The sequence below is a fragment of the Chrysemys picta genome, chromosome 14 (genome assembly GCF_011386835.1).
Source record: "Chrysemys picta bellii isolate R12L10 chromosome 14, ASM1138683v2, whole genome shotgun sequence".
Classification (NCBI taxonomy): Eukaryota; Metazoa; Chordata; order Testudines; family Emydidae; genus Chrysemys; species Chrysemys picta.
Window position 1 is genome coordinate 5,872,705 of NC_088804.1, and position 465,548 is coordinate 6,338,252.

Consider the following 465,548-nt stretch of genomic DNA (forward strand, 5'->3'; position numbering starts at 1 on the left):
AGGATTTTGAATTGTAGGTGGTGGTGGTGTGCTGTGTTTTTGAGATCAATGTGTAGCTGTCCTGGAGCTATTTGGCACTGTTTTTCACGAACTGTATTCCCTGTTCTAAAGAGATCTTTCAGCATTTTAATCCCAGTAACGGATACTCTCTAAGTCTGTTGATGGAACTAATCTTAGCAAAAACACCCAAGGGTTATAAAATCCCTAAACTAATTAAAAAATACATCAGTGAGGTTTTACCTGTGTCTTGTAAATCATAATCCTATTTGCTATTACAAATTGGGATTTGTCAGGGCAATAACTTCATTGTTTCTCCTTCAGTAGTTGCTTTTATGTTCTCCAGCCTAATACTTTAAGGGATCACACCACAATAATAATAATCGTGGAACGAACATGATGTTTGTTGCCATCACACTGTTCACCATGCTGGTGTGTTATGCCCCTTTCCCCTGCCTTGTGTCTATCCTGTCTGTTTAGATTATAAGGTCTTGAGGGCCGGGACTGTCTATTACTGTCTTTCAATGCCTAGCACAATAGCGCCTTGTTGGTCCCTACGTGCTTTCATAATAAATATTACTAATAACATAAAAAAAATCCTGCCTCTATTCAAGTCAAGAGCGAAATCTCTAGTTCCTTCGGCTGGCTCATTTGACTGACTAGAAACTCCCATTTGCTATTTTTCTGGCCCTCCGGGTGTGAAATGGGGCATTCCTCAAGTCCACTGGCAGGGCCAGAGACAACTGCAACTAGTCCCTCTGGATGGACATTTCTGTGAGCCTGTTCTCCATCCCCTATCTCCCAAGGTGGGAGACATAACATGAGGTGAGAAAATATCCATGTGAGTCTGGGGACACTGGCCTGGGCCCACAGGCCTCCTGACGTGGGCAGTTCCTGCAGTCCCAGATCTCTCCTCTCAGCAGTGGGCAGATTCTCCATTCAGACTCGTCATCTCTCTGCTTAGTGATGAGGCTCTCAGTGGCCCTGCTTTGTCACGGGACGTGCAGAGGGTTCCGCTTGTGCCTCATAAACCCTCTCTCCAGAACCCCTATGTGGAGAGGCAGGAAGGTGTTTTACTGGGCGGGAGGTAAGAGCTGTCTCCCGTTCACGGGCAGGCCTGAGTCTTGTGCGACAACCACTGGAGCCCTCTGAACGCAGGTGAGACGCGTGAGGTGCTGGCAGTGGTTCTAAAGCTCGGCCTGCCTTCCAGGAGATTGTCGCTCCCCTTTCGTTGCAGCACTCCATGAAACGGTCTTGCCTTCACCTCTTTCTTCCACTGAAGCTTCCTGCTCTGTCTTGGCGACTTACTGTGGCTCTCACTAAGCCTGTCTTTGTTCCCAGCCTGGTCTCTGCTGCTCCCCCTAAATGGCGCCTGTTCTTGCCCCTGTTCCCGCCACTCAGCTGAGTGAGCTCCAGGTGCTGACGGTTCCTCCCATGCACTCTTCTAGAAGGACAGACTGGTGGTCGTTTTTCAGCCTTTCTCTCGGCTTCTCGCTGACGTGGGGTCTGGGTTTCATCTGAACTAGACCATTGCTCTGCCAGTCTTTTCCCCTCACCAGCATGACTCACCCATGGCTCCCCAGCCAGATTCCTTCACACGATGGGGACTTGAACCCAGCATTCAGTCTCTATATTGAGAGACCTAGACGTTTTTAGATGCCATCTCATCTAAGGGGGAATCTATTTGGGGCTAGAGATCATCTCTGTGAATAATGAAGCCTATGACAATGTTGCAGTCTGGAAAGTCTCGGGACAGATCTAGCCATAGCGATGGGGCTCTGAACGTCCCTCCTGGCAAGAATTCCAGTAGAGAGAGCTGTACAAAAGCTGCTCGGAGTTCTACATGTGGACAGTAACCATCTGAAAAAATGTCCATAGAAGTGCCCTCAGAGAAGATGGTGGCTCTCTCTTTCAAAATGGCCACCTGCTCCCATTGTTCTCTCTGGGAAGAAGCCCTTTATGCTGTCAGGAGAAAAACATGGAAAAAAATCAAATTCATCTTTAAAAATCAGCGTTATCTACTCTGGGACCACACCAGTGATCTTCTTCAATTAGCACTGTCCGCTTATTGCATGGGGGCCCGCAGGGCTGGGTTGAGGTTGTTTGGGTGCCCTAATTGTGCATTTCCATACCTGAACATGTGTCCCTTTCTTGTAAGGTTAACCTTACACCTGAATCTCCTGGGCTTACGGTGCTTGTTTTGGGGATCAGGACAACAGCCCTGAAATGGGTTGTATGTTAAATTCCTGAGGTGCATACTCAACCGTAGCTCTGTTTTAACAGGGAGTATACAGAAGGGAGCTGGACTAATGGTGGAGACAAAAAGGAGAGGGAGGGAACGGTAGAAGGTGGGAACGCCAAGGAAGATGGCAGGCGGAGATTCTCTAGGGCTGATTTACTGGGCACGTAGTGTGTATCCTCCCTCCCTTTCCTGTCTCTCTCTGGGAGAAGCTGCTCTGCTCCTTCAGGAGATGGGCAAGTAATTATTGTTGATGGGGTTGCTTCACGTGCTGCTTCCTGTCGAACGTTAACGGTGCAGGTAATGCTGTCTCTGTAGCCCAGGCTCCGGCCCTGGTGGTGGGGAAGGGGAGAGGGTCACTGACAGTCTGCACCCGGCACCATGGCAGGATGCTTTACGGAGCACAAAGTGCTGTGTTTACTCCTGGCACCAAAAGCCCCAGTCACCGTGTGGAGAGACTCCAGGGCTTTGTTCCAAGTCAAATTCCTGAGAGTGGCAACGAAGGCTAGTAGCCAGCCAGATCAGTGACTTTGCTCAGCCTGTGGCCACATGGCTGCTTAGCCCACCGGTAGCTACGTTTTCTCAGTCCTCGTTAGGAAGATCTCTCCCTAGTTCCTAGCTTTCTGTTCCAAGTCTGGCTTTTATCCTTCCTCTGACCTCCTCAAATGAAGCTGAACTGGCTGCCTTTTCTGATGCATGCTCCTCTGCCGGAGAACTTTTCCAGACTATTTGGGGGTAATCCAGCGAGATGCTCCTCGGATGTGACCGCTTAAGAAACAGGCGTTTTTGCTTTGGTAAGTCTCTGGGCATTTAAACTGTTTAGCCTAAAAACTTCAAATGTGATTTTATTCTGCTGCCTTTGACTGTTGTTGGCACTTTTGGTGGGTTAGACTTGGAGTCAGTAGCTGCTGTGGTTCTGGTCCTGTGAGCATTCTGCAGAATGTATAAAGCCCAGGAACCCTGGCATTCTATAAAATCCACACAGCTGTTGGCAGAGTTTGCAAAGTCTGTTCTGCCGGTCAGTGGAGAAGTATATAAGCTCCATTTGTGCCTAGCTAAGCTCATGTGAATCTCACATTTTGTGCACAGTAAAGGCCTATCTAGTCTGGGGATCTTGCATAGAAAAATCACTGGAGCAGGGAGGGCTACAGAGTTGGTCCTGGAGCGCTGATAAACTGCATAGGCATGCAGGCCTTTGGGGGTCTCCCTGATCCTGCCCTCAGTGGCTCTCTTTTGGCCTGCAAGGTATCTAAACCCAACAGGACCAGAGAGTCGTCCAAACCAGGAATCCTCCAATGCTTCTGAACTCTGCAGGACAAAAGAAAAGCAAGTAGGGCCAAACTTTCTGCTGTATTTATAAACTCAGCAGGGCCAGAGAGGCCACTTGAGATGTGAATCCTCATCTAAATGCCAAAGGACAGGGATTGCCGGTAGAGTGTCTCAGATACGTGGGAGTGGAGCTGTTGATGAAGTCTCCAGATGCACCTGTCCCAGGAGCGCTAGTTTGTACATGAGTTTGTTATATAACAACCTTCTCAGGAAAAGTCTATTGCTTAAGACCATTTTATGTCATAACAATTTCTAAGTGTTAGGATTTTTCTAAATTAGGAAACTCCCAGACAATGTCTTGTTCGGGTAACTAGCTGCCATTAACATACTGTTAGAACTTGGTTGCTATTTAAAAAACAGAAACATTCAAAAGTCAAGAAATTCAGACCCCAGGGTCTACAAACAGTCCTGGTCCCGACCCCATGGTCATCTGACAGGGACACGGCTATGTGGCCATCACACGTATTGCAACATCTCCAACTGGTCACATCGCTGACGACAAATGAAAACGTCGGATATACTATCCGCAAGTTTCAGTCGGTTCCATTGACTGGAGCTCTGGCTCTGTGGCTCATGGATAGAATGGACAGAGTAAAGGTGAGTAGTGGGCCTATTAAAGCTAAAGATCTTCAGGTAAAAGGGGCAGAACAGAGCGTTTCTCAGCTGCCCCAAGAGGTTGGTTGGATGATGCAGAGAGGTGGGTCTGTGACCCAAAGAACCCAGCTACCATTGCGCTTTCTGTCTTTTATATGGCTAGGAAGCACGATGTTGGTGTAGTGCCATGAACTGTAAGGTGAATTGGAGGATGGTTGTGGCTGACTTGAGATGGGAATAGATCTAAGAATGATTCTCTATGTATGGTATGGGAGGGGAAGGTTTGTGATCAGATGGGTCTTCATATTGGGTCAGAGTTAAGGTTGTTTGTGGAATCTTAACTCCAAATATCCTGATTTTTCCAGTATTTGGGGCTGTCTTATGTGAATAAATACTCATTTGCAACCTTAACACTAGCCCAACAAAAGGCTTCTGACTGGGAGTAATTCTGTACGGAGATGTATTTACGGTGCACTGTCACCAGCTAACACCACGGCACTGTTTTGAGCAAGTGAGTGACTTGGTAGGTGACCCAGAAGGAAGGGTGAACACAGGGTTGGCTCGCTTCTCAGCTGACCCTTCAGCTGTCTATCCATGGAACTTATCTGGCCCCGATCACTGCAGTTTCTGAGCCCCTCACTATGTTTAATGCTGTTATCCTCTCGGCACCTCTGTGAGTTGGTATTTCCCAGATGGGGAACCGAGGCACCAAGAGGCTGTGACTTTTTCATGTAAAAAGCAACAGAGGGTCCTGTGGCACCTTTAAGACTAACAGAAGTATTGGGAGCATAAGCTTTCGTGGGTAAGAACCTCACTTCTTCAGATGTTCGTGGCCACCCAGGAAGTCTGAAAACCCAGGTTCAAGCTCCTGCTTCACCTCAGTCTCATCTGCATGCTGGTGCCCACTTAACCATCCTCCCTCTCCAGCTAGCCCCAGTTTTGATATACTTAGACCTTTTGCAAGGGGAGAGTCTTTGTCTTTTCCTGGCCCTTGACCAAACATTTCTCGGCTGCAGTGTAACTTGAGTTCCAAGCATGGTGACGTTTGGAAAGTCCAGTATTGGCTTACAAAAGGATGCTGAATCCTGGGACTCTCCTTCACATTATCCCAAAAGCTGAGTTGCCCAGAGATGACCGGGAGGTAGCCAGAGCTCTTATGCTAGGTCAGTGTGGAGGGGAAAGGGTAGGTGCCCTAAAGACAGCCGGTTTCTATTACCCATCTAAAAATAGTAGCGTGATTAAGAATTTGCTGAGACACACCTGGTTGAGCTGCAGCGCGTCCCATTATGTGTTCACTGAGCAGCGTGTGAGCAGAGTCCAGGCAATGCAGCTGCAGATGGCAATGAAAGCTGGGCTGAAGGGAACACCCATTTGCCATATAAAATCTTGATCAGATGTTCACAGCTGGAGCCAGAGCTGCACCTTTCTCAGGTATCCGGCTGCCGCTCTCTGTCTGTGACAGCAGAACCAATGTAACCTTCTGGCTTGTACTCCTGACCCAGGGGAGCTGGTAACGCTAAGCAACCTTTATTCAGGTGAGGATTCTGCGAGCTTTATTAAGAATTAGCAAGAGACGAGCAACCAGAGGGGCTTTCGGGGGTTGTGGAACATGGGCGTCTTTGCAAATCTGATTGTAGGTTTGGCTTTTTTGAAAGTCCAGTGACAGGAAAATACCCAAATTGCTGAACTCCGCAGGAGCGCTTGCTGTCTCTGAACACTGTCTTGTGGTGCAGGTCACGTTGAAAGAGCAGGTCAGATACTAGCCGTGCACGGAAAGCGTGAGTCTGTGGAGTCGGCAAACCCTTGTGTCGGGTTGGAGTTGTGTGTTTGGAGAGCGGAGAGACGTCTCGGGGAACTTGCATTTATTTGTACAATTCAGTTGCTTTTTCTCTCTGAAGTAAAGTCAGTGTGGAGGAATCACGGATTGGTGCATCTGCTTCCACAGCAACAGTTCCTGACAGGGACTCAATCAATTGACTTAGAATGCAAGTGTTGCAGCTGTGAATGGTTATCAATATCGCCGGGGAAGAGAGTTCAGAGGGGTCAATAAAACAGATCCCTCTTCTCCCTCCTGGCTATCACCATGGTAGCACTGGAGTTTATTCCGTAGTGAGAGATCTCAAGTCCCAGAGGTATTTGCTCAGTTCCAGCGGCGGGTGTATCGCTCTCACTGGGACAATCTTCCAAAACAAAATGAACTTTTTGAGTGGAACCAGGGTGAGTGCCACAGATTGGGGTCATTGCAGGGAACAGCATCTGTAGAAGCAGCAAATGTGGGGATTTCTGAGACTTTCCAAAGTAGGGAAACTCCAATCTTACAGTCCCTTCCTCAAGTTCACAGCCTTGATGTGAATGAGCCAAGCTAAGAAACACTAATAATCTCAGCAAGAAACTGTGGCATTGCAAACGGTGCGTACTTTTCTACACCCGGATTGCGATGCACGCAGCTGGAAGCGGTTTGCCTGTTACAGAGGTTTCCTGAGCGTGACCGCTCTAGTTAATGTTATGTCAGGTCTTTCCCTGTGACCCCTCATTTCACGTGTTCAGAACGGTCTGAAATATTCCCCTTGGAGGCAGAAATCTGCCATGTTTGGCCTCAGCCAAGAGGGGCTCGCTCGCTTGTGGGCTCTCGCAGTTGTTGAAAATTGGAGGAAAATCCCTTCCGCTATTTTTAAGTTGTTGGGGGCAAAAAAAGTGATCGTGCCTTTGTTTCACAACTCTGCTCCAGAAAGGCTGAGCAAGAAATGTGCCTTCCTGAGGTGGGGGCTTTTGGCTAAGAGTGGGGGGGGGGGGGGAGAGAAGGGGAGGGATGTGAGAATCCAAGACTTCAGGGCTGTTGATAAAGATCCCTTCTGAGCATGCTCCGCAGACGGGTACTAAGTTTCATGGTCCTGCCTACGCTGACTTCCCAGTACTCAGAGCAGGCTCTTGGCCAGCAGGCAGAGGGGCTGATCTTGATCTGGGCCAGCCTGCCGGAGGGAAATTGTCAGTGCATCACGTAACGCCCCTCCTCCCCCGCCCAGCGCAATCCTCCCCATGACTCACATTAAGAGCTAGACCCTGGTGGCTCTAGTGTGGGGGAGTAACAGCGCCCGAGAGCGGAGGGAGGGCTGCCCCCAGAGCCCCGAGGGGGGGGGAGAGATGGGCTGTTGTCATGGCCTTTAGAACTGCTTGCTGCCTTGTCTAGACTTGCTTAAAAACTACTTTTCCTCTTGTTAGCTAAGGTGTTTGCAATACCACTTAGCAGCTAGTGTTCTTCTTAGCTTCTAAGGATAGGACAAAAAGCAATGGGGTTAAATTGCAACAAGGGAGGTTTAGGTTGGACATTAGGAAAAAGTTCCTAACTGTCAGGGTAGTTAAGCACTGGGATAAATTGCCTAGGGAGGTTGTGGAATCTCCATCTCTGGAGATATTTAAGAGTAGGTTAGATAAATGTCTATCCGGGATGGTTGAGACAGTATTTGGTCCTGCCATGAGGGCAGGGGACTGGACTCGATGACCTCTCGAGGTCCCTTCCAGTCCTAGAATGTATGAACTTAGATGCAGCTGAATCCCTTTGTAACTGTGTTAGCTGGGAGTGGTACGGCTTAGGGGGAGCCTAGATTCTTCCTGAGCAGCTAACAAGCATTATAATACATCTTCTCCTGTCCACACTAAGCGTTCATAGAATCACAGAATATCAGGGGTGAAAGTAGAAGAAGGGACTTACCGGTACGGGGCTGGGTTGGGGCCGGCTCTGGCCCCCGGAAGGGGCGGGGCCTCGGGCGGCAGGGGCGGGGATGAGGATCAGAGCCAGCCCCGGCCTGCCCTGTACCGGTAAGTGCTACCTCCCCTGGGGTAGCAGCGGCAGCTGGGGGCTCCGGCAGCAGTTTAAAGGGCCCAGGGTTCAGCTGCCGCTACTGCCCCGGGCCCTTTAAACTGCTGCCGGAGCCCCCGGAGCCCTGCTGCTGGAGCCCTGGGATAGCTGTGGCAGCCGGCAGCCAGGACTCCCCTGCTTCTACGGCCCCGGCCCTTTCAATAGCCACCGGAGCCCTGGGGTAGTGGCAGGGCTCCGGCAGCTATTTAAAGGGCCCAAGGCAGTAAAGGCAGCGGGAGCCCCGGCCCTTTAAATAGTCCCCAGAGCCCCACCGCCACTAACCCAGGGCTCCAGCAGCGGGGCTCTCGTGGCAATTTAAAGGGCCTGGGGAAGCCGTACCAGGGTGTACCGGCTTACTTTCACCTCTGGTTGGAAGGGACTTCAGGAGGTCATCTAGTCCAACCCCCTGCTCAAAGCAGGACCAGTCCCCAACTATTTTTTTTTCCCCAGATCCCTAAATGGCCCCCTCAAGGATTGAACTCAACCCTGGGTTTAGCAGGCCAATGCTCAAACCACTGTTAGCGCTTGCTTTCTAAACACCACCTTTTATCCAAGGCAAGGACTCTGAGGGCAGAAGCCCTCCAGCCAGCGCTGCTCCTGTTATCTGCTCTGCACTCCTTCTTCACCCCAAGGGCATTGGGATGGGTTAAAGCAGGAGTTGTGCTGTGAGACAGATCATAGCCAGATGCTATGAATATATATGCTACCAATATAGTGCCCATCTATAAAAAGGGAAATAAGGACAACCCAGGGAATTACAGACCAGTCAGCTTAACTTCTGTACCCAGAAAGATAATGGAGCAAATAATTAAGCAATCAATTTACAAACATCTAGAAGATAATAAGGTGATAAGTAAAAGTCAGCATGGATTTGTCAAAAACAAATCGTGTCAAATCAACCTGATAGCTTTCTTTGACAGGGTAACAGGCCTTGTGGATGGGGGAAAGCGGTAGACGTGGTATATCTTGACTTTAGTAAAGCTTTTGATACTGTTCCGCATGATCTTCTCATAAATAAACTAGGGAAATGCAACCTAGGTTGAGCTACTATAAGGTGGGTGCAAAACTGGTTGGAAAACCGTTCCCAGAGAGTAGTTATCTGTGGTGCACAGTCATGTTGGAAGGGCAGAACGAGTGGGGTCCCGCATGGATCAGTTCTGGCTCCGCTTCTGTTCAATGTTTTATATAATGGCATAGAGAGGACACTTATAAAGTTTGCGGACGATACCAAGGTGGGAGGGGTTGCAAGTGCTTTGGAGGATAGGATTAAAATTCAAAACTATCTGGACAAACCGGAGAAATGATCTGAAGTAAATAGGATGAAATTCAATAAGGACAAATGCAAAGTACTCCACTTAGGAAGGAACAATCAGTTGCACACATTCAAAATGGGAAATGATGGCCTAAGAAGGAGCACTGCAGAAAGGAATCTGGGGGTCAAAGTGGACCACAAGCTAAATATGAGTCAACAGTGTAACGCTGTTGCAAAAAAAGTGAACATCATTCTGGGATGTATTAGCAGGAGTGTTTGTAAGCAAGACACGCGAAGTAATTCTTCCACTCTACTTCATGCTGATTAGGCCTCAACTGGAGTATTGTGTGCAGGTCTGGGCACCACATTTCAGGAAGGATGTGGACAAATTGGAGAGAGTCCAGAGAAGAGCAACAAAAATGATTAAAGGTCTAGAAAACATGACTTATGAGGGAAGATTGAAAAAATTGGGTTTGTTTAGTCAGAAAAGAGAAGACTGAGATGGGACATAAGTTTTCAAGAATGTAAAAGGTTGTTACAAGGAGGAGGAAGAAAAATTGTTTTTCTTAACCTCTAAGGATAGGACAAGAAGCAACGGGCTTAAATTGCAGCAAGGGCAGTTTAGGTTGGACATTAGGAAAACTTCTTAACTGTCAGGGAGGTTAAGCCCTGGAATAAATTGCCTAGGGAGGTTGTGGAATCTCCATCATTGGAGGTTTTTAAGAGCCGGTTAGACAAACACCTGTCAGGAATGGTCTAGATAATTAGTGACCCTGTCACTATCTAACATTAAACAGTGTTAAGCGAGGTTGGGGGCCTGGTAGACAGAGACCTGAGCCTGCTCAGTCCCGTGGCAAACACCACAGTACAAATCTTTTATTAAAGAGACAGAAAAGAAAGGATCAAGGAAAGCATGTGAAATGTAAGGTGTTAAGTCAGGCTTTCATTGTAACAGCATCCCTCGTTCCCTTTCCCTTTGCCTGGAGATGGTAGATGGAAACACACCCCATATGACAGTTTTCGATGGTATTAAAGCTGGTAATAACTGTCCTTTTGTGGGGGGGAAAGTGAAGAAGTTAGTTGAGATGGGCTGGAGCTCTCGTCATTGCTGTTAGTCCGATCCCGTTTCCTGGAAGACACAACAACCCCATGAACTGCACAATGTCCAACAACACAGGTGTGTAGTGACGGTGTTCTTCCCTAGGGAAGGGACTAAATCACACTAACCGTTTCAGGGACAGCGTCACTACCTCTGGTTGGGCTTTTGTGGCGGAGCAGCTCATGGCTCTGATTCTGCACACACTCTTCCTGTGCCTTTTGTTACCATGTGGGCTAATGAGTTAAGTGGCCTCTGAGCACTTCCCAGCCCATCCCAATCTATCAATTGGGAGCAGTGCCCATAGCCAGGTGGGCTCTGGGGCAGCTAACTGGACTTGCAGAGATCAGAGTGCCGGCTCCCTGCTTTCGATCCTGTGACCCTCACTCCCATCCCTGTTTTATCATTTGTTGGCCCCCCGCTTTCACTTGAGCGCTGGGTTCAGTAGCCCCTCCCCTTAGGCTGGGGGAGGGGCATTCAGATGCTGGTGGGCTTGTGCCCATCCACTCCCGGGAACTCAATAGAGGCTCATGTCCCACTCTCTGTCACAGCTCGGTCACCACGGGACTGGTAAATATCTCGGTACTAAGGCTAAGATTTTTGTCATGCATATTTTTAGTAAAAGTCACGGACAGGTCACGGGCAATATAGAAAAATTCACGGAAGCCTGTGACCTGTCCATGACTTCTACTAAAAATACGTGTGACAAAATGGGGAGCGGTCGGGTCCCCACACTGCCCGTGGGAGACCTGGCTCAGAGCTCCAGGGGCCCCACCAGCCGTGGGGGCTCAGAGCTCCAGGGTCCCCCCCACTCCCACAGCAGCTCGGGGGTCCCCCCCCACAGTGGCTGGAAGCCCCGGGCCCCCCCCACCTGTGGTGGCTGGGAGTGGGGGTACCCCTCAGTTCCCAGCCACCATGGGGGGACCATCCAGTTCCCAGCTGCCGCAGGCTGAAGTCATGGAGGTCTCTGGAAGTCACGGATTCCGTGACTTCTGCGACCTCCGTGACAAAATTGTAGTCTTACTCATTACTGCTTCATGCTATTAAATACTTAGCACCTGGAAACACACATCCTTTTTGTGTCAGTTATGGGGAAAATCAATTTAACATTTACTTGTACTTGTCTAATTAGAAATATACTGGTAAGTAACTTGCATGTCTAGATTCTGTGCAAAAATTCTCATTACGTTAAGAAAGTTTTAATGATATTTTTAGGAAAGTGCATCTCTTTCTCAGAATATTAGTTGAGTTTTATTAAGATTGACAGCTTACATCAAAGTGACAGTAAAACAAGACATTAAAATGCACTAATACTTAAGCACAATTTAATACTTAAGTGTATTTGTCTGTGAAACACCTTGTGAGATGCTACAACAAGATGAGGTACAGATACACTCAAAGAACAATATCATCTTAAAGGGATACATCTCAGGGCTCACAAAAGTATTAAAATACACAGCAAACATTAGTGTATCCAGCGGTCCAAAGAATATTTGTTATGTTGTCTTCTTGGAGAAGTAGTATGTGATCACATAATTTAAAAACTGTATCATAGTATGTATGCACAAGGGGACAGAGTCAAAGTTGTATGTTTAGCTTATACTTTGGCACTTTGTGACATTAGATTGTGTTAACGCTGCACCTAACGGTTGCATTAACATAAGGTTGTTTGTTTTTGCATTTCATACAGAGTAAGTTGTGTGGTAATGTAATGAAAGAGCTGAGAGTTGTGTATATTTCTTTATGGGGCACATGGACGGTTTGTGTGCAAATCTCAAGTCAGAGTTTCCTGACTGTTTGTCTGGATACAATTTCAGCTTTAACACGGCATGAATATTAAATAACCATCATGTTTGCACAATCTATAGAATGACATTTTGAACTGAAGATCTAATAATTGAGTGAATCTTGCATCTTCAGACTGTGATTGTGCCCAGCTGTTCCATTCTGTTCTTTTGGGAAATCATGCCATGATTATATTTCTGGCTTAAGAAAATTCCCCTGATCAGACTGGACTTCACAAAGAGGTTGTCACTTAGTGGTAATTTATTTTCTTTAAAAGCTGACCGTCTCATGAGGATTGCAATTAGAGGATTATTGAATTAATTAGTTAAACCATGACATCCTTTTGTTGAGCAAAGCCCTTACTTTACTTGCAATCTGAAATGAGGATTTAATATAGTTAAACAGTGTATCTGGAATACTGGAGTGAAATGTTCACAGAGCTGCAGGGGAGAATTGTTTTTCTTTGCAAATGCCCGTGTCAGTATGAGGGAGTTTTGTTCATGGCTTTAACTGCTGTAGAATTTCATAGTTTTGCTTTGGTTCATCCCTGCACTTGCTGGAAACATGTTTATCAGAAACACACTCCGCTGGTGGCAGCTGCGTTTTGGTGCTCTGTGGGGCTTTTCAGTGCTAATCCTGGGTTTCCCATGTCTGTGAAGCAGACTGCGTGCTAGGTGAATTGAATACACTCTGATGGCTGGCTTAATGAATTCATAATGTATGCTGAAAGCACAGGGTCAGGTAAGATACAACTTCTCCTCCGCGGTGAACGGGCATCACCGCTCCACAAACGGAACTTGAAGCACCGCCATCGCAAACCCGCAGCAGCTAATGAACGATATTCTCAGCAGGGGATTCTTTCGTTAAGGTTAGTGAATTTGACAAGAAGAATTGCTTAGGCCAGGTCTACACTACCCCCCTAATTCGAACTAAGGTACGCAACTTCAGCTACGTGAATAACGTAGCTGAAGTTCGAAGTACCTTAGTTCGAACTTACCTTGGTCCACACTCGGCAGGCAGGCTCCCCCGTCGACTCCGCGGTACTCCTCTCGCCGAGCTGGAGTACCGCAGTCGACGGCGAGCACTTCCGGGTTCGACTTATCGCGTCCAGACTAGACGCGATAAGTCGAACCCAGAAGTTCGATCGCTCGCCGCCGAACTACCGGGTAAGTGTAGCCAAGGCCTTAGCATTGGAGGGGCAGGGCCTCTTGTAAACACCCCAGGGGAGCACCTCCTGATGCCCGGACATCCCTGGGTAACTTACACCCTGGCGGTATGTGAGACCATTCTAGAGCGGTTGCAGCAGGAACACATCACCGTATAGCTCCAGCCTGGATGTTGCAGAAAACAGGGTCTTAAAACTCCAAGGGCTTTCATTCTGGCTAAAAGCAGCCTGGTACCGCAAAAGCAGCTAATAATCAAAGTGAAAATCAGACGGCTTCTCAGAGAGCTCCCTCCCCCCCGCAGCTGCTGAGAGATGCTGACAAGCGGAGGTGTGGAAATGTGAGTGGAAACAACTGAAATGCTAGGGAGCTGAACAGGCGTTCGCTTCGGTTAGTGTGAAATGTGCCCTCTGTGGGGACTCTGAGCACAAGGCCAGGAATAACATGATCTGGAGCAACATCAACTGACCAATATCCGCTCTCCTGGCAAACCAGACCCATCCCTCCATTCCACCTCGGGGGAACAGGCCCTGGGGGTCGCAAACATGGCCCCCATTGCACCAAGAGGTGACATGGGCTTCAAAGGCCGGGCCCTTCCCCTGTGTGTGCCCTGCTCCAGCCCCCTACACACGGATGTTTAGGGAGTGTCAGCATGGGCCAGCCACTGAGAAAGGGGCTGGTGTTTTCTTTCCTCTGCCTTTGTCCTTTCCACTCTCCATCTCTCTACTCTCCATTTGTCTCCATTTCCCCCTTTCTCTGTCCTGCCTTTTGGGCCTCCCCAGGAGGCGGCAAAACCCCTTTTCCCTGAAGGAGCTGCATAAGCACCTGGGATAGAACTCTGCTAGGCCCATGTGATCTGCACCCGGTAGCAAGGGTGGAGTGAAAAGGGTGACTGGGAAAACTGGCCACAGCATTTAACTAGGCTCCGAAGGATTCGATTTTATGGGTAAATGTCGATTTCATCGTGCACGCACAAACGGACAAAACCATTTCGATTGATGATCCAAACTTACAAGTAGGCCAAGTAAGAGAAATGCTGCTTGAGAACTTATTAGAGTTTGATTGAAGGATATTGACTTGGTATGTTCTGACGTGTGAGGTTGGCAATTTGTGGGTTTAATGGTTACAAAGCTTTAACGTTTTGACTCTCTGTTTGTTGACATTAAAATAAGGGTCTGCGCTCCCCTGCAAAAAATAATAATCCTGTGATGGTGAAAATTTAAATAGATGAAAATTTGAAAAAGTGCTTAAAAATAAACACTGATCTTCCATCAAAATGAAACAAGCAAAGGTTGCATTTTGCCAAGCCTATGTACAATCCATCGTAAGGACAAAAGCCTACTGCCCCAGCTAGCGCTGTGCTCCATCCCAACGCTAGCCACTGTAATCTCAAAGTGCACCGAAAGCTGGTTAAAACTGCCAGGTAAGTGCTGGCAATTCTCTGCTGGCTTCGGATTCTTGGTGGCTTCCGTGGAGTTAGGCCAGCCGTGAGTTTGTCCTGGTTTGTTTGAGTTGGGAGTTATCTTGATGGGCAGTTTCTGTTACAGAGGAGACAGACGGCCTCAAAGGAAGACCGAGTGACCCAGCCCTGTGCAGGGTTTGTCCCCTTTAATGCAGTGATCATTTGATGTTAGTGTCGTCTGGCAGGCCATCGGACTGCTGCAGAGCTGCCTGGGGGTAGCGCAGCTCTAGTGTCTTGAGTAAGGATGTGGAGTTTCCATCTGCAGGCTGTGTAGCTTCACTCCTTTTAATGCCACGACAGATGAGCAGTGTCTGCTTGGAGGGAGTTTGGGTGCAGTGCTGTCAGTGGGGCCACATGTGCAGTCTATGGCACATGCCTTAATCATAAGAACAGCCTCACTGGGTTAGACCAATGGTCCATCTAGCCCAGTGTCCTGTCTTCTGGCAGTAGCTCGTGCCCGATGCTTCAGAGGGAATGAAGAGTACAGGGCAATTTATCGGGTGATCCATCCCCTGTCGTCCAGTCCCAGCATCTGGCAGTCAGAGGTTTAGGGACACCCAGAGCATGGGGTTGTGTGTCTGACCCTCTTGGCTAACAGCCATTGCTGGACCTGTCCTCCATAAACGTAGCTAATTCTTTTCTGAACCCAGTTATTCTTTTGGCCTTCACCACATCCCCAGGCAAAGAGCTCCACAGGTCGACTGTGCGTTGGGTGAAGTTTACTATGGGATGGTGAGTAAGCAGAGTGCAGGTGGTGCAGTGTTGGCTATTGCTCGCCCATTAATGTTAGTGGAAATGAAGGGCAAGCTCGGGACTTTAAGGCCCAGTGCTGCATTCAGGATGTGTGGCGGAATCATGGAGTCCGATAAGCGATTCAGGCAGACTCAGCTGGAATGACTGTGTGCGCCATGGGGCTGCGCATGCTACAATGGGAACCCACCATCCTACAGCTGGACTGCTCTGGCCAAAATTGAGGCCAAGGCCCTGCACTGTCCCCTCCAGCCCCTTTTGGGTGGCATTGCCAGTGGGGCTAGCACAGAGCATTGGCTCTGCTCCCTAGCCACACAGTGAGTGGTCTCTTCTCTCCCCCCGGTGTGCGCCTGGATACAGTCTGGCCCTAAGGTGAGAATACATCCACTGACATATCCATGTTCTGCTACCCAACAGTCGGTGAGTTATGCCAGGAGTGAATCTGGCCCTGTGAGTGCAGGGGTATTTTCATGCTGTGCCATCACTGAAGGTGGGGCATTTTTTTTCCCTGGCAGGCCATGATTAGTGGCTTCCTTTCCATTCTTGTTTGGAAAGCACCCAGTGCTGGGCTCTGCAGCTCCACTGGGAAGGCAAAACCATTTCCTTGTATTGGTTGTGCTTCAGCTGTGTCAGAGTGCCGTCTCTTGGCCTATAAATAAAGATAGGGCATTTGATTCATGTCCTGCATTCATTCTAATACTAGCTTGCACCTCAAGGTCATGCCACATGACCATTTTTGTGTAATTGAAATCCATTTTTATCAAACGGGAAGCCTTTCCTTTCTGTTTCCCCTTCCCTTTCTCCTGGTGTTTGGTGCATTTCTAACTCCCTCCATATTCTGTGCACAGAACCATTCACTTAATAAAGTTAACAACTGTCTCATGGATGTCAAGACATCTAACAGAGGTGTTGAAAGCACATTCATCTTTGCACCAGCAGTTTAATTGCAGATGCAAATTGTGGTCACATTTTGCTGGATAAGTTACACCCGTCTGAAAATGTACCTCCATACTGCTAATTTAGATATTAAGTAAGTTTGACACGATCTAGTTTACATAAAGCCATGTTGATTACCATTAATTATATTATCCTCCTTTAATTCTTTATTAACCAAGTCCAGTGTCAGCCACTCCATTATCTTGCCAAGGATCGGTGTTAAACTGCCAGGCCTATAATTACACTGCTCATCCCGTTTTACCCTTTTTAAAAATTGGCACGACATTAGCTTTCTTCCAATCTTCTGGAACTTCCTCAGTGTTTCAAACTTACTGAAAAATCAACATTAATGGTCCGAGGAAGCTCTTCACCCATCTCTTTTAAAACTCTTAGATGCAAGTTATCTGACCCTACTGATTTTAAAAATGTCTAACTTAAATAGCTGCTAAACATCCTCCTGAGATAACAGTGGAATGGAAAGTGTGTTATTACATCATATGACTACATCTGTCTTTTTCCAAATACAGAAGAAAAGTATTTGACCATTTCTGCCTTTGCTGCATAATTATTGATAATTCTAACATTCCATCTTGTAATGGACCAATAAAATTTTTAGAATTCTTTTTGTTCCTAATATACTTCACCTTCTTATTGACCTTAATTCTGCTGGCCATAGATGTCTCCTTGTGCCCCTTTGCTTCCCTTATCAATTTTCTACAATTGCTACCTTCTGATTGATATTCATTACTATCAACTTCCTCTTTCGTCCATTTTGTTTAATTTTTTTTCATAACTGCCTTCACTCCCTCCCTGAAGCAGGTTGACATTTTTAACCAATACAGACTTCTTCCTCAATTGTGGCCTTTTGGCCATCCAATAAAGTGTTCTTTAATAGTTCCCAATTATCACCTGTTCACATCATCCTCAAATCTTGCAGTCTGAGAAGCACAAGAGAGGAAAGGGCTAAAACAGAACAATTCATAGTAGAAAACATTGTCTTCAGGAATAATATGGAAATACCCTCATTGTGCTATGCATACCCTGTCTATGTTCATGCTGAGAAGACTGGCCTCTGCCAAAGCAGGAGTCACACACAGACACACATACAAGTGCAACACAACACAGACATTGACTTCTCTCAGCCCCACTTCCCATCTCCATCCTCTCACCTTACTGCTCCCAGTCTCTCTTTCTCCCACTCAGTGTATTGCCTTTTATTGTGGTTACCCCCATGTGAGCACCATATGGCATCTTATCCACCCCACACACACTCTCTCTCTCTCTCTCTCTCCCCCCCCTCTCTCATCAACTATCTCTCCTCCCTCACCCTCTCTTGACCATTGTCCTGCCCTGGGTGTGTTTTGCAGGCTAAATGAGACTAAACAAGCTCTTCAGGACAGCAAAAGTATCTTATCTAAGTCTGTAAAGCAAGATGTACCTTTACAGCTCTATAGAAATGCAAGATGATAATATCAGGATGATTTGGAAAAACATAGTTAATAACCAGGTGTGCTTCTAAGTTTTCCCAGGTAGTGGAAAACGCAGCCTCAGTACAACATCCTCATGCTTTCCTTTCCATCAGTAGTCATACACTCTTTCCCCACTTAGCAGTAGATTAGCAGAGGACAGTGCTACTGGAGGGCTGTTTATCCATATGCCGTATTCATGTTGGGTGAGACGCACAGAAGACAGATGTTAGCTGTGAATAGGATTTTTTGCCAGCAGCATCTGCTGCCTTGGCACTTCAGCTGTTTTTAGTGATGTTGTTATTTATTTATGAGTTTGTTTGTCACATAATCAGGCTCCTTTCAGGCTTTCTGATCTGTCTCCCTTTTTACACTTCTCCATTGACTAAAGAAACACAGCACTGCCTGTTACAAACTGAGTTGCACCAGATGCAAATTTCTTCCCTAAGCTTCGCTTCCAGCTACGAGGCTTGGGAACTTGCATCCAGGGACAGCAGGACAGCTGATTCAGTGGCACACAAGCGCAAACTCACCTTTACAGACAATCCTTCTTTTTTCTCTATCATTAAACACGCATCGCTTTTACTGATCATGTTGATCTAAGGGGCAATGGGTTTTCCTGAATTGCATCTCGTGAATACTAACTATTTCACTGCTGATCATTGTAGTGGTAAAGTTTAGCTAAAGTGCTTATTCCACAATCTCACAACTTCCCAAGTGTCAAAAGCCCCAGCTGCCCCCTGCCCAGGAGCCAGAACTCTAGCTTCCTGCTGACGACTTTTCCAATGCAGTTACACACTGTCAGCATAAACACTGATGGCACATGGGAAACACAGGGATGCAGTACAATAAACAGAATTTAATATCACAATAAGGCACCCGAGGGCTGACTGTGTTTGTTCTTTTTCATATAATCAAAACTCCGTTAATTCCCCAATCAACAAAAACATTTATTTCCTCTTTATCCAGGGTAAGCCGCAGCCTTTGTTTTCATCCAGATCCCCCATCTCAGCCAAGAACTTGCAAAATTGTGGAACTACGGAATCCAGACTCAGTGAAAACGAGAGGTAGGACTTAGCTGCAGCCCCAAATATCTCGCTGCCCCCCCCCCCCCACACACACACTCTCTCTCTCTCTCTGAGCTGGAGGGGTGAAAAGATGGAGCTTTGTGAGCCGTCATGTTTTAGGGTCCTAGAGAAGGAAAAGTAATTGCACCACATCTGCCCCTGGCATTTCTTAGAGGGGGAGGTGCAAACCCAGTGAAGGGCTCGGAGTAACGATCCTGCAGACTATGGAATTAAAGGCTGAACTGAAGACACTTTCAGGCTGATCTACACCTGGCTGCAATGCCTTGTGTGAGAGAGCTTTCAAGCAGAGGTCTAAGGGATCTGTGTTGGATGCTGTTGGCCCATGGGGGTGAGGGAAAAACAAAGCTCACATCTTCTCACTGAATGGCCCTCAGCCAGATAAACAGGATGGAAGTTATGCTAGAATTACTGGTGCAGGAAGTGAAACCGGATATTATAGGGATAACAAACATGGTGGACTAGTAGTCATGACTGGAGTACAGGTATTTGAAGGGTAGGTGCTGTTCAGGAAAGACAGAAATAAAGACACAGGTGGTGGCGTAGCATTGTAAATTAACGAGGAAGTAGACAGTCAAGAAATTAGAAGGAATGGAATGGATAAGGCAGAGTCTGTCTGGGCCAAAATCACTTTGGGGAAGAAAGCTTCTAGAGCTTCCTCTGATATAGTGCTTGGGGTGTGCTATAGACCACCCGGATCCAATCTGGGTATGGATTGAGACCTCTTTAATGTTTTTAATGAAATAAATACTACTGGGACTTGTGTGATTATGGGAGACTTTAACTTCCCCAATATATGTTGGAGGACAAGTGCTACTACTAACCGTAAGGCCCAGGTTTTCCTGGATGTGATAGCTGACTGATTTCTTCACCAAATCGTTGCTGAAACAACTAGAGTAGTTTTTGGTGAGTAATGAGGACCTCATAGAACAGGGGTGGCCAACCTGAGCCTGAGAAGGAGCCAGAATTTACCAATTTACATTGACAAAGAGCCACAGTAATACGTCAGCAGCCCCCTCGTCAGCTCCCCCACCCTGCTCCCTGTGCCTCCTACCCACCGGCAGCCCCACCAATCAGCGCCTCCCCCTCTTCCCCCCGCACCTCCTGATCAGCTGTTTTGTGGCATGCAGGAGGCTCAGAGGGGGAGGCGCGAGGGCACTGCAGGCTCAGGGGAGGGGGTGGGAAGGGGTGGAGTGGGGGCAGGGCCTGTGGCAGAGCAGTGAGCACCCCCCCGCACATTGGAAAGTTGGCACCTGTAGCTCCAGCCCCAGAGTCGGTGCCTATACAAAGATCCGCATATTAACTTCTGAAGAGTCGCACGTGGCTCCGGAGCCACAGGTTGGCCACCCCCATCATAGAAGAACTGGCTGTAGAGGGTAACCTTGGTTCAAGCGATCATGAGGTAATACAGGTTAAACAAAACCAGCTCTGCAACAAGGGTCCTCAAAAGAGCTAACTTAATAAAAATTAAGGGAATTAGGGAAGTGGAGTGGACTGAAGAACTCAAGGATCTGAATGTGGAGGAGGCTTGGAATTAGTTTCTGCAACTTTGACTTAAAGTATCTGAAGCCTGCGTCCCCAGCAAGGGGAGAAATTTTGTCTTGACTAAATCAGGGGTGGCCTTAGGCTGTATCCGTAGGTCAGGTACTTGAGCCACGGTAGCGTGCATGAACTTATCACCAGTCCCTGGGTCAGTCATGGCCCTCTGTGGGTGGATTCCTGTCTGGAATCCTGGAGCTGAAGTTGGAGCTGGAGTTGTGGGTGCAGGGACATTTTCAAAGTGTTGGGCCAGGCACCCGGAATGGGTTTCTGGATGGAGCTTGGTGGTGTCCGTCAGTCCTGCTAAGTCCTTGAACCATGCAGTTCTGGGAAACGACCCTGGCCAGCCTCAGTAAAGGGGTTGAGCTTGGGCGACGTGGGGAAATCTCCACCACGTCCCATTCCAGGATCGCTGCTTGCAACTGGCCCCATCAGTCAGGAAACTAGTTTTGGAGGTGATGGTTGGGGAGCACTATGAGGGCTAATATAGCCTGATCCGGTCCCCACACTTCCCTTCAAATCCCCTGGCTAGCAAAACATGCCCCGTACATATTCTGACATCAGCACACCATGACATTTAATTGTAAGTTTTGCCAGGACAACTGATTCCTGACTTCCAAGCTCAAGCCTTCAGAACCTCTGGTCCGATGCTTTGCCTGGGCTTTGGAAACAGGGAGAGATGCTCCAGGCAACAAAGCAGGCCTCCTTCTTATGAGGGTCAGCCATCATATTCCCCACAAAATACCAAGAGTTTTCAGACGTATTCAAAAAACGAAATGCAGACACACTACCCTCTCACTGGTAATATGACTGCCCGATGGACACAGCCTGGGGCCAAAATTTTGTTCAGCCAAATATATTCCATGTCAGAACCTGAATTAGCCACCCTTAAGGATTACATCCATGAGAATCTGGAGAAAGGTCTCATCTGGCATTCCACATCCCCGGCCAGGGACCTTATCCTCTGAGTGAAAGAGAAAGCTAGCTCCCTAAAACTCTGTGTGGACTACCGTGCTCTAAATAAAATCACAGTGCAGAATCAACACCCGCTACCCCTGATTCCAGAACCCCTGCATTGGGCAAGAACAACCTGGGTATTCACCAGGTTAGACCTCTGAGGGGTGTACAAACTACTCAGAATCTGGTGAGGAGACGAATGAAAAACTGCTCTTCGCACTCTGTATGGCTATTTACTAACCTGTCTGCGACCTTTTAGCATCTAATTAATGATGTCTTATGAGATATGCTGGACCACTATATGGTCACCTACTTAGATGACTTCCTAATTTACCCTGAAGACTAGCCCTGTGCCCAACCAACATGTGCACAAGATCCTAGAAAGATTCTGCCAACACGGGCTCTATGCTACACCAGAGAAAAGCCGTGTTCAGAGCCTTTCACAGAGCCCATACAGACAAGTCTAGTCCTTTGGTGCCCTGAGGGAACGAGGTGAAATCAGGAGCCTGGGATTGAGCCCAGGCCCAGCAGAACCTCAGCCAGCATCCTTAGCCACTGCTCCTAGCCAAAGGCCCATAGCTGCCACACCCCAGGCCACTGGTTGGCTGGACAGGCAGCACTCTAATTGGGTGCCTGGATTATATAAAGGCCCCAACAGGAAACTGAAGCTGTGGTAAGGCTGGGCCTCAGGGCTGTGAGTATGTATGTAGAGGTACCAGCCTTGTCTGAGGCTCTGGAACCGTTCCAAGCCAGTGAGAGTCCTGGAGTGGGGTTCCTGGAGGCAGTTTCACCGTTACCTCACCGACAGATGTAATTTCAAATGGTGTAGCCAATCCCTGCCCCTTGCCTACAATGACTCCATGTCTGGTCCAGCCAGTTCTGGAATGATTTCCTGTTAAAAGCAAGCTAAGGTTCGAAGCACTAGGAGTAAAAGATACTCTGAGCAAATGAGAACTGCTTGAGGCATTGTTGAGAGCTGGTTAGCAGGGAAGCTGAGGTGGTTGGGTGCACACCTTCCTTCACTGGCCACTCTGAGAAAGGAATGGGAAATTGGGGTACCAGGGAGCATCTATGTTCCTTGGCAAGACACGTTCCACTAGAACCCTGGCTTTAGAACCTGGGTGACCTGCATTACCCAAATCTTGCCAGACTCGGGCTGCCCAAACTGTCTCACTCCCTAGGAATACTTTAATCAATTTGGGGGAGGTCTCAATCTTATTTTAGGGGAGCTATCTGAACCTTACTCTCTAACAAGACATTTGCTGTGGAGTTGGTGATATATTGAATTTCCTTTGTCTTTTACTGCAGTATTTGTGCATTAGGGCTTCGTTCTATGGTCCCTCTTGCAGCCCTGTCTACTGCAGGTCTCTTATGAGAGAGAAGGGAAAATTACTTCCCTGTGATTCTTGTTTGCTATGCCTCATACATAACTCACTCCCCCACACTCCCTACTCCTTGGGGATCCAAACCTGTTTTGTCTTTTCACTAGTCAATTTTTTGTTTTGTTACACGGAGTAATTTTATTTCCTGGTTTGAAAGGAACAGATGGTACGAGCACCACGGGCACCTACCTTCCATTGATGGGCTGGCTGAGATTTCCCACACTAAAACCAGCAGCCTTGCAAAGTTCCCATTGCCTGGATACACCGCTGTTCTGAGCCAGGAGAGGGGATGTTGTGTGAGGATCTGTCTCAGAGAACAACTGCAGGGGAGTATTTCTCTGAAATGTCCTCGCATGGAGCTGACCTGGAGTTAAGGGAAGGAGAGGGATGAGGAGTGGGAAATGATATTAAGCTGTCCATAGAGTTTAAATAGTTGCATGATATTAGCTTTATTGGGACCTCTAGGAGGATGCAAATCCTAATTCCTAGTCTGTCTGTGTCAGGTGTGTTGCTTTAGCACCAGGAATCTGAAATTATTCAGATACAAATGTATGTTTTTCATGTGCCGGCAGTTGTGCCATGGAGGTCAGCTCACGTAAACCGCTTTCTAATTGGCCTCTTCTGCGCTGCCATACCCCATTCTGATCTATTTCATTTCACCCTCCTTCTTTTGACAGGGAGTTTATCCCCCCTCCCTCCAGGGATGAGAGCCCCTTCCAACTCAGCACCTGTAAATCAGACACTTGATACTGCCTTGTGACTTGGAATCATTTTGTTTGACCAGCAATGCTTCTGGCACTCAGACGCTGCAGCCAGTGGCTGGAGAGGAGCCGACAGCCCCTCACTGACCCAAGTGCCTCCCCACAGCTGGCCAAACAAACTTTCCAGAAAGAAAGTAAGTTGTCATGTTTGGGGCTAAAAATAACAGAACAATTGGAAAAACACTACTAATAACCCCAAGCTCGTGCCGAGCATCAGGCAGCTGCTCACACAAACATCCCATGGGGGATGCCAGAGGGGGAACAGCCATGCTATGGCAGGGTAGAGAACCCAAATCCAATGGAGTCCAAATAGCTTCATTGGCTTTTCCTCCTCTATGGTCCACATTGCTGCTCAAAGGTAACGCTTGCCTGTGTTTCAGAGCTTCGCACTGCAAGCCCATCTCACGCTGCGCTCTCACTGAAGGCGGCTGGACTATGCCCATGATGAGTATAGTGGTGGATTAATGCACAGGCACCTGGGGCCCGTGCCCAGGGGCCTTGGCCAATTCGGTGGCCTCTGCGGGAGCGCCAGAACCTGTATCTAAGTGGGGGGGCCACTGGTGCCAGAACTGTGGCCCCCCCCACGCCCGGGGCCCTGCCTCCTGGCCAGGCCGGAAGCAGGAGCCGGGCTGTGGTAAAAGCCGCCCGGGCAGCCTGGGCTGCTGTGGGAAGCCCCAGACCCTCCACGTGCCCTGGGGGGGGCCTGGGATGCCTGAGAGCAGCCCTGGGTCCACGTCCCCACCTCCCCCGGGAGCGCCACCCACGGCAGGTGGAGGGTCCGTGCACAGACATCGTTTGGCGGGGAGACATTGCCCTTTGTCAGGCGGCCACAGGCCAGCTATGGCAACGGCGGGGTCCTGGGAGGTGGGGCGGGGCTTGTCTCCATGGTGACCACGTCACCCATCCCCACACCGTGTCTGCGCCCGGCCCTGGCCCCTTTGCTTGGGTAAGGCCCCGGGGCAGATGCCGGGTGGTCGTGGGTGGTGGGAGCCGGGGTACCGCCCAGCAGAGCCCGCAGGCCGGGGCTCCCTCTTACCACGGCCCGGTTTCCGGTCTGGCCAGGGGGCGGGGCCTCAGGGGAAGGGGAGGAGCAGGGGGCGGGGCCTCGTGGCGAGGGGAGTGGGGGGAGGGGCCCACATGTTCTTTGTGCCCAGGGCCCCAGTAAATCTGAATCCAGGTCTTTATGAGTAAGGTAGAATGGACTGATTCACAAACTGGCAATTAAAGCAAAAGGTTTTGGCAGAGCGATGGGAATCTGTAGGCTGCCACCTTGATATCACGGAGGGCAGCTCCCACTCAGCAGCTACTGCAGGGAGCAGAGTTTTTGGGGACCCCTCTGCAGCATGGGGCAGGGGTCACTTGCCGGTTTGTAAATGGTGGATTCTCTGTAACCTGAAGTCCGTAAATCACGATGTCAGGACGTCAGTAACTCAGGCAGAGGTTATGGGTCTGTTACAGGAGTGGGTGGGTGAGGTTCGGTGGCCTGCGTTGTGCAGGAGGTCAGACTCGAGGATCATGTTGGTCCCTTCTGGCCTTCAAGTCTCTGAGCTTGGGGGTCAACATCAGTGTGATGTGTTTGGGATGAGTCCTTACGTGACATGTAAGTGGGGCCTATTCCTACGCTAGCCCTGCCACCAGGGTGAACTTCACTCTGGGAGATCTGCACTTTCCCTTACACCTGGACACAAGTGGGGATTTTTATACTGCGCCAGCATAAAGAGGCTGAACATTTAAACTCCCCAAGCCTGGTAAGGATCAGGAGTCAGGAATTTGGTTAACGAGTACAAATATAATTTCCTCCCCAGCAAGCCTGGCCGGTGGGGAGGGACAGCTGAGCCTGGCTATTAAGGTCACTTATGACAGTTTGTGGGGTAAATGACATTCCAGTCCGGACCTTTCTATTCTATGCACCTCTAAAGTAGCTAATGCTTCACAACGCTTGGCAGGAAGTGTCATTCCTCATGGACCCCGAAACTGTTCATCGGGAGCCAAAGCCATAGGTGCTGGAACTAGGGGTGCTGCTGCACCCCCTGGCTTGAAGTGGTTTCCATTATATCCAGGGTTTACAGGTTGGTTCAATGGCTCTCAGCACCCCCACTGTACAAATTGTTCCAGCGCCCGTGCCAAAGGCCCTAGTCCAGACACATAAGAAGTGGGGCTGGGCCTGAGAGCCCAATGCCCTGGAGGAATGCAGGCGGGGGTTAAGCTCTGCTCACACTTGGTGATTGCCCTGGGCCATTGGGGCAAGGAGGAGGGAGCAGCCCTCCCCATGGTTGCATTTGGTAATGCATTTACGGGGGTGCTATTTCCATTTGACATGGATATTTCCATTTCCCCGGGTCACTCCCATCTGGGTCCATGAGCAGCACCAGAACGCTGCCAGGGGCCAGCACAACGCCTTTCTCACTAGCTTTACATTTAGTTGAATTGCCATAGCAACTGGAGGCTTGAGTGCGAGAGCCAACGCCTGCTCCTCCATGCAGACAGTGCAGGCCTGTGCTGGGGAACAAGCCTGGCATTGTTGGCAGCATGCAATGAAGAGGGGCTTTTAACACCCACTGGAGTGCTGGCTGCAGCTGTCTCCCATGTGCCTGCACATAAAATGTATCTGAACTACAGGAAAGAGAGGGAAATTAGCTTTCCAATCAAACAGCTATATTGGGATATGGCCACAAGTAAATATAGCAATGGGATGTCCTTCTGGGCTTAGACTCCCTGTTATTACTGATAGCTGCAGGCACAGGAAATACCTCATCAGTTTGAATAATTAGGGCGGAGGGGGTGAACTTCAGCCTTGAAGTTTTTGATGAGGGGGATAAAGCTTGGGATGTGTGCATTAGAGACTGTTTGCTCTTCAAGCTGACAAGCCGTTCCATCCACGTTCTTTGTCAATACACGAATCATTTAAAAAAATGTAATACAGCTATTCAGTCTAATTTTTCCCATTGGGTTGTTTTGAATGGTAGGAGTGGAACTCTCATACAAGAGTCCTTGAATTCTAGGAGACTTTTACCTCTTCTATTTCCAAACAATGCAGCTGATAGAACAGACTCAACAGTGCATTGTCCTGGAGATAATCAGAGCGAATGTGAAAAATAACCTCAGAATCAAAGCCAACAAATTACGTGAAAAAGCAAAGAGCTGACTTAGTTCTGGAGCAACTAGATGTGTTCTAGATAGGGTACAAGTGGTCATCTTAGCAATAGCATCTGAACACAGCCAAGCTCCCGTTCTGTCCCCAGCCTGGCACCTAGCATTAATTCAGCCTGCCCCTTGGTTTTGGGATGCGGGTGCCCACAGCTTTACTTTACACAGCACAATGTGCTGAGAAACTCTAAGTAAGAAAAACCTTGTGTTAAGACAGCCAGAATCAAAATACAGTATTGAAACCTGGCTGGCACCGAGGCCAGCACCACCCCATTCCAAAGGAGGGACCCGAAACCGTCATACTTAGGGGACAAAATCACTGTGTGAATCTGCACAAGTTCTCACAAAGTCAGTCATGGATTTGTCTTTCTTTATACGCCATGAGTGTTTGTATTCTGGGCAGTCTTTATTGTTCCCACTGGCAACGGCAGTCCTAAAGAACAAAAATTGGTATATGGTATGGTCCTAAGCTCTTGAGAGCAAGAGCAATAATAATAAATAAATTAAATAAATTAATGGAGATATCCCATCTCCTAGAACTGGAAGGGACCTTGAAAGGTCATCGAGTCCAGCCCCTGCCTTCACTAGCAGGACCAAGTACTGATTTTGCCCCAGATCCCCAAGTGGCCCCCTCAAGGATTGAACTCACAACCCTGGGTTTAGCAGGCCAATGCTCAAACCACTGAGCTATCCCTCCCCCCCCCGGAGCTCCAGTAGCAAACAGGATATGCCGGTTTATGGCAAGGGGGCAGTTTACTGTCCCATCAGCAAAGGATGTGATTGTTGCAAAGACCCACTTGCTGATGAAATTATTGTTGACTTGACAAAAATGTAGTTAAGACCAAATTAAGTTTATAAATGTGTAGCCATGGTTTCAGAAAGGAAAATATTATCAAAACACTGCAGTTTAAAAAGGTAGAAAACAAGGAAATTCTACCTTAAAAACAATACCATCACAGATTTGAAAGTATTGAAATGCAGAATTACAGATCCCCAAACAACCTGGTGGGTTCCTTTTACCTTCTCACCCTGTACACCGGCCAGGCAAAGCAGCAAGATGTTTACAATGTGTGTCTTAAACAGCTACCCTAAGTGTGCCATAAATGTCCTAGCTAGCAGTGTATTTTTCCAAACGGTTACCAATGGAAATGCAATACTGTGTGTTTTCGGCAATATTCCTTCTCCAACAATTCCCAATTCAAGAAGGATGTTGATAAATTGAAGAGGGCTCAAAGAAGAGCCACGAGAAAGATTAACGGGTTAGAAAACATGCCTTATAGTGATGGACTCAAAGAGCTTAATCTATTTAGTTTAACAAAGAGAAGGTTAAGGGGTGACTTGATTACAGTCTATACAGTTCTATCTGTAGAACAAATATATAATCTAGCAGAGAAAGGTATAGCACGATCCAATAACTGAAGCAAGACAAATTCAGACTGAAAGTGAAGTGTACGCTTTTGACAGTGAGCGTAATTAACCATTGGACCAATTTTCCAAGGGTTGTGGTGGACTCTCTCTCACTGGTGAATTTCAGATGGAGATTGGATGTTCTTCTAAAAGCTCCAGTCTAGGAATTATTTTGGGAATGTTCTCTGGTCTGTGTTATACAGGAGGCCAAACCAGATAATCCCAGTGATCCCTTCTGGCCTTGGAATCTGAGTCTTCTCTCTGAAATAGCGAAGGTCATAGCCTGTGACATGTTTTGGAGAATGAAGTACTGATGGGTCTCTATCTAGTAGTGTTTAACTGCATCACTCAAGGGGGTGGATTTCTTACATCCCCGAGCAACGTAGTTATACCAACCTAATTTCCTAGTGTAGACTTAGCCTAAGTGCCATTTTTCAAAAGTGCCTACGTCCTTTTTGAAAACAGGATTTAGGCTGCTGACTTTAGCTTCTTTTGGAAATTTTCCCCTTAGAGACTTAATTTTTTTAATTTCAATCCTAGGTCTCCATTACCCCTTTGCGTACAATCTGTAAACTTTGCAGAGTTCTGATAGGTCCTAAAAAACAAAGTCACATCAATAATTCCAAAATGAACATACAACCTTTGCAAAAATAGTGAAAGGCCATATTGAGGACCACAGAACAGGCTGTATTTAGAATTTATGGGCCAAAGTTATGATGTGGCAAAAAGAAAAAAGTTAACCTTTTGAAAAGTGCAGACCTCTGATTGCTCAAATCACTGCCTGATGAATTCCTTGTCCGTTTCTCCCAAACGAACTCTTTTGTCACACATCTTTGGCCTTCACTCACCTTCAGGCAGGATGGTAGATTGTATTCAAGCTACCTCAGGCAGGCTTCTGATCTATGAACTTTCATTTCAAGCCGGTTAGGAGCTCCCCAAATCTTGCTCTTGCCTAAATGTGGCACCAACACAATAGAAGCTGAGTCACTGCTCCACCTGAAGTTTTGTGTTTATCAATTGGATTTGCCTCATCACCCTTGATCAATCACCATTTCTTTCAGTGGAATCCCCAGCTATATTCTGTATTCTTGTGGCATCAGTTAGGTGTAGGGAAGGTGGCATTACCTCTGTAGAGGACATTTTTGAGACTATATGTGGAATACAGTGTTCAGTTATAGTTGATGTTGAAATATTGGAAAAGGTTCTGAAAAGAGCTATAAGAATGATACCAGGTCTAGAAAACTTACCTTACAGTGAGAGACTTAAGAAACTCAATTGATTTAACTAATCAGATATAAGATTAAGAGGTGACTTGATCACTGTCTATAAGTACTTAAACGGGGATAAAATTTCTGATAGGGGATGGCTCTGTAATTTAGCCAAACAATGGCTGGAAGCTGAAGCTAGAAAAATTCAGACTACAGATGTGGTACACATTTTTATCCGTGAGGGTAATTAACCATTAGACCAAGTTACCTAGGGGCTGTGGTGGATTCTCAGTCACTTGAAATCTTTAAGTTGGGAGTGGGTGGTCTTTCTAAAAGATCTGATGTAACTGAATCAAAAGTTACAGGATCGATGCAGGAATTACTTAGTGAAATTCTATAGCCTGTGGACCCAGGAGGTCAAGCTAGATGATCATATAGGTCCCCTCGGGCCTTAAAAATCTACAAATGTATAACCCCCTTGAGATGGCCCACTTTTCTGCCCAAATATATAAAAAAATATCCACACATCCCGGATACCCCTTCTTGTTCCCATTCTGTATTTGTTTTTGGGTGGACACAGATAAGTTTCACTAACCCTAATCTTGCTATTCTCCTTGTTGCTAATGTTAACGGACAGCTATTCCATTTCACTGCCTGCCCATTGGCCTACGCCTAAACTTCACCTGCCATACCTGTAATTAAAGTTGATGTTCTAAATCTTAGAGGAATGTGTATGGAAATCTGCCAGAGCAGTTGCTGCCTCCATTGCCACCACCTTCTCTTTATGAGTGTTTTTCTGATTGAAAAGGAAAAGCTGCCCCATATACATGCAGCAGAGAATATATAGACACAGCTGAAGATAGCTGGATAGTGTCCATACCGGACAGATACCAGTCTAATGATCTGTGGAGAGAGATTCATAGATTTTTAAGGCCAGAAGGGACCATTGTGATAATCTAATTTGACTTCCTGTATAACACAGGCCAGAACCCTTCAACCTTTATACGGCCCTGTTGAACAGATGACATCCTGCAGAAGCCCTCTTGGGCCTTCTTGGAGAGGGCATTTGCTGTCCCTTTTAAAATAATAGCCACCTACCTGTCATAGGCCAGAATGAAACCGGCTCTAAACAAGGCTGCTTCCAAAACAAGAGTGCCAGACCCATAAGAAGGGTGTTGTGCCTTGGGGCATGGTGGACATTCTCCAGGAAGGTATGTGCCATCTTTCCCTGTTGAAACAATTCTCTGCTTAAGAAAAGCTTCCCTGAGGTTTTGCAGAGAACGTCAGCCTTCCCCAATACCAGCAGCAAACCTGATGAAACTGGCCAAACTATGTATGTAATCAAATCATGAGCTCCAGTAACATCCAAACCCCAGGACTTTGAAATCAAACTACAACTCCAAAACACATTGTAAGGCCAGAATGTGTACTGGGTACCAGAGATCTTGGAGCATTCAGAAGCTCATGCAGGCAGAGCCCATGCTCCAGCCCAAGTCGCAGCTTGAAAGCTCTCTCTATACAGCTCTTTTTAGAGATCTGGTGTGGGCCCTGCTAGCCCAAATCTGGGAACCTGGGCTGGGAGGCTTGCTCCCATTCCCTCCAAAATGCGGTGAGGATGTCCCCTAACGCAGTGCTTCGCAACCGGTGTGCCACTGAATTTTTTTTAAAACGACACATGAGAAAGAAAAACCCTTCCCTTGTATTTTACGGCGTGTCGGAACCAGCTGGCATTCTGTCCTTTTGCTGTCCGGGCCGAGGCCCCTTTCAGATATTGTGCATGTGTCACGTTCCGTTCCCCAAAGCCAGGTTAAGATAGCAAATTTGAATCCTGCTGAATGGAGGCAGGGGAAGGAAGGTGGGGAAAGCCGCCTTCTGATTGGCTGTTTGCCTCACTGTGCCGCCTCCTCCAGGGGCAGAGCAACCAACCAATCAGAGCTCAATCTCCCTCTCCTCCCCCCATCAGGCCAGCTCCTCTGCCCCTCCCCCTCCCTCCTGCAGCTGCTGGCTGGAAGCAGGGGGAGTCATCCCCCCCCCCAGCCTGGAAGGGGAGAGGGGACCCCACTGCAGCCCCCCAGGGTTGGAATTGGGAAGAACCCCAGGAGAAACAGGTGAGGCAGGGGGCTGAACTGAGGGGTGGGGCTGGTGGGGAAGCTGGGGGGGCAGAACTGGTGGGGGTTGGGTAGGCAGAACTAGAGGTGGGGCTGGACTGGTGGAGGGTGAGGACAGAACTTGTGGGGGCTGGAGGGCAAAACCGAGTGGCTAAGCAGGAGTTCTGCAGAAAAGGACCTAGGGGTTACAGTGGACGAGAAGCTGGATATGAGTCAACAGTGTGCCCTTGTTGCCAAGAAGGCTAACGCCATATGGGGCTGTATAAGTAGGGGCATTGCCAGCAGATCGAGGGACGTGATCGTTCCCCTCTATTCAGCATTGGTGAGGCCTCATCTGGAGTATTGGGTCCAGTTTTGGGCCCCACACAACAAGAAGGATGTGGAAAAATTGGAAAGAGTCCAGCGGAGGGAAACAAAAATGATTAGGGGTTTGGAGCACATGACTTATGAGGAGAGGCTGAGGGAACTGGGATTGTTTAGTCTTCAGAAGAGAAGAGTGAGGGGGGATTTGATAGCTGCTTTCAACTACTTGAAGGGGGGTTCTAAAGAGGATGGAGCTCGGCTGTTCTCAGTGGTAGCAGATGACAGAACAAGGAGCAATGATCTCAAGTTGCAGTGGGGGAGGTTTAGGTTGGAAGGGTTACCTAGAAGGGTGGTGAAGCACTGGAATGAGTTACCTAGGGAGATGATGGAATCTCCTTCCTCAGAGGTGTTTAAGGCCCGGCTTGACAAAGCCCTGGCTGGGATGATTTAGTTGGGGGTTGGTCCTGCTTTGAGCAGGAGGTTGGACTAGATACCTCCTGAGGTCCCTTCCAACCCTGAGATTCTATGATTTGGAGCCTTGGGGCAGAGGATTGATTTGGAGGTTGGGAGGCAGAATTCATTGCCAGGCAGGGGATGGGCAGATGTGGGGGTCAGAACTCCTGCAGCAGGGCCCAAAACCCTCGTACCCTGTACATATGGGGAGCATGGGCAGCACTCTCGCTCTCTCTCTGAGGATGGACAGGGCAGTTCACCAATCGTTAGACTGACTGAAAAAACAATATAATCTCTTTGCAAATAACCACATGTTTTGGGGGCCAATCTCCTGATTTGTTGGGGGTCTGACTTGTTTGTTTTTTGATCTCTTGAGGCTGGCAGAACTCTGAGTGGGACTTAATTACATTGCCTTTAAAAACAGCGGAGAAATGTACACACACTTGGGAAGACTATTTTGGGAATGAGAAGAAGCAATTAATTATTAATTGCTTGTCATCCCAAAATATTATTCTCAGGTGCATGTCACTTTCTCCACTGAGCATGCTTTTATCCAGAGTTCTTATGTTTAGCTTTAATGTTAGTTTCTACTGTTGAAAATGTTAATTTTGACACAATAGCCAGATTGCGATCTAACGTTAGCTGCCCTAGTTGTTTTGATTGTAACCCTACTAGCCTCGCTCTGGATTGGCTCATGAATATTCATGAGTTCATTTGGAGACGATTTGGTGGTGTGCTTCAAAAGAATTAAAGGTATCAAGATGCGCCGCGGCAGAGAAATGGTTGGGAACCACGTCTTAACAGGCTACTTGCACTCTTACCCTTAATAGTCACGCATCCAAGGCGAGTCCTACAGTTGGGTCAGACTTTTCTCTAGGATCCAGTGCTGACCACGCAGAATACGCCCACTAAAAGTGAGACAGAGGCACCAGTTTGATGACCAGCCTCCCAGACATAGGCATGGTCTCAATATTCCACCAAAGGGAGAAGATTTTGAAACCAAGTTAGTTTAACTGCTAATCTGGTAACTGCCTAGTGAGTGCTTGAACAACGGGCCGGCTGTGCCATTCTATAATTCAGGGAAATCACAAACCTGTAGCACCATTTCAGGCGTGTAAGAGAAGCCCCTCGCTCCTCTCCAGTCCATGCCCTCAATTCCTCTAGCCATCACTGCACTGATACCCTAGGAAGGTTTCTCTCTGAAGGGGAAAGAGGGCTGTTTGTAGCGATTCCTGTGGCTTACAGTTTCACTCTATTCTTTTCGGGCTCCTGTGTAGTCCTTCCTCCTCTTCTCCGCTGAGTTAGTCTGTTGCCTTTGCCAGTTGCTGTGGCAGTATGTGACGGCAGCCTGGCTCCACAGCACCCCAGTTTCCTTTGAATTGTGGACAACACCCAAACAAGGCTGCCAGCAGACACCGTGACCTGTTGAGTCTGAGGTGGCGGTGGAAGATACTGTCGATAGTTTCTATTCTACCATTGAAGATAGCTGGCGTCTGGTTCCTTTGTCCCAGTGGTCTTCTGCGTCATGTTACTGAATCTATTGTCCTAGTGAAAGAGAAAGGGGCTCACTTGCTCTCCTTCGTGTGGCCCACAAAAATTCCAGCCGTACATCCAACACAGCCGCCAAACCCTGCGCCATCACTGAGCTGCACGGGATGTTGTTGTCTTTCCACGCAACGTGTTTTTTTGCAGTGATTCTCAGTATCTGGCTGTGTGTCCTCATGTCCTATGACTCTGTGTTTTCCGCCACAATTATATCAGGTCCATGTGTGTTGATGGATCACTGAAAGCACTGAGGCACCTGCATTTCCACTCGCCTTCTACCCCCACTGGCTTTTCCATTGTCTTTTCTGTAGGCCACTGCCTGGCTGCTCAGTGACCTTCCTCACTGCTCTGGCCACTGGCTATTTTAAACAATTAAAGAAGGGGCGGAGGAATTTGCCATGCTAAATTACTTCCTCTCTGGGGGAAAAAAGGTCTTTATACCCAGCTTGATATTCATGTGACTTGGTGCCATTGCATGACATAGTCATCACTTTTCTATTTCCTTTCTAAAGGTTGTTAAGCAAACTATTTCTGTGCATTTCTGTAGGCTCCATTGTTATTTCCCATGGTTTAACTTGACCTGTTACTCGTTTATTGGAAATCTATGGCACCCTCCCCTGCCCCCCCCTCCCCCCCGCAAATCCTTTGGGGTCTCTTCTGGGAGAAAACGTTCTGCTTTTCTTTACATTCCAGAAACGGAAAGTGAATTTTGTTGAAAATCGTGCATAGGTTGAGGCCTCTTTTCAGGGGACATTGGCATGCTCCCCACATGTAGTGTTTCCTTTAGATGTTATTTCTGGAAAAAGAGAGCAGTACGTTTCCTCAGTTCTGAATTAGAGTGTTTGCATGAAGGGAAAGTCTCCTAAGTAAGGTCAGACATATTCCAAAGAAACCGCTAAGTGAAAGTAGAAATCAGTTACACGGGACTGCTCTGGAATAACAGGTCTGTGCCTTTTGTTGACTCTGCCTAATGGCGCTTGTATATTGCTGGGTTTGTAGTGCACTGCACATGGAAGCCAGTGTTTACTGCACTTGTCGCTACATCTATTACTGCTAAACAAAGCGCAGTCTGTTGGCTGTCACAGCAGCCTTCAGGGTCCCCTAGCTCAGCCCCATGGCTGTGTCATGAGTTAGATTAGTTGGAAATGCAGAGTGGGGCGGGCAAGGGCTTGGATTACAGCTCCACGCTCAAAGTGGTTCAGTGGTTTATGCGTATTTATAAGAAGAGAGTAAAAGCTTGCGGGGGGAAATCATGGAAGAAAGAGAGAAAAAATGCTGCTTTTGGAAGTGAGAGGGCGAGGATAAAGGAGTTTAGAAACATGGTAAGTAGACCAGATACACAGATCGCTTTTCTGGGCACTGGCTGCGGCTGCTGTCGGGGCTTGCGGGGGGAGCCTGAGCTAATCCGAGGAAGTAAAGTTTGGGTCTTTGGATATTTTTTACATTAAAACCTATTTGAACCGAAAGAATAAATTTAAAAAGGACCCCAAGCTTGTCTGTAACTTAGCTGCAGTCTGGATCCACTGTGCTGGAGAGATGCAGAGCTGTCCTCGGAGAGGAGTTTGGACTAAGACATCTCATGTGATAGCCGCAAGGAAACTAGAAGGGCAAGTGACTGGAATGGAGCTGAGACTTGGTGTCATTTCTTTGTATGCTTTCCCTCCTCGGTCCTTTGCCAGGGCAAAGCTGTGTGTGTCTGAAAAGCTGCGTCCAGTGAGAGCACCAGGAGTTTGCTGTCACTTTTCCTTCACTGACTCTGAAGTTCTCAATTGTAAAAAAAAACAAAAAACAACAAAAAACACCTCACAGAGAAGTTTTTGGCCTGATCTAATTTCAGTGGGATGAGAAGATAATCTCGCCCCTAACCCCCAGTGCATTAGGAAAACCAGCCTGGGCCTTGTGCTTCCTTCTCTGATTAGATTGATTCGTGTGTGGCAGGAGTGTGCACATTCCTATTTCAGTAATAATGTTAACCCTCCCTGTGCTGAAGTCCTGCCGATCAGGAGCGTGTTCCAGTTGCCGATGACTGACTTTTACCTGGCTGGTTTTGAGTGGCAGCGTGGGTTTGTTTGCACTATTTCAGAATGTTATCTTGCTTTGCATTTGGTTTGTTTGTATGCTACCACTGTTTTGCAATGATTTCATTTTGGCATTAGTTCTGTGGTGTCCATCTTAGTTTAATAATCAAGTGCATCTTCTCTGTGGTTTCCATATTGTACCTGCACAGGGAGGAACTGGAAGATCTGTGCAGTGGCTCTCAAACTTTTGTACTGGTGACCCCTTTCACATAGCAAGCCTCTGAGGGCGACCCCCCCTTATACATTAAAAACACTTTTTAATATATGAACACCATTATAAATGCTGGATTCAAAGCGGGGTTTGGGGTGGAGGCTGACAGCTCGCGACCCCCCATGTAATAACCTTGGGACCCCCTGAGGGGTCCTGACCCCCAGTTTGAGAACCCGTAGGATGTTTCTCCCTCTGGCTGCTCCGATACAATAGATTATGAGTGTTGGAAACTACTCACTCTCACAGGCTTGGCCCAAGGGTACATCTACACTACAGGGGGGAGTCGATTTAAGATACGCAAATTCAGCTACGTGAATAGCGTAGCTGAATTCGACGTATCGCAGCCGACTTACCCCGTTGTGAGGACGGCGGCAAAATCGACTTCTGCGGCTTTTTGTCGGCGGCGCTTACTACCACCTCCGCTGGTGGAGTTAGAGCGCCGATTCGGGGATCGATTGTCGCGTCCCGATGGGACGCGATAAATCGATCCCCGAGAGGTCGATTTCTACCCGCCGATTCAGGCGGGTAGTATAGACCTAGCCTAAGAGTGCAGTTAAGAAAGTGTTTGGACACAGATGCTGCAGGGCGGGCCTTTCCACCAAGGAGTCAATACAAACACCAAGCAGGGACATTATGACCTCCAAGATGTCAAGTGCCCTGTAAAAACAAACAAACTACTCAACGCTCTTAAAAAGAGGGCGTGGGAGCTGCTGAAGCTAAGAGGAAGCAGAACACATTACCAGGTAAGTACCAGTGTTAACAGGAGCTACTTTATTCTTGGAGAAGAGAACAGGACTGCCTCTTAACATGGCTATTGAATATAATTCCTTTCCCCACACACATAGGATAGCACATTACGTCTGACCTACATCTTTCCCCCTCCCCCAAAAGCACAATTACCTGATCAAAAACATCTACACAGATTTGTGTGCACAATTCCCTCCACTGCAGGTGCAATTACACTACAGTTTACCCGTCTTACAAGCCATGTACGTGTTTATTCCAGTGATTTTGTGCAGTCCGTCATTGTGCATGCAAATTTCTACATTCACCCGTTTTTACAAATCCGGCCTCAATGCTACTTGTGTCTGAAGTTGCAGTTGAAGAGATTCATAGACTTTAAGGTCAGAAGAAGCCATTATATTCATCTAGTCGTCTGACCTTTTGCATAACAGAGGCCATAGAATTTCACCCAATTATTCCTGCCTCTTGCTCAGTAACTTATGGTTGTGCTATAGCATAGCTTTTAGAAAGACATCCAATTTACCACATCCCCCCAGCAATTTGTTCCAATGACTAATTACCCTTACTTGAAAAAAAACCCCTTGCATCTTATTTCCTGTTTGAACTTTCCTGACTTTTATTGCCAGTCACTGGCTCTTGTTCTGCCCCTGTCTGCAAGATTAAGGAGCCTTCTTCTCTCAGAAATCTTCTCCCCATGTAAGTGCTGGTAGACTGTGATCAAGTCACCTCTTGACCTTGTTCTGTGAAGCTAAATTGATTGAGCTTCCTGGTTTCTCACTGTAAAGCAAGTTTTCCAGACCTGGAATCATTCCTGAAGCTCTTTTCTGAACTGGTTAGATACATAAATAGAAATCCTTAAAAAAACGGGTCTGCTAAATACTGTGCCTCGGAGGGGTTCAGTGCACCACCACAAACCTAACATGCCCCTCAGAGTCTGGGTGCAGCACACAAAAGATGGATTCAGGAAGCAACGTGACCAGGCTCTTGGATTATACTATCCAAAGCCTTGGAATAAGCTAGCAGAGACACAGCAATCAAGCAGTGACCAACAATACCCAACAACAAAAGAGACGTCAACAAGTGGGGGGGGGAGAGCAGGACATCGGGCTCATGTGAAAAGGAAGAAGAATGTGCTCCTGGGAAGCAGTAGCATTAAGAGAGAGAGGTTTTGAGAAGGGCTTTAGGATGATCCGAAGGAAAGGGAACTCCAAAGAAGTGGAGCTAGAAGAGAGGGAATGCACCATTTAGAAAGGGCGGTGGCAAAGCGACGCACAGTAAGGAGACTGTGAGTGGATGAATGAACGGAGCACGAAGGTTGGAAGTGCTGAAGGAAGGCAGGACCTGGAGTGACTCTGGTGCCAGCATCATATGTCAGAATGGAAAGTTTCAAGTGGCAGCAGATGGCTAGGAAGCCAGTGAGGGGAATGGGAATAAAAATGAGACATGCTGCAAGATTTCAGGCTGATTGAAATTGCTGGAGAGAGGATTCTGGGAGAGTGCTGCAGATGGCATTGCACACATATTGATATGGACCAGGCTGGCCACTGTATCCAAAGTACGCTTGAAACGCAGCTGTAACATCTCCTGACCTCCAGCCCAATGAATACACTGGCTAGCCACAGTTTTAGGTGCATATTTTTCCTTCTGGGATGGTCTGCTACTCCCCCCCCCTTTCTCTAACGTATGGCCTAACAAGAACATCTCAATTAGGGACTTTGCAGGGCCAAATGTAGCTCTAATGGAGTGATTGGGGAGAGAAGAGATGGCATGTTCAAGGACCAGGAGGCCAGTGGCAAGGGCCATGCTACAAAGGGAAGAAGTGTGCTCGCTGCAGGATGTCTTGTGCACTCACGCATTGAATGGATCTGCTCACAGTGGAGATGCTGGAGATTTGCATATTTTGACAGTCTTCTAAACTGTGCTTTAGTCCTTTGTATTTCTGTACTAAGCATCAGGGAGCCCAGGTATTTGAAAACGCCGGCACCCTGGGTTTTTTTTTCCAGTGTGAATCAGTCTGTGCTTGTAAAGAGTCAAGGTGGATGAGGTAATATCTTTTTATTGGCCCATATGCTTGTAAAGCCATTGTGGTGCTTTGTTTTTTATAAGGCACTGGAGTTGTGCATCGTGTGCTTGGCAAAGGCCTGTGTGCATGCCAACTCTATTAGCTTAGGCTAGAAAGCCATACAACATGGGGTAAAAGGCAGCATTGTCCAGGGGCTTGGAAGCCTGATTCCTACTCTTGGCTGTGCCACAGCCTTCCTGTGTGACCATGGGCAACTCACTGGGTCTCCGTTTTCCTTCCCACTCTTTGTCTCTTCTGTTTGGACTTGTTTGGGGCAGAGGCTGTCTCCCACTAGGTGCATGCCGAGCACAATGGGGCCTGATCCTGGCTGGAGCCTCCGGGTGCTACTGCAATACCAATTATTAGTAATAAGTGCCAGCTGCACACAGATGGAGAGCATGTCTCAAGAGGGCCTGATCACCTTCTGCTTCCTGGATTTAACGTGTGTAAGGTCCCGGTCACTAGTGTTTGGGGAACACTTGGTTCCTTTTTTTGTATTTTTTTTTGTGTTAATGGTGGTGGGGCTCACATGGAGCTACTTTAACTTGTCTCTCTGATTCCACCAGCAACCCATCCCCTACCCCATTTCCCTGGGGACAGCCCTCACCTCTTGACAAACACATGACTATTCCCTGGTTGTGGAAACAAACATACAGAGGCCCTGATTTTTAAAGTGACTTTGGGGTCCAACTTGAGATGCCTTTTAAAAGGGGCCTGATTTTTAGAAAGTGTTGAGCATACAAAAACACTAGTCCCTTTTGAAAATCTTGGGTGTTCACTGCTAAATGCAGAAGAGAGGAGAGGTATCAGCACAGGGTCATAGCTAAATAAATGGCCAATACCAGGAAGCAGCAGGAACTGTAAAAGGAAATCCAAACAGATGCACTCTCCCCATTCCAACCACTCACTGGTGAGTGTGTGTGAGAGTGAGTTAGTTAAAGGCCAGAAGGTGCCCCTATGATCATCCAATCTGACCTCCTGCATCACACAGACCAGAGACTTCCGCAGTAGGCTTATTTTTCCTTGCTGTATAAGTGACATGACTGAGCCCAACACCTACAGCCTACTTTTTAGAGAGAGACCCTGTTCTGTGTCCTTCCCAGAGTTTGCCCAGGAGTCCCCTGTAAGGTTCTCTGATGGCTTTTAGTCTGGTTTACCCCAGGTTATTTCCCCAGCTTCCTGTCTGCATTCCCCATGTAAAACACATTGAGTCTCTCCTTGAACTCCTGTTAAGATCAGGGATGAACAAGTTATTTCTACTAAGCAGGCAGAGGAAACAGAATCTGCATATAGTTATATTTAGTGTTTTTCTTATGTAAGGAGGGCCTGGTTGCTGCCGACTCCACCTGGCAGAAGGGTTATACATGGTGAGAAGCTCGGCTTTCACTGACAAGGGGCTCGCGTACTTCACAACCGAACTCACTGCACACACCAGGGACTCCGTGCATCCCTCCATTCCACCCACAAGCTCCCTGTGTGCCACCCTTCCACCCCTTCTGTTTCAGAGACTCCCTGCAACTGCCACCCCGCTGCCTATACCAGGGGATCCGTGGGCCCTCATCACCATTATTTCTTTTCTTTCTGGTGGGGGGAGAAATCGTTCAGGGTGTCAATATATTAAACTCAGCTGGGCTTTAGATCCCGGTTTTAGATCCGTAGACAATTACAGACCTGGTTGAAGCTGTTGGGTTTGCTAAGCTACATCTACTCTACCGCTTCTGTCGGCATGACTTATGTCGCTCAGTGGGGTGAATAAACCACCCCCCTGAGCGACATAAATTACACTGACATAAGCGCCAGTGTGGACAGCGCTGTGTTGGTGGGAGAGCTTCTCCTGCCGACCGAGCTACCACCGCTCGCTGGGGCTGGAGTAGTTAAGCTAACGGGAGAGATCTCTCCCGTCGACTTAGAGCGGCTACATTATAGATCTTCCAGCAGCACCGCTGCACTGGTGCAGCTGCACCGCTGTAAACTCTCTAGGGTCTGGTCTACACTGGGGGGATTGATCTAAGTTACGCAACTTCAGCTACGTGAATAATGTAGCTGAAGTCGATGTAACTTAGATCTACTCATCGCGGTGTCTTCACTGCAGTGAGTCGACTGCTGCCGCTCCCCCGTCGACTCCGCCTGCGCCTCTCGCTCCGGTGGAGTACCGGAGTCAACGGGAGAGTGCTCGGGGGTTGATTTATTGTGTCTTTTAGACTAGAGGCAATAAAATGACCCTCGCTGGATCAATCACTGCCCGTCGATCCAGCAGGTAATGTAGACTAGCCATAGCCTTGGTCAGATGGCAGGGACTCTGTGTGTCCTCCATTTCCCTCCTCTGATTGTCTAACTCTTCGCTAAAATCCATAGAGTTCTGCCTATCGATATCTAGAACATTCCCTGAAACTGTGGAATTGATTGGGTATGGCGTTCAAAAGTTATCATGTTGATATCTACAGCCAGACATAAGGAGAATTACTATCAAGTGGCGTATAAGGGCCTTGTTTTGCTTAGATTATAAAAAAAAAAAAAAACCACGTTTCCTGCCCTCATGATTGTGGGGGGAAAAAAGCTTGAAAATGTGCCTCCCAAAGCTTAGGAATCAGAAGACAAATGGAAAGAACCCTACGTTAATGGTTTGTTTTTAAAATCTCATCATTTTAAAGCCAATCTCATGATTTCGGGGGGCTGACTGACGATCCTAGTCACATTCCTTAATGTGTTATGCTCAGATAGTGTGGTGATGAGTGTGAACTACAAACCTATTGTAACCCCCCTGCCATCTTTGAGGGCACAAACTCAGGGGGTTTGGGATGTGCTTTACTCACTCTCGGAGAATACGCTAGTTCTCTGAGCAAGTTTCTGTTTTAATCGTTCTTTCCAGACACGTAGATCTGGGGAATCCCCAGAGTTCAGATGAGAGGTATCAGGTATCACATTGGCATTGTTATTCCGGTAGGAGCCACTAACTATCTCCACACGGTAAACATGGGCAATAGAGTTCCAGGATACACAGTGACTGGGTGGGCAGATTCATTTGTCAAGGATACTGCGACTGTCTTCACAGTCCTGGTGGATAGGTGTGTCACTCCACAATTTGCCATCAAACCATGGATTAAGGTGTCCCCAGCCGGGGCTTCAATAGTCACTGTCTGGTTCTCGGCTTGGTTGGATACCTCTAATTGTCCTTCCACATAACAAGTTGCACCACCTGGTAGAGTCGGTACAGACTTTTTACTTTTTATCACTTGACCTACTAGTTGTTCTGGCACCACAATTTGTTCTTTCTCCTTCCTCTGACAGGCATCTAGGAACAGGAAATGCACATTAAGCGCCTCTGCATGTTTGGTTCCTACCATCTCTCAACACTCCTTGGCTAGTTCTCCAAACATATCGGCATTCGTCCCAATTATTGGGGTACTTGGTTAATGTAGCCGGTTGCTGGGCATACTAGGGCCAAAGTATGAGATTTGGTGGACACTCCCACAATGGTTTTGGGGAATTCCAATTCTATGTTCATATATCAAGGTACAGGAAACTGGTGTCGCAGAGTCCCCATACTGATAGTCCTTCCAGTAGCGAATAGGTATATTCTTCAATTGCTGATTGTAGAATGGTTTGAAGAGAAGAGTCACCCGGGAACCACTGTCCAAAACAGCTTTACACTTCCAAACGTCAGCCTTCACTTCAATTTTGGTTTGGGGTCCATGTAGTCCATCTGGTATTGGAGTCAAAGGAGAATTCTGTAGATTGCTCTCTAATACTGGAATTTGTCTGCAGTGATTTCTCTTCTGGGGCCCAGAACACTCCCTATTGGGGCCCATTGTGGTTTCCATGACATTTGTCTTCAATACATCATTCATAGGACCATACAATCTCAGGGTTGGAAGGGACCTCGGGAGGTCATCAATTCCCACCCCCTGCTTAGAGCTGGACCAACCCCAACTAAATCATCCCAGCCAGGGCTTTGTCAAGCCTGACCTTAAAAACCTCTAAGGATGGGGATTCTGCCAGCTCCCCAGGTAACCCATTCCAGTGCTTCACCACCCTCCTAGTGAAAAAGTGTTTCCTAATATCCAACCTAGACCTCACCCACTGCAACTTGAGACCATTGCTCCTTGTTCTGTCATCGGCCACCACTGAGAACAGCATTTAAGTTTTCAGGATTCTTACACCTGTGAGCAGTGTGGCTATACTCTCCACAATCTAACAGAAAAATCCTATCCTAGGCCCCAAAATTCTCACAGGCTCACTTGATCTAGTAGGGAAACAGTCCTTGCTCCTTCCCCTAGAAGAATTTCTCAGGGGAAAGGATCTATCACCATATTCTTTTTGCCATGGCTGCAGTGACACTGAGGGCAATGACTTTACCCATGGGTGTTAACACAGGTAGCATGGCAAGATGAGATTCTAACACCTCTATCCTTTTGACCAAGGTCAGTGTTTGATTTCTTGCAGAATTCGAGACAATGGGGGCAGCTACTATAGTAGTGGGCTTTCTGATGGGCCTGCTATACTTCATCCTCACAAAGATTTTCAGCCACTCATTTCCTCATCTGCCACAGTCCACTCTTGTAGAATTGGGGTAGCCTGATCCATCCATGGATCAAATTCATCTTCCCTTCTAGGAGTAGGCTTCAGTCCAAAGAAAATTCTTAACTTCTAGTAGCTTCTGATGTCCATGATGGACCTTGAGGTCTGACCCATAACTTTGGCGAGAGTCTTCCAGGGCAGCTCTGATTGGTTCTCTACCCCAGAGACCAGATGCCTCAGAAACAGGAGGTGCCTCGTCCATCCTGACCAGTAGGGGATGTTTTTATGAGCAGGAACTACAATCCCAGTGGTGCCTCTATCTTTGTAACCCCCCTGCTGCGTCTGAATGTACAAACTCAGGAGGTTTAGGATGGGCCCTGCCACCCGAGGTCCTGGGTCAATCTGCCACTGTGAGTGCCCCGGTGGAACTCCCTTAATTCTTCCCCGTGGTGATCTGGATGACTCAAACTGCTACTGTAATGGCTGTGCCTCCTGGGAAATCATGGGCAATCCACCCTAACAGCGGCTACTGTACTCTCTTCATAAATAAGCACACAATTCTCAAATGACCAAACGCCAATCAACTTTATATACACAATAGAAAGGATATACACCAAAAATGCAAAAAACAAGTTATACTAAATAAATATATATGAATATGGCTAGATTTTTTTTTTAAATGTGTCTACACAGAGGATGCCATAATTTTGTTTTGGTCACTTAACACAACCACCACAAACTCTCCCTGACTCTAAGTCAACCCTCCGACATGTCAGTCCCAGGTCCAGGCACCTGTCAGGGGTGCGCTTGTAGATGGTGCAGGCACTGTGGTCCAGTGTCTGTCCTGTCTGAAGGATCCACAGAGCAGTCCGCAATCGCTTTTCAGCTCCAGGGGATGGTCTGAATTCTCCTCACACGGAGGTAACCAGTTTAGATAGACGCCGTCTGCTTTTCCTGCTGGCTGAGGTAACTGTCAGTGATCAGGTGGTTTCGTTAGTGATCAGGCTGTCGGCTGTGACATTAAGGTAGCCAGCTGAACTGACCGCTGGGCAGTTCGTTTCTTCACAGTACTGTGGTAGGCCCTATGGGGAACCTAACTGGATGGAATTTCCCAACTGAGGAACCCAGGGGTAGTGTGCCTCTCCCCGAGCTACCACACCCACAGCACACCTGGGTGGTAAGTGCCAGTGGGGCTGCACTCCTTATGCTGCTGGTTGTGATGTGGCTGCTGTGGTATCTCCAATGGTCTCCATTGTATAGGCTGCTGCAGCTGGATGGTGCCTAAGGCAATAAACCCAAATAAGCACTGTGCAAAGATAGCTCCGTGAGAGTCTGAACAGAGCTGCCCTGTAAACCCACGCAATACAGCCGTCCAGTTAAACAAGCTCCTGCCAGCTGTGCTAACCTGAAGCACAGATTCAGAGTGCAAGATTCTCTGCCCTATCGGTTCTCTTTGTGCCACTCAGGTGGCGCACAGGACCTGGGACGTAAGAACGGCCTTATCTTCTTTGTGGGGGATTCTCGCAGAGCCGGAAGGTCCCCACAGGGAGCTGATCTCCTTCACCATCTCCATCTCCCTTTGCCCCCCTGCAGCTCAGAGGTGGCCCAGGCTGCTTTGCACGGCAGGGAAGCCGGGAGCCGTATGGCCAGACCGCAGTGCTCTCTAGTTATCCTCTACTGGTGGACAGTCCCTTAAGGGCCATCCTTGGCTGGCACAGATCCCTTACTTTTACTCAGGCTGGGCAGAGGATGAACCATAACTGAGCCCTGATGTCTTCTCCTCTACTGCACCACGCCAAACATCTGGCCCACAGTTTCTACCAGGCGTTTATCTAGCGTTTCAGAGGACGTTGCACACACAGGTTCTGGGCTCACAGTGATACTGGTCAGAGCTGCTGCGGTTGAAGTATAGAGTTGCTTTTCCAACACAGGTGAACATGCTGCACCACAGCAGTCACGACCGCTCCCAGCATATCCAAACATTTCCAAATGCGGCCACTGGTTTGGCGTGCGTCCCAGGTTTGGGAATCCAACTTTAATTGCCTTCAGGTGTCTCAGGCTGGGCACCCACAGCCTGCAGCACCCAAAAATCACTGGCCACTTCTGAAAATGTGGCTGCTTAAAATAGCCCCGTGGACCTAGCAGAATTAGGTCCTTTCCCCTGATATTCCAGTTCAGTCCTGGAGCTCTGTTCTTCACACCCTCTACTCTGCAGGCAGAACGAGCCACCCCCGTGGGCCAGCCTAGCAGTGCTGGAGCTCTGGCTTGCACCTTCTGGGCCCCTGCCCCAACAACGAAGCAGACTGTGCAAGGGGCAGGACTCGGAAAGGATCAGTCAGGTGCCCTCAATGTGCAAAATAAACAAGGACCACACTTGGCTATTTACTCCCCCTCTCCACCCTTGCTCATTTTCACGGCAAATGGTGTGATTGAATAGAACCAGAATGGAAAAATAAAGCCTCCATTGTTGTCAGTGGCAAAACTCTCCTTGAGGTCCGTGGGATTTCATCCAGAGCAAAGCATTATTCCAGTGACACTCGTGAGCAGGAAAGAGCTCGGCTTCCCCATCTGTGAAAGTGTTAGTGCTTTTCTTGTGACCGTTCCCACCCCTAAGCACTGATTATGACGGGTTCCGTCACAGAAGCCCCCTTGGGACTGTCACCTGATGTGCTGAGACTACCTCTGAGCCCATTTTCTCTGCCAGTTTGGGCCTCCAGAACCCTGCCTCGTCGAGCCAGACACACCAGTCTGCTCCAGCACAGACCCAGGGTCTGAACCACGTTCCCCAAACCTGCAGACTTCCCTGAAAACAGCTTTAAAAGTGCTCCTGTCTCTAGTACCCAGACACCCCACTCCCAATGGGATCCAAACCCCAAATAAATCTGTTTTAATCTGTATAAAGCTTATACAGGGTAAACTCAAATTGTCCGCCCTCTATAACACTGATAGAGAGATATGCACAGCTGTTTGCTCCCCCAGGTATTAATCACTTACTCTGGGTCAATTAATAAGCAAAAATGATTTTATTATGTATAAAAAGTAGGATTTAAGTGGTTCCAAGTAATAACAGACAGAACAAAGTAAGTAACCAAGCAAAATAAAACAAAACTCGCAAATTTAAGCCTAATACAGTAGGAAACTGAATACAGGTGAATCTCACCCTCAGAGATGTCCCAAGAAGACTGGACTCCTAGTCTGGGTCCAGCAATCACTCACACCCCTGTAGTTACTGTCCTTTGTTCCAGTTTCTTTCAGGCATTGCTTGGGGGTGGAGAGACCATCTCTTGAGCCAGCTGAAGACAAAATTGAGAGGTTTCCAGGGCGTTGTATATTCTCTCTCTTGTGGGTGGAAACCCCTTTGTTCTCCTGTGCAAAATCACAGCAACAAGCTAGAGTTTGTAGCCACTTGGGCAAGTCACATATCCATGAATGATTCAGCTTTTTGCAGTCCGATGCCATTGTTTACATGTTAGTTTGAATGTTCTCAGGAAAGCTCAGATGTGGATTGGCATCTCCCAAAGTCCATTGTCAGTTAAGTGTTTCTTGATTGGGCACTTACTGAGAATAGTCCTTTCTCAAGAAGCTGACCAAATGCTTCACTGAGGCTACTTAGAATCAAACACATTGAGATACAAGTCCATGGCCAATATCCATAACTTCAAATACAAAAATGATACACACATACAGACAGCATAATCATGACCAGTAAACTACAACCTTTCCATAGACACCCCACTTGGCCTCCTCTGTACAAGACCTGGTGCAACCATAGGACACTGGTTGCAACAATGATCTATACGGTCACAGTTCATGTCAATAACATCACACTGACGACGGCAGCAGTGCTATGTGGCAGCTGCATTGTGCTGGCATCTCTCTGCATGTGGACTGGTTTACATTGGAAATGATCACTAACTATTGAGGGGAAGGATGGGCCAGTGGGTCAGGTGCTAGCCCAGCTCTGCCATAGATTCCTGGTGTGCCGATGGGAAAGTTACTTCATCTGTGCCTCAGTTTCCCATCTGAGCAGTGGGGATAATAGCTCTACCCTGCCCCCCCAGGATGGGTAAGGAGAAACGCATTGTGAGGCGCTCAGATACTATGGGAATGGGGGGGGCCCACGTAAGTACTTCAGATAATATTTAGGTGACACTTAGTAAATAAATAATGGTGCTTCCTGTATTCTGTGTTGGGAAAGTTAATTTCCTTTCTTGCTTGGAGTCTAGACTGTAATTCCAGGCAGCTCGCAGGAGGCAGTCAGCAATAAGGTAAAATTTAGACTAAATAGGGCAGTTTACTGAGGAAATGCGGGCTGCTGTCTCAGGGGAGAGCATTGTCGGTCACTGAATTTGCATGCAGCTGCCTATGCTCCTAATTTCTCTAAGATTGGGGAGGTGCTGTGTGTTCTTGTCTCTAATTCAAACTGTGTCACTTAGCGCCAGTGAGCTGTGCTTGGGTATCTGGCTGATTCCTGCATCTTCCAACACTTGTGCTCAGGTAGCAGACCCCGGCTGGCAGGAGCAAAGGATGGAGCCAAACAGAAAACAATCTTACTTCAACTCTTTGGTTGTAGTTCTGCTGGGGTAGGAAGGAAGTGACAAAGGGAATCACAAAGACCTTTAAGCATCGGGGATCCGATTCTTTGTTTCTGTGCAAAGCAATGAGTGAAATACTGGACCATGGACAGACAAAGCATGGAAAGCTTTAATCCAGTGCACATGGCGATCGGTGGAAAACATCTCCTGTATGCGGAGAATAACTATTTGTGTATCCAGGGGTTTACCTTTTTCCTTAAAAACTTGGTAAATTCGGTCTCATGGTTAGGCCACATTTGGACAGGTGACATACAAGCTTGCTTTACAATCTCTTCTAATGCAACTCAATCTGGACTTGCAGGATGCCCTGTTATTCATGCTGGGCTCCCCACACAGCTGTGCCAATGTATATCAATGATAACCAACATCATCTTCTGGTATTCCAGCCCTAGGTGAGAATGTGAGAAAGACGGGTATTTTTCTTACCTGCATAATCGTTGTGTGTAATATTATTGGAAGTTGTCTGGCGGTACTATTCCTGATCGTTGTGTTGAATAGATGGTATAATCAGTTAAGCTTAGAGGAATGTATGCATATTGTTAGTTGTGGTGCATTTCTTTTTAGAAGCAGTGCATCTCACCAGTACAGTCCATTTCCTGGCTTAATCTCTCCGATGGCATTTTTTCTTTGGTGCAGAGTTAACATCTACTGAACCTACAAAGTGTACCTCATTGTGAGCTCAACTGTAAAAAGTATGTGAAAGTTCATAAGATGTTGCAATAACCATGAAAAATAGATGAAGTTGTTTACGACGTTAAATGCTGTAACCACTGCAAGAGAGCCAGACAAAGAAGCTGGATTAGTCTACATCAAAAAAGCCATGTTACTGTAATCCAAGGATTGTTAAAATTATGCTTGGTAAAAACAAAAAACATGGAACCGGATGTTAATAGACCAAAATTGGTGTGATGGCTATTACGCTTAATTGGTGGACCACATAATGAGGGGGGATGAACTATGCCACCCACTTTTTCCTTTTTGGGGGTTTCTTATAAAGAGACTTTGGGGAAAAAAGATCAGTTTAGCTCTCCTTGTCCTCTCCTGTCCCACCATGTGTCCTAGCTGTCCTCACCTCATCTCCACCCAGCTCGTCCCCGAACTGCCAGCATGGCAACTCATGTTGGCCCATCTGAACCCATCTAAAAGCCTTTCTTTCTAAAAGGAAGGCTAGCCCTGACCTTGTTCAAGGACCTTTATTTTCCACCTGCAAATGCTGAAAGTCATCACATTATTATGAGACCGGGTGGGCGAGGTAATAGCTTTTATTGGATCCGCTTCTGTTGGTGAAAGAGACAAGCTTTCAAGCTTACACCGAGCTCTTCATCAGGTGACTAAGAGCTTGAAAATTTGCATCAGTTGGTGAAAGAGGCTGGGCCAACAGAAGATATTACCTCACCCATCTTGTCTCTCTAATGTTCTGAGACCAACACGGCTACAATCACATTATCATGACATCCAACCCCCAGCCCATCAGAGGGGATATCTAAGTCCCAGCACGGCAAGAAGCACATGAGATCCTGCATTGTTTTCCCTTCCCTAGTTGCGTTATTTTCTGCCTGCTTTCTTTCCTGCTATCCTCTCTCTCACTCTTAGCTGATTTCACGATTCAATGAAAAGTTGTGTCCCACTCATCCAACCTTGACTTGTCTAAATAGAAAAGATCCAATCAGATGACATCCCTGAAACCAGGATCCAGGCAGCAGGTGTTGTGGTTGATTTGCCAGCCAAAACAGCCACTCATAACTAACCAGTGGGTGTATTTCACCCACCTTTTCTCTCCTGCCCCTGGTGTCTGTTTGCTAAGAACAGGATAAGCAAATTGCCTCTACACTTCAGGACTGAGTAACATTAACCCCTTTTCTTTTAATCAAAGAAAGGTTGTTCTGAAAATAAGAAACTAATATTTTCTCCAAGAGTAGAAAGACTTTAAAAGTTTTAACTAAGTTTGTTTTGCATAATCACTCAGCCAGAGTTTCAGTATAAATACCTGTTTTAATTCTCTATTCGTTCTTGTATTAAATCAATACACTTTTAATCTAAATGAATGTTTGAAGTGTTTGCTAAGTAACCAAGTAAAACCAAAGCCTCTGTTTAAAATAACCCTGAACCTACCTATCGCTGTTTAATGTTAGACAGTGAAAGAGTTTCTAAACAGTGTGACAAAGTTCCTCCTCTATCTTGGTGGGTCCTGCACTTATTGGCAGATTTTCTTGCCTCAGATTCACCATGTGGGTTGGGGAACAGCCCAGAGACCTTCCCCTCTGGAAGAACCCACAGTCCAGGTCAATTGGGAGGTTTGGGGGGAACCCAGGCCCACTCTCTACTCTGGGTTCCAGCCCAGGGCCTATAGGTTCCAGTCTATAGTGCCTCCTGTAACAGCTGCATGACAGCTACAACTCCCTGGGCTACTTCCCCATGGCCTCCTCCAAACACCTTCCTTAGTCTCACCACAGGACCTTCCTCCTGGTGTCTGATAACGCTTGTGCTCCTCAGTCCTCCAGCAGCACACCCTCTCAGCTCTTTGCACCTCTTGATCCCAGCTCCTCACACTCGCACCACAAACTGAAGTGAGCTCCTTTTTAAAACGTAGGTACCTTGATTAGCCTGCCTTAATTGATTCTAGAAGCTTCTTCTTAATTGCCTCCAGGTGTCCTAATTAGCCTGCCTGCCTTAACTGGTTCTAGCAGGTTTCTGATTGTTCTAGTGCAGCCCCTGCTCTGGTCACTCAGGGAACAGAAAACTACTCATCCAGTGGCCAGTATATTTGCCCTCTACCAGACTCCTGTACTCCACTGGTCTGGGTCTGTCACAACACCTTTAACTCTTTAGGCCTTTGAGATCAGTATCCAGACAACACCCTTACAAGATACATATACGTCCAACCAAAATTGGCAACCCTAACACAAGCAAACGACAGCATTGCATGGTTTCAAACCACTATGTGTGATGTGAACATGTTTGCCAAAGCCCAGCCTGAGAGCAAGAAGCTTTCTTTGCTGTATACCGAACCCAGCATTTAATGCTGCATGAAGGGCTCTGGTTTGGTTGTGAGGCACAGCCCTGAGAGGGAAACAGAGAGGAGAGAGGCTGCCCCAGGGAGGCCTTCAGGAAAGACTATGCATGAAGACAGTGGGCTCACTCCCTTCTCTGTGCCTAGGCAGCGCTAGTGGCAGACTGCGTGGGGTCAGGGAGACAACTCTGTCCTTTCTCCTTGCACTCTTTGGGGGTGACTTGCTTGCTGAGGGATGCTAGGAGAGTGCTACCCTAAGCCCAGGGAGTGCATTTGTGCCGTTGCCTTGCATTGGGAGTCCAGGGAAGGGAGAAGGCTCCTTGCACCCTGCATTGGCACCTGCACCAGGGCCAGGTGTTTTAGCCGAAAGCCTATGCATGCTGCACAGCATTCCTGGGGCCTGCCCTACAGGTAGTGACTTTGACGGTCCAAGCGCTAGAGAAGCTTTCTTCCCAAATACCAGCTGGGAGGACAAACAGCAGGCACCTGTCCTTGGCAGAGGGAAGAGTGCTGCAGGCGTGGCTGCATATCTTCGTTGTGAGGAAGAGATTAAGGTCATTGTTAAACGGGACTTCCTGGAGCCACTCACAACAATAGATAAGGCACCAGAGAGGAAATGAAATATTCTGGGCCAAGCTGGTGCCCAAACTACAAGCGTTCAATGAGGATGCTCCGATCCCAGGCAACCTAAGCAAATGGCCAGCTAACAAAATGCAGGATCACCCGTGGTAACAGGGTGGATGGTGGGGGCCCTGAGCCCCACCTCTTGCCCAGCCTTGGCTGCAGATGCACCCCCAGAATCTGAACTTTAATTTTAAAAGAACTCATGTTCCTAGCCCTCATGGTTGGGAGGAAAACCTTGAAAATATAACCCCAGAGTAGCTGATACAGACACCTCTGCCTGAGTCTACACTCCCCTTGAAACAATAACCCTGCAGGGGTGAACTGCGCCAGTCACCTCATTGTGCTGTTCACTCCCATTCCAAAAGAGCACACTGAAAATATCGAACATTATTAACTATTCCACCCAGGGAAGAGAATTATTCCACAATCCTATACTGTGCACCAGAAGCCAATAATCCCAGCTGTCTCCTGCCCTGAAAGCCTAGACCTCCAGCTGCTCCCTGCCAACTTCTCAAATAGGGTTAGGAGCAGCCAACACAAATCTGGGGTGTAAAAAAAAACCCTAAACACATAAGGCCAGCATAAAACTGAATTGGATATGGCAGTAATGATCAGAGGCTACTGCACTAATTAGATCACTAGCAGAGTAACAAACCCAGAGTCATCTTTACTGATTAGATTAATCATTTTCACATTTCACTCATTAAAAACCTCTATTTTAACATTTGAATGAAGCCTGCTTTCCCCAGAGGCTGTACAAGGTTGCAAAGCCCTGTCAACACAGCCCCTCCATCTGACCCCACCTTGGGGTACAACAGTAAGGGGAGGTTTTCATTCCTTCCTTTGCCGTTGTCTTATGGGGGAGCCCAGATAATACATTGGCTCCTTCCCCTCAGAGCTGAAGGACATGTTTCCCAAGAGTAGAGAATCGAGTAGCTCACACCAGCCCCTACTGACAGAGCAGTGGTTGTGAGAGGCAAGGCGAGATTGCCAGAATAAGGAGGCAGCATAGGTAAATTGGGCACTACTGTGGGGCAATTTGGTAGCTGGCTGATAAGGAATACATATACCGGTACTGGGCGAAATAGTCAAAAGATGGCAGGTCTTTTGCCAATCAGAATCCTCAGGGGATCTAGTAACAGACATAAAGTGAATGCTGAAAATCCACTTGTCTGAGTGCTTAAATTTGCACAACCTGGTATACTCTCAGCCAGGTATATACTGTGGTACCCAAAATCTCCTCTCGCTTATACCAGGCGAACTCCCCTGACTTCAATGGAGTTGAACTGGTATCACCGTGCCCAGACGGCGATTTGCAGTGTGCTGGGAAATGATGGAAGATTTCCACGGGACAGCTTTAATCACACTTCTCTGCTGTTCTTGATGTGCTCCTTTTGTGAACACCAACGGAGCTGGGGGTGTGGTGCACTTGTATAATATGTGATCATCCGCAGTACAGCCTTATAGACTGGGTACAGGGGCCTGAGGTTAGGTCTAGGAAAGGAACACAAAGAGGAAAATGCTTAATTCTAAGGCTATAGTCTCACTGTGTTGTTCTGGTGACTTACCCAGGAGGGTTATAGTGAAACGATATTTCTCCATATTTTCTCAGTGTATTTCTCCTTTGGTTACATGTCTCCTCTGGTTGGCATTCTCTCGGGGGCAGACTCTCAGAGCTAGGTTTAAACCATTGCAGTGTCTGTTAAGGTTGATCCATGCCAGGGTGGATTTGATTTAAATCAGTCAGGAAGACTTGATTTAATTATGGTTTTCTACATAAAAGTACATTCTTGTTGGTTGTTATAACCTTAATACATATTCTTCACAACTCAGAGATGTAGGTTTCATTTTTAGAAGGTACACCCTATACATTTTTAAACAATGATTTATTTTGAAAACTTTTCAGACTAGTTTTACAGCTATATCAGAAAATGAATGGTTATTTCATTTACCAAAGGTAATTGAAGCAGATATTTATGTAGTTAGTCATTGGGAGGTGAACTATCTTCAGTTCAACAGGTTAATCATTAATATTTGGAGGATTTTCTTGCCATGCTGTATTAGGAGAACATCACCAGACAGACATTTTAATTGTTTTATTTAACTAAAACAACAAGGTTAAGTATTCTGGATTTTTTTCTTCAACAGCAAACATATAATATTTTAACAAAACAAGCATATGTCCCTCGCTTCTCACATTTATCTCCAGACTTCTTCTTCTTGTCCAGATCTATTCCGCTCCCAACAATTTTCTATTCATTGAACTTTTTGAAACTTTGCACTTTTAGAGAGAAGTAAGGGATTGACTCTGAACACAAATTTGCAGAGGGACAATAGGGTTGAGGTCTGTTGTTTCTCACCTCTATATATTCTTTCTTTATTTAAAAACATTTTTGCTGTTAACAAGCATGTTATCTCTGGAGACACAAATCCACAGTTTGAGAACTGCAAAACTAAGCATCTCTGATGGTATCTTCTAGACTGAGCACTGAGTCCCATTGGGTAGATAGAAAGATTAACCTAAATAATCTATACAGAAGCCCCTGGAACCGCACAAGATTGGGTCCCTAATCCATGAACTATTGGAAGTCATTTACAAAACTTTTCTTAAACATGACATGAATATATTGTCTCATACTATAGAAATAGAATTTATAATCCCTATTCCATGATGAGATCTCTTTGAGCTATAATGTATCTTAATTAAAACTGTCTTTAGATAGGTTTTTTCCCCCCTCAAAAAGCATTTTATCAAAAAAATCCGATTATTTTTTAATTAAAAAAAAATCATTGATTTTTATCCACCCTGATCCATGCTGAATGGCTGTGGATTCTTTCAAACTTGTGCTGCCGCTCAGACTATGTTTACCTTTTGAACAAGGTTCTTCTCATACTCTCAGGAGACTGGTATGCAGGCCCGTTCATGGATGAAAGAAAAAAATGCCTGTGAATGTATTCTTTTTTGTGTTTGAGCTTCATAACCACCCACATTTTGGCATCCATCTCTTCTGTGCACAAAGATGTCTTTTAGAAATCGCTCGTTAAATCTCCGCCCTTCTTTGATATGTATGGAAATAATGGAAACGCATGAGACTGCTTTTGTTCAAACAGGCTATAAAGGGAGTATCTCTGGGGCTATATTTATTCCTTTCTAACTAGGAGTTAAGTGAAAGCGATCCACTCAGTTTATCACTGAGTTAGCTAGCTTATTGGCATGTGTTTCTAACACTGTATTTGAGCATGGGAAAGGTTTTCATCCAGTTCATGTAAGTTCTGAACAGCAGGCCCTGGGAGAAGGAGAACTTGAGGGCATGACTATTCATAGGATCATAGGACTGGAAGGGACCTCGAGAGGTCATCTAGTCCAGTCCCCTGCACTCATGGCAGAATTAACGTGTTTCTTTCTTTCCCAACAAGTGGTGATGCAAAAGTCATAGAAAAGTTCTGACAAAGGGTTATGTATTAATGGGCAGATTTTCCAGAGAGCTCTGCATCCTGCAACTCCCATTGTTTTCAGTGGGATCTACTGAGTGTGGAGCATGTTTGAGTGTTCCCATTCTTGTGGCCAGAGTTTCAAAGCACTTTGGGTTCAGGTGTTAGCTGCAAAGTTGGGTGAACCTGAACTGAGTCTGACTAGAGAACACAGGTCATGTTGAGGTGACACAGCATTGCTCAATGCTCAAGCAGCTCCGTGGAGCTAGTGGACCATGATTCCTGGGAATGGAGGAGCACAAGTGGCTGAAGCAGCAGAGGGCTGGTCTCATGAGGAATCAGATGACCGTTCTCCTTCTGCTCTAGGGATGAGTTACCAGGGTTCTTCTGGGCTGGAAGCGTCCCCATGTGGCTGGTCCTTTCTTGCAGCCTGTATCCCAGATATGGGCTCCCAGTGTTTGGGATCCACCGTAGCATCTCTTGTCATTTGGGATCCAGTGATAGGCAACCAGAGGCAAACCATCCCTCCCCTCCTAGGGTTGCCACTTTGGTGTATTAGTCTGATGGGGCTAGCTCCTTTCCCCGATGACATTGTGACATTGACATTACAATACTGTGACATTGCATCAGTATGTCATAATGATTCATAGAGGTTAGGGCCAGAAGGGACTGTCAGCTCATCTGATTTGACCTCCTGTATATCACAGCCCTTACATTTCACCCAGTTGCCCCTGTATGGAGCCCCATAGCTTGTGTACTAAAACACGTCTTTCAGAAAGGTATCCAGTCTTGATCTGAAGACTTCAAGAGATGGAGAATCAATCACTTTTCTTGGTAGTTAGTTCCAGTGGCTTATCACCCTCTCTGTTAAAAACAGTCTTATTTCTAATTGAATTTGTCTGGCTTCAGCTTCTCACCATTGGATCTTGTTATGCCTTTGTGTGCCAGAGAAATGCATACAATCATGTAACACAAATAATTATTTAAGTGCTCGCTGATGTGAAGATAAAGTTTCTGGCACTGCTTAGTCATTTTGTGGGTGGATTATCTTCCCTTTTTTAGCACAGGCGTTTTCCAATCTGCTGAAAGATGCTCCCGGACGGGTGTTTGAGTTCAAGGTGATGGATATTGTGTAAAACTTGCTGAAACTGTGTAATGCTCCTGGCTAAAAGATGTTAAAAATGAGCCGAAAGTTTATGCAGTGCCAAGCTGATATAAATGAAGGCCTTTCATTTTGCCCTGGTTTCCCTGTCTTGTTGCTCGCTGGAGATTGCTCAGAAACGTTAAAGTCTCCTTCCCCTTGGTTCTAGGCCTTGGTCAAAATGATTGTGTTAGTGCTTCCTGGCGTGTCACACACTGTGCTGAAATCTGGAGCTGGGAACAAGTGTAGGGTTGTAATTAGTAGTAATGGGATAAAATCAAACAAGGGCAATAATCATGCTGGATAGGAGGGAAAAAAATCCTAACAGTGAAATCTGTTGGTCCACAGAATCTTCTTAGAAGTCTACTAAGGAAAGGAATGGATGCCCTATTGTTTGGGTCATTTCAAAGTGGATCTGGGAATCTAGGCACAACCCTGCATGAGTTCAGTGGAGGTGGACTTATTATCTACAATAAGATTCCAGGAATCTCACTCTGTGTGTCACTTGAGGGCCTAGAATGTCTGAGAAGTGATGGGAGCAGCTACAAGCGTGGCTGAGAGCTCTTTTGTTCAGAATATCTCCAGGCTGAATCATCACTGGGTTTCGCAGTCTGGAAGCTTTTTAAGTTTCAACTTTACGCTGGTATACAGCGGCAGTAAAGCATCTGTGCCATGCCAAGAGTCCTAGACCATTGTGATATCAGAGGTAACTCCTCCAATCACCACCCTTACTACAGCTAATTTGTATGCGACAATTTCATTGGTTGTATGAGGGAAATGCCACTGATAGTGGATTACTTGGTCCATCTGCCGTGCCCATGCACCCAACTGCCACACACACAAATCTCCTCGAACAAACCCCTCAGACACAAATCAGCACAGCCACCCACACAAGACCAGCAGCACAAGAATCCCAAACACACACAGCCCCTTATGATAGCACCCCTCCTCATTCGCCATTCTCACAAATCCACACAAATCTCCCAGCACAACCCCCTCAGACACAAATCGACACAATCACTCACGAACAAAAACACAGCCAGCACAGTAACCCCAAACATCACGCTGAAGCCTAGAACAACTGTTGAGTCAGTGTGAGCGATGTGCAGAACATCACCAGGTTCAACCATCACGTGGCCCTGGGCGAACCAGATGGGATGTTGGAGTCAAAAGGTTCGTGGTGGTAGGACCATGACGGCTGCTCCGGGGAGACAGTAACAGTTCCAGGGAGGTAACAAAGAAGTGCTTGTGTGTCCCCACTAGGGGGCAGCTTGGTGCACAACCCTTGGGAATATGTACAACATTGCTCACTACCGCACAGGGCATGGAAACCAGAGCCCCCATTTATGGCTTTTTTTACACATGAGCCTTTACGAATTACACCTGTGCGACAGCCAGCCTTTCGGGGACTAGTGATTTAATAAATCTTCTCCCGTCTTTAACTTCTGTCATTCTATCACTTGTGATATGACAGCTCTTATGACTCCTGATTTTAGAAATCTACGTGTCCCACTTGACCGCTAAGCTGAGGGTACTTGTGTAGCCCGTCACTGGGCTCTCACAGTGTAAGGGTGATGGGCTCTACCCTGGGCATATCACGCGAACCACTCTCAAATACAGTGACCTTTGAGGCATGGTGTGAATTCTTTAGAAAACAATGGAATGTGGTTGAAAACGAGGTAGTGTTAAGTTGCACTAACATTGTAGAAAGATTATCATGATCGTCTGGCATTTCAAAAGCGTGGGAGGCCTTGTCTGTGCGCAGAGCTGCACCCATGTAACCAAAGGTGTTTCCAAAACTCACTCGGCTGGGCTGTGAAGAGCTGCAGTTCCTCTTTCTGGCGGCTGGAGGGCGCTGTGGCGCATGGCTGCTTAGGGCAGGAGCAGCCGGGGGGACAGAAGTTGGGGGGGGGAGAGGGGACTCCGCTGGGCTGGAGAGTCCCCAGTCCTCCCACCCAGCACCCACCATTGAGCTCAGCCACCCAACCCCCCCCCGCCCTGCCCCAGTACCCACTGAGCTCAGCCTGCCAGCACCCACCCCTGCTTGTCCCAGGCAGCCCAGCTCCCCCCGCCCCACTCCCCCCCACACTGAGCTCAGCCATCAGGCAGCCCAGCCCTCCTGAGCTCGGCAGCAAGCACCCCCCCCCCACCCCTAGCACCTAGCCTTGCCCTAGCACCCACTGAGCTCTGGTCTTTGTCCAGAAAGAACTGAGAATTTGATGGGGGCGGAGGTGAGGGATACAGGCAGAGTGCTCGGAGTGGTTAGAGGCCCCAATCGCCTCGTCCCTTTGTTTTGTGTTTTACTGCAGGTCAAGAACAAATCATGTCAAACTAACCTAACGGCTTTCTTTGGCAGAGTAACAAGGCTTATGGATGGCGAGGTGGGGTGGGGGAAGCGGTAGATGTGGCATATCTTAACTTTAGTAAGACTTTTGATCATAGGCGCCAACTTCCCCTCTCGACCCCCGCCCCTGCACCGCCCTCGCCCCATCCCCATTCCACCCCTTCCCCAAAGTCCCCGCCCCACCCCGCCTTTTCCCACCCCCGCCCTGCTCCCTTCCTGCCCCCATTCCACCCCCTTCCCCCAACCAATATTGACATAGCAACTGGAGAAAAACATCCAGGACCCAGTGTCAGAGCTGTGCAAATGACAGTCGGGAGGGTGCAAAGCCTCCTACCTGCTGCTGCTGCTCCCCAAGTGGCTGCTGGGCCTGGTGCCCTTCTGGGTTTGATAGTGCTCAGTGGGGCAGGAGTGCCTTGACTTACCCCGTGTGCATTTGGCTGGAGCTGGGGAGCCCTGTATTCATTCTCTGCCCTAGATAGACGCTCATCCCATGCCCACTACAGTAACTCCTCACTTAACGTGGTAGTTCTGTTCCTGAAAAATGCAACTTCAAGCGAAACGATGTTAAGCGAATCCAATTTCCCCATAAGAATTAATGTAAATAGGGGGGGTTAGGTTCCAGGGACATTTTTTTCACCAGACAAAAGACTATACACACACACACACACACAGTATAAGTTTTAAACAAACAATTTAATACTGGTACACAGTGATGATGATTGTGAAGCTTGGTTGAGGTGGAGGAGTCAGAGGGTGGGATATTTCCCAGGGAATGCCTTACTGCTAAATGAACTAGCAATTGACTGAGTCCTCCAGGGTTAACTCTCTCAACACTCTACAAGGCAGCAGGAATGGAGGGAGGGGGTGTGTGTGAGAGAGAGATGCGCATTTCCCCTTTAAGTACACTGACTGCCTTGTTAATTAGACCAGCTTGCTGACACCAGCTGCTGCAAGCTCCCTCTGTCCTGAGCCCTGGTGCGTCCCCCCTGCTCTATGGAAGATGGGGTAAGTGGGGTGCAGGAGCAGGGGGGAGGGGAACACCCTGACATTAGCCCCCTTCTTCGCGCCCCCCACCCCCCCCGCACAGCAAGCAGGAGGCTCCCAGGAGCAGCTCCAAGGCAGAGGGCAGGAGCAGCACATGGCAGTGGGGGGAGGGACAGCTGCAATTGCTAGCCTGCTGGGTGGCTGCTGCACAGGGAATTTAGGGGAGCGGGGAGCTGATAGAGGGTAGGGTGACCAGACGTCCCAATTTTATCAGGACTGTCCCGATATTTGCTTCTTTGACCAATGTTTGGTCGGGACACTGGACAAAAAAGAAATTTTGCCCTCCTGGAGGGACTCTCACCCCCCCCCGGCTCCGCCCCCTCCTTCCCCCATTGGCTCCCTCCCCAAATCCCCGCCCTGGCCCTGCCTCTTCCCCAACCACGCGGCATTCCTCCTCCCTCCCAGGCTTGCAGCATGGCGGCGCAAGCCTGGAGGGAGGGGGGTAGCAGCGGTTCCTGGATCCTGGAGCTGGTGAGTCAGCTCCGGCACCCGGGCACCGGGCGGGCAAAGGGGGGCTGGCAAGGGAGGGAGATGGGGGGGCTCAGCTCTGAGTCCCCTGCCGCGCCACAGTGCTCCTGCCCGGCCCCCGGGCCGGGAGCGCAGCCTGGAGGCTGCTCCAGCCCTGCAGCCTGCGGGGCAGCATGGTGGGTCTGGGCGGGGGCAGTGCGGAGCAGGCAAGGGCCAGGTGGGTGGCGCGGGGGCGTGGGCCAAATCCCCGCTGCTGCCGGGGAGCCCCGCGCCTCTCCCTCCCGCTCACGGCTGCGGCTCCTTCCCGGCGGGATGCACCCCCGGCACATGCGGCGCATGTCCAGCGGCTCCTTCCCGGCAGGAGGGAGAGTAGGCGCGGGGGACGCGCACTGCATGTGGCCGGGGCAGCAGGAGGCGCGTCCCGCCGGGAAGGAGCTGCAGCCATGAACGGGAGGGAGAGGCGTGGGGCTCCCTGGCAGCAGTGGGGATTTGGCCCGCGCCACCCACCCGGCCCCTGCCCACTCCGCGCTGCCCCTGCCCGGACCCACCGCGAACTGCATATGCCCGTGGCGGGCCGGGGGGCGGGAGGCTCTGCGGGGAGGGCAGTGTGCGCGGCCGGGGCCTGCTAATGCTAACCCTGGTTCCAAGCCCCCACCAGCTAGCTCCAACGGGCTGCTCTTCCTGCAAGCAGTGGACAAAGCAGGCGGGAGCATTGCGCAACTTTAAACGAGCGTGTTCCCTAATTGATCAGCAATGTAACAACGAAAACAAAAAGTTAACCGGGATGACTTTAAGTGTATACAGAAGGGAGGCAGGATATTTGGTTCTCCAGGCTCTCAGGCAACCCTACATTCTTCTTTCCACCACTGCAGTCCCCCGGCATAGCCCTTAAGGACACATGCAGATCTGCAGGCAGGACAGCCACTGGGATTAATGTAGCATAAATTGTGCTCTAAAGAACAGCAGCTCTCGCTGCAGAATCCCTTGTGCTGTGGCTCTGTGCAGCCTCATGCGAGGGCAGTTCTCAGATACTGCGCGCCCCTTTGCAGCCATGTGCAACTTGTCGCATTATCACATGCTGATTGCTGGGGTGTGCCCAAAACTACCCGGTGCAAAGTATGCCAGCAAAAGGAACGTGGGTGCAGCTGACTGGCTGATGCCTCTGGTAGTCATCCCTTCTCTTCCTGCTCTACCTGAGAACAACTCTGCAGCTGTTCCTGGCCCCAGTCTGCTTTTCTTTGAAATGGGAATATATACTGGTTGGTGAAACCTTGTGTCACGCATTAAATCCAAAGGCCCTCGGCCTGCCTGTGCCCAGTGAGAGGCATGTTAGGGGAAGTACTTGACTTCGGCAGCAATCATGGGAAAGCCCTTCTTGAGTAGAATCATACCTGTCATCTGGAAGTCCAGGCTGCTTCCAGTCTATTCTGCTCTTCACTTCCCGGCCCATGTTGCAGTCGCTGCCTGCGTTTGGGCATGGCATTGTGATGCTTTTTACAAAGTGCTGAGGGACCGCACACTGAGAACATGGACCGGAGTGGGGCTTTGTGCCCGAAGTGCATTCGGGAAAGCAAGGGCCTCATCTTAATTTGGTTTGACTTAAACCAAAGATTGCAAGCGTAGCGTTTCCGAGTGTTCGTTTTTCTGCAGTGACTGTAATGATCATCCTGTGTACTGTCCTGTAGCAGCTTCCAAGGCTGCAGCCTCAGTACCGAGCTGGGAGAGTGGGTCGGCCACGTGCGGAAACGATTTTCTCTCATTTCGTTTTGTGGAGCACCACTCTGCTGTATGAGCTGCGTTATTCACCTGCTCTAGAGCCGTTACCAAACGGTAACACAGTTTTGTTACCAATTTATTTTTTGTGTCAGGTAATTAAGCTAACACCGCAAAATTGTAAAAAAAAAATGAGCCCCCCCCCCACCATATAACTAAATTTTAAAGCTTTATTAATAAAATAATAAAACAACAAGTGTTAAAAACGCTCCCACATCACTCAAAAAAACCCCAAAACCTTAATGCCCTCAGCCACTTTCATACTTACACATGTACGTTTAAACTGGCCACGTTTATGTATAACGTTTAAAAAAAAAAGGTAAATGAAAAATTATTTTGTATACAGCTTGTTTAAAATTTTTAACTTGCTTTTGCTTTTAAAAGGGCCAGTTTTTTACACCCTGGGATTTTCTGTGGCGTTTTTTTTTTTTTAAATTTTAGTTTAGGCCGACTGCCTGTGGCTTTTTCAGCGTTCTCAAACCAGGCCGGCTTTAGGGTTGCAAAGGCAAACAGTTAAATTTTACTAAACAGCTAAGCTTTGCAAATGTAATTTTAGTTTTGTAATTTGTGTTGCCTTTGGTTTGCCTTTGTCTATATTTTTTTACAGCCAGCTGGGGCTAAAAGCAGGGTTTTTTTGTACTTGGCATGGTTTGTGTTAATTTTTAACCTTAAACGCAAAGCAGCTTTCTCTTTATCTCCGGGCCAAGCTAAATATTAAATTTCTGTTAGTTTTTTTTTTTTTACTTTCACACCCCGCTCTTTTATGCTTTTAGCACAACTAACATTTTTAAACCTTTATTTGCATTAAGCCTTGGATGGCAGATTTTACATTAAATACTTTAATTTAAGGGGTTGTTGATTGGAGGCAATGACAATGCATGATTAGCATGAAAGGTATTACTATTATTACGTTTTTTACAACAACAATAACATAATTTTAGACTAAACAACAATAAAAGCAGTAACATTTTAACAGTAATATGATGGGGTTGTTATACAATTTTAGTTACAAAGCACAATATAGTATACTTAGTACATAAAGTAGACACTTTATAAGTTGTATGAAAGGCATACTTTTTAACTTGATATATATTTTGAAGCATGTGAATTTGCCCTTGTAATTTAGAGATTTTTTGAACCTTTGGTAACAATGAAAGCAAATTTTGAAATTGATTAAGTACTAATCTAGTTTAATTAAAGGGTATTTGAAATTTAAGGGCTACTTGTAAAATTTTATTTGCAGGCCAGTAAATAATATGACTGCCTGCAGCAGTAGTGAGATTAAAATGTATGTTTTGCAACGTGGTGGTTTTAACATGCACACAGATATTATTAGCTTGAAAAAGTAAGTGTTTTGTTAGGGTAGTTTTTTGTTTTTTATTTTTTTAGCAAACGTTGTTATGAACAGTGACAACTTTTTTTGGCTTTAGTTTACGTATACACTGAAGCTGTGGGGGTTTTAACAGCCAAAATGTTTATTGACTTTTTATTGTTATTTATATGTTGGGTGTTATTTTAGGAGCACTAACAACAAATTAGCTAGGCATTACCAGGTGGTTTAATTTTGTAGATATTACGGTGAATAATTTAGTTTTATATGCATTCTCCCCATGGACCCGGCAGGATTTGGTATGTGGGAGCCCACACCTCTTTGACTGGTCCGTATGCTTGGGAGGCGCACTGCGAGTATATACAACTTGATTTTGAAAATTTTTAAGTATGTTTTTATGGCCACAAATGAGATGGCATTTTTGAAGAATTTGTAAGGGCAGTAGGCTATGCCTTATGCTTGAGATTACTTTGAATGGCAATTAGCTGGTTATTTAGGAAATTTTGAATTTTGGAACATGCCAAATTTTACTGCAATACCTTTTTAGCCTTAGTGATATTTAATATCATCTCTGTCCACAAATTTTGGTTATTGAACTAAGGGCAGGAATAACAATGGAGAGAGGTAAATGGCAGGGTCTCCCAAGGATCTGTACGAGGACCTGTGCTGTTCAATATATTCATAAAGGAACTGGAAAAGGGGGTAAACAATGAGGTGAGTAATTTTGTATTGTCTTCATAGTCAACTTTGGACTCGACTATCTTGGCAAAATTTGAAGAGTTACAAATGGATCTTACGGAACTGGGTGACAAAATTGCATTTATCAACAGTGAATTTCATTTGCTAAGTAATGCACATCGTAAAACATAATCCCAACTATACATATAAAATGATTAGGTCCAAACTAGCTGTTACCAGTAAAGAAAGAGATCTTGGAGTCATCATGGATAGTTGTCTGACAACATCTGCTCAACTCACAACCCTGGGTTTAGCAGGCCAATGCTCAAACCACTGAGCTATCCCTCCCCCCTATGAACAGCTTCCCTATGAGGAGAGATTAAAAGGACTAGGACTGTTCGGCTTAGAAAAGAGATACTAAGGTGGGATATGATAGAGGTCTATAAAATCATGATTGGTGTGGGCAGAGTGAATAGGGAAGTATTATTTACCTCAGAACACACAAACCAGGGGTCACGCAATGAAATTAGCAAGCAGCAGATTTTAAAACAAACAAAAGGAAGGACTTCTTCACACAACAGTCAACCTGTGGAACTCGTTGCCAGGGGATGTTGTGAAGGCCAAAACTATAACTGGGTTCAAAAAAGAATTAGATAAGTTCATGGAGGATAGGTCCAGCAATGGCTACAGGGCAAGATGTCAGGGATTTAACCCCATGCTCTTAGTGTCTCTAAACCTCTGCCTGCTAGAAGCTGGGACTGAACAACAGAGGAACAAAATTGCCCTGTTCCGTTCATTCCCTCTGAAGCATCTGGCAGCAGCTGGACCATTAGTCTGACCCAGTATGGCCGTTCTTACGGTCTTATGTTCATCTAAAGATGTTGCTGCTGCAGCCACAGGTCTCTTTGTCCAGGATATCAGTGCTCTCTGCGCCCCGTGAGAGACAGCTGGTCTGTATGCACTCCCATGTTTTGGGGTTTAACGTTTATCTCTGTATTATTCTTACGTAAGGAACCGAATGGATCCCTTCCCCCTCACAAATGCAACTCCTGCGGGCTTTTGGAGATAGATGTAACTAAAGGGAGGTGGAGACTTAGGTATTATCTTTATTCTGTGTTTGTACTGTTGTATTAAACAACACTGACAACATGCAATGGCTATTTTCTGTGCGTTTATTTCACTAAAGGCGGGATAATATGCACGTTGGATTTTTGTAACATTATCAAGGGGTTTTGACTCAATGCCCATGTTAATAATTGTCCTGTGAAGACTTCCATAGGGCTGCAGGAATGATATGAGTGTGAGAATAATGGAAGCGCCATCACTGAGCACGGCAGATTTGTGTATTTAGGAAGAAGGGAGATCCCGCTCACATATCCCGGAATAGGATCTACAGGGAGCAGCTTGCACTGTAGAGACCCTCTCACTGCTGCGGCTGCTGTGGGAGCTCTCTGGCCACCAAGCTCCCCTGGGAGCCACGCACCTGCTCAGTACTTTGAGGGAGTTATCTGAAAAAATCAAAATGGCGTACAGTTTGGCCCTCTGAGTGCTACCCAATAGCACATACAAAACAACATCTCCTGCTGAGGCATCTGACGCACTGTGCAACATAGTTAAAATCACCACGCACTCCACGTGGCTACACCTGTCCTGCTGCACGTCTGCTTTTCAAACATGGGGAGAGGGTGGGGTTAACTGAGCATGGGGAGAGGGTGGGGTTAATGCAGGCTCTCGTTAGCCCTCGGAGGTCTGGAACACCGGCCTTTACATACCTACGTGCTGAGTGGCGTTTCCAAATGTGGCGTGTTTGAAAAGGTGTTTGAAACTTGGGCCTGCAGATCCACACGCCCCACTTCACTGACACGTTAATTGCAGCCCCACCCGACTCAGCAGGGAGAAGGATTTGCTGTGATGATCTCAGAGCCGTGCGCAGCTCTCTGTTATGTGAGCACTTCCCTCACGCACTGGGGGACCTTATTTTAAAGACTATTTTACATGAAAATTCACATAATAAGGAAGTTAACAAGGACTTAAGCTCATTCTTCCTCTTCCTCCTTTGCTTGAGAGGCCCTACATCCTGCAGGGGCTGCACCCCATGAGTTTTGGGGGTTCCTTAGCATGCTATCCCCTCTGTTCTCTGTGAGGCGAGGTTGGGACATGCGGCATCCCGGTGCCATTAATGTTCTCTCTCTTGACAGGACTCCGAATCACTGGACAGGTGCATACAGAGTACCTTATCCGTGCTCTACCCTCCGTTTGAGGCCACAGCAGCCACGGTTCTGTGCCAGGTTTTTGACGTGGTGGAGAAGACGTACCGCGGGGATGGACTGCGCTACCTCATAGATTTCCTGATTCCAGCAAAGCACATCTTGCAGTGCATTCAGCAGGATGCCTGTGTAAGTATCGTTCTCTCCCAGAGTCCTGTATATAGCTCCCCAGGAGACTTTTCTTGTAGCAAAACCAACGAGGAGTCCTTCTGGCACCTTAGAGACTAACAAATGTATTTGGGCATAAGCTTTCGTGGGCTAGAACCCACTTCCTCAGATGCATGAAGTGGAAAATACAGGAGCAGGTATAAATACATGAAAGGATGGGAGTTGCCTTACCAAGTGTAAGGTCAGTCTAACGAGACAATTCAATTAACAGCAGGATGCCAAGGGAGGAAAGGTAACTTTTGGAGACTAAAAAGAATAAATGGACACAAATCTGACATCAGGAATCATAACATTCAAAAACCAGTAGGAGAACACTTCAGTCTCTCCAGTCACTCAATAACAGACCTAAAAGTGGCAATTCTTCAACAACAAAACGTCAAAAACGGACTCCAACGTGAAACTGCAGAACTGGAATTAATTTTCAAACTGGACACCATCAGATGAGGCCTGAATAAAGACTGGGAGTGGTTGGGTCATTACAAAACCTAAACCTATTTTCCCTAATACTAATTTCTCCCTACTGTTACTCACATCTTCTTGTCAACTGTCTGAAATGGGCCACTCTCATTACCACTTCAAAAGTTATCTTTCCTCCCTTGGCATCCTGCAGTTAAGTGAATTGTCTCGTTAGACCAGTGGGTCTCAAACTTTTGTACTGGTGACCCCTTTCACACAGCAAGCCTCTGAGTGCGACCCCCCCCACCCTTATAAATTAAAAACATTTAAAAAATATATTTAACACCATTATAAATGCTGGATGCAATGCGGGGTTTCAGGTGGAAGATGACAGCTTGCGACCCCCCATATAATAATCTCCCAATCCCCTCAGGGGTCCCGACCCCCAGTTTGAGAACCCCTGCATTAGACTGACCTCACACTTGGTAAGGCAACTCCCATCCTTTCATGTATTTATACCTTCTCCTGTATTTTCCACTCTGTGCATCTGATGAAGTGGGTTCTAGCCCACGAAGGCTTATGCCCAAATAAGTTTGTTAGTGTCTAAGGTGCCACAAGGACTCCTCGTTGATTTTGCTGATACAGACTAACACGGCTACCACTCTGAAACCTGTCACCATGCAAGACACTGTTTTCTTGTAGCGTTAGTCCATAAAAGTACTGGCAAAAAGTATCAATGTATTTCTTTATGTTTATAGTAAGTTTCTGTCTGTCCACATACTATATCGACAAGAAATGGTTGAGGATTAGTTATTGAAACCTACCTTCCAGAAATCAGAAGTGGGCTGGTGCCTTTGTGTAGAGCATAAACAGAGGCCCCGAATGAAAGGACTGAAGGGAGTGTCAGCTGAGTCTCTTTCTGAACCTTTACTGAGGTAGACCTGACTGGAATATGGTAGTTTCTATCCCCTAGAGTCTCCTCAGTGATACGGAGTTCGAGGCCAGATTCTGCTGTTGGCAGGAGAACACTCTGGATGAAACGTTGCCAGTCGGTGTTTTGCCCAGAACTCCCACTCCTTGTTGATGGTTGCTGGAATGTTCCTAGACTCAGTAGCCTCGAGGAGTCACATTACATTGCTGCTACTATGATGCTGAGATTAGCATTTGCCAGCGCTAAGCCTTCAAAAATCATGAGTCAGGCCCTCCAAAGATATTGCATTGGCTTAAAAATCATATGATCTTTAAAAAAATACACAGGGTTTTTTTCTTTGTCTTCTGGATTCTGAGCCTTTAGGGTGCACTTGGGTCACATTTTCAAGGTTTTCTCTGCCACCAGGAGGGCTAGAAACTTCTTATTGAAGAAATGAAAGCTGAGATTCTTGCGTGATCACTTGCCTCCAGGAGTTGGGGATTTAAGAAAAACAACAAATATCATGAGAATTACGATGAAGGCTGGGGCAGGTTGGGCTGCAGTTCCCCTCCCAGTCAGAGGGAGGGATTGGTTAACTCTTGGTGATTTCAGCCAGTCATTCTTTGAGAACAAGGCCTGCTGGGATATGTAGTCCACCTAGTAGTTCTATTCAGACCCTAGAGTCTGGCAGAGCATGCTGGGAAATAAGGGGAGATTATGAGAGTTCCCCAGGGCGAGCGAGTCGCCTTGTGGCAGCCCCCTGGGACTTGCTGCTGTGCAATGCCTGTGGGGCAGCCCCCCTGAACAAATGCCTGGCACTGCCGCCTTAGCAAGTCCACGGCGAAGGAAGGGTCTTCGGCTCCTGCTGCAGGCAGCGTCTCCCCTCCAACTGGCTGCCTTCCTGCTTCCTGCCTCCTGGGGGAGAACAGCCAGTCCAGGCTGCCGGCGCTCCCGCCCCTCCGGTGCCAAGGAGTGTTGGGCAGGCAAGCGGGAGGGCTGAGAGGAGACAGGGAGAAACAAAGCAAGCCGCATAGCTCCGGGGCCGGCTTTTTGCCCTCCTCCCCCCGCCCTCCCACCGACAGTGGGTTGGCGCCTTCCTCCCTCCTCCTCTCTGTGCTGCACCCTGGGAAGGGGCAGAAGAGGAGCCCTGCTCCCCTTCCCCCGGCCTGGGAGTGGTGAGTGCCCCGGGGCTGCTCTCGCAGGCCTGGAGGTGCAGTCTGCACCGGGCAGAGCCTCCACAGCTGCAGGAGGAGCAGGGGTGGCGCCGTCAGCCAGGGGCAGATTGACTGACTGGGGCTGGGGGTGCGTAAGAAATGGAGGTCGGTGTGCAGGGGACACAGGCACATCATGCTGTATACAAGAACTGGCCTGGCCAAACCAATTGTCACACACGGGGGGTTGGTGGGGGGGGTAGTCAAATATCAGGAGACAGACCAAAAATCCATGATTAATTCCCAGCTCAGAACCACTCGGTGGCAACTGGAGGGTATTTTCCCAGAGCCTGTTGACAGGTGGCTGACTACTACCCCTCCTGCTAGAAGCCCTGCTGTGCTCCCTCTGTCAGCTCTCCTTGTACCTGCACCTCCTTCAGCCAGCCAGCTGCTGTGGCCTCCTACCGTGGGCCAAGATATTTTGGCCCCCATCTGCCAAGTGTAGACCCTCAAATAGTGGCAGATAGTTCCAGATAATAGTGCAATATTCCAGCAGGGTTTAACCCCGGTTCCTGAAATGATGCCCCGTTGCCCATACTTGTCAGAAATGGGTCATTCTCCTAATGTAACTGGGTTAGAGACACTCCAGAAACCCTGTTTAAAAAGACAGAGAACCTACATTCTACAGAAGAAAACAAAAACCTTAAGCAGGCCCCATATTGACCACTTCAGCATTGCTTTGCTAGCACAGGCTTGAATTTTCTTCATTCAGATCCCTCTGTAAAACACATCGCACTCCTGAATCCTTTCGGTGATAGCCCACAAAGTATATAGAGAAGGGAAGCCTATAGCAAAGGGGAAAAGGCAGCTTGCCGTCTCAACCTGCACGCAGGTATCTTGTGTACTGAGGTCTACGTCTAGTGTAGATTGTGAGCACCTTAAGGCAGGCAAACATCACCAATGCTTGCACAGCCCATGTCTCATTGCAGGCAGTTGGTAAATAACACCTGGCCACTTGCGCTAGTGAGTAAAAGACTTTGCCTGCAGCCTTTGAAAACTGTTCATGTTAGTACTGTACAGTAAATCATCTGCAAATTTGCAATAAGTAAGCCGTTGTCTGGTTGCATTGGCTTAGGTACATACATTGTCTTGGTTGCTAGAGAAGTTCAGAATGTTTGGAATTCCTTTCTCATTCCGTTCCCTCTGCCCCAGTAAGTCACAGCGGAGAGAGAGGTGGGGTCTTCTGGCTTGAGCATTGCTCTAGGATGTGGGAATTCTTCTGTGTTCTAAACCCAGCTTCTCTGTGCCCTTGGCCAGGTCACTTCACATCTTTGTGCCTCATTTCCCCCATCTTTAAAACAGGGATAATAATTGTGCACGAGGCCACCTTGCAACGTGTTAATTCCTTATGCTTAACAATCTGTTCTGTCTTGTATATAGCTGTGACACTCTGATTACCTTTCCCAGACCTGAAGAAGAGCTCTGTGTAGCTTGAAAGCTCATCTCTTTCTCCAATAAAAGATATGACCTCCCCCACCTTGTCTCTCTCATATCCTAGGACCAACACAGTACAGCAACACTGCAAACTGTGATAGGGAGCCAGTCATCTTTTCTGTCACAAAGACTGTGGTGACCTCTTTCTATCACTGGTGCTGAAATGCTTTTCTCCTCCCCATAGGTTCAGTACTGCGGATTGGTGTTCCACCATGAAGGTTGGCCTCTCTGTGTCCATGAGAAGATTGTAGTCCAGCTGGCCTCCATAGACTGGCGATCCTTGAAGCCTGGTGACTTCTACCTGCAGGTGGTGCCCTACCTAAAGAAGTCGCCACGAATAGTACTGAAATGTCTGGCAAACGACAAACATAATGTCGAGGAAGTTGTGGTCCCAGAGGTCTCCTACACCTCTATTTTTTCTGTGGAATGGTTGGAGTCCATCAATGGAGAGCGGATGGGTACAGCGCTGGAAAATTGTTTACTAGCCTCTGATGATAAAATATTCCGGGTTCCCTGGGATAAAGTCGTCAATCCTGAATTTATTGATAAACCAAAAATAATTGAAAATACTATCACAGCTCTCAAAATGGCTAAAGAATCTTCAAATTTGTGCTTCCCATTGGAGCATCCCAAATGCAACTCGCCTGCTCCTGGACGTCAAGCTTTGCAGGAGCAAGAAGTGATGCAGGACAATTTGGTCATTAGCAGGACTGCTCAGGAATCCGCTGACACCGTTGCCAATGGTGTGAGTCCTGTGCCCCTGGAGGACTCTGAAAGCGACCCTGAAGGGGAGTACGTAGAGCTCACGGAAGTTTCATTTCCAAGATTTGGGCCACAAGTGGGCTCCTTAACCCAATCGATCACCGTAAATTCTAGAACTCAGCCCAGACGAAGAATGAATGTCTCTAAAGACAAAAAAAGGCGTATTGTCCTTCGGGACAGTAGCACATACTCCAAGAACTTGGTTTGTTCAGCACTTACACAAAAGCAGCACGGTCAGACGGACACACCGAGGGCCTCTTATTCCGGGGCTCATGAAAATGGAATTAATTTGGAAAACAACAAAACGATGCGACATGGTGAAGTGTTACCAAAAAGTCAGCTGGAATCAAATGATCCTGGCAGTGTGGGGAATTCAGACTCCAACTTTCACCCAGCTGCATCTCCAGCCAGCAGTGCAGAGAGTTCATCCTCCGTGGGGCAAGGGGCACACAGTGAGCACACGATAGACTGGAGATATGCAATGTGCAGTTACAATGATGTTTGTGCTGGAGACAGTGCTGAATGCAAGGAACAATTAATAGAGACTCCTGGAAAAACGGAAGCCGAAAGCGATGTCCATGGGGCAGAAACTGGCAAAGACACCACAGAGCCGAGCCCAGAAGCACTTCCATTTAATGCTGCTGCTAGGGAGGGAATGCAAAACCAATTGAGAGCCCATGAGCTCAGTGACAGCACCCGGGTGTATTTTGCTCCTGTTTCTGTCACAGGACGTTCCACAGCACACTGCAGACTTGAGGAAGACTCTGGCCTTCAGATTACATCTGAATCCTCAGGTCTGACAGAACAATGCTTCCGTTCATCAGCGGATGTGCCAGGTAGAATTGTAGAACACAATCATTGCAGTAATCCGCTAGCAGAACATAGTCCTCCGTTCAGTCAGCCCGCTAAGTTGAACCGAGGACAAGCAGACCAGTTAGGAGAGGTAGGCAGTGGAGTTAGCGTTGAGGAAGTCTGCAAAGAGACTGACGAACCAACGTTCACTGGGAACGAGAAGCAGACTAGCCATACATACTCCTCTGCTGTTGACAGGGGGATGGATGGATACTTGCCACAGGACAAAGGACAGGAGATAAGGGGCTGTACACAACAGAAAGTAGAAGAAGCCAAACTACTCCAAACCTCTGGGCTAATAGAGATCAGACAGACAGCAAACCGGCTAGATAACAATGGCACAATGGTAGGTGTACATACAGAGAGCTCCTGCCAAATTGAAACCAAAAGGGATGGAGAGAAATGTGAGGAGAAACAAAGCTGTGTGGAAATCCAGTGTCACAAAAGTGTAGCGAACTCTGTGCTATTGCAAACCCCAAGGGAAGGGGTTGGCCTGGAACGTGTGACAGGACGGGATGTGCAAGGGGGGCTGGAGAACAAACAAGCTGCTCCTGAACAAGAGGGGTCATGCCGAAGGACCACCCCAGAGGCTGGGAATGAGTCGGCAGCCTTGGAAACTCTAGACATGCTGAAACCCAAAGCAGAGGAACTGGAGGCCACCCTGCCATCTTCTCCACCTCCTGATGGGGATAATACTAAGAGGCCAATGCGGCTGGCTGAATGGAGCAGCAATACAAAACCCACCCCTTCCAAGCAGGAAGCAGCTTCTCAGGATTCACCTTCTAAAGGTAAGCATCTATCCTCTGTATTTGAGACACACACACGTACGGAGAGAAGGGCCCAGACAGCCTACCCCTGACAGGCAGCTGCCTCCTGGAGGAAAAAATTTGGCAAATGTTAAACACTAATTATATTTGTGCATGTAGATGAGCCTATGGCTGAGAGAGAATTCTGGAAGCATTTATCTTGGCACTATGAATGTATACCGGCAGGAGAGGTATTCTCACCCAGAGTCACTATGGCCTGGGCTTGTCATCCTACATTCAAGTGGGTATTTTGTCCAACACAACATTGCCAATCTTTAAAGCCCTTCCGTTGACCAGGTAATCCCCACTTCCCATGGTAATGTGCACTTAATAAATATGCACAACAGAAATGTGTAATAATCATAGAAGATTAGGGTTGGAATTGACCTCAGGAGGTCATCTAGTCCCACCCCCTGCTCAAAGCAGGACCAATCCCCTAAATCATCCCATCATAACAGAATGTATATTGTTCTGACCCTTTTATGATTGAAGGCCAGATCTGGGAGGTTACCTGGGGCAGAAGGCTACAGCAGAAAAAGGCTACAGGAAAACAGAGAGGCCTTTTAATGTGACCTGAACGCCAGATTTGGACTCTGGTGAAGCAGTGTAGAAAGCAAACCCTGGTACTGAGGACCCCCACTGAAAACGCCCTCTCTCCAACTCACTTATGATTCAACTAGCAGGCTGTTAGCCTGAGTGACCTGGCTAATGGCAACGTTTCACATGGGGAAATGAAGGCACAGTGAGGTTAAGTGGCTTGACCCAAGTCACACAGTGTTTCAGTGGCTGAGCTGGGATCAGACCCTAGATCACCTGACTTCCAGGCTTGTGCATTAATGAAATCACCATCCTTCCCACAGAGGAAATTGGGCACACAGTTAAAATGTCAGGTTCCTGCACAAGGTTATATGGATGTAGTGTCTATTCAGACAGAGTGCAATGCTAGAGTAATAGTGTCTCGAGAGTTAGCAGAGCTACAGACCTAACCGTGCAGTTCAAATCTTCCGGAACATTGCATGGGCACAGGACACTCCAGTTAGACATCTCTAAGTCAGGGGAAAATTACCAGGGGCTGGAATAGTAGAATGAGAGGACAGTTGAAAGGCTATGGGAAACAGACCATGAAACTGCATTAGCTAGAGCTCGCCTGACCAAATCTAAAGAGACAGATCTTGTGGGGTCTCAGTAGACAGATGGGAGCTTCCATACAGTGCCTGTACTGTAGACACAAAATCCTCACCTTCCTTTTGTTGCACTACAGCCATAACTGAGCTGTGGGATCTGGTTACAAGCATAGTTGTTGTTACCTGGCTGTTACGTGTCCAAAAGTTGCAGAATAGTCCGGGCCTAATTACGTCCCTGTAATTGGGCTAACGTCCTATCCTGTGTCTCTTGGACTGGCCATGTCTACATTGCAATCGGGAGGGGTGATTGCAGCCTGGGTAGACGTAGCTAGATCAAAGTTAGCTCTAGTAACAATAGCAGTGAAGCCGTGGCAGCGGGGGTGGATGCCGGGGGGCTAGCCCTGCCCTCTTAGGACCCTGGGTATGTACTTGCACAGCTGTTGCCCATGCTGTCCCAGCGTCACTGCTATTGTTACTTGAGCTACCTAGATCAAAGCTAGCTTGGGTATATCTACCGGTGCTGCAGTCACACCTCCTGATTGCGGTGTAGACATACCCACAGCTAGGGCGTGTCTACACTAAAGCATCAGGACACACTGTGACGGAACCGGGTTTCCTGGCAGTTATAGGTGTAGAGAAGATTGGGCCTCAGTGTTCGTTAAAATGACGTATTGGCAGCCGGGGAAACCAACTTGCTCTACCTGTTGTTCTGGTTCATTGTGGGTGAGTTCCCCCTGACAGTGCTACCCCACTAATGAACATCAGTCCTGACCAGACACACCCACACAAAGAATAGGAGTTCACTCCCATGCCCAGTGTAGGCTTTTCAGTGGTGGATGCTAGTACTTAACAACTGTGATGTCCCCTTAGAATGAGACACTCTCCACATGGGCTACAAAGCAGCCATTGGATGGTAACTGGTTTTAGTCATCGCTGTCCTGTGCCAGATTTTGCTTGATGACCCAGAGGTGAAAGGCCCATGGCTGGAAGTCAGAAAACCTGGGCATTCAGGTTGCCACACACTTTTTTTAATGACCCCAATGTCTCTTTGCCTCAATGCTTCAATGTTTCCGTCTGAGGAGTCCAAAAATAACTGATTCCAGTTGAGGTTATGAGATAATGAAAGTGAGAGATGCTGGCTGCTCTCCAGTTCACGTGCAATGTCTAATCACTGCAGTAGTGGAACTTAGTGACATAATACTTAGAGGGAAAGCAAAGGGCCTTTCTATTTCAAAAATACATTAGGTTTTAAAGGACATGACAGTGGAGATATTGCAGAAATAGGTGAGTCCTGGCCTGGATTTGTTGCTATTCTGAGCCGTGGCCCTTCACTTGAAAAGGCTTTCAGTGTGTAAAGCCTGGTAAACGTATGAATTGTGTTAAAAATACTTTACTCAAAATATGAGTTAAGGGGTAGGGAAAACCAAAATGTTGTTTCAAAGCTGGGGGTACTTGGCTTTTAAAAATACTCAGAGTGTTTCCTTACCACTGGCACTACAATAAATTAAGTGCAAAAGGGGATAATGTACCTGGCAGAGATGTGGGAAGCTAAGTTCGGTCGATAACATTTGTGAGGGCTTTGAGATCCTTGGATGGCAGGTGCTTGTTTAATTCATTATGATTCATCTCGCCATTTCTAACCCAAACAACGACTAAGGCCTCGTCTGCACCTAAAATTTAGGTCAACCTATGTACATCACTTCGGATTTGAAAAATTCATCTCACCGAGCGATGTTGTTAAGCCGACCTGAGCCCCAGTATAGACACTGCTAGGCTGACCGAAGAATTCTTCCATCAACTAGCTATTTTCTGTCAAGGGGGTGAATTTACTACAGAACAGAAGAACCTCTTCCCTCACTGCAGTGGTGCCACTGGAGTGCTTGTAGTGTAGACATAACCTTAGATACACAATTCCAAAGTGAACTAGACACAATATTTGCTATCCTTTTGGTATTCATTTCCAGCTGCGTTCCCTGCCAGCTGTTCTGTCTGTAAGTTCTAAGAGCTACAGAGTGAAATTCTTGATTGTTCAGTTCATAGACTCGTAGAACTGTAGGATTAGAAGGGACTGCAGGGGTCATCTAGTCTTACCCCCTGCCAGTTCACGTTGTAGTTGAGGTTGTAAAACTGTTGCCATTATAATCCCATATGTTATCCCACCCCTGACTTCCCGAGACAGTCCCACATTGAGCTGAAACATACTTTGCTTGATCTCGGCCCAAAAGTGAACTGTCTTTGGAAAGTCTAAGCAAAGCCCCCTCTGCTGTGTCTGAGTTGGGAGTGCACGGCAAACCGGCGCTGCTCCCACTTACAGACATTCCGGCTGCCATATCCCCTGCACTCATAACACAAAGACAAGTCAGGTTTGCCGTGGAAGGAGTCCTCATTTGGAAGAAAAGAGTTGGCTATTAATGAAATAGTTATGTGACCGATAAATCACTTCCGAGCATGTTCAGCAGCGTCTAAGATTTTTTTACCGCCCCGCCCACTAGTGATGTGAGAGTGCACACTGGGGTCAGGCCAGAATCGTGGACTGTGCTGAATTTGAAAGAGCTCAGGCTCTTAGGCTGTCGATGGGCCCAGTGAAATACTTACCTCATGAAGCCCAGGAATTGGCTTCTTTTCACAACCAAGCATTGTGAAGGCTGCACTGCTCCAGCACGGCTAGGCCCCTGCTGCCCAACTGGCTCTGGCTTCCTGGCCTTCTGGTTTGGGAAGCCCAGTGGCCTGCAGTCCCCTGTAGCTCACTCCAAGAGATTTCCCCCCTTTTCCTTCTCTCCCCTCTCCCTTCTAGTCTTCCAGTGGGCTTGTTCCTTACAACTGCCTAGGTTCCTCCTCCTTCCTTCTAGTCCCGCCCCCTGGGCAAATGGAAGTCAAAGGCCAGTAGCCCTTTCTTCCTCTGGCATCTCCAGGGGCAACAGTCCCTTCTCTCTCTCTCACTTCTCCTCGGGTTCCCCCTTCCAGTCCTCCTGGCATAGTCTCTCCCTTTTAATATCTCCAGGTTCCCCTTTCTTTCCGACCCCCTCCCCACACTGGGAGGCCAGCACGGAGAGCCACAAGGCGTTGAGGAGCGCTAGCCTCTGGCAGCTCTAGCAGCAGCAGCCTGTAGAAGACAGTTGTACTCAGTGTTTTTTCCAGCTATCGTTGTGCAGCCCAGATAGTGGGAATTGGGACATTGAGTGGAACTTTGGGGCGGATGGCTAGTGTGCCAGGGCACTGGATCAGGACTGACTCAGCTGTGAATCACCTGGGTTTGCTTGGGGTCCAGTTAAGTGCTGACCCCCCTGCCGATGGCAGCACAAAGCGTGAGGCTACGAGCATGCACAATTCATTCATATTTTTGAAAAAATGTCTCTGGTAGAATCACTTGCTTGCAGCTTTGATCTGTGCTGTGGCGAGAATGGCTGTACCGCTGAGAGATGCCGTTCCTCAGCAGTTCAGTCAGGGCTTCAGTGTTCTGCAAACATATTTGTTCTTGCATTTAATACATTACAAATAGTGCTGTAGTCGAGGTGCAGAAGCAGAGGGGGTGTATTCCCTGGTTTGGGAGAGGAGTGACGAATGCTCAGCTCAGAGCTGCCCTGCTATCTGTCTCAGTGCTGGAACGATGAGAGTGAGATGTTCCCGTGTGCTGAATTCCTTTCAGGCTCTTTCCAGTTCCCTCTTTGTGGTTTGTAGCGGTTACCTTTCCTTGCTGCTCCAGATGGACACAGCTTTGCCAGTTACCCTCCTGGGTGACCATTCTGCAGCACAGGTTGCACCTGCTTGTAATGATGCAATTACTAATCCAAAGCAAACGCTCTCAGTGGGACTGCAGGCTGGATAGCCACAGAATCCCACAGCCCCTTGCCCCAAATCATCATGACAATTCTCCAAACATGCCTGTCAGTTCAGGGCAACTGCACCTATATTTCTGCTCTGTGTTCCGGCCAGGGCACCCATCCTCAGGCCTCAGCCAACAGCTGGGGAGACAATCTGGATAGAGACCCATCTCCCTCTCCCTTCTGACCGGGGTATTTGCAGACGGCACAGTTCCCTGCCTTCACTATGTTATTCCCAGCGCAGACACGTTGCACAAGAACACCGCTTGCTTTCTCTAGAGAGGTGGTTAACGGGTGTAATGGCTACAGTTCTGAGGTGCCATACAGCACTTCCTAGGCAAGCCTACTTGATTCTTAAGCTATTATAGAGGAAACATATTAAACCCAATAAAAGAGCCTACATGCATGTGAATACGCTTACCAGGGTTCACCCCAACCCCAACATGGCAGGAGCAGTCCTTCGCCCCGCCACCCAAGGGGATACCTTGTCATTACAGGTTCAGTCCTAAGGACAATCTTATGTGGCCTCAGTAGCCCCAGTCCTTCCAATCCTGCCCTAAGGACTGGGGCCCTCTGTGGACCTGGGGTCCTGTCCATTTTCTGGAACAGGAAGCAGACCCTGTCTTTGTCTGTTGGTCCCTGGGGAATCCAGTTTGAACTAGTATATGTGTCTCTTTCCAGGGGTGGCGTCTCTAGAGATGTCCCACCTGAGTGAATTAGCCTGACCACTCTCTGCTGTTCGCCTATTTACACTTCCCATGGAAACACACAAATTCCACATGCACAACCCCATTTTTAATACAGCGGATCCCAAATTCAGTAAGGTTGAACTCTGTTCAGTAAAGTTTCTTACTTCCATAGGATTTGTTCAGGATACTAGAGGATATTATGTCTGTTGCAATTCCCATCATAGCAGAGTTCCAGACTCAGGGCCCCCTACATGACCAGGCCTGAAATTCCCCAGGCACAAAGCTCTGAAGCCATTGGGGGTATTTCATACCAGTCCTGCCATAGCCAGTGCATTAAACTGCAAGCTTAGGGATCATGAGTTCTATTCCCAGTTCTTCCCCAAGGCAGCTGTTAATATGTCTGTTCCCTTCATAATACTTCTTATGAAACTAGAGTTTTGTGTTGTTCCCTCAAGGGGTAACTCTCATTCACCCATTTTATAGGTAAGAGAAATGAGAGTTTGCCTAAGCTCATTTCAGACAGAGCTTGCCATAGAACCCAACATAACAGAGCCAATTCTCATCCACTTCGCCACATAGCATTTCAGAAGGAACATGCCATGTTAGGTGCTTCTGGACCTCACTACCAGTGTGACTGTCGCCTTCTAGTGTCTAAACACACACAGAGGTTTATGACGCTGGTACTGCTTCTAAGCTTGGTTGATCAATGCAATAGTGGTGACTTAATAGGCTTAGATTTCTGTAAGGCATCAGACTTGGTGCCGCACATCTTGATTAAAAAACGAGCCCAATCTACAGTTAACATGGCCTGCGTTAAATGGATTAAAAACTGGCTAACTGATAGCTCTCAAAATGTAATTGTAAAGAGGAATTATCATTGAATGGGTGTGTTTCCAGCGGGGTCCCACAGGGATCGGTTCTTGGCCCTATGTTATTTAATGTTTTTATACTGACCAGGAAGAAAACATAAAATCATGCATAAACAGGGGAATCTTGAGTAGAAGTAGAGAGGTTATTTTACCTCTGCATTTGGCACTGGTGTGACTGCTGCTGTGTCCAGTTCTGGTGTCCACAATTCAAGAAGGACGTTGATAAATTGAAGAGGGTTCAGAGAAGAGACACGAGAAAGATTAAAGGATTAAAAAGTGATGGACTCAGGGAGCTCAATCTGCTTATTTTAACACAGAGAAGGTTAAGGGGTTACTTGATTACAGTCTTTAATTATCTACACGGGGAACAAATATTTAGTAATGGGCCCTTCAGTCTAGCAGAGAAAGGTGTAACGTGATTTGATGGCTGGAAATTGAAGCTAGACAAAATCAGACTGGAAAGAAGGTGTAAATTTTTGAGGGTAATTAACCATTGGAACAATTTACAAGGATTGTGGTGGATTCTCCTTCAATGACAATTTTAAAATCAAGATGGGCTGTTTTTCTAAAAGATCTGCTCCAGGAATTACTTTGGAGAAGTTCTCCGGCCTATGTCATTATGGGAGATCAGACTAGATGATCACACTGGTCCACACTGGCTTTGGAATCCATGTATCTATGAAACCCTAATCTCCTGCCTCCCAGTACATGGTCCAAGCACAAGGCATCCTTCCTGTCACTTCTCTGGGGTAGGCCAGTTTATCCTGAGGTGGACTCCATCGGAGAATGATGTCATCATAAGATAACCAGCAAACTCTTCAATGTGTCCGTGATCCTCAGGCCTGGAACCCGTCCCTGTTCCTACCTGCTGCCCAGCGTTCTTGTAGGGCACAAACACAATGTAAAGCCGGGCAAAGGGAGCTTGCAAGTAGCATGGGATGGGCGTCAACCTATAAACAGCAGCATTCACTCCTCGAGTTCCCAGGGATCCCACTTCAAGCCGCAGTTGAAGAGCTACAGCTTTCTGGGTACAGCTGTTGAACTACGTAGCTCCAAATGTGTCTCTGTTTGTAAATAAGTTGCATAGTGACAGCAGCTGTTGATGCAACGGTTTACTTAGTCACTGTTGAAGAGCTTTGGGGTGCCAGATGTCAGTGCGGTCCTGGCAGGTGTCTGGAGTTTGTTCGCCGACACCTCTGACTGGGAATGTGATCTGCCCCCAGGCTCCTGACACCAGTGGGATTATTCTTATCTTACAGGAACACGGCTGAAAGGGGGAGAAAAGATAAAAGAAGAAATGTGCACAGATTCGTGGGAGCCAGTGGGTCGAGTCTGTTCCCCGGAGGAAGGCTCAGCAGCGGTTATTCACCAGGAACCCCCATCTTATGTGGTCCCCAGAAGTTTTCAAACTGCAGCCATCACAGCGAAGGACGTGAACCTCGACGTGCTCATGAGCGGAGTTGCCTGTCTGCCAGGTGAGTAACTGAGCCGGAGGGACGGGCAGGAAGCGTTATGCTGCAGAAGGGCGGATGTAGGTGTGCTGCTGATAGGGATGCATTTTAGACTTCCCCGTGGGGAAGGAGGTCTGTGTGTGCCGTATTCCTTTCACTAGAAACATTTCTGAAATTCGGTCCTCAAATCCCAGGCCAGTTCTTGGAGCTTTCAAGCCGAGTCGGGGACTGGCAGGAAACAGGAACTCACTCTCACGAAGGACGAGATAATTTGCATCCAGGAATCCTAATGTAACTATAGCTTGTGGCCAAGATGGAGTCCACTCTGTGGGATGGCTGCAGTCAAGGACCGGTGCGCCCCTTCCACCCCAGGGCACCTGTTCCAACCCCCAACGTGAATACAAACACACTGAACAGTATAGTGAATATAGGAAAGGGAAATACTTATTTACAGAGGGATGGATTTAGAAAAACAGCATGGAGAAAGATAAGGAGAGCGGTAAAACAAGGGTATATTGACCCATGTGCCCAATGTGAAAGGGTAGATGCCAAGCACAGCGTCTAGACACAGAGCTCAGGAATCCAGGACAGAGTTCCAGTCCAGCAGTGAGTCTTGGGTGCTCCTGATTGGCTTCGGTGCCAGTAAACTTTCCCCAACAAACCCCTCCAGTGCCCTTCTCTTCCGCACTCTTCAAACCCACACAGAGTGACAGCCGCCCCATTTAGCTAGCTACTTTCCCAATGCAAAGTCACGAGCCCCAGTTCTGACAGTTGTAGCTGTGTTGATCCCAGGATATTAGAGACACAGAGTGGGTGAGGTAATAGCTTTTAGGGAACCAGCTTCTGTTGTTGAGAGAGACAAGCTTTCGAGCATGTGGTTATAACTGTGCGGCAGAAGACAGAGCAGTCATACAGCGTGATCTGGTAAGCTGGGTCCATTCAAACAAAATGTATTTTAATACAGACAAATGCAAGGTGTAGGAACAAAGAATACAGGCCGTGCCTAGAGAATGGGTCCTGTGTCCTGGAAAGCAGCGACTCGGAAAAGGGTCACAGTGGACCAGCAACTCAGCAGAGCTCCCCGTGCAACCTACTGGCAAAAAGGGCTAATGCCATCCTTGGCGGTATAAAGGGGAATAGTGGGCAGAAGTAGGGAGGTGATTTTAACTCAGCATATGGCCCTGGTGAGACCAATACTAGGATACTGCATCCAGGTCTGGTGTCCACATTTTAAAAAGAATGTTGAAAAATTGGAGAGAATGCAGAAAAGAGCCACAAAAATGACTCAAGGGCTGGAGAAAATGCCTTACAATGAGAGACTTCAGGAGCTCAACGTGTAGAAGACTGAGGGGTGACTTGATTACTGTCTATAAGTACCTTCATGGGGAGAAAATAACACCTACTAAAAGGCTCTAGCAGAGGAAGGCAGAACACAAACCAGCGGATGGAAACTGAAACCAGACAAATTAGAAATAAGGCCCAGTTTTTTAACTGTGCGGATGATTAACCATTGGAACAAACTACCAAATCAAGTCTGGATGGCACCAGTTGTTGGGCTCCACACAGGTAACTGGGTGACGGTCTCTGGCCTGTTATACGGGAGGTCACACCAGATGATCTGATGGTCCCTTCTGCCCTTAAACTCGATGAATCTATGAAAAATGCAAACCAAAAATGTCACATGCACGGAACATGTGAACATAGGGGCAGCCTTCCAGAAATGCTTGAAGAGAACCTTCATCTGAGGAAGGAGCAACATCAGAGGCACCAAATGCATCCAAATCATCCCTAGGAAGTGGGCGTGCCCAGCATAATACTAGGAGGAGTGTGAACTGGGGAAGACACATGCATGTGCTCAAACACACACAGACACACCCCCTCTAATGGGATGTTAGACATGGGTAGGGGTTATGGGAACACCATGGTTACAGTGAAGAGAGTAAATACAGTTTTATAAGGGGTAGGAACTAACAGAGGAAGTTCAGAAGAAGCTTTCCTCTGGGCAGGATGTTTCATTAGTCAGCTGTGGCACTTGCACTTTCCTATGAATTATCCAGTACCAGCCACTGATGGAGACAGACCCCCTGTCTGATTTGGTCAGGTAATTTCTATACTCCTATGCGGGAGTCAGGGGAAAGTTTAATCCAGTTTTTGCGGTTAATAATTTAGAGGACAATAACTGATGCTTCAGAAAAAGGTGAAAACAATCCCTACTGAACCTGACCATTGTAGCATCTTGTCCATAAAGAGAGGATTCCATCCTGATCTCTCTGGCAGTCAGCTGATGCCCTGGAGCATGAGAGTTTTGATGACTTCTCTCTTAACTCACAGAGCTACATATAGTATTAATGAACTCTTTCTATTTTAGCACCATTTTCTGGTCTTGTACTGCCCTGAACAGAACACAATATTCCAGGTGCAATAACAGTGCTCCTGATTTATTTAATCTCCCTTTCAGACCTGACTTTAGAAGAACAAAGACCATTTAATGGTCCTGCTCCCTGAAAAGGGGCTAACCCTACTTGTGATTTCCCCTCTGTTTTAAATAATGCCTGCTTGGGGCCCTGACTCTCATTACCGGACTCCACTGAGAGATTTGCTCCTAGCAGGGCAGATCTGTTTATTTGGGGCCCATTGTGCCCTCACTGAAATCACTTATTTACTTTGCTCTATTTCTATTCACATTTCCTCCCAAGGGACAGCAGGGGGCAAGTGGGTAAGATAAAGAAAAGTGTAATTTTAATATTTTTTTTAGGATTCTGTGTTTGTTAGGTTTCTTGGGATGTTTTTAATCATGTTATGCCATTTTTACAACTGGAACAAGAGACGTGTGTCCCCAGCTTGTATAGATGAGCGGTCTCCTCAGAACAGTGAGATTGTGGGGTACAACAGTGCTGGTAACTTGCCCTTCCCTGGAGGCCCCTGTCAGTTTTGTTGACTAGAAGAGACCAGGTGTGGATATCTGAGGTGAAATGTAGAACTCTGAAACACACCGGTCGGGGGCAATTGCACTGCTCCCTTGGGTCCTTTGCTTCCTTGTTCTCAGTGCAGAGCCAAGCAATCCCGAGCCAAGCAAGGAGGATTGTTGAAGGCCAATTAACACATCTCGCAGAGTTCCTGGGGTAAAGCTGGATAACCTCTTAAACCCCCTCACAACTTCTGCCACTGGAATTTTTGTCATGACGGAGAGAGCCACAGCTGCCTTTCAGCTCTCCTTTCCTGGCTGGCAACATCAGAAGTGTTTGGCTAAAGCAAAGGTCTTTCACCTGCTCCACACATAGAGCCCTGGGGAATTCAGCTTGCTTTAGGTGGGGGACTCAGCTGCGTTGTGCAGGCGCTCTTTGTTCACACCTTAACCCGTTAGCATCCCCCGCAGAAGGACGCCAAACCTCCTGCAAGGTTAACAGTGTGTGCCCAGCACCCATTGTCCCTTTAGGGCTGCCATAGTGTGATGGGCTCCTCCACAGTGAGGGGAAAGCCATGCTTCTGATGCCTCCATCTTGTGCTGGCCCTGGGGTGGGAGCTGTGGGTTCCCTCTCTGTAGATTTGTTCTGAAGAGGAGCCTGGTGCTTTGTGTGCTGGGAGACTGGGCCTGGAGTGTGATTAGGCTGCACATGGTTCTTCAAAGCTCTTTAAATTCCTTCCAGCTGACAGCAATCAGCTGCGAAAGTAATCACGCTGCCTGAGGGCCAAGAGGGCTTTAGACCCTTCAAGCCTGAGTTTTATTACTTTCGGCAGTGCTGAGTGTGGGCCTGAATCGCTGTTTCCAGTAACTGCAACAGATGTGTACTAGAGACCGTGCAAACAGCGAGCATTGTCTGTGCCTCCCAGTGGCCATGGCATTGCTTCAATGGCAGGTCCTGGTCTTCTCCTGCTGGGCGCTGGTGTGTGGTAGAGGCTGGGTGCTCAATTCTGTGGGGAGTGGGAAGTGTGGGAAGAGCTTTGGTCCCAAGAGCAATGGTGTAATTTACAGGGAGAATCACTAAAGGCTGGGGGTGAGCTGGGCTGCCCTGGGGGTAACCTGTGGGGGGATCCTTCGAGGCTCTGACAAATTGCAGATGTTAAAATAAAGTCTCATTTTCAGGCACCAGAGACAAATGTGGACGTGCAGTGGCCATAATCACCACAAGGAACACGATTTGGCTAAACCCCCACTGCAACACCACCGAGTTGGTGCGTCTCCTCCTGTACTTACACAGCATCCCAAGGTTGGTGCCATTTCCAGGCTGGGCAGGGTGTCAGACAGGCAGGACAGGACAATCTCTACTGGCACCGAGCGGGGAGCTGAATGGAGCTGGCGTCCTTTGGCAGCATGAGGAGATGGCCCCAAACAACTCTGAATCTGCACAAGCCACAGATCTGCTGACTGCGTGCGTTGGCCATGCAGCGTGCAGTATACGCTTGCTAAGCAGCAGTGCTATGTGTATATTGTTCTACGTTTCCAAGCATTGCCATAAATCCAAACCATTTCTCACGCTTCTGCATTAGCTCAGAAAATAGGGCTTAGAAAACCTGACATTGACAATTCTGGGGTAGCCCAGCAACTCACGCAACAGCCCCATCACATAGTTCTAGGAAACAACCTTCCTGACAGCCTGTCCTCCAGTGATGAAGGCAGCTGCAGAGACTGAGGGCTGGTCTACACTGAGGGGAGTGGGGGGGATCGATCCAAGATACGCAACTTCAGCTATGCAAATAGCGTAGCTGAAGTCGAAGTATCTAAGATCGAATCACCTGGGGTCCACACGGCGTGGGCTCGACGGCCGCGGCTCCCCCGTCGACTGTGCTACCGCCGCTCGCTCTGGTGGAGTCGACGGTGAGCGCGTTCGGGGATCGATATATCACGTCTTAATGAGACGCGATATATCGATCCCGGATAAATCGATTGCTACCCGCCGATACGGTGGGTAGTGAAGACATACCCTGAGCAAGTGTACCTCACCTGGATGAGTGACGTATTGGCATCACTGATGTGATGCAGTTTGCCAGGAAGGGCTAAACGCATTCAGAATGTATCAGGTTGTCGCGTGCTCTGTAGTTTCCCCCCTACTGCTGCTGCCATGGGCTCCCTGGCTGATGGGGCTTCTTCCAGCTCCTCACAGATAGGATGACCAGATGTCCCGATTTTATAGGGACAGTCCCGATTTTTGGGTCTTTTTCTTATATAGGCTCCTATTATCCCCCACTCCCTGTCCTGATTTTTCACATTTGCTGTCTGGTCACCCTACTCACAGACTCCGTTGGGTCTTAGCTCCTGGTCTGCGTTTGGTAATGCTTTGAAAAATACCATTAGTTCCAAGTGTGAGCTTTGTCGTCAGTGCAGCCGAAAGGATGTAAGTGACGCTGCGTGCCAGCCCTCGGGCACAGTCAGTGAGTGCTGGCACTCCCCATGGCTTCCCTCCTCACTACCTGCCTCCAGGGAGATGTGATAGTCTGAGGATTTGCTGCTGGGGTCTGGGGAGTGGAGCAGCGTGGCTGGAATTACAGTGTCATGGGAGGAGGTGTGGTAGGTGGGGCATCAGGAATTTACTTAGTAGTACAAGGGAAGAAGAAAGAGCAGTCTAGGCAACCTCAAAGGGAAGATATTGTGGCTAACAAAATGAGGCCAGTTAATGGCTTCCCTTTACAGGGTTGTAGCGGGTATGCCCAGCACGGTACACCATGTTATCTAACAGCACCGCATGAATAGCCTGTGCTGCACCGTGGCAATGACACACTAATTTGTCTTTCCTTTTCCTCACAGAACAGAGTGCCGAGCTTTGGGCCTAACCATTCTGGTAGATGCTCGTCGCTGTTCACCGGTTCCTGCCCTTTTTAAGGCTTTCAGCTTACTACAGGTGAGCCCGTAGAAGCAGCCCCAGTCCTTTGGCCCCAGGCTCTTTGGTGTGGTTGCTGTGTTCTGGCTTCCAGCTGCCCTGAAATCCATCCGTGCCTGGCTGCTTTCAGGAGGTGGAGCGCTGCCCTTTTTCAGGGGGACCCCCCTGCTTGTACTTCCCAGCCCTCAGGAAAAGCCAGAGCCTTGACTTTGTACAGCTGCACGCCTTTCAGCCACTGCTGAGAGCCTTGTCCCCAGGCCCGTAAGTGCCGTCCACGGAACTCTGCTCAGAATGTGCCGCCACATTTCTGGCGAGTGTCTCTGTTGGCATCAAGATTTTGTTTTCATTCATCAGCTGCATGAAATACTCAGTGGACCGTCACTTTCAAAGATGAATTGGAAGTGAAGCAGAAAGGCCAGGGCTGTGGCTGGCGGGACTGTCCCTGAAGGAGGAGGGCGGCGCTTTATGTCCGTGCTGTTGGGAGGAACGCGTACTGCTGTTGATCTGGCAGGGGGGTGAATGATTGGAAGCAGACATGCTGTAACTTAATATGGTTTCAGGTCAAAGGCTTTCATGTCAGTCAGCTGGAAACCAAGTGCATTGTGTTGACATTGATCAGAACTTATTTCCCATCTGTTGTTAGAAATCCAAACAAGATAATGAGTTGTAGCTGCAACTAATCATGGCTAAGCAGGTGCCTCTTTGCACTGGCCTTTTGGCCCCTCAGGGTGTCCACTCAAACAGACTCTGAATGAACCCAGGATGAGATTTTAATGACACTTGTGAATGCAGAGAGGCCAGTTGGCTGGGTGGTGCTTTGCTCTGCCACATCAGAGAGCTAGGGCTGAGTCATGGGTTTCCTCTCTTCCTTCTAAAGCTGGGTGGAGTTGGGAGCTGTGCTCAGGCAGCATGCTTAGCCCCGGGGGCAAGGGAGTATCTCCTGGTGCTGTGCGCTTGCTCCCAGTGCTGCAGGGGTAACATTCACAGCTCCTGGGAAAGGGAGTGTCTTTCATTTCATAGGGCATGGCTACACTTGCAGATGTAGAGCGCTGTGAGTTAAACCAGCCTTCGGAGAGCGCAGTAGGGAAAGCGCTGTAGTCTGTCCACACTGACAGCTGCCAGCGCACTGGCATGGCCACATTAGCAGCTTTTGCAATGGCCACAGAGAGCAGTGCATTGTGGTAGCTATCCCAGCATGCAAGTGGCTGCAACGTGCTTTTCACCTGGGGGGTGGGGTGGGGTGGAGTGTGTATGTGGGGGGAGAGAGAGTGGGTTTTTGGGGGGCTGAGAGCATGTCAGCATGCTGTCTTGTAAGTTCAGACAGCAGCAGACTCCCTCCCCCGCCCCCCGCGCCTCTCTCTCTCTCACTCACGGCATTCCACAGTAATGGTTGCTTTGTCTCGGAGCAGATAAGCAGCCGGCTGTCAAACGGAGCTTTCAAAGGGCATATCCAAAACAATGACAAGAGTGGCCACTTGACCTAAGGGGATTATGGGACGTTTCCGGAGGCCGATCAGAGCACAGTAACGCAACACCTCGTTCACACTGATGCTGGGGCGCTCCAGCGGGGGCGCCGAGGTGGAGTACCAGGAGCGCTCTAGCTGCGGAATCAGAGCGCTCTATGTGCCTTGCCAGTGTGGATGGGGAGCGAGTTAGTGCGCCCGGGGCTCCTTTAATGCGCTGTAACTCGCAAGTGTAGCCAGCCCTTAGTGTTGCTCCTTGGTGCCTGGTTCAGGGCTCTGAGGTGCTGCAGAGGCCCTGGGCTCTGTGTGTTACATAGCTGTGTTTCAGATGACAGACTTCCTAGAAATCAGCAATGCTCTTAGGGAGCTGGGGTGATCAGAACATAGGACTAGAAGGGGCCTCCTTCTTGGGTCATTGAGTCCAGTTCCCTGGTATCATAGGTATCCCATTGTATAATCCTGTTAATACATTTATCAAGCTCCTTCTTCAAACCAGTTGGGTTTCTTCTCCCCACTCCTCCTACTGGGAACAATTTTACAAGGGTTGTGGTGGAGTCTCCATCACTGACTATTTTTAAGCCAAGATTGGATGTTTTTCTAAATGTTATGCTCTAGGAATTGTTTTGGGGGTTCTCTGTTCTGTTATGCAGGAGTTCAGATTAGATGATCAGAATGGTCCCTTCTGATCTTGGAATCTGTGAATTAGAAGATCTCAAAGCACTCTACAAAGGAGGGCAGTATCATTATCCCCATTTTACAGATGGAGAAACTGAGGCACAGAGAAATTAAAATGACTTCCTTACCCGGCAGGCCAATGGCAGAGCTAGGAATAAAACCCTGTACTCTTGAGTCCTAGGTCAGTATCCTAGCCTCAAGGCCCTATTTCCTAGACTGTAGAGTATAGACTAGAATATATTTTGGTGTTCAAATCCCACTGTATCTCAGGGGATGGATGGTTATATACTCCTGTTTTTGCCAGAAGAAAAGTACTGTCATAGAAGATTAGGGTTGGAAGAGACCTCAGGTGGTCACCTAGTCCAATCCCCTGCTCAAAGCAGGACCAACCCCAACTAAATCATCCCAGCCAGGGCTTTGTGAAACCAGGCCTTACAAACCTCTAAGGATAGAGATTCCACCACCTCCCTAGGTGACCCATTCCAGTGCTTCACCATCCTCCTAGTGAAATAGTGTTTCCCAATATCCAACCTAGATCTCCCCCACTGCAACTTGAGACCATTGCTCCTTGTTCTGTCATCTGCCACCAATGAGAACAGCCGAGCTCCATCCTCTTTGGAACCCCCCTTCAGGTAGTTGAAAGCAGCTATCAAATCCCCCCTCACTCTTCTCTTCTGCAGACTAAATAAGCCCAGTTCCCTCATTTTCTCCTCATAAGTCATGTGCCCCAGCCTCCTAATCATTTTTGTTCCCCTCTTCTGGACTCTCTCCAATTTGTCCACATCCCTTCTGTAGTGGGGGGCCCAAAACTGGACGCAATACTCCAAATGTGGCCTCACCAGTGCTGAATAGAGGGGAATAATCACTTCCTTCGATCTGCTGGCAATGCTCCTACTAATGCAGCCCAATATGCCATTAGCCTTCTTGGCAACAAGGGCACACTCTTGACTCATATCCAGCTTCTTGTCCACTGTAATGCCCAGGTCCTTTTCTACAGAACTGCCGCTTAGCCAGTCGGTCCCCAGCCTGTAGCAGTGCATGGGATTCTTCCGTCCTAAGTGCAGGACTCTGAACTTGTCCTTGTTGAACCTCATCAGATTTCCATTCCATCCAATCTATACTTTTTTAAATTGCTGGGAAGAATAGGTTGGAGACCGTATCTAAAGATTTGCTAAAGTCAAGGTATATCACATCCACAGCTTTCCTCATTTTCACAGAGCCAGTTATCACATCATAGAAGGCAATCAGGTTGGTCAGGCATGACTTGCCCTTGGTGAATCCATGTTGACTGTTCCTGATCACCTTCCTTTCCTTCAAGTGCTTCAAAATGGATTCCTTGAGGACCTGCTCCATGATTTTTCCAGGGACTGAAGTGAGGCTGAATGTTCATAGTTCCCTGGATTCTCCTTCTTCCCTTTTTTAAAGATGGGCAATATATTTGCCTTTTTCCAATCATCCGGCACCTCCCCTGATCACCACGAGTTTTCAAAGATAATGGCCAATGGCTCTGCAGTCACATCCGCCAACTCCCTCAGCACCTGGGATGCAGCGCATCTGGCCCCAAGGACTTGTGCATGTCCAGCTTTTCTAAATAGTCCTTCACCTGTTCTTTCACCACTCAGGGCTGCTCACCTCCTCCCCATACTGTGCTGCCCAGTGCCTTGTCTGTGAAGACAGAGGCAAAAAAAGCAGCATCTGTCACTATGTTGCCTCCCCCATTCCATAAGAGTCACACACTTTCCCTGACCTTCTTGTTGCTAACATACCTGTAGAAACCCTTCTTGTTACCCTTCACATCCCTTGCTAGCTGCAGCTCCAATTGTGCTTTGGCCTTCCTGATTACACCTCTGCATGCTAGAGAAATATTTTTATACTCCTTCCTAGTCATCTGTCCAAGTTTCCACTTCTTGTAAGCTTCCTTTTTGTGTTTAAGCTCACAGAAGATTTCTCTGTTAAGCCAAGCTGGTCACCTGCCATATTTGCTATTATTTTTGCACATCGGGATGGTTTGTTCCTGCGCCCTCACTAAGGCTTCTTCAAAATACAGCCAGCTCTCCTGGACTCCTTTCCCCCTTATATTAGCCTCCCAGGGGATCCTGCCCATCAGTTCCCTGAGGGAGTCAATGTCTGCTTTTCTGAAGTCCAGGGTCCGTATTCTGCTGTTCTCCTTCCTTCCTTTTGTCAGGATCCTGAACTCAACCATCTCATGGTCACTGCTGCCCAGGTTGCCACCCACTTCCCCTACCAATTCTTCCCTATTTGTGAGCAGCAGGTCAAGAGAAGCACGGCCCCTTGTTGGTTCCTCCAGCACTTGTACCAGGAGGTTGTCCCCAACACTCTCCAAAATCTTCCTGGGTTGTCTGTGCACTGCTGTATTGCTCTCCCAGCAGATACAAGGGTGATTGAAGTCCCCCATGAAAACCAGGGCCTGTGATCTGGAAACTTCTGTTAGTTGTCCGAAGAAAGCCTCGTCTACCTCATCCTCCTACTCTGGTGGTCTATAGCAGATGCTCAACACGCCATCACCCTTGTTGTTCTCGCCTCTAAACTTAACCCAAAGACTCTCAACAGGTTTTTCTCCAGTTTCATAATGGAGCTCTGAGCAGTCATACTCCTCTCTTACCTACAGTGCGACTCCTCCACCTTTCCTCCTGCACCTGTCCTTCCAGAACAGTTTATACCCATCCATGACAGTGCTCCAGTCATGTGAGTTACCCCACCAAGTCTCTGTTACTCCAATTACATCATAGTTCCTTGACTGTGCCAGGACTTTCAATTCTTCCTGCTTGTTTCCCAGGCTTCTTGCATTCGTGTACAGGCGGGGCCAGTGCAACCACTAGCCGAACTAGGCGGTTCCTAGGGCGCCAAGTGGTTGGGGGCGCCAAAAAGCGATGCCCTGGCTCGGCAGGGAGGAGCTGCCTTCCGGAGGCCCCGGAGAGCCAGAGCGTCGGCTTACAGGGGCGGCGAGCTCCAGCCATGGAGGAGCTGGCGCGGTGCAGGTGGGTCAGCAGCCCTGCAAAGGCGGCGCCCCCCGCCCCTCCTGCCCAGGCTGCGGCCTGGCACCCCCGCCCCAGGGGCTCCTGCAGGCTGCAGCGGATGCATATGGGTGATGGCCCCCGTGCACCCCCCTCAAATCCTTTATCTTTCTTCCCAGTGCCACGTAGTCTGCAGTGACCCACTCAAGGTCATTCTTGGCAGTATCATTGGTGCCCATGTGGAGAATTGGGCAGGGGTAGCAGTCCAAGGGCTTGATCAGTCTCGGCAAACACTCAGTCACATCCTGAATTCTAGCTCCAGGCAAGCAGCACACTTCTTGAGTCTCCTGATCTGGACGGCAGATGGAGGAGTCCGTCCCCCGTAGGAGGAAATCCCTGACCACCCCCACCCGTCTCCTCCTCTTGGGAGTGGTGGTCATGGAACCTGCATCCCTAGGAAAATGCATCCCATGCCTTCCAGCCAATGGGGTCTCCTTCTGATCCCTTCCCTCAGATGACTCTTCCAAACTATTCTCCGCTGGAGTACCTGTTGTGACAAAGCTCCGAGCCTGTGTTGGTTGGTCCCGCGCTTCCTGGCAGATACAGTGGTCTCAGAAGCTCCCTAAGGCCCTCAATATGACCTCCCTTTCCCAGCATGGCAGCAAAGGTTACAGCGTATTGAGCTACTTTCATCACAGGCCAGTCTGGGTGGTGGGAAGGTGGAATACCCACAGTCCCTGTTGCTCCTTAGAGCTCCGTTTTGGTCTCCTGCCTGTACCGACGTCTGTTTCCCTTCTCTGAGGTATCTCTGTAGATCATGGGGGAGGGGAAGAGGGGAACCTGGGCCCGCCCTTTACTCCGGGTTCCAGCCCAGGGACCCTATTGATAGCAGCCGTTGGCGGCTTCCCTCCTCCACTGACGCTGCTTTGATTCCCTGGGCCACTTCCCCGTGGTCCCCTTCCTCTCCTCCAGCTCCTTCCACCCGGGCTCCTCTCGAGAGGACTGGAAAGGAGAGCTTTTAAAGCAGTATAAGTGGGACCTTAATTGGTTCCAGCTGTCTCCATTAGCCTTACAGCCTTAACTGAGCCTTTGTCAGTTAATTGAGGTCAGGTGCCGGCATTAGCCTAACAACTTTAACTGGTTCAGTTGGCATCAGGTGTCTTGATTGGCCTAGAGTAGCCCTTGTTTGGCTATCCAGGGAACAGGGACCTGCTCATTCTGACCTGCCTTCCACTACCCTCCTATATCCTTCTGGCCTGAGTCCGTCACACTGTGCAGAGAGCCTGAAAACGGTTTCTTATCTCTATCTGCATTGGGGGTACGTGGGTTCTCCGCTTTCTTCTTCTGGGGTCACATGCTGCCAATTTTCTTCCCCATTCTGCACTGCCCTCTCTGATTCTTCACCATGCAGTGCCTGCGGTACCAAACGCTGACTTCTGTCCAGAAAGGCTTCATTTTCTCTGATGCAAGTCAGGGTTGATACTTGGGTCTCTAGTCCTTTAACCTTCTCTTCCAATATGGAGACCAGCTTGCACTTTGTACAGACGAGGTCGCTTCTATCCTCTGGGAGAAAGACAAACATGGCACATCCTGTGCAGGTCACAACAGCTGATGGCTCACTATCTATATTGTCTTCCTTCTAAGAGCCTCTTCAGATGTTGTAATTACTGCTCACAGAAGCCGGAAAGGCAAAAAACTCTGTGGGAACTCCCCACAGGCAAACTCCCTCTGTTTCCCTCTCCTCTGTTTCCCGCCGCTGTACTACCCACCTTCTCCTGTCTGTTCACCTAATTTGTTGGAACATCTGCAGCTATCTGATAATGTGATTGAGAGAATCAAAGGGCCAGAGTTATTTAGGGAATCATTAAAATGAGAGGACGCAGGTGCATGTGGCTATCCCATTTTCAACCACTAGCTGTGCATTTCCTTCCTTTCAAGCCGAGCTCATGGTGGTCTCTGAAAGTGACCCATTGGAACGCAGTACAATGGAATTTGCTAAGCCAGATATTTTTAATTCTGCTGAGAAATGGAAAATCGATCCTGGACTCTTTCAGACCCTGAACCTGTTCCTCTTCCATGTGAACATGCCACATTCTTTAGTGTTTCCAATGGCAAATGTGTAAATGACGTGGCTGAAGGACAAGGAGTTTGGCCTGGAATCTGCACAAAAGGAGCGTTACAATACCTAATGCCTAGAAACTCCCTGTGATCCACAAAGCCTGAGTTCGGTGCCTTGGCTCCCCATACAATGAATGGGGAGAATTAAGTGCCTTAAGCTGCGAGTCACAAAAGCCAGCATGCGAGGCGGGGAGCTGCCTAAGCTAGCCAATGGGGCAGGTCAACGAGAGGGATGTGCGCTAAGCTCCGCCTCTCGAACCCCCTCTCACAGAGATAGGTGCCCGAATCCAGCTGCAGGCAGGCGTCTCTTTCTGCCACCGATGCACAGGTTGGGGTTAGGCGTCCGCACTGATTTCACAAGCAGCCAGTGGGGAGGATGACCTCCCACAGAGCTTTTAGCCCAGTGGGTAGGGTGCTCTCCTGGGACATGGGAGACTCCTGGTTCACATCCCCCCTCGGCCTGAGGAGAACAAGGGATTTGAAGCGTGCTCTGCTACCTCTCAGGGGGATGCCCTAGCCACAGGGCTCTAGGACATGCTGAGGGGGGAGGGTATTCCCCTAATCTCTGCTGTTGAAGCTATTGCATGGTGGGCTAAATAATTAAAGCATCCTTAGAGCAGGAGAAGTGGACTCGGGGTCTCTCGCATGCTGGGTGAGTGCACTAATCACCAGGTAAGAGCCATTTTCAGCATGGGCGGTGGGTGAACCACAGGCTCAGGCAGGCTAGCTCCTGGCCTAGCCCACCCCTTCTGCCTGAGGCCCCGCCCCGCCCCCCCACCGAAGCCCAGAGCCCCCCCCGCACTGCCAGCCCCAAGCTGCCTGAACACCTCCAGCCCCAGAGCACCGGGTGGCCCTCCCCTCCTCCCCAGCTCCAGACTTGGGTAGCCCCAGCCACCCCGAGTGCCAGCCGCCTTAGCTCCAGCCCCAGCAGGCTTCCTGGAAGAGAAGCAGCCTGCCTGGGCTGGGGCCACTAGTGGCAAGCAGGAGGGGGCTCAGGGTGGAGCATGGGTGGGGCCATGCAGGGCCGTTTGGAGAGGCACAGCCTTCCCCAGCCTATTGTATGTGCCACCCGTGATTCTCATGGGTTGTCTTCTCGGCCTCGCTCTGGCCTACGTCACTCCTTCGATAGTTCTCCACCATGGAACAGCTTCAGCAGGAGAGACATATCCCATAGCTCAGTGGTTAGGGTGCTCGCCTCAAAAGTAGTAGATCCCTGTTCAAATCTTTTCCCCCTTTGATGCAGAGAGGGGATGGGGGGGGGCGCTCTCCCATCTCCACGGAGTGCCCTAACCCCTGGGTTAAAAGTTATGAGGGAGATCTTCCCCCAACCACCCTCCTAGCTGTTTTGTGTCCGCTCACCTAAGGAGCCCAGTCCAGTAGCTGTACTCAGCAGGCATGTACCGGATTGTGTCCCGCACGCGAGTGAGGTTTGTGAATCGTCCTGGGGCTTCGGTGTCTGGATGCCTAGAAAGAGGGAGGCAGCAGTGTCCAGGCCCCGAGGCAGCTAGGGATCTTCTACTGCAAAGTTTAATGAGTTTAGGTGGCTACAGGGTTCAGGGGGAGTTTTGTGAATGGCAGTGGAGCCTGAAACTGGGACTTGGTCACCGAAGTACTTTTGTGAATTTAAGCCTTTGTGCCATAGGTGCAGATACTTTATACCGATCAGTCATGCTGATACTTCCATAGATACAGACATCCTTCAGCAATACAGACACTTCCAACAGCATACGTATTTTGTAAGAAAAATCAAATATGTTTCCGTATTTTGCTTAAAACGGAGTGTAGCATGATCCCACTACACCCTGTTGATACAGAACAAAGCATGTGAGGGTCCTGTGGCACCTTTAAGACTAACAGAAGTATTGGGAGCATAAGCTTTCGTGGGTAAGAACCTCACTTCTTCAGATGCAAGTGAAGAAGTGAGGTTCTTACCCACGAAAGCTTATGCTCCCAATACTTCTGTTAGTCTTAAAGGTGCCACAGGACCCTCTGTTGCTTTTTACAGATTCAGACTAACACGGCTCCCCCTCTGATACAGAACAAAGCATGTCATTTCAACGTATCTCTGTCTGACTGGGCTGCCTTTGCCGAATCTTTCAGGTTCTCTGCAGGGCACTGCTCTTTGTGGAAGTGCTGTCATCAGCATGTACTGATTCTGTTGTATGTGACCAATGACGTCAGGGAGTGATACCTGTGCTGAGAACTTGTTCCGGCTGTTGTACCTGTTAACAACTGCCCATCAGCTGTGAAATGTTAATCTTTATAGCCTTCCTGGCTACCTAATGTCCGTCTTCTCCACACAAGTTATGACCCTTGTAGTTGCTGAGCAAAGGGCTAGGAAGCTCTCCTAAGGCCAGGCGACTTCCCTGGTTGCTGTGCAGTGCCACGGGGCAGCTCTTTTGGTTGGTGAGCAGCAGGACTGGGCCAGCGCACAGTGGAATTCTGCAGGCTAATTAGTGATCTGACACCTGCAGGATTTTTCTCTGCTTGTTTTTGTCCCACTCTCTGGTGTGGCTCACAATCAGGAGTGCCTACCTCAGGGCAAACAGTCAGAAACAGGGCAGACGCCCCAAACTGTTGGTGTGATCCATAATTCGATTTCACAAAGCCGGTACCAAATGTGAACTCCTGGATCATTGTAACAGTCTTACCGTGGAGTCACAGACAGTCTCCTGAGACTCTCCAGTCTGTCTTGCTACCCAGACAAACTGGACTTAGTGATAATTGATCACTTACACCAAAAATCACACCACATTCAGGTTACTTCCAGTCCCAGGAGATCAATCACTTACTCCCCCAGATTAGTTGGTACCTAGATCTTACACCACAGACAACACCTGTAGCCACTCTTGTAATAAGCTGTCTAAAGGCTTATTAACTAGGAAAAAGGAATGAGAGTTATGTATAGGTTGAAGAAAGCAAACATACACACAAATGAGTTACCATCTAAATCCTAAGAATGACAGAGTTGTAGTGATCTGTCAATTCAAAGTGTCTTTCAGGGCCGACCCAGGAGGCAGCTCCTGGAGATCTCTGGTTTCCGTTTAGAGTCTCTGGCCGTTCAGAGTTCAAACAGCCAAAAAAGATTCCGTTTCTTCTTGTCAGGGATTTTTATTCCCTTCCCCCAGAGTTCAAGCTGAAGGGACGAGTTCACATGCACGTCTCTCCTTCATGGGTGGGGGGAGCAGTCAACAAAATCTTTTGTCCTCTGATGCTCCACAATGGTTTGTCTGGTGTCTGTGGGCCTTCTTTTGCTCGGCAGGCGATAACACCTCCAGTGGCAAACCAGTATTTCACACTGGGTAATGTTTCTCTCCCAACTGGGGGATGCGGGGAGCATTACAGTTTCAGAGCAAACATTTAAATATTACTTTATAACATGGGCTATAGAGATTATCAGTGAGATTAATGCATGCAGCAATTTACAAACATTCCATTGAGTCTAAACATGAAATACATTCTTATAAGTCTCAGGCCTATTTTGAGCAGAACTAATATGCATGTGCCCTGCTCTGGTCTCCAGCCACAAGCTTGTCACTTCTTAGCTAATGCCTGCAGCCTGGGCCAGAGCTGGCATCTGGTCTGCCAGCGTCAGTTTTCTTTACAGCAGGGGTCAGCAACCTTTCAGAAGTGGTGTGCCGAGTCTTCATTTATTCACTCTAATTTAAGGTTTCGTGTGCCAGTAATACATTTTAACGTTTTTAGAAGGTCTCTTTCTATAAGTCTATAATATATAACTAAACGATTGTTGTATGTAAAGTAAATAAGGTTTTTAAAATGTTTAAGAAGCTTCATTTAAAATTAAATTAAAATGCAGAGCCCCCCGGACGGTGGCCAGGACCTGGGCAGTGTGAGTGCCACTGAAAATCAGCTCGCGTGCCGCCTTCGGCACATGTGCCATAGGTTGCCTACCCCTGCTTTACAGGGAAAGATTGTGGTTTGAATTTTGTGTGCCAACACAAACTTTTAATCCTGCAATCTGCTGGTTCTTCACGTCGAAATGGGAAAAGGGTGGGCAGTGGAAAGTGTGTGGTGAGGGCAACAGAAACAGCAACAGTTTGCACCAGGCAGTTTCCCGTGTTGGCCTTGCCTTTTAAGGGAGATGATTGATGTACGAAATGTCTCTCTCTGTATTCTCAGCTAAAACTGAACCAGGTCCTACCTGGAGTTCACTTTTGTTTGATTTTAGTTAGAGGGTCTTAGAATCATAGAATCTTACAAATGTCAGGGCTGGAAGGGACCGTGAGAAGTCATCTAGTCTGTCCCGTTGTGCTGAGGTAGAAGAAGGTGCACCTAGACCAGTGGCTTTAAAACCGTGGGTCGTGACCCAGAACTGGGTCGTGGACTGGAAGGGACTAGGTCACGGCGCCTCTGGCCAGCACCGCTGACCAGGCCATTAAAAGTCCTGTCGGCGGTGCTGCCCGGCTAAGGCAGGCTAGTTCCTACCTGTTCCGACACTGCGCTGTGCCCCGGAAGTGGCCAGCAGCAGGTCCGGCTCCTAGGCGGGGAGACCACAGGGCTCCGCGTGCTGCTCCTGCCCCAAGCACCGGCTCCACACTCCCATTGGCCGGTTCCCGGCCAATGGGAGCTGGGGGGACAGTGCACACGGGCGAGAGCCACGCAGAGCCACTTGTGTGCTTCCACCTAGGAGCTGGACCTGCTGCTGGTCGCTTCCAGGGCGCAGCACGGTCTGCGGTGCCAGGACAGGCAGGAAGCCTGCCTTAGCACCCCCACTGCACCGCTGACCGGGAGCCGGTCGAGGTAAGCCCATGTCCTAATCCCCAGCCCTGAGCTCACCCCAAATCCGGAGCCCCCTCCTGCACCCCAAACCCCTCATCCCCAGCCCCAGCCCAGAGCCCTCATCCCTCCCACCCACCAACCCCCTGCCCCAGCCCAAAGCCCCCTCCTGCAACCCAAAGCCCTCATTCCTGGCCCCACCCCAGAGCCTGCACCCCCAGCCCAAACCCCTGCCCCCCTCCCACACCCCAACTCCCTGCCCCATCCCAGAGCCCCCTCCCACAACCTGAATCCCTCATTCCTGGCTCCACCCCACAGCCCTCACCCCCGCATCCCAACCCTCTGCCCCAGCCTTGAGCCCCTCCCACACTCCAAACCCCTCATCCCCAGCTCCGTTGGGTCGTGGGCATCAACAATTTTCTTCAACTGGGTTGCCAGAAAAAAACCCACTGGCCTAGACCATCCCTGACAGGTATTTCTCTAACCAGTTCTTAAAAACCTCCAGTGATGGGGATTCCACAACCTCCCTTGGAAGCCTGTTCTGGAGCTTCGCCACCCTGAGAGTTAAAAACTTTTTCTTACTAAATAACCTAAATCTCCCTGGCTGCAGTTTAAGCCCATTACTTCTTGCCGTACCTTCAGCAGACATGGAGAACAATTGATCACCGTCCTCTTTATAACATACGTAACGGATTTGAAGACTATCAGGTCCCGTGTCCGTCGTCTTTTCTCCAAACGAAACATGCCCAGTGTTTTTACCCTTTCCTTATAGGTCAGGTTTTGTCATTTTTGTTGCTCTCCTCTAGACTCTCCCCAGTTTGTCCGCATCTTTCCGAAAGTGTGGTGGGCAAAACTGGACTCAGAATCCAGCGGACACCTCGCCAGTGCGGCCTAGAGGGGGCAATTACCGCGTGTCTTACGTTCCACGCTCCTGTTAATACACCCCGGAATGATATTGGCTGTTTTCCCAACTGCCTCACATTGACTCATGTTCAATTTGTGATCCACTGTAACCCCCAGATGGTTTTCAGCAGAACTACACCTAGCCAGCTATTCCCCAGTGTGTAGTGGTGCCTTTGGGTTTTCCTTCCTCAGTGTAGTACTTTGCACTTGTCTATTGAATTTCATGCTGTTGCTTTCTGATCAATCCTCTCATTTGTTAAGATCCTTTTGAATTCTAATCCTGCCCTCCAAAGTGCTTGGGACCTCTCCTAGCGTGGGGTCATCTTATTAGTGAAAATGTAAACAAAGAGATTAGAGAGACAGAACTCTGTGTAAACTCGAAAGCTCGCCTCTTTCACCAGCAGAAGTTGGTCCAAAAAAAAATACTGCCTCACCCAGCTTGTCTCTCTAATATCCTGGGACCAACACGGCTACAACACCTCTGCAAGCAAGAGACCAAAAACCGATTGGGAGCGATGGGAAGTTTCCTTTGCCAGCCTCTTGCCTGCCCTTCCCTTTCTAACCTCTTGTGAGCCAGTCCCTCCTTCTGCCTCGTTCAACCTGCGAGTCAGAATTCGGTCTGGTCAAAATTGTTCTGTTAACTTTTTCCAACTGATCATTGAGCTTCTGACTAAACAACAACAGTTGCGGAAAGTGTCTGCTTTTCTTGGAAATACTCCATTTTCCGTCAGGAGCACGGCCCTCAGCTGCGCCTGCTCAGTTCTCCTGACACCCTAGGCAGCCTGATGGACCACCCTGCCTGATTGGCTGAAGAAGCCAGCAGGCCAGTTCTTAAACCTAGCTTGCTGGCTGTTCAATGCACATGCCCACCGACTCTCTGCCTTCCTGTGCTTGTCTCCCCAAGCCTGCTCCTGCTTTGCTCCTCCGCGGCTCCAGCCCACATCCTGCCCTGCACCCAGCTGTGTTCCCATCCTGTTCCAGCCTTGGTCCTGCCTCAGAACCAGCCCTGATCCTGCCTTCCTGACTTCTGGTAATCCAGTTCTGACTCTCGGCTCTGATTCCTGACTCCACTTGCACCGGTGGCTCTGGAATTTGGATTCTGACTCTGATTCTGATCTTTGGCCCTGCTTCCTGGGTCTGGCCCTGTCTCAACCCTGGGCGCTGGTGTTCAGATGCCGACCACTAGGCCTGACTCCTGCTCTGACCACTAGGCCTGGCCACCGACAGTCCAGTCTTCTGACATTTTCTTTTCTGGAAAATTAAAAAAATTTCAGTCTCTGACAGTTTTTGGATGAAATTTTATTAGTTTTTCAATGAAAATTTAAAAATTTCCACAGAAACCTCCCCACTTTCTGATTCTCTGTAATCATAATTCCAATTTTACAGTCTCACCGTGTGTTCTCAGAAATCATTGGGTTGTCAGAACGTTAGCGTCATGCAAGCAGGTGGGAGGAGGAGGAGAAGGGCGGTGGTGGGGAACCTATTAAACATAAATGTTCAGTGCCACCAGCTGTCTGGAAATGATGGTTCATCTTCTCCCACCTGCACTGTCCAGCAGAGACACCAGTCAAATTCCAGGATGTCTGTACAGCTGTGATCTATGTCTCTCGCCCCCTCCCTGCCCCTCCCCAGTGATCTCCAGTTTTTACTAGTAATTCTTAGCTAGTTGTGCTGTTCTGGCCTTTGGCTGACATTTGTCAGTGGTCAAATGAAAAGGGGTAAACAAAAGATTCAGGAAAGCTTAGAAGGTGCTATTGTTAAAATTGCATCCCACTCATACAAGGGAGCCCAAGGGGGTGGGGTGAGGAGAGATCCTTCTTGAGCATAAGGAAAAGTCTGTGTTTCCTTGCCCAGAGATCTCCACTGCAGTTATGGCCCTTACATTTGCAGAATCCTGAATTGGGCCTCTGCACATTGGCCTTTAATTTCTCAATCAAAAGAAAGACCAAGGACTAACTCGGTTAAGGGGAAGCACCTCTAGATCTCAAGACATCAGGCTTGGACAATCTCTTCCACCTTTCGCAGAGAGCTGATGCAGAAGTGTATTCTTCGAGCTGGCTCTCAAGCCATTAAAGCAGAATCCAGTTCAGCCTATGGGGTAGAAATGGGAGACCGTTAAAGCAATCTGCAGCGCCATTCGCTGGAGTTCATCATCCCCTGCGTTTTCCAGTGATTGCCTACTTTGTCTGCTGCTCACTTTGGGTGTTATGTCCTTAAAGGTCGTTGGAGAATACGGTTACAGAGTTCTCCTGTCAAAGGCTTGCTGGTCAATTGCATCCATTCTGGACAGATTGCAGCTGAAGCCATACCGAAAAAATGTGTGTGTTGCTGTCAGGGGGTTTCACTCACCACCAGGGCGCCTCCTCCTGGCTGCTCTGGGGATAAACTCTTTCCAGGTGCTGCACCCTCCTCTGGCAGTCCCTTCACCCGTCTTCTCTCGCCCTGTTGCACCTCTTGCCCCAGGAGCTGCAGCTTCCTGCTCATGACTTGGCCCTCCACCCAGGTCGCTATCGTCCTCCCCTTCGGGGGTATCAAAGTCTTCCAAGGTGAATTGTCCCAGGCGGTCCGTTTGCTGCTGTCTGATCCACACAGCTTCCCTGGTGGTTGGTAGAGAAACCTGTGCCCACCCTCTACACCAGGTTCCAGCTCAGGGCCCCTCTCAGCGGCCAAGGTCTGCCCTACCCCATACGTCGCTGCTTTTCCTACCTTCCTGGCTCTCCCCCTGCTCTGGGTTTGCCAGGCCAGACGCCCTCCTCCCAGGGAGTAGCTGTAGGCTACCTAGCTGTATAGCCCCAAACACACCTCCCTTCTCCCAGGGAGTGACTGCAGACTACGTCCCTGCAGCCCCCCGGCTGCTTTCAGCCCCTGGGCTTTAGACAGGCCCCTCCTGTTCTGTCCAGCTGACCCTGTCTAATTAATCCCTGCTCCCTGGCTGCTCCTCCAGGTGCAGCCTGGGCAGTTAATTGCCCCCCCCCCCTCCCGGCCACCTTAACCTTTCCAGTCTTGTGTGGGCTGGACACCCATCACAGTTGCTTATAATTTTACTTCTGGTATTTTGGCTTTACCAGTCCAGAACCTCTCACAACTTAGCTTGGGCAAAGGCTTCCCTATAGCCTGTTATTGGAAGAGCTCCTATTATTAGAACATTTGCTAAAATACAAAGCCTTCCCTGCTGCCCAACCAAGCCATGATTTGGTTAGTGACCCCACTATTCACATAGTCCGTTTTCTTTACTCCTGTCTTAGCATTTTGGGCCTCCCTGTGGAATGCTCTCCTACTTGGAGACCTCCTGCTGGAGCAGGGAGAGAGATTGAGGCCACAGCTGCCAGGAGATCCTTGAATTTGGTGCTTCCGTCCATTAACGCTAGTGGCTGGAGGCGAGTCCTTGGGGCTGGGCTGGGAGCAGTTAAGTAAAGAACACAAATTTGCTGGCACGATGGGGGAAATGCTACTTTTCAGTTAGGGACCGTGCCCGGTGTGAAAGGCAGCTTTTTTACTGCATCCAGGTAACCTGACTCTGTGCAGTGTTTCCCAGGGCCAGCAGCTTGGAGAGTCCGTTCCCTTTAGAGCAGACCCTCACCAACAGATATAACTGTCTGCCTCTCCGGGGGAGACTGTGCCCTCCAGTTTGCAATTGCAACTATCTTTGAAGAAGGCATTGCAATCTCTTGTGTTGAAATAAAACGAATGGTACATACTCCTAAGCAATCCATCCAGCTCGTAAGAGATCTGTGCTCTGTTCTCTGTTACAGGACATGGTTCCTCATTGTATTCACGGAGTTCTGCTGCTTGTTGAAAGAGATCTCACTTTTCGGATGGAGAAGCCAACGGCGGTGCAGGTAATGGAAGCATTCATGCAGGAACTGCTGGGGAGCTCCTGATACTTGTGTTAACCCTCTGAACAGTGAGCTGTCTGTGCACTAATGTACGTTTATTCTCACGTAATGTCTGTAGTGCTGCTGTGTGTTTTATGGTTATGGTCTCTCTTTCCGGTGTGATATTTAAGGGGCTGTACGTTTTTATGAATTGAGTAGATCTTTTATTGCCAAGTCCATCACTCACACATATGCCCATGAATGTCAGGATACCAGAATGCTCTTTGATAGGACTCTAGCAGGAAGGATACAGTGGGGAGTCGTGCACGATGAACACTGACCTGAGAACTTTTCAGGCCCTGTTGTCAACAACGGGCTAAATCCCTGACTGGGGCAGCACAGTTGTTGTGCTCAGCTGAGCACTCCTGCAAGGGGAAGAGGGCACACCAAGGATGGGGAACATCATCACCCTTTTCAGTGGTGGAGTGTCTGTTCTCTTCCCTGCCAATTCTGACTGCCCGAGCTGTGGGGAATCGTCAGACATAGGCCCTGGAAGTCCTGGCTGATGATGACTTTGTTTCAGAGCTGTTGTCTGGCTTTGGTGTCTCTGGGGGGTACTACCTCCCCAGCTGGCATTCATGTTGGGATGTCTGGGAAGGCACTTCCTCCACTAATGCCACTCCCCCTTACTCCCAAGAGGAAATACAGGCCCCTTCTGTGGTCACTGGGCCCAGCTGGACTGCCCAGTGGCTTCCCTGAGACTTTGACCTGGGCGTGGGCTGAGTGAGGACTTTAGGAAAAGGCCCCATGTCTTCATCACACAGAGGTAGAAAATGAGTAATTTTAATGGCCAAGTCATGTTCTCAGCCCCAAGTCACGGGCCGACGCTGGAATCACGGGGTGGAATTCTCTGGCTGTGTTATGCAGGAGGTCAGACTAGGGGATCTCACCACAAATTTTTTGGTGGCCTCAGAGTGCAGCCACCAACTCTTGCTGGTGGCCACACTGACAATTTTTCCTAAAATACTTAATTAACTTTAGGAAAAACAAATGAATATGCACCTAGACATGTCCAAATCATTGTAATTTATTTATGTCGGGTTTTTTCAGACTCAGTAATAAAAATAATGTACAGTTGTCTCTATTCTTTACTGGACCTAAACAGAAGAGAAACACAAATAAGGAGCTTTGCATGTTCTTGCCTTTTTGTTGTTGTTTCTTTTGCTTTTTTGGTTGCGCTTTTTTCTTCTTCTCAGACTTGCTAGCTGGTAAGTCTTCTGCTGTGAAAAGTGATATTTGTATGTCTTTTCACAGCAGACTTACTCGGCCTCGGCAAGCCCGGGGGCAAGTTTAAGTCCTGAATGGGGAGGCGGGCAGGGAGGCAGCGGGGCCCAGGGACAATGGCGGGGGTGGTGAGCCTGAGGCCGGAGCCTGGAACCAGAGCCTGCCACCACGTGGACGGAGCACGAAGCCCCGTTGCTGAAGCCTCCCCTACCCCTGGGAAAGTGGGGAACTCACCAGCTGCTTGCACCTCCAGAGTTTTTCTTTCTGGAGGGGGGCAGGGCCCAGCCGTTGCGGGTGGCCCTGGGAGAGGGGCCACTGCTTTGCAGCCCCTCATCACAGCCCAGGTGACTGTGGCCGCAAGGAAAGGCCCTGGTGGCTGCACGCGGCTGCCGTTGAGAAACGCTGGACTAGATGCAGCCCCTCCTGGCCTTGAACTCTGTGGCGGAGGCGCTGTTCTGTGACTCCAGGAAGCTCAGCACAGAAAGGTCCAACACAGAGGGAGGGGCATGTTAACGGAGTAGTTTAATATATTACTGGTGGTTGCAAAATGTAAACCTCAAAACATAGAAGTTGCACAACGTGGCTGAGTTAGTGTGGCTGTTGGAAGCTTAACTTCTGCGTCCCCTGCTCACCCGTAGTTCTGACTGTGCAACTGCAGTGTGACTTCAGTGAGTTAAAACTGATAGAACAGCCTCCAAAAGTATATTATTTGTAGGGTGGTAGCACCTAGAGGGCCCCGTCAGGGGTAGGGCTCTGTCACCAGAGTTCCTTCCCCAGGAACCCCCTAAGGCTCTGGGCAGGGCCTAAGCACTCGCCCGAGCCACTGCTCTGTGACGTCTGGACATTTTTCCCACTGCAGTTCCAGGAGCCGTCTAGTTGGGCCCCTGGTAGTCGGCCCCTTCTGAGGTTGTCAGTGAACAGAACAACAAGGGAAATAACACAAAGGAATCAGCCCAAAGTTGGGCTTAGGCTCTCTTCCTTTGGAGGGTGCTTGTTGGGCTGCAGTCCTAAACTGACTTCACAGTAATAGAGGGGAATGGTTCCCTCTCAAGGTGAGTCAGCATTGGGGCCTCCTTCCCCTCAGGGAGGGTTCATTGAGGAGCTTCTGCCTTCAGCCAGCCCTCTCTCCAGGAGCTGGGGACTGGAGGTCAGGTCTGGTCAGGTCTGGTCTGCCCTCCTCCCTGGTCTGCCATCAGCTGAGCTGGGTTTCTCCCTTTTAAGCTCTCACAAGTGTGATGGGGCGGAGCCCACATTATCCTGTTAACCTGTGTTGCCCAGCACGGGGTTTGCTGCATACCCCTTCACAGGCCCCTTGGGCTGGACACTGTAGATACATGCTATAGCAGGACAATCTCTGCTCCAAAAAACTCACCATCTGAGTGTGGAAGATGCTCTCTGAATTGCCTGCAGGTGAGTGAGTGGAGTATTGGACTCGGCGTGCTGTCATGCTTGGGTCAGACACGACCTCAGTTGTAAATGTGTAAGGAGCCAGGAAACCTGGGGTGAAGCCCTAGCCCCTTCGAAGTCAAAGCTCCCATTGACTCCAGGATTTCATCCAGGATTCCTACAGGAAAAGGTCCCGAACGCTCTGAGGTTCATTTGGGGAGAAGTCATTTTAATGTGGCTGTGTATGCGGAGTCTGGCCATCTCTGGTTACAAAGAGAATGAGCAAAGGTGACAAGCCGGAGGCATTTGTTACCAATCATTCACACGCAGAGGGGCATTTGTGTGTGTGTGTGTGTGTGTGTGTGTGTGTGTGTGTGTGTGTGTGTGTGTGTGTGTGACATAGAGCAAGGGATAGGGAGGTATATCTGTGTGGGTGAAAACAACCAAAGTAATGAATGGAAAAAAAGTTTTAAACAAGTGAAAGCTGCCAAATCCAAGGGGATCAGGAAGGTGCAGAACAGAGATTAATAAAGAAATTGGCATACAGCAGAATCAAAGGGAAAGTCACAGTTTTAATGAGAAAATGGAAACTTTGCAACTCGAGAGGAATGTTGGATGTGTATGACTGAATTACTCACTCCCAGCCCAGCCCTGCAGGCTCTCTCAGCAGCTCTTGTCCGTTTTCCCTGGGGGTATTATGTTCCTTGGGTGGCCCAGCTCAGGGAGCAGGCTGGGGTGTATTGGCTCTTGGGTACCCTCTAAGTGGCCAATGACCTGGCATAGATCGGAGGCGCACTGGGATTGGAGCAGAGAAGGGCTGCTGTGTTAGGATGCTTCTCCGGGCATTGCTTTGGGAAGCCCGTTGCCAGTTTTACAATCCCACAGAAACGTTATTAACAGGCATGAATCATACCGTGCCAGGTGACCGTGGAAGGCAGAGATTGGCTCTGTCGCCACCAGATAATTTTGGCCTTGGAGGAATTCCTGGCTCCTTTCAAGCTTCCGTTTCACACTGCTTTGCTTCCAGTTTGCTCATGGAACTAGAGAACGGGAAGCGAGTGAATTATTCTACGATTGCTGAGCTTTTGTTTTTTCCTTCTTCTTGTGATTGGATTTCACGTACCTCCCCTGTGTGTGTAGAGGGTCAGGCTGTCATAGAGAGCTGGGATCTCTTGTTAGCCCTGCTGGAACGTGGATCAATAGAGAGACATTCACCTTACTTATTCCCCTCCCCTCGTAGGGTATCCCTATACTGCAAAAAAAGGTGTGTTCTTGTCTCAGGTTAGCCAACGATCAATGGCTATTAGCCAGGATGGGCAGGGGTGGTGTCCCTAGCCTCTGTTTGCCAGAAGCTGGGAATGGGCAACAGGGGATGGATCACACGGTGATTACCTGTTCTGTTCATTCCCTCTGAAGCACCTGGCATTGGCCACTTTGGTCTGACCCAGTACGGCCGTTCTTATGTTCTAACTCAGGTTAAAATAGCACTGAAGACACAGCAACTTGGCTTTTATCCTCGGCTAATGCCTCTAAGGGAAGCCTGGGGTTGAACTCGAGCTACTAACCTGAGTTAAAAGCGGAGTTGCTGTGTCTTCACTGCTGTTTTAATGCATGTTATCTAACCCGAGCTAAGAACATTCCTTTTCTGGCAGTGTAGACGTGACACTCTCGACTCTTCGGTGCTCCTTTCTGCAGGCAGACGTGATGCAGACGTGCTTTTTTCTTCTCAGATTGAACTTCTGCCCTCAATGAAGTCCCTCCACAAGCACATAGACAGCGCACAGCTGCCACTGGAGTTGGATGGAGCCTTCCCTTACTGCCATCGGGACTGGTTAAGCTTTCGCATGGTGAGTGAGACGTGAAACAGTCTTTAAATTTGCTGCTTCTAGGGTTATGGCCAGATTTCCGATACACCAGAGAGGAGAAACTTATAATTAACTGGGTTAGTGCAAATAAATATGAAACTTACCAAAGACGGGAGATGTGAAGTTCTGGTTCCCCGGATAGCCATGTCTCCGCTACACTGGGCGTGTATGCATGGCCGTATCTGTCTTACCATGCTCGTGTTCGTGTTGATGGATGTGCCCAACGGCCAGATCTGCGTGGCTATGGGAATCCTAACCTTGACTGTCTTAACTTGGGTATATCTAAGAATGTAGTTGCCAGAGGGAGCAGTGGATGCATGAGAACCTGCAGGGCTAGACCTTGGGAGGAACTGGGCTATCGATGCCGCCGCATTGCCACTAGAGGCTTAGGTTAGGCAGCTACAAGAGGACCCTGTGAAGCTAGGCGTGGCAGGGCCTGAGTGGCGGCCCCTCACAGCCCACTGATTGGGCAATACCGGTATAGAAGCCGTGAGGGGAGCTGTCTGGGCAACAACACAGACCGCTTGCCTGCTTCTGCTCCCGACCTTGCTTGCAATAAACCCTAAAATCCAGCTTCTGGCCCCGGTTTGTCCTTGCCTTTGCCATTCGACCGCTGTCTGTAGCCTGGTGCCTGATCCCGACTTCCTGGGATCCTGACCCTGCTACTTCTCTCACGCTCGCAACTTAGCAGCTGACCAGGGCACGCGGACCGCCCACGGCCTGACCCTGACCAGAGGGAGCAGGATCATTGTAGCCCTCTCCAGGGAGGGGAGACAGACTCCTTCCTTCTTGTGCACTCCCAGGTCTCCAGGGCAGGGACTCTCTTGAAGTTTGTCTCATTCATCAGTGATTAGAAGAATGTCGCCCCTTAACAAATAATAACTGGAATAATAAACAGTCCAAAGTGATCAGAGTTAGTTAGAATTCTGTTATTTTGGAGCCAGGTTTCCTGGAATATGTAGTCCCTTGAGGACTACGCTTCTGGCACGTGTCAAGCTTTAGAACACAGGTGCTGGAGTTCTTGGAGGAAATGTCTGAATTGGCTGAGAACACCCCTGTCCTCCAGCACTGATGACTGACAGATTTTACCAAACTTGCCACCATATTCCACCCCAGGAGCCAAGCAAGGAGCTTCAATTCCTTTGTGCCACACGCTTCAGGGTATTCCTGTATCAATCAGAGGCACATTTGTAGCAGTACCGTTAGGTGTGATTCAACATGTTCAGGTATGGGGGGGTTCATTTCCTTTCATCTGTGACTCCCTGCAAGGATCATCTGCAGCATGCACGAACGGGCAGTGTTTCCATTTGCGTTTGATTTGCCGAACTTCGTTTGGGACATCACCAATTTCATGGCTTCTGCTTCCACGGGATTCAGCCTTGTTCTGCCCTGACGTTATTGGGCAGGGCACAATGTAACAATGCCTAAACGCTGCGCTGTCTGTCAAGATGTCACAGATGATATTGCTGTGCCTCTGATGGCGAATTGAGGCGGTCTCTCTTATTTTCAACTTGCTTCAAATATAAGGCGATCAGAAACATCATCATTAAAGTTCTCTTCCCTACCCATATAGAATCATGAAATCATGGAACTGTAGGGCTGGAAGGGTCCTCGAGAAGTCATTTAGTTCTGCCCCCTGCACGGTGGCTGGGCCAATTAAACCTAGACCGTCCCTGGCAGGCGTTTGTCCAACCTGTTCTTAAAACCGCCAATGATGGAGATTCCACAGCCTCCCTGTTCCAGAGCTTAACTACCCTGAGAGTTAGAAAGTTTTTTCTAGTATCGAACCTAAATCTGCCTTGCTGCGGATTAAACCCATTGCATCTTGTCCTACCTTCAGTAGACATGGAGAACAATTGATCTCCGTCCTGTTTGTAACAGTCCTTATTATATTTGAAGGCTGTTATCAGAGCTGCCCTTGGTCGTCTTTCCTCAAGACTAAACATGCCCAATTTTTTTTACCCTTTCCTCAGAGGTCAGGTTTTCTGAACCTTTTCTCATTGTTGTTACTCTTCTCTGGACTCTTGCCAATTCGTACACATCTTTCTTTAAGTGCGGTGCCCAGAATTGGACACAGTACTCCAGCTGAGGCCTCAGCAGTGCTAAGTAGCATCATACAATTATCTCCTAGGTCTTACATACAACACTCCTCTTCATAGATCCCAGAATGATATTCACTTTTTTTTGCAACTGCATACAGAATTTGCGATCCCAAATAACCCCCAGAACCTTTACAATGGTGCTACCACCTAGCCACTTACTCCCCTCTTTGTAGTTGTGCTTTTGATTTTTTTCTCTCCTGGGTGCAGAACTGTGCACTTGTCTTTACTGAATTTCATCCTGTGCTTTCAGACAAGTTCTCTAAATTGTCAAGGTTGTTTTGAATTCTAATGCTAAAGTTCCCTCCCAGCTTGGCCTCACGTGCAGGTTTGATAAGCATCCTCTCCACTCCATTATCCCAGGCATTAGTGAAAATATTGAATGGTTCTGGACCCAGGACTGACCCCTGCAGGATCCCACTAGATACACCCTCCCAGTTTGACAGTGAGCCATCGAGAACTACTCTTTGAGTACAGTCTTTATCAGTTGTGTTCCCACATTGTAGTAATTTCTTGTAGAACAGATTTCCCTAGTTTCATTATGAAAATGTAATGCGGGACTGTGTCAAAAGCCTTACCAAAACATCAGGGGGTGGCCGTGTCAGTCTGTATCCACAAAAACAATGAGGAGTCCAGTGGCACCTTAAAGACTAACAGATTTATTTGGGCATAAGCTTTCATGGGTAAAAAACCCACTTCTTCAGGTGCATGGAGTGAAATTTACAGACCAAAACATTAAACACCTCAGCCTTCTTGATTCTTCCCTGCTATGGAGAGGACCTTCGCTTTCCTTTGTATTTCTCTTGCTCCTAAAGTATTTAAATAACCTTTTCTTATTGCCTTTTATTTCCCTTGCTAGGTGTAGCTCATTTTGTGCCTTGGCCTTTCTGATTTTGTCCCTACATGTTTGTGCTATTCTTTGTACTCCACCATAGCAACTTGTCCATGTTTCCACTTTTTGTAGGATTCCTTTTTGATTTTCAGGTCATTAAAGGCCCTATTGGCCTCTTACTATTCTTCCTATCCTTTGCATTGGGATAGTTTGCTCTTGTGCCTTTAATATTGTCTCCCTGAGAAATTTCTAGCTCTCTTGAACTTCTTTATCGCTCAGATTTTCTTCCCACAGGACTGTTCCTACCAGATCTCTGAGTTTGTTAGTCTGTTTTTTTTTTTAAGTCCATTGTCCTTATTCTGCTGCTCTCACTCCTTCCTTTCCTTAGAATGATGAAATCTATTATTTCATGATCACTTTCATTCAAATTGTCTTCTACCTTCAGATTCCCCACCAATTCCTCCCTGTTAGAAGCAAGTCTAAAATAGTTGTCTCCCTCATTATCTCCTCCACCTTCTGAAATAGAAAGTTGTCCCCAGTATGGTCCAAGAACGTATTGGGCATGAAACACAGTGAGGAGTAGCTAGGGAAATACCTGGAAATAAAACGAAAGAATCTGGGGAAGAATACTGGAGTCCAGGGCCACCTTGTTTCACATTTCTTACATTTTAAAGTCAGTATCTTTCCCCAAGCTGTAGCTGAGGGGGGAGTTCCTGCAGGAATTTGACGGCACAGAGCTGCTAATGGATGCACTGAATGTGACCATGACCCAAGTGATAAATGTCTGTAGCTCTGCAACCACATGCCAAACACTATTTATTTAACATCTCTGATGAGCTTACCTGCTTCCTGCTCACTAATCCGTCTCCAGCGGGGCTGCTCACAACATTCCAAACCCGGGAGCAGCTTCAACCAGCTCCTCGTTTTGAAAAAAAATAAGAACCTGCTTGTGAAGGTGGGATTTGCCCCCAAATTTCACCGGTTATAGGCTGACGACAACAGTATTCAGACCTGGATCCATGACGCTTTTAGGGGCGATATCTCATGAACCCCCATTGTCCCAGAGGAGAGCTGAGAAGGCAGGTTTTCTATGGTATAAATCATTTGAATCTAGTTCTGGAGGTTTGCCAGGTGTCCGGCCTTAAAATTGTACCACCCTGATGTGGTAAGCTAACTTAGGTCATGTATAGAAGTCTTAAATGTGTATTCTATTTTTTCTATCACTCCAGGGTCCATACATTATAACTAAGGCACTTTAGTTTTCCCGGTGGAAGGATATGAAAACTATTCATTCTGAAAAAAATACAGATCTTAAAAGAATGTCACAAAATCCCTCTTCTCTAAACCAAGGCACAAACAAAATCCATAACAGCTTGGGGTGGGAATAAATTAGGTTTGTATTGGACCTGCTATGGGATGACCTATTTAAACTCCTGGTTTGGTCACTTGTGGCTAATGCAGCCATCCCAGACTCAAGACATGAAAAGCTTAATACCTCACTTGTATGCGGTGGTGTTGTAGCCATGTTGGTCCCAGGACATTAGAGAGACAAGGCGGGTGAGGTAATATCTTCTATTGGATCAACTTCTGTTGGTGAGAGACAAGCTTTCGAGCTTACACAGAGCTCTCCAGGTCTGACCTGAAGATATTACCTCACCCACCTTGTTTCTCTAATACCACGCTGTCACAGGTCCCATTCAAACACCCTCTCTTGGCTACCCACTGGACTGCAGTGAGGGAACCCAAGCCTCTGGATCCCGGGTGTTTTAAACCTCTGGAGCCTAAATGGAGCCCAACCACTGCCCCAGTCTTTGGGGTCCATAGGCACAGCCTCGGGGTGCAGACCCTGTATCTGTCACGGAGAATTTGCTGCCCAATCCCTTGGCTCACTGCTGACTCTTCAGACACCCCCATAGTTTAACACACCGAAGGGGTGAGCCTTCTGGGTTACAGTTGAAATGTTGCAGGAGGCCTGGGGCATATAACGCACCGAGACTTCTCACCGGAGTCTAGCATCATTGCTCTCTTGCCTGACAGCTAAAGCAGAAGCAGTAGAGCTCATATACAGCACAGCCAACCCTAACTGCAATGCCCCTCAATAGCTCGCCCTTCTCTGGGGAGTCCTGGGGGACCGCTGGTGTTCAGGAAGGCAGGCAGGGTCCCCTGACTCATGAGGATTGTACCTGTTGGGTTGCTTCTTCCTCTCGGAATCCTTCAGCCCAGCTTTCCATGATCCCACAGTTTTCCTAAGAGCAACTTTGTCGTATTAACCAGAATTCGTAAGTTTCACAGACAGAGCCCTGAACCCATCATACCCACCATGCCATCGGTCCACTGGAGATTTCCACCCACAGCTTTCTACCAATCCCTGTAGCTCCCTGCAAGCTGCTGTTTCTGTTCTGCCCCGAAGAAAACCGTGCAGACAGTAACCTCTGCCTTGTTCCTTTCCTCTTCAGAAACTGGAGCATTTGCTACAAGGATGTCAGGGCGCTTGTGCTTTCCTGCAGGGGGCCATTCAGAGGGTGGAGTCCTGTAGATTACCAGAAAGAGCTGAGGTAAGTGTTGTCTTCTAGTGCCAGACACAGGCACAACGAGCAGGATGCTAGACAGGGGCTGCCAGGCTGAAATTTTAATGCAATAATGGCAGCTCACCCTAAATGCTGCATTTTAAATTTTCTTTAATACTCAAATTCTCAGTAAATTAGGCAAAGCAAAGTTCTTAAAGTTAAACAACTGATGTCCGAATGGCGAAGTGTTTGTATGGAGATTGGGAAGATGGGACTTCATATCTGGATTAGAGAAAAATGGATTAAAAAGAGCAATTAAATTTATCGTCAAAGTAAAGTCACATTGACACAGGTCAGCTCTCTGCGTCCTGGGCCTACTCCGAAGCCCCTCCCGCTCTAGCAGTGAGTTGGCTATTGTAATGTTTGTTCTGGGGCTCAGATTTCTAAAGAGAACAAGAAGTACAGAAAAGATGTGGGCGAGGCGAGATGCATATAGAGACAAAATCCAGTGTTGTGAAAAGGAAATGCAAAAAAGGGCAAAGATCTGCACGCTGCCATGGAAGAGGACCTGGAAGGAAGCGGGAAACCCAACAGTGGAGCATCATGAAGGCTTTTCCAGGGTTCATTTCTAGCTTTCTTTCCATTCCTCTCTGGATGCACTTTTGCTTAAAAGCTCATACTTATTGTTCATTTCCCTGTTACAATAAGCAGACCCAGGCTGGTGTCGGGCCATGAGTTGGTTGGTATAACTCCCATCTATGTAACCTTGTCATCGTTCTCCTGTCCCCGTGCCGGGGGAGATTTCCACTCAATCAGCTTTGTGATGAGATGCCAGTGTGGTTTGTAATGGGATTTCTAGCTGTTAAGGGAAGAAACATTTGAGTAAAGTGAGTCTCTGATGACCATCTTCATGTCCAAAGAGAGGACTGATGTGTCTGAAATAAGTAGTGCCTTGGTGCTGTCAGTATTAGAAACCCCTCAGGGGAGGGCATTGTTCTGAGGGGTGTCATCTCATTGCTCTTTCTGAAGAGCCTGCGGCCAGGCCAGGGGAAAGGCGTTAACTGATGAGATATTGATTTCAGTGGGAAAGAAAGCAATGCTGTACAGTCCATATCCTTTCCAGGCTGTGCTTTCAAGGACAGAGAGAGGGGGCAGCGGGGGTGGGAGTGGGGGGAGTACGATAAAAGGAAGGCAAGGAGAACAGGACAAATTGTTCTCTCTGCAGTTACCGTTCAATAGCTTAGAAATTCAATTAACCATGCCAGTCAAATGGAAGCTAGTTTGGAGTGAGGAAAGATCAGGCCTTGCTAGAAGGCAAATGTGAAACAAAGAGCCTTTAATTACAGCACCGCGCCTGTCACTTGTTCCCAAGATTTATTGTCATGGCGGCTGACATCTAAAACTACAAAATCCTGCCTAGGAGACAGCCTTTTCTAAGTCCTGTTTGTACAAGAGCTTGTGGGGTTTGACGCTGGTCAAATGGACACTCTGAAAACGTCTCCCTCTTTCTCCCGAGTGTAATTCTGCAGCTGTAGAAAGCCCTACATCAGTAGGCCTCTGCAATGATAGCTTTCTGTTACTACGCCCAAAATGTATTTTCAAGGTACGCATGAGTTATACCAATCTAGGTAACCTTGTCATTGTGCAAGCAGCTAAAATTTATTGCCAGGCATCCTGTCCTCCAGCAGAGAGTGTGAAAGATGCTGTACCAGATCTTTCCTCCTCCTGCACGCGTATCCACCAACACCATGTGCCATCAGAGATGAACCTGTTGCCAGTACTTGGGGTGCAGTGAGGTCCATCACTTGGAGATGATGGGCTTTCATGCAATGGCTTTGGGTAGCAAAATGAGGACGAGCTGGAAGGCTTCTCTTTCTAGAGCCAAATCAATCAAACGAACACAGGGCTAGTCTACACTTACCGGCTGGTCCGGAGGCACGCCATCGATGTTCTGGGATCGATTTATCGCGTCTGGTTAAGACGCGATAAATCGATCCCGGATCGATCCCGGAAGTGCTCACAATCGACGCCGGTACTCCAGCTCTCCGAGAGGAGTACGCGGCGTCGACGGGGGGAGACTTCCGGCCGCGTCTGGACCGCGGTAAGTCCGGACTAAGGTACTTCGAATTCAGCTACGTTATTAACGTAGCTGAATTTGCGTACCTTAGTCCGAAGTCCGGACTAAGTGTAGACCAGCCCACAGTCAGCAACACACCACTGTCACATTGTTCCTGGCAGCCTGGAAGAGACAGGCTGTCTATTGAAAGGTCAATGGGGACTGAATTTTCCCCTCTAGCATTTAGAGAGGAGGCTTTTCGAGGGTCGGGTTGAGATGTACCATTGGGGCAGGGTGTGTTTTCTTTGTTCTGCTCATGCCTGTACATTGTAACAGCTAAATAACTGTATTTGCTTTGCTCTTCTAACTCCTCAGGAGGCCGGTGTTTTGTTGAGGAATTATAGGCAATTAATGAAGAACGTCCTTGATGACACGCGGCTGGTTAAACTGCAGCTGGAGGGTGGAGCTCTTCTGGCTAGGCTGAGGAAGGAGGAGTCCTGTGTTATTGTCACTGAGGACTACAGGTGAGTCCCTGGGAAGGCAGGGAAGAAGGAGAGGAAGCCAGACAAAGGCAGACAGAGACTGTTTGTGGGAAAAGCTTAAAAAGCTATCCAAGCAAAAAGTCCCCGTGCAATGCAGCTTTCCTGCTTTGACGGGTGTTTGGGGAAAACAGCAGAAATGAAGAATGTGATGAATATGCTTGTTTCTGATTTTTTTTCAAATACCAAGAACTGTCTTGTCTCTTTAAAATTCCTACTGACCTGCAGGGTAGATTCCTCTAGATAACATTGAGCTCCATTTTAAAACCAAACCCTTTCCTGTGCAGGGGTGGACTGCTCCTGCCCAGAGTTATGCTTGGATTTCATCTGCATACCACACATTTCTTACAAAATTGTCTTAAGTGGTGATGCCAACAGTGTTTCTACGTTAAATTCAAACTAAACTAAGCTAAAACAGCTTCTTTCACAGAGAGAGATTTTCTGGCCTACACATAATGGTATATTTTGTGCTGTGCTGAGGTCTGGTCTCCTTGGCTGTAGGTGCAGTTTGCACCCATAAACGATGTTCCTTGCATGTGTGCATCATGAAATCGATTGTGGCGCAAATGTCAGTAGTTGCAGTTCTCTCAGATTTGCACTTGCAAAAGAGAGGCTACCTCCTGGAAACTGTACTTGGCACAGTATGGCAATATACCTGGCATGGTATTATTATTGTTCCCTAGTAGCTGAAAGTCTGGGCTGTGGCCCCGTGTATGGCAGTTGGGCCAAGCGATCCACTCTGTGCAGTCTCCGTCATGCAACTAGTGAAATTGTGGCATGCAGATTAGCTGCAGAGTAAGGATTGACATTGGTCGAGTTGCCTGTGATGTCACAGTGGTCTAGGACTCTTGGCATGGCACAGATTCATGCCCAACTGTAGCTGTACACCACACGGGTATAATTCGTAAAGTCAAACTGGCTGACACCTTAAAATGAGACGGTAACAGACCATGAGTCCCAGTGATGACACAACTGGGTGATATTCTGAAGGAAAAGCGCTCCAAACCGTGCTGTTTTCATACTTTACATTGACTGTATAGACATTCTAGGCTTCGAGTGACAGTCCTGGAAACATATCATATAGATTCTCTGTATTACTGTCTTACCTAGAAGCCCAAGTCATGGACCGGGACTCTGTTGTGCTAGGTGCTGTACAAACACAGAACAAAGGGATGCCTCCTGCCCCCAAGAATTTACAATTAAAGTAAAAGATAAGAGACAACAGCTAGATACAGACAAGACAGATGGGGGAGGAAACAATGAGACGATACTAACCAAGTGTTTTGTAGGCATCATAACAAAGGAGAGTTTTAAAGACGTTAATGAGTTAGTTATGTGGATGTTTATGGGAGCTCCTCCCAGGTGTGAAGGGGGCAGCAAAGGAGAAAGCATGAAGGTACTTGTTTGAAAATCTAACAAGTGGACTGTGGAGGCTGGTATCATGGGGCGATTGGAGGCAGGAATCAAGTTACTTGGCATCATTGGCTTTTGTAAAGGGAAATTGTGCCTCACTGATCAGAATTCTTTGAGGGGGTCAACAAACATGTGGACAGGGGTGATTCAGTGGATACAGTATATTTGGACTTTCAGAAGGCCTTTGAGAAACTCCCTCACCAAAGGCTCGTAAGCAAAGTAAGCAGTCCTGGGATAAGAGGGAAGGTCCTCTCATGGATCAGTAACTGGTTAAAAGGGTAGGAATAAATGACCAGTTTTCACAGTGGAGAGAGGTAAATAGTGGTGTCCCCCAAGGGTCTGTACAGGGACCAGTGCTGGTCAACATACTCTGGAAAAAGGAGTAAATAGGGGGGTGGCAAAATTTGCAGACAATACAAAATTACTCAAGACCAGCTAAGTTCAAAGTAGGGCTGTCAAATGATTAAAAAAATTAATCGCGATTAATCGCACTGTTAAACAATAATAGAATACTATTTATGTAAATCTTTTTGGATGTTTTCCACATTTTCAAATATATTGATATCCATTATAACACAGAATACAAAGTGTACAGTGCTCACTTTATATTTACTTTTTATTATAAATATTTGCACTGTAAAAATAAAAGAAATAGTATTTTTCAATTCACTTAAGACAAGTCCTGTAGTGTAATCTCTTTATCATGAAAGTTGAATTTACAAATGTAGAATTACATACAAAAAAACTGCATTCAAAAATAAAACAATGTAAAACTTTAGAGCTTACAACTCCACTCAGTCCTACTTCTTGTTCAGCCAATTGCTCAGACAAACAAGTTTATTTATATTTGCAGGAGCTAATGCTGCCCGCTTCTTGTTTACAAAGTCACCTGAAAGTGAGAACAGACATTCTCATGGCACTGTTGTAGCCGGCATTGCAAAATATTTACATGCCAGATGCACTAAAGATTCATATGTCCCTTCATGCTTCAACCACCATTCCAGAGGACGTGCGTCCATGCTGATGACGGGTTCTGCTAGATAACGATCCAAAGCAGTGCAGACCAACGCACGTTCATTTTCATCATCTGAGTCAGCCACCAGCAGAAGGTTGATTTTCTTTTTTGGTGGTTTGGGTTTTCTAGTTTCCGCATCAGAGTATTGCTCTTTTAAGACTTCTGAAAGCATGCTCCACACCCCATCCCGATCAGATTTTGGAAGTCACTTCAGATTTTTAAATCTTGAGTCGAGTGCTGTAGCTATCTTTAGAACTCTCACATTCGTACCTTCTTTGCGTTTTGTCAAATCTGCAGTGAAAGTATTCTTAAAATGAACAACGTGCTGGGTCATCATCCGAGACTCCCATAACATGAAATATATGGCAGAATGCGGGTAAAACACAGAGCAGGAGACATACAATTGTCCCCCAAGGACTTCAGTCACAAATTTAATAAACGCAATATTTTTGTAACAAGCATCATCAGCATGTCCTCTGGAATGGTGGCCAAAGCATGAAGGGGCATATGAATGTTTAGCATATCTGGAACATAAATACTTTGCAATGACAGCTAAAAAAGTGCCATCCGAACGCCTGTTCTCACTTTCAGGTGACATTGTAAATAAGAAGCGGTCAGCATATCTCCCATAAATGTAAACAAACTTGTTTGTCTTAGCGATTGGCTGAACAAGAAGTAGGACTGAGTGGACTTGTAGGCTCTGAAGTTTTACAATGTTTTGGTTTTGAGTGCAGTTATGTAACCAGAAAAATCTACAGTTGTAAGTTGAGTTTTCACGATAAAGAGATTGCACTACAGTACTTGTATGAAGTGAATTGAAAAATACTGTTTCTTTTGTTTATCATTTTTACAGTGCAAATATTTGTAATAAAAATAATATAGTGAGTACTGTACACTTTGTATTCTCTGTTGTATTTGAAAATGTAGAAAAACATCCAAAATATTTTATAAATTTCAATTGGTATGCTATTGTTTAACAGTGCGATTAAAACTGCGATTAATCGCAATAAATGTTTTTTAATCGTGATTAATTTTTTTGAGTTAATTGCGTGAGTTAACTGCGATTAATTGACAGCCCTCGTTCAAAGCTGACTGTGAAGAGTTACAAGGGATCTCACTTGACTGGATGATAAAATGGAAGATGAAATTCAATGTTTTGCAAATGAGCTGCATGGAGAGAGAGATGAAGAGGTCATGGATGGCTGAGATTTTTGTGGAGATGGAGTAGCAAGAGAAGGGGAGCTGCAGGGGCAAGGAGGGAGAAGGGTGTGAAGTTAGGAATGGTGGCATGAGAGGGACAGAGGTGGGGATTGGGACAGGAGGGAGAGAAGGTGGGTTTGGAGAGAGGGCCAGGGTTGGTCCTTCAGAAGTAAGGAGAAGAAGGGCGTGGGACCTAGATTTGTGCTTGTGGGAAGAGGGGGAGATTGGGGTGGAGAGGGGAAGAGGAGCAGGTAGAGTGATGGGAGCTGTAGAGAGGAGCAAGGAAAGGGAAATGGAGCCAATGGGAAATTTAGGGAAAAGAATATCCCATTTATAATTTTTAATGGGATTAGTAAAATGCTATCTGGCATGTACTGGAACACGTCAGACTTTAGCAAAGAAAATAAATGCTCAAACTAGTAGGGGGAAAAAAGCAAAGGGGGCCTCTCTCTAAAAGCAGCATTGGATATGGATAGTTTAGCCATTTAGGAGTTCACAGAGGGTGGGGAAAATATATTTCTCCCACAAAAAATCCTAACTACACTCACGTAGACAAAGCTATAGGGAAATGACTGACTCTGAAACGTAATGTGGGCAGAGCCCTTTTGGAGAACCAGCCCCTTTGTTTGCTTTGGAAGACAAACTGCTTTGACCAGACAAAGGTCTGTGTGCTTGTATAGTGCGTGCAGAGCATGTGTAGTAGGTGTTTGTTCTGCCTGGTCAGTAAGGGTTGATCCAGTGCCTACTGAAGTCAGTGGGGCCAGATCCTTATGACAATGCCCAGCCTGCGAAACTTGGCTAAGCATTGACATCGGTGGATGAGGGAAGACCTCCTGCTCCTCCAAACCGTAGATCAGGGGTCTCAAACTCAATTTACCTTAAGGCCGGTGCCGGTCCTCAAATCCTCCCAGTGGGCCAATAACGTCACTGAAGATGGTGCTCAGAAAAGAAAATGTTTATATTGTATTTTTTATTTAGAATTTCTTAGAACTAATAAAACTGTCCTACAATTTTATTCAATTCTTCGCCTGCCAGAGAGTTTTTAGTGTTTGCCAGACACCTGGCAACACTTCAGTTCTGTCAGTTTGTTGGTTTTGGCCTCAGTGACTGAGCAGTTGAACCCTTCAGGATCGCAGCCAGGTGTGCGTCAGAGAGTTGTGTTCGGTATTTTGACTTGTTTATATTCATTGTGGGAAAAAGTGACACTGCCTCCGTGGCTGACTCCGCCCAGCGACTCGTGGCTAGGGACTATCTCTGTCCCTCTCCCCCAGCCAATGGGAGCTGCGGGGGACAGTGCCTGCAGCAGACGTTGCTGGCAGCGTGGCCGCCTGCGTCTCTCCTCCGCAGGCCACAGAGGGGAGGTTCTCGGGCCGCAGATGGCCCGCGGGCCAGGACTTTGAGACCCCTGCCGTAGAGTGATTACTGAAGCTACAATCCTCATAGTGTTTTGGCTGAAATAGCTGCCCACAAGCCTTACGTGTTCCGTTGCAGGGCAGAGGAGCAGAGAATTCAGGCAGCTCCATTCCCATCCTGTCCCTGTGGACTGTTTGAACCCCACCCCTTTAAATGGGGGAACCTCACTTGTTTCCCTGCTAGGGGACCCACCACACAGGCAGGGGAAGTTTAAGCCCCTTGCAGACATCCTGCTTATTCATGCCCAGCTTGGTGAGTGCATGTTCTCAAAACCGGTTTGCTGATTGTAGACACTCCTGGGCTTAAAACTACAGGCCTAATTTTACTCAAGCTGGGCTTGTCTTGCCGACCCCATTGAGACATACACTCCAACTGGGTTTGAAGAAAGCTGGTTGTTCTTTGAGTAGTGTCCCTATGGATGCTCCACTTCAGATGTGCATGTGCCTCTCAAGCCCTTGGTCGGAGATTTTTCCACTAGCAGTGCCTGTTCGGCCTGCGCATGTGCCCTGTGCCTCCTTATGCAGGACACCAGGGCTATATCGGGATGTGCGGGCGAGCCACCCTCAATTCCTTCTCTGCTACCTCAGCCCGAGACAGAGCTCTAGCGTGCCTGCCTTGAGCGTGCCTTGGCTATTTCGTCAACGTATCGTTTGTTTTGTTAGTATAGTTAGTTGTTAGTAGTAGTTATAGTTACTTAGTAAGTGTTAGCAGTGAGAGGACAGTTCTTTCTTTTTTTCTCTCTTCTCTTTTTCCTTGAGGAGTCTTGTCTTCCTGGCAGGGCATGCCTGGCTCACCAGGCTTCAGACGCTGCCTCTCCTGCCAAGAGGCTATACCTGTGAGTGACGACCACTCTAAGCGTGTCCATTGTTTGGGGGAGTCCCACGTCTCCCGGAAGTGCAGTTTCTGCCTGGTCCTCAAGTCGAGGGCAAGGAAGAGCAGGAAAGTTAAGCTCAGCCTGTTAGTGATGGAGCGCTCCCTTCGACCAGCCTCTGAGTCAGCTCAGGGGATCGCACCATACATCTGTCTCTGGACAGATCCAGTGCCCCTTCCACTTTGGCTCAGGCTTCCCCTAAGAAGAGGAGGTCATTAGCAGCTTCTGAGAGGGCTCCGAAAAAGAGGAGCACAGACTATCATCTGAAGTAACCTGCTCCTAAAAAGGTGCAATAGTCATCTCATCGGCCCACAGAGTTGGGGAGATCGGCGATGTGATGGCAGATCCCCCGCACCCTTCACTGTATTTTTCAAGGATAAGGTTTCTTTACACCACATCCTACATTCTTAGCTAAGGTTCTTTCGGAGTTCTACCTTAACCAATCTATTCATCTACCAGTGTTTTTCCTGAAGCCACACAACTCTTTGTAGGAGTCCTGTTTGCATACCCTATGCGTTAGAAGGGCTCTGGCCTTCTACTTGGATAGGACCAAGCAATTTTGAAGATCACCCAGGTTGTTCATCTCCTTCGCAGATAGATTCCAGGGATCCATGATTTCTGCTCAGACTATGGGATAGTGTATTGCTAGGATACCCGCCCTTCCTTCCCCTCTGCTTTGGGCTGTTCTCTGTGGGGACATTTGGGTAAAAAAGAAACCGAGGGCAGTTCACCCAGGCATCCCTGTGTAGCTTTAGTGTCTGGCAGTAGGAGGCAAAGGGCGCATGTGCACCTGAATGGGCACTGCTAGAAGAAAAACCACATGTGCACCTGAAGTGGAGCTAGGGTGACCAGATATCCCGAATTTATAGGGACAATCCTGATTTTTGGGTCTCTTCCTTATATAGGCTCCTTTTTACCCCCCACCCCCTGTCCTGATTTTTCACATTTGCTGTCTGGTCACCCTACGTGGAGCACCCATAGTGGGACACAGTTCAAAAGACTGCAGTCATTGCATAAGGTCAGTAACCTCTACTTATGCCTATTTGACCTTTAGAACTAGTAGTGAAGTAGCTGCAGATTTATACTGGGGCAAAATAGCAGAATTTGGCTCTGTGACTTGTAGATACACACAGGGCAGTCTTGTGCACAACCTTAGCTTTTGCATTTCCTAACTTTCGGGTGTGGATTGTACAATTTTATCAGTCGTTAGACAATTTTTGTATTTAAAAGGACTTGAAATCTAAGAGTTAAACACAGTTTTGCATTTTACTCTCGGGTCCCCCTGCCAATGTTTTGTCACTTGAGTCACACTTTCCTGTTAGTTAAAATGCTGTTCTGTCTCCCGTTGCTGTGTGGAAGCCTGACAGAAACAGGGGAATGTGACTCGCTACAATTGGCTGGAGCTGGGAGGTAGTGAGACCGACTGTACACAAGGCTTAGTCAAAGACTCAACGTAATCAAACCGAAACAATGGAGGAAATGATCGATTTCTCTAATCTGGCTTGGCGAGAGTCAGTACTTGTGTTCATAGTGGCTAAACCATGTCAGACTGCAGTGTGGCTTTTCAGGTGCCCGTGTCACTTTGATAACGTTCATTGATAAGGCATAGAAAGGACTGATACCGTTTACAATCGTTCCTATTTGGATGCCGTGTGTGAAAGGCCAGCTCCGTCTTTGTCCAGTGCCTGTACTAAACCACACTAAGCAAAACTCTTCCGAAGGATAACCCCAGTACACTTGGTGGCTTGGAAGGCCTAATTTCCCTTGCTAGCTCGTGGCTTGATGTGACAGAAAATTCAAGTCATAACATGGGAATACAGAGCAAAACAAACCCAGTGGAAAACATTTAATTAATGCCTTCTTTCAGGTTTGTGACCTATGCACTAAACTATGCAGGAGCCCACATCGGTGGCCTGGAAAGGAAGCAGGCTTGTACTCCCTGGAGTGGGGTATTCTCTGACAAACACCTTTTGGAAATACAGTGCAAAAAACCGCACTTCAGTCATTCTTTAGTAATGAGCCATCCCCACCCTGCCCCATGCCCCAACTGTTAGTTTTGGCTCCCTGCCCTCCTCCCCACCCTCTCTAGCATGCGTGTTTACCGTTCTGTGCTTTCCACGGCACGTAGAGCAATCTCCCTGGATGTGACAGCCGGGGACCGGACCTGGAGCATTCGGAGTTCCTAAATCTGAAGGTTAAGTGGCTTGTCTCAGACATTGACAACCACGCCATCAGTGTAAGAGATGTTGTTAATTGAGAAGAGCCTGGTGTGACATGTAAGTCTGTGTTTCAGACAAAATCTTGAAGTTTCACTTAGGCCTATAGACGACTGCAGTGTAGCTGTCTGTTGGTCCCCTGGCTGGATGTTCTTGTTCTCTAATCCACCCTTAACGTAGAGCAGATCGGGAGCCAAAGCTATCTGCGCTCTCTTCACATGGAACCCCTAAACCTGCTCTTCCTCCTGCCCCAAGAATGGCCAGGTGTAGAAGACGGGCTTGGCCAATCAGGCACGGATCAAGTCAAGGAAATGAAAAGATTCCTGTCCCAGTCCAGCCTAGGGGGGAATCTTGTCTAATAATGGTCTTGGAGCCTCAAAAAGTGTCCTGCTGAGTGCTGAGGCTGGCAGCATCTACTTGGGATCTTCCATAGCCCTCCGTGACATGGTAGCCAGCATGTAATTTCTGCTGAATAGAGTCCTTGGGGGGCAGTGTTTTCAGCTGCAAGTACCGTACCTCTGTGTTTGTACCCAGGATTTCAGCTTGCTATACTTGGCATACTAAACTCAGACGCATTAGCATGGACAATGGAAGCCTCCAGATTCTACTGTACAGATCCTTTGGTGTAGTAGCTTTGGCCTGGCTGGTGTTGAAATGCAAATCTAGGAATCGCAGCTAGTCCTGCTGTTGCTATTAGCCGAAGAGCAGACAAATAATGTAGATAGATAATAGCAGCATAAAAATGATGGACTCTGCCTGCAATAGCCAGACCCCGCTACTGCCCGTGAAATTCCTCAGTGCCATTTCAAGCAGCAAGTGAACTCCTCTGGCAGGTAAATTCTGTGTATTTAAGAGGCGTTTTATTTTGCATACCAGCTCAGAGCAAACTCATTGCGACATTAGTTTTGGTAAATATTCTAGTTCACTGCTTAGGGTGTGGGGGATTTAGACACCGATTCTGTAGACTCTCATCTTAAGCACTGAAAAGCCAGGTGAGGTGAGGCAGCATCAGCGTAAGTCCTTATGAAAGAGTGCGATCTGGGGGCTAGGGGGTGAGTGGAGGTGAGTCCCTAAAACCTAGTCTCCATCTTCGCATTTCTCACCATTGCACTTCCATTAGTGCCGCTACAGCAGTGTAGAAAAATTGGGAGCTCTAACACAGACGAGGTGCCCAGTGGCTGCTGATCTTTTAATCACCACATCATCGACATGTGCTCTGAGTCCGTTTAGTCTAGCACCAGAGAGCCCCAACGTTTTAGTACTGCGGCTTCCTTACAGATATTCTAAAACTTGGTGGCACAGCCAAATACCTTTTTTTTTTTTTAAAAAACCAACCGAGTACATTAGATTGAAGAGGGTTACCAGAGTTTGGATGGTTCTGAGACTGTATTCGACCACATACGGTTTAATTATATAATCTGATCTAATTTGGGATTTCAAAGCTATCATTTGAAAATATCTAATTTTTTGGCATGTTCAGATTCAGCCTAAAATGTCAGTGAGAAGAATGGGCCTGTTAAATAGAAGTTCTTCAGCTATTGTACCTGCTTGGACAACGGTCCCATAACACAGAAGCTGAACCATGTTGGCCAGTCGGTGGCTTCATCATGCTGCAGTGCAAAATATTGACTCTTCTTAAGTAGTTCTGTCAGTGGGTCCCGCATGTTTTCTGCAATGTCATCAGTGTATTGACAGATGGCATAATTTGACCTAGGAATGGTTTTCAGTGCCAGGGCTGTTCCCCAATCATAATGCTATATACCGGTATGTCTATTGCTGCTGGAAGTAGAAGGGTCTTCTATGGTGTATGCTGGGTTGCATTTTGCAATGTGCATGGCCACAACAAAAGATACTTCTAAGACTTTTTGAGGAGCAGTTTTCTTCTTTAGCAACCTTCTCTCTGAATTTTCTATACACTGAGTTGGCTACAAACTCCACTGAGCACTATATTTTTGTCCTTGGGCAAGCTTACACTCTTTAGTCTTCTTACACGGAACTAACTTGCCACTGTGTTGCTACAACTGTTGCCTATGCACTGAGAAGAAAATATCAGTATTTATAGTACAGCACACTAAAACTGCAAAGGTGACCAGACTAAACCGAGACTCTTGTAACACTTTAATTATACAACTAAATAAAGAACAATGACCGGAGGCGCTAATTTATCAGTGCAATATATATTGTATATACATTATCTTAGAATTACATCAAATGCGTGACAGATAATATATATGTACCCACAACGTAGTAAGGTTCATCTTTATTGAACACGACTTGTTATGTTGTATGCAGTGTTGTAGTAGCCATGTTGGTCCCAGGACGTTAGAGAGACAAGGTGGGTGAGGTAATACCTTTTATTAGACCAACTTCAGATCAGACCTAAAGAAGAGCTTTGCGTAGCTCAACAGCTTGTCTCTCTCACCTACAGAAGATGGTCCAAGGAAGATATTACCTCACCCACCTTGTCTCTCTTGTTATGTTGGACATTTCTCTTGAATACCTCAGGTTTCATCTGTACCTGTATAGTTTCAAAATATATTGTCGTACTCCTAAAAAGGGGAACTCCTGCTGTTTTTGTTTTTTCCTCCAGCCCCTAGCATCTATTAATTGGGATCTTGTTAAGATTGTAAATGGGCAACCTTAATTTGTATATGACCAGCCAGAGTGAGATTAGCTACTCCCCCCGACCCGTAGGAACGATAACCCTAACTCCAAGTGCCCTACCCATAGAAACCCTAATTCTAACTTCCAGTCCCCTATGCCTAGGAACCCTGACCCTAGGGCAGGAAGCCCTACCAATAGGAACCCTAACTCCATGTTCCCTACCCATAGGAACCCTAACCCTAGGGTGGGGAGCCCTACCCATAGGAACCCTAACTCTAACTCCAGGAGCCCTGCCCATAGGAAACCTAACTCCAAATGCCTTACTCATAGGAAGCATAGCACTAGGGCGGGGAGCCCTACCCATAGGAACCCTAACCCTAACTACATGTGCCTTACCCAGCAGTGAGGCAGTGGTACCTTTATCTGTAATGCTGGTGAGACCCTTACTGGAGACTGGGTCCAGTTCTGGTGTCCACCCTTCAAAAAAATGTTGAAAAATTGGAGGGAGTTCAGGGAAAAGCTACACAAATTTGAGATCTGGAAAATCTGCCTGAGAGAGTGTCGCTGAAGGAGCTGAGTGTGTATAGTTTATCAAAGAGAAGGAGAAGAGGTGATCTGATCAAAGTCCATCAGCTCCTATGTGGGGAGAAGATTTCTGATAGCAGAGGCCTCTTTTTAATCTAGCAGACAAAGGCAGAATGGGAGCCAGTGGCTGGAAGCTGAAGTTAGACAAATTCAGACTTCAAATGAGACTCTCTCTTTTCAGGGAGGTGTAATTAACCATTGGGACATGATGTATTCATCACTTGAAGTGTTTAAATCAAAATTGAATGTCTTTCTAAACGATATACCCTAGAGACGCCTTACTCAGCCATGCTTCATGGGGTGCACTACGCAGGAGGTCAAAGGAGTGGTCCCTTGTCCTGAAAACCTAGGAAATAGGTGTGTAAATGGCACTAGTGCCAAGGAGGGAGAGGAGTTATTTAAGAGGGTCAAAGGGATTATACCTCTTGTGTGCCATGTGCAGCACTCGCTTCCCAAAACTTCCAGGTGCAGTTTCAGCGTGTTGGTTTTATTTTATAAAAGCCATTATGTGGTTTGGAGCTTCACTAATTTGGGACCCTCCTCTCCTCTTTGCCTATGCAGCAGTATGGTGGCTGAGATCAGCTGAATTGTGTTGTTGACCGTCCCTAAATGGTTGCCATTGAAGACTGAGGCCCGAGAGAGCTCGGACCCCTCTGAGTTTGCCAGAATCCACACTTCTTGGCATTCAGGGTTCTAGCTTCATGTCTATACATACAGCGCTGCAGTAGCACCGCTGTACCAATTCTCCCAATCAGTGCTCGTTTCGCCGAAGCAGCGCTCCACTGTCTGCCGCTGCTCCGTGAACATCACCAGCAACCTGGATTTGTTTTTTTGCTATGACTTTAGCAATCTATCCTCAAAGAAATCGTCCTGCCCCTCTTTGTTGTGGTTCTTCCCGTGGCTCTGAAACGTTCACGATAACGGTGCAGAACTGGGAAGACGCCGTGCTTCGGTGGGATGGTGGACAGCAAAAAGTGCTGCGCCGGTTTGTGGGATTTATAAAGAATGTGTGAAAATGCTGAGATAGGGATGGAGAAAATTGCATGATGGGAACTTGACCCCTGTGCAGCTCATGTGTGCCCCACAATGCATTGCAAAAAATTCCCATAAGGCATTGCACTGGAGGATGGCGTGTGGCCCACTGGGACACCTACCCATAGTGCACTGCACTTTGCATCAGCACAAACACTGCTGGTGAGTATGTGTAGCACCAACGCAAGCAGCCAGATATGCCTGTGCACAAGCGATATACTAACCGTGACAGTTTTATACCTTTAACTTGCGTCAACCAAAGTTTGTTGTATGTACGTGGCCTCAGGCACTCTGCAAATCTGGTTAAGGACCTCAGGGTTTGACCATTATTATTACAGACTGGTCCCTTCTGGCTTTAGAATCCATGAAGGGAGGTCATGTTATATTTGGTCAATTTCTCTTGAAAGAATGTGTTCTGATCTCTCCCCGGTGAGCAGGTCACTGCTCCATGTTTTCATCCATTTGTGTGAGGTGTAGGGCAAAGACGCACACAGCGACATTTCTACCCAGACACATGCCTTCGCTCCAGGCTGTCGTTTTCGGACAGTCCAACCTGTTCTCTGTGTTTACGTGGTGGTTGGAGCCTGGTGACAAGCACTCACATCACAGTTAAACAAGCCCTGTTGCTCTGTACATAAAGGAGTGCACAGCCATTCGCACGTTGAGCACATTCCAAAGGTGTGTGATGGAGGCTGCAGTTCCTGAGTTTCTCAAAGACCAGCCGAGGAGGTCAAGGCCTTTTTAGGTAAGTTTTGGTTGCTCCTTGAGGTGTCCCCTTGGGTCCCCAGTTCTGTAGTGAAGGTAGGCAGTGCGTCACGGTCCTGAAACACCTTTCTCCCATGGGACAACATTCCCGTAGATGGAAAATAGCATACATGGTGGGATTTACAGTGACAGGAGGGTGACCAGACGTCCCGATATTTCGGTGTTGTGACGAACTGGGACTGTTCTTACTGTGGTCTGTGAATGCTGACAGGGGAGTGTGGCTAGGATAGTCTGCATTGGGGGATGGGAGACTGGCTGCGGGAGAATACCTGAGCATGTAACATGAGAACCCAGGAAGGGGTTAGAGGCCAGGTGACACCTTTGCCCGGGAAACTGAACAAAGGTTGGGGAGAGAGTTCAGAGCTGGCTGGTGACATGGCTGGGAGGCAGACGCGGCTCTGACCTCCCAAGGGGGCTGGGGTGCCCTGGGACCCCAAGATGGACCTAACTGAGGGGGTCCTGTTGTCTGTGCCTGCAAGACCTGTCTTGGACTGTATTCCTGTCGTCTAAATAAACCTTCTGCTTTACTGGCTGGCTGAGAGTCATGGTGAATCGCAGGAAGCCGGGGGTGCAGGGCCTTGTGTCCCCCCACACTCCGTGACAGGTGTCTGTCCCGATATCCACCGGCAGCACTGTGCTTTTTGTTTTTGTTTTTGCTCAGCCGGCGGGCCCCTCCCCCCCCCCCCCCCCATATGTCCCGATATTTTCTTCCCCTCAGGTGGTCACCTAAGTGACAGAAAGGGCAAGGTGCTGAATCCCAGCTTGTAGCCAACCGAAGCTACTGCTGTTTCCTTACTAGGTACTTGCTCATGCAAAAGTCTAATTGATTCAATGACCGTTTTAAATGAGGAAGAATTCAAGGTTCTGGCTCATTTTTGTTCAGTATTTGCATTGTGCCAGGTGTGCGTTGGGTACCTAGTTACATGCTGCACATAGGGACTTCTTAAAAATATTATGGAAAAAATAACCCCGTGTTGTCCATGCTGGACCCCAGTTCTGCTGCCTCGTTGCTTCTGGGTCAGCCTGCTTCTTCCCACAGGCCTGGCTGGTCCTATGGATGAGTTGGGAGCGGTCAGCTATTCTGACGTTGGTACAGATGTCATGGTACAGCCACGGTCACGATATATAGTGTGAAGTAATGGATTGTGTAGAAGAGGGTACGTGGAGCGTGTGCAAAGTTGGGGAACGTGATTTATAAATGAGGATTGTCCCCCTAGATCTGTGTGTTGTGCTGAGTCTTTCAAAGGAGGAGTAATTCTTACTCGGAGAACACGAGCCGGCTGGATAACACAATGCTCAATGCAAATCAAATAACAGTTAATATGAATGTAGAACTAGATCCCGGTCTTCTCATGCTAGGCAGTGCTTGTAAAGCCACTTACAAACATGAAGTACAATTATCCCTGTAAGTAGATTGTCTTATCCAGTTTTATTCCAATGTAGCTTCTTTTGTTGATCTCATTGAGATTTCAAAATCAATCTGAGTCTGACCCATGGGTATTATAGTAGCATCCCCGCAAACACTGTTTCCTTCTGCTGCCTTGTGCTGTTAAACTGTGAGGTACCAATCACTGGATGAACCACACAACGCCTTGAGATTAATGGCAGCGAACTCACCCTCATTTATCATAGCTAAGGGTCAGTTAATCGTAAGCCCCCAACTAAGACAAAAGGGGTTTTGGACTGAGTGACTGGCTACAGTTTGTGAGTCATGAGTGGCAGTTTTATTTTGGGGGGAATGTAATCAATATTTGAGGGGGGAAAGTTAGACATGTGAATGCTTCCTTGTAGGGGAGGGGCATTAGGGGCGGAGGAGTGTGTGAAGAGGGGTTTTGAGCTGTAGGGAGTGGAGGGAGTTATGGGAAGTGAGATAAATGGGGATGGATGGTAGGGGAGCTGAGAGAGTGGGGATTCAGGCAAGAGAGGCATGAGACCCCCCAGCTCTTCCAATGCACCCCTAGCTCTGCCAGTGCACCCCAACATTGTACACTAACCCCCTGCACTCTCCAGATTTTCCAGTGAACCTCAACCCCCCTGGATCTCTCAAAGTATTTGGGTAAAAAAATATAGACGTGTGAATGCTTCTTGGGAGAGAAGGGGCGATTGGGGGTGCAGGAGTGGAGGTCTAGGGGTTTGGGGCTGCAGCAAGAGGAGTGGGGTTATGGGGAGGGGATAAATGGGGATGGGTGTTGGGGAGGGGGAGTGGTTGGGGGCTAAGGTGAGGGAGGCTTGGGAGTTAGGGGGTGGAGGGGTGGGACAGTGGATGGGAGGTGTGGGGGTGAATTTCAGGAGGCCTGGGGAGAATAGGGACAAGGGCACCTGTCAGCTCCACATGCTGCATGTGCCCAGATCTGGAGCGCTCTTGCCCCTCTAGGGGGGTCTGAGCCCCTTCCCTGCCCCCCTCATATGGTCTGGTTTATGGAGTCCCTGCCCATCTGGGAGTGCCAGAGTCGCTCTTGCTGGGGGGGGGTGTGTGGGGGGGATCTGGGGGCTCATGCCTATCTACAGGAGTTGGACCTATGGTTACCAACACTGTATTTCAAAAATAAGGGACTGTTTTCTTAGCACCCCCACTCCCCTCTCTTCCTGATATTTTATTTTATTATCATAATCATTAATGAGCACGACTCACCTACATTCACTGGAGTAGTTCCCGCTGCGCCTGATCTTGTACAGCCATGAAGAAATAAGGGATGTTCCTTCTAATAGGAGACTGTTGGCATCCTTAGGACCCCTCCTCACTTCATGTGAGCCAGGTTCTGGGGGGCTTGTCCTTTTGGGCAAGTCTCAGACCCCTTCTCTGTCCCCATGTGAGTGAGGATCTGGGAAGGCCTGCCCCTTTGAGTGGGGAGCTGAGAACCGGTATGCTTCACACCTATCCCGCATGCAGGATATGATGCAGGCTCTAAGGCAGTCAGGAGGGGCATGGGAACACCTACTGGGTTGGTTCACACGGCTCAGAGCTCTTGTTTCAGGTTGTATCATTTCCAGGGGCTGTTCTCATTCAATGAGACTATCGCATTGACATGAATGGGCCACTTCACCCCCTCAGAGTCTCCTATGTTGCAGGAGGATGTGGAGAGAAGCCCTTTCCCTCCGGCCTTCCCGTTTAAAGGTGTTTGTGACAGTTCTTGGGGCGCCCAGGACTGAGTCACCTTGTTACCCTCTGCCTCTCGTGAGAGAAAGTCCTGCCGGGGCTAGCTGAGTGTTAGCCACTCACACTGTGCCAACCCTGCCTTTGCCCTGCAGGCTAACAGGAGGTGCACCCCGGTTCCCACGTCCCCTTGAATCATTCCTCTCTGACATCCAGCCCCTGGCACTGGCTACTCACAGAGATCCCAGAGCCTCTCCCTGCACAGGACCCTGTGCCACGGTTTATCAGCTTTACCTTAAACCACCACTCCTGTAAACCACACAGCACTGCCGAGCACTTACACTAAAACAAAAGAAGGTTTATTTAAGGAAGAATAGAGATTCCACTAGAAACAGGAGCAAGTGCTGGAAACAAATGGCTACATACAAAACCAAACCATCAAACTCGAACTCGGGGCAACACTTGTTAATAGTTACCTTTCCTATAATAGGTCCTATAACTTTTCTAGCTAATATAAAAGGTTCTCCCCCTCCCAAAATTCAGTCTGTCGCAGAGCTGGCTGGCTTCCCAGGAATCAGGACCCAATCTTTCATGAAACACCCCTGCTCCACCAGACGCCTCTTCCCCACCCTGTGAGATACCGAGTCCGGCCTTTGTCTCTATTCAGAGACCTGCAGTCCCTTGTTTTACCTCCCAGTGGTTTCAGTTGTCTTTCATGGTTTTCTGTTGATAGTTCTGTGATGGGGCAAGGGTAGACAGCTGAGCCTTGCGTTGAGTTACTGGCTAACCAGGGAGGAGTGGCAACTCCCGCCCGCTTGAATGGCCATCACTGACACACACATTTCCCTGCTGACTAACTTGTACGCCAAGCCTATGAGGTGTCATTTTCAATATTGTCACATTACTCCTTAAATATTACTCATACACACATCCCGCAACAATTATGAATATTGATACATTACAAGCTTTCAGTAGAGACCTCACATGCTATCCTTTATGGATAAATACCATGAAAGCAGTATATTCGGCGTAGTGAGTTTGTCAGGTCTGAGACAGGAGTTGCTTGTAAAGGACGACCTTCAAGTCACCTCTCTTGCTAGCTTGAAAATATTGCATTTGCAGCTGCCCTTTGTTTCCTGCCCTTTTATTAGTTCTCATAACTGCACTGTAGACACAGTCCTCTGGGCTGAAGTCTGACAAGGCCTTGCTGAATGGCTAAGTAGACATTGCGCTCTGCATCTTGGCTAACTACATCCCAGCCCAAGTTTCGGAGAACTCCCATCAGTTAATTAAGCCTGGTTTCTCTTTGCTGAATCCAGGCTGGTTATTTTTAATCAAGCCGTGCTTTCTCAAGTCTCCTTCCCTTTGATCTTTTCAGAAATGTACACAGATACTCAGCTCAAGTGATATCAAACTGGCAGCCCTGCAACGTCATGGGATGCCCTGACTCTATATAGATAATGACTTGGACATAACTGCCCCCTCTCTGGTCTGTGCTGAGCAAGCCGTAAGCTGTCTGCTAGGAAGCTGATTTTCCAGACAGTTTGTTTTCTGCTCTTGTATTTGGGATGTGAAGGGGTGAACTTGATCGGAGTTCCTGGGATGTTTTAATAACCCCATTCCTGCCCCTCCCTGTGCCCCACCTCGCAGTTCTGCGCACCGAGGGGAATCGGGCAGACTCCAGTCCTCACACAGACTGCCAGGGACGTTATAATTCTCTTGGTACGTGTGCTGGGCACAAGGCTGAGAGAAGGAAGGCCATGGATCCCGGAACACAGTGGGACCTATTGGCTGACATCATGTCCCAGCAGACTGGTTCAGTGGTGAGCCGTGTCTTGGCCCACTGCAGTGGTGTCCTTGTGCCTTGGAGCCCTAGAGCTGTGGAATCTCTAGGTCCATGAGAGTCAGCACTGATGTGGATGCCTTTGTCACAGCACTTGCTGGGGGCCTTGGGACGACAGGTGTGAACGTGCGCCTGGCAGCCTCAAAGCTTTCATCTCCAGCAACAATGCGGCTCACAGACTAAGACACCGGAGATGCTGCAGGCCAGGCTGTTAATTATCTCTCGGTTTGAATTCGTATTCCACCCCCAACTCCTGGAAGTCTGGGTACTGTCCTCACTGATTGATCTGTGAACACAAGCAGGTGGAAGTGTCTCTTTCTCCTGCCCCCGTCGCTCTCGTTATGTTGCACATGTAGAAGACAGTGGACTTTTGAGAGGAGACGAAAGGCAAGAGTTCCTCCCAGGTGAATCCAGCCTTCCTTCAGCTCAGAGAGGACTGGATTAAGGACCTGGGCCAGGTCCCACATGCCAACAGCTCTCCTGCCCAAGCTATTTGAATTAATGTCGAGGGGTGGCTTTCACAAGATCCCCTATCAACTGCTTTAATAAATACCAGGCTAGAGTGTGTCCCTCCGTCCACCGGTATTATTTGTAAACCTATCCTGTTAGTCTGGGAAGATGTTTTTTGCTGGCTCCCCATGCCTGTCACAGTTCCATGTCCCTCTAGATTGGTTGGTTGGTTGGTGATATTTTCTCTTAATATTTGTTCCATTATTTGGTTAGGCTAAAAGTTGGACGACAGGACAGTAATGGCTGGGATCACTCTTCTGCTACTTTTAGAAATCTGTACTCCATTTGCTCTTCACCTCGGTCTACAGGCACAAGACACAGACACCTGTTTTTGGCAGCCCACGGGGTCCTCTCCTGGGGCTGTGTTCTTACACACAACCCTCTCTGGAAAGTGAATCCCTAAATCTCCATTTGATGGGGGCGTCCACCCCACACAAGACTTGAAGGAGTTAAGGTGGCTGAGGGGGGCAATGAACCCCTCAGACTGCACCTGGACGAGGAGCCAGGGAGCAGGGGTTAATTAGACAGGGCTTAGCTGCACAGGAACAGGAGGGTCCTGTCTAAAGCCCAAGGAGTTGAGAGCAGCAAAGGGGGGTGAGGGGGGGTGCAGGGACGTAGTCTGCAGTCACTCTCTGGGAGGAGGGAGGTGTTTGGGGGGCTATAGAGCTAGGTAGCCTATAAGCTATTCCCTGGGAGGAAGGAGTCTGGGCTGGCAAACCCAGAGCAGGGAGAAAGCTAGAAAGGCAGGAAAGGTTCAGGGGAAAAGCAGCAAGGGATGGGGTGCTGAAGTGAGGACCCCTGAGCTGGAACCCAGAGGAGAGGCCGGGCCTGGGTTCTCCGACCTGATATTGAGGGAGTAGCATCTGAGGCTGTGAACGGGAAGACTGCCTAGGATTGCTGGAGATAGACTTTGGTACCCCCAAAAGGGGAGACCATGTAGTGACCTGGCCGGAGGGCTGAGTCACAAAGAGGCAGCAGCAGCTCGGGGAGCAAGAGAGGGGCTGCAGACCGAGAGAGACAGAAAGATGGCGTCAACCGCGGGAAGGGGCATCAACCTTGCAGAGCTAATCCCCAGAATGGCCAGGAGGAGGCACTGTTTAGCAGTGAGAGTGCCCCAGGACAGCCCAATTCTAGCTTTGGGAAAGGAAACTTCAGAAAAAAATGCAGTGAAAAAAGTCTTGAATTATAGGTCTAAAATTACCCTAGAATTATACAACAGAACTGGCCCTGAACCAGAAAACTGTTAAAGACTCTTGGAACCTTTTCCACACAAACGATAATTGCCCAATGAAAACAGGATTCAGGGAAATATAAGCTGACATCAAGCTACTCATTTTTGTTATAAATTATATTGAATCTGCAGTATTGCAAATTTAATGTGAATGATTTGACCCTGAAAGAATGCAGTGAAAGGCTGTCTACCACACTCACGTGGGCAGGGGAAACTTTGACTGATTCAAGCAATTCTGAGCTTTAGCTCTCGATGAGATTTCTCTGTGTTTTCAGACGGCCCCCTGCTTTTCATTGGGAGAGTTGCACAAGCCATTAGTGAAGTCAATTAAAGACTTTAACCACCATTTTTTTACTTTCTTATGTTAACAAGATAGAAGCCATCTTTTCTACACAATGTTAAACCAGAGAGTCAGATCTGTTTTCTTCAGTTTACACACACACACACACACACACACACACACACACACACACACACACACACAAAATTTCTGTCATAAGATATCATTGAGGCCAGAAATGCTTAGACATTAAGCAATGATTAGAGTCAAGGATGAGGGCACATATCAGTGAGTTAAAAGGTAAAAAGTAACTTCCACAAATGTTCTACTTATAACAACAGGCATTAAAATCCCAGGAAATTCAGAGTTAAGATTGAATTTAAAAGGAGCCCCAACATTTATAAGTAAGGAAAAGCACTGTTAATGCGCCCAGATAATCTTAACTCTGTCCAATAGCCATGCTAGTCTCCAATTTTTCCTTCAAAAAGAAGAACAGGAGTACTTGTGGCACCTTAGAGACTAACAAATTTATTAGAGCATAAGCTTTCGTGGACTACAGCCCACTTCTTCGGATGCATAAGAAGTGGGCTGTAGTCCACGAAAGCTTATGCTCTAATAAATGTGTTAGTCTCTAAGGTGCCACAAGTACTCTTGTTCTTTTTGCGGATACAGACTAACACGGCTGCTACTCTGAAACCTGTCAATTTTTCCTTCGCTGATTTTTTGCTACCTACCAGGAGAGTTGGGAGACAGCATGTAGGCTGGTTTTATTCAGGGTCTGTGGAAGGCAGTACCCGCATTTCCCTTTAACATCTTTTCATCAGAGTTTGCACTGTTGCTGTCAAAACCCCGTCTCCTCTGAACTCTCGTGTACCAGGTGTCAGCCTGGGAGTGATTTTGCTCTTGGCTGTTCTATCGAGGAATCCATTCAGTTCCATGGTATTTTGAAGAGAAAACAAACAAACAAAGTTACAAGTGCCCGAAGAGACTGAGGTTTAAAAATTGGCTGCTGTGCATCTGGCATCACTTTGGATGGAAGTTTTCTATGGAGTTGTGCTGTGCCGAGTTAGTTGTTCAGCGCTATCACACCGCCTCATGCCAGCTAGATACTAAATACAAAATTGCAGGATGATTGCCATTAAGTACCAGCATTCATAGACCAAAGGGCTGTAATTTATGGTAGAGATGTGCTTGGGTGCTGGACTGTTAATAACTTTCTTCCTAGGGGTAACCGTTTCAAAAGCTCACTTAGGAGCCTGAGAGTTAGGCTGTTAAGGGCCAGATTTGTGAAGAGATTTCTGTGCTAAAGGTGCAGATAGGCCAGTGGAGTCCGGTGCCTTGACACTCTTGAAAATACCACTAGGTGGGTATCTGTAGCTTTAGGTGCCTAACATCCTTTCAAAATCTGGTCCCTACATCTCTTTTGAAAATGTGGGGACAGAGAGGAGAGGGGGGCACACTATCAAGACGGGGTCATGGCAGCCGGGGAGCTGGTGCGGATGGAGTACCTATCAGCTCTTAAAATATCAGGATTACACCTCTGCTTAGACTCCTAAGTCACGTAGGTGTTTTTGAACATTTTTCCTTGTTGAGCGTTTTTAATCCAGGAAGTTTAACAAAGTGTCAATATGTGCATAGATAGGCTAGAAATGTGGTGCTGATATCACGTGATGGATTGTGGGACAAGTGACGAATAAAATGTATCATACACCTTGGATATTTCACCTGCACTCTGCCCATTAATCCATCTCCCCCCTCCCATCCCCGGTTATCCTAACATTCTGAACAACCAAGCAGCTCAAATACCCACCACTGGTTTATTGTAGAGAATATTCCCTGCTTTTCCTCCAAGTATGAAATCTCCTCCCGCCCTCCCCCCCCCAAAAAAAGTAATTACTCCTGCCCAAGGGCCAGGATGGGCAACATTCAGTCCTGAACCAGCAACATGGTCTGATAGCTTGCGACCCTGGAAGAGCTGGAAGGGGAAGCTTTATCCTGTTGGGGAGTGGAGACTCCCAGTTTTCCAGCAGGGGCAGCACACTCACTTTTAGCTCTGGAATATCCCGAGATATATCTGCTCCTAAAATTGTGGCAGTGTTATGGAAAGAAAATTAGATCGTTTTTAGAGTGTTATATGACTCCTCTGTGCCTGGTGCACTTGGGCTCATGTGACTAAGACACCTGGCCTTAGTAGGATAAAAATTATAGCCCTAATACCAAGTCAAAAAATGATCTGTAAAATAGATGGGTAGGTAATAACCATACGAGGACATGTATGTCTGATCCAAAGTGACCATTTGCGTCCCTTATGAGAACAGACTACAGTGACAGTGCTTGGCCGTATCACTGAAGGGTATCATAGTATTTTCTTGTAAGGGCTGATAGAGCTCACATTGTTTCTTTTCTGCTTCCATGTCTTTCCCTTCTTTATAACTATAGTTAAATAAATCAATCTGAGAGATTCAGTTACACCACACACTAGCTAAAACACAAGGGTTTCCCAGCTGAACCTCTGTAGCTAGGGAAGACTGAGCTTTGATTCCATCCTGACACGTGGGTCCTCTACAATCTCTAGCAGCGCTCCAGAACCTCTGTTCCTGGTGGTGATGTCGCAAGCAGACAGGAACCCACTGATATTCAGGCTCCAGCATCAATTACAGCAGAGCCCTGATTAAGGGGTGGGGCTTCCCTGATTAAGGGCCCTATAAAAGAGGAATTCGTTAGGGACATGGACTGAACTGAAGAACTCAAGGATCTGAAAGTGATGGACGCTTGGAATTACTTCAGAGTTACAGAAGCTATCTGAAGCCTGTGTCCCAAGTAAGGGTAAAAATTGTTAGGGATGGCTTACAGAGTTGGATGAGCAAGCATCTCAAACAGGTTATTAAGAAAAAGCAGAAAGCCTACAAGGAATGGAAGATGGGATGGATCAGTAAAGAAAGCTACATCTTGGAGGTCAGAAAGTGTAGGGAAAAAGTGAGAAGCCAAGCACAGTTGAACCTTGGAAAGGAAATTAAAACAAGAAGTTAAAGGTTCTACGGCCATATAAATTAAAAAAAAAAAACAAGGAAAAAAGAAGTGGAACTGCTAAGCACTGAGGATAGGGTGAAGATTAAAGATAATCTAGGCATGGCCCAACACATACATGAATACTTTGCCTCAGGTTTTAATAAGGGTAATGAGGATCTCAGGGATAATAGCAGGGTAGGAAACGGAAATGAGTATATGGAAATAGAAATTACTACATCTGAGGGTTGAAGTCGAACTCAAACAGCTTGATGGTACTAAATCCAGAAGACCTGGATAATCATCCAGGAATATTAATGGAACTGGCACATGAAATTGCAAACCCAAAGGCAAGGATTTTTAACGAACCTGTAAACTCGGGGGTCGGACCCTGTGGCTGAAGGGTTGTTAGTACAATACCTGTTTTTAAGAAAAGGAAAAAAGTGATCCAGCCTGTTAGTTGCATGCAAGGTTTTAGAACAAATTTTGCAGAGAAAGTAGTTAAGGACCTAGAGGTAAATGGGAACTGGGATAAAACACGTGGTTTCACAAAAGATAGATTGTGCCAGACCAACCTGATCGCTTTCTTTCGGAAGATAACTGATTTTTTGGACAAAAGAAATGCAATGGATATAATTTACCTGGATTTCAGTAAGGCATTTGATTCAGTTCCACATTTGTACAAAATCTCAATTTTGGGTCAAAAAGTTGAGTGCCCCTTGCAGCCCACGTGCGCTTTGGAACGAAGTACTGTAAAGAACCCCGGCCCCTTGGTAGGATCTCTGTCTCCGTTCCGGAATAGAATGCAGTGACATGGTAGTAGGGTAAGCTGCAGCAGTGGAAGTGCCCTGCTGTTCTCTGATATATATTGTGACGTTCTTTGTTCTTGCATGACAAGAAACTCCTGGATGAAGGGTGACTGAAGGTATGTCTACACAGCAAAGAAAAACCTGTGGCTGGGACCCTCCCACCCTGCAGGGTCCTAGAGTCCAGTCTCGAGCCCGAGCCCAGAAGTCTACATCAGGGTTTCTCAAATGGGTCGCTGCTTGTGTAGGGAAAGCCCCTGGCGGGCCGGGCCGGTGTGTTTACCTGCCCCGTCCGCAGGTCCGGCCGATTGTGGCTCCCACTGGCCGCGGATCGCTGCTCTGGGCCAATGGGAGCTGCCTGAAGCGGCGCGGGCCGAGGGACTTACTGGCTGCCGCTTCCAGCAGCTCCCATTGGCTCGGAGCAGCGATCCGCGGCCAGTGGGAGCCGCGATCAGCCAGACCTGCGGACAGGGCAGGTGAACACACCGGCCCGACCCGGCCCGCCAGGGGCTTTCCCTACACAAGCGGCCACCCCTGTTTGAGAAACCCTGGTCTACAAAGACCCACAGCCCAATGAGCCCAAGTTGGCTGGCACAGGCCAACTGCGGGTTTTTCTTTGCTGGATGGACATACCCTCAGGGGCTGCCAATAGCCAAGTCATATATAGGTATGAAATACACACTGACTGGACTTGTGTTCCCTTTCAGAGACGCTCTGGATGCTGCTAGCACACTTTATAACCGAGTGGATGAGGGTGTCCACCTACTGGTGATGATGTCAAACAGACGCATCCAGGAACTGGAGCTAGTGATGGAATTCGAGGCTTTTGAAGAAGGTTTTAGGGAGGTAAGGCCAGTTTGTCATTGGTTGTAGTGATTAGCCATGACGGCATGTCCCACAAAGATGGCCAGGTATTTAATCCCAGTTTCTGTCAGGGTTTGAACCAGGTGGTAGTAAAGTAACACAAAAAGGGTCCCAAAGGGACATGTCTTCGGATCACAAAAACACTCCACAAGCAACTTGGCATTTAGTAGTTTTTGCCCCGGTTGAGACGGGCACTCCCCACCTGATAGCATCCAGTGACCCGGCATTCCTGTCCTGATGAGACATACAGACTTGGGGCCAGCTTTCCAGATGTGCTGAGCACCAAGTCAGCAGATACTCTGTATGCTCAGCACTTCGGAAAGTCCAGCCCCAAGCATGTGACCTTCATACCGGTTTGATCCAGTATAACCCCATTAATGTCAGTTAGGTTCCCTCAGATACACACTGATGGAAATCAGATTAGTCCCTTAGAATGCAGAGGCCTCCTGGCCAGGCACACAAACACATGATGTTTCCCATGGTGCACTGCAGAGAAACTCTTCTGGAGGTACCGCTGAGGAGCCCTTCCCCCACCTCAGAGGAGGCCGATGGGGCTCATTCCATCCCTTCAGAGCGAGCAGAGCCATCTCAGCCCCCAGGGTGGGAATGGGATTAGGGAGTGTGTTTGTAGGGAGGGCAGATGAAGACCAACACAGTCTTTAGCCAGGTGACAAAGTCTGACTATCCCTGAGGAGATGAGCCCAGTGTCAGTGATGAGGAGCTGCTAGGAATAACATGGACACCGGAGATTATCTTGGGCGCGGTGTGCAGGAAATAAGACAGCAGATATCCTAGGGCCCCACATAACCACATAGGTGCGACTCCATTGCTGTGTTCACAGTGATGCCGTTGCTCCTCATCCTTCTGCCAGACCCAAGTTGGAGTGGGGAGCAGGAGATGTGGCAGCAAATGGAGCTTTGGCAGCAGGAGCAGTAGGAAGATAGGACCAGCCCAGGAGTTGCAGAGCTTTCATCCAACTGCTGTTTGCCCAGAAGCACAGACCTCAAGCAGCCACTCACTTTGCTTATGCCTGAGGCCCTGTGAGCAACAGCAGAGCAATTATCCAGAGACCTAACGTGGAAAAGGTCCATGCGTAAAGCAGGAGGCACACACTGAAATGCTGAGACTTGGGGAGAAATGCTCATGCATTCTTTCCAGTGATTAAATGACCAACCTCACCAAAGAAGCTCCCTGCTCTTCCACACAAAGGCCTGCCTTGCACAGCAGCACTGGCTGACAAATAGCACAACTGCTTTCCCCTTTTTCTCCTAGGTCAGCACTTGGATCGAGAACGTTGGCGGGAAGCAGCTAAAGGAAATGATTGACCTGGACGATTCTTTGGAGCTGCTGCTTCGAGCACAAAAGCAGTTCAGGGAATTTGATCTTGTTGCCAGTGTAAGTGTTCTCGGATTGGAAACAGGGGCAGAAGAGTTTGTGGTGGGAAAGAACACCCCTACCTGCCACAATAGTGGGGGAATTGGCTAGCGGATGCCGCCTGCCAGTCTGATACATAGTGTGCGCTGACACCGTCCTGGGGGCACATCCCACAGATCAGGCTTAAACGACCTCTGACCTACACTTGAACAGAGTGATCCGTACACACAAGGCTGGAGACACCAACACATTTGTGGGTAGCTCCGAGAGAGACTGAAGGTATCGTACCATTCCTCCTGGAATGCTGTGGAGTGGAGTCTGCCTTCGTCTCTGCCTACGTGGGCTGAGGATTTAATTGAACATGTGTTTCAGAGGGAGACTTTGTGTAAGTCACATCCGTGTCCCTCAACAACGCCACTTGGCCCTTCATGATGCCTCCTGTCACATTCCCCTGTCCCCTCTCCAAACTGCCAGCGGTGTCTGCCTCCCGCACCACCTCCTTTCCTTTGCCCATCACTCGCTCCAGGACTCTTTCCATACTGTCCATATATTTGTAACCCTTCTGCTAAGTGGTTTCAGCAGCAACCAGCGCCGGGTTCAATAGCCAGGGGTCCTCTTAACATTGCAAAACAGAACTGGCTCGAGCCCCCACCCAGTAATCTGAGAAAACTAAACACCACCCCTGGCAAGCACTGGCTCCATGTATGACAAAAGAAAACTTATTATTGAAGTGAGAGGAAACGGCATTAATTTGGGAAAATACTGCAACACCGATTCCAAAGCATGTACTCCTTAAGTGAACACCCACTCCACAGTACATTGGGCAGTGTCCTTTGCCTCAGTTTCCCACCTTTCGGTGTGAAAGTCCAATGAATGAATGTCCCTTCAATACGCCACTCATGGTTGCAGGGCCGTCCTTACCCATACGCAAAGCACACAGCTGCGTAGGGCACCAGGAAATTTGGGGCACCAAATTTCCTGGTGCTCTGCACAACTCCGTGCTGCTTCAGCCCTTCTCCGGCTCTTCCCCAGGGCCCCCTTCCCTGCCCCTGCCCCTTCCCTGCCCCTTCCCTGCCCGGCGGCGGGAGTGCAGTGACCCGACTCCAGCTGCACCGCTGGTGAGTGCTGGGGGGGTAGTTGCCCCCCAAGCCAGCCCTGCCCCCCCGCAAAGGCCTGGGGCCCACTCCCCCCCTCGCGGAGGCCTGGGGCCCACTCCTTGCTCCCCTCCCAGCAGAGGCCTTGAGCCCCCCACACACACCCCGCGGGGGGTGAGGGGGGTGCATAGGGCCCCAGAATAGTTAGGGAAGGCCCTGCACGGTTGGTAGTCCGCAGTCAGCGGAGGCCCAGAGTTCAGAGATGGTAAGTACAGTTCTGTTGCCCTTTACTCTTACAATCCAGATAACAACTTTTCATTACTCCTGCGTTCAAAACTGAAGTGACTTGTAACCCCAGACCAGCCAAAATCGATACTTTGGCAAAGCAGGTCCATCTGCTGTGCCCCTGGGCAGAGTAGATCTGTCTGTTCAAATACGGGCTTCTCCTGAAGTCTTTCCCTCCCTCCCCGCCCCGGTTCACCGTTAGGTGTCAGGAGAGAGCTCATTCAGACCCTGCTTGTGTGGATAAAACACCTTCCTGGTTCTGGTTCTCCAAGCCAGGGCTGCCCTCTGAAAAGCTCACCGCTTCCAAGCCACCTATGAGACAGTTATTGTGCGTACAGCTCAGTGGATAAGTCACATGTCTGTTCATGGGACGGGAATGTTTACAGAAATGTCCAGGATGTGTCATGGATTTTTTGAACGCACATGGTTCTTGAAACACTTCAATTTCCTTGATCCTAAGTAGCCTGTTGTCATGCAGGCCTTTTATGCTAAAGCTACCGATTCACTGCATCTAATCTGAGCTTCACAATGTAATGGGGTGCTTTTAAAGCATGATTGCCCGAGAGAGCTACTGTTTTGCATCTCTGTGCCATGCTAGGTTTAGCTAGTCCTAATGGTTCCCAGGGGCTTTGGAAGTCTCCCAGGGTCTCTGTTTCCAGGTCTCCAGTGCAGCACACTGATCCACAACTGACATTTTCTTCCAGGAATATTGTAGAAGGGGACAGGAAGTGTTAAAGAAGCTGGACAGGTGGGAAGATTTTTCCTCTGCAGACGTGCGTGTTTATGGACTCAAGCTGCAAACATCTAGAAATCAGCTGGAGGAGTTCTGCACCCGACTGGATGACACCAGGAGTCGGATTGGAGGGACAGTCAGGCTGTACGAATTCTTCGACAAGGTGAGGAAACAAAGCGCTGAGCTTTGAGTAGGGGAAGGTCTGTGCCCAGGAAAGGACATTTCCACTGGGGAATAGGGGGAAGGACCCCATAGTTTTCCTCTGGTCTAATTCTTCTAACCTCCAGGCCCGATATGGTGGGCACATCCTTACAGTCAGCATCAGGGTCTTGATTGGACAGAAGGGTCCTTGAGCTGTTGGCCTGGAGACCAAGGGACCAGAGTTCTGGTGTCCTGGCTTTCAGCACAGAGGAGGCTTCAAGGCCATGGCAGTGCTGGTGTTTTTCTGAATACCATGTACTTCATGTTGTGGACAGTTACATGTGTTAATGTGGCATGCAGCCCCTTCACCTGCAACCATAAAAAGAGCCAGTTCTCTGTTCTGGACAAGTCTGTGCAACGAAACCAGGTCTGAGAACATAGTGCCCAGAACCTCGTGGGTGATGGCAGCTGGCTGGAGAGTAGGGTTGCCAATTTTGGTTGGATGTATTCCTGGAGGTTTCATCACATGATATAATATTTAACTAAAGATTAGTCTTTAATTCCTGGAGACTCCCAGATAATCCTGGAGGGTTGGCAACCCCGTTGGTGAGGCCCATAGGGAGTGAGTTGGAGGGGAGGCCGTGTGCCGTGCACATTGTACAGGAGCCTGGAGTACCCAGAGTTCTCACCCCTTTGCTTCGACGTGAACACAGTCTGCCTGCCATCGGGGGCTTGGGGCGGGTTAGTTTCTGAGGTCGCCGATGCAGAAACAGGAAGAGTTTCCATGTACATTTTAAAATCCTTGGCAAGTGTCAAAGGCAAATGAATCCGTGTTCTATTTATTTCCCAGTTGTACAAACACTGGGTATTGAAGTTCTCAAATTCCAGAAAGAATCAGACCCTTCCAGTTAAGCTGTACCAGATGTAGGCGCCGCTTAGACGCCGTCTCTCTGAATGGCCTTGGCAGGCAGAGGTGTTCGGGGGGGTGGTGCGTGTGAATGCTGCTAAACACAAAAACATTCAGAAACAGGCTCCAGCACGAAGGGGTGAAGAGGAAGTGGCCCAGGTTGTTGCCGGGTGGTTGTTTGGTGACAGTCTCTGCACAGGCGTGTTCCCCCAGCCCGGGCTATGCTCTGCCCTTGCTCCTTCATTGAGGGGAGGTTACAGGCACCCACTGAGAGCAGAATATCATGGCAGTGTTGTGGAGGGAGCGCCAGGATATCACAGAACAGCACCCAGAGACCGGAGAGAGGAGTCTGACGGCTCCAGGGACAACGATGCTTAGTCCTGGGTGGCGCTGCACAGCCACTGGTGCCCGTAGCAGCAGATCACTCTCCCCAGCTGGGCAAACCAAGGCATGGAAAAGGGCAGCGACTGGTGCGGTGTCCCAGGACGTCTGTGCAGCACTAGGAGTGGATCCCATGTCTCCTGTTATTTTAACCACTGCACTACCCTTCCTTCCGAGGGGAGACTACCACCACTGCTATAGTAACGTGTTGTGCAGCAGCTAAACACAATCTGACCTGCAATGACTTGGCTTGGAGAGCTCTGCCATTCTGAACTGCATAGGATGTTCCGTATGATCCATGTTCTGTTATTTCCTTACCCGCTGAATGATTAACAGGGCATTTGTACCCTTTAAACACTTGTTTAGCCCCTTATTTAGAGTCCAGGTAGCTTGTGTCTCAGGAGATGCCGTCCCTTTGTAGAAAAATCCCCTTTTGCCTAGTGTCCTGCAGGGCTGTGGCGTGGGTTGTAAGAAGTGGTACAGCACACTCAGGTCTGTTCGTGTAACGCCGACAGACCCCGGTTGTCGGCGGGTGGGATTGAACCTGGGACCTCTGGAACTAAATGCGTGAGCCAAAAGCCATGTGGCCCTTAGCTAAGGCTGTAAAGCAGATTCCTCAATCTCTCGCTAAGTAGTCTCGGTGCCATTAGATGGGACAGAACACCACGCCCAGAAGGTGTGTGAGGTTACATACTTCCCCTAGCTGAGGAAGCACGTCCCAAGCTTCAGAGTCTCCCCAGTTGAAATCCCAGATGAGTCCCCACTTGTAACGCCAACAGACCCCGGTCGTCGGCGGGCAGGATCGAACTTCCGGCCTCTGGAGCTAAATCATGAGCCTCTACCACAAGAGCTAAAAACCATATGGCTGTTAGCTAAGGCTGTAAAACAGACTCATTAATCTCTCTCATAGGGCTGGTCCACACTAACCCCGCACTTCGAACTAAGATACGCAATGTCAGCTACGTGAATAACGTAGCTGAAGTTGAAGTATCTTAGTTCGAACTTACCGCGGGTCCCCACGCGGCAGGCAGGCTCCCCCGTCGACTCCGCGTACTCCTCTCGCGGCGCAGGAGTACCAGCGTCGACAGCGAGCACTTCCGGGATCAATTTATCGCGTCTAGACAAGACGCGATAAATCGATCCCAGAAGATCGATTGCTTACCGCCGGACCCGGAGGTAAGTATAGACGTACCCTAAGAAGTCTCGGTGCCACTAGATGGGACAGAACACCACACCCAGGAGGTGTGTGGGTTACATTTGCAGCTGAGCCAGGCTGGGGATGGAAGCTTGTCTTACAAGCTCTGCAGGTGCATTGGTGAATGAAAACGTGACGGAACAGTTTGAAAGTTTCATGAGATGATTACATTAGATCTCTCTCTCAAACCCATTCTGCCTGCCAAACGCAAAGGCAAAGTGAAAGGCATGGTATGATGTGGAGAGGGAAGAACGGAAGTTCAGTCTAAATTAATTTACTCTCTTCCATTGCCGGGCCTCTCTGATCTCACACAACCACCTTCTGCTCCTGCTGGTGGCTCCCTGACCCCTAAAGGCCTTCTTGATAAGCCTGAGCCTGGATGGGGCAGTGGCAGGAGGCTGCGATTAGCAGCATCCCTGGTCTTCTTCCCCATAAAGACCCTGCAGTGTGCCAGATCACGTGCTCTGGAGGTGAGCAGTCAGGCCGCATGCTCTGTGGGGTCGAGCGTCTCCTTGTGCTGCAGAATATGGCGGGTGCCAGAAGAATGGAGGGATTGTGTGGTTGGCCCATGCACATACTTGCTGCCCAATGAGAGAGGTGAATTCCACCTCAGGAAATCTGCCGGCTGCTGTCCCAGCTGAGGGCTTCCTGTGGTGGGCAAGTGCTCACTGGGGTGTTGGGTGCAGGGTGTGAGAGCAGGGCAGTGCTGCCCCACTTGGCAGACCCCTAAAGACCTGTCCTTTGGATCCTACTCTCGGTCCTGACTTGACTTAGGCCATTAAAGGTTGGGTGGGTGAATGATTCCAGCAGTCAGTGTCCCAGAGCCCTTTGCAGCATGCGTGTTAGGAGGTGCAGCCCCTCCCCAGGGGTGGGAATCGCTGAGCAAACCAGAATTGCCTGAAGGGTTTATTAGAGGCCAAGGACAAGCAGTTGGAGAAGAGGTCTGTGTGGTGAAGCAGCCTGAGCTGGCCAGGCCGCAGGCCGCTCGCACACTAGGCTGGCTGGATTCCTTCTCCCTCCCTCCCCACTCCTCAGAGGATGCAGCTAACGCCAAGCTGAATGTTTCCCCTTGTCTGCACTTCCTTTATAACGGCAGTTCTTGGTGCCTGACAAAGGCTGGGCATGTGCTGGGCTGAGTAGAAGAGGAGGCTTCCCATCCTGCCCCTGCTGAGGGGAGGAAGGGTGGGGGTGGCTTCTCTGAGTATGTGTCCGTGTGGATCCCAGTGTTGGTGCATACATGCCTCAAGTGCACGAAGCCAGATTCTTTAGCAGCCCCCATGAGGCTGTGCATGCTCCCCCTTGGCCCCCCCATGTGCTGCCACAAGGGCACAAAGGGCAGGGCAGGCCCACGACCCCCCCTGGGTTCCCTCTTCCCACCTGTGCCAGCAGGATAGAAACTAGCAGTGTAGTGTCTGCTGACAACCCTCGCATGAGCTGTCTGTACCTGCACTTCTTCACGTGGTGCTGACTTCTCTGCCCAAGTCTTGGAGTTGCCCGTCTGCTGGACAGAGCGCTGGATGGTCGGGTTTTGACCCAAATGGGGGTGTTCGACTCTGGCTCTTCTGGGCCTGACACCACTCTCAGAGATTGTTGTAGGACACAGTGCTTGAGTCCTGTGATTTCTGGTTCAAGTGGAGAATGGAAGGCGAACCGAGCAGTGGCCTGGGATGTGGAATTCACCCAGGCAGGAAAGTCATCATCTGTGTCCATGCAGGTGCCACTTTTGGGGGTCTAATACTTTTATTCACCCCCCCAAACCCAGATCTCAAGTAATCCCAACTTGGCCAAGATCCACTGAAAGATCCCAAACAACTGGAGCTGTTTGAGAGACAGTCCCATTCCTCTGCATCACTCCAGCTGCAAGTGACTAATTTCCAAACCCTACTAGCCAAATGCAATTTTCTAACATGGGACAGAGTGATGCTCTTCATCAGTCAAACTGCCTCACCAGGCTAGACAGGAGTTTAAGGACATTGTAAAAGAGGGACAAGCTAGTGACAAAGACTTGCCTGCAAGCCTTAATGAATGCAGCTGACACCTCGGCTAGGTCCATGGCTAAAATAGAATCATAGAATATCAGGGTTGGAAGGGACCTGAGGAGGTCATCTTGTCCCACCCCCTGCTCAAAGCAGGACCAACCCCAACTAAATCATCCCAGCCAGGGCTTTGTCAAGCCGGGCCTTAAAAACCTCTAAGGAAGGAGATTTCAGCACCTCCCTAGGAACCCATTCCAGTGCTTCACCACCCTCCTAGTGAAATAGTGTTTCCTAATATCCAACCTAGACCTCCCCCACTGCAACTTGAGACCATTGCCCCTGGCTGGCCCCTCGCTCTGGGGACCGACCCCCCCCCACCCCCGTGCCATGCGCCATTGCCTCCATGGGGGCCCACAAATATGTTTGGAGTCAGGCCCACAAAAGGTTAATCTGTCCCTACCTCTATGGGATTCTCTGGGTCCCCAGTCAGATCCTTTGTGGGGTTCGTTCTGTCACAGGATCCCTTGCCCCCACCCCACCAGGATTCTCTCCGGGGGTCTGTCTTGTGGAGACTCCCAGCCCTCCAAGACAGCTGGGCTCTCTGTCTCATGCACAGCCCTCTCCCCACTGGAGTTTTGTGCTGTGCCTGGAGAGCATCCTCCATCCCCTCCTGATGGCCTGTCTGTGCTGCTCCTTCCCCTCCCGCCTCCCTGGTCTGGGAGCCCCCATCCCCTGGGTGTGTGAGTGACATACCCCCCTCGTGCAGGGTTTCTCATGCCTTGGACTCTGAACACAGACACCACTCTCCTTTGTGAGTCAGCAAACAAAGGGCTGGCCAGGGAAGGAGGTTTCAGTGACGGAGGGGGGGACAGCCAGCCTGTAATCTATAGGGCAGCTCCTCCCCATTGTCCCTGTAGGAATGCTAATGTGGGTGTACATTCCATCTGCCAGCAAGTGTCACTCCTTCTATGGGCTGAAACGGGGCCGGGGGCCCCGGCTGACATCAGCTCACAGCTGCATGTGGGCCAGACTCCGCTCTCGGGAGCAGTTCTCTGCATTTTCCCTTTGAATCAAATACACACTCCCCTGCTTTCAGCAGCAAACAGACACTGAAAATGCTCTTGTAAGTACCAAGCGTCCAGCATGCCATTGGATTGAGGCGGTTGAGAACAAGGCTCTCCATTCAGGAGCTCGTGTGCACTGGTCTGTGTGTATTCAGGGTGAAGCTTGTGTGCTGTCCGTGCTCAGACACAATCCAAAGGACTCTCTGTGTGTGGGCGCGTTTGCATGCTCTCTAAAGCCCAGAGTTGAACTATCTGTCTTTTAATATAGCAGCAACCGCCCACTAATGTGAACTGACCTCTCCCTTTGTTTGCTAATGCTTTACGATCTTTGCACTCCAGTGTAAATGTAGCCGCTGTGATCGCGGGGTGTCTGGAAACCCTTGGCATGAGAAGTTAGAAAGTGCAGGGCTGCCACGGACGTGCCTGCGCCTGGCGAGGGGCTCCCTTGTGCTGCATGGCTTGGTTTCATTGGTTCTGATTGTGCGGGGCTTGGCTGTCCTGTGGGGTGAACGCTCTCGCCCGTTTCAGGGGGTGGGCTTGCTATCTAGACTTTGGAATTTGAAAACTAGGCTTTGAAAAAGTAACCAGATTCCTCCAAGACAGAAGACTGCACCTCCTCACCAGAGGACGTTCTGGACAGCAGGACTTGGAGTCCCCACCAGCAAGTTTCAGGGACATCTCGCTGGTGAGACAACCAGCACCCAGTTCATTCTGCTGCTGGAAAATGGGAAGGTGATGTCCTCGACCCCCCGGGTTGGGGATCTTTCTTGTCAGCCTTTAGCTCAGTGTTTCTCAAATGCAGCCACTATGGCTCCATGCGACCACCGCGGGTATTTCCTGTGCCACACCCTCCTGGGCAGTGATTGGGGGCGGTTGCAAAGCATTCACCCCCTTCCCCGGGGCCACCAGTAGGGATTGGGCCCTGCCCCCCTCTGGAGCCACAAACACCAGAGGAGCAGGCAGCCACTGTGTGTTCCCCCTTTCCCAGGGCAGTGGGGCTCAGGCTTCCGGCTTCAACCCTGGGGCGTTGGGCAGCAGCTCCGGCCACGGGGCTTCGAGTTCCAGCCGCAGGGCTTCGGGCTCCAGCCCCAGGCTCACCACCACCCCCATCAGCCATGGCCCCCAATGCCTCCCTACCCACCTCTCCATTCAGAGCTTAATTTGTTCCCCGGCTTGCCGGGGCTGAGTAAGTCTGCTGTGAAAAATGATATTAACAAATCTACAAATATCAGTTTTCACAGGAGCAGACATAGAAGCTCGCAAGTCTCAAAAAAAACAACAACCCAGCAACCAAAAAAGCAAAAGAAACAACAACAAAAAAGAGAAGAACATGCAAAGTGTAGAATAGAATATTGGGGTTAGAAGGGACCTCAGGAGGTCATCTAGTCCAACCCCCTGCTCAAAGCAGGACCAATCCCCAGACAGATTTTTGCCCCAGATCCCTACATGGCCCCCTCAAGGATTAAACTCACAACCCTGGATTTAGCAGGCCAATGCTCAAACCCCTGAGCTATCCCTTCCCCCAAAGCACCTTATTTTGTTTCTATTCTGTTTAGGTCCAGTAATGAATAGAAACAATTGTACATTATTTTTATTATTGAGTCTGAAAAGAAAACACTACATAAATAAATTACAATGATTTGGACAGCTATATGTGCACAATTAATTGTTTTTCCAGAAGTTAAGTATTTTAGGAAAACTTGTCAGAGCTGCCACCAGCACTAGTTGGTGGCCGCACTCTGTGGCCACCAAAAATGTTCTTGTGAGAACCCCTGCTCTAGCTAGCAGCCCCGGCTACAGTTGGTGGTTCTGCCCCTCCAGCTACTTTCTGCTTCTGGCTGCAGTGAGGGGACTGCTCTCTGCTACTCAGCCCTTCCCCTAGGCACAAAGACAAGAGGTGCTGTAGATCAGTGGCTCTCAGTCTTTCCAGACAACTGTCCCCCTTTCTGCAGTCTGATTTGTCTTGCGTACCCCCAAGTTTCACCTCACTTAAAAACTACGTGCTCACAAAATCAGACATAAACATGCAAAAGCGTCACAGCCACACTAATAATGAAAAATGGCCGACTTTCTCATTGTTACCATCTAATTATAAAATACATCAACTGGAATAGAACTATTGTACTTGCATTCCAGTGTATAGTCTATAGAGCAGTATAACCAAGTCACTGTCTGGATGAAATGTTAGTTTGGACTGACTTCGCGAGTGCTTTTTATGGAGCCTGTTGTAAAACCAGGCAAATCTCTAGGTGAGTTGATGGACCCCTGGAAGACGTACCCCTGGTTGAGAACCACGACTATAGATGAACCGTAGACAGACAGCCGGAAGGGAGCCTGCCAGCCAGGAGTGGGCAGCGGCCCAGAGTTTTCAAACTCTGAGCCACCTTTCATTGCATGCAGGAGTCTAGATCAGCCTTCGAGTTACTTGTCTTTAAATGCCGATCAGGTTCCCAGCTCTGTAAATGAGATGAGAACCAAAGAGAGCGGCAGCGAAAAGCATAGAGTCAAAGAAGAAACTCCGCAAATAAGCCTTATTCCCACGAGGGTAACGGCTACAAACTGGGACACCCCCCACGCGTCGCCTCTGGCACCATGCCTTTTGATCAAGAGTCCATCGTGGGATAAACATGTAGCCTGCTCTCCCTCGCCCTCTGCTTAGCCCTGGATGGTGTTCTCTCTTCCGGGCGTTCTGCATGAAAATCCCAAACAGCAGCTTGAGACTCAGGGGGTCTAATTAACAGCAACTTGAGACTCAGGAGATTGACTCAGGATAGAGGAAAAAGCTCAGATTAACATAAATAAGTAGTCTGCATAACACCTGTAGTCTGCCAGTCTGCGAAGCTCATCTAGATGGAGTCCCCTTGGGTTCTTTCACCCCTCTTAGCCAGGCAGCATCTCTGTGAGACAGTCTCTGGTGTCAGGTCCTCTTTCTCTCTTGTCATCTCCCTCAGTTACAGTCTGTGTTTCGGTGTACAATCAGGCGTCCCACCGAGATGTGCTCTCGGAGGAGGTTTATTGGCGTCTTTTATCGTCAACCTGGTGGGTTTGAAAGTCAGTCACTATTCTACCCAGTGCTGCTGAGTGAACAGGCTTGGGGGTGGAAGGTTTGATCCACGCAACAGGAGCTCTCCGCTATTTCTGCCCTCTAGTTCTTATTGGAAAAGTTCTCTTCTAAGGCCTATAAACCGCCTTGCTCAAGTTGACTGTCTCTGACTAAGTTATTGACCTGGTAGATAACTCCCTGCCTCGGGTTTAACAAGATGGAGCATTGTATGTAGAGTTCTTAGACGTCTCTCTAAACAGTGATTCTGATTTATAACAAAAAGGAATTATTGAAAGATTAAATCCAGCCTGCCACAGCTCAGCAAGGGCATTATGTTTTGCCAAATTAGTGACCAGAGATTTCTGCAGTGTTGATCTTCCTCCAAGAATTCATTGTCAGCTCCATCAGCTTCCAGGCTGTTTCCTCAAGGCGGTCTGTTACAAGCTGCAATGCTGAACTCACATCCCAAAGGAAATAAGCCTTTGCTCGCTCCTTGCCACTCTCCTGTCTTAGCAAAGCTTGCAGTTAGAGACTTCACAATGTTCCGGGCTTTTCTTTGTCCTCGTGCTGCGTGGCTCAGATGTGGGACTAACCGTTTTTGTCCATCGAGTGCTATTTAACCCACCATCCAAAGACCTCGCTGCATCACAGGCAGGGGTGCTGCGGTGCTACACCCAAGGAACTCTAACAGCTGAAAACAAGGAAGTCTCTGGTTCAGGCAGTCTTGGTGCACAGGCCATAGCACCCACGCCTCGCAATGACCAACTGCTCGGTCAGACCACACACCTAGAGAAGACGCTCCCTGACATTTCCAGTGCAGCGAAACGCATGCACAGAATTCCCGTGACTCGCACTTGATCACGAACCTGATCCCAAGTGTCTGCTGCTGCTGCTCCCCCCTCTCCCTGCCTCCTGTCTTTCACCAAAGACTCCATTTGCCTCCCTCTCCCAGAGCGTCTCTTCCAGGACTGACTGAATCTTGCTCTGTGGGCCTCTTGCAGCTCACAGAGGGTCCAGTTCCCTGCAGCTGGAGACTGATGGGGAGAGGAGGTTGTGGTGGTATCTGCTCAGTAGCAGGGTTCTCAGCCAACACACAGCTCTTCTCAGTAGCCAGGCTACCTCTTCCACCTCCCGCTTGGTATTATCTTTACATTTCCAGGAGTGCCTATATGCTGTCTTGTTTAGTTCACATAGATCCAGCTTCAGACTCCTTGATACACTGCAAAAGAGCTGAACCCCTCTGCCCTTGCCAGCTTCTCTTCCCCAAGACTTTCAGGTCAGCTGAGATCCTCAATGTAAATATTTCCGTGTGCCCCCATCCCTCCCTTCTTGTACAGACCGTAGTTGTGTCTGTGAAGGTCAGTGACAGGCAGGCTTTCTGAGCAAAATGGAATCTAAACATGCAGGAAATCAGAACTTTTATAGCCACCTCCCTAATGGCACTAAAGCATCCTCTCTTTTCTCTGGGCTGAGGGATTTCTCAGCTTCACTCCCAAGAAACCCATCGAGAAGTGCACGCCCCCCAGCTTGAGTTTGTTGCTGACCGTGGCCTCTCCTGGACAGTGTCAAGTACCCTGTTCATGGAATCAAGCTACGCTCTCTGGAAGGCGTTCTTCGCCATGATTTTGCAATGTGAATGGGACAGGCTGAACCCTGAACTCACAGGAATGCTCACCTGTTGGCAGCCGCTTCTTGCTCCACTTGGCCGGGGCATGGGAATTAAACAAACCGACAGTCTGGCCGCGGAGCTTGACCCTCCCCAATTCGGACAGAGGGGGTGTAGCTCACAAGGCTTCCATTTGCATATCAAAGGCCTAGTTATACAGGCTGGGATGTCCTATTAAAGTCCCAGGTCCCAAACCATGTCTCCTGCTGTCTCCAGCCCCATTCCCCTGGTTACCCCAAGTCTTAGCTTGCTTCTAAACTGGCGGGGCTGTTTCTAGTCTTTTAAAAGAGGATGAACTCCAAAGAATCGACAGACCTTCTGTGTACCCAAGCCCCACTCAAAGCAGTGGCGGGTTGCTTCAGTTCCACATATCCTAAGGTGAGTCAGTGATAGGTTCAGAGATTCCATGGCCAGAAGGGATCGTTGTGATCATCTCGTCTGACACCCGGCATGACACAGGCCAGAGAACATAATTCCTAGAGCCGAGCTTTTAGAAAAACCTCCCAGCTTGATTTCAAAATTGTCAGTGATGGAGACTTTCACTGTTAGAAATTGACACCTTATTTCCAGTTTGAATTTGTCTAGCTTCAACTTCCAGCCCTTGGATTGTGTTAAACCTTCCTCTGCTAGGCTAAAGAGCCCATTATTAAATATTTGTTCCCCATGTAGGTACTTATGAATTGTAATCAATCCATCTCTTAACCTTCTCTTTGGGTACGTCTACACTTACTGGAGGGTCCGGCGGCAGGCAATCGATGTTCTGGGATCGATTTATCGCGTCTGGTTAAGACGCGATAAATCGATCCCGGAAGTGCTCGCAGTCGGCGCCGGTACTCCAGCTCGGCAAGAGGAGTACGCGGCATCGACGGGGGAGCCTCCCTGCTGCGTCTGGACCCGCGGTAAGTTCGGACTAAGGTACTTCGAATTCAGCTACGTTATTAACGTAGCTGAATTTGTGTACCTTAGTCCGAAGTGGGGACTTAGTGGGGACCAGGCCTTTGTTGTGTGCCTTGAGTCTATCACATACTGACACAACATTCGCTTTCTTCCAGTCTTCTGGAACTTCCCCAGGGTTTCAAAGCTTATTGAAACGCGACATTAACAGCCCAGTGAGCTCCTCAGTCAGGTCTTTTCAAACTCTTGAAGGCGTGTTATCTGCTTCCCAATTATCATTTACATTTTTCGGATTTAATTCTTCCTCCCCGTTGATTTGGCTCATAATTGTTTTCAGCTTTGCGCAATTGTCCCTTGTAAAGCACCAAGTTTTATACATCACTGAACTGGACTTTATTCTGTCTGCACATTATAAAAGTGCACAAAGGTGGTGACACAGATCCCTCAGAAGGAGAGCGTCTCTCCTTGTTTAGCCCTGATAAAATCACCAATCCCACGGCTCGGCCAGCCCATGTCTTTCTGTGATTACATGGCCATGGCGGAGCGCACAACTGCCGACATGGGGTAGGTTTGCTGACTAAGGCAAGTCAAGTTTTCTGGGAACTGGCCAGTGGACTATGGACAGACATGCCCATCGTGGCTACAGGATGGGTATTGTCATAACTATCAAGATGTCAACTCCTGCCTCCGATCGGCCCATGATGCCAGCCTCCATAGCCGACCTATTAAATTATCAAACAAGCGTCATGATGCTTTCTACCATGCTGCCCCTCACACACAGCTCCCTGTAAACATCCACAAAGCTACCTTGTTCGTCTCCTTCACATCCCTCCTTAAAACTCTCCTTTGCCATGATGCCTACAAAAAACTTGACAGTTGTTAGTCCACTGGTGTGCTGAGACCTCAGGCTGTCATGCTGATCAATACTGCCTCATTGTTCCCTTGTACATCCTTGCCTGTCTGGTGTCTGCATCTACCCGCTGTCGCTTGCCTTATATTTGGATTGTCAGCTTCCTGTTGTATGTTTGTACAGCGCCTAGCACCGGGGGACAGGGCCTGGTCCCTGGCGAGGCCTCCTAGGCAGTGCAGATAACGCATCATCATCATAATAACTCAGAAGATGAGCAGGATGACTGGATGTAGGGAGGCTAGTAATTTTAATGTCATTACCTTCCCTGTTAAGAGGGGATGAGGCGACCATGTTACCGACCCAGCGATTCACACTACTCCAAGTGTGTATATCTCTCCTGCAGCATTGCCTGAAGATCTGATCTACTTAGTTAGGTTTCTTTTACCAGATATATCAGGATCTTGGTTAGTTCAGTTTCTGCTAGTTAATTTAACCCAGACAGAACTCCAAATTCAGCATGGAGATGCAAAATTCTTCATTTGCGGGGAGCGGAGTACTAGATGAATGAGGGTGGTGAAACACTGGAATGCGTTACCTAGGGAGGTGGTGGAGTCTCCTTCCTTGGAGGTTTTTAAGGCCCGGCTTGACAAAGCCCTGGCTGGGATGATTTAGCTGGGAATTGGTCCTGCTTTGAGCAGGGGGTTGGACTAGATGACCTCTTGAGGTCCCTTCCAACTCTGATATTCTATGATTCTATGATTCTATGAATGAATCATCTATCTAAAGAGGAAGTTACTCATAACTGACAAGTTATGATGAGGCTTCTGTGAGAGACTATGCTATGAAATACCTGGCTTCTGACACATGAAAAGGTCACAGGTGAATTCCATCTCTGTGAATTCCATCATGTGTTTCGAAGGGTCTGGACATCTTTGTTTTAGGAGGTGGAAGAGGAGTTTTGCTTTCCCTTCCCCCTGAAAGATCAGAATCGGCTTTCTCCAAAGCACTTGTGTACTTGGGGGCAGTTAGTTTCTTGCCTTGCCATGCAATATCGCCTTAGGTTTTAGTGGGGACATTTTTCCCTGCTGTTGTTGCAGCGTTAAAATACAGGTGGCGTGTCCAGTGCCCAGTGCTGGCTGTTCGCCGCTCGCTTCAGTAGCTTCAGTGTGAAGTTAAGGGGCCCTTCCCCCCCCCTTGTTTTCTCTAGTTCCCAGGGATTGTCCATCTGGTATTTCGGCTAGCAGCATTTGCTTGTGAATAGCAGAGTTGGTAGGGTGCACTAATTGGGCGCCATTGCTTCAGTCTGACTGCAATGGATGCTAGCACTCAGAGCAAGGGTTTGCACTCAGCCGCGACATGGATCCCCTCTGGAGAAATATGAAGGTAGGATTAGGTTTATTTTTCAAACTTAGTCACTCAATAATGTGCTGCCTACGTGGCCTGAAGTTTGTCTCGCTGCTGGACATTGTTAATGTGCTGCCTGAGAGCCTCACTGCTATTGTCACAGGGAAATTCAAAGCAGACCCAAAGCAAATTAGAAGCCAAGTGCTGTACGGAAACAATTTCTAGTGTAACTAATTGCTCTAAGTTAGCAGAGATGCAGGGTTTTCTTTGTCTGTTTATGGGCTGCTGTGTTGTGACGGTCACAGATAAGCCTGGATAACATGCCAGTGTTTTCAATCTAAAATTGTTTTTTCGTGGCATCGTTGAGAACTATTAAAGTGGGGTGTAATCTCCAGCCAGCAGGTCTCATCAGCTTGGGTTTCCCACATTGCAAAATGTGACAAAGGACACTAGGCTGTTGTGACTGTGGACAAATGCTAGTGGTTGTGCAGGTGTTGTGTGGATTTTAGAGGGAATGGGTTTGAATGACTGGGTTTTTGAATACAAAGAATCATTCTCGGAGTAAATGCAGAGTGCTTTCTCCGGCAGATTGTTTGCTGGGGACAGAAAGGAGAGAGACGTTTTCTTTGGCTTTCGCTCTATTGTGTGCTCCGTCGCTCTGAAAGCTTGCACTGTGAGTATTGTCTTTGCAGAGAATGCCAATCTGTGAGGTCCCAACTCTGCGGAGTTCAGTGCCTTGGCAGCTGACTGCTGGAGATAAATACACTGCAGGACCCCACTGTAGGAGGAGCCGAGGCCAGCTTCAAAAAGCCTCTACGTGTTACACTTTATATAAAAACGGGGCAGGTGCTTGGCACAGTTTAGGTCAGTGCAGCATGTAGTGTTCAGGAGGGTTCTCCTAGGATCTCTGCTCCTGCACTGTCAGGAGGATGGGTGCAGGAGCAGAGAGCCAAAGAAAGGCCTCCCGTACCCTACACACAGCCCTGAACTGAGCTGTGCCAAGCCCTTGCCCAATTTCTATGTAAAGCACCAAAGCATCCGCCTGCCAGAAAATAATTTTCAAACTCCCACCTGAAATGCTGATTGTTAGTTACATTGCAGTCGTGGCTGGAGGCCCCAACCAGATTGAAGCTTCATTATGCTGTTTGCTATGTAGCCATCTAGTAAGAGACAGTCCCTGCCCCAGAGAGCTTGCAGGGGGTGAGGCCAGACAGGTGTAGCAAGTACACTGAGTGGCGAGGGGAATAGTCCTTGCATACAGTAGCAGTGTGCAGTTTGTAGAGGCCAAGGATGGTTTGGTTGTTTGAAATCAATAACGTATCAGTAGCAGTATTCCCAGCTCACCCCCTGCCTGCCCATTCCTCCCTTTCCCAAAGCAGAAATATCACAGGGGCCTGGGGACTTGGTGTCGGGCAGTGCCAGAGCCACAGGGGCCTGGGACTTACAGCGGCTTTTTGTTGCCAACCTCCTTGGCACTGATCACTAGTGGCAAAGTGCTTAGACACAAGGCCACCGTAGACTCTCAGCCTATGCTTCATTCTCAGCAGAGATGCAGACAGTCCTTTGTGGCTTCCTGGAAGGAGAAGTCCTGGGTTTCTGCTGTCGCCTTCTTTGATCTTCCCTGTACCGTCATTCGTTGTTGCTTCAGAGGCGCAGATGCATGACCCTTCATGTGCTTTCTTCATCTCTGAAGAGGGAGCCTGAGTGGTTGATGTGCCTCTGTCTCCCACTCCAGACACCTCGTTAATCATATTGGAGGTTTGCACCAGGGTCGAATTTAGGGCAGGCGACCGCATGGGATGCCAGGCTTGGGGGGCGCCAGGTTCGGGGTGCTGTTTTTGTTCTTAGCAACAAAAGGGAAAATAAAATGCATTGATCATACAATTTTGAACGAGCTGGGCAAAATCAAGGCTATGACGCACAGGTGCCAACTTTCGTTTGCGCTGGTGGGTGCTCGCACCCCCCCCCAGCCCCAACCCCGCCCCGACTACGCCCCCTTCCTGCCCCTATTGGACCCCTCCCCAAATCCCCGCCCTGGCCCCGCCTCCTCCCCCAAGCATGCCGCATTCCTCCTCCTCCCCCCTCCCTCCCAGTCTTGCCGCGCGAAACAGCTGTTTCACGGCGCAAGCGTTGGGAGGGGGTAGAAGCAGGACTCGGCGGTGCGCTCAGGGAAGGAGGCGGAGCGGAGGCAGAGGTGAGCTGGGCAGGGGGCGGGGCGGGGAGCTGCTGGTGGGTGCTAAACATCCACCAATTTTTCCCCATGGGTGCTCCAGCCCCGGAGCACCCACGGAGTCAGCGCCTATGATATAACGTTGCCAATAAATGAGCAGAAGCGACACTTCTCAAAGACACACTGCGAAAGATGTCATTTACAGTAAGATTTGTTGATGACGAGGATGGCTGTATCCAAGTAAAGGACCATTTTATCTCTTTCCGGTCTGGGGACAACTCGACTGGAAAAGGCCTAACAGGACGTTTTGAATGAGAATAAAATAAATCTTCAGGACTGCTGGGGCCAAGGCTACGACAACGGTGTGAACATTACGGGAAGAGACCGTGGCTTCCAGGCAAGGATCCTTGTGCTGAATCCAAGAGCTTTCTTCATGCCTTATGGCTGCCATTCCCTCAAGCTGGTTGTGTCAGATGCGGCATCATCTTCTTTAGATTCAGTATCTTTCCTTGGAGCACTGCCAAGGATACATATCTTGTTTTCAGCATCAACTATCAGGTGAAAGATCTTCACGAACAAGGTTACAGAACTGACGGTGAAGCCCCACTAAGTAACTCTCACTGGGAGAGCTGCATTGACAGCGTAAGGCCGGTGAGGGACCAAGTGACTGAGGTTTATGACGCCCTGATGGAATTGGCGCAGTCGAGTAAAGCCGAGGCCAGAATCCGACATGAGGCACAAAGCCTGGCAAACCAGATCATTGACTTCAAATTTCTGTCTCACTTGTGGTTTGGCCCGATACCCTGTTCAAAGTAAACGTTGTTAGCAAGGCATTACACACGCCGTCGATGGACTTTGCAACTGCTACTATTTTGATGAGAAACTGCCTTGATTTCATTGTGGCCTACAGAGACAACAGATTTGAAGATGCCATCACTGCTGCCAAAGAAATGGCAGAAAACTTAGCAGTTGAGCCTGTCTTCAAGGAAACTCGCATTCATTGGGAGAAGAGACAATTTGATTACAAGGGCAGTGATGAGGTGATGGGAAGCTCGGAAGAAAAATTCAAGAGGGAGTTTTTTTGCTCGCTTGTTGACACGGTTTGAGTGTCCATTGAAGAAAGGCTTAGACAAATGAAGCACCACAAAAAGACCTGGGAGTTTTTGTATGACTTTAGTAAGCTGCCAGGACAGGAAAACACTCTTAACAATTGTATGGACCTTCACTGGACGCTGACACCTGGGGAATGTTTGGATGTCAATCATAAAGATCTATGTTGAATTGGACATCTGTCATATTTTGCCACACGGGAAGCGCTCTCCACTCCAAGTTCTCCATTCACGATCCAGAGCTGAAGGACACTTTTCCTGATGTGCGGATAGTTTTGAGGATTCTGCTTACGCTGCTGGTCACAGTCGTGAGTGGTGAACGCAGATTTTCAAAGCTCAGGCTCATTAAAACATATCTTTGATCGACGATGGCTGATGAGAGAGTGACATCGCTTGCTATTTTATCCCTTGAAAATGCCATTGGCCATTCTCTGGATCTCTCTGACACAGTGCTTCAGTTCACAAGGGCAGAGGCAAGAAAAGCGACCTTCTGAACGAAAGGACTAGGGTTAACATTCTAAGGCCGTCACCTACTGTAATACCATTTTATACTGATCCACCCAGTGCTGGTGCACAGTTCAATTTCTTGATGTTAGGACATTTCAGTTATTCCTAAAAATTAAAAAGTTTCTATAAGCTTAGAGGAAACATTTTTTAAATTTGCTTATATATGGCGTGAATAAATACAGATTGACAGATCCTAGCGTGCAAATTTATAATATTATCTGACAGGGATAAATCATGCATGCAAATCATGCATCAAAGTCGTGAAATGGGGTACAAATGCAATAAAAATAAAATATTCAAAAGTTTAACAAATGGCTGATGGGGCGCCAAAGGTGCTCTTCGCCTGGGGCGCCATTTGGTCTAGGGCCAGCCCTGGTTTACACACTCTTCTCCCTTTGGCTTCTCCTTCTCCTTGGGGATGACGCGTGATGCCCCCTCAACACCCTTACAGTGCTTATGGCTCTTTGATTCTTGGCCTGTTGTGTGTGGTGGCAGCCCTTGTACCTAGAGCCTGTTGTAGCTAGTCCGTATGCGAAAAACACTAAGCACCCTGAGCACTACGGAGAAACCAACTATTGCAGTGGTTCTCAACCTTTCTTTTCCGCGGACCACTTGAAACCTGCTGAGGGTCTCAGCGGACCACTTAATGCTCTTTCCAAATGTTGTTTGTACCAGTAGCTAACTATTGTAAAGCACTTTGGGTAAAAGCACTATATAAAAAAACCTTATTAATAATAAACGTTTTTGTTCTACAAATAAAAGCACACAACTCATATTTTAATATCAATAGGCGTACCTTTCTAATACAATGGATGTGCCCTCACTGCCCCGCCACAGCAGCCACAGAGCCCTGCAGGTCCCAAATTCCCCCCACCCCCTCTTCTCACCCCACTGCCCCCTCCCACCTACCCTCTATTCCCCCCAAGGCCACCACCTCACCTTACATGTGCGTCTTCTCCAGGGTCCAGGCACCTAATTAGTGGAGTCACGCCTGCGCAGCTCCACTAATTAGGTGGGTGGCCCTTCATTTTCTCATGTGCAGCCGCCCAGGCGTGCACCTTAGAGGGAACTATCTGCGGACCACCTGAATGGAGCTCTCAGACCACGGGTTTTCCATGGACCACAGTTTGAGAACCTCTGAACTATTGGGTTCATTTTCTCCAAAAGGCACATCTCCTCCTCCAGCTCCCCATATTACAGCTTTTCACGCATGGGAAGAACAGGGGTCTACCAGTCCATCCTTTTCTTAACTCCATCCCCAGATAACAGGATGCCCATCTCTTGTTCCTTCACTCCTGGTGCCTTTAAGCAATTCCAGGAGATGTGTCCTGCTTTTCTGAGGGGTTATTGGTCCCTGTGACTACAGTCCATGAGAAATCTCTTTTGTGTGTTTACAGATTTTAAGGAAGAAAAGATTCTTGATCTCCTGATTAGCGAAGGGCTTTGAACCTGAGTGACAAGTGCTGCTCACACCAGATGGTGTCTCTGCAGTGCTGAGTAGAGATCTGAACGCCACCCACTGATGGTGGGGTGGAAGTGTTCTCTTGTCACCCTTTACGTGGGCAGCCCTTTAACGTTGATGTGATGGGTGCTGTAGAAATCCCCAAGACTCAAATTCCAGGTAGCTTCTGTTCCTGAATGTGTACCAATCCACACTTATATTGTAGACAGTATCCTGATAATTTATTGATTAGGGAGCAGTAAATCCACCTTCTCTCTGAGAATGTGCTGCGCCTTTCTGAGGCATGTATTCTGGCTCTCCCTAATGGAATGGATGGTTTCTGCAAACTTTGCTTTGCCCTGGTCCCTTGGTGTAGGACAGGTCCGGCACTGACACCTAAATTCCATTGTGGTGTGGGTAGGCTCTGCGGGGGGAGGACGGTTATAATCTTTTTGATAACGAGTTTCAGGAACGGCCTCCCTATGGTTTAACACTAATTAGATCACAAAAGATGGCAGCTTCTTTCCTGGCTGACCCCGGAGTTAATTCCTGGGGCATAATTTGAGAATGTCAGTAGAATGCAGCTCCTCCACCACACAAAGACCTGCATCTTTGTACTGTGCTAGCTGTTTGTTAGCTTCTGGAGAAATGAAGCCAAAGCCCCGATCCCCCTCCTCCCTCCCACACACACACACACACACACACACACACACACACACACACACACACACACACACACACACACACACACACACACACACACACACACACACAGCTGAAGCCTGCAGCCCCTCCCACCCAGCGACTGAAGCCCAGAGCCCCAATCCTCCTCCCACCCTCTCCACACACCCCAGTGCACCCCAGAGTGGGAGGTCAGCTGGGAGCTTCAAAAGCCCGTGGAAGGGCTGGTGCACACGTTGTTCACTTGGGTGCTGGGCGGTGCTCTCCTTGCTGTTGTTCTGCGGCTGGAAAGTGCAGTTGTGAAGATGCCGTGACCTGGAAAAGCCGCAGTGGCCATTTAGCCATCCACTGCGGGGAGGATGGAAGGCAGAGGCCATTGTGCAGAGGACAAAGCTGCATTATTAACTCGCCTGTGACAGGCACTGGGGACTTGAATTGCCATCAAGATTTACAATCCTTTCTAAGTTCCTCTTGGGCTGTTAGCTTTTCCTGGCTCCTTTCTGCCACTGCCAAGGAACCTGCCAGCAACAATGGGAGCCACTGCCCCATCCCAGGACGTGGACCAGCGAAATTAGTTACATGTCACATGGGGGACAACATCGACCAAGCTCTGCCAGCTGGTCACCCCATCCTGCCCTCACCTTCCTGAAGATTAGGTGTCACTGCCAGAGCACAGAACAACCCTGGTTCCAACCCACTGAGACCAGCCCAGTCCACCCAGTGACAACCCTGCGCCGTCCCCTATTTCCATCCCCCCCATGGACAGACACCCCCCCACACACACTCCAGATGTGGCCCTCCCACACCAGCAGACACTTCTTCCCCACCCAGCTGTGTTCTTTAAAAGCCTGCTGCCAGGGGTCAGGGAGGCGGTAGGACGGACGGACTGTCGCTGTGCTAGGCAGGTCAGCACGGGGCTGCTGCTGTGTCTGCAGGCTTTGGTTGTTGTCATTGTAGATCTGGCAGCATTTGTTCTGGAGCAGCTGCGGCGGTTTCTGAAGTAGCTTCTAGCTTTGCGTGTGTAGTGAGACTGGCTGGGCACACTCCATGTAACTGCAGCTCAAAAGAACAGTCGTTAAAGGACTCAGGAGGCTCCCAAGCCCTTGCATCTGTCTCTGGAGTGGCTCTGCTCTGTCTCTTGCCCCCGCAGATATGGCCCTGTGCCTTGGCATTCAGTTACCGTACAGATCACAGAGCTGAGCGTACGTTCCTCCCCCATGGCCTCATAACACCTAGGGCCTGTTCTCCCCCCTTTGCATCGATATCCCGCGTATAAGGGGGACCGCTGGCTTTTTTGTCTTTGTTGGGAGGAACCTTGTGTTCTCTATGTGGAGAAATATGTGGAGGCAGTTTCTGCTCCACACTTGCATTCTAGCTGATGTCTCTCAGTTGATGGCACTTGGCTATATTGGATCACCCCATTGAGCATAGCAGTGGATCAGGACCATTAACAATACAGACTGTTATCATAGACTCATAGAATCAGGGTTGGAAAGGACCTCAGGAGGTCATCTAGTCCAACCCCCTGCTCAGAGCAGGACCAATCCCCAACTAAATCATCCCAGCCAAGGCTTTGTCAAGCCGGGCCTTAAAAACCTCTAAGGAGGGAGATTCCACCACCTCCCTAGGTAACCCATTCCAGTGCTTCACCACCCTCCTAGTGAAATAGTGTTTCCTAATATCCAACCTGGACCTCCCCCACTGCAACTTGAGACCATTGCTCCTTGTTCTGTCATCTGCCACCACTGAGAACAGTCTAGATCCATCCTCTTTGGAACCCCCTTTCAGGTAGTTGAAAGCAGCTATCAAATCCCCCCTCACTCTTCTCTTCTGCAGACTAAATAATCCCAGTTCCCTCAGCGTCTCTTCATAAGTCATGTGCTCCAGCCCACTAATCATTTTTGTTGCCCTCCGCTGGACTCTTTCCAATTTTTCCACATCCTTCTTGTAGTGCGGGGCCCAAAACTGGACACAGTACTTCAGATGAGGCCTCACCAATGCCGAATAGAGGGGAATGATCATGTCCCTCGATTTGCTGGCAATGCTCCTACTTATACAGCCCAAAATGCCATTAGCCTTCTTGGCAACAAGGGCACACTGTCAACTCATATCCAGCTTCTTGTCCACTGTAACCCCTAGGTCCTTCTCTTCCAAATGCTTCTACTTTAGTGATTCTCCAGTGCCTCTGCAGAGAGGTAGCAGATGTTGGGGCCTTGCAGGTCGGCTTCCCAGTGGAGGAGAAAGCAGTGACATGGGCTCTGGGCAGACTGTACATGTAACTCATTGTATTTACACACCTTCACCAGTCCTGGAACAGAGGTGGTCACACAGCACACAGAGAACAGACTCCTCGGACCAAGAACCTGCCTCTCCCCAAACCAAAACGAAAACCAGCACAGCAGGTTTTCCCAAGCCTTACATTTGCTTGCACACTAAGGCCATGCCTACACTGAGAGCTTGGTGTGTGATTCCCAGCCCGCGGACACACAATCGCACTAGCTCAGTATAAATAGCAGGGTTGTCACGGTATCCCAGGTGGCAGTAGCTGTGCAATGGCTTGGTCATGCCAAGTAGATACCCCCGGGATTTGGGTGAGGTTGTACTCAGCACAGCCGAGGCGTGTCCCTGCTGCTGCTGCCTGTATGACGGAGCTACGCTGCCATTTATATTCACACCAGCTCTCATGAGCTGGCAGAAGTGCACACAAGCTGGGAATCACTCCCCTAGCTCCTAGTGTGGACGTAGACTGTTTAACTGCGCCCCCTGGTGACACCTGTCAGAACAGCATGCACAGCTGTGGCACCCAAACTCTGCTTATCCAGGACTCCCATTTGAAACTTGCCAGGAGTCTGAGGGGCAAGCTAATTTTCATAAAATAGAGCAGATTGAAGCTACTGCCATAAGACGGGCCAGAGAACTTCCCTGAAACAGTCCCTGTGTGAACGACAGCAGATCCTTTAGAAAAACATGCAACATTGCTTGTAAAGCTGCCAGTGAGGAAGGCTCCACCACAACCTTTGATAATTTGTCCCATCTGTTGATTACACTCGCTGCTAAGAATGTCCATCTCATTGTCTGATTCTGTACGCTTAGCCCAGCCAGGCTTGGGCTTGCTGAAAAACGGCGGCTGCAGTAACTAGTCACAGAAATCGGACATTTCGATTGGGAGTCCTTGGAGCGCGAGCGTCTAATTACTGCCCCTCTGGGCAGTGCTTGGGTACAGCGGCCTCTGATTCTTGTCAGCCGCTCCTGCAACACAATTGTAACTTCTACCGATACGAGGATGTCTGAAGAGTCTGGTTTAGGCAGCTGTGTGTGGATTAATTCGTACTAACCTCATGCTGTAGCATCCATGTACAGTAAAAGCTGTGTTATCCGGCACTTTACCAACCAGAAAGCTCTAGAAACTGCCATTTCTGATATCCCTTAAAAGTCTGGTTGGTGCGGGGCCGGCAGGTTCCCTACCTGGCTTCGCATGGTTCCCCGGAAGCGGCGACCTGTCCCTGCTGTTCCTAGGTGGAGGAATGGCCACGGAGGCTCTGTGCACTGCCTCCGCCCCACTCCAAGCACTGGCTCTGCAGCTCCCATTGGCTGGGAACTGCAGCCAATGGGAGCTGTGGGGGCGGCGATGTGTGTGGAGGCAACGCGCAGAGCTGCCTGGCCGTGCCTCTGCCTAGGAGCAGCAGGGACATGTTGCCACTTCCCAGGAGCTGCCTGAGGTAGGTACTGCCTGGATCTAGCACCCCCAAACCCTTCCTGCACCCCAACCCCCTGCCCTGAGTCCCCTCCCACACCCAAACTCCCTCCCTCCATATCACTCTTGGTTAACCAGAATTTTTGACCAACCCATTCCCCCAGCATGCCGGATAACAAAGCTTTTACTGTATTTTGGTGAGCACCGCACTGATGCTTTATCATTCAGTCATTCCCAGGAGAGGAGCAGCCGGAAGCACCATCAGGATCAGCCCCACTGTGCTAGGGGCACAAAACCAACTCCAGGAGAGTCCCTACCCCCAAAAGCTCACTGAATACAAGATGCCAGTGGGTGTAACCAACAATAGGCACAAATGCGGTCAGGAGGGTGGGCACACCGCGACAGGAACGGGGGCTGCTGGCATACAGTCCTTTGCGTTTTCCTTGGATTTCAATAAACCAGAGCTATCAAAGTAAATAACTCACGTCTCTGACTCCTACAAAGCTGATGGTTGGGCTCTCAACCAGTCCATGAGAATGAACAGTTCCTTAAAAGAATAAGGGGGAGGGGTTACATGAATGATTTCAGTAAAGGCAATTTCAAAGAGGAGCCCTAAACCAGCGTCCAGTGATGGATCCAGTGCAGACGGCACCGGGTAGAATTCTCTGGCCTGGATTCTGCAGCACATCAGACTAGATTGTCACAATGGGCCCTTCTGGCTTTTAAATCTCCGACGCTACGGCCGGGCTTTCGCAGTACCTCTTGGGGGCCCGCTGTCATGGCCCCTTCCTTTCCCCGTCCAGCGTGTCACTGGAATGGTCAAATTAAAGCGAACAAAGCGTCAAATCCCTAGAACCCGGCGAGTGACTAATCCAGGCGTCTCAACCATAATGGGGCTTGTAATATAGTATGTCTCTGTCAATACTGCATTCCTGTACAGGAGAAGCGAAGGGTGGAGGTGGGGAAAGGCTGGCCAGGTCACAGGCCATGGTGGTGGGAGCCGGCCTGGCTGGGTTAGGGGCCATGGTGGGGGGGGAAGGGTCAGGCAGGTTAGGGGCCATGATGGCAGGGGAGGGTCGGGGCTGGCAGGGTTAGAGGCCATGGTGGCAGGGGAGGGTCGGGGCTGGCTGGGTTAGAGGCCATGGTGGCAGGGGAGGGTCGGGGCTGGCTGGGTTAGAGGCCATGGTGGCAGGGGAGGGTCGGGGCTGGCTGGGTTAGAGGCCATGGTGGCAGGGGAGGGTCGGGGCTGGCTGGGTTAGAGGCCATGATGGCAGGGGAGGGTCGGGGCTGGCTGGGTTAGAGGCCATGATGGCAGGGGAGGGTCGGGGCTGGCTGGGTTAGAGGCCATGATGGCAGGGGAGGGTCGGGGCTGGCTGGGTTAGAGGCCATGGTGGCAGGGGAGGGTCAGGGCTGGCTGGGTTAGGGGCCATGGTGGGGGGGAAGGGTCAGGCAGGTTAGAGGCCATGGTGGCAGGGGAGGGGAGGGGCTGGCTGGGTTAGAGGCCATGGTGGCAGGGGAGGATCGGGGCTGGCTGGGTTAGGGGCAATGGTGGGGGGGAAGGGTCAGGCAGGTAAGGGGCCATGGTGGCAGGGGAGGGTCAGGGCTGGCTGGGTTAGAGGCCATGGTGGCAGGGGAGGGTCGGGGCTGGCTGGGTTAGGGGCAATGGTGGGGGGGAAGGGTCAGGCAGGTAAGGGGCCATGGTGGCAGGGGAGGGTCAGGGCTGGCTGGGTTAGAGGCCATGGTGGCAGGGGAGGGTCGGGGCTGGCTGGGTTAGGGGCAATGGTGGGGGGGAAGGGTCAGGCAGGTAAGGGGCCATGATGGCAGGGGAGGGTCGGGGCTGGCTGGGTTAGAGGCCATGGTGGCAGGGGAGGGTCGGGGCTGGCTGGGTTAGAGGCCATGGTGGCAGGGGAGGGTCGGGGCTGGCTGGGTTAGAGGCCACGGTGGCAGGGGAGGATTGGGGAAGGTGTCCTCCATGGTGTTACTGGCAGGGCACGCACCCCAATCTCACAGGAGAGCTAGAGAAGGAGCAACAGTCTCATTCCCAACAAAAGCTGCCGCTTGCTACCGACCCCAGTTAATGGGGGTGAATTGAAATGCGGGATGCAAGTAGCAGGTAACTCCAGGGCTGTGCACCCCACAGGCCCACCGAGGGCTGAAAGCTGCTGTGGTGCTGCTAGCTACTTCCCAAAGGCCGCCTGCCCCTCCCGGCATGCGCACTGGAGAAGACGGCCAGGCCAGCTCCAGAATTGCCCGTGCCGGGAGTGTCCCTGCTGCAGGGTGGAGAGTGACGGTGCAGCCAGCACAGCTGGAGCCCACTGCATAAAGAGCCTGTTGTTTGGCGGAGTTGTTAAGCCCCATTGACAATGGCAGCCCCTCTGGCTCGCGCACTTGGCGCTGCCTTGGCCCGCACACTGACCCTTTTCTCTTGGGCTGCACTGAGCGGGGGGTTTATTCCTTCCAGAGCAAACTGATTGGCTGTTCTCCTTGTCGTTGCTCCCTGCAGGCGTACGAGTGGGCGCTGGAGGGGATGCGACACCTAGCCTGCATCAGCATGGAGGACTGCAGCTCCCCAGAGCACTGTGCGGCAGTGATCAAGTGTTTGGAAAGCTACAAGGGACAGCACCCGGAAATCAGCGATGCCAAATTCCAGGAGATGAAAGAGCTGGCCTGTGAGCTGAAGAGCGACAAAGGGCTGAAGCAGTGGAAATTTGCATGGTCCAAGTGCCAGGAGACAAAACTGGTCTTTGAGAAGAAGCTAGAAGCTGCCCTGAGAACACGAAGGTCTCTGCTCTCTGAGCGGAAGCCAGGTGAGGGGGAGCACTCCAGCTGTGGTGGTGAGAGCAGCCGGCTGTCCCGCAGGAGGCACTCGGAGGGAGCCATCCCTGGGCTGCTTTCAGACAGGAGTCCCAGCGTGTCCCATTTCTACAGCAGGCCAAACCGTTCTCCTGGGTGGACCAGGGAAAAAGCTCTCTCACCGTCCCTGAGCAGCTCCGGGGATGTCAGTGCTGGGGAAGAATTGACCTCCCAAGCTGCTCCCAGCAGGAGTCCCCACTTGAGCAGGGTTTCTCTTGGTACAGTGGCCTGTGAGGCTCCATGCCACATGCCCGAGGACAAGCCAAACCTGGAGAGTATTTTAGAAATTCTTGAGGCGAATTCATCCTGCTCCACCGCGCCCGCCTCCAGGAGGCCACCATCCAAGAGGACGCTGAAAAAGGCCCAAAGCTTTGATCTTCCCTGCAGCGAGAGTCTGCGGTCCAGCTGCCAGAGGACGCTGAGCGAGCCGGCCAGGTACGGCAACACGGGAGTCTTCATTAAGGGGCTGGAAGTGAGCAGCACGGAGCTCGCGGACAGGACTCACGCCGCATGGCAGCAAGCCGCTCACAGCTGGGCTGCGCACTGCCTGCCCGAGGAGCAGAGGAGCTACGGCTCCACGCCAGAGGCCAAGAGCCGGGGCAGGTAGGTGACTTCTTCTCCCAGCCCATGTGCCGGGGCCAGGCAGGCTGCGAGGGGATGGGTCTCCCTGTGGCTGCTAAGGCACAAAGCAGCACTTCTGGTGACATGGTACTGAGTGCCTCATCTCCAGCACTGGGGCGAGTCCTGGGGTGGAGACAGGCCCCATGGGCTGAGGAGGCAGATTCAGAGAGGCGCAAAAGGGGAGCTCCAACTTCCTAAAACACACAGTGCTGGCAGCTGGGTCAGGGAGCAGTCGCCACCTTCCACTACACGCTCCACAGCGAGGCCCCCTTGTGAGGAAGGGGGGGAAAGTGTCTCTAATGGGGCAACGTTAAAGGAGGACGACCTCTAGCCAGGTCGTGGGCCCTCTGCAATGAGGTGGATATTGATTTTATTTTGCGAATGCACAAGTGGTACGATAAAGATGTAAGAACTGGGGCACCCATTTTCTGGGGATAAAGAAACACCAGGGCAAAAGCCTCTCCCCAGTAAGGCACTGGGCTCTAGGCTCCCATTTTCAACAGGGTTGACACGTCTTCTTGCAGCATTTCCCCCCGAGGGATGCCCAGAAGGGGAAGGAGGTTGGGTTTTAGCGTGGCCTTGAACTGGAAGGAGCACACTCCGCTCAGTCCCCTCAGGGACACGGCAGTCTGCAGAGATTGCCTGTCGTGCCCGAAAACAATGGCACGGGTTCCCCAAAGTGGAAGAGGGGCAAGGAAGGGGGCTGAGGATTCCAAAGTGGTTCAGGATGATGTGACTGCCGGGTACAATCCAGACCCGTGGGGAGGTTGTGTTCCCCCTGCCCTGTCACCCGGGGTGCCTTGCAATGCCGTACTCTTATAGCTCCCAGCCTGGGCTGCTCTGCCAGCGTCCAGATGTGTCTGTGTGTAACTGCAGCCTGCCAGTCACACCCTGTCTCTCACCAGCCTTGGTTCTACTGCAGGGTGACCCCAGCTCACTCCCAGCCCCCAGAAATGCACGTCCTGTACTGCCCAACCCTCTCCTGGACAGTCCAGATATATCAAGGTCATTATTCCTTTCAGGGAAGAATATACACTAGCTTGTTATCTTAAGTAGAGTTACCCAGACACTTTAACTTAAACACACTGGATTAGATAAAACAAACGTATTAACTTCTGAGGGAGAGATTCTAAGTGAGTACAAGCAATGAGGCATAAACGTCAGAAATGGTTACAAGAAAAAAATAAAGATAAAACTCTTCCTAGTGCCTAACTGAACAAACTCCATTAGATTGAAGCAAAGTTTCTCACCACACGCTTCCAACAGCAACACTGACCAAACTCCTTGGGTCAGGACCCTTCCCCCAGAGTCTAGCAGGCCGCTCCCTTTGTCTTCGCAGGGACAGAGCATGAGATGGGCAGGGAGAGAGAGAGGGGGGAACCTTGGGGGTTTGCCCCTCCTTTTTAGAGGTGTTCAGTCCCGCTTTGCAAAGCATTTCTAGCTGAGACCCAGGAGACAGGCGGTCTGCTGAACAAAGGAGACCCCATGCAGTTTCTTTGCTAAGATGCAGATCTTTCTGTCCCCGACCCCAGTTTGGGTCACAGACTGGCCATTTGGTAAGTAATGGGAAGCAAAAGTGGATGGGAACCTGGGAGGCAGTGACCATGAGATGGTCGAGTTCAGGATCCTGACACAAGGAAGAAAGGAGAGCAGCAGAATATGGACCCTGGACTTCAGAAAAGCAGACTTTGACTCCCTCAGGGAACAGATGGGCAGGATCCCCTGGGAGAATAACATGAAGGGCAAAGGGGTCCAGGAGAGCTGGCTGTATTTTAAAGAATCCTTATTGAGGTTGCAGGAACAAACCATCCCGATGTGTAGAAAGAATAGTAAATATGGCAGGCGACCAGCTTGGCTAAACAGTGAAATCCTTGCTGATCTTAAACGCAAAAAAGAGGCTTATAAGAAGTGGAAGATTGGACAAATGACCAGGGAGGAGTATAAAAATATTGCACAGGCGTGCAGGAGTGAAATCAGGAAGGCCAAATCACACTTGGAGTTGCAGTTAGCAAGAGATGTTAAGAGTAACAAGAAGGGTTTCTTCAGGTATGTTAGCAACAAGAAGAAAATCAAGGAAAGTGTGGGCCCCTTACTGAATGAGGGAGGCAACCTAGTGACCGAGGATGTGGAAAAAGCTAATGTACTCAATGATTTTTTTGCCTCTGTCTTCACGCACAAGGTCAGCTCCCAGATTGCTGCACTGGGCAGTACAGCATGGGGAGAAGGTGACCAGCCCTCTGTGGAGAAAGAAGTGGTTCGGGACTATTTAGAAAAACTGGACGTGCACAAGTCCATGGGGCCGGATGCGCTGCATCCGAGGGTGCTAAAGGAGTTGGCGGGTGAGATTGCAGAGCCATTAGCCATTATTTTTGAAAACTCATGGCGATCGGGGGAGGTCCCAGATGACTGGAAAAAGGCTAATGTAGTGCCCATCTTTAAAAAAGGGAAGAAGGAGGATCCGGGGAACTACAGGCCAGTCAGCCTCACCTCAGTCCCTGGAAAAATTATGGAGCAGGTCCTCAAGGAATCAATTATGAAACATTTAGAGGAAAGGAAAGTGATCAGGAACAGTCAGCATGGATTCACGAAGGGGAAGTCGTGCCTGACTAACCTAATTGCCTTCTATGATGAGATAACTGGCTCTGTGGATGAGGGGAAAGCAGTGGATGTGTTATTTCTTGACTTTAGCAAAGCTTTTGATACTGTCTCCCACAGTATTCTTGTCACCAAATTAAAGAAGTATGGGCTGGATGAATGGACTGTAAGGTGGATAGAAAGCTGGCTAGATCGTCGGGCTCAACGGGTAGTGATCAATGGCTCCATGTCTAGTTGGCAGCCGGTTTCAAGTGGAGTGCCCCAAGGGTCGGTCCTGGGGCCGGTTTTGTTTAATATCTTTATTAATGATCTGGAGGATGGTGTGGACTGCACTCTCAGCAAGTTTGCAGATGACACTAAACTAGGAGGCGTGGTAGATACACTAGAGGGTAGGGATCGGATACAGAGGGACCTTGACAAATTAGAGGATTGGGCAGAAAAAAACCTGATGAGGTTCAACAAGGACAAGTGCAGAGTCCTGCACTTAGGACGGAAGAATCCCATGCACTGCTACAGACTAGGGACCGAATGGCTAGGTAGCAGTTCTGCTGAAAAGGACCTAGGGGTCACAGTGGACGAGAAGCTGGATATGAGTCAACAGTGTGCTCTTGTTGCCAAGAAGGCTAACGGCATTTTGGGCTGTATAAGTAGGGGCATTGCCAGCAGATCGAGGAACGTGATCGTTCCCCTTTATTCGACATTGGTGAGGCCTCATCTGGAATACTGTGTCCAGTTTTGGGCCCCACACTACAAGAAGGATGTGGAAAAATTGGAAAGAGTCCAGCGGAGGGCAACAAAAATGATTAGGGGTCTGGAGCACATGACTTATGAGGAGAGGCTGAGAGAACTGGGATTGTTTAGTCTCCAGAAGAGAAGAATGAGGGGGGATTTGATAGCAGCCTTCAACTACCTGAAGGGGGGTTCCAAAGAGGATGGAGCTCGGCTGTTCTCAGTGGTGGCAGATGACAGAACAAGGAGCAATGGTCTCAAGTTGCGGTGGGGGAGGTCCAGGTTGGATATCAGGAAAAACTATTTCACTAGGAGGGTGGTGAAACACTGGAATGCGTTACCTAGGGAGGTGGTGGAGTCTCCTTCCTTGGAGGTTTTTAAGGCCCGGCTTGACAAAGCCCTGGCTGGGATGATTTAGCTGGGAATTGGTCCTGCTTTGAGCAGGGGGTTGGACTAGATGACCTCTTGAGGTCCCTTCCAACTCTGATATTCTATGATTCTATGATTCTATGATTAGCTGTGTTGTCACCTGGCTGGGACGTCAGCTTGCCCTTTGTCTTTGAGAAACTGGTTTAACCACTCCCCAGACTTACCTGGGAAACACTCTTCAGTCAGCTGATTTCAGCGTATGTCCATACCTTTACCTATAATGTGGCGATATGCGCTTTGCCATGATACTGCTGATCAGCAAGTTATGAGTTTTCAAATGACACCTCACAGGGCAGGGCTTGTACAAAGTCTATTCCAGTAGCGTGTAGGGTGTGAACACAGGGCTGTATTCCGTCACTTGAGGAAGGGGGCTCAGGATCTGGGTCATCCCCAAGTGGTTCAGGGTGCCCTGGCCCACTGCCAGCCCTGCCATGTACATGCAACATGTCTTGCTACTGCAGCAGCCAAGGCCAAAGGGGAGGATTTTCGCTGCCTCTGGAAGAGTTGGCAGACCTCCTGTTCTGTCTGGCTCTCGGCTGGTAGGCTGTTCCCCTAAAGGGTACTGGAGCTGAAGGGGAATGTCCTTGGGAAGCAGATGGAGCAATCCCAGAGGCCCTGCAGAGCGCTCAGAACAATTCCTTGGGGCTGTGGCCAGGCAAACAACTGACTGTTTGACTCTGCAAGGCAATGCTGGAGCTGTTGCTGGGAAAGAGCCCATCACTGTGCTTTGACTTCTGCTCCAGCACCCGTGTCTTTGAGACTTTCTGCAAAGGGACAGAGGAGGAAGTTGACCTTAGCCCAGGCTAGCATGAAGATTCGACATGTGTTCATGGGTGGGAGAATGTTCAGGAGGCAGGGGGCTGTGCTCTGGCCCAGCGGATGTCCTCTGTATGTAAAGGGAGCCGAAACCTTCTCATAAGGAGCACCTGAGGATCCCCTTGGCTGGCACGCTCGGCTGTGTCTAGAGCCACCCTGGTACCCAGTAGGTGTGATCTGACTGTAGTGAGTGGCTGGGCTTGAACGCTGTGGCCCAGTGGAGACTTCCTCATCCAGCCTGACAAGAGGTGGAATCCAAACTTCTCCTGAGCTGTGCACACGCTGCCCCCAGCAGGCGCTGTGCATGGCATGGGGAGCGCCTTTACCAGGAGCCGTCTGCCTCCCAGCATAAGAGCATCAGACTGGCCAGATTGGTTCAGACCAATGGTCCAGCTAGCCCAGTATCCTGGCTTCTGACAGTGGCCAATGGCAGGTGCTTCAGAGGGAACGAACAGAACAGGCAGTCGAACAAGTGATCCATTCCCTGTCGTCCAATCCCAGATTCTGGCAAACAGAGGCTAGGGACACTCAGCATATGGTTGCATCCCTGGTCATCTTGGCTAATGGCCATTGATGGGCCGATCTGCCATGAACTTATCTAGTTCTTTTTTGAACCCTGTTATAGTCTTGGCCTTCACAACATCCCCTAACAAGGAGTTCCACAGGTTAACTGTGCGTTGTGTGAAGAAATATTTCCTTACATTTGTTTTAAATCTGCTGCCTCTTAATTTCATTGGGTGACCCTTAGTTCTTGTTTTATGTGAAGGGGTAAATAACACTTCCTTATTTACTTCCTCCACACCAGTCATGATTTTATAGACCTCTTCATGTCCCCCCTTAGTTGTCTCTTTTCCAAGCTGAACAATCCCAGTCTTATTAATCTGTCCTCATACGGAAGCCGTTCCATACCCCTCATCATTTTTGTTGCCCTTTTCTGAACCTTTTCCAATTCCAATATATCTTTTTTAACTGGGGCAACCAGAACTGAACTCAGTGTTCAAAATGTGGGTGTACCATGGATTTATATAGAGGCAATAGGATATTCTCGGTCTTATTCTCTGTCCCTTTCTTAATGATTCCCAACATTCTGTTCACTTTTTTGACTACCGCTGCACATTGAGCGGATGTTTTCAGAGAACTCTCAACAATGACTCCAAGATCTCTTTCCTGAGTGGTAACAGCTAATTTAAATCCCATCATTTTTTAAGTATAGCTGGGATTCTGTTTTCCAATTTGTATTACTTTGCATTTATCAACACTGAATTTCATCTGCCATTTTATTGCTCAGTCACTCAGTTCTGTGAGATTGCTGTGTAACTCTTCACAGTCAACTTTGAACTTAATTATCTTGAGTAATTTTATATCATCTGCAAATTTTGCCACCTCACCATGTATACCATTTTTCCAAATCATTTATGAATATGTTGAACAACATTGGTCCCTGTACAGCTCCCTGAGGAACACATCTATTTACCTCTCTTCAGTCTGAAAACTAACCATTTATTCCTACCCTTTGTTTCCTGTCTTTTAACCAGTTACTGATTCATGAGGGGACCTTCCCTCTTGTCCCATGACTGCTTACTTTGCTTCAGAGCCTTTGGTGAGGGGCCTTGTCAAAGTCTTTCTGAAAGTCCAAGTACACTATATCCACTGGATCCCCCTTGTCCACATGCTTGTTGACTCCTCAAAGAATTCTAGTAGATTGGTGAGGCGTGATTTCCCTTTACAAAAACCATGTTGACTCTTCCCCAACAAATCGTGTTCATCTGTGGGTCTGATAATCCAGGGAGAGGGGACTCCCGTCCCCCCACCAGCAGCGCCGCTGCCCCCCAACCCGCTGAGGGGAGGTGTTCCTGGCTATGCTCTGCTCCCACGGCGGATGCCTCTGTTTGGGGCGGGAAAGAGCCCTTACCCCTGCAGCGTTTGGCTCCTCCCAGCTGGCAGAGAGGATTGCTGTTCTCCCTGCAGCTCCTCCTCCCAGCTAGCGGGAGGGGGCTCCAGGTCTCTCCTTTCTGTCTCCCTCCCTCCCCATTTGGTTCTCTCTGTCACACAGCCAGGGAGAGGTGGGGGGGGTGATACTGCAGGGGATAAAGTAAGGGGGAAGGGTGGGAGCTCTAGTTGAAATTCTGGCAGTCCTTTGTCTCACACCCACCTGAGCTCCCAGCAGGCTGGGGTGGAGATGGAGCCGTGAGAAGTCCGGAGGCACTGGGGTGCCAGAGAGGGAAAATGCTTCACCCTCTCAGCAGCCAGGGATGGGCATGGGCAGCAGTTGTAAGCGTTCTGCTAGGAATGCCCCTTCCCAGCTGCCGGGCTCCCCACCACAGCATGGCCCTGGACCGTGCTGATGGGCTGCTGCCAGCTCATCCTGCCTGCCAGCCACTGATGCCACGCAGCCCTCTCTGGCGTAGGTGGCCGGTGTTTTGCTAAGACGTGTCCAGCGGGGAGAGGTAATGTCTGTTCCTTCAAACCCACGGATGGACCTCTTCTTCGGATCAGCCACCCGCTCTTCTACGAGCTTGGGGAAGAAACCCCTCTGTTCCTCACAGGTGGTGGTGCCCACCTGTCAGTGCCTGAGCCACCCTGCGGTACTGGCCCCCAGCTCCCGTGGGTACCAGGAGTGACTGGTGATGGCCCTGTCTCTACACCAGCAGGCTGCATGCACTGGGCAACGTCACCCCCCTTGCTAACGGGAGTAGCTGCTAATCCCTGTCTCACGCAGTGGGGCCCCAGTGTCGCTGCATTTCACTTGTGATTGTGAGGAGATCTGCCAGGTTAGCAGGGACACGCAGCGCTCACACAGCTAGCTCCCTTTGTCTGGGCTGGTGTGGAGTAAATCAGGATTACAGCTGGGTTCTCCCTCCGCCGAGGATCCCACCTGACCACTACCATTTTCCCTCCTCCGGGATTGTCCTGAGCAGGACAGGTAGCCGGCATGGCAGACTGCAGGAGGGATTGTCAGCAGGGGGCAAGCGTTCCCTCCTCCAGGGGCACAGCGTAACCGGCGTGGTTTTGCCGCGCAGAGGCATGAGGCAGAGGTCTGGAGCGGAGTTTCCTGTCAGGTTCTCTCCAGCCCAGCTGCAGGACAAGGCCAGTGGAGCTGCCAGCGTGCAGACCCTCCCGCTGAAGGCCCGCCCCAGAGAAGAGGCCGATGAGCAGCTTCCCTGCTGCATGGGTGGGAGGGCTGGATGGCAGTCCCCAGTCCCACGGCCTCTGTGCAGGACCCCCCCGTGCCAAGAGCAGTGGTCTGATCCCGCAGTGCAAATCCCATGCTCCTCTGTCTGGGTGGATGGAACGGCGTGGCTGTGTGCCCTGGGAACAGTGCTTTGCATGCTGAGTTGTCACACAACAGCCTCGTCTCTCCCCTACCCAGCAGTCACTGCCATCGCCCGGCTGTCCCAGCACCCACCTGGCGAAGGCTGAGGGGTGCAGGCTGGAAGGGGCAACCGGCTGGGAGTATGACCCCTGTTGAGGGCATCGGATGCAGGGTCCTGTTGGGCTTTTTGCTGCTCCCTCCTGGATACCCACCCAGGTGCTGCTGTAAGGGAAAGGGGTGGGGATGAAGGTGAAGCAAGCAGGAAGGAGTTAATTTCCCACGGAAAGTTAAATCAAATAGCAGAAGCGTCTCAGCTAAAAGCCACCTGCACCCGCCCCCAAAGGAAAGAGTCTCTCCATAGTCCCAGTCCCCTTGGGGTGCAGAGAAGGGACCTGCCAACACCTCTGCCCACTGCTGGCTATGCAGCACACAAGCCAAGCCCCCAAGCCTCAGGTGGTTAGTATCTTCCTGGCCAAGAGATGTCCAGGCGTGGGCAATGTGGTAGGGGGTCACAGGAGAGACATGGAGACAGGCCCACCCCGCCCTGCTCGGGGCTGGGATGCCAGTGAGCCGGAAGCCACGGCTGCTGTCTCCCGTGGCTCTCCGGGGCACTGTTCCCCAACACCCACACGTGCGTGTCCATTATCTTGCACTTTCTTACCTCCTCTGTTAGTGACCAGCCTGGCATGTACGTGGTGAGCTGGTTCCCCAGGAGCCAGGCTTTCACACTGTCCTTCCCAGTTAGCAGGGCAGGAAACAGAACGTTTTCAAATGAAAGCCGAGATTCTGATGCCGCCCCGGATGGCGGAGCCGAGCCCAAGGCACCCCTTCCCGACTGAGATTTTCTGCCTCTGCAGCAAACTGCGGCACATCATCGACGAGATGGTGACCACGGAGCGGGAGTACGTGCGGTCTCTGTGCTACATCATCGAGAGCTACTTCCCCGAGATGGAGCGCCTGGACCTGCCCCAGGACCTGAGAGGGAAGCGCAGCGTCATTTTCGGGAACCTGGAGAAGCTCTACGACTTTCACAGCCAGTACTTCCTGCGGGAGCTGGAGAGCTGCTGTAACCATCCGCTGCGCGTCAGCCACGGCTTCCTCAGACACGTAAGGCCCCTGCGCCCGCCTGGCTGTCCTGCCCCGCTGCTGGGCTGGGCCGTGAAAGGTGCCATTGTCTGTGCAGTCTGCTTGCTGGAACCCTCTGCTCAGAGCAGGGGTTACTGCAGAGCCTGTCCCTCGGGGTCAGCCCCAGAGTAATGCCTTCGGAGCAGCCCAGGTTCCTGTTACGAGACTCGCTCTGAAGCCCAGCTAGACTCGCGGAGCTGGGAGGGGAAATGAATTTGCTGCCCTGGAAGGAGTTGTGTCTTGTTCACGCAGTGAGTGGCTAGAGCCTGCTCCCAGGTGTGTAAGACACGTGGTCTTGTGATCATACAGGGAATGAGCAGTGCACATCCATGCAGCCAAGTCCAAGCTGCCAGGGCCAATACACTAGGGTCCCCAAGGCACGGCACGGCTGCCTCTGCAGGGGCTGGGAAGTGGGGAGGAGCCGCAGTCTGGGGACGCATTGGCAAGGGGAGAAAGGCAGGGCCCCGAGACCGGCAGAGCTGTGCGTTGGACCCCATACCCGAGGGAGCGACGAGAACTGCCCTGGGCTGATTTCCTAGGCTCTGCTCTGTGCTCACTACTTATGCTTCCGTTTTAGCACCTCTCCTCAGCATTTTCTGTCACTTTAATGAACATCTCTCCCCCGTTGCCAAGCTCACCGCATACGCACAGCCCCTGGTGTTCCCCAGGACGCCCGAACCGGCTGATGGCTGGGCCAGGCCCCCAGGCTTCCCAAGGCTTGTTGCCTGGCTCCTGCAGCATGGGAGGGATAGTGAGCTTTGTACACTGGCCTGCTCTGAAAGCTCCATCTGGGGCCAGAGGGCAGCGCAGAGAAACTTCCTGGCTACCCATAGTCAGTCTGCTCCACCAGCCAGGATTCACATGGAGGCCAGTAGGACAATCCAGCCCTGGGGAACACAACGCGGACATGGCCAGGGGACTCTCATCAGTTCTGCTGAGAGCTCCGGTATTGCCTGTGCTGGCTTTCTTGATGTCACGCCCACCGTCCCAGCACAAACCATGGGAGAAGCAGGTGCGTTGGCCCCTTCCTGCTCAGACCTAGGCCTGGTTCTGCTCCCAGTTCACCAGCAAAACCACCTCCAGGCAACAAAGCCTCAGGGCTTGTGAGCGGAGGCGGCCAGTGTGCAACAGGCAGCTTGCGCTCAAGGCAGCTCTGCCGAGACTGGGGAAGAGCAGATGCTGCATTTTTCTCCCGTCGTTCCTGGCTATTCAGGGACATTTCCAGGGCAACAGGATCGTAGCTCTTTAGAGTCCGTCAGCCCCTGTGACTCATCCTCCACCTCACCCTCCGTCTGTGACGTCAGATGCGGAAGGAATTGCAGGAGCAGTGGTCTCTCGGGGTACGTCTACACTGCGATTAGACACCGCGGCTGGCCCGTGCCGGCTGACCCGGGCTCCCGGGGCTCATGGGGCGGGGCTGTTTAACGGCAGTATTGACTCCCGGGCTCGGGTTGGAGCCTGGGCTCTAGGACCCTGCGAGGTGGGAGGATCCCAGACTCAGGCTGCAGCCCGAACCCGGGAGTCTAAACTGCAGTTAAACAGCCCCCTAGCCCGGGAGCCCGAGTCAGCTGGCACGGACCAGCCGTGGGTTTTTAACTGCAATGTAGATACGCCCTAAGTGCAAAGCGCCTCCACTCTTGGACGTGGCTTTAATAATGACGCACAGTGCGGGAGAGGTGCAGGGAGCCTTGGCTCTAAGCAGAGTTGTGGCAGGACAGCCTGTTTCCCTCTCCACCAGGCCTGGAACGCCAGCTGCAGCGTCTCTTTCCAGCCATGTTCAGCGGTCCCTGTAAGGATCTGCAGCCCCACAGCCCACAGGGACTCCCAGGCAAGGGGCAGAAGGAAGATCTTGGGGGGAACCAGCCAACAACCCTGTCTCCCCTAATGCTGACATGGAGTTGAAGGAGTTACCCAGGGCTCCTGGCAAGGTCCCAGGAATCCGTAGGGAGAGTCGTCCTCCCCAGGTCCCATGTGCACAGGCCCCATGTAGCCAGCTAACGTCCGGGGCCCTGGGGCAGTGGGTTTGGAGAGACTCTGCAGCAATTCTCTGTAAAGGAAACGGGGTCACTTGGCATTAACTCGGGTGACAGCCGCACCGTTCCGGGCTGTGTAGGGGTCCTTCAGGGGTGTTTGTTTCTGTTGCAGAAGGATCAGTTTGGGATGTATGCGTTATACAGCAAAAACAAACCCAAATCCGACTCGCTGCTGGCCAGCCATGGGAACACGTTCTTTAAGGTAAATCCCCTATGCCCCGAGCCCAGATCAGGGCTCTGTGGTTCGTTGGGGTGGGATCGTCTGCTTAAAGAAACCTAGCCCCTGTTCAGGACACAGGGTGCTGTCTCTGTGCTGGGCTGGAGAAGATGGGCTCTGTTGGGTGCAGGGAACGGTCTCCTGGAATTGCCTGGCTCACACGGTGTGAGGAGCGGAGTGGGAAGGGGACTGGAATGCAGAATACTCTGCCTTGGAAAGGGGTCCTGCAACCAATTGCTTCCCAGAGCCGGTGCAACCACTAGGCGAACTAGGCGGTCGCCTAGGGCGCCAAGTGGTTGGGGGCGCCAAAAAGCGGTGCCCTGGCTCGGCAGGGAGGAGCCGCCGAGAGCCAGAGCGTCGGCTTACAGGGGCGGCGAGCCCCAGCCATGGAGGAGCCGGTGCGGTGCAGGGGGGCAGCATCCCTGCAAAGGCGGCGGCACCGCACCCCCCCCCAGCCTTCCTGCCCAGGCTGCGGCCTGGCACCCTGCCCCCCCCCCGCCGGTGGCTCCTGCAGGCTGCAGAGGATGCATGCGGGCGGCGGCCCCCGTGCACCCCCCGGCTCCCTCCTCTCAGTGCTCGGGCTCTGCGGCTCCCGGGCATGTGAGCCACCGCCGCTGCCCCTCCCGGAGCAGGCTCAGGGCCCTGCGGGGGCGGGGAGGGGGGGAACCTGGTCTGGGGAGCAGCCCCTGGGCAGGCTGGCCCCTGGGGTCTATAAAGGCTCGTTGGGATTTGCCCCTCAGTGAGCCGATGTGCGGGGGGCAGGGGGCAAGAGGGGCGCAAGGTGGAAGTTTCGCCTAGAGCGCAAAATATCCTTGCACCGCTGCTTCCTCCTTATTAATTCCTCTGCACGTCCTGGCTCCGTTCCTTCCCGTAGCGTACAGAACCCTAGTGAGCAGAGGCTCCAGTGGAGAGTTTTTGGCAAACTCAGCGAGCCGTTCGTCCCAGCCCCTGGGCTCGAGGCAGCGGAGGCCTTGCCACTCCCCCGGAATAGCGGCTGCTCACACACACTGCTCTGCTGACCAGCTTTCTCGGGGGGGGCTCAGTTCAAGCAGGTGCAACTGGGGGATAAAATGGATCTCGCCTCCTACCTGCTGAAACCCATCCAGCGCATGAGTAAATACGCCCTGCTGCTGAAGGACCTGATCAAGGAGTGCAGCGAGGCCCAGGAGCAGGAGCTGGGCTACCTCCGAGCAGCAGAGGAGATGGTGAAATTCCAGCTTCGGCACGGCAACGACCTGCTAGCCATGGACGCCATCCGCGATTGTGATGTACGTACGGGGCAGCGCATTCTCCCTCTCCCTGGGCGGGGGGTTCGGTCTGCCCTCCACATGGGCCTTCCAGAGGACATGGCCGTGGGAGGAGGTACTGAGCCCCCAGGCTGCGGTCAGTTCAGCGGTTGCTGTGAAGTGGGACTCTCCCGTTGGCATTCCCCCTCCCCAGGGGCGGCAGCAAGGGCCATGGAAGAATTCTTCCGTCAGCCTCGCGCTGTTCACATGGGGACTTAGGTCGGCTTAACGGCGTCGCTCAGGGCTGACGCCCACCTCCTCTTCTAGGGTAGCCCAGGCCTGAGCTGTATCAAGGCCTGGCTGAGTGCAAGGGGCTGTGCCCTGTATAGTGGCTGTGATGCCGTCCCTGCTTGCTGGCCAGCGGAGCGGAGCCCAGGCTGAGGTGTCGGATCTTCCCCAGCCGGGTGGGGACAGGTGCCGCCTGCCACCCCCAGAACCACCTGTCCAGATTTCCCCTCCCAGAGCTTGGGTCTGAGCTCAGCCTCTCTTCCTCGCAGGCGTGCTGGGGGCACAGATGGACCCGGCTTGTGGGGCCGTGGGGGAGGTTCCGGCCAGCGGGGTCACCAGTACTAGTCACAGGGTTTGCGGGCTCCGCCCCTCTCTCCAGTGACCTAGTAACAATCTGTCCCAGAGTCCCAGCGTCTGTGCCCCAGCCTGTAACCAGTCTGCTGGCAGTGGGCCGGGCCCCGAGGTCCCACACCGTTCCACCAGGGCAGGCCTGTGACCTCCAAGCCTCTGAGACTGGGCTGTGGGCACCAGGCAGCCTCTCCAAACCACGCACCATCGATTGGTCACCTGGCTACAGAATCTGAACACACTGGGGTTAGCTCAGAGAGGCAGAAGTTAAGCCATAGTCCACCCTGGCTAAGCCAGCGCCATGATGGGCCAGCCAAGCTGCCCTGGACTCATCTCTGGCTCTCTCCCGTCACTTGTTTGTCTCCCCAAGTTCACACTCGTGAGTCCCCCCAAAAAGCCCCCTTCTTTCAGTCCCCTGACGCCCTGTTCTCCAGCTCCATTCCCAGTCCCACCTGCTGGGTTTCCAGCTCTTAGGTGTTGATCATTCAGACCTTGGAGCGTCTCTTTGTCTCACTGGACCCTGTGTTGATTTGGGTTGGTTTGAGCCAGTTCCTTCATTCCCTCTCAGGCAGTGAGGTGACACTCACTCCTCCTGTGCTGTTCCAGGAGCACTGGTAACTCTCTGACACCCGCTGGGTAGCAATGCAACATCCTGAGGCATGCCCTCGGAGTCATACAGATATTGCAGAATATTCCCACTTCCTCACACATTCCCCCTCGATAAGGAAGGGAACGGGCCCTGGTGGGTACCTCCAGACTTGCCATGCAAGTGGCTGGCAGCCCTGACTCTTGCAGGGGGACATTCACCCCAGCAGGCGGCCGGCCAGGCCTTGGTATTGCTTAGACCCCACTTCAATCCTAGTTCGAGAGCTCAAGTGGGGCTCTGTGGGGTGACTGTCGTGAACTGGGGCTCTCTTGGGATCCCTGGTTCCTGGGTGAAGCAAGGAAGGTTCCTCTTTCAATCTCCCCGTCTTCCTCTCTGCAAATTCCCTTCCTCCGCCATAGCTGGCCACCAGCAGCCGGGGACACGGGGACCAGGCTGCCTCAAGTGCCAGGTTCCTGCTCTCCACACACAGCCCTGCCCTCTTCAGCTGCTCGTCTGCTGCCGTCAAGGCAGTGATGTGGGGCTGGGCATGGGTCCCCCCCGGTTCAGCTGCAGGCTCTGCCTTACTGGGCTGGCGCTCCCTGTGGCCAGGTGAACCTCAAGGAGCAGGGGCAGCTGATGCGGCAGGATGAGTTCACCATCTGGCTGGGCCGCAAGAAGTGCCAGAGACACGTCTTCCTGTTCGAGGACCTGATTCTCTTCAGCAAGCCCAAGCGGATCGAGGGCTGCTTCGACGTGTACATCTACAAGCGCTCGTTCAAGGTCAGGGCCGCCGCTGCGGCTTGTTCCTCTGGGGGGCGTTCTTGGGCACACTCTTACTACTGCCTGTCACTTGAACTGCGGGAGCCCCTCGGAGCCCAGACCTGGGCCAGGACCCCCCAGTGCCAGACACTACAGACGCAGGGCAGAGCGATGGTCCCTGCCCGGTGTAGCAGACAGGCTCCAGAGGGAGACGATGTGCATGTGGCCCTGTGTTCCCTGCAGAACACTGCTCTCCTCTGCTGTGCTGTTGGCGAGGGCTGCCCAGCGTTGGGGGGGGGGGGGGGTTGCTCCCACAGTGCCAGGCGAGAGGGGGCCGGGCCTCAGCCACCTTCACCATGAGGGTCGTGCAGGCCAGGGGCTGAATTCCCTCGGCCTCTCCAGGGGTGTGCTGGAGAGCGGGACGTGTTCCGGGGCCTGGGCTGGGGGGGGCATGATCCAGGACAGATCCATGCCCCCCCCCTTCCCAGTGCCCCCGTGCCTCCCAAGCATTGCGTGTTCCCTCTCCCCAGACGGCTGACATCGGCCTGACGGAGAGCACTGGGGACAGCGGCCTGCGCTTTGAGATCTGGTTCCGGCGGCGGAAGTCCAGCGACACGTACGTCCTCCAGGCCAGCACAGCGGAGACCAAGCAAGTCTGGACCAAGGACATTGCCAAGATCCTGTGGCAGCAGGCCACCCGCAACAAAGGTGCGGCCCCTCCCCGTGGGATGTCCAGCCCTTGGGGGCTCCCTGGGTACCTGCTCTCCACACTGACCCAGGGAACCTGGGAGCTTTGTGTAGCTGCTTTGCCGCGTGCAGCGAGGAACCATGACACTCCCATGCTCTTTCCCTCGGTCGATTGTACCGCACGGCTGGGTCCCGCTGCCCGTGCTGCCCAGGCTGAGAGACAGAGACTTGCCCGGGGTCACTCAGCAAATGAGTGACTGAGCCAGGGGTGACAGCTCCCCAGCTCTGGGCTACACCCAGGGCCGGCTCCAGGCACCAGCTTCTCAAGCAGGTGCTTGGGGCGGCAGCTCCGGAGAGGGGCGGCACGTCCAGGTATTCGGTGGCAATTTGGCGGACGGTCCCTCACTCCACCTGGGAGCGAAGGACCTCCCGCCGAATTGCCGCCGCAGATCGCGATCGCGGCTTTTTTGTTTGTTTGTTTGTTTTTGTTTTGGCTGCTTGGGGCGGCCAAAACCCTGGAGCCAGCCCTGGCTACACCCCAGCTTCTAGACAGTCTCCTGGAGGAGCCCCCCCACCGTGCGCCAGACCCCCCCCCCCCCGGGTCCCGCTCTTCCTTCAGGGCAGGACCCGCGTCTGCACCATCTGAGCCTGAGCTCGGCCCAGCAAGTCCAGCTGAGGAGGATCTTTCACACCCGAGTGATGTGGTTGTACTGACCTAAGTTCCTAGTGGCGTCCTTAGCCTACCCGAAGAGCAACCATAATCCTTCCCCCGCACTGGTAGCAATGCAAAGCATGCGGGAAACTGAGGCACACGTAAAATGATTACAATAAATTCCCAACATAAGAACTCGCGTCTCCTGAGTCCTAGGGCAATGTCCCTTCCAGGAGGCCATGCGGGCTACTATCCCTGTACCCCTATGCTGGGGCTTGCAGGGCAGCGCCCATCTCCCCCAGGCACGCAGCTGAAGACCCTCCATCCAGAGCCCGACCCCGCACTCGGCCTTGGCCAGAGCTCCCACAACTGGAGGCTCTGCGCTGCCAGTCCTGGTGGGGCTCGCTCGCAGAGCGTCCCCCGAGCAGTGAGTGGCAGAGGGGCCGGGCCCGGTGCCTCGCTAGCAGAGATCCAGCAGCCTGCCAGGGGTTGCTGTGGGCTCGGGGCACGGGGGGTCAGTGCAGTCTCCTCTGTGCTGGAGAAGGGGGAGAGCCTGCAGTTTGCTCTGTCTCCCCAGAAATCCGCAGGCAGGAGATGGTGTCCATGGGGGTAGGGAACAAGCCGTTTCTCGACATCACGCCCAGCGAGGCAGCTATCAACGACCGCGCCATCGATTACATCATGAAGGGCAGAGGTAGGTGCCAGCCCTGCTGCCCCTCCGCCCAGAGCCAGCACGCAGGGCTGACACTCATGGCTTTGTTTTGTGGCAGGAGCTCGGACGAGGGCCTCCATCGCGGTGTCTCTGTTTGACCACTCCAACCCCTACAAGAGAACCCAGACGCCGCTCTCCGCTGGCAGCACCCCTTCCTCCTACAGCCCGTCCTCCTCCTCCTCCCTGCTCGGGCCCCTCAACCTGCACATGTACCTGGAGCAGGCCCTGCTGCCGTGTGTGCTGGCCCCCAGCCGCCCCTTCCACGCCGGCGCCTGCATCGAGGAGGATGAGCAGGAGCACGAGACCAGCAGCCAGCCTTCGCTGAGTACGTCTGAGCGGACAGCCACTGGGTGGGCAGGGAGCCCCTCTGCTGCCTGGACAGCCACAGCGCAGAGCCCTGACGCGGCCCGTTCCTCACCCAGCTCCCTCGCCATCGGGCCGGGCCCGTGGGCAGGGCAGAGCGTGTGCAAACCAGCCCAGGGCCCTGCTTACATGATCTTCACCCGTTCCCTTCCCAGGGGCCTGTCTCCCTCTGCCCCGGTTTGCTGGGGCCTCAGCTCACAGCCAGTGCCCCGTGCGGGTACTGTCCCCCAACCCCTCTGCCATCCCCCCTCCCCGTGCGCATTCGACGTGAGACTGTTGGTGTTTCGTGGTGGCTGTTTTCCCAGGCCCCAGGCGTGGCTCTGCCGGCTTTAGGCAGGGTCCTGGGCTCCCCTGCGCGCTCAGTCTGTGGTGTGCCCTTTTCTCTGCAGCATCCCTGACCCCCCTTCCTGAAGGAGCTGATGGGGCAACCACCCCCCCACCCCTTAGAGCTCCATGTGTCACCTCTGCAGAGCTCACCTGCGCCCCATGCCAGCGGGTGGAGCTGTCTGCTGCCCATGGGGAGGGGGCAGAGGGACACCCCCCTGTTCTGCCCTCAGGTATTGGGGAGCCCCCGGCACAGCAGCTCAGTGGAGATACCCGCAGGAGGAACCTGCAGCCTCCTCTGGCATGTTCGCAGGGTCATCAGCTGAACCAGCAGCTCTGAAGCAGGTCACCTTTTGTCACTGGTGAGGAGCAAAGCGGGAGCTCTCCGACAGGCCTGGGGTCTGCATGGGGACCGTGCTGCTCCGCTAGGGAAGAAGTGGATCCATATTCCCTGGCCTTCATCACCATCCCCTCGTAACACCACAGGCATTTCTCCTCACAGCCCCGGCGAGACGGAGCAGAGCACACATGGGAGACTGAGGCAGAGAGAGACCGAGTGGCTTGCTCGGGCTCCCCCAGATCAGGAACTGAACCCAGGGCTCTAGTCCCCCACTGTCGTCCTGTCACTAGACCCCCCCTGCCACGCCCAAGGCCCCCCTGCCAAGCACCATTCAGCCCAGAGTGCTATTTGCACGGACAGACTGGGAGCACTTGCCGCTCTGGGTAACTCATTAGCAACGCACAGCGACGTGGGGCAGAGTCTAGGGCGAGGCGGTTCGGCTCCGGTTGACATGGCAGGGGAGATGTATGGAGGGAGAAGGCCAGGACACGTGTCTAGCATGACTGTACAGCATGTGCCATGGGGCTTTTAACCACTCAAGGGCTCCCGGCTCCCCCCTTGTGTCCCCTCCCTGCTCGGCTCATGCTGAAACCCACCCTCCTCCCCCTGCTGAATCTCTGGTGCTGTGTCCTCCAGCCCCCTTGGCTGTGAGTGTTAGCCAGGCCCGTGGGCAGCCTGCCCTGGGGTGGGGTGGCCATGGAGCCTGGTGTGTGCATCTTGGGATTAGCTTGGGTGGCTTCTCCTTACGGGTGGTTCCTGCCCTCTCTCCTCCCAGCGACGGAGAGCTCCGAGTCCTCCCAGTGCATGTCGGGCAGCGGCTCCAGTGGCTCCGACAGCGGCTGTGTCTCCAGCGTCCCCCAGGAAAGCTTCTGTGACGACGTGGGCTCGCCGGTGTACCCGCCGCTGGGCTCCCGGCACCGCTCCGCGCTGGACGAGAACCCCAAATTCGCTAAAAGCCAGTCCAGGTCTGCGGTGAGTTAAAGCAGCTACGGCCCCCACGTGCCCTCCTCCACTAGCACGACCCCTCCCTGCCGTGCCAGACACACCACAGGTACAGGCGTCCCACCAGCAAAAGGGGCTGCACCGGGGACATGAGATTTCCTCCCGCACAGCTGGGTGACACAGCTCAGGTTGCCTCCAGAGAGTCAGGCTCGACCCCACCAGCGTTGTGGGATCCTAACAAAGCAACTGGACACCGCCCTGAGGAGGGAGCTGCTGTGCCAGCCCGGGCGGCGTCTCTGTGCCGTTCGCAGAGGGTACTCGGCCACGCCTGGGCATTGGCAAGCAACTTTCAGCTGCTGCTAGGAAGAGTAATGGAGCTTCGGAGATGCCCCACAGCCCCTTTCCCAGGGACGGGCTGGGTGTGCTCTGCGGGGGACGGGATGAAGGAGCCGTGGGTGGGATGTTCTGTTACCGTGTCTCCTTGGCATCCCTCTGACTTGCCAGCCTGTTCCTCTTCCCGGCCTAGCGGGCTGGTGGCCCCTAATGCTGGCTTCTCTCCCCTGCAGACAGCAGGCCCGGTTGCCGTGAGCCCCTCGACAGTCGTGTGAGCCCCTCTGCACAAGTGTTCTGCCTGAAGACGCGGAGCTGTAAGTAGCTGCTGGGGGGCTCGGTGCTGGCCGGGTTTGGCAGCTGTGCCCTGCACCAGGAGACTCTCAGCCCTGGTTCCCATGGCGTGCGGTGCTGCTGGCTAACCCGAGACTGGGCCCCAGCTGCTTAGAGGCACATTGCAGGGTCTGGCTCCCAGCAGCTGCAGCAGTGTGTAGAGTCCTTACCGAGGACACTGGGGCGGTAGCTCGGGTCCAGTCTCGGTGCCATTGGCCCAGTGCGGAGCCTTAGGCTGGCTTTGACCTGTCCGTCTAGCCACTACCCTGTCTCCCATTTGCCAACCGCGTGCTGCTCACCAGCCCCTCTGCCTGGGCGCTGGGAGACAGCCATGTTCCCCCCAGGCTGCTGTCTGTCCCCGGAGCCTAAGGAGACAGGGCCCTCGTTAGCAGAGTTCGTTAGGAAGGCCAGCCCCTGCTAGAACATCCCCTGAGCAGTGGCCTGGTTCTGCTTGTCTGCCCTGAGGCCCCGCTCAGCTCTGCACTGTCGCGGGGGACTGCAGCTGTCCGGCAGATACAGGGTTGGGAGGGCGGCCGCACATGGCACTCCAGGAGAGCGCCACTGACGCTGAACCGCACGGCCTGGGGAGAGCTGCCGAAGGGGACACCACATGACCCACTCCTGAGCAGAGTGTATCTGAGAGCAGCTGATGCAAACATGGCCCCAGTCCTCCCCCGGGTAGCGTGCAGCAAGACTGACCCTTGCCTGGGGCTGTGTTCCAGGTCTGATCGCTGGTTCCACTGAACCCACCGAAGAGTCCACATCTCTGACCAGCACAAGGAGACTGCCGGCCTTCCTGGAGCTGTTCAAGCACAACCACGGGCTCTTCAAACCAGTCCAGACCTGGCACGTGGCTGGGGAGCGCCCCAGTTAGCGCCCTGTTAACTAGACACCGGCGCCGGTGTGTTGGAGGGGCAGTTAGTCCTTTATTTATAAATGTATTAACAAGTAACATAGCAGTTTGCAAAGCCAGAGTATTCTGGAAGCTCTGGACTGTACAGATTTTGTTACTCGGTTTGTTCTTTGTGCTGCACAGTTTATAACGTTTCTGGAAGGGCTTGAGGAGGAAACGAGGTATTTTCCATGTGGGCTGCGCTGCCGCGCGAGAGCGACGGCCTCCCTTTGGTCTTAGACTGGCCTAGTGTCGCGATAATTTATTTCCTTGGCATGACCCTTTTGTTTTAATAAAACCAGGTTCATTGTTACTTCAGGTGCTTGCAGTGCTGAGCTGCTCCCTGCCTTAGTACCACTATCAGCTGTCAGTGTCTGCCACCTCCCTGTCTGGCTGCTGGGAATATCGACACCCGAACCAGACATCCCACTGGGCAGCAGAGCCCTGTTCCCAGGGCAGGAGTGGGGAGCCCCCAGCACAGCAGAGATGCCAGAGCAGGTCAAAGGCGACGGCAGTGGGAGCAGTCCTGCAGGGTACAGCAGGACAACCCAGATATGCTCTCCTGGCTCTCCAGCGTGTCTGGTTGTAGAGACGAAGGGAACTGTTCATGCTGTCCAGTCCCAGCTTAGTGGCTGTCTTGGTGGCAGACCACACAGGCGGCAGCCTGGGCCTGCTGCTAAAATCAGCCCCGCATGAGGCAGAAGTGGCAAAGTCAGCATTGCGGAGGAAAGGGGACGTGCCAGCGTAGAGGGGTGGACATGGAAGTATGATGGCCTAGTCTGCCAGATGTCGTGTGTTCTAGTCCCATTCAGATACCCAGCCCCAGCATGTGGTGGTGTTAATCAAAGCCCACGTCTGAGCACAGCGGCCATCGAGTGTGTTGAGCCCAGATTATTATGCCACTGAAACAGTAAAGGCCCCAGCTTTAATGTCGTGTAATTCCAGTAGAGACAAACCTTTGCCTGTACATGATGCGCCCCTTGGGACAGTCAGTAACGTTTGAGCTCCTTGGTAGGCGCGGTCAGGAAAGTTTGGGCTTGTTTGGCTTGCGATACGTTCATTTAACATGTAGTAGGGGAAATGCAAACCTGCTGACTGACAGCATGTTTACTTACGGCTTCTTCGATTGCTGCAAACCTTTATCCCCCAGCTTTCGCAACACGTACACACATCACACTTGGCCTTAGGAATAGCAGGGAGCAGCAACCGTGTAACTGGTTTCTTCGCATAGCTGTTGGTTTTGGTCCATTCACAGTTCACTGCTTCCCAGGCTCATCAATGCTAAACCTCATGGGCACCCATTTAGCCTTTGCATATTAGCCCTGTTCCTTTGCATTTGGAAATCCGTGTAATGTCCATGGGACACGTCTTTGATGTTCTTTTAATAAGCTGACACTTTTTCAGTCGTATTCCTTCTCAGACGGCAAAATGGAAGATGATTGACATTTTTTATACAATAATGCAGGGTAAACAATTGGCCAGGCAAGATTTGAAAACCTATTGTGTAAAAATCTCTGAAGCTTTGTGCGTCAACCAGCGCTAGTGAATACCACTAACGAGGGAAAGACTTTACCAACAAACCAAGGGGGACATGGAAGTACCATTGTGACCAATTTCTGAAATTCCTGTTAAAGAGGTTTCTGCATTGCTGGAAGAATCTTTAGAAATGTTCAGCTGCCACCTGGTTTGCCAGGAGTTGTTTTCACGACCTAATAAAGGTTATTTTCTTTGTATGAGGTTGATTTGTGTTGCATATTCATGTTGGAGACAAGAGACGGGAAGCTGGAATGTGGAATGCACGCTGTCACGCAGCCACAGGATTGGTGCGACGTCCCCCCGCCCCCCAGTTTTGGATCAGTCCAAGGGGGTCTCACTCTTCCTTCAGGGTCGGCCACATGGCCTCACCGCCTCCTAAGACTGAACCTCGGGGGCGTCAGTTTTCCTTCTTCGTGCCAGAAGCTCTGTTCAGCAGGTCCAGCTGAGAGAGCCGTGTGCACTCCTCAGGGATTCATGCACCTCAGCAAGTATCTGCAGCGACACTCAAACGGCGTTGGCCAAACAGTCGGGTTTAAACTGGCACACAGCATAGGAAGGCTTCAGGTTAGCATCGAGAAATGAAGGTTAAAGCATGGTCCATTCTGCTACAGCCAAGCTGTTCAGGCTCTCTCTGTCTCACCTCCTTAGTGCGTTTCCAGGGGAGAGCCCCCAACCCCCTCCACCTCACACATACCCCATCCTCTGTTCTCGAGCTGGGGTCTGTGCCAGCTTCCCTGCTGAGAGCTAGGGGAAATCCTCCTCCCTTTGGGGCACTGGTTGCTAGGTGTCATATCCCGGTGAATGGGTTTTCCATTGTCTGCTTGGATTTTTGATTGATTGGGGGGTGGGGGGGGGCAGCCTTTTTTTAAAGACCCGTTCAGGTGCAGATAAGTAGGCGACATACATACCTACATGTCCCAGTCTGCCTGGAGAACAAACAGCCCTTCCCCCCCCCAGTGGGTAATAATGGAACATAGAGGGGAAACTGAGGCACGCACCGGTGTCATTAAAAATAATTAGCGAATTCCCACTTCCTCACCCATGCACATTAGACAGCCGCAGGCACTGCACCTTGATGTAAAGCTGCGACTGAGCCCGGGGTTTGCCTCCCATCAAAGCTGCGAACAAAGGAATACTGGCCAAAACGTTACGGCAGGTAACGTAAAATCTTCTGCCCATAGCAGGACGGGGTGAGTCCGTTTACCTGGCTAAGCTAGGTGTGCTCTAATGCACAGGACCGGCGTTGCTTAAATGCGCATTTCTAAGTTCTTGTTTTGACATACTGTCAGAATGGGAAGGCTGCTCCAAAGAGCTAAAAATAGGCTATCAAATGACTGCTGGGAAAAACCTTCTGCTTTCATTTGGAGAAGGCCTGTCCGCTTCCTAACAAACACTGCATCCTGTCATTAGGGCCGTCTCTCTGGCGATTGCATTCCCCCCTAAAGCCTGACGTTAAGCAAACAAGCTGCTGCGTGGTTAGAAAATTCTTCAAACGCTATTTGGCCCAAATGGAGTCAGGTCACAGATCTGGTCAGTGGAGGCATTTGAAGTTGTTTATTGGCCTCATCTGTTCCCTAGAGCCCCCAGGGCTCCTCAGCCACTCCATGTGCCTGTCAATCACTTGTGTCGCCAGAGGTCGTCTAGTTCCACATACGAAGCAGGTCGTTACAGTAGAGCACGTTTGTGACAGTATCTGCCATTGTTACCATGCGTTGTGGGCAAGGGGAGCGTGGTGCCAAGCAGCAGTCAGTATGGGGGAGGGGGCGTGAGAGAGAGACACACACAGAAGAAAACCAACAGGCTGTGATCACTTCTGGTCTGTTCCACCCACACAAGGAAAGCTGAGAGGCTGGCGTCTCTCCTGGGACAGTTACAGGTGTTCAGAGGCCTGACCGTGCACTTGTCTTCTTTTTCAACTGGTTTTGTTTCTGGTACATTTAACCTAATTCTGAATTTCCTGCTTCTTTGGGGGTTTAGTTGGTTGGTTTGCATGAACTAAAAGTTTTGTGTAAGGTTTTTCTAATGCTTAAGTTACTAGTTCTCTCATCCTTAATTCACCTTAGAAAGGCTTTTTAGCTGGGACCTGTATAACCTTCCACATAGGTAATGTCTGATTTACCAGCTGAGCTGTCAGACGCAAGGACAGACATTTCACAGTGAGAAACGTTTAGGTCAAACTTTATTAAAGCTCCTGTAACTCATTTTCCCAAGCCAAAATAGGATATGGATTTGGAATACCCTTTCGTTAGCAGTAAATCAATGCAGTGGCTGTACTTCCATGCAAATGGCAGTGTAAACTGAAAGGAATAATCCAACCGTTACTCATCAGTCAGAATACAGAGCAGTGAAACAGCATAGCGCTTAACAGAGTCATAGAATTGTAGGCCTGGAGGGGACCTTGCAAGGTCATCTAGTCCAGTCTCCTGCACTCATTATGCAGGACTAATCTAGACCATTCCTGACAGGTGATTGTCTAACCTGCTCTTAAAAACCTCCAATGACGGAGATTCCACAACCTCCCTAGGCAATTTATCCCAGTGCTTAACCACCCTGACAGTTAGACTGTATTTTATAATGGCCAACCTAAACCTCCCTTGCTGCAATTTAAGCCCATTGCTTCCTGGCCTGTCCTCAGAGGTTAAGAAGAACAATTTTTCTCCCTCCTTATAACAACCTTTTATGTACTTGAAAACTCTTATCATGTGCCCTCTCGGCCCTCTCTTCTCCAGACTAAACAAACCCAATTCTTCCAATCCTTCCCTCACAGGTCATGTTTTCTAGACCTTTAATCATTTTTGTTGCTCTTCTCTGGACTTTCTCCAATTTGTCCACATCTTTCCTGAACTGCTCCTCAATAAAAAGCAACAGAGGGTCCTGTGGCACCTTTAAGACTAACAGAAGTATTGGGAGCATAAGCTTCCGTGGGTAAGAACCTCACTTCTTCAGATGCTCCTCAATACTCCAACTGAGGCCTAGTGAGCTCTAGAGAAGGTAAGTATCATTATGTCCATTTTATAGGTGGAGAAAATGATTCCCTGAATGGCTTCTGCTTTAACTGAAGCCATCTGACAGATTGGTATGATTTTAAACTCATAATATTAACATCGGTACAACTTTTATCAGTATATGCTGCCAACCAGCTCCTAGTTCAACCATCCCACAAGGAAACCACAAACTAATATCAAAGCTGGTAAATTTGTTCAGCATAGTCTGTCTTCTGTAATAACACAAGGCTTTTGAATGCTCTATACTTACTTCCACCCATCTAAGTAGCTTTTCATGAACGTGTCTGTCATCGTTAAAAGGTTTTGTGTTCAGGACATCAGCAACAAACTCCTTTGGTGGGATCTGTTGGGTCTAATGTAAAAGAAGCTTGTCTCAGCAGGACTCTCGCCTGGTCCTGCCAACGAGCCTCAGGCTTAGTCACGTGCAGACCTGCCTCCAGCCCTGGTGGCCCCCAGTACTACCGATGTGCACAGGAGGGGGAGAGAAAACGCATTGCTCCCAGAGTGGCAGATCTGCTACATTCTTAGATCTGACGTGTGAGAAGCAACTCGGCCTCCACAGGCTGACGGGAAACACTTTTTTAAAACTGGCCATTGCAAAGGCGCTGCTTCCAACCCAGCTCCCAGAACCACCCAGCCTCCCGGGTCTCTGCAGGAAAGTGGTGGGGGCAGGTATTCATGCTTTGCTCACCCCAGCCCTCGCTGACATGGGGCACGCAGTGATTTAAGAAACAAACAGGGAAGAGAACAGATTTACCCATGATGACGTATCCCGCCATAGACCCCTGGCCAGCCCACAGCAAACCCGCAGGTCTAGAGGTGGGGTGCTAAGCCCCCGCCGCTCCCCAGGGCCTGGCCTTGAACAGCAAGGTGTGGTAGCCTAGGGCTCGAGCCACAGAGAGCCTTCGTCTCCTTGCCATGCAATGTCATTCCCACACTCCCTATAATGCACACGGGGCGTGAGGTGTCTACACTGCAATTAGCCATCCGCGGCTGGCCCTGGCCAGCTGACTCGGGCTAAGGGGCTGTTTAATTGGGGTGTAGACTTTGGGGCTGGGGTCCAGCCCCAGCTCTGGGACCATCCCACCTTGCAGGGGCCTACCCCCCAAGCTCCAGCCCGAGCCTGAAGGGCTACACCGCAAGTAACCAGCCCCGCGAGCCCAAGTCAGGTGCTTAGTTGCAGTGTTAAACATACCCTACGCAAGCAATTCCCGAAGCCAGCACCCAGAGCAGGAATCCGAACCCCTCTGCCCCTTGAGGGTAGTTGGGCACCTCCCTCCCCAGGATTCATAGCCCAGCCTGCTCCTGGAGTGGGGGGCCAGGGCAGCGACAAACCCAGAGCCCCGCACCCACCACACCCCCCATTGCAGCCAGTAGCCCAGAGAGCCGGGCACTCAGCAGACATGGAGAAGCCCATGTTCAAAGCCCTACATTGGAGCTAGGACTTGACTAGTCTCCCACACTCCAGCCACGTGCCCACCAGGCTACAGTCACCCTCACTCTGGCCCACCCACTGATTAGTTAGTTATACAAAGTGGAATGGCTTCACTAGGAGAGCGCCATGTGCACAGCATGCGTCTGGGAGGCAGGGCATGTGGCTGCCAGTCACTGCTCTAACGCAGCCAGAGCAGGAAGATGAAAACCAATCATAGCTGCATGCCCTAACCATTGCACTGGGACAACAGCTGCCCCCAAAGTCCCAATGTGCTTGTCCCCAGCAGGCTTTCGTGCAGCCTATGCATGCTCAAAACACGCCCACCTGCTGAAGCCCCACCAGTGAGCTGGGGGTGGGGGCCGCCCAGGTTGAGAATCCAGCCAGGGGTTAGGGGTGCACTAGGGTGCTGAGCAGTTTGGTGGTGGTAGGACAGCAGTGGCTTTGTGCATGCACATGGTTTGACATGTAGCCACCTGGGGGCCTTAGCCAGCAGTAACTTAGGTGCTTACGGGGTTAGGCAGCATCTCAGCGGGAGTTTTGAGGCTCTCAGGAATGGTGGACTCGGCGGCCTAAGTGGCAGTTAGGTGCCGAGGTCCCTTTGTGGATCTAGCCCCAGATGCTCTGTCTCGTGCCGGCAGTTTGAGCTTCTGCACTCACTGCTTCCACTGGGAAATGTGCCTTTGTGATACCTTGCATCTCCTCTCTCCTCTGGCCCAGGGGAGCGTGCTGCCTTGGACAGTGGGTCTCTACTCTTCGCCTTTGCTCCACAAGCCCAAGGCGGGATTTTCTTCCTCCAGCTCGTGACTCACAGCCGGGACCCCCCTCCTGGAGTTAAGCAGCTAAGCCAGCTCAGCCAGTTAAGTAGCCCAAGTCCTAGCAGCCGAATCTCTCTCTCCTACTCATGCTTGATAACGCTCTGACACTCCCCCACCTTTCCCTGTGCCTCTGGCTACCTTTTATGCAGGCACTCTGCTGCTCCTGCCACCTCTTGGGGGCCTGATGGGGGCCGGGGAGGTGGCCGGTGTGCTTAACGCAAGCCTATGGGATCGCGCCCCAGTGGCAAGATAAGCGTTCCCCTCCTAGATTGAGATGCCTGCTTCGGCACCTCTGGGGCTGTGACTGGAGCTAGACTCTGAGCCGCGCGTTAGCTGCGGGAGCAGCATCACTCCTTAGGCAGCTTTGCAAAGCTGCCGGGCAGAAACGTAGGTGCCATGGGGACTTAGGCACCTTTGATTAAATGTCAGTGGCACCTCAGTGGCGGCTGTAGGCACAGAAAGACGCACTAGGCACCTCAGTACCTGGCCTAGCTTCAGCACGGTTAGGAAATCATACCTACCCAAAGCCTGTGCACAAGCCTCACAACTTTGGCTGTGATCTCTCTGGCATCCTTCTGCCTGATGGAATTCAGGATGATGTCAGTCAGAAAACAGTGGCACTTCCTGGCATAAAATATCTCTTCCCGTGCCAAAGCAAAACTTAGGAAAACGACATCTACAAGGAGAGTGTCAAACACAACATACAGAATTAGCCACCCTATTTCGGCGTGCCAGCGCCAGCCCTTTTCATTTAGCCGGCCACTGATCACCTGCCTGCATTGTCCTGGGTGCAACAGAATCCTGTACCACTCCATGTGCCGATCCAGGGGCAATGGGAGCGTTGCCAAGTAAAAACTGAGCAAGGATGTCAGGATTCTACCCTGGCTTGTTTTGATTGCTAAAAATATTTGCGCTTTGAACAGGGGGTGGGACTAGATGAGCTCCTGAGGTCCCGTCCAACCCTGAGATTCTGTGAGTCTGTGATTTCCAGCTTTGCCTGCTGAAGTGTTGGGGAGCGTGAAAAGGCCACCGTGATTAGCTAGCAAACAGCTTCAGTACGTTTCAAGCAGTAAAGCCTCTGCCACAGCAGAACGTCTCTAACAAAAGTTTTCCACTCGGTACTGAATTGTCAGACCATCCATTTAACTCAGACTGCTACGGAGTTGGGCTAGTACAACAGCGGCTACAGCAATTTAGCTGCAGGGACCCGGCAAGGAAAGCAGCTGGGTGGGTGTACACATACCTGGCGAGTTCGCTCAGGGACACGTGTGTGCATGTTTGTAGCCCTGGCCCCAGAGCTGGCCCCGCTGGACTTCTCGCAAGGCACAACGAGCGCATTGCAGCTGCAATCTGGACAGCACCTTACCCAGTAGTCCCCAAAACTCACTGACAGGTGAAGAGATTAGGGATTGGCTTATTAGTTGCCAGGCACTAACAGTGGGGACTCAAGCTATAAATTGGCCTGTAGCTTGTACTGCAGGAGCAGGGCGTGGGAGCTCTCGCTACACCCCATATTCGTCACAGTAATATTAGTATGATATGATTATGGCATAATGATGCTGCCGTTTGTACAAGATGGGTCATGGAAGGTGTCATTGGAAAAGGTATGCGTTGCTGAATATGTGTCATTTTTGTATTTGAAGTTATGGAGATTGACTGTGGCTCTGTATTTCAAATGTGCTTCCTCTGGCCACACCCCCAGCCAGCCTTTCAGGTACAGCAATGATGAAGCCAGACGGCGCTGATGGCTCATCAGCGAAGACCATGGGCTGTGGAAAAGCTTCGTCTTCCTGTAACGGTTTCAGCCGGCCTGTAAGTTATGGCTGCTATGTCTCAGCGAGGGCATGTGACCAGACCACGTGGTACTGATCATTCTGGGCACCTGTATCTTTCCACAAACTGGGCTGGGAACTGGTTTTGTAACAAAGGGTTCCCGCCATATGTTAATGCTATATAAGGTGGGGAGTGACATCATCTAGTGGCCTCACTCTCCACACAAGAGAACTCCTGGAAACCCCTGAGGAACAAAGACTGAACTGGGGGAAGTGCTGGTCCCGGGCTAAAAGGATTTCTCGCCTGTCTATGGAAACCTGGTGAACTGCTTGTATCATCAGCCAGGGTGAGAAATTGCTCATTCAGATCCAGTCGTTCTAGTCTCTTAGGCTTAGTTTGCAATTTTGTTTATTTCTAGGTAACCTGCTTTGATCTGTTTGCTATCACTTATAATCACTTAAAATCTATCCTTTGTAGTTAATAAACTTGTTTTTTGCTTTCTCGAAACCGGCGTGCCTTTCAGTGAAGTGTCTGGGGGGAAATCTCAGCTTGGTTAACATATTGAGGGAAAGGCGACCCATTTACGAGCTTGCATTGTACAGATCCCTGTGCAGTGCGACACGGTATAAAATTGGGTTTATACTCAGCGGGGGGGGGGTGTGCCTGTGAACTGGGTGTTATCTTGGCTGTAGCCTCTCTATTGCTGGTTCATGCAGTAGCTGGTTGGAGCGTGCATGTAACTACAGCTGGGTGCGTCCCTGCCTGTGTAAATGCTGGTGGGAGCATAGGACCAGAAGTGGTCTACAGCTTGTCACAGCAGCACGGTGTGAGAGGGAGCCCAGGCTGGTAAGTGAGAGGGCTCAGTGGTACCCCAGTTCCAGGTGGCACCCCGCAGGGAACCCGTCACACTTGCCCTTTGGGGAACAGTCAGTTACAACTCGGGGTGTACTGTAAGTGCTAGGACTGATTGATTCTAACCAACTGTGACTACACACAGCTATAGTTTGTTAGGGATTTAGGATATTTATGATATATCCACTGTCATCTCGTCTTGTCTTCCCTCTACTAATGATATAAACTTGTTGGCCTTCGCGCCAGCGCAAACACCAAACAAGAATAGTTATAAAAGTGCTACCAAGAAGTTTGGCACTTAGCTCCTCATACTATAGACCAGGAAAAGGTATCAGAGGCATTTGTTTTCACCCAAAAAGCCTTGTGGCACCATCGAAACGCTAAATAAGCAGCCAGCTTTCCAGTTCTTTTCAATGTTACTGTACCTCTAGCCACTGGTTGACTGTTCGCATTAGCCGGTTTGATGCCAGCACTGTAAACAACACTCTCTTCATGCCAAGTGCAAGAGCCATCACTGCCTACAACTGGAGGATGTTCGACTTTAAGGATGAATCCTACATTATTAACTTCTTTGGTTACCATGTTGGTTTGGTCATTGACGGTTGTTTCTGGGGATAAAAAAATATGTGGATTTTCAGACAATATAACCTGTAAAACTTCTAATAGGATTAGCATGTCTGTTAACAGAAAATGAGGGGCACAGCATTTTCACCCCCTTACTCCTAGTTGTACCCCTTTATTATTAATGAATTATTATTAAACATTTATACTGCAGTAGCACCTAGAGTTTACCAGTCTGGTGTGAGGCACAGAACAACCATATTATAAATGACAGATGGCAGCCCCTGCACCAAAGAGCTTACAAACCAAAGGTACAAACCCACAAATATTCTCTCCCTCCTTGGTATTGAAATCCTGGAAATACTTAGCGATGGTTCTCACGTGCTCCCTTAGTCATTGCTTAACCAAGCCCAAACAGAGTTAGCTTGGGAGGGTCAAAGGAGCCTAGAGAGTCCTAGCTATTGAGGTAATCATATGGGCCTCCTCACCATAGTACCGGAGCACTTTGCAATCATTAATACATTTTACCTTTACACCACCCCTAGGAGGTAGGCAGTGCTAGCACCCCCTTTGTACAAGGCACAGGGTTCATTGTGTGACATGTGCAGGAGCATGCCGTAAGCTTTCAGCTAAGACAGAAATTGAACTGAGATCAGGTGAACCCCAGGCAGGACCTGCTCCACCCTCCCCAACTCCACCAGGTGCCTTTGAAAACAGCTGTAGCTCTTTCAGTCCTTTCCCCAGGAGTAGCTCATTGCAAGCAGAGACTTGCAAAATGTTCTCACTACAGCCTGACATCTGTTGACCCTATCTCAATTCAGGTTTCAGAGTCGCAGCCGTGTTAGTCTGTATCCACGAAAAGAACAGGAGTCCTTGTGGCACCTTAGAGACTAACACATTTATTTGAGCATAAGCTTTCGTGGGCTACAGCCCACTTCATTGGATACATAGAATGGAACATATAGTAAGGAGATATATATACATACAGAGAACATGAAAAGGTACATTGGCCAAACCGGACAGTCTCTACGCAAAAGAATAAATGGACACAAATCTGACATCAGGAATCATAACATTCAAAAACCAGAAGGAGAACACTTCAACCCCTCCGGTCACTCAGTAACAGACTTACAGGTGGCAATCTTGCAACAAAAAAGCTTCAAAACCAGACTCCAAGAGAAACTGCTGAAATATGCAAACTAGATACTACCAATTTAGGCTTGAATAGAGACTGGGAACGGCTGAGTCATTACACAGATTGAATCTATTTCCCCATGTTAAGTATCCTCACACCTCTTGTCAACTGTCTGAAATGGGCCATCTTGATTATCACTACAAAACTTTTTTTCTCCTGCTGATAATTGCTCATCTTAATTAATTAGCCTCTTAGAGTTGGTAAGGCAACTCCCACCTTTTCATGTTCTCTGTATGTGTATATATATATATATCCTTACTATAGGTTCCATTCTATGCATACCATGAAGTGGGTTCTAGCCCACGAAAGCTTATGCTCAAATAAATGTGTTAGTCTCTAAGGTGCCACAAGTACTCCTGTTCTTTTTATCTCAATTCAGGCTAGCACAAGACTAGTAATTGTGTGCTCTGGGCTTGCTGTAATGCCCTGCATCTGAAACTCAGAAGCATACAACTCATAGAGGCTTTTTCAGTTTACTCAAATCCCATCTTCTGCGGAGCACCTCAGCAATCATCCACCAAATTGAAAATATGTGACACTGAAAGACGCATGCCTGTACAACCAACAGGCAGCACTACATAAATGAAGAATACTTACTTGTAACCAGAGTTCTCTGGGAGGACTGCATAGTCACAGTAATGGTAACGCGCTGCCTGGCGCAGTCTAGTGGTAGAACCTTCTCCAACGATTACCCATTAGAGCACATGTGCACCTCCTCCTACTCCTCACTTCAGGGTTTCCAAAAGTTCTGAGAAAGTGCGCTCTACCCCCTCAGTTCCTTTCCCGCTAACCCATACAAATCATAACAGGACTCTGAGAAAGAGGGGAAAGGTGGCGGAAGAAAGAATTCCAGTTACAAGCAAGTAACCACCTCTTCTTCGTGTGGGTCTGCATATTCCCACTTATGGGTAGTTTGACCAGCAGGGCTGAAAAACTCAGAAAGAGGAAGCAGAGTCGTAATGAAATAAAGACTCACACACGACTCTACCTAATCTGGCATCTGCTTTTGAAGCCAAATCCAAAGCATTATGTTCGGTAATTGACCGACTTCCAAGTCAGTCGTACAGACTTCCCCAGTAGGGCCATGTTTAAGGTAAGCAAGAGCTGAATAATATCTTACAACAGTAGGCCCAGGAACTGTCACCAACCTGTAACATTCAGTGATACATTATCCAACCCATCTGTAAATAGACTGCACAGATACACCACGACCCACAGGATTCTCAGCATAAGAAACAACCAACCTAGATGAACTTCCAAAATCTTGTAGCTCTCTTTAAATAATCTCCTAGAACCCTTCCAGCATCCAAAGTATGTAACATATATTAGTATGTGATTTGGGGGGAAAATACTGGTAAATTAATTATCTGATTCATATGAAAAATCAGACACTAGTTTTGGCACAAACCTGGGATCAGGTCTAAGAACCACCTTGTCCTTATGAAATCTTGTAAATGATGGAGCAGTCACTAGGGCATGCAACTCGCTCACCCTTCTGGCTGATGTTATAGCAACAATAAAAATGGAGTCTCTGCCAAGGTTTCAAAAGGTGGCTTCATAAGCATAGATCAAACCAAATGAAGATCCCAAGAAGGGACAGGAGCCCCAAGAATATCAAACCCTGGATGTGAGGCTTCCTGCACAGGAGGTAGGTTCAGTGTGGATGCCATGCAAGCCACCAGATCAAGATACCGCAAAGCATCCTCTGAAGGGGAAAATGCAGAAGCCACACTCACATGTTCGTCCAGTGACAAATCAGTGTCATGGGGTCCACTCATCACTAGGGGCAGCTCCTCCTGGCCGCTCTGGGGAATCAGCTCTTTTCAGGTCCGAGGCCCCCTTCTGCTACTTGCTGTACACTCTGGTGCCGCTCGCTCTCTCTCTCTCTCACTAGCTGGAACTCAGGATGCTCCTTCTTCGTGACTTGTCCCTTCGGCCAGGTCACTGTGTGTGGTTCCCCCTTCCAGGGTATCAAAGTCTCTTCTTCACTTGCAGTTTCAGGCAGTCTTCCCATTCACTGCCCCAGGGTGCCACTTCCCCAGTGACTGGCAGAGGAACCCGGCCCGCTTTCTACTCTGAGTTCCAGCTCAGGGACCCTCTAGTCAGCAGACAAGGTCTGTTCCCTCCTGGACCTTACTGCCTTTCCCTGAGCCCCTTTCTTACCTTCTGGCTCTCCGCTCCTCTCTGGGTTTGCCAGCCTCTCAACTCTCTCCTCCCAGGGAGTAACTGTAGGCTCCCTAGTTCTGTAGCCTCCAAACACACCTCCCTTCTCCTAGGGAATGACTGCAGACTACGTCCCTGCGGCCCTTTTCTGTTATCAGCTCCCTGGCTTTATAGAAGCCCCACCTGTTCCTGCATACATGAGCTTCCTCTAATTAGGGCTTTCCTCTAAGCCTTAATTCTCCCAGCTTGTAGCCTAACAGGTTAATTGGTCCATCTGGCCTCCGTTAACCCCTTTGGGGCAAGTGTGGGGTGAACACCCATCACAACCAGTATCAAAGTCCATCTCCATATGGTGGGTGATTCAGAACCTCCTGTGGTGGAATATAATAAAGCCCTAGAGCGCAGGATTACCATTCTTTCCAGTAGCTGGGATCTGGGAACATGCCTGTAGCAGGAGGAAAAAAGAAGTGTGGAAACCTGGGCTAAAGAGGCATCAACTGGGATGAATCAAGTCTCTTAATTCTTGCTCTATCCTCTAGGGTTACCATATTTTGTGCCTCCAAATGGAGGACACTCCACGGGGCCCCCGGCCCTGCCCCCAGCCCCGCCCCCGGCCCCGCCCCAACTCTGCCCCCTCCCCAAAGTCTCCGCCCCCTCCCCTGCTTCCCGCGAACATTTAATTCGCGGGAAGCCTGAAGCAGGTAAGGGGGAGTGTGGGGGGAGGAGGCGCGGCCCAGGCTGGCCCCCCGCGGCTCCAGCCTGGGTCGGCTTGGGCCCTGGGGTGCCGGCCCCGGCCGACCACCCCCGGCCCGCCCAGCACTGCCGGCCCCCGGCGGCCCGGCGCACCCCCCCCTATCCCCGACCGGCTCCGCGGCCCCGCGCACCCCCCCGCTACCCCGGACCGGCCCGCGGCCCCGCGCACCCCCCTGCTACCCCGGACCGGCTCCCCGCCCGGCCCCGCGGCCCGGCGCACCCCCCCCGCTGGCCCCCGCCCGGCTCCCCGCCCGGCCCCGCGGCCCGGCGCACCCCCCCCGCTGGCCCCGGCCCGGCTCCCTGCCCGGCACCGCGGCCCAGCGCACCCCCCCCCCACCGCTACCCCGGACCGGCCCGCGGCCCCGTAGCCCGGCGCCCCCCCCCGCTACCGCGGCCCGGCTCGCCGCCCGGCCCCGCACCCCCGGCTCCCCACCCGGCCCCGCGGCCCGGCGCACCCCCCCGCTGGCCCCGGCCCGGCTCCCCGCCCGGCACCGCGGCCCAGCGCACCCCCCCCCCCCGCTACCCCGGACCGGCCCGCGGCCCCGCGGCCCGGCGCACCCCCCCCGCTACCGCGGCCCGGCGCACCGCCCGGCTCCCGGCCCGGCCCCGCGCCCCCGGCTCCCCGCCCGGCCCCGCGACCCGGCTCCCCGCCCGGCCCCGCGGCCCGGCCCGGCTCCCCGCCCGGCCCCGCAGCCCGGCGCACCCCCCCCCGCTACCCCGGACTGGCCCGCGGCCCGGCGCACCCTCCCGCTACCGCGGCCCGGCGCACCGCCCGGCTCCCGGCACCGCGCCCCCGGCTCCCCGCCCGGCCCCGCACCCGGCCCGGCACCATGCCCCCGGCCCCGCGACCCCGGCCCGGCACCGCACCGGCCCCGGCCAAAGAGGCCCCGGCCGAGCCCTCCATCCCTCCCTCCCGATTTTCCCGGACATGCCCGGCTTTTGGGGATTTCCCCCCGGACGGGGATTTGAACCCCCAAAAGCCGGACATGTCCGGGAAAATCCGGACGTATGGTAACCCTACTATCCTCCTCTAGCTGAATATCTGACTTCGGAGCTGCTATGGACTTCACCAAAGATAGCAATGGACTTGGAGGGTAAAGAGAGACAAAAAGCAAGAAAGATCTGCCTGGCTATCCGATAGGAGTCTTATGAGGAGGAGGCATAGATGGATCCAGAGAAAGATTAATAACACTGCTCTACAGCCAAAATGCTTCTGAAATAAATGTAGTCAAACTTTACTAATTCTGGGTCACTGAGAACGAAAACGATACTTAAAATTGTTGATTGGCTCTAGTTTTCAAGATATGCTATTGGGTCAGTATATACGACCCTTGACTTGGGAATGGCGGAGGATGAGTGAGTTATAAAGGGAAGGGATCTCAATTGAAACCAAAAATGACTAAAATACATCTTTGACTGGATCTATGAATAAATCTATGACTGGGTTTGGACAGTACTTGCTTTTTAGGCAAAACAATGAATGATGCAATCTGAAGCTGGTATTACGTCATACATGATATGAATTGCATCATGTTATTCCTAGAAGTCATGGATGATGCAATCATAACGAAGCTTACATCACTCTGCTGAACAAATTGCCCTATATCAGCTCTAGATATCATACAGTATCATGCTCTCTTATTTGTCAGTGTTTGATTTTGCAAAGGGACACAGTTTCTGTTTAGCCAAAGTGAGCAGAGATGCCTCGTACTTGTGCGAACAGTGTAGATAACTTCTGCTATGTTTGTGGTGAAGTGACTTTTGCATCACAAAAGCGCAGTATAACCACTATGGTTAAGAAAGCCTATCACCTTTATTTTGTCTGCAAAATTGGAGCTCAGGACAAGAGGTGGGCCCCACACATATGCTGCAACACTGGTGCAACAAATCTTCGCCAGTGGTTGAACAGGAAAAGGAAATCTATGCCTTTTGCAGTGCCAATGATTTGGAGACAGCCAACAGATCATACCAGCAATTGTTACTTCTGCATGGTGCCTCCAGTTGGGAAAGGTGTGTCAAAGAAGAAAAAGTGGACTGTGCATTATCCAAACATTCCATCAGCTATACGACCAGTACCCCACGGAGAAGGAAGAGGAAGAGGATGAAACTTCTGGTCCTGAACCATCAATGTCACAGGACCCACATTTTCTCCCATCCTCCTCCTCTGAACCACACCTCATAACACAAGGTGAACTGAATGACCTTGTCAGGGATTTGGAACTACCCAAGAGTAAGGCAGAGCTGTTGGGCTCCAGACTACAGCAGTGGAATCTCCTGGCAGGTGATGTTAGGGTTTCCATGTTCTGTGACTGTCAAAAGGATCTTGTCCCATTCTTCTTCATGGAAGGTCATCTTGTAGCCTGCAACAGCATCGATGGTGTGATGGCAGCCCTCAACATCGTTCACGATCCAGATGAGTGGAGACTGTTCATTGATTCATCGAAGACGAGTCTTAAAGCTGTTTTACTGCATAATGGCAATGTTTTCCCATCAATTCCAGTTGGTCATTCAGTCCATATGAAGGAAACCTATGACAACATGAAACAACTTTTGAGGTGCATAAACTATGACCAACATCAGTGGCAGCTTTGTGGCGATTTGAAGGTTGTTGCTCTCTTGCTTGGTCTGCAGACTGGATACACAAAGTACTGCTGTTTTCTCTGTGAATGGATAGTCGTGCAAGAGATTCCCACTACATCAAGAAAGATTGGCCACTCCGACAGTCATTGGAGCCTGGGAGGAAAAGTGTTCAGCATCCACCACTTGTTGAATCAAGGAATATTTTGTTACCACCCTTACACATCAAGCTGGGTCTGCTGAAGAACTTTGTCAAGGCCATTGACAAAACACAAGCAGCTTTCAAGTACCCCCGTGGAAAATTTCCAAGGTTAAGTGAAGCTAAGATAAAGGAAGGTGTCTTTGTTGGTCCTCAGATTCGTGAACTTCTTCGAGATGATGCATTTGACCATGCACTGCATGGCAAGGAAAAGACGGCATGGAAAGCCTTCCATTTAGTGGCAATAAATTTTCTCGGAAACAACAAGGCAGACAACTACAGGTTGTTGGTGGAAAACCTCCTCAAGGCATACAAAAGCCTTGCTTGCAACATGTCACTAAAGATACATTTTTTGCACTCTCATCTAGATTTTTTTCCACCGAACTGCGGAGCAGTAAGCGACGAGCACGGCGAGCGATTTCACCAGGACATGGCAACAATGGAGAAACGCTATCAGGGCAAATGGAGCCCATCAATGCTTGCAGATTATTGCTAGACAGTGACAAGAGATGCTCCATTTAATGAATACAAGAGACAAGCCAAGAAGCGCTGAGTAGACACTGAATAGGACTAAACTATGTACATAATAGTTTTTTGCCTTTTGTTTCATAATACATTTTATTTATATAACCCTTTTGCTGATTTTTAAAGTGTTACATAAACAGGACAGGCTGTTATCATGTAAAGCAACCATAAACACATGAAAAGACTGTGCCCCCTTTTATAGCCTTACCCTCAGAACATTCATGGACTCTGAGGGGAGGGCAAGGAGAGCGCATGCGTGTGCTCTAATGGCCACTGCTCAGAGGTGTTTCTACTGCTAGGCTGACCTGGGCGGCACATTACCATAAGTGTGAATATGCAGAGCCACTCAAAGAATCACTTTCAGATTAGCCCACTCTCAAGTCATCTGGTGGATGTGTCTCGTTGTTCTCTCTGTCTGGCCCCTATGGATTGCTGAACATCTCCTTGGGGAACTGAGTGTCCTCAATGCCAATGGAGTCAAGAGCAGTTGAGGTTACTCAGCCCCTCACAAGAGAAGCTTAGGGTCGGATTTACAAAAACATCCCATTTTTAGGCTCCACTGCAATCCACAAAACTCCTGCTTGACAGCCATCTACCTCTGAAGACACACAAACTCACGTGGCACCTAGGCATCTATGTTCCTGCCTCCGAGCACATGCACTTGAGAGATAGCAGTTCCTCATTCAAATCCCTTCTCATCAGGCAGTAGAGGGGTTGAACCAGTGATCCCTCACATCCTGGTGGGGCTCTAGCCATTGGGCTAAAGATCATAAGAGAGCTGCTCCTGCTTCCTTCCTCCCCAGCTCTTTTGTGTAGATCTAGGTGGCCTCTGAGCGTGCCTACTTGATCAGGCTGTGACACTGCACTCTATGTGATTTTATGAAAATATGCTAATGAGTATGAATATAATGTAACTGGAATATGCTTCATACAAAAGGTCTCTTGTAAGGTATCATTAAAAAGCTTATAATCTACTGAGTGTGGTCATCCTATTTGTATAAATGTACCACTCTTGTATCTGAAACTAGAAATATGAAATATAACTCAGGTCCTATTGTTATTATGCAAAGTGTGGGCCATTAATGGTGGCTTGGAATTTTGATGGCTCCCATTAACCAGGACAATTGACTGCAGATGGCTCTGTTTACTTGTAAGTCTTCCTGTATACATGTGTGCTGGCAAGTGGGCAGGGCCGGCTCCAGGCACCAACGAAGGAAGTAGGTGCGTGGGGCGGCCAATGGAAAGGGGGCGGCACGTCCGGGTCTTCAGCGGCAATTCGGTGGCAGGTCCCTCAGTCCCTCTAGGAGGGAAGGACCCACCACCGAATTGCCGCCAAAGAATGAAGCAGTGCGGTAGAGCTGCCGCCGAACTGCCGCTGATCGCGGCTTTATTTTTTTTTATTTTTTTTCCGCTTCGCTACTTGGGGGGCGGCATAAAAGCTGGAGCCGGCCCTGCAAGTGGGTAATGAAGTCTTGCAGTGCCATGTGATCATGTCACCTGAACTGGAATCCATTTTTAAGCTGGTGCTTTTCCATTTCGAAGGAGGAGTGGGAACCCAGAGAGGGACAAAGGATTCCTGCCTTGTGCAAAAGATATATAAGGGGCTGAAACAGAACAAAGAGGGCTGCAGTCATGAGAAATCCCCTAGCTACCACCTGAGCTGGAACAAGGACTGTACCAGGGGAAAGGCTTGTGCCCAGACTAGAAAGACGTCCAGTCCGTGATAGAAGCTTATTGAAACATCTCTGAGGGTGAGATTTTATCTGTATTCAGTTTTCTTACCGTACTAGGCTTAGACTTGCGTGTTTGATTTTATTTTGCTTGGTAATTCACTTTGTTCTGTCTGTTACTACTTGGAACCACTTACATTCTACTTTTTGCATTTAATAATATCACTTTTTACTTATTAATTAACCCAGAGTATGTATTAATACCTGGGGGGCAAAGAGCTGTGCATATCTCTCTATCAGCGTTATAGAGGGCAAACAATTTATGAGTTTATCCTGTGTAAGCTTTATACAGAGTAAAACTGATTTATTTGGGGTTTGGACCCCATTGGGAGTTGGGTATCTGAGTGCTGGAGACAGGAACACTTCTCAAGCTGTTTTCAGTTAAGCCTGCAGCTTTTGGGGGCATGGTTCAGACCTGGGTCTGTGTTTGTTGCAGGCTAGTGTGTCTGGCACAACCAGGCAGGGCACTGAAGTCCTAAGCTGGTGGGGAAAACAGGCTCAGCGGTAGTCTCAGGGCAGTCCCACGGGGTTTTTGTGATCCGACCCGTCACACAGGCCCTCACATTAATTAGGTGGAGGAGCATCTGCCTTCCCACAGTTCATGAATTGTTAGCAAAGCTTGGTGCCTCTATGCAGCCCAGATTTCGGTACCTATCTCCATGAGAGGGGCAGGGCTTAGCACACATCTCTCATAGGCATCTCCCATTGGCTAGGTTAGGCAGTTCCCCGCCTAACGTGCTGGCTTTTGTAGATCCCATCCCTCTCCTCATACACTGTATAGAAGAGGTGGGCAAACTACGGCCCATGGGCCACAACCGGCCCGCGGGACGGTCCTGCCCGGCCCCTGAGGCTAGCCCCAGGCCCCTTCCCTGCTGTTCCCTCTCCCCCGCAGCCACGGGGCCGGGGGGTTGGATAAAGGAGCCTGGACACTGAACTCAGGCTTTGTGGATTACAGTGTTGTGTGATTTTCTAGGCGCCTAAAAGTTAGGCATTGTGACGCTCAGCATCTCCATGCCTACGTCCCTTTGTGAATCCGGGCGGTGGTGTTTTGAAGCATTGGGTCTTATATTAAGCTCCTTGGGGCAGGGACCCATGTCTTTCTCTCTGTTTTACACAGTGGTGTGTACACTGATCGACAGCCCTCAATAAATAATCATAACTTGAAAGTAGTTACTTAAGAAGAGGACGTGGTACCTGGGCAAGTGCTACTGCTCATCCCCACGCCGAACATGCCAGTTTCAAGCTGCTTTAGCCAGGGAGGGGTTGGGTGAGGATCTGTTAGAGAGGGGAAATCGTGACACAAATAAGAAATTGGGTCTTTTTTGCACAGCTCCTTCCTTTTAATCTCCGGTTCTTCTCAAATCTTTTTTACGTCTTGCAGCCCAGGTGCATCTTCCCATGTTGCAGTTCCCAAGACACATTAATTATTGTTTCCCCAGGCTTCTGAACTTCAGGCGCAGGCCTCCACTCCTGCAAGGTGCTGAGGAGTCCAGGGTGCAAAACGTATTGCAGCAGGGGCTGAGCAGTGCGACATCAGGCGCTTTGATGCTCAGATCCCTGCAGAAGGGGCTTTCATTTTAAAATCTGGCACACGATAAAGGAATACAAATAAATCACAATTAATACGTACTGGGGAATCTAGAAAGCTTTTCTGAAGGAAAAGGAAATTTGCCCTTCACCACCTTCGTACCCCTTATGAGCAATCTGCATTTGTTTATACATTGTGGGTCAGCACAAGGAGCGTGCCCCACTTCAGTCGCACTCAAGCCCTAGGTAATTCACTTTGTTCTGTCTGTTACTACTTGGAACCGCTTAAATTCCAAGGCCAGGTCTACAGTAGGAAATTAGGTTGGTAGAACTATGTCGCTCAGGAGTGTGAAAAATCCACACCGCTGAGCAATGCAGTTAAACCAACCTAGCCCCCAATGGGAGCGCTTCTTCCATCAACAGAGCTACGGCCGACGGGAGAAGCGCTCCTGTCAGCGTAGTTAGTGTCTTCCCTGAAGTGCTACTGCAGCACGGCTGCACTGGTGCAGCGTTTTACGTGTACCTCTGCCCCTAGTTTGGAAGCTGAAGTGGGCCTTAAGTGGCATAGGTCTAGAGCTGTGTACAGGGGTGAATTTAGTCATTCGAGTGCTTGCCTCTAACTGCAGTGGGAACCCCTCTGGTTTGTAGGAGAGCAAGAGGAAGAGGTGAGATTCTTTCATCCTGACCTTTCTTTTTGGTTAATCAGTATCACCAGACGTCTCTAGTTTGTTTAAGTATCACGTTTACTAGTTAATTTCTCCTGCCATTGTTAAAGCAATGAGCACATGACACTTACCTTTTTCTGTTTGCTCCTGGCCCCTCCACTCTTTGAATGCTGCAGTTTTTTCCATTGGGTAAGTCTCCCTTATGGTGCTGAATCTGTGTTTTTCAGCAGTTAAGGTAACTGGCAAATTCTGTTTGAATGTGTGTTGCTCCGAATGTTTCTCTTCAGCACTGAACGCGGCTTGAATAGTCTGGTCGTTTTCCTGAACTCCATGACTTATTTTCCCAGGAGACCTGTCAGCAGGATCTTTGATGTCACCCCCATTTTCAAGTGTTTTATGACAAGGGACATTATCTGCAAGGTTACTGTTGGATATCATCACATGCCGGAATTCACATCTTTTGGAGTTCACCATGTCCCATTCCTTTACCAGGGAAATTAATTTCTGAATGGGAGTGGCTGAGTTTCTATTTTCTGATTTTTTTGCTAAATTGCCTCTTTCCCCTTTCTTCCTTGGAGGGCTTGCTGAATGTTTACAATAGCTGGAATTTCCCCGGATGTCTGTAGACTGATGATATCCTCCAGGTTTATTCCTTCGTTTTGTCCCTCTGCTCTGTGAAATCATTCTGGTATACTTCTCATTCTCTCCTTTGCTATCCTGCATGTCTTTTATTTTACTCCAGGTATTAACACACCAGTTACTGAAATCCACAGCAGTGTAGGAATGTTCCTAAAAAATGGAGTGAAAAGTGGTTATTTTTAAAGGACTCTTTTTAGTTGCCCCAAATGAAAGGTAAATTTTGCCTTACCTGATCACTGATATTTTAGCACTGCATAAGCAGGGCCATTTTGTGGTTTAAGTTGTATTGGCATAAACTTGTGAGGCAGCAGGAGCTGAGAACTGGTCATTCTGAGCACCTGAACCTTGCCCATGATACCAGAGCTAAGCCCACAGAGGTACTTAGACATTGTGGGCTAGATCCACTTTGGCAACTCATGCCAAAGGCCCAATGGAATTCTCCAACTAGGCGTTCCCCTGCCTATCTCACCTGTGCGGTTCAATCCAGTAGGCATGCTCAGAGCATGCCAACCAGACGAGACCCTGCATAAAACAGACACAGGTGGAGGAAGTGCCACCCTTATACCCATAAGTTAGAGCAATCACCCAGGAGATGGAAACCCAGGTTCAAGTCCCCTCTGCCTGATGTGGAGTAGGGCCAAGTGTGCCTGTTCTTAATGGTCCAAACTAAAAACCTAGCACAGAGAACACTGAGACAGGAAGTAGCCTTCCCTGAGGCAAACTGGACAGGCCTTGATCAGGCATGTTTACTCCAGAAAAGAAGCACAAATTGCTCTGGGAACTCAAAAAGGCAATGGCACAGAAGCTATCTAAACACACCTGAACACTGAAAAACTATCCAAACAAGCCCAACTACAATAATTGGCTACAAATGACTGTGATTTTCTTTCTCCTGTTATAGAAGGAACCCTCTCACGTTTCTGTAATAGTTCAAGAAAATACCTTCAGCTGTTTTACCCTGAATCTGTATCTCTTGATGCTCAGAAACCTGTGGTTCTATACATAGGTGCTGGAACTCGAGAGGCTGGGGGTTCTGCCGTACCCCCTGGCTTGAAGGGGTTTCCATCATATACAGGTTTACAGTTTGGTTCAATGGTTCTCAGCTCCCCCACTGTACAAATGGTTCCAGCCCCCCTGGTTCTATAAAAGAAATGTCAGTATTTTTTGTGAACTGCTACTGGCACCTTGATGTGAGTAAATTCTCAGAAATGACTGCACTTTTGGAATAAAGATTTCCTCTTCACGTAGAAGTTTCAGGACTTTCATTTTTGTTGATAATTTTGCAATAAGAGGTAAGACAACTTGTCCCAAGCTGCAACTGGACAATTTAAACATTCAGGTCTGAACTGTTTTTTAAAACTTATTGTTCTGAGGTATTTCTGAAAAAAATCTTACTTCTTTTGGGTCTTTGCTGAACTCACGCTCCTTATCCCAAGTCACAATATTTAATCTTCTAAATGGAAAAGCAGCTTCAGCGTAAGTTTCATGTTTTTTGACCCACAATCTGCAAAATGAATATTTTTCAGTTTTACTACATTTGTAAACCTTTGCATTTTTTTCCAGGGACAGCCTAAGGTTGTCGGGTTGTGTGTGCTTTCTGATGAATGTTAAAATTAGTTTTATATTATATTGGGGAATTATTAGACAAGATAATAGAGTGGCTGATATGGGACTTGATTAATAAAGAATTAAAGGTGGAGTATATAATTTATGCTAATTGACATGGGTTATTCTAAAATAGATCCTGTCAAACTAATTCGATATCTTTTTTTGGATGAGATTACATATTTGGTTGATAAAGGTAATAGTGCTGATGTAATATACTTAGACTTCTGTAAGGCGTTTGACTTAACATTGCATGACATTTTGATTTAAAAACTAGAACGATACAAAAATAAATGTTACACATTAACTGGATTAAAAACTGACCAAGTGATAGGTCTCAAAATGTAATTGTAAACAGGGACTGGTCTGTTTCTAATGGGATCCTGCAGGGACTGGTTCCTGGCCCTACGCTATTTAACATATTTATCAATGACCTGAAAGAAAACATAAAATCATCACTGATAAAGTTTGCAGGTGATACAAAAATTGGGGGAATGGTAAATAATGAAGAGGACAGGTCCCTAATGCAGAGCGATCTGGATCCCTTGGTAAACTGAACTCAAGCAAACAATATGTGTTTTAATATATGTAAATGTATACATCTAGGAATAAAGAATACAGGCCATACTTACAGGATGGGAGACTGAAAAAGATTGGGGGGGCAGGTGGATAATCAACTGAATATGAGCTCCCAGTGTGATGCTGTGGCCAAAAAGGCTAATGTGATTCTTGGATACGTAAACAGGGGAATCTCAAGTAGGAGCAGAGAGGTTATTTTGCCTCTATATTTGGCACTGGTGCAACCACTGCTAGTATCCTGTGTCCAGTTCTGGTGTCCACAACTCAAGAGGGATGTTGATAAATTTGGTGAGGGTTCAGAGAAACGCCAGAAGAATGATTAAAAGATTGGAAAACCCGCCTCGTGATAGAATCAAGGAGCTCAATCTATTTATTTTAACAAAGAGAAGGTTAGAGGGTGACTTGATCACAATGTCTAAATATCTACATGGGGAACAAATGTTTGGCGCTTCAATCTAGCAGGGAAAGGTATAATATGATCCAACAGCTGGAAGCTGAAGTTAGACATATTCAGACTGGAAATAAGGTGTTCTTTTTAAAGTGAAGGTAATTAATCATTAGGACAATTTACTAAACATTGTGGTGGATTCTCCATCCCTGGAAAATTTTAGATCAGGATTTGATTTTTTTTAAAAAACATGCTCTAGTTTAAAAGGAATTATTTGGGGGTAAGTTCTATGTCCTGTGTTATACAGAAAGTCAGACTAGATGATCACAATGGTCCCTTATGGCCATGGAATCTATGAGCCTATGAAACTATAGCAAATAGACAAGCATCTTCTTTACCTGTATCCATCACACTGATAAAGTGCTTCAAAAAGAGAAGGAATTCTGTACTCCTCTGCTTCTTGACAAAATAGAGACCATTCTCTGTAAATTGTAAATAAACTTAACTGTACAGTAATTCTCTCAAATACATTCAGATGATCTTTTCTAAATACTAGTCAATTTTTGAAATCCTCTTCTGTAATCAACAATGCAAAGTGATCGTGCAAAATGCACTCTCCCTAACTTGAGTCATTTTTTTATTATGCTACTGATGCAATCCATTTTCACACATGGAAAAAATATAGGCCAAAACTTTCAAAAGTGTTTACGAATTTTGGGTGCCTTGTTTTTTGGATGACATATAGGTATCTCAAGTTGGGAACCCAAAGAATGAAAGGTGAAATTGTGGCTCCACTGAAGTCAAGGCAAAACTTCCATTCACTTCAGTTGAACCAGAATTTCATTCCAGATATCCAAAATATGTGAACTCTTTTGAGAAAAACAGTTCAAACTTTGAATACCTAACACTGAAAACAAACTGCTCGTGAACAATCAACAGAGCACGATTTATTTGTAGAAATCATACAGCAAATAATTTTGAACAACAAACGAGTTTAAGTAAACCATAACCTGTTTGCAGTCAATTTGCACACAGAAAGAAGAAGCTAAATTTGGTGAATAAATTATTGGCTACAATTTATTTGCTCATGTTTTCTTTAAATTCACAAAGCCTAATGCTAATTTTTTAACACTAATGTTGCTGTATGAATTTGATAATAAATACTACTGGAACTAAAAATCTTGCTTTAATACTTTAATCACCATGTAAATCAGAAAACCTATAGGTTGAATAAGAGATTAATACCTTTTTTCCTATAGATATCTGGAATAAGACTAATAAAATGCATGATCTCTCTTTTCTTACTTAAATTCAGATGGTAAAAACAGCTTGCCAAGTCTAAGGAAGTTGAGAATGTGTCGAAATATTTGCCCATCTCCATGGATTAGGAGACTCTGACCATATGTGATCCAATAAACTTTTTTGCAGTTTGACAGGAGCTCTGGACACTGGAGAAATAAATATATATCGTACCTTAGGAAGTCAGGGTTACTTTAAGACCTGTCTTCTTCCCACCGTGTCCCTCCAAATCTCATATCAAAGCAACTCTCCTTCTAGCCAGGGAAGGTTGAATGTAGCTAAACGTAGAGCGAGTTGTTTGAGCATGATGCTACTTCGCTTGTCAATGGGGTTCATTTATATCAGTGGTGCCGAAACTTTTCCTGTCACGCCCCCTCTTACCAGTACTGGAATCTGTCTGTGCCCGCTCCTCCATTACTGCACAGTTGGCTCAATAGAGAAGCTTGGGCTGATGGCAGAGCTGGGGAGAGGGATAAGGGCAGAGCTGGGCTGGGGATGGAGCAGGGGGCGGAATGGAGCTGTGGCTGGGGCCAGAGCTGGCCTGGGGGTGGACTGGAGGTGCGGCAGGGGGTGAAGAGGCGCTGTAGCTGGAACTGGGCTGGGGCCTGAGCTTGGCTGGGTGGCACTCCCTTCCCACCCCTTGGTGGCTGGCCCGGGTCCTACCATGTGCCCCCTGAAATGTTTCTCCATGCCCTAGGGGGGCACACTCCACAGTTTGGGGACCACTGATTTATATCATGAGCTTGTTACTTCGGCAGTATATCCAGACTTTCTCTGCTTGCTCTGGCATTTGTGGCAGCACAAAAGCTCAGCGCCAACCATGAGCTGAGTACAAACATTTTAAAGGCTGAATGTTGATGCTTGTCATTTAAAGCCTCTGAGGCCAGTGTACAATAGGCGACACACCAGAAAACGGGGTTCTCTGAATACAGGACTTCCAGAGATCTCCACGCTTAGGCATGGTCTGCGCTCGGGGGGGGGGGGGGGGGGGGGGAGCTAAGTCGGTCGAAAATAGCGTAGCTGAAGTCGACGTACTTAGAGCTACTTATCACTGTGTCTTCACTGCGGTAGGTCGACTGCTGACGCGCCCCCCCCCCCCCATCGACTCCGCCTATGCTTCTCACTCCGGTGGAGTACCGGAGTTGACAGGAGAGCGCTCGGCAGTTGATTTATTGTGTCTTCACTAGACGCGATAAATCAACCCCCGCTGGGTCCATTGCTCCGGAGGTAAGTGTAGACATGCCCTTTGAATCACATTGGCCTGCATGGACCTGGAAACGTGCAAGGCCTACGAAAGAGCCCCATGTACGTTCTTTGATGTCAAGGTTGCATTTATAAGAGAGGCTCATTCGTCCTACACCCCTCATTTCTTCTCTACCTGCCTTTACACAGACAAGGGGGGATGCAGGGAGGGCAAGGATGGCTCTGTGCAGGGAGAAACATTTCAGTCTGTCTTCCTTGCTTACAGGTCCAATTTGTGTCTGTAAATTACACTTCTAATTTAGTGCTCCTGCAGTTAGGGAATTAGAATTGTGCACCTGCTCAAATTTGTGCCTTCAGCTGAATTGCAAATCCAGAATTCAGTGCAATTTTTGTAGGGGCAAAAGGCAGGCCACCTTTCTGAAAATGCGCCCTGGGGTGTCGTGTGCGCATTTTGAGATTTACGATTGGCTCTTTTCGGCCCTGATTCAGCAAAGCACGTAGCGTAGGCTTTCCCTTAACTTTACGCATGTGCTTAAGTCCATCTCCAGTCAACGGAGCTCCTAAGCATGTGCTTAACTTCAACTTGAATTCAATGGCACTTAAGATCATACATGAAGTTAAGCGCATGCTTATGAGCTTCTATTTGTTCTTATGGATTTCTAATATTAATTTTGAGGGAATGAAACCTGCCCCCACACATGGTTTTGGCAGCCCATGTACCTGATGAAAGAAGACTTAACCAGATTCTATCTGCCCCAGTCAATGCTGCTTGTGGTGTTGGCCAGGAGGGGAACACTTCTCTCATGAATAATTCCAGGTGCTTATTTCCTTCAGGGGCTAAACATGTTGCCTTCAGACAGCTCCCAGCCCAGAAATGAAGCTCTGATTGCCACAGGCTGCCAGACCAACCCCATCGAATGTTATCTTATCACCTTTCCAATACTGAAATGTCTTAGGCAGACTTACAGTAAGGCAATAGAAAGATACTTATTGACTGTACCTTCAGCAAGGTTTGTAAGTATGTTTCATACCAATGGCTTCCCACATAAATTTTCACAATCTGATGCAGGGAGTAGACTCTTACTTCTGCTGTCCAGGCTTCATCTAAGGGATAAGGTTCAAAATGTCAAGGTCACAGTGCACGTAATTTTAAATAATAATGAAACTTGGTGGTGGATATGACAGTTGTGAGCTACTGATGGGATATCACAATAGTGTAATAATAATAATATGGACTCTTTAGTATGCTAAATGAATGTAGAGAATTCTGTGCAAACACACGCAGAGCTCAGGCCTTGCCTTCTCGTTCCAGGGGTCAGATATAAGCATTGTCAAGAAATAACCAGGCATGCAAATGTGCAACAGCAAACACCCAAGCTGCAGCCAGTATTCCTCTCTCCAGTCCAGTCCAAAGTCTTGGTCTGCATCTGTGAACATAAGTCTGGTTCTGTTTGGGCTCACCAACCTGGTACATTTACCTGCCCAATGTAGATAAAGCTGGATATGCTGTTGAACCTACACCAATAAGGTACACCACGTCAACGTTCAGGAGCAGTGGGAAAAGCTGAGGTATGCTGGAGTTTGCTTTGAAAGTTACGACTGATAGAAAGCTTTCACTGGACTTGACTGTCGGTTTAAGCTCCGGGAACTCCTGGGAGTGCAAGGGAGGCAAATCTATTTCTTCACCACTGTTTGTATGTTCTTTTTACCACTCCTTTTGGAGACACTAGGCTAGCTTCACATACTTCTTGTGGGCGAGGAATGGAAATAGTGTTATGGTGCCTGCTCCGGTCCCTCCCGTGGACCTGCACAAGCTTGGGCACAATTTAGCCTCTGTGTTTAGCCTCTAGATCTTAGCTGAATGTCTAAATGACTTTCTGGAAAAGTTTCGATTGAAATCAGTAACAGGAATAGTCCATGCGACTGTATAAAGTTACTGTATTATCCTGTGATATGCTGGCTGGAAAGTTTAAATAAATATTCCCCAGAATAAAAATGGTTAAAAATATTTCATTTGAAAAGCCCCTGCATTATGAAAAGATTTGTGTGCCTACAATAGCACATGTCAGTACTGAAAGAGATACATTGCAGTCACATTCTCACAGAAGTGATGTTTGGAGGGACGTGGACAATAATATGAAAAGATTAGACAACTGGAATGTGAATATGTAAAATAAAATGAGTTTGTACAGTACCTCACCTAGCACAATGGGCCCCCGGTCCATGACTGGGGTCACTAGTTGCTACTGTAATACAAATAACAACAACTCAATTGTTAGGCATTTGAGATTGTTACAATTCTTTCCCATTTAATGTCTCTAACGCAAGCTATGCTCCACAGTATGTCATGACGACATCAAGATGCAACAGAGATGACGGAACGCCTTCATACCAAGCCCTGTTCTCATGGATTTTAATTCCATCAAAAGAATTAGTAGGATTCAGTCCTTTGTAGGTACATACATTTCTCACAGGAGCCCCACTTTAAATATCCATCCCCTAGTCTCATATAAGAACATAAGAACGGCTATACTGGGTCAGACCAAAGGTCCATCTAGCCCAGTATCCTGTCTACCGACAGTGGCCAATGCCAGGTGCCCCAGAGGGAGTGAACCTAACAGGCAATGATCAAGTGATCTCTCTCCTGCCATCCATCTCCACCCTCTGACAAACCGAGGCTAGGGACACCATTCCTTACCCATCCTGGCTAATAGCCATTAACGGACTTAACCTCCATGAATTTATCTAGTTCTCTTTTAAACCGTTGTTGTAGTCCTAGCCTTCACAGCATCCTAAGGCAAGGAGTTCCACTAGTTGATTGTCCGCTGTGTACAACATATAACCTTAACCAGAAAATGTATTGTAGCAACTCAATTCACAGTGACTTTCTGGGATGTAAGACTTATTTGTATATCTGCCTCGAAATATGCTGTATGTCATGAAGGATCTTCACTAATTCTGTCTCTTTCGAGGGGGGGGAGGAGACAGAATTTTCAAGCAAGCAGGTATATTCTAAACATAAATCTGAATGCCTCTTCAGAAATAAATGTTACTGTAGTGCAGTCACTATGCATTTCTCCTAAAGCTTTTTGTTGTAGGTATTATTATACAGCTCGTGGGGTTGCAGTAGCCACTTCTTAGTAACTATTGGCTCATACTAGATTTTATGAAAATGAGGAGTTTGTTGGTCACATAAAACCCTGGTTAATTTGAAACCTACCTTTTCCTCCTAGCTAGCACTGGATTACTGAGTCTTTATTCTTAATCAGCCAATATCCACTCATCATATTTTAAAACAATACAATCACTTATTGAAAAACCTTTACTTACTGTGTCCCTTCGTCTCTGCAGGTATCTTTTGTTTCAGATATGATTTCAAAGCATCTTTCATTGGTTCATATGTGATGTCCCTTTTGTCCAAGTAAGCACAGAGTTCATGGATTTCAGACATATTTTCAGTAAGTGGGAGGCGGCAAGTTCCTAGCCAGTTCCTATCCATCCAAAGTTAATTGAGAATAGGTCACTAGATCTTTGTCTATTTTATTATACCAAATACTTTACATGATTTATTTTTAACTAATTCAGGCCAAGCCATTGTTAAGAACACCTGGTAGAAAGCTTTTCCAGCTATTGATACTTGAGCTTTCAATGGGATTTTTCCCATCGAACACTTTTGTATTTCTTCCACTTGACAAATAATGCTAATTCACTAGAACCTTCACATGAGTGCTCCATACCAGACTTAGAACAGGTCTGCAGCATCAGGCCCTAACACACTATATGTGTTGTCCGAAAAATTTAAACAAATATAAATTAAAGGTGAACTTACAGGCCTTTCATCTGCCAAGATCTGGCAATGGTTGCTGTTAGTAGAGACACCTAAACCTGTTTAAGAGCTGTCCTCCTCTCTCTGCAATGTTAGCGATCAGTGATACTAGCAGAGGAATGCAGAATGCTGAGAGGAGGGATGAACTCAGGTCACAGCAGGTAAGTGAAAGGAATTATTAAACAATTTTTTGGAAAAAGTATGTTTTTAATGTTTCACTGCCTTCTTTCATCCTTTGAGTTTCTTACATTTATACACTTTTTGGAAAGCATTTCAGTGCCTCTTTAGTGCTCCTTGGGGAGTCATTCCTTCTGTCTAGTGTAATGATGGCTGCCCTTCTCTAGGCATACAGGCTCACTTTGTGACAAAGCAGAATTTAGCACTTACAGTGCAGTTTAGAAGTTACAATATTCCATTTTAGTAATATAACTTCAGGAGTAGAACTAATGAAATGAAAGACTGAAGGACTGCTCTTCCAAAGTTAGTATGCAATATGGCTGAAGAACTCAAACAGAAAATGAACCTGGCCTCGTGAATTTAATGAAGACTAGCATATCAAAGAAAACCTACTTGACATGTTGAAAGAGGACTCCATTCCCAGAGATGTACAGCTGGTTTCGGTCTAAAGTACTTTCTATATGGAGCTGTCCAAGTGCTGAATCAGGGTATTTTACTAAGACACCAAGTGCCATAACATACAAGGGGGGCCTCACAACTTCCTGAACTTCCAGCATCTTGTTTACTATACCCTTCACAGAATCTTCAAGGTTAGAGGTCAGCATAGAGCAATTTCCTACATGAAAAGGAAATACATAAATGTATCAAGACTGTGTTCTAACAAGCAAAAGATTAATAATTACAGCAACACTTGCCCGCTCTCTCAGCATTCATGCAATCTGTTGAGAAGTCCTCTGGGTTCAAAATATCAATTTAATACATTTTTCTGTCCATAAGAAATGAATGTTAAAAATGCTCCCACTCAGAAAAGATGTTCCTTTTGTTTGCAGACTTTGCATTTATAACCAACTCCAATATAGCAAAGGTTTTGTTTGCTTGTTTTAGAGCAGGCCCTGCATTTCTTATGGCAGATGTTTTGGCATAACTACAAGGAGCAATGCTTGCTCAAGATGCTCCTAGAGCCCTTAAGTAGCAGGTCACTAAGAAATGCAGGGCCTGCTCTTAAACAAGCAAACAAAACCTTTGCAATATTGGAGTTAGTTATAAATGCAAATTCTGCAAACAAAAGGAACATCTTTTCTGAACGGGAGCATTCCTTTAACCTTTCTTTCATGAAGGAAGAAAGACATGTCATCATGGTCTGCCAGGAGTAACAGAGGGTAGGGAAGGGAGCATCCAAATTCTGGTTAATTATCCTGATGGAAATACAGTATGTCTTAAATAACCATGTAAATATGTTTCTATTTCATGCTGTTATTGGTGACTCAGCAGACTGCTTGGTACCTAATCATTACTCTGTACACTCTCAAATACAAGCCCACGTTTTGCAAAAATTCTGTACCATAAAAATTCTTTTGTCACTAACCAGCTAAATGGCTTAGATAAATTACAAGCTAGGACTCTAGGTATGTACTCTGGTGGTTAGACCACACTAAAACCCATGTCACCACATCTTCACTATTATTGTTATTAGCTAGATTAAAACTTGCCTGGGTAGTGATCCCTGTGGCACAATTACACCTTAATTTGTGGTGTAGATGTATCTTTAATGTTGTAAAAGAGATTCAGAAGGCAGTCTGTAGGAGGGCTATATATAAGGGGACCTGATACACTGGGGTTGGGAAGTAGATCCATGCATAGGGCAACACGGAATAAGTAGAAGTGGGAGAAGAGAACATAGGGGCCACTATTAATGGAGAGACACAAAGGAGCAACAAGAGACACAATAAGAATTAAGATCCAAGTTGCAGGCCAGGGCAAAGTTGTTCAGGGCCATAAAGATGAGGGCAAGAAATTTAAATATAATTTCATGGGCAAGGGGCACTAACTGAGGGATTCAAAGAGGGAAGTGATGCTGTCTGAGCAAAAGGCAAGGAAGAGAAAACGATTTATCTTGTAATTCTGCACCTGAGGAGACCATCACATAGGGGTTTTTGTCTCCAGCAACTGTTATGTCAAAAATTGCCCTAACTCAAGATTTTTGAGCCCATTAATGTTGATTTTCAACAAGCTTTGGGATACCGAAAGAGTTCCAGAAGACTGGAAGAAAGCAAATGTTGTGCCAATATTTTAAAAGGGTAAACAGGATGACCGGGGTAATTATATTTCTGTCAGTCTCACATTGATCCCGGACAAGACAGTGGAGCATCTGATATAGGACTTGATTAATAAAGAATTAAATAAGGGTAATATACTTAATGGCAATCAACATGGGTTTATGGAAAATAGATCTTGTCAGACTAACTTGATTTTTTTATGAGATTACAAATTTGGTTGATAAAGGTAATAGTGTGGATGTAATAGACTTCTGTAAGGCATTTGACTTGGTACTGCATGACATTTTGATTGAAAACTAGAACAATATAAAATTAATATGACACGTATTAAATGGATTAAAAGTTGTCTAACTGATAGGTCTCAAAATGTAATTGTCAATGCAGAATCATCATTGAATGGATTGAATGGGTGTGTCTCTAGTGGGGTCCTGCAGGGGTCAGGTCGTGCCCTACACTAGTTAACATTTTTATTAATGACCTGCAAGAAAACATAAAATCATCACTAAAAATTTCCAGATGACACAAAAATAGGGGAAGTGATAAATAATGAAGAGGACAGGTCACTGATACAGAGCATTCTGGATTGCTTAGTAGGCTGGGCTCAAGCAACATGCATTTCAATATGGCCAAATATAATGTCTACATCTAGGAACAAAGAATGTAGGCCATACTTACAGGATGGGTTCTCTATCCTGGGATGCAGAGACTGAAAAGGATTTGGGGTGGGAGGGCAGATAATCAGCTGAACAGGAGCCCCCAGTGTGAGTCTGTGGCCCACAGGGGTAATGAGATCCTTGAATGCATAAACAGGGGAAACTTGAGTAGGAGCAGAGAGGTTGTATTACCTCTAGTTGGCACTGGTGTGACTGTTGCTGGAATACTGTGTCCAGTTCTGGAGTCCACAATTTAAGAAGGACATTGATAAATTTGGAAAGGGTTCAGATAAGAGCCATGAGAATGATTACAGGACTGGAAAACATGCCTTAGAGTGACAGACTCAAGGAGCTTTTCCCTTTTGTTATTTAGCTTAACAAAAGGGAAAGGTGGTGACTTGATGACAGTCTATAAGTACCCACATGGAGAACAAATATGTCATAATGAGCTCTTCAATCTAGCAGAGAAAGGTCTAACATGATCCAATGGCTAGAAGTTGAAGCTAGACAAATTCAAACTGGGAGAAAGGTGTAAATTTTTTACAGTGAGAGTAATTAACCATTGCAACAACGTATCAAGGGTCATGGTGGATTCTCCATTCCCTGGCAAAATTTAAATCAAGACTGGATTTTTTTTTAAATGCTCTAGTTCAAAAGGAATTATTTGAGGTAAATTCTATGTCCGTGTTACACAGGAGGTCAGACTAGATGATCACAATGGTCCCTTATGGCCTTGGAATCTATGTATCTATGAATCACCTCAATATTCAAACACCTTAGCTGAGACGGGAAGTGAATGGGAGAATACACTGAAAATAAAGTGACACCAAATTACCCCTATAAAGCTTCACTGCATCGGTAAGGTTAGGAATTCCCAAAGTTACAACTTCTGCTTCCAAAACATCTATGTTGGTGAAATTATCAGGCAACAAAATCTTCTCTGAGCGAAGAAAATTTACTTGAAAAATAAAGCCAAAAACCAAAGTGTTAATTTTGTCATTTACCTGTCCATTTACCTGTTCACTCTAGCAAAAAACAATAGGCTGTTGACATTTCCCCCTCCCTCCCCAACAATAATATATTAGTTATTTTATATTCTAGAAGTAAACCAGGAGATTCTTGGTGTTGGAAAATAAATACCTGAAAACTAATATCATCGTAATAGTTTTTGAAGATCAAGATGTAAAATCAAATGTCATTTTACTTTAAAGCATAGCAAAATGATAGGTAGTACAATCCACAAGAATCAGTTTAGTTTCATTTGCACCAACGTTCCACATGACTCAAATATGGGCTATTCTGCAAGCAGAAATCCTTCCTGAAGTATGCTTCAACATCGTTTACCAGGGGCTGATGAATTCTGATGCCAGCAGGTCCTTCAAAAACACCAGGGCAAAATTGTGGCAACATCAGAAAAACACTTAGTGGAGGAGCTGTGGTTTTCTGCCACACGTCAAAAGGGTACATAACTCTTTTGAAGCTAGATGATCCTTTCATAAATGATAAATTATTTTGTTACTACAAGAGAGATAAAGAACCTAATTCTCATATACACTAAGACCCCTTTCTACGGCTTTGGTAGCGTAAAGAATCTTTAAAAAGGCGGTGACATTTACTCCCACTTTAAGATCCGTTTATACTGTTCTGGCAGTAAATGAGAATCAGGCCCACCATCCTTCTTCCACCTGTTCCACAGCATATTAATGGGACTATTTACATAAGCAAAAGCTATAGGAACATGCCTTAATCCCATATTTGACTTTCGGGTATTTTAAATTATTATTTTAACTTTGACATAACAATTATTAAATATATATTATTGATTGATTGATTGATTGTAGGTAAGCTTACATTAACATATACTAGTTGAGAATTACATTAAAACAAATATAAGCTTTTCTTTTGGTTCAAACTATTCACCATTAGTGCTATATATTCTGAAACCTGCATAACAAGTTTGATTTGCAGTCTAATTGAAATTTGTTCCAGTACATAGAATTCCTTCTATTAAGGCTATGAGCAGTGGTTTCAAAATATTTAGACCATGTTGTCTGTTTCCAGGTAATCTGTACATTTTGACCATATTTTGTGGTATATCTTAATGTTTGTCCTTTTTCAATAGCTAGTTTGTTCCTTGGATGCTGCTTTCAGCACACTGGGAGGCTACGGTTTGTTATAAGTCTCTTTTCTCATCCATTTCAAGGGGATTCTATGCTTGGCAATCAGCAGTGCCAGTGGCAGAAAGGGTTTAACACTGTCAGGGTATGTCTACATTGCAAACAAAACCCCGTGGCAGCAAGTCTCAGACCTGGATCAACTGACCTCCCAGGGCTCATGCTAGGGGCTAAAAATAGCAGTTTAGATGTTCCTGCTCAGACTGGAGCCCCAGCTCTGAAACCCAGAGAGGGTGGGTCTGAGAGCCCGAATGGCTACACTTCTATTTTTAGCCCCATTGCACAAGCCCCATGAGCCTGATATATAGAGCTGGTACTGTTTTGCCAGTAACATTTGGTATTACAGTTGGGATTTGTAACCTGAACTTTTGCATGTATATATATTTCCACATGAAGTGAAGAAAGGTACCCCTTTGAATATATCTAATATAGTATCTAAACTTTTTTTTTAATTTTAGAACGTTTCAATGGCATTATATGTGCTTCATGTCGCATTTTGTGTTCTACAGCCATTTACAGTATAACTATAGATACACACACACACACATTTATGGATAATGTTTTAATGTTATCACGAGTCTTGTCTACATTAGGAAATTACCAGTTGCCAGCAATAGATGTCATCAGTGGCTGCAGCTGAACTAGTTCTAGAAATGGTCTAACTGCAAACAGAGGGGAAAAGCCACAGAGAGAGCGTGAGGTAAACTTGCAAGCAAAGTTGCCTGACAAGTGAAGCTTGTTCGCTGCTACAGAGGCAGCTTCGCTATAGCTCACCAGAGAAGACGTCTGGTCTGACTAAATTTACCAGGTCTGTTGGACTGGGATTCCCATTGTGAAACTTAAAATATCCAAGGGAGACTGAAGGGATATGGATGAGGGACTACAGGCAGGTAGGATGAGGGGTTGGCAAGGGCTGTAGGCAGCAAGCAAGTTAGTACAGTTACTCAGCCTCACTGCCCAGCCCAACTCCCCAATTCCAAGGCCCTCTCTCCATTCCTCCAACTCCCTTACCTCACTCACTGTGGATTAAGGTCATATCTTTTACTGGACCAACTTCTGCTGGTGAAAGAGACAAGCTTTTGATCTTACACAGAGCTCTTCTCTGAGCCTGGGCTTGAAGAAGAGCTCTTTGTAAGTTCAAAAGCTTGTCTCTTTTACCATCAAAAGTTGGTCCAATAAAAGATATTACCTCACTCATCTTGTCTAATATCCTCGGACCAACACGGCTACAACAACGCTGCATTCTTAATGCACAGTGAAAGTTTATATTTGTTTTTAAAATATTGTGTGTTTAACATAATACAGCCTATAACCCTATGCCTGGATTAGTGACATACAGTTCTATGGTATCAGCATATACAGCTTCATGGGGGGAGACAGTGTTAGTTCAAAGTTGGCACAAAGCTCACCTTGTGCTCCCTTGATCCTGAAATGGCCGTGTGTTGGGCCAATCCCCTGACAGAAAAGCAGCCCAAGGGCTTGCTCTGAATTATGCTGGATGCCAACAGCCCCCAATACCTGACACCTCAGCTGAAGATTGGCATTGTGCCAGGGAGCCCTAGCCATTGCGCCAACTCTATCCCATGCACCACCAGCAAGGAGGAGGTGGTGCAAGGATCACTGCACTAGATCTGTACCAGAGGATTCCACCAAACTGGAGTAATCCTTCTGGTGTCAGATAAATTGACTATCTGGCCAGATTCTGCTGGAATCACACTGCAAAGCAGCAGCCCCAAACCTGAGACCTCCTGGCCCTATATTGTTTGGTGACCCTAAACATAAATTCCAGAATGCAAAGTCACACATTTTCCTCAGCTTCTAAACTAGCCTGGCTGTGGGCCCGCATATGGATTGGGACACTTAAGATATGATGCTCAGAAAAACTGCATCACATGGAGGTTGCACTAAGGTGAGTCGAAGTCCCCACATGTCCTGTTGCCGCATCATGGTGTATTGGCCCAAGTAAAAGTGGTGGGTAGGAAGAAAATCGAAGATTTTGGTTTAAAAATAAATGTTATTGGAGACTGACTTAGAAGTACGTTAGTACCAAAAATGATCGAGAGATAGGGTGACCATTGTAGCCTGATTTAGGGAGTACTAATAGTATTATTTTTTATTTATTTTTCATTGTATTTAACTTAATTTGATTAATAATAATTAATTGTTACTATTAATTAATATGGGTTTTAGGCTTGCTAATTTGTTTGATTAGAAGATAAAAGTTTTTGTTTTGAATCAGGCTTTACAAAATTTGCAAAGGATTTTGGGGAGGGTCTGACAGGAAGCTCACACTGACACAGATATAGCCTTAAAGATTTTTTATTAAAATTAATAATAGTAAGTAAATGGTAAAATACTTAGAGTTACAAAGTTACAATTGCATTATTGCTATTTGAAAGATACATATGAGGATATAGTATTATATGCAACAAAGCTTTGGTTAATATATTTACTTTCTTTTTGACAACCTGGTGGTAAGAGACACAGGACCAGCCTTGCAGTTTAGGTTTTTTAATTTTTGAGTGCGGGATGCAGTACTTAGGAAAAACTAATGCTAAGAGCTATTAAAACTGACTAGGGTTTACTTGACTAACTTAAACTTAAAATTAAAACCTAATAAACAAAACTAAGAATAAAACTTAGGGAAACCAAGCTTAGCCTAGTTTTTTTAAAACTTAAAGTTTAAGAAGAACAAGTACAGCCTACTAATAGTAGTAGTTATTGTAAATAAATAGAGTAGATAGATAGAGAGAGTAGAAATAGAACGTAAGTGAGAATGATAGAGCGGAGTGCTTTAGTGAGGTGGGTTATTTTTTTTATAGGGCACAAGTGCTGGAAAAAAAAATTTTATGCCCAAATTTTATTTTTTACCCACAAAATGTTAGGATATGCTTACTCCATAGGCTAGTATGTATGTGCGTGTTGATGACATGTACCTACGCACATATTTTTTTTGTGGTGTACCTGTCACGTTTGTAGGTACAAATTTAAAAAAAATGCCATTTTTTATTGTTTATTGGTTTAAATAAAATGTTATAAACCTAGGCGTGGGTACGTATTAATGTAGGTAACAAAATATAGGTTAACTCTGCTTTTTAAGTAAAAGGTTTTAATATAAACATACTAACTTTACCTTAGCTTAACATACAAAATATGGCCTGTAGGTTTTTTGCATTACAGCCAAACTTCCTTTAATATAAATTTATAAACCTATTACAATAAACCAAATACGTAAACTATATACATATATATATATACACGAGAAAGCAGGTTAGCCCTATAGGCTACACCATAGAGCCCGTTTTGGCCGGGACGGTCCCTTTTTTAAGCCCTGTCCTGGCCAACCTGCCTAGGGATAGCTCAGTGGTTTGAGCATTGACCTGCTAAACCCAGGGTCATGAGTTCAATCCTTAAAGGGGCCATTGAGGGATCTGTGGAAAAAATCCATCTAGGGATTGGCCCTACTTTGAGCAGGGGGTTGGACTAGATGACCTCCTGAGGTCCCTTACAACCCTGATATTCTATGATGAGACTGGCTTATTTTGGCAAAAGTGGGCATTGGTTCAGTTTGCTTTTGCCAACTTTATCAGTTGCCAAGATTAAGCCCAATGCCCGCTTTTGTCAAAAAAGCAGGGTGTGGGGAAAGTGCGCCGTGATACCAGCCCCGCACAGGGGGGCAGCAGGGCTCGGACGAGGGGGGAGGGGCAGGCAGGGCTCAAGCGAGTAGCAACGCCAGCCCCAGCCTCGCACGGGCAGTAGGCAGGGCTCCGGTGAGCAGCGATGCCAGCCCCGTGTGGGGAGGGAGCTCGGGTGAGCGGCTCGGGCCAGCCCCGCACAGGCAGGGGGGTGGGAGTGGGGGCTCAGGCTAGCCCCACTTGGTGTCCCTTTTTCCCTTTGGGAAATATGGTCACCCTATACAGAGATACCAGAATGAAACTGAAGATGTTAAGAGATATTTGTAACTTATTCTGATAGTGCTCAAATGTGCAAGGTGCTTTCCAAACAGAAAAGAATGAGGTTTACCTATGAAACGGAACTCACTGCATTCACATTCTATCAGAGCTGCATTCTCCAGGAGCCACAGTAAATTATCATCATTGACTAAAGTAGGGTACTTTCCCACCAAGTCTAATGGCAGAAAACAGTAATGCACTTCCTCTTCTGTATCAAGTAATGGTGTATCCATCAGCCCCAAGGGAGCTTTATCATGTAATCCTAGAGGGAAATCAGAGGAGATCAATACACAAAAAAGGAAAATTGCCATTGATTTTGTTACTTCTGTTGGTGGAAGGTACAAAGAGTTCTTCTTAGCATGGGTGTTTATGTCTCCTCTCTGAACACAATATGACACATATCAAAGACTAATAGTGGGAAATAGAATGTATGGTTGTTAATGGGGAGTTATCAGTATGTGTGTGTGTGTGAGAGAGAGAGAGAGAAACAGACAGACAGACAGACAGACAGACAATTCGGGGGATCTGTTTATGTACAACATATTAATTCTGTTTGATTCTGGGGATTCTCTGTGTGTATTTGTGCCAGACTGCAAACTCCATTTTGAATGTGGGGCTTGTCTGCCTTCTCTGTTGCCTTTTTACCTTCATTTTGGGATGAAATTTCAAGGGATGGTGACACAGGGTTAACAAAGGAGGGCTGTTAGATCTTGATAGTCTTCTATTCTATTGAAACACCCTTGGGACAAAGAAGGCAGACTAAGAAAACCAGTCTATCTAGGTAGGCTGCTAACTAAGCAATGGATCACCTGGCATGGGGACTTGGATCAATAATCTAGAAGAAAATATAAAATTGCTGCTAATAAAGTTCGCAGATGACACAATTTACCAAGGGTCACGGTGCATTCTCCATCACTGACAATTTTTAAATCAAGATTGGATTCTTTTTCTACAAGAGCTGCTGTAGGAATTATTTTGGGAAAGTTCTCTGGCCTGCATTATACCGGAGGTCAAACTAGATGATCACAATGGTCACTTCTCGTTTTGGAATCTATGAATCTATGATTGGTAGGGTGGCACATAATGACTAAGACCAGTCACTGATCTAGAATCTGGATCACTTGGTTAACTGGGAACAATCAAACACCACACACTTCAATAGAGCCAAATGTAAGATCATTCAGGAGCCAAGAATGTTGGCTACACTTGTCAGATGGGGTACTGATTCCTGGAAAGCAGTGACCAAGAAAAGGACTTAGGGGTCATTGTAGCTAAGCAGCTGAACATGAGTTCCCATGGCAATGCTGTGGCAAAGGGGGCTGATGTGGTGGTGTTTCCTCTGTATACAGCATTGGTGAGACCCACACTGGATACTGCACCCAGGTAGGTGCATGCCCTGCTTGGATGCACACACCAAAATCCCCAATTGTATGTGCATGTAACTAAATGTGCACCTTTGCTTTCATATAATCAGTCATCTGGAAACTGAGCACGTCCATACAAAGCACAACATATTAAGGACTTTCAGATTCTAAAGGGTTTTAAAAATCCTAGTCTTGGCTGAACACAAGTGGGTGTTTATGACCTACAGAGTGTGCTGAGTAATTTAAAGTACCAGGTACATTCACAGAGAGGAGGACTGGGACATCTACCTGTAAATGCTGGGCTTTTGATAGGAAACTCTGATGGCTTGCTGATACATTTTTGCGTTCTCCAGTAATTCATGGATGCTCTTTCAGCTATTGGTATATCTGCAGGTCGCACACGCAGATTATGTTTCCCTTCCTTCAAATTGTCTAAAGTCTGTTAAGATATAGAAAAGTTATTGACTATTTTAAATTCAAATAAATAGTTCAAAACATAAAAGAAGGCACAGATGATACTTTAATGCATGGTAAACAGCCCTTTGCATCCATAAAAAAATGCCATGGAATATTGTACAATAAGTCTGCAATAGCTTCTATAGGTATGATCGGGTCCAAACTTAGAACGTCCCTATTTATGGTAGAAATAAGAATGGCAGGTGGATTTTCATAGGAATGTGTAATCTAATTAGAGCCCTCATATATTCCAAAAAGTGTATTTGGGTCTACATGCCTCGCCCCGTGACAGTACAGTACAACCAACATTCACAGTTTTATCACAAATCTCACAATATTTTGGGAAGGGAGAGGAGGGTAAAGGCTTTTAAGAATTTCTGATTTCTACCTTCAATGTTGTAAAGTTTCGCCCTTACCCCAAAGGGTCACCATCTCCTATTCCTGTAGTGGGACTGAGCAGGGGTGCAGAGGATAGATGGGGGCGGGAGGGGCGGAAGGCCTAGGGGAAAGTGGGGAGCAGTAAGGAAACTGAGGTAGAAAGTGGAATAGGCAACGACCTACTAGGCCTGGGTAGGGCGGGGGATAGGTTTGTTGCTCCCACACACCAGGCAGGAGGTAAATCCCCTTCAGGTAGCAAACAGGGAGGCCTACATTTTTGTGTGTGCAATTAAAGCTGAACTTTGAAAACGAGATGGTCATGCACAAAGTGGGGTAAGCAACTTCTCCCACGAGATGAAAATCAAGAGAGGTGAGAAGCAATGTGCTATATTAGTTTTTAAAACTCTCAGAAATCTCTCCTGTTTGTTGTCTAACTCTTGAATGTTAAGCACTTTGATTTGGCAATGTTAGCATAGAAAATGAGAAATAAACAGGACCAGCACAAAGGCTGAAGGACCTGCTGGGTTCTGATGACATCATGATGGTAGGCTATTGGAAGGAAGGGGAGTGTACAAGGGTTTGCCGGGGCTCAACCCTCTCTGGGGCGGCGGGGAGCCACACTGGCTCACTACCCATTGGTGCTTGGGTACTTCGTGCGGCTGCAGGGTCTCCCTCGGCAGCCCTTGTGGTCCTGGATAGGGTTACCATATTTCAGCGAGCAAAAAAGAGGACGGGAGGAGCCCCGCCCTAGCCCCGCCCCTGCCCCTCCCACTTCCCGCCCCCCCCTGACCTCCCAACCCTCCCCCCGTTCCTTGTCCCCTGACTACCCCCTCCTGGGACCCCTGCCCCTAACTGCCCCCCAGGACTATCTAAGCCTCCCTGCCTCTTGTCCCCTGACTGCCCCAACCTTTATCCACACCCCCACCCCCAGACAGACCCCTGGGACTCCCACGCCCCATCCAACCACTCCCCACCCACTGACAGCCCCCCCCCAGAACTCCCAACCCATCTAAACCCCTCTGCTCCCTGTCCCCTGACTGCTCCGATCCCTCTCCGCACTCCTGCCCCCTGACAGCCCCCCCCAGAACTCCCAACCCATCTAAACCCCTCTGCTCCCTGTCCCCTGACTGCTCCGATCCCTCTCTCCACTCCTGCCCCCTGACAGCTCCCCCCCAGAACTCCCAGCCCCCTACCCCCCCCCCGCTCCTTGTCCCCTAACTGCCCCCTCCTAAGACCCCCCCCAACTGCCCCCCAGGACCCTACCCCCTACCTGTACCCTGACTGCCCAAAACTTTCTCCACTCCCCCCAAAAAGCCCCCCCCGTTTCTTGACCTCCACCTCCAGAACCTTCCTGCCCCCTGACCTCCTTACCCTGCTGCTCAGAACAGAGTGTTGGGCTCTGTGCAGCCGAGCCGGACACGTGGCTGAGCTCCCCTGCACAACAAAACCCGGTCTGGCCCTGCACAACAAAACCCGGTCTGGCCCTGCACAGTGTTGCTGGACTGGGCTGCAAGGGAGCTGCTGGCTCAGAATGCAGGGCGGATCCGGCTCCTCTACAGCTGCTCCTGAGTCCAGCCCGGGACTTCCCTGCAGCCCTCCCAGCCACTCTCTGCTAATCCCGGACATTGTGAGTGCTTTACAAATTCCCCCCGGACGCTATTTTTAGCACACAAAAGGAGGACATGTCCGGGGAAATCCGGACGTATGGTAACCCTAGTCCTGGAAGACACGGTAAGCCCGACCCTGGCTCAGGGCGGGGCACCAATGCTACGTCAGGGGCTCAGGCCCTCAGTCAGGGCTGAGCAACCAGCAGGAGTATTAAGCCCAGGCCCTAGGTCAGGACAGGGCAACAAACGCTGAGTCAGGAGCTCAGGCCCTCAGTCAGGGCTGAGCAACAATAGTAGGCCCAAGCCTCAAAAGACCTGGGAGAGGGGGAGACTGCCCACCCACTCCACTGCGTCCCAGCCTGGGGCCCTAGCAGCGGCAGAAGGCCCGCTGCTGTCAGTGGGGATCCTGGCCGCAACACACTGACATAGGCTCTAGCAGTGCTGTAGTCAGACCGGGGTGATGAACCGGGCCTCGCCTAGGCGGCCCAGCAACTCGTCCACACGAGGCATCGGATAGGAGTCGAACCGTGAGATGGCATTCACCCGTCAGAAGTCTATACAAAAGTGTCGGGTGCCGTTGGGCTTGAGTACCAAGACCACCGGGCTATGCCATTCACTCTGAGATGGCTTGATGACTCCCAAGGCCAGCATGGCCTGTACTTCTTCCTCCACCTCCTGGCGCATCCGGTACGGCAGTGGTCTGGTCGTTTCTTGGATTACCTTCCCTGGCTCAGTCTGGACAGAGTGATAGACCAGAGTCATGTACCCGGGTAGGGCTGTGAAGGTTCCCTGGAAAGCCTGCAGGAGACATTTGGCCTGCTTGCGCTGCTCCTCCGTGAGAGTGTCGCCGAGCAGGGGAGCAGCGAGGTCCTCGGTCCGGCATGCGCGGGGACCGAACTCAGGCTCTGGCGGGTAAGGAGTAATCAGCAGGCCCTCCCGCTCCCGCCACGGTTTCAACAAATTCACATGGTACCGCTGATTCTTTTTGCGCCGGTTGGGCTGGCGGATCTTGTAGGTGATGGGCCCAACCTTCGAGCTACCTCGTAGGGTCCCTACCAACAGGCCAGTAGCTTCGACTCGCTCAAGAGCAGGAGGAGCAGGACCTGATCCCCAGGTTCAAAGTCACGCACCTGCACCCCCTGGTTATAAGTCTGTTCCTGCCTGCCCTGGGCGGCCTTTAAGTTTTCACGAGCCAGGGCCCCAGCCTGAGCAAAGTACTCCTGCATCTGGAGGACATACTTCAGGAGGCCCTGGGTTGGAGAGGGAGACTGCTCTCAAGTTTCCTGCATTAGGTCCAACAGGCCCCGTGGGCGGCGCCCATACAACAGTTCAAACGGGGAGAACTTGGTCGAGGACTGGGGTACCTCGCGGATGGCTAACAGCAAGGGAGGGAGCAACTGGTCCCACCGGCGTAGCTGCTCTCGGGGAAACTTCCACAGCATCTTCTTGAGGGTCCGGTTGAATTGTTCCACCAGCCCGTCTGTCTGCGGGTGGTAGACGGAAGTCCGTAACTGTTTGACCCCCAGGAGCTTGCAGACCTGCTGTAATAATCGGGAGGTGAAATTAATGCCTTGATCTGTTAGGATTTCTCGGGGCAAGCCCACCCGAGCGAAGACCTTCAGCAGTTCCCTGGCGATGGTCCGGGCAGTGGTGCTCTGCAACGGAATGGCCTCTGGGAACGGGTGGCGTAGTCCACAATAACCAGGACATACTGGAACCCCGACGCACTTTTTGGGAGGGGGCCCACCAGGTCCATGACCACTCGTTCAAATGGTGTTTCTGTTATAGGTATGGGGACCAGGGGTGCCCTGGGTACTCGTTGTGGAGCGGCTAACTGGCACTCCGGGCAGGAGCTACAATAGTTCCTCACCTCCTGGTGAACACCAGGCCAGAAGAACCGCGTTAGAATCCGGGAGAGGGTCTTCTCCTGGCCCAGATGCCCAGCAGCCGGGATGTCATGCGCCAGCTTCATCACGGCGCGCTGGTGACACTGCGGTACCAGCAGCTGGGTTTGGGGCTCCTTCGTGCGGGAGTCCCGGTCGATCCGGTAAAGATGGTCCCAGCATAGTTCAAAGTGGGGCCACTGGGTTGCGCGTTGGGGGTCGATGATGGTCCCATCGACTGCCGCTAGCTGTTCATAGGCCCCGCTAAGGGTAGGGTCAGCTCTCTGGTCACTGCAAAAATCGGTACGGAGGAGGGGCTTGACCGCAGGCCCCAGCAGGGGATTGTCGGCTTCTCCGGTTCTTGCCTCAGGTTCTGGGGTCCCATGCTCCTCTTCCGGTAGGGCCCCCTGGGACTCTCCTTCCAAGGCCGGGGTTGACCGGAGGATCTCCTCAAAGGTGGGCCAGTCCCGCCCCAGGATCACCAGGTACGCAAGTCGAGGGGCTAAGCCAACAATGATTTGTCGGGTTACGACAGCCACTGTTAACCGGACCCAGGCACTAGGGTAGGGTAAGGTCAGACATCCCCATAGATGCACTGCAGGTGAATTGTTCCCAAGCGGGGGTCCACCTGAGGTCCCAACGCCTGGCGAACCAGTGTCTGGCCACAGCCGGAGTCGATCAAGGCCTGGGTGGTGTGGTCACCGACAACTAACGGGACCGTGATCTTGGGAGCCTGTGGTAGCTGGGCCCTGGTGTCCCCTGCACAGATCTGACCGAAGCTGCAGTCCATTTCCGTGCAGTCCCATTGCAAGTGTCCCGACTTTCCACAACGGAAGCAGGGCCCGAGTTCAGGGCGACCGCCACGGGAGGGAGCTCCCCTTGGACTCCTAGGGGGACTCCAGGGAACCCTCATGACACTCAGCACGGGGTGGAACGGTCCGGGCCAAGGGGGAGGTTCCAGGTGTCTGAGCCGACGTCCTGGGCGGGCCTCTTGCCCGCGGCCCAGGTTTCGCAGTCCGGTAGGGGCGTCCCCTTTTCTTTCAGTGTTTGGGCGTTCCGGCCCAGGATTTAGAGCTCGGAGGGCGGGCCCCACTGGCGTTTCAGCTGCGAGGAAGTCTTCCATCAGCGCGACGGCCGCGGCTAATGTCGCCGGCCGGTGGCGGAGCACCCAGGCCCATCCTCGCGTTGGGAGGATGTGCACGAACTGTTCGAGGATGACTTGTTCCGTAACCTCCTCTGTCATCCTCGTTTCCAGCTGTAGCCACCGCCTACACAGCTCCTTCAGAGGTTAGGCCACCAGCCTGGGTCTGGTGCCAGTGGGATACGTCTGGCTTCGGAACCGCTGCCAAAAAGTCTCGGGGCTGACATCTAAGGCATCCAAGATTGCGGCCTTCAGCCAGCTATAATCCCTTGATTCTTCGGTAGCCAGCCCCCTGTATGCTGTCTGGGCAGTTCCTGTTAAGTAGGGGGCCAAAAGGGTGGCCCATTGGTCCTGGGGCCACCCCGCGACCAGCGCCCCCGTTCGAACGTTACCAAGAACGCCTCGGGGTCATCGTCGGGACCCATCTTGGTTAGTCGCACCGGGACGGCACTGCGGGGCAACCCAGCCCCGTCCCCTGGTTGCGGGTCTACGGGGCGCGACAGCGCTGTCACGAGTTGTTGCAGCCGGTCTCCCAGCTGCTGAATGAGCTGCTGCTGCTGAAGTTGAGCGACATGCTGCTGTTGTTGTTGATGTTGGAGCTGGGTGGCTGCCTGCTGCTGCTGCTGCTGTACGTGGGCGGCCTGCTGTCGCTCTTGACTCTTGGCCAGCAGCTTAAACAGTCGCTCCATCTCCATGGTTCTCTTGGGGAGTCTTTCCCCCTCAGGCCTCTACTCACAGGGGCCAAGGGATCACTCCCCACTTCTGGTACCACGTGTACAAGGGTTTGCCGGGGCTCGACCCTCTCTGGGGCGGTGGGGAGCCACACTGGCTTACTACCCACTGGTGCTTGGGTACTTCGTCCGGCTGCAGGGTCTCCCTCGGCAGTCCTTGCAGTCCTGGAGACACAGTAAGCCCGACCCTGGCTCAGGGCGGGGCACCAATGCTACGTCAGGGCTGAGCAACAATAGTAGGCCCAAGCCTCAAAAAGCCTGGGAGAGGGGGAGACTGCCACTCACAGGTTGGGTGGCAGGGGGGACGCAGGCCCTCCCAGTCCACTGCGTCCCAGCCCGGGGCCCTAGCATCAGCGGAAACTCGCTGCTGTCAGTGGGGATCCTGGCCGCAACACACTGACATAGGCTCTGGCAGTGCTGCAGCCAGACCGGGGTCGGCTGCCCCCGGGCTATTTCCACACTCCCCCTTGGGGCCTACCTGGGTCCTGGTGTCAGTCTCTGGGGAATCCAGGATCATGGGTTCGCCAGGGCAGGGATTGATCGGCAGGCCCAGCAGCTCCTCCGGATAGCGGGCGCAGGGCAGGCCCAGCCAGTCCTGACGGCTGCCTTGGGCCACAGGGTTGTCCCAGCCACGAGCTAGGCTGGAGACGTCTAGTCTCTCCGGCGGCTGGGGCCTGACTGAGCTGTGAGGGTGAGCTTTTATACTTCCGGGTCGCAGCCTGACCCTCTGAGGGGCGGGCTCAGAGCTCCCTAGCTCCGCCCACTCCGGCCGGGCTCTTCCCCTTCCGGGGCGGCGGGGAGCCACACCGGCTCACTACAGGGAGTAAATCATAGAATGTCAGGGTTGAAAGGGATCTCAGGAGGTCATCTAGTCCCATCCCCGGCTCAAAGCAGGACCAATCCCCAGACAGATTTTTGCCCCAGATCCCTAAATGGGCCCCTCAAGGATTGAACTCATAACCATGGGTTTAGCAGGCCAATGCTCAAACCACTGAGCTATCCCTCCCCCAAATGTTTAGCTTCATATAAAAAGTGCCCTGGTGCTAGTAGTAGATAGTATCTTATATTCAAAATTTTTGTTCCACCCAAACACCTTTTTTGTTTTGTTTTGGCCACTGAAGCAAAAAATCTGTTGTTCGCTCAACTCTACCTGGATTACATAAACCAAACATCAATCCCAAGCACCAATCATTAAAAAGAGCTCTCATCCTACTTCACAGAGATGATCAACAGAATAAAATCAGTAAAACTTGTCCTAACCCAGACCAGAATGCAACCACCATCCTGAACTCCTGACTAAATCCAGCTCTATCACTCACAACAAAGGAAAGAAGTCCTGAGGAATGTCTACGTCCTTTAATGCAGGAAAAAGGGTACATACAATGCAACAAAGTAGCCCATATCCACCAACTGGGGCCACTCCCCGACCTAAAAACTAGAGTAAGCCAAGTTGATATTAATGAAACAAGAAAACATTTCTGGAGAAAAGTTAATAAACATGTTTTCTTTCATAATTTGGATGTGCGGAATCTGAAAGTGATGTTTACGAAGCTAAATTTTGAACTTTAAGGTAAGTAAAAAGAAAAAAGAAAACGGTTACCATTTGTAACATAAAAACAGAAAATAAAGGTACTAATTATGGAATATTTTACTAATTATGGAAACTGTGCTATCAGAAAATGCAGGGAGCAATCTCTGTTGAAGATCAGATTCGCTGCTTCCTCTGGTCACTTGATGTTATGCACTTAAATTTTGTTGGTTTTGCCATAAGGATGACATTTAAAATTAAGTAAATGAACTACTTTTTCAGGTATTTTTGATATGCGAAGGCGTTAAATGTACTGCTATGCATTGCACAAAGTATCATCCGCAATATAGTATGTTATAGTTTATTTCTGTAAGTTCTCCTCTTTCAAAAATATAAATTATTAGTAGCTAATTATTAGCCATAACCACTAAGCTAACCTAAAGCGGACTTTTGCTTACAGTGTGTGTTGAGTATCCATTTGGATACCTAAGCCACGGCATAAGCTACATACTGGTAAATATAGATTATTTATTTATTCAATATTCATATAGTATTTATTCATTATATTTATTATTATCCTCAGGTATCCCATAGACAAAATATGAAGGCACTCTTGAACTAACAGAAGTTACTAGATCACAGGCCCTGGTTCTCATGGGAGACTTCAATCACCCTGATATCTGCTGGGAGAGCAATACAGGGGTACACAGACAATCCAGGCAATTTTTGGAAAATGTAGGGGACAATTTCCTGGTGCAAGGGCTGGAGGAACCAACTAGGGACAGAGCTCTTCTTGACCTGCTGCTCACAAACGGTGAAGAATTAGTAGGGGAGTTTATCTTTGAAAACTCATGGCGATCGGGGGAGGTCCCGGATGACTGGAAAAAGGCTAATGTAGTGCCCATCATTAAAAAAGGGAAGAAGGAGGATCCGGGGAACTACAGGCCAGTCAGCCTCACCTCAGTCCCTGGAAAAATCATGGAGCAGGTGCTCAAGGAATCAATTTTGAAGCACTTCGAGGAGAGGAAAGTGATCAGGACAGTCAGCATGGATTCACCAAGGGCAAGTCATGCCTGACTAACCTAATTGCCTTCTATGACGAGATAACTGGCTCTGTGGACGAGGGGAAAGCAGTGGACGTGTTATTCCTTGACTTTAGCAAAGCTTTTGATATGGTCTCCCACAGTATTTTTGCCAGAAAGTTACAGAAATATGGGCTGGATGAATGGACTATAAGGTGGATAGAAAGCTGGCTAGATCACCGGGCTCAACGGGTAGTGATCAATGGCTCCATGTCTAGTTGGCAGCCGGTATCAAGCGGAGTGTCCCAGGGTCGGTCCTGGGGCCGATTTTGTTCAATATCTTCATTAATGATCTGGAGGATGGCGTGGATTGCACCCTCAGTGAATTTGCAGATGACACTAAACTGGGAGGAGTGGTAGATATGCTGGAGGGTAGGGATAGGATACAGAGGGACCTAGACAAATTAGAGGACTGGGCCAAAAGAAATCAGATGAGCTTCAACAAGGATAAGTGCAGAGTCCTGCATTTAGGACGGAAGAATCCCATGCACTGCTACAGACTAGGGACTGAATGGCTAGGCAGCAGTTCTGCAGAAAAGGACCTAGGGGTTACAGTGGACGAGAAGCTGGATATGAGTCAACAGTGTGCCCTTGTTGCCAAGAAGGCTAACGGCATTTTGGGCTGTATAAGTAGGGGCATTGCCAGCAGATCAAAGGATGTGATCATTCCCTTCTATTCAACATTGGTGAGGCCTCATCTGGAGTACTGTGTCCAGTTTTGGGCCCCACACTACAAGAAGAATGTGGAAAAATTGGAAAGAGTCCAGCGGAGGGCAACAAAAATGATCAGGGGGCTGGATCACATGACTTATGAGGAGAGGCTGAGGAAACCAGGACTGTTTAGTCTGCAGAAGAGAAGAATGAGGGGGGATTTGATAGCTGCTTTCAACTACCTGAAAGGGGGTTCCAAAGAGGATGGATCTAGACTGTTCTCAGTGGTACCAGATGACAGAACAAGAAGCAATGGTCTCAAGTTGCTGTGGGGGAGGTTTAGGTTGGATATTAGGAAAAACTTTTTCACTTGGAGGGTGGTGAAGCACTGGAATGGGTTACCTAGGGAGATGGTGGAATCTCCTTCCTTAGAGGTTTTTAAGGCCCGGCTTGACAAAGCCCTGGCTGGGATGATTTAGTTGGGGTTGGTCCTGCTTTGAGCAGGGGGTTGGACTAGATGACCTCCTGAGATCTCTTCCAACCCTGATATTTTATGATTCTATGAAGCACTCCTGAACTGTATCGTATGAACAATGCATTATTTGCCAACAACAAGTGAAAAGGGACAGCGTTGTTGCTTCTAATGAACAGTGATTGGCTATAATACAAGAGGCAACCAATGCAAGATAGAAACTTCGGGGTTTCCAAAACAGGGATGCAACTGATAAACTTCTGTCAGCTCTTCAATCTGAATGCAGGCAATCATTACTTTGGCATAAAAACCATTATGCAACGTGCACAGATAAAGGTAAAATTAGCAGACTTGGAAATCCATTGAAGGTACTTCATCCCCCAGTAAGGGTGAACTGCAAACCCAATCTTGTGTTACAATCATTAAAACCTTGACAGTATTTCAGAGCAAGTTTCCCCCAGTGTACTGGAGTCTTTGCATTTTCTGCCAGGGTGGAAGTGCCAAACAAAAACTTTCTTCTGTAAAAACGGTTGAGAATGAAGGCCTAACAGAAGCCTGCTTTGGATTTTATGCATCTGTTCTGATAACATTTAACAACATAAGCCTAAGTAGAACTATGTACATTAAGAAAATGCAGACTAATCATGTTTAGTGTTGCGCATGTGTAAGAAATTACAGAGTAATCGTGTTTATGAGAACAAGAAAAGATACAGTAACTATAAAACTAGAAAAGACCAGTTTGGACTAACACTAATCTTGTACTGAGAGAGGAGGAGAGTTAACAGGGAAATGAGAGACTAATAGGTATGTATAAGAAAAGATAAAGTTATAAATAAGTTTGTGTAACAAAGAGAAGCTGATGCTGTATTGTCTGGTGCTGGACGCGACTGTGATGAGATCGTCCTGTTAAGCTTCTCACTTGTGAGTGTAATTGATCGCTACTCTGAGTGTTTTGCCTTAATAAATATTCATTACACCCATCTGCTGAGTAAGTGAACCTCAGTCCAACAACATTCCAAATGAACAAACAAATACATTAGGCACCAGAGTATGAACATGAGCTCTGTGTATGTGTAGCTGGTGTAAGTAACCTTATAGCCTCAGAAGGAAAATACCACCCTAACTGCTAGAAGCATTTCTTTGGAAAAGTAACAAAAAGTAAGCATGAAACCACTCAGTGAGGTATTGACTTGCCAGTGGTCTGAATTAGTACTGGGTTAAAACACTGCAGAAAAAGGCCATGTTTTGGAACTTTTTATGGACTCATTACAGTTTTCTCTCAAATGCAGCCAGTGGAGAGGTTCCACATTCATTTGTAAGCCATCTGGCAACCTTTTAAAAAAAAAACAAAAAACCATAGTCTACATCTTGATGATGCTTATGAGTTCACTGTCTTACATGATCAACCTGCTTCAGAGAGACAAATATTATTAGTGCCTGTCAAATTCCACCATATCCCTTTCTCTGAACCAGTGGTTTTCAACCTTTTTTCATTTGCAGACCCCTAAAATATTTCAAATGGAGGTGAAGCACCTTTGGAAATACAACTTGTGGTCCACAGACCCCTACCATAGAGTCTTAGACTGAAAACTGACTGAACAGAATTCAACTATAAATGTTGCACTTGCTTTGCATGGTATTTGACGCCACATGAGAAAGGGCGCTAACCTGTGGGCTTCTATGGTAATGACAACATGTCTGGGTTTTGACCTGATAGATGGGGGTATTCATTTACTTTTGCTTGATCAGAAAAATGGAATGCCTTTTCTGGGATCTGAAACTTTATTTTCATAGTCACTTTTTGTGGATCCCTTAGACTGCAGGGACCACAGGCTGACAACCTCTACTCTAAACTGTTATACAGAACAGGAGAAGAAAATGTATCAACTATTACAATATACAAGACTGAGGTAGAAAATCAATTTCTCTCAATGATATATGTAGCACTGAAATTATGCTCAGATATACTTGCTCATCCCAGCTAAATGTCAGGGAGGAAGAGGCACTAGCTTGTGTCCCATAAAGTGATTACATGTTTTTGTGACTCCTCTTGGGTGGCCAGTCTATTCTTGAGGTAGGGGAAGTTGAAGAAAGTGATGATAACAAGGAGGAGGAAGAGGACACAGAAGATGACATTGCACGAGTACGTGAAGATAAGACACAGAAATCATATATGCAGTGTTGTTGTAACCGTGTTTGTCCCAGTATATTAAAGAGACAAGGTGGGTGAGGTAATATCTTCTATTAGACCACTGGTTCCCAAACTGGGGTTTGCGAACCCCTGGGGGTTTGCAGAACGTTACAGGGGGTTCGCAAGAAAAAATTCATTAATGGCGGCCAGAGGACCCCGGCATTGGAGGCAGCAGGTGGGACCTGGTTGCAGGGCAGACAACCAGAGTCCCAGGGAGAGCAGGGCCGTACAGTTGGGGCTGGCAGCCCAAGCCCTGCCACTCTCAGCGGGGGAGCCGGCAGCCCGAGCCCCAGGGAAAGCGGGGCCGGACAGTTGGGGCTGGCAGCTCGAGCCCTGACCCCTGTCAGCGGGGGAGCCGGCAGCCCGAGCCCCAGCGCTCCGGCGGAGCTGGCAGCCCCGAGCCTCAGGGAGAACGGGGCCGGGCAGTTGGGGCCAGCAGCCCGAGCCCTGCCCCTGTCAGCGGGGGAGCCGGCAGCCCGAACCCCAGTGCTCTGGCGTCCAGCAGCAGGAGCCCCAGGGAGTGTGGATCCGGCAGCCCAGGCCCTGGCACAGGGCCAGTAGCCTGAGCCCTGTGGCGGGCAGGGTGGCAGCTGAAACCCCCAGACCTGCAGGTGGCAGCTCGGACTCCTGTCCTTGTCAGACAGGGGAAGTTGGCATGGAGGGCAGAGTGAGCAGGAGCAGTGCTGTACGTGGGGGGTGGTCCAAGCTCATTTGTACCTCACAGGACACCCTCCTCGGGAGCAATCTTGTGGCGGAAGAAAAGCTGTTTGGGAGCCAAACCAGCTGGAAGCACGTTGTAGCCAGTGTAGCAGTGTTAAGGTGCCTCTGTAATTGTCACTCTCTCTGGAGTGCTGTTTTGCTTCAGTGAGACTTGAGTGAATCTTCTCATTTTCTAGTTCGTTGGTTGTTAGCAGTCTCTCTGTGTTGTTTTTATTAGAACTTTTGTACACAAGTTCAATGGATAAGTGGCTGAAAAAGGAAAGTGTAAAGACGCAAGAATCAGCTAGTGTTTCCTCAAGTCCACACTGTGGAACATCTACGTCTAATGATCATGATGGTCCTGGAAAGTCACTTACAAAGAAAAGAAAATATGATGATGATTATATAAAATATGGCTTTACATGCATTGGTGATCAAGAATGTCCAAAACCACTGTGTGTGATTTGTGGTGATGTTCTAGCAAGCAGCAGCCTCAAATCTTCTCTACTTCGGCGCCATTTAGAAACTAGGCATCCTGCACAACACGACAAGCCTGTTGATTTTTTCAAGCGAAAATTAGCTGAGAGGAAAAGTGACATTACCAGTTTTATATCCAAAGCAAGTACTGATAATGAAAATGCACTTGAAGCATCATACCGCGTGAGCTACCGAGTAGCAAAAGCATCAGAAGCCCATACCATAGCAGAGAGCTTGATTGGTCCATGTATAAAAGACATAGTTCATTGCATGCTCGGAGAAAAGGCTGCAAAAAGGACTGACATGGTACCTTTGTCCAATAATACGTTGTCACGAAGAATTAATGACATTTCAAATAACGTAGAGACCATAATTGTACAGAGAGTGAAAAATAGTCCATATTATGCTATACAGTTGGATGAATCAAGTGATGTAGCTAATCTAGCTATTTTGCTACTGTTTGTACGTTATGTGAATGAAGGTCTGGTTGAAGAAGACTTGTTGTTTTGCCGACCACTGGAAGAATGTACAACTGGAGAAGATATCTTCAATCTGACTAATGCATATTTTCAAGAAAAGGAAATAGATTGGTCTCGTTGCCTAGGCATCTGCACTGATGGGGCCACATCAATGACGGGGAAGTATACTGGATTTGTAGCTCGAACAAAAAAAGTTGCATCAAAAGTCTCTTGGACTCATTGCAGCATCCATAGACAAGCCCTCGCAACAAAACACATGCCTGAGGGACTGAAGGAAGTGCTGGACAATGCAGTGAAAATGGTGAATTTCATAAAATCACAGGCAACAAATTCCAGAATATTTCACATACTTTGTGAAGAAATGGGTAGTATACACGATTGTCTGTTGACCCATACTGAAGTTAGATGGCTCTCATGGGGCAAAATCCTGGTGCACTTGTTTGAGCTTAGAACGGAAATCCTAGGTTTTTTTCAACAGCCACCCTTTCCACCTTGCCAGCTGTATGGAAAATAATGTCTGGCTCCAGAGCCTAGCTTATTTAGCAGATATTTTCTCAAGAATTAATTACCTAAATTTATCTCTTCAAGGTCTCAATATAACAGTTTTCAATGTGCAAGACCGAGTTGAATCCATGATAAAGAAGTTGCAGTTCTGGGAAAGTTTGGAAAACAATCAAACTGAGTGTTTCAGTAATCTTCATGACTTCCTGGCAGAACATAAACTTCAGTTGGATCCGTGCACTAAAACCAATATAACTGCACACCTAAAAGGACTTTGCACAACATTCAGTGATTACTTTCCAGCTATATCAGGCGATAATGACTGGATTCGCAACCCTTTTGATGATACCACTTTCTCAACACAGATATTGAACACTGAGGAAAAAGAGAAATTGATTGAGATCTCCTGTAATTACGAACTGAGAAGGAGTTTCAGAAATCTGTCATTGATCAACTTTTGACTGAGTTTAAGAAACGAGTACCCCCTTCTGGCAGAAAAAGCTGCTGCAGTTTTGTTACCATTTTCAACAAGATACTTATGCGAGAAAGCGTTTTCCTCGTATGCACATCTGAAAACAAAATACAGAAACAGACTTGATGCCGAACCAGACCTGAGACTTTATCTTTCTCCAAAGGTTCCGGACTTCAAAGAGCTATGCAGAGCAAAGCAAGCGCATCCATCACACTGAGGAAATTTAAATTTAAAACCCTGGAAATATTCATTTTTAGAAGGGGGTTCACGAGATTTCACAATTTAGAGAAAGGGGTTCGCGGGCTGTTAAAGTTTGGGAACCACTGTATTAGACGAACTTCTGTTGGTGAAAGAGACAAGCTTTCGAGCTTACACAGACCTCTTCTTTAGGTCTGGAGAGCTATATGTAAGCACAGAAACTTACATACAGAAGTTGGTCCAATAGAACATATTACATATTACCTCACCCACCTTGTCTCTCTAATATCCTGAGACCAACACAGCACAACAACACTGCATAGACAGATACTATGTAAGGAATTAGGTATATACACTGAAAACATGTTCTTAGATTCTGTGTCAAGGTATAAGTCACCAGCAGAGATGAAGAAACAGGTTTTCTGTCAGACAAAAGATGTTTATTTATCTATCTCTCTGTCAGATTTAAACTAAGCATTGTAAGCTGATATAATGGATGCCTATTTACATATGAAGTTATCAAAGAGGTTAGAAGTCAACAAAGCACAAAAGAGAAACTAACCACAGTACATACAATGAACTTTAGGGATATAAGAAGGCAAACAAGACAGCCCCTTATCCTGCACGCAGGAAGTAAATGGGCAGTGCATTTACACTCATGAAAACGGGACCTCAGCCAACCTTGGCTGAAGATGCAGCAAAAGACATTGGGTGAGATAAATTTCTTTAGATAGGAGGTTAACCTGTTGGTTAAGTTTAGTCTCTAGAAAGCATGTTATAATTTTGTTTCCAATATCCTTACTCACTATAACTTGAATCTTTGGTAATAAACTTCTCCTTGTTTTCACTATAATATAGTTAAGTGCTGTGATATTAAGCAAGGTACTTCTGCTTCTGAGTTGAATCACACAAGCTGGTGGGTACACTGTTCCCTTAGGTACAGCAGACCTGGTATTTCTATCAGTGTTCAATGGAAAAAGGGCTGGGTGCTACAGAGGAATGCTTCAAAGGGGCTTGGGGACTGAGATGCACCTACTGCTAACCTGCAAGACAAGCTAAAGGCTGGCAGAGTCCAGAGGAAAGCATGTGAGTGGCTAAGCTGATGTGTCAGGGAGCTGATACCCAGTTAAGCACAAGCAAGAGTCTCTCAAGCTAGATGCAGAGAGCAACCAGGTGATTCACAGTCCTGGGTACCCTGAGAACCATCACACACTCACTGGGGGTTTTTAAGAACAGGTTGGACAAACATCTGTTAGGGATGATCAAGATTTACTTGGTCCTGCAGGGCCTAGACTAGATGACCTCTTAAGAACCCTTCCAGCCCTATGTTTCTATGAATCTGTGTTTTTAATATGAGTAAGGACCTTTCAATGGCCTCTGATGGAAAGGTCAAATGTCATATTTGGGATTTATTTCTGTACTCAGCAGCCCATAATGAATGAGTGTACATGGAAATTAATTGTTAGGAATCCATTCCAAGCATCTATATATTCACACATACTCTGAAATCTTTATATGGTCATTATTATTTATGAATGAACAAAAGCTGTATAAAAGTAATACATAACATCACACTGTACCTGCAATAAAGGTGTCAGCTTCAAAATTAATGCTTGTTCATACAACAAATTCAATTCAGCACAGCTGGAAAAAGACAACTTTGAAGTATGTAGATAATAATGGACGTGTCTAAATGTGAATCCATCTCTGTCGATGAATAGTCTTGGGTTTTCAGATGGAACCAGGGCAGAAGATTCTTCCCAAAGCAGGGATTCTGGAAACTGAGCAATTTTACTTTTCGGAATAGAGAAATGCCAGCCACCAACATTAAAATGAATTGAGTCCTCTTCTGTGGATTCATTAACTGTCTCTGGTTCCTTCTAATTGAAAAAGAAAATCATCTCAATAGGCTAGAGTGAACGGGTAGGTTCTGAAGCAGTGTCTTATAATAATTTATTTCAAAATGCCATTGGTCTTTACATTTGATTTTCCATTTAGTGGCAGCACACTTACTACACATTCTGGGCCTGATGAAACAAGTATGCATATGACCAATTACATTACCTACACAATCACTTGTGCATACAAACACCATATTTCACACAAATATGGTAACTGCGCATGCAAATTAGGCAAACGCATATGCATTTTTGTGCATACAATACGTCTAAACTTTTGAAAGTCAGGTCCAAAATGTATAGTGAGTGTGTTATCACTGAATGAAAAGTAAAATGTAAAGAATAATATCATTTGTAGATGCTCAAATAAAATTGAGCAGCTAGTAAGTACTTACATGGCTGACAACAATGGGTCTGACTATAACCACTTACACGGATGTTTGACAGAACTGTAACTCAGTTGGCTTCAGTGTAGTTCAGTGATTTATACTAATGTGAGAGCAGCCTGGCCCCAGTGTGTGTAGTAGCAGAAAACACATAGCAGTAAAATCCAAATAGAACAGTGCTAATAAGGTATTATCCTAAACAACTCTGAATAACACATTCATGCATCTTACAACTATCACAGAAAAATATGTTGTTGCTATCTAGAAATGCATATATTAACTATTATTATGGAAGGTCCAGTCACAGTTCTGATGATTTCATAAGGGGGCGACGGGGAGATTGCCTGGGTGCCCTAATAGTGAATTTCCATAGGTTAACACAGGGGTCAGCAACCTTTCAGAAGTGTTGTGCCGAGTCTTCATTTATTCACTCTAATTTAAGGTTCCGGGTGCCAGTAATACATTTTAACGTTTTTAGAAGGTCTCTTTCTATAAGTCTATAATATATAACTAAACTATTGTTGTATGTAAAGTAAATAAGGTTTTAACAATGTTTAAGAAGCTTCATTTAAAATTAAATTAAAATGCAGAGCCCCCCGGACCAGTGGCCAGAACCCGGGCAGTGTGAGTGCCACTGAAAATCAGCTCGTGTGCCGCCTTTGGCATGCGTGCCATAGGTTGCCTACCCTGGGTTAATACATTTGGACTTCTTTTAAGGTGAACCTTAACCCTGAAGTACCTGGGTTTTAATGCTTGTTTTTGAGATAATTACAACATCCCTGTAAAGTTTTTACTCTAATTTCTCATACTCTTAACGTTAACTAATGCCTTAAGATCATTTTATCTAGACATTTCAGGTGAAAATTTATATATTTATACATTTATATCCATATGACAAATTTCTTTAATCAAGAAAGACTAAAGTTAGACCCGGTCTAGACTATGAAATTAGGTTGGTATAACTACGTCACTCGGGGTGTGAAAAATCCACACATCCTGGCGCAACACAATTAAACCAACCTAACCCCCAGTGTAGACAGCGCTAAGCCAATGGGAGCGCTTCTCTTGACAACATAGCTAATGCCTCTCGGGGAAGTGGAATACCTACACCAATGGGAGAAGCCCTCCTGTAGGCATAGGTAGCGTCTTCCCTGAAGCGCTACAGCAGCTATTCCCCGGGAAATTCTGCACCAAAAATTCAAAATTCTGACCCCTAGCCTCTCCCATTCAGTCAGGCACACCTGACCCTATCCCCGTGTGTCCCTGCACCTCCATTAGTGATTCAGCCAGGCATATCTGCACATGTCCCCATGTGGCCCTGCACTGCCACTCCCATTCAGCTCCTGTTTCAACATTGTCACCCCACTAGGTCCTGTGCCTCTCCCCAGTCTGTTCCCCCACTAGCCCTTCTGAACCCCAGTCTTTGTGACCTCCCAGCAGCTCATGTGCCCTGCTTTGTCCATCCCCCGCATATCCCATGACTCCTCACCTGGCCACGCGGGCAGGGCACTGTGAGGAAGGCAGCCTCTGCCCCCTCACTCTCTGTGGCTGGCTGCTCCAGCCTCTGAGCCAGCTGCTCTCTCTTCTGACAACACATCAGCCTCTAGTGGGCGAAAGGTGCAATTGCAGCATGACTCCTTTCATTGCTTCCCTTTGCCTCCCCCGCAGAATAAATTATTCTGCGGGGGAAGGGGGAATCTGTGGGGGATATTAATTCTACACTTGCACAGCGGCACAGAATTCCCCTAGGAATAAGCAGGACAGCTGCAGCATTTTAAGTGTAGACCTGCCCTTAGTTTGCAAAGTTTTGTGCAGGCATCCTTCACTTTGATATGGCACCCAAACCTTACACTGTTAAAAGTTCTCTCAACATACTTTTTGGTGCCGAATTCCCTGGTGTTTTTGGCTTTTTAAAGAATAAGGAATTGCAGGAATTTAAAGGAATGAGAAAACAGTCAAGAGAAGAAACAGTCTCCAGGGCTTGAAAGCCCTGCTGGCTTACAAAAGACTGCAAACAGGTCACGAAAGTTCCATAATATAGATTTATTTGGCTAGACACCAGTAGAAAAATCATCCTTGACCAAAGCCACAGATACTGAGGCCTTAGATAAGGGTGGCAGGGTAAGAGCTTACAACTTCATATCTATTTAATGCCGTGACACTCACTGGTATACTGCTTGCTAAAGTTATGCTAAATACGATCCAAATTAAGCAACAGTCATAACTATATATGATCATTAGCCAAAGGTCTAGTCTACACTAGAAATTTACTTTGGTATAGCTACGTCTCTCAGGATGTGAAAAATCCATACACCTGAGAGAGGCAGTTATACCCAGCTAATCCCTGGTGTAGACCAGCACTAGGTTCATGGAAAAATTCTTCTGTTGTCCTAGCTACTGCCTCTCAGGGAGGTGGATACCGTACGCCGACGGAAGAAGCCCTCCCATCAGTGTAGCCAGTGCGTATGTGCTACAGCAGGCTACTGCAGCGTTTTACGTGTAGACAAACCCTGAGTCATTTTCTTATTGTTGCCCCTTTTGGCCTGAGCAGTTAGCCAATATCTGAGGCCTTGCCAGATTGTTTCCAGGAGGAGAAGAAATTGATTATATAAGTCAGGTATTTCTTTGGTGCTATCCTGTTTATTTGCCAAGTATAAAGTTCTGTTTCCTTGAATACAATGGGGGAAAAAACTACACAGGCAGTTTCCTTGCTCACAATTTCAAAGCCTGCCTCTCCAGTCCGTTCTGTTCCCTAAAGAGCTCCATATCTCTGCTTCACGTCTGGTCCATACTCATGACTGCTCTCTCACTTCCTGTTCAGTTTCTGCTTCTACCACACACAGATACACACAGCTGCGGCTAACCAATCCCCTCTGTGTTTGTAATTAGTCCCAGGAAACACAGGACAACAGGTAGACAACAAGGCTAACACTATGTCTACACTACAGGAGAGAGCTCTCCTGCCAGCATAATTAACAAACCCCTAACGAGTGGTGGTACTATGTCAGCAGGAGAGCATCTCCTGCCAACATAGTGCTGGTCACACCAGTACTTTTGTTGGTGAAACTTTTGTCAGCCCGGAGTGTGTTATTTTTCCCACCCCGACTGACTAAAGTTATACTGACAAAAGTGCCAGTGTAGACATAGCCTTAGTTTCTGATTGGCCTTGTAATATAGCCCATTGTCTTGGGCAATGGCTTCCTAATGTTTCCAGTTATCACTACATGAAGCAGCATTTAGTTGCTCCACCCATTTAACAAAGTTTGTGATTGTCTCTATATCAAAGACCCACCTGACAGCAGCCATTTACACTTCACTCTAAAATGTCCTAATAAAACAACTATCCTGATATAGTGTGTCCCACTGAAGAAGAGTATGCTGTAGTAATATTTTATAATTACATATCATTTCATTTTATACACATAAAGTGTCATGGAATTGCAGCCGCCTCTGGGGAGGAGAGCAACAGCTAACAGACAGGCACAGAGTGCACTACATAATTACTCCAGGGCAAACTAATGAACTCTTACTCTCACAAAATGCATCATGGATTTTAACATCTACGCACTTCCAACACAGTATCACTATTTAAAGGTCCAGCCTGAAACAGCCACACAGTAAACTGCAGCAAACAATGAACTTGAACCTGGGCTCCTCTAAACTGCATCTGGCTTCAATGGCTCTCCAATGGACCATCCTGCAGCCTGAAATCTCTGGAGTCAGGAAGTCTCAGAAAGAAAGGAACAAAACTGTTTGAGGACAGCCCAATTAACTCCAACAGGAACGCTGGGCTCCACACCTGGCTCTTCCACTCTCCAGCTGTGTGGCTTCAGTGCTCCAAGCTCCCTGCCTGTAAAATGACAATTACGTGAACTGCTCTGCATTAGTGAACGCAACACTCAGGCCTCGTCTTCACAGAAATAGGAAGTGAAGTAATGAAACCAACACTGTAGCATTTAATTTCAGAAGGGGGAACTACACAAAAATGAGGAGGTTAGTTAAACAGAAATTAAAGGGTACAGTGCCAAAAGTGAAATCTCTGCAAGCTGCATGGAAACTTTTTAAAGACACCATAATAGAGGCTCAAATTAAATGTATCCCCCAAATTAAAAAACATAGTAAGAGAACCAAAAAAGAGCCACTGTGGCTAAACAACAAAGTAAAAGAAGCAGTGAGGCAAAAAGGCATCCTTTAAAAAGTGGAAGTTAAATCCTAGTGAGGAAAATAGAAAGGAGCATAAACACTGGCAAATGAAATGTAAAAATACAATTAGGAAGGCCAAAAAAGAATTTGAGGAACAGTGAGCCAAAGACTCAAAAAGTAACAGCAGGAAGCCTGCTAACAACCAGTGGGGCCACTGGACGATCGAGGTGCTAAAGGACGATAAGGCCATTGCGGAGAAACTACATGAATTCTTTGCATTGGTTTTCACGGCTGAGGATGTGAGGGAGATTCCCAAACCTGAGCCATTCTTTTTAGGTGACAGATCTGAGGAACTATCCCAAATTGAGGTATCATTAGAGGAGGTTTTGGAACAAACTGATAAATTAAACAGCAATAAGTCACCAGGACCAGATGGGATTCACCCAAGAGTTCTGAAGGAACTTAAATGTGAAATTGCAGAACTATTAACTGTAGTCTGTAACCTATCATTTAAATCAGCTTCTGTACCAGATAACTGGAGGATAGCTTATGTGATGCCAATTTTTAAAAAGGGCTCCAGAGGTGATCCCAGCAATTACAGGCCTGTAAGCCTGACTTCAGTACCGGGCAAACTGGTTGAAACTATAATAAAGAACAATATTGTCATATAGAGGAAGATAATTTGCTGAGGAAGAGTCAACATGGTTTTAGTAAAGGGAAATTATGCCTCACCAATCTACTAGAATTCTTTGAGGGTGTCAACAAGCATGTGGACCAAGGGGATCCAGTGGATATAGTGTACTTAGATTTTCAGAAAGCCTTTGACAAGGTCCCTCACCAAAGGCTCTTACGCAAAGTAAGCTGCCACGGGATAAGAGGGAAGATGCTCTTATGGATTGGTAACTGGTTAAAAGATAGGAAACAAAGGGTAGGAATAAATGGTCAGTTTTCAGAATGGAGAGAGGTAAATAGTGGTGTCCCCCGGGGGACTGTACTGGGACCAGTCCTATTCAACATATTCATAAATGATCTGGAAAAAGGGGTAAACAGTGAGGTGGCAAAATTTGCAGATGATACAAAATTACTAAAGATAGTTAAGACCCATGCAGACTGCAAAGAGCTACAAAAGGATCTCTCAAAACTGGGTGACTGGGCAACAAAATGGCAGATGACATTTTATGTTGATAAATGCAAAGTAATGCACATTGGAAAGCATAATCCCAACCATACATACAAAATGATGGGGTCTAAATTAGCTGTTACCATTCAAGAAAGATCTTGGAGTCATTGTGGATAGTTCTCTGAAAACATCCACTTAATATGCAGCGGCAGTCAAAAAGGCGACGAGAATGTTGGGAATAATTAAGAAAGGGATAGAAAATAGGACAGAAAATATCATGTTACTGCTATATAAATCCATGGTATGCCCACATCTTGAATACTGTGTGCAGATGTGGTCGCCCCATCTCAAAAAAGATATATTGGAATTGGAAAAGATTCAGAAAAGGGCAACAATTATTAGGGGTATGGAATGGCTTCCATATGAGGAGAGATTAATAAGACTGGGACTTTTCAGCTTGGAAAAGAGATGGCTAAGGGGGGGGGGGATATGATTGAGGTCTATAAAACCATGACTGGTGTAGAGAAAGTAGACAAGAACTAAGGGTCACCAAATGAAATTAATAGGCAGCAGGTTTAAAACAAATAAAAGGAAGTATTTCTTCACACAAGGCACAGTCAACCTGTGGAACTCCTTGCCAGAGAATGTTGTGAAGGCCAAGACCATAACAGGGTTCAAAAAAGAACTAGATACATTCATGGAGGATAGGTCCATCAATGGCTATTAGCCAGAATTGGCAGGAATGGTGTCCCTAGTCTCTGTTTGCCAGAAGCTGGGAATGGGCAACAGGGAACGGATCACTTGATGATTAACTGTTCTGTTCATTCCCTCTGGGGCACCTGGCATTGGTCACTGTCGGTAGACAAGATACTGGGCTAGATGGAACCTTGGTCTGACCCAGTAGGGCTGTTCTTATGTTCTTATGAAATTAACTGCAATTCAAACCAACTATTTCAGCACAGGTCTGCATGTGGACGCTGGTTTTGGGAGAAGAGTGCCCCAAACTCAAGTCAGTTTAAACAAAACAAAAAAGATTTGAAAGCATCTACGTATGGATCGGCACTGAAAGCTCCAATCACACCTGATTGCAATGACACAGTGCCAGTCTGTGCAGACAAGGCCTCAGTGACAAACTGGCTGGGCAGACACCAACCATGATGCCCTCAACTGTGACCTGAGGAGTCCATTACAATTACATGTCAGGAGAGCAACAGAGACAATGTTTGCACACTGACTCATGCATTGCTCAGAACACCCGGTGGAAAAGGGACCCTCCCCAGCCTGGTGCAAATGAGCAAGGGAGTGAGGGAGGGTGGGGGAAAGCGACCAATCGAGGGAGGGGGGATGGAGTGAGCGGGGTGGGGCCTTGGAGAAGGGGCAGGGCAGGGATGTTCGGATTTGTGCTATTACAAAGTTGGCAACCCTCCCAACTTCTCCCTCCTCTGCCCACAATGCTCCCAGGGGAGGGCTGACCCATGTTCCCCCTTTGATCCTGTGGGGGCCTTCGTTCCCCCTCCCCCTTGCATCCCATGGGAGCTGCTCTCTCCTCCCCCCTTTGATCCCATGGGGGCCTTCGTTCCCTCTCCCCCTTGCATCCCAGATGGGCAGCTCTCTCCTCCCTCCTTTGATCCCATGGGGGCCTTCGTTCCCTCTCCCCCTTGTATCCCATGGGGGCCGCTCTCTCCTCCCCCCTTTGATCCCATGGAGGGCAGCTCTCTCCTCCCCCCTTTGATCCCATAGGGGGCTGCTCTCTCCTCCCCCCTTTGATCCTGTGGGGGCCTTCGTTCCCTCTCCCCCTTGCATCCCATGGGGGCCTTCGTTCCCTCTCCCCCTTGCATCCCAGATGGGCAGCTCTCTCCTCCCCCCTTTGATCCCATGGGGGGCTGCTCTCTCCTCCCCCCTTTGATCCCATGGGGGCCACTCTCTCCTCCCCCCTTTGATCCTGTGGGGGCCGCTCTCTCCTCCCCCCTTTGATCCCATGGGGGCCTTCGTTCCCTCTCCCCCTTGCATCCCATGGGGGCCGCTCTCTCCTCCCCCTTCATGGTTCATACCATGGCGAAGGCGGCGGCCCCTCTTCCCGCGCGGGGCGGGGCGGGGCGGGGAGGGAGGGGGCTGGACTGAGGTTCCAGTAACGGCCCCTGTCGCGGGGCTGCGCGCGCCCTCCATTGTCCGATCTCTGCGCGTGCCTTGTCCTAGGCGCGCGCTCGCGGTGCGGGGTGCGCGCGCGCGCTGTGGGTGTTTGGCTGCGTTGCCCGGCAACAAGGCGGGGATGGCGCTGCAGCTGGAGCTGAGCGAGGCCTGGATCCGGGAGCAGGCGGCGCTGCGGGGACTTGGCCCAGGTACCGCCCCCGGCAGGCCTGGGGATGCGGGAAGTGCTGACGGGGCAGCACCAGGGTACTGGGGGGAGAATGGGGCCCCCAGGTATTTGGGGCAGGGGCTTGAGGTTGGGGGTGGGGAGGGAGGGTATTTGGGGGCAGCAGCAGGGGTTTGGGGCATGGGGGGAGAATCGGGGCTCCAGGGTATTTGGGGGCAGCAGCAGGGGTTTGGGGCATGGGGGGAGAATCGGGGCTCCAGGGTATTTGGGGGCAGCAGCAGGGGTTTGGGGCATGGGGGGAGAATCGGGGCTCCAGGGTATTTGGGGACAGCAGCAGGGGTTTGGGGCATGGGGGGAGAATCGGGGCTCCAGGGTATTTGGGGGCAGCTGCAGGGGTTTGGGGCATGGGGGAGGAATCAGGGCTCCAGGGTATTTGGGGGCAGCTGCAGGGGTTTGGGGAATGGGGGGAGAATCGGGGCTCCAGGGTATTTGGGGGCAGCTGCAGGGGTTTGCGGAATGGGGGGAGAATCGGGGCTCCAGGGTATTTGGGGGCAGCAGCAGGGGCTTGGGGCATGGGGGGAGAATCGGGGCTCCAGGGTATTTGGGGGCAGCTGCAGGGTTTGGGGCATGGGGGAGGAATCAGGGCCACAGGGTATTTGGGGGCTGCAGCAGGGGCTGGTATTGGGGCAGCTGGTAGGGTGGTGAGGCACACCAGGGTATGGGGGACACTGGGTTAGGCAGGGCTGTTTGTGGAACCATGATGGTTGGAAGCACAGGAACCCAGGGAGCAGTGATTGCACGAGTACCAGGCCCGACCGTCCAGGAAATTACGCTCATTCAACAGGGCATGTGCGCTAGTAGCCATCTGTACAGGTGCACGCTGCAGCCATGCACATAAGATAAGGGTGGCAAGTTTCACATACTCCATAAGGCAACATCTGTGCTTGCTTAGCCCCAGCATCACTGGTTTTTATGATGCATCGAGGTATGACAAATTAAATAGTTTAGTAATAATAGTAAAAGGTGTCCTTTTGATATGAAACCATATGCCAGTCCATTGTAATAGTGGGAGGTCAGCATCAGGTTATATAGAAGTGTACAATGCTGGTTCTGATACATTACCTGGCAGTTGTTAGTACCTACATACTTCCATAAAAAAAATTGAAGTTCATGGCAATAGCTGAAATAGTAATGGACAGGGGGACCCTCACAAAGGTCTCATTTGTGTAAGATCCACAAGCCCTGGTGAAGTGATACATTCCTATAGACAAAGTGCTGCAAGCACATAGTGGGGAACAAACAGTACCTGCATAGTACTAGCAGCATTTTCTAGTTCATCGTGCAGTAGTGTGCACAGATACAAAACAGTAGTATGAGTCAGAAGCATCTTTGAAGTGGAAAAATCTGACAGTCAGAACTATGATGCATAGTCTGTTCAATCTCTCTGGTGGCCTATGCAGTCAGAGAAACATGTCTCTCCTTTGGCACACTCATTTGCATGCGGCAAATACTATCAGCACTGAGTATGACAACTCATGAACAATGAACAGCAGGAAGGCACGCACGCACACACACACACACCCCAATGGCTAGATTCACAAGAGGACTTAGGTGGCTAACTCCCTCTTACGGTGCCTAAGACCAACACTTAGGCCCACTCTCATCACAAAAAAACATTGCTCCACTGCCAGCTGAAGTTCCTAGGTGCCTAAGCTTCTGCCACTGGGCACGAGCAGAGCCACCTACGTCCTGACACTTGGCAACTAAGTGCTGGCAGGATTCTCAAGCTAGGCTTTTCCCCATCTATCTCCCCTGCAGGGCCCAATGCAGTAGGCATGTCCTGAGTCCACCAGATTGAGCCTTACATAAGGACAGTCATTGTGGGCGTGTGTGTAGCCCTGGCCTAGTAATTAGGGCACGCCTATAGATCCAGATTTGAATCCCTATTCTGGCTGATTTGAAGCCCTTACATTTTCTCTCATCTTTCTTCTCTCACTTCCCTCCTGTGCCCTCTCGTATTATACACCCATCCATGCACCCACTACTACACACCTGCTCACACACAGGAGTGGTGAAATTTCACCATACACATCACAAAGGACTAATCCCACTAGCCAAATGCCTGTGTGAAAGGTGAGAACATCCTATTGTCCCATGTCATTACCCAGGTGAGAGGCCAACCCCTTCCAGTCCCCAAACTGCTGTGTGAGGCAAGCATGAATAGTCTTTTTCTGTTCATCCCTCTCATTCAGAAGCTTCCTGGTTGCTGCAAGGGTTGGTTTGTGTCCCTTTATCCCTCCCTCAGCCTTCCTGCTGTTGCATGGGGGTTTCTTACTTTATCCTTCCCTAGTCTGTTTATCTTGTGTTTTCTTCTCCAGCACACAGCTCCATCCCCTCATTCTGCCAAGCAGCAGCAAAGTGGCATTGATTAGACTTTTGTCAGTTTCATGGTTGGCCACAAGATACTGAATAGCAGTAGTGAAAACTGAGCAGAACCAGGTTAGTTTTCACTCAGCTGCTGCATGGAATGGCTCTGAACAGCAGCAAACTCAATGGTTTGAGCATTGGCCTGCTAAACCCAGAATTGTGAGTTCAATCCTGAGGGGGCCATTTAGGGATCTGGGGCAAAAATCTGTCTGGGGCTTGGTCCTGCTTTGAGCAGGGGGTTGGACTAGATGACCTCTTGAGGTCCCTTCCAACCCTGATATTCGATTTCTATGAAAAGGCACTGGCACTATCTGCAAATTCACACAGACAGCACTGCATCTGTTACACTCTGGTTATGACTGAGGAGTTTTGTTTGTAGCCATAAGGGCTGGCAGCTGTAGTTTATGGCAGTTGCCAGGAAAACATGCCTACTAGCAACACTGTCAAGAGGAGTTGTCAAGCCCTGCTCTGAATAGAAATTAATTCTTGGCTGAATGTTCCCAAGGCTGGCTACACAGTCAATGTGTGGTTATGGTAGTTGGCTGTAGTGAGATCAATGGAGTGTACACAGTCAACAGATTAATAAAAAAAAAAGCTGGAATGGCAAGGATTCAATTTCTTTCATTGCTGTAGCTGCATAATGTTAGCCACATCAAAGGAGAGAGAACTACAGACTACTTCCTGACATCCAGAGATGCTGAGAAAGGATGCACATTAAGCCAGGTATAGTTAGGGTGACCAGATAGCAACTGTGAAAAAACGGGACAGGAGGTGGGGGCTAATAGGCACCTATATAAGAAAAAGTCCCAAAAAGGGGGACTGTCCCTTTAAAAACGGGACCCTAGGTATAGTACATGATCAGGTCACACAGGAAGGGAGCGATCATAACAATTTACAGTTATCACCTGCTGTCAGGTGACCAAATCTTCTAAGGTTCAGTGCAAACAAACTCTAGGCTGAGGCTGAGCTGCTGTGGAAGTAATTCATAGTCTTTAATATACAGCAAAATCCTTTTGCAGCAAATCCCTTAAACGTTGCTTTCTTCCAACTGAGTTCTTGCAAAGCGTATCCACGCGTGGTCTTTGTAATGGGGTTGGCACCCATGTCTCATGAGTGCCCCCTTTCTTTGGCCGATGTACCTGCAATCACAGTTCTTTTCAGGGGCGGCACCCACATCATGCGGGCGGGCCCCCTTTGGTTGGTTGGGTGTGATCCTGCGTTTGGTTTTAGTTTTTTCAACAGGGTGGCACTTGCCTCTCGTGAGCACCCCACAGCCAGTGGTTCTCTCAGCAAGTCTTCGGCAACTCAGCCCTGCATACACTGCCCACACTTCCAGCATATAGAGTCCCGGGTTCTTATCCTGGCCCTGGTATGGGGCCGTAGCTCTCAGGCTTCTTTCCAGAGGCACTGCCTTCTTCAACCACCCAGCCGAGGCCCATCTTGGTACCCTCAGCTGGTGTCCTTTTCAGCAGCCCTCCCTGGGCTCAGTCTGCAACCAGATTAGCAGGACTCATCTTGGTATCCTCGCCTGGTCTGGCCAGGTCCTGGACTCATCCCCCGGGCTCAGCCTGCCCACCCTGATCTTTTTGTGGTCCTGCTGCTATTCTATCCAGACAGCCAGGCACCCAGTCTTTGGCAGCCTTCCCTGGGTGGTTCTGTCTGGTAAGCTCTCTGCAGTGAGCTGTCCATGGTCCTGGTCCTGGTCTTGTTTGTCTAGCCAGCCAAGGCCCCAGTCCTCCCTCATCAGGCTCCACAGGGCAACTGAAGACTCTGCTCTGTTGCTTGCCTTTTATCTGGCCCCTTACTGGTCACTCCAGCAGCCCCTCTGGTTGGCTGCTCCTCTGCAGCCACTCTAGGCTGCCTGGAGGACTTCTCGCTGCTCTATTTTGGGGCAGGGAGACACAGGGCCACGAGGCCTCCAGCAGGGGGCCTCTGGACTAGTCCACCCTGCCACAGTCTTCATGTTATGACTCGAATGACAGTAGTAGCTCAAGATTGACCAAGGTGTGTCCAGATGCTGATAGACAACTGGAAGAGAAACTTGGTGAGAAGCGAGCAGGGCATGGTAGACTTGGAGTAAACACTCTACCCAGGGGTCAAGTCACGCCAGAATGCTTTGGAACACCATTCTGGCACTTTTTGAGGAAGTATCAGAAGTGTGTTATGGCACTTTTTTTTTCAAATAAGGACTCACCCACTTACTTTACCAGTGCAGAGTATTTAGCCTAGTGTAGATAATGTTGTATCATGGTAACAGACACCAGCAGAATAGAGCGCTATATAAGCCAAAATTGCCCATTTCCCCTCCAGGCTGGTTCCCCTGTGAAGCTCTAAAGGGTATGACACCTGCAACATAAGTCAGTTTTCTATGGTGGGTCCGGACACTACAGTCCTGAAATAAGGGTTATTTTAAAGGAAGTACTACTGTGATTTCCCCCCCTCTTCTAGGGCAGTTGGGGCATTCACCGCAGAATTCTAGCAGAGTCAGATTTTCTCTCAAAAAAAGGGCACTTCAGCTCACTATTACTGAGAAACCTCTAAAAATGAAAAAGTCAGGCTCTTGCACATACAAGCAGCTGATGAAACTGGAGTTATTGAACAGTCTAAAATATAAGTTACATTCAGTTTTTAGAAAACTAGGAGAGACCTTAGGACCTTTACAAGTTCTTTCCTTTCAGAACAGGTGGAGTCCCTCTCACTGCAGGGAACATATGAAGGGAAAATCCACTCCCTTGGAGATGCCTTCAAAAATTTTAAAAGCTTGCAATCGTTAGATCTGTCCAGAAATATGATTGTCAGTCTAGAGGTAAGTTCCCCATTCTCTGTTGAACTCTCTACAACCTCAAGAGACTTTGTAAGAGGTTTGGTGTTATAAAGGATTAACAATTAATTTTTTTTTAAATCTAGTCAATCTGATAGCCTGATTAAAACAAACTGGTTTCCTTTCACCTCAGGCAGGGAAAACTTTTCATGATTACCCTTTTGGTAACCCGTCAGTCCCATTCCTCCAGGCAAAGAGTTCTGTTTCCATCTTTGAGGTGGGGAAATTAATTTGGACCCTGTAAAAGCAATTCAAGTTCTCCCTCATGACAAAGCAAGGGGAAAAAAACAATGAACCAAAAACACCCAAAGGGATTCGCTCCTGACTACATAGTATCAACCAAAAAACCCCCCAAAGTTGTACCTCCCTTGTCAGCAGAGTAGACAAGCACTCATAAAGATGTCCAGCTCCTCAGGTTCAGACTAAGCATTCTACAGTTTTTCTGAGCTCCTTTTCCTCTGGGTTGACTTTCTCTGCAGTCAAACTTCTCTTAGCAAGTATGGCTGGCTTGCCACCTCCCAAGCACCCCATTGTGGTGCTCCAGCTCCCTCCCTCCATTTCCACTTACTACAGCTGGGTCACTCTCAGAGTTCAATCACTTTTCCAGGTAACAAAAGTCCCCTCCCCCCAAAGTTCAGCAGAAATGAATATTTCTCCAAAATATTCAGACAAATGGGTGTGTGGTAAACCACATGTGCTGTGAAAGGCAATTGGGAGAAAGTGAACCCATTCAGAACTGATTAGCTAAATGATGTTTGCTTATCAGAGGTTATCCTGTATTGCTTTCCATCTCTATTTGGATCACAGGATAATAGTCCTTTTAGAGTGCCTTTTATCTGAATATCTCCCAGTGCCAGGGCCGGCTCTAGGTTTTTTGCTGCCCCAAGCAAAAAAATGTTTGGCTGCCCCCAACCCCAGCCCTGAGCTCTCCCCCCACCCGCACCTCCTGCTGCCCAGCTCTGAGCCCCCCCCACCCGTACCCCCCTGCCACCCCAGCCCTGAGCTCCCCCCCACCCGCACCCCCCTGCTGCCCCAGCCCTGGGCTCCCCCACACACACACCTGCACCCCCTACTGCCCCAGCTCTGGGCTCCTCCCTTTCCCCCCCACCTATGCCTCCCCCACCCACACACACCCTGATGCCCCAGCCCTGGGCTCTCCCCCCTTCACCCACACCCTCTGCCACCCCAGCCCTGGGCTCTCCCCCACCAACTGCACCCTCCTTCTACCCCAGCCCTGGGCTCTCCCCCCTTCACCCACACCCTCTGCCACCCCAGCCCTGGGCTCTCCCCCGCCAACTGCACCCTCCCTCTACCCCAGCCTTGGGTGACTGGTAACTCACTCCCAGGGTGGGTCATTCAGCAGGAATTTTGGATGTGCACAGAACACAGACAGGTTTGGTTCCCATATGGTTACAGAACTCTAGTAAAGTGGAACAATTTTCAGCTTGTGTGATTGGAGGATATCTGGATGCATATTATAAAACTGTCCTCCATAAATGAGGAAAAGTTGAGGTGCCTTTATTATTTTTTTGTTCCACTCTTTGTTTCTATGGGGAAATTTGCCAATGCAATATCACGGTCTTCCTTTTAAACAAATAAAACTAAAAAAAAATTTTTTTAAATGTCAATGGCTGTTGAAAATAGTAACTCTAGTCCTAATAACCACTGGGAAGCATTTCTTGCTCAATTTTATCCTACTTTTTCTACAGCAAGTTACAGTGGATCAGTATATTTGATTTGGGAGAAATGAAGTAACAGCTGCCCAAATTAAGCTTGAGCACGCCTAAATTTTGAGGGTGTTCAAATCTGGAAGGCAGGTGCTAGACTCCCTTTCTGAATATTAGCTAAATCTGGAAAGGAAAAGTCAATTTCTGCTTCCATGGCTCAGAAGTGGAAATCCTCCTATGAGCCTGGTACGGTATCTAAAGCTGCCCAAGTCCTCTAGCAGAGCCTCCCCTCCCTTACTTTTCATTTTAAATTCTAGTGGGATCCACGTACCTTCCTTGCTAGGCTTCAGATAGAGAGGTGCACTGTCCATTTAGTCCCCCCAATTCTTTCTTTGGGGGGCTGCAAGGTGAGGTCACAGCAGTATCCCTAATCCAGGCTGGGGATGTCTTCTGAAGGGGATATTCTAAAGCCTTCTACTCCTTAGGCACACTTGTTCCCCATTCACAGGACCACCACTTCTAGCAGTGAGCTCTCCATTCACAGCAAGCTGCAGCATGAGGTTTCAGCTACATACTTCCTCCCCCTCCCTTTCCTGTTGATAGCAGCCAAGGGAATGCTGGGAAATGTAGTTCTTTCCCTGCTCCAGGGCTGGCTCTATAGGCAGGGAGCTAACCAAGGAGCTACAGCTCTCATGGCCCCCTGTTGGATCCCTGCCGGCTGCTGCCCCTGCAAATGGGCTGCCCCAAGCACCTGCTTGCTTTGCTGGTGCCTAGAGCCGCCCCTGCCCAGTGCTTTACCGAGCTATACATAAGTATAATTATCACCAGTTTACAGATAGGGAAATCGATGTACAAAGAATGTAAAAGACTTGACCAGTGTGCCACAGTAAGTCTGAGGAAGTCTCCCTGTTTAGTGCTCTAAAGACTATACCATGCTGCTACTCTTTTAAATATATAACTTTGTTTTTCTCCTTACAGGGTATTGAATATTTATATGTGTTACAAAATCTGAATTTATATTACAATCATATCTCATCCTTGCTGGAAGTGTCACGTCTCCAAACATTACCAGTCCTCTCAGAGCTGGATCTGCGCCTCAACCCCGTTACCAGAAAAGAATCAGATTATAGACTGTTCACTGTCTACACGCTACAGGCCCTGGAAAAACTGGGTGAGAGAGATTACTGTTGAATGCTGAAGAAAAGGTATTCAATAGCAGCAATCCGTTATTACTGGGTCAGTGACATAAACTGTTGTGGCAGTTCATACGCAGCCTGGGAAGGAGCCTTTCTCCCATGTCGTTTATCAGCTCCTCAGGCTCCTCCCTTCTTGCTGAGTTTATAATCATGCAAATTGTGGTTCTTCCAAGTTCTGCAGGTAAAGCTGGCAAAACTGGTAATCTCTACAGTTCCCATAGTTGTGGTTCAGAGAACTTATAAGCTCTTCAAGTTTAACAGCTCAGTATTTTTCCTTCCTTTTCTTAGAAAATCAAACAATTGTATAAATGTAACTTCACAAATTTACAACTACAAATTGAAATCCTCAGCATAGCAAATGAAAAACATAAGGCGCTCCTAGTAATGCGGATTCAGCCACAAAGTTGTTTATTCCTGTGTTGCTTCTCAAAGGCTCAGCCCTAGTCTACAATCTTTTCTGCTGTGTGTAAGGACTGTTTCTACAGTCTGGGCAGAGCTGCTCTCCAGTTAAATTTTTTATAATTCTGTGTTTTTCCGACTGTTTGAAGGTACTTGATTAGACCCCAGCATCACTTTATGCTCGCCCTAGAATTAAGTCTTCATCCTGATTTTATCACGTTGCAGTCCGTTGCTATGGAAATAACTGAAGATAAAAGCAGGTTTATGAGTTCACTATAGAATCCATGTGAAAGAGCTGAAGTCAAAGCAGTATGTCTGACTTCGGAGGCTGTTGCCATGGCAGTAGACTGTAAAGTGAAGTATGCCCTATGTTGGCTAGCCTTTCTTCGTTTGGATACTCAATTCAGTGCACAGCGACCATGAGTCAGGGAGGAGTGTGGCTAATAATTCTGCCCCATCTTGGCATGTATGAGGCACTCCAACCCCAAAATGGACTAAGGTAAGTATGTATACTTGGGCTACAATTTTAAAGAGCCTTGAGTAACTTAGGCCATGTCTACATGACAAAACTTTGTCGACCTAACTGAAGTCAGCATACAGACACCACAGTTATTAAATCACTGGTGTGCACACACGCTTGGCTCCTTGTAATAGTGGTGTGGGTCCTCACCAGGAGTGCTTGTTATCAATTGTATTGTCAGCGTGGGGCATTGTGGGATGGCTGCTGAAAGGCAGTAACAGTTGTAAGTAATGCAGCCTCTACACTGATACTGCGGCCACCTAATTACATCGACTGTGACTCTACGCCGCTCGGGTTGGTGGTGTTACTACATCAGCATAGAGGGGCACTTATGTTGGCGAGAGCCAAATTTAAGTGAAGACCCTTCCACAGCTAGGACGACGCAAGGCAGCTTATGTCAACCTAACCCTGTAGCGAAGACCAGGCCTCAGTCCCTTTTCAGAAGCGATTCCAGCACAAGAAAGCCTAGACCTTATTCAAAGTCAGTGGAAGTTAAGCTCCTGATTCAGAGGCACACTTGAAAAGTTTACTATTGGTATTTAGATCCTAGCTTAAAATCTCGGTTGGAGCCATAGTAATGAACAGTACCACTCTGCTCCCTTGATTCCTCCCCACCTTGACTTCGATCTTTTTAGGCCTGGCTTTGGAATCATCAGGTGTTTGGCTGTGGACAGAGATTTCAATGTTGTAATGAGGCAGGGATCCATTGCCACACCCAGAGTCTCTTTTAGATGGTTTTATTGTCCCAAACTTAAGCAACTCAAAGAAACACAGTTCTGCAGTTCACGCTGAGCTATAACTCCCGGGGGTTGTTTCCTCTTTACCTCTCCGGCACTCATTCTGCCTCCTCTCCCAGGAGATTCTGGAAACCTTGCTTCCTCGTTCTGACTCATCAGGTCTTTCTTACTTCCCCAGGTCAGGGGCCCTCCTTTAAAGCCTAATCCGGGGCCAGGTCTGCACTACAAATTAGGTTGCTATAAGGTATTCCAACCTAACCCCTGGTGTAGACAGTGCTATGTGGATGGGAGAGCTTCTGGGGGAGGTAGAGTATCTATGCCCATGGAAGAAGCCCTCTTGTCGGCGTAGGTAGCATCTTCACTGAAGCGCTAGAGCAGCACAGCTGCCCTTGTGCAGTGTTTTAAGGGTAGACCAGCCCTGGGTCAGCTGGTGCAGCACAGGTACACTGGCCCTGCCCCCTCTTAAAGGGTCAGTCACCCTGTAACAAATGTCTACACTGATTTTATTATATTCATCTGGGGTCTCACGGCCTCTGTAACAACCATCAAATTGACTCAGGTAGTTCTGTAGCATATTGGGGGATTTGGGACACATTGTGTTGGGTCCTACAAACACAAACTGTTCCTGCCCGGGAGGGCTTAGGATGTAAAAGACCTAAACAAATGAAGGGGTGGGGATGGGGCTATAACATATAAACCAATGAATACTCGATTTTGTGTTAGTTACATGTTTTGTTGTTGAGTTATTAATTTTAAGTTGGGTGAGGTGGGATGACAGTGAATGGCAAGAAAAGAGGAGTTAATAAGAGTAAGGGAATAAGAACAGGGAGAAAGAGGGACATCTCAGCTCATCATGTGCCTAGCCAAGTGACGAAAATGTGCTCTACTTCTGGCTATCCTTGAAAAATACCTGAAGATTTCAACTGGTGCAGAATACTGTGTAACTCACTTCTTAAGGAGGGTGACCTGCTATGAGCATGTAACACCAGTGCTCTGTACTGGGATATCGGATTATTCTTTGAGTGCAATTCAAGGTGTTAGTTATGGTCTTTAAAGCCCTGAATGGGACTCTCCATCTGGGAGATCTCTCTCTAATATATGCTATTGCAGGAGTTACAATCTTCTTGGTTCCTTGGGTTAGACTGTCTATGGTGGGCAGGGGGGTGTTCTCCGTGGAGAGCCAGGCCTCTGGGCCTTTTCCCTCCAATGTTCAGCTGGAGTCAGAGTCTGGAAAGCTTCATGACATAGACTAAAAGACTTATTGCATTGGGAAGCCATTTGAAAATCTTTGGCTTAACGTAACAGGGATTGGAGTTTTGCTAAGGAACAGGGGTTCCATTGATGGGCCTTTCAGCAGCTTGAGAGACTTGCATTTTGTCGTCTTCAGACCTGCTGATTGTTTATGGTGGAGTGGTGCCTGCTCATGTGTGCTGATATAAATTTCTGAATGAATGAAGGGACAATGAGGTGATAATTTCAGCATTATGGGCAAAATGTTCCTGGGTACTTAGGCGCGATAGAAGCACCCAAAGTGCCCAGCACACGCTGTATTACTTACCCACACCCCCAGTCTAGAACACTGCTGAGAGTCCCAGCAGCTAATGTATCTTTTAGTCAGAGATCTCCATGTTTCAGCCTAGAACTCTGACACAGGGTTTACCTGCCGGGGAAAGGTGAGATCTCACTGTTTACTAGTCACAGGATGACAGCACACCCAGTGACAGGAAGGGGAGCAGACTGTACCTTCTTTCAGTCTTGAGTTGATAGACCCTTCACTCCAAAAGGCTGGCGGCTGCTAGGCCCCACTGCTTGTGCTCTAACTCTTCCAGTAGCCTCCCCTTCCAATGTTCTGCCCTTAACCCCACAAACATCCCTCTAGCCACAGGTTTTTGTCCCGGTGCCAAAACCACCACCATCAGCTTACTGCAGTGCCAATAGCCTTGGGATATGACCCCCGACGTCTAAGGGCTTGACTACACGGTGGGGTGATGTGCTCTACGGGGTTGTGATTTCTAAAGCACACTAATGTGTTGTGCATCCATTGATCTGTGTAGACAATACACGAAAAGTTCCATAATGCATCTTAACGTAATACTATTTCAGACAGCCCTACGTTAAAGCCCACCAGCAGGGTCTGTGCAGCCCAATTAATGCGCTACATGTTAGTGCACTTTAGAAATCACACCCCCGGAGAGCGCATTACCGCACCACATCAACAAATCCTTAGTGCCAGACATGAGTGAGTGAAGTTCGAGCTCTGTGGACACAGCCACTTGAGTGTTACTTTGCAATGTGGCTCCTTTTACTCGAGCTAGGCTAGCTTGGCAGAGCTCTCTGATGTGTAGCTAGCACACGTTAGCGTCACGTCTGAAAATTACAGCCTGAAAAGTGAAAGTTTAAGAAAGTCATAAGTAATTGAAAAGGGGAGGGAGGGTAGAGTGGAGTTGTTTATGTCATCTTCATTTAAACAGTTGCTACCGCTCCCACAAACAACAAAATTCAGTGCATTCATCTTATGTTTCTTGGTGACACCAAATACACAAATTTGGGCAATGAGTGATAAAGCAATTTATCAGAATCTTAGAAATTAATTCCCTGCTGGTTTTGAATTCACTTGCTAATAAATTGATACACTGAGTAGTCATATGGAAATATTGGTGTAATAATATTAGCAGCTGCACTGTGAGACTATCCCATACATTCCAAATGGGCTTATAGAGAGCTTTAGTCTTTGGTTAGGTTAATCGGTGATCCGTTTTCTAATAATTAATGGAATTTCACCTGGTGTGGGAAAGGCTTTAATTGTTAATATTTTACTTTCCCGAGTTGTGGTTGTGCTGTATACAGGCGGTTGCTGTGGCAATTTCTAGAGTCTGTTTTTGCTTACACTTGTGATAACCGTCGTCAGGGCTGTCCTGTAACGCTAGTGTGCTTATATGCAAAAAGAAATCTACAAATGTTCAAATAATCTTTCCTCTTTTTAGATGACAGAATAGTTAGGGAGAGTGAAAGAAAAGCTGCCCTACTGCATTTTGGCCTCAAGAGAAAAGAGGAGAGTTTATTTTCTGAAAAAGAAAGCGGAAGGTAAGCGTTTGTTTTGTATTTAATTGATCGGACCCTACATAGTGACTTGATGTTCCTTTGCCATGTAGACAAAGTGCCTGGAAATAAATATAACAAACCCTCCGCCCTCAGGAATCTATGGGTATGTCTACACAGGGATCAAAAACCTATGGCTGGCTTGGGTCAGCTGACTCAGGCTAATGGGGCTTGGGCTTTAGGGCTGAAGAATTGCTGGGCAGACATTTGGGCTCAGGCCTGGGACTCTGCGAGGGTGGAGAATCCCAGAGTTTGGGCTCCCCGAGCTCGAATGTCCACCCAGCAATTTTTAGCCCCCTGAGCCCTAGTCAGCTGACCCAGGCCAGCCACAGCTGTGCTGCGGGGCTTTTATCCCTGTGTAGACATACCCATGAATCTCTGGGCCAAATTCAGCTTTGGGTTAGCAGATGCCACTCCACTGATTTCAGTTTGGTCCTGATAGTAAATAGTTACTATCTCTTGGAATTATCTGCTGGAGAGATCATGGGCTGTAAACAGTGATTAGTACTTTACTGTTCTGCCTAAAATCTGTTCAACTGATTATCTAAAAAGTGACTAAGCGCTACAACAGACAGGAATATTATGGAACACACCCTAGCTATATCACTGGGAAATCTGTCTTTCTTTGCTTTGTGTCAATTTGCTAATTCATAGGGTTTTGTATTATTCAACTCCGTTTTCTGCTAAATTGTCTTAGTTCTTTGTTTTATAAATACAGCACCATAAGTTGGACCTGTACTTACAAAATATATTGCTTTGGGTTACGCTACGAAAGGCAGCAGGCAACATGATTAACTGGCACACACAGTATATAATTTCTCTGAATATAAAGGGCAAGCTTTTGAAAAGAGCCCAGATTTCTTTTAGGCGCCTAACTCAAGTGGCGAGATTTTCTACCTTTGAAAATCTGTCTGCTTCAGCTGGGTGCCTAAATAGGACCTGAGCTCTTTTCAAAATTGGGCCAGCAGTGTTTTGCAATGTCTTATTAACGCCAGACATGCAAGTGCTGGTCATGTCTCAATAGATGCAGTTCCATGCTGAAACAGGTTTAAAATGGGGGGTCCATTTCTGTTTGTCTCTATGTGTAGTGGTCTTTCTGTGTGAAATTTTACACCGTGATAATTCATGTCCTTTTAATTTTTTGTGTAGGTTTTTTAGCTTCTTATTATAAATTTCTAATGCAAGTGTTTTTGGAATTAATCTCTGACTAAAATTTGGCAGGGGGTTTAACTCTTTATTGTTGATGGGCCACATTTCCAAAAGACCTCAGCACCTAACTGCTCCTGTTGTTCTCACTGGGAGCTGCTGGCAACTGAGCACTTCTGAAAATCGGGTCCCAGTTGTGAGTGCAGAATACTTCTGAAAATCGGGTCCCAGTTGTGAGTGCAGAATACTTCTGAAAATCGGGTCCCAGTTGTGAGTGCAGAATACTTCTGAAAATTGGGTCTAGTGTGCATCTTTAAACCAAGGTTGACTATCTACACAAAAATTACGAGTTAAAATTTGCGCATATGTGAGGGGGGGAAATGTTGGGTTAAGGGAATTTTTGCCATTTTTCATAAAAGAAAATGTATCTGTCAGCAGAGTCTCAGTCAATGAATCTTCTCTTTTGGAGACACTCAAAAAGAATTGTCCATTTACAAAATGGTTCCCATCTCCCGTTGTTCTCTGTAGGCTTGTTGCCTCAGGCTGCCCTCAAATAATTAGGTGCCATTTCCCCAGGTCTTATAAGGAAGAAGTTTAGATTGCCCGTAGCGATAATGGCCACTGCTTCCCGTTGTTCTCAGCTGCAGTATAACTGTTGAATATTCATCTTATTAAAGCCAAAGACTCAAACACAGACACAGTCTGTTCAGTGGTTGTAATTTTATACAACATGGCCACTGAGTTTTCCCAAGTGTAAAGCAACTCTGTCTGTAGCCCAACTTCTGTAATGGACCCAAATACAACAGTGCTAGGGACTTCCTTTTTCCACTCAACATACAGCATTATTCATAGTACTTCGCTCTCCTTGCTTCACCAAAGTAACAATCAACAATATTTTAAATGCTGCAGACGGCTCTGTTCCAGATTGGCATATACAAGTCTTGAAAATCTATTTACATACCAATAACTCTTTGCAAATATTTTAACAAAATATTGATCGCATTTACATAGCTGCAACAATACAGAGAGAGGATAGAGTGCCTGAACCCTGAGATATATTCAACATATTTTTCTGATTTTAAACCCATTGTGTTCCCCATCCCATGAGGTTCTGAGTTCCTCCTGAATAGTGATGATTGTTTCCCAGCTCCCACTGTCTTCAGGGGAAAATTAGGGATCTCAGCCGCTTCCAGTACTGGCTGTTTTACCATTGTCTTCAATGGAAGCAATATTAGACCATCCGATCTGAATCCATTTTAAGTTAATGTAAGGGCTTGTATACATGACCATTTAGTTCGCAGCAAGCTGGGGGTTTGAATCTACCCCACGCTAACATGTCACACACCAGCTTTCCATATGGAGCCTGCTGATGCACACTGAGGGCTTGTCTACATGGTGCATTACAGTGCACTAGCTGGGGTGTGAAGTCTAGTGCGCACCAGAGTGTCGCACATTAACTGGCCATGTGGACCCTGATGGCACTCACTAAAAGTTCCTTAGTGCATGATGGTATAGTCCCATTTCGAACAGTACTATGTCCATGTGCACTTAGGGAACTTTTAGTGCATGCCAGGAGGGTCCACGCAGCCAGTTAGTGTGCAACATGCTTATGTGTGCTAGAATTTATACCCCAACTGGCATACACTAGGGCACTATGTAGACAAGCATTAACAGTTCCTTAGTGCACTTTGACCTAGTCCCATGGCAAGGCAGGGTAGATGAAAGCACACTAAGGAACTGTTTGTGGACCCTGCTGATGCACACTAACAGTTCCTTAGTGAGCTTTGATCTACCCCACTTTGAAACGGGACTGGATCAAAGCACTCTAAGAAATAGTTAGTATGGGGGTGGGGGTAGATTTACACCCCAGGAACTAAATGTTTGAGTAGATCAGCCCTAAGAAAATTGTCACTCTTCTGTGCTGGGATAGACAGTGGTAGAAGAGAACGTGGTAGATCAGAGACTTTTGGTAGCTATGGCATGCTCTTTAAACCAGTCATATTTTTCTTTTTTGTACTTGCATCCAGAGGGTGGGGGTATTCTTTGTAAAATGTAACTGGTAGGAAATGACATTTTGAGGAAGAAAAGGGATGTAAACAGGGTATTAAAATTCTATTACATTTGGGTACAGTCGCAGGGCCCGATTTTGCCACTCTTACTCATATTACTCCACATCTAACCCTGCTAAATCTCTTTTCTGTTGCAGCTGTAGGGAGAATACAATGAAGAACTATGCAGTAGATAAAGGGACTTCTTCAGTACTTAGTTTGGATATTGATAGCAGCAGAAATCAAACTGGTAAGTTGCTTCTTACCAATTAATGTAGCAAATACAACGATGTCTAGTAGGCCTGTATACAAGCTTGGAAATATGCAGGTATTGAAAATACAGGAGGAAGCGCAGCCTCGTGTTTTGTTCTGACTGATTTTGGAAATCACTCAGTAATTAGCATATCTTTCAAAGGGAAAAGTTCAGCTCCTGACTACAGTCCATGTACAAAAACTAAAGCGCACTGCCTTTGAGGTTTGGCTGTGTAGATCCACACTTTGCGTTGTGTGCATCCCCTCATGCTGCTAGGTTGGAATCTTCTGTAAATGAGTGATTGATTGTTGGGGTCCTGCGGGCAGGGCCGGTGCAACCTATTAGGTGACCGAGGCGGTCACCTAGGGCGCTAGCATTTGGGGGGCGGCATTTGCTTCGGCGGTGACCGCAGCGGCCGGATCTTCAGCCACCCCGGTCGTCATCGGCATTTAGGCGGAGGGAGCTGGGGCAGGGGGGCGTGGGGAGGGCCGCCTGCAGCAAGTAAGGGGGGGGGGGGGGGCGGCATGCAGGGGAACTCCCCGCCCCAGCTCACCTCTGCTCCGCCTCCTCCCCTGAGCACGCCGTCTCGCTCTGCTTCTCTCCCTCTCACACTTGTGGCGCCAAACAGCTGATTGGCGCCGCAAGCCTGGGAGGCGGGAGAAGTGGAGCAACGATGGCGTGCTCGGGGAGGAAGCAGAGCAGAGATGAGCTGGGGTGGGGAGCTGCCGGACGGCTCCCCGGGCTGGGGGGGTGGGTGGGGAGCTGCTGCGGGGAGGGGGTGCCTCAGGGCGGAGGAGGGGAGGGAGCTGCCACAGGGCTCAGGGAGGGGGTGGAGCAGAAGTGAGCTGGGGTGGGGAGCTGCCGCACGGCTCCCTGGGCCGGGCGCCTCAGGGCAGGGGGGGCGGGGAGCTGCTGCTGGGCTCGGGGAGGGGGGAGGGCGCAAGGTGGAAGTTTCACCTAGGGCGCAAAACATCCTTGCACCGGCCCTGCTTGCGGGTGTCCCTTGTGAGCACAAATATTTGAGCCTGAAGGGTATTAAAAAAGAATGCACTCCCAACCATTTTCATTTCCTTTTTGGTCACTGGCTGCTCTGGACTTCAAGGACCTTTGGCCCCCTATTCGAGCTGTCTCTCGAAGGCCCAGACATTTGTGCACTCACTAGGTGCACAGTGCATGTTTTTTAGGGAAAGCTTTTAAAGATTGCAAATGATCAGGCAGTTCTTGCTGAGAATCGCCCCTTCTCCCATAATAAAGCAACTGCTTTCTAGTTACCTCTACAGTGTTGAGTCACGGCTTCTTATTATTTTCTCTTTAACAGAGTCAAGCCAAAAGCAGTTAACTCATAAGCTTCTGTTAAAATGCGAAGCAAAGGATTCCTCAATAAATGCTTCCTCTACTTCTGCAGTACAGGCCAGCAGTTCAGCTAAAGAGAATAAACAATGCAGCAACACGCTGGGAACACAAGTAAGACACTGTTGAGTTGTTGTTTAAGCACTAACAATACGCTTGCACGTTGCTTGCTCTTCTTTAAGTGATTTGTATCTATTTTTGGTGATGCTTTAATTTTGTTTTCTCCTTCCTTCCTCAGCAGCTGTATATAACGTGTGCAGATTGGCTGGCTAGTATAGTTTAGTTTAGCTTTTTCCTTTTACTTTAACATCATTTAAAAAGCACATTAAGTTCAGTGCAAAAATCTTTATGAATAGAGCCTTAAGATTGGGAATTGAAATGCACAATAGTCAAGACATTCATAATTATGGTTCCTACAGCTACAATAAGTTGTCCACGTCTTAGGCCAGCTTAGATGTCCCAGAACTCCAGTCGGTACACATGGGGGCAGCATAGATAGCTTGATCGCAGGGCACACTGAATGGCTTGCTCTAACGTGGTAATAACAGCCCCAAATTTGTTGGTGAGGTGCATGCTCTGGCCATGCCGTTAGCTCTCCCCATATGCTCCATATTGGCAGGATTGGATGGTGTACCTCCACACTGGCTTGCCGCCACCGCCTGGGGACTCCCATACACAAGGGGAAACTCCATTTTCCATCCTACTTTCCTACTTGAGCTGAGGTTATGCTCTGATTCATTGTACCTACAGCAATCAGCTTAAAAGCCGAAATGGGTATACAGAATACTTCAGACATCAGTGTGACCTACCCTGTTTCCCCGAAAATAAGACATCCTCCGAAAATAAGGCCTACTTACAGTTTTGCCTCTCGTTGTAATATAAGGCATCCCCCCGATAATAAGACCTCCCCGATAATAAGGCATCCACCGATAATAAGGCATTTTTCATTTCTGAAAAATAAGACATCCCCTGAAAATAAGACCTAGCGCATCTTTGGGAGCAAAAATTAATATAAGACACTGTCTTATTTTCGGGGAAACAGGGTAGTTCCCCTTGGTGTGGGCATCTTTACTTTGGATTGCCCTGATGTTTGTGTTTAAATTCTTAACCTTAATGCAGACTTCCAATGAAGCGGACGTACTGTGGGTTTGAATTCCTGGCGCTAGTGACTTCATGTTTGAAGAGCTTCATTTAAATTTGTGTTCAAGCCTGCACTCTTGTGTTCTGCACCTAATTTGTTATCAGTGTTGCCTTCTGTAGCCACAGAAAGCCTGTCCATATCGCAGCCTGGACAGACTCAGGGAGCACAAGGGCTAGACAAGCCCATGGCTTCACATTTTCAAATTTTCTTTTAATAAATGGATGACTCGGACCCTTTATATCAGTACGAAGTGCATGATCTGATGTTTCAAATATTTTTCAGCTGGAAGAAGTGGCAGGAAAACAGTTGCTGAATCACAGTCACCTGGAAGATGGTAAATGCTTCAATCTTCAATTTTCTTTCAGCACTTTCCTATATCAATAATAATCCTGTCATTCTCTTTCAAATTCATCCTGCTGCACTACTGAATCTAATATTGACATTGGAACAATTTATCACTGCTTATGGTGGATTCGCTATCACTGGCAAATTGTAAATCCCGATTGATGCTTTTCTAAAAGATCTGCTCTTGTACAAACAGGAATGAATTCCAGGAAATCCTCTGGCCTGTGCTACACAGGACAGCAGACTAGATGATCACAGTGGTCCCTTATGACTCTGTTAATTGACTGTGCCAGTAGAAGTGGTGTCTGAGTATAGTTGTCATGTATTTCCTGTGCACAACAGGCTGAAGGGCTACTACAAACAGGTCAGGATTCTGAACCAGGTATGGACTGACCACAGAGCTTCCTGCTCAGTGATACACACCACATATGTTCACTGTAGGCTCCTTTACTGTTCTATCCGGTATGGCTGAGGTTAGCTTAAATAAGGTATATTACACACAGCACCATCAAGTGGCTGAACAGTATAATACAGTTAAGTATTCCATTACATCTCCTAAGGTTTACATTCCGACCATTTACAAAACGTACACTATCACCCTATCATTAAAGTTCAGTACAGATCAATCTGTTAAGTATCTCTGAATTGGTACTCTCTCTGTACAGTCTCTGTACTGGTTTTCTAATTACACTAGTAACAACATATAACAACTTGATCATCTGGCAGTCCATTCGTTGCAACGACCAGCAGAGGTCGGTTTGGAATTCTTGAAGCTTCTTCTGCGTCTGTCATCCGTAGATTTTGCTCTGGTTGCTCTTTCTGAGGAACAAACTGTAGATGTTGATAGCTTCTGTTGAACTCTCCACTGTTGGTCTCAATCACATATGATCAGGGCCGGATTTAGGGGCAGGCGACCCAGACGACTGCTTGGGGTGCTGGGGTTGGGAGAGTATGTGACTCTCTTTGAATGTCCACTGTTTGAAAGTTGTTGGAGATTTTTTGGGGCAGTGAACATCACAAAAAGCACATGATTGCACATGGTGACGGGGCATCCAGATGTGGCGCTTAAGAGAAATGGTGGAAGCCCCATCATTTGAGACATTTAATACTGGAATTTTTCAAGCACTGGGGAATATGTTGTAAGGAATAATTCTGAATTGGTTCTTGTAGGAGAAGGGATAGCTGAGATCAAATGGATCTTTTCCACCTCTAATGTATGATTTCATAAGTGTGTACAACATAGGACATGTTACATTCAAGTGCCTGCTTTCTTATGACTTCTTTCGGTGGGGGGCCAGTTGTTCTTCACAGGAATCTTATAAATGCAGGCAACTTAAGTATGAAGTTGGAATACGAGTAAAAATAACTTTAGGTGAATGTTTTGCAGTTTTCACAATTTTTACTCCTATGTTTGTGCTTGTTTTTTGGCAGAATACAGATCCCTTCCATCACCACCACAAATGCGTTCATCCCTGCGCTCCCCAGACAAAATAAGAGCTGGACTCACAAGAGGAGGATTTCGGGTGACCTTTTCAGAAAACGATTCCTTAGACTCCTCTCTTGAGAAAGACGTAATAGGAAAACCTAATATTTATTACCTTAACCAGGACATTTCTTCAAGCAAGAAACTGCATTTGAGTGACACCAACAAAACGAACCCATACAAGCCACACAGAGATACCAGTCTAGATAATTATGACCACCTCTACCTTTCCTCCACGCCTCAGAACAAGGACTTTAAGAGACTTCAAAAAGATAAGAGAAGTACAAATTTCAGAGATTACAGTGTAAGCCCTGCTAATGAAATGAAGACAACTTCACAGTCCACTAGTAGTGATCTACTGACACAGCATACTGAGATGGACAATAGCACTCGAAGCCTCTTAAAACTCAGTTCAGGTAAAGACATACTTACTTGTCTTAATGGTTTTACTTTTGAGAGGTTCAGGCCATGGTCGGGAGGATTGTATTTACTGCCGTTCCTACTTTTGTGGCCACTACATGAATGTTAGGGCCTTGCTAACCTACAAATAAAAGCCATGTTCGTTCCAGGATATGAGAGAGACAAGGAAGGTGAGGTAATCTTTTATTGGACCAGCTTCACTGGTGGAAGATACAAGCTTTCAAACTACACAAAACTCCTCTTCGATCTGAGGAAAGAAATCAGCAGGGGTGGCTCTAGCTTTTTTGCCGCCCCAAGCACGGCAGGCAGGCTGCCTTTGGCAGCGGGCCTGTGGGCGGTCCCCGGTCCCGCGGATTCGGCAGCATGCCTGCGGGAGGTCCGCCATTCCCGCGGATTCAGCGTACCCGCCGCCAAATTGCCACCGAATCCGCATTATCAGAGGACCTCCCGCAGGCATGCTGCCGAAGGCTGCTTGACTGCCGCCCTCGCAGGAACCGGCAGGATGCCCCCCACGGCTTGCCACTCCAGGCACGCGCTTGGAGCGCTGGTGCCTGGAGCCGCCGCTGGAAGTCGGAGTATTTGAGTTAAATACAAGTTGGGACAGATAGTTAAGCATAAGAGGTAACGTGTTGTAGGAAGTCACTGGAGATAGAGTAGGCAATAAGGGTTAGCTTGTTTATATAAAAAGAGTTTGAATTGAGCCATTACAGGTTAGCTGGCAGGTGTGTATTACAGGATTTTGTAATGAGCCATGAAACCAGTGTCCCTTCTTTTTCCTGTTAAGTCCATGGCATTTAGTGTCTAGCAGCATGAACTTCAGTTCCCATTCTCAAGATTGAAGATGTTGTGTAGGTTTCCCTTGAGGATGAGTATTGAAAGATCAGGTATGGAGTGATCATTTTGTGAAAAGTGTTTGCCCAGGGGTGATATGGTGTGTTTGTCTTCTATCGCTTTTTGGTGTGAGTTCATTGGAGAGCATAGTGATTGTCTGGCTTCACCCACGTAGTTGTTGGGGTCTTTGATAAAACCATGTCAGGGAGCATGATTATAACTCAGTTGTCCCCTAAGCTGACTGCAAATAGAGTTCCAGATAGCAGAGGAATCTCATAATCAGACTAAAGCCCGATCTGGACAAACACAGGGCCAATGTACATTATGAGTTGGAACCATGTTAAGAAAAAAATAAGTTTTAACCAGACTCCCTGACAATTTTATTTGTGGAGTAGACAGGACCTTGATTTTACTTCTCTATCCCCTATGTCATGGGCTGACTCCAGGTCTGTTGTGTGGTCCATATTTGACTAGTTGCAGAGCTCTGAACACAAGCTCATTTAGATTGAAGCCTCTTTTAGATTCCTAATATAATAGCAGAGGTGGATTTCTTTCGTCCTCTTTTTATTAAGGCAAAGTTACAATAAAATGTTAACATGCTGCATAATACGTTATTTATTGAGGATCCGGTTAATATTCAAAGAAGCTGGCTAAAGATTCTGGCTTCTTTGCTGGGGAGCTCTCCTCCACACTAAAAAGCGTGATCAAATTTCTAAACACCTATACTCTTTTTGGCGCTTCTCTTGTGTGTGTACTTGATGTGAAAGCTTTTCCATTACAAGGACAGTCCATATTTTGCTGTACCACGACTCCAGTAGTAGGAGGGGTCACACCTTTCCAATAATGTGCAATACAAAGCTTACCTTCTAACAATAAAAAAAGAAATTAATTTGATCAGAGCCGTAACTAGGCATTTTAGCACCTGGGTTAAGCAAGCATATTTGTGCCACACGGGGTCATGGACCCACCCACATTTCTGCCCTCCATTTAGCACTGAGGTATTAAAACTGCAGGGCGAACCCCACAGTTTGAAGCCATTGCATCCTTCCAGGAGTCTGTGGATTGGAAGCTGGTGGGAGCCACTCGGGCCCCTGGCTCTCCACACTGTGGGAGCAGGGGCACTGCTCAGCTGCCCTTCCTGCCCTGCGCCCTGAGCTGGGCTGCCTCTGCCCGGCCAGACACTCCCCAGGCATGGTGAGTGGCACCCCTCTGAGCTGCACCCGATATGCTCTTGCCCCTTCCCCAAAGGAGCCCAGCACCATTGACCTGGTTCTTCAGGAGCAGCAGTAGAGCCGGGCGCACCAGAGCAGCAGTGAGTAAGCGCCTCTGGTAGCACCTCATGGCAGCCAGGCTACGCGGGCAGGGGATGGCCCTGGGGGTGTCGCTGGCTGGTGCCGGGCTGCTTCAGGGGAGAGGCAAGAGTGCTTCAGGGGTGCTGCTTGGAGCTGTGCTGCCCAATCTGCCTGGGGAGCGCCCAGCCGCGCAGAGGCGGCTCCAGAAACGTGTGTCCTGTACTGCCCAGCCCTCTCCTGGACAGCGCAAATATCTTGAATCCATTATTCCTCTAAGTGCACCAATTTGTTACCCCAAATGGAGTTTCCCAGTCCCTTCAATGTAAACACACTGGATAAGATAAAACAATAAAACAAGTTTATTAACTACAAAGAGGGGGTTTAAAGTGAATACAAGTAATGAAGCATAAAAGTCAGAAATGGTTCCAAGAAAAAATACAAATAAAAGGCTTACTAATGCCTAATTTATCAACTATATTAGATTCAAGCAAAGTTTCTCACCACATGCTTCCAGCAGATTCTCAGGCCTGGTCTACACTACGAGTTTAGGTTGAATTTAGCAGCGTTAAATCGAATTAAGCCTGGACACGTCCACATGACGAAGCCCTTTTTTTCGACTTAAAGGGCCCTTTAAACTGGTTTCTTTACTCCACCCCCGACGAGGGGATTAGCGCTAAAATCGGCCTTTGCAGGTCGGATTTGGGGTAGTGTGGACGGAATTCGACGTTATTGGCCTCCGGGAGCTATCCCACAGGATAGCTTCATTGTGACCGCTCTGGACAGCACTCTCAACTCAGATGCACTGACCAGGTAGACAGGAAAAGCCCAGCGAACTTTTGAATTTCATTTCCTGTTTGCCCAGCGTGGAGAGCACAGGTGACCATGCAGAGCTCATCAGCACAGGTAACCATGATGGAGTCCCAGGATCGCAAAAGAGCTCCAGCATGGACAGAACGGGAGGTACGGGATCTGCTCGCCATATGGGGAGATGAATCAGTGCTAGCTGAACTCCGTAGCAGTAAACGAAATGGCAAAATATTAGAAAAAGTCTCAAAGGCCATGAAGGACAGAGGCCATAACAGGGATGCACAGCAGTGCCGCGTGAAAATTAAGGAGCTACCACAAAGCCAGAGAGGCAAACGGAAGGTCCGGGTCAGAGCCGCAAACATGCCGATTCTACGCGGAGCTGCATGCCATGCTAGGGGGTGCAGCCACCACTACCCCAACCGTGTGCTTTGACTCCATCAATGGAGAATCACGCAACAGGGAAGCGGGTTCGGGGTATGAGGAAGATGATGATGAAGACAATGAAGATAGCTCACAGCAAGGAAGCAGAGAAACCAGTTTCCCCAACAGCCAGGATATGTTTATCACCCTGGACCTGGAACCAGTAACCCCCGAACTCACCTAAGGCGTGCTCCCAGACCCTGAGGGCTCACAAGGGACCTCTGGTGAGTGTACCTTTGTAAATATTACACGTGGTTTAAAAGCGTGTTTAATGATTAATGACTAATTTGCCCTGGCAATCGCGGCCAGTACAGCTACTGGAAGAGTCTGTTAACGTGTATGGGGATGGAGCGGAAATCCTCCAGGGACATCTCCAGAAAGCTCTCCTTCATGTAATCCCAAAGCCTTTGCAAAAGGTTTCTGGGGAGGGCTGCCTTATCCCGTCCACCATGGTAGGACACTTTACCACACCAGGCCAGTAGCACGTAGTCTGGAATCATTGCATAACAAAGCATGGCAGTGTATGGTCCCGGTGTTTGCTGGCATGCAGACAACATCCATTCCTTATCTGTCTTTGTTATCCTCAGGAGAGTGATATCATTCACAGTCACCTGGTTGAAATGGGGTGATTTTATTAAGGGGACATTCAGAGGTGCCCGTTCCTGCTCGGCTGAACAGAAATGTTCCCCGCTGTTAGCCACGCGGTAGTGGGGAGGGGTGAAGTGATCATCCCAGAGAATTGGGTGTGGGAGGGGGTAGTTGGGTTTGTGCTGCATGTTAACCCGGAAACCGCAGCCCCTCCTTTTACATTGCAAACCCATTTTAAATGGCCAACCCAGCGGGTTCTTGGTATGGGAAATGAGGGCGCTACTGTTTGAAACCATTCCCACATGTTAAGAAGGTTAAAAAAGCCAAAAGACTGTGGCTTACCATGGCTGCCTGCAAGCCGAAATCTGTTGCCTGGCACTGCGTGAGTGATCTCTCACACCAAACCGGCAGGCCCTCAATATAAGAGGAAAAATGTGACCTTGTAACGAAAGCACATGTGCTGTGTAATGTGAACAGCAAAATTTAACGTGAAAGAGTGTACCCATTGTTCTCTAAAATGTGTCTTTTTTTAACCACCTCTCCCTTCTCCTCCACCAGCTGCAAATGTTTCTCCTTCACAGAGGCTAGTGAAGATTAGAAGGAGAAAACGGCGGACTTGGGATGATATGTTCTCGGAGCTCCAGATGTTCTCCCACGCTGACAGAGCACAGCAGAATGCATGGAGGCAGTCAATGTCAGAGTGCAAAAAAGCACAATATGAACGAGAGGAGAGGTGGCGGGCTGAATCACGGGCTGAAGAGAGCAAGTGGCAGGCTGAAGAGGATAGGTGGTGTCAGCTTGCTGACAGAAGGCAAGAGTCGATGCTCCGGCTGCTGGAGCATCAAACTGATATGCTCCGGCTGCTGGAGCATCAAACTGATATGCTCCAGCGTATGGTTGAGCTGCAGGAAAGGCAGCAGGAGCAGAGACCGCCGCTACAGCCCCTGTGTAACCAACAGCCCTCCTCCCCAAGTTCCATAGCCTCCTCACCCAGACGCCCAAGAATGCGGTGGGGGGGCCTCGGCCACCCAGTCACTCAACCCCAGATGATTGCCCGAGCATCAGAAGGCTGGCCTTCAATAGTGGTTAAAGTTTTAAAGTTTTAAACTGCAGTGTGTCCTTTTCCTTCCCTACTCCCCCACCCCTCCCAGGCTACCTTGGCAATTATCCCCCTAGTTGTGTGATGAATTAATAAAGAATGCATGAATGTGAAGTAACAATGACTTTATTGCCTCTGCAAGCGGTGCTCGAAGGGGGGAGGGGAGGGTGGTTAGTTTACAGGGAAGTAGAGTGAACCGGGGGGAGGGGGGGCGGAGGGTTCATCAAGGAGAAACAAACAGAAGTTTCACACCATAGCCTGGCCAGTCACAAAACTCGTTTTCAGAGCTTCTCTGATGCACACCGCGCCCTGCTGTACTCTTCTAACCGCCCTGGTGTCTGGCTGCGCATAATCAGCGGCCAGGCAATTTGCCTCAACCTCCCACCCCGCCATAAATGTCTCCCCCTTACTCTCACAGATATTGTGGAGCGCACAGCAAGCAGCAATAACAATTGGAATATTGGCTTCGCTGAGGTCTGTCCGAGTCAGTAAACTGCGCCAGCGTGCTTTTAAACGTCCAAATGCACATTCCACCACTATTCGGCACTTGCTCAGCCTATAGTTGAACAGATCCTGACTACTGTCCAGGCTGCCTGTGTACGGCTTCATGAGCCATGGCATTAAGGGGTAGGCTGGGTCCCCAAGGATAACGATAGGCATTTCAACATCCCCAACGGTTATTTTCTGGTCCGGGGAGAAAGTCCCTTCCTCCAGATTTTGAAACAGACCAGAGTTCCTGAAGACGCGAGCATCATGCACCTTTCCCGGCCATCCCACGTTGATGTTGGTGAAACGTCCCTTGTGATCCACCAGGGCTTGCAGCAGCATTGAAAAGTACCCCTTGCGGTTTATGTACTCGGTGGCCTGGTGCTCCGGTGACAAGATAGGGATATGGGTTCCATCTATCGCCCCACCACAGTTTGGGAATCCCATTGCAGCAAAGCCATCCACTATGACCTGCACGTTTCCCAGAGTCACTACCCTTGCTATCACCAGGTCTTTCATTGCCCTGGTAAATTGGATCACAGCAGCCCCCACCGTAGATTTGCCCACTCCAAATTGATTCCCGACTGACCGGTAGCTGTCTGGCGTTGCAAGCTTCCACAGGGCTATCGCCACTCACTTCTCAACTGTGAGGGCTGCTCTCATCCTGGTATTCTGGCGCTTCAGGGCAGGGGAAAGCAAGTCACAAAGTTCCATGAAAGTGCCCTTACGCATGCGAAAGTTTCGCAGCCACTAGGAATCGTCCCACACCTGCAACACGATGCGGTCCCACCAGTCTGTGCTTGTTTCCCGGGCCCAGAATCGGCGTTCCACGGCATGAACCTGCCCCAGTAACACCATGATTTGCACATTGCTGGGTCTGTACTTTGTGAGAGGTCTATGTCCATGTCAATTTCCTTATCACTCTCGTCACCGCGCTGCAATCGCTGCAATCACCTCCTCGGCTGGTTTTGCTTTGGCATGTCCTGGCTCTGCATATACTCCAGGACAATGCGCGTGGTGTTCATAGTGCTCATAATTGCCACAGTGATCTGAGCGGGCTCCATGATCCCAGTGCTATGGCATCTGGGCTGAAAAAAGGCGTGAAACTATTGTCTAACAGAGGGAGGGGTGAGTGACGACATGGCTTACAGGTACAGGGAATTAAAATCAACAAAGGTGGCTGTGCATCAGGGAGAAACACAAACAACTGTCACACAGAATGGCCCCCCCAAAGATTGAACTCAAAACCCTGGGTTTAGCAGGCCGTTGATTTCACAGAGGGAGGGGGAAGCAAATGAATACAGAACAAATCTGGTCCATCTATTTTTTACATCTTAAGCTGGCAGCAGACAGTGCAGCATGACTGATAGCCATCGGCATCTTCTGGGTGCTTGGCAGAAGATGCTGTATTACGACTGCTAGCCATCATCGTCAAGATGGTTCAATAGGACTGCCGGCAGGACTGAGTCTCCAGGAGACAAAACATGTCTGCCCAGGTGCCTCTGATCGAACTCACTAAGGAATATGACGAAGTTCATAAGCTAAATAGACTGAGCTCCGTAAGTCTCTCATTTCCAGTATTTGAATCAATCTCTTGGTTCTTCTAAGCCCTTTCTTTGTCTTCCCTTCCTGCTTGATGGCTCTGTTTACTGCTTAAATGCAAATTCAGCAGAGCACACGTTCCTTTGTTTAGGACAGTCCTGTTTGCAAACTTCTGTTTGGACAGTGTTGTGGGGTTTAGATCTTCCGTTAATAACACCATACAGAAGAATTTTATAAATTCACATACAGTGGTGCCACACATTTTACCAGGAGAATACTGATCAGCCCAAACTGAGTGTTCAAATGATACCTTACAAGGCATATTTTGTACAACACTTATTACAGTCGTGTGTAGGGTGTGAATACAAGGGTGTATATTCTGTCACAACTGGACAATACTTCTCCCCTGCCCCATGACTACAAGGCTCATCGGGAACTGTTGAAGAGGATGACCTTTGTACAACGCTTATTACAGTCGTGTGTAGGGTGTGAATACAAGGGTGTATATTCTGTCACAACTGGACAATACTTCTCCCCTGCCCCATGACTACAAGGCTCATTGGGAACTGTTGAAGAGGATGACCGCAGCTCTTGATATTCAAATGGAGTGAGAAGTCACACAGTCTTGTGGACGTTTTAGCCTTGGCAGGTTCCTGTAGAGTAGCCCTCCCATCAATGGTCTATCCTTGAGCCCATCAAGGTGTTATGGCAGACCCCATCTTCTCTTCCCCCTACTGTAAAGAGAGCAGAAAGGATGTACTGTGTCCCCTTGCAGGGGTTTGGGTATCTGTATACCCAGATCCCTTGAGGCTGCCTAGTATTCTCTGCTGCTAATGAGAGAGAGAGAGAGACCAGACATCAACGCCCAAAGGAAAAGAGGCAAAAACATTGGATCTATTTGGAAGAAAAATGTATTCCACAGGAAGTTTACAATTTAGGATTGGAAACCAGCAGGCTGTGCTGGGTCGTTATGATTTTACCTTGTGGGAAATGTTTTAAGGGTGAAGACCAGGCTGCTGGATGAAGTGAAACAGGAGTCTGCTGCAATAGTGGATGAGGGCTCTCCAGGCCAGTCTCGATGTGGATGACTCTGCTGCTCAGGGTATGGCCATTGCTACGGAGAGGTGTTCATGGCTCCCGTCCTCCAGAGGGTCAACTCAACAGACCATTTAAGGCCTCCCGTCTGAGGGGCCTTTGCTGTTTTCAGACAAAACAGATGATAGGCTGTATAGCCTCAAATATTTAAGGGCAACGCTTAAGTCTCTGGGCATCTGTATGCCAGCAACAAAAAGAAAGCAGTATCACCCTCAGCATCCTCACTGGTATCCAGCTTTTATACCTTGTATCCAGGACCTGTCCAGACAGAAGAGCAGAAATCACAAGAGGCATCCGCTTCTCCCTCATCTTCTGCAGCTGCCACTTCTTCTTGGCAAGCTGGTTTTTCCAATCAAGCACCTTGACACGATGGTCGAGGACAGACGACCGGTTCCCAGCATGCAAGCATCTCCTACCCTGCCATTTGTCAATTGTTTATCCCACTTCCTACGAGCGTAAATGACTTTAAGCTACAAAATGTGATGCCCAAGTGGGGCTATATCTTTCTGGCCCCAATACCTGTGTCTGTAGCCGAGAACCTTAAAATATGAAGCATCTCCTGTGATGTCAGCAGCTTGAGAATAAATGCTCTTCCAGTGATCAGCAGTCGCATGTGCATGGACGTGGTGGGAAGCAATATGAGAACACAACAAGATGATGATCATGGCTATATTACCTAGCCAAGAAATGTCATAGTTCTTCCATTCCTTCCAGTCTTTTATTATTTTATTCCACATTGGACAGTAATGCTTTTTATGTTTCTTCCTTTACCCATTTAAATGTACGTAGCTGACAACAGTTTGGTTTGACCCTTTGGGGAATAGTAGTTCCTACCATTTCCGATTTTTTGTAGTTCATGTGGAAGCCCTGATACCTGCCCACATTCCAAAGTCCATTGTTCTCTCATTTTTAACAGGGTTTCTCATGCCTGCAAAAACAAGACCTCGTCAGCATGTACAAAGCTATTTTCTGTTCTAATCCAGAAGGCATTTTGATCCCTTTACCATGGGGCTGTTTCTCACATTTATTGCAAATGTCTTCATTGCAAAAGCAAACAATAGAGGGGGATAACCAGCTACTTGGTCTGGTACCTTTAAACAACTTACAAGGAGGGGATAACAAAAGTCTTTTGTTTTCAATGATTAATCTTTTGTGTCAAGTTTCTTTACAGTGTTGTGTACATAACTAGGAATTCTTGCTTGGATTGTTTCATTTACAGCTTGTGTATACAGTGCTTCCTGTGGATGAAGGGGGTGGAGGCTAGAATCTTGAAGCATAATCAATCTCCATTGGCTAAACTTACTAGGACAGTTTTTTAAGGGAACATATCTATCAAAGGTATTCATGTAGACCCATCTCTCTTTTCCATAGCTAGCCTCATAAGACTACACCCTCCTTTCAGACAAGATGTCTGCAAAGTGATGCATCTCTCACATTTTGCCTAAAATTGAATTAATATTTGTTTAATTAGATTATTTTTGACAGTGTGTAAAAATGTTGGTTCTATAATCACATTGCAGATCATTGATCTTTTGGCGGGTCTGGACATATTCACTCAACGTGGCCTACATCTATCCACTGCCCCAGCTGTTTCCCCTCCCTGCCCTTCCCAGAAACACAGTCACTCAGTGTTTTGGGTTTGCTTTTGTTTTATATGAATGACCCCATTGAAACTTTATGTTAGAATCATAGTCCTTCCTTTACTGATAAGTATATGTGAGTTACTGCTTAGAGGAGAGCACAGAAAGATACAGGGGGGAAAGGAGGATAAAAATGTCTGAGACGGTTAATCTGCATTCCTGTTTTCCTTCCCCTAGATCTGAACACCAATACACACCTAACCAGTGACCCTGCTCTGTTAGCCACTCGTTTTTCTACATTATCTACCAGCTTCAGTGATTTAACATCAAGGCATCAACCTTTATCAGCTGATGCGTTGCTTGAGCATTCACAGCCAGCAACAATGAGAAAAACATTCCCATCTGCAATGCCTAGGAAAGACAGCGACTCTGCAGCTAACAGGTGCTTGAGCCCTTCTAGAATGGGGTATAAACAAAGTGACAGACTGCATTCATCACTGTCCCCTCAGCATTGTTTTAAAGAGTCAAATAAGGAGGCAAGTGTCTTACTATTTAGCCTCTTTGCGGTACAGAAATGCGTTTAATGGCGATTTATATTGGCATCTCATTGTAATATGCCTATTTGTAACAGAAAATGGTTGTAAAAGCTATGGTGTGGATATGTTTTTGTAGGACTATTCTAAATACACCTCTACCCCGATAGAACGCTGTCCTTGGGAGCCAAAAAATCTTACCACGTTATAGGTGAAACCGCGTTATATCGAACTTGCTTTGATCCGCTGGAGTGTGCACCCTCCCCCTTCCCCCCCCCCCCCGAGCACTGCTTTACCGCATTATATCCAAATTTGTGTTATATCGGGTTGCATTATATCGGGGTAGAGGGTACTACAAAACTGTAGAATGCTACTTATAATGGGTTACGTAAAATAACATGAAAAAGGTACTCTAAGAAAACAGTACCCCAACTTCAGTAAGCAGTAGATCCTCCTCTGACACTACCTGGCAGCACTTAATTTTGAATCCAGGATCTTGCAGACTTGGGGGTTCAAACCTAGCAGCACTGGGATCACCTTAATATGGAATGTCCGGTCTTAGAGATGGAGTTTGCCACTTTGCACCACACTGGCAGCATAAGTTGGATACAAACATTTTCTAAGTGGTTTGGGGATTCTCACCCAAGCACAAGTGTGAGCGTGCAGTGGTCTACAGCCATCTACGAGGCTGTACATCACATCCTCTTTGTTGTAAATGTAGATGAGAAGAGGGCATGGCTACCAAAAAGGAAGAGTGATTGTGATGACATTGCACCATACTAGCTGTCCTAAGCCTGCTGCTGTTCTGCACCTCAGGCTGCTGTAACATGGAATACATAGTTGAGGACGTGCACAGAGTAGCACCAGAAATATACTGGGAACTAAACGGTTCTTTTGTCTAGCAGAGAAAGGCAGAACAAGAACCAATGGCTGGAAGCTGAAGCCAGACACACTCAAGTTAGAAATTAGGCACAAATTTTTAGCATTGAGGGTGGTTAACTGTTGGAACAAACTTCCAAGGGAGATGGTCAACTCTCCATCTCTCAATGTCTCCGTTACAAACTGGAGGCCGTTGTGGAAGATCTGCTTTAGCCAAACCTAAGTTATTGGGCTCAATATGGGGTAGCTTGGTGAAATGTAATGGTCTGTGATATGCAGGAGGCCAGACCAGATGATCTAGTGGTCCCTCCTGGCCTTAAAACTCTAGGAATCAGAACACCACAAGCAGGGATTTTATGCCAACATTGTACGCTAGTCCTGATTCCCATTGTATGCATTTTGTGAATTCCTGAGGATCTAGTTTTGGCCTGTGTCTATTCTCTTGTGTCTTCTTAGTTCCATATACCTTAACACTGGGACTAATTTGCCACTGCATTATACCAGTTTTACTCATAATTCCATGGAAGCCAATGGAATTATCCCAGCAGGTCACACTGCTATGATGCAGTGGAGAATGTGCCCCATGGTAAATTTTCTGAGGTTCTAAGAGAACAGGCTGGGAATTCCTCAATATCTCAGGGCTCTTGAAAGGAAACATAAAACCATTGTTTATAAAGCATGTAGATGACACAAATATTGCTTGGGTGATTATTAATGATAATTGGCGATGAGCAATCTGGGTCACTTGGTAAACTGGGCACAGCTTACCTGTTTTAATATGGCCAAACACAAGGTCAGACAGGTAGGGACAAAGGTAGGTCACACTTGCAGGTTGGGAGACTGTGTCCTGGAACGCAGTGACTCTGAAAAGGATTTAAGGGTCATGGCTGGTGGAAACCAACTGTACGTGAACTCCCAGTGCGATGCTGTAAGAGGGCTAATGCAGTTCTTTGATGTATAAAGAGAGAAATATCGAGTAGGAAGATTATATTAGCTCTGTAAGAAGCCTTAGTAAGACCTTTACTGGAAAACTGTGTGAAATTCTGACTTCATTTAAGTATATGGCAAAACTACTATTGACTTCAGGAGAGCCAGGATTTTACACCCTGTGTCCAGTTCTAGTGTCCACATTTTAAAAGGGATGTTGAAAAATTGGAAAGGGCTTAGAAGAACCAAGAGATTGATTCAAATACTGGAAATGAGAGACTTACGGAGCTCAGTCTATTTAGCTTGTGAAAAAGATTAGGAGGCTACTTGATTATGATCTGTAAATTCCTAAATGGGAAGAAAAATAGTAGAGACCCCTTGTTAATCAAGCAGAAACCAAGGGCTGGAAGTTGAAGCAAGACAAATTCAACTTGGAAATAGACACTGAACAAGTGTAATTAACCATTGGAACAGCTTCCCAAAGAATGTGTTGGATTGTCCAGCACTTGAAGTCTTTAAATCTAGATCAGGTATCTTTCCAAAACATATGCTCTTCAGATGATGAATTAATTACAGTGTGAAATTCTCTAGCTTGCATTATACAGGAGGAGAAGTTACATGGTCCCAGTAGTCTCTTTTGGTATCTCTTTTAGTACCCATCTTACTTGTAGTACCTCTGTGTAGCATACGACTTCAAAGGAGTTTTATGTCCTTAATACAAAGAGAGGAAAAATTCTCTTTTCTTTACGTTTTTAAAGCCCTATGTGATTTATTTAGATTGTATGTATCTTTATGTACATGTGGCCTTTACAAAATGAACCTCATGCAATTGTGCATGTAAGTTCAGGTGCCCCAAGTTTACATTCTCACACAAATCAGGTATCTCCCTGTACACCTGGCCAGTTCTGTGCCAGTTGGAAATCTGCATGCACAAATACCTGGTTTATGCACATAAGTTAGGGGCTTGCAAATCTATTGCATAATTTATCTGGAAAAATAAACAGTTGGTTTTGCCTTTTTCTCCTTAGTCTGTCCCCAATGATCTGAGCAATGATACGAGTTTCACAGAAAGTCAAAGTCCCAAAAGGACTGAGAAAGCATCACATATTGCTGTCGTCCTACAGCAGCTCCTGGAGCTGGTAGATCGTTACTGGGATGGGGCTGGGTCCCTCCTCCTCAACAAGAATTTTCTTGGTAAGTTATTTCATTTGAATTTGAATGAATAGTCTAAGTATGTTTTTGTCTCTCCTGTACCGATCCTCCCAGGCGACCTGAAATGCTTTGGCTTAAACATCAAACTGCTTTCTCCCAATTGGCATTTGCGGATGGGAAGTTATTCTAACTCTTTGTCATTTGGATTTCACTTGGTGCAATTTCTGGCTCAAAGGGTAACTTTTCCTGCAGTCCCTTCCTGTTACAAAGTGGTAGCTCCCCATTCTGGAGAATTCTCTTAAGATGTGATAATGTTTCATATATTGCTGAGCAGTAAGTAATGTTTTCTGTGACTCTGAGGTGTGTTTTTCCTTACAATTGCTGCCCAGTATATGCTGTGCAGGTGTAGTGCATAATAGAAGTGCAAGTCAAGAAAAGCTGCAACTCACAAAAGGAGCTAACAACCACTTTAGGCACCTAAATCCCAGAATCAGGCCCCATGGGGATTCACAAAACTTCTGCTCAACTGCCTCCAAGCCCTGTAGGCTCCTAAAATAATCACTCAGCACCTATATTTTTGCAGTAAGAGTTCCCTAGGTGCCTACGTTTTTACCTCTGTGCACTCACACTGCAGCCACATGCCAGACATCTGCAAGCCTAAGCCCCAGGACTGCCTGTGCTGGCCAGTCGCGCCAGCCCATGGAGCCCCGCAAAGCGTGGGGCCCCCAAAGCACGGGGCCCAGAGCAGTTGCATATGCCTAGGAGCCCTGCAGCCTGCCTGGGCGATTTAAAAGGGCCTGGGGCTGGCGGCAGCGGACGGGAGCCCCCAGGCCCTTTTAAATTGCCCAGGCCCCTGGGCAATTGTCCCCTTTGCCCCCTCCGTCAGCAGGCCAGGAGGATGTGCCATCTTGCAGTGAGTAGAGTGCCCCGTCACAGGCAGAGCCGGCTCTAACTTTTTTGCTGCCCCAAGCAGCAAAAAAAAGCGCCGCCCTGCTGAGCCCCTCCCGCCCCCGCCCCCCTCCCCCCCCGCCGAGCGCCGCGCTGCCGGAACCGCCCCCCGCCGTGCGCCGCCAGAGCACCCCCCCCCCCCGCGGAATGCCGCGCCGCAATGCCCCCCGCCACCCCAAGATTGGCCGCCCCTTACCAGGTGCTGCCCCAAGCATGTGCTTGGTTGCCTGGTGCCTGGAGCCGGCCCTGGTCACAGGCTCCTATACGTGAACTCACACAAAGCAGCTGATGGAGAAGGTCCTACCTTAATGTTTAAGGTACTCACCCGGGATGTGGGAGAGCCCGGTTCAAGTCCCCCCTCTGCTTAAGAGGGAGCGGGGATTTGAACAGCAATCTGCCACCTCTCATGTGAGTGCCCTCACCACAGGGCTGTAGGATACTCCAACACGGGGACTTCCTCACTGGAGTTCTGACACTGGATCCTAGTTCCTCCACCTCCCCAGAGGGTGCTCTGATCACCAGGCTACAGGGTCATGGTCATGCTCTGTTTCTCTGGCCCAATGATCCTTTCATTATTATCCAGCGTGGAACAGCTTCAGCATTGTGCCGGAGAGAAAGAGAGAACAGGTAAGCATGAGAATAACCCTGTAGCTTGGTGGGTAAAGAACTCATGTGAGAAGTGGGACACTCAGGATTCAGTCCCCCTGCTCCAATGACTTTTTAAATTATGTATCCAGAGTGGAACAGCTTCAACAGGGAACTAACTCCAGCCCAGAAAATCCCATGGCCCAGTGGCTCGGGCAGTCACCTGAGACATGACAGATCCATGTTCAAATCCTTTCTCCCTCTCAGGAAGAGGTGAGACTGGAGCTAGGGGGTCTCCCATGTTCCAGAAGAGTACCTTAACCACTGGGCTAAAAGTTATGCAGGAGCACCTGCACCCCAGCTTCTTGCTAGAACCGTGTAAGCACCTAATGCCAAGAGAGGGTTCACGCCTGACAATCCCAGGCAGAGAGAGGCACCTCCCTGCAGCCTAGATTTAGGTACCTATCTCTGTGAGGGGCAGAGCTTAGCACAGCACCCTTGGCATCTCACACTGGCTATTTTAGACAAGGAGTTGCCTAGCATACTGGCTTTTGTGAATCCTATTCTCAGGCATCTGTGTCTCCCCATTCATTGTATAGGGAACCTGGGTGCGGAACTCAGGCTTTGGGAATCCCAGTGATTTTCCAGGCACCTAAAAATAAGGTGTGACGATGCTCAGAATCGCCCTTCTTAAGCTCCTCTGTGAATCTAATCCTTAGGGACTGTCAGGGTTTCCGTCCCACTCTGAACTCTAGGGTACAGGTGTGGGGACCCACATGAAAGACCCCCTAAGCTTATTTCTACCAGCTTAGGTTAAAAGTTTCCCCATGGCAGAAATTCTTCCTTGTCCTTGGACGGTATTGCTGCCACCACCAAGTGAGTTAGACAAAGATTCAGAAAAAGGACCACTTGGAGTTTCTGTTTCCCCAAAATATCCTCCCCAAGCCTCTTCAACCCCTTTCCTGGGGAGGCTGGAGAATAATATACCAACCAAATAGGTAAACAAGGTGAGCACAGACCAGACCCTTGGGTTTTTAGGACCCATCAGATTCTTAAACGCAGAACTTTATTATAAAGAAAGAAGTAAAAGAAGCACCTCTGTAAAATCAGGCTGGAAGGTAATTTTACAGGGTAATAAGATTTAAAACACAGAGGATTCCCCTCTAGGCAAAACCTTAAAGTTACAAAAAACAAGAATAAACCTCCCTCTTAGCATAGGGACAATTCACAAGCTAAAACAGAAGATAACCGAACGCATTTCCTTGCTATTACTTACCATTTGTAATCTTAGATGCTTATTTCAGATATGGCTTTAGGAGATGTATTTTTCCTGCCCTGGTCCCTCTCTGTTCCGGAGAGAGCAACAAAAGAGACAAAACAAAAACCTTCCCCCACAGATTTGAAAGTATCTTCTCCCCTTATTGGTCCTTTTGGTCAGGTGCCAACCAGGTTATTTGAGCTTCTTAACCCTTACAGGTAAAGGAGGGATTTTATGCTACCCTTAGGTGTATGTTCATGACAGGTACCAACCAGTATGTCAGAGCCAAACTGTCCAACATTTTAGAATTCATGCCTTTTCTACAGATGTGATACTGTCAAATGTCCAGGTGTATTGATACTTAGAACTGGTCAGGAATTTCTCAACTAAGCATTTTTCTATCACAAAATTGCCATTTTGTTAACGTTTGGAGGGAAAATGTTTCTAATTTGTCAAAATGGGTCATTGACATTTTCTAAATGAAAAAGTTCCAGGTTTTGGTTCAAAATGATTTTTGGTTTCAAAATGCTATAAACTAAGTACATTTCAAAATTTAAATAAAAAAGATTTTCAAACAAAAATGGTTGAAGTCTAAATAAACTGATTTGAAATTATTGAAACAAACAGGAACTGATTTATTTCTGAGGGAGACTTTCAGTCTGAAAATTTTTGAGATTGACTTTTCATCCTGATTCAAGGCCAGAAATTTTTTCAAAATCTTGAAAGTTTCCCCATACGGGAAAAACCATTTCCCACCTAATGCTATTGATACTGTCACTAAACATGAAACCAATGCTCTATTTTCAGACTCTGCTTTTCCAACCCATTTGTTTTTCTATAGCTCCAGCCCAAGATTTGCTTTTGTATCTTATGGCCTCTACCCCTCCACAGAAGGATGTTCACCTACCAGGTGGAGATAGCCCATCAGTCTTAGCTGGAAATGCTCCCAGACTTCAAAGGACCCAGGTGAAGTATGCTGAGCTGTTTGACAGAGCAAACATGGCTTTGGTAGGTGTTTTCCTTCCCTTCCCATGCCTGTCTCATATGGAAACAAGGAGATGAACTTTTCAATAAGGAAAACTTCCTTGTAACATAAAAATCCAAAACTGATAATCAGTACAGCTCATTACAAAGAGGTATAAATGACACACAAATTGCCTTTTTGTCTGCATTCAAGTGGGATTTGTATTCCTTGAGTCCCACAGTACTGTAGATCAGACTAGACCTCCTGGGAGGTGTCAGTACAGTGGAAGTGTCAAATGTGAGCACATCTTTACTGACAATGCCTTGTGAGAGAAGGATCTATCTTGGATGTGCCTCTGGTGGTTCGAGAGTTATGGTCTTGCATTTGATTTGCAATGTCATTTGTTTGTTAAAGGGACATTGTCAGGGAAAAGATGTAGATTAAAAATCATCCCTGATCTAAGTCACTAATACCATTTCAGGGGGCAAATTTTCAAAGGCACAAAAGCAGTGAGGCACTCAGCTCCCCCTAAAAGTCATTAAGCTTTCAGCTCCCATCTGCCTTTCATGCCCGGGAAAATCTTCCTCCAGATTATTAAAAATGAAAGAATTAAAAATAATAATTTATCGTGTCTGTGGTTTGCTTAGTTTTTGCGCTTCATGCAGTGTGACCAGTGAAACAGAGTAGTCACTTTTACCTTTGTAGCCAGATGGTTTCATTTTCTGCTTCTTTTGCAGCAGTGCACTCATGACAGTAATAGCCATCACTTTACATATCAGTTTTCATCTTCAGCGCAGTCTACAAACATCAGTCCAGACCTCCTCCCTTTGAGCAAGTTAACACCCGGTTACAGAAGGAGAAACTGGGGCAGAGAGGTTTTGTGACTGGCTCAAAGCACAGGGAAAATCAGGGGCAGGGCCCATGCTCAGGCTGAGAGACCGCACTGTCTTGCAATGCTGCAGTGTTCAGGTTGCAGACACTGCAGGGGAAATGTTTATATCCAAAGTTAAAACCTGTTTTCAATTAAATCCTTTAAACGACGTATAGAAAACATATCAGTTTAAATCCGGTTCCTGACAAAACTTTGAACTATCTGCCAGTGTCTCTTAAGTGCCTTTTGTATTTTATTGGTTTTTAAAGTATTTATTTGGAAATGGCAGAACTCCCCCACACTCTGTTAATGGCCGAGAGTGCCATTTTCTTTTAAGAACGCATTCCAGCCGAGTCTTTAAAAGGCGAGGTGTACTGGCTTTGGGGAAGAGCACAGCCGCACTGCCCCCATTTGCATTCATCACTGCACAAAGGGCCTGATATAATGACCATCAAAACCAATGGAAAGACTCCTATTGGCTTTGACAACGAGGAGTCCTCGTGGCACCTTAGAGACTAACAAATTTATTTGGGCATAAGCTTTCATGGGCTAGAACTTACGTCATCAGATGCGTGGAGTGGAAAATATAGTAGGCAGGTATAAATATACAGCACATGAAAAGATGGGAGTTGCCTTACCAAGTGGTGGGTCAGTGCTAACGAAGCCAATTCAGTCAAAATGGATGTGGCCCATTCCTAACGGTTGACAAGAAGGGGTGAGTATCAACAGAGGGAAAATTACTTTTTGTAGTGACCCAGCCACTCCGTCTTTATTCAGGCCTAATTTGATGGTGTCGAGTTCGCAAATTAATTCCAGACTTAAAAGTGGCCATTCTTCAACCAAAAAAACCTTCAAAAACAGACTCCAACGAGAAACTGCAGAACTGGAATTAAGCTTATGCCCAAGTACTCCTCGTTGTTTTTGCTGATACAGACTAACACGGCTGCTCCTCTGAAACCTATTGGCTTTGGTGGACGTTGGATCAGACTGTAGGAAAATATTTAATTTCTCTTAACATGTTTTGATTTTTCAACCGTTTTTGTTTTGTCAAATTCCGGACTGTTGAAGCAGCAGCAAGCCAAGGGGCAGGAGGAGAGCCAGGGGTCATCTTCCCAGTTACAGGAAGTGGACTACAGTGCTGCTTCTAATTATTGCTTCAGTGGGACTCACTCACTCACTTACGGTAGGTTCACAAGGCCCGGTTTTGGCTTATGATATGGAATAGGATTGTGTCTGAATTATTCTTTTCTCCTTGCCAGTAAGTGCTGTTATTGCAGCTCTGAAGAATTAGAAATAAGGCCAAGTGTTTGTTTAGATGCTGCTCAACACTAATACCCTGAGAAATGAAGGATCTGTTTTCAGCCAGAAAGACTGTAGCAGCTAATTAGTGGTGTTGTGATGGTTGTCGGGGTGCCCAGGACTGTGAGTCACCCCCCTGCCTCTAGCCTGAGGGAGTCTTGCTTTGGTAACTGGGTGTTAACTTTCAGCCACTCACGCGTTCTCCCCTGGACTATGCCAGTCCTGGCTTCATCTTGCAGGTTAACAAGAGGGGCACGCCAGTCCCCGAGTCCTCTTGAAACATCCCCCTCTGATAACCAGCCCCTGCCAGAGGCTACTCATAGAAATCCCAGATCTTCTGCTCCCGAAGGAGTAGCTTACTAATTTTACCTTAAATCACTGCTCCTGTCTACCACACAGCACTTGTAATAAAACAAGAAAAAGGTGGAACTCCTTGCCAGAGGATGTTGTGAAGGCCAAGACCATAACAGGGTTAAAAAAAGAACTAGATAAATTCATGGAGGATAGGTCCATCGATGGCTATTAGCCAGAATGGGCAGGGGTGGTGTCCCTAGCCTCTGTTTGTCAGACGCTGGGAATGAACGACAGGGGATGGATCACTTGATGATTCCCTGTTCTGCTCATTCCCTCTGGGGCACCTGCCATTGGCCACTGTCAGAAGACAGGATACTGGGCTAGATGGACCTTTGGTTTGACCCAGTAGGGCCATTCTTATGTTCTTTATTTAAGAAGGAATAGAGATTCAGCTATAAACAAGAGTCTGATAGAAACAAATAAACAAATGTAAAACATGAACTAGGGGCTACACTTATTTATGAGTTAGGAAAGGTACCTATTAAGTAGGTTCTTCTTTGAGTGATTGCACATGTCCATTCCACTGTAGGTGTTTGTGCACTGGAGTGCACAGTTGGCAGAGAGTTTTTACTCTTAGCAATATCTGTTGGGACAGCCTGAGCACCCTCTGCTGTTGCACATCGCGCAGGTATAAAGGGCCGAGCTGCCCCAGGCCCTCCTCAGTTTCTTCCTACCTCCTGTGATAGTTGTTGGAGCGCCACATCCTTGCTTCTGCAAGTCTCTCTCAATACCCGTATATGATTCCCGTCTATAGTTAGTTAAAAGAAGAACCCGGGTGGCCCGGCCTGGACCCAGCTGCAGCGGCCCGGCCCAGCCCAGCCCTGTCACAGGGTGCCCCTTCCCAAACCCAACCCCAGCCCAGACCTGTTGCAGCCGAGGCACCCCACCCTGAACCGAGCCCCGACCGGACCTGCAGGGGCCAAGCGCCTATCCTGTGGCCCCAACCCCAGAGCTGCCATGGCGGGGAGAGGCGCCTCCCCGCCCCCGCCCCAGGTGCTGCTGCAGGGAGAGAGAGCTGCGGGGAGTCCTCTCTTCCCACCATAGCCCCAGAGCACCCTCCTGCGCCCCAAACCCCTCATCCACGGCCCCACCCCGGAGCCTGCACCCCAGCCGGAGTCCTCACACCCCTGCCCCCCAACCCTCTGCCCCAGCCCTGAGCCCCTCATCCCTGGCCCCACCCCAGAGCACACACCCCCAGCCGGAGCCCTCACACCCCTGCACCCTAACCCTCTGCCCCAGCCCTGAGCCCCCTCCCACACGCCGAACCCCTCGGCCCCACCACATTAATTTTGTTATGTGCACCAATATGAAGGTGATGTGTCACACCACCTCCATATTGGTGCACATAACAAAATTCATTCTACACATGTGTGGGAAAAATTAGGTGGGAACACTGATAATGAGTCTTGATAAGTTAAGAGCTTTATGTAGATACCTTACATGTTGCCTCTTATGAACAAATACCCTACAAGACCTGTGTTCGGTCTAGTGAGTTTCTCAGGTCTGAGGGACTGTCACAGGCATCTAACGTGATTTAGTGCATACAAATATTACCACTGCACAACTAATGAAGCACTATGCTGATGACCAGCTGTGTCACATGTGCCTCTTCTGGGGCACATCAGAGGATTGGGCAACCAGACCAAGATTGCTATAAATGTAGGGATCCGGAAACACATTAGAACAATACCACCAGAGGACAGACACTCTGAGAACCCTAGGACCTCCCTAATTCCTGTCAGGACTAAGTGAGGGAATACCTTTCCACATATCAGATAGCTTTGACCTGTCTCTATCTCACAGAGGATAATGCACCAGACGGCAGTGGGATTAAGCTTAAACTCATGCTCCCCAACATGAGATCAGTGGCCAGTAATACTGGTGGTAGCCACAATCTCATCTCAGGCAGATTCATGGATGAAGGCTAGAAGGGTCTGACCATCCAATCTGACCTTCTGAAGCAGGCCCTAGAATTCTACCCAGTGATTCCTACTTCTAACCCACAGCATACATTTTAGAAAAACATGCAGTCTTGACTTAGACTTCAAATGACGGAGAATTTACTACATCCCTTGGTACTCTGTTCCAATGATTAATTACCCTTGCTGTTAAATTTGTCTTATTTACAATTTGACCTTCACTGATTCAACTTCCAGCCATTGGATCTTGTTCTGCCTGTCTGCTAAACTACAGAGTCCTCTAATATCAGAAAGTCTTCTTTTGTAGGTACTTACAACTCATCATTAAATCATCTCTTCTCTTTAATAAGCGAAATAGATTTAACCCCTCTAGCCTCTTGCTGTAAGGCATGTTTTCCCGACTTCGAACCGTTCCTATAGTTCTTCTCTGAGCTCTCTGCACTTTTTCACAATATACAATATCCTTTTAGAAGTGTGAAAACCTGAACTGGACACACTATCCAGTAATGGCCTCACCGATGTCATTTATAGAGGTGATGCCACAACCGTGCTCCTGCTAAGTATTTGCTAGTTAATATATCTAAATATTCTGCTAGCCCTTTTTGAAGCACAGTATCACACTTAACCAGTTAAACATAAACTTCATCTATATTGACAGGTTTCAGGGTAGCAGCCGTGTTAGTCTGTATCCTCAAAAAGAACAGGAGTACTTGTGGCACCTTAGAGACTAACAAATTTATTAGAGCATAAGCTTTCGTGGGCTACAACCCATATGCATCCGAAGAAGTGGGTTGTAGCCCACGAAAGCTTATGCTCTAATAAATTTGTTAGTCTCTAAGGTGCCACAAGTACTCCTGTTCTTTCATCTATATTGACCCCTAAATTAATTTCAGGGTCACTGCTTTCTAGCATACAGTCACCCGTTCTGTGGCCTACATTTTTTGTTCCTAGATGTAGGATCTTGAACTTGGCCATATTAAAATTCATTTATCAACACAAGTATTCTTAACAATTGGACTTTAAATCCTGTCAAAGTATATCGAGTTCATTCAATAAGCTCTATTTTACATGAACCCATGATGAGGGGTATTAATTGTATTTCCACCCTTTAACTCGTTAGTGATAGAGTATTGTCGTCAATTGCCTTGCGTGTTTGTGTGTGCTTTCCGTGTGCTTTCCCAGCTCTGCGCAGACAGCTGGTTCAGCAGATCTTGATAGTACTACCCAGCGTGGTTAAGTGCTGGGGGCTGGAATATCGTTGCCTTGGTAGCACTGTACAAGCTGCTCAGTGCTTCTGTCCTTGAAATTCAGTGTTATTAGCAGATATCGCAGCCTGCTGAACTAATGCTGCACTGTCACTCAAAGACAGACCACAGGCACGGTGCAGTGACAAAGGCACTCGGCCAGGTGTATTGCCATCAAGACACAGTCCTAGGGCCCTGGCTCGGTGGTTACCGGTACGCTAACACATGAGTGCTCTGTGTCAAGGAACGGTTCAGTCAGCAGCTGGACTTTCTGCCGCCACCTCAGCTGAACAAAGAATCAAGGCAAAGTACCCCAACATTTATAGGCTAAAAAAAACCCTAACGTACACAACTTACACATTTCATGGCATTTGTTTGTTACCTCCCCTTGTTCCTGATATCTTGGACAAAACATCCCTCTTCATTATGTTGTCAACCTCTCTTATCTGGTACTAGTTTGGGATGTATCTGTACTAGCTGGAATATATTTACACAACTATCTAGTGCCTACTGTGCTAGCAACAGCTTTGCCAAGTTCATGTACCGGACAGTGAACTTGTAAGCATCTGCTTTACTGCAGGGCCTGACTTTGGTTGTGGAATTTGATAACACCAATGATTTGGCTGAGCCCAGAGTTTGCAACGAGCAGATTAGGCTGTGGGGCTCCTCTTTGAATGTAGGCAATTCCTTAACAGACAGACCATAAAATGGCCCTTGCAGTTGCTCCTGAAATAATGCACCTAGAATCTAGATCAAATTACTCATAAAATCTGGAACTACAGAACTGACTCCTCCTCGGGAGGGATCATGGATTATTTTTCAGTTTGTTTAAAATAGAATCTAGGAACTTTGGTGAAAATCCCCTTAGAAACGTGAATTAGAATAATCAAATAAAAGAACAGGCTGAGTTCTACATTCAATTTAATGGCAGTTCTCTGTCTGTAACACAGTTTTTGAACGTCACAGCCAGCTGAGTAGAACTACACTGATTTTGGTGAAAATCGGAAAACCAGAAAGGGAAAAAATGGGAGACATATGGAGTCCCTTTCCTCTGTGCAGCAGAACCACGGCTTCAAGCGCCTCTGTAATTACCTAGAGATCAAAGAACTGGTTAACACTTTCCAGGATAACAATACCTCATCTCATCTCTGCCCATCTTCCCAATAGACTTTAACGGGTTGATATTTTGAATGACTTATCACCAGACAGAAAGAGGACAAATGGCGAGGGTGGAAGGAAAGAATGGGACGTGCACACTGAGCCCCTGGCAGGGGGCAGAGTGGGAAACCCTGGGCCTGGCGGAGGACGGGGGGGGGGAGAGCACACAGAACCCTGTCATGGGTGGAGAGAATGTGGGACCCTGGTATGAGGGATACACGTAGACTCTAGCATGGACGGGAAGAATGGGAGACAGTGGCATGATGGAGAGGGAAGCACGTGGGACACATGGAGCTTGTGAGTTGGAGTGGCAAGATGCAAGGAGCCCCTGGTTTGTTCCATGAGTTTGGCCTACAGAAGCTACAAAATGTGCAACCCTGTAGTAGTAGTAATAATTACTAGTAGTTCATTCTACTCAGAGGTTCTATCATTACTATTAATAATGTGAATGACGTATTTTAAAATGCATTTTCAGGCATACCGCTCTGTATTTTGCTGACCCCAACTCACTGTAATTCTTTTAGATGAGTTGCTACATAAGAACGAGCAGCTGAGTGTCCAAGTAGAGTACTTAACTCTGGAATTAAAACAACATAAGAAACTGCAGGAGACGGTGCATCTTCTACAGGAGAGTCAGAGGTATGATGAACGGTATGGTGTAGAAGCTCCACACACATGGAGGCCAGGTCTACAGTAAGCAATTAGGTCGGTATAACTACGTTGCTCAGGGGTGTGAAAAATCCACACCCCTGAGCGCCTCAGTTAAACTGACCTACCCACTGGTGTAGACAGAGAGAAGCCCTCCCGTTGCCATAGCTACCAGCTCTCAGGGAGGTGGAGTACCAGTGCTGATAGGAGAAGCCCTCCCGTCGGCGTCGATATTGTCTTCACTGAAACCACAGCTGCGCCGCTGCAGCGCTTTAAGTATAGACCTGCCTAGAGACTTTTTGCAGAAAGTCTCGTTTTCAAATGTCCTGGTCACACACACAGCTCTCACTGAAGTCAGTGAGAACAAAGTATGCTCCACACCTCTGAAATTCAGGCTACACATAAGTGCATTGGGGGGTGGGGGGGAAATAGTTCTGACTCGTTAAATCAAATTGGGTTTTAGGCTCATCTCCTTTTCTAAAAATGGGATCTACCTAGATTACGGTGACTCGCACTGTGTCACTATATTATCTCCACTGTATATTTGTAGAAACATGATTGACTTCTTCATAGGGTGGGGTGAGCTACTATGATTTTCATTATAAGCCTGGTTTTTAATCAAAAGTGACATTTCAGGCAGATTGATTTTAGAAGCATGAACTTTTAAACAGCGGAGGATTTTTCACAGAGGTTCAGGCAAATCTGACAAAGCATTTGATGATCTCACTTACACATTTTCCAAAATGTCTTGAACTAAAAATCCAAATATGTTTTGACCTTGGTGAAGGCTTTGATTAGTTCAGGGGGAAAATATTTGTGTGTTCAAAACAGTTTCCTCATGTATCTAAAGCCGGCATGGAGTTCCGAACTCCTCATGGCCCCAGGCACACTTTACAAGCTCAGCCCAGCATCACCGGTGTGTTTGCACAGCTCATACATTTGTCAGGGACTCCTGACGGTGAGCAGTTCTTAAATACCTTAATAGGCCAAAGCCACACTTCGTTAAGCAGGTTCTAATTCTAAATTGGTTAAATGAATGAATACTGTAGTTTTCTTCAAATACAAACGTATTAGCCTGGGAAAAAAATCAAAATTAAGATTACATAAAAAAAAATCAGCTAAACTTTAAAAGTAAAGAACTTTACAGTTGATGTCACTCAAGTAATCTTAACGAGGAGTCCTTGTGGGACCTTAGAGACTAAAACATTTATTTGGGCATAAGCTTTTGTGGACTAAAACCCACTTCATCAGATGCATGGAGTGGAAAATACAGTAGGAAGATATATATACACACAGTACATGAAAAGATGGGAGTTGCCTTACCGAGTGGGGGGTCAGTTTTAATGAGACAATTCAATTAAAGTGGGCTATTATCAACAGGAGGAAAAAAATCACTTTTGTAGTGGTAATCAGGGTGGCCCATTTCAAACAGTTGACAAGAAGGTGTGAATAACAGTAGGGGGAAATTAGCATGGGGAAATTAGTTTTTAGTTTTTGTAGTGACCCATACAACTCTGATCTTGTACAACAGCTCATAGAACAACCAAAAACCCAGAGACAATCCTGCGTTCATATTATGGACATATAAAATAACATACTTATTCATTGTAACAGTGACTCTGAAAACTGAGAAGCAATCTAATTAGACACTGGCTATGTACACGCTACAGCTTAGGTGAGTATAAATTATGTCACTCAGGGGTGTGAATAAGCCACCCCCACCCCCCCCGAGTGACGTAAATTACACCGACCTAAGTGCTTGTGTGGACAGCGCTATGTTGGTAGGAGAGCTTCTCCCGCTGACGTAGCTACTGCCACTCGTTGGGGGTGGATTAATTAAGTCAATGGGAGAGCTCTCTCCCATCAGCTTCAAGTGTCTGCACTAACAGCAGTACAATGGTACAACCCTACGCTGTAGTGTTACCATAGCCTAATGTAGTCGATCGACATTTCTCTAGCATTTTCACCACATTGCACCAATCTAAATTGGTACTACAAACTACTCCTTCCTTCTTTGAAACCGTAATCAGTCACTGGAAGAAGACAGGCTGTTCCTTACTGAACCCTAAAATGACCATAATAGAGGTCGTGTGACGCTAGGAAACTCTCAGACATGTAGCTACCATGTGTAAGGATCAGAACAAACAAACAAACAAAAAAGAGGTAGCTTGCATGCATCAGCATGTGGTGACAGATCGTACTAGCATATCCTAGATACATATGTAGAAAACCAAAGGCACACATTCCAGAGCAGTTCTCGACGGCACAGGAAAATTGCCCCGATATGGAAGTAGTGGATTTAATATATTCACAGGTGTGAACAGACCACTTTTGTGAATCTAGTCCCATGTGTTCTAATGGGTGGTTAATCAATTGCCCATCAGGTCAGTAGGTTTCTTATTATCATAGTTCCTAACTGTCAGGGTGGTTAAACACTGGAATAAATTGCCTAGGGAGGTTGTGGCATCTCCATCTCTGGAGATATTTAAGAGTAGGTTAGATAAATGTCTATCAGGGATGGTCTAGACAGTATTTGGTCCTGCCATGCGGGCAGGAGACTGGACTCGATGACCTCTCGAGGTCCCTTCCAGTCCTAGAATCTATGAATCATCTACAGTACAACTCTTTCTACTGATGTGCTTGTAGCTGTCCATAACACATTACTTATGCCTGTAATAGGTTTATAACATCAATCATTTTAGCCCCTTATAAACTATTTATAAATGGAACCTTAAGTGTGATTGCTATTATAATTGGTTTGAAATACAGAAGCATGAACTACACACTTCATTTTAACTTTTCGTTTGCTATGAATTTGAAGAAATGGAAATTAGTATCTCATTGCAGGGAATACATTCCACAGCTTAGCAGAGTTCATTCAGATGAATGCATGCTTATGCATCATTTTAACCACCTCTTCGCCATCTTGCCCAGGTCTTTAGTGTCCACAAACAACTTCCTGCTGCAACAGCTGAATAAAGAGCACAGTCCTAATTCAGTAAAAACAACGCTTTCTTCTGAGAAATTCACCATTCGTGAGAGATCGCCTCCCTTAGAAAGAACTCCTCCTGTATCAGCTCATGGCTATAGTCAGTATGGTAATGCAGAGCAATTAAGCAATTCTCCTCTCTAAAGGAAACATGGCGTCACTTCACATATTTAATGTTATATGGATTATGTTCTTTTCCATTTAAGTACAATATGAGATGTCAAACTGTATTTAAATGTGTCTAATGTCTACTTTTACTGAAGTGAATTCACTATGTCATTCTAATCTTACCTTGCATTAGCATCTTAAGCACCACTTGGTGTTAGCATTCTTATGTTTTTCTGTCTTTATTGATTTCCCAAAAACATACAGAAGGCTCCTTATAATAAAACGGTAGTCTGCAGTCTTGCCATCCCAAGGAGGTATGATCTTCGCAGATACTACAGAGCATACAGAGTCACGCTTCAGGAAGTATTGGTGATTCAGTAGTGGATTCAATTTCCTCTGAAATGGTACTGAATCAGTGTCCCGTGCTAGGTGGCTGTTTGGGTGGAGATCCAATATTTGATATAAAGTGTAAAATCAAGGTTATGTCCCATGGCATTTTTTGCAAGAATTTGGAGTGACCTGGTGAAATTTTATTTGGGATGATAATCTGCAGATAATTATTCCCTCTGCAATTTCAGTTTAATACAGAATAATTTCTCTCCCCCATCCTAAATTGTCCTGTAGTGTTGCTGTTTGCTGCTAACAGCTGTCATGTTCTACCCTAGAGATGGTTGCATTTCAGCTATGGGATGGCGATTCCAGTGTATGTTCACTGAGAAAGATTTAGTGAGTTAAGGTTGCCCGGTGGTATCTTGTGCTCTTCCACAACATTCAGTTCAATACAAACTGCTGAAAACCAGGAAATAAAGAGTTAAGGTAATTCAGCCTTTAACGCCTGAAAGGTGGACACCAATGCAACCTTAACTCTGCCCCCTGGAGCTGGCACTAGCCTGTAGGAGTTATCTGCATGCATTCTAGCTGCATTCACTGTGTTACGTGTAGCTGTATTGAATGCTGGAGGGATTGGTTGGGGCGGTTTAGCAGAACTGTGATTATGATCTGAGGTGATTATGGTCACCTCTGGGCGATGAAAGCAATGGATATTTGTGTACCCTGAGGGATGCAGTTTGCCTCATGTCAGCACTCAATTGTGTAGCTGTGCCTGTAGCGATACTGAGGGGGATTGTGGGCAGTGAGGTGGGATGTGGGAGAACGGTGTGGCTGTTGTGGGGGAGAAATAAAAGTGCTGTGTTAGAGGAACCCTGTGTGCAAATGTGAAAGGAGTGTAAAATGCAGGAGAGAGGGGGATGTTTTATGGAGTAGGCTCAGTGTCTGAGTGTAGGGCAGGTGTAGGCAGTGCACTGAACAGGAACCTCACCTGCATGCAAGTTTTGCCTTTGACTGTGTCCTACAGTGGGCATATGCCCTATTGAATGCACATGCTGCACTATCTACAAAGGTAGCAGATGTGTAACCCTTCTGCCAGCTGGTATTGGCAGTAACAAAGGCTGGGTTCAATATCTAGGGATTCCTCTTAATTACAAAACAAAACCCATTTGAGCCCCATGGCACCTCCCTCAAGGAGCCCGAAACCATAAGCCACTGTGTTACCTCTCTGCCTCAGTAAGAGAATTTTGCTGCATCTTAAACCGTGCGCCAGCTCCCTGCCACACCAGCAAACTCTGAGACTCTGCCAGTCTTAACTTTGCCTTGTAAGTAACATTCAGCGAAACCCACTTTCTCTCTGTAGTGTCCAGTCCCTCTCACTGGACATTCACAGAAGTTAAGTCCAGTGCCTCCAAAGAGCCAGTACACACACACACTAGCTCAGTGGTTTTAAAACTGTGGGTCATGACCCAGAACTGGGTCGCAGATTGTAAGGCATTGGGTCGCGGCGACTCTGGTTAGCACCACCGACCGGGCCGGTAAAAGTCCCGTCAGCGGTGCTGCCCGGCTAAGGCAGGCTACTAGTCCCTACCTCTTCTGACACTGCGCTGCGACCCGGAAGCAGCCAGCAGCAGGTCCGGCTCCTAGGTGGGGGGGCCAGAGGGCTCCACACGCTGTCCTCGCCCTGAGCACCGGCTCCGTACTCCCATTGGCCAGGAACCGGCCAATGGGAGCTGTGGGGAGGTGCCTGCAGGCAAGAGCCGCGCAGAGCCACTTGCACACCTCCGCCTTGGAGCCGGACCTGCTGCTGGCCACTTCCAGGGTGCAGCACGGTCCACGGTGCCAGGACAGGCAGGAAGCCTGCCTCTGCACCCCCGCTGCGCCACTGACGGGGAGCCGCCTGAGATAAGCCCACGCCCCAACCCCGTGCCTTAATCCCCTGCCCCAGCCCTGAGCCCCCCCAAACCTGGAGCCCCTTCCTGCACCCCAATCCCCCCAGCCCCACCCCAGAATCTGCACCCCCAGCCCAAAGCCCTGACCCCCTCCCACACCCCAACCCCCTGCCCCAGCCCAGAGCCCCCTCCCACAACCTGAATCCCTCATTCCCGGCCCCACCCTGCAGCCCTTACCCCCGCACCCCAACCTTCTGCCCCAGCCCAGAGCCCCTCCCACACCCCAAACCCCTCATCTGCAGCTCTGTTGGGTCACGGGCATCAATAATTTTCTTCAACTGGGTCGCCAGAAAAAAAAGTTTGAAAACCACTGCTCTAGCCTGTTAGCTCCTTACCTTAATAGAACTACTCTGAGGTAAACTTATTGTTTTATTATAAATGTATTAATAAAGAGCAGAGAGTTAAGTGATACTAAGCAGAGATCATAGAGACCGAAAATAGGTACAAATTTGACAAAATAAAGCACACTTTCCAGTGTCTAAAATGTAACCGATTATAATCCTGGTCTCATGCAATTTCTCACCTACAGTCAGAGGGTCCGAGCTGTTGGCCCCGGGCTATGGCTACACACAGACACTCAGGGTGTCTGGCTGTGAGAAGCCCAGGTTGGGAGCTGCAGCAGTCAAGCATTGTGAGGCACCCCACATTGCAGGGCAAGTGGTGACAGTCTCTCAGTGCTCTGGCTTGCACCCTGGAATGTCATAAGTATCTAGGACCCTTAAATCGACGGCTCACCACTAGTAACAGCTGCCCTGTCCCCTCTGTTTTTTAATTGGAGAGAGCTCCCTGCCCCCATTGTTAGTGAGTGAGATTACAGTTATGGTGACCGTAGCGAATATGCGTCAATTAGGGCATATTAAGTACAGTTCTGCTGCCCTTTAGTCATCAAAGAGGGATAACATTACCTCTGCATCCAAGACTTAGTGAATTTTAACCCAAACCAGCCAAAATGGATCACCTTGGCAAGATGTATGTGTCTGTGCAGATATGTATCAGAGGGGTAGCCGTGTTAGTCTGGATCTGTAAAAAGCAACAAAGAGTCCTGTGGCACCTTACAGACTAACAGATATATCTGGTGTGGTCAGTTCACGAGGTCTTTTCCTCCAGTTCAGCAGTAGACGGAGAGCTCATTCGGACCACTGTCTTACCTAGGTCTTAGCAACACTGCTCAGAGGGCAGAGTTAAGGTGGCATTGGCAGGTACCTTAACTCTCTATTCCCTGGGTTTCAGAGGTTAAGTTTTTCCCCTTCTCCTCCCCCCAAACCAGAGTACCCTATTTCCTCCACCCTGGGCCAGGGGCCTTTCCCCTCACCATTAGTTATCTTTCTGGGTGAGTGATAAGTCACTCAGGATTTCAACATTTAAACTCTATTGGGAGGATAGGCAGTGCTGAGATGGGGTATTGGTACATTTTTAACCAGTTGTTTGATCTATAGACAGTGGAAGGGGTGCCTGAGGCAGTGGCTATGCTAAAGAGCCAGTGGGGGCTTCATGGGGCCCCATTATCCCCTCTTTCCGTTTTCTGATTTTCCCCAAAATCAGTAGGGTTCTGGTCACCAATGTCTAGAACTTTCCCTGAAATTTTGGAATTGATCAGTTGCAGCATTCAAAAGTTTAGACAAATGGGAAAAAACAGAAATGCCACTTAGTTGAGGGTAAGGCCTTGGTGCACTCAGTGAAAAATGTCATGAGTACGTCCTGTTTAAGGGGCTGTGACGCGGGAACCCCTTGGCCTTCAAGTGATCATTTCCATTGTTCAAGAAACATGATTACATTATCCGGTCTTTCATCTTGCCTCCAGCCAACCTGTGTTGACTGAGCAATCAGGGCTGACGCTCTCCTATGCTACTGCAGGTGGAGACAGTAGCAACATGCCCTGCCATCGTTCCCACATCAGCGGAGAGCACGTGTAGTTTATTGTCTATGAGAAAGTGGTTTGAACTTCTTCTAAAGTCACTGTACAAATTAGCGGGGCACATTCCCTAAAAGTTAAAAAACCCTTGAGATGCAGCTACTAGCCCTGTTCCTACAAATCCTTCTCAGAGCTCTGCCATGTGCCGGGTTCAGCTTTCCAGTGCAGGGGTGTAGCATGTCCCCTTGAGCCACCCACGTCATCTGATCAGAGGGTGGCTGGAAAGCCTCTTGCCTCGTCTTGCTGCCTATGCCCATTTCACTCTCTTCGTTGCATGAATGTTTGCCATGTACCAGTCTAGAGAGCTGAGCTCTTCCGTGAATGTTTTCAATGGAGCTTCCCCAAAGGGGCACACGTGGAGATGAACTTCAAGCAACCGGTGGGGGATGGTGAAAGCCACGGTTTGAGCCCCACGTGTGCAAAAATAAACATTGTCAGAAGCTGCTGATTTTGTGAAATGTGGTTTTGTTTTGTTTGGGGCGGGGGTGTATCTCAGGAACCCTGTGCTCAAAGGACACCAAATTTGCACTAGTAACCTTACCTAGCTCCTCCATGGGGCACACAATTTCAAGACAAGCTGAATAAGCATGCAGGTTTTAGAGTACTTAGAAGAGTCATCTTTTAAATAGAAGGCACGGCTCAACCTGAACTCAACTGAGCAAAGAAGAGAGGAAACTCACACCTGTAGAATCAGATATATTTTAACATAAATATGATGGGTTGGACCCCCCATTCTGGGATGTCACCTGATCTACTGGGATTTATTTCACTGAGCCTGCCTGCTCCACGAGCCTGGGCTCCCTCGCCCTGTTTTGCTGACTTCGGTTCTCTGGCAGCACACACAGGTAGGGACGCACCAGCTGTAGAATCACAGAGTCTGCAAACGGCTCTTTGAGAAAACTCAGCTAGGAAATCGCCCAGCACTCAAGTGCAGCTCCCCTCTGGAAAGTCCGCCCAAAATGATATTGTTTTGCGCTGTAGAGAAATGTATTCAACGTAAGCTCATAAAAGTTGCAGAGTTTCTGTAGCTTAGAGTTCCAGGTATTTCTCTTTACAGACTAGACTCCTGTCTTCATCTGGACTCAGCCCTTGCCTTTCCCACTGCTCAGTTCCCTTGTCTCTTCGGGTACTTTCAGCAGGCTTTCTTCTTGAGCAGGAAGAGTTCTGTTTGCCTTACTCCCCAGTCTTACACAAGATTTACATAAGGCGGGAATCTTTCGTTTCCCAGTCTTGACCTCCCCCTCCTTTTAATGGAAAATTACTAGAAGTCCAAGATGGTGTTTAGTCCCAGGTGACAGGACCACCTGACCTAGTAGCGTCACAGCTACATCCCAGGATACCTCTCAGGAAGGAGATAGATTAGTATCTTCACAGTCTTATTGTTTCTTCCTAATGGCCCATCAAGGCTGATGGCCTGTTGTCTGGTGGGTGTCTCCCAAATACACAGAGTTGTAATTGTTAGATAGTCAATATTCCTAATTTTAGATCAGGAGTCTCAAACTCCCGGCCCGCGGGCCATCTGCGGCCCGCAAGCCTCCCCAATGTGGCCCGCGGGGCTCCAGAAGTTTTGGGACTGCGTCTCTCCCTTGGCCCCACCTGCCGCCCCCGGGCGCTTCCCCGTCAGAGGCCCCGGCCACACAGCGGAGCTGAGCGGTGTCTGCCTGCTCGCTCCAGCGGCTGCCGGCCCCTCCCTGTGGCCCAGGGGCGGGGCTGTGCCTCTGCGCGCTTCTGTCCCCACCCCGAGTGCCCCTGCAGCCAATAGGATGCTGCGAGGGTGGTGCCTGGGGGCAGAAGCGCATGGAGGCCCCCTGGCCTGCCCCACCTTGGAGCCCCAGGTAAGCACAGCACCCCTGACCCCCTCCCAGAGCCTGCAGCCCCACCCCTCATACCCCCTCCCCCACCCAAACTCCCTCCCAGAGCCTGCACCCCATCCCCACACACTCCCAGCCCCCAAACTCCCTCCCAGAGCCTGCACCCCCTCCCCTCATACGCCCTCCCCCACCCAAACTCCCTCCCAGAGCCCAACCACTCACCCCTTCTGCACCCAAACTCCCTCCCAGAGCCTGCACCCCAATCACCTACCCCAGACCTCCTCCCCCAGCCAAACTCTGTCCCAGAGCCTTAGGCAGGTGGGGGGGGGCAGAGTTTTGGGGGGCATGAGTGACATTGGCCCGCTGGGAGGATCTGAGGACTGGCACTGGCCCTAAGGTAAATTGAGTTTGAGACCCCTGCTTTAGATACAGAAATGATACATGCATACAAATTAGATAATCACATTCAGTATATTATAACCTTTCCGATGATACCTTATGCCATAGCCATATCGTAAGCATATTTCCATACGAATATGGGATGTAACGTCACGAGTTAATTGCTTTTATGTTTAATGATTGAAAACTAAATCCGGGGATATCTCTGAGCTCCATGTTCTTCCGGGTATGCATCAGTGTGGATCCCACTGTAGGTGCACATGTGAGATTGGGGTTCTCAATAGCAGTGTCCGATGGAACTGCACATGCATTGTGTGTCTCCTACTGCTCCCATGAGCGGGCATAAAGGGCAGAGTGGCCATGACCCTCCCTCAGGTTCCTCTTACCACGTGTGGCAGCGTGTCTGAGCCACTAGTTCTTAGCTCCAGCTAAATCTCTCAAAACTCTTCTGATCTCCTCTGATATATGACCCCGAGGAACATCTGTGACCTGTCTGGAATAAATACTGACAGTCAAACCTCCCTGGACAAGCCCCCTGTGCAACCCACCATACAGACCTCCCTGTACAGATGCGATGCTTCCTGGTGGTACAATGGGTGGTGAGGCACCTCGCTACCACATACCCTTAGCATAAGGGGGTACTGTCTGTTCCTGCCATGGGTCAGATCCCTGACTCCACCAGCCATAGGCAACACAAGCCTTCCCCTCTCAGCCTGTGTAGGCTCTGCTGTCCCTCGGCAGGTTAGCGAAAGGCCCACACCAACCCCTGCGCCCTGTAAGCTTCTCCCTGGAGTGTCCAGTCCCTGAATCACTGGGCACTCACAGTATTCACAGACTCACTGCTCCCAAAGGAACCCTGCCCCTCATCTTATTGGTTACAGCCTAGATCAGAGCTCCACTGATCACACAGCACCTAGATATGTTTATAGTGAAAACAAGCAAAAGGGGATATAACAAAGAAGAGATTCTAGAGATATCAAATAAAAATATTGGAAACGAATGGTTACATATAAAATAAAATCATAACATGCATCCTAGAACCTAGACTTAACTAACAAGATATTTTCACATCTTCTGGAGCAATGGTCACCCCAAAGCCCTTCCAGCATTTTACAGCCAGGCTCGGCTGTGATCTTCCATTCATGGACAAGTCACGCTGTCAACTTGTCTTCTCAGTTAAAGATGCAGGGGGGTACCTCTGCCCCGCAGCTATACCCAAACAATCCGTTATCTGTACTCAAAACCAGGATCCCCTCCCGCTGTACATTTCCTCACTTGAAGATTTCAGTCTCCTGATTAGCATTTTGGCTCCATATGCAGATAGATCTGCATTGTGAAACAGATCACAAGCAGATCACACACAATGACCAGACAGGGAGTTGTGCTTCTGTTACCCTCTGCCTGGAAGGAATCAGTCACCTCCTGTTTCCCTGCCTTAGCTCCAGGGCTTTGAGAACATAATTTCCAGTATAGGTTCATAACTCTTTTAAATATCTGTATGTACAGTTCAAAAGGACTATGACAACCAGTAAACCTGTCAGTATGATAGCCTGTAAAAACCCGCAATGCATCCCTGGTGCCCTCTGCCAATTGGCATCAATAGGCTCTGGGTCACAACAGGGCACCTCAAATGTTGGATTCCAAACCTGTTGGTTTTAAGTCCTGCCCATCCTGCAGTGGACTAATCTCTCTGAAAGATGGACAGAGCAGGTGCTGCTTCTATTTAGGAGTGTTGCTGGCTGGACATTTCCCAGTGTCGTTGGAAAATGCCCATTCGCTGAAGTGAAATGTTTTGCTGCATTTTTTTGCAGACTTAACTAAACTGTTACTGAAACAGGCAACCTATCAGCCTCCAGAGCCCTGGCAGGATCTGGTCTCTGGGGGCGCGCACACGCACGCACACACACACGCATGCACACACACACGCATGCACACGCACACACACACACACGGAGTAGTCTACAAAGATCCCCTTTGCCCAGGGCATCTGGCACTGCTCAATATAATAGTCTGACATTTACATGCTTCCAAGATCTCACATCTGAGACAGTTTACCATTGTGTTTTCAGGGAATGCATCCAGTAGTTCCCAGATTGACAGAGAAAGTTGCCAAATTTATCTGAATTGCCAAAAAAAATTATCATCCTGGCAAATGGAAACACACACTCCTGAAATCCTCTGTAGAAAGGAGCAGCAATATCTGACCAAGTTCAGTGTTCAGGACAGAGGCCGATCAAGGTCTCCTGGGGCCCTGGGCTGGAGCAAGTGATGGGGCCCCTGCCCCAGCCTTTCCACCTGCAGCCCCACCCCCATTCCACCCCTTTAACTTGCAACCCCAATCCACAGCCCCACCCCATTCCACCCCTTCCCTGGCAGCCCCATCCTTCTCACTTCTTTCCACCCCCTAGCAGCACAGAGACCAGAAAAGCACTGCCCCAGGGCTGCGGCAGGGAACGAGAGCCCCTCCAGGCCTGGGGCCACAGTGGGTGGGGTGGAATTTAACTGAGGGCCTGTAACGGGGTCACAGTCACCTCTCGCGAGCACCCCCTGGCCGAGTGCATGTGCCTGCACTCTCTCTCCACCTGTCTGTGGTGGGTCTTTGGTGACTCATCCTCCAGCCGAGTCACCCACTGTCTGTGTGATAAAAGCAAAGCAAACCCCTTCTCGTCACCCTCTGTAGGATCCGTCGATCGGCAGCCCTATCCTGGGGCTCACTCTCCAGTCAGTCCAGCAGGGCCTATCACTAGGGGCCTACCAAATTCACAGCCATGAAAAACGTGTCACAAACCGTGAAATCTGGTCTCCTCCTGTGAAAGCGGGTCTTGTGTGTGCTTTTACCCTAGGCTATACAGATTTCACAGGGGAGACCAGCATTTCTCAAATGGGGGGTCCTGACCTGAAAGGAAGTTCCGGGGGGGGGGGTCACAACATTATTTTAAGGGGGTCGTGCTATTGCCACCCTTTCTCCTGCGCTGCCTTCAGAGCTGGGCTGCTGGAGAGTGGCAGCTGTTGGTCGGGCACCCAGCTCTGAAGGCAGCGCCCTGCCAGCAGCAGCACAGAAGTAAGGGTGGCAATACCATCTCATGCCACCCTTACTTCTGCGCTGCTGCCTTCAGAGCTGGGCAACCGGAGAGAGCGGCTGCGGAGAGGGCCCAGCTCTGCGGGCAGCAGTGCGGAAGTAAAGGTGGCAATGCCATACCGTGCCATCCTTCCTTTCTTCTGCACTGCTGCTGGCGGCAGCTCTGCCTTCAGAGCTGGGCTCCCGGCCTGCAGCCGCTGCTCTCCAGCTGCCCAGCTCTGAAGGCAGTGCCGCCACCAGCAGCAGCGCAGAAGTAAGGGTAGCAATACCGCAACCACTCCTCCCCCCACAATAGCCTTGTGCCTCCCACACACACACACACACACACAGGACCCCTACAATTACAACACTGCGAAGTTTCAGGTTTAAACTCTGAAATCATAACATTTTTAAAATCCTATGACCATGAAATTGACCAAAATGGACCATGAATTTGATAGGGCCCTACCTATCACAATACGCTGGCCAAACTGTCTCTCAGCCCCTTTTGAGCTCCCTCAGATTATCTCTGCTCTTTAAGCAGTCCCAGCCCTGGCGTGGGGCCACATCCCCCAGGGCTCCCTCCCTGAAGGCTCCTTGCTTCTCCAGGCCTTTCTGGCCCCAGCTCTTCAGCTGGGCCACTACAAGAGTTCAGTTCCCCTTCTGGGGTGCATCAAAGTCCAGGCCACTTTCCCAGTGGCTGGTGGGAGGGGGGACCCAGGCCCTCCCTCTACTGCAGGTCCCAGCCCAGGGACCCTATAGAGAGCAGTCATCCACCATTTCCCTTTAAATAAACTGCGTTGCTGCTACAATTCCCTGAGCCACTTCCCCGTGACTCCAGCACATTCTTCACTTACCCAGGCCAGCCTTAGGCTTTATGGGGCCCTCTGCAGTATTATTAAACTGGTGCCCTGTGCCCGGTGACAGCCCAGGCTCGCATATGGGGGGGGGGGGGAGGGAGGTTTGAAGGATTTATTTTAAAAACTGTCTGAAGATCCAAACATTTAAGGCTAAAGATGAATCCTCAGATTGTGCATCTAAAAATCTATGCGAGGTTTTTTTGGAGATGTGATTTTATCATCTTCACCATCACACTAATGAAATATTTTTAAAGCAGATTTTAAACTAAGGTCCTGTAGACTGACATGTTCTGAGTAAACAAGACTGTGATGCGCAACTGTTTCCGTCAGTAAATTCAGACAGTCTATGGGGGGGGAGGGTTGGCAAATGCCTGTTCAGTGGCTCCATTACCCTGTGAATGGCTCGCTAACAGTTTCTGTGTTGTGCTAATAGGTCTGGCAGGCTGGAGGCTTTTTCACTTTTAAGTACTAGATCCCCTCTGGAGGAAGACTGGGGAGCCTGCAGGAAGGGTCAGAACAGGGAAAGGAAGAGGTGGGGGGAGGACACTAAGACCCAGGGGTGCCCTACACAGCCGCATATGCCTAAGGACCACCCCTGCCCTTAGCTCAGGGCCTTGTCCTGGTGGAGTCCCAGCACAGAGCCTCATCCAAGCTCCTCCAGCTCTAGTAAGGAGCAGAACTGGCACTGGCCCTACAGCTCTTCTTATAGTAGCCTTCTGGGCCCTGATTGGCTACTTCCCACTCAGCCGCTCTAGGCAGCTTGAAGGACCTCTCTACTGCCCAGGGCCGGCTCCAGGCACCAGCTTCTCAAGCAGGTGCTTGGGGTGGCCGCTCCGGAGAGGGGCGGCAGGTGCAGGTATTCGGCGGCAATTCAGCGGACGGTCCCTCACTCTGGCTCGGAGTGAAGGACTTCCCGCCAAATTGCCGCCACAGATCGCGATCGCGGCTTGTTTTAGATCGCGATCACGGCTTTTTTTTTTTTTTTTTGGTTTTGGCTGCTTGGGGCGGCCAAAACCCTGGAGCCGGCCCTGCTACTGCCCTTTTCTGGGGTGGGTGTGGCAGGGCCACAAGGCCTCCAGCAGGGGGCCTCAGGGCTTAGTCCACCCCATCACAGGGCCCCAAATTGGCTGGGCCCCTGGGCATGGGCCCCAATTGGCTTGTGCGGTAATCTGCCACTGGTTCAAGAAAGTAAATACCATCTCCTCTCCGTCCCCTCTTCCTTCGAGCAGCTATTGTTTCCACAATCCTAAGGAAATCTTCACTTGGACCCACTTGTCTCTCTATGCCCCATCTTCCTCCTCCCCTTAGATTGTAGTTCCTTGAGCAGGGTATCTGTCTCCATGTTTTCCTCTACGCTAACAATTTCCTGAACCTCCTGTCCTCGCCACTCTATGGAAAGTGCCCTCACATAGGGTCCTAGTGATCTCACCCTTCTTCAAGTTGAATTTGTTTCGGGGGGGAAATAACACTGAGGGCACGTCTTCACTATCCACCGGATCGGCGGGTAGCAATCGATCTATTGGGGATCGACTTATCATGTCTAGTGAAGACGCGATAAAATCGATCCCCGATGGCTCTGCCGTCGACTCCAGAAATCCACCGCGGCAAGAGGCGGAAGCGGAGTCGATGGCGGCGCGGCAGCGGTCGACTCGCCGCCGTCCTCACAGCCAGGTAAGTCGACCTAAAATACACAACTTCAGCTACGCTATTCACGTAGCTGAAGTTGCGTATCTTAGGTCGACCCCCCTCCTCCCCCCCGTAGTGTAGACCTAGCCTGAGAAACAATTGTACAGACTGTGCAAAAAACAGATCTAATGAGAAAAGGTTAGTTACATTTTTGCCCTGGCAACCTTGCCAATGTCCCTTTACATGGTGTTATATGCCAAAGGGGTGACTTGATTACAGTAAGTACCTACATGGGAACAAATATTTAATGATGGGCTCTTCAATCTAGCAGAGAAAGGTCTAACATGATCCGATGGCTGGAAGTTGAAGCTAGAGAAATTCGGACTGGAAATACAGAGTAAATTTTCTAATGGTGAGCGTAATTAACCATTGGAACAACTTACCAAGGGTTGTGGTGGATTCTCCATCCCTGAGGGTTTTTAAATCAAGATTGGATAATTTTCTAAAACATCTGCTCTAGAAATTAGTTTGGGGAAGTTCTCTGTCCTGTGTTATAGGGGGGTCAGACTAGATCAGCGGTTCTCAAACTGTGAGTCGGGGCCCCATTTTATGGGGTCGCCAGGGCCAGCATTAGACTTGCTGGGGCCCGGGACTGAAGCCGAAACCTGAGCCCTGCTGCCCGGGGCTGCAGCCAAAGCCTGAATGCTTCAGCCCGGGGGGGTGGGAGGGGGCCACAGGCTCGGGCTCCAGGAATCCCCCCACTCCACCCCAACCCGGGGTCGTGTAGTAATTTTTGTGGTCAGAAGGGGGTCGTGGTGCAATGAAGTTTGAGAACTGCTGGACTAGATGATCACAATGTTCCCTTCTGGCCTTGTAATCTGTGGGTCTTAAGGCACTCTTAGCAATGTGATCCCTGCTCTTTCTAGTGTTGAGTATAAAAGGGACTAATTTAAAACATCAAAGGCAATTGCTTAAAAGTTGTTTGAGAGTCTCTTGGGCCAGTTTACTTGGACTTACAATGGAGCACTATGCAGCTAGCATTACTCAGTTAAAATCACACGTATGGTTCCTTGGGGTCCCACTAGAAAGTGCAGACTCAGCAAGGAAACTTTCAGTTACTTAATCTCTGAAATGGCATGTCACTGCTTCTTCTCAGGCCTGTAACCCTAGGAGTGGGGAGAGCTGGCCACAAAGCTGGTCCAAGTGTCTGGTAGCACTTCTGAATTCGGTAGCTTCTTTTGTGGGTTCAGCAAACTTCTCTTCTTTGTCCTGTGACCCTGGAGGAAGGGAGAGGCTAGCCATGGGGGTTCAGCAAAATTTTGAGATCCACCTCTGTAACCTCCATTTATATACCCTCCTTTGGGATTTGTCGGAGGAGAACAGTCCTCTTATTTCTTCTGGACGCTTGCCAGGGGGTCTCTGGTTTCTGTTCTCTGTTTTACTGCTGCTTCCATCAATATCCAGTAGATGGCAACAGTGTATAACAAATTTCTTTTATCCTTTTTCTTATTAAGAAGCTTTTTATGTTCCATTGTTTTCCAGGACTGTATTTCTGTCTTAGCCAGACTATTAAATGGAATACCCCCTTTTTTAGGCAATTTCTTTTACTACTTCAAAACTAGACCCTGGTTAGGTGCTTACATCTTTCATCTTTACAACTTACATCCTTTGTGTGCTATGCTTTTCATGCCATTGCTAGAAAGAAAGCCAACAAAATCCTTTATCACTCCTCTACATTTAGTGGGCTGAGTCCATTCATTCGTTGGTTACATTTCACACCTTTCATTTCACATCACTGAGGAACTTACACTACAACGAGACATTATTCTGAAGGGAAAAGGCAGGTTAACCGCGTACAAAGAGATGTATGTCTGCTTCATAAGGCCACGTCTACACTACCCACCGGATCGGCGGGTAGTAATCCATCTATCGGGGATCGATTTATCGCGTCTCGTCTAGACGCGATAAATCGATCCCCGAATCGACGCCCGTACTCCACCTCGGCAGGAGGAGTAAACGGAGTTGACAGGGGAGCTGCGGCAGTCAACTTGCCGCCGTGAGGACGGCCAGGTAAGTCGAACTAAGATACTTCGACTTCAGCTACGCGAATAGCGTAGCTGAAGTTGCGTATCTTAGATGGATCGCCCCCCTAATGTAGACCAGCCCTAAGGCAGACAACTTTACAGTGCTTAGTTTGGGGTGAAAGCTAGCTGGCTTGGATTTCTAGGGGTATCAGAAAGTTTGCCCATAGAACATTTCTCTTTCTATAGGTCGTAGAGGAAGTTATTTCTACCTAGCTTAACTCCTGTGGTTTTCACACTCTCCTGTGAACTTGATGAACTCCAGGATGCAATGGCCACTATACAGAGGAAAACAAGGTGTTATTCTTCGCTGTCAACTTTTGGGGCATTTTTATAGTTTAGACAGAAGAAGAGAGCGAGATGCACAGGGAAATTCTATCCATACATAAATTATGAGATTATGGAAATTGAAACCATTGACACTGTAGAGCTGCAGGAAGAGAACTTAAATGGGTGACTAAAAATTGGAAATATGGGGCATGCTTTATGTACTTCATTTCCACAACATGCTGCAGGGGTGGGCAAACCTCAGCAGGTTCACAGGCTCAGTCTGGATGCACATGCAATAACTCATGGGCTTCCCTAGACCACTTCAGAGAGAAAATCTCACGCAAGCAAGTTTCCTAGCAGGAGCTCCCTATAAGAACCTCAATAGAATAGAACATCCTAAAGTAGCCTCCGCCATCCAAACAGACACTTCTTGGTGAACCGCGTTTTTGCCACAGGAGGCACTTGGCACCTGCAGAGAACTCTGGGACACATAGTGTAATCTGACTTCTTGTTGAGAAGGCTGTTTAGTTGGTAGGGTACTTGCTCCCCGGGGGTGTTTTGCAGAGTTGTCAGGAGACTCTGGCCTGTGAGATAGGAGGGAATCACGGGGCGCTACCCTTCTCCCTCGCTCCTCTCTCCTTCCCCCAGTGCTTCCTCCCTTGCTCCTCCCAGCTCAATTGGGATGATGACAGTTCTCTCTGTGAGTTCTCCGGGATGTGTTTTCTGTTCTGTAAAGTTCCTAGCACACTTCAGATGCTAAATAAATAATAACTCAGCTAAGGCCTCGTTTCTGATAAGAAGGGAAGATCCAGACGAGAAATGTTTGGGTGAGCTGAAGTGGTGCATCTGAGGAGTGGCTTTGACTGCACAGCTGGGCTTCCGTGCCTTGAATTCCTCCAAGGCACACAAGCAGGGAAAAGGGGATATAAGACCAGCCATATTGGGTCAGACCAATGGTCCACCTATCCCAGTATCCTGTCTGCCGACAGTGGTTGATGCCAGATGCTCAGAGGGCATGAACAGACCAGTGCAATTATCAGTGAGCCATCTGCAGTTCTCCAGTGCCAGCTGCTGGCAGTCAGAGATTTAGGGACACTCAGGGGTAACATCCTTAACCATCTTTGCTGATCACTATTGATGGACCCGTCCTCCATGAACGTATCTAGTTCTTTCTTGAACCCTGTTATACTTTTGGCCTTCACACCATCCCCTGGCAACGAGTTCCACAGGTTGACTGTGCGTTGTGTGAAGAAGTCCTTCCCTTTGTTTGTTTTAGTCCTGCTGTCTATAAATTCCATCAGGTGAGCCCTGGTTCTTTTGTTAGGTGAAGGGGTAAATAACACTTTTTCTCCACACCAGTCATGATTGTATAGACCTCTATCATAGCCCCCCTCAGTGGTCTCTTTTCTAAGCTGATCAGTGCAGTGGCTTCCTGAGGCAGTGGCATGAGACGGGACGAGATGGGAGAGTTGAGCATCAATACTCGCAGACACACAGTATTCCCAAGGCCTGGTCTCTGGTGACCTCCATATTCTGGCCCACTCTGGTGTCCTCTCTGGCCTGGTGGCTCTGGGATTCCTCTAACCTCTGACTTCAGAAGAGAGAGACCCATCAGTCAGGGGAGGTGATTCCAGCACTCTCAGTGGGCGAGGCCAGAGCCCGAGGCCCAGGTATTTAGGCACCTGGGAGTTAGGGGCCTTTGAGGATCTGGGCCTTAGGCCTGTGTGCAAGAGGCTTTAGAGCCCTGTCTAAAGCACAGCAAGGTTGGGGGGGGGGGGGCAGATGCTGGGCCATGTCCGTGGGAGGTGGTGGTTCCAATTAAGACCCAGTTCCCAGGGAGTGTTACCAGGAGCTCATGTGTTTGGTTGCAAACACTGCAGCAGCTGGAGCCAGGTGCCTGAATGTTTGTGTGTCTCTCTGGTTGCTCTGGCAACATTGGGGCACAAGGGCGGCCAGGAGCTTGCCAAAGTCATGAGGTGACAGGGCCAAGCCCACACCACTCCCCGCCTAGCGTCTGACTCGGAGCCAAGTCGACTGACTGGCCCCTTTGATCTGATCCTGGGTCAAAACCAGCCTCCTTTGCCTGAGTCCTGAATTGCCTGCGTTGTTTCCTTCCGAAAAAACACACGGGGCGCTAGTACAAAACGGGGGGCGGTTTATTGCAGAGCCAGGTTACAGAGCAGGGAGGCCTTTGGCTGTGACTCCACCAAGAAGGCAGGCGTCTGGGGACTGGGCCGGGAACGATGGGGCCTGGGGCTGCTGGAGGAGCCCGAGGGGTGGGGGTTAAACACAGTGCAGGCCAGTTCTCCAGGGAAGGCACATGCAGGATGCTATTAATGCTGACGAGTGAAGTGCCCTGGGGAGAAGGGGCTGCGGTAATGCTGGTGACTGATGTGCCCAGAGGGGAGGAGGTGTCGTTAATCTTAGGGCAGGTCTACATTTAGAAGTTGCACTGGTACGGCTGTCCTGTATGCCACCCCCCGAGGGGCAGTAGCTCTGTCGATGGGAGACGCCCTTCCGTTGACAGTGCTGCTCTGCGCTGGGGGTTAGGTTGGCATCACTGCATCGCTGGGGGTGAGGAGAAATTTTTTACACCCCTGTGTGACATAGTTCTACAAGCCAAACTTCCTAGTGTAGACCTGGCCTTAGCTGAAGGGACATAGGGTTGGAAAAGGCGCATCTGTCATTGGCAGGAGGGATATTGGCATCTGTAGTGAGTAGAAGACCTCACTAGTGGAAGAGATTCAGGCAAGCACCCAGTGCATGAGTAAGGGAAGGCCTCATTGCAGCGAGTGGGAGGAATGTGGCGGCCTTGTGAGAGGTACGGAGGAGAAGGTCTGGTTGGCACTAGCAGGAGGGGCGTGGTGAACTGGGAGCACACGGGGAGAAGGTTTCATTAGGGCTAGTAGGAGGGGCATGGTGCCCTGAGGGCGCATGGGGAGAAGGTCTGGTTGGCACTAGCAGGAGCGACGTGGTGCCCTGAGGGCGCACGGGGGAGAAGGTCTCCCTCTGGGGGGAGGGATAGCTCAGTGGTTTGCGCATTGGCCTGCTAAACCCAGGGTTGTGAGCTCAATCCTTGAGGGGGCCATTTAGGGATCTGGGGCAAAAAAATTGGTCCTGCCTAGTGAAGGCAGGGGGCTGGACTTGATGACCTTTCAAGGTGCCTTCCATTTCTATGAGGATTAGTGCTAGTAGGAGGGGCGTGGTGCCCTGAGGGCGCACGGGGGAGGTCTCGTTAGCGCTAGCAGGAGGGGCGTGGTGCCCTGGGGGCACACAGGGGAGAAGGTCTCGTTAGCGCTAGCAGGAGGGGCGTGGTGCCCTGGGGGTGCCTAGGGGAGAAGGTTTTGTTAGCGCTAGCAGGAGGGGCGTGGTGCCCTGGGGGCGCACGGGGGAGAAGGTCTCGTTAGCGCTAGCAGAAGGGGCGTGGTGCCCTGGGGGTGCCTAAAGGAGAAGGTCTCGTTAGCGCTAGCAGGAGGGGCGTGGTGCCCTGGGGGCGCATGGGGGAGAAGGTCTCGTTAGCGCTAGCAGGAGGGGCGTGGTGCCCTGGGGGCGCACGGGGGAGAAGGTCTCGTTAGCGCTAGCAGGAGGGGCGTGGTGCCCTGGGGGCGCATGGGGGAGAAGGTCTCGTTAGCGCTAGCAGGAGGGGCGTGGTGCCCTGGGGGCGCACGGGGGAGAAGGTCTCGTTAGCGCTAGCAGGAGGGACACGGCTCACAATACATCTGGAGCTGATGTAATGTTGGGAGCAAAGTGCAAGGCCAGGTCAGTTTCTAATCACATCAGCCCTTGGTGACAAGAGGCCTATCAGCCTTGGCTCCGTGGCTAGGAGCTAGGCCCAGCACAGTCTCAGGAGGCCTGTGCCATTAAGGCCAGTTCCCAAGGCTGATGTGATTGAAGGCCCAGAGGCTGTGGGGTGCCTGGACCTGGGAGGGTCGGTGGCACTTCCAGTTGTCCCTATTTCTTCACTTTTGCGTCGTAGGTGCCAGCATTCTTGTAGGCCCCCACATAGCCGCTGGTGTCTACGATGTTCTCCCGCCCGCTCTTCCCTTTGCCCTTGCCACTCTCATCGAAGCGCTCCTTGTGCGAGCCCGTGTACTTGGTGGTGTCCGTCAGCCTGTCCACCGCCCCGCCAGTTGTGGCTTTCTGTCAGCAAGAAATGGGGCAGGGGAGTCAAACACAAGCAATTATAGCCCTTCCCAGGCCCCTCCATCCCCCACGTGCCCTTCCAGGCCCCTCCATCCCCCACGTGCTTGTCCTAGGCCCCTCCGTCCCCCATGTGGCCTCCCCAGGCCCTGTCCTGTCAGTCCCCCACAGACCATGACGCTGGCCCACTCCCCCACCTGTCCCTCATTGTTCCAGACACCTCCATTCCCCATGCACTCTCTGGACCCCATGCTGTCCCCACTGCTCAGGACCCTGCCCTTAAGTTGTCACAGCCCCCCCAGATCCCTGCCTCTTCCAGGACACACTGCTTTGCTATGTGACATTTGTGGGGCTCCCAGTGGCCCAGAGCAGCATCTGCATATCCGCAGACAGACCCACCGTCTTTGCCCGGCCCCCCACCCCCCCACTCCTGCTCCACTTGTCCGAGAAGAGCAATCACTCACAGTGACGCCTACGTTGGTCGGCTCCTTCCCTGCCACCAGCTGGCAGATGGATTCGTATGCTTCCTCCTTGCTCTTGCCCTTAAACCTCTTTGGGGCCAGCTCCTCTAGGGCCTTTTTGAATTCCTCGTAACCAATGACTCTGGCTGTCTTCCCTCTGCAAGACACAAGGGCTGGGGCGTGACCTAGTGCAAACACTTCACTAGAAGGGTAGCTGCTGCAAGACAGAGCCCGGGGCTGCATTTGCAAATGGCACTTGTATTCCCAGCTGTGGCAGGGAGCCCCAGGTGACCAGCCCTGCTACCCAGACAGGTGGTCTTTGAGGGAAAAGAGGAACGTTTGATGCACCCGTTACTGAAATAGTTGAGGTGAGAACTGCTTCAGGGACACAGGGATCCCTCCTCCAGAAAGGCAGCCACGGCTGAGCAGAACCTGGCAGCTGTTCTACAGAACAGAGGAGAAGAATCTTAGCTCTGGCTGAGAGTGCAGGAGACACAAGACCTGACACACCAAGTTCTTGTTCATTGACCGTTAATCCTTAGGGTCAAGGCCTTGTCCTCAGAGTGCGACCTCATCCAGCCCCGGGTCAACGTGGATGTGGGGGGGCTATTTGTGAGGCCCTGTAGTCCAAGATGCGCCTGCAGGAGCCGGTCCCTGGCAGGCCGTAACCCCTTTGCAGGCGAGGGCCGTGTCGCTGGACAAGCTCTTGTTTCCAGGCAAACATCCCTGTTCCATCTACCCATCCCCAACCCTGGCTCCACTGAGCCAGCAGCAATGCAGCCCGGTCACATTTAGGGTTAAATACTTTATGAGATGGGCAGAATCTTGTTCCCAGGGAACTGCAGGACAGCAGGGAGGGAGGGCAGAGGAGAGGGACTTACTCATCACGTGAGATTTCATGGGGGTCTGCAGGGGGCCGCAGGCGATGAGAATGGTGCTGTAGCCTGGGGGTTAGGGCCTGCAGCTGGGAGAGCAGAGCCTCAAGTTGAAGTCCCCGCTCAAGTGACTGTTTGAGTATTTTACATAACGTGTTACAAGAGCCCACAGGAGCCTGGTTCCAGCGCACCCCATACCTCCGTGGCTAGGGCACTCCCCAGGGAGGCACAGGAGCTCTGGGCTCACGTCTTCACACCGTAACGGCAGAGAGGGAATTTGAAGTCAGTGTCCCACAGCCTAGCTGAGTGCTCCAGCCTCTGGACTATTGCTTATAGGAGGGGCGCTGGCTTGATTTTTTGCAAGAAAGGACGGAGTGACCTGGTTTGGTGCTTAACTTCCGGAGAGGGTTCATGGCTGTGAATCCTGAGCAGCCCCCAGTTAGGCTCCTAATACCCGGAAGCAGCCGGGGCTTAGTTCCTACCCCTCTCCTCAGCATTTCCTGCTGTCTAGCTTAGGCAGCTCCCTGCTGAGCATATGGGCTTTTGTGGATCCCGTCTGTAAGCACCTAAGGCCTTGTCTACACTAGACAATTAAGTCAGCATGACTACGTGGCACAGGGGTGTGAAAAAGCCACACCCCCGAGTGGCGTGGTTAAGCCAGCCTCGTCTCTTTGGAGACGGCACTAGGTTGACAGAAGGATTGTTCAGTGTAGACGCTACCTGTGCAGATGGGCGGGATTCTCCCGTGGTGGGTAATCCACCTCCTCAAGAGGCGATACCTCAAGATGTCGCTGGAAGAATTCTTCCGTCACTTTAGCTACCGCCTCTCAAGGAGGTGGATTGCATACGCCAGGAGAATCCCCATCTGCTCAGGCAGTGTCTACACTGCAGCTCTACCGCAGTGCAGGTACAGCGGCACAGCACGGCATTTTAAGCGTAGACAAGCCCTAACTCTCCCCGTCCCTGCACGCCTACCTCAGAGCTGTCACAGTGCGAATTCCCTTTTGTGGATATAGCCCAGGGCTTCTCTGGCATCATCTGTACATAGTAACCAGTATCGAAGGCCCCACGCACTCTGCGGACAGCCCCTCCCAAACTCCGCTGCACGGGCTGTGGGTTTGGCAGACTCTACGGCCGATTCCGGGTGTTCTGCAGCAGCCTCAGATCTATTCAAATCGAGGTTCCTGCAGAATCCGATGTGCCGATGAATAATCCAGCAGCCCCACACCTTCTTTATAGTCTCAAGTGGTTGCCCCAAACTTCCAGGTGTCGAGATGCCATAGATTTCTTAATGGGGAGCGAGTAACTGCCCCGCCGACGTTGTCAGGGCGAAGCTGGGACTTTTGGCTCTGGGAGGAGTGAAGGGCAGGTTGGGTGTGTGGGATAAGCATGCGAGCTGACTGGTTCTGCTCAAATGATCAGCAACGCAATCATTCACATGTCTATTGAAATGGCCAGTTTAGGTTACGGGGTTAACAGGCCGTTGGGTTAAATGGGGCTGTTTACCCGTCTTGGAGCCAATGTTTCAGGCGCTTGCGAGATTCAGGCAGGTGTCACTGCACCGTTCACTCGGGTCACGTAGTCAAGGCTCTTTCCAACAGTGAGGCTAGAAACGTGTGTGTGTCTATATGAAAGCTGAGCAGCCATGTAACAATGTGCTGCAAATAGCCAGGAGTGAGATGTGGGGAGGGTTGTCTGGTGGCCGGTCTCTGGTGGACAAGAAACTCTGTCCTGGATGCCAGGCTCCTCTAAGCTCCATGCAGAGTCTGACAGGGCTGGAGGGGGCTGAAATGAATGACCTGGGAATGCGCCCATGGGCGACCCAGCAGGGTGGCCTGGCGGTGCTGGCCCTACTGAACTCCAGGAGCCAGCCGCTGATGTAGAGCCGGCTGTAGGGAAGGGAAGCGAGGGAGCCACTTACTTCACTTTGGAGAAGACGATGTCCACGTCTGTGCCGGTGACCCCTTTGCCGTCCATTACTTTACACTCCTTGCACAGTTTGGCCCAGTTTTTCCCAGTCATTTCTTGCCCTGTAGCTTTGGTGTCTCCATAGATGGCAAACTTCCGGAAGCTCTCTTCCAGCGCTGCCACGTCAGTGCTTCCAGCCATGCTGACCCTTGGTAGGCAGAGACAAAATGGATCCAGTTACTACGCAAACTCCAGCAATCACACCAGATACTGTGCGTACCATCTGTGCACCCCTGCACCCTGCAACACCCCTTAGACCGCTGCCTCCCACAAAAGCCCGGCCCCTTCACGACTAAGCTGCACCGGCAGACGTGGAAGTGGGGAGCCGAGGACTAGGAGAGCAGTGGGAGCTGAAGATCAGGCTTGGGGGGCGTTTGTAGAGCGCTGTGCGTGTGGGTCCCAGGGCTAGAATAGCAGAGGCGCTGTGGGTCGGGACTGGGGAGCTGTGTATGGGCCCCAAGGCTGGCACTGTGGGTCAGGACAGAGGGCCATTGGCAGCGCTGTAGTGGGAGTGTTGGCTCAGTGCATTGAGACTGATGTAACATTGCTTCTTTTCCTCCTCCTTCAGACAGCGCTGCCCTGGCTGATAACATTTCTCGTCAATATCAGGTTATCCTCTCCCTTTGGCAGTCGCCTCCGTGCCTGACTCCTACGGTTAGTAATCCCCTTGGAAAGCTGTCACCAAGAGACTTTTTCACAGCTAAACTGGTTGCGCTAAAGAGACGTGTTTTCCCTGATCAGCATCTCTGAAGCCAGCACATCAGTGCCATGAGCAGGGGAGGAACTGCCCGGCACTCCACAACGGCCATCCGCCACGTAGCAGTTAACATCCGGTGACTCCCCTTCGCTTTTCACAGCGCCTGTGGCCACCTCACACTCCCTGGCCACTCTGATTCTCACAGGCCTCTCCCACCTCTATGCATTAGCAAAGCACAGGTCAGCATCTTCAGGTCATCCCGGCACCTCCATAGGGGCTGGCACTGGGCGCTTGTCAGGCGCTGGCACCAGGGTGATTGCCTCTGGCAGCCCTCTGTGCTGGGAGTCTGGCACCGCACAGGGAACAGTGTGCAGGTGAGTGGGAACAGAGCAAGTGCTTCAACCTGTGTGAAAAGGGGGTGGAGGGACCCCAGTATATCAAAATGGCCACAGCTGGGCAAAGTACTTCAGCGCTTGCAGGTCTGTCATTGAGCGTCAGGGCCAAGCCTTTCACCAGGGACTGGGGGGTCTGTGGGCCCAGCCTGGGACACCATACAGGGGCCTGGTTTACAGATGGGGGGGCAGCATCTTCTGAACCTCGGGACCCTTTAAGCTGTCGCCAACTGGGGAGCCAGCAGCACTGGTCTGTTTTGAAATGCCTTAACCCAGCAAGCTCCCAGCTCCACCCCACCCCACCCCTGCGCTCTTCCAGGTCCCTGGACACACCCAGCCACAGGGCAGAGTCACCCGGCCTGCCGGGCTGAGGGGATTGCCTAGCCCCGGGCCCTAGTTACAGTCTGACATTAAACAAAAACAGGCGTGTGGGCTTGTCGGCTGGCGTGGCCAGAGTTTGCGCTGCCTGGCGACCGTTGCTAGGGAGGGCTGTGCTGCTTGGAGCTGTTGCTGCGGGAGGCATGGTGGGGCTGGACTATTCGCATACGCACCGAGTCCAGAGCGACAGGGTGGGTGAGGTCATAGCTGGTATTGGGCCAACTTCTGTTGTTGAGAGAACAAGCTTGGGAGTCACACCGAGCTCGTCTTCAGGTCTGGGAGGGGTCCTGCCAGCATCCCAGCTATTCACGCTGTTACATTACACACCTTGTCTCCCAAATATCTGGGGACCGGCACGGCTACAGCTACACTGCACAGCAGCCAGACGGGCCTCAGTTCCCTTACAACGCTGCTCGAACCAGGGCTCCAGGCGGCCTCATGTCTTCTCACCCCCCAGGCAGCCTGGCAGCACCAAGGCCCCCATCAGGGCAGCTGGCCTGAGGCTGGCAATGGGGCAATTGCAGGGGGAAAAGCCTAGGCTGGCACATAAAGCCACTCACAGCCTCATAGAGACACACACACGGGCACAGAGACACACTGACGAGCTGGCAGCCATGCCCAAGATCCGGGTGTGGCCACAATCAGGAGTTGTGGTACTCCCCCTCTTGTCTATTTCAGGCGCCTGGCGGCTCTGGTGCGCTCCTGCCAGGGCCCAGGGAAGGAGTTCATAGCGTCTGGCCTTCCCAATGGGAATCCACTCGGGCTGCTGCAGCAGAAACAGCTGCAGGCCATTAATCAGTGTGCGCGTAACCTGCCAGCAAAGCAGCATGACGCAGCCAAAGGGAGCCGGGTTCCCACGGCGGCTGGGCCCAGAGAAGGCTCTTGGCACCGATTCTCTCTCTCCCAGGAAGTGGGCCTAACCAGCGTGTCCCTCTCCTTGGCTCAGGCAACTTTGGTCTTGCTGAACTGAGTTGATGGCCAGGGTTTGGCTAATGGACACATCATCCCCACCCAGCCCCACTGCAATGCAGCTGCGTGCAAGCCGGGGGCCACACTGCAGGGCAGCTAGTCCAACCCCCAGGTCTTCTGCACAGCGCCATGGGCACTACCGTCTGTGCTGAGCAGACTAGCCCCTGTCTAGCCTGGAAGCTACACACAGCACCTGGGAAGAGCTGGTCTCCCAGCCAGGAGTGGGCCCTGATTTGCCAGGGATCATAACCTGATATTTCACACCTGATACACCACTAAGCCACCCCTTCTGGCTCTGCCTTCTCTTTCACTATCACAATTAGCCCTGAGCTAGCCGGGACTGGCAGGGCCCCAGAGACTGCCCATGCCAACATCCCTGCCAGGAGGAGTCCCTCCAGGGGCAGGACAGTGTGGGAGAGGGGGGTCGGAGGGGTGGCAGGGGGCGATGTGAGTCCTGCTGCTGCCAGGCTGTATCCGCTGTCGGTGGAGAGGTCCTTGCTCAGTCCAGTCATGCCAGCGCTCGGGTCAGTAGCGTCTACAGCTAATCTGACCGTCCCCCTTTCCAGGCTGTGAGCGTATATCCAGCGTGGGTTTGCAGGTGAGCAGGGGGCATAGGGATTGCAAGGAGGGGAAGGTGGGAAGAGGAAGAAGCTGCCAGCAGGACACAAACCTACGAGTTATTTCTGAATCCCTGAGCACCGCAGACACCGTGTGACAATACTGAGCAGCGTGGGACACAGTGCCATGCCCCGAGAGAGGCACCACGCAGGGTCCCGCCCTCTCCAGGGAGCGCTCAGTGAATTCACAGAGGCATAAGGGGGGGGCAAGCCCCAGAACACCACAGGCCACCGCGCCCCGGAGCAGGTCTTAAGTTTGTGTGCGGGAAGCCTGCTAGTGGCTCGGGTGCAGTACTGGGATAGGAGACCTGGGTCCTGTTCCTGGCTCTGCCTTTGGCCTGCTGGGTGATCCTGGCTCATCTCTGGTCTCAGTTTCCCCAGCTGTGAAATGGAGGCTGGGTACGTCCCTTCTTTTGTAAAGTGCTTTGGGACCTAGGGATGAAAAGTGCTAAGTATCATTGCTGCGGTTTGCACGGGGGGACGTGTGTAAGGGCCGAGGGGAATGTGCAGGTGGATGCAGGGTACGGGTGTGGCCGGGGGCGATGCATGGGGGACGGGCGTGCTGCAGTGTGCCTGTCGTGGGCATTTCCTTTTTCTGGTCCCACGCATGGTGCATGGCTTGCGCCATGTGATGCACTGAAGGCAGCACCGATGCTGCGGGAGGTGCCGATGGGGGAGCACCCCATCTCCAAAGCTGTTCGGGGGGGGAGCAGCCAGCCAGCCTGCTCTGCAGGGCGTGTCCCTCCTTTTCACCCAAGTGAGCTGAGTCCCTGGAAGCGGCACACGCCGATCGCTGCAGATGAGCTCCAAGCCAGCTCCCTCCATCCCTGCACATCAGCCCAGTGCTCCCCCACAGGCCTAGTCCCCCGGGCAGGCAGGCCAGCTCGCTTCCCTGCTCTGCGCCCCCAGATGGGGGGAATTAGCCACCAGTCAGTGATGCCAATCCAGGCAGCCAGTGCACTGAGCAAGACCCCCCGTGTTGCCAGCCCGCCCGCACCCCCCTCCTCCTGCAGAAGCAGCCCATCCGCCTGCTGTTCTGCGGACTTACCGCCTGAAGTGCCTCTGCTGAGCTGCGGCCGGCGACCCGGAGAAGCCCTGCTCCCTCCTGGTCTGCAGACTGCAGTGCTGCTCGGAGGCGGCTGCGCTATTATCTGCTGTTTATTCCGGTAGCCATAGAGACAGCCTGCTAAACAGCCAGGGCGCGGAGCAGTCCTGTTCTAATGCAGGAGGGTGACCAAGGTCACTGCGAAGCGCTCCGCTCCCTCCCGCCTGCCGTGCCTGGGGCAGGAACGGGGCCTCTGCCCTTTCACGCCTCCATCAGGCCTGCTGGAGCAGAGCCCAGTGGTCCATTTGTGTCATCGCTGGTGCTGGGAAGGGGCCGGGCTTGCAGGGCTGGGCGGGAGGCATCGATCCCCTCCCGTGGCTCTGGTTTTGCTTGTTCCCGGTGAGGGGTGGTGGGAGGGAAGGCGGGGGCCAGGTGTCAGGGACAGGCTCCTCCTTCGTTGGCGGCATGGCTGGATCGGCACCCAAGTGCGGCTGCATCTCTGCCAGGAAGGGGGGGTGTCGGAGCAGCCCTGCAGGCCTCTGCCGTCAGACAAGCTAGGGACCCTCGCAGAAGGGTTATCCCCGGAGGGCCGGGGTGGCCAGACTGCAGCTTGTGAGCTCTTTTACAGTTAAAGTGGGGCTCGCAGCGCCCCCCCCCTCCGCACCCCTCTGCCTACCAGGCTGGTGAGGGGGGAGGCTCGGGGCTTCTGCCCTGCGGCGTTGGTGGGGCTAGGGGCTTCTGCCAGAGACAACGGGTGCCTGCTGAGAGCGGGGCTGGGGGTGGCACAATTTAAAAGTTTGCCCCCCAACAGCTTGAGTCACGCCCCCCCCTTATCCTCAGTGGCCCCTCCCTGCAGCTCCCAGCTGTTGAGGCAACAGCAAACGCAGCGGCTCTCCCCACAGCTGCAGCTCACAGCTTGCCACCCTCAGCAGCTGCTGTGGAGGGAGGGGACCCAGTGGTACCATGTGACCAAGTGGGGCCGGCAAACCCTGGCAAAAATCTGGGGGGCACGTGACCCCATGTGACCACACACCCATGTCGCCTCTGGCTTCTGCCCAGCAAGGGCCACCCCGGTATAGGGCAGCGCAGCTCTGGGAGGGAGTCGAGTGTAGTCTAGTCCAGGCATCAGCACAATGGGATTATTAAGTATGTTACTGGGGCTAATGCAGAAGATGGGGCAAGCCCAGCACAACTCTCCCCTCCAGGAGCACCCGGCAGGGCCAGCAGACGGACCAAACCTGGAAATGGAGCACATCGGCTGGGGCCATTCTACAGAGCACTGATCACAACAGAACGGCACTGCCAGGGCAAAAGGCTCAGCGCAGGGGTAAGGATGGGACACAGAGCGTATCCGCGCCCCAGGAGTACAGGGCTGGATACACTGCGTGTGGCCCTGGGGTGCCCAGGGGCTGGAGACAAAGTGTGTACGAGGCCGAGGTACAGAGCAGCTATTCATATGGGGGCAGGAGCTGGGTACATGGTGCCTTTGAGTGCAAGGGAACAGGGGCACATGGCAGTTGGTACACAGATGTGCTGGGCGACAGACCGTCTGTATGTGCGATGCATATTGGTAATGGCGGGGCTGGGGAAAGAGGTGGGCATGCCCAGAGGCTGGGAACACGGTATGTCAGGTTGCCAAGGGGGTTGGGGACATGCATCCTGAAGCTGGGAAGATGGTCTGCATTGGTTGGGGTACACTGGATCTTGGTACACGTTGCAGATGGAGGCCCAGTTGGACTGGGAACGTGGTGTGTACATATGTGGGCTCACAGGGGTCTGGGTACATGTTGCATACAGCTGTCAGAGAACCGTGGATAGATATTGTGTCAGCACATATGTAATATAAAGGAACCACACGGCCACAGTGCAGTCCAAATAACCATGTGTATGAACTATACACAGTCCTAGTTACACAGACACAGCAGCTCTGGCAGGGTTCTGAGGCTGAACGATAGAAGCCAGTGAGGGCCACCAGAAGACCCACAGAATAGTTAAAAGGATGCTACCCAGTTCCTACACTCTACTGTAAGCGGGGTCTGAATGAGCTCTCCCCGGCTAACTGGGGAGCTGGGGAAGATGACTTCAGGGACTGACCTGTTTGCATAGACACGCCCACTCCGCCTAGGTGCACAGTATGATGGGGCTGTTCGGGGCCAGACGATCACTTCTGGCTGATGTTGGATGGCAAATCACTCTGTGACAAGTGTCAGCCTTGTTGTGTGAATAAAGGGGCAGCAGAATTGTGCCGGGCAGGCCCTGATGGAGGGGTTCTCCCTCAGCAGGGAGGAGGGGTGCCAAAGCCCAGTGGAGATGAGAGAGGGTGAGGACAGGTGTTTTTGCCTTGTCGTGGGGGCTCTAAGGGCCCTAGCCACCACTTGACCCACCCCCTCTCCACTGTTTAAGGACAGAGCTGATTAAGACCCAATTCAGAGTCTTTTGTTGTAGAGCTGAAATCAGTGATGACCTGGTCGAAGCGGTAAGCCTTAGACCTGCTTGGGACAGTGTCTCGGGTGAAAGATGCTGCCCAGCCTGCACTAACAGTGAGACTCCCCCAGGAACAGCGGAAATCACTGAGAGCTGTGGTAAGTGGTGGGCCCTCAACACATCTCAGAGGCTGCAGTAGAGAAGGCAGGGGCAGAGTGAATGACAACAGAACAGCCGGTGACAGCCGCTGAGGTCTTGCTTGACGCCTTTCCTTCCCCCGCACCTCAGAACTGTGGGTCGTTGCTGATCAAAGACAACAACTGTGAGCAGGGTGTGGTGGAGGGAGAGGGGAGTGGCATGTTAAAGGGACGTTTGTTTGTCGGCTTTTCATACCACAAGGTGAGAGACTGAGGAAAAGGACACTGCCCAATGTACTCTAGGGTGGGTGTTCTGCTCATGGTCATATGTTTTCGAATAATGCTTGTGGGGATTTCCCAAATTAATGCCAGATTCTTTCCTCTTTTATTAAACGTTTTCTTTTCCAAACACAGACTTAGTGCTTGCAAGAGGGGAAGTCTTGCCTCTTAGAGGCACCCAGGAGTGGAGTGGAGTTTTCCCACATTACTGGGGGGGAGGGGGGACTCGAGTTTTGTGTTGTGTTGTCAAAAGGAACCGCTAGATACTGAACCCGGCCCTTGTTGCTGGCAACTCCATGGCTGGCAGATGTGTTACACTACAATAAGATCGCCACCACTCTCAAATTTCACAAGTTGGTCCCTAAATTCAGGAGGCTGTCCTGTCTTCCTGGGACCCAGATAGGCAAAATGACAATTTGTTGTGTGATGTGTGTGAGCATTCCCCTCCAAAACACCGTAGCCCAGGAGAAAGTACCTTACGCTGGGATCCAGGAGACCACATCTCATTTCTCTCACCGTCAGCATTGCTGTACGTGCAACAACACTTAGGGCTGGTCTACACTGGGGGGGGGGGGTGTCGATTCAAGATACGCAACTTCAGCTACGCAAATAGCGTAGCTGAAGTCGAAGTATCTTGGATCGAATTACCTGGGGTCCACACGGCGCGGGATCGACGGCTGCGGCTCCCCCGTTGACTGCGCTACCGCCGCTCGCTCTGGTGGAGTTCCGGAGTCGACGGTGAGTGCGTTCGGGGATCGATATATCGCGTCTTAACGAGACGCAGTATATCGATCCCGGATAAATCTATTGCTACCCGCCCATACGGCGGGTAGTGAAGACGTACCCTTACTATTGGTAGGAGGCAAGAAGCCAATATAACTTCTGACATAGTTGGAAGGGGAACCCCAATCTCTACCGACAGAGCCAATCTCAGCCATGCTGCCGTGCTGAAAGACCTCTGAATTGATGCTTGGCTAGCCTGTAACCCCTAGACTCCACTCCTGTCCCAGAACCAGGACTAGAAACCCAGCATGGCTGTTAGCTAACGTTCTAGTGCTAACAAACAGTTGTGTGACCCGCTGTTAAAACGTGTGTCACAAAGTGGAACAGCTTCAACAAGAGAGCTTGAGTCCAGTCCCAAGAGCCCCGAAAGGCCAGTGATTAGAGCACTCACCTCCCAAGTGCATGGGGGGCTTTTTTTCCAATCTAAATAACCGAAGTCACCTCTTGGTACCTAGGCCAGGGCTACACTAGGAAATTAGCTTGGTAGAATGACATCATTCAGGGGAGTGAAAAATCCTCTCCTTCCCCTCCCCCCGAGCCACACAGTGAAATTGGCCTCACCTCGGTGTAGACAGGCGCTGTTCTTCTCCGGGAGGTAGTGTACCTACACCAATGGGAGACGCCCTCCTGTCAGCATAGGTAGCGGCTACAGCAGACCTGCCCATAGGGTCACTGCTGTGCTTATGGGTGAAGTGTAATGAATAGACTTTTTTTTTTTAAATGTCATGAACCGGGCTGGCACCTACAGCTGTGCTAACGAAGGCCCAGCCGAGCATCGCCCGGCTACAGAAAAATGTGGGGCAAGAGCAGCAGCCAATGTGGCTTTACAAAGAGCTGCTCAGAGCGTACGAGAGCTTGGACTGGCAAGTGGGCTGGAACTAACAGGGCGTTTCAGGCAGGGCTGCTGGGGAAAATTACAGGAAACCCGGGAGCACCAGGAGCTAATGCTGCCACGGAGCTAAAAGCCTTTCAGATCTCCCAGGGGAGAAGTGCTGCGGTGTAAACCAGTCCTTTAGCGAGCAAGGACGGGCTGGAATCGGTGATGACGTGCCAATGGCTGAGGCACGTGAACTGCTGTCTGGGAGAAGAAAAATGCAGGGTCCTGGTCCATCAGGAGTGGAGGAGCCTGTTGCCAAGGTTACCCAGCAAGGGGACTGACGCTGAGTGGCTGATGAAACGGGGCAGAGCCCAATGAGGATGCGGCCAGCCGCCTTGGAGAATGACACACAGAAGTGCAGCCTGAAAAGCCTAGTTTGATATGCCGGGGCAAGCTCTCCTCTGGCCCCTTCCCCTTGTCTCAGCACCTTGGTGCCCGGCCCAGTGGCCAGGAGCATCATTCCTTGTTGTGTGTGTGGCAGTTATAACACGCTCAGACTCACTCCGTGGCCTTGTGTTACGTACGAAATATTCAGCTACTCAAACGCTGCAGAACCATCTCTCTGTGGTTAGCAGGGATTGGGTGATGGCCAATTTCCTCCTCTGCCTGCCCACTCGCTCATTCTTGATCTCACTCTTTGCTTGCCCACCAATGTGATTTTTGCATCCAGCCGCTACATTAGCATCTTTTTCAGCATCTGCTGCCATTTTTTCTACAGTGATGGCCGGGAGGTTCTCCCAGGAGGAGGCCCTAGAAATGGGATTGTGGTAGCAGCTCGGATAATGCCTCAGCATTTCAGTAAGTTTCGGAATCCTGAGGTGTGTGCTAAGATGTTAGCATCAGGCCTTCCCTGAGATCCAGGCGTTGCTAGTCGCAGGACTGGGTTTTGGTCTAAGAACTTTAACAAGGGCTTTATGATCTGTCACTGAAGTAAACTTCCTCCCTCGCAGAAACTCAGGTAATGTGCTAAGTCCAAATATACACTCAGAGCTTCAATTTTATTGGAGTATATTTTTTTTCATTACGTTATAGAAGGTTCTGGAAGTAAAACTGATTGACTGACTGTTATGTCCTATCCGGTGCGAACACTTGTGTGCTCACCACGCAGAAGAAGGCAAGGACACATGGGGTGGGTTTTAACCAGGCCATAAATGTATTAGCCTAATTATGTCCACGGTTCCCATTGGGGGACAGCCCAGAGCAGTCACTCGCACCTCATTGGTCTTTTGCCAGTTCTTGGGGGCTCCCACCATAGAGTGAGCCAATCATCACACGAGGAGCATCTCTGGGCACCTCCACTAGCATCCCTTCCCGTTTCGGGAGTTGAGGTGAGAGGGGACCTTGTCCCCCAGCCAGCACCACCATCCAGTTCAATGGTGAGGTGGTTCCCCCCAGGCAGTGCCCCGGCCCATGGTTTGCATTTGCCTCCAAGGGGTTCGACACAACGTTCCCATGGTCTCGGGATGCCCACGATGTTACCTTTTTGGATGTAGAGCCTAAAGCAGCGAGTTTCTGCTCTGGGCACCTGCCACAAGAGGCACCAGCATCAGCTTGGCTGCCTCCACCCCACCCTGCATGAGCTACCTAGAAGTTCACCAGTCCAATACCAAGATCATCCAGGAAGCCAGCTGCCCTATCTCGGAGAGGTGCACTCCATCCTCAATAAAAACTCAGCAGCACCGTGGGCTGATAACTCCAGCCATGTCGATACTTTCCAGTTGGCCTTCCTATGGGACCTATCCACATTTTTCATGGGTGGACTGCAGTCCTCCACACTCTGTGGGCTACTGTCTCCAACCATACTGTCCCCACACCGGAAACATGCCCACTAGCAGGCCAATATCCCATGTAGCCTTCCAAATCAGCTGGAGCCCGCAGCCCATTCTCGGGTCATTCTTCCCTAAGTGGATAACAGTGATGTCCAGCGTGTCCTCATGGGGCACCAGCCCATGCAAAAGCCCCGTCTGCTTTGCCAAGACAAAAACTGCATCCACCTCGAAACCAGTTGCAAGCCCCTTGCTGAATTACACCCTCTCCTGGGACCCCAGTGCACAGTGCTGTGCCCGCAAATCCATATCCCCAACCATAGGCATGCGTTAATACAGTCTATATCATAGACATGAGGAAAGAAAAAGACATGGTTATGCTTACGGCCCACCTCCTGCATTGGCTTCCCCTCAGGGAACTGCACATAGGACTTATCGGCCTTGAATCACTCATGCCCTATAGCCTGGACCTCTGCAGCCCCCAGGCCCAGCTGGGTTGCTGCTCTATCGAATAAGTGGGAGCTGTACTCGCCCGGTGGCAAGCCCAGGAATGACAGCCCTTCCCTAACCACTCTCACAAACCGGAATGTGGTTAGGACCCCCCTGCAGGAACAGGGACCCTCACTGAGTCACAGATGCCTGCAGTGCCCGTCCAGGACTCAGGCCCCGTTCACCAGAGTGGGGCAGAGCAACAGTCTTGCCAACCCCAAGTTGATCAGTTTTTGCTCTGCAGACCTTGAACTGTAGAGTCCTGTAGTTCGAGACCCACCGCAAAGAGTCTCCCTTGGCGGAAGGGAACCACTCACTGACTCAGAAGGCCCAGAAGAAAACCAACAGAAAGCCTGTCTTGAAGAGTACAGCCTTACCCCCAAATCGTAGACCCCAGGAAGAACCTCAACTTATTGCCTAAGGCCCTGCAAGGTCACTGGCTTCCTGACATTATTCCACATCCCGGCAGCCTGTGACCTGCAGACCTTCAGTCAAAGGCCACCCTGGCTAACCGGTTAGCGGTAACTAGACCATGAACTGGTAAGTTTGGAGTCCTGGTCTAGGCCAGGTCGGTGGTAGAGCCTCAGCACCCTGGAACGCCTCAATGCCATGATGGGAGCGAGAAAGGGGTGCGGCGCAAGTGCAACCAAGATTCCACAGGGCTGCCAGCACCTGTTCTGGTGCTTCCTCGGCCTGCAGTGCTGGTGCTCTGAATCTGTGGCATGCAGTTGAGAGAGCATCGGCCGGGCTGTTGGTAAGCCCAGGCACATGCTTGGCAGTGGAATGAAGCTAGCATGCACATCTCTGTCTGATAGTGTTAATTTTTAAACTCCTCTGGACAGAAGAGAGCTTTGAGAGCAGTAGGCCTGGTCTACACTACAAAGTCAGGTCAACCTAAGCTGCTTTGGGTCAAACTAGTGGGCATGTGTCTACACTGAAATTTGTCTCCCACCGATGTAAGTGCCCCATTATGCCACCATAGTAACATCAGCTCCCCGAGCGGTGTAGAGCCACGGTTGATGTATGGAGGTCGATGCAGAGCACGTGTAGACCCTGCTTTACTTATTTCAACCCTAACAGTCCTCCAGCCGCTGTCCCACAATGCCTGACACTGACCGCTCTTGTCACGATTGTGAGCTCCACTGCCCAGGGGCCACGTAGACCAGAAGCCACCTCCCTCTTTAAAATGCCCGTGAATTTTTGAAATGCTGCCATTTCTACAACTGGTTCAGCACAGTGCCCATGGAGCCTCTTCTCCCCAGACCCAGGACATGCAATATCTCCTGTCTCCTCCAGGCCGGGGTGTGACAGCTGCATCGTGCTTTGGAGACATGGCTCAGTCTCATGAGCACTGAGGGACAGATGTAAGGGCTTGTCTACACTTAAAACATAGCCTTTGTCCCACTTCAGGGAAGACACTAGCTATGCTGGGAGGCGGGCTTCTCCCATCGGCGTAGGTAATCCACCTCCCTGAGAGGTCGACCTAGTGCTGTCTACACCAGGGGTTAGGTCAGTTTAACTGTATCGCTCAGGGGGGGTGGATGTAGTTATACCGACCTAATGTAGACCTGGCCTAAGTCAGGGGCTCCCTTGTTTATCCATATCCCCAGCGGGACAGAGGTTCTAGCATTGAGGTGGCTCCTTACCTGACAGGCAGAGTCATAGAATCAATCATAGAATATCAGGATTGGAAGGGACCTCAGGAGGTCATCTAGTCCCACCCCCTGCTCAAAGCAGGACCAATCCCCAGATTTCCCCCAGATTCCTAAATGGCCCACGCAAGGATTGAACTCTCAACCCTGGGTTTAGCAGACCAACGCTCAAACCACTGAGCTATCCCTCCCCCATCACTGTAGCTCTAAACGCAAGGGTTCATTGGAGGGGAAAGTGTGAGAAGGGTCCTTTCGCTATATGATCTCTTCCTACCCCATTGTGTTGGCTCACCTTGGGAGAGCAAGTTGTGGGAGTAGTCATTTGTCATCCAATTGCAGATGATTGTCCACCCCCAGCTTGTACATTAGAATTTAAAAGGCTGCATTCTCACGGACAAAAACGCCTGCACTCCAAGGAGAGGCCCTGAGATTAAAAAGGAGAGGAGCTTGGCATTTGGGTGGAGGGGGAGAAGAAACAACTTTTATACTGTAACCTCTATCCTTAAGTGTTGTAGGGACTGTGGGATTCATGGACACAGCCAAGTTGACCAGAACTCAGTGGAAATTGACGAGCACAGCGTGTTTAGGAGTGGAAATTTCCCATCTTTGGGGCAGGACAGACACGATACAGTCTCCGCAATCCAAGGTCCTAACCCCATTAAGGAAGTTTGTCCTAAAGTAACTACATAAGTGTGCAAACCCCTAACTAAAGTGAATCAGTCTGAAATGGGGCTTTCACCCATTGAATTGCTGTAGGACAGGACAGAACAGGACCATGAGTCTAACTTTGAAGTGAAAAATGGACCCTCCTCACTAGGTGTCTGGTGAGATCAGTCTTGCTGAGCAAGCTCAGAGGGACAAAGTCACCAGCAGCATCAACCCCAGACATGCTAGCTATGGCCAGGGAGTGGCGGTTTCCATTTTCACTTCCCAAAGTGCCAGTTTCTATGTTCCACAGTTTCACAGTGCAGGGGTTAGGGGTGCAGGACAGGGGCAGAGGTGAGGGGCGGGGGCTGGGGTTGCAGGAGGGAGGTGCAGGGGCAAAGGGGGGCAAAGGTGCAGGGGCAAAGAGAGGTGCGGGGGTTAGGGGCAAAGGGGGAGTGGGAAGCCCATGGGGCGCAGAGGCAATGGGGGGGGGTGCCATGCCCACAGGGGTCGGGGCGATAAAATACAAGTTCACCCAGGGCACCATTTTCCCTAAAACCGGCACTGGTTTTATAGCCGTTTCAAGTTTCAGAGTAGCAGCCGTGTTAGTCTGTATCCGCAAAAAGAACAGGAGTACTTGTGGCACCTTAGAGACTAACAAATTTATTTGAGCATAAGCTTTCGTGGGCTACAGCCACTTCATCGGATGCATAGAATGGAACATATATATGTATATATATCTCCTTACCGTATGTTCCATTCTATGCATCCGATGAAGTGGGCTGTAGCCCACAAAAGCTTATGTTCAAATAAATTTGTTAGTCTCTAAGGCCTGGTCTACGTTGGGGCGGGGGGGGAAATCAATCTAAGATTCAAGAATAGCATAGCTGAAGTCGACGTACCTTAGATCAACTTAGATTGACTTACTTCGCGTCCTCAGGGCACAGGATCGACGGCCGCCACTCCCCCGTCGACTCTGCTTCCGCCTCTCACCCTGGTGGAGTTCCGGAGTTGACGGGGAGCGTGTTCAGGGATCGATGTATCGCGTCTAGATGAGATGCGATACATCGATCCCCGATAGATCGATCACTACCCGCCAATCCGGCGGGTAGTATAGACATACCTAAGGTGCCACAAGTACTCCTGTTCTTATAGCCGTTTCAGCAGCTTCCTCACTTGTACCTTTGAATATAACATCCAGATAACCGAGTGCTCCAGTTAAACCCAGTAGTAATCCAGTGTATCCTGAACTACACCTGGAGCACTAGTTACTCCGTAGGGAAGCCTGTTACAGTGCACCAGTCCGTGATGGACATACGAGGAGAAGCTTTTGATACTTGCACATATTCCACCTGTTCCCCCCTCCCCCCCACCAATTTGGCAAGCAGATTCTAGGCTGTTGGCATTTGATATCATTCCACACCCAATCCAGGGTTAACAGGTAACCCATAGTCTCCACGGGGCTGGCCTTGTTTGGAATCCCAGAGTCCCTGCTAGATCATAGCCCCCATTTAGTTCACACATTCAGTCAGACGTTGCCGCCGTCAGATGTCCTTGTCGGCTGGTGCTATAATTCACAGTTATGTGACCTTCTCTGCAGCTAATAAGATTTAGTCTGAGCTTTAGATTTATCAGGACTGAGTCACTGTAACAATTCCTTCACCGGACTCACTGCATCCTCCCATTCACAACCCTGCTCACCACCTGACATTCCAGGGCCATGAAATTCCTCTCTCTGTTCTGTCCTCACGGGATGGAGCAGAGCAATAGGTCAAAGCAACTGACATGGTTAGTGCTGACACTGGGGGCTGGTCCACACTAACCCCCCAGTTCGAACTAAGATACGCAACTTCAGCTACATGAATAACGAAGCTGAAGTCGAAGTATCTTAGTTCGAAATACAAGGTACTTACCGCGGGTCCACACGCGGCAGGCAGGCTCCCCCGTCAACTGCGCGTACTCCTCGCGCGGAGCAGGAGTACCGGCGTTGACGGCGAGCACTTCCGGGATCGATTTATCGTGTCTAGACAAGACGCGATAAATCGATCCCAGAAGATCGATTGCTTACCGCCGAACCCGGAGGCAAGTATAGACGTACCCTAAAAGTATTGCCTCACCCACCATAGGGCAGTTCTGTCACTTCCTGTTGGAGCTTTGCGGGCTCTCATTCCTGACACACAGATTTGTAGATTCAGAGATTCCAAGGCCAGCAGGGACCATTGTGACCATCTAGTCTGACCTCCTGTGTGACACAGGCCAGCGACCTGCCCCGAAGTAATTCACAGCTGAGCTGGAGTTTTGAAACGCCAGGTTCACCAAATCAGGGGAATCAGGGATGGTGAAGGCCTAGCCAGTTCCATCTGGCATATTCCCCTGGGGTCTGGGAAAACCAGAGACTGTACAATGGTAAAGCATTGTCACTAATTCTTCCTGTCATTACCAATGTCTCTGACTCTCCGTCCAGCAGGCTCTCACCCAAGTATCACTCCAAGTCACTGCATGCACTACCGGCTTCTTCACATCCCAGTGCTCTCTGGGATGGAGAGGAACAAGACCAGAGGGACCTACTACCTACCCTGGCTGTAGCACTTCAGTTTAGATGCTACCTTCTCCAATGGGAAGGAATATCCCCCATCAGTGTAGGGGATCCCCTACCTCGCCAGGCAGTAGTTAGCTTTGTGTACACAAGGACTTAGGTCAGCTGAACTACGCCGCTCAAGGGTGTAGATTTTTAAACTGATTCATTTTCTAGTGTAGACCAGGCCACAGTGATTTTCTAGCCGCCTAAGATTTAGGTGTGGCAATGCTAAGCGACACCACAGCGAAGTCTCTTTGTGAACCTAGCCTGGACGAGGGCCTGGTCTACAATACAAAGTTAGGTAGACGCAAGGCAGCGTACGTTGACCTAGTTGTGCATATGTCTACGCTTAGATTTGTCTCCCACTGACATAAGCGCCCCGTTACGCTTTCTTAATAACACCACCTCCTCGCATGGTGCAGAGTCACAGCTGATGTACTTAGGTCGAGGCAGTGTGAATGCAGACCCACTGCATTACTCACGTCGACCCTAACTGTCCTCCAGCAGTTGTCCCACAATGCTCCACACTGGTCATCATTGTGAACTCCGCTGTCCATGGGGCGCAGAGGCTGGAAGCCCCTCCTCCCATTTAAAGCCCCCTACATTTTTGAAATTCCTTTTCCTCATTGCCACACCTGGCAGCTCTCCATTGTTGTGTGAAGCTGCCCAGCGGACCACGCTGGCTACACATCCTTTGGAGTACGGAGGAGATACTGGATCTCCTGGGCTTGTGGGGAGAAGAGGCTGCGCAGGCAGAGCTCCGAACCACCTGTAGAAATGTGGACATCTACAGGCTACGACAGGGGCCAGCAGCAGTGCAGGGTGAAAGCCAAGGCGCTACAGCAGGCATACCAGAAGGCCAGGGAGGCCAGCAATCAATTTGGTGCTGAGCTGCAGACCTGTCACTTTTTCAAAGAGCTGCATGCTCTACTCAGTGGAGACACCACCACCCACAGCACCCTGCATACCTCTGAGGAGCCAGACTCACAGGACCCTGCCGTGAATAGTGAGGAGGAGGAGGTGGTGGACAAGGAAGAGAGGAGGAGGAGAATGGGGGACAGGCGACCAGGGGATCCGGCTGCGCAGTGAGTCAGGACCTGGTTTTGACTCCACCGCAGCCCGGTCAGTCCCGGCAGCTGACCATGGGCAAGCCCGATGCAGCGGAAGGAACCTCCGATAAGTGTGCAGTTTAATTTTAAATTACAGGGATGGCAAAGTAGCAGACCACATCGTTTGATTGACCATTAATTTACTCGTGCTAGAAGAGGCAGTGGCACGACCAAGAGAGGTAGAGTTGCCATCTGCTTTTCAGTCTCCTGTAGAGTTCGGCAGGGGTGGCCATCCAGAGCCGTTTGTTTATGTACACAGGGATGTTCCTTGAATCCTCCTGAGAGATCTCAATGAAACTTCCATGGAGGTTCTTTGCAATCCTCTGCTGAAGGTTTCTAGGGATGGCTGCCTTATTTCTTCCTTTGTGGCAGGACACTTTGCCACATCGCTCAGTGATCACTGCAGCGGTGCCTGCTGCAGTTCTTGCAATACAGGCTACCAGCATATGGGCCCAGGCAGCTTTGGGATGCCAGCAGCAGCTGTGCTCTTTCTGCCTGTTACCCGCAGGAGTGAGATAGGAGCTGAAATCAACACCGCCTGTGGAAAACGGTGCCAGTATTCGGTGCCATTGCCCTACGCTACTAGACTCATGCAACCAAGCAATTCCCTCCTCATTTCCCCAACCCCTGGTGGGCCGCACTCACCATGACTGGTGCTGTGACTGGCGCCGGGCACAAGCAATCCCAAGCAGAAACCAGAATATAGTGCTTAAAACTTTAGGTGAGTGAGTTCAGCATCTGAAGTTTCGCTGACAATGGTACCGCTGTGTGTTTTATCTGCAGCTGCCATCACTGCAACCTTCAGGGTCTCCCCTTTCCCACCTGTAGAACGCCTGAGCCAGATAAGGAGGAGAAAGAAGCGGACTCAGGAGGATATGTTCAATGAGATCCTGCAAGCCAGTGCTGCACTGGACAGTGAGCACAGGGCCGGGAGGATGAACATTGCAGACAGCCTGGAGGATAGAGTGCAGAGGAGAAAGTTGCAGGAAAAGGAGAGGGAGATGCACCAGCACATACTGGGGCTTCTTAGGCAGCAACACACGCTACAGACTCTCGTGGACTTGCAGAGTCAACAATCCCATGCTCACCTCCCTCTGCAGCCCACTGAAACCTGCCTGTACCCCTGTCGTGCTGTCTGGAGTGGTTTACAACCATGCATGCCAACCGCAGGGCAGACTGTCGAAAGCAGGGCAGATATGCCAAAACTGGGGGCATGTTCTAAAATTAGCTTTCACCAACCCAGGAACAAATGTGAACTCCTGGACCACTGTAGCAGTCTTACCATGGAGTCACAGACAGTCCCCATGGGCTCTCCAGTCTATCTTGTCCCCCAGGCAAGCTGGACTTGGGATAAATAGCCACTTACACCAAAAATCACAAAATATTCACATTGCTCCCAGTCCCAAGAGACTAGTCACTTACCCCAGGTCAGTTTGTACCTTAGATCTCACACCAAAGACAATGCTGGTCGCCAATGAATTAAGGATTTATTAATTAGGAAGAAGAAATGAGAGAGTTATTTACAGGTTAAGGCAGGCTACATATATACAAAGTCTATGGTTCCAAAAGTTGACAGAGATGTAGTCTGTCAGCACTGAATGTCTTTTCAGGGCTAACCCAGGTGACCCTGGAGATCGCTGCTTTTTGTTTCATAACTCCAGCCCTTCTAAGAGTCCAAACAACAAAGAGATGAAAAATCATCATGTTAGCTATTTTTATTTTCCTCATCCATTCAAACTGACGGCCTTCTGCAAGTACTTCTCCATGGACGGATGGGGCAATTAACAAAACTTGTATTCTACAATGGCCCACTTACATTTGATAGTCCTCCTGGATGGGTGAGTGGAGCCACTCTTCACATCTGAGTTCACACGTTCAGAGCAGGCATTTTTACAATTATAAAACAAACATATTTTACCTTATGGCATGGAATACAGCCATTACAAGTAACATTAATGCATGTGGCAACTTGCAAGCATTTTATAGAGTGTAAACACATCCTTACAAGTGTTAACACCTATCTTGATCAATATTAACAGATAGGTGAGCTGGTCTGGTTTCTAGCTATGAATTTGTCAGCTCAGCTCACGCCTACAGACTTAGGAAGAGAAGGCATGTGGTTTACCTGCATTGCAACCCCCCTCAATATTCAACTTAAAATCAAGGATCACTGCACTGCCCCTACCACTCCACCCAGAGGACATTAAAGACAATCACAGTTTCACATACTCTGACCTGTGAAAGCCATAGTTGGTGTATGTGAGGCTGAAAGGGAATATGAATGTTCTTTCCCCTTCATAAGTTCTGTTCTCTTAATTTATTAAGTTTTATTACATTTTACATGTATTTGTTTTTAAATTTACCAGGTTTTTCTTTCTGTGATTTTGTAACAGAATAAAATTCTATTACCTGGAACATAATTCATCTTTATTCGTTCACAACATATGCTGGCTGGTGCTCAACAGTTCTGAATGCAACCAATTACCTGTTACCGCACAATGTCACACAACTCATAAAATCATTCACAAACAAAATGAATGGGTGCATTGATGATGTTAAATTCCTACATATACAGCAATTGCCACATGATTCACACCGGGTCACAAAAGAGCAGGGCCAGATAGAGCACACTACAGCAACACACACTACTCAGGGTCACTATTAAAATGGTCTTTTAAAGCCTCCCTGAGCCGTATAGCTCCACATTGAGTTTTTCTAATCGCCCTTGTATCTGGCTGTTCAAATACAGTAGAGAGCCGTTCCACCTCCGTTCTCCACCCCTGCGAAAACTTTTCCTGCTTCACAGATATTATGCAGGACACAGCAGGCACCTATAACCATTGGGATATTTTTCTCACTGAGGTCCAATCTTGTGAGTAAACAACACCAGCGGCACATCCCACTGTCATTCTGAGCCAGTAGCTGGAGCGCTCCTTGGTGCTGTCGAGATGGGCAGTGAATGGCGTCATAACCCAGGGGGGAAAGGGGTAGGCTGGGTCACCCAAGATCACTATTGGCATTTCAACGTTGCCAGTGGGAATCCATCGGTCAGGAAGGAAAATCCCTGTTTGTAGCTGTCTGAACAGTCCTGTGTTCTGAAAGATGTGAGTGGGTGGGTGACCAGCCCACACTGATGTCAGTGAGGCGTCCCCAGTGATCCACCAGTGCTTGCATATCCATAGAAAAGGAGCCCTTTCTGTTGATGTACTCTGTGGCAAAGTGGTCTGGTGCCAAAATAGGGATACGTGTGCCGTCTATCGCTCTGCCATGCTTCGGGAACCCCATTGCACATTGCTGAGAGGCCATAGCAGGAGGCAATTAATGGCCCTGCACACTTGCATCACAATGGTCCCAATGGGGGATTTCCTGACTCCAAATTGATTCCCAACTGGCTGGTCACAATCTGGCATTGCAAGTTTCCACTGTGCGATCGCCACTCGCTTCTCCGCTGCCAGTGCAGTTCTCATTTTGGTGTCCCTGCACTGGAGGGCTGGGGTGAGTTCAGCACACAGATCCAGGAATGTTGCCTTGTGCATCCGAAAGTTCTCCAGCCTCCGCTGGTCATCCCAAACCTGCATGACAATGCGATCCCAGCAGTCAGTGCTTGTTTCTTGGGCTCAGAACTGGCACTCCACCATCTGCAGCTGCTCTGTGACCACCACCACCAACTGTGAATTGGTTCTTGCTATGTCCCACAGCAATCTGTCCTCCAAGGAATTGCCATGTTCCCTGCGGCTCTGCAAATACTGCAGGATCCTGTGCCCTGTGCTTGCAATGTTCATGACAATAGTGCAGAGCTGTGCAGGCTCCGTGCTTCTATTGGAGATGGTGGACAGCAAGGAAGGCCACACAGGTTTGTGGCATTTTGAAAAAAAGGTTCAAAAATTACAGGACATGGATAACATCACGGGATGGAGACAGTTGCAAACTGGGAAGTTGACCCCATGCTCCCAGTCACCGCAGTATAACTCGTTTTGGCCCCATCATGCATTGCTGAAACATCCCAAAAGATAGCTATCTGGATCGTGGTGAGTTGCACATGGGTTAGCTGCCTGTGGTGCACCGCACTGTGCATCGATACAAGCACTCCTGGTGAGGACACGCGCGGCTGATACCAGAAGCCAAGTTTGCACAGGCACACCTGGTGTACTAACTGCAGTGGCCATATACCCACGTAACCTGAGTCAACATAAGTTTGCAGGACAGACGTGGCCTAGGTAACTGCTTTGCAATGGCATCTCTATGGCAGGTCCTGATTCTGCTGCAGGTAAGAGGCGCTGGCCCCAGGGTAGTCTCTGCACGCTGATGGTGTGAGGCTCGGAACCTGCAGCATGTGAGACACTTGAATTCTGGCCAGGGTCTAAGTTAAACTGACTTCCAACCAGGGACACCGGGGATTGTGCAGGTGCCAGGTTCAGTCTACGGGATTTCTTACACTAGCACTATATGCCAGGCCAGCCTAGTGTCGAGCAAGGGGCAGAATGCTGAAGGAAACATTTGTGTTTACTGCGGATGTTGTGAGCACTGTCGAGCCCCTGGCACACAGACAGAAGCTCTCACAGATGGCTGGACTGCTTCCCCCCGAGGCTGGGAGACGCATGTTTAGAGATGCAATGCTGAAATACTTTTCTGTTTGTTGCAGACCAAACTGAACCAAAGCCCAGTAGAGATCAGCTTCTGGCTGTTCACAATTTTGTAAGGGGGACATAGACTTGGGGCGCAATCCTGTGCCGTTTCAGTCCTGGACACGCATCAAACGGCCATGCTGGCATCGTCTCTTAAACATTTGGTGTGCTGGCTAAGGAGCAGAAGACTAGCTCCTTAAATCCAGGCTTGAAACCTGGGCTGGGAATATTGGCATTGGCCTCCCTTTGTGGGGCACAGCATGGCACCCCAATGAGCTGTATTTATGACAGTGAAAAAATTAAAGTCTGACTCATTTGCTTGGAGCAGCTGCTTAAACTTGCTTGGTGTCCGTCCCCCAGCCACTCCTCACTCATCTCTCCATCCTCCTGGGGGGCTGAGATCCTGAGGAGAAGAGGCAAGACGCGCTCATGTCTGGAGAGCTGCTGCAGCTCTGCACTTACCCCCAGCCATGTACGCCTGACACAGGGCTGGCAAGCTGCCCCGCCCCACCCAGCTGTCAACGGAGGGTTGGGTTTCACAGCAGACTTGTTTTCCAAGCAACTAATTTTGTTGTGTGTCTAGTTGTCACCATAGCACCTTGGGATACAAAGGCCTCACATAAGGGAGCGGGGGAAGCTGGGAATCTATACCCAGAGTTCAGGGAAGGGCTCGGGGTGGGGAGAAGCTCCTCTAGATGTTAGAAGGGAGCCCGGGGCAGAGTGAGGACACGGAGAGAGACGCTCTTGGAAGGAAATATCTAGGTTGGCGGGAAGTGGCTACAAAGCAGCTGTACATGACCCTCCTCCGCAGGCTATCCCCAGAGCAGGGGGCTGGTGCCAGGGCTGCAGAGCCGGCTACACTGTCCACAAGCACCCATGTTCAAGGGCACGGAGTGTGCAAGCCGGGGGGATACTGTGCCCCCTCTATTCCTCAGCTGCCACAGGGCCCGGAGGCATCCTTGCAGACAGTGTGCAAGTTAGAACAGCCCTCAGCAGCCCCAGGATCGGGGGCCACAAATCACCTCCCCTTACCCCTACACCAATGTCCGCTCCACGCAGGGATAGCTCCCTGCCAACAGAGATTCCTTCTGGCCGTTCTCAGGAAGCGGGGGCGGGGGGGCTGCACAGAACTGACAATTGGAGATGTTGGGCAAGGGGATAGTCTGGTCTCTGAGTGCCCGTGCAGGGCACGCTCCAACTCCAAAAGAGCCTCCCAGGAGGCAGCCGGGCAGAGAGAACCTCAAGCAACGAGCGGAACTGGAGCACGCATGTGGAAAACAAGCCTGCACTGGGGCTTGGGGAATGGACCGCCATCTCTCCTGTGACCCTGCAACGTCAGAGAAAACAGGAATGGACAGATGGGCCAGTGCGCCGAGCATGGAAGCATTGCCCTGCGGCACAGGCCTCCCAGGACCATTTGCCTTGAGTAAGTTGCAGAAGGTCCATCTGTCCTCCCATTGCACCCCATGACAGTCTAGATTAACAGGCTCGTGGCTCCTTTCTCTCTTTGGGATTTACGGAGGTTCTATTTCCTGAGGCAAAGGCGGGACTGGTCATCAGCCTTCTAACAGGGGAGGCCCTGGACGGGGTGTCCCCTCTGCTCGATCAGGATCACCGCAGGCAACCTTCGCTGACCCCACACTGAGCTCACACTGCAAAGGTAGCTCTACAGAGACTCCGGCAGGCCTCTGGATTAGCTGCAACATATGCCGCCCGGTCCTGACAGCTGGTGCCAGATATGGCTTGGAATGAGCTGACACAGCTACACCAGTTCCGTCTTGGTCTCACCAAGGAAATAAAAGATGATCTTGACTAATGACGGAGATACACAATCTCCCTAGGTAATTTATTCCAGGGCTTAACCATCCTGTGAGTTAGGAAGTGCCCTTGCTGCACTCTCATTGGGTGCCCGGACAATATGAAGGCCCTAATAGGAACATGAAGCTGTCTAAGCAACTGACTGTTGCCTGCTAGGTGCTGCCTAGATTGTCTTGCCCTGCTGCCTCGCTGTCTCACTCGACCTCACCTCCCCATCCCACTGACCCGGGATTGGATCTTCCTGCTACTGACCCCGTGATGCCCGCAGATCCACTCCCAATACAACAGCACCAGAAATATTGGTCACCACTACCAATGTCCATTTACTATACAGAGACCGCAGAGTCAGTGAGGGCTGGATTTCTCCTGTTTGTCTGCAGTGGCTAATGATTAATAGTCACCAATTTAACTCCTGCTATACAAATTTTTCTTTCTTTCAACACTGAGTGTTCTCCATGGATCAGCCTTATTGCAGATCCTGAGTCCAACAGCACTGTGGTATGCCAGCTGTTGATATCACCAGTGTGACAAAGTTCCTCCTCTATCTTGGTGGGTCCTGCGCTTATTGGTGGATTTTCTTGCCTCAGAGATTCACCATGTGGGTTGGGGAACAGCCCAGAGACCTTCCCCTCTGGGAGAACCCACAGTCCAGGTCCATTGGGAGGTTTGGGGGGAACCCGGGCCCACCCTCTACGCCGGGTTCCAGCCCAGGGCCCTGTGGACTGCAGCTGTCTATAGTGCCTCCTGTAACAGCTGCAGGACAGCTACAACTCCCTGGGCTACTTCCCCATGGCCTCCTCCAAACACCTTCCTTATTCTCACCACAGGACCTTCCTCCTGGTGTCTGATAATACTTGTGCTCCTCAGTCCTCCAGCAGCGCATCCTCTCACTCTCAGCTCCTTACACCTCTTGCTCCCAGCTCCTCACACACACACCACAAACTGAAGTGAGCTCCTTTTAAAACCCAGGTGCCCTGATTAGCCTGCCTTAATTGATTCTAGCAGCTTCTTCTTAATTGGCTCCAGGTATCCTAATTAGCCTGCCTGCCTTAACTGGTTCTAGCAGGTTCCTGATTACTCTAGTGCAGCCCCTGCTCTGGTCACTCAGGGAACAGAAAACTACTCACCCAGTGACCAGTATATTTGCCCTCTACCAGACTCCTGTACCGCACTGGTCTGGGTCTGTCACACCAGATACCCAGTAACAGGTATTTGGGCATCTCTTCACATGCGCCATTCCTACAGCTGCTGATGGTGGTCCTACTACATCAGCAACTTCTAATTTCCCTTGTGTGGCTTCCCTCTGGTTGGGCAATTCTGTCTCCAACGGTCTTAGCCCCCACATTACCTGCAAATGTCATCAGGACTGAGACCCAGTCAGGAAACTCTCTCTTCTGACCCCTGGGATGCCTGTGAATAGCTTGGGCCTCTTCCAGTTCTTTAGCCCTTTCCTAGCAATTATTTCTTGAAGTGCTGCACCTCGTATAAAGGAGTCACTTTGGGCCAGGGAATTAACATCTTATCAGGAAACCCCAGTTACTGCTTCCACGGATATACCTCTGCATATAATCGGGTCCATAGGTTTATCTAATATGCTATCCTCCTGCACCAGCAGGTTATGAAGTTCTCCTGTTAAACCATTTATAAGATGACTTTTCATGCAGGATTCTCTCTTGGATTGCCCTGGGCATTGTCCCCTCTCTGCATTGCCTGTTCCAGGTTTGGCACAGCAGGTTCCACTTCCCTTGAGCCTGCGTCTGACAGCGGACAGCCCCCTTGAGCCATGTCCTGGCCAGGATGGCACAGCCCTATCGAACGGTCTCCTCAATGCACACAAATAACTGTGCAGGGATTCCCCTTCATGCTGCCTCTATTCCTTCCAGTGTTTCAGACAGGCCAATCCCCTCTCATAGCGGTTGTATAAGTGTTTGCATAGCTGTCTGTAAGATCCATGATCTGCACTGAGAAGCTGCAGGTAAAAGGCTTTCGCGTCACCATCCAGAGCCACTGCTAGGTACTGGGCTGCTTTCTCATCCACTCATTCAGAGAGCAATGGGTCAAAGTCTGTCTACTGCTCGCATTCATAGAGTCATAGTTTCCAAGGTCATCTAGTCTGACCTGCTGTATCACACAGGCCAGAGACCTGACCCGAAAATATTTCCTACAGCAGGTATTGTAGAAAAACATCCAATCTTGATTTCAAGTGTCCGTGATGGAGAAGCCCCCATGGTCCTTGGTAAATTGTTCCAATGGTTAATTATTCTCACCACTAGAAAGTTACGCCTTATTTCCAGGCTGTATTTGTCTATCTTCAACTTCCAGGCATTATTAACTATTTGTTCCCCAGGTAGATATTTATAGACTATAGTCAAGTCACTCCTTAACCTTCTCTTTGTTAAGCTAAATAGATTGAGCTCCTTGAGTCTTCACTATAAGACAGGCTTTCTAATCCTTTAACTATTCTCTTCGCTCTTCAGTGAACCTCTTCAATTTATCAACATCCTTCTTGAACTGTGGACACAAGAACTGGATGCATTATCCCTGCAGCGGCCACACCAGTGCCAAATACAGAGGTAAAAACACCTCTCTGCTCCCACTCGATTCCCCTGTTTATGCATCCCAGGATTGCATTAGCCCTTTTGGCCTCAGCATCACACTGGAAGTTCATGTTCAGCTGATTATCCACCATGACCCCCAAATCTTTTTCAGAGTCACTGCTTCCGAGAGTCCCCGAATCTTGAAAGTATGACCAACATTCTTTGTTTCTAGTCGTATGCATTTAGGTATATTAAAATATGTATTGTTTGCATGAACCCAGTTTACCAAGTGATCCAGATTGCCCTGAATCAGTGACTCGTCCTCTTCCAGGTCATTCATTAAAATGTTAAATAGAATAGGGCCAAGAACCAATCCCAGAGGGTCCCCAGTAGAAACACACCCATTCAATGATTGTTCGCCATTCACAATTACATTTTGAGACCTATCTGTTAGCCAGCTTTTCATCCATTTAATGTGTGCTGTGTCCATTTCATAACTTTCTAGTAGAGCTGTCGATTAATAACAGTTAATTCATGCAATTAACTCAAAAAATTAATCACAATTTAAAAAAATTAATCACGATTAATCGCACTTTTAATCGCACTGTTAAACAATAGAATACCAATAGAAATTTATTAAATATTTTGGATGTTTTTCTACATTTTCAAATATATTGATTTAATATATAACACAGAATACAAAGTGTACAGTGCCCACTTTATATTATTTTTTATTACAAATATTTGCACTGTAAAAATGATAAAGAAATAGTATTTTTCAATTCACCTCATACAAGTACTGAGGTGCAATCTCTTTATTGTGAAAGTGCAACTTACGAATGTCTTTTTTTTTGTTACATAACTTAGGGTTACCATATGTCCTCTTTTTCCCGGACATGTCCGGCTTTTCGGCAGTCAAACCCCTGTCCGGGGGGAATTGACAAAAAGCCGAACATGTCCGGGAAAATGGCGGCTCTGTTTAAGAGCCCGGCTGCCTGAACACTACCGGCTTCGGGCAGCCCCGTGCCTGGAGACCCTGCGCCGCCGGAGCCCGGGAGGGGAAGTGCCCGGCTGGGGGCGCAGGGTCTCCAGGCACGGGGCTGCCCGAAGCCGGTAGCTCTCGGGCAGCCCGGTTCTTAAACAGAGCCTCCAGCGGCTGGGGCTGTGTAACTGACACTGGGTCAGTTACACACAGCCCCGGCGGCTCCAGCCCTCGCGGCTCTATTTAAGAGCCGGGCTGCCCGAGAGCTACCGGCTTCGGGCAGCCCCGTGCCTGGAGACCCTGCGCCCCCAGCCGGGCACTTCCCCTCCCGGGCTCCGGCGGCGCAGGGTCTCCAGGCACGGGGCTGCCCGAAGCCGGTAGCGCTCGGGCAGCCTGGCTCTTAAATAGAGCCACAGGAGCTGGAGCCTCCAGCCGCCGGGGCTGTGTGTAACTGACACAGTGTCAGTTACACAGAGCCCCGGAGGCTGGAGGCTCTGTTTAAGAGCCGGGCTGCCCCAGAGCTACCGGCTTCAGGCAGCCCCGTGCCTGGAGACCCTGCGCCGCCAGAGCCCGGGAGGGGAAGTGCCCGGCTGGGGGCGCAGGGTCCGGAGGCACGGGGGCTGCCCGAAGCCGGTAGCGCTCGGGCAGCCCGGCTCTTAAACAGAGCCTCCAGCCGCTGGGGCTCTGTGTAACTGACACTGTGTCAGTTATACAGAGCCAAAGAGGAGAAAAGCCTCCAGCCGCAGGGGCTCTGTGTAAGTGACCCAGTGTCAGTTACACAGAGCCCCAGCCGCTGGAGGCTCTGTTTAAGAACCGGGCTGCCCGAGAGCTACCGGCTTCGGGCAGCCCCCTTGCCTCCGGACCCTGCGCCCCCAGCCGGGCACTTCCCCTCCCGGGCTCCGGCGGCGCAGGGTCCGGAGGCACGGGGGCTGCCCGAAGCCGGTAGCGCTGGGGCAGCCCGGCTCTTAGAGCCTAAGAGGAGCAGAGCTTCCAGCTGCGGGGGCTCTGCTCCTCTTTGGCTCTGTGTAACTTATACAGTCTAAGTTACGCAGAGCCGCCGGAGCCCTGGAGGGGAAGTGCCCGGCTGGGGGCACAGGGTCCGGAGGCATAGGGGCTGCCCAAAGCCCGAGCGCTACCGGCTTCACGGTTTGCTGGGCAGCCTCCAGACCCTGCACCCCCGGCTGGGCACTTCCCCTCCCGGGCACCAGCTGCGCTGGGGAAGCGCCAGCTGGGGGCGCAGGGTCTGGAGGCTGCCCGGGAAACCGTGATGCTGGTAGCACTGGGGCAGCCCTTTCCCCCTGGCTGGGAGTGGGAGGGAGGAGGGGGCGGAGTTAGGGTGGGGGAAGGGGCGGAGTTGGGCGGGGCTAGGGGTGGGGAAATGGGCGGGGCCATGGCCCGTGGAGGGTCCTCTTTTTTTATTTATGAGATATGGTAACCCTAACATAACTGCACTCAAAAAAAAAAAAACAATGTAAAACTTTAGAGCCTACAAGTTCACTCAGTCCTACTTCTTGTTCAGCCAATCACTCAGACAAACAAGTTTGTTTACTTTTACAGGACATAATGCTGCCCACTTTTTATTTACAATGCCATCTGAAAGCGAGAACAGGCATTTGCATGGCACTTTTGTAGCCGGCACTGCAAGGTATTTAGGTGTCAGATATGCTAAACATTCGTATGCCCCTTCATGCTTCGGTCACCATTCCAGAGGACATGCTTCCATGCTGATGATGCTTGTTAAAAAAAAATGTATGAATTAAATTTGTGACTGAAGTCCTTGGGGGAGAATTGTACGCCCCCTGCTCTGTTTTACCCTAATTCTACCATATATTTTGTGTGATGGTAGTCTAGGACGATGATCCAGCACATGTTGTTTGTTTTAAGAACACTTTCACTGCAGATTTGACAAAACGCAAAGAAAGTACCAACGTGAGATTTCTAAAGATAGCTACAGCACTCGACCCAAGGTTTAAGAATTTAAAGCGCCTTCCAAAATCTGAGAGGTATGAGGTGTGGAGCATGCTTTCAGAAGTCTTACAAGAGCAACACTGCGATGCAGAAACTACAGAACTGAACCACCAAAAAAGAAAATCAACCTTCTGCTGGTGGCATCTGACTCAGATGATGAAAATGAACATGCATCGGTCCGCACTGCTTTGGATCGTTATCGAGCAGAACCTGTCATTGGCATGGACACATGTCCTCTGGAAGGGTGGCTGAAGCATGAAGGGACATAAGAACGGCCATACTGGGTCAGACCAAAGGTCCATCTAGCCCAGTATCCTGTCTTCCGACAGTGGCCACTGTCAGGTGCCCCAGAGGGAATGAACAGAACAGGTAATCATCAAGTGATCCTTTCCCTGTTGCTCATTCCCAGCTTCTGGCAAACAGAGGGTAGGGACACCATCCCTGCCCATCCTGGCTAATAGCCAATGAATCTTTACTGCATCTGGCCCGTAAATATCTTGCAACGCTGGCTACAACGGTGTCATGCAAACACCTGTTTTCACTTTCAGGTGACATTGTAAATAAGAAGCAGGCAGCATTATCTCCTGCAAATGTAAACAAACTTGTTTGTCTGAGCAATTGGCTGAACAAGAAGTAGGACTGAGTGGACTTATAGGCTCTAAAGTTTTACAGTTTTATTTTTGAGTACAGTTATGTTTTTGTACATAATTAAGTTCAACTTTCCGGATAAAGAGATTGCACTACAGTACTTGTATTAGGAGAATTGAAAAATACTATTTCTTTTCTTTTTTACTGTGCAAATATTTGTAATCAAAAATAAATATAACGTGAGCACTGTACACTTTGTATTCTGTGTGGTAATTGAAATCAATATATTTGAAAATGTAGAAAACATCCAAAAATATTTTAATTAATGGTATTCTATTATTCTTTAACAGTGAGATTAATCACAATTAATGTTTGTAATCATGCGATTAATTTTTAAATCGCTTGACAGCCCTATTTTCTAATTTTTCAATCCAAATGCCATGCAGTACCAAGTAAAATACCTTACAGAAGTCTAAGTATCTTACATCAACACTAACTCCCTTTTTCAACCAAACTTGTAATCTCATAAAAAAACCCATATTCAATTAGTGTGACAGGATCTATATTCACAAATTACAGTCTCCTCTGCATGACCAGTAAATATCTTAAGTAAAAGTACTTTTGCCATCTTGAAGCTGCTGCCACCAGTTGTAATTAGAGCTAGGTGGAATTTTTCAGTCAAATAGTCAATTTGACAAAAAATGCAGTTTCACCAATTTGGGTCAAACTGAGCTAATAGTTTGGGCCAAATATAAAATGAAGAAAAATGTTTTTGAGAAAGTCAAAATGGGTCATTTTGCCATTTTCAAAATGAACTGTTGAGATATTTAGTTTCGGAATAAACCATGTCGTTTGGAATCAACATGTTCAAAATGTCATTTAAAAATGTTTGAAACCTTTAGTTCAGGGGTGGCCAACCTGAGCCTGAGAAGGAGCCAGAATTTACCAATGGACATTGCCAAAGAGCCACAGTAATACGTCAGCCGTCCCCACATCAGCTCTCTCCCCCCGCCCCCCGCCCCTCCCACCCACTGGCAGCCCCGCCAATCAGCGCCACCCCCTCCCTCTCAATCAGCTGTTTTGTGGCATGCAGGAGGCTCTGGGGGGAAGGGGAGGGGGAGAAGCGAGGGCATGGTAGGCTCAGAGGAGGGGGTGGGAAGGGGTAGAGTGGAGGCAGGGCCTGTCGCAGAGCCAGGAGGTGAGGAGTGAGCACCCCCCGGCACTTTGGAAAGTTGGCGCCTGTAGCTCCAGCCCTGGAGTTGATGCCTATACAAGGAGCCGCATATTAACTTCTGAAGAGCCGCATGTGGCTCCGGAGCCACAGGTTGGCCACCCCTGCTTTAGTTCCACCCAAATAATAATTTTTTTTTTAATTTTCATTTTGGCAAGCAAAGCAAAAAAATATCCGTTTTGGTTTGACACTGATTTTTTTTCTTTTCCGCCACCAAAACAAAAAGTCAATGATTTGCTCGGCTCTAGTTTGAATACTCGCTTATAGAAATCAAAGGATTTATTGCAATGCTGCAAGTAACAGCTCAAGCTCACACAGGCAGGATTTATCATCTGCCCCTCCCAAACCTCTCTGCCAAAAAAAATAACATACTGTGAAAACAAGACAACATTAAGATAAAGATACAGCACCACCTATTAGCAGAGGTGCTATCTACCCTGTCATTACAATCTCGCTCAGTCCCAGCTCAGTGCATTCTGGGCAATATTTGATTAGCTTTATGCGATAGCTTTGGGGGCCCTGGGGAATTGCGAGGAGGGGCCAACCCCCCAGATGGCCTCCCTTACATCCTTCATCTGCTCTGCCCTACCCTGCCCCTCCCTTGGCGTGTGCACTGCAGGTTTGGCAGGCCTGTTCTGCTGTGCTAAGGGAGGACAGGAATCAGTCACTGGCTGGCTCTGCAGTCTGGGATGGGAGGATGTTACCATGGGGTCAGGGCTTCTATAATGCGAGTTGCTACAAAACACGGTGAAGTATCTGGGGGGCTTGTGCAATAGGTGTACATTAGCCCTGGCAACACCATCACCAGGAGACGGTAACGTAGCTCAGCGGTGTCTGATCAACATCCAGAACTTGGTCCTGGAACTTCTTTGTCCCTGTGCTAGAGCAGGGGGAGGAGGAAAGAGGGGACTGTAAAACAAAAGACCCACTGTGCCCACAGCTTGATAAGTTGCCCTTGAACTGAGAACGGAGAATGAGGACTCTTGTCTTTGGCCCAAGCCAGAGAGGAGAGGACAGCTGCATAATCCTGTGCAGCTGGCAGTGCGGGGGCTCCTCTCCCTCCTCTGCTTTACCTGGAGGGTGAAGGGGAGCCTCCATGCACACTGACCCCCTAATGCTGCTCTGTCAGGACCCAGCTCACACAGAGACCGCTCCCAGGAGCAGAGGGCACCAAGGGGTTTAACTGAGAAAAGTTCTCAAATGAACAGGAAACTGACTGGTACCCTCCAAAGGCAGGATTTTTCTGACAAAGCCAAACAGCCGTGCTATGCCCTGAGATGCTGCCAGACAGGGGGTCATGCCCCCACCTGGTGCAGAGTAGACAGCCTGCACAGAAGAGACCAAGCTGGAAGGCTTGGCCTGACAGAGCAGATGTCAGGTGACCAAGTACCATGATGTTTAAACCAGCATTAAGGTGGATTCCAGTGATCTGTCAGCACTCCGCAAACAAATTGGTCTTTCCTGGTAATGGGCTGAATTTCCCTAGGCGGAAATGGCCGATGACGGGCATTGCTTCTCACAAGTCAGGAGTTTGTTCAAGGGACGGGTTCACTTTCTGAGCTCAGAATAAAGCCCCTTGAACTGCTGAATGCTACTCTGTTTTAGTCAGGGCTGGAGAAAGATGCCCTGGAAACTGTTATCTTAATTCTCACAGAATGAGGACCAAGACAAGAGCCCTGGAACCTCTCTTCCTGCTCACCCCGCCCCCCCTGCTTCTGAGACTGCTAATAAGGGGCCCAATTAGCAGCAGTTGCAGTGGTGCCTATCCATTAGGAACACCAGCTTTGGGGCGATGTAGCCATTCTAATTTCCAATTGTAGACCAGGCCTAAGTCTTCATTTCACATGACAACTAGCCGACCGGGGTTGTGGAGCCATATAACAGAGCTTTACATTCTAAGCTGCGGTGATACTTACATTCCCCAACATGACGTGTCACTGAGTTCAGAAGGAGTGACAACCACAGACCCATATGTAGCAGACTTGTTGATGTTAACCCCTCCAATCCTCTGAAGGCACACTTTGTATAGTAGGGATTCAACACCCACACTTGCCATAGAAAATAACCAGAGAAAACCGACACTAACTTACACTGAGTACTACTAAATAACTATTTAGAGAAGGGAGAGAAACCCCCTGGAGTGGGAGAAAACTCGCAGTAGCAAGTCGATGAACTCTGTACCGATCATGGGTGCTAAGGAGAGGTACGGGGCGGCTCCGCCCTTATACTATCACACAGCAGCACGAGGCGGCCAAGGGCACATAGGGTGACCAGACCTCCCGATAAAATCGTGACTGTCCCGATATGGAGCAGTTTGTCCCACATCCCGACCGAAGTACGGTCCGCACGCCATTTGTCCTGATAGTTTGTTTCGGGCAGGGGTTTTTTTTGCTTTTTTTTCTTGTTGCTTAGGCGGCGGTGACAGGCAGGGGAGCGCATTTTCAATTGTTACACTCACCTGGCACGTCCGGGTCTCGGCGGTGGGTCCTTCAGTCGCTGACGGTCTTCAGTGGCATTTCGGTGGCGGGTAATAAAATAAAATAAAACAATCGGGGCGTCCAGAATGGCAAAGCAAAAAGAACCCCAAAACCTGCGGCGCGGCCGGAGCTGCCTTGCTGCCAAAGAAGGAAGTACCCGCTGCCGAAATGCCACCGAAGACTGTCAGCGACTGAAGGACCCTCTGCCGAAGTGTCGCCGCAAACTTGGACGGGTGAGCAGGGACGGCTCCTGGCACCAGCCGAGGAAGCTCGTGCTTGGGGTGGCAGATTCTACGGGGCGGCATTCCGCCCAATCCTAGGGCGGCACGGCCGCTTTTTTTTTTTTTTGGTTGGCCGATCCGGCTGCCCTGTAGGGGGCGGTGGCGCGGAGGAGGGGAGCGCCCTGCTGGGAGCGGGCTGCGCGCTCCGTCTGCCCCAGCCGGTGCCAGGTCTGTAGCAAGCCCGGCGGGGCAGCCCGCGCCCTTCCCTCCCCACCGACCAGAGCGGTGTGGAGCCCTCCCGGCAAGGGCGCGGCGGTCAGGGCCGCGTGGCGAGCGCCCTGCTGAAGCTCTGGTCGCCCTCCTTCTCTCTCTCCCCCCGCTCCCTCCCCCTCCCCCCACTAGCTGGGGTACGTCTGCAACGCAGGGAGTCCCCCTGCACCCTGACTCCGGCCACGCCACAGGTTGTTGGTTTTTTTTCCCTGCTTTGCCGCTCCGGCCGCGCCGCAGGTTTTGGGGGTTTTTTTGCTTTGCCATTCTGGATGCCCCGATTGTTTTATTTATTTTTTTTTGCTTGGGGCGGCAAAAAAGCCAGAGCCGGCCTTGCGGGTGAGTGTAGCAATTGAAAAGGCGCTCCCCCTGCGGCGGTCCCAATATTTTGGAATTCTCATCTGGTCACCCTAATGGCACATGCGCTGCCCCAGTGGGTAACGCTAAGGGGAAAATGGCCGACTCTGGTGCACAGGGCACATGCACATCTGAAGTGGAATGACCATGTGCAATGCTTTGAAAAAGAATGTGCTGATTCAAACTGCAAAGCAAAGACACCCCCTGAAACATCTGCCTCTCCACCCTAACATTAACAGGACAGCTGGTGAATACCTCTGGCAGCTGAACACAGTTTGGGAAGGGAAGAGAAAGAAAGCGCTGAGTGGAGGGAGACAGGTTAGCCATATGAGGACTAGCTGGGACAGCTGAGATAGGTGAAGCTGCCTCTACACCTCTTAATACCCTGGGCACCACCAAATGGCCAGGGACAAGGGAACAAACAGCTATTGCAATGAAGAATGGAAAATGACTAGCAAAGGTCATAGAAAATTTTATTGCGGACAGAGCTGATTATGGAGCTCCACACAACAAGACTCAGAATATTGCTGCATGAGGAGGGAACATTAAAGAATAAGTTGTGATTCAGTGGCTACTGTTGGAGAGAATTTTCCAGCCCTTTCCAAGCCAATGGGAGTAATCAGCCTTCTGATCATGTCAAGCACAGAATTTGCACAAGGTGAATTTCACCTAGATGACAGATACAGACAATGACAGATGAGAGAAGTGGAAAGAACACTACAAGGGCATTACCTAGCAGTGATACACCAGTGGTATGATGGCTCTATCCCTGCTTTCAGGCTGAGTGCCCTACAGATATTGCTCACACACGAACACATGTGCTGCCCATCATGCTCAAAGACCCATGTTACTAATGGGCAGTATAAAAGAGGGAAACTGCATTCTGGACTGAGACCATAGGAATCACCTCTTGGAGATTTAAGCATGTTAATTTCGGTGGCTAGCACATATGGGTCACTCAACTCTGTGAGGGGTCAAACCAACCCAATCCAGGTTCTTTGAAAGGTAAGCCAATGCACACAGATGGTGAGAAAGCAATCCTCAGAGATCTGGATTCAATGCACCCCTCTTTCACACATACTCCATCTAACAACATTAACGGAGAACAACTTTCCAGAAGGCCAGGATGTTGGTGGATTCAGCACACGTTTCAGTTGGAGAGGTAGTGTCCCTCTGCCTAGGGGAAGCAGATTTCCATAGTACTCCATAGTAATGTGCCAAGGTAAGCAGAATTCTCTGAGCTGTCACCGTGGTAGCTCTTGCCTCTGGTGTGGCAGCAATAAATGTCTCATTGCAGTCTGGTGGTGACCACAGTTTGGGCGTGGGCTCTCCAGTACATTGGGGAACACCTGAAGTCCCCATATTACAGTCTGTGCCCCAACGACACCCACTGCTTCCCCAGGGTAATGGGAAGGAAGCTGAGTTGCTAACATCTCACCCTGCTCTGATGCACATGCTGCTGATCTTGAAGCAGGCAGTAGTCAGGAAGGTGGCATAACAGGTCTCCTTGTGCTCTGCGGCTTGGTCTGCTGGAAAGAAGAATCTTTCCATCAAAGAATCTGAACTCAGTTGACTCCATGGAATAAGGTGAGTCACTGGAGTCAACATCTTTGGACACCAACATATTTGTAGAGTGAGCAACCTCCTTTCCCTTCCCTTGAAGACAGAATCCTGGAAAGTAAGCTTTGGAAGGCGGATGCCTAAGCTGCTCTTGTGTTTGTCCTCATGTCCCACAAGTGTGGGTCCTGCTCATCCACATGCTGTTTGCTAGTGCACTTCCTCTGATGGGGCTTGGATACTATCTCACCAGGTGGGACTGGAGGCTCACCACTGCTCTCGCTCACAAACACAGCAGGTATCTTAGAGAGCAGTTCGAGCTCTTGTTCCCCATCATTGGCTCTCTGGCAGCTTTTCCATTGTACCAGGTGCCCAGGATATAGATTCTTCTCCCCATCACCTCTGGCATGGGCTGTGGACAAGGAATGATGGTGAAAGTTGTTAAGGCTTTTGTTGGAAGCCCCCGTAGGGGCAGCGCTCCCCAGGCGGGTCTGAGCCACAGGGATCTCATCCATGGACTCTGCAGACTCTGAGTGGTATTCAACAGGAGGTCCAGCTGCCTGGACATGGCCAATGCTGCTTGCAGGCCTGGGAACTCTGTGAGGGAAAGCTGGCATAGGGAGATGAAGGCTGTGGGAGGATGATAAGATGGCAGCAGTGGCTGAAAATTCTGAAGGTGGAAAGAAAGGAAAATGGAAGCATCAGAAGAGACTGTGGTTTCCCTCATCCCCAGACACACGTCCCCAGTCCCAGGGGCGATTAAGATAAAAAAGGGACTGATCCACCGAAATTAAAGGAGCCCATACATGCTCATGCAAAACCAGATGTCAAAAGGCCCACAAGTCAATTCTCGGTAATGGAAGAATCCATGCACTAAACATTTTACAGTATTCCCAACACCACATGACCAATTCATTTCCCCTTCTAAGGCAGGCTATGTTCTCCCCAATCCTGGGTTCATATACCCCCTTTGTCTTCCTTTCCACATACAGGTCCCACAAGCCCCTGGACCCTACAGTTACATTCCCTCATGTATCCTGACATGAAATCACACGTGCATACCATGGCACCTAATGATAAAGTGAAGTCAAAGTCCCAGATGTCATGAGTGCATTTCAGAGGACTTGCCCTCACCCTCTAGTGAAGCCTCATTTTCCTGTGGGTCAAATCCTGCACCACTGAGCTCTGCAGTGCAGAGCTGGTTGGTACCCACTGTGGCACTGCAGCTCTGCCTGACTCCCTAGCTGTGAAGTGCCATTAGAGTCCTGAAAAGGCAATGGCAGCTAAACCCTGCCTGGTATTTTCTCATATTTGCTCCTTCAAAAAAACCATTCCCCCAGGCAAGAAGAGCCGTAGAAGCGGAATAGATTCTACCCCCCAGGTTTGAGAGGAGGATGGGTAGTGTCTGAAACAGCAGCAGCTCCTCAGCTTAACTTCAGAAGTTCACCCATCTGTCGAGTGACAGAGTGGGGAGCAGTGGGGGTCCCATGTGTCACTGCTATTATTTGGCGTCTCCCCCTGGCTCTACAAACAGTGAAGTCATCCTTCCTGCTGCTGGATGCCCAAGGTCCGCATTTCTCCAGTCAGCCATGCTTAAGCCCACAGGAGGAGAATAGCTCAGAAGCGCTGCACATCACCCTCCATCCCAGGCTGGAGAGTAAAGCTCAATGGACACTCCCACCCTCATATTAGAGAAGGTCCAGGGGCATGGGATAGCGAGTTCTCTGGTCCTCGCTGCTGTTCTCAGTCTGGAAGTGCCTTCTCCTCGTTCTCTCCTTTTAAGGGCAGCCATGTGGGAAGGGGCACAGGCAATGCTGCTCCAAGACGCGATCACTAGAACTGTCGTTAGTGTGAAAAGGGTTTGGTCCTTTCCAGAGTTCATCACACACACTGCTTTGGCTCTTCACTGCATCTCCCCCTTTCCTCCCTCTTCCCTTGCTCCCCCGGCACATACTCCTTTCTTTGTTATGTGGTCTCCTCCCGTCCCCTGCATGTGCTTCCCTGCCACACAGTCCTTTGCTTCCCCTACTTGCACATATTACTTGGTTGCCTCATCCCCTTCCCCCTAAACATCCCTTTCTCATTGGCAGCTCCAGTCCCTGGGGTGGCTCTCATTGCTCCCTTCCTCTTTTGAAGCTGTAGGACCTAAAAGTTGGCCTGGCTCTTCCTAGTTGTTCCCAGCTCCTCCAGCCTTGTTTCCACTGACGAGCCTTGATATCTGAGGAAGGAGCTCCAAGCAAGGGCGAACTGGCAGAAACAGTGACAAGCCAGCTCTCCAGAGAGCTCAGTTTGGAACCAGCTGCCCTATGGTATTTGGTATTACCCCCCAGGGATTTGCATTCTTCACTTCGGTTTTCCTCTCTCTTCTGTTTTTCTAACATTTCCCTGCTAATTCCCTTACATTTCTCCTAATTGTGGGGCTCAAACAGAGGAGCTCCCTGTGGCTCACTTACCTGGTTAGGGTGCTGGGAGAGGAGCTCTCTATGGCACATTCGCCTGCCTGACGGTCATGTAAACGCAGCTGGACCAGAGGGGCTTACTGAAGTACACTCACCTGGTTGGGTAGCTGGGAGAGGGCGTCTGGGCTGACTGCTTGTCTTGGACCTTTCATCCACGACTGAGGGTGGAACCTTACGCACCTTTTTCTTCTTCCGCTTCTTCTGCTGCTACGAAAACAAGAAGCTCGGATGAAGGAAGATCCACTCATTAGTTCAAAGATGCTGCACTGGCAGCTTTTATAACTCCTGTCTCTGTTTAACTTCCTTCATGTTTTAAATCAGTTTCATAAATGATTTCAGTTTAGAGTTTGGGAGGAAAGGAATTGAGGGGAGCGATGCAAAGAGCCCTCACTGCGTGCACTGAGTCTGGCCTACACAAGCCAAGATGTTTGCAACTGCCTAGTACGGCCTTCTGTTAAAAGCAATGAGAAACAATTGGGCATAAGCCTTGAGAAAGGCGAGAGCATCACACTACATAGCAACTTGCCACCGGATCAGGAATGAAGAGCAGTGACACCGTGGCACAGGTGACTGAATTCTAAGCCCAGTGGAAGCCCCAAACACACAGTCTTTCCCTGGAGAGAGGCTCCAAGGGAAGCCAAGGTTCCTGCCTATTGTACTTGAGTTGGATGAGACGGTGGGAGAGTGCACATACGGCATGCACTGCCGCTGAGGTACGTCTGTGAGGTGACAGCGCGGTGTACGTGTTGGGTTACTGTGGGCAGGGTGTGTTCTTTGTGAAAGAAAAGAGAAGGTATGCGTATGTGGGTGTTCGCATGCATGAAGTGAGGGGACAGGAGAGCGTATCCATGTGTGTGAAGTGAGGGGATGGGACCATGTGTCTCGGTGGGCGGGTCTACACTAGAAAGTTAGGTTGACCTTGCTATGTTGCTCCAGGGATAAGAACGCTCTGTGTCTGCAGTAAGTGTCTACACTACAGCTACAGTGGCGCAGACATACCCTGTGTGTGAGCACAAGATGAGAAGCCAGGAGGAGGCAAGTGTCTAAATGAAGTGACAGTAGGGTGCACTGTATGTGTCTGTGCCTGTGAGAGACATGACAATACCGTACAAGCACAGCACCTCACAGGCTATAGCACGTCTCCCACTTACCTGGGGGTGGACTATGGACTGAAGAGCTGGGAGCTCAGGAGAAGAGTTGAGCTCGGGGTCTGCTCCATCGTTGTGGACACAGAACTTTGAAAGGCTAAAACACATGAAGAATACACAAGACAGTGCAGCTTTCTTAAGGAACAGTTAACTCTTTGATGCCCAAGTGCCTCGAAACAGCTGGGCTGGGCTCCTTCCTTGCAGAGTGTTCCAAGAGAGTGCTGTGGGGCAATTGCTCCTCCCCTTCCTCCCCCCCCCCCCCCGGGCACTGTTCTGTGGAACTCCCCAGGATTCCATCTTGTTTCCTCTCCTGTTCAACATGCACAGGGGATTGATAACTAGGAGGGTACAGAAAAGGGCAACAAAAGTGATGAGGGGTATGGAACGGTTTCCATATGAGGAGAGATTAATAAGACTGTGACTTTTCAGCTTGGAAAAGAGACGACTAAGGGGGGATATGAGAGGTCTATAAAATCATGACTGGCATGGAGAAAGGAAATAAGGAAGTGTTATTTACTCCTTCTCTTAACACAAGAACTAGGGGTCACCCAATGAAATTAATAGGCAGCAGGTTTAAAACAAACAAAAGGAAGTATTACTTCACATAACACACAGTCAACCTGTGGAACTCTGTGCCAGAAGATGTTACGAAGGCCAAGACTATACCAGGCTTCAAAAAGGAACTAGATAAATTCATGGAGGATAGGTCCATCAATGGCTATTAGCCAGGATGGGCAGGGATTGTGTCCCTAGCCTCTGTTTGCCAGAAGCTGGGAATGGGTGACTTGGGATGGATCACTTGATGATTACCTGTTCTGTTCACTCCCTCTGAAGCACCTGGCATTGGCCACTGTCGGAAGACAGGATACTGGGCTAGATGGACCTTTGGTCTGATCCAGTGTGGCCGTTCTTATGCATCCTCCCCCGAGGCCCTGCCCACCCTCTGCTCACTCCTCTCTGCTCCTGCGGTCCCTGCCCCTCGAAGGCCCTCCCACCTGCCACTCACTCCTCTCCGCCCCCTTCCCGGAACAGCAGGGGCCACCAGGAGGCCATAGGGCCATGGCCCCATCACTTTTTCCTGCCTTAGGCGAGCGATGGGAGGGCACCACGGCAGAATAGCTGGACAAGTAATGCTCTTGTGTAAGACCACAGGTCCTCACAGCATGTCAACGTTGTGTTTAAAAGTAAGGTGAACAGAAGGATCTGGCTGGTGAAGCCTGTCTGCTACCATCCAACTCCAAGGAAGTAATGCAGACCTCCACAGCAAATGGTGGAGCAGCTCCATTTGAAGTTAAAGATTATCTCAGTACTGGCTATGCAGGTCCCTACGTTGGCGGTGCCGATGTCTGCATCGATGGCGATCCTGATGGAACTGTCGAAGTCGTTGACTAGGGTGAAATGCTGATTGTACCGCCATTGGTACCAACAGTACCATTATTAATGTCCTGCCACAGGTCAGTACTGGATGCTGTAATATAGGTAAATGCCGTACCAATAGACATAACAAGTTGGCATCCAGGGGACCAAAATAGGAGGCACAGCCTCCGTAGTAGGGCAGATAGTCCTGGTCCCATTGGTATGGGTATAATAGTAGCTGAACGGACTTGCGTACAGAGAGTACGTGAAGATGGTACCAGAGCTGGAATGACCTTGAATGCTGAAGGCACCTGTCTTGATGGCCCTGTGCTAGAGGTGACGGTGTTGCCTCTGCCAGTTGGTACCAGAGAGGACTGTTACCTGTGTTCTGACTTCAGCACAGTACCAGAGGACTTGTGTCTTTTACTTGACTCATCACTCCTGGAAGTTGTGGATGAAGACTTCTTCAATCCGGCCTCAGCCTCCAACAGAAAACTGGACTTCTTTGGCTTTGATGAAGCCACACAGGAAGAAGAAGAACTCCTCTTTTCCCCAAGTTTCACCTTAGGCACCAAGGCAGCTGGAAGAGCACTTTGGTAGATGAGCTTTCAGCCTTCTCATGAGCAGGGCCATTAGGGTCTGCAGAGGGAAGTGTTGTCTTCTTGAAGATCTCCAGATTTTTTAGTTCTTGAAGGGAATGGGGTGCAAATAAGGCACTTGTCCCTCACATGCCCTCTCCCAAACAAAAGAGACTGTTTATCATTTCCTGGCATTACGGCCCTTCAAGTTGAACACGGCTTAAATCCCGGAGATCTCTGCATTGTGACTGAAACACCAGCAAAACTAAATTATCTATAATCTACCACAAAACTAACCTCAGGGCTCGTCTACACTGGTGCCAGACCGAGCTATGGGGGTGTGAACTGCAGAGTGCTCTGTGTTCCGCTCTAACTGCCCGGTGTAGACCTTCCTGGTGCTGGTGCGAAACGAAAAGCCTAGTGTGCGTTAACATAGTCCTCACGGAAACAGGATTCCAAAACAAAATAAACAGTAACATTGGGAGACCAGGTGAAAGTCCAATCTCAAAATGATTTTTTTAAAAGTATTTATTTTAGTTAAATCACGATCTATAATTGAGTTCCTCAGAGGTCATGAATGAGCGGCATCATGGAAGAGAGAGGAATTTGAATAAAGAGGGGGTAGTAAGAGAGAGGAGTTTGAAGAGTAAGGAGCAGCACAGAAGCTGTAAATAGAAAGGAGAGACAGTAGCTGGGAACGTGGCTTGTGTGGAGGGAAGGGAGTAGGAGAGTGAGAAAAAAGTCATTTTTAAAGATACTCTGTATGTCGAACAGGACATACTTTGAGTACGTTCTCTAGCCTTATGTTAAGGGGTCTATAAACCCCATTCCGAGCACAGACAGAAGAGGGAGGAGAGCCTCTCCGGTTTACAGACAAGCAGCTTGACCACCTCCCCATGCCGAGGCCAGAGCTGCCAATCCTGGAGGCAGGCACTGAGAGCTGCAGCCACCAGAGGAAACAAGGCCTGCTATAAACAGGAGAGTCCGGAGAAGGAAAGGGAGGCTGAAAGGCCTGGAACAGCAAAGGGGTGACACCTTTGCACCAGGCTGCCCGCATGAACAGAGACAAGAGACCGAAGCAGACTGCTAGACTTAGAGTTGAGAGTCCAAGAACTGCCCTGACTGAGGTCAGACTAAGGAGGAACAGTCAGGAGCAGCAGAGCCCCTTCAAAAGACCACACCAGGAGCTGGGGATGTCTGTGTTATGCAGGTCAGACTAGATGATCACAGTGGTCCCTGCTGGCCTTGGAGTCTATGAATCTAGGCAGAACTTTGAAGGATCAGAAGTTTGAATATAATATGGACAGTGAGAAGGCGGCAGTGAAGGGAGTGGAATAGTGGAGTGTCATGATCTGAGTGTCATGCAAGGAAGACCCATTTTGGATGGACTGGACAGGGGCAAAGTGACAGGCAGGGAGACCAGAGAAGAGAAGGTTGCAGTAATCAAGGTGAGAGTTAACCAATTTAGCAGTTGGTCTGAAAAAGAGAGGATGGACTTTTGGGTACGGTAAAGGAAATAACACTGTATGGTTTGATGTGTGGGTCCTTTCTGACACCCAGGGGCTAGTGGTGTGCGTATGTGGGAAGGAGAGAGGAAAGAGTGTGTTAAGTATTTAAAGAGTCTCACACTGCACAGTCTTGAGGGCCTGGGAGTTTTGTGTCCAGCATGAGGGAGGAAGAAAACAAGGGGCCGGATTTTGAACACATCCCAAGCAGGACCCCAACGGTGTGTTCCGAGTACTGAACTTTATAGTAGCATGTGCCATGGAATGTGACAGGGCTGTACGTGAAGGTTAGCCATGCAGTCAAACTTAGTAATTTTCCCTTTATCAGTGCAGTGAGAGCAGGGGATCTCAAAGTAAAGTCAGACTGGGGAGAAGAACCACTTCTACAGGGAGTTCTTTATGTTGTAAGTCACAGGGTTCCCAATCAGAGAGAAGGGGAGTCCTGGAAGTGCAGGGCAAGTGGGAACTCTCTCTCATATCTCTACTGCAGCCCTAAGGGAGCAGATGCCAGGGGCATGTGGCCTGGTGCATATCCCTCTCACAGAGGAACAGTTGGTTGATGCTGGTGTTTCAGAGGAGGGTTATACCTGGGACGGAGTGTATCCAGTTGTCCAATTCTGGCTTTTCCTACTGTCCTAACTGCATAAAAGTAGTGGCATACATTCCTCTCTGTCATTTTTCTCCTCTCCTCTCTATCCCTGGCCTGATGCTGTAGTCCTGGGTGAAGAGAGAGGTTGGAGGGGGAGCACAACGAAGCAGGTTTCCTAGACACACACACCTCCTTCCACTTACATTAACAACATGCTCTCACTGCTCCCTTACCCACTGCTCCCTTACCCTTACCCCTTACCCCTTACCCTTCCCTAGGTAAACACATTCAGGCTTGAATTAAAGTCTGTTTTATTAAACACTTATTGATCCTGAGATACCTGCAGGAGCTGGGGGGAAATTTATTAGACACAGAGAATCAAAAGCACCTCAGATATAGAAATCAGGGTTCAGCCCCACCATATAGAATAAGAGTACCTAGCACTCTTCTGCCTTCAAAGCACTACACAAACACTAATTCATTAATCGTCATGGCACCCCTTTGAGCTAGGTGAGTATTATCCCCAATTTACAGGTAGGGAGACTGATGTAGAAAGGTTAAGTCACTTGTCCAAGGCCACAGAGTGAATCAGCATCAGAGCCAAGATTAGAATGCAGGAGTTCCTGGCTCCCAGGCCCAAGCTCATACTACTAGGTCATGCCTGTCTCTTCCGGAGGCAGATGTTGGATGGCGTTGCTATCATTCAGAGAGAACAGTTGGAAGGCATGGAGGGAGGTGCATGATGGAAGGATAAAATCCCCTACTTTCACTAAAAGGTACTTGGATAAGAAGTCGTCTCTGCCAGTTGACTCCTAGGGCAGGAGTAAAGAGTATTTTCCTCATGCATTTATATTAACCAGCCAGGCAGTAAAGTTCCCTGCTTCTTACCCAGGGTAGTTTTCTGTCAACATGCTGTACTACAGGGGTTTCATGAAATGGTGCCCAAGGTCAGGTAAAAATCTCATGAGGGTGGGGTGGCAAACTCTCAGAACAGCAGAGCCCTTTTCATGGTAAGGCAGTCTCAGATACCCAGTTGCTGCCTGCTACTATCTGAAAGCTCTCCAATCTCAGTCATGTTCTCAGACGTGCCTGTGTAGCTCCCATGTACTCCAAAGACAAGCGCACACCCCTAGTGGAGGACAAAGCTTAGTGTTCTGGTTTTCAGTCATAGTGCACAGAATTTTTCAAGACCACAAGCAGAATTTTCAACAGCAAAGATCCCATAAGAAATTTTAATGTAAGCCAGTCCCGCTAGAGCAGGGGTGGGCAAACTTTCTGGGCCGAGGCCACATCTGGGTGGGGAAATTGTATGCAGGGCCGGGGCAGGGGGTTGGGGTGTGGGAGGGAGTGTGAGGTGTGGGAAGGGGTGTGGTGCGCAGGAAGGGGCTCAGGGCAAGGGATTGGGGCAGAGGAGGGGTGCGGGGTGTATGAGGGGGCTCAGGGAAGGGGGTTGGGGTGCAGGAGGGGCGCGGGGTGCGGTAGGGGGCTCAGGGCAGGGGGTTGGGGTGCCACCGGGGTGCAGGGTGCAGCGGGGGCTCAGGGCAGGGGGTTGGGGGGCAGGGGGCCCCACGCCACTCCAGGAAGCGCTGCAGTCCCTGGGGGAGCGGGGCTGGAGGGCTCCGCATGCGCTGCCCTTGCCGCGCCTCCAGGTACCTCCCCTGAAGCTCCCATTGACCATGGTTCCCCGTTCCCGGCCAATGGGAGCTGCAGAGGCCGGTGCCTGGAGGCAACGCACGGAGCCCTCTGCCCCCCCACCCAGGGGCTGCAGGGACATGGTGCTGGCCGCTTCTGAGAGCGGCGCGGGGCCCATAGTGCCACAGGGGGCAATCCCGAGGGCCGGATCCAAAGCCCTGAGGGGCCAGATCCAGCCGGCGGGCCGTAGTTTGCCCACCCCTATGCTAAAGAGTTCTTGAAAAGATGTTTTCCTGGTAGGTTAAAGAACCTCTGGAGGTGTTTACACACTCTTAGGCACCAAGGTTAAAGCATGGCATGCTCAAACACACAAATGCATTGCCTCGGTCTCCTAAGCACTTTTACCCCCACTGGGGCCACAGGGGGTGACCTTGGTGTCAATTTCATACACAGCACACACCATGCCAGGAAACCTCTGCTAGTGCTAGCCGTACTCACTCTCTGCCTGATGTTACTGTTGATGAGTCTTCCACCTGTATCCCAGGGTTGGTGTAGCCAAGGTTTCCTGCATAAAAATCCACCTCCTGAAAAGAACAAGAATAAACATTAATAAAACTATCTGGGCACCTGAATGAAGGACACACATCAGCAGGGTTAAGGAGCGGAGTCGGAAGGAAGGCTTTCTGCTCAGCCAGCCAGCAAATGAGACACATCATATTGTTTAATGAGAAGAAAAAAATAAGTCTGAGACACCACTGTATGAACTACCGACTGGATCAAACAACAGACTCGATCTGCGGTCCAATCAGAACGGAGAAATGAACACCAACCTCAGTTTCTTTGGATCTTAAAAAAGTCCCTCAGAAAAATTTTCCCCAGGCCCAAACAGCTGGATTAAAGAAAAAGTTATTAGAATATTAAATGCAACAATTCCTGTTAATTCAACATTGAGGTTTCAAAGGGAAGTGTGCAAAGGCCAGGAACCACAAGAGTGAAGGTTAACGCTACTCCTTTGGACGAATGTGTTTGTAGACGTACATACATCCAAGATAACATATGATCTGGAATTTACATATTACATTATGATGTCAATATACAAGAGGGCTGAGTTAATAAATCTTTTAAATCCCAATAACTGGATTAAGAGGAAGGCCCCCCAACCTACCACCACCCCAATAAAGAAATAAATAAACCTGACCACACAATGGAGATGACCAGATACAAAAGCATCAAGATTGATGGACAGCCATCAGAGAAGACAGACTTGGTTCAGGAGAGCCAGGGCTGAGACACTTCAGTTCAGTTCACTTTTTCCAACTGATTTGAAACCTGAATAATTACCAAGCCAGTCTTCTCCAAAACTGATTTAGCTTGTAGGTTTCATGGAGACTTTAAAGACAAGCTTAATGAAAATCACTACGGTTGATTTAAAGTTATGATGGCAAGATTGTTAAAAGTGATAGTGACTTCGGGTGCCCACTGTGAATACCAAGATGCAATTCAGACCAGTCAGGGGCTACGTCACCCCTGCCCTGCAACCTTGGGTACTTACAATGCCTTGCTGCAGTAGGTCCAACCGGGGCCACTCACAAACAGCCTTCCAACATACAAGTCACACCCTGAGTGTCTGTGTGAAACTGCAACTTGCCAACCACGCTACACTCTGGCTCTCACCAGCCTGGGTTACTTCTCCAGGGCAACCGCAAAACACTGCCAGACCTGGATTATCCCCCAGAAATGAATGTCTTGCACTGCCCAGCCCTCTCTGGACAGTCCAAATATATTAAGTCTATTATTTCTTTACAGGAATCATATACACCAGCTTATTACTTTTAAATAGAGATACCCAGGCACTTTAATTTAAAGACACTGGATTAGGTAAAACAATAAAGCAAGTCTATTAACGATAAAGAGAGAAATTCTAAGTGAGTACAAGCAATGAGGCATAAGAGTCAGAAATGGTTACAAGAAAAATAAAAGATAAAACGCTTTCAACTGCCTAACTTAACAAACTACATTAGATTTAAAGCAAAATTCCTCACCACATGCTTCCAATAGCTATACTGACCAACCCTCTAGGTAGGATCCCTCCCCCAAAGTTCAACAGGTGCTTCTTTTGTCTTCTCAGGTGCAAAGAGTGAAATGGATAGGGAGGGAGTGTGATGGGGTGTTTGCCTCTCCTTTTATAAGTGTCAGTCCCCCTCTTGAAAAGCGTTTCCAGCTGAGACCCAGGAGACAAAGAGTCCGTGTGGAAGGATGTTCCCTGCTGGGTTTTTTCACCAGTGTATGCTCACATGCAGGTTTCCTTTTGTTTCCTCCATTCCCCTTTCTCCTTGATGATTCTGTTTACTGGTTAAATGCAAATTAAGGCAAGCCCACATTCCTTTCTTTAGGATAGACCTGTTTGCCGACTTCTGCCTGGGCAGGGATGTGGGGCTTGGAACATGTGCTAATAACACCATACAGGGGGAATCTTATAACTTCCCATACAATGTTGCTACATATATTTCACCATGACAATACTGACCGGGAAGTTATGGGTTTTTAAATGACACCTCACAAGGCATAAAGGTACAAAGATTATTACAATAGTGTGTAAGGTGTGAATACAGGGGTGCATTCTGTCACACCCACTTTGGGAAATCTTGAAGGGGCTTGCTCTTCAGAAAATTCTGAGCACCCAGCCTCTGAAAATCAGTCTCAAGTCGGGCACCCAAAACTGTAGGCACCGAAAATCTTGATCTGAATGTTTGAAGTCCTGGTACCATCTTACCTCATGATTAAAGGAAAGCAAAACGGAATACTTCAGAGCTGCCAATTTCAAAAATGCTCTTGTCTTAAATTTTAAATGTTCATAACTTTTGAACTATTGAACCAGTTTTCTTAAATATCAAGACAAGTTTGAAAATAATTGGTTTAGTAGATTTAAAGATATGAACTTTCTCAAGTCAACAAACCACTTTGGGAGTGTGCAATTACCTAGCTGTTCACATTATATGAGCAGGGTATATGTCAAATGAGGCAACAGGGAGGACACAGTAAGAGACAATCTCACACCAAGGCAGACATGTGGCAGGAGAGATTTAGATCTTTTCAGAGAAAACCACCTTGTGGCTGAAAAGAGCTGCTGTTGAAGAGATCCAAGCAAGACTGTGGCGATTACAGGGCACAGCTATTGGGAGTGATTAGGGCTCAGTGTTTACAAAGAAGGGGTTTCTCAATGCTGAGTTCAACCCTACAGTCTGCTATCCAAACAGTTACTGTTCAGTAACAAAGTGCGACATCTTCTCCCTTAACAGAGTTGGGTGAGAAATGTGTTAGTGACAAGGCGCTCTCAGTTTTCCTCTCATGTTGATCTGTATAATCTTTCATCACTAGACAAAGTATTCTGTTGTCCTACGGACAAAGAAGCTACCCATTAAGACAAGAGGAACATTGATCATCTGTTGCATCACACATTCTTGGAAAACATTCTCTGCTATGTTCACAGAATGCAAACACGTGAGTGAACAGCAACGCAGGCCTGGCAACACCAGTAAGGTTAACAAAGGACACATCTCAGGAATTTTCTGAGCAGCACTCTCCTAGAGGAAAAAAAGCTTTCTAAAATCCACTTCATTCATTTTAGTCTTGTAAATCACATAGAACCATAATGGTCACATGACACCCGAACAGAGTAAGGCAGGAGTGGCCAACCTGTGGCTCCGGAGCCACATGCGGCTCTCCAGAAGTTAATATGCGGCTCCTTATATAGGCATCAACTCCAGGGCTGGAGCTACAGGCACCAACTTTCCAATGTGCCGGGGGGTGCTCACTGCTCAACCCCTGGCTCTGCCACAGGCCCTGCCCCCACTCCACCCCTTACCGCACCCTCCCCTGAGCCTGCAGTGCCCTCGCTCCTCCCCGCTCCCCCCCAGAGCCTCATGCATGCCACGAAACAGCTGATCGAGAGGGAGGGGGAGGCGCTGATTGGCGGGGCTGCCAGTGGGTGGGAGGCGCTGGGAGCGGGGTGGGGGAGCTGATGGGGGGCTGCTGACGTATTACTGTGGCTCTTTGGCAATGTCCATTGGTAATTTCTGGCTCCTTCTCAGGCTCAGGTTGGCCACCCCTGGAGTAAGGCATAAGGAATAACAAATGGAAGCGGACCTGACAGCTAGTAAATATGATGAACTCTCACTGTGTTACAAGAGGAATACTGCACAACACAGCCATAACTCCCTCTTTGGCTCAGAGCCTCACGTAATGGGACACCGTTCTTTAGTCTCCTCCCTCTAGGAGGGCAGAAGAATCTATGCCTTAGATTATCCAAACCCACCTCCCAGCAACATAGAGGTCAGAAAACTTAGCCTCCATCTCTGCAGCAACATAAAATAAATATTACCGCCATGACTGCGTAGTGCTTCAAATTAACCAGCTATCCCAAACCTACCGTACATGAATAATGCCAGGGTACTCTTTTCACAGCTTCCACAGCCTTCGCTGCACATCCCAAGGCCAAGGCCATGACTACACTACAAACTTTTGTCATCGCAAGTTACACTGGCATAAAGCCACCGCACATAGTATATCGCTTGTGCGCATACATACTTGACTCCTTGCACTGGTGCTGTGCGTACTCACCAGGAGTGCTTGTGTCAATGCAGTGCGGTGCACCATGGATAGGTATCCCAGCGTGCAACCCACCACCATCCAGGGAAGTTTTGGCAATGCATTGTGGGCCCAAAATGAGTTGCACGGGGTGACAGGGAGCAAGGGGTCAACTTACCAGCATGCAACTGTCTCCATTCCATAGTCATCTATATCCCATCATTTTCACACCAGTTTTCAAAATTCCATGAACCCACGCAGACCCCCTTGCTACCCACCATCTCTGACAGAAGCACGGGGCATGTACAGCTCTGCATTATTGTCATGAACATTGCAAGCACAGGATGCACGATCCTCTGGTATTTGCAGAACCACAAGAATAACCAAATCAGCGGGGGAACATGACGATTCCTTGGAGGACAGACTGCTGTGTGACATAGCAAGACTCAATTAAAGGTTGATGGTGGCACTCACGGAGCAGCTGCAGATGGTGGAGCGCTGCTTCTGGGCCCAAGAAATGAACACTGACTGTTGGGGTTGCACTGTAATGCAGGCTTGGGATGATGAGCAGAACTTTTGGATGTGCAAGGCCACATTCCTGGATCTAAGTATCAGAGGGGTAGCCGTGTTAGTCTGAATCTGTAAAAAGCAACAGAGGGTCCTGTGGCACCTTTAAGACTAACAGAAGTATTGGGAGCATAAGCTTTCGTGGGTAAGAACCTCACTTCTTCACTTGCATCTGAAGAAGTGAGGTTCTTACCCACGAAAGCTTATGCTCCCAATACTTCTGTTAGTCTTAAAGGTGCCACAGGACCCTCTGTTGCTTATTCCTGGATCTGTGTGCCAAGCTCTCCCCAGCCCTCCAGCACAGAGACAGCAGAATTTCAGAGCTGCCCTGACAGTAGAGAAGCAAGTGGTGATTGCACTGTGGAAACTTGCAGCGTCAGATTGCTACCAGTCAGTGGGACATCATTTTGGAATTGGAAAATCCATTGCAGAGGCTGGTATCATGCAAGTATGCAGGGTCATTAATTACCTCCTGCTATGCAGGACTGGGACTCTCAGCAACGTGCAGGACATAGTGGACGGATTTCCAGCAATGGGGTCCCTGAGCTGTGGTGGAGCGATAGACAACACGCATATCCCTATTTTGGTATCAGACCACCTTGCCACAGAGTACATCAACAGAAAGGGCTACTTTTTTAATGTTGTGCAACCATTGGTGGATCACCAGGGATGCTTCACTGATATCAGTGTGGGCTGGTCAGGGAAGATGCACGACGCTCGCATCTTTAAGAACACAGGACTGTTCATAAAGCTGCAGCAGGGACTTCCTTTCCCAACCAGCAGATTGCCACTGGCAACGTTGAAATGTCAAGTGATCCTGGGCGACCAAGTTTACCCCTTGCTCCCCCGGCTCACCACCCACCTTGACAGCATCAAAGAATGCTTTAACTACCGGCTCACCAGATGCAGAATGACAGTTGAATGTGCCTTTGGTCGCTTGAAGGGACTCTGGCATTGTTAACTCACAAGATTTGACCTCAGTGACAAAAATATCCCAATGGGTATAGATGCCTTCTGTGTCCTGCATAATATCTGTGAGGCAAAGGGGTGGCAGGAAGTTGCCACTGGGGTGGAGGGTGGGCAGGCATAGAGCAGCTGCCTGCTGAATTTGAACAGCCAGACACAAAGGCTATTAGAAGAGCTCAACAGAGCTATACGGCTCAGGAAGGCTTTGAATAAACACTTTAACAGTGAGCCACAGCGGTATACAGTTCTCTATCTAAGCCTGCTGTTTTGGGGCCTGTTAGGGATGGTGTGGTCCTTGGTGGACATGTATGACTATAACATTGTCCCTGCGGCTATTAATTTGGCAGCGCTTGCTGTACATTTATGATTATTACACTGTGTTTGTCACTGACCCTATGAGTTGTGTCACACTGCACAGTAACAAGTAGGTAGGTGCTTTCAGAACTGCTAGGCATTCTGCAGCATATGTTGTGAACTAATAAAGATGAATTATTTTCCAAATAATATAACTTTATTGAGTAACAAAATCAGTGCAAAGAAAAATCTGTGCAATTTAAAAGCAAATACATTAAAAAATTAATAAATTAATAAAACAGAATTTAACAATGGGAAAGAACATTCATGTCCATTTTAGCTACACATACCGCCACCATGTTTTTCACAGGTCACCCTATGTGAAGCTGTGGTTGTCCTTAATGTCCTCCTGCGTAGAGAGGTAGAGATAGGGGTGGGGCCCCTGATGCCATGCGGAATGTTTAGTGGTAGGGCAGAGAGGTGCAGCAGTGGAGTTCTCCATGGACTGCAAAGGGAGGAGAGCCTGAGATTGTTGAACCTGTAGGTTCCACAAGAGTCTGCAGTATCTGTGTTTCCTGGCGGAGAAGGCCCATTATGTCCTGGTGCATCTTCCTCTCCTTTTCCTGATGGGACACCTGGGCCTCTCTCCTCTCCACTCTTTCCTTCTCCAGGCTGTCTGCAATGTTCATCCTCCAGGCCCTGTGCTCACGGTCTGAAGCAGCACTGACTTGCACGATCTCATTGAACATGTCATCCTGAGTCCCCATCTTTCTCCTCCTTATTTGGTTCATGTATTCTATGGGTGTGCAGGGGAACCTCTCCAGGCCGCAACGGCAGCAGCTGCAGATAAAACACAAAGAGATAAATTGCCAGTATAGTCAAAATAGAATGTGAAACTTAATATTCAGAACTCCCTTCCCTGGCTCCCCTGAAGTTTTAAGCAAGACATGCTTATTGACACTTCTGCTCCAGAGCGCTTCTGTGCAGCGCCATTCACAGCACCAGCCATGGTAACTATGGCCTTCCAGGCGCGAGGGAAATGAGGAGGGAATTGCTTGGTTGCATGAAACTATAAGTATAGGGCAATGACACTGAATACCGGCACCATTTTCCACAGGGGGTGGTGATTTTAGCTGATACCTCACACCTGAGGGTAACAAACACACAGAGAGCACAGCTGCTGCTGGTGTCCCAAAGCCACCCGGGCCCTTATGCTGCTAATCTGTGTACTGCAGTTGTGCCTGCTGAAGTTATCACTGACTGACCTGGGAAAGTGTCCTACTGCGGAGAAAAAAGTAAGGCTGCCATCCCTAGAAACCTTTGGGAGAGGATTGCGGAGTACATCCATGAACGTTTCACTGAGACATCCTTGGGATGGGATATTCTTACATATCCAAACAAACTGCTCCATATGGCTCTCCTTGCCTAGGGGAATGAAAAGCAGAGAACGCTACCTTCTCTTTGTTGTACCGCTACCTCTTTTGGTACAAGTACATTAATGCAAAGTCGATAGATGTGTCCTGTTAAGTTGGGGGCCCCATCACTGTAATGGGAAATACATTTACACACTTACCCGAGGATCATTCTCCTGCATTGGGCTGGCCTGTGCTCGACTGCTGGGACTGACTAGACTGCAGTGGAGTCTCAAACAGGTCCTGGCTCATGGCATAGCTGGACTCCCAGGTCACAACCCCCATTCTCCTCTTCCTCCTCCTTGTCCTCATCCTCACTGTTCAGGCCAGGGGCCCGTGGCGCGGACTTCTTGGAAGTATCCATGGTGGTGTGCAGGGTGGCAGTGGGGTCTCTGCCAAGCATGGCATGCAGCTCCTTGTAAAAGCAGCAGGTCTGCGGCTTGGCATTGGATCAACTCTTGGTCTCCCTGGCCTTGTGATATGCCTGCCACAATGCCTTTGCTTTCACACTGTACTGCTGCTGGTCCCTGTCCTACCCCTTCTCCTGCATCCCTCATGCAATCTGCTCATAGACGTTGATGTTTCGATGGCTGGGTCTGTAGCTGTGTCTGCACAGTCTCTTCTCCCCACAGACCCCGGAGATCCAATACCTCCTATCTACTCCAAGTCAGAGCCCGAATGGAGTGTGTAGCCATCACGGTCAGCTGCACACAAGAAGGGTGAGCAGCTAGGTGTGTTTGCCAAACTGAGCAATCAGGATAAGGTGTTTCAAAAATCCACAGGGCTTTAAAGGGGCCGGGGCCTTCTGGTCTCTGTGACCCCTGGGCAGTGGAGCTCACAATTATGCCTAAAGCAGTCAGTGTCTGGCATGGTGGGAAAGCTGCTAGAAGTATGTTAGGGTTGACACAGGTAACGTAGTGTTTACATTTGTGCTGCATCAACATCAGTACGTCAGCCATGGCTCAGTGCTGCTCGGGGAGGCGGTGTTGCTATGGCAGGTCACACTTAACAGCACAGCTGCACTGCTCTAGCGCATCAGTGAAGATGCCACCTACGCCAACAGGAGGGCTTCTCCCATGGGTGTAGGTGCTCCACCTCCTCGTGAGGCGGTAGCTATGTTGACGAGAGAAGCCCTCCCATTGACTTAGCGCTGTCTACAACAGGGGTTAGGTCAGCATAACTGCATGCTCAGGGCATGGTTTTTTTAATGTCCTAGTGTCTCCTCCCCCTTCCTTTCAGTTTAGCTAATCTCCTCACAAGGCTATCCTCTTCCCCCCAGATATCATGGCACTAAACTGATATTTGCCATGCTTCACACTGTGTGCACTGCTTGTATCTAATATCCCTTTCCACTCATCCCTTGTCTGTCTCCTCTATTTAGATTGGAAGCTCTTTGAGGCCGAATCTGTCTCTTCTTACACTGTTTATATACAGTGCGTAGCACAAATGGGGCTCAGATTTCAGTTATGGCCTCGGACACTACCAAATAATAAACAACAACAAATGCAATGTTAAGTTAAAAGTTCAAACGTCTGGAAGCGTGCGCTGGAAGCTAGAATTGTAGCTCTGCCGCTTGTTCAAGTGCATTAAAATACCATCTTTATTTACATTACCGTGTACTGTTTTTCATGTCTCCAGATGGATTAAGGATGGAGATAAGTCAAATAATTCATTTCTTACAGAATATCAAACCGGTTCTAGTAACAGGTAATTTAGCTGTAAGGGACTAGGTAAGAGAAACAAGGAATTGCCTTCCTGCAGAAGAAAAGACGAGAAACCTCCCAATTTATAACATAACCCAAAAGGATTTGTAAAATATGGAGACATGTTTGAGTAGCAGAGTATAACACACCAGTGCACAGGTTTTGATAAGATCCCTGAAACTCACCTTTGACTCTGGGGTTAAGCTTAAGACTAGGGGGAATGGCTGGCTACTCTCCAAACATGATGTACACTCCTTTTCTTTCCTAGATGGTACAACTTGCTACTTGGTATTCCCAAAATGATGCTTTCTCTGAGCTAGTCCAGTCCTGGAGCCTTGTATACCTCTGTCAATGCACCTCAATTATAAACGGCTACTCCTGTTTGGAGCCCCACACAACTCCACCAAAGTACCCTGCCTTCAGCACCTGCCTAACATCCTGAGCAGAGATCCCGGACGAATCTGGATTTCCCACTGAAATGCACCAAAACATTGTGCAGCAAACAAAAAGTTATTTTGAAAGAACGGCTGAAAGCACAATCAGTACCTGAGTGGGCCTCACGGGGGGAGGACAAGACTCCAGCTGTTTGTTGACCTCCTTCATCTCTTGTCGGGGACGCTGCTGCACAATGTACTCATAGGTGGTCAATTTGTTCCACACTGGGAGGAAACAAATAGACATTTCAGTGTGTGGAACTCTGTCTGTTTTCTCATTAGGAGCATTCGAATTACTAGGCTGCTTAGTTAAGTGTGGATGCACACACGGCAAAGTCTACATTCCCTCTGAATGGCAGCAGGAGCTGGTAAAAATACTACAATCATTGTGAAAACTGTACTTCACTTGCACAAAGTTAGACTTTTTAAATCCTCCTGACCCAGCCAAATCTAAACCAACTTTCACGGTGACATTGAAAGGCAGCAATTCTCAGATAGGGAATATTCCTTGCTATACTTCAGCTGTCGCTAGAGCTGGCCATAAACAGGTCACAAGATTAATTTTTTTAAATATTTGTATTTCCCCTGACCCTTAACGTCATGTCCCAAAATACTACACAGTTTTTGAAGTCTCTCTAGGTATGAATGTAAAACAATTAATAAGGATAATAAATAAAAATCTCTTTCACACTTATGGATCACAAATGCTTTTAAAACAAAATTCAAGTTGGCTCAAAAACTTCCTCTAAAAAAAGCAGAGTAAAATTGATTCAGCAGGTGAAAATCCTCCTTCATACAAAGGAAAGCCCATCTTTTGTACCAACAATCTGCCAAGAACGACCTTGAGCAGATCACTGCAGACTATGTGGCTCTGGGAAGAAGGATAAGAGTCTGGGTTGCAAGTGGTTGTCTTGTCCATCCTCCCTGTTGAAGGAAAAGGCCCGGGCAGGGACCGTTGAATCATGGAAGTAAATGCATGGCTACGCAGGTGGTGTCGGTGAGAGGGCTTTGGCTTCTTTGACAATGAGCTGATGTTCCAGGAAAGAGGATTGCTATTCTGGGATGGGCTCCATCTATCAAATACTGGGAAGAGCGTCTTTGGACATCATCTGGCTAACCTAATAAAGAGAGCTTTAAACTAGGTCCTATGGGGGGTGGTGACAAAAATCCGGCCAACATGCATCTAGGCTCAAGTAATGAAAACAAGGGGAAGGGGCTAATTTCTGGAGAAGAGACTAGAAATCACAATTGCATTAAAAGGGCAAGAAGAAAAGCAGCAGGGCAGGCTTCAAAATGTGTTTGATGCCTGTAGACAAGTGCAAGGAGTATGGGGAACAAGCAGGATGAACTGGAAATCATGGTATATGAAGAAAATGATGACTTAATTAGCATTACAGAGACTTGGTGGGACAACTCCCATGACTGGAGTCCCAGCATTGAGGGATACAGCTTGTTCTGAAAGGACAGATATGGGGGTAAAAGGAGGAGGTGTTGACCTGTATGTCAAGAATGAATACACTTCCAAGAGGAAGTGAGCAACGGACCTGCTGGAAGTCTCTGGGTGAGGATAAAAAGGGAAAAGAATAGTAGTAATGTTATGGTGGGAGTCTAGTATAGACCACCAAATCAGAAAGAGGAAGTGGATGAGTCATTCTACAAGCAGGTAACAATATTAGCTAACATACATGAGCTAGTTTTAATGGGGGATTTTAACTTCCCTGATATCTGCTGGAAGACTATTACAGCAAAACATGATCTGTCCGGCAAATTCTTAGCATGTGTAGGGGACAATTTCCTGATTCAGAAAGTTGAGGAAACAACTAGTGGGGGTCATCCATGTTGAATCTGGTTTTGACCAAAAAGGAGGAATTAGTTGCGAATGTGAAAGTGGTCAGGAACTTGGGAGGAAGTGATCATGATCTGATAGAATTCAAGATCCTATGGAAAGCAGGACATGAGAACAGCAAAACAAGGACACTGGACTTCAGAAAGGCAGATTTCAACCAACTCAGAGAAATAGCAGGCAAGGTTCTATGGAAAGACCAGTTAGGAAGAAAAGGAGTCGAAGGATACTATCAGTTCCTAAAAGATGTAATACTAGAGGCTCAACATCAAGCTGTTCTGATGCAGAGGAAAGATAAGAAGAGCCACAGGAGGCCAATGCTATCTAAAAACCAAAAAGGATCCATACAGAGAATGGAAGGAGGGGCATGTCACCAAGGAAGTATACATGGGAATAGCGTGAGTGTGCAGGGACAAAACCAGGAAAGCCAAGGCAAACAGCTGGCAAGGAATGTTAGAGACAATAAGGGGTTCTTCAAACATGTTAGACAAAAAAGAAAGATTAAGGACAGTGTGGATCTGCTGCTCACTGGAGAAGGTGAGCTGGTAATGGAAAACGCTAGGAAAGCAGAGCTGCTCAATGCCTACTTCGCTTCAGTCTTCACACAAAAAATAACATGTGATTGGATGACTAGCAAAGTTACCACAGACAATACAGGGAAAGGGATGCCAGTCGGGATAAGCAAAGACTATATCAGAGATCTTCTGACCAATTTGAATGAATTCAAGTCAATGAGGCCTGATGCTATTCACCCACAGAGGGTAGGACAAGAGCCAATGGGTTCAAACTACAGCACAGCAAATTTAGATTAAATCTCAGGAAAAATTTCCTAACTGGAAGAACAGTAGGACAATGGCACAGACTTCCTAGGGAGGTTGTTGAAGCTCCTTCACTGGAGGTTTTCAAAAGGCGGCTGGAGCCATCTGTCTTGGATGGTTTAGACACAACAAATCCTGCATTTTGGTAGGGGGTTAGACTAGATCAGGGGTCGGCAACCTTTCAGAAGTGGTGTGCCGAGTCTTCACTTATTCACTTTAACTTAAGGTTTCGCGTATTGGCAATACATTTTAACATTTTTTAGAAGGTCTCCCTCTATAAGTCTATATTATATAACGAAACTATTGTTGTATGTAAAGTAAACAAGGTTTTCAAAATGTTTAAGAAGCTTAATTTAAAATTAAATTAAAATGCTGATCTTACGCCGCCGGCCCACTCAGCCCGCTCCTGGCCTGGGGTTCCGTTCACCTAGTTCGGCAATGGGCTGAGCGGGGCCTGCGGGACCCGGGTTGGCAAGGGGCTGGCAGCCAGGACCCCAGACCGGGGGTGCAGTTGGGAATTTGGGGGGGGTGTAGGAGCTCCCGTTTGGTGCTCAGGGTGGGGGTGAGGATGTGGGGGGGTGCAAGAGTCAGGGCATGGGGTGTGTGGGGGCTGGGTATGTGTGGGAGGTGCAGGAGTCAGAAGGGGGGCTGGAGGTGTGGGAGGGGGTGCAGAGGTCAGGGCAGAGAGCTGGGTGTGTGTGAGGGATGCAGGGGTCAGGGCAGAGGGCTGGGTGTGTGGGGGGGCTGCAGGGGTCAGGGCAGAGGGCTGGGTGTGTATGAGGGGGTGCAGGGGTCAGGGCAGAAGGCTGGGTGTGTGTGGGGGAGTTCGTGGGTCAGAGCAGAGGGCTGGGTGTGGGGGGGGTTCAGGGTTCAGGGCAGAAGGCTGCGTGTGTGGGGGGGGCTCAGGGGTCAGGGCAGAGGGCTGGGGTGCTTGGCTCATGGGGGTGCTCAAGGCAGGGGGCTGGAGAGGATATTCCTCGTTCCCACCCCTTTCCCCAGGGCCCCATCTGCACCTCTTCTCTGCCTCCTCCCCAGAGCAGTGAGCACGCTGCAGCTCGGCTCAGCTCTCCCTCCCCCTCGCAAGGGCGATCAGCTGATCGGCGGCAGGGAGAGGGAGTGGAAGTGGGAGGAAAGCACCACACTGGGGGAAGAAGCGGCGGAGGGGGGAACTTGGCTGCCGGCATGACCAAGCTTCTGCCTCCTGCCCCCGCAGGAAAAATCGGTGGGCAGGGGGGCTGAGTGGGGCCAGGACCCCAGCAGGCAGCAGCGTACCATCAAAAATTGGGACGCGTGCCGTCTTTGGCACGTGTGCCGCAGGTTGCCGACCCCTGGACTAGATGACACTTATGGTCCCTTCTAACCCCATGAATCTATGATTCCATGAGCCTAATCCCAATAAATCAGCACCACCTTGTGGAAACTGTGTATCAATACAGTAACCACATAGCTTGCATCAGATCTGCACTTAACTAAATCGATTCTAGCCATAGGGAACTTTTTCTGATACAGCCACAGCATTTATTTTGTTTTTAGTCTTTTCTATATTACTAAAATGGCCCTTTCATTTTCCAGATGTTATCAATATTCCAGTACTGGTACACTCAACTTCCCTTCCACTCTGCTACCACTGACAACTGCAGCTTGCAAGATAGATCTTTCTGCTTATGACTGGTGAAAGCCAGCTGGGAGTTGTCAGCTTCATTGTTGTTGGAGACTGATAAAAGGGTACTCGGAGAGGTTTTCAATGCCATCTATACTTTTAAATGGGAACGCGCCTCCTGGATGAGGCAGAAGATGGGAGAGACTGTAAGTAGCCCCTCCGCTGTGTGTCCATCTATATCCTCCTCCAAATCTCACTTTGGGCAAATGCAGTGCAATGTTCACAATGATTATCAGGGGACCGCAATCAAGATGTTGAGCTTCCTAATGGAAAAGGAGTTTACAGTTCTTTTTATTTAAATAAAAGGCCTGTGTTATTATATTAACCAAGAGACTCCAATGTGTTAACAGTTTAGTTAGACAGTTTATTGCCTCCTTTCAGCCTTAAATTCAAGAAGCCATCACTTGAATTAAGGACTTAGCGGCTACTGCCCAGGCTTAAACCTTTTTCATAGGGTGGTTCTGGAGAAGGTTACTGAAATGGTTGCAGAAGGGTAACTCTGAATTCAAGCCTGGGTAGAGCAATGAGAGAGCATCAGTATCCTTGGTCGGTGATCTCCTTGTGATAGACAAGTCAGGTGTCCATGCTGATTTTATTAGATCTATCAGCAGCCTCTGATACCATTAACCGCAAGTGCTGCTCACCCACCTTGGGGGACCTGGCAGAGGTGGGACTTTATTCATTAGTGGCTTCATTCCCTTTTGGAGAGGTACAATGGGCAGCTACCCAGCCACCCCAAGAAAGATGGACCAGTGATGATTCCTATAGAGAATTTAGGCATAGCTGAGGCTTAGCATACCTCAGCCAAAGGCTCTGACATATAAAGAGTTGTTCTACAACTGAAGAACTCCAAGACTAATTTGAGTCTTAGAGACATCATGAAATATTAGTTTACAGACCTGCAGGCCGGAGGACCAATAGGTACTGTGTTGTGCTGTCTCATCACAAACCAAGCATTTGCAGGGCCTTTTCTCCCTGCTAGATTCTGCACTGTACCAAAATAATCTTACTTAAGTTAGAGAACATTTCAGGAAAAACGAGCGAGAGACAAGGATTTCTTCTGTTCATCCTACAGAAGGCAGAGCAAAACCACAAGCTCAGGAGAGAGGCAGGAATGCCAAGGTGTGGGACAAAATCTCTGTGCTTTCATTGGTGCTCTTGCACAATTTGTGTGTGTGATACGGGTGAAAGCCCAATGAGTGTATGGCATGAAGTGAAGAGAGAATCAAGTGGACAGTGCAGTGCAACTGGACTTCGATACCTACTAAGATAGATGTGAAAGATCAGCAGGTGACCTAACAGGATCACAGTCAGCAGGCCCAGAAGAATGAGAATCCCAGCTAAGACCAAAATGGCAGGAGCTTGGGTCTCGATGGGAGCTGCAGGTAGAAACACAAACCAGATGTCCGTGTCGTTCTTTAATACTGAAAAAGAGAAACACAACAATGGAATGAAAGCACAGCAATAGCACACATCAGGAAGGGAGAGTGAGCAAGTCACAGTGGTGGGGACAGATGTGGGAGGGAGAAGTGGTGAGGCCGGAAAGTAAGGAGCTAAGAGGTGGAGGGAGAAGGTGACTGGGCCAGAGAACTAAGAGGGGGAGTAGAAGGTAAGGGAATGAAAACAAAGGAACTGGGGGGGGAGGAACAGATTATCCAGATATTAAACACCTCTCACTAATAAAACCTCACAGCTGGAAATATTGTAATTTCGATAAAAAGCTAGCTATAGGCCTGATCTGCTGTCCTGAAGCCCCAGAGTGCCTCTGGATCTTTCAGGCTAAGAACCCCCTGGGAGAGCAAAGTCATTGGGATCAGGAGGGAACCATTTGGGTCACAGAGATGGTTGCAGGCACGGTAGAGAGCTGGAGGCTACTCTTGCACGAAAGGGCCCAGAGGAGTCCAAGCCCAGTGAACAGCTGAAGCCCAGGCATTTCGGCTGATGCAGGGATCACAAGCAGCTCTCACTGAGAGTGTGGCCAGATACCTTCAAAGTGCTGGTTGGTGCGCAGCATCATGGGGTTAACGAAGAACTCCACAAAGACATAGAATGCAATGAGCAACAGGAGGACGAGGCCTAGGATGGCAGATACCACGCTGTTCAAAAAGAGCCTGCCAAGGAAGCATAACAGACCTCAGCATCTTCAGAGCAAAATGCAAAACCCACTCCTTCAATAATACCACATACATACAAATAAACAACCCAACCTCTACTGACTGGGAGGAAAAGACAGAGACAGTAAAACAGCTTTGTATACATGCCATAATTTTAGTTTCAGAGTGGTAGCCGTGTTAGTCTGTATCAGCAAAAACAACAAGGAGTCTTTGTGGCACCTTAGAGACTAACAAAGATTTCCTTCCCCGTGAAATCTGATCTCCCCTTGCTGCTGGGAGTGCCCCAGCCAGGGGGCTCCTAGTTCCATGGTAGCTGGGGGAGGGGGGGGGGAGAGATATCAGATCCACCTTCGAGTGCCTCTTCCTGCTGCAAGAAGCTCCAGTGCTGGGCAGCAGCTCCAGAGGTTCCTGCAGCTGGAGGAGGTTTGTGGAGATGGGTTTGATCTCCCCCTGCTGCTGGGAGCGCCCCAGCTGGGGGGCTCCTAGCTGCAAGTCCCCACCAGGCTGGGGAGGGACAGGATTTGTCTTTCCCCTGTAGGGCTGTTAGGGGATCGGGAGGGGGGGAAATCAGACCTACCTCCAAGTACCTTTTGGGTTGGGACCCCCACGGTTACAACACCCTGAAATTTCAGATGAAAACATCTGAAAACATGAAACTAACCAATTTTAAAACCCTCTGACCATGAAATTGATCAAAATGGACCGTGAATTTGGTAGGGCCCTATAGATAACCATCTAGACCAGTGGTGTGTCCAATATGCTGTACTGGAGGCTTAAAATTATGGCCCTTTAGAGCAGGTGTGGTCAGAAAACCAGTGTGTATTTGATGATGAGTGGAAAATGAGCTCCCTGCACAAGAACTTATGTGGCTGAAAGGAGACAGTAGGGGACAACACTTGCTCTCCTTGTGGTCCCAGGAGTGGCTCTGAGCATCTGCTCCCCTTTCCCTGGGCACCTGCTACTCCCTGTCTACTGCTTCACAAGCGAGGAAGGAGAATAGCTCTGGCTGTTCCATTTCCTGCACCTAGCACAGGAGGGCCGCCCTCCTCCACACAACCACCCAGTGCAACCCAGGAGAAGCCGAGAAACAATCACCAGTTATGGCTCCCGGATTCTGTGCCTTGACCCCAGCACAGGTTAGAGCAGACACTGCATTGGCCTAAGTCATGCCGGCTCCCAACAGTCCCGTAAAGAAAGTAGACAAGCTGAGGATAACCAGAGGGGAATGTGGACCAGTTACTGCCCATCGCACTGTCTGCACCAGGAGCTGTGGGGAGGGAGGCATAGGAGCCAGCTTTATGCCCATTGGAGACAGAATCACAGAATATCAGGGTTGGAAGGGACCTCAGGAGGTCATCTAGTCCAACCCCCTGCTCAAAGCAGGACTAATCCCCAGACAGATTATTATCCCAATTCCCTAAATGGCCCCCTCAAGGATTGAACTCAAAACCCTGGGTTTAGCAAGCCAATGCTCAAACCACTGAGCTATCCCTTCCCTTCCCACAGAGAATCCCAGGAGGAGATCTGTGGGTAGTTTGCACTCTTTGTTCTGCAGCACAAAGGGAGCAGAATGGGATAGAGAATCTGCCCCAAAACATTGATTGTGGGACCTTACCTTAGCCTTTTTGAAATAACATATTCAGTGCTCTGGCTGAAAAACTTGGATACCACTTCCCTTGACAGATAGATTGCTGGAAGGAGTAACACTCCTTTTCCTTTCCCCTCCCCAACACACACATACACTGGCTGCTCCTCTAGTCCCTGGCCTTCACTGACCTCACAGTAGACAAACAACACATGTTTTTTCTGCTTTCCCTGCTGCTGCTCCTTCCAGAGCATCACACACTGAAACTGGTGCCTGGAGACAAGAGTGAGAAGGCAGAATGCTTTCAATGCCTGATCAAGCTAGGTATATCTGTCCAAGCCTGCTTAAATAACTCCCCTATAAAGGGGAGGGGCCACAAAACAATCCCTCACTTAAACCAGGGCAAGTATCCCTACATGACCACCACTCCCTCATCTTAAAGCAGGACAGGGGTCCTAGAATAACCATCATACCAATCCCCGAAACAAGCTGACTGTGGTCCTCTAACCACTCTATGCCTCGGAACTTTTAGGGATACCTGTACAACTTCCAATAAGTATTTCTTAACATTGCTTCATAAGCAATTATGAAAATATTTATTATTTAGCTTTTGGTCTGAAAGATGTGTCACGTGAAACACCCTAGACATACATTGAAAATTACAAGAGTGCAAAAGATACAAACCACAAATCATCCAAAACAGCAGTTCTTTCCCCCCCATCCCTATCACACATCATCTGATCACCACTCTTGTGACCCTACCACTTGAGGGGGAGATTTTTAAAGACACAAAGCGCAGACAGGTACCCACCTCCTACCGAAAGTCAATTAGAGTTGGGCACCTAACGCCCCTCTGTGCCTTGGAAAATCTCCCACTAAATCTCCACTGCACTTTCCGACCAGACACATGCCAACTGCCTCAGTGCTGGAACAATGTGGGGAGGGATAGCTCAGTGGTTTGAGCACTGGCCTGATAAATCCAGGGTTGTGAGTTCAATCCTTGAGGGGGCCACCTGGGGGAAAATCAGTACTTGGTCCTGCTAGTGAAGATAGGGGCCTGGACTCAATAACCTTTCAAGGTCCCTTCCAGTTCTAGGAGATAGGATATCTCCATTAATTTAAATTTAATTTTTATTTAAACTCAATCAGATGGGCTTTGCCACACACCTGGCTTGGACCTTGAGGAAAGAGTAAGACCATGCCAGCAGCTCCTTCCCTCTAACAAAGAGGTGATCACGCTCAAGGACCTTTGCTGATCCCAGCTGTGGCACTATTGCATCGGGATCAGTTACTTACAAGAGGTTTAAGCATGGAGCAGAGGTCTTGAGCAGATGTACTAATGACGCCCTTTTACAACCCTCTAGCCCAAGTCTAGGGCAGCAGCAGCAATTCTCAGCCTGAACATCACAACCCACTCCAGTTGTCTGGGTGTCACAAGCCTGATCCCATTTTCAATTTCTCTGGTTTCTGCATGAATCGAATGTATTTGGCTCTTTGCCAGCAGTTATCTATAAGCTGTTGCACCAATTCTTGCGGTCCTCCAACATGCAATGAGAATCAGTTCAAGGGAATCTGCAATCTCAGCATAGGGTGGTTTTGAGGAGCTGAATATAAATTGGGCCAAGATACGAGAAAGGCTGAGAAGTCCTGTACTAGCATTTCCTGGATGGCTTTGCCCTGGTATCAGAGGTTCAGACCCTTACCAGTAGTTCCTTTCCCCCACGCAGTTATTGAGCCATTTGCAATGATGATCAAAGCCACAGACACACTTGTTGCAGGTTCCACAGTGTTTCGACTTGGAGCTTCTGCCAAAGAAAGGATCAGGTTAATGCAGCTAAAACCAGAATAGCAACAGTAACTCATCTTCATCTGGCTAGAGACCTTTCTTGTGAAACAAATGTTCAGAGAAGGGCTGGGCCACAAAGAGAAAACTAACAAGGATCAGAAACACTTAAACACCCTTTATTCACTTTTCTCTCACTGAATAAATGAGCTTTTTAAACAATGCACCTGTTAGAGCCTCTTAGAGTCCACTGGACATGCCCTACTCCCCTTCTCAATTCCTATTACTTGCAGTCTGCTCTGTCTGCTGGCCCTTCAGCTCTTTCACTTACTTTGCCCTACACTGCACCTTGGGGCTCACTGCAGCTACATCTTTGAGTTGGACCATTCTGGCCTCTAGCCTTTGTCACCAACCAACGTATACAGTACGGAATTTCTCCAGGCAAACTCTTGGCGTGAGCAAATACAATAAAGCAAAGCAAACACCCCTCTTTGATTCATTCTTCATTCTGATATGCCAATCTTTTCCTTCACCATCTGCCATCACCCAAAGTTCTCCCCACAAACATAGTGACAGATACAGTGAAATAATCAAGCAAAAACTTCTGGAGCCTTGATAAACTACACCCTTGATAAACTATGCCCACTGGTCACAATATTTACAAAAGAAAAGCCTACCATATTTTTCTCCTTCAAATCCCTCCATAAAATTCAGTTTTACCACAATTCCTACCTAGTGTTGCCAGTAGATAGCACATATGCAAGTAGCAGTGTGCACAGTGTAGCTTGTTAAGCTACATGAAAACGTGCTCCTACTGTTGCTACCACTCCTTCCTCTCCCCCATCCCTACCTGCTTGTTTATTTTCTCCACCTCTTGCATCACCATTAATCAAGACTGCAAGCTGTTTAAGGCAGGGAACTCTTTATTGTGTGTTGGTAAGGTATCTAGCACAATGGGGCCCTGATCCCCCAGGGGACCTCTAGGCACACTATAGCAATGATAAGAATCATAACCTCCAATACACAGCCACCTTTACAAATATGATAAATTCAGTACTAAACTGATAATACAGTGATCTGACAGCTCTTCTCCCATAGCCCAATGAAGTCAAAAAGACTTCAGTTGACATCAATGCCGCACTGCATTAGACACATAATCCCAAGGAGACTAGCCTCTCTCAAGCCATAATGCTAAATATTCCCAAATCTGCCTTTTCTGAGTTTCTGAGGCCTTTCCCCCAAGTTTAGAGATTTCTAATCTGGAAATGACCACTAAGATGCTTTCAATCTGTGCATCTCTTTACAAATTCTGCTATCACATGTTAAGCTTAATGTCTCCCAAGCTAAATATATCCAGCTTCAAACTGGTATCTGCCCAGAATCCAAACACAAAGAAATTCATAGAATCATAGATTCCAAGGCCAGAAGAGACCACATCTAATTTGACCTCATGTATAACAGGCAGGGAATTACATGTTGCTCTCTGGGATTCAAGTAACACAGAACTAAACCCAATACAATCTCTCCCCCAAAACAGGAGCTCAATTAAAAATACAGTAGAGACACAGATACACATGGTGGAGAGCTCAGAAGTCTTTATGGTCATGAGTTTGGAGATGAGCACATTATGCTCAGTTTGCTATCCCAAAGTCACATCCCTAAAGACTTTAGGGTACCCATCCCATCTTCTAACTGTGATGAAGAAGAAAGAAAAAAAGAAGGGGAAGGTCCTGGGTTGTACTTACACATCCACATCACAGACATGGCAGTGACGGTTTTCAATGACATGAGCATGTTGGTTACGGCTGAAAGTGGCCAGCTGCCCTAGGTACTTATTCTCTCGCACATTGGCATCAGCTGGATCAATGGAGACTGCAGTGAAATGAACCACTAGGTGGCAGATAAAAAACACTCCTGGACACTGAAATACATAGTTAAGGAATGGCTCAGAAGATTAACGCTCATGCTTATCATCAACAAACTAAATCCAAGTAAGCAAGAAATTTATGGTCTGCAATTAGAAAGTCTTACGCAGCTGATCACAGTATCACTCAAAAATCTGCTCCCCATTACGACAGAGAGTTGCCTGTCTCACCCCCAATAAGTCTTTCTCCAGGCAAACTTAGCTAGGTCTGAAGGAACAATGCTTCCTGCGAGCTTGTGAGGGAGTACCATTACCTTCCTGTTACAGAGATTTCAAAAAACTTAACTTTACTTTCCAGTAGCTGTCCTTCATTGAGTGGATTTTTGACAGGTTCCCCCCGGGGTGCCACCTGAAGCTGGGGTACCACTGAGCCCTCTGACCCACCAGCGTGGGCTCCCTCTCACTGTACTGCTGTGACAAGCTGCAAAGCCCTCCAGCCTGCACTTTCACCAGCATTCACACAGTAGGGACACGCCCAGCTGCAGTTACACGCAGGCTCTCTAACCACCAGTTTCCCAGCCTAGGACCCCAGAGCAGTACTGTCCTGCCCTGGTCAAATCTGGCCAGTATATGTGTTTAATACCTGGTCCGCCTCTCCCTCAATGTGAAGAGAACAATGCACTCTTGTGGTAACCAAGCAAAGATTTTCCACAAGCACTCCAGTCAAAGCTTACTGGTTTAGATTAAAACAAAACCAAGTGTATTAACTACAAAAGATGGCCTTTAAGTGATTATAAGTGATAGCAAACAGATAAAAGCAGCTTACCTAGCAAATAAACAACACACACAACCTAAGCTTAATATACTAAATAGATTGGCTATGAATTAGCAGATTCTCACCCTGAGAAATTATACAAGCAGGCTGCAGATTCTTAAGGGGCAAGTTGCACTTGCTTTACACCTTGGACTCCCCAGATCTTTCATACATAGGCTAGAAATCCCTTTAGCCTGGATCCAGCGCTTCCCCCAGTTCAGTCTTTGTTCCTCAGGTGTTGGCAGAAGTCTTCTTGGGTGGGGAAGTGAAGAACCCCAGATGATGTCATTCCCTGCCTTATACAGCTTTAGCATTTGGCGGGAACTCTTTGTTTCAAAGCTTGGTTCCCAAACCAGTTTGTGGAAAAATATCCCAAGATGGAGTCCAGAATCATGTGGCCTGGTCACATGTCCTTGTAGAGTCATGGCAGCCATTACTGTGGCTTGTAGAGTCATGGCTGTCTGAAGTGTTCTCAGGAAGGCTCAGGTGGGGGATAAGCTTCTCCCAAGGCCTATTGTTTTTCCTAATGACCCATTATCCTGAATAGGCCCATCCCCACCCACCTCTAGACTGAAAGCATCTTGTCTACTGGGCGTTACCCAGGTGTAACTACCATTTGAAGTACAGATACATAGTCAGTATTTATAACTTCAGATACAAAAATGATACATGCATACAAATAGGATAATCATATTCAGCAAATCCTAACTTTTCCAATGACACCTCGCATGATTTACATAGAAGGAGACTAGTCTGTAAAAGGAAGCTTACTGGAACACCACGGAGGGTGAGATTTTGTCTGTATTCAGTTTTCTTACTGTATTAGACTCAGACTTGTGTGTTTTATTTTATTTTACTTAGTAATTCACTTTGTTCTGTCTGTTACTACTTGGAACCACTTAAATCCTACTTTCTGTATTTAATAAAATCACTTTTTACTTATTAATTAACCCAGAGTATGCATTAATACCTGGGTGGGAGGGGCAAACAGCTATGCATATCTCTCTATCAGTGTTATAGAGGGCGAACAATTTATGAGTTTATCCTGTATAAGTTTTATACAGGGTAAAACAGATTTATTTGGGTTTGGACCCCATTGGGAGTTGAGCATCTGAGTATTAAAGACAGGAACACTTCTTAAGTTGCTTTCAGTTAAATCTGCAGTTTTGGGGCACGTGGTTCAGACTCTGGGTCGGTGTTGGAGCAGACTGGCATGTCTGGCTCAACAAGACAGGGTGCTTGAGTCCCAAGCTGGCAGGGAAAGCAGGGGCAGAAGTAGTCTTGGTACATCAGTTGGCAGCCCCAAGGGGGTTTCTGTGATCCAACCTGTCACAAGGGCCACATGTATGTTCCCTCACAGAACCAAACTTTCAGAATGAAGTTAAATAAAAGAACTGTGACTCTGATGCCGCCAGTTCCTTTTGCTTTTTCAGAATTACTACAAAAGATTGAGGAAGTTTGGATCTATACAGATAATCTACTCGAAGAGCCACAGTTCCTAGAAACCACCCTGACATTATCATCAAAGAGGCTGATAAAGGAGGTGCTGTTGTCATCATGAACAGGTCTGACTACCAGAAGGAGGCTGCCAGACAACTCTCCAATACCAAATTCTACAGGCCGCTTTCCTCAGATCCCACTAAGGAATACACTAAGAAACTGCACCATCTACTCAGGACACTCCCTACACTAACACAGGAACAAATCAACATACCCTTAGAGCCCCGACCGGGGTTATTCTATCTACTACCTAAGATCCACAAACCTGGAAATCCTGGACGCCCCATCATCTCGGGCATTGGCACTCTCACCGAAGGACTGTCTGGATATATGGACTCCCTACTCAGACCCTACGCCACCAGCACTCCCAGCTATCTCCGTGACACCACAGATTTCCTGAGAAAACTACAATGCATTGGTGACCTCCCAGAAAACACCATCCTAGCCACCATGGATGTAGAGGCTCTCTACACAAACATCCCACATACAGATGGAATACAAGCTGTCAGGAACAGTATCCCTGATGATGACACAGCACAACTTATTGCTGAGCTCTGTGACTTTATCCTCACGCACAATTATTTCAAATTTGGTGACAATATATACCTCCAGACCAGTGGCACCGCTATGGGCACCCGCATGGCCCCACAATATGCCAACATTTTTATGGCTGACCTGGAACAACGCTTCCTCAGCTCTCATCCACTCATGCCCCTTCTCTACCTACGCTATATTGATGACATCTTCATCATCTGGACCCATGGGAAGGAGACCCTGGAAGAATTCCACCATGCTTTCAACAGCTTCCACCCCACCATCAACCTCAGCCTGGACCAATCTACACGCGAGGTCCACTTCCTGGACACCACCGTACAAATAAGCAATGGCCAGATTAACACCACCCTATACCGAAAACCCACCGACCGCTACGCCTACCTTCATGCCTCCAGCTTCCACCCCGGTCACACCACACGATCCATCGTCTACAGCCAAGCACTGAGGTACAATCGCATCTGCTCCAAACCCTCAGACAGAGACCAACACCTACAAGAGCTTCACCAAGCATTCTCAAAACTACGATACCCACACAAGGAAATAAAGAAACAAATCAACAGAGCCAGACGTGTACCCAGAAGCTTCCTGCTACAAGACAGGCCCAGAAGAGAAACCAACAGAACTCCACTGGCCATCACCTACAGTCCTCAGCTTAAACCTCTCCAACGCATCATCAGTGATCTACAACCCATCCTGGACAATGATCCCTCACTTTCACAGACCTTGGGAGGCAGGCCAGTCCTCGCCCACAGACAACCTGCCAACCTTAAGCATATTCTCACCAGCAACCACGCACCGCACCATAACAACTCTAACTCAGGAACCAACCCATGCAACAAACCTCGATGCCAACTCTGCCCACATATCTACACCAGCAACACCATCACTGGACCTAACCAGATCAGCTACAACATCACCGGCTCATTCACCTGCACGTCCACCAATGTTATATATGCCATCATATGCCAGCAATGCCCCTCTGCTATGTACATTGGCCAAACTGGACAGTCACTACGCAAGAGGATAAATGGACACAAGTCAGATATCAGGAATGGCAATATACAAAAACCTGTAGGAGAACACTTCAACCTCCCTGGCCACACAATAGCAGATGTAAAGGTAGCCATCTTACAGCAAAAAAACTTCAGGACCAGACTCCAAAGAGAAACTGCTGAGCTCCAGTTCATTTGCAAATTTGACACCATCAGATCAGGATTAAACAAAGACTGTGAATGGCTATCCAACTACAGAAACAGTTTCTCCTCCCTTGGTGTTCACACCTCAACTGCTAGCAGAGCACCTCACCCTCCCTGATTGAACTAACCTCATTATCTCCACACTGATATATACCTGCCTCTGGAGATTTCCATTACTTGCATCTGAAGAAGTGAGGTTCTTACCCACGAAAGCTTATGCTCCCTGTACTTCTGTTAGTCTCAAAGGTGCCACAGGACCCTCTGTTGCTTTTTACAGATTCAGACTAACACGGCTACCCCTCTGATACTTGAGTTCCTAGAAAGTAACTTTCCTTTCTGCAGCTCTTGTCTATACAGATCTCCACTACTGTATTGGCTGTACCAATTCTCAAAGGAGATGGGTCTTATTATGGAGAGGGAGTTATTGTGAGTGCTGATTAAATAAATACTGCTCTTCTTCATCAGATCTAGAATGTGTGCAAATTATTTTATGCAGTATTGTTGTAGCCATGTTGGTCCCAGGATATTAGAGAGACAAGGTGGGTGAGGTAATATCTTATTTGACCAACTTCTGTTGGTGAGAGAGACAAGCTTTCAAGCTACACAGAGCTCTTCTTCGGGTCTGGGAAAGATATTCCGAGCATCACAACTAAATACAAGGTGGAACAGATTGTTTAGCATAAGTAGTTAGCACATATTCTAAGGGACCATTCAAGGTGGATTGGTGCATTAACACGCAGACTCATCATATATGGTCACGGTATTCTTAATGAACTAATATCAGGATTATAACAGAAAATGCTCTGAGGAGAAAGTCCGGGATATATGTCTTAACACACTCAAAACCACCTTCACCAAACAAGGACACTCCACCAGAGAAGTAGATCACATCATGGACAGGCCACCCAAATACCCAAGAAAACCTATTTCAATAAAGAAATAAAACCTCCTTCGACTGCACAGCCTTCGTTATCACCTACCACCCCTCAACGGAACCCATACAAGGTATCATCAAACCACTATAACTCATACTCAATGGGGACCGCATCCTGAAATAAATCTTTCCTGATCCCCCACTTCTAGCCTTCAAACAACCCCAGCCCCTTCAAGCTCGTTGTCAGAAGCAAGCTCCCCACAGACCAGAACATACCCACTCTATCAGAGAAAAACACAGTTTTTTATTATTTTGGTTGGGTACAGCAAAGTTAGATACGTTATTATTGATTGTAGGAATGGGACACCATTCCTTACCCATCCTGCTAATAGCCATTAACGGATTTAACCTCCATGAATTGATCCAGTTTTAATTGGTAATTAATGTTCTTGTGATATGTACATACAGACACTATGTAAGGAGTTATGTATGTACACTGAAAATATGTTCCTGAAGTCTGTATCAAGGCAGAGGTGGAGAAACAGGTTTTCCGTCACACACAAGATTCACCTGTGTCTCTGTCAGGGTGGACTTTAACAACGGCAATAACAACAGCTCCAGCCCATCTCAGCTAACCTCTTCTCTTTTCTCCCCAAACGAAAGTCAGACAAGAGAGGGATTCCTTCTAAAAACTTTCTCTAGCTAAAGAGGAAGGGAACATGATGTTGTTAAAAACATTGTAAGTTAGCACAATGGATAACTATTTACATATGAAGTTATCAAAGAGATGGGAAGTCAATAGGGAAGAGCACACAGGAAAGAGAAGCCACTGGGGTTTATACTGTGTCTGAGTACAGACAATGAACTTTGGCGATATAAGAAGAAGGCAAAGAACAAATCCCCTTATCCTGCAGGAAGTAAAGAGGCAGCGTGTTTACATTTGCAAAAACAGGATCTCAGCCAATCTTGGCTGAAGATGCTGAATAAAAGAATTTGAATGAGGTAAGTTTCTTTAGACAAGAGAGTTGCTTGTTAGTTAAATTTAGTCTCTAGAAAGTGTGTTATGATTATGTTTTTTATATAACCATTTGTTTCCAATTTCCTTAGTTACTCTCACTTCGATCTTTGCTAATAAACTTGCAGTTTTCACTATAAATATACTTCAGTGCTGTGATATTAAGCAAGATGCTGATCCTGAGTTGAATCATACAAGCTGGTGCATACGCTGCCCCTTGGGGGAGAGCAGACCTGGTACTTCTGTGAATGTTCAGTCAATAAGGGGCTGAACATTACAAGGGGAACTCTTCACAGGGTCTCGGGGACTGGGGTGCACCTATTGTTAACCTGCAAGGCAAAGTAAGGGCTGGCATAGCCCAGATCACAATGCTTGGGTAGGGGTAGTATGATGGAATGCACCCCTGTAGTCACACCCAACACACTATTGTAATAGTCTTTGTTTAAAAATGACTTGTAAGGTATCACTTGAAAACTATTAACTTGCTGGTCAATATTACCATGGTGAAATGTATGTAGCAACATTATATGTAAAGTTATGAACATAAGCTGAAACCATGACTGAAGTGTGTTTATCAGGCAAGTCTGGGAAGTGAGTAAACCTGTTTCTCAAAGATAAAGGACAAGTTGACGCCCCCAGCCAGGTGTCATCAAAGCTAATGGGCCATCACCTATCAAATGGCCATTTTTGGCATGGAAGGGGGGGGAGACAAGAGACAAACACATTTGCATTTTAGCATACATAGGTGAAAAGAAACAGCGTAACGCCTCTTCCCCACCAGACTCCATGTCTCCTTGCTCTCCACTGGATAGAACTTTATCTAGGGGTCACTCTTAGGAAAATGCATTTCAAAGGACTAAACTATAAAAGTGAGGGGCAAAAACACCCCAAGTTATGTTTCCCTGTCCATCTCTCTCTTTTCACTCATGAAGACAAAAGAAACAGCCACTGGACTTGGGAGCAGATTCTGGACTGAGAGTTTGGTCAGCAATGTACTGAATATCTCTGGTAAGAACATCACCTGAAACCAAGTCTGGTTTGTTTAGTATTAGGAAGCGTTTTATCTTTATTTTTCTAGTAACCATTTCTGACTTTAATGCCCTAATACTTGAACTCACTTAAAACCTAAAATCTTTGTAGTTAAATAAACTTGTTTTATTCTTTAATCAAAACTAATCTAGTGTTGTGAACTGTGTGGGTAACTCAACTTGAGATGGGAAGCTGTTGTATCTTGATCCCCAGACTGTCCAAGGGAGAGCCGGACAATGCTAAACACATGTTTTTTGGGAAAATCCAGAACTGGGAGTGTGTGGGGGTCACCGTGCATGTGGTAACAAAGGCTGATGGAAGCCAAAGTACAGCTGGACTGTGCTGGCAGGCTGCAGTTACACACAGGTACTCAGGGTGTTACTTGAATGCTGGAAGGCTGGTTTGTGAACAGCCCAGATGGGAGTTACAACAGCAAAGCATTGTGAGGCACCCAAGTTTGCAGGGTGAAGAATTGTGTGCAGATCGCTGCTTATTCCATGCTGGAAAAAAGCCAGATGAGCTAATAGGCTGGTGGTGTCAGGGAGCTGACACCCAGTTAAGCACAAGCAAGACTCCCACATGCTGAAGGCAAGGAGGTAACAAGGTGACTCACAGTCCTGGGTACTCCGAGAACCATCACAGACTGTGACTGGGTTATGTTAACTCCTTTGACTCTTTGGGCCCATATATTCCATCTAAATTAATACAACAGAGCCCATTGTGCTGGGAGCTGTACAAACACAAAACAAAAAGACAATCCCTGACCCAAAGAACTTGCAAGAAAAGACCTCAAGGTAGCAACTGTATATGTCTCTGCAGCATAGACATTTCTCAGATGTAATGTGTAATCTGCTTTGAACCTTGTGGGTGGAATGTGTTTCAAGATTCTCAGGTAACTTTAACACATACATTTGTATGCAAAATTTTATCTGCGTAGAGAATCTCTGAGCAAAGATAGTCCTGGAATCTTCTTCTAGGTTTTCTGTCACGTACAAATATGTGAGTAGGATTTTAGTCCTACAGAAGGCCATTTGTACATTAGGACTATGTAATCTAGGCTCCACTGGTAAAGTATGCTGTTTATGGAAAAATACCAGTTCAGGTGAAAAACAGATACAACTTAAGCACAAACTAAAGATGTGGGCATAAGACTACCTTCTTTACAGAACACTTTATAAGCAAGTTCAGGTATTATAACTTGGATCTCATTGATCCACTGGCTGATTTTATTGTTACTATGAAAGCTGTTCTCAGGGACAGATGATATACAGAACATTTACCCAAATGTTCAAACAGAGAATTGGCAAGACCTAGATTCAAGTCTCAACAAGGAGGTGATTCACAAATAGAAGAGAAGGTAGAAATTAGTTCTTATAGAAATCTTTTGATTGTAGGATGTCTGAACACAAAAGATCTTTGAATAGTGACCGGATAAGTTGATGATATGGACACCACATAAACGTCTACATTTTGGTTTTGGCTTAAGCAGGCAGAGTTAATAAATATTTAGGATAGCAGAGATGGGGCAGATGATGGAACTTGAATGCAAGGACACATGCTTACCTAGAGATATTGATCTATCTGGTGCAACCTTAAATATGGACTCGTGTCTGCTCCATCATAATACAGAAAATATTCAAATAACTCTTCCTGAACACTCTCATTATGGAAAACAGGAAAGGTTATTAATCCAGCAGAACCTGCCCTGTCACTCATAGTCACTGTTACTGTATCTGTTCCATGAATAAATATTTATAGCAGGGATTCCCAAACTTTTTCCAGGGTGTGGGCCAAATTTAGAGAGACTGTCTCCTAACAGACTGTTCCTCCAACACCATATGCAGTGTAGAGGTAGATGTGTTGGTCCCAGGATATTAGAGGGACAAGGGTGAGGTAATATCTTTTATTGGACCAACTTCTCTTGGCTTGAGAGACAAGCTGTCGAACCACACAGAGCTCTTGAACAGCTGAAGAAGAGCTCGGTATGGCTCAAAAGCTTGTCTCTCTCACCAACGGATGGTGGTCAAATAAAAGATATTACCTCATCCACCTGATCTTTCTGCTCCCTCTACATTCACATTTGAATAGACTAACTCCCCTCCCATTAATAATCGTATAACATCCTTTGGGCAACTATAGCAATTATTGCATGGAAAAGTAATATTAGGAAATGAATGCATTTGTAGCTATCTTAACATGATTTAGCAATTGGAAACAAGAAAAGCCAACACCATATAACTAGCCATCTTTCTGCAGCTCACCAATAAATACTCCTTATGCCAGAATTTGAGACTCTCTGATTTTACAGAATCCCACAAATTTATGTAGCACTATTCAGACAACAAAAGGGATGAGGTTTGTCTCTGATGGGCTTGCAATCCAGTGCAAACAAATATCAATACAAACATGAGACAGCAGTTCATAACACGACAAATGTGCAGATATCCCTGGAAGAAAGCTCAGCTAGGAAGGATAGAGCAGAATGCTAATAACACAATTAAAGTAGTGGAAGAGAAAAAATCTCAAAAGTGTTTTATGTAGACTAGAGGAAAGCAAGTTATCTCAAGGCAGGAGATGACATACAGATTATTTCAATCTCCAGGGCTATCTACAGTACCTAGATAAACTTAAAAATACCATCATTGTTCCATTATAGTTGAAGTTGTGTTTGTGATATAACATTAATTGTCAGTTGAAAGGATACAATGTATCCAGCAGGCACCCAGTGGTGAGGCAAGAGAGGCACAAGAATTCCAAAACCAATCAGAGCAAAGAAGAGATATAACAGCCAGGCAATAATCTGGAAGGGATGTAGAGGCCAGCTCCAGCCATTCCTTCGGGTGTGCTGAGATTGGACTTCAACAGTTGCTTCACCCTCCTTTTCTGGAGCTGTCTTATTAGGAGGTTTGTTGCAGATGTTCATCTACAGAGAGCAGGAAAACACAACAAAAAGGTAATCCTTAGGAAAATCCCTTTCCGCTACACTTGGCATTCTCAGAAGGTATGTCTAGAGATTCCAAGCCAGAAGGGATCTATTGTGATCATCTAGTCCGACATCCTGAATAACAGGCCATTGAACTTCCCACCAAAAATTTGTAGAGCAGACCCTTTAGAAAAATATCCAATCTTGATTTAAGAATGGTCAGTAATGGAAAATCAACAACAATCCTTGGTGGATTGTTCCAATGATTAACTACAAATTCACACCTTATTTCCAGTCTGAATTTGTTTAACTTCAGCTTCTAGCCATTGGATCATGTTATACCTTTCTCTACTAGATTGAAGAGCATATTATTAAATATTTGTTCCCCATGTAGATACTAATAGATTGTAATCAAGTTATCCCTTAACCTTCTCTTTGTTGAGCTAAATAGCTTGAGCTCTTTGGATCTATCACTATAAGGCATGTTTTCTAATCCTTTAACCATTCTCATGGCTCTTCTCTGAACCCTTTACAAGTTACCACCACCCTTCTTGAATTGTGGACACCAGAACTGGACACGGGATTCCAGCAGTGATCACACCATTGCCAAATCCAAAGGTAAAATAATCTCTCTACTCCTACTCAAGATGCCCCTCTTTATGTATCCAAAAATTGCATTAGATCTTTTGGCCACAGCACTGGTAGCTCATTATCCACCACCATCTCCAAATCTTTTTCAGAGTCACTGTTTCTCAGGATCAAGTCCCCCACCCGGTAAACATGGCCAACATTGTATGTCTCCAGATGTATAAATTTACATTTAGCTGTATTAAAACGCAAATTGTTTGCTTGCACCCAGCTTACCAAGCAATCCACATCGCTTTGAGTCAGTGACCTGTCCTCTTCATTATTTTCCACTCCCCCAATTTTTGTGTCATCTGCAAACATTATCAGTGTACTGGAAAATGTTACTGTAATGGAGCCCTGATCTGGGTCCATTCTCTTTGTAGCTGGAGCTCTCAAACCTAGAGAGTTCTGTGAGAATGAGACCTTCTCCCCACCAATCAAAGATGGCTTTGTTAGACTTTATAATTGTTTATTACTTTTTACTAATATTATTAAGTTTTAAAACATCACACTTTTGTATATAAAATAATTATGTTATCAAACACCTCTCCCTTCATTCTGATTTATTTCCCTGCCCTACTTGTGAATGAGCTGAATATGAATCAAACGCTGATCAGATTCTTAGCTTGTATGGGAGACAGGCCAACCAGTTCAGAGAAAACAAGAATCCGCTTTCCTCCCTCACCATTCACTCAAACCAAATAATCGAACTGTTCAAAGATTTAATTTTTTCCTCTTGGTCATTACTGCTTCCTTTGCCCCATACCATAGTGGTTGCCACAATTCCATGGTCTAGTCAACACCAAATAATAATACCTCCTGCAACAAAGTGAAATCTGCCTTCGTTTCCCATCAAACAGCTTGTTACAGGTTTCTAAAGCTATCACAGGAAAGTTAGGCCGGGTCTACAATACCCAGTTACGTCAACGTAAGCCGCCTTGCACTGACCTAGCTGTGCCTGTGTCTACACTTACATTTGTCTCCCACCGATACAAATGCCCTGTTACAACAACGCAGTAACACCACCTCCCCAAGCGGCACTGAGCCATGGTTGAGATACTGAGGCCGATGCAGTGCGAGTGTAGACCAGGGGTGGGCAAACTACAGCCCGCGGGCCGGATCCAACCCCTCAGGGCTTTGGATGCAGCCCACGGGATTGCCCACTATGGGCCCCGCGTCTCTCTCAGAACCAGCCAGCACCACGTCCCTCGGGCAGGGGGGCAGAGGGCTCCGTGCGTTGCCCTTGCCTCCAGGCACTGCACCGCGCAACTCCGATTGACCAGGAACGGGGAACTGCGGCCAATGGGAGCTTCGGGGGAGGTACCTGGAGGCGCGGCAAGGGCAGCGCACACGGAGCCCTTCGCCCCCCCCCTCCAGGGGCCGCAGCGCTTCCACGGCACGGCGTGGGGCCAGGGCAGGCGTGCAGGGAGCCAGCCCTGGCCCCGGTGCACGCCACTGCCACCCCGGAGCTACTTTAGGTAAGCAGTGCCGGGCCGGAGTCTGAACCCCTCCTGCACCCCGCACCCCAACTCCCTGCCCTAAGCCCCCTGCCTGCACCTCGCACCCCTCCTGCACCCCAACTCCCTGCCCTGAACTCCCTGTTGCACCCCGCATCCCTGCTACACCCCAACCCCTTGCCCTGAGCCCCCTGCCGCACCCCACACCCCTGTGCACCCCAACCCCCTGCCCTGAGCTCCCTGCCACACCCCTCACCTCTCCTGCACCCCAACCCCCTGCCCTAAACCCCCTCCTGCAGTCCACACCCCTCCTGCACCCCAACCCCCTGCCTTGACCCCCTCATATACCCCGCACCCCTCCTCTGCCCCAATCCCTTGCCCTGAGCCCCTTCCTGCACACCATACCCCCTCCCACACCCTGCACTCCCTCCTGCACCCCAACCCCCTGCCCCGGCCCTGCCTACAATTTCCCCACCCAGATGTGGCCCTCGGCCCAAAAAGTTTGCCCACCCCTGTTGTAGACAATGCATTACCCATGTTGACCCCAACAGTCCTCCACAGGTGTCCCACAATGCCCGACTGACTGTTCTGGTCACAACTGTGAACTCCACTGCACAGGGGTCACAGAGACTGGAATGCCCCCACACCCCCTTTAAAGACCTGCATATTTTTAAATGCCTTTTTCCTGATTGCCCTGCTTGGCGAGCAAACCTAGCAGTTCTCCATTGCTGTATGCAACTGCCCAGCTGACCATAATGGCTACATGCTCCAGACACACTCCGGCTTGAAGTAGACAGGAGATATTGGATCTCCTGGGCCTGTGGGGAGAAGACACTGTGCAGGCAGAACTACTGCCCAGCTACAGAAACAAGGATATCTATGAGCAGATCGCATGGGGGAATGCAGATGCAGGGATACGACAGGGATCAGCAGCAGTGCTGTGTGAAAGCGCAGGAACTTCGGCTGGCATATCAGAAGGCCCGTGAGGCCAACAGTTGATCCAGTGCCAATCCGCATACCTGCCCCTTTTACAAAGAGCTGCATGCCATACTTGGCAGAGATCCCACCACTACCGCACACACCTCTGGGGATACTTCTGAGATGTCCGAGCCACAAGCCCCTGGCATGAACTGCAAGAATGAGGAGATGAATGAGGAGGAGGAGGATGGGGGATATGCGGCTGGGGGAGACCAGTATGCTGTGAGCCAGGACCTGTTTGAGACTCCACTGCAGTCAGGCATGGGTGAGCCAGATGCAAGGGAAGGAATCCCAGGTAAGTGTTTAATTGTTTTGTGCCCCAATTTAACAGGACACAGTAATCGAGCTTTCATTAATTTACTCGTACTAGAAGAGGTAGTGGTACAACAGAGAGGTGGAGTTGTTATCTGCTTTTCATTCCCCTGTTGAGTTAGGCAACAAGGACCACGCAGCGTAGTTTGTTTATGTACATAGGGATGTCCCTTGAATCCTCCAGAGAGATCTCAATGAAACTTCCATGGAGTTCCTCTCCTGACAGTTTCTAGGGATGGCTGCCTTATTTCTTCCCTCAACGGTAGGACACCTTCCCATGCCAGTCATCAATAACTGCAGGCACCATTGCAGTATACAGGCTAGTGGCCTACAGGCCCAGGCAGCTTTGGGACACCAGCAGCCGCTGTGCTTTCTGTGTGTTTGTTACCCTCAGGCATGAGATAGCAGCTAAAATCACCACCCCCTGTGGAAAATAGTGCAAGTATTCAGTGTCATTGCCCTATACTCAGTTTCATGCAACCAAGCAATTCCCTCCTCATTTCTCTCACACCTGGAGGACCATGATCACCATGGCTGGTGCTGTGAGTGGCGCCGCACAGAAGCACTCCAAAGCAGAAGTGTCAATAAGTATGTCTTGTTTAAAACTTTAGGGGAGCCAGGGAAGGGCGTTCTGAATATTAACTTTCACTTTCCGTAGTGACTCTATGGACAATGATACCTCTGTGTGTTGCGGCCTTGAGGCATTCCCCCTCCACACCTGTGGAACACCTGAACCAGATAAAGAGGAGAAAGGAAAGGACTCAGGATGACATGTTCAGTGAGACCCTGCAAGCCAGTGCTGTATCAGACTGTGAACAGAGAGCCTGGAGGATGAATACTGCAGCAGACTGTATGGAGAAAGAAAGAGCAGACAAAAGAAAGACCCAGGAGCCAGAGAGGAAGATGCACCAGGACATAATGGGTTACCTCCACCAGCAAACACAGATCCTGCAGACTCTTGTGCACCTACAGGTTCATCAATCACTGGCTCGCCTCCCTTTGCAATCCATAGAGATCTCCATTGCAGCACCTCCATTCCCCTCCCCCCCCCCCAACATGTCACATGGCATCAGGGGTTGCAGACCTACACCTACCACTCACCGCAGGAGACATTAAGGACAACCACAGTTTCACATACGGTGATTTGTGACAGCCACAGTAGCTGTATGTGTAGCTAGTATGGACAGAATGTTCTTTCCCCTTGTTAAGTTCCGTGCCAGTAATCTATAAAGTTTTTAATGTATCTGATTTTAAATTGCATGGATTTTTCTTTGCATTGGTTTTGGTACTGAATAACGTTCTATTATTTGGAAAATAATTCATCTTTATTAGTTCACAACACATGCGGCGGAGTGCTAAGCAGTTCTGAATGCTCCTGCTTACTTGGTACTGCACAGTGTGATAGCTCATTGGCTCAGTGAGAAACACAGTGGACTAATCCTAAGTGTAGAGCAAGCACCACCACATTAATAGCTGCACTGACACTGTTATAGTCATAGATGGACACCAAGCACCACACAATTTGTAACCGGCCAGGGAGAGAACTCTACACCACAACGCATTACTGTGACTCACTGTTAAAGTCTCCCTGAGCAGTAGAGCTGTCAGAAGGCCCTCAGTTGCACCTGCTCAGTACTTCTGATGCCCTAACGAGCGAGCCAGATTGCTTGATGGTCCACCCTGCCTGATTGGCTGAGGAAGTCAGCAGACTGGCAGCTCATTGGCTGCTCAAAGCACACGTCCACTGATGCTCTGCTTTCCTGTGCTCGTCTCTCCAAGCATTGCTCCTGCTTTGCTCGTCCATGCTCCAACTCACATTCTGCCATGCACCATCTTGTTCCCGCCTTGCTCCTGCCTCAGAACCATCCCTCCTCCTGCCTTCCCTGATTCCTGGTAGCCCAGTTCTGACCCTCTGCTTTGACTCCTGACTCAGACGGTCTCTCGACCCTTGGCTCTGGCATTTGGACTCCGATCACTAGGCCCGACTCCCATTCCAACCACCAGGCCCGACTCCCACACTGACCACCAGGCCCGACCTGCGTGCGTACAACCAGGTCCACGAGTTGTATTGCTGTTCAAACTCAGCAGACATGCCACGTCCGCCCTCCACCACTGCAGCAACCTTTCTCCCTTTGCTTCACAGATATTATGCAGGACATAGCAGGCAGCTATAACCATTGGGATGTTTCTTTCACTGAGATCCAGTCTTGTGAATAAACAATGCAAACGTCCCTTCAATCTACTAAAAGCTCATTCAACTGTCATTCTGCCCCTGCCGAGCCAGTAGTTGAATCTTTCTTTGGTGTGATCAAGATGGCCGGTGTATGGCTTCAGAAGCCAGAGGAGCAAGGGGTAGGCTGGGTCATCCAGGAACACTATTGGCATTTTATCATTGCCACTGGTAATGTGAAGGTTGGGAAAAACTATCCCTGCTTGCAGCTTTCTGAACAGTCCTGTGTTCTTAAACATTCGAGCGTCATGCAACTTTCCTGACCAGCCCACACTGGTATCGGTGAAGCGTCCCTGGTGATTCACCAACATTTGCATAACCATAGAAAAGGAGCCCTTTCTGTTGATGTATCTTGTGGCAACGTGGTCTGGTGCCAGAATGGGGATATGCGGGCAATCTATTGCCCCGCCGCAGTTCGAGAACCTCATTGCTGCAAATCCATCCACTATGTCCTGCACATTGCTGAGATTCACATTCCTGTGTATCAGGAGGCAATTAATGGCTCTGCACCCTGGCATGACAACAGCCACTACAATAGATTTTCTAACTCCAAAATGATTTCCCACTGACCGGTCGCAATCCAGTATTGCAAGTTTTCACAGTCCGATCACCACTTGCTTCTCCATTGAGTGCAGCTCTCATTCTGGTGTCCCTGTGCTGGAGGGCAGGGACGAGCTCAGCACACAGATCCAGGAACGTGACTCTGTGCAGCCAAAATTTCTGCAGCTACTGCTCATCATCCCAAGCCTGCATTATGAAGCGATCCCACCAACCAATGCTCATTTTTCAGGCCCAGGAGCAGCACTCCACTATCTGCAGCTGCTCCGGGAATGCCATCAACAGCCTTGAATTGGTTCCTGCTATGTCACACAGCAATTTACCCTCCAGGAAATTGTCATGTTCCCTGCTGATTCAGTTCTTCTTGAGGCTCAGCAAGATTATACGTCCTCTACTTCAGCATTCATGACAATAGTGCAGAACTGGGCAGGCTCCATGCTTCTGTCAGAGATGGTGGACAGCAAGGTGAGCCATGTAGATTCGTGGGATTTTTTAAAAAGGTGTGAAAATGATGGGATATAGATGATATTATGGGATGGAGACAGGTGCATACTGGGAAATTACCCCTTTCTCCTAGTCACCCCTGCGCAACTCATTTCTACACCCCCCTGCCCCCCATGCATTGCCAAAACTTCCCAAAAGACAGTGTGCTGGACGGTGGTAGGTTTAGGTTGCACACTGGGATACCTACCCATGGTGCAACACACTGTGCATCAACACAAGCACTCCTGGTGAGTACTCGGAGTGCCAATGCAAGGAGTCAAGTATGCATGTGCACAAGCGATATACTAACTCAGCTGCTTTATGCTGACCGGCAGATTACCACTGGCAATGTTGAAATGCCAGTAGTGATCCTAGGCAACCCAGCCTTACCCCTTATTCCCCAGCTCATGAAGCCATTCACCCCCCACCTCAACAGCACCAAGGAACACCTCAGCTACTGGCTCAGCGGGTGAAGAATGACAGTTGAATGTGCCTTTGGTTGTTTGAAGGGATGTTGGCATTATTTACTCACAAAATTGACATCAGTGAGAAAAATATCCCAATGGTTATAGCTGCCTGCTGTGTCCTGCATGCTCTCTGTGCAGCTAAGGGGGGAAGTTTCCACTGAGGTGGAGGTGGAGCAGCTCTCTGCTGAAGTTGAACAGCCAGATACAAGGGCTATTGGAAGAGCTCTATGTGGAGCTATACGGTTCAGACCATTGTAATAGCGACCCAGAGTTGTGTGTGTTTTGCCGCAGTGTGCTCTATCTGGCCCTGCTCTTTTGCAGCCTGGTATGAATTGTGTGGTGATTGCTGTATATAGGGGGATATAATATTTTCAATGCACCTGTTAATTTTGTTTGTGAATGATCTTATGCGTTGTGTGACTCTGTGCAGTAACAGGTAATTGGCTGCTTTCAGAACTGCTGAACACCAGCCAGCATATGTTGTGAACAAATAAAGAAACTGTGTTCCAAATAATAGAATTTTATTCTGTAACTAAACCTTTGCAAAACAAACAAAAAAAAGACATTTAAAAACAAATATTTTTTTAAAAATGTAATAAAACTTAATAAATTAAGAGAACAGAACTCATGAAGGGGAAAGAACATTCATGTCCCTTTCAGCTACACATAAACCACCTGTGGCTTTCACAAGTCTGCATATGTGACACTGTGATTGTCTTTAATGTCTCCCAGGATAGAGTGGTAGGGGTAATGCAGCAACCCCTGATGCCACATGGAATGTTGAGGAGAGACATAGGGAGTTCTCAATGGGTCTGCAGCATCTGTTTGCTACCTCAGAATCCCTATTATATCCTGGTCCATCTCCCTTTCATTTTCTTTCACCTTTCTCCTCTTCACTCTATCCTTCTCCAAGCTGTCCGCAATGTTCATCCTCCCGACCCTGTGCTCACTATCCAATGCAAAACTGGCTTGCAGGATCTCCCGGAACATGTCATCCTGAGTCCTCTTCTTTCTCCTCCTTATGTGGCTCAGGTGTTCAGTAAGTGTGGAGGGAGAGACCCTGAAGGCCACAATGACAGCAGCTGCAGATAAAACACACAGTGGTAGCATTTTCAGTGTATTCACTATGGAAAGTGAAACTTAAGATGCTGAACTCACTCCCCTAAAGATTTAAGCACTATATTCTCATTTCTGCTTGGGATTGCTTGTGCACTGCGCCAATAACCGCACCAGTCATGGTGAGTATGGCCCACCAGGGGTTGGGGAAATTAGGAGGTGTGACAAAGTTCCTCCTCTACCTTGGTGGGTCCTGCACTTATTGGCAGATTTGCTCACTTCACTGATTCACCCTGTGGGTCAGGAAACAGTCCAGAGACCTTCCCCTCTGGTAGAAGCTATAGTCCAGGTCAATTCCTCCTGTGTTTGATCAGGAGTTGGGAGGTATGGGGGGAACCCAGGCCCACCCCCTACTCCAGGTTCCAGCCCAGGGCCCTGTAGACTGCAGCTGTTTAGAGTGCCTCCTGGTACAGTTGCATGACACCTACAACTCCCTGGCCTACTTCCCCATAGCCTCCTCCCAACACCTTCTTTGTCCTCACCACTGGACCTTCCTCCTGATGTCTGATAATGCTTGTACTTCTCCATCCTCCAGCAGTACACCTACTCACTCTCAGCTTCTTGCACCTCTTGCTCCCAGTTCCTCTCACACACTTCCTCTCCTCTAGCTACCTGGCTCCCCATGGCTTGGGGGGAGTGAGCCCTTTTATAGCATCAGAGGGGCCTTAATTAGAGTCAGGTGCTTCACTGCCTCACCTGACTCTTAGCAGGTTAATTGGAGTCAGGTGGTCTATTAGCCTGGAGCAGCCCCTGCTCTGGTCACTCAGGGAACAGAAAACTACTTATCCAGTGGCCAGTATATCTCCCTTCTGCTACTCTGCTGTTCCCAACTGGTCTGGGTCTATCACAGAGGGAACTGCTTATTTGCATGATTCTAGTAGTATAGGGCAACGGCACTGAATACTGACACCGTATTGCACAAGCAGTGGTGATTTCAGCTCCTATCTCACTTCTAACAAAAGCAGAAAGAGCACAGCTGCTGCTGGCATCCTGAGGCCATCTAGGCCATAACGTATGCTGCTAGACTATGTACTGCAATGATGCCTGCTGAAGTTATTGCTTAATACCATGGGAAAGTGTCCTACTGTGGAGGAAGAAATAAGGCAGCCCTCCCTAGAAATCTGTGGCAGAGGATTTCAGAGTACCTCCATGGAAGTTTCACAGAGATCTCTCTAGAGGATTCCCGAGACAACCCTGCACAAAAACTGCTCTGCATACCCCGCCCCTCTCATAATTCTAGAGGGGAATGAAAAGTAGATATCAAGTCTACCTCTCTTGGATGTACCACTACCTCTTCTAGCAAGAGTAAATTAATGATAAGTCAAAAGATGTGTCCTGCTACTTTGGGAGTGCCATCCCTGTAATTTTAAATTATACCACACACTTACCTGAAGTTCCTTCCCCTGCATTGGGCTTGCTAGTGCTTAACTGGTGGGACTGGCTGGACTGTGGTGGAGTCAAAAACAGGTCTAGGCTCACTGGCCAGCTGGATCCCCCAGTCAGCTATCCCTCCTCCTCCTCCTCGCTGTTCACAGCAGGGGCCTGTGACTCGGGCTTCTCAGAGAGATTCATGGTGCTCTTGGGAGTGGGGTGGTGTCTCTGCTGAATATGGCATGTAGCTCTTTCTAAAAATGACAGGTCTTGTGGCTCATCACTGGTTCGATTGTTGGCCTCCGTGGCCTTCTGGTGCGCCTGCTGCAGCTCCATGGCTTTCACACTGCACTGCTGCTGGTCCCTGTTGTAGCCCTTGTCCTGCATCCCCTGAGCAATCTGCTCATAGATGTCCACGTTTCTGCAGCTGATTTGGAGCTGTGCCTGCACAGCCCCTTTTCCCTACAGGCCACGGAGATCCAATACCTGCGGTCTACTCCAGCCAGGAGCCAGTCTGGATTGTGTAGCCGGCATGGTCAGCTGGGAAGTTGCACTCAACAATGGAGAGCTGCTTGGTGTGCTCCTGAAGTTGGGCATTCAGGAAAAGGAATTTCAAACCTTCACTGGGATTTAATGGGGAAGTTGGGCTTCCGGTCTATGTGACCCCTGGGCAGTGGAGCTCACAATGATGACCAGAGTGGTCAGTATGGGACATTGTGGAATAGCTGCTGGAGGACAGTAACAGTTGACTAAGAAAGGCAGGGTCTACACTCACTCTGCAGCTACCTAAGAACTTCGACCTTGCCTCAATAACAGGGACAGAAACAAGTTCTGCATATCCTCAAGATCCTTTCCTAGCCCATTAGCATCACTTCCACTTCCACATTCACATACAACTCCTGATCTCACTTCAAGGGTTCCTACAGTTTCAGGCACGCTAGCAGCTCTGCTGACAGAGCCACACTTGAAAAGGGGAATTGAGCCTCCTACATCACTAGCAGCTTGGCACTGCTGCCTCGTCTGCTTCTCCTTATACCTAGAAGCAGCGTTTGACTTGGTGCCACGTGACATTGTGATTAAAAAATTAGAATGATATAAAATTAACACGGCATACATTAAATGGATTAAAAACTGGCAGGTCTCAAAATGTAATTGTAAACTAGGACTTGTCATCAAGTGAGTCTGTATCCAATGGGGTCCAGCAGGGATTGGTTCTTGGCCCTACGCTATTTAACATTTTAATCAATGACCTGGAAGAAAACATAGAATCATCACTGATAAAGTCTTCAGATGACACAAAAATTGGGGGAGCGGTAAATAAAGAAGAGAAGAGGTCACTGATTCAGAGTGATCTGCATCGCTTGGAAAACAGGGCGCAAGCAAACAATATGCATTTTATACATTTAGCCATATTAAATCTAGGAACAAAAAATGTAGGTCATATTTACAAGATGGGAGACTCTATCCTTGGAATCAGTAACTTTGAAAAACATTTGGGGGTCATGGTGGATAATCTGCTCAACATAAATTCCCAATGTGACACAATGGCCTAAAGGCTAATGTGATCCTGGACTGCACAGACAGAAGAATCTCAAGGAGAAGACAGGTTATTTTACTTCTGTATTTAGCACTGCTGGAATGTTGTGTCCAGTTCTACTGTGTACAATGCAAGAACAATGTTGATAAATTGGAGAGTGTTCAGAGCCCTGAGAATGATTAAAGGATTAGAAAACATGCTTTATAGTGAGACTCAAGGAGCTCAATCTATTTAGCTTAACAAAGAGAAAGTTAAGGGATAACTTGATCACAGTCTACAAGTACCTACTGTGACAGACCCAGACCAGTGGGGTACAGGAGTCTGGTAGAGGGCAAATATACTGGTCACTGGATGAGTAGTTTTCTGTTCCCTGAGTGACCAGAGCAGGGGCTGCACTAGAGTAATCAGGAACCTGCTAGAACCAGTTAAGGCAGGCAGGCTAATTAGGACACCTGGAGCCAATTAAGAAGCTGCTAGAATCAATTAAGGCAGGCTAATCAGGGCACCTGGGTTTTAAAAGGAGCTCGCTTCAGTTTGTGGTGTGAGTGTGAGGAGCGGAGTGCAGTGCTGCTGGAGGACTGAAGAGCACAAGTGTTATCAGACACCAGGAGGAAGGTTCTGTGGTGAGAATAAGGAAGGCAGGGCCGGCTTTAGGCCAATTCAACCAATTCCCCTGAATCGGGCCCCGCCCCTAAGAGGGCCCCGCGCCCAAGCCCCGGTACGGCGTACTGGCAAGTGCTGGTGCGCTGTACCTGGGTGGCCCGGCTTCCCCAGGGGGCAATTTAAAGGGCCTGGGGCTCCCAGCAGGGGCTGGAGCCCCAGGCCCTTTAAATTGCCACCAGAGCCCCACTGCTGGAGCCCTGGGGTAGGGCTGCAGGGCTCTGGGGGCTATTTAAAAAGTCCAGGGCTCCTGTTGCTTCTACCGCCCCGGCCCTTTAAATAGCCGCTGGAGCCCCGATGCTTCCCCAGGGCTCCTGCAGCTATTGAAAGGGCCTGTGCGGTGGAAGCAGGGGAGCCCCGGGCCCTTTAAATAGCCCCCGAGCCCTGGGCTGCTGCTGCTATCCGATGGGGGAGGGAGGAAGAGGGGGCACTTACCGTACAGGGTGGGCTGTACCCGCACCCTCTGCCCGCACCAGCCCCTCACCCCCTGCCCTGCCCGCAGCCAGCCCCTGTCTCCAGTCAGCCCCGCACCCCCTGCCCTGTCTCCAGCCATGCACCCCCTGCCCTGCCCGTCTGCCAGCCCATCTCCACCCAGCCCCTCACCCCCTGCCCTGCCCGCAGCCAGCCCCTGTCTCCAGTCAGCCCCGCACCCCCTGCCCTGTCTCCAGCCATGCACCCCCTGCCCGTCTGCCAGCCCATCTCCACCCAGCCCCTCACCCCCTGCCCTGCCCGCAGCCAGCCCCTGTCTCCAGTCAGCCCTGCACCCCCTGCCCTGTCTCCAGCCATGCACCCCCTGCCCTGCCCGTCTGCCAGCCCATCTCCAGCCAGCCCCGCACCCCCTGCCTTGCCCACAGCCAGCCCGTGTCCAGGCAGCCCTGCACCCCCTGCCCTGCCCGCAGCCAGCCCCTGACGCACCCCCTGCCCTGCCTGCACCAGCCCTACACCCCCGTCCTGCCCGCATCAGCCCCGCACTCCCTGCCCTGCCGCTGCTGGCAGCCTGCCCCGCACCCCCTGCCCACAGCCAGCCCCTGCCGCACCTCCAGCCCTGTCTCCAGCCAACCCCTGCTGCACCCCCCTGTGGCCCTGCCCAAAGCCAGCCAGCCCCACACATACCCCTTCCCGCATCAGCCCTGCACGCCCTGCCCACACCAGCCCCACACCCCCTGCCCTGTCTCCCTGCCGCACCCCCCTGCCTGAAGCCAGCCAGTCCCACACTCCTCTGTCTCCAGTCCTGCCAACCCATGCCGCACCCCCCTGTGGCCCTGCCTGAAGCCAGCCAGCCCACCCCACACACTCCTGTCTCCAGCCAGCCCCGCATCCCTTACCCTGCCTGCAGCCAGACCCTACCTCCAGTCAGCCCCTGCCCTGCCTCCAGCCAGCCCCATGTCCACTGGTGCCCTGCAGTTCCCAGGGCAGTAACCCTGCACACCTGCTTCAATGAGGGGGGCAGGGAGCAGCTGGGACTCACACATGTGCACATCCTAGGGTGACCAGACAGCAAGTGTGAAAAATTGGGACAGGGGGTAGGGGTAATAGGAGCCTATATAAGAAAAAGACCCCAAAATCGGGACTGTCCCTATAAAATCGGGACATCTGGTCACCCTAGCACACCCCCAGGGAGTGGTGGGGACCCACACATGTGAAACAGAGCTCATTTCTAGTTCAGGCCCATCTTTTTAAAAAAGGACTTTAGGTAGGGTTCACATACATCCGTATTTTCCCGGACATGTCAGGCTTTTTGGTTCTTAAATCACCGCCCGGGAGGAATTTTTAAATTTTAAAATTTTTTTAAAATTTAAAAATTCCTCCCGGGAAAATATGGACGTATGGTAACTCTATTGGTACAAAAAATACATACTGTGGCACATCCCTTAAATCAAAACTTTTTATAGGGAACCGGTTGCTAAGAAATGAAAGGCTTTTTTTTACATCTTTTTTTAAGTCATCCCTGCCGGGGCCCTGCCGAAAATGTTCGAATTGGGCCCCACACTTCCTAAAGCCGGCCCTGAAGGAAGGTGTTTGGGGGAGGCTATGGGGAAGTAGCCCAGGGAGTTGTAGCTGTCCTGCAGCTGTTACAGGAGGCACTATAAACAGCTACAGTCCACAGGGCCCTGGGCTGGAACCTGGAGTAGAGGGTGGGCCCGGGTTCCCCCCAAACCTCCCAATTGACCTGGACTGTGGGTTCTTCAGGCTGTTCCCCAACCCACATGGTGAATCTCTGAGGCAAGACAATCAGCCAATAAGTGCAGGACCCACCAAGATAGAGGAGGAACTTTGTCACACTACATAGGGAACAAATATTTAACAATGAGCTCTTCAATCTAGCAGAGAAAGGTCTAATACAATCTAATGGCTGGAAGTTGAAGCTAGGCAAATTCAGATTGGAAAGAAGATGTAAATGTTTGACAGTAAGGGAAATTAACCATTGGAACAATTTACCAGAGGTTGTGGTGGATTCTCCATCACTGAAAATGTATAAATCAAAATTGGATGTTTTCTAAAAGATATACTCTAGGGATTTTAGGGAGAACTTCTGTGTGTTATATGGATCAGAGTAGATTATCACTACGGCCCCTTCTGGCCTTGGAATCTGCAAATCTATGAAATTCTATGGTCTGTGAGACAGGTTTGACTAGATCACCTAATGGTTCCTGCTGTCCTTAAATTCTATGAATCATGAAAACCTTTCACCAATCCTTCTACACGAACACTTTTACCAAAGTTTTTTCCCACCCTGTGGATGTTTGGTGTAGGACTTGGTAGCATCCGTATTACAGATGATAAAAGCTTCCTTTTGGAAAGGCAGACAGCACCGAATTATGCAGGAATTCATGAAGAAATAAAGGGTCGTGATACAAGTAATTAAGAATGCTTATAGTTGCATGCATGCACACACACAGGCACATACACATTCTTAAAGTACTGTATGTCACCAGTGATCAGCACTAACAATAACAGCAACAGTTGCTCAAACAGTTATAACAAAAACTGCAACTTTTTTTTTACAATCTTATTTTACAATTACATTACAAAGTGAACAAGTGGAATGAGTTGTCAATTGAGTAATTATGATTTAATGAACAGTGAACCATGCATCTCACTTACTACACTTGCAGTTGTCTGACTTCAGAAAAAGTCAAAAAGCTGACCCTCGATTATTTTCATGAGAGATTTCTGTGCGTGATAGCGGGTACGTTGAAAGAAAACAAGATACACTTTGGTTGTTATATCAAAATACTGAATTGCATCTTTTCAAATGCTAGTCACGGAATACTAAGACAATGAAATGCCCATATTCCAGAAAAACCCTTTATCTGTCACTCTTTCCTATGTAAAATTTGAATGCAGCATTACTGTTTCAAATACTAATTAGTTCAATAGAGGACAAAGTTATCTGCATAAACATTAAAGCAAAGGGGGTACCATTTTGTATGTATGTTTCCACAAACTTGGAACACAGTTGGCAAATCTATGATAGAATTAAAAACAGGAAAGAAAGTAAAGATATTCCTGCCACAGATGACATGTCCTCCAAATTCCTTGAAAAGGCAAGTCACTCTGCTGCTGTATGAGTCTCACAACCAGGGCCGCTGCTACCATTTAGGCAAACTAGGAGGTTGCCTAGGGCACCAAGATTTGGAGGCACCAAAAAGCGGTGCCCCCAATTTTTTTTACAGCGTTCCTATGCCCCCTCCCCGAGCACGCGGTCGCCACTCCACTTCTCCCGCCTCCCAAGCTTGCAGCACCAATCAGCTGTTTGGTGCCGCAAGCCTGGGAGGGGAGGAGAATGAGAGCGGGGGTGGCGTGCTCGAGGAGGAGGCGGAGCAGAGGTGAGCTGGGATGGGGACCTGCCGCACGGCTCCCGGGGGGGGGGGGTGCCTCAGGGTGAGGGGGCGCAAGGTGGAAGTTTCGCCTAGGGTGCGAAACTTCCTTGCAGTGGCCCTGCTCACAACAAGTCTAAAGACTGGTTCAACTAATTGTATAAAAGGGTCATATCATTTAAATAGTTTGAGAGCCTTAGAATCATAGAATATCAGAGTTGGAAGGGACCTCAAGAGGTCATCTAGTGACATTCACTCTTTCTACAGTATAGAACACCATCAGAGACCAGTCAGAGCAGTATTAAGGTAGGCCTTGTTTGATATAATTAATAAACTTGATTACTTGGGAACCAACTGTGCCCATGTGGTTTCTTCATATTTTAGATGGGGAAACAAACAAGAGACACAAAAAGAAATATTTTTATATTTTACACAATTAAATGAATTTTGATAAATGTAGCCATTTTCCCTGTTAATTTGTCTAACAAATAGGATTCATATAGACTTTGTAATTTTCAACTGTTCATATAATTCCTATGAAAACATTCCAGACAGATTTGCAACAAATTGGTTGATTATTGCTTTTGGGTTGTGTTTTTTTATTTTTATATATATAAATAAATTATAAAAAAAAAAAGTGTGTGTGTGTGTGTTTACTCCCAAAGAAAATGGGAATACACTATTTGGCAGAAAATTTTTGGCCAAGAAACGAAGCTGTGGCTCCGGGCATGGCATATCCTCATCTATTCATAATGGTCACTTGAGGTGACCCAAAAGTATTTTGTCATATAACGCTAGTCATAACTCCATTCCTCTAGAAATGGGAAGTGGACCAGTGTGTGACAAACAAAACATTAGTACTTCTTCAAACAAAGCACAGTAAACCTGTAGCACTCTTGCCAGGGGATGTTGTGAAGGCCAAAACTAAGTGGGTTCGAACAAGAATTAGGTAAGTTCATGGAGGATAGGTCTATCAATGGCAACTGGTCAGAGATGCAACCCTGTGCTCTGGCTGTCCCTAAACCTCTAACTGCCAGATGCTGGGACTGGATGACAGGAGCTAAATCACTTTGATAATTGCCCTGTTCTGTTCATGCCCTCTGAAACACCTGGCATTGACCACTGTCAGTAGACAGGATACTGGGCTTGATAGACCTTTGGTCTGACCCTATACGGCCCTTCTTATGTTCTTATATGTCAGCATATTTGCTCAAGCATAAAGGGTCAGGCTGGAGGAGTGACACGTCCCAGCTACTTCACAACAGTCCAAGTCACCAGGCTGTGTCCTTTGGGGGACCTGAGAAGTATTTTATGCACAGCCACTGAAAGCCGCTTTCTTTATTTGAATAATTAATAATGAAACTCTACTACAAGTTGTTATACAAATCAGTCACAGTTACAATAATGCATCATCCACTGATGATTTAGAAAAACGATAGGGTGTTGGAAGGAGGACGTAGGCTACGGTTGCCAACCCTCCAGGATGGGCCTGGAGTCGCCAGGAATTGAAGATCTATCTTTAATTAAAGATAATGTCATGTGATGAAATCTCCACGAATACATCCCCCCGGAATTGGCAACGGGAAGGTGGGCGCCACAACGCCAGGGCTGCGGGGCGAAGGAATCCGCTGCAGCCCGGCGCAGGGCGCTCGCCTGACAAGGGGCGGGGCGCTGCACCCCGAGTCCCGACACCCGCAGCAGGCCCCTGGGGCTCTCGGGCCGCGGCTCCTCGCCCAGCCCCCGCAAGCGGAGGTTCCCGCCGCGCCGGGCTGCCCCTGCCTCAGCTCCGCCCTCCGCAGCCGGCCGAACCGCTCGGGACACCCCGCTCCCCAGGCCGCGGCCGCTCCTCACCTTCTCCCCGCAGTGAAAGGCGGCTCTGGGCACCCCGCTCCTGCCTCATCCCGCGGGGCGCGCTCAGGGCCAGGCCGGTGGCTCCAGGCGCCTCCCGTGCGCTGGCCTGGGTCAGGCCGCTAGGCCCGTCTCCATGGCGACGGCTACGGCGCGGCGCAAGGACCAAACCGCGCAATCAACGTTCACACGGCTGGGTCCGGGCGATCCCGGGCAAGGAGCAGCTTCTGGGCCTTGGAACAGGCGCTGCCCCGAGACCCCTCCACCTTTCCCCCCCGACCCAGACCCACTGCCCCAACACCCTTCCCCCGACCTACTGCCCCAACACTCGCGAGACCCCCACCCACCCACTGCCCCAACACCCTGACCCCTGACCCACTGCCCCAACACCCGTGAGACACCCCCCCACCTTCTGCCCCAACACCCTTCCCCCGACCCACACTGCCCCAACACCCGCGAGACCCCCACCCACCCACTGCCCCTGACCCCCAACCCTCACCCACTGCCCCACCCACCCTACCCCCCTGAAACCCCATCCCACTGCCCCAACACCCTTCCCCCCCGACCCAGACCCACTGCCCCAACACCCTTCCCCTGACCCACACTGCCCCAACACCCGCGAGACCCCCACCCACCCACTGCCCCAACACCCTGACCCCCTGAGATCCCCACCTTCTGCCCCAACATCCTGACCCCAACCCACTGCCCCACCCACCCTTCCCCGACCCAGACCCACTGCCCCAACACCCTTCCCCCGACCTACTGCCCCAACACCCGCGAGACCCCCACCCACCCACTGCCCCAACACCCTTCCCCCTGACCCACTGCCCCAACACCCTTCCCCCGACCTACTGCCCCAACACCCGCGAGACCCCCACCCACCCACTGCCCCAACACCCTTCCCCCTGACCCACTGCCCCAACACCCTGACCCCAACCCACTGCCCCAACACCCGCGAGACCCCCACCCACCCACTGCCCCAACACCCTTCCCCCTGACCCACTGCCCCAACACCCTGACCCCAACCCACTGCCCCAACACCCGCGAGACACCCCCCCACCCACTGCCCCTGACCCCCAACCCTCACCCACTGCCCCACCCACCCTACCCCCCTGAGACCTCATCCCACTGCCCCAACACCCTTCCCCCTGACCCACTGCCCCAACACCCGCGAAACACCCCCCCACCCACTGCCCCAACACCCACGACACCCCTGCCCACCCTTCCCCCCCGAGACCCTGACCCACTGCCCCAACACCCTGACCCCCTGAGATCTCCACCCACTGCCCCAACACCCTTCCCCCGACCCACTGCCCCAACACTCGCGAGACACCCCCCCACCCTACCCCCCCAAAACCCCAACCCACTGCCCCAAGACCCCCACCCACTGCCCCAACACCTGTGAGATCCACAACAACCCTCCCCACACGAGACCCTGACCCACTGCCCCAACACCCGCGTGACCCCCACCCACCCTTCCCCCCCGAGATCCCCACCTACTGCCCCAACATCCGCAAGACCCACACCCACCCTTCCCCCCCCGACACAGACTCACTGCCCCAACATCCGCGAGACCCCCACCCACCCACAGCCCCAACACCCACGGGACCCCCACCCACCCTACCCCCCTGAGATCCCAACCCACTGCCCCAATACCCCCGAGACCCTGACCCACTGCCCCAACACCCGTGATATCTACAACAACTCTCCCCACACAAGACCCTAACCCACTGCCCCAACACCTGCGGGACCCCCACCCACCCTTCCCCCCCGAGATCCCCACCCACTGCCCCAACACCCATGAAACCGCATCCCATTCTACCCCCGATACTCCGACCCACTGCCTCATTACCCGCGAGACCTCCACCCACCCTACCCTCCCGAGATCCCCACCCACTGCCCCGACACCCAAGACACCCCCACCCACCCTTCCCCCCCCAACCCAGACCCACTGCCCCAACACCTGCAAGACACCCACCCACCCACTGCCCCAACACCCACAGGACCCCCACCCACCCTTCCCCCCCGAGATCCCCACCCACTGCCCCAACACCCGTGAGACCGCACCCCATTCTACCCCGCGATACCCCGACCCACTGCCCCCACATCCGTGAGACCCCCACCCACCCTTCCCCCGATACAGACCCACTGCCCCAACACCTGCGAAACTCCCACCCACCCTACCCCCCTGAAACCCCAACCCACTGCCCCAATACCCCCGAGACCCCGACCCACTGCCCCAACACCCGTGAGATCCACAACAACCCTCCCCACACAAGACCCTAACCCACTGCCCCAATACCCGTGGGACCCCTACCTCCCCACCCGAGACTGCAGCCCACTGCACCAACACCTGTGAGACCCCGACCCACTGCCCCAACACCCACGAGACCCCCCACCCACCCTTCCCCCCGACCCAGACCCACTGCCCCAACACCTGTGAGACCCAAACCCACCCTACCCCCCCCCGAGATCCCCACCCAATGCCCCAACACCCGTGAGACTCAAACCCACCCTATCCCCCTGAAACCCCCACCCACTACCCCAACACCCGCGAGACCCCCACCCACCCTTTCCCCCCGACCCAGACCCACTGCGCCAACACCCGTGAGACCCAAACCCACCCTACCCCCCCAGGATCCTGACTCACTGCCCCAACACCCACGAGACACCCACCCACCCTATCCCCCAAGACCCCGACCCACTGCCCCAACACCCGTGAGACCCCCACCCACCCTACCTCCCCCCCGAGACTGCAACCCACTGCCCCAACACCTTCCCTGGCCTATTATACCCACTGCCGATGGCCCTAGGCAAGGAGCGACTAAGGTGTCCCCCCGCATCCCCCAATTTGTTAAACTTTTGAATATCTTATTTTTATTGCGTTTGTAGCCCATTTCACGACTTTGATGCATGATTTGCATGCATGATTTATCCCTGTCAGATAAGATGATACATTTGCACGCTAGGATCTGTCAATCTGTATTTATTCATGCCATATATAACCAAATAAAAACTGGGTTTCCTCTAAGCTTATAGAAACTCTCTCTATAGGAATAAGCTATACCAATAGAAGCACTTCTCTACTGGTATAGCTGCAACCAGACCAGCGGTGTACTGTTTTAAGGCTATCAATTTTCAACTGGATTTAGTTAAAGTAAAATACAAACTGGGTGTGGAGCAGCCCTAAGGGGTTTTGTTTAATTTTTAGCCACCAGATGGTGTTTTCAAACTGTCTGACCCCTAACAAATTATTAATGAGGCAGGGATTTCAGAGAACAAACAGAAGCCTTAAAGGCCTCCTGTAGGTGATTAGCTGTGGGGGGGGCTATATGGGAATAGATTGTTCCAGAAGCACCTCTGCTCATGAAAACCAGCCTCTGCCTTCCTCACGAGAGATGGTCAGTGATGTGTGAGAGATCTGTGCGGAGAAAGCATCAAGGCCACTTACTGTACACACACGCATCTATAAAGCTGATTTCCAGCCTTGGTTGGAAAGACTTCAAGGCAGATTCGGAGGGGAATAAAAGCTGACAGGATGTGTGGAAAAATAAAGATACACAAAGCTCTTCCTCAGGGAGCTGAAAAACGGCAGCGGCAAGGATCTGATCATTCACTACGGCCCTGCACCTTGTGTCATTTATACCTGTGAAAAGCAAGAGTAGAACAATTCCACTCTGAGCCAGTGGCATTCATAGGCGCCGACTCCGTGGGTGCTCCGGGGCTGGAGCACCCATGGGGAAAAATTGCACCCACCAGCAGCTCCCTGCTCCCCCACCCCAGCTCAACTCCACCTCCGCCTCCTCCCCTGGGCGTGTCGTGTGCCCGTCTTTTTCCCCCTGGCTCCCAGCGCTTGCGCCGCAAAACAGCTGATTTGCGCAGCAAGCGCTGTGGAGAAGGAGGGGGAACCCGGCATGCTCGGGGAAGAGGCGGGGATTTGGGGAAGGGGTCCAGTAGGGGCAGGGAGGGGGCGGAGACTTTGGGGAAGGGGTTGGAATGGGGGAGGGTCAGGGGCGGGGAAAGGATGGAATCGGGGCGGGGCCAGGGGCGGGGGGGCCGAGCACCCACCGGTACTGGGGAAAGTTGGCACCTAAGGTGGCATTTTACACTCTGTGCTGGTGTAACGGGTCACATAAGCTGCAGGGGATCAGGCCCAGGGCCAGCTGCAACAGGAAAGGATAGAACAAACAACAGGGCCAATGCCTGAGAGGCGCTGAGCACTTGCTTCTGCCATGGCTATCAGTTTTCCACTGAGTCTAATTCTGCAAACATGAATAATTTCACGCGTGTGAGTCATTGCATTAAAGCCAGTGGATGCATGTGATGAAAGTTACGTGTTTTAGGGCATGGCTACACTTACACATGTAGAGCGTTTTGAGTTAAGCCAGCCCTCGGAGAGCGCAGCAGGGAAAGCGCTGCCATGTGGTCACACTGTCAGCTGCAAGTGCAGTGGCGTGGCCACGTGTGCGGCACTTGCAGCGGCACTGGGAGCGGTGCCTTATGGGCAGCTATCCCACAGAGCGCCTCTTCCCATTCTGGCGCTGTGGCTTGTGGGAAGGGGGCAAGAGGTCGTGGGGCATTCTGGGTCCTATCCCAACGCCCCGTGATGCATCGCTTCGCCTCCCAGCAATCCCTGTGCTTCCGTCCACGTTTGGCGCCATCTTTCAATGTTTTTTGCACTGCGCTCTGTCTTCCCTTTCGGTCTGCGGGAATGGATCCTGAACTTGTGAGGAATATGCTCATGGGTCTCGCCAGCACGTCACGAATTGCAGTCGAGTTACTCCTTAAGCTGCAAAGTGACAGTGAGGAGTCCGACGACAGGGCTGGTGCAACCACTAGGCGAACTAGGCGGCCACATAGGGCGCCTAGTGGTTGAGGGCGCCTAAAAGCCCGCTCAAGCGAGGAAGTGGAGTGGAGGTGAGCTGGGGCGGGGGGCGGGGGCGCGGGGAGGGCCGCCCACAGTAACGGGGGGGGTGTGTGCACAGGGGAACCGCTCCCCGCCCCAGATCACCTCCACTCTGCCTCCTCCGCTGAGCACACAGCCCCTGTTCTAATTCTCCTCCAATCGGCGCCACAAGCCTGGGAGGGGGAGAGAATTAGAGTGGCGCCGGCGTGCTCAGTGGAGGAGGCGGAGCGGAGGTGAGCTGGGGCGGGCTCCTCGGTTAGGGTTAGCTTCCGCGGGGGGGGGGGGCTCCCCGGGCGGCGGGCGGGGTTAGCCGCCATGGAGGGGGGCTCCCCAGGTGTGGCAGGTGGCGGCGGGCGGGGTTAGCTGCCGGGGGGGGGCTCCTCTTGTGGGAGGGGCGGGGGGCGTGGTTAGCTGCCACGGGGGGCAGGGGGTGGGATTAGCTGGGTGGGGGGGTGGCGCAAGGTGGAAGTTTCGCCTAGGGTGCGAAACTTCCTTGCACCGGCCCCGTCCGACAATAATGTCGACTCATGTAACGCATACGAACGAGATTGCTTGTGGCATTCACAGACATGCTCACCACAGTGGAATGCCACTTTTGGGCTCGGGAAACAAGCACCGAGTGGTGGGATCACATCGTCATGCAAGTCTGGAATGACGAGCAGTGGCTGCAGAACTTTCGGATGAGGAAAGCCACTTCCATGAGACTGCGTGCTGAGCTTGTCCCCACCCTGCGGCGCAAGGACACAAGATTGAGAGCTGCCCTGCCGGTGGACAAGCGTGTGGCTATTGCAATCTGGAAGCTGGCAACTCCAGACAGCTACCGATTGGTCGCTAACCAGTTTGGAGTGGGAAAGTCGACCATTGGAATCGTATTGATGCAAGTTTGCAGGGCCATTAATCGTATCCTGCTCAGAAGAACCGTGACTCTGGGCAATGTGCATGACATTGTGGCTGGCTTTGCACAAATGGGTTTCCCTAACTGCGGCATCAGCCCACCTAGCCTCCGAGTACATAAATCGGAAGGGGTATTTCGCTATGGTTCTCAGGCGCTTGTGGGTCACCATGGGCGTTTCGTGGACATTAACACAGGCTGGTCTGGAAAGGTGCATGACACACACATCTTTCAGAACACCGGCCTCTTCAGGAAGCTGCAGGCCCAGACTTTTTTCCCAGATGAGAAGATCACCGTAGGGGAAGTTGAAATGCCCATTGTGATCCTTGGAGATCCTGCTTACCCTTTAATGCTGTGGCTCATGAAACCCTACACAGGGAGCCTTGACAGCAGCAAGGAGCGGTTCAACAGTCAGTGCAGAATGACTGTTGAGTGTGCTTTTGGACGTTTAAAGGGCTGCTGGTGCTGTCTGTATGGGAAGCTGGACCTGGCCAATGACAACATCCCCACGGGTATAGCCGCGTGCTGTACCCTCCATAACATTTGTAAAGGGAAGGGTGAAAACTTCACTCAGGCATGGACCACACCGCTTCAACACCTGGAGGCTGAATTTGAACAGCCAGAGAGCAGGGCTATGAGAGGGGCCCAGCAGGGGGCTGCAAGGATTAGGGATGCCTTGAGGGAGCAATTTGATGCTGCAGGTCACCAGTAATGTTTAGTGCCCTGCATGGGAGGGCTAGTAGGCATCTGTGTTTGCTACGTATGATGCACTGATGATGCACGTATGATGCACTGACTTGCAGTGCCTGTTGCTCTCCTGGGCTACGGTATCTTTTACTTAATGCAATAAAGAATGTGGCCAAAAAAAATTATATATTGAAAAGAAACACAACTGCTTGGGAAACAGAAAGGACATGACACATCTGTGCTGTGTGGGAGAAGGGAAGGGGGCGGGGTGAGGAACGGGACAATCACAGATTTGCGTATGTCCTGTTATCATACTCAGCCTTCCTGTCTAGAGTGCCGTGCAATTAGTGCTGCACTTCAGGCTGGCTAAAACGCATCGTGATGGGGGTTGAGTGCAGTGGGTAAGAGTCATAGTTTGCAGGGCTGGGTGGAGGCAGCTGGTGGCGATAAGAAACCAGATATTGGGGAAAGTGGGTTGGCAGTGACATGGAGGCACAAGGCAGGGCCGGCTTTAGGCCGATTCAGCCGATTCGGCTGAATTGGGCCCCGCGCCAAGAGGGCCCCGCGCTGCAGCTGTTCACCCCGCCCACTTTCCCCTCCTCCCCTCCCCTGCCCTGCACGCCCCGCCCCCTCCCCTGCTTCCCGCGAATCAGAGATTCGCGGGAAGTCTGAGACTAAGCAGCAGGGGCGGGCCGGCCGGCAGCATGAGGTAAGCTGGGGTGGGGGCGGGAGAAGGGCTCCGGGGAGGCACGGCCCGTTCCCGCAGGCCCCAGCACGGCCCCCGTGGCCCGGCTCCGGCCCGGTCCCCGCGGCTCGGGCCCCCCCCATCCCGCCCCCGGCGGCGTGGCTCGGCTCGGGGCCCCCCCGGCGGCGCGGCTCGGCTCGGGGCCCCCCGGCCCCTGCGGCGTGGCTCGGGGCCCCCCCCCGGCCCCCCTGCGGCGCGGCTCGGCTCGGGGCCCCCCCGGCCCCCCTGCGGCGCGGCGCAGCGGGGCTTGGGGCCCCCCCGGCCACCCCAGCGGCGCGGCTGGGCTCGGGGCCCCTCCGGCGGCGCGGCTCGGCTGGGCTCGGGGCCCCCCCGGCGGCGCGGCGCGGCTGGGCTCGGGGCCCCCCCGGCCACCCCAGCGGCGCGGCTGGGCTCGGGGCCCCCCCCCGGCGGCGCGGCGCGGCTGGGCTCGGGGCCCCCCCGGCGACCCCAGCGGCGCGGCTGGGCTCGGGGCCCCTCCGGCGGCGCGGCTCGGCTCGGGCCCCCCCGGCCCCCCGGCGGCGCGGCGCGGCTCAGGCCCCCCCGGCCCCCCGGCGGCGCGGCTCGGCTCGGGGCCCCCCCGGCCCCCCCCGGCTCGGCTCGGGTCCCCCCCCGGCCCCCCGGCGGCGCGGCTCGGGTCGGGGCCCCCCCGGCGGTGCGGCTCGGCTCGGCTCGGGGCCCCCCCGGCCCCCCCCCGGCGGCGCGGCTCGGCTCGGGGCCCCCCGCCCCCCCCCCCCCCCCGGCGGCGCGGCGTGGCTCGGGTCCTGGGGGCGGGGCTTGCAGCAAGCCCCGCCCCCAGGAATCTGGCCCCGCTCTTGCTAAAGCCGGCCCTGCACAAGGGAAAGAGTTTTGGGACAAGGGCTAGAGGTGGGGCGGACGAGGATGTGCTCCATCTGCATTGCTACGAGCACCTGTATCGAGTCCGCTTGGCGCTCCATTCTGCTTAGCAGCCGCTCAGTGCTTTGGTGCCGGCGATCTGCATTCTGCTGGCGGAGCCTCCTTTCAGTCTCCCGCCACTCCTGCACTTTTTGATTTTCATTGAGGGACTGCTGCACTCTTTGCTGCTTCGGGGACACTTCCTGATTCTTTGGAGTCTTTCGGCCGTTGATAACAAGGACGGCTGGGATCTCAAGGTTGCATCGGTAAAGCCAAAATGCAACACTTAACAGAGGCAGCGTTGTTCACACCAGACAGAGCAATGATTCGGCCGTACTTAAAGACAAGCACAGTCTACACAATAGCAGAAATTGCCCGTCCCAAAGCGAGCGCACATGACCCACAGGAGCCCCAAAATGGTGAGTAAGCACAGGGGCAAGGGGGACTGATTGTTTCACGGCCGTACTGTCCTCTGGGGTTCTGTGCCTTGGGGAGAGCCAACAGTGGCAGGGGGCCTCTATACTGAACACTGTCCCCACATTTTCCACAGGATGAGTTCGTCCTGGAAGATATCTCGCTGCTGAGGGTGACCTGGGAAGCAATGGAGGGTCTTCTACTACAATGCGGCTTCCGTCCTGGCCCATATGCAGCTTGCCTGTGTGCAGCAATGGTCCCCCCGCCCCTCACAGCACAGTGACGCGGACATGTTAGCCTGACTGGGACAAGGAGCACAGTAGCTCTGCCAAGGAACCTGCGCAAGCGGATTGCCCAGCTTCTGCATGAGACCTTTGAAGAGATCACTGAGGCGATGTGAAAGAGCACATCACCACCCTATTCCGCATCTAGGCATGTACAGGCATCCCTAACCCTCCTCGCCCCAAGAGCCCGCACTGAACAACTACCTTCCCAAAATAAAAGCCACTTACCGGGCACTTCCTCTGCTGTTTGTTCTTCCCCAAGCACCATCCACTGGGACTGGCTACCTACCTTCCTCCTGGCTTGAAAACAGCTCCTGGCTGCATGCATCTAGAGATGCCAGGCCGCCCTCTGGCTCTGGGCCCCTGTCCTCCTCAGCACCCTCGCTCCCACTGTCCTCCTCCTGTCTTGTTGAACTCTGTGCTGCTACGGTCTCTGAAGTGTCCATGATGGTCTTCGTAGTGGAGGTGGGGTTGCCCCCAAGTATCACGTCCAGCTCTCTGTAGAAACGGCAGGTCGTGGGGGCATCACTGGAGTGGTGGTTTGCCTCCCGCGCTTTGTGGTAGGCGTTCCGCAGCTCCTTCACTTTAAGTCTGCACTGCAGTGTGTCCCGGTCATGGCCCCTTTCCATCATGGCCCTTGATATCTGCCCCAAGGTATCATAATTCCTACGGCTGGAGTGCAACTGGGACTGGATGGCTTCCTCCCCCCCAAACACTGATGAGCTCCAGCACCTCGCCATTGCTCCATACTGGGGATCGCCTGGCGCGGGGAGGCATGGTCACCTGGAAAGGTGCGCTGAGAGCACTCCACGCCTGGCTGAGCAAACTGGAAGGGGGATTTCAAAATTCCCAGAGAATTTAAAGGGCAGGTCTGACAGTTGGTCACCTGAGGGCAGGGCAGTAGAGTTCAAAGTGATGACCAGAGTGGCTAGAACAGGCATAGTGGGACACTTCTGGAGCCGATCAGAGCGCATCAATAGACCAGGGTGTCCATACTGGCGCTGCGGTGCTCCAGCCGGGGCGCAGCAAGCGTTATGCTTCTCATAGAGGTGGATTACCAGAGGCGCTCCAGTCGTGGAGTCTGGGTGCTCTATGTGCCTTGCCACTGTGGGCACCTCAGGAGTTAGGGTGCCCGGGGCTGACTTAATGTGCTTTAACTTGCAAGTGTAGCCAAGCCCTAAGTGTGTCCAGGGTCAGTTACATATTTAAATATTTTACTTGGTCTGAAAAATAACCATCTTCTCCTCTCTCCCCCCCCCCGTCCCCACCCACCGGGCCTCACAGATCAGCCTCTAGGCAAGGTGTTTGTCGGTAAGGAGCTGGCCTACGCTAATTAGTCTCTTCCACCTCTGAAGAACCTGATCCTACGAATACAAAGCCCCAGCAAACAACTGTGTGGCAAGATCTGAAACCTGTTTTGCTGTGGTGCCTTGTTTATTGCCCTGGATGGAGGAAGCTAGGTTGGTAAGGTGGAAAACATTGTACAATTGTGCTGACCTGGTGGGAACCCTCACGGCCTTGAAATGGAGAAGGAAAACCTAAATCTTGCTGCGTGTTAATGCTGAGTTACCAAACAGGAAATTACTCATAGAGGGAGCGAGCAGGCAGGCAGGCAGCTGGGACCCAGCTGTGGCTGGGAGAGAACTACAGTTCCCAGCCTGCTGTGCGCCGGGTGACGCCAGCTGGGTTGCACGTGGTGCTTAATCAGCTCCCTAAGGAGCCCAGAGCCGGTGCTCAGAGCCAGGAGTGGGACCGTGGGAGGCTTGTTGTCCCCGTTCCGCAGGTAGGAGTAAGGGGCGGAGGCTGTGCGATTCCGGGGGGGCTTTGTGGCTGGGCTGGGGGGGGCTGGTGGTTTAATGAGTACAGGAGTCCCCGGCCCCAATGGCCAGCAGAGAGGGGTTCGGTGCCCGTATGCACCAACTCCCCGGTACGATAGAGCCCTCCTTTCCCTCCCACTGCAGAGGTGGGTATCAAAACAGGTTCCCTAGCCCACCCCTTCTTCCCATCCCCTTGTAGGCATCAGTACAGGAGCCCTCAGGTAGTGGCCTCCTCCCCATCTGGGTTAACTAAACAGGCTCTCTAGGAGCTATATGTTCATCAGTTCCCTTTCGGGGCTGAAATAGAGCCCTGGAAACCCACCACCACCCACACACTTCTGTGGAGGCACCCATGTGACACCTCCGCAGCCATGGATGCTGCTGTAGGGCCCATGGTGGAGCTGCCCGCTGTGGACAGTGGACCTTAACCATCCCGGCACCCACCATAAAATGAGGATTACTGTTCCCTGTGAGGTGCTTGGTGCAGGCTCTCAGCTTGCCCTTCCCCGTTCTTTTGTCCCCATTTTCTATGCTAGTGGGTCTGCTCTTTTGTCAGGCTGGTGTGCGAAAGGTGGTTTGTTGTTTGCCTGGCTGGCGTTTTCCTGCTGCAGGCTGCATGTGGCCTGGCTGTGCTGTGACTGAGGGTCAGCAGTGGCAGAGGGTAGGGCATGGAGCTAAGAGTCTTTCTCCTGGTTGCAGTGTCCCTGCTCTCAGCAGATGTCAGGGTTAGACTCCCCACAAGGAAGCTCTGCAGTGGAAGCAAGCGTTTAAAAGTTTCTGCAGGCAGTGTCGTTCTTCCAGATGGAGTCATAGGAATCGTTCTGCGACTAGCCATCTAGGTCCAATGAAGTTTGAGCCTCCTGGCTGTAAGCAGAGACAGATGCCACCTGCTTCATAGGAGGGGCTGATACCCTCTACTACACCTGATGGACTGCGCCATGCTATTTGAGGGTTTAGTGTGAAATAAGTCGGGACTGGAGAACATTTATTCCTGACATTATGAAGTTTGCTGCCAGCATGGATATTGCAGTATGCAAGGCAAGGGTATCTGCTCTGCTAGTTCAACTCACTGGATGACTATTGCAATAATTGGAACCTGGCCCTGGGGGGAAATTTTATCCAGACCCTAGATGGCAATCTGTTTCATACCCATAAACGTTGACTGGTAACCTTATTACTACTTCCTAGTTACCCTACCCTGGTTCTTGTCCAGGTATGGATCTAGTTTAATAAGCTTCAGAAGAAAAATATCGATCTCAGTGCTGTCCTGTACATGTGAGTTCCACTAGTTAACTACGTAGTAGGTTAGAAGTTATTTATGAATTTGGATATGTGTGCCCTCAGCTGGCTTTCACCCTGGAAGGGTGACTTGCTCAGTAATCATACAGAGGTGTTTGACGTCAATCTCAGGACTGTGTGAGGAGATGCAGTTCTCAACCTGCTGCTCAAAAGTGCTCCACGCTGTATGTAGTGTTTGAAGACATCCACTTTCCTTGTTAACCAAGAAAACAATGGGGAGGTTATAAAGAGCAACTCATACCTTCCCCCAGATGTGACTGCTCCTCAGGTTCCTCCCACAAGAATGCTCAGCCCACAACCAGGATCCTCTTTCCCCATAGAGCCCTTCCCAAGTCACTTATGTGGGTCTAACCTGACTCAGTACTTAACTGCTTCCCCAAGAGATCAGGAGCCACTAACAGGTTTGAGGCAAATACTGCTGGCCTGTTAATTTTATGGTTTAGGTTTGTTTTCTCTAATCCCGTGCTATAATGCTGATGCTGCATGGCTGAGTTACACTTTGAGTAAGATCCTGGATGACAAAGCTGGTAGCTTATTTTACTAATGCTTGGGTCTTAGTTGATGATCCCATGATAGGGCAAACTCCAGTCTGCTCCTCATTCCTGTCTGCATGTTCCTGGCTTCCTGATCAGCACTAAAATGAGCTGAATAAATACACTGTGGAGCTCTGAATTGCACCAATTGGTGTCATTACTGTTTTGTGGTGGAAGGAGGGAAGTATCTCTTGCCTCATATAAGAGCTAATCCAGTAACTGTGCATAGTGGCACTGATGAAGGACAGTATAAAGGCCCTCCTTGCTGGGGAAGGGAGGAAAAATGAGGTCCAACTCCTAATTCAAGCTGCTTCTCTGCATCATGACCAGTTTGTAATTAGTGTACCTCAGTTGTAAACAGAGCTTTGGGGACAAAGCAACCAGTGCAGACATGTGAGTAATGCTTCTGTGATTAAAAGTAACCTGGATTTGTGCCCTCTTGATTTTTTTTTTTTCTTTGTCTTTCCTACTTTTTAACCCTTGGGGAGTCTTAATTTTTCTTTTCCTTGTTTTTGCTGGAGAGATCTTTGGAGGACCTACAGCAACAGACTGGCAGCTTTCTCAACCCATGATTCAGGGGTTAGAGAAGTTGCAGCTTGAACAAAGATGCCTTTCCTCCCAACTGTGTGTCGGGTATTTGACTTAGCGGCATTAGCAAAACCCAAAAGATTTTAAACAGTCTAAATAAAAATCACTTCCTCTTTCAATGAATCAAGTTTTACTTCCTTGGTACTTGGAGAGGACAAGTTCATAGAATCTTCCAAGAGAAATGGGAAAACAAGATCTGCATTTCTAATGGAAAAATAGACCTTTTAGGCCTCCTTTCCTCAGCACACAGAAGCAAACAAGGGCATAATCTCTCTTTATTATTGTGAACTGTAGCACCTAGGAGCCCTAGACGTGAACTCAGGCCCCTTTGTGCTGGGTGCTGTACAAACACAGAACAAAAAGATGCTCCCTGCCCCAGAGAGCTTACAGTCTCATCTCTTGCCACTACCTTCTGCGTGTCCCCTTTAAGCACCGGCAATAGCTCTTAGCGTAAGGGGAGGATTTCATAGACTTGTGCATCTCTGAGCTCCAGAGCTGAGGATCTTACACAAAGGTGGGGATCCCCAACCTAGCAATGGTGTTGTGGTGTCCTTTTGTGATGAGTGTGAGAAGCCATAGAGGATGCCTGGGAGAGGGGGGATGTGGAGTGAAGTGCCCCTCCAGATTTCTGCTTGGCCTGCCGGGGGTGAGAGAGAGGGTGAGTCCCTGGCAGCCGGGGCGAGGCACTTTCCATGCTGGCTGTCCTGGATCACAGCTCTGTGCAGCCTGATGGCTGCCTGAGAGAGAGGCGGGGGCGGGGGGGGGCGAAAGGGGGTGGACCTGCCCCGCCCCACCCCTTCTGCTTCCCACCCCAGCCTGGCTGCTGGGGACAGGGTCTGACTGAGCAGGAAATGTGCCGGGGGAGGGGGAACTCCGGCTCGCTCTGTCCCTGTACCCAGCAGCCAGGCTCCGGTGGGCCAGGCCGCTGCCCCAGCCAGGTGCTCTCCCAGGCCACTGCGGTGCACAGAGTCAGCAACCCGGAGTGGCCAGCTTCAGCCAGCGTGAAAAGTGGCTTCCTCCTGCTCGGGCCTCGTTGCCAGGGAGAGCAGCCGAACATGCCGTGGGAGAGGCTTAGCGGGAGACGGACAGACCTCACCCCATGCGCAACCCCCCCCCCCCCCCGCAGGTAACTCTGGTGGGGCGGGGAGAGCGCAGCAGCCCTGGGCGGTTGCTGAGCAGAGGAGACAGGTGGGGCGTCCTGAGGTGCTCCCTCTGCTTGGTTCTGCGCTCCTGTCATTCCAACTGGCAGCTCTTCAAGTCTTGCCCTGAACTTTGTCCCAAAGGAGGACAAGGGCTTTTGCTGTGTTTGCAGAAATGTGGGTTGGAAATAAGGAAGTTGGCTTTGAAATACAGCCGTGTGTGTGTGGGGTGCCTGGTCACTAAAATTAATTCAAACACACACGCACGCAGTTTCACAGCCCTGCGGCTTGAAGTTCTCTAAAGCCACACGGCGGGTGCAGCATAGACCACGCGAGCAGTGCAAGCGGCTCACCCACTGTGCCTCAACTCTGACGTAGAGGGGCCAATTGTTCAGAGACAGGAGCTCTCTTTCTGTCTGTCCCACCCCTGGGTCTGTCAGCTGAGACAAAGATGACCAGTTGTGGTGACGGCGTGCAAAAATCCTTATCGCAGGTGACAGTAGAGCTGGGCCGTCTAGCTCAGGCAGCAGAGGGTCAAACTGTAAGAACCGAAGGTCCCAGATTGGGTTCCCACTGCTTACGACCCGCCCAGGATGCAGTGTCCTATTTAAATGAGAGGTTAAGTTGTGCAGCAGCAGGTTGGGTACAAGAGGAGTGTTGGTCCAGCAAGCCAGCTGTGTCTAGCCTGATTTTCATATACACTTGATGGCGGTGTGGATTTGATTTAAATCACTAATCAGGAAGACTCGATTTAATCATGGATTTCTACATAAAAGTACATTCGTGTTGATTGTTATAACCTTGATACATATTCTTCACAACTCAGAGAGAGGTTTCATTTTTAGAAGGTACACCCTATCCATTTTTTAAGTGATTTATTTTGAAAACTTTTCAGATTAATTTTACAGCTATATCAGAGAATGAATGATTATTTCATTTACCAAAAATAATTGAAGCAGATAGTTCACCTCCCAATGACTTCATACTTCTCTCCAATTCAACAGGTTAATCATTAATATTTGGAGGATTTTCTTGCCATGGTGTATGAGGAGGAGAACATCACCAGACAGACATTTAAATTGTTTTATTTAACTAAAACAACAACGTTCTGTATTCTGGATTTTTTTCTTGAACAACAAACATATGCTTATTTTGTTAAAGTACTATATGAATTTTTGAATTTAGTTAAACATTCAAGTTTTTTAAAATCAGGTTTGTTTTTGTTAAAATTGTTTTTAACTAAAATAGTTAAATTAAATATTAAAACTTTAAAAAAAAACCAGCCATTTTTGCTATTATCAAGCATGTTATCTCTGGAGACACAAATCCACAATTTGAGAACTGCAAAACTAAGCATCTCTGATGGTATCTTCTAGACTGAGCACTGAGTCCCATTGGTAGATAGAAAGATTAACCTAAATAATCTATACAGAAGCCCCTGGAACCCCATAAAATTGGAACTCATTTACAAAACTTTTCTTAAATATTACATGGTACATGATACACCTCTACCCCGATATAACCCCCCAAAAATCTTACCGTGTTATAGATGAAATTGCGTTATATCGAACTTGCTTTGATCCGTCCCCCCCCCCCCCTTCCCCGGAGCACTGCTTTACCGCGTTATATCGGAATTCATGTTATATCGGGCTGCGTTATATCGAGTAGAGGTGTATATTGTCTCATACTATAGAATTAGAATTTATAATCCCTATTCCAGGATGAGATACATTCTAGCTCAAAGATACCGTAATTAAAACTATCTTTAGATAGGTTTTTTTCCTCAAAAAGCATTTTATCAAAAAAAATCTGATTTGTTTTATTTTAATAATTGATTTTTATCCACCCTGCTTGATGGTGATGCTCCTCCTCTGCTCCTCTTCTAGGTGCAGTAAAGTAGCCTGAACTCTGTGCCTGGCAACCCCTGGACAAGGCCACCTGTGACTGTAGCAGGAATATGGGTCTGCCTGCTTTGTGACCCCTTGGAGGCTGGGGCCAGATGGAGTCGATGTGGGCTGGTGTTCCCTTTGCCTGAGGTCTTGGCCTGGTGATGAGGCACTAGAGAGACGCAGAGAGCGGTCAGCGCGCGGCCGGACGGGGAAATGGCCCAGCACAATGTGGGGATCAACAGGGAGTACGGAGACTGGGACTGGAGCGCGGACGCCGGGGAGCGGGCAAGGCTACTGCAGAGCCCCAATGTGGAGATCGGGCTGAAAAGCGACGAGGGGCAGAGACCCGGAGCGGGGACCACCTCCACCCTCGGGGCAGTCTTCATTGTGGTGAACGCTGCCCTCGGGGCTGGGCTGCTCAACTTCCCTGCAGCCTTCAGCACTGCGGGCGGCGTGGCTGCAGGGATCGCGCTGCAGATGGTGAGCCGGGCAGCCCTGGGGGAGGGGCTGTGTGGGCCTGGGGTTCCCTGCAGGAGACATCCTAGCAAATGATCCCACTCACTGCTCCAGAGCCAGGTGGTAGGCCGAGCCCGGGGCCTACCATCTGTCTGGGTGGGCTGGGCCATTGGCTTGAGGCGCCAGAGGTCTGACTGCCCTGCTCTGCCCACAGTCCCTGCTGGTGTTCATTATCGGAGGGCTGGTGATCCTGGCTTACTGCTCGCGGGCCAGCAACGAGCGCACGTACCAGGAAGTGGTGTGGGCTGTGTGCGGCAAGGTCCCTGGCGTGCTCTGTGAGGTCGCCATCGCCGTCTACACCTTTGGCACCTGCATCGCCTTCCTCATCATCATCGGGGACCAGCAGGACAAGAGTGAGTGCTCAGGGCTGCCCCGGCCCTGGGCCAGCCCCCTGAGAGGGAGAGGAGGGTGTTACAGCTGGGGGAGAGGGTGGCGCAGAGGGGAGCCTGTTTCTCTGCAGGTGACGGGCATTTTCTGTGCCCCATCCTGGCAGCCTGTGCTGGGCCCGGCAGCCCTCAGGAGCCAGGTGGAGGGGATGCCCTGAATGACTACCACACAGACTTGCAGTGTGTCGGGTTCCTTTCGCCAGACCCTCCAGCGTCCCAGGGCTGAACTGCCAGAGCTGGGGCCTCTGAGCTCCCTGCCTCTGATTCAGAGCAGCTTCCATTCCTCTTCCTCCTCCCCATGTTCCCTGGCCCAGGTTTGAGATCTGCCCTCTAGCGAGAAGTTGGCATTGGGCTTGGTTGTGCCCCAACCACACTGTTCTACCCTTGTCTCCTCCCCAGTCATTGCTGCGCTGGTGAAGGATCCCCAGGGGGCAGGTGGCAGCCACTGGTTCGCGGACCGCAAGTTCACCATCAGCATCACGGCCTTCCTCCTAATCCTGCCCCTCTCCATCCCGAAGGAGATTGGCTTCCAGAAATACGCCAGGTGGGTGGCTGGGAAAAGCTGAACTGGAACTGTGGGTGGGAGGATGCTAAAGGGACAGGCAGGCAATTGATGTGTGTTCTAAGATGGCAGCAGAGCCCAATGAGTAGGGCACTGGACAGGGATCAAGGAGACCAGGGTTCTAGTCCCTGCTCTGCCAATAAACTCAGTGACATTCGGCAAGTCCCTTCACTGCTCTTTGCCTCGGTTTCCCCACCTGTAACATGGGGTGTAAAGTGCTTTCAGGGCCTCGTATGAAAAGCATTGTATAATTACGTCTCTGAGGCAATATATCACAAGCGCCCCTTTCTCCAGCTCTTCCATACCAAGTCGTAGTAGGAGAATGGGGTGGCGGGAGTGGGTTCCCTGTGTCTGTGGTTTCTCCCTGGGGACAATGAAGATGGTCCCATAGGTAAGCAGGTGTCATGTCTCTGCTAACACTTTCCTTTGCATGTCACACTGTCCCCAGAGCGAGCAGTGGGAGCACAGGCATATACAGACGTCTGCTGCTTTAACCACCAGGTCCTCTAATTGCTTGGAGCAGGACTAGACAACAGGAGATGTTCTGGTTTAGAAAATCAGTGGCCATTGGTGGCTGGTTTATCCTAAGGCTACCACTGGAGGAGCTGGATTGATGGTAGCGATGGTGGGAGATTGGAAGGAGCCGGGGTCAGGGAGAGAGAATTGGGTGGGGTGTAGTGAGATATCACAGCTGGGTCCCCTGGGAGAACCGTGGGAATGTACCAGGAAAAGGGAGATGCCGTTGGAAGATGTCCCTGTACAGGCTCACCAGAGTCTCCCCAGCGAGGCTCTGAACAAGGAGCAAGAGTGAGCAGAGGTGAGGCGAGGCGCAGCACTGTCATCTGTCCAGTCTTTTCTTTCTTGCAGCTCCCTGAGCGTGATTGGCACCTGGTATGTCACCGCTGTTGTCATCATCAAATACATCTGGCCTGACAAGGAGATTACCCCAGGGCACATCCCCACACGGTACGCGAAAGTGGCACCTGTGCATGCTTCAAAACCAGGCTGTATCGAGTCCCAAGTTAGATTAGGGAGATAAAGGGGTGGCCCTATACCGGAAATCCCTGCCCCTCCCGTCCCAGAGCAGCTGTCTGATTCTGATCAGCAGTGAAAGGGCTAATGATGCTGAAATGCAAACATTCAGAGTGGAAATGTATGACCAAGTTCGGTCTACGTGTCTCCAAGAGCTGCTCTTTTGGTCTGGCTGCAGGCTCAGGCAGACAGCCCACCATTGGGCTGCTTCTGGAGGGTTTGCTTTGCAACTGGCTGGTTAAGAACTCTTTGAATTAAAACTTTTAAATGAATATATTTTAATTGACGCTTCTTATTCCAATCCCCACAGGGAAATTAAATCCACTTTCATAATGTGTGTAAACGCTGACTCATGCCAGCCAGGTGCCTTCTCTGTCCCACTGTTCTACAGGATGGGAGAGTTGATTAGTTCCCTGTGGGTCTCCCAGTGCATTTTGTCCTGGAGGATTGTAAGATCCTTTGGGCAGGGACTGTGTCCATCTCTGATTTGTACAGCACAGAGCGCACTGTTGGTTCTTAAATGACACAGTCTGCAGAAATGTCCGGTACATCAGACAAGCACTGGCCTTGGGTGCCACCAAGTATCTATCCCCATTATCACTGCTGCCTTGCTTGGATTTCCCCACTTGAAATCCAGCACAGTCTTTAGCAGTCAGTATTCTAGCTGGGCGATGAATACTTAAACCGGTTCTTAGCTGTTATACCCTGGTTCTTGCTCTGACAGCTTTTAAGGCAAGAGGCTAATGAGAATAATGTGGTTTTTGTTTTGTTTTTTAAAGTCTGGTATCTTATGAGCCATCAGGGCTAGAAAGAGCTGCTATATGTTATGGGGAAGCTGGGATTTCCGAATGGTTAGAGAGGAAACCTTAACATAGTCACTCAGAACAGGCAAAAATATAGGGTGTTTTCCAGGCAGGTCAGCTTTGAATAACCTGGCAATGTACAAAATACCCAACAGGTCTCTTCTCTAGTTATAAATCTTGTACAACAAATAACATCAAATATCAATAATGAAGGAAAACAATGGAAGTATAATCCATTTGGCCAAAATGAAATGTAATGGATTATATTGTGCTTTATGGGGAAGCAAAGGCTGTTGTCCTTCGTTAAATTTATCAGTAGATACAAAGTGGTGTATTTTATGGCACATTTCTGGGAGAACAAGAGATTTGGTTCACTGGTCTCCAGTAGTGTTTCAAATTAGGTTCTCTTCTCTGCTAATGGGTCACTAGATGGCACTCTGCTCTTTTGAGTCAACGTCCCGGCATTGTGTGTTAGAGCACTGTGCCATCTTCTGGATGAGACGTAAAACCGAGGCCTTGATCACTTGTTGCCATTTTAAAAATTCCCTCTCTTTGCAAGTGTCCTGGCCAATTTCATTTTAGGTGATTAAATTCTGTCCACCTCACCCTCGAGTATTCCCCTTTGTATGTGTGCCGCAAAAGAAGGCCTCGCTATCCTTTTTATGTTGGTCAAATAATACAATGATTTTCTTATGTAGCATTGCACCCACCATCCATACTGTGGTCAAACAGATTTTAGGTCTAGCCTGATAATCTAATCTCCCTTATATTTGCTTAGTACCTTATAGAGAATTTTCAGAACAAACTAAACAGGGATAAGAGGGAAACACAGGCTAAGATTTTCAACAGTGACTGGTGACTTTCCAAGTACACCTCTACCTCGATATAACACTGTCCTCGGGAGCCAAAAAATCTTACCGCGTTATAGGTGAAACCACGTTATATCGAACTTGCTTTGATCCACCGGAGTGCGCAGCCCCGCCCCCCGGGGCACTGCTTTACTGCATTATATCCGAATTCGTGTTGTATCGGGGTAGAGGTGTATCTCCGTTTTGGGGGTACCTGACTTGAGATGACTTTTAGAGGGACCTGATCTTTGAGAGGGTGGATGCTCAGCACTTTGTGAAAATCAGGGCCCTTTAAGGTGTCCAGTGGGGCACCCCAAAAATCACTAGTGCCCTTTGAAAACATTGACCACTGCATGTGCGGGGAAGCCTCCAGTCGCTGTGCAGAACTGCAGTGAAATGAGCATGCCCTGGTGCACCCCGCAAATGCCGTCTGGAGGGTGACTGTACATGTGCTGTTGAGATCTGCTATTTAACCCAAGTATCTGTGCTGGCAGCTAGATCTGAACTGGTTGTGATTTCCCTCTCCGCAGCCCCTCCTCCTGGATGGCCGTGTTCAACGCCATGCCCACCATCTGCTTCGGATTCCAGGTACAGCTGCTCCCGGGAAGACCTGGGCCGATGGAGATCTAAGACAAGTTAGGAGCAGGAAATGTCCATCTGTCTCATTTCCTGACCCTCTTTTGGATTAATTTTCATCCCCCCTCTCCTTTGCTTTAATACCAAGGCTCCTACTGCCCCTGCCTGGGCCTCAGACTGATGTGGGGTAAAGCCCTAAAGTGAAGGATGCCAGCAAAACAGAGTCTTAAAATGACCATTGAAGCTGAGGACAGAGATGACCTGTTGTGCTCCACTTAGTCCCTTTTTTGAGGCCAGAACTGGCTTGTTCCCTGCAAGACCTTGTCAAGTGTTGGGCCAGTTAGAACTAGACTGGACACAAGTAACAGGATTTCCACCACTTCCTTGGGAGATTGTTCCCCAGCCAGAGAGAGAGATCTCTTGTGCTCAGGGTGTTTCCCTGGGAGTCCCTTTAATTTCACTTCAGTACTCCAAATTATGCTCCTACCTCGGTCTGAATAACACTCCTGAGCGTTCACACCCTCCCAGTGTTTGCAGATTGTTATTCTGTCGCTTAGCCACGTCATCTACATTTGCTGTTCTCCTGTCCTCCTCCATCAGTCCCCTGTCCCGCCCCCTGGCCTGTTTCCCTTGCTGGGCAGTGGCATCCATCGGGCTGAGTAGGGAGAGAGATGCTTTCGCCATCCGTGACACTTCCCATCATGTCAGTTTCACAGCCAAGCGTTTCCCTGCCAGCACACGGCCTGGCTTTGTGCTGGACGGATCCGGGGTGGGTAAATTAGACTGAACCCAAGGAACAGCTGGGAGGTGAGCTCCCCTTGTCCAGAAACAAATCCAGGTGTCTCTTAACTCAGTTACGGTCTCTGCTTCAGTCGCCTTCCCTGGTAACATGTTTCAGTGTGTGGAGGGGCTGCCTGCCTTTGTGTCCCCTTCCTCTCCCATGATCAGGCTGGTGTCGATGGGTCCCGCCTGGAGCACAGAACGCCTGGCCCAGCAGCCCCTTGCATGCTCTCTTTCTATCTCTGGCAGTGCCACGTGAGCAGCGTGCCCGTCTTCAACAGTATGAAGCGGCCCGAGGTGAAGCCGTGGGGAGCGGTGGTGACAGCAGCCATGATTATCGCTCTCTTTGTCTACGCAGGGACAGGTAGGAGCAAGGCCCTTGTTCTCTGGCCAGCCCACGGGGCCCAGCCAGCAGTACGTTCTCTTGAAAGACTTTGGTTGGGGAAGCTGCGAGCTTCCCCTCCGGCAGAGCTGCTGAGAGAGAGACCCCGGGGGCTGGAGTCACTAAACTCTCCCGCAGCTACCACGGCTGAAGAGCTGCTGTCATCTGTGTGCATTCGGCACTCCGACCCCAGATCCAGCTAGAGCCTGGGCCCCAGGGACAAACCCAGCCACCTCCTTCGTCCAAATCCCTGTGCCCCATCTTTCCCCTAGCCCCTGCTGGCATCCTCCCCTGGCTTTCTCTTCCCCTCCAGGGATCTGCGGGTTCCTGACATTTGGCGCGAGCGTGGACCAGGATGTGCTGCTGTCCTACCCCTCCGACGATGTCCCCGTTGCCATTGCACGGGCCTTCATCATCCTCTGCGTGCTGACGTCCTACCCCATCCTGCACTTCTGCGGCAGGTGAGAGGCGTGGGAGGTGGCCAGGAGTGGCGGAAGTGCCCTAAAAGTGTGTGTGTGTGTAGGGGGGCCATAGGCACTCAAACCGTGGCCCCCTGCTTGCTCGCCCTTACTATTTGTAAAAAATGGGGAGCATGGCCCCCTAGCCTCCCGTTCCAGTGCCCCTGGAGGTGGCTCGTGGGGCGCTCCAGACTGAATGGATTGGTTCTTCCCTGGGCTGCCATGGTGTCTTCGAGGGACAGGCTGGGCTGTGCCCAGGCCACTAGAGATTCTGCTGTTCTGAACGTACCTATGTCCCTGGTAACCGATCAATGGTGAGGGAATCCCGAAGCTGGGATCTGATACTAGGTCTGGGATCACAGTAGGGAGCCCCCCGATTCTCCCGTCTCTCTGCCTCCTGCACAGGGCTGTGCTAGAGGGGCTCTGGCTACGCTACAAGGGGGAAACGGTGGAGGAAGATGTGGTCCGTGAGAGGCACCGACGTGTGTTCCAGACAGTCTGCTGGTTTCTCCTGACTCTCCTCCTGGCCTTGTTCATCCCAGATATCGGCAAAGTCATCTCTCTCATCGGGGGCCTGGCTGCCTGCTTCATCTTCGTCTTCCCGGGTACGGCCCCCACTTTCCGTGGGTTGGAATGACACGGCAGCCAATCAGAAAGCAGCCAACCTGTTGAACAATGAGCACGGCGTTTCATTGGGTGGCTGAATTAGGCCCTGGGGTCACACGTCACAGGAACGCTGAAGGTTTATGTGCCAGGAGTCCGTTCTCCTCCAGATCCGTTCCCACTAGGAGATCGGTACAGGCTGTCTGGCTCCATAGCCCATCCATCTCCATGGCGTGGGCGTGGATCAGAGGCAAGTCTCCCCAAACAGAATGCAGCGCATCTCCCTTTGGAGACCTGCTGGCCTGCCGCCTTTGGGACACCGCCACCGAAAGGGCACCCGGGACATGGCTCCGCCCTGAGGCCCCACTCCTGCTCGTCTTTTTCCCTGGAGGCTCTGCCCCCCTCCTCCAAGGCTTCCCTGCCCTGTGCCTCACTCCTTCCTCCCCTTGGGGGAGAGGCGAGGGTGAGGGGCTGGGGAGGGGGGAGTGAGGGCAGGCCTTGGGGCAGAGTGGAGGCAGGGCCACGGTCCAGGTGCCAGTGCACTTCTAGTGAGCTTCAGGCATTCACATCCAGCCTCCCCAAATCCAGGAGTCACGCGCCGCCCATGCGCCATAGTATGCTGAGCGCCGTACAGCCCCTTTGAGGCAAGGTTCCAGGAAAAGATCGATCACTCACTCACAGAAAACAAAACATTATCCCCACCCCACCCCCCTCAAGGACAGGGAGACATCAAGGGCTGAATTCTCAGCAAAGGAGGCCCAAAGTCCGTTCACACTGGCTTCCCCCTCTTCCCCCCCCCCCCCCCAAATGGCCCCAAATCATTAGAAGTAGCATAGACGAAAGGACTGGTCCTGTGCCCATGTGACGTTAACAGTGTACCACACACTGGTAAGTCACCATGGAGCCAGAGTTGTGATTGTGGGATCTACATGGAGCGGGGGAGTGTCCTGAACTTAATACACTTGCTGGGTGAGAGGTGTGGGAGCCCCCTCCCCCCCCCCCCCCGCCTGGTTAGCAGGGCACTTAGCACACCTTTCTAAAGGAGGTGGAACTCTTCCCTTCCTAGGTCCCTTTTGAGAAGGCAATAAAATGCAACATTTTGGGACGGAGGGCAAGGCCTGGTGGTACTGATTGATTGTGCTGTCTCCAGCCATGCAAGGGAATCCGGTTCGTTCTTCTAGATTCTTTCTTCTTGTGTCCTCCATGCTCCCGGACAGGAGAGGCTGCATGCTGAAGGGGGTGCAGAGGGAATTCCTCCATCCCTTTAATTAAGTAGCAGCACTGATAGGACAGCTCTTCACAGTCTGTCTGCTCCTCCCAGGCTGGGAGGGTGATGGGTGTCTTATCTTCCCTCTCTCTCACTAGAACAAGTCAAGAAAAAACAAAGAGGGCTTGTCTGTCTCTCTCTCTCTCTCTCTCTCTCAAATTCCTGACTCCTCTGCCTTCTGGGTGTGGCTGTTTAATTCTCTACTCAGGAATCTTGTGACTGCTGATCACTGTGATTATTCTGATGTTCCATGTTGTTTGCATTCCCTCCCTGCTAGGACTATGCCTGATTCAAGCCAAACTTTCTGAAATCCAGGAAACCAGGTCAACCAGGTAAAAAGCAAATTTGCCGTCCATTTCTCCCTCCCTTCTCGCAAGATGATTCAGATGTTGGTTCCCATTGGCGGGGTTCAGCCAGACACTGTATCAAGGTGAATTCCCTTGCCTGACATTGCACACTGACCTGTCTTCTCTGTTCACAGCTGGTGGGTGCTGGTCAGCTATGGGACGTTTATGGTCACGCTTGGAGCCTTCATCTTTGGACAAACCACTGCCAATGCCATCTTTGTGGATCTGATGGCCTGACTCGTTCCACAGGACTGGTTGATGCTGCCCTCCTTAGAAGTAGCTTTTCCTTTGGGACAGCCCAGGACTGAAGGAAAAAATTGCTTTGGCTTTTGATGTTTCCAGAAAGTTGGTTGGAGGGGAACACATTCCTCCCCTGCTGGGGATTTTGCTAGTCTGTTTCATTGGGAGAGTCCTACAGGGTTGTATGTTCATCGTCTAATGCACTAAGTCAGAGTTTTCTTTTAGCTTCTGGTTCCCAGGCCTTGGGAATTGCAGAGGCTCACTACAGAGAATTCAGACGCTGACCCAGTGGGGGTGCACAGTGCGATGCCCTCCTGGAACGAGGTCAGGACGGAGGCCTTTGTGCAGAATGCCCCTGGAGCTCCACGCTGAATTCTTGTTACCCTTTTTTGGGGGACAAATTTCTCAAGTGTGTCTGGGATTCACAGTGTGTAATAGGCAGTAGCCCCCCCCCCAGGGTAGGAGACCATACTACATTGGACTGCATCTCGTCTCTGGCAAATCCTCTCTCCCAAACAAAAGGACCTTAAACTGCCTGTTCTAATAGTGAAATTACTGGTGAGATGTTTGTCGTATAAAGCAAACTGGTAACCTTGCTTTATGAACTTAGGAATTATTCATGTCCAGGTTTTTAGCTTCAGATGATAAAACCACAGGAAATTTTCCCTAAGAAACAATACTTGTATTGATGATCACTCCTTATGGCATGTGTGAGAATGAAGTACTCCATTCTTGCACGATGAGACCATTGTCTCTGTCATGGTAAGAGTGCTTGAAAGGTAAGGGAATAGATATCAGATAAGCTGTAGAAAGGAATGATTTTTAATACACTTGAGTGCAATTCCTCAATCATGCTTCATGGAGAACTCTAGTAATTACATTCCTTTCTTTGTACTAGGCTATCAAGTTAGTTTCTGTAGAAAAATTTCTGCCATATCACTGTTTGTTTGGTTTTTTGTTTTTGTTTTTAAATGCTGGGCTTTCTCATCTCTCACACTCTCTCATCTAGTCAGTCTTTTCTGTTCTCACTTACCTCAACCAGGGGATTACTTAACCTGCCTCTGATTGGTTTACATTTTTATTGGAGGTGCTGCTGATTGGCTATTTTGTAACAAGCACTTTTTTTGCTTCTTTGTAATTGGGTGGAAACAGGGCCAGGGAAGAATCTAACAAAGCACATCTGTCCTGACATGCCACTGGGCACCAACAAAGCAGTGTGATGTTTACAAAACCGATGTTTTCCCTTCATGCATTTGGGGGCATGATGGCTATTTAGTTAAGGTGCTATGACTCTGTGTAACTATTTATTGATTCTAGGGTTCAGAGTTTTCAAAGGCTCTTGTCATTTCAAATCCTGTTCTTCCAGGATGGATGTTTGCTGGAAGGGGCTGATAATCTTAGGTTTAAAGGGACACTGTGAGGGCAAAAATCATAATATAATCCACCTGGAGGGCTTTTTAACACCTACAATTATTAAAACTGAGAATTTCTAAATAGCCCAGAGTAAACTAACTACTCTATTCACTGTTTGCATTTCTCTGCACTTGGAGGAGGAGAAACAAGCTGGGTCAATTTCACTTTTGTTTTTAGTCAGTTTCACTTTGATGGCCTTAGAGGTTAGCATAGTATCTGGGTTGCAAACTCTGTAGGGGGGTAGTTAGATCTCAGTGGGAAACTGTTCTCATTGGAATTTAAAAACAAACTTTTCTGTTGGTCTGTTTTGTAAAATAAATAAAATAACTCTGCGTTTGTGTTTTACCGTAAAACCTAAATATTGAGCCTATGTTGACTTGACCACTCTTTAATATAGACACATTCTCCAAGGGACCTGCCTCTGTCCCTGAATGTTTGTTCCTACTGCTGGAGAAGCACGTTCCCAGGAACACCAAACTTTACTGACACGGAGATTTGCATAGTGTTACCGACAATGTGGTGGTCAGTATATGAAATGTAACATTCTGTTTTCAATCACGCATTTCTGATCATGTTTCTCTTCTCCTGTGCATAGATGATGTGGGAGGCCTAAGGGGAATCTGTTTAATTCTTTATAAGGTTTGCTGTCTACAAACACTCTTTCCAATAAAACACTACACTAGCACAGCTTCTGAGCATATCACACCCTTGCTCTGTATGCATGTTATCCTCCCCCGCCCCCCCCCCATTCTGTGATACTAAAAATGTTCAGCTCCCAATGAGGGTGTCCTTAAGCTGGTGTGCTCTCTGAACCAAAGTGGATGTGGTGTCAGTTAAATACTAATTTTAGGCACCCTAATTTTACTCTGTGAAAGGGTGTGTGCTTTAGTATTGCACAGTATGGCTTTCTAGACTCCTGCATTCCAGTTTGAAAAGCCTCAACTCAGGCCAGGTCTACACCACGAAGTTTTGGTAGCAGAGCTGTGGCTGTCAGGGGTATGGAAAAACCACCTCTGTAGCTGACCCAGCTATGCCAGCAAAAGCCCTGCTGGAGACCCAGCTGTGCCCCCAGAAGAGGGCTTCTGTCAGCACCACCATGAATGTTGTTCAGGGAGGTGGTGTTATTGTGGCTATGTCTACACTTCAACAACTGCAGCTGCCCTGCTGTAGCGCTTGCTACATGCTGTCGTTTAGCTCCCGCTTCTCAGGGAGTGGTACCTGATGACAGAACAAGGAGCAATGGTCTCAAATTGCAGTGGGGGAGGTCTAGGTTGGATATTAGGAAAAACTTTTTCACTAGGAGGGTGGTGAAGCACTGGAATGGGTTACCTAGGGAGGTGGTGGAATCTCCTTCCTTAGAGGTTTTTAAGGTCAGGCTTGACAAAGCCCTGGCTGGGATGATTTAGGTGGGGTTGGTCCTGCTTTGAGCAGGGGATTGGACTAGATGACCTCCTGAGGTCCCTTCCAACTCTGATATTCTATGCTTAGTTCTGCCGTTCAGCTTAGGTTGGTTTAAGTATGTCACACGGGTGGATTTTTCACACGCTCGAGTGACATAGCTGCATGAATCGACCTACTGTTTTAGTGTCGACTGGCCTATGCTCACAGAAAAACTCCTGCTGTCCGTATAAGGTGCGTCTACAGGAGGGGGCTCTGCTAGGGTAGCTATACAGTACTGCCAACCCACACTCTGTCTCAGCCCAGTTTCTAGGGACCAGGTGCTCCTATCGCTCAAGACCGCTGCAAATGAGCCCTGATTCTCAGCAGAGGGTCCAAGGGTTAAATAGGGCCTCGAAGTTGAGCTCCCTCCAGCTGAGGTTTGAGGCAGGTAGGTGGGGCTGCACGAGGAGGCCTGCCCTGCTCCTAGCTGTGCTCTGCTCGTTTTGTGGCTGATCAAAGGCCATCGGTCTCCAGAGCCGTGGCAATCGGGTACCTTCCATGAGTGCTAACTACATACCTATCCCATGAGTCATCCACTAATGGGCAAATGTTTGGCCCCTGCCACACCAGCTGGGAAGTCCCTGGGAATTTTGGGAGACTTCCCCTGCCTGCCCATGGTCTCAGCTAACCAGGGTTAATGGGTCCAGCTGAGTCATATAGAGCTGAGAACTGGGACTGCTGATCATGTGGCAGACTTCATTGAGTTGTCCATGGTAGTAGGGGCGCTGGCCCTTCTGGACCCCAGAGCTGCTACGCGTACTATCCTGCCTCAGCATTACAATCAAGCTGGTCCGTTTAGCAATCAGCTCTGTGACTGTTGGGAGAAGTGTGCTCTGAGCACAGGCTTGAGCTCCAGGACTCTCTGACTACCATATCTGGCATTCCCACTTACCAGCTGTGAGACCTTGAGCAAGTTGTTTTGGCTGATATTTTCCAAGAGCCTGAGAGCATTTGTGCCCAAATCCCACAAACGCCTTTGACAGTCCCAGCCTCAATCACTCTCTGCCTCAGTTTCCCCACTTGTGAAATGGAGATAATTGATTATAAAGTGAGAGAAGGGCTAGCTATTTAATTACAAGGGGGAAATGGTCCAACCCGCTTTGTGGCTTCTCCCTGGCTCCAAAATCAGACTAATTCAGTCTGGATTCAGGGTGCTGCTGTGTGTCCTGATAGCTCTGCCCTTATCTCGACCCTCATTCACTCACAGAAAAGCCCCACCTGCTCTCTCGCTCTGTTCCCTTTATTTCCATTGCTGAGAAGCATAGTAGAAGTACCTCATGTTTGCGTATCTAGAAGCATAAAGCCAGGGTAGGGCTGTCCCAGTCTTTAAGATCACAATGTTCTGGAAAAGTGAGCTGATCGTGCATTGCGTGAGTGCCAGTTTATTCAAATCCCATTCGTGTGTGGCCAGCACTGGCCTGCAGTTCATGTGAGCCACCGTCTGCTTTCTATCCCTGCACATCCTGGGCCTTCTCTGGCACCTCGGGAACCCCAGTGTGTGTCCAGTTCGAAGAACCCTTCCTCCTGGCCCCACCCACCCTATCACCACACCTTGAGCTATGGAAATAATGCAGCCTGGGAAGAAAGCAGATGGACCGCTGTCTGCTTCTGCAGCCCCTCATCCATCACCCCATTAACATCTGAATCACGGGGCTTGAACAGCCCCCCCCTCGCTGAAGAACAGGAAAGGCCGAAGTTTCAGAAGGGCTAAGCATCCACGGTCGCAGTTGGAGGTGCTCCGTAGGTGCTCGGTACTTCTCAGAAGCAGGATCTAAAGGCTTTTGCTAACCACTGCCTGATGCTGTACTGCAGAGGTTCTCAGCCTTTTTCTTTGTGAGGCCCCTGCCACGCACGTGCTATAAAAACTCCACGGCCCACCTTTGCCTCAAGAACTGGTTTTCTGCATCTAAAAGCCAGGGTGGGCATTGGGGGGTAGCAAGCAGGACAATTGCCTGGGGTCCCATGCCACATGTGGTGGGGCTTCGGCTTTCTGCCCTGGGTCCCAGCAAGTCTAATGCTGGCCTTGCTTGGAGGCCCCCCTGAAACCTGCTTGGGGGCCCCGGAACCCTGGTTGAGAACCACTGGGCTTCTGGTGGGGAGGGGCAGGGCACTTCTTTAGTACACCCCTTTATGACCCATAAACCAGGAGTTTCTTCTGGAGATGGATCATCTCCACTGTTGAGCCTCCTCCCTGTTAAGCTGCTGCCCCCAGGTCGTGATCTCTAAAGAGGGAGTGGGCAGCTGACTGTAGTCCACATAGCTGGAGTGTGCGCTGTGGAATGGCCATTTTGCCGTGCTAACAAACAGGGCTGCTGCTAAGTCACATGATCAGTCGGTTCCTCTCCCCAGCCCGGCTCTGGGTAGGTGGGTTGGGAGTAATTTTTAGGTGTTTTTGTTCCTGTCTCTGCCTCCCCTCACTGGGGGCTTTTAATATGGAAGGGTGGGGGGTCCCAAGCAGCAATGGTAGAAGGGAACCAACGTGGGCCACTTGTCCAGAGCTGAATCACGTGTGTTTGAGTGTAATAACAATCTTTGGAGGAGAGGCACCCAGAGTTTCCCCAAACAAGGGCCACCTTGGCCACTAGCCAGGGTTGGAGGGGCACAGACAGCAGCTGCCTCCCATTACAAGCAGGGCCGGCTCCAGGCACCAGCTTAACAAGCAAGTGCCAAGGGAGAGGGGTGGCACTTGCGGCAATTCGGGGACGGCAGGTCCCTCTCTCCCTCTAGGAGCGAAGGACCTGCCGCTGAACTGCCACCGCCGATCGCGGTTTTTTTTTTTTTTTTTTTTTCTAATTGCCGTCGCCGATCGCAATCGCAGCTTTGTTTTTTTCGCTTGGGGCGGCAGAAATGCTGGAGCCGGCCCTGACTACAAGGCATTGTAGCTGATACCATCCCTGCCCTGGCTGGGATGATTTAGCTGGGAATTGGTCCTGCTTTGAGCAGGGGGTTGGACTAGATGACCTCTTGAGGTCCCTTCCAACCCTGATATTCTATGATTCTATGATTCTAATTCAGAGAGGCAGCCTGGCACTGGAGACTACAGCTCCTGGGCTTGCCAGGCAGCTCAGGTCAAAGTAGAGCGTTGAATGCTGGGACATGTAGTCTTTGCAAGACATATCTGTGAATTAAAGATGTGGGCTGCATTGTAGAATCTCCTGGGCCATATTAGGGCTTCAAAGTTGACCTTCCCCGCTCCTGGTATAAAGGCTAAAGACTGGAGGCTGCTCTAGTTCTCTTAAAGGGACAGCGTGTTGGTAAAAGCAGACAGGAACACCGTGTCATTGGCCCATGACATAATAAGCATGATGTATCGCTTTCCCTTATGCCTTATAATGGGGTGGGGTTTCTTAAAACGAATGTGTACAGATTTTCTATGTACAAAGCAATGAAGGCCTTTAACAAACTGAAGTTGTGTTGCTAGCCTAGGTTGAGTTGTGGCTAGCGCTGGGGGAGAGGTGAGCGCATGCTGCATGCGGCCGACTGCATATGGAAACACCAGCTCAGCCAAGCTCCGAGGACCCACTCGGCACCTGACTGTTTCTGGAGCTCAGTGCCTGGCCCAATGGATTAAGAAGCAGTGACACATGATTCTTCTCTCTGGACCTGACCCCCTACCCCTTGCCTATGGTGACAGTACAAGGCAATCCTCGGTCCCCTCCCACACGCTCCTCTACTCGAATTCCCATCTTCCCCATCTTCCCCACACCTCATCTCACCTCTTGTCCGTTTTCTCTGAGCAGCAGTGGTGCTGGCTGGGATACCATCTAGGAGGCAGCCTGGCTGACGCCCCAGATGCGTTATACACCCAGACAGGGTGGGATTTTCAAGAGTGACTTAGGAACATAAGTCCCCTTGAAAATCCACAGTATTTATGCTCCTAAATCCCTTAGCCACACTCAAAAACCCAACTACCTCCTGCTGCTTGGTTCCTGTGGCAGTCCCAGGGAGGCAGTTCCGCGTATACAATGGCGCCAATGGTGCCATGGAGCCAGGCCCATGCTCAGAAGGGGCCCTGGCCTACTCTGCTCACATTGCGCCCTGAGACCCCGCTAGCCCGCTGGCTCTCCCTCCGCCCACCACTTGCTCCTCTCGGCCTGCCCGCTGGTTAGCCGAGGGCTCCTCTCCGCCGGCTGGCCTCACCCCCCTGCTCTTCTCTGCCCCCTGACCCGACCCCAGTGCACCCTGGCTCCGGGCAGTCTCTGCTTCCTACCACCTGTGGGGCCCTGCCTGTCTCCCTGGAGTTGAGCTGCCTGGGACTGGTGCAGAAGCCTGGCCAGTCTCGGGCAGTCGGGGGGATGGGGGACAGTGTGGGGAGCTTGGCTGGGCCCCTCCAGGCAAGTGGGTCCTGAGGGAGCCTGGCTGGGGCAGGCCCTGGCCTGGCTGATCGTGTCACTCCCGAGGGGCCGGAGCGATTCCCCGCCCCGGGACCAGCCCTGGCTGCGCCGGTGGCTCAGCCTGGCAGACACAGTTGCCTCCCAGCAGGGCTGGTGAGTGCGGCCGGGAGGCAGGGGGTGGGGGAGTGGGTCTGTGAAGAGCCTGGGGCGGGAGGGCGGTGCTAGGCTGTGAAGGGGCAGGAAGATGTGTGTGTTGGGGCACTAGGGAGTGGGGGTTCTGTGGGGGGTGCTGGGCAGTTGTGGTGGGGCTGTGGGCAGGGGGGGTGTTGTGCAGGGCGCTGTGCATTTGTGGAAGGGCCTGGGGGGTGCTGGGCATAGCGAGTATTGCCATAGGGAGTTGGGGGGGGGGATGTTGGGCGGGGAGGGCTGTGTGGCACGGCATAGGCCCAACCCCAACAAGAAGGGGCGTGCTGATAGCACAGGGCCGGGCAGGACACTGTGCATCTGACAACTACCGGTTAGTAAATAGTGCCCTCACGGTGGGTGGAGCGGGACCGCCGCTGCCATACCATGGCCCTTGCCCGCCCCTCTCTCTGGGGACCGATCTCCCCACATCATGCTCCATTGCCCCCAGGGGACCCACAACTATGTTTGGTGCTGAGTCCACAAAAGGTTAATCTGGCCCTGGCGGTTAGCAAAACTCCCTATGGGCTGCCACTTCCCCTTTCGGTGCCAGTGGCGGTGGGAGGCTTTTTAAAATGCATCGCTAGTCCTAAGAGACAGGGGCCCGGTATCACTGGTCTTACCTGCTTCAGCAATGCAACAGCCACTCAAACTGCAGCTGGATGGGGTGGAAAAGGGCCAAGAGCCTTGAAATTATTCTAAAGGTGGGGGGTGCAGTATCTTAAGCCAACACAGCCTTCTGGGACTAGAGCCGGGGTTCTCAAAGTGGGGGTTGCGAAGTTATTACAGGGGGGGTCACGAGCTGTCAGCCTCCACCCCAAACCCCGCTTCGCCTCCAGCATTTATAATGGTGTTAAATATATTTTTAAAGTGTTTGTAATGTACAAGGGGGGGTCACACTCAGAGGCTTGCTGTGTGAAAGGGGTCACCAGTACAAAAGTTTGAGAACCCCTGGACTAGAGGCTTTTTCTCGTAACTTACCCATTGCCCAGGGAGAGGGCCAGAGACTCCTGCACTTAGGGAACAAGTACTTGTCTTCAATAATGCCATTAGCCTATAGATTTAAAGCCTAGAGTGAGCAGCTGCTCTGATTGGTGCATCTAAAACCCACTGGCTTGTCAAGGCGAGTGCCATCACCCTGTTTTCTTTGCCACTAACTTTCCGCTGCAACGTGCCAGCAACAGAACGAAACCAAGATGCCAATGTCTGGTTGCTGTGGCCTGAACAACAGCATTCAGCTCTGCTTCTGAACTCCCCCAAGCAGCAGGGTCATTCTGATGTCAGAGGCATTGGGCCCGGCCAAGCAGAGGGGGTCATGTGCCTTTGTGTGAAAGATGCGAAGCCAAGCCATTGTAAGAGGCTGGCGTGCCCCTTGCTGAGGCCATCTGTTTCCTTGCATTCAGAACAGGGCACCCACCCTGCCTGAATAAGCAGGAACCACGGTCATGTGTTGCTGCCACAGAGAATGCAGAGCAGGTTGGGGGAAGGGGTGGAGGGTAACTGACAACATGGGACACTCCCAGTTTCTTTCCCCCACTGGGGGCCATGGCAGAATTCCTCCCTGCAATATAGTCCCATAGTGACCAGTCTGTCTGGTGACAGGGCTTTATCACGTCCCTTGGAAGCCATTCCACAGTCAAATGAAGCTCAGTTGTTAGCATATTTTTCCGTCCATCCAGGCTCAATTTACCTTTCATTCCAGGAATGAAGATCTGCATCTAATAATATCCTGCCTGCCTATAGCACACCATGAGCATTAATATGTGAGGCCTCCCATTCCCTGATGGTGCCGGGAAGCAGTACTGTACCATGTTCTTTTTTTACAGCTGGGGAGACAGAGACCCAGACACTTCGCTGGCCTGATTTTCAGAAGTATTAAGCCCCTTTGGTGAGCATAAGTGGTGGGTGCTCAATACGCCTGACAGCTGTCCCTAAGTGACGGCCCAAGGGCACATGGTAATTGGGTAGCAAGCCTGGGCTTCTGGCATCCTAAACCATTCCCTGGTGTAACCACTAGGCAATACTCCCTGACACCATCTGTGCTTACAAATTCTGATTGTAGATTTACATGAAATCCAAGCAGCTCAGACAAGCAGAGATGGCAGGGATTTTGCTTTGAAGGGGTGGGGAGCAGAGGCACCGGAAGAGGAGCAGGGTGCGCTGCATAGGGACTGAGGGGAGCCAGGGCCGGCGCTAGGCACCAGCAAACCAAGCACGTGCTTGGGGTGGTACATTTTCAGGGGCGGCTTTCCGGCCATCTTTTTTTTTAATTTTTTTGTGTGTGTGCTTCTGGTGGCAAAAGCCTAGAGCTGGCGCTGGCAGCAGCAGCACCGGGGGTGCCCTGGGGTTGCTGCAGTTCCCGCCATGGGGGAGCAGCGCCCGCACCTTGTGGCTGGGCCGGGCAGGCTCTGAGCAGGGGACACTCAGGCTGGGGGCTGCCCCACAGGGCACACGGAGCTGCCTGCAGGTGCCGCAGGGCGGCGCTGAGTGCCGCAGCCGGGGCTGAGCGAAGCGGCCCAAGCTGCTCAGGGACTGCGGCAGGGCGGTCAGAAGCAGCAGTAGCAGCGGGGCCAGAGAGGGCGGGGCACTGCTGGGCAGGGCCCACATCCCACTCTCTGGGGCTCCGCTCCCTCTGGGGCTGCCCTGCCCCGGCTCCTCAACCCCCTGCCGGGGCGGTCCCCCGGCTCTGCCCTCCCAAGTCCCAGCCGGTCCTGAAGGCGGGAGCCCTGGCTGGAGGGAGCCTGGGCTGAGGCGCGGCCTGGGAGCCCCGCTGCTTACCCCAGTCCTGCCAGCGCTGGACCGGCTGGAGGCAAGGGGGGAGTGGGCGGAGTCAGCACTGGTGGGGGGAGACCAGGGCTGGGGCGCTGGGGGGGCCGGGGAGGAAAGAGCCCAGGGCTGGGACAGCAGGGGGTGCGGGTGGGGGAAGGCACTGGTCGGGGGGGGGGGGGAGCCCAGGGCTGAAGTTGGGGGCCGGCAAAAAAACATTTTGCTTGGGGCGGCAAAAAACCTAGAGCCGGCCCTGAGGGGAGCTACTGAGACCTGGTGGGGGACATGGGCAGCTGGCTCCAGGCTGGGAAGGTGGGGTCCTGACAGTTCATGTCTCTCTTGCTGTCCACAAGGTGTAGCTGCTCCCAGATCTGGCCTGATCACCCCAGGTCCAACCTACTCCCTGGCCCAATTCCAGGCGCCGCTCTAGCTCCTCTGTGTCCTGCTCTTGCCTCTGCCCCCCAACATGTGCGCTCAGTTTATAGGGAACATTAGTTTCCAGAATGTGTAGCAGAACGACCCATGGGAGTAGAAGCATAGATCAGATCTCCCCTTCTCCCCCCGCAGTATTTCTGTTCTGGGGGCACTAGCCCCTATTCCCCAGTGCCACTGCCCCTGCAGAGAAGACAGGGTGTAGTTGCCCAGAAAAAACTGACTGTGGGAGATGAGAAAAGCCGGCAGTAATACAGGAGAGGCAAGGTGGAGTGTGCCAGCCTGGGGCTGGAATAGCCAGGAACTCAGGGAGTTTTTCCTGGAAGGCTAACATATACTCCACCACTGAGTCCCCCTTGGGAGCAGCTGTACCTTCCCACTGCACCCTCATTAAGTCCAACCCCCCCCCAAAAACCGTCCCCGCACAGAGCAGTTCATAGGGGACAATGCTGTGGGTTCCTGGGAGCCTCCTTATGGACCAACAGCAGGTGAAGTAAACATTTAACCCATCCCTGGGGTGCTGATCCACAAAAGTTTTCAATATTGTTTCAAGGTTCCATGAAATCTCTCAATCAGCCCATCAGCTTGGGGGTGGGAGGGAGACACCCTGACGTGTTGAACCCCACATTTCTCCCATAGCCCCTAGGGCAGACATAAAGTTTCCCCCCCGCCCCCTCCCTGATCAGCCAAAAACACGCAGGACAACCCCACCCCGCTGAATATCGCTAGCAAGGCATCAGCCACCATGTCTGCCTCTACAGAGAACAGCGCTACTGCTTCTGGGTAGCGGGTGGCATAAGCTACTACCAACCAACCAACCAGACGTTTTTCCCCCCAGCCAGGTAACTTTGCTAAGGGGCCCCACGACGTCCATAGTGACCTCTGAAGAGGTTCCTCTGTGATGATTAGCGGGCTCAGGGCAGCCTGAACCTACCTCACCCTCTGGCACGGGTCACAGGCCTTACAGTATTTTGGCATTGTCTCACACACTCCAGGCCAGTAGAAATTCTGGAGCAAGCTCTGTTTAGCATGCTGTATTCCCCTGGCTCCTGAGAAGGGTATAACATGGGCCAGGCTGAATAGCCGAAGTTAGTACTTTTTGGTACCACCAATGGTCTCTGTATTCCCCATGGCTCAGCGTTCCCAGGGAATCCACTCTCTCTAGAGTAGCCCCCTCTGGTTTCCTATCTGGGGGCGCCTGGGGAGTCATTTGCAGCCCTAGGTTTTTCTAGGGAAGGGTCAGTCAATTGTTCCTGTCTGAATTCCATAGCGGGAGCTGGGAGACTGAGCTCAGCCTGGGACCTGCTCCCCGCCCCTCCCCAGGTCAGCTCATCAGTTGGACTCTGCCCAGCCCTGGCCATGCAATCAGGGCCGCCTCCCAGCCTGCCCACTGGGGTTAGAGCCAAGGGCTGCTGCTTGCAGCCAAGTGGCTTGGGGCTAGGAGTCTAAAAGTCATTCCCCAGTGAGACTTCTCCTGGCAGCTGGGAGATAGCACATCCCAACATCCTTAGGCACCTAGGTGTCACCCCATTTTAGATGGATCTGACCATGGGGGAAAGTCCCTAAATGGTCAAGAGTCGATCAGGGATAATTCACGACCCCCAGAGTTCCTTGGGCCCTCCATCCCTGGACCTTTTTCCATACACAGCCACTGGGAAACAATGTTTTTGTCGATTCCTCTGCTGGGTCTGAAATGGTCAGGTTTACTGATTGGGCCATCGGGGCTGGATCCGGTTCTACCATTGGTGGGGTCACTGTCACCTGGATCTGCTGTGGGCTACCACTAGCCCTTGGCCTCCCCAGCACCAGGCAGTGCATCACCTTCTGACCTTTCTCATTGCAATAAAAGCATTTCAGATCCCTGGGCTCCTTGTTTGGGCCCCAGTTAGGGTTTCCTCCTCACACCAATCTGGATTTGGCCTATTCCCTTCTGGGGAGGTCCTTGTTGGGGGTCAGTATTATGCCACTGTCCCTTGAATTTATCAAACCCGATCCAATTATCTGCCTATTGGTCGGCCCATTTCCCAGTTATGGTCATGTCTCTAGGGTCCTTCTCCATGGACCATGATTTTAGGTCAGGGGGCAGAGTTTGTAGAATTGTTCTGAAACCCATTAATTCATAGGCCTCATCAACTGTGGATACCCCATCCCATTCCCCATTTTCTTACCTAACCTCTAATTTGAGTTGACACCTCAACATGGGCCGGATCCCCTGTTTTCTGAACTCCTCAGAACCGCCTACTGTACGCGTCAGGGGTCAATTTCCACTTTTGCAACCATGCTTGTTTGCACGGCCCATAATCTGCATAGTCCTCTCTGGCCATATGGGTGAAAATGTCTAAGGCCTTTCCCGACAGCAGTGGAGCCAGATTCCCACATTCTCCAGCCCCACCTTGTTCCATTCATATCCCATTTCAAAAGCATTTAGAAACACACCTTGCCTGAAGGGAGGCAATAGCTTGGAGTCTATGCCCTCCACTGGGACAGGTACCTGGGGTCTGGCTCCACCTCCCAGGTCAGGTTTTTGCTGACATTGTCCCTCCATATGGAACTGATGTTGATGCTCCCTCTCTCTCCTCTCGCCTCTTGTCCTCCTCTCTCTCCTCAAGCTGGCGCTGCTTCTCCTGGTCTGCTCGCTCTTGCTCCTGGTCTGCAAGCAGTTGGCCTTCCAGAGGCAGTCTGGCCGTTCTCCTGCTCTACCGGTAGATCTGTCCACGCTCTCTTTGCAGGGGTGCATTCGGTCTGGATGGAGCATGGTTGCTGCCTCTGTCAACCTCTTCCCTCTAGGGAGGTGTCACCCAGATTTCCCCCACCTGCTGGACTCTGCCAGTAGCTGGGTGTTCCCTGCGATTCTGGACCATTGTTCCTTTCCGGTCCTCAGAGTACAGCAGGTTGGCTAGCTGGGCCGTTGTCCGCTCCTCAGTGTTGAGCTGCCTTTCTCTGCCTATCTCAGCTGCTGACTTTTTTTCTAGCTGTTCATAACTCACTTTCCTCTGTCGCTCTCTTCACTCTTCCTTTCGCCAAAAGACTACAAGACTTTTCTCTGTGCTTTGCCCTTCTGCAGCACTGGCTTTCACTGCCGTTGGCACGTCACTGGCCATAGATTCCACTTCTGCTACCAGCTAGGTCAGAGTTTCAGGATTGACTGCATTTTTGCCCTTCCCTCCTGGGCTTCCTTGAGGGCACCCACTTAAAGGTTTGAGACTTCCTAGCCGTCACCTATCTTGGGTGGAGACCCATGACTCTCTCCCTCCGGACTGGAAGTTTACGCTTGCAGTGCCTCTGTACCTCACTGGGATTTCCCCAGCAGGTCAGATCACGGTCCAGCACCTGTGATTTACCTTTCTCCAGGGGCTACAACAGTGTATGCCAGCCACTAACCAGCCTTCACAAAGCAAACCATATTTTATTCTTCGGGTAAAAGCATTACAGAGAAAACATTTAAAAAACAACACAAGTTCCTATACTCATGCTAAAGCTCATCAGCGATCACCCATCAGTCTTGTGGGGCCCTCATGGGCCAAAGTCTTGCCAACCCTTCCACAAGGGGTTGCCCCTTGGACAGGAGATCCTGTCTGTTTGCTGAATCAAACAGAAGGTCTTGTGCCGTTTTAAACTCAGCCTTTTTATACCAAAAGCCCGTTCTTTGTCTGTTGATCTCCGGAAGACCCAGTTTGAACCAGCATATGCAAGCCTTCTCGGGGTGTGGTTCCTCTTTCAGCAACTAGCCCTAACCACACCTCCCAGCCTCCCACCCACCCACTGTTTTTAATTCCTGGAGGAGCTGCGCTAACCCTTCCCCCATGCAGTGCGTACAACACCCGGCCCACAATGATACATAAACTAATCATAAACCTCAAAGCTACTGCAGGCGGCTGCAATATCGATCACAAAAGCTACCTCCAGTAACAGCAGCAGTGACATAATTCACACGAGAGCCATGCGATTGTCTGGCACCCCGTGTGCACTGGGAAGGATCCTCTTATGAAGATCTAGACCTTGGCTAGACTACAGATTATTTTGTTATAAATTGTCACTCAGGGGTGTGAATAATCCACATCCCTGAGCAATGTAAGTTACCCGGACCTAAGCGCTGCTGTATACGGGAGAGCTTCTCCCACTGACATAGAATCATAGACTCATAGAATATCAGAGTTGGAAGGGACCTCATGAGGTCATCTAGTCCAACCCCCTGCTCAAAGCAGGACCAATTCCCAGCTAAATCATCCCAGCCAGGGCTTTATCAAGCCGGGCCTTAAAAGCCTCCAAGGAAGGAGACTCCACCACCTCCCTAGGTAACGCATTCCAGTACTTCACCACCCTCCTAGTGAAATAGTTTTTCCTGATATCCAACCTGGACCTCTCCCACTGCAACTTGAGACCATTGCTCCTTGTTCTGTCATCTGCCACCACTGAGAACAGCTGAGCTCCATCCTCTTTGGAACCCCCCTTCAGGTAGTTGAAGGCTGCTATCAAATCCCCCCTCATTCTTCTCTTCTGGAGACTAAACAATCCCAGTTCCCTCAGCCTCTCCTCATAAGTCGTGCTCCAGACCCCTAATCATTTTTGTTGCCCTCCGCTGGACTCTTTCCAATTTTTCCACATCCTTCTTGTAGTGTGGGGCCCAAAACTGGACACAGTATTCCAGATGAGGCCTCACCAATGTCGAATAAAGGGGAACGATCACGTTCCTCGATCTGCTGGCTCCCTGCGGTGCCTTCTTGTTGGCGTAGAGTGTCTCCACCACAAGCGGTGCAGTTGCAAGTGCTATAGTGTAACTGTAGTCCAACATTGGAATTTCCCCAAATCAGGCACGTGCAAAGGATCAACCAGGAAGGGGGACATTAAATATGTAGGTAGGCCTTTAACACAATGGAAGTGGTGCACAGAGGAGACAAGTGATTGGTTTCATATTCCAGAGCGGGGGACTCCGCTTTCAAAAGTTTGGGTAGCGCTGCACTACAGTTGTAGTATCATTCGTTTACAAGGGTCCAACGTGCCTGGGGCTGTACAATGCGTGTAATAATAAAAAAGAGCCATAGTTTGAGCTCTCTTTGTGCCTATTTTGTGGCATTGACAGCACGAGGCCCAGTGGAATGTATTAGCAACTTTATCACAGAAGGATGAGTCAGTCACCAGTGCTAAGTAGTCCATTGCTATTGGATTCCTACTGAGTTACCACCAAACCCTACAATTACTTCTATGGGAACTCCCAGGGTCCTGCTTCAGAGAGGTGAATTTCTCCCCCAGAACAGACTGGTAAACTCAAGGGACTCTTAGATCATCTGAATCAGTTTCAGATTCAAATTAAAAACCAGCCAGTTGAAAAAGTCAGCATAGACCACACAGTGGAAGAGTGGGGACTCCTCAGAGCTACGTATCTGAGTATAGGAATAAAACAAGTTTGGGCTTACCCAGCTCTGATTGTTTGAGGACCCTATGATAAAGCCTCATCTGCTGAAAGATCCTCATTCTCTGGGCATCTTTTGAAGGGGTCACCATGTGCTAAAGGATCTGTCAGGATACTATCCTCCTCTCCCCCTGTGTGACATACAGGCAGGGGCGGCTCCAGGCACCAGCGCAGGAAGCGCGTGCCTGGGGCGGCAAGCCACAGGGAGTGGCCTGCTGGTCGCTGTGAGGGCGGCAAGCAGGAGGCTTTCGGCGGCGTGCCTGCGGGAGGTCCGCCGGTCTCATGACTTCGGCAGCAATTCAGCGGCAGGTACGCCAATGGCGTGGCACCGGTGGACCTCCCGCAGGCATGCTGCCGAAAGCCGCCTGCCTGCCGTGCTTGGGGCGGCAAAAAACAGAGCCGCCCCTGCATACAGGGAAGAGCAATAAACATCTGCGCTCATGTGGCCAGGCCAGGCTTCTGTGAGGCCACCCAAGGCAGCAAGTACAGATTGGACAATCTGTGCAGCCATGAAATCTGTCAACAAACGTGCTGGAGCAGCAAAACCAGCCCCATACTGAAGAACACTTCTGTCTGAACAAGAACTGCTAGTGCTCTTTGTTAAGTAGTAGCAGTTTCTGAATGTGCTTTTGAAATCCTCCTTTCCACCACTCAATATAATATTTTGTTCTTGCCTCTCTAATGCACAGGGTGCTGGTCACATGGTTCCACAGGACAAGCCAGGTCAGAGACTCAAAGACGTTTGGGTGCTTTCTTTCCAAAACTGCCTATATCTGACCTGCCTTGACCTGATTGGCTCCTTCCTGTCTGCGAGTAAATATAGCAGGAAGAGCTGTTGGACAGAGTTGAAGCTGGAGGATCTGCTCTGCTTTGTATTATTCTTTTCCATCATTTTGTAAAACAGTGACATTGATTTAAGACTTGTATAGATATGAACAACCCTATTGGTGAACAGATCATGGTGTGTTTATGCTTAGTCTCTGCTTAAAGGGGGATCACGTTATTTACTGGCTATCCAATAGGCACTAACCCTCTCTTCCCGTTTGGAGACATCATTCCGCAGTTAAAGGAGTTCATGTTAACAGTAAATGTACATTGGACCTAATCAATAAGCCCAATCAATGCATTTCAGAAGCTTTGGGCTACTGGCTGAGGCTCAAGGGCGAGTTGAGAGCCATAGGGATTCTCAAAGCTGATGGGTGGTTGTGCCCAAGTTTTCTGAACAAACATTGGCATTAGTGCATCGAGGGAGTGGAGCAGGGGCATGGTTTGGGGATTGGGCACCTGTAACAGGGTGGTCTGCCTCTCTGAGGGCCAGGGAGCAGGTGGTCCTGTTCTGGAGGAAAGCCCAGCAGGCAGGTGCAGGGGAATCAGCCCCCCTACCTGGATAGCAGCTAATGATTCGGTCTGATTCCCATCTGGAGGATATAAACGAGGGGCGGCTCCAGCTACGTGGGGAACCTGGGATTGCTGAGTGCAGTCGCCTCTGGCTGCAGCAGCAACCTGTGACAGGGTGGGCAGGCCCTGCAGACCCCCCTCCCTCCACAGCTGGGGAGGTCCAGACCTTTTAGGATATGTCGATGCAGCAATAAAAGACCCATGGCACGGCCCTGGCTGGTCTGGGTCAGCTAACTTGGGCTCACAAGGTTTGAGCTGCCTGGGTATAAAATGGCAGTGTAGACAGACTCGGACTGGAGCTTGGCCTCGGAGACTCCAGGGCTCTTGCCCACACCTGAACAGCTACCCTGCAATTTTATAGTCCCACGAGCCTGCGTCAGCTGACCTGGGCTCTGAGACCTACTTTTAGTTACTGGAGGCCAGCGGGCTCCACAATCTCAGACAAAACCAAGGCTATTGCTTTTGTTTTGTGTTAGAGAATAAACCGAGCCCTGAACTAAGGGCTAGGAATGGAACCGGGGTGGCTGATTGATTGTCCCAGGCTGGTGATCAGGTCCACCAACCACAGCTCCCAGGCAGTCTTTTCAGAAGGACTGCAAGGTAGTCAAAACTTAGTCAAATCAGAGGCAGGAAGGGGCGGGTTAAGGGTATGCAAGCAGCAGCCCCCTCATTGGCTGGTCTGCAACAGGATGTGGAATAAGGATGCTGTCACCCATGCACACTTTTGAGGGAGACGTGACTTATGGAGGGAGTACAGGGATGGAAGAGGAATGGGGGCTGGAAGAGGAGAAGGGTATAATTGTACCAGAGTTTCAGCAGAGGAGGTCACTGGGTAATTAAGGCACAGGATAGGGGACAGCACCGGGGATAGGCTGCGGTACAGCACCTGACCAGATACCACAGTGATGGGCATAGTCTAAGACCGTGAATTGAAGAGGTTATGTGAAATACGGGCCTGGTAGGTAGCTTCCTGTGATGGCCATGCATTCAAAAGCCCCTGTCAATAATAAAAGCAAGGAGCTGGTGGAGAACCCTTATGTAAATGTGACCCAAGTACTACTCATTTCTAAAGCAAAACTTGACAAGCTCAAATGAGAAATGCAATAGATCCACTCTTGCAACAGCTTAAAAGAGTGATTCTGTATTGATGGCCAAAAGCAAAATCCCAGGCACCTCCAAGCAAAAAACATATTGAGACAAATAAATAGCTTGTTAACCTTGCACTTAGGCTCTTTCGTCTGCGTTCTGACCACTAATCCATCTCTAACAAAAATATTAACATTCCAAATCTTCGAGCAGTTTACTGCAAACTTTTATTTCTGACATCTTTGAAAGGAAGATGCTATGGTAAGTGCCTTACAAACACTGACACAGAGAGGTTAAAGCAACTTTCCCAAAATAGTACAGCAAGTGGTTTGAGCATTAGCCTGCTAAACCCAGGGTTGTGAGTTCAATCCTTGAGGGGGCCCTTTAGGGATCTGGGGCAAAAATCTGTCTGGGGATTGGTTCTACTTTGAGCAGAGGGTTGGACTAGATGATCTCCTGAGGTCCCTTCCAACCCTGATATTCTATGATTCTCTATAAAGAACAGAGATCAATTTGCTGAATACGGAGTGGTGCTGTACAAAGACGACTGAGTCCTAATACAGACAGCATGAAGCTGGAAATGCGACCCATAAGCCACGGTGCCTATTGAGACAAGTAAGAACTGGGCTCAAGACGTCCAGGGATGAGTGCTGCTCATAGAGAGATGATAAAGAGAGAGCCCCTCAGTTGTGTTCCGTACGGTGGGTGGGCACAATGGAGCAATCGGGCTGGTTCTGACGCATGTGTTTTACATGGGTGTATTTTTATATGGATATATTTTTATGTACACAACTGTTTGCAAATATCAAACTTCACATGTGCAGAAATTAAGGCCGTTAGGCCTCGAGTAAACTGGGGACATTTTCCCAAACATTCAAACTGGTTTACAGATTCCAAGTCTTTTGGAAAACTTGCCCAGTGTAGACAAAGGCGTACGGTTTACAAGAAGAAAAACAGGGCAACATAGGTGTGGCAGTGGAAGGGACGACAGGCAGAAGGTGCCTGCTTAGGACATGAAGCAAGGAATAGAGGCTGGCTGAGGGTCTTTGATCAGAGTTGGCTAGGGAAACTGGGAAGCCTGTGAAACAGCCACAGCTCTTCTGTTTAAAAGGTTACACCCATGGCAGGGAAGGCTTTGACTGACGCCCAAGCAGTCTCCAACTGGCGCTCAAAGCATTTCAGGAAGCCAAGTTCCTTTTGCGTCACATAAAAACTTTGAGCTCCATGCGTTGGAAGCTGGATTGTCAGCTGAAGCTTGGTCAACTGGGCATGCAGTTGTAAATGAAGGAGATGGAATTATTTAACTCCCCCGCTCCCCAGCTAACCCCTTTCTCCAGATAGTTAACTAGTCTCCAGCCCTGGGTCCTTAGCCGCATGATTACATATATTAATTAATTAAAAAAAAAAAGTAAGAATTCCCCCCCGAGCAAAAAAACCTCTTCATTAAGACTCAATACAGCACAAACATATTTCTTCATAACGCCTGTCGTAAAGAGCAAATAATAAGGTAACATTCACACCCAACACAATACCATTCTCCAAGTGTTAGCCGGCTACTATCATAACATCCAT

The 465,548-nt window shown here is 49.3% G+C and overlaps 6 protein-coding genes and 2 long non-coding RNA genes across 41 annotated transcripts; 4 read left to right on the forward strand and 4 right to left on the reverse strand.

Moving 5' to 3' along the window:
* The first annotated feature begins 34,939 nt into the window (after positions 1-34,939).
* On the forward strand, positions 34,940-192,245 carry PLEKHG4 (pleckstrin homology and RhoGEF domain containing G4). 5 transcript variants are annotated; one of them, XM_008175591.4, is made up of 24 exons: positions 34,942-35,142; positions 66,071-66,268; positions 70,443-72,660; positions 80,441-80,656; positions 84,717-84,840; positions 86,376-86,469; positions 103,072-103,158; positions 107,535-107,651; positions 113,057-113,155; positions 115,539-115,687; positions 140,294-140,432; positions 141,723-141,845; positions 143,908-144,099; positions 169,503-170,455; positions 179,213-179,462; positions 181,626-181,715; positions 182,774-182,998; positions 184,788-184,958; positions 185,468-185,645; positions 186,854-186,970; positions 187,047-187,313; positions 188,791-188,987; positions 189,524-189,604; positions 190,343-192,245. In XM_008175591.4, the coding sequence occupies exons 1-23, from the start codon at positions 34,966-34,968 to the stop codon at positions 189,563-189,565; spliced, it is 6,423 nt and encodes a 2,140-aa protein (XP_008173813.3). In that variant the 5' UTR covers positions 34,942-34,965; the 3' UTR covers positions 189,566-189,604; positions 190,343-192,245. The 5 variants fall into 5 exon arrangements, 4 of the variants coding, with proteins under 4 accessions (XP_065423635.1, XP_065423636.1, XP_065423633.1 ...); XM_065567564.1 differs by lacking the exon at positions 186,854-186,970 and having other exon boundaries at positions 34,941-35,142; XM_065567563.1 differs by lacking the exons at positions 186,854-186,970; positions 189,524-189,604; positions 190,343-192,245 and adding an exon at positions 187,741-188,037 and having other exon boundaries at positions 34,940-35,142; positions 188,791-188,928.
* Positions 192,246-194,209: 1,964 nt separating this feature from the next.
* Positions 194,210-256,446, reverse strand: KCTD19 (potassium channel tetramerization domain containing 19). Of its 2 annotated transcripts, XM_065566772.1 has the most exons (17): positions 256,285-256,446; positions 248,267-248,566; positions 232,029-232,179; positions 230,447-230,638; positions 225,085-225,207; positions 221,933-222,155; positions 220,867-221,027; positions 218,537-218,640; positions 216,340-216,482; positions 215,433-215,516; positions 213,858-213,966; positions 211,955-212,612; positions 210,826-210,906; positions 200,354-200,536; positions 197,825-197,979; positions 195,304-195,405; positions 194,210-194,345 (listed from the first exon to the last, which is right to left on the reverse strand). In XM_065566772.1, exons 1-17 carry the CDS (start codon positions 256,285-256,287, stop codon positions 194,247-194,249), a joined length of 2,871 nt encoding a protein of 956 aa, XP_065422844.1. In that variant the 5' UTR covers positions 256,288-256,446; the 3' UTR covers positions 194,210-194,246. The 2 variants fall into 2 exon arrangements, with proteins under 2 accessions (XP_065422844.1, XP_065422845.1); XM_065566773.1 differs by lacking the exon at positions 215,433-215,516.
* Positions 256,338-305,653, forward strand: LRRC36 (leucine rich repeat containing 36). Of its 10 annotated transcripts, none has more exons than XM_065566778.1 (15): positions 256,338-256,572; positions 261,653-261,780; positions 264,441-264,633; positions 269,299-269,398; positions 272,766-272,857; positions 274,179-274,324; positions 275,634-275,685; positions 277,128-277,595; positions 287,577-287,875; positions 290,707-290,872; positions 294,463-294,587; positions 296,531-296,639; positions 301,955-302,069; positions 305,013-305,176; positions 305,440-305,653. In XM_065566778.1, the coding sequence occupies exons 1-15, from the start codon at positions 256,503-256,505 to the stop codon at positions 305,451-305,453; spliced, it is 2,241 nt and encodes a 746-aa protein (XP_065422850.1). In that variant the 5' UTR covers positions 256,338-256,502; the 3' UTR covers positions 305,454-305,653. The 10 variants fall into 10 exon arrangements, with proteins under 10 accessions (XP_065422850.1, XP_065422851.1, XP_065422852.1 ...); XM_065566784.1 differs by having other exon boundaries at positions 256,441-256,572; positions 261,658-261,780; positions 296,528-296,639; XM_065566779.1 differs by lacking the exon at positions 305,013-305,176 and having other exon boundaries at positions 296,525-296,639.
* LOC135975554 (uncharacterized) lies at positions 280,585-282,750 on the forward strand. Its single transcript, XR_010592464.1, has 2 exons — positions 280,585-281,173; positions 282,096-282,750. It is a non-coding gene; the product is annotated as an uncharacterized LOC135975554 (long non-coding RNA).
* A 15,951-nt stretch (positions 305,654-321,604) lies between the features above and the next one.
* Positions 321,605-331,409, reverse strand: TPPP3 (tubulin polymerization promoting protein family member 3). 3 transcript variants are annotated; one of them, XM_065566788.1, is made up of 5 exons: positions 331,017-331,339; positions 330,277-330,400; positions 326,869-327,063; positions 324,076-324,229; positions 321,605-323,611 (listed from the first exon to the last, which is right to left on the reverse strand). In XM_065566788.1, exons 3-5 carry the CDS (start codon positions 327,054-327,056, stop codon positions 323,423-323,425), a joined length of 531 nt encoding a protein of 176 aa, XP_065422860.1. In that variant the 5' UTR covers positions 327,057-327,063; positions 330,277-330,400; positions 331,017-331,339; the 3' UTR covers positions 321,605-323,422. The 3 variants fall into 3 exon arrangements, with proteins under 3 accessions (XP_065422860.1, XP_065422858.1, XP_065422859.1); XM_065566786.1 differs by lacking the exon at positions 330,277-330,400 and having other exon boundaries at positions 331,017-331,409; XM_065566787.1 differs by lacking the exon at positions 330,277-330,400 and having other exon boundaries at positions 326,869-327,060; positions 331,015-331,338.
* Positions 331,410-361,280: 29,871 nt separating this feature from the next.
* Positions 361,281-420,813, reverse strand: ZDHHC1 (zinc finger DHHC-type containing 1). 17 transcript variants are annotated; one of them, XM_065566792.1, is made up of 12 exons: positions 420,652-420,813; positions 411,178-411,377; positions 402,965-403,183; positions 393,159-393,334; positions 391,334-391,435; positions 387,918-388,042; positions 387,197-387,355; positions 381,723-381,835; positions 372,146-372,231; positions 365,991-366,084; positions 364,935-365,046; positions 361,281-363,050 (listed from the first exon to the last, which is right to left on the reverse strand). In XM_065566792.1, exons 1-12 carry the CDS (start codon positions 420,698-420,700, stop codon positions 362,524-362,526), a joined length of 1,962 nt encoding a protein of 653 aa, XP_065422864.1. In that variant the 5' UTR covers positions 420,701-420,813; the 3' UTR covers positions 361,281-362,523. The 17 variants fall into 17 exon arrangements, with proteins under 17 accessions (XP_065422864.1, XP_065422871.1, XP_042707951.1 ...); XM_065566799.1 differs by lacking the exon at positions 411,178-411,377 and adding an exon at positions 418,085-418,153 and having other exon boundaries at positions 364,935-365,043; positions 420,652-420,801; XM_042852017.2 differs by lacking the exon at positions 411,178-411,377 and adding an exon at positions 418,085-418,153 and having other exon boundaries at positions 420,652-420,801.
* LOC135975555 (uncharacterized) lies at positions 398,504-401,336 on the reverse strand. Its single transcript, XR_010592466.1, has 2 exons — positions 401,170-401,336; positions 398,504-398,918 (listed from the first exon to the last, which is right to left on the reverse strand). It is a non-coding gene; the product is annotated as an uncharacterized LOC135975555 (long non-coding RNA).
* A 7,946-nt stretch (positions 420,814-428,759) lies between the features above and the next one.
* SLC38A7 (solute carrier family 38 member 7) lies at positions 428,760-447,280 on the forward strand. Of its 2 annotated transcripts, XM_065566803.1 has the most exons (13): positions 428,760-429,170; positions 429,302-430,009; positions 430,734-430,909; positions 436,712-437,194; positions 437,385-437,583; positions 438,016-438,160; positions 439,046-439,144; positions 441,392-441,449; positions 442,467-442,581; positions 442,913-443,060; positions 443,463-443,662; positions 445,205-445,259; positions 445,409-447,280. In XM_065566803.1, the coding sequence occupies exons 4-13, from the start codon at positions 436,928-436,930 to the stop codon at positions 445,509-445,511; spliced, it is 1,389 nt and encodes a 462-aa protein (XP_065422875.1). In that variant the 5' UTR covers positions 428,760-429,170; positions 429,302-430,009; positions 430,734-430,909; positions 436,712-436,927; the 3' UTR covers positions 445,512-447,280. The 2 variants fall into 2 exon arrangements, with proteins under 2 accessions (XP_065422875.1, XP_005309561.2); XM_005309504.5 differs by lacking the exons at positions 428,760-429,170; positions 429,302-430,009; positions 430,734-430,909 and adding an exon at positions 431,076-431,232.
* The last annotated feature ends 18,268 nt before the right edge of the window (positions 447,281-465,548 follow it).

Coding starts and splice junctions, on each gene's coding strand:
- PLEKHG4 (XM_065567561.1), top strand. CDS start 34,966: ATGCAGAGTGGGGCGGGCAAGGGCTTGGATTACAGCTCCACGCTCAAA. Junction 35,143..66,070: donor TAAAGGAGTTTAGAAACATG/GTAAGTAGACCA, acceptor CTCTCTTGACAG/GACTCCGAATCACTGGACAG. Junction 187,314..187,740: donor CAGCAGCCAGCCTTCGCTGA/GTACGTCTGAGC, acceptor TTTTCTCTGCAG/CATCCCTGACCCCCCTTCCT.
- KCTD19 (XM_065566772.1), bottom strand. Junction 195,406..197,824: donor GGCTTGTGCACAGGCTTTGG/GTAGGTATGATT, acceptor CTTTTACATTAG/ACCCAACAGATCCCACCAAA. Junction 194,346..195,303: donor AGCTACTTAGATGGGTGGAA/GTAAGTATAGAG, acceptor TATTCCTTTCAG/TTTACACTGCCATTTGCATG.
- LRRC36 (XM_065566774.1), top strand. CDS start 256,503: ATGGCGCTGCAGCTGGAGCTGAGCGAGGCCTGGATCCGGGAGCAGGCG. Junction 275,686..277,127: donor TCACAGTCACCTGGAAGATG/GTAAATGCTTCA, acceptor GTTTTTTGGCAG/AATACAGATCCCTTCCATCA. Junction 294,588..296,524: donor CCAGACTTCAAAGGACCCAG/GTGAAGTATGCT, acceptor GGACTGTTGAAG/CAGCAGCAAGCCAAGGGGCA.
- TPPP3 (XM_065566786.1), bottom strand. CDS start 327,056: ATGGCTGGAAGCACTGACGTGGCAGCGCTGGAAGAGAGCTTCCGGAAG. Junction 324,230..326,868: donor ATCGTCTTCTCCAAAGTGAA/GTAAGTGGCTCC, acceptor TGTGTCTTGCAG/AGGGAAGACAGCCAGAGTCA. Junction 323,612..324,075: donor CGACCAACGTAGGCGTCACT/GTGAGTGATTGC, acceptor TCTTGCTGACAG/AAAGCCACAACTGGCGGGGC.
- ZDHHC1 (XM_065566789.1), bottom strand. CDS start 412,035: ATGGGGAGCCAGGTAGCTAGAGGAGAGGAAGTGTGTGAGAGGAACTGG. Junction 403,184..411,177: donor ATAGAGTGAAGAGGAGAAAG/GTGAAAGAAAAT, acceptor TGCTCTCTGTAG/ATGAACATCTGCAACAAACC. Junction 393,335..402,964: donor GGGTGCCTGCTGGATACATT/GTATCCTTTCAA, acceptor TATGTATTTCAG/TGTCCAGGAGTGTTTTTTAT.
- SLC38A7 (XM_065566803.1), top strand. CDS start 436,928: ATGGCCCAGCACAATGTGGGGATCAACAGGGAGTACGGAGACTGGGAC. Junction 437,584..438,015: donor CGGGGACCAGCAGGACAAGA/GTGAGTGCTCAG, acceptor TCTCCTCCCCAG/TCATTGCTGCGCTGGTGAAG. Junction 442,582..442,912: donor CTTTGTCTACGCAGGGACAG/GTAGGAGCAAGG, acceptor CTTCCCCTCCAG/GGATCTGCGGGTTCCTGACA.